General features: G+C 39.6%; 3 protein-coding genes across 4 annotated transcripts in view; 2 read left to right on the top strand and 1 right to left on the bottom strand.

The window, feature by feature from the left end:
- LOC135700605 (uncharacterized) overlaps nucleotides 1-118,694 on the top strand; it is a 474,339-nt gene extending 355,645 nt beyond the window's left edge. The window contains exons 5-9 of the mRNA XM_065221151.1: nucleotides 60,553-61,142; nucleotides 83,637-83,846; nucleotides 83,913-84,133; nucleotides 106,440-106,562; nucleotides 116,383-118,694. Of these exons, the coding sequence (XP_065077223.1) occupies nucleotides 60,553-61,142; nucleotides 83,637-83,846; nucleotides 83,913-84,133; nucleotides 106,440-106,562; nucleotides 116,383-117,599 (2,361 nt within the window). The 3' untranslated portion in view covers nucleotides 117,600-118,694. The remainder of the gene's footprint in view (nucleotides 1-60,552; nucleotides 61,143-83,636; nucleotides 83,847-83,912; nucleotides 84,134-106,439; nucleotides 106,563-116,382) is intronic.
- Nucleotides 118,695-174,297: 55,603 nt separating this feature from the next.
- Nucleotides 174,298-484,541, bottom strand: LOC135700728 (uncharacterized). Of its 2 annotated transcripts, none has more exons than XM_065221344.1 (6): nucleotides 484,099-484,541; nucleotides 329,614-329,652; nucleotides 291,372-291,512; nucleotides 209,663-210,090; nucleotides 199,943-200,053; nucleotides 174,298-176,476 (listed from the first exon to the last, which is right to left on the bottom strand). In XM_065221344.1, the coding sequence occupies exons 4-6, from the start codon at nucleotides 209,723-209,725 to the stop codon at nucleotides 175,460-175,462; spliced, it is 1,191 nt and encodes a 396-aa protein (XP_065077416.1). In that variant the 5' UTR covers nucleotides 209,726-210,090; nucleotides 291,372-291,512; nucleotides 329,614-329,652; nucleotides 484,099-484,541; the 3' UTR covers nucleotides 174,298-175,459. The 2 variants fall into 2 exon arrangements, with proteins under 2 accessions (XP_065077416.1, XP_065077425.1); XM_065221353.1 differs by having other exon boundaries at nucleotides 291,368-291,512.
- On the top strand, nucleotides 398,808-399,830 carry LOC135700609 (uncharacterized). Its single transcript, XM_065221165.1, has one exon. The coding sequence runs from the start codon at nucleotides 398,808-398,810 to the stop codon at nucleotides 399,828-399,830; it is 1,023 nt and encodes a 340-aa protein (XP_065077237.1).
- Nucleotides 484,542-512,884: the final 28,343 nt, after the last annotated feature.

Consider the following 512,884-nt stretch of genomic DNA (forward strand, 5'->3'; position numbering starts at 1 on the left):
TTCACGATAATTCCATGATGTGCTAAAAAAAATGTTCAGAGAATTTCAGGGAAGTACAGAGTCCTCCAGAGAATTTATGAATATCATAACATATGCATAACATGACATATTACAGGAACTGTACAGAAGTCCATAGAATGTCCGGGAAGTTTAAAGGTGTTTACGAGAATTCCATTTATTTCAGAGCAGAACCGAGATTATCAACAGCATTGAGAGCTTCGGGAGAAGCTCGGAAGACATCAAGATAGATCAGAGAATCAAACGGCAGTTAAAATAACTTTAAGGGAATTGCAGAAACGTTAAAGAAGTTTCGAGAAAACCAGGGAATTTCCGGAAACTTCAGCAAAGCTCCGAAAGAATTTCTGGAACGCAATAAAAATTATATGAACATCTGGAAAATGTGAGAGTATTTTAATGGTATTGTATCATGGAAATTTCAACAGCATTAGAAAATTTGCAAAAATTTTGCTAAGTTGATTAGAGAACATCAACAAAGTTCCATTAATAAAAAAAATGCGAGTATTTTTAGTAAGCACCGATATCTGCAATAAATTCGAGAGAACTTCTAAGAAATTTAGATGTCTTTAGATAGTTTCATTATATTCAGCGATGATCCAAGTACTTCGAAGTCGATCAGATAATTTCATAATAATCTCATCCTTAGAAATTTGCAGTGACTTTCAAGGAGTTTCGCGATATAATTATGGAATATTCGGAGAATTCTGCAAAAGCATCAGGGAATCAAGCATTTATATCAGAAAATTTGCTAGAACATTAATTACATTTAGAGAACTTCAGGAATGTCCAGATCAGATCAGGGAAAAATTATGATATAAGGCATAGTTCCGTGAGTGTTTTTAATGTTTATAGAACTTTAGGAAAATTGTGGAAACTTTAACGCAATTTAATTAATTTCAGCAGAATTGCGGATTCTTATAAAAAATACTGAGAAATTCAGGGGACTCTATAGAACTTTAAGGAAATTCAGATACCTTTTCAATATCATCAGGACAGTCTAGACTATTGAACAAGTAATGAATTAGTGTCGATAATTAAAGGACAGCTCCATGAACTTCAGAAATATCCTTAGAACTTTAGTAAAATCCATAGAACTATATTAATAATTTCGTTTTAATTCCAAGAAAATTGCGAGAGCTTAAAAAGTTCCAGAAATTTAAGAAAAACTGCGGAAACTTCACAGAAATGCAAAGATCTTCAGAAAAATTTCGAGAACTTCATTGAAATCTAAGATAAATGCTTTAAAGAAAACTTCATATAAGTCTATGGAGCTTCATGAACCTTCATGAACATTAGCAATTCTTTTTTGATAGTTCCCAAATTGGGAGGATTTTCAGAGTTCAGCTCTATTAGACTCAAAAATTTGCGGAAAATTTTCAGATTTTCCTTATATTTTCATAGAACTTCAGAGATGTTAAGAAACTTATTGAGGTCTTCACATAAGTTCAGAAGTTCACAGGAACTAGGAGTCACTTCTTCTTTTTAACGGAAACACTTTGCAACCTTGGATTTGGATTTATTCACTTTTAACTTGGGATACACTTTAGATCTTTTTTATTACTAATAATTCAGTTAACTCTTAACCTAATTTCCTACTATTACTAACGTAATTAATTTTTCTCCTACTTATTTTCAGTACTACTACATTTGTATTGCACTCATTTGTAGCACCATAATGGTGGGTTCGGCGCGAAACTATAATATAAATTTAGAAAATGGTTGATAACTAACAAGGATTTTCTTGGGGTTATGACGTTCCTTACTGAGTTCATCAAACTTGAAGAACCTTTCAACATATCGTGAAGGTTATCTGGACGTGCTTTGAAAGTTCTTTGGACCTGACTTTTAGGTCCTTCTGGGCTTAACCTGAAGACCCACTGGTCCCTGGAGGGACCCTCTGGACTTCCTCTGAAAGATCTCTAGTCCTGCCCAGATTTTTTTTTAAGTGCTCTGGAATTGTCCTAGGGGTTGGACGGATTTTTCCTCGAGACCCTCCGCATTTGCACTGGAAGTTCGTCAGTGGATTTAATTTGGAAGTCCTTTGGGCTTCTTATGAAAATATCTGGGCTTTGCAACAAGAATGATTTTTAATTTTGATGGTCCGTTTTCTTGCTACCAGAGCCTTCAGGAATCATTTGGATTTGTCTCTGCGTTCTTTGGACTTGATTTCGTGTTCCTTCTGGGCTTTTCGTCGTGCTTCTTTGGACGTCCCTTAGACTTTTCCGATGACCCCCTGGACTCGTACCCTGGAGGTCGTCTGGACTTGGTCTGTCCTGGAGGTTTTCCGGATTTGTCATAGCGACCGTCTGAATTCGCATAGATACCATTCAAACTTGCCCTAACATACTCCCTTCAAGCACCTCTTGGCTTAACTCCAAAGTTCAGCAGAGCTGATTTCCGAAATTTACACTCGTTTCTATCAATGTGGTCCAACGAAACGCATAGATTAGTGCAGGCCAAAGCTAACCTCACCTTTTTTTTGCTGTAATTCTTCTTGGTTCATATTTGCAACCAGTGTTGGGAAAATATCAAAAAAATCATATCTCACCAATGCCCAAGATCACGCTCGATTTTCGTAGTCAAAAATCAACAGTGGAGCAACTGCGGATGATATTACAAGCTGTGATATCGTAGCTACGAATATCAAGCTAACAAAACTCACCAGCTACAATTCTAACCAAACCGTGGTGAGTTTGAGGTTCATGATTTTTGCTTTTCAACCGAACGCTGGCAGTAGTAACTTCGTGTCTGCCTTCGGTAAAGAGGAAAGATAGATAGAAAACTATACTTTCTCTTTCTAAGAAAACGATGTGCAACGGGACTGATTTGTGTCGAGTCAACTCTCGGCTTCATTTTTACATATTGTCAATAGTCTCGCTATATCAAAGGAGCTTCAGAGTTGGTTGGAAATGCTATCTAACATGAAGCTTTAGTGCGATAATTTATTAGCTAGAGAAAGGTCTGAAGGGGGTAGGTTGATAGTTCCGCTAGAGTACGGCAGTATTAAAATTCAATAGAAATTGAAAAGAAGCAAAGGGCTATTAATTCGACGATACTAGTCAAATGCACACTTCTTTACCTAACTTATACATTAATTGATGAGGAGACTTGACGTATTTCTTCAAATCTACAGGCAAAAAAGTGCGCGTTTGACTTGCTCATATACTGTCTGTGGGTGTGGAATAGTTCTAGCGACGTTTCATCACGGCCTAAAGCACAACGTTGCCGAAAGCATTTCCAGTCGATGGTGAGGAGCTTGCACAATCAATATCAAGCATGATATTTTGTTCCAATATCACGCGTGGTATTGAGACCGTATGAGAGCGGAAAATATCAATTGATTGATAATTATGCCAAAACTGTTGGCAACACATCGGGTGAGATCTTTCCTTTATTTTTCTCTTAACAAATTTCGCTTCATTCGACTGCCCTGGTGGAGGGTCCACCAGGGCAGTTGAATGGAGCGAAATGGATAGGGAGAGTGGAAATAGCATTTTGTGAATAGAGAGCGGGCTCTTCCCCCCACTGATTGGGGCATTCTCCTGTTGGATGGTTAGTTTCTCGACCGGTTGTATGATCCTGTTGTTGGAAGGAGTTTCTCAACTATCCCGTGGATGCACGTGGCCGATGTTACCCACGGATCTACCTAACCCGTTTTTGGGCCTTCATACAAAGGCAGGTTGAGCACAATTAGAGGTTATTAAACTTGATCAAGTCGAATACCGAAGATAGTCCACAGTTTACTGACAGTGCTACAGTGAGTGGTACACTGGAGTCGCTTTTTACGCGGTTTTTTTTTACACGGTTTTTTTTTACGCGGTTTTTTTTACGCGGATTTCGGAATTTACGCGGTTTTTTTTTACGCGGATTCCGGAATTTACGCGGTTTTTTTTTACGCGGATTTTGGTTTTTTTTTACGCGGATTTCAGAATTTACGCGGTATATCGCTTTTTACGCGATTTTTTCTTACACGGTCTTTTTTTACTCGGTTTTTTTTTACGCGGATTTCGGAATTTACGCGGTTTTTTTTTACGCGGATTCCGGAATTTACGCGGTTTTTTTTTACGCGGTTTTTTTTTACGCGGGACGTATCACCCGCGTAAAAAGCGACTCCAGTGTAGTTCCATATCATCATCATTATGGTTCGGAACGCCAGAAGTATTGTTGTGGTTTAAAATGAGTGAATTTCAGCTATTCAAATATCCTTACAAATACTTCACAGCGTAACTAACTATTTCTCATGTTTCATCTTTTTTCAGGTAAGAACTCAAGAATTGCTCCTTTCAAACTGATTCCAGAATGCCGTAAGTACATCACTCTAAACATGCATCGTCATACCCACTCGTAAGTGGTCGCACATTTCCCACGACATGCTCGTGTAGAGTTCAATCGATCTGCTTGCAGTAACCGACCAGAGTAGCAACAACGACGAGCACAAAACCAGTTCACCTTCAGCCTTATTGTCAGGTCAAATTTAACGCCACTAAGTCTTCATCACAGCATCCAGATTGGTAGCAGCAACAAGAGCCCTCGTACGAGCTTAAGTTTAACTGAAAACCAGATTTCGACCAGACTCTCCAACTTTTGCCCGAGCGCTCTCCCGCTGTACAGTGGGGCAACGATCCCGGTAGCGTGGCCAAAACTGCTAGCGCCGTTGATATGTATTCTACGGATTTGCAGTCTTCGACAAAAGTTGTTTAGCTTTTGGAGGTTTCCGATTAGTTCGTATTCCAGCCGCATAGGTAACACTCGAATCGAACGATGCGTCCTACAAGAATGGTTTTCTGGGCAAAGTTGTGCGTTTTATAGCTCTGGGAAATGTTGTCTAAGACGTCAAAGACCTTCGAGAAAATAATTATCTCTATTTTTGAATACATTTAGCTCACAAGTGTGAGTTTAGAACGTATCGTAGCTTATCGAAATGCTAAATTTTTTTCAATTATTATAATTTTTGTGGTACCGCAATCTGGCGGCAAATTTATCACTTAATAATAAATATAAAGAAATAGGGGACATGGATGTAATGTCGGCCTTAATGCCCCTAATTTGGGTCCATACATAAATACAGCAATCGTCTAAATTTTCAATAGCGACCACAAATATTTATTAGTACTGTCCCAATGACGCGGTCATCTAGATTAAATTGACAAATAGCAGATTTTTAGCGATGGGCCCAACCTTAGATCCATAGGCCAACATTAGAGCCATCTACTTTAATCGAAATTGACAATCTTATGTACATTTTTTAAATCTCTAATTTGAAAATATCCATATGGGGTGAAATTGATCAACCCCTCAAAAGAATTTCGAGTAAATTTCTAGTAACTATTCACATTAAATTTGAATTCCCTGAATCCTAATCTGATGCTAAAATTCTTATGCGAAGTGTATTGTCAGCAGAAACTAAAAAAAAGGGTTATTAAAAATATAGTTGCGCCTAAATGTAGGCAATTTAATTAAAATCATAGTAAATTTCACCGAAAAGCATTGATTTCTCAAACCTGAAAATAATTTTACCGCAATTTTTTTTTAATAATTCAGATGACACTTAGTTTAATGAAAAATACCAGGTCAACAATAGTTGCAAAGCTGTGATCATTTGATATTGGACATCAGTTAAATAAAAATTAAATTTTAAAGTAAAATCAAACTTTTTGTTATGAGATGCTTGTAAAAGCAATCATTGGCGTCTCATGATAAAATGCTATCAATATATCTGTTGACATCTATCACCGAAAATTTTCTACGTGACCTCTAAAAACGCAACCCACAATGATCAATTTCACCCCGGTGATCAATTTACCCTCGGATTACTGTATCTCATGTATTAAAAAAAACACTATTTTAAAATGCCATTTACTCAAATTAGGACATACATAAACGCATAAATTTATTCAGAGTTCTAAATAGAGCTGGAATTAGGACGTAACAGCTTTTATAAACAATGACTTCTCTCGATGATTTCTAGGAATTCAATGCACGCCCATGCAAACTAACATAACCGTCGGGTAGAGGAAGTCTTCCCCTACCCGATGGTGATGTTGATTTGCGTTGGCAAGCCTTGACTTTCTAGAAATCATCGAAAGAAGTCATTGTTTACAAAAGCTGTTACGCCCTAATTCCAGCTCTATCTGTGCCACCTATGCGGCAGGAAAACGAACTAATAAGCAAACACCAAAAGTTGCCCCTTGATGTTCGGTGCAACTTGGTCAAAGACTGAAAATCTGTCACGGCGTTAGAGGTTTTGGCCACACCACCGGGTTCACTGTCCCACTGTGCGCTGCTATTGATGCCGATACAGTTTCACTTTCCCGAAAGATCACTTAGCATAGATAAATAATGCAAAACCTGATGGGAGTCATGGTCGTCGTTCGTAGAGTGAAGGCAGATGCATTTACCGTTTTGTTGTATGTGCAATATTAATGCAGTACAGCTTTGAGAGCCCTCTCCGAAGGTGATATGTCTGCCTTGCATGCATGATGTAGGTTCAGTAGAGTAACCGATGGAATGATAATCTGGTTTTAAGCTCTGGCTAGCCACGCATCACGAACGTTTGCAAATATTTCGCAAACCGAGCAACGGTGGCTGGCTGGCTGGCTGGCTGAAAGATGGTGCGAAATAGATGGAGAGGTTACTTGTGGGAGGATGGCCACTTAACGGCCGGCCGGCCCACGACGGTCGGACGAAAATACATTATTCATTGCTTCGATTCGAATCTGGTTCTTTTCGTGTTTCGACTCGACGTTAAAGTGGAGTACGGCGGGAGAAAGATGAATGGTTCGTGGCAGTTAAGATGATTTTCTGGATTCGCAATCTTAAGCAAAATGCGAGACTCAGATTTTTCGGATCCAGAAACCAATTTGCTGTGTTTTCCCAGCTTTCGAGTGATATCTCAGCAACTATGTATCCAATCTGCGGATCGTCTTGAGTTTTCAAACATTCCACGAATCATCCATCCGTCCACCTTCAAAGTACTTCGCCCCTATCCATCTCAATCCAACTAGAGTGTGTAACTGATGAGATTAATCGTGAAATGCGCGCGCTTGCCTTGCCTTGCTCCTGTATTCATGCATGCACTTTGCCAGGAGACGCCACCGTCAGACGACGACGACGAGCTGAACGGGAAAGTAAAACGACCGACGACGCTAACGAAAGTGAAATTGACGTAATTGATGGCGGCTTTACCAAGTGAGAGAAATGTTCGCGCGAGCAGAGGCGATATTTGCCTCCCACCCGAAAACGTCCCACCGGGACTTACTTCGGCATACACTGGCACTGGGGAAGCATTGAGTGTCTTGTCAGGAAAAGATGATTTTGCATTATTCCGACGTAAGACCGTACGTGTGAATGAACAAAGGATGGGAGCGGAAGGGAGGTGCAAATTCCTTCGTTGATTGACACAAGCTGAAAGATCCTTTCCGCTAGAAATAAACCAAGCAGCAGAGTATTGGAAGCCAACCAGTTCACTGAATGATATTTTGAGTTCGTTATACAGTCTTTGAAGACGACAAACCGACCGACTAAAAAGACAACAGAGACAATGTCCCCGATGTTGACTTTTTCCGGAGTTTATTTGCTTAGGGTCAACCCTATTCCGATCACTGACTAGACTGCGTCAGCAAGGATCCTGTGCAGTAGCCAGCAAATGTGGGTGGATGGATGGATGTGTCTTTTCCGAAAGCACAATAAAATACAATTTTGTTGTTGATCTTGGTAACGAGCTCAAATCAAATATCCAATCTCGTTACATGTAAATGGTGAGGAGACGTATCGAGTGAGAAGGGAATGAATAACAAGCATCGGCATGTGTGTGCTTTCCTGTATTGATGCTGTCTGGTTTCATGTAGATAGATTTAGCATATCCTTGTAATGTTTCCGAATGAAATATTACTATTGCAGGGTGTTGACTAACTGGGAAAACCTGGAAAATCCGGGAATTTCATTCAAATTTAGGGGAATATTTCTTAATCACAGAAACTAATTAAAAAGTATGAGTGACTTCGCTAAATAGCTACAACTAACTTAATTACTGGGTATAGTTTGAGGTTGGTTGAGGTTACAAATTTTAAATAGAGCTGCGAACTTGTGGTTGCTCAATGCTCAAAATTACTCAAATTAAATGGTATTTTGATGATTTTGGGCCTAATATAAATTCAGCTCCTATTGAGTGTTGGCACATTCCTGAGTTGAACTGAGATCCTGCGGGTTGATGAAAATCCATTTCCGTAGATATAAGTTAGTTGTTGCAAAATTTAACCTTCAAATGTGCCTCTCTTAATAGATGTTACACCTAATTGCGTCTGACACAATTTAACCTTCGAGTTGCACTGCAGTCTGCTCCAGCTTTGTCCAATAAAACCCAATCCTTTGAGAATGAGAATTTAGGATAATGGTCTTGCTTGGATGGAATGTTTTTGATTGCTTGGAGTAGCACTTTTATGATTGAATAATGATTCAAAGATACGTAGACAAGCATTGCCTTGACAGCATAGAGGGGCTTTATTGAGTAGCCTAGATCTTAATTAAGCATTTTGTTCGACCCTTTTCCACAGAGATGGCGCTGTTCCGGTGGTAGGAAGTGATAAAAATCACCATATAGAAATTGAGAGAAGTGGGAATAATTCGCTTCGGTGTTTATTCAGGTCAAAAAAAGTGAACGACAACCTAAAGAAATTCATCAGGGACTTTGTAGTTCAGTTTTTCCGTGAAACTATTGTTAAACAAGCTACAATTAAATAAAAATGATTTTTCCCATACTGTTTTACCTGCGTTACTACCAGTCCTCAGAGAGTCAACAAATTCAAATTTGAGAGAGAAAATTTGCTTTCACGACCTCAATCTCTCAACATGCCATATATTTTGTTGACACTCGATTTGTGATTTCCCTTTCGCAGATTATAAAATAGAGTACCTGACACTACAAAACATGTCTGATACCTCTATATATGCATTTGCTTTAACATTTGAAGTCCCTCCTTTTTACATATTCTGCGCAAAAGGGAAATTCTGTGACGGGTAAGCTATTTTGTGTGCAGAATGTGTAAAAAAGGAGGGACTTCGAATAAAAATCTAAACGCATATATAGAGGTACCAGACATGTTTTGCACTGCAGTGTCCTCTGTGAACAATTATAGGAAAACAGACTGTGTCTAGTTTCGGATAGATGTCACCGCAAACAACAGCTGTGACATCCGATGGAACATGAATGCAGAAGCTTGACAAAATGATCAATTAACCATTTTGTCAAGCTTCTGCATTCATGTTCCATCAGATGTCACTCCTGTTGTTTGCGGTGACATCTACCAGAAACTACGCATATTTCCGTTCATTGTTCACAAAGGGCTGTGCAGTGCAAAACATGTATGGTACTTCTATATTTGCATTTAGGATTTCACGCCGATTTTTATTAATGGGTCGGGGCAGAAAATATCTTTTGTGTAGAATATGTAAAAAAGGAGAGACTTTGAATGTTAATCTGAATGCACATATAGAGGTACCAGACATGTTCTGTAGCGTCAGGTACTCTACTTTGAAATCTGTGAAAGGGAAATCACAAATCGAGTGTCATCAAAATACATGGCATGTTGAGAGATTGAGCTCGTGAGAGAGAATTTGAATTTTTCAAATTTAAATTTGCTCTCTCTGGTGGTACTGGTGGGGGACTGGTGGTAAAGCGGTTAGAAATATATGGGAAAAATCCTTTTTTATTTAATTGTAGCTTGTGTAATAATCATTCACAGGAAATTAGTAAACGGCAAAGTCCATGATTTATTTAGATTGTCGTTCACTTTTTATGACTTGAATGTGCACCGAAAGCGATTTATTCCCACTTCTCTCAATTTCTATATGGGGATCTATATCACTTCCTACCAGCGGAACAGAGGCGGAACACTTCCTACCAGTGGAAAATTGGCAATGAAGTTTTAGTATTTTTGTGTTCCTGCTATTACAATTGAGATGAAATTAACTCACATAACTTTGGAGCGCTGTTTTTACGATTTCTCATTGAAGGAATACGGCTGAAAATTAGCGTTTGGTTAAGCGTGTTATCCGGAGTAAATTTCTTGCTGAGCTGGGTCTCAAAATGTGATCAAGGGGCAACATATATAATGGGATTAAAGACAAGTGTTTCACATGTAAGATGTAGGAACACTTGATGATTTTCTGGCCTAGAACTGAGTCCAGAAGCAGTTTTAGTTTTCCTCATTGTGTTGTGCCTCATTGGTTACGATATCGCCACTGCGCAAAGTTTGACTCCAGAAACAGGCAGAACAGAACTCCTAAGGCTGAGAAATTTGCATGCACAGGACCAATTTGCATGCACAGGACTCGCAATATGGAGTAAATCGAGGTAATAAACGGATCTTGAACTAGCTGCATACTTTAAGCGATTAAGTAAGCCTTTTTATATCGAGTTGGTTGCAGTTTCCTTCACACATCACTATCAATTATAGTAACCATCCAATTACTGCTTGAACTGATTATCTTAAAATGTGTAAATTTATAAAAATGCAGTGATTAAGAATCCTCGGCTCTGTAAAGCTAATTCTATTGAACCTTATCTAATTTTTAAAAAATAATTATAGAAAAACACAAATTTGCTCAGAATAAATACAAAAAAAAAATATTTTAATATTTTGCATCTGTTTTCCAATATTTTCTGGCAAATCAAACCGCAATTTCTTTACTCTAAAATCCGGATGAATCGATCCTTCAGCTTTTTTTAGAGTCAAATACTTTTTCATTATGAGACAGAATACTAATTTTTACATGCGCATTTTTTCAGGAATCTAAGGAAAATACTAATTTTTTTTTTAATTTTTGATATCATTTTCCAATAATTTAAAAAAAAAATCAACGCGAGCCAAAAACGTATAATTTTTTTTTGCGGTGATCTTCCCCTGAAGCTAAGACATCATATCAAAAAGACTGGCAACTTTGCCAGAATCCAAGCGACAGATACAGTAGCGCTGCGCTTGAGTGAAGGTGAAAGCAACGCATAGATAAAGGAGCAAATACTCAAACCTTTCTTCTGAGGATGTAATCTTTGCTATCATATTCGTTCGAAGCATTTACCTTTGAGCGGCAGATGACGCGATTGCACCTGTCTCACAGCGGTGTACGAGAAAATGAAAGAGTTGCCAGTCTTCTTGATATGTTGTCTTTGCCTGAAGGCTACACGTGTTCTAGCCAACATTAAGTAGTGTCAAAATTGATCTAACTGGGCTCTGAATGTTCTATTTTGTACAGTCTATTTAACAAACCTGTGAGGGAGTCTAAAGAACTTTTCGGAGATGTCCAACAGACGTCTCGGAGGAATTCGTACGAATTTTAGAGGTTGTCCATTGGGCTTCTCGGGGAGTCCTCTGTCGAGCTCATTGCACTTCTTGGAATAGTCGACAGGACTTTTCAAGGGAAGTTCATATGAATCCACGAGGAATTTTGTACGACTTCTCATAGGACAATTCGGGGGAATGTCCATGGGACTTTTCGTGGAAGATCATAAGACTTTTGGTGCCTTCCATAGGACTTTTCGGGGGAGTTCATCGAAGGAATTTTCGATTCGAGCGGTTTTTCGGTTCTCCGCCGAATCTCGTTGACCAAGACCTTCCGAACCCGGCTGGCAGTAAAAAAGTAGAAGAGTCTGTGCCTAGGGCACGAATGGAAGCTTGACGTCGAGCCGCTAGAGGCCGGAACAAATATGTTGATCATTTAGTTCTTAACTCTTTCCGTTTTTGAATTGGTTGTTTTTCAAATGATGGCCACACCAGTGCAAGTCGCTGCCGACCGGATGTCGGTGGCCTAGTCATGTTGCCTTTTGCGGGAAGCCTTTCCTCCGGTCGATGTGGGTGCTTTCGTCGTTGTCTCAGTGATGCCAAATATACACATTTATCTGTAATGATACAGATTTTTCTTAAAATTTTGATACAGATATCTGTACGTAAAGATTACAGATTTGTTTGCCACAATAGAGAAATACAGATGAAACCATCCCAAAGTTTTTCACATAAAAATACTGAGTACACTTAGGTACCCAGGTAACAATTTGATGCTTAACAAGTGTTCCCAGGTAACAATTTGATGCTTAACAAGTGTTGTTCAATCGATTTTAGTTCAGCCTTAGTTTGAATAATTGTTGTACATAGACCACGTTAACCTTTGTTCAGCTTTTAAACATCTAAATCTGGTGATTTTAATCAGCCAAAAGCTTAACAGTAATATAAATTATAAGCTTTTTAAGGCATTAAATAACAGTCTTTTCCAACCCTTGTTCAGCCTTCTAGTTTTATTAAGAATAAAATAATTTAAGACCGCTTCATACCTTATATATTTTTATGGGACTGCAACAAGGTGCTGACTAACTAGTTGGATTTACATATTCATATTGCTATGATAAGTCTAAAAATTACCTTTGCATTTCGGGATTCGAACCGGCAGTCACTGATTCACAGGCATCAGTCATACCTACTGGATCACTTAAGCATATGTGTGGAAAGAGGTATGATCATTAACTTGAAACACGTCAAATTTAAGTTGAATAACAGCAACCGGAAGAGTATTATACAGCAATGCAGAATTGTAAACACAGAAATATAAATGTTAATGCTTCCAACGTCGTCGCAGCCCACTTCTACCTGGGGCGATTCATAAAAAGCTCCTCTACCTTGTCTCTACTGCTACCGTTGCTTGGGATTAGAAACGTAGGCAGTGAATGTAGAAGAACTAAAATGCCGGAAATGCAACGAGTTACACTGACTACATTAATTTAACAAATCAGGCTATCAAAATATTTGTTGTGCATTGCTGATTTGTGGAGTAGTGTTAAGCTTAAATAAGGCTTGTTCAATCCTTAGATCAGCTAACTTATTGAGGTTGAATTATGAGGATGCAATTAGCTTCATCAACTACTAATCAACTATATATTCAGTCTGCTTTTAATCAGCTTTGTACACCTTAAATCAACCAATAATCAGCTTCTGTTCTCACTGTTCAGCTTGAATTGTTACTTGGGTATATAGGTTGGAGCGAGGGGGGCGACACATCTAAATCTCAAGTTTAGATGCTCAACAAATCTCACACTATAGCGAATCAATCTTCGAAACATCTTCTTTCATTTGTCGCATCTACTTGCATCGCGCATCATCTTCTTGCAGGAAATCTTCAGAATCGTCAAAAATCTACTTTCTATCTAATCAGTGTGCGCGCAGCTAGCCACAGCATAACACAATTTTTTCTGCATCGTAGATAGAGTCGTCCCCCTCGGGTTGGAGCAACAGCTAGCTAATTCAATATCCTCCTAATCTGTCAAATGATTAGATAAAGTTGAAATTTGGTTTGATTAGAAAAATGTGAGAAAATGAAACATCGAGCATAACATTTTACAACAAATACTTCATAAAATTTTAATGCTATTTTTTGACAAATGACCTGACAAACGTAACGTAATCTCGGACATAAGAAAAAATCAAATTTAACGAAAATGTGATTGTTATTCATTATTATTTTTTGAAGTTTGTCTCTCATTACTGGGACTTATTTTTTTAGACTTTTAGAAAAGATACAAATCACTTTAAAAAAATCAAGATTCAGGATTTCGAGTTCTTTTAAATAGATTAATTATTTAGAAAGCAAACTTAAGTCATTCTTCAAAATTCTAAACCATGAACAAACTATTTCTGAACTTCTAATGAACTTAAAGTATATTTACGACGATCCGAAATAAGATCTACTATAGAATTCAAACAGATTATTTTACAGATTTTTGTCAGCCAGAAGTGCAGACTGAAATTAGAACAAGAATGTGGCAACACTGCGCCGTCTTTGTATTGGTGCGATACGTGCTAATACATCGTGTCCGAAGCTTATCCGTTCGTTGCTCGAAAGCAAATGACGAAGAAAACGATTTGGCATTATCGCTGCTTTTCTCCTCCCTTCCTTTCATTGGTGAAATGGTGAGCGATCAACAGAACATTGAGCTCGCTCATGTGAGCATGTGCAATGTGTCGTGTGTTCGATTTGCGCTCTATCGTTGCGTCCGTGTTTGGGATTTTCGTAACATGTCTGAATTTTGATTTTTTTTAATGTGACCCCCGGTATAGAAATTAAAGACGTAGTCCTACGTCAAAATCACTTTGGAATGTGATCGGCATGCGGGGAAGCTTGCTGTCCGATGGATGTTGAAGAGCTCTGCCTCTCGATGATCGCCGTGTCCTGAATCAGGTTTGCTAGTTTCTGGCATTCTTCAACAAGTGATTGAAGTGTTACTGATACTTGCTGAGTCTCGCCTTCAGTCTTGGCTGGCAAACGTGCGCGGATGTCCAAGAACTTGGTTGACTTCAGTCCGCAGACGAATACCAAGCTTTTACATTGGCCGATTAGAAATCTTCGAACATTCGATTGACTGTTCCTGTGTACGTTACGATGTCTTCCTCATCATCACGCTTGATGAGCTGCAGGCATTGGAATCTTTTTTTGAAAGTCAAAAGCTGGCGACCGAAGATCCGCTCGAGGGTTTCTATGCTTTCTTTTAATTGAATGTCCTTCGGAAGCAGGGCAGTAGCCACCAAATCGTCCCAAATCGTTGATGGTTTTGATATCTAAAGTCCAGGTCTGAAGTTGCCCTACTGTCGTCGATGACGAACAGGGACTGATAGAAAATAAACTCTGTTCAATACCCCTTCATGCAACAGTCTATACACTCTTAAGTTCATAACTTTTGATAAATTCAAAGATACTTGTTCCCTGCTATAATGACACATCGACATTTATCATTTCCTCGCTTCGTCCGCTTCATATCGACCCTGTTCTAGGGAATAAAGCCATATGAGAGAAGATAAAAATCACATTTGCCAGGTGGAAAATATACACTCTTCGTTAACACAGCCGCCCACAGGAACGACAGGAGCTGTAAATGTATTGCTTTGGATACTGCGCATTTTGCACCAAAGTAGACTCCTGCTCGAAAATTAAACCTTCCGAATTTTTATTAACTCAGACAAAATAAAAATAAAAATTAATATTACATTCAAAATGGTTAATCTTGTTAGGGTAAAACCTTATCTTTTCATTATTAAAATAGAGCATGTTGACTAAGTTCCCACAAGACTCCTGAAAAAAGAACTTAATGCAACGAAAAGTGATAAGACAATGCCCAAAGTTCGGCACTGAAAAGCTCGATAGGTAAACGTCCAATAGTGATGAAAGGATGTCTAAAATTTTGATTTTTACTGAATTGATCGAAACAATATCTGAAGGGTTATTTTCCGCGCAGAAGTCTACTTTGAAGCGAAATGCGCAATAGCATAGAAAAACTTTCTGCAATGTCCCACAGCCCACACTTCGGGTGACGAATGGGTTCTGTGCAAATGTCACACCCACACATGGTTACCAAGGTTTGCACGTTATCGCAAATATCCTTAACCATTCCAGCCGCCGTCGTCCTCGTCGTTGTCGTCGTTGGTCGTTGGTCGTCGTGGGAGCTACGAACTTTGTTATTAGATCACTCGATGCTCGGCTGGAGCATAACAAAGGATGTTTGCATGAATTGTTAATGCCCCGTGTGCAGATTACTGTCGTCTAACATTTGTTCTGGGATGGTGTTTCTCAGAATGTTGTAACAGGCAACAGAAGTGATTTGGTTGAAAACAGCTTTTTTAACTCAAATTAAGTTGGGTTGGGTTGAATCTTGATTGATACTTGACTGCACGGAATCGAGAAATCCATGTCGGTAAAAGGATTCTTTAAAGGACCTGCTTCGTCGTTGATTTACAGTTTTCAGAATGAGCTATCGGGTTAACGACCGGCTTTTTCCTATTTGATTAGATTTATGTGAAACTTCGACCCGAAAGAACGGCATTTCCTTCACAAAGCAACTCCCTTCCAGCGAAGATTGACAACCTTAACCGTTCCATAAACTTGCAACAATGTGTTCGGGACCTCAAACGACCTTCCTTAATTACACCCACGCACGACGGATCCTTCTCGCAATTCCAACCAACGATGACACTTCTGCCACAGACACATAATTTATCCTTGTTCGCACGCAACCAGCCCAAAGCGCGCAGATGGGCGAGGAATGTCAAACCGCTTATCAAAAACGGAAAGAAAGGAAACAGAAACGTGAACGATTCCACCTCACGCGACACGGTTGGGTGCCACAGAGTCGAATCAAGGGCACTCTACTAGATCACCGAAGAAGAAGAAGAAGCTGAACAAGAACAATGCTTCAAGGGGGATTGTTTTTGTTGTCCTTTGGCGAGCTTGTTCAACGTCGCGACGAGTGAGAGGTGGTTGGGAATGGAAATGGAAATTTCACTCATGCGCAGACCGAAAGTGGGTCACAATTTGCACTTTTGTTCTCAGAGAGTATGTGTACTCGCTTGAAGTGTTTATGACCCCTCTCGTCCACTCACAGTCGTGTGAATGTCCTTTCGTTTCACGGGACTCGCAGCCAAAATGTGGTTTGACGTTTGTCAATTCATGGAAACTTTCGTGATTTTTTAGTTGCTGGATTGCCAATTTTCCAGCATAGATTTCTGAGGCTGGCTAACTGTTGAATTGTAAGATTTGGTTTATTGATCGATATGGATGCCGAACATTATTCGATTCGAACGACATCTGGCAGGAAATACTGGAATCAATGTGTGAAATTCACTATGCGTACAACGATGGCAATGTTTTGACATTTGAAGAGAGATCATGCTCCGAATAATCGATGCACTATTTCACTCTCTTTCTCACACTATGCATATTTCAAAAAGCACCGTAGTGAGTGTTGAAGTACGTCAAAGTTGCACATTGGGATAATGGGATATATACATTTATTTAAATTTTAAAGTTCTGCCAAAGTTTATTGGCATTTGTTTCGAACATTGATACTTTTAAGAGAAATAAGATGTGCAAAGTAAAGAATATTGGAAACTAAGGTATGATTTGTTTTCCAGAATTTGAAAGAACAGTTATGAATATTATGATCCACTAAAATTTGCACTTGCTCACATTTTTAAATCATGAAATCATTTTTTTTACTGAGTATTAATTTTGAAATTTTTCTGATTTCTACCGCGAAGACCGGGAAATTAACAATAAAAATTCACTAGCAACCCTGAACGGGTTTTCTAGATGAAGTTTATGAAAAGGAGAAGAGAGAATTCTAAGATAATCCTGAGAAAAAAAATCAAGACTATTCTGAGGTGAATTGCATTGGAGTGTTGTTGGAAAATTTAGTCATTAAATTGATATCTTAAAATGATCATTGTTGAAGTCCATAGATAATCTATTATAAAAAAAAACACAAGAGACTCGCAGAGAGGGTCTTACATTTATTTTAGAAGAATTCTGAAAAAGAAAAACTCTGTAAAGTGGAATTAATCGATAGGACAATTTTTAGCACAACATTCCAATCAAATTCTGTAAAAAGTTCTAAGCAAATTTTCAAGGTAGTTAATACATAGACATATTTTGAAGACCGAACACAGAAACAAATACAAGATCCAAGAAAAAATGCTGTTTCTTTAAACCTAATGATACCTTCGGCTAAATCGCATTTGGTTGTTTGCATAGTTGAAAAGTAAATCGCACTACCGGGAAAATTTTAAAATCACAGGATTTGCAGCGTTAAAGCACTAAAACCGTGAAATCTCCTGCGGAATACAGTACCGAAATTTCTAAATGAAATATTATTAGAAATTATAGAAATACTGGGCCTGCCTTAGTTCAGTCGGTAAAGGTGCAGCTACAAAGCAAGACCATGCTGGAGGGGGATGGGTTCGATTCCCGGTCCGGTCTGGGAATTTTTTCGGGTTGGGAAATTTCTTGACTTCCCTTGGCATAGAGTATGATTGTTCTTGCCAGACAATAATACTAATGCAAAAATGGTACATGCATCGAAAGCTCTCAATTAATTACTGTGGAAGTGCATTTAGAGCACTAAGTTGAGAGCACGTAATAAGCTAAAATGCGAAGAAGCTGAAAAATGATTAAGGAAGATTAAATCTCTGGAGGTTGAAATTTGGGAAGGAGCGTTTTTGGTTGATGGTTCCGTCTTGACTTGGGACCGGGTCAAATTTCGTTTACAGTCATGCATTGATTTTGGCATCGAAAGCTCTCAATTAATTACTGTGGCAGTGCATCTAGATCACTAAGTTGAGAGCACGCGCAATAAGCTAATATGCGATAAGCAATAAGTTTGAAATGCGAAGATTAAGAGGAACAAGAATATGAAAAATTTCCATGATTTAATATATATGAAATTGTTTTTCAATATTTTTGGCCCTGGGGAATTGTCAAGAATCTTGAATGATTTTACGGGAATTTCGATTAAAATTAGCATAATTCTAAGGCCATTTTGTTGAGAACTCCAAGTATTCTTTAGAAATGCTGCAGGTAATTTTGAAAAGAATACCATGGACTGGGCGAGGAAAACCTGAGGATAATTCCATAAGGATTTTAAAGAGATGTCCTAGAGCACTTCAAATATTATTTGCTGGAGAATTTCAAAGCAACTCTTGAAGGTAAACTTTGATGCTAAGGGAATTTTAACCACAATTTCAATAAAATTCTGACATGAATGCCAACTGAATTCTGACATGAAATCCTAGAGAATTCCGATAGAGTAAGAATTTGTAGATAATTCAAATCGGATTCTAATTAATTTTTTTGTCAGTAAGTAAGTAAAATTCCAACTGAATTCATCAAAAAGTTCATTTGAAATTTTGCGAAAAAATTGAAAATTCTGAAAATGAATTCTGATTTTGGTTTAATAGAAAGTTGGATAAGTATTTCACAGATTAGGATATACAGGAAATTCAAGCGAATTCTGACAACAATTCAATGGGAATCTGAATTTGATGAAGGAGTATTCTGAAAACAGTATTTGAAAAAATATGGTTATCCCGAACCAAGTTAGCATTTAAAAAACCCAGACGTAAACAAATACGTGGATTTGAACTTTCAGTTTTGATAATCGTGGAAACATTAAATGAATGCCATTTGATTAATTTCAAGTTATCAACCTTAAATTTCAAAGTTAAGCATTTAAAATTATTTTGCTAGTTTTGAAACATGACAACTTTTCGCATTCCCTAATCTTCTACCTAATCCCCCCTTCATGTGCGGAATATTTATTTTTATTTAAACATACTGAACCTTGCCGTTTTTTTTTTTCAAAATCTAGGATCATATAAATTGCATGAAATCTTTAAAAATCGAAGCCTCAGAATTTCATTTTTGTTTTTACCGAACCTTAAATCATGATCCTACTTCTGTGTCCAGGATCTCAAATTTTGTTTATGGAAAATTTTAATCCTCTTATAATTTTCTCCATAACACTCCTAAAAATCTTCTGCAGAACACTATCTGAAATCACTCTGCAATGCTCTTTATATTATTAATAGTTATAGAAATTCCCCGAAAAACACTTGCAATTCTTCTCAGCATGCACTTAGCGTTTTCCTGACTTTCCCGTGGAATTACCAAGGGAATCCGTTTTTAGTTCTGCTCAGAATTCCCAGCAGTTCTTTGAAATGCTCCTCATAAATTCCTTGGAACTCTGTACTGAATTGTCAAAAAATTATCACCGGTATATCCTTAGAATATTCCTCAGAATTTCTTAAAAAATTTCCTCTACATTTCGATGAATTGGAATTACCTTAAAATTTTCCTTAAAACTCTGTTGAAATACTCAGCAGAAGAATTATTTTCAGTATTATTGTTCTTGAAAATGAAAATTTAAAATTAAATATATTGCATGGTGATTCGTACTAATTGTTTTAAAAGAATGTTTCGGAAAACCTAGGCCACTGTTATTCAATAGAATCTCATATTATGTTTTATTATGTTCAATAAATACTCTGAATTTAACTTAAGTAACTGAAAATGCTACATTTCTATTTTGTTCAACGTTTACAAACGATACCCTCTAAGCTCAGGCGGAAAAGGCACAGCTACGAAGCTTGTCCATGCTGGAGCCGGCCGGGTTTCGATTCCCGTCTGGTCTTTCGACTTCCCTGGGCATGGGATGGTAGGGGAAATGGTTCTAATGTTGGCCTATGGATCTAAGATTGGGCCCACAGCTAAAAATCTGCTATTTATTAATTTTATCTAGATGAATGCGTCATTGAGACGATACTAATGAATATTTTTGGTCGCTTGCTGTTTAATCGATTGCTGAATTTATGTATGGTCCCAAATTAGGGGCATTTAGGCCGACATTACATCCATTTCCCAGATACATATAATGCTTTCAATTATAATGTGGAAGTGCTTCAAAGAACGCTAAGTTGAGAGCAGCAAAATGCTTATATGCTATAAGCAATAAGCTTGAAATGCCACGTAGTGGTAATGTAAATGGAATTTTTAGGGGCGAACCCGGCGTAGTTGTTAACATCCATACATCTCATGCCAAAGTCACGAGTTCAAATCTCACCCCCGGACAAGTCACGAATGACCCAAGAGTGTTAAAGTGACTATAATAAAAAAAATAAAAAAAAATAAAAATAAATGAATTTTTAAGCAATGAAAACAGTTTTTTATTTGTCGCTGATTAGTATTTGAAGTTGTGGATTTATTTTGAGAAATCTCGGATTTCGTGGATCAAATTTTGAAAATCTTGTTACAGCCCTGGAAATATTAAGAATCCGAAAAGAAATCTGGAGCTATATTTAATAAATTAGGAAAGGGGCATCATTTTCATGGATTAATCATGGGCACAGAAAACCTTCCCTGTACAAGTGATCATACCAACTTTTAATAACAGTGATGGCATAATCATTAGCGAATTGATATTTTTCCGTTCTTATACGCTCTCAGTATCACGCGTGATTGTGAAGCAAAATATCATACTTTGATATTGATTTCACAAGCTTCTTTGATATTGCGAGACTATTCACAGCGTGTAAAGTTGAAGCTGAGAGTTGAATCGACACAAAAATGATTCCGTTGCACCTCGTTTTCTTAGAAAGAGAAGATATAATAATGCTATCTCGTTTTTCTCTTCTTCGATAGCAAACACGAAGCGGCTGCTGCGAGCCGTTATGGAAGTTTCGGTTGCGTTCGGGAGTAAAGCAAAAAAAAACATAAAACTCAATCTCACCACAGTTTGGTGAAATTAGTAGCTTCATATTGCCAGCTGCGATATCTCATATGAACAGCATGAACAGCAGTTGTTAGCTTGTTGATTTTTAACTTCGAAAATCAAGCGCGATCTTGTTCTTTTGTGAGGTTTCATTTAGAAGTAAATGTTAACACATTTTTGAAAATGATTTGGGTAGATTTTTATAAGTATCAAAAGATCTCAGCTAATTTATGAAAGTGAATTGGTAGCAGGAAAAATTCATAGCTAAAGTCCCATGAATAGTGAAAGGTGTTTAGCAGATTCATCCATCTTACTTTTCGAAGACTCCTAAATATTTGGAAAATCACGGGGTTTTCGGAACTTCAGAAACCTAGAATCTCGAGGAACTTAAATAAATTCGTCATTCATGGGATATTTATAGTTTGTAAAACCTCCGGAGAATTTTGCACTAAAGCTCCAGAAACCCCACTCTGGTAGACAGAGTTGAGTTTGAAATAATAATTAATATTTCATACTACACTCTGTCATTTCGGAAACTGCCGGGACTCCAAGAAATGGAGATATTAAAAACTACTATAATTTTCGAAATCCTTCAGAGTGTTGCAAAAGTACCCTGATCTCTGATTTTAAAGTTCTAAAGGCTCCGTAGGTTTCGAAAGTTTCCAGTTTTATTTCAATTCTCAGAGATGATCGTGGATTGTCTTCAGTTTTCCGAAATACTGAAGTTTTCTGGGGTACCAGAAATTGAAGCATTGCCGCGAATTGCACAAGGTGATTTTCTGGAATATTCATAAAAATTACCAAGTTATGAAGCCCTAAAGCTCCGAGATTGGTTTGAAAACAGATGTAGTTGTAATATTTGAATTAGCCGGCGCCGGTGGTGTAATGGTAAGCGTGACTGCTTGCTCACCCCAATGGGTCCGTGTTCAATCCCAGTCGAGGTCGGTGGGATTTTTATGCGGCTTAAAAATCTCTGGTCACGTCTTCCTTCGGAAGGAAAGTAAAGCCGTTGGTCCCGGCCCATGTGTGTTTGAATGGGTGCGATATCCTACGCAGGTGTGGAAGCTGACTTTCTGCACATTCGATTGCCGTCAATGGATGAAAATCGATGTCCGTCGGTGATTGGCACTAGATTGCGGAACAGAGACCGACGTTAAATAAAGGAAAGTAATATTTGAATTAATTTGGGATTGTGATACGAATATTTTATAAATAGAAATTCCAGATAAACATCAAATGTGGTCAAGGCCCCTAATTTTGTTTCAACTGTGACTTGAATATATACTCTGGAATATCCGTACCAAAGACATGCATGATAGTTTCAAATTCTTTCAATTTCCTCAACTTCTCAACAGTTAGAAAAATCTTGAATTTAAAAAATTCGCTTTCATAGAAAATTAGGAAAATCTCAGTTTTAGAATATTGTTTGTGATTCTGCAGCTACATAAGTATTAAGAATAATTAAATGGGCCTATTAGTTTTTAATCGCAGGCTTAGAACAAATTTAAGATACAAATTTAATATTTCGAAATGCTGTCCCGTTCTTATAAAACAGTTAAACACTCCAGACTTGGGAATATGTTCACGATCTAGGACATTTCATGATTCTGTGTGGTCTTTGGTATTTTCGTAATTCTATGACTTACTTCTATGACTAACACTGGAAAAGTGTGTCAACTGATAGGTTATCGTCACGAATAAATATACAAATTACAAAATACAGACTTTGAAAAACAGCTACAGTGCCAAGTACCCGAGCAAAGCTGAAGATCAATTGGAAATCAAAATTTGCTGTTATGATGTAACTTATTTTGAATACCCCAGTTGATCTCATTTTGGTTGACTTAACGGTTAACACAGCAAAAATGAGAGTAAACTTTTACACTGTTTAATCAAACGGAAAACTAATCTTGCTTTCAATTACATAAGTTTGGTAACTGATTTTGCATTCATAATGTTTAACTGAAAACGAACCTGGCTTCTCACACTGACAGATTTGAGCTCAAATCTCACCCCGGGCAAGTCACGAATGACCTAAAATGTGTTAAACAAAACAAATAAACAATAATCAGAGTTGGTTGGAAATGCTAACATAAAGCTTTAGTGTGATAATTTATTAGCTAGAGAATGATCTTTAGAAGAGGGTAGGTGGATAGTTCCGTTAGAGTACGGCAGTATGTAGACTTGAAGATATACTTCAAGTCTCCGCGTACATCGTACGGGTTAGGCAAAAGATGTGTTTGACTTTATACTGTCGCATTAATGGCCCTTCGCTCATTTTCAACTTCTATTTAATTTTAATACTGTCGTACTCTAGCGGAACTATCCACCTACCCCCTTCAGACCTTTCTCTAGCTAATAAATTATCACACTAAAGCTTCATGTTAGCATTTCCGACCAACTCTGAAAATCGCTAACTTCGCGTATGAAGTAACTTAAAACACTTTGAATGAAACAATAATCGTTTGTTCAACGACAGATGAGCTTAAATTAAATTTTAAACAAGACGTTAACATCAGAACTTCAACTTAAGTTGCTTTCATTAAACTGCATAATGAAAGCACAATATGATATCAGACTAATGTCGCGAAAATTGAAATTAAAATGAGTTTTCATAACGATAGGAACTGCAATCTTTAATATCGATTTGCTTTCATTTTGTTAACCAACTTTGCTCGGGTACTTCAGCACCACAACTTAGACTTTATGTCTTAGGCAGTGGGGTCATCCAATGACCCGCAGGTCACATGTGGCCAATCGAGTGAGTTTTTGCGGCCCGCAGAATGCTTCCAGTCTGTGGAATGTATGCAACTTTTATCAAATTAAGATTCCCTTGGATTTCATATCAGAGTTCTTTTGGAACTGTTTTTACAACTTCTTCTTTTCCATCCTCATAATTATTTTCATAGTCTCTTCTAATGTTTTTCAAAACTTCTCTAGAATTGTTTATTAAATTCCCGTTATAATTTGCATCATAATTTCTTTAAAATTTTCTTAGAATTCCATTACAAATATTTTTAAATTCTGTTGAATTCTCCTCAAAACTTTCATACAGTATCCTCATATGTTGCGATTTTTAACTTCCATAGATTTTAAATCAAAACTACTGCTAAATAACCTCTCCTTGACGCTGTCGAAAATATTAAATTAACTTTAAGATTCTTTTGAAATCGATTAACTTCCGATACAGATTCCTTTCGAATTCTTATCACAATTCTTTTGAAATTAATGTCAGAATTCCTAAAAAGTATTTGTCAGCATTGCGCAACATGTTTTAGGAGTTGTGGAGTTTCGGATATTATTGGAATTATCCTCTGAATTCTCTTTGAGTTCTCTCGAAGATTATTTGTAATTTTTCTGGACATTTCCTCGCAATCCCCTTGGAATTCTCTTTAAAAATACAGGGTGGCCAGCGAACCAGGAAAATCGGGAAATAACCGTTAATTTGAAAAGAAGCCGGGAAAACCGGGAAAAAGCCGGAATTTGGACGGAAGAACCGGGAGAATCAATAAACCTTAATATATTGATGAAGAGCTTTGAGTGGGTTGGTTTATTTCCTTTAAATTCCGTTATAATTGCTTATCTTTTGACAGATACGCGTATTTCGTCTACTACTTGCAGACTTCATCAGTGCCAAGTACTCAACACTACTTGGCACTGATGAAGTCTGCAAGTAGTAGACGAAATACGCGTATCTGTGAAAAGATAAGCAATTATAACGGAATTTAAAGGAAATAAACAAACCCACTCAAAGCTCTTGATAAAGGGATCGTGTTAAGAGGTTCGACAAATTTAAAGGATTAATATATTTTTTTTTCCTTTGCTTTGTTTTTTCCGTCGATCTTGTTTTCCGTGCTGAGCACCAATGCTACCGACGTGCCAGGAAGGCAGCTCCCACACCTGGACCCTACCTATCGACCCATCAACTCATGAACCGGCTTTACTTCCCATCCGAAGGAAGGCGTGATCAGAGATGTTATGCCTCAGAACATCCCGGCGGCGCCGACTGGTATTGAACCCAGGCCTGCTGGGGTGAGAGGTAATCACGCTTACCACTACACCACCGGCGCCGTTAGGATTAATATATTGCAAAAAATAAAAAATAAAAGTTGAATAACAGCTTGAGCTTTATCAAGCAAACACATGTTTCGTCAGCTCAAAAATGGTTGATTCAGCTCATAATAATTTTATTCGATCTTTCGCAAAACTCTCCTCGCAGAAATACTTTGGAAGTCTATGCTGAATTTTCTTGAAACTTTCTTAAGAATAAAAAAACACGATTACCCTGGCATTTTTCTCAGATCTTACTAAAAGTTCTCTTGTGGATCTTCCTCGGTATTCCTTTGAACCTATTATCAGAAAACACTTTAAATTATGTTTATATTTCTTTTTAAGTTCTCCTTTAAATTCTCCTCACAATCCGCAAACAATTCTCTTCAGAATCAACTAGAAACTCTCCTTGAAGTTCTCCTCACAATTCCCTTGTTATTCTTTTACGAGTTCTTCAGGACTTAATCGTAGGATTAGTTTGGGATTCTTTTCAGAGTTCCGTTGAATTTTTCTTCGAGTTCTTCTCAGAATTTTGAATTTTCAAAATTCGATAAAAAGTTCTTCAAATTATTACAACCCTGAATTTTTTTCCAATCGAACAAAATTTTCCAGGGACTGTATTTTCCCAAATATGGAATCTCGAAAAATAAATTCTAAATTAGGGATCTAGAAACATTTTCAAAATCCCACATTTTGAGTATTTTTCTCAGATTCATATTTCAGGAAAAAATCCAATCCTGTTTTTTCTTCTTAGGATAAATTTTCAGAAGTCACAAATTTCTAAAAAATGGCATATTCTAAGCCTAATATTAGAAATTAAAATTGTTCTTAAGGGGAAGCTACGAAAAAAAAAATCAGTTTCGATTTTTCTAAAATTATTGGGAAAAGATATTAAAAATCCTCAAAAAAATCACATTGATTCGTATGTTTTAAAGAAAATTCACTTGCAAAAATATTTTTTGTAATTTATCATAGCATAAACCACAAAACATCAACTTTTCGAATTTGCTGAGAGTCCTATATTTTTCATGATGAGATAGAGAAACTATTTGTACATGTAAATTTTCTCAAGAATCTAATGAACAAACTGATTTTCTTGGATTTTTTATTTTTTTTTCCAATGTTTTTAGAGAAATAAAAACGTGTCGATTTTTTTTTATTTTCGGGGCGGTAATCTTCCCCTTAAGATTACATTTGTTTTTAAGATTTACATTCGTACAAATCACGATACTTCACAAATAAATTTTGCGCCGTATCGAGCTCAAGATTTTAAATATAATTTATTAATTTTTTGCCTCGCTCTAAAATTCGGTATAATGACCCATTCAGCCCGGAAGCGTTCGGGTATGCGACCTTAAAAAATACATATTTCTAGTACTTTGTAAATTCTAATGTTTTACAATCTTAAGAGGACTCGAGCCTAACAAAAAATTATTCAAATTGATTCTAAGTACCTCGACAATATCGTGATATTGCAATAATTATTTTTTAATAAATATTAAAAACCGGGATTATTTTGAGATTAGAACCGGGAAAACCGGGAATTTAAAGATAAAAATTCACTGGCCACCCGTCATATAATTCTACTTATAACTACCTTTAAATTGCCCAAGTATTATCCTAAAGCTTTCTTCACAAAGCCTTTCAATTTCTTTTAAGAATTACTTTCTAGTCTCCTCGGAATTCCTTAAGAATATTTTCCAGAATTCCCTTGGAGTTCTCTTTGTGCCAATTCTCATCGAAATTCCATTTTATTTATTTTGACGTAGGACTACGTCTGTGATTTCTATATGGGGGTACACTTTGTGAAAACCGAAAATGGAACATGTAACACAATTATGAAAGATTTTGAACGTTAATAACTCAGCTGCCCCTGGACCAATTTCAATAATTTTATCACCAATCGATCAGAAATATTTCTACGCATCTGTTAAATTTAAGACTTTACCATTTATAAAAATGTCACTTTTGAAAATAGCACGAATGTGCACTTGTTGCTATGATAATTAAAATTATTACCGATTGCCTGCGAAAACCGATTTTCCTAACACAGATTTCAAAGTTGAAGTCCATCCGGTCTCATCAAACGGTGTTTATTCAATCACCGCGTGGTGAGTGGTGGTGAGTAAAGGCTCATCGCAAGCAGGTAGCTACCAAGGCCGCCCTCAATCGCTGGTTGGATTCAGTCCAATCACCGTGTGTGGTGGTGTGGTCGTGGGCATAGTGGTATCGGCGCGTGGCGTTCAACATTGTTCTCCAGTACACAACTAAAGGCTGCCTGCAAGCAGCGAGCGGCAGCCCATATGAGCATCCATAGAAGGAGGAAAAAGGCGCACCGCTATTGATCGGAATCAGTAGCTCTTCGTCAGTCGCTGTGGGTCATCTATGCCAAGTGTTACACCCTCATTCCAAACAACATACAGCTCACCAGACTCATATGTGTTTAACACCCTTATAGCTCAGCATTACTCAACCATCACGATAAAACGGTCCTTTTCAGGACCACCATAAATGAGTAAAAGAGTATTTTTTTGACATTTGTCATGGTCATGTCAGTTCCTATAGTAAGATAGAGCAGGAATTAGGGTGGAACAGCTTTTGTAAACAATAACTTTTTTCGATGATGTCTTAAAAGTTAAGGCTCGCCAATGCAAATCAACATCACCATCAGGTAGGGTAAGACTTCCTCTACCCGACGGTAATGTTGGTTTACGTGGGCGTGCCTCGAATTCCTAAAAATCATCGAGAGTAGTCATTGTTTACAAAAGCTGTTACGCCTAATTCCAGCTTTATCTAGATATGTTCAAATTTAACAAACCATGTTCTTGAATACAACATTGGAGGTCGTGGTATAAAAGTGGTCTGATTTTAATGTAGAGATGTTGTATTTTAATTCTTAATACGCCAATCGATAGCAATTTTTTTTACGAATCTGTTAAAATTATGACTTTATCATTTTTCAAAATGTCACTGTTGAAAATTGCACGAATGTGCAACTATTGCTATGATAATTAAAATTATCACCGATTGCCTGCGGAAAGCGATTTCCTTAACACAGATTTCAAAGTTGAATTCCATCCGGTCTCACCAAATGGTATTTATTCGATCACCGCGTGGTAAGTGGTGGTGTTCTCCGGTACACAACGAAAGGATGCCTGCAAGCAGCGAGCTACAGCCCACATGAGCATCCATAGAAGGAGGGACAAGCAGCATTGCTATTGATCGGAATCAGTAGCTCTTCGTGAGTTGCTGTGGGCCATATATGCCAAGCGCGTCATACTAAAGTGTTTAAACAGAGGGAACCTCGCTCAAATTCCTATTCCTACACAAAACACAAGCTCCTGCTGCAGTTTACAAATAAGATTTATTATATAAAACCACGTTGTTCTACAACCCATAGGGCTGTCCCTTGTAGCTTTTTTCCTGTGATTTCATTCATGTTCAAGACAGATCCCAATTTTTTTTCAAGCTCAGGGTTTCCAAAAGTATTTCAGCATAGCAGATTTCGGATAAGTTTCATGATTCTGTAGCTCGAAAAACGTCTTAAGTCTCAATGAGGCCTTGCAAATCTTTCGAGTTATTCAACATGAAAATATTAACTTAATTTTAGAGCTCATAAAATCTGTTACAGTTTTAAAGAATCAATATTTTCAATGATCCGTGATCTAATTTTTTTTTCAAGATCTAGAAAAGCAATTTGAAAAGTCGCTAAATAAAAAAATGTTTGATTTTCCCCTTTAGCTTGATGGCTGATTTCGCCATCCTCTTACTATGGTACTGAGTGTTGCCCGCATTTTACGTAGAAACTTGCAATTGGTCCGCCATATGCTTTCAGTTGAGCACCACTAATTAGAGGTACGATGTAATTAAAGACTGTTTTATAAAAATTGTTGAATGTATTCCTAATTGCTTGTGGGTATTTGGATTGTAAATTCAATATCATGCCGCGGATGACAAAACGTCGTGGCGTGAATATTGCGGATTCAAAATATGAATTTTGATCAATTTTTCGTACAGTTTTCTCACATTCCAAACAAAGACAAACATGCTTCCCTAACTTCTCACCCACAAGTTCATTATGCTCTGTGTCGTTTCCTTTATGTTTCTTTCTCAACCAACTCCGGGAGTGCCTTTTCTCACGCAATGCTAACTTGAGTACACTCACATACCCTAAAGTGGAACTTGCCAAACTTTTCCCGTATTCACCTACCATCTGTTATCTGTTCGAATCTCCTTCCGCAACGATCAACGTGATGGCCTTCACGAGAGCGAGAGCAAACCCTTCTTCGTCCCTTCATCCGCTCTCGCCACCATTCGCTCACCCCCCTTCTCCCCCATCGCCCCCTTCCTTTTGTGCAAGGAAAAGCTCACGCTTTGGAAAATCGCAACCGCGCTCAGTTCACCATGTAGCGTTTCGTTCACTTGCTCGCTCGCACGCTCACTCGCTCCCTCGCTCCGTGTTTTCCACTTTTTCTCGAGGTCATATAAACGTCAGTGACAGCCAGGCAGGACGGGAATTTTTCCTCGCTCACTATCCGTCGTCGTCGTGTGTAAAAAGTGTATCTATTCGTAGTCCGGTCGCAGTGTGATAATCGTGTGGCAGTTCTCGGAACCGAAACGGTGTGAAAATTCCTGATTTCCGTGCCTGTTTGAAAGTCCCTCATCGCTGGAGCATCTGGCGCTTCCAGCAGGTTGCCCCGCAGTGCCACCGGGACCATATTCCGCTCTGGGAAATCCTTCCGGAGGATAAAGGCTGGAGAAAATGAAATTTTCCCGATTTCTGCTCGATTTCCTGATCCGATATCAATACCTTCTTTTGTGAATGTCTTTTCTTCTATCCTTTGTAGAGTTCTCTTTGGCCCTCTGTTCTTCTCTTCTCTTTTCGCTATCCTTCTTCCAGTGATGTGTGTTTTTCCAGTGAAAAGTTTGCAATACGGTTTGTAAAGTTGAAAAATCGAATTTACAGCGTGTGGAGTGCGATGTGCCGCACTAGTGAGGAAAGCTCGGAACCAATCGGGGCAGCGATGATGAGTCAACATTCTCCGGATTCCGACGGATCCCGTGTCGGAAGGAATCGAAGGTCTTTGCCAGTACTAGCAGTAGCAGCTGCTTGGTGGAGGTGCTAAAATCGATGCTCGTGACAGCGACGAGAAGCGAAAATTGTGCAATATTTCCCAGTGCGAAAAAAAAAAAGATAGCAAAAGTGCGTATACCCCCCTGTCTTGTGCGGAGTGCGTCAAGCCAAGGAGTAAGAAGAAAGTAATAATCCGTAAGTCAGCTGCTGGCAGGCGAGAAAATAGACGCAGTCCGGTCCCAATAGCCATCATGATCACTACAACAACTCTAGAAGAGGTACGTGGAAAAACTACTGCAACGAGCAAGCACTTGAAATCTCTTTAAAGTCGAGTGATAGCCGCAAGGCTAAAAAAAAAATCTACAAAAGGTGCAGAGGGAAATTGTGAAAAATTTTAATGCAGAAACTTTTCCCTTGTCCCTCTTGAAGCGAAACAATGTTCATTTCAGTTTTTCTTGCTTTTCACTCGGAGGGTTGGTCATCTTCTTTCCCGGCAACGACGCTGACCGACCATGCGTCTCCATTGGTGGATAGCGCATCACGGGAACTCTGTTGTGTGCAGTGGAAGCTTTTATGCAATCGCTTTCGAGTCGTTATATAACAACACAGTACCTACGCTACTACAACACAAATGGGTATAAACGAATGTACATAGACAGCACGGCACCGCGGCGCTTCCAAAAGCATAATACGACGACGGGAAGGAATGGTGCATAAGTTTCCGCCTGTCCGCGCAATCAACGATGATGATGGTGTAGATAGGGTGGTCCAAACATCCGTGCCCGCTGCCACTGCCGGCCAATTTGAACCTCCTAATCATCAATCATCGCACACGTCCGAAAGGGGGTCTCTCTCTATTTGAAAAGTAAAAGTTTATGCAACAGCAAATTGAGTCATATATTTATTGTCGAATCGTTTTCTCTCGACACACACACACACACACACACACGGATTTTCCGCAACATCCTCCTAGTTCGCCAATCGCACGTTCTGTGCACCAGATTTTGGACGAATCCGTAGCCTCAATGTTGCATTTTCTGCTTCTCTTTTTTTTTGGGTTTGGGTGCGCTGCTACGTGGTGCCGGTGCTGGACCCCAAAGGTAATGGAGCGTGTAATTAATAAATCATACAGTAACGTTCCGGGGGGCTCTAAACGAGTCCATAATAGGCGTATAAATGTTGCTGATCGCTGGTGGCGTTTACCGTGTCGCTGGCTGTGTTCATGAAGCTGTTTTTTTTATTTTTTTATTTTCACCTCGTGCGTGTCGTGTAGATGCCGTCGTTTTGTGGAAAATGATGCCAGCTTGAATTTAGTTCGGCGTGTGTCACATTTATAAAAGAAGTCAGATTTGTCATTGATGATTTGCCGAAATTTAGATCTGGAAAACTTTTCTCTACCTATCTATCAATCATAATTTCTATGTTCATTCTGTCATTTTCAAAAATTCAACCCATTCAGGTTTTGACCTCTATCAGCTAAGTCAAGCCGCAACACAAAGCAAAACCATGCTGGGTGTGATTCCCGGTTCGGTCTAGGATTTTTTTTCAAGTTGAAATTTTTCCGATTTCTCTGGACCATAGAGTATGATTGTACTTGCCACACAAATATACTAATGCAAAAATGGTACTGGTATAGAAAACTCTCAATTAATGCGGAAGAGTACGCAATAAACAATAAGCTTGAAATGCGAAAAAAAAATTTGTCTTACAATTCTGCTCAAAGTTATCTTGGAGCTCTGCTCTAAATTCTATTGAGAATTCACTTGAAATTCTCCTTAGAATTCTCTAGCAATTAATCTTGAAATGCCCCTGGAATTATTCTCGGAATTCTCATAAAACTCTTCACAGATTTCCTTTGGAATTGTTCCATTAAAATTCGATTCCCTTGGTATTTATCACGAGATTTCCTTATAACTCTCTTTACAATTCATATATATGGGTCATTTCCTCTCCGATTTGAACCAATATTAATGGGTCTACTAAGTTTAGACCAAAACTAAAAAATCCAAAGTCTTGTGCCAATCATGCTTTTGGAAATCGCCTCAGAATTTCTTAGCTCCTTTTGAATTTTTGCCAGATTTTTTTTTTTTTTTTGGGAATCCTCCTCAGCGTTTCCTTTGAATTACCACTTCACTTACCTTACCAATCAGGCTAAGGCCTTGTTGTCCTCTGCTGTCCGAAGAAGTCGTCTCCACTCTACTCGATCCATGGCCACAGTTCGCCAGCCTCGTAGTCTGCGAAGGGTCCGCAGGTCACCTTCTACTTGGTCGATCCACCTTGCCCGCTGCGCGCCTCTTCTTCTTGTTCCTGTTGGGTCGCTTTCTAGAACCATTTTCACTGGGTCGTCGTGCGGCATTCTAACGACGTGCCCAGCCCACCGTAGTCGTCCAATTTTTGCAATGTGGACGATGGATGGTTCTCCCAGCAGCTGGTGCAATTCGTGGTTCATTCGCCTCCTCCACGTTCCGTCATCCATCTGCACTCCACCGTAGATGGTACGCAACACCTTCCGTTCGAAAACACCAAGGGCGCGTTGGTCCTCCACGAGCATAGTGCAGGTCTCGTGGCCGTAAAGGACCACCGGTCTAATCAGCGTCTTGAAGACAGTCAACTTCGTGCGGCGGCGAATTTTATTCGACCGGAGCGTCCTCCGGAGTCCAAAGTAGGCACGATTCCCTGCCATAATGCGTCTTTGAATTTCTCTGCTGGTATCATTTTCGGCGGTCACCAGTGAGCCCAAATACACGAACTCATCGACCACCTCGATTTCGTCACCGTCAATCTGAACTCGGGGTAGGAGGCTAACATTGTCTTCCCTAGAACCTCTTCCTTTCATGTATTTTGTCTTTGAAGTCCAATCCGTCTAGCTTCAGCCTTCAGTCTGATGTACGTTTCCGCCATCATCTCAAAGTTCCGTGCCATAATGTCAATGTCATCGGCGAAGCCAAGGAGCTGGATGGGCTTCCTGAATATCGTGCCACTCGTGTCTATCCCAGCTCTTCTGATCACACCTTCTAACGCGATGTTAAACAGCAGACACGAAAGTCCATCATCCTGCCGTAACCCCCTTCGAGATTCAAAGGGACTCGAGAGTGTCCCCGATACTCGAACAACGCACATCACTCGATCCATCGTCGCCTTGACCAATCGCGTCAGTTTATCCGGAAGTCCGTACTCGTGCATAATCTGCCATAGCTGATCTCGATCGATTGTGTCGTATGCGGATTTGAAATCGATGAACAAATGATGTGTGGGCACGTTGTATTCGCGGCATTTCTGCAGAACCTGCCGAATCGCGAAAATTTGGTCCGTGGTAGCGCGGGCACCCATGAATCCCGCCTGGTATTGCCCCACGAACTCTCTTGCAAATGGTAACAGACGGCGGCATAGAATTTGGGAGAGTACCTTGTAGGCGCGGTAGTTGCAGCAATCCAACTTGTCGCCCTTTTTGTAGATTGGGCATACGACACCTTCCATCCACTCCTCCGGTAATATCTCATCCTCCCAAATCTTGGCAATTACCCAGTGCAGCGCTCTAGCCAGTGCTTCACCACCGTATTTTAATAGCTCACTTGGTAGTTGATCTACACCAGTTGCTTTGTTGTTCTTCAGCCAACCGATCTCCTCCTCAACTTCTTGAAGATCAGGGGCCGGTAGCCTGTCGTCTTCTGCGCGTGCTCCAAGGTCTGTTGCCGTGCCACCTTCGTTTTCTGCTGCTTCACCGTTGAGGTGCTCGTCATAGTACTGCTTCCACCTCTCAATCACCTCACACTCGTTCGTGAGAAGGTTACCGTCCAAGTCCTTGCACATATCGGCTTGCGGCACGTAGCCTTTGCGCGAACTATTTAGCTTCTCGTAGAACTTCCGTGTGTCGTTTACGCGGTACAGATTTTCCATCGCCTCGCGATCTCGGTCTTCCTGCTGACGCTTCTTCCTTCGGAAAACCGAGTTTTGTCTATTCCGCGCTTGTCTGTATCGCTCCACATTCAATCTCGTGCGGTGTTGCAGCATTCTCGCCCGTGCTGCATTCTTCTCCACTACTAACAGTTTGCATTCGCCGTCAAACCAGTCATTTCTTCGGTCCGGGATTGCAGTACCTAGTGCCGCTGCAGCAGTACTACCTATGGCTGAACGGATGTCCCTCCAGCCATCTTCAAGAGAAGCTGCGCCAAGCTGCTCTTCCGTGGGTAATGCAACTTCCAGCTGCTGCGCGTAGTCCTGGGCAACTCCGGCGTCCCGTAGTTGCTCAATGTTGGGTCGCGGCGTTCGACTTCGACGTGTGTTATGCACCGTCGAGAGTTTTGAGCGCATGCATACTGCAACTAGGTAGTGGTCCGAATCTATGTTCGCACTGCGGTACGTGCGGACGTTGATAATGTCGGAGAAGAATTTCCCGTCGATTAGAACGTGATCGATTTGGTTTTCTGTGTGTTGGTCAGGTGATCTCCAGGTGGCTTTGTGGATATTCTTGCGGGGGAAAAAGGTACTTCGAACTACCATACCCCGAGAGGCTGCAAAGTTCACGCATCGTTGGCCGTTGTCGTTCGATACGGCATGCAGGCTGTTTGGCCCGATTGCCGGTCTATACATTGCCTCCCGTCCTACCTGAGCGTTCATGTCGCCAATGACGATTTTGACGTCCCGTTGCGAACAGCCGTCGTACACCTGCTCCAGCTGCGCATAGAACGCTTCTTTCTCGTCGTCGGGGCTCCCTTCGTGTGGGCAGTGCACGTTGATGATGCTGTAGTTGAAGAAACGGCCCTTAATCCTCAACTTGCACATCCTTGCGTTGATCGGCTGCCAACCAATCACGCGTTGGCGCATCTTACCCAGCACTACAAAGCCGGTTCCCAGCTCGTTGGTGGTGCCACAGCTCTGGTAGAAAGTAGCCGCTCGATGCCCGCTTTTCCATACCTTTTGTCCCGTCCAGCAAAGTTCCTGCAGTGCTACGACTTCGAAGTTGCGTGGTTGAAGTTCGTCATAGATTAATCTATCGCAACCCGGGAAGCCGAGCGATTTGCAGTTCCATGTTCCGAGTTTCCAATCGTAGTCCTTATTTCGTCGCGTAGGTCTGTGCCGATTGTTCCGATCCGTATTTCTTTCTTAGGTATTTGCAACTTTGTTTTTTCCAGGGCGGCTTGTTGGGCCTGCCCCAACCTCCTGTCTCGCCGGGGGACCATCGTGCACAGCTCTGTTTAGAGTCCCACGCTGGCACTAGGACGGTGATCAGCCGCTCCTAACATGGAGAACAGCCGCCGTTTTGAGCCGCACCTCCATGGTGAACAGACGCTCGGGTTTGGTGAAGCATTTTCTCTATCACCGTACTATGGTTACCGCGCCAGTGTTCGCGTCGCACCTCTTCACTTTGCTATTGCCGGACTGGCAACATTGCCCAGGCTACGCCACCCAGATGTGTCCATGTTTCAGCTGGTAGTCTTTTGTTATCATATGACTCGAGGAGGCGTGAAGTAGGAACTTGTGAGGACCAGGGCTAGGTATTCCGCTCCTTCCAGGTTGTCAACTCACCATTTGGTAGCCCAAATTTGTAGAATTACCACTTCAATTCCTTTTAAATTTACCCTACAGTTCCATATCGCTTGGAAGATTCATCGAAAATCTCTAGGTATGCCATTAAAATTTAAGAAATTTTCTCAAAATTTCTGTGGGTTTCACCTCAGAATTCTATGGGAATTTTCTTCAGAATTTCCTTGAAATCCTTCTCAAAATGCTCTAGAAATTTTCTCTTGTAATTTTAATGAAATTCTATTGAAACTCTCCTTAGATAGGGTAAATGTCGGCTTCGGCACCCATTGACTGTTTTCGGCAACCAAAATTTAAACGTTAATTTCACTATGTTTTACCATCAACACACTTCCCTGAATGTATCCAAACGATTCTTTAGTCTTTCAGCTTCAATCTGATTATATTTGAAGAACCGAGCAATCCTGTTATGCCAGATTTTTCTTCAAATGAAGCATACGTACTACAAAATGGGGCTGATTTCGAGTTGCCGATAATAGAACAGCTGGTTAACACGCAGTTCTAATGGGAAGGTTGCCGAAGAAAAAGAGGTTGACGACAATAGTCACACTCACCTGAGAAGTTTAGAGCGTTGTAAAATTGTTTTCAAACAGTTTTGAAGAATTCTGTCGATTGGAATGGTTGGAGAAGCAAGCAGCAGATGAATTGAAACAAACAGACACGTCATATATGTGCGTGACGCTGTGAAAATGCTAATAGATGTGCGGACGCTGCTTAGATTGACGAGAATACGTAAATTCCCCTATGTCTTCAGAATCCATTGGAGTACTATCAAGAGATTTTTTTCCAAAATTTCCTGCTCAACACTCCCGGAAGCATCTTAAATATCCCTCAAAAGGCTTATGAATTTATCTGAAACTTTCGTCCAACTAGCTTGAATTTATTTAAATATTTTTTCGAGCTATAACGGGTGTCCACTAAAAAATGAGAATGAAAACAATGGGCAAAAAAAAAAAAAGTTTAGATCGATCTGATTTATTTCATACAAACTGAGCTTAGTGAATATTGGCACGCGGTCCGTGGTCATGATGTTGGAACATGACCGTTGGACAGCTGTCACATCGATCCATTGATCCTGTTGGTACGTTGCTTGGTGCCCTTGGCCTTCCAATTATCCTTGTATACCATGGAGCTCAATAGACCGATCAAATCTTCGATAGGACGGAACTGCGGCAGATTTGTAGGATTCCGTTCTTTTGGCACACGTGGTATATTTTGGATTTGCGCCGTTCTTTCGGGTCATCCAGCGGCATTGGAGTTGCTCGGCAGTGTACTCTGGGGATCTTTCCGGTTTTCTTTCTGGAGGGTGTAAGGATTCATTCACCTAAGGTGAAATTTATCTGGGAACGTTTTTGTTCTGTTAGAAAAATATTGGAATAATTCTCATTTTTTAATGGACACCCGTTATTAAAACTTAGATTCCCTTAGAATTAGTTTCCACATTTCCATGCAGCTCTCCTGTTACGTTTGGGACACTTTGTCCCTACAGATTCTTCTGGATTGTGATATCTTTCCGAAATCACAAACGCGATCGTTGGTGGTTAGAACAATAATAATCTTTATTCAAAATTATATTCCTTAACACATTTTTTCCTACGGGAGACACCTGAAGTCATTATGTGACAGTTTATGTAAACGATCACCAATCAGCGATCGATATTAACAAACGAGAGAATGAGAAAGTGAGAGAGAGCAAGAATTTGGGGAAGGCAAATTGGTTAAGTCGGTTGCGCTGAAAACGGCTTAGCAACTAGGAATATCGGTTGCCCGGAGTGCGCCTTGGCGACAAGCAATACGATACCCTTAGACGCCGAGTATGGGTTATTGAATTTGTTTTAGCGTTCATCGAACTGCTCCATGCACTTGCTGCGTAAGGAGTTCGATGTCCGAGTGAGGCATGGGAAAATGTTTGTTACTAATTGAAAACTGAAATGATTTTTGGAAATTGATGACATGGTAGTGGCTCATGTCACACTCCTCAGAATTTCTCTTTGAGTAATTGATTTACCAACAATTAAGAGATTTTGAGCCATAGGTTAGGCGCAGTTTTAGGATTATAGTCATATCATCAGTCACTTTGAATCCTTCTCGGAACTTCCTCAATGTTCCCTGAATTCCTTACGATTTGCTTTAGCGTTCTCTGAAATTCTTCTCATAATGCCCATAAAAGTCTCCTGAGAACTACCTTGGCATTCAACTCGAGCGTTTCTTACAATTTTCTTGAAATACTTCTCAACATTACCTGAAATTTCTATTCAAATCCCATCTGAATTCTCTACAAAATTTCTTGAAATTTTCCTCAGAATTTTCTCAATATTTTCTTGAAAGTTCCCCGCAAGTTTTCCAGACTATTCATAGAACTTTGGGCTACAAAATGGTGAGTGACAATCTTGAAGGAGCGATATACCTAGCTCCGGTCCTCACAAGTTCCTACCTCACGCCTCCACAAGTCACAGCTGGTTGGCGTAGCCTGGGAAATGTTGTCAATCCGACAATAGCAGAGTGAGGAGGTGCGACGCGAACACTGGCGCGGTGACCATAGCACGGTGATAGAGGAAATGCTTCGCCAACCCGAGCGTCTGTTCACCATGGAGGTGCGGCTCAAACAGCGTCTGACTGGCATTCAGCGGCTGAATAAGAAATGCTCTTCCCCGGAAGCTACACCTAAGATGGCAGCCCCATCACGGTGGATAGGAGACCTTAGGCCAACCACCTACTGTCTCTGAAACCTTTACAATTGTCACAGAAACCAACAGAGAAAGACATCGAACTGATTTAACGGCAACGACTTTTAGCGCAAAACAACGGACACGAATTGGATCATGGAATGTATTGACGTTAGCCCAGCAGGGTAAACTGGAACAACTCGCCAACGAGGCGCGACGCATGAAGCTAGAAATCCTGGGACTGAGTGAAGTTCGTTGGCCAAACTTTGGAGAACACAAACTGCCGTCGGGACAGGTACTATTTACTATACTCTGGTATTCGAGGTGAAAACGCTCCCCGCCATCGTGGAGTTGGTCTCCTACTTAGCGTTCAGGCAAGTGCTGCGCTCATCAAGTGGGAGCCTGTTAATGAGAGGATAATCGTTGCCAGATTTAGAACACGGGTTCGTAACCTTACCATAATCCAATGTTATGCGCCAACCGATGCTGCCGAGCTACAGGACAAGGAGAATTTTTACAGTCAACTGAATGCCGTCGTGGATAAAGTTCCAGAGGGTGACATCAAGATCTACACTGGCGACTTCAATGTGAAGATCGGCTCTGACAACACGGACTATGAGCATGTCATGGGACGCCATGGTCTCGGCAAAATGAGCGAGAACGGTGAGCTGTTTGCAGAATTTTGTGGCAATAACGACATGGTGATCGGGGGCTCGAGCACAAAGCTACGTGAGTTTCCCGTGATGGACATACCGAAAATCAGATCGACCGCATGTGCATCAGCCGAAAATGGAGACGGAGCCTTCTTGATGTCCGGAATAAACGCAGCGCCGACATAGCGTCTGACCATCACCTTCTAATCGGCGAAATCCGCCTACGCATGGCGCGGATCCAGCGACGGGAGGAGAGACTCGGGCGGCGGTTCAACACACGCCGACTTGAAGATCCAGCGGTAAAAAGGTCTTTTGTTGAAGATCTTGAGACTCGAGCTGCGTACGTTCCAGAAGGTGGCAGCGTAGAAGAACAATGGACGGCCATCAAGAAAGCCTTTATAGAAACAAGCGAGAACAACTTGGGTGAGCTGCGCACCCAGAGGAAAGAGTGGATCACAGATGAAACCTGGTGGAAGATTGAGGAGCGTAGAGAAGCAAAAGCCGTGATAGAGCGGGCGAGAACCAGAGGAGCCAAGAACGAAGCCCGTCAACGGTACTCGGGTCTAGGGAAAGAAGTCAAGCGCTCTTGCAGACGGGACAAGCGAGCGTGGGTGAACTCTCTGGCCGACGAAGGGGAGAAAGCCGCAAACACTGGCGATATACGCCTCCTCTACGATATCTCACGACGCCTGAGTGGAGCAAGGATAAACCCGAGGATGCCAGTGAAGGACACGACTGGACAATTGCTTACCCCCACAGACTAGCTGAAACGCTGGTTTGAGCGCTTCGAACAACTTCTTCAAGTTTCGACGGCCAACCAGCCATCAACATCTCGGCATGATCCGCCTAGGGTGCGGCGCATCACTCGCGTCAATTCCGAGGCCCCATCACTGCAGGAGATTGAAGCAGCTATCCGAAGCATGAAATCCAACAAGGCTCCAGGGGTCGATCGCATATCAACAGAGATGCTCATAGCTGACCCCATGCTATCCGCACAAATGTTGCATCAACTATTCTGTAATATCTGGGACACCGCGACTTTTCCGGCCGACTGGATGCAGGGCATCTTAGTGAAGGTCCCAAAGAAGGGGGATCTGACTGTGTGCGACAATTGGCAAGGCATCATCATGTATTGTTCTCAAAGCTCTGTGCTCGACGGGGCGGAAACGAAATCTGCAAGCAAGCGCTGGATTGGAATCCGGCAGAACATCGCAGCAGAGGCAGACCCAGGGGCTCATGGTGGCGGAGCCTCAATAAGGAAATTAAGCAACTCGATAGGAATCTCAAGGCAAAAGCGAGCAGCCGCCCAGGATAGAAGTCTTTCACGTTGGCCCTTTGCACCGGTGGTGGTGCACAGGACCCTTATGAAGGCCGACTTCAAACAGATCCCCGGCAACCTGTTTTTCACGGCCAAGGATAAGTTCAGCGTTCCGGAGCATGTCCGCACTCAGAAGATGTCCAAATTTGCGAAGAAATTCCTGGTTTGGCAAGCCATCTGCACGTGCGGGAAGCGGAGTGTACCTTTCGTGACCCAGGACACGATGAACGGACAGGTGTACATAAAAGAGTGCCTCCAGAAGCGGCTGCTTCCTCTCCTGAAGGCCCACAACGTCCCAACAATCTTCTGGCCGGATTTGGCCTCATGCCACTACTCCAAGGACGTGCTGAAGTGGTATGCGGACAATAAGGTCAATTTCGTGCCGAAAATTTTCAACCCTCCCAACACTCCGGAGCTCCGCCCCATCGAGAAGTACTGGGCGATTATGAAGCAGCACCTTCTTAAACGACCTAAGGTAGTGAAGACAGTCGAGGAACTGAAGAAAGTATGGGTTTACATGCAAAAAACGGTTGATTCACAGGTTGTGCAGAATCTTATGGCCGGGGTTAAGGCCAAGGTGCGGGCATTTGCGTATGGACTGTAAATAGAATACGAGTAAAATGGTAAAATGAAGTTTAATAGTTATTTCTCAATCCCTGAAAATTTGATGGCAATCGGATGAAAACTCGAATTTTGCTAATCAATTTTGTGTGTGGCAATTTCATCGTGGACACCCTTTACTTGCAAACTTTTTCATTGTCTTGTGAAAGTGAATAGTGAATATGTGAAAGTGAAAGTGATACAAGAGTAATAGAATAAAAGGGAAAAACAACATAATAAGTTATACAATTATTCTACTAAAACACTCATCAATCAATTTAGATCTTTGAAAGAGCTACGCTGAAATTTGTTTTAAACAATTTAAATACTAGGACACGAAGTTAGTGTATGCATTTAGAATTATGAAGCGAATCCTGATCTTGGACGACTGTGACCTGATTTTTAGTAAGATGCGAAACTTCCGTAGAAAAAAACCACTTTAGGTAGCAAAACATATATGCCGATTGATATTATCAATACGCTTTGAATTTAATATGAAAATTGAGGATTGGTTATTCAATATTGGTTGTTAAGTAATGGACACGATTTGACTTTTGATGACAGTTTTGCCATCTTGTGATTTTTTCAACAATTAATTTTATACGTTGGTTCACTTTTTCGTTACTTGGGTTCAGTCTTGTAAGCGGTCACAGTGATAATTGACTGCCTTTGCCTCCGACACTTGCAAAACAAGCTATCATAGTACAGTACCAAACTAAAATGTCGTATGACAGGCTCTGTCATACGACACTGTCGCCGAAGACCGTCAGGAATGTATGTATTTTAGTTTTTCTCATAATAAGAGCTGCTGATGGTGTGCTTGTGTGAATTCTGAAAATAGCAAGCATGTCCTAGTAATAATATTTCTGATCAAAAATGGTTTGATTTACACCAAATTGAGGAATTACAACGAAATCACACATGTCATATGATAGCTATTTTGATAATTTTCTTTTAGCTCGAATGTTATTCTACCGCTCGTGTTGTGTGAGAGAGACGACGGTAGAGCATGAGTGTTCGAATACAAACAGACTGTCGCGCACGACAACGAAGCGAGTGTAGTAAAAAACGTCAACTGTTTCAACCCCTGCTTGGGTTATCAGACTTTTTACCCTCGAATTACACAGCTTTATCTGCAAATTAATGCGTCTGGTGCGTATTTATGTTCTGATCATTGTTTTAGTTTAGTAAGATATTCAGATTTTTGGAAATACATAAAAGTGTGTGAGCTTCTGTTTCACATACTCTTCTTGAACCTTACAATGGTGTTGATCGTTTGGTTTTACAATCAACTGTTCAAGCCAAAGTATACACAAAGCAATTAGCATCTCTCCTTTGCAGCAACCAGTTGCCATTAGCTTAGGTGTAATAATGCAATGATGTTGGTTCGATTTGATCTTATGACCATCCGAACTCATTCGATTGGGAAGTATGGCAAACAACTGACCTGATGGGCGAGATCTAATTATTTGATAGACGCTGCTAGCCACAACCCCGCATGATGCCAACCGCCACCTGTTACCTAATCACATCGAACCAAACCCATCTGATAAGGCGATTCCGACGACGACGATGATGATGATGATGATGATGATGATGATGACGAGAAACTATTCCGTCTGCTGATGATGTTCTAGACTGGAGCGAATGGCAAATATTGATTTTCAGTTCCGAGTCAGTCCTGGGGGATCAGAGTGAGGTGCTGGTAGAGGGTGAGCAGGGAGTGACATCCATTCCCTTTTTTTGTGTTAAACACGATTGTACCATTTGTCGAACGAACGGGTGTAGAATTCGTGCTGCTTTTTTCAGCCAGTATATTGTTTTCTATTTATTGTTATGCCACCGATTGTAGCTGGTACGGGAAGGAAGCGAAAATAATGTCCCATCACAACAGATGTAATGGCTTTCTAGAGTGCTAAGTGGAACGTGAAAGGAGCTTGAAACTGAACCTCGTGTGTTGCGGATTTATAAATAGCACAGATTCTCGTGACATATGTAGAAGGTGGGGGTGATAACGTAGTCACGGCAGTTCATCCATCCAGAATTGAGTTTACAACTAAATTTACTGCATTTGATGAAGTCTGTTGAGTTGGTGGTAAACTTGACTAGCGGCTTCCGAACCCAAGTGCCTTTCATGGTGTCTTTTAAAGAAATATAGCTTCTCACAGTTTATGAGCCTTTTATTTCAAAAGAACCGTCTCATTCCTTGCGTTGCTGATGATCATAGGGGGGAAAAGGTGCAGCATTTGTCAGGCAAATTGGTATTATAAATGAGCAAAAAAAAAAGGCATCTCTCACGACACAAAGTGTTTGACATAAAACAAAACAATTTGATTGTAGCCGTTTGTTGGTTGGAGGCGCGGCATGCGTGTGTGGTGCCACTTACCACGTCATAGTCATCATCGTGGACGGTTAGCGTCATTCTCGAGTTGTTGTCGAGTTTTTTTTCAGGTAGATAAAAATATATGCGACTGTTTCGTAGGTGACGTGCGTTTATTTTGATTTTTTTTTTCGGCCAGTATTGCCAGATTATGTAGATAAATGAAATCCAAATTTGAACGGATTCCCGCACATTCGGAATCTACTCACAATCTTATCTAAATCTAAATTTGTTTCCTAAGCTTTTCAAACCTAAAAAAAATCTATTAATACATCCCAAGAAAGCATTCCGTAGAAATCAGTCCAAACTTCCAAACACATGAGATTTAGCGTTGAGCTAGAACATTCTGGGGACTTCCCCTTTCATACAGCCTGAAGCCATTTGCGTTGGTCTTATGTGTCAAACCTTTTGCAGTACCTGGTGATCCTGATGCTTAAAAATAATAACACGAAATAAATTATTCACCAGCTTCAAATGAGACATGCTAAGCCTACCTTCATGTCGTTGTCGTCGTCGTCGGAAGGAACCGTTTTGCCTGAGGATTATTAGCCTACCCCAATCTCTTCCATCTTAGCTCTGTGCAATTTGCACCGTTCCACGCCCCCCTTAGTTCGACTAGACTTGCTCTGGAGAAGAAATTACCTCACACATTTACCAGCTCAGCCTCAGTGTAATGTGTTTACCTGACCTCGTTAGTTGTCCGTCGTGGAGATGAAGAGCCGGGCTGGAACTCACGTACAGTCACCAACTATCATATCGCCGAGCAAAGCAACACCATCCTTACGCGAACCCGACTGCTCCTGGAAGAATAGCGAAGCGCATCCGTCCGGCATTTGGGTCTGTCGGTGTCCCAATTATGCTTTCCCATCATCGTTCTTGCCATGGTTGTCGACGTCCATGTCAGCTGAAATAACATTTGCTAGCGCTCATGTAAGCATTATGATCACCCACACACACACACACACTGCTCCGGGGAGGTAGACCATTCGGAAGTTTCCAAATTACGGCCACTGGCTCACCCGAACAGACCAACACACTCGCTATATATGGTGATAATAAATGAAATGATTGGAAGATGCCATGTAAGCTAATAAATTATTCCCAGGATGGTTGTCATCGTGGTGGACGCCAGACGGTTCTACTGAAACGCTGGTCTACCCATTAAGATAATCAGTTTTCTCCGGTAAACGGTACGACCATATGGGAGAGAGACCGGGCTTATATCTTCTAAGTTCAAAATATTGGATGAATGTTGGATGAACACAGGGTATCTGTTGCTTTTGGTGGGATTACAGGAATTTGGTCGTATTTTCCCCTAGCAATTCGAAATATGAACTGCGAGATAAAATTCACCAGCCGGTCGGAAATAGTTAAACACAAACTGAAAGAAATTCATTGATAAAAGTAAGTGGCAGTACAGAGAACCAACTGATAACGCACCCAATTCAGTTGGATTTTATAATATTTGGAATTTTCACATTCGCTCATCTTGAGTTTTATCGAAGACAACATATCAAGAAGACTGGCCATTTTCTCATACAACCGCTATGAGACCGGCACAATCGTGCCATCTGACGCGAAAAGGTAAATGCTTCGAACGAATTGGATAGCAAAGATTACAACCCCAGAAGAATGTTTTGTGTATTTGCTCATTTCTCTATGCGCTACTTCGCTCGAGCGCAGCGCTACTGTATCTGTCACTTGGATTCCGGTAGAGTTGCCAGTCTTCTTGATTTGATGTCTTCGGTTTTATCTAATCTGATGGCAAAAGTTTTCATGAAATTCTAAAAAATCATCTCTAAAGATGCCTTATGCTTGATACTCTTTCGAATAATCTTTGTATTTTCTTCTTTTGATTGGCTACCCATCAATTGAGAAATAGTCGATGGCTCTTTCCAGTAATTCCTAGGGAATCGAGAAATATTTTTTAAACATTATTTAACTTTCGGAAGTTTCTATTCATTTTTTAACTTCCTAAAGTTTTATCCAACTTTCCATGGAATTTTCATCCACCTTACCTTGAAAGCTTCTTCAGCCTTCGCTCTAATGATTCTTTCATCTTCTCCCGCCAGTTTTTTCAACATTCCCGGAAGTTCAAGAATGCTATCAGATTTTGATAGCGGATCCACACTAGCTGCAGGAACATTTAAGTAGTTCTGAAACTTCATAAATGTCCAGACTTTTGTGTAAGTTTCGATAAATTAAAGACAGTTTCATTCTGTTCACTTCTGTTAAAAATCGAAAACCCGAAAATTTCAGAAAAGTCAAGCGAACTCCAGTGAACTTAAGGAAACATCATAAATATTTTGGAAACTTCACAAGTCCAAAGAACTTCAGGGAAATTTAATGGTTTTCAGGAACTTTAGTGAAGCTCAGAGAACATCAGGACAACTTTTAAAAATTAAAACATCGGGAAGATCAGAGAACTTCAATATTGATGTTACAATAAATTCAAGAACATTTTGAGAGCACTTAAGAGATTTCGTAATATTTAAGACAGTCCAGAGACCTTCGACTGTTCCGTAAGCGCTCTGGCTTTTGAATTTTTTCAAATGTTTCTTCCAATCTACCTTAGGAAGTTTCTACCAGCGTCTCTAGGAATTTTTTTTTTTTTCGTCTTCTCCAGCAAGTTCAATTAATTCTCCCAGAAATTTTTTTCGTCTTCTTCTGGAAATTTGACCATAAGCCAAAGGTTTTTATTTTGTTCGACTTCTATTGGAAGGTTTTTCCGAGCTTCTTCTGGCTTTTCCTGGAAATGGCTACTTAAGGAAATTTACTTCCGATTTCCGAAACTTCTCTGACTTCTTTTGGATGTGACATCTGAATTTTTTCCGATAGTTTATTTAAATTTTCTCCACAAATTTTTCAATTCGTGCCTTGTAAGTTTCCGGATGTTTTTCCAACTTTTCTTAGAACTTTCCTCGAACTTTATCCAGGAGTGTTTCTTTCGTCTTTTCCTGGATGTTTTTTCAGCTACATTCAGAAGCTAATTCAAACATTCTCCGAAGTTTTCTTCCGGAATTTTCCGATCATAGTTCAAAAGCTAATATTTTGCTTTGATTAACGGCTTTCTCAGTCTCAAAACACTGCAACGACTACGATGTAATCTGCCCGACATTTCGGCCATGGGTTGTGGTCTTTTCCAAGGGAAAATATTGTTTGTAGTTAGGCTGATTTTCCATATTTTGGTTTCATTTAATGATAATTTAATTGAAAAAAGATACTTTCTCACAATTTTGATCACCACTTGAGGACAACAATAGTTTAAAAAATAAAATTAAAAAATTAAAGACTGTTTTAAGACTGAGAAAGCCGTTAAACAAAGCAATTCCTCTCAAATCCCAGTCGTCACCATCGTTAAAATTTCCGCTTTCAAAAACGGCAAAAATATAAAATTAATTAATTAGTAAATATCGATAAATACCGATTTTTTATGACCTTCCTTACCGATAAGCTTTTAAACAATCTGGCAACGCTGATCGTGCAGCACATTTCATTCTTCTTGTGTTGGAGAGCTGCCGCTACAACAGTGTTAAATCTCTTTCTCTTTCTCTCTCTTTTGCTTCTCCGAGAGTGTAATTTTACTATAGCTGTTGCGCTGTAGGATAGCTAGCATACGAGGTAGATTTTATGTGCCCTTAGCATAGTTCATTTTCCAAGCGATAACAGACGAGTGGTTCAGACACGGGCCCCGTAACATCAGCGTCCTTGGTTCGGTTCCAGTCTGCTCTGTATTTATTAGCATTGTTATTTTTCATGAAGCAAATTAATTAAATTCATACGGATTTTTTTTTGACGTAGGGCTACGTCTGTAATTTATATATAGGGGTACACTTTGTGAAAACCAAAAATGGAACATGTAACAAAATTATGAAAGATTTTGAACGCTAATAACTCAACTGCCCCTGGACCAATTTCAATAATTTTATCACCAATCTATCAGATATATTTCTACGCATCTGTCAAATTTAAGACGTTATCATTTTTCAAAATGTCACTATTGAAAATTGCACGAATGTGCAACTGTTGCTTTCAGCACCGATTGCCTGTGAAAAGTGATTTCCCTAACACAGATTTCAAAGTTGAACTCCATCCGGTCTCACCAAACGGTGTTTATTCAATCACAGCGTGGTGAGTGGTGGTGTTCTCCAGTATACAACGAAGGGCTGTCTGGAAGCAACGAGTTGCAGCCCACATGAACGTCCAAAAAAAGAAGAAGAATCCGCACCGCTATTGATCGGAATCAGTAGCTCTTCGTGAGTTGCTGTGGGCCAACTATGCCAAGCACGTCATTCTAAAGAGTATAAACAGAGAGAACCCCGCTCAAATGCCTATTCCTACACAAAACACAAGCTCCTGCTGCAGTTTACAAATAAGATTTATTATATAAGACCACGTAGTTCTACGTCACCATTGCGTACAACCCCATAGGGCTGTCCCTTGTTGTTTATTTTTGCTAAAAAGAAACATTGATAGTTTAGCTCGCAAAGTGTACCGTGGCGGATTAATCAACATTCATGGACCTAGGGTTTGTAATCACTTAAAGTTAGTTAGAGTGCTTAAATTCACAAATCGGATGGAACTAAAATATTCTATTGGAAAAAAAATACTTCAACTCTACAAAGGGAGGTTTTGGTTCTACGATAAATTTAATTAATTAAAATAGGGCTCCGAAGTAGCCGTCGTGTGGCGCCCGTTTCCATGCTAAATCCATAAATGCAAAACTTTTTCACTAACCTTTTCGCAAAACTATAAATTACGATTGATGTTGAAATATTTGCACCCATGCGTAAAATGAGTGATTTTAGAAAGGGGGAGGGTATGATGATGCAAAGTGAAGTACAACGAAGTGGTGTGGAGCCCTATAACCCTAAATAATATTTTAAAGCAAATCGATTTAGAACTGTTAGCATCCACATTTGATTTTTCTCAGACTCAGATAAATAGCCTAGCCTAGTTTAAAGATTGATATTTGAAAACTTAGTGAACTTTTTTGCATGCAAAACTACAATGGACTCAAGTTATCTACAATTTCGTAGCCCATACTGACCCAAAAAAGCTTCTTCACAACAATTATAAGAATATCACATGAAACTTAAAAAAAAAACTTCTTTAGGAAAAGCACAAAATTTTGATATTTTCTCACGCTATTGAACACCATCGAGCATTTTTGAAATTATTTTATCTCGTGGTTCTGATCCGATAGAAAGTTCGAGTCTTTAGCAAAGTTGTTTAGAAGACGCAAGATGGTTACTTTTGTTCAGAATTCTGTCACTACGTATCGCTAGTGTGTATGTAAAATTGAGCATTTTTGTAATTATTTATCTCGTGATCCCGACCACATAGAAAGTTCAAGTTTTGAGCAAAGGTGATCAGAAGGCTATGGCTGAGCGGATAGTGCTTAGTCCGCTTTAGAATTATGTCACTACGTGGCGCTAGTGTGCATACAAAAATGTGAAATGTATCAGATCTGAGAAGTTTGAAATCGCATGAATATGAAGTGCAACAGTCCTGATAATGTTGGAGTCACTTGAAAATAAAGTGAATCAGTCTTGAAAAGCTTCGTATCACTTGAATATGAAGTGAACCAGACCTGTTTACAGTTTAGATCCTCTTGCATGTGAAGTAAATCAGACCTGAAACATTTGGACTCACTTGAAAATAAAGTGACAATTACCAATTAGTGAATAAATACCAAGTTTTTTTTTTTAACTTTATTAAGCAGATTTTTATCCTCTTGGCTAGTTCATCTCCATATAAATATGGAGTAAATCAGATCAGAAAAGCTTCGAATCACTTGAACATGAATTGAACCAGACCTGTTTACAGATTAGATCCACTTTAATGTGTAGTGAATCAGACCTGAAAAACTTGGAATCTCTTGAATATGAAGTGATATCAAACTGAAAAGTTTGGAATCACCTGAATATGAAGTGAACCAGACCTGAAAAGTTATGAATCGCTTGTAAATACTACCAGTCAAAAGTATGGAATCGATTAAAAAAGTAGAAGCTTCAGAAGCAGGGTAACTTTCATTCAATTGCTATAAAAAATGTTATTCGGAATTATGAAATCATGAGATGGTATAATGATAATTAGTACTTGTAAGCTACAAGAAGAGGTCGTGAAGTATATGTTTGACACATAAAATCTGTCAATATTGCTTTCAGTGCGTCACAATCAGCGATTTTGCGACTCGTGAGCGCTCACTCTGAGTGTGAACGCTCACGAATCATAAGATCGCTGATTGTTACGCTCTGAAAGCGAAATTGCCAAGTTTTATGTGTCAAACATATGCTTTACATCCTCTTCTTGTTACTTATAAGTAAAATACATCATTATATCATCTAATGATTGTATAATTCCGAAAAACATTTTTTTATAGCTAGTAAGTGGAAGCAACCCTGTATCAGAAGTGTTCAACATAATTTAAAAAAAAATACTGAATAACTCCAGCACTGGATTACTTACAAAAAATGCGGAATCACTTCCGAAATTACTGTATCACTTCTGTATAGTTTGAAATAACTTCATAATGTACTGAATCACTTTAGAATTGATTTCAATCATTTCGGAAAGCACTGATTCACTTCAGGAGGGTTTTGAATCACCTGGAAAAGTGTAGAATCTATTCTACAAATTTTAGAATCACTACTGAAAGTACGCTCTTTAGAAATGTTCCGAGTCACTTCGGAAAGTACTGAACCACTTCGGAAAAGATTGGAATTATTTCAGAATTTTCTGAAGAGTTTGAAATCATTTCCGCAGGTACTGATTCACTTCGAATAGAATTATTTTTTCTCTTCATTCGTTTTCCGTCGATCTTGTTTTCCGTGCTGAGCACCAATAAGGCTATCCACGAGACAGTTGCGATCAGCTACCAAGAACTTTTGACAGATCACAGTAGAACTGGCAGTTTATTCTCATATGAATTTCTGCTTTTTACATTCAGCACCATTAACACCAGATCACTCACACACTCTAGATTTCTAGCTGTCAGTTCCACTGAGAAACGTCACCTTATCACTATGCTACCGACGCCAGGGAGGCAGCTCCCACACCTGGACCTTACCTTTCAACCCATCAACTCATGGACCGGGGACCAATGGCTTTACTTCCCTTCCGAAGGAAGCCGTGATCAGAGATGTTATGCCTCAGAACATCCCGGTGGCGCCGACTAGGAATAAACCCAGGCTTGCTGAGGTGAGAGGTAATCACGCTTACCACTACACCACCGGCGCCGCTTACTTCGAATAAAAATGAACCACTTAAGAAAAGTTTAGAATCACTTCAGAAAGTTTTGAATCTCTTTAGAAATGTTTGAGTCACTTTGGAAAGTATTGAATTATTCCAAAAAAGTTTGTAAACACTTCAGAAAGAATTGAATAACTTCATAAAAGTTCGGAATCACTTCGGAAGGTACTTAATCACTTCATATAATTTCGTAATCACCCCGGAAAGTACTTAATCAATTCATAAGAGTTTAAAATCATTTCTGCAATTACTGATTCATTTCTGCAAGTACTGAATTACTTTAGAAAGTATTGAATAATCTCAGAAAAAAAAAAACATTTGAATCATTTAAAAAAATCCTGTATCTTTTCAGACAAAATCAGAAACGCTTCTAAAAGTATTGAATCACTTCAGATTAGTTTGGAATCACTTCGAAAAGTACTAAATTGCTTACCACTTTGGAATCACTTAGGAAAGTATTGAATCTTTTCGGAAAGAATTGAATAATTTTGGAATAATTTAAGAAATGTTTGGAATCACTTCAGATCAGTGCTGCGTGCTGTCAACAATGTCAATTGACGTATTGGTCTTGCACTGAATTTCACTTCTGACACTGATATTCGTAGTAAGGTGGATAGCAGGCGATAGGGCTTTGAGATTGCTATCCATATGAATGTCACTAGGGAAAAGTTTAAAATTTTACTAGGGTTAACTACTGCATTTTCGCCCTATTAGGTACAACCCGCACTTAGTCTTTCTTAATCAAGCGCAGCTTAGCACCAAACGGAATGTTATTATAACTGACGTCTTCCAAATTTATTTAACTTTCCGTACGTACCGTAAGATTTGATAAATAGTAACAAATTGTTGAGATATTGTTAAAATCCTAACCCAAGTAACATTGCAAACTTTATAGAGGTTTTATAGCATTCTACAAGTCCAAATCATGGTATACAGAACCCTCATAAAACCCAAATTGTTACTTGGGTAACACTGCTTCTTGACGCCAAACTCGGCCTAACGCATTGAAACGCCAATGAATTCACTTTCGCCTATCGGATGAAGCTAAAACATTTTTCGATCGGAGCGATCGATTGTACTTGATAATATTGGGTGCAAACATTCATATCACGCGTTCCTAATGACTGTTTTCGGTAGTTTTTGAACTAAAGTATCGTACCAAACGCATAATTTACCTGTTAACGCCGAAATAATTTATTTATTTGATGTTTTCTGCTTGATAGGCTCAAAATGGGCGATTGGGCTGAGGTAGTTCTCTACCCTATTATGAAATAAAAAACTACTTTTTTGTATAACCGTTGCATTGTTTTAATATTACTGGGGAGTTTTCTAAAGATCGGTACTCGATTAGCTGGCGTATATAAGAAAAAAATGAGGCAGATCTTCGCATATCAGTGAAAGAAATGATATTGATATTCTAACTGTGTAAACTGATACTGACATCAGGTGGCTAGTGAAATTCATCGTTTTAAAGGTATTGATATTGATATCTTGCAGCACTGCTTCAGATATTACTGAATAATTACTGAAAACCTCGGAATCACTTCCGCAAGTACTGAATCACTTCAGTGAAGTTCAAAACTGCTCCGGAAAGTACTGATTCAATTAATAAAATCTAGATAGAGCTGGAATAAGGGCGTAACAGCTTTTGTAAACAATTACTTCTCTCGATGATTTCTCGGAAGCCATAGCTCTCCCTGGCAAATCGACATCACCATCGAGTAGAGAAAGACTACTCCTACGCGATGGATATGTTGTTTTGTGTAGGCGTGCCTTGAATTCCGAGAAATCCACGAGAGAAGTCATTGTTTACAAAGGCTGTTACGCCCTAATTCCAGCTCTATCTAGAAATATTGAAATCATTTCCGCAAGACTATCATCACTTCAGAAATGTTTTAATAATTTAAGAAAGTTTGGAATCAATTATACATGCACACTAGGACCACGTAGTGACAGAAAATCGAATCAATGTCCACCTTTCGAAAGCCTTTTTTTCTGAACCACGTTGGTGAAGACTCGGACTTCCTAGGTGGTCGGGATCACGAGATTAAACAAATCCAAAAATGCTATTTTTTCATGCACACCAGCGCCATACAGCGACTGAATGCCGAACCAATCTGTCTCCCTTTCAGACGCCCTTGGCTCACTCACTTTAATCTATATTGAGCAGTTGGTGACCATTATTGAAATAAATGTCCTGACGATTATTTCCACGCTTGGGAAAACCAATTTTCCAAATATCAAACTGACAATACTACTTGGGTTCATTCCATTTGCTAATAATTGGTTTGTAGAACTCATCCGTTATTACGGCACTGCCTTTGAATATTTTGTTGTGTCAGGAGTCTTCAGAAATTTGATGATATTATGCATATCTACTGCAAGCAGTATGGCGTTAAGGATGACTACAGATCTCCTTCCAAAATTATGAAAGTTTGAACTATAACAGCAGGACATTGAGGTGTGTTTAAAAGCTTGAAGATTTTTTGGATGAAGTTCCAGGATGACTATAAATCTCATACTAAAATTTTGGGAGGGCGTTGAATGAGTCTATAAATTTTTCATGATTTTTTGGGTGACTTGGAAGTAGCAAGATAGCGTTAAGAATGACTGCAAATCACGTAAAAATTAGGCTATCTGCAACAACAGGGCGTTTGAGGAGTCTATGGAAATTTTATGGTTTTTTTGATGATTTTGGAAGTAACAGGAGGACGTTTGAATAAAATGAACTTTGATGTTGAAGTCCTTTAGAATTTTTTGACGTAGGACTACGTCTGTGATTTCTATGTTGGTGTACACTTTGTGAAAACCGAAAATGGAACATGTAACAAATTTATGAAAGAATGTGAACGTTAATAACTCATCTGCTCCTGGACCAATTTCAATAATTTTGTCACCAATCGATCAGAAATACTTCTACGCATCTGTTAAATTAAAGACTTCATCATTTTTCAAAATGACACTATTGGAAATTGTGCGAATGTGCAACTGTGGCTATGATTATTAAAATGATCACCGATTGCCTGCGAAAAGCGATTTCCCTACTTCAGATTTCAAAGTTGAATTCCATCCGGTCTCACCAAATGGTGTTTATTCAATTCACCATTGTTCTCCATTTCAAATCGAAAGGCTCCCCGCAAGCAGCTAGCTATCAAGGCTGGCCTCAACCGCTGATCGGATTCAGTTCCGTGTGTGGTGGTGTCCGGTCGTCGGCATCAGCACCAGCAGCAGTGCTTTCGGCGCGTGGCGTTGAACATTGTTCTCCAGTACACAACGAAAGGCTGCCTGCATGAGCATCCATAGAAGGAGGAAGAAGCCGCACCGCTATTGATCGGAATCAGTAGCTCTTCGTGAGTCGCTGTGGGCGCTAAGCGCGTCACCCTCGTTCCAAACAACATACAGCTCACCAGCCTCATATGTGTTTAACACCCTTATAGCTCAGCATTACTCAATCATCACGACAAAACGGTCCTTTTCAGTACCACCTTAAATTTGTAAAAGAGTATGTTTTGGACATTTGTCAAGGTCATCAATCGGATGTCAGTTCCCATATCAAGATAGAGCTGGAATTAGGGCGTAACAGCTTTTGTAAACAATGACTTTTTTCGATGATGTCTTGAATGTCAAGACTCGCCCACGCAAATCAACATCACCATTAGGTAGGGTTAGACTTCCTCTACCCAACGGTAATGTTGGTTTGCGTGAGCGTGCCTTGAATTCCTAAAAATTGATAATTTGTCAAGCTTCTGCATTCATGTTCCATCAGATGTCACAGCTGTTGTTTGCGGTGACATCTATCGGAAACAACACACAATCTGTTTTCCTATAATTGTTCACAGAGGACACTGCAGTGCAAAACATGTCTGGTACCTCTATATATGCATTTAGATTATTATTCGAAGTCCCTTCTTTTTTACACATTCTGCACACAAAATAGCTCATCCCTCACAGAATTTCCCGCCAAATTTTATGTATGGGGCGGGGCATAAAGTATCTTTTGCGCAGAATATGTAAAAAAGGAGGGACTTCTTATGTTAAAGCAAATGCATGTATAGAGGTACCAAACATTTTTTGTAGTGTCAGGTACTCTTTTTTGTAATCTGTGAAAGGGAAATCACAAATCGAGTGTCAACAAAATACATGGTATGTTGAGAGATTGAGGTCGTGAGAGAGAATTTCTCTCTCAAATTTGAATTTTTTTGGCTCTCTGGGGACTGGTAGTAAAGCGGGTAAAATTGTATGGGGAAAAATCATTTCTAATTAATTGTAGCTTGATTAACTATAATTTCCGGGAAAAAACTGAACGACTAAGTCCCTAATAAATTCCTTTAGGTTGTCGTTCACTTTTTTTCACCTGAATATGCACCGAAAGCGAATTATTCCCACTTCTCTCAATTTCTATATGGGGATTTTTATCACTTCCTACCAGCGGAACAGCGCCATCTCTGTGGAAAATGGTCGTACAAAATGATTAATTGTCGAGAGAGGTCATTGTTTACAAAAGCTGTTACGCCTAATTCCAGCTCTATCTAGATATGTTGAAATCTAACATACCATGTTCTTGATTGAAGGCAACATTGGTGGTGCAATATCAAAAAGCAAAGTCCGTCGCGGCATGAAAGTGGTCTGATTTTGACCCAGACATGATGGATTTTATTCTTAATACGAATCTGCTAAAATTAAGATGTTATTATTTTTCAAAATGTCACTATTGAAAATTGCACGAATGTGGAACTGTTGCTATGATAGTTAAAATTATCACCGATTGTCTGCGAAAAGCGATTTTCCCAACACAAATTTCAAAGTTGAATTCCATCCGGTCTCACAGAACGGTGTTTATTCAATCACCGCGTGGTGAGTGGTGGTGTTCTCCAGTACACAACGAAAGGCTGCCTGCAAGCAAGCTCGGCATACACATTTGTACACACCAACTGCTCATTTGTTAATAGCTTTTCACTCAGTTGTTGAAATTTGTTTTTCTTTAAAGTTATTGATAGATTAGGATCATAGCTTACTATAGATATGTAAAAAGTCGATAAATCTTAACATTTGAATCAACAGCAATGAATTTTTATTCTTAAAGTCCGAGATGTGTATCGAGCATTTCTTACTTCATTTTTACAACGCCTAAAACAATACAGTTTATTACTAGAATTACAATCAACTTTTTTTTGCGTATCTATAAGAAGCTTAAACTGCTTCAAAAAGAACTATGTTTCATCAACTGTGTGCAAAGTTATTAGCAAATGAGCAGTTCGTGACCGTAACTGTGTATGCCAAGCATGTCTGCAAGCAGCGAGCTGCAGCATCCATAGAAGGAGGAAGAAGCCGCACCGCTATTGATCGGAATCAGTAGCTCGACGCGAGTCGCTGTGGACCATCTATGTCAAGCGCGTCATACTAAAGAGTATAAACAGAGAGATCCCCGCTCAAATTCCTATTCCTACACAAATCAAAAGCTCCTGCTGCAGTTAAAAAATAAGATTTATTATATAAGACCAAGTAGTCCTACGTCACCATTGCGTACAACCCCATAGGGCTGTCCCTTGTAGTTTTTTGATTTTGTGGATGACTTTGAAGAAGTAAGAGGGTCTAAAGGATGACTATTGAACTTTTACCAACATTTTGAGAGGCTGTTATGCAACAACAGGGCGTTTAAGGTGCCTTTAGAATTTTTTTTCGATGACTTTGAAGTATCAGAAGTGCGCTTAATAACACTACAGATCCCCTAAAAAATTTGTTTGGACTGTAACAGCAGGGCGTTTAGGGTGTCGATAGAAACTTGATGATTTTTTTGATGATTTTGACGTAGCAGGTTGTTCTATGCGAGTATTGATCTCTTTTGAAAATTTTGAGACATTGATTTTATAATCTGGAAAAATCTGGACACCATAAAAACGTTGCCATTAAGGCTTTTTCGATTATTTTTTTTTAAATTTTACTGAATCAAGCTAAGAGTGTATAGAATCACAGTAGGCATTGGTTGTAAGAATTATTTCATTTGTTTACATCATGGCTTCACCGGAACAAGCACGTCGCGAAATCGAAATTCCCCCAAAAGTTGTTTGTCTGTTAAGCAATCTGCAGCCGTGGGCTGAAAAGCTAAACTTTCGTTACTTCTGGGACCATGAACCAGCAATTTACCAGAATGAGTGCCTACGGAATGGACTACTGTCTTTTCTGGAGCATCATGAGGCGCATTCTGGTCGGACTTGGACTATTCTGGTCGGACTTGGCAAGCTGCCACTACTCAAATTCCACCAAACAGTGGTACACCGAAAATGGAACTAAGGAATACTGGTCAATTGTGAAGCACATACTGAAGACAAAGGGTGGAAGTGCAATTGACCTGAAGAATTTCAAGCGGAAAGTGAATTTGGCAGCCAAAAATCCTTTAGCTTAAAGTATTAGGATGATTAACATCAGGAGGTCAAATGAGGTGCGAAGTCAAAATCATTGGGCGGCGTATGTCCCCATGACCACCCTTGCACTGGATATCCTGAAATATTATTTTGCTTATGAAAAGCTTCAATATCTACAATATGAGTTTAAGCTAATAACACTAAAAGTGGACGTTTTTCCTCAACAATCTGACGTAATGCTACGTAGTTTGTTGACAACCCCGCAATATTCAAATACAAAAATCGAATTGACTCTCATCCCTGCTCAAATGCAGTATTTCATTTCGTGACCTCGTTGGTATAGCGATGCAGAACGTAAATTTGTTTCTTCGTTAAATCATCGCAATCGAATCAACCCAGTTTCCTTGACTTTCATGTCAAAGTGTAAATCACTACTCAAGCACTTTCATATTGCTGCAATAAATAAAAAAAGAAAACAAATACCACACACACCGCTTGTTTGCATCGAATTGCTTTACAACCGATCAGCTTCAGTTTCGAAAAACTGGACCATACACTGATCTCAATCGATACCACACCATTAACGATTGGTTCAACAATGCCACTCGAGCAAGCCGAACTGAAACGTGAGAAAAACATTTGCTACATCAGTTAGATCATCAAATGCCTGCATTGCTTCAACTTCCCCGTACATCTTCCTTACCTGCATGAACTAAAAATCCACTCACTCCAAGGCACTCAATTTGAAAGTCCATTTCTTCGATTTTGCCCAACTAAACATCCATCGGGCAGCAGCAGGCAGCACAGCCAACGCAAAACAAAAGAATTGCCCCTCGCCCATCGAACGGCGATCCTCCTGTCTCCCCTTCTCGTCTCCCCCCCGGTCGAGGCAATTATTGAGAAAATAGCCCAAAATTCCCCGTTTCTCTCACTTTTGCTTTCAATAGATCCCGGACCTTTTGTCTATCGTCGTCTGTCTACCCGAGTTCCCTCGGGGAGGTTGTACTGCCACACCTCGTCTTCCTGATCGGGCGGCGATCGGCAGTTCGATTTTGGCTTTCATGCGGGCAACACAAAACAGTAAACAGTAATTTTCAACTGCTCACGCCTTTGATCGGCCCCCCGCCATTGAAATTGCAAATAGTACGAAGAGGAGCTTTCAACTGTTCGATTTGGCACTTCTATTATCAACTCTCCGAGAGCCGGTGGCGCCAATTGTTTGTTCAAATTGCGTGTTGTTTTTTATTTGTTTTGGAACCGTGGCTTGGCACAGCAGCGATGAGTGCAGCGATGCAGTGAAAGTGTTATCAATTCTTGTTTGTGTATTTTTTTTGTTTTTAATTTGTGGAGCATCACGCGGAGTGCGAACTGTTGTGGCTAATAAGGTGTTACGTTTTGCGCTGAACTGGGCCGCAAAAGCCGTCCATCGGAGGGGGCTATTATTAAATCATTACGGAGGCCAGTGTGGGGCTACATGTGCATTCGGGCACGGACTGTTATTGTAGTTCATCGATTTGAACTAGAGTGATCGTGATCGTGATCGTGATCGTGAGTACCCATCGCTAGGATTCAACCAACAAGAAAAACTATGGAGGCTATTGAAGTTCAAAGTTTGGCGGATTATTCCGTGATAGAGGAAGAGCCCAACTTCAGTTTCCAGATCGATACCAGCACGTTCAGTACGGAAGATTTCAATTTGTTCATTAGTTCGTTGGAGAAAACCTACTCGGGACGCCAATTGTCTCCGATTGTAGACCAAGAGGATGACGATTCTGAAGAAGATAGCCTGTATGACAGGATAGAGTCCAACAAAGAGAGTAGCATCAGTGACTATGGAGGAACAAGTTCCGAGGATGTGTATTCCACATCGTCATCGTCGCTGGAATCTCTCGTCCGATCGGATGCTTCGAGTAACCCCGTTGTTCAGGAGCAATCAATCATCAGTACTCGACCCAGCTTGATGAATATTTTCACATACTTCGATCAAGAAACTACGGTTATGTCGGGAGATGACTCGTTCAATGACTCCATAGAGGAGCCAATCATCAAAGATTTCCCCAAAATTACGGCACCGATCAAGAGGAAAGTGCCGTCGCCGAAAACGGCGCCCATCCCAAGACAGAGATCGGCAATTAAAAATCCACTCCGAGAGTTGGATAAAAATACACTTGCTGAGCCGCAGCCGGTGACTCCTGGTCGGTTGAACCGAAATCTGCTGAAGATTTTCGAAAGTGAAACTCAGTCCCCCAACAATGCAAGCGCCATGCTGAACCCATCGAAACTTCAAACTCTACAACAACAGCAAATCCCATTACCGCGGAAGGCGCCAATTATCCGCAACAAAATTGACCAACCCGTCGAATCTCAGAAGAAAGTGGATAATGACGCGATCGTCGACCACGACGGTCTGAAGCTTCAGGCGGCCAATGAGACCCCTCCGGTCGAGCCGACCGCCGCCAGGGTGTCGTCCACAGTGAAGATCGTGAACGCCACACGGAAGGTAGACTCTCCGCGTCCGGTCCTTTCGGGTAACCCAAATTCGGCCAAATCCGTCCAGCACCATCGCGATCGTGACAAGTGTTTTGTGCGAAATATCAACGACCTGTTCCTGCACTACCGGACCCAGCAGCTGGAAACGTCGCGTCTCGATCAGCACCAGGTCCATCAAGCAATCCAACAGCTCGACAAGTCGGAATCGTCCGAACACCTCAAACCTATGGAGGATCAACCGGACCCAGCTAAGCCAACTCGCAAGAAGACCCCGGAGGAAACCGCTCAGCAAATTCACTTCCGGCTCCAGAACCAAACCTATCGGGTCCAGATGCGCACCCTAATCGACACGCAAAACTTTGTCCACATGACCGCGGCCAACCGGAATCAACTGTTCCACCTGGACAAAATCTTCAATCGCTCCAGTCTCAGCCTGATCCACATGGTCCTTTCGCTGATCCGCGAGAACGTCATGATGGGTGATCGGGTTTCGGTCGAGCTGCAAACCACCGACTACAACCGCTTTGTCCAGATCATGTCGGAGGGATCGTACGGGATTGATTCGATGGCTACCAGCACAATCCGCGAGAATTGTGTTGCCGTAGAAATCTTAGCCGTCGACGATCCAGCTGCCACCACCACCAACAGCAGCAGCAGCAATTCCATCAAGATCGTCATTATTTTCGTAATTGAAACCAATGACGAGTCGACCCAAAAGAAGCAACTGGACACCAGCGACGACAAAGCGAGCAAGCACCATCTGGCCAGCGACTTTCAGATCATCGTGCGGATGCGATTCGAGGTATGCGATGGGGACAGATTAGATTAGATGATTGGTTACGATCAATTTAACGGTTAGTTTGCGTGTACGTTCCGGGATAGAAGCTCAAAGAAGATGCATGATAATTGGCTCGAATCCAATTGGGTAATTTTAAGTTATTCGAAGCTAATTGCGCGAAACAGATTTAATCCACCTTATTGCATCACAGCGTTTTTCACCTACTTGTTATGTTGCGCCCGAAACGATTCCGATTAACCTTGTTTCGTTTTTTTTTTGCTTTCTCTCATTACAGCCCCCGGAGAATGAGCTCCAGAAATCGCACGAAACCGGAACGAACCTGAGCGAACATCAGCTGCGAGTGCAGGCCTCCCTCCAGCGACTGAACATCCCCGACTGGTACAAACAGTACTCGGGCAAGGATGGTGGTGCCAACAATACCTCCGTGGGCAATGCCTCCGGTGGTGGTGCAGCCGGTGCCGGTGGCATCCTGCGGAAGCGGAACTCGGACGTCGGTCGCTGGACCGGACTCAGTTCGAAAACCACCTCCCTCAGTTCGCTCGGATCGCACCGGTCCGATCGGAGTCCCGTCATGCTGAGTCCCTCGGCGCACAGTCATCACGGCGGTCAGACCGGATTTTCCCGGTGGTCCACGTCGCACCTGAACTCGAACCAAACGTCGCCGAGCGTGTCGACCCGGGGGTCCTTCACGAGGGGAGGACTGAATGCCAGTGTGATTTCCGGTTATTCGACGGCCTCGACGACGGCCGGCGCCACCGGCGTACCGGTCGGTGGCAACAGTGCAATCCGGAACTCGTTCCGACAGCCGTACCTGGGCTGGAGGAGTCAGGAGAAACTTGCGCAGCCACGGACACCCGCCGAAAGGTACGTTTGAATTGGTTTAGTATTTTTTAGATAGATTCCCGGTTTTTGTCTTTCATGCCATGCCAATTGATTCCAAGCCATCTATTGATTTCAAGTCAGCATTTAGACATAGGAATTACGATGAAATTATTTTAATTTCATTTAAATTCATGTAGTGTTAAATTGGGTCCTTACTTGAATTTCAACAATCTTTACTAGCAACCAACAATATCCAAAAATAGAAGAACAGGGGATTTTGCAATCTTTAGAGTGATTTCCCCCAGTACAATATCCATCTGTTTAAGGAAGGGCTATTCATGCAACAATTTGCAAAAAGAAGATTTTTTTCAGCATGGGCCGTAGTTTATCCAACGACAAGTGCTGATTCGGTTTTTCATGCTGAATAAATCTTCTGTTTGCAACGATTTACATGCAACATTTTGACGTAGGACTACGTCTGTGATTTCTATATGGGGGTCCACTTTGTGCAAACTGAAAATGAAACATGTAACGAAATTATGAAAGATTTTGAACGTTAATAACTCAGCGACCTGTCGACCAATTTAAATAATTTTATCATCAATCGATCAGATATATTTCTACGCATCGATAGCATTAATTTTCAACAAGAAACTATAGAAAATTGGTAAATATCGAGCATTGACCTAAAGCGTCGAAATAACTAACAAATCCACCAAGGGGAGCGGCTTTAGCTGGGTGGACACTGATATTCTGCGACCTTCCAATCCGACATCAGTTCAGTTCAACCCCTGTCCAGCAACAGACGGGCCGAGACTCTTGGGAGTGCCCATCATTGAACCGAAAAATATGGGATTGTCCGGTCTGATTTGCTGATCCAACTGCCTACTCGTCATCATCATCTTCCAAAGGCTTTAAGCCTGTACTACCATCGGCCCTTTTCAGGGCCTTCAAGATTTTCCAAAAGAGTTAAATTTCTGAACGTGTCCCAATTAAAATTCATATCAAAAGATTCTTTTCAGGGCAATCATAGTCATACTAAAGAGTATAAAAAGAGAGAACCCCGCTCAAATTCCTACAAAAAACACAAGCTCCTGCTGCAGTTAACAAATAACATTTTTTATTATATAATACCACGTAGTCCTACGTCGCCATTGCGTACAAACCCATAGGGCTGTCCCTTGTTGTTTTTTTGATTTTCGGATTTTCTTGGAGTTCTTTTCCGAATCTTTTTCAGCAATCCTTTGAATTTATCCTCAGAACACCTTTTAAAACTCTCCTAATTATCTTTTAAATATAGTGCATTTGGTATCCTCCTCACGGTTGAAACGCAAGTCTATTCAGAATAACCTAAGAATCCCACTCAGAACTTCCTTTCCTATCCCAAGATATACCTTTGAATTCACCTCAAATTTTCTTGGGACTATATTTCAATATTATCTTTGAATTTTGCGCTGGATTTTTTTTTAGGAATCCTCCAAAGCGTTTCCTTTGTATTAACGCTTTAAATCCGTTTAACCCTTATGCAGACGGGTATCCATTTTGTTGTTTAAATTATATGTAGGTGATGTTGCTAAAACGCTAAGATAAACAATCTGGTGAAATTTCAAAAGATTTGGACAAAGAAGGGGCTAATCCGGGGCCAAACACTATTTGCAACTCTTAAAAGGCGATGGGATATCCGGGTACCACGCTTTTTACGAAACTCAAACATCGAGATACAACCAAAAATGTTGTACAAAATCGATGGTTTTGAAGAACAGGGCCAAGCAGGTCACCAGGAAAAACCGGGAAAAACCAGGAATTTCATAAGTCCACCAGGAAAATAATCTTGTTTGTAGAATTTAAATAGATTTTAAATACATAAAATTCAAATGTCAAAGTTTCATTTTATAATCAGGTCAAAACTAACCATTTTGTTCAAGCTAAATCTAAACTAAACATTGATGAACAAAATTTACCCTGAGAATTTAGTAAATAACGCCGACGCGTAACTACTTTGAAGTACCTGATCAACATGTTCAATAAAAAAAGTTCTATTTCTAAAACACTTCAGATAAGGCCTTCGAACTTCATGCAAGTACAGTCAAGATTCTTATAGTACGGTTAATAGGGACCGCACTATAGGAACCGGCATTAACGAATACACGTAGCATATGGGATTAGAGCTAATTGGGGGCAAACGCTTGTTGTAGGATAATTTGAAGAGATAACTTCCTGGTGTCTTCTGAAAAGTTATTAAACAGAAAATTTTCCACTTTTTGGGAACATTAAACATCCGGAAAGTCACGAGTTTGATCCTCTGGAAGACCCGGAATATCCGTAAAAGTGGTCAATTCATAAAACTAATCCTAGAGCTCCGTGGTTTTTTTCTAAACCGCTCATAGACGTCTTATCAGAATGAATTTGGAGTTTTGACCTGAAAATGGACCCAGAGAACCATGGGATGGTCCACCGGAAGATCCGAAACATCCGTAAAAGTGGTCAATTCATGAATCTGATCCTAGAGCTCAGCGAATTTTTTGAAACTAAAGATGATGAATTCGAATTGATGAATTGAATGAATTCAGAGTTGAGTTCAGAATATGGACTCTGGAGACTACGAGTTGGCCCAACGGAAGATCCGGAACATCCCTAAAAGTGCTCAATTCATTAAATGATCCTTGAGCTCCACGATTTTTTAGAAAGCACTCATAGACATCTTATCACAATCAAATCGGAGTTTTGACCAGACAGTTTATACTTGGGACCACGGGATGGTCCATTAAAAGACCCGAAGATCATTTAAAGTGATTAATTCATGAAACTGATCCTAGAGCTCCACGGTTGTTTTTTTTCCAAAACCAATCATAAATTAATATTAATAATAACTCAATAAGACAATGTTTTCAAATGGCTTATTGATTAAATTTTGATGTGATGAATTAAAAATATAAACATTGAGGCTAGTCCCTCGTTAACTTGTAACTCCAAAGAAACATCTCCAATAAGTCAAGGGAAATATGTTCATGAAATCCAAGGAATAATATTCAAAAATTCCGTTTAAAGTGTCTAGAAGTTATTACTAATTAAATACCACCTAGAAATCAGTCATGATAATTAATAAAAAAAAAATGTGTCTATGAGCAGTGCTAAAAAACCACAGAGTGGTAAGATCAGTTTTCTTGACCTATCCACTTTAACGGATGTTCCGGATATCCCAGAGGACCATCAATGGACCCTGTGGTCCATTTTCCAGTCACATCTTCGAGTTCATTCTGATGAGTTGTCTATTATTTTCCAAAGAAGCGTTCGTGATCCCCAGGGTCTATTTTCCGATCATAACTCCGAATTCATAATTATAAGACGTCTATGAGAGTTTACGAAAAAAAAATCGGAGTTCTTGGATCAGTTCTATGAATTGAGCCTTTTTACTAATGTTTCGAATCTTTCGGAGGACCATCCACTGCACAATGGTCCCAAAGCCGTATTTAGGAAGACAAAAATGTTTGCGCCCAAACCTTAAGTTTTAGGAATATAGTGTCTTCGGGAAAGTTTCTTCATATTTTTTGGCCGATCTTCAAAGCAATTTTTCTCAAGACACCAAATGTATATCTCTTAATGAGTTATGATTTTTTTAAACAAGCAGGTTAGGATGGCCCCTAAAAAAAAGATTTCTTCGAATATCTTTTCATAAGTTCATTTCTCGTAAAAACTTTGTTTTGGTTACATTTAGAACTTATGATGACGCATATTTTTGTTCAAGCAACCAAGCTGCTATTTTTTTTTTTTTTTTTAAGAAAATGAATGGTGATTTTCTTCGAAAAAATTGTTCTTTTTAAATGACAATGTCTCTTAATGGAGCAAACTGATTATCAAAGTTTTGATTTCATTTAAAAGATAGTTTTTTTTTTTCATTATTGGTGGAAAAAACTGTGAGAGCGTTTTTTGTTTAAAATATTTAATTTTATATAAAAAAATCTTTTTTTTTAGTCAAAAACTAGTCATAATTTTTAAATAAAGGAGATATCAAATTAACGACTTCTGCAAAAATATGCGTCACAAAAAGTTCTAAAAGTATTTAGAACAATGTTTTTACGAGAGTTAGGGTGGCCCCTAGAAAATCGGCTTTCTTTAAATATTGTTTATACGTTGATCACCAATAAAAATATTTAAAGAAATATTTTCTAGGGGCCAATCTAACCTACTTGTTTAAAATAACCATAAGTCATGAAGCATAAGAGATAAAAATTTGATGCCATTAGCAAAGTTGGTTCAAATTGATTGTTCTACAACTTTTTAGAACACTACATTAGGCTATCTCAAGTAATAAAAAAGGTTGAACTTTCAATTCACCAATTTTAAGGACCACCCTAATTTCAAATCTGCTAAAAAAACGAAGAAACTTTCCCCAAGACACCATATACCTCAAAGTGATGGTTTTGGTGTTAATATTTTTGTCTTCATAAATACGGCTTTGGGACCATTGTGCATTGGTCCCCAGGGTCAATTTTCTGGTCATAACTCCAAATTAATTCTGATAAGACGCCAATGAGTGCTTTCGAAAAAAGCGGACCTCTAAGCTCTTCTTAAACTGATTTTTTTTATGGGTGTTCAGGATCTTCCTGGTGAACCATCTCGTGGTCCCAAAGGTCAATTTTTCGTTTATGCGTTCTTATTCCGGTCACAACTTCAAATTTATTCTGATAAAACGTATATGAGTGTTTTCAGAAAATTCACGGAGCTCTAGGATCAGTCTCATGAATTAACCACTTTAACGGATGTTCCGGATCTTTCGGTGGACCATCTTGTAGTCCCCAGAGTCCATATTCCAGTCAAAACTCCGAATTAATTGCGATAAGACGTCTATGAGCGGTTTCGAAAAAACACGGAGATCTAGAATTAGTTTCATGAATTAACCACTTTTCAGGATGTTTCGGATCTTCCGGTGAACCATCCCGTGGTCTCCAGAGTATATTTTGCGAACACAACTCTGAATTTATTGTGATAAGACGTGGTTGAGTGGTTTCAAAAAAATCCGCGGAGCTAAAGGATCAGTTTCATGAACTGACCACTTTTACGGATATTCTGGATATTATAGTGGACCATTTCGTAGCCCCAGAGTAAATTTTTCGGTCACAACTCCGAAATCATTCTGATAAGACATTTATGAGTGGTTTCGAAAAAATAACGGAGCTCTAGGATCAGTTTCATGAGATGACCACTTTTACGGATGTTCCGGATCTTTCGGTGGACCATCCCGTGGTCCCTAGAGTCCATATTTCAGTCACAACTCCAAATTCATTCTGATAAGACGTTAATGAGTGGTTTCGAAAAATCCACAGAGCTCTAGGATCAGTTTCATGAATTAACCACTTTTACGGATATTCAAGTTCTTCTGGTGAATCATCCCGTGGTCCCGAGAGTCCATATTCCAGTCACAACCCCGAATTCATTCTGATAAGACGTCTATGAGTGGTTTACAAAAAACCACGGAGCTCTAGGATGAATTTCATGAATTGACCACTTTTACGGATGTTCCGGATCTTCCGGTGAACTAACCCGTGGTCCCCAGGGCCCATATTCCGGTCACAACTTCGAATTCATCCTGATAATACGTTTATGAGTGGTTTCGAAAAATCCGTGGAGCTCTAGGATCAGATTCATGAATTGACTGCTTTTACGGATATTCCGGATCTTTCAGTGAACCATTCCGTAGTCACCAGAGCACATATTCCGGTCAAAACTTCGAATAAATTCTGATAAGACGTTTATGAGTGGTTTAAAAAAAATACGCGGAGCTCTAGGATCAGTTTTATGAATTGACCACATTTACGGATGTTCCGGATCTTCCACAGGATTAGACTTGTGTCCTACCGGAAACTGAATTGTCCCAAAAGGTGGTCAACTTTCTGCTTAACAACTTCTCAAAAGACATCAGGAAGTTATCTCTTCAAATTGCCGTACAATCAGTGTTTGGTCCCAATTAGCTCTAATCCCATATGCTACGTGTATTCGTTAATGCCGGATCGACCGTACTATAGGAATCCAAAGGCATCAGTACTATAGGAATCCGGCAAGAACGAATCCGCACTATAGGAATCTCGACTGTACTACAAAATTCGGGAAAGTCTTACAAGTTTCAAGAAAATCCTGTGAACTACTGCGGTCAGGAAATCTCTCCGAACCTCCAGAGAAGTTCTACAAATTTCAGCGAAGTCTTACGAACTTCATGGAAGTCCTTCAATGTTTGGGGAATAAGTACGAATTTTACAGAATTTTCTACAGATTTAATGTAACTTCTACGACATTTAAGCATTGCTTAAAACTTAAGGCTAATCCTATGACACTTATGGATTTTTTCCGAGCTTCAGAGAAGTCTTCAATACTCTTGGGAAGTCCTCTGAACTTAACATAGTTCTCCAAGCTCAAAAAAGTTCTTAGAACTTCCGAGAAGTCGATTGAACTACAGGTAGTCCTACAAAATTCATGGGAGCTCTCCAAATTTCAGGGAATTTCCAAGAAATTAAGGAAAGACCCACAAACTTTTGGAAAACCCTTCGATATTTAAAGCCTTATGAACTTTAGGGAAGCTATTCTAAATTTAGGGTCCTCATATATTCAGTTAAGTCTTTCAAACTTCAGGGAAGTCTTACGAAGTTCTGAGCATTTCTACGAACTTCGTGGTACTTCTACGATATTTAAGAAATTCCTATGAATTTCAAAAATCTCCGAACTTCAGGAAAGTCCTAAGATCTTAAAAAAAGTCCTTCGAATTTCGGGGAAGTCCCATGAAATTCAGGCAATACAAACTTCAATGAACCCCTTAGGAAAGACCTTAACGCTTCAGGGAAGTTCTACGAACTTTAGGAAGTTTCTATGAACTTCAGCAGTCAGTCTTTTAAATAACAAGAGTTATTAAACCAGCGTTGTTTGTGAAACCTTTTAATCATCTGATTTTGAAATCATGTTGTAATCAAAATTCCGCTAAATAAGATCCTTAATCGTTGACAATTTGCGGAAAATTTAAACAAACTGGAAATCCGTAAAATTGTTAGAAGCAAAGGTTTGTTTAAAGAGTCCTCATTCATTTCACACTTCGCAATTTCACCTTGAGATAAACTAGCCCGTTGGCTAAAAATCTCAATAATAAAATTAAAAAAAAAAAAAATCGCAGTTTCAAAAACAGAAATCTCAAGATTTAGGGGTTTATAGATCTCTAAATTTCAGACATTAGGTAGGGCTCCGAGTTAGTCCGTCGTATCTAAGCTTTTCTTCGTCATACACCCCTAAAATCGCTCATTTTACGGGTTATCGCAAATAGTGTCAATCGTAATTAATCTGATGTTTTTGCAAAAAACATGAGTGAAAACGCTTTGCTATTATAGTTTTAGTACATAGAACGGAAATAGGCGCCATGATATGACGAAGTAGCGCGGCTCCCTACTAGCTTCTTTACAGCAAACAATCAGATAAAGATTTCACGGGCATTCACAAGAACCTTAATACCTATTTTGGTTTGTGAAATTCCGCATTGCGCAAAGTATGATGGTATAAGGATTCACTTTATTTGTTTTTTTATTAAAAATTATTTTTTGAATACATGGTTTTTAAAACCAGAAAATTTTTAAATCATTGACCAGGACAACTGACAAGACATTGAGAGCGAGCTTTTGCGTCCTCCCTTTGTCTGCAATCAGATATCCAAGTGCACAGCGAGAAATGCACGCTTTAGGTACCCATACATCATAAATCAAGACCAACAATTGAAATGGCCTTAACTCCATTTTGTAAACGAACCTTGTCGAACTGAAGTCCGCAAAGGCAAACCAACATAATGAACAGGTAGGGGAAATTCTTCTCTACCCGATTGTGGTTTAGGTTTGCGAATGTAGGTTTCGGTTCGCGAGAAAATGGCCTTACAAGGTTTGTTAACAAAATGGAGTTAAGGCCATTTCAATTGCTGGTCTTGAAATGTTCTTCTAATTTAATCTCACACATTCATACCGGTCTTCAAGTATGATACACGTCCAAAGCGTACCAGACTGCTGTTTCCGTGTTCCTCCCGTTTGACGCGTGTCTGCTAATGATTCGCCTTGACACCAGTCCCGAAGTGACGTTTCTCCACACACATTTTGACAGTTCCTTATGGGGTTTTGCGTTGGAGTGAGAGAATAAGAAAAAGTCCACCATGTTTCACACATAGACTGAAAGTTATATATGAGATTACTCTATAGTAGTAAAGAGTTACAGAGCTCTCGTCAACGCCAATTGTGAAAAATTTGTGGTACATATCTAGACCCGCAATTGAAATAGGCGGAACAACCAATCGTAAACAGTGGCTTTAAACACAAAATTCTCGAGAATCAAAACAGTCTCACGCAAACTAACAATGCCATCCGATCAAGGAAGTTTGCTCTATCAGATGACGGTGTTAGATTGCTTGGATGTGCTTTGATTCAGAGTGCAAATCAACTTAACTTATAACAATTTCTAGGATAATAAATTTCATTTTAATTAGCACTGCAATAAACAAAACTGTTATTCGTTCAACTCACTGCATGTATAAATAACAAATTTAGGTTTAAATGGAAAAACAAAATAGGTTTAAATGTAAATGTATACGCAAAAATAAGGCAAATAGGTTTAGATAATCTTTTTCGACATCGTGGCACACCAATTCAGCTTTGTTATAAACACTCTTTGTTCTTCTCCATGATCTCCTTTTGTCAGCTTTCGCTTGTTCAGTTGGTACCGAAGTTTTGATTTGGAGGTACGCTCACAGAGGGTTTGCAACAGTTGTTATTTCTTAAAATTTAGTCACTTAAGACACTTTTTATGACCAATGTTGAGAGTAAAGAATATGCTTTTAGAAAATCACATGAAAATGCTTGATTTGTTTAAAAAAATTGTGTATGAAAGATTCATTAAAAATCAGCGTGTAAAATCTTACAAGAATAGTTTCGAAATGACGGTAACGTTAACTGTTCAACTGGTGTGACAAAATCAGTAATATTTTCATCTTTTTTTTTTTTTTTTGAACTCCGTGATCTAGACATTTGTTTCAAGTCCGTTATGTTCAAAATTCATTCAGATGATAAAATTTCAATTTTTTTTCCAAAGCTTGTGATCTCGAAATAGTCATAGACTTATCACAAATTGTGTGAGGTGTCGAAAAACAATTCTGGTCACAACATTCTGACTTTTTTCTTTGTGATCGTAAAAGTTTTCAAGCCTAAACTGTTGAAAATTGGTCTGGGCAAGTTTTCAAGCTCTAGATATTTAAAAAAAACCAGAATTTTTAAAAATATTTTCAGTCCGGTTGCTCTAATGTTTTTTTTTTATTTGAAATTTTGTGGTACCCCTCCCAAGTAACATTGCAGGTTTTATAGTGGTTTTAAAGCATGCTACTAGTCTAAATTATGGTCTACAGAACTCTCATAAAACCAAAATTGTTAGTTGGGCTGTTTACTGTACTGCAATCTGACCACCATTTAATGAGTGGACAGCTAATTGCCTGGACACGTCCTTTCCCAGTCGGATATGATACGGTTTATGAAACCAACTACCTTTCCAGGATTAGCAGACCAAATTCCACTAGGTTGTAAGATAACACTACGAAGAAATTTAGAACTACGCCTGTGTAATGCACCGCAACTGCAGAGCAGATGTTCCGAGGTTTCACGTACTATGCTACAGAAACGGCAGATATCGCTCTGAACCCGACCAATGTTCTTCAAATGATATCTACTCGGACAGTGCCCAGTTACTAGGCCAGTGTATATACTAAGAGCCCGTTTATTGAGCTCAAAGAGCTTTTTAGTATGTGTTATATAATCTTTATTCTTCCAAGCGTTTGAGTTCCATTTATACCGTACAGTTTGATGTTCCACAGTATGGTTCTGGGCCAATAAACGGTGAATTGGAACCTAATTTTGCGAGATCGTCTACCCTTTCATTCCCTTCAATGCCACAGTGTCCAAGAACCCAATATAAGTTTACTGAGTTCTGTTTGCACAGCTTTCGCAACAAGAGAATACATTCCCAGACAATCTTTGATGTACATTTGTAAGCACTAAGCGCTTTTAGTGCTGCTTGACTGTCAGAAAAAATACAGCTATTTGCACATCTATATTTTCTCCTTAGGCAAACACTTACACATTCAAGTATGGCCACGATTTCCGCTTGAAACACTGTTGAACAATGTCCCATCGCTACTGAAATATTTGTCCCAGGGCCAAAGATTCCTGCACCTGTTTGTGATCCAATTTTTGAGCCATCTGTGAAAAATAGGATCGAGCCTTGACGCGAACGCTAGGACCACCGACTACCCAATCCGAACGCAACATTTAACATACGTTGAAGGGAGTGTCATAATTGTCCTCTGGTTTCATCCAATCTCCATTCATACTCATCACTGGTCCTCTTTGGAAGTATTGTTAAATGCTTACGTGATCAACCAGGTTCACCAGGCATGACTTTTTTAGACCATTTGAGCCTTAGAGCACTTCTTTCCGCTTCTAGTTGCACGTATTCATTCAAGGGCAGTAGATTGAGAATTGCATCTAACGCTTTTGATGGGGTGCTGCGCATCGCACCCGTTATAGCAATACATGCTAGACGTTGTAGTTTTTCCAGCTTCCTCTGTGCGGTAGCCTCTTTCGTTTTTGGCCACCACACTAACGAAGCATAAGTTACTTTTGGACGGATTACTGATGTGTAAATCCACATTGTCATTGTTGGTTTCAAACCCCATTTTCTACCAACAGTTTTGGAGCATAACCACAGGGCACTGGTTGCTTTGTTGATCACAGAATCAATCTGAGCATTCCAATTCAACTTGGGAACCAATATAACTCCTAGGTATTTGACCTGTTCACTAAGATGGATCTGTTCTCCTCCAAGCTTGAACTCCTTTAGGTTGAACTTCCTCTTTCTAGTAAAAGGAACGATTACTACTTTTGACGGATTAATGTATAGGCCCTCCTTAATACACCAAGATTGGGTAAACTTTAGAGCTTGTTGCATTCTTTCTGAAATGATAGCGTCAAACTTTCCTCTAACTACGATGACTATATCATCCGCAAAGCCCAAAACTTCGAAACCTTCCACCTCTAGGCTTCTTAGAAGATCATCTACAATTAAAGACCACATTAGTGGTGAGAAGACTCCTCCTTGAGGACAGCCTTTCGTTGCCTTTACTGTTATAGATGAGCTTCCCAGCCCAGAAGTGACTTTTCTTTTTGCAGGCATAGTATGAATCCAGTTGACGATGTGCGTGTCGAAGTTCCTTTTCTTCATGGCGTCAACCATAGAATAATAGGATGCGTTGTCAAAAGCTCCTTCAATATCCAAGAAAGAACAAAGTGCGATTTCTTTAACTGAAAGTGATTTTTCGATTTTAGTTACCAAAGTATGGTGAGCAGTAACTGTTGATTTTCCAGATTGATACTCAAACTGAAAATTAGATATTGGATGCGTTAACATGTAAGTTGAATTGATGAAGTCATTCAACACCTTTTCCATAGTCTTCAGTAAAATTGATGAGAGACTAATGGGCCTATATGCTTTTGGCTGCGTTTTATCACGCCTTCCGTTTTTCGGTATGAATATAACTCTTACCAATGTAGTTTAATCTTAAACTCGCCATATAAATCTTAGCTAGAGACGGAATCAGCATTGTTTCACCGTTTTGAAGGAGTGCCGGGAATATGCCATCCACACCCGCAGATTTAAAAGACTGAAAAGATCTCACAGCATTCTCCACTCTGGCAATTGTGAAAATTTCATCAGCTATATCTGGTCTGGTGTGTTCTGTTCTCTGAGACACTGGCGAGGTCTCTATAGAACACATTTCACCAACAGAATCAGAAATATCTGATTCCACACACAATACCGAACCTGGAACATGTGTTTCCATCATTAAATTTAAACTTTCCGAGGGAGATTTGGTAAAACCTCCATCATGACATTTAAGATTACCAAATTCAATCGTATGGTCTTTCGCAAGAGTTTTCTGTAATCTCGCGACTATAGGAGTACTGTTTATATTTTCACACATTTGAATCCAAGATCGCCTCTTAGATTTCCGTATTTCATTATTATATTCAGATAGGGTTTTCTTATATTGAGTCCAATCAGAAGTGATTTTCGCCTTATTGAACATCTTACGTGAAGCTTTCCGAAGGCGTTCCAATTTCAAATTCCACCACGGCACATCCCTGTTAGAAGACGACCGTTTGATAGGACAGCTACTGTTGTAGGAATTTATAATTCTTTCGTTTAACTTTTCAGAAAATGATTCCAATTGTTGGATAGAATCAATCTTTACGTCGTTTGTAAATATATCTGAATATTAGCACTGTGCATATCGATCCCTGTTTGTTTTCCTAGGATCTCTGCAGAAGGTGGTAAATCACCTCCACCCCATTCAAACATGATGATGATCATAAACAGAAAGTGAGATTTCATCTGACACACGCCATTTTCGAATCTTCTCAGAAATTACAGTGTTGAAAAATGTCAAGTCTAAAACTTCCTGTCTAATGGCATTTGAAAAAGTAGGTTCATTTCCTTTGTTACATATGTCTATATTATAAGATGAGAGAAATTCCAAAAGGCACTCACCTCGACTGTTGATGTCTGTACTACCCCACACGGTATGATGCGCATTTGCATCACAGCCAATGATGAACGACTTGTTGTATTCTCTGCAATATTGGACTAATGAGGCGATCTCAGGAGGAGGTACCTCAGGAGCATCACCAGGAAAATAAGCCGAAGCAACTACAATCTCGGTTTTTCCCTTGGTGGTTGGTAACTCAACCATGACTGCAACGATGTCCCGTTTGATGAATTCTGTAATAGGGTAGCATTTCAATGTTTTATTAACCAGAATAGCAGTTCTAGGTGAAGTCTGCTTTTCGTCATAGTATACCTCACATGCGTTTATTTCAAGTAATCATTTTGTTCGACCATTTTCCACAGAGATGGCGCTGTTCCGCTGGTAGGATGTGAAAAAAATCCCCATTTAGAAATTGAGAGAAGTGGGAATAATTTGCTTTCGGTGAATATTCAGGTAAACAAAAGTTAACGACAACCTAAAGAAGTTAGTCAGGGACTTTGTCGTTCACTGATTTCCTGGCAATTATTGTTAAGCCAGCTATAATTAAATATATATTATTTCCCCCCATAAAGTTTTACCTGCTCCCCAGAGAGCCAAAACATTCAAATTTGTGAGAGAAAATTTGCTCTCAGTAGTTCAATTTCTCAACATGCCATGTATTTTAAGGACGTTCTATTTGTGATTTCCCTTTCACAGATTACAAAATATAGTAGAGTACTTGACACTTTCATATTCTGCACACATATTCTGTCCATCCCCATTCATAGAAATCGGTGGGAAATCCTGTGAATATGTACAATAGGAGGGACTTCGGATGTTAATATAAATGCATTATATATTTACCAGACATGCTTTGCACTGCACCTCTGTGAACAATTATCGGAAAACAGATTATGTGTAGTTTCCGATAGATGTCACCGCCAACAACAGCAGTGACATCTTATGGAACATGAATGCAGAAGCTTGACAAAATGATTAATTGGCATAGTCACTAAATACATGTTCATACACTTCTGAAAATGTTGATATGCCGCATGCCTAGTTTTTGTTTAATTTTGAGATTGACCACTTCATCCGGGGTCTCCGGAATCTGTTCCAGCTCTGGACAATGGATGGTCGATTCTTAAATTTGTATTCGCCATACTTCCGTTTTTTTTTTTGCTGAACATTGTTCGGTTCTATCTTATTGTTTGAGCTTCGTATTAAGCATGGGTGCCTAGGTTCCCCGTTGCCCTTTAACGGTGGAAAAATCGAGTTAAATTATCCCACATTTTGCATAGTTTTTCAGTCCCAGATTGATTTTTTCTAAAATAGTCTAAGACTCTAAACATATGTCGAAATCAATCAGAGATTTTTCTTTATTCCCAAATTTACTGATTATTTTCGTTTATTACGCTGAACCAATGGTGTTTTAACATCAAACGCATGGAAATTGACTTTACGCGCCACAGGCAGCGGCACTAGATAGCAAATGAGAACGACCCAAATTTTAGTTTAGTTTACTCATAATCGCCAAAAGTGCAGGAACCAGGGGTTGAAACAGTTGACGTTTTTTACTACACTCGCTTCGATGTCGTGTGCGGCAGGCTGTTTGTGTTCGTACACTCATGCTCTGCCGTCGTCTCTCTCACAAGGGCTGGTAGCAGGTCACTTTTTAGTGACTTGGTCACTATTTTAAAGCCAGTCACTAAAAAGTCACTTTTTTCATCAAAAGGTCACTAAAGTCACTATTCCTTAAAATTTAGTCACTAAAGTCACTTTTTACGACCAATGTTGAGAGTAAAAAAAGAATACTTTAAAACTCACATCAAATTACAGATTCATTTGTTAACAAATGTGTGTTAGAAAGATTTATTAAAAATCAGTGTAAATTCTGATGGACAAGAAAACTTGCGAACAGACGGAAATGATAACTGTAAAATTGATGTTGACGAAATCACTAATATTTTGATTTTTTTTTATCTCGAATTGGTTATAGACCTATCACAAAATGTCAGAGGTTTCGAAAAAAATTTCTAGACCTAATAGCCTGACTATTTTCCTTAAAGATCTTGCAAGTGTTCCAAGCCTAAAATGTCAAATAGTAGTCTAGAAAAGTGTTCAAGCTCTCGAAATTTTTTCAAAGGTCAGAAATTTGAATAATGTCTAACACCCGGTAGCTTTAGCATTTGTCCAAACACCGAGAAAAAATCATGTCACAGAATCAGGAGTTCCTTTTTAAGTCCATTAAATTGTAATGCATTTTTTCGTACTAATAATCCGGTGTTACGAAAACAATTTTCCAGGTCTAGGTTTTAGAAAAACGAAATATGTCCATGATCATAACATATTTTCTATGTTTCAGAAGCCTTTCAATTGTTCAAGGACTGTTAACTTACATTCTACAATGTACAAAATGTATAAAATATAGAAAATTATTTCAGGCCTTACCATTTTCTCAATTTGGTTGTCTTAGAGATCTTGAATTTTTAAGCCCAGCATTAAAAAAAAAAAATAGTCCAAAACTCTAAAATGCATCCCTAAATCCCTTATTTGTCACGATCGAAACACATTCAAATTTTGTTCGGTAAGATCCTTTCACTGCATTATTTTATGATTCTTCAATATTGCACGAATATTTACAAATTACACACAACTACACACAGTAACTCGGAGCGTTTGGTACGGTATGTCCAAGCATCCTTCAACCCCTGTAGATTCAAGAAATGTTCCCATTCATTTCCAAGAATCATCTTTGCGGCAAATACAGGGCTGTTACAACATTCGATTTTCGCGGATTTGAACATTCAGTCGCGAAAATCGCGGAAACATTAAATGATGTTGCGAAAATCGCGAAGGGACTGATGTGCTGTCACAAAAATTGTGGAATTCATTGTAACCTTTCCGTCCCGGATTATTTTGCTGTCATGAATTTTGTTGTTCATTTGGTTCTCAATTTTTTACCGGTTCAAACCAAACACCCTGTAAATAATCGAAAAATGATCTCAATTCCATAAGTCACACCGGACTAACACGGAAATTCCCGGAGGTCTGTCCAATGTGAGACATTTTCCTTTTTTCCAATATGAACATAGCATTTTTCGTTGTCAAATCACAAACGAATCGTATATATGCGAGTAATTGCCATGTATACCGGATATTCTAGGTTCTCGAAATCGTCCTTGAGTTCAGTTGATTTGTTCTATCAAGACTCCAATAATGTCTGTAGTATCGAAATATGTCCAAACAGATTCAAAGTGTCTATGTGGATTGTAGGTTCTGAAATCATTCTGGAGATCAGATTATTTTTCTACTAGATCACCCAAGACTAATTCAATATCTGTAGTATCGAAATATGCCCAAACAAATTTGCAGTGTCTATGTGGATCATGTCTACCTATTTCCGCGTATGCCAATTGTTCTAGGATTTCCAAATCGATATTTCGATACTACAGATATTATCCTAGTCTTTGTGTATCTAGTAAAACAAATCATCTGAACTGCAGAACGATTTGGAGAACCTAGATCATCTCGTATACCAGATGGATTATTTATTTGTCGTCAATCAGTGTAGACCGTTTTTCAATAGTGCTGTTTCCTTATATGCTATTTTAAAACAAACGTTCTATTTGAAATTTGTCAGTAAATGTAGACTGCATATACAAATATCTAAAAAAATAAAAATTGTTTTAAACTTAACGAGATGAAATCCTAGCAGTTATTGTTCTCCTTACTGTATCTTTAGACATTGTTAGATCTATATGCTCACAATAATTATTATACACTCTCATCATTCTTTTAATTGGTCCATTTTACCAAAAATTTTTGAAATACATTAAAAGTTATTAACATGCGTGATGGTACGTAAAAATTTAATCTTGCTAATATTTTTTTCTGAATTTACGCGTTGTGAGATAATATCATTAACAAAGGAAATCATGGAAATTGTAGAAAACATTAATTTCATTTTTAAAACGTAGCAAATCATTATTGTTAAAGATTTCCATGTACAGTTTCATATCGTCAGCATATATGAGCACATTTAAGCGATTCAACACAAACTTCACATTATCCACAAATAAAATAAATAATAAAGGACCTAAATGAGATCCCTGTGGAACTCCCGAGGTAACATTAACTGGCGAGGACATTTTTCCTTTAAAGTGGACCATCTGTATTCTTTCTGTCAAGTATGATCCAATCCATTTTAAAAGTGTACTTGTCATACCTAAACTTTTTAATTTAAAAAGAAGTAAGGGAATGTCTACTCTGTCAAAGGCCTTACTTAAGTCAGTGTACACTGAAGTCTTTTTTTACACGGTTTTTTTTTACTCGGGTTTTTTTACACGGTTATTTTTACACGGTTTTCCACGATTTACACGGTACGTTTTTAACGATTTCTCGACAACGATACAACCTATCGACTTGATTCCAACCACATTATCCGTTTCAAGCTATAGGTAATCGAATGGCATACTTAGAAAAAATCACAATTTTTGGTGCAAATACAGAAATTTTTAAAATATGTCTGTATGGACCATATCATGCTTTAATTACAAATGGCATCAAAATCCGAGTTTTTAAAAACATTTAAGCAAGCGAAAAATCAAAATCTCGTAGGTTTTTTTTACACGGTACGTATCCCCCGTGTAAAAAAAGACCTGAGTGTATACCCGTAAAAAAAGTACCTTAGAGGTACAATGAAATGTATTGTAACCATACAATATAATTTATTGTATTCACAATAAATCGTACTGTCTACAACAATAAAATAACCATAGAATTTATAATTTCCACAATAGAATCTATGGTAAATGGGGAAATCTACAATAGAACAAGGGGGTTGTTATGTATCTTAACCATACGAAAAATCACTTTTTTCCGAACAAACTTGAGCCATTTACCGAAAATTGTAATGATGTTCTATTATTGAAAATCCTTACAATATGGGACGTATTTTACATCTATTGTAATAACAATATGTTAAAATTTATTGTACAATATACGTAAAATAAGATAGGTTGTTGACAATAGAACTGAATTTTTTTTTATGGTAATTGTATGGTTATTTTTTTCCGGGTAAGTTTTCAACAGTATTACCTCTATCCATTGCTTCAATGGAAAAGTTTACAAATTCCAACAGATTAGTAGACGTTGACAGACCTTTAAAAAAACCATGTTGATTATTTGAAATGCGATGCTTAACCTGGTTAAATATTTTCTGGTTAACAATTGCTTCAAACATTTTAGGAATGCATGACATAATTGCAATACCTCTATAGTTTTTAATGTATGACCGTTTGCCAGATTTAAATATTGGGACTAAAAATGATTTCTTCCAAATTTTTGGAAAATCACCTGTTTTGAGAGATAAATTGTAAAGCCAAAACAATGGTTTAACAAAACTAGTTGCTATTTTTTTTTCAATAAAAATGGAGGTATTTCATCAGGACCAGGTCCTTTGCCGGCATCGAGACTTTCAAGAATCATAAAAATTTCGTTAACAGTGATATTATTTCCCTTTGGTTTGTTTTTTTCCTTCGACCTTGTTTTACGTGCTGAGCACCAATGCTACCGACGTGCCAGGAAGGCAGCTCACACACCTGGACCCTACCTATCGACCCATCAACTCATGAACCGGGGACCAACGGCTTTACTTCCCATCCGAAGGAAGGCGTGATCAGAGATGTTATGCCTCAGAACATCCCGGCGGCGCCGACTGGTATTTAACCCAGGCCTGCTGGGGTGAGAGGTAATCACGCTTACCACTACACCACTGGCGCCGTTCAGTGATATTATTAACTGATACGTAATTTTCCTGAAACATTATCCATATAGACAGTATGAATCTGTGGACATATTTTGATACTACAGACTTCATCCCAGTCATGGTTGATCTAGTAGAATAAATCATCTGAACTCCAGAACGATTTCTTCTTCTTATTATTAGTATTTCAAGCTTATTGATTTGTGCATATTAACTTATTGCGTGCTCTCAACTTAGTGTTCTAAATACACTCCCAAAGTTATTAATTGAGAGCTTTCGATGCCAATACCAATGCATGCATTTGTATATTGTGTGGCAAGGCAAGCACAATGATACTCTATGCCCAGGGAAGTCGAGAAAATTTCCGCAGCCTCCGGCTTAGTAATACCGTTCCTTTACTGACTAGGCTATGAGGCTCAGAACGATTTGGAGTACTTAAAACATCTGGTATACAAGACAATAGTTCATGCATGATCCACATAGACACTGTGCATCTGTCTGGACATATTTCGATACTAAAGACATTGTCCTAATCTCGGTTGATCTAGTAGATCAAACTAACTGAACTTCAGGACGATTTGAAGAATTTTGAACATCTGGATTACTCGGAAATAGATCATGCATGATCCACATAGATACTGTGCGTTGTCTGGAAATATTTCAATACTTAAGACATTATTGCAGTCTTGGTTGATCTATTAGAACAAATCAACTGATGTCCTGAACGATTTGGAATAATTTCCGGTATACATAGTAATAAGTCGCGCATGATCCACAAAGTCACATATACACGATTCGGTTATGATTTGACAGCGAAAAGAGGTAGGTTCATATTAGAAAAGAAATATCATGAAAATTTCTCACCATTGGACAGAACCCAAGGAATATCCGTGTAAATACAGAACCGCAACGGGACCAACAATTGTGTTGAAACTCTGGTAATTTCTCGATTATGTGCAGGGTGTTTGGTTTGAATCGGTCAAAAATTGAGAAAACTAGAGCCAAATTACTACAACATTTAGGACAGCAAAATACGTCTCTGGTTAATGTTCAAAAAAAAATTGCATTTCAAATGAAAATGCATTAATTTTTTTTAAATAATATTTCATCAAATCTAGGCCGGTATTATTAAATAGAATCTCATAATTTAAGGGTGTTTTGTTATGTTCACTAATTACTCAGAATTTATACTATACATACATAACTATCATACAATGTTATTTTTTTTTAATTCGAAGATTACAAACGATACTCCTTTAGCTCAGTCGGTAAAGGCGCAGCTACAAACTAAGTCCATGCTGGAGGCGACTGAGTTCTATTCCCGTCCGGTCTATTAATTTTTTGGGTTGGAAAAATTCTCTACTTCCTTGGGCATAGGATGGTACAGGCATAAAAAGCTCTCAATTAAAATGTGAAAGTACTTCAAAAAACACTAAGGCACAAATCTAATATGATATAAGCAATAAGCTTGAAATGTCATGTAGAAGTGTACAAATGCTATTTTTAGGCAATGAAAATAGTCGCGGATTAGTATTTGAAGTCGCGGATTTCTTTTGAGAAATCGCGGATTTCGCGGATCAAATTTAGAAAATCTTGTAACAGCCATGCAAATACAACGCAGTAGGCCTGGCCATATTGATGTTTATATCATATCTCAGATATGCTGCAAACATCAATTAGACAAGAAAAATTATTAGACCTCATCTAATCTAATCATTTTCCAGGATGCTTTCTCGAACTGGCTGCGTTTGTATCAGATTAGATTAGATTAGATCGCGAAACATTCAAATTTTGTTTTATATCCGTGATCTTTCCATCTGGTATAATTTTCTTCGCTCCATAATAATGAGATGTTTTTTAAACTGCGATCTTCATCCTAGATATTTAAAATTGACTGTCCTAAAATTGTCAAAATTTGGCTAAATCTTTGAATTTGAACATTTTTCTCTATTCCTCAATTTTGTGATCTAATCATCAATGTGTGATGTGGATCTAATATCAACTTAGTAAATAGTTTGTTTAAAAAAAAACTTATTCAATTCATACTTATTTTTTGAGAACAATGGGATCCTTAAACCGTTTGTTTTATTTTTTTAGAAACATGAAAAATGCGCATGATTGTTTTGTGAGTTAATAAAATTTCTCGAAGTGGCAATCGCAATCAACGGAAGATTGAAACCATGTCTTTCTGATCAATCAATGTCACTATTGGTCACTTTTTATTGTTTAAAAGTCACTATTTAGTCACTATTTTCGTTATTTTAGTCACTAAAGTCACTACTATTGAATCACATACTCACTACCAGCCCTGCTCACACAACACAAACGGTAGAACAACGCAAAAAGAAAATTATCAAACAACTAACATATCAGGCATAACATTTGATAACGGCACAAAAGCATTTGTAAACAAACTTTCTAAGGCCCTTTACACGCGAAACAAAGTACGCACACGCAAACCAACAACATCATCAGACAGGAGCAACTATCTCCTTTCCGAAAGTGGTGTTGGTTTGCGTGCGTGTACTTTGGCTCGCGTGTAAAGGGCCTTAGAAAGTTTGTTTACAAATGCTTTTGTGCCGTTATCAAATGTTATGGCTGATATGACATGGAGGTTTTGTTCTAATTCCACAATTTGGAGTAAATTAAACCATTTCTGATCAAAAATGTTATTACTAGGACATCGTTGCTTGCTATTTTCAAAATTCACACAAGCACAGCATCAGCAGCTCTTATTATGAGAAAAAACTAAAATACATACATTCGTGACGGCCTTCGGCGACAGTGTCGTATGACAGAGCCTGTCATATGACATTTTAGTTTGGTACTGTAATTTGATAGCTTGTTTTGCAAGTGTCGGAAGCAAAGGCAGTCGATTATCACAGAAAATGCGTCGACTACGGTGACCGTTTACAAGACTGGCAGGTACTCAGCGATGAGTAAATTTGCTTCATGTTTTTCTGTGAAAAACCTGAAAAAATCTGCCGGAAAATGAGGAAAATTGACGAAAATGTTACTCAGTCTAGGAGTAGTACCAATAGACTGAGTGAATCTAATCTTTACTTCTCTCATGTTCGGGATTTTTTCCAGGACCAAACTGGAAAAACCTGGAAAAACATGAGGCAAATTTACTAATCACTGAGTTCTTGCACTTTGTGTGATTTATGAGTAAACAAAACTCAAATTTGGGTTGTTCTCATTTGCCGTGTACCAAGTAAGAAAATTTAACTTTAAATTGACCGCTAAAGAATCACCATCGCCAGGCCATTTTCACAGAGATGCCGCTGTTCCACTGGTAGGAAGTAATAAAAGCCTCCATAGAGAAAGAACTGTCGCACGGCATGTTTTGTTGTAAAAATACAATTGTTCCCTGCAACAGGTTCCCCCGGGGGTATCCTGGTGGTTCAGACGGCGGCTAATGTGGTCAATATTCACTTCAAATCTATAGAATTGTTGAAAAGTCACGAGAAATTGGCGGTAGCGCGGCATGATTTGATGTAAAAACGCAATTGTCCCCTGCTTCAGGTTACCTCGGGGGCTTCCCGTAGGTTCCTAAAGGGGCCAATGTGGTCAATGATGCATTTAAAGTTTATAGAAAGCCGATTCACGAAAAATCATGAGAAAGAGCTGTCGCACGGCATGTTTTGAGTGATTAAAAGATCTGACCGCCTTCAGAACCCTCCATCAGAACCGATTTCTGGGAAATGGTCATATTTCAATTTTAGTACTTGGTATTTAATTCACTTTGGAAATGATTCTTCTTTTCTTGCTGTGTATTCACTAAAAATATACATGTTGAACTAGCATCCTATAAAAACTCGCATCACAAATTTAACCAGTTAGACAAGCCCGCCGGAATCCCGGAACATCTCCAGTATCCGGTGACCATGTTTATTTTCGTGGCGAGACCCTAGAACTGTATTAGTTTTCCAATCGAATGCTTTCGAAAGAATTAAAATATCATCATATATGACGAAGTTACAACACTCCAAAGATGACCAAAAAATTGCTTATCCTGTAGCTCCTGCTATGTACTATGTACTATGTACTAGATACTATGTATGGACTATTTTCAAATACATCTTTTCCCCCCAATAATTTCATGGAGTTAGCGCTTGTGAATAGAACTACCGGCAAAAATGATCATAAATAATAAGACACACACACACGTTTTTCATCCAACCAGGCTCGCATCCTCCCTGTTATCGCAACAGAAGCAACAGCAGCATCAGCAACACCAACAACAACATCAACATCAGCACCAGCAAAAGGTAGATCCAGTGGTAACACCGGAGATCCAGTCATCCATCAAAGAGGTCACCTCTGCGATTGTACATTATGTAAATGACCAAACCAACCGACACTCCCGCAGTAGATCCACTAGTCCAAGCCAAAGGTGCGTATTCAATTATCAATTCTCGTCACCCACGAATCGATTGATTTCTTCATTGCCTTTTTTTAGATGTTGGCTAGAAAGTTCATTCGTCGGAACCAAACCACTGGACTCACCCCAGACGCCAATGATGGACGGCAATAGCAGCTCAAGCCAGGTCGTCGTCCTGCAGCAGACCCAACAGATAACCATTAGCACCAGTAACAACAATAGTAGCACGGTGGTGGCCGGAGACCACTACCGGTACAATGCCGGACGGATGAATGGCGTCGGTGAGTCGACACTGATCTAGAATCAGCTTGATATTCTCTACTTTACATTTGCTACACATACACTCACAAGAAAAAAAAAAGAACTATGATAGGAGAGATAGCGATAGAGAATTTCTCTAGATCGTTTGAAGTTTTGTTCGTTTTATAATTTTTAATCTGAGCTGAAACATTTACACACACACACACACTCTCTTTCTTGTTACTACTGTTTAGCGATATTGGTTCCGTAGTACGTTTATAGTTTCTGCGTTCGAATAAGATTTTACCATATTTTTTGGTTAGCTTAAATAGCGACAGCAAAAGGATATGTGAGGCGCTAATCGAAGGAGTTTTTAGGTTTAGTTCGATTATTTTTTCTTTTAGTTCGAATTTAAGTTATTTTCGGCTTCTTTTCGGATCAAATAATGCTTTGACAAAGCGGTCAGAATGATTCAATCCATTTATTCTATTACGAATCTGTTTACGGACATCTTACTTTTGCTTCCGTCGAGCAAATTTTCCAAGCGATATTAAGCAAACGCAAAAAGTTTTTTGCATTATGAATGCATTTCAGATTATTGACTAAAGCAAACCAAACAAACAAACAAAAACTCATAGGGATCAACGTATATTTACACCAACTCGATCGTGGTAAAACTTTTGATGAAAAGATATTTTGTATAGCTCTACTTTAAGGCAGGTTTAGGTGTTAAACGGTAGCCGCTATCGTTTCGCAAATTGTGAACACAATTGAACAAAACCTCTCCCATGAACCATCATTATTCTGTCCATACAAGCTTAGCAATTGTACAATAGAGACGACAGTAATATATACATTTTGTTTTTTGACTTCATGATCCAACGAATCCAAAAAAAGAAATTGCATCACTACTCGCCCCAGCAGCTTTCCGCATATAATCACTTTTGGCTTTGCCATCGTCATATCCATCATTCTACTAATCACCTCCTCTTATTTAAATGACAAATTAAATTAAGGAGCGTTTTGATTTGTGGGACCTTCTATCATCTTCCCAAATTGCTTACAATCCGTGCAAAAGTGATTATACCAGTCCCCCCACTTTGATGAAAATTCCAAATCTCACAACTCACCACAACCACCAGCCAAGACACTCTTCGCGCTATCATCCAATACCGAAACCCGTTCACCACGTTCGAGCATCGACCATCAGCATCAAAAGCAGCGCACCACCCCGATGATGGTTGTCGACGGAAAGTGTGTCTACACCCCTTCAAAGCGCCGTGTAGAGTTCTCACTTTTTATCCTACACTCGAACCTCCACAGTTCCCATCTCCGTTATTCACCTCATTCATAACATAAAAAAAAACTAACCACACCATCCGACGAAGCATATCGAATTCAAATCAAACATGTGATACAACCGTTGGTGCCTTTTGAAACTTTTAGATACATTTTCTTCACTAATTAGAAATGGTGCTTACTTTCCAACCAAGAGCTAAGCATCCCCATGAAGTCAAATGACAATTTCCGAGCTGTGTTGGCCTTTCTTTTTCACGAGAACACGACGAACGAAATTGCGAACTTAAAACTCGACCCGATCAGGTTTTGCAATGAAGCAAAGAGCGAACAACTCTTTAACCGTAGATATTCTAACAACCAGTAGAGATTCCGATGTTATCTAGTTAAGTGAACGAAGCATATACCTTCTTTTTTTTTGTTCTGTCGGTAGTAGCTAAGTGTGTATTCTGAAAGAGAAATTGTTCCAGTTAAGTGCATACAGTTATTGGTAGTTTGATAGAAAAAAAAGAATAATGCTCGGATTTGAGTTGTACCGTAATTCCTGGTGTTTTCGTATCGTTTGCATGGTGAGCTAGATGGGAGTTTTTGTTAAATCGAATCACTAGCGAGTAGAACGAAGTCAAGTCTAGCACACGGTTCGTTGTAGCAAACGAACGGTTAAAGCGAATCATCAACATTTACTTGCTTTATTTTTTCAAAATTTCATCTGGAAACAATCATTCGTATTAGTCTTTGCAATATATAATTTTGTTTTATTACATTAAACTACTATCATCATCATCATATTATTAACCTGGAAGTGACGCACTGTAATATTTTACCGTAATCCTTACTTTGCGCTAATTGTTTTAAGTTTTAATATATACATGTAATTACGAGAGAAAGAGAGAAACATTATACTATTATTTAAACGATTATTGTAATTTTGTATAAGTATTATTATTTAAATAAAATTGGAAACAGTCCTTACAATTTATTACCGCAGTTGATTTTCGGTTTGTATGTGTTTTAATTTTTCATTTTTTCACAAATCCCTGGCTTTGTCCTTAGTTAGTAAGTAACATAGTTTGATTTTCTATATTTTTTCAGAGGAGGGTTATTGCACCTTTTATCACACTTTTTATCCTCTAACGTATCACTTACGACATAAATTCAAACAGTTACCTACACCCAACCGGGAAACGTACAATTCTGTTACAGATTATTTTATCGCATGAACGGATTCCGTAGACTACTTTTCGGTTGATTTTTTATATAATTTTGTAATGTTTACGTTCGGTAAATTTTCGAGTTAAGTTCATTTTTTTTCAAATTCACCGAGACTAGAAAACTATATCGTGAAGGTTTTATACGAAAATCTTTATTCTAAAAAACCATTCCGTTATAAGAACTGTCATTACACTTGATGTAGAAATTTATGCAGAGCATGTTGGAAACAACTTAATTACTCGATGTAGTTTGAGGATGGTAGTTTATTTCAAATTATCAATAGAGTTGCGAACTTTTTGAGCAACCAATGCACAATGGTCCCAAAGCCGTATTTAGGAAGACAAAAATGTTTGCGCTAAAACCGTTGATTTTAGGCATATGGTGTTTTCGGGAAAATTTCTTCATATTTTTTGACCGATCTTTTCATGTTAGTGAAATTAGGGTGGTCCATAAAATTGGTGAATTGAAAATGCAAACTTTTTTATTGTTTGAGATAGACCAATGTAGTTTTCTACAAAGTTGTCAAACAATCAATTTGCAGCAACTTTGCAGAAGACACCAAATTTCCATCTCTTATGGTTCATGAGTTATGATTTTTTCAAACAAGCAGGTTAGGGTGGCCCCTGAAAAATTGGTTATCTATGAATATCTTTTCATACGTTCGTTTCTCGTAAAAATAATGTTCTAGACACTTTTAGAACTTTTAATGTCAAATATTTTTGCTGAACCAACCAATTTGCTATCTTTTTTTTATTGGAAAGTTAAAGGCGATTTTCTTCAAAAAATGACACTTTTCAATGGTCAATATCTCTAAAAGGAGCAAACCGATTTTCAAACTTTTAATTCCATTCGAAAGATCGTTTTTTTTTATTCATTTGTGGTGGGAAAACTGCGAGAGCGATTTTTGTTTAAAACATTTAATTTAATTTTCAAAAATTCATATTTTTATGCAAAAAACTGCCATAACTCTTCAAATGAAGGAGATAGTATTTTGATTACTTCGGCAAAAATATGCACCATCAAAAGTTCTAAAAGCGTCTAGAACAAAAATTTTGCGAGAAATCAATGTATGAAGAGATAATTAATTATTATACGGTTTACCCTAGCTTATATTATTAAACATCAAACATGGCCTACTGGGACTATGTTACAAACCTTATTAAATATTACAATGGTTTATTTTCCCTGAAGTTCGTGATTCATAAATATTAAAAACAGAGTGCAAGGATAAATTTAATAATATTTATTGTTTAAATACCCAGTAAGTTTGACAAGTATCAATAGTTGACAATTAAAAGTTTAAGAGCTTCTTCGGGTAGAGATTCCTCAGTTTGGTTATTCCTGTTTCTGTTCATCAGCGATATAACCGGATCAGATGTAAGTAACAATCGATTAAATACATCTTCGATGTTGGCACTTCGGCTGAATTTGCGAGAATGGAACTCACGGAATTTCCTGATAGATTTGTTGCGTGTCTCCAAGGCTTCTTCACTCAACATCCCAACTGGAACAATAGAGTGTTTGACAATCGCACTACCGTGGACCAGAATTTTGTGCAGTGTTGGAGAGAGGGGATACCACCCATACTCGCTGACGTAGAGTAGTCTAGTTGATTCTAGATAGGGACGAAATGCTTCACCGTTTATTTCGCGCTTACTGTTGATTACGACAAGAATAGTGTAGATTCTTTCAAGCAACTCCTTGTTCAGTCCAGTTATTTCACACACTGTACGCCACTCTCTGAAAAATTTACGTGCAGTGTTCCCGTCATTGCTGTTACCTCCGCTTGGTAATGGTTCACTTATCCTGAGCCCAAGTTTCCGTTCATTCGATTTTGCCACTCGCCACGTTGGCTTGTCCATCTTCGATCGATAGGAAATCTTTAAGAACACCTCCATCGTCCTTATGGAGCAATGGAGAGGAGCAAATCCACGGCAAAACATTTTGGGATCATCTGGAACATGATTGTCTGCAGCGTCATTAAGTTTCCTTCCACTCTTACCACAAAAAGAGCAAGATTGCGAATTTGTCCCTGTTAGGTCATTTACTACCTTGGTATCCATCATACTTAATATCAAGGTTGAAAATATGGTGATTTTTCGACCATCGTGAGACATTTCTGTCGGTTTCAGATTTTGTATCTGCTGCCGTACTTTCTTAACTTCTGTTTGCGTAAGCTGAGAAGTTTCTTTAGAAAAAATAAGCTTGATTGGCCTGCATAGGGAAACAGACGATGGCAAATCATTGTTCCAGAAAACCTTATGTTCATGTTCTGAGATCTTTGCGGAAATCTGAAGAGGAACCAGAGCAATAGAAAATATGTGTGAATCATTGTAGTCAACTAATTCACCGTCCTCATTTTCATCAACGAAATTCTGTTTATAACGAGAATGGTTACTGCTGCCGTCACATCCCCATTTATACTTGATCTCGTATTCATCCAACGATAAACCAGTTAGAATGCTCTTTTGGCTTTCGAACAGACGCACATTAGTGTGATCTACTAAAGCTTGCAGCGAAACTTCAGCTGCCGATGGCTTTATCGTTATACCTGTAATTCAAACACAATACATTAATTATTGTACTAAACATAACTCAAACACAAAGCACCTGTAGGATACGTAAGTATTTTTTCCTCCAAAACCCTTTGGTAGGAAGGATATAAATTACATAATTTCTGCAGGCTCGATGCACGGATGTCTTTTAGAAAATCCGTTCTTACAAATAAACGCCAAAGCTTCAGTTGGTGAATATTCTTCCACATCACTGACCACATTCATGGACTGCTTTACACTACCTGCGTTTTCCGGAAACTCTGATAGATTTTTGATGATCTTTCCTGCGTCTCGAAGGCCAGAATTTGTTGCACTGGTTGCCGCTGCAAACATCAACTCCGCATAAGGAACTTCTACGCTGATATCGTGCACTTTTCTAAGCTTTGATCTCGTACTTGAGGTCTCGAAAGATTTGCGTGGTCGTCCTTTTTCAGCTTTCGGTTCTGCTAATTCGCTTACAGTTTCACACCTACTCAACCAAACCTTGTTATTCTCAAAGAACCGTTTTCTGTTTCGACAGCTCTTTGTCCACAATCTTGCAAATTTAAGTGCGAACATGCGAATTTTCTTTTTCAATTCTTATGTATTGATTTTCCTGTCTTGGAACCTGTTAACCACAAACTGGAATAGAGCTGCTGAGGAACCATTCTTGTTTAATATAACAGTTAATTAAGGAATTCCAGTAACTTACCGCCAGCCATCGCGATTTTCTTTCTAGGATTCATTCACATATATGTAGTGCTTTCAAGTATCACTTAGAAAATTTGGAAAAAAAAAACTTTTTGTTCCCGTTCTTTCAAGTAACGAACACGTGCGATGTTTTCCTTTTTAGACAGCAGGACGGACTAAAGTGACTGCGTATTCTGTTCTCTTTCTAGTACTCGTTTTGAGCACGTGGCTAATCAAAGAAGGCTTTGCCGCTGCGTAGCGCACGTGTAATGAATCAATTTAGCTTGACGGTTTCAAAGATTCCATAGCTTGCTATTATCACTGCTTTATATGGACGGTAAGTTTCAAATATACTGTGGTATGCTTTGGAATAATCTGTCAAAACCTCACCTAAAAATCACACAAAAAACATTTCACAATTATCTTTTCATGCATTGATTTTTCGCAAAAACTTTGTTCTGGACACTTTTAGAACTTTTGATGGCGCACATTTTTGCCCAAGTAATCAAAATAGTATCTCCTTTATTTGAAGAGTTATGGCAGTTTTTTGCATAAAAATATGAATTAAAAAAAATTAAATTAAATGTTTTAAACAAAAATCGCTCTCGCGGTTTTCCCACAACAAATGAATAAAAAAACGATCTTTCGAATGGAATTAAAAGTTTGAAAATCGGTTTGCTCCTTTTAGAGATATTGACCATTGAAAAGTGTCATTTTTTTGAAGAAAATCGCCTTTAACTTTCCAATAAAAAAAGATAGCAAATTGGTTGGTTCAGCAAAAATATTTGACATCTAAAAGTGTCTAGAACATTATTTTTACGAGAAACGAACGTATGAAAAGATATTCATAGATAACCTTTTTTTCAGGGACCACCCTAACCTGCTTGTTTGAAAAAATCATAACTCATGAACCATAAGAGATGGAAATTTGGTGTCTTCTGCAAAGTTGCTGCAAATTGATTGTTTGGCAACTTTGTAGAAAACTACATTGGTCTATCTCAAACAATAAAAAAGTTTGCATTTTCAATTTACCAATTTTATGGACCACCCTAATTTCACTAACATGAAAAGATTGGCCAAAAAATATGAATAAACTTTCCCGAAAACACCATATGCCTAAAACCAACGGTTTTAGCGCAAACATTTTTGTCTTCCTAAATACGGCTTTGGGACCATTGTGCAATGCTTGATGTTGCACTTTAGCAAACTGAGCAAAATTACTCAAATAAAAGGGTGTTTCGATGATTATGGGTAGGGTTTTCAGTACCGGACCCTTTTTGAGTGTACCGGTATTTCGGTACTGAGAGGTTCGGTACCGGTAATACTGGTAAATAAACGGTACCAAAGGATTTTAAGAAAATAAAAGGAAAAACATTATTTATTGGATTTAATTAATATATTATTCATAAAGATATCATCACAGATTTTCTTAAAAATACGAAGATGAAATTACTTTTTTTTTTTACAAAAACACAGATTTCAATTTGGTAACCCTGGTTGTTATCATTTGGTAGTAGACAGCGAAAGTGGTAAGGTGTTTCCTCGGCCTGAACATTATGTGTGATTCAGAGATGCCAGATTTGAAGGCATGTCTTCATTGTGAAGCCATTAGTTAAGAAATGTGATGACATTTGTTTTCCCGAAAACATTTTTGTTCCATAGCAACCACATGAAACGAACATCTTAGAAGCCTATAAATAATCAAGTTGTTTATTTATTTGATAAAAATCCACACAGTTGGGCGCAAAACCTCATCATTTCAGTACCAACAGATAACATGAAATCCTACAGGATACATTTGCTTGAAGCTTGAACTAAGTCCTAAACATATAAAACGATATTAATAATAACATAATTAACTTAATTTAAGTACAGAAAACAGAAACCGTCAGAAAGTGAATAGTGCATTATAAAACTACACGTTGTACGCAATGTTGACGTGGTCTTATATAATAAAATGTTATTTGTTAACTGCAGCAGGAGCTTGTGTTTTGTGTAGGAATTGGAATTTGAGAGGGGCTCTCTCTGTTTATACTCTTTAGTATGACTATGATTGCCCTGAAAAGAACCTTTTGATATGAACTTTAGTTGGGACATGTTCAGATATTTAACTGTTTTGTAAAATATTGGTGGCCCTGAAAAGGACCGATGGTAGTACAGACTTAAAGCTTTTGGAAGATTTGCTGATCCATCCATTGGACAGGATAATCCCATATTCTTCGGTTCAATGATTGGGCACTCGCAAGAGTCTCGACCTGTCTGCTCCTGGACAGGGGGAAACCTCAACCTTGCTACGATGAATGGGCACTCGGAAGAGTCTCGGCGTGACTGCTACTGGACACGGGTTGACTAGGTGGCTGCGACGGGTTGGAAGGACACAGTGATGGATACCTCAACGACGAATAGGCACTTGGAAAAGTCTCGGCCCGGCTACTGCTGGACACGGGTTGACCCGGTTGTTGGAAAGGCGCAGCGAAGGACACCTCAACTTCGCAACGAGAAATGGGCACTCAGAAGAGTCTCGGCCCGGTTGCTTCAGGATTAGAAGCTTTTTTGCTACCGTTTTGCTGATCGTCGCGATGGTTCTACTTTCACACAGGGGTAGTTGCTTTGTTGGTTATGTGACTAGATGAGATCATCAGATGATCAAATCAGAGATACGTTTGACATCGCCACGGCGAACCAGACGACGGATGGCAGGCTTGGTAATACCCTGGAGAAGAACCTTACGATGACACTTGGCGCCTCCTTTACCAAGACCTTTTCCTCCTTGCCACGACCAGTCATTTTTGCTTGTTAGGTAGAAGACCTACCTAACCTGCCACCGCCTTCCTATTGCTGCTTCTGCTGCCTGCTGGCGTGGTCCAAAGCGAAAATGAGTTTTACTTTAAATGATCTTTATGTCTTGTGTTTGTGTGGTTTACATGTATGAATTTTCAAGTGACACAGATGCGTCTTTTCAACTTTCGTACATTGGAAATTTTAATTATTAATTACAGTTCCTAGTCCTATCAGGCCTGTCTTAGAGAATTACCACCTTGGTGGGATTGGTTTGTTTTAAATTTGAAAAAGGAGACTACTTATAACCAGTGGCGTGCGCAAGAGGGGTGGCCAGGGGAGGCCATGGCCCCTCCAAATGATTTGTGTTTCTATACCCCATGCGCCCTCCTGATTCTCCTCATGCTAGACCTTACTATTAACGCCCTTCTATTGTTTCATACACATTAGAAAAAAAATCCATAAACATAACACACACCTTTCTTGTGATGTAGAAGCAAGTTGATTAAAAAAAATCTAAGCTCTCTGAGACAGACGCCATGGGAAGTCATGAAGTGTTTGTCAAAATTGTAATTATTTGTTTAAACCAATCTTTAAAAACTTGATTTATTTTCTAATGTTTATGCAAAATCAAATTTGGCGGAGGAATTAAAAATGATGATTTTATTTTTAAATAACACCAAGCTACAGGGGGCGCTAGGAGTATTTAATTTAAATTTGATTTGTTTTTTTTACTTTGATGATACTCATGAAACTGCAAGGCGTTTGGAAAATAAGGAAATTGAAAGTGTGTTTTTTAACATCTCTGATTCAACAGGAGAGCACCAGGGGTATTTGATTAAATTTTATATATTTTTTTTACTTTGATGACATGCATGCTTCTGGATGCTGTTAGAATGTTTCGTGAAATTAGAATGGTTAGTTTACAACTGGGGGCGCTACATTCATAAAATTCGACACATTTTTATTGGCGAATGTCCATGTAAAATTCCACATGATTTTCATGTGTCCACACATAAACAGAATCTACTCAGAAGTACACATGAAATTTATGAGTTAAATGAATAGTATGTGTGGTTACACATGAATTTTATGTGTACACATAAGAACTATGTGTCTGACACATATATATCATTTGTTTATCACATTCACATGTAGTTGAAGATGCTAATTTCAAATAACAGACTGTAGTGGTAATTTTTATACGATAGATGGAGTAGATGAAAGCATAGAGTTGATAGTTCCGTTAGAGTACGGCAGTGTGAAGATTGCATATAGACAAGGAATCAAAAATATCTCCAAATGGCAAAATGACAAGCGATCAACGAACCGAATAATAACGCTATGTCAGAAGTGCAAAGCAATAATGATATAATCTTCTTCCTTCTTTTTCATGACAAGCAGCTCGTGCGACACATCTCACTCGGGGCGGTAGAAGGAAACGACCAAATTGTTGGCAAGCTGCTTCACGAAGTAAAGCCGAACATGATACACGTGTGTCAATGGGAATATTTTTGTTATGTCTTTTCTCGATTGTCTTTTCTATATTCATATCAAGATGCCTTTTCTATATTCATATCAAGCTATGTCCTCATCCGTGTATATTGCAACAAAGCAGGCAAGCAATATATCATTATCCTTCTATCACTCGGATCGAGCTATGTTACAGAGCGAGTTTGTCATGGTAGTCGTAGCAACCGTTTTGTCTGTATCGTTGGTTGCTTTATGTGTTTGGATTCGCTGCATATAGATATTAGAATAGCGAGCTAGGACAACTATTAAGGAAGATACAAATCGGTTTTTTCATCTCTCTTTACCAAACTCTCCCTTTGGAGAGGGATGGTGAGGGGTGTATCCCCCCCCCCCCGCCCCACTGGCAAAAAGAGATGAAAACCGACCCGCTCAAGTACCAACTGTGTGTTTGAAACAGTTCTACCGATTTTTTACCGCACTTCAGTTGTTATTTGAAGGAAGGCATCCAGTCGTAGGTTTGGAAATTGCAACTATTGTTTACCCCTACCACGATATGTGCTCCTGTCATCGTTGACTTGACGATCTCGAGGGGACACGGGTGGGGTAGGTGCTGTTACTGTACCTTTCGACCATTGACAGTAATTGATGGTATGCTCCCATCCAGAGTTATGTACTTTGACTCTATGCTTTCATCTACTCCATCTATCGTATAAAAATTACCACTACAGTCTGTTATTTGAAATTAGCATCTTCAACTATGTATATCGTTGACTTCACGTAGAAGTAATACTAAACATATAGTTAAAGTACATTCACATGGTTTCTTTAATTGAATCTGATTTTAAATATTTTTTCTTTGATGATATACATGCTTCTGGAAGGCGTTTTGATTATTTCATTAAATTCAAAATTTTTGCTTTTAATTTCCTTGAAGCAAAAGGGGCGCTAGGGGTCTTAAGTTGAATTTGATTTAATTTTTAATTTTTGTTTCCTGAAATTGGAATTGTTAGTTTGCAACAGGGGGCGCTAGGGGTCTTTAATTGAATTGAATTTTTGTGTTTATTTTGATGATGAACATGCTCGTGGAGGGCGTTTGAAAAATGGGGAATTGGATGCGTGGTTTCAAATATCTATGATGCAACAGGGGGACGCTAGAGGTCTTTAATTGAATTTGATATTTTTTATAGTTTGGTGGTGATACTAATGCAACTGGAAAGCATTTATAATTGTTGATTAAATTGGAAATGTTGATTTTAATGTTCCTGAAGCAACAAAGGGCGCTAGGGGTCTTAACATGAATTTGATTTAATTTTTAATTTTTAGTTTCCTGCAATTGTAATTATTAATTTGTAATAGAAGGCGCTAGAAATCTTCATTTAATTTCTTTTGGATACCTTCATGATACTTATGCAACTGAAAGGCGTTTGTATTGTTTGATGAAATTTAAACTGCTAGTTTAATGTCACTGAAGCATGTAGTCTTTAGTTGCATTTTATTTTATTGTTTAATTTTCGTTTCCTGAAATTGAAATTGTTGGTTTGAAACAGGGGGCGCTAGGAATCTTAATTTGATTTTTTTCATACTTGGATACTAATGCAATTGGAAAACTTTTGTATGACGAAATTGTAATTGTTGGATTTAATGTCACTGAAGCAACAGAGCTAGGGGTCGTGGAGGGCGTTTTAAAAATGGGGAAATTGGATGTGTGGTTTCAAATATCTCTGCTGCAACAAGGGGCGCTAGAATTGAATTTGATATTTTGTGATATTAATGAAACTGAAAAGTGTTTGTAATGCATTATGAAATTGTAAATGTTCTTTTTAATGTCCCTGAAGTAACAGATGGCGCAAGTAATCTTTAATTAAATTTGATTTTATTTTTTATTTTTGGTTTCCTGAAATAGTAATTATTGGTTTGTGACAGGGTGCACTAAGAGTCTCTATTAAAATTCTTTTTCGTATATTGATGATACTTATGCAACTGAAATGCGCTTGTAATGTCTGATAAAACTGGAAATGCTGGTTTTAATGTAACTGAAGCAACAGGGGCGCTAAAGGGTCTTTAATGGAATTTGATATTTTTACTTTGATGATATGCATGCATCTGCAGGGCGTTAAGATTGTTTCCAGAATTCAGCATAGCTGGTTCGCAACAGGGGGTGCTAGGAATCTTTCATATTTTGATGATACTTATGACGCATTTCGCGCCAAATCGTATTCGGAGCTGGCTGCACCCTCTCAGATTTCAATGAAACTTTCTGGATGTGTGGACCTTGACTAAATATTCCACTTTGCATACTTAGTTTTTCCAAAATTTATCTAGACTAACATTTGAGATGGGCCAAACTTTTTCTGCCGATTTTTTTCAAAAAAATTTTATGGAAAAATGACAACTCCTATAGAAATTTTTTGTATGGATGACTTTTAGGAAATTGTCCAAGTTATCGAAAAAAAAATACTGGAAAAAAAATTATTTGAGACCTACACTGAAAAAAATGGATTTTTAAAATTTAAAGTCGATTTAAAAAAAAAATTGCCATGTTTGATTTGGATGAAACTTTGCCTCAAGATAGGTAATTATGTTTACTACCAACCGTCCATACATCGCGAGATGGGAACTTTTAAGGAAAAAAATATTTTCTTACAAAAACTTTTTCATGTCTGAACTAATTTTTTTTTTGATTTGCCATTTTCACACAAAACTAAACCAGTGAAGCTCAACATCATCTCAGATTCCAATGAAGCTCAATTTGCGATTCAATTTTGTCTAATCAGCACTTAAGTTCATTTTGATTAATCGAGAATTTCATATGAAAAGGGCTCATGATGTATTTCTCGCCAAATCGTTTTTGGAATTGGCAGCACCCTCTCAGAGTTCAATAAAACTATTTGGACATGTAGACCTTGTCAAAAAAAAAAATCATTCCCTTATTCTGTTGTCTACTACTGATGCAAAATTTGATAAAATGTGAGAGAAAACAGACAAGATTTTTCATATATCATTTATTTATATATTTTCAATGTTTTAAACCTATTTTCATACATGCTATTTTTTCCTTTTTCCAATCAAGTTAAACATTTTTGGTTCATCTTCTGAATTAGAATACCTTTTTGCCGCTACTTGGTCACCAGTTATAGGAACAAAACTGTGGAATTTCTGTATGCCAGATATTATATTTGTGCTGTTATATAGTTCTTCGAGTTCTTCTGACATTTCGATGTACTGTTTAGCGGATATGTACTCGAAACGTAGTTTTGTGATATTTTTATCTGTTTGTTCAACTGCCCAGTTATATAATTCTCGTGGAGTTGTTATGGTGTTTGCATAATCTCGAGCAAGACTAGCTCTCTTTGCCACCAATGGCATCACAGGGACCTTTTCCATGAGACGTTGCAAAAAAATGCCATTTTGCTTCTAATCCATGCTTTGACTGAAATCTACACAGACTAGCAAAGTTTTTTTTTTAGTTTTGTATTGTGATGCTGCCCCATCTGACATAAAAGTAATTTTAGAAAAATCTATCGATTGTTTAATAAAATCTATCATTTTTGAGATGATCAACTGAACTGCAACTGTATCGTGAGTCATTACTTCTGATATGATAATGAAGCTAACATTTTCAAGTTTATTGTCTTTCTTATAATAAACTTCAAATGGATGTATTGTTGCTTGAGAATTATTCCACAAATTGCTAGAATTTCGCCTTCTTTTAATGATTCTTTTTTATTTCTTAGAAAGATGACTGTTGTTTGTAAATAAAGTCATGAGTTATAAGTTTGTTAATTTTATCAATGAGATACGGAACAAATTCATCAACAGGCTTGATAATCGTTTCCAAATTAAAACGATCAGTATTCAGCCACTGTTGAAACACAACATCTTGTTTGTCATTTGATTCTAATAGCAAAGTAAGTTCCTCTTCAATATGTTCATTGGAAGCACACTTTTCGCAAGCACGGAAAAAGCAATCAGTTGTTCTAGTAGAAATATTACAAAGCATGTTTTTTTCTATTATTGCATCTTGTGACATAGTTCTTAAACTGTTGATCATTAATTTTACATTTTCATGAATTGTACAAATACATTACGGATGGTAGTAAACATAATTACCTATCTTGAGGCAAAGTTTCATCCAAATCAAACATGGCCATTTTTTTAAATCGACTTTAAATTTTAAAAATCGATTTTTTCAGTGTAGGTCTTAAATGATATTTTTTTCAGTATTTTTTTTTTTCGATAATTTGGTCAATTTCCTAAAAGTCATCCATGCAACATATTTTTGTTGGAGTTGTCGTTTTCCCAAAATATTTTTTTGAAAAAAATCAGCAGAAAAAGTTTGGCCCTTCTCAAATGTTAGTCTAGATAAATTTTAGAAAAACTGAGTATGCAAAAGTGCTTATTTAGTCAAAGTCTACACATCCAGAAAATTTTATTGAAATCTGAGAGGGTGCTGCTAGCTTCGATTCGATTTGGCGCGAAATGCGTCTTATGCAACTGAAAAGCGTTTGTAATGTTTGATGAAATTGTAACTGCTGGTATTAATGTCACTGAAGCAACAGGGGCGCAGTCGGTCTTTAGTTGAATTTGATTTAATTTTTTAGTTTTTGTTTCCTGAAACTTGAATTGTTTTGGTTTGTAACAGGAGGTGCTAGGGGTCTTTATTTGAATCTTATTTCATACTTGGATGATACTGATTCAATTGGAAAACTGTTGTAATGGATGACGAAATTGAAATAGTTGAATTTAATGTGACTGAAGCAACAGAGGACGCTAGGGGTATTTAATTTAATTTGAGTTTTTTACTTTGATGATATGCATGCTTCTGGAGGGCATTTTAAAAATGAGGATATTGGATGTGTGGTTTCAACTATCTCTGTTGCAATAGGGGGCCACTATGCATCAGAACCCTAGTCTTAACCACTTCAAACTAGGGAACAACGAATAGAAGATTAGGAATCACATAGATGAAGACAACTAACTAATTTTTTTCCTTGTTTCAAGATCATCCTCGGTAGACTAAGTCGAATCTTGTCACTATCAACAAGACATAAAAAGTAACAAGGACTAAGATGTGTTCCTTGGATTCTGTTCCCCTAGTTTGAAGTAGTCAGGACTAGGAATCGGTGGTAGATCTTACATCCCGTAACGTACCACGAAAAGGTGATCTACCCACGTTACGGTGCATAGTAACTGTTTGTTGATAGTGGAACAATTGGGATAACAGGATGGTCATTCTTGTGAAACCGCGTTAAACTTAGTCTTAGCTAAATGGTTAGCTTTTGGTGCATTGGAAGTTTTAAAGCTGCATCTGAAATCTCTTGTACTTGGACGTGAATAATAAATAAATAAGATATCAACAACATTTTTTTTAAAAGATTTCGTTAAACCTCGAAATTTTTCAAAGGAAATCGTGAAAATTTGGAAAGCAAGGAAAATGTTGCCCTATGATTAAAATCCACATGGAAGAGCTAAGATAGTATAACTCTTCAAAATTATTGGCGCCCTCAAAGCTATGAAGCGCCCCCTTTTGGAAGGTGGGCCTCCCCAAATGAAGAGGGCTGCGCACGCGCACTACTATTTACAACTACAACTAACCTACAACTACTATATACACCTAACCTACTATTTACAAATTGCTTATCAAAGCACGTTCTGATAAATTACATTTTTGTGCAAATTTAGTCTTAATTTCGTTAATTCTGGAATCTATTTTGGCAATGCCTGCCTCTTCGTGTAAATTTGTTATTCTAGTGTCGAAAGGACGATCAAGAACCATCCTCAGCACTCTATTCTGAGCGACCTGGATTTTGTTCCTGTGAGTCTGTGCACATGATTCCCACACCGGAGCTGCGTAGAGGATCGCAGGTACTATTATTTGTTTGTAGACAGCCAGTTTGTTTACCCTTGAGAGGCGGGATCTGCGGCAAATCAGCGGATACAGACACCTAACCAAGGCAGAACACTTGATTACAGTTTCCTCTACATGCGAACGGAAGAGGAGCTTTTCATCGAACAACATCCCGAGATAGGTTACTTCGGCGGACCACTCAACCCTTGTGCCATCCATGATTACAGTACAAGATGGAGCCGGTTTCAGTTTGGGCGATTGCCGATGGAGGAACATGATCGCTTGTGTTTTGGAAGCATTGATTTTGATTTTCCACGTGGTCGCATAATCAGCAAAGGCGTTAAGGCATCGTTGAAGTTTGTTCGTTATTTCGCGAGGCATCCTTCCTTTGACGGCTATTGCGGTATCATCTGCGAACAGGAAGAACACGCAACCGTCACCGAGGGGAGGAATGTCGGAAGTATAGATGCTGTAAAGCAAGGGGCCCAGCAGACTGCCTTGCGGGACTCCTGCTGGGATGAAAGACAACCATTCAACGATACCTTAAACGACCTTTGCTGGAGGAAGTTACGGGTGATTTTAACCAGATGTAAAGGAAAGTTGAAGTTACAAAGCTTGTACACAAGTCCATCATGCCAAACATTGTCAAACGCCTTTTCAACGTCTAACAAGGCCATGGCTGTGGACTTGGATACAGCTTTGTTACTTCGGATGTTATTCATCACCCGCACTAGCTGGTGATTGGTGGAATGCCCCTTCCTGAACCCGAACTGTTCCGGTAGGAGAATGTTTTGCTTCTCGACAAACTTGAGCAAACGATTGAGAATAAGTTTCTCGAACAATTTGCTCAGCGCTGAAAGGAGGCTGATTGGTCTGTAGCTTGAAGGCAATGTTGGATCCTTACCGGGTATGATTTTTGCTACTTTCCAGATGCTTGGAAAGTAGTGCAGTTCCAAACATCTGTTGAAGATAGCGGTTAGAAGAGACTGCACTTTCATGCTAAGTCTCTTCAAGATCAAGTTGAATATACCGTCAAACCCGGGAGCCTTCATGTTCTTGGTGCATTTCAGCGCTGAGCAAATCTGTTGTACTGTAATCATATCCGCCGGAGGCACGACACAAGGGGAGGCATCTAGGTTTTGAACGCATTGCGTAACCTGATCATCGAGCGGACTTTGGATAGTCGAGCCAAGCAAATGCGATGAAGCTACATGCTCGCCGATCGCATTTGCTTTCTCCTGTGGGGTGATTAAAAGCCGATCGTCATCATTATCGACTCTGAGAGGTGGAACGGGTTTGGGATGAGTTTTCAGGACCTTGGCTACCTTCCAGAATGGTCTGGAGCGGTCATCCAGATTCTGGGCAACACGCCCGAGTCCATTCTGGAAGCAATCTGCCTGTTCAGATCAGCCATTTCACGTCTTTTGCCCAGATCTCCAGTCCTCTGAAACTGACGTCTATGCACATTTCTCAACCGAATCAGTAATTGGGTGTGGAAATCAATAGCAACAAACTTACCCCTCACAGGAACTTGTTTGTTTACCCATCAATATGGGTCCTTTTTGAACCGGGGTGACGTCTAGAGATCGAAAATTGATATGCGACGCCATTTTTAAATCCAAGATGGCGGCTTCCAGTTTAAGAAAAAGTAGGAAATGCTGTCAAATACTTATCAAAAACGTATTTTTGGAATCGGGAGGATGAAAATCGATATCCGACGCCATTTTGAAATCGAAGAAGGTGGCTTCCGATTAATGAAAAAGTGGAAATTCAGTCAAACACTCATCAATATTGGTATTTTTGTAATCTGTATGAAGTCTAAAGATCGAAAATTGATAAACGACGCCAATTCGAAATACAAGATGGCGCCTTCCGATTTCAGAACAAGTGGGAAATATTGTCAAATACCCATCAATATAGGTATTTTTGGAATCGCGATGACGTCTAGAGATAGGAAATCAGTATCCGACGCCATTTTGTAATCCATCAAATACCCATACAAACGGGTTTTTTTAAGAATCCGGGTAACATCTAGAAGCCGGGAATCGATATCCGACGCCATTTTGTAATCCAAACGGTGGCTTCCGATTTGCGGAAAAGTATCAAATTCCCTAAAATACGGATATTTTCAGGATGGGGATGAGACATAGATGCCGAAAATTGATGTCACACCGTCTTTTTTGGAATCGGGCTGACATATAGAAGCCAGAAAACGAAGTGCGACGCCATCTTGAAATTCAATTTAAGAAAAAGTGTCAAAAAGCCTACAAATGACATCGAATATCGATTTTCAGCATCTACGCGTGGTCCCCGTTCCGAAAAAACCCAGATATTAGGGTATTTGACACTTTTGTGAAACCCGATGGCCACCATATTGGATTCCAAAATGGCATCGAATATCGATTTTTGGCATGTACATGTTGTTCTCATTCCGTAAATACCCATATTTTAGGGTATTTGACACTTTCTGAACCCTGATGGCCGCCATATTGGATTCCAAAGTGGTATCTGATATCGATTTTCGGCAGCCACGCGTTGTCTCCGTTCCGAAAAAAAACCCATATCTTAGGGTATTTGACACGTTTTAGGAAATTTGATGGCCGCCATTTTGGATTCCAAAATAACGTCGAATATCGATTTTCCGCACCTTCATGTCGTCCTTGTTTCAAAAATACCCATATTGTGGAGTATTTGAGACTTTTCCTGACCCCGATGGCCGCCATCTTGGAGTCCAGAATGGCCTCGTTAATTTAATTTTAGTTTTTATTATTACTATACCTAAACTGGATGCCTTCCCTATCGGCAACCTATATTGTGCGAATACTATCCGGATACTATATTGTGATGCCTGCGTCGTCAGGTCGTGAGGTCGTGACAAGTCAAATGAGCCCCGAATTGAAGTGAAAGTGGAAAAAACGAAGGAAGCAGTTTTCGAGTCATTCATTGTGTCAATTGAAACAAGTATTTGCTTCAAATGAAATGAACTGAAGCACTTGACGAACGAAACAAGTGATAGTCCTGTCATGTTTGAAAAGAGGAATGTTCATCGTGACTCGATAACAAGAAACACGATGACTTACACGAAAATGATATTGCTCGAAATGAAGCGATTTTGCGGAGAGTTCATTTTCTTTTCTTTGTTTCGAAAATGCAGAACCCTGAGTGCGGATATGCGACAGCGTGCAGAACTTGATTCCTTTCTTGATGATGATCGCAACACCCCCCCCTCCCCCCTGGAGTCGATACGATCAAGCCGGATAATGTGGTGATCAGGCAACCAAAAGCTGTCACCGGATTTATGATGGGTCTCTGTTAGGAGGCCCACGTCGATACTATGCTTGCGGAGGAAGTCAGCAAGCTCGAGACTTTTTGCCCTTTTAGAGCGTTCCATGTGACGACAGTTATCGGTTTAGACACCATACTGAATAAAAAACTTACCGAGCACTTGGATCTGCTCGGGCTTGTTGCGGCACTGGCGAAGAGCGCTGGTCATGTCGACGAAAATCTTCATCAGCTCATCCGCAGAGAAGAGATCGGGATTGGCGTTTTGTGTTGGTGGTTGTCTCCAGAATCCAGGGGGGATGGAGAAATTTGTCCAGGTGAGGCACCAGACGTTTCTTGACGGGGGCCGGATTGCACCCGTGGATTTGCTTTACCGTGTTGCGTAGCACGAAGAGGCGGGAAGTCCTCCACCCTGAATGCCGGAGTGTTTTCCTTCTTCCGTCCTGGTTGGTTTCTTGTGGACGCTTGCTTTCGGATTGCTCGGAGGAAACATGATTTTGGGCGCATTTACCACAGCGCGGCTTCACGAAGCAGTTTCGGGTGCCGTGCCCGAAATTCAGGCAACACTGACACTGGGTGACGTCGTGACGGCCGCCACGGTATGGCTCCCATCAAACAATGGTGGAATTGATGGAGCGGATGGCCTTCAATGCACCAGAAAAGGCAATCCGGATACTTCTTGACGTTCTCGTCCCTCCTTGTCATCCGGAAGACGGCAGTTGGGGTCAGCTTGTAGCGGTTCTTGATTTCCGCTTCGATCAACTTCGGGTCAAAGTTCGGTAGACCCCTGATAACGACCTTGAATGGTTTCTCACCGGGAATGTCGTGGGTGAAGAATTCCACCTTGGCAGTCCTCAGGTGGGCGACGACCAAGTCATACTCCGCTTTCGTACGGAGCATCACCTTGCTGCCGACTCTGCCCAACTTGAATTCGGCTTTAACGCCCAGCGACGCCAGATCTGCGATGAGATCGTTCAGATGGGCGTTTTTTACTACCAACGGAGGTAGCTTTACTTTTGCCGTGCTTATGTCGGCAACGACACCGAAATTTCCGTCATCACTGCCGTTTATCGCAGTGGCATCGTAACAGAAAACAATTATTAGACGTATAATAAAGCATGTTATTAAATCAATTGAAAACAGTCCAATTAAAGCGTCAATGTATGTGCAAATGACTCTTATTCAGTATGTTATTAGATCAAACTTCTGGTGTTGAATGAGGAAGACAGTCATCGTTTGTATAGCTTTTAATATGTATATTAATCAAATCAGAGCGGAATAAAGGCGCATCTATCGATCTCAATGAGGTTTTTTTTCAGCACATAATTTGACAACCCGTTTTATTCAGCATTGTACACTGTTATAAAGCATTTATTCAGTCTATATGCTTATTTGTGACTCTGAATTGTTTGTTGGAATAATTCTTGTTTAAATATGAGTGAGCTCTCTCACAGGTAAATTCCAAATTGAAAAACAATTGCTTATTTCGACAAATACGAGCATTTAAAAAATTCTCTTTCATAGCTCCCTATGAAGGAATACATATTTCACAAAAATTTAAATGTCTTCAAAATGTCTGCGAAAAAAAGTCATCCCAGAATTTCAAATGTCTCAAAAATGAAGACATATTTTGAAATCCCTGCTTGTGAACGAAAGTAGAAATGTTGTTTCTCAAATAAATTAACCTTTCTGGCCTTAATTTAAAGGGGTTCTCCTTATTATTTTGACGTAGGATTACGTCTTTTGGCAACATATTGGGTAAAAAAAAAACAAAATCGACCGCGTTACGAAAAATGGTCAGATTTTGACCACTTATAACTCTGTCCATAGCGGATGGATTTTAATTCTAAACAATCCAATAGATTGGAATTTTATCTACGAAGCTGCTACAATGAATATTTTATCAATTTACAATAGGACACTATTGAAAATTACACAACTGCCCAACTGTTGAAATGGTGATTAAAATTATCACCGATTGTCTGCAAAAAGTGGTTTCCCTAACACAGTCGCCAAATATTGATACCGGGTACCACCACTTATTGCGCATATAGTAAATTCTTGCGTCACTTTTCAAAAGGTCCTAAGTAACAGATGTAAACAAACCGAGTTAAGCGATACTGAAATCTGTGAAAGGGAATCTAGTAGCATGTAGAACAAAACGTCCAATCTAACACTCATTGATTATGTCATTGAAAAAATTCGTCCAATGTAACATGTCCGATGTACCGTTTCTACTGAATTTTCAGCGTTATTATTCACTGACTATATTAAAAATAGTATTGCAAAATGTATTGTTTCTAAACAGTTAAAATAATAATCTGTCGAACTTCAACTTCGATTTTCTCAAAATGGTGGATAATGTTACATTGGTCTAGTTGAAAAGTGACGCGAGAATTCCCTTGCGTTCGACGTTTACACACTGTCAACCACAGTATATTCAACAGATGGCGGTAATGTTTTAGCGACGATAGTTTACAGTGAGAAATTATTCAATGTGTTACGTCTGTCTGTCTGTGGTATAAGAGCAAGTCAAACGCGCACTTGTTTGCCTGTAGATTTGAAGAAATACTTCAAATCTCTTCATACATTGTATGAGCTAGGTATAAAAGTGTGCCTTTGCCTAGTACTGTCGCATTAATGGCCCTTCGCTCATTTTCAACTTCTATTAAGTTTTCCTACTGCCGTACTGTTACGGAACTATCAAACTACCTACTTCAGACCATTCTCTAGCTAATAAATTATCACACTAATTATCATGTTAGTTTGTAGAACTGTATTTTTCTCCTAAATTTGTGGTCAATATTTTGATTTTGGTAGAAACCATTTTCAGCACCATGCGCTAGATAGATTTAGAAATGGACAATCGTAATCAATTCACGAAATCAGACATAGTTTGAACTCTTCTCTACTCCACCAGTTAATTATATTTATTATTTGCTCGGTTGCACCCATGTAAGAACTTTGGCTTGATCTCCTCGGTTGCTTATGTATCGTTTTAATTTGTTTCGTGTACCAGTCCGGTTCAAGATAACACGGCAGAAGAGACATTTACCCAATCACAACAAACAACCAGCAAGCAATGTTCATCCGATGAACAACCTTTTTCTCATGTCGATTTTTTTTTATTCTCCACCCACCCCCTCCCACTTGAAAACCACACTCGGTTCATCACACCATTTGCTCCTGGCAAAATAATTCCGACGACCGCATCGCTCCGATTGTTTCCTCCCCCCCTTCCAACAACCACAGTGACACCATCGGTTCCGACCTTCTCCCTGCCACCGGAGCATCTGCAGTCGCCCGGATCAGCGACCCTCGAAGATGTGCTCGCCTCGCTACTGGGCTTAACGACCGACACACACAGGTCCTCAGGTATGAACCTGTAAGTTTTACTCCAACCTATCAATGGAACTAAAACAAACCCGCTTAACCAACTCAACTGCATCCAACAAAGCAAACAAGCAAAATAAAAGACTACTCTAAATTTAATGCGCGCTAGAATCGATGTTCCGCCGTGTCGCTCGGAATGAATGCTGGTTATTTCTTAATTTAGGATGAAAACGCAAAACTTTAAAAAAAAAAACTGAAATTCCAAAAGACTTAAAAGTGTACTGATAGCTTTCAATACGTAGTTTAGTTCTAGGTAGCACTAATTGGATGTAGTTTCTTTTTCCGTTCGAATTTTATTTTTTGAGTTACGCCATACATTCTCGACAAATGCTTGACCAATCAAATCAATCTTGTTGCCTTATCGAATCTTGTGTTGCTTGAGATCAGATTCATATATTCGATACTATTGTATGCTGTTTGTTAGGAGCCTAATAACCGTATTCGTTCTCCGTGAATCCTTTATAGCTTTAGTGCGGGAAACCGTTTTACCACATTGTATTAACCTGACCCGGTCCTCTGTAGCTTTTAAGATAACTTAGCTGTAGCCGTGAATGTACTTAATTTTCCGATTTTTTCCACTGTTTTATCGTAAAATCCGTTCAATGTTTCGATGTATGTATACTTATTGTGATAATGTTCGACTAAGTAGGATTAGCCAGAGCTAGGGACTAAATAACTGTTATTAATTGTTAAACTTTAAACTCAGCTAAAATCGAACTAAATGTTAAGCTAGCAGCAGAGTTAAACAACTATATCAAAGAAGTTAAATAACTACGACCCATATGCCAAGTTGTCAATAAACCGAAATGCATTAATGACATGCTAAGAAAAAAAAACTAAGCAATTCAAAAAACGCTGTTTTCTTTCAAACTTCTCATTTTATTGGCTTGATCCCCCTGAAGCAGTTTATTTTTCATCGTGTTTCAAGTTACTGTTACTGTTGTTGTAATATTTTTTGTTACTTTTGAATTTATTTCCTTTGCATTTAATTATATCTGTTTATGACAATGTTTCTAGGTTCTTTACTACTGTTTCTGCTCTCTACTTAATCTTCACTGTTCTGTGTGACATGTTCTTTATACTTCCATTGCATTGTTTCAGTACTATGTGTCTGTGTGTGTGTTATTCGATTGAAAACAGGTTTCCAGTGTCGATCTACAGTGAAGGTTTTAGCTGCGTGGTACTCACCGAATCTATTATGATTGATGACGATGAATATTATGGGGATTTTTATGAGGCACAGTTAAACACCCCATAACAAGGATACGGAAAATTTCGGTAAATGCTTCTGATTGCTCCTGATTTCAAGTGAAAAAAGCTCATCTGGAAATTAATTAATTTCAGTGATCGATGGTGTTTTATAAATTTTTATCGAAATTCATAATTACATACCAGCAAATAGAGATTTAAGTCAAGAAATTCATCGAGTACGAGCTTAAAGGAAACATCCATGTAAATCAACGCATCTGAGCTTCGCCCCTTTCGATTCCCTAAATAACAACATGGTGCCTTGATCTATATTCTTAGAACTTTCATCGAAGACTGGCAACTTTTCCACTTCCAGAATCCAACCGACAGATACAGTAGCATTGCACTTGATCGAAGGTGAAAGCAACGCAAAGAAAAAAATATCAAATACACAAACCATTCGTCGGAAGTTGAAATCTAGATAAACATTTCAAAAGGTCCTATCTGTATTGATCGATTCTCTTCATCGACTTTCTCGAGCTGCAAAACCTTTCCCTGTTGTATTTGACGTTTTGGACGCTAGATAAGAACCTCCTTTATCTAACTATGTGGTAAAATTAGCGCGAAATCTGTTTGCATAGCACTGGTTATGAAAATAGAAAGTCGATGAAGAGAATCGATCAAAGCAGATAGGACCATTTGAAATGTTCATCGAGAATCATTGCTACCAAATTCGATCGGAGCATTTACTTATGACGATTTAAAAGGTATTGAGGCTGTGTTCCATTTGAAAAATTTCACTTAGATTTGACTCTTCGAAAATAAATTAAGATGTTCGAAAATCCATCTGTTGTTGATCGGCTGATTTTCGAGAAAGCGTCTGTCAAAATTGATTATTTGTCTGTCAAAAATAAGTCTGCTGGAATAGCAGGTTTATTTGAAAATTTTCCATCTGTCAAATTTAAGTAAAAATTTACCACATTCCCCGAGGGAATCGCGTAAATGGAGTACGCATAGCATATGGGATTTGACCTAATAGGGACCAACATGGAATATCTCGCAATCCTGGACATATAGAAGGTTACTGTCTTGGGCAAAGTTGTTCAGTGGATCATGACCTAAAGGTTGGTGGACAGAAGTTCGGAATTTTATCCCTACGCGGCGCTAGCGTGCATGAATTAATGATGCCCTTGTTTTTGTGATATTTTGAAATCCTTGTCATCTAGGAAGTTGCATTCTTCGGCGAAGTTGTTCAGTGGATCAAGACCAATATGGATGGAATATGGATATTTTCGGAATCGGGATGACGTCTAAAGCCCGTAAAACGATTTCCGAAGCCATTTTGAAATCCAAGATGGTGGTGGCTTCCGGTTTCAGAAAAAGTGGAAAATACTGCCAAATACCCTTCAATATGTATATTTTCGGATCCGGGATGACGTCTAGAGACCAAAAATCTATGTCCAGCTATGTTCTGCTGCTGATTTCAGAAAAAAAAAGTGGAAAATACTGCCAAATACCCTTCAATGTGCATGTTTTCGGAATCGGGATGATGTCTAAAACCCGTAAATCGATTTCCGACGCCATTTTGAAATCCAAGAATCTATTTCCAGCGCCATCTTGAAATCAAAGATGGCAGCTGCCGATTTAAAAAAAAAGTGGGAAATATTGCCAAATACCCTTCAATATGTATATTTCCGGAATCGGGATGACGTCTAGAGACCGAAAATCGATGTCCGACGCGATTTTGCAATCCAACATGGTGGCTCTCAGATTCTGAAAAACTGTCATATACCCAATAATATGGGTATTTACGGAACGGGTTCGACGTGTACATCCCGAAAATATATATCGGACACCATTTTGTAATCCAAGATGGTGGCTTTCAGATTCAGAAATACTATTAAATTTTGGTTATTTCGGAACAAGTACTACGCGTACATCCCGAAAATCGAGGTCCGATGCCATTGTTGAATCCAAGATGGTGGCCATTGACTTCAGAAAACTATCAAATCCCTTAATATATGGATATTTTCGGAACGGGGACGACATGTAGATGCTGAAAATCGATGTCCGACGCCATTTTGAAATCCAAGAGGCGGCCAGTGGGTTCAGAAAAAAAAACTGTCAAATACCCTATAATATGGATATTTTTGGAACTGGTTCGACGTGTGCCGTATGAGTGATAATGTTTGCACCATTAAGCAATGTCAAAATAAAAAAAATTCTCAAAAATTTCCTTGTTGAGTTTTTTATTTATTCAAAGGGGGATGTTTCTCAGAGTCTTAAATCCATTTCTCTCCAGGTACGGGTCAATGTCTGAGGCTTGCTGTACTCGGGTGGCGTTTAGAACAGGCCTTAGCCTTCATGACGCGCCATATTGAGTAATCCAGCGGATTACGATCGGGGCTGGATGGCGGCCACATATCTTTTGCCCAGAACGGAAGATGTTCCTGCAACCACTTCTGAGTGCGGCTCGAGGTGTGTCACGGAGCCCCATCTTGATGAAATACAACATTTGGCTTCGGACCGTACTGTTCTTTGATCCACGGAACAACATACTTACTTAAAATCCCGATGTAGACCTCCGTGTTGACCTTGTCGCCTTCTGGAATGAACACCGGGTCCATTCTTTTTGCCATCGGAAGCCACCAGCACAAACACCATAACGCTAGCAGGATGCTGGGTCAGATACACGTTCTTGTGCTCGTCGGCCACGTCTTTTACCGGAAGAGAACTAATATACCGGTAGGTTCTGGAATTTGATACGGGATCGACGGTAAACATGCTCTCGTCGGTGAACAGGATTACCGGATTTTTTCGCTTAAGGAAGTTCAAGATTTTCTTGCATCGTTCGAATCGTAGCTCCCGGATGCGGTTTGTAATCATGTGAGTTTTTTTTTGCGTGCCCTCGACTTGGCCCCGCAATCTTCCTTTACGATTTTCTGTGCCGTAAAGTCACTGATCCCGTGTTCCTTTGAACGCACTGGATTCAGCCGAATATTCCTTTGGATAGCAGCGATAACCCTCGGAACCCGAGCTGGCCTCGGACGACCTGTGGCCACCTTCGCGGATAGTTGTCCTTTCTTTTCTCGGTCTAAAACCCTTTTGACGGTCCACCGTGACACTCCCACGGCGATTGAAATGTATTTTTGCGACATTTTTGCGTGGGACAAATCACGAATACGCTGCCACTTCGTCATGGTGCAACTGTCAAACTAAGTAAATCATTTTCTTTTATACACAGCCTACTACCAACAATCAATACGAAACTAACGATTTTAAATTGGCTCACTACTTGACTAGCCTATTGGTCCCAAGCAAATCGACTAACGTACCCCATTCTAGTATAAATTCCAGTACTACACTATGTTTGTTTTGATTCGCTAGGAAAGTTTGACAGATAAAATGAAGGGGTTAGTGGATTTTCCTATGTTTCGAGGAGTGCCTCGATTAGCTTGGGACCGAAGATAGTACCAGAGCTGAGCCAAAAAGTTAAAAACGGGAACCTTATTTGTACGATGGTGCAAACATTATCAAGCATGAATTGAAAATTGATGTCTGATGCCATTTTGGAATCCAAGATGACGGCCGTTGCTTTCGGAAAAGCTGTGAAATTCTACGATATGGATATTTTCTGTAAAGGACGCGTGTAGACGCCGAAAATCGATGTCCGATACCATTTTTGAAATCCAAAATGGTGGCTCTCATATTCGGAAAAACTGCCAAATACCCTACAATATGGGTATTTTTGGAACAAGTACTACAATTTATGTCTGACACCTTGTTGTAATGCAAGATGGTGGCCATTGAATTCAGAAAAAAACTGTCAAATATCCAATAATATGGATTTTTGAGACGACATGTAGATGCCGAATATCAATGTCCGATGCGATTTTGAAATCCAAGATGGCGGCTTCCGGTTTCAGAAAAATATAGAAATACTGTCAAATACCGTTCAATATGAGTATTTTTGAAATAAGAATGACGTATATAGAATGACATTTAGAAATAGAAAATTAGTGTCATGAATTCCAAAATGGCAGCTACAAGATACAGGAAAAGTTGGAAATACTGTCAAATATCCATGAATGTGGGTATTTTGGGATTCGCGGTGGTAGCTACGAACTAGCAATTCCTGTCCGATGCCATATTGAATTCCAAGATGGCAGCTTCTGGTTACAGATAAACTAGATAGTAATGTTAAATACCCCCATAATATGGGTATTTTCGGAATGGGGACGATATGTAGAGGCTCAAAATCGATGTCCGATGCAATTTTGGAATCGAAGATGGCAGTCCTGTTTTAAAAAAAAAACTGTCAAATACCCTACAATAGATGGAAAATTGATGGCTGACGCCATTTCGGCATTTCAATTTTCGACATATGCATGTCGTCTTTGTTGCGAAAATATCCACATTGTAGAGTATTTTACAGTTTTTCCCACTTTTTCTGAAACCGGAAGCTGCCATCTTGGATTTCAAAATGGCGCTGGACATCGATTTTCGGTCTCTAGACGTCATCCCGATTCCGAAAATATACATATTGAAGGGTATTTGGCAGTATTTCTCACTTTTTTTGAAATTGGAAGCCACCATCTTGAATTTCAAAATTTGAAAGTAGGCTGATCGGTCTGTAGCTTGAAGCTAGCGTTGGGTCCTTCCCGGGTTTTCGGATAGGTATGATTTTCGCTGTCCCCCCGGAGGGATAGCACAAGGGAAAGAATCAAGGTTTGCTCAACCTGATCATCGAGCCAAGCAAATGCGATGAAGCGACATACTACAAAAACGAAGAAACATTCTAGAAGACATCAAATTGCTACACTCAATAGTTTCGTCGCAAATAGCCATGTCCCACTATTTTTGATTTCTTCCCACTGTGCATCGGAATGGCCTCGACTCTTCTTTATCTTCTTACTGCGATTTGCCGTCACAGCTGGCTGGGTATTCCCATCGATGGGAAGAACAGCAAACCTGTTCGCTGTAAGTACACTCGAGCTTCCTTCAGCGGTGTCCTGGTCCTTCACCGAACTTCGCGAGTCTTGTTTCCCTATTTTGGGGCACGCACACAAAAATCGCGATTTTGTTACTGTTGTAAACAGCAAAAAAAATTGATATCACATCAAAGTGGATGCACTTCAATCGTGTCTCCTTTGCTCCTTTGGACCTTAGGAAAACTTTGAGAACTTCGGAAAAGTTCTGAGAATTCCGGGAAAATAACTTCAACTACTGAAAAGTTCATTGATCATCAGTATGAAGCAGAAACATTTAAATTGAAGTTCCGTAAACTTCGATAACCAAAAAAAAAAAAACAAATTGATTGTTGATTGAATGGCAATCTTAATATTTTAAAAATTAGTATTTTTAAGTTTTATGGCGAGCTGCTTGAAGAAAAGTTTTACCCATATTGCGGTGTCATTTCGAGGGAGCTGAATTATATATGTACCTTTTATTTCAATCGTAGGCGCTTCTGATCGGGAGCCGAAGTTCAGAGAAGTTCTGCCGAAGTTCAGGGAAGTTTTGCCGAACTTTAGCCCTACCAATGTTCAGGGAAGTCCTGCCGTAGTTCAGGGAACGCCTGCCGAAGTTCAGGGAAGTCCTGTCGTAGTTCAGGGAAGGCTTGCCGAAATTCAGGGAAGGCCTGCCGAAGTTCAGAGAAGTTCTAACAAGGTTCAGGGAAGTCCTGCCGAATTTTTGGAGGCGAACCAGCCCAAGGCTGAAAGCCTCCCTAATAAAGATAAATAATAATAATAATAATAAGTCCTGCCGAAGTTCAGGGAAGTCCTGTGAACTTCATGGGAAGGTCTGCCGAGGTTCAGGGAAGTCCTGACGTCGTTGATAGAAGGCCTGCCGAAGTTCAGCGAAAGCCTTCCGTAATTCAGGGAAGGCCTACCAAAGTTCAGGGAAGTCCTACTGAAGCTTAGGGAATTCTTGCTGAAGTTCAGGGAAGTCATGCGGAGGGAAGTTCAACAAGGGAAGTCCTGCCGTAGTTCAGGGAAGGCCTGCCGAAGTTCAGGAAAGGCCTGTCGAAGTTCAGGGAAGTCCTAGTGAAGTTTAGGGAACTCTTGCTGAAGTTCAGGGAACTTCTGTTGGACTTCAGATAAGTTCTACCAAAGTTCAGGACAGTTCTGCCATTTAAATTCTTGAAAGTCCTGCCGAGTTTCAGGGAACTCCTGCCAAAGTAGTTCAGGAAAGTTCTTCCGAAGTTCAGGGATGGCCTGTCGAACTTCAGGGAAATCCTGCCATTTGATTTAAAAAATATTTCACTTTGCAATGGCAAAGGTGGGTGATTTCCAAAATAGTTCAATTTATCCAATTATCTTTAAATATATCGAGACATTTCAAAATACCTCCATCAAATAGGCTGAAGTTTTCACAGGATAACCTCAAATACTTGTGCAACAACATGTAAAAGTTAAGGATCAGTTTATTTAAAAAAATATTTCATTTATCAATGGCAAAGGTGGATGATTTCTAAAATAGTTGAAGATATAGTTTAATTTATCTTCAAAAATATTTCGAATATCCAATTCAATTTATCTAATCATCTCTAAAAAATAATGATAAACATAATAATAATAGAAAATTTGTGTTTTGGAATTACCTTTCGCTATCATCTGAAATTGTTACGAACAATCCGAAGGAGTTGTTTTGCTACTCCTCTCCAGATTCTAAACTTTCACCTATTGACTGGTTTATCTCGGAAGATCCTGGAGAGGATCCTGCTTCGCCCTGTGGCAATGTCTGTTGAAATTTTTCGTCATTCTGCTTCTGTTTTTTCGGGCGGTCCGCGCCAGGAACGCTGTCTCCCTTTCGAGGAGCCTTCGCAACTTCCGGTGATGAACCACCATTTTCACTATCAAATGATTCAGGATTGGAATCCGTTTTTGAATTTCGTTTTTACCACCACTCGATAATCGAATTTTGAATTGAAATACCAAAAGATATCTTACAATATGCATCCATTCTCGACTACTTTTTCGGAGGGATGTATCAGCTTTTGTAAACAATGCATTTGATTGTCGGTTTGGCGTAACTGGTAGCTCGCACACGCATACTAACGCCTTTATCAGGTAGGGGAAATTTTCCCCTACCTGTAAGTGGCGTTAGTATGCGTGGGCGAGTTACCAGTTACGCCAAATCTACGATCAAATGCTTTGTTTACAAAAGCTGATACGTCCCTTCGAAAAAGTAATCGAGAATTATTGCGAACGAAAAACGTCACGCGCGAGCCTGATCATGCTCATGGTGCTTGCTAATTAATCGTGTTATCATGCATCTGCGTTAATTTTCCTTCAGATTTCACTGCTGTTCTTAATGGTGACATCTATCAGAAATTACGCACACACTTAGTTCCGTTAATTGTTAACAGAGGGCAGTGCGGCCAAAATATGTATGGTATGGTATCGCTATTCAATAATAGAAATTGGCATGACCAATAGATGAAGTATTGCCTCATATCTCTGATAGTGTTATTACTTTGCTTGATTTAATCATTGTCAGCTAGAAATCAACGATGGAAGTCAAAAGTAACAGTAACTCGAGGTACCGTAAAACGGGGTATCTTTGATAATGCGGGTAACTTTGATTGTATAATATAAAGATTAAATTTACTCGCTGCGCTTTCTCTAAATTAGAAATATTGGTTCCATATTGTACCTTAGGGTATTTCCGTTGATATCGTATATAGTTTTTATATAGTATGTGTTACATATTTTAAAAACAGATCAAAAAACCATTAACGTAATTTTCGCCTGTTTGAAAAAGCACTCAAACCATCATTTATGAAATGTATTTCCGATATAGCCATCACAAATTCAATGTTGTATTCTTATTGCCTATGATGTTTTCTGATTATATACTCATTCAGAGTTTCATATTTAAAGAACTGAAAAGTTTGAGTTTCACGATTTTTTTCTACATTCATCGAGCATTATGAAAGTAACCCCAAATCAAAATACTGATGTTCGGTCAAACAACTTAACAAAAAATGCATATGCTTTAATTTCCGTTAAACAAATAACTAACGAATTAACTCCTGGATCCTCAGTGCTTGTTTTAAAAATATAAAATTTAAAAAATATACAGTGCTTTAAAAAATATTTAGAATATAATTTGAACAATTATCAATGCTACCCCGTTTTGCGGTATATCTGTTTATACAGTTAGATAAAAACCCGAAAGTCCCTCCTTTTTTACATAAGCTTGCAAAAATGCAGCCAGGTCGATTCAAAACTCCAAAATATTTGCCTTTGGAAAAAAAAGGTAGAGATTGATAAAGGTTTCGAGGTCACACAAAGGTTAAATAAGTTGTGATACGGGTATCACAAAGAAATCATGAAAATCGACACTGGAAATCTATTTACCTGCCTTGATCCTTGTATACATTCCCCGTGTATGTGTTTTCAAATCTATTAACGGGTTTGCAAAAGACTCAGTTCCAGAAAAGTTCAACAGAACACGTCGTCACCCTGTATTTTGTTTTCTTTCTCTTTCTTCCTTTCTTCGATCGCCCTGCATTCACACCACATCCGAAAAAAAAATCGCCAAACCCCCCTCCCCCCCAACAACCCCGTCACTGTTTATCTATCTCTCTCCTCCCCTCGCTCATTTGCAGTGGATTTAGCTAATTCCAGCCAAACGCCAGCAGCAGTTCCCAGTAACCACACGCTTCAGATCGAACCCGTACAGACGCGGAGACGCAGCGAGGGAGACGCCGGAAGGAGACGGAACGATAGTGGCGGTTCCGGTGCCGCTAGCAGTGCTGCCAGTAGTAATAAGGATTCCAACAGCCGCCGGGTATCGTTGGATTCGTGCGACCCGACCCACAAAAGCCACGGGGATCCCCTCAAGTGTCGCTACCCGAAATGTGACGCCACGGCAACGATAGCCGAGGCGAAAAAGTCCTACAAAAGCTGCCACAACTGTTCGCATCTGTACTGCTCGCGGGAATGCCGAAGGGCCCACTGGGAAAGACATCGGAAGGCTTGTCTGCATTCGCGAATTTCCGCCCTCTGTAGGGTGGTGCTGTCCACCTGCAAGGACGACCCGGACACGTTGCGCCATCTGAGCCTACTGGCCAGGCGCGGTTACTTGTCGCAAGGACGAGGTGTTGTTAGAATACTATTTCGCAGTCCGGAGAATGCGGACTCGTTCATGAAGCAGGGTTTTCAGTGTTTGGGTGAAGTGGCGTACGTGCGCTGGCCGGACTTGCTCCCGTCTGAGATGGGGCCGGAACTGTACTCGGAGCTGCTCAAACTGAGCACCGAGTACAAACCCGACTCGAAGATGTTGATCTACGTGGCGATTTGTGTCGTTTCGGAAGCTCCGGGTAATGCTACCGCTCCGGTCAAGTGGGAACGCCAGCTGGTATCGCGGTGTGCTAAACTTAAACTTTGCAAATCGGTTATCAACGAAATCAACAACTCACCCATCGATAAGCAGGTTCCGAAGAAGGAATCCGCTAACGATGTGCTGATCTTGTCGTTCAACATCCTGACGAAAACTACTCAGAAGAGTCGCGAATTGGTGTCTCAAAACATCCAGAACATACTGCGCCAGCGGGGTGTCATTTTGCGGAAGCATTATCCCGAAGTCTTCCAACGGCTGTCCACGTTTGTCGAAGGTTCAACCGATCGGTTCCTACCGGTGACGGTACATCCGAGGGATAACGTCACCGGTAGACCGTTCGTTTGCATCATCATGCCCAACTATGGCGATTCGGACAAGTTGCAGTTTCCTATTTCAGAGAACAGCGACGATGACCGGGTGGTGACGATAGACGTCGGCACGGAGCTAGGTGGGTACGTTACCGATACGGGCAGCAATCAGTAAGTTTGGGTTGGTGATGTTTGTACATAGGCGGTAGATTTCTTAGCGGGGTTGAACTACGCACTGAAGACCGACTAGTTGATTACCAACGCATCGGATAGGTTGTATGGAGGAAGCTGTAGCTCCTTCCGTTCGATTTTTGTTTTTCAAAGAACTGAAACCTTCCTTCCCAACATCCATTCCGTTACGCCACAACCACTTCCTCAAGAACCAGAACTGAACCGACCAACCCCAACATGCCAAGAATCATTTCAAAAGAACGTGTTCCAAAATCCCTCACGCAACCGAGCGGCAATGATCCAGGTAAGTGAAACACAATAAAATAAATACGAAAACGAAGAAGGGTATAAACCAACAACTGAATAACGCCAAATTTTTGATACTCTGTGTAGAATAGGATAAACCAATCTGGAGGAAAGTCAAACCCTTAGGTGTTTCCGTGAAGAAAAAAAAAACGACTCGTTTGTGCTATCCAACTCCAACTTGTAAATTTTCGAACGCAACTTTAAATGTACCCATTCCTCGCGTGAACCCTTCCAGTGCTGTATCGCTCTTTCTCTAATTAAGCCATTATTCGTGCTGTTGACGTTTGTTCAAAGTAAGTGCTTGGCAACCATTTCCCTCTTTTGCAAACATTGTCGAAGTCCAAAAAAAAAAAGAAGCTGATCATAAACATTAGAATAGATCTCTCCGCTAATGGTTCCCCTTTGTGTACCGAATCGTCTCTCCAGTAGGATCAGAATAAGTAATATATAGTTGAAAAAATTAACCACTTTAAATAAATTACCATCGAATTTACCCGCCCACATTGAGAATGATTGGATGCAAAAATTCTAATTCGAACACATTAGATAAGAGTTGAGTTTCTGAGATCCGGTAGATGGAACATTGTTTGTAGTCAATTCCAGAGTTGGACAAGTTGTAGTAACATTAAGTAAGACAAATTTCAGGAAACGGCGACCACGACAGACAACTGCAAAATCTACAGATCCATATCGGTAAACATGAGTATAAACAAACTAAACAAGAGGCATAGAAACTATATCCTACTGACCACTTTTGGCCCCCCGGGGGTCGAACTTAAACAGATGCATTTACTGGCAGGACAGAAAAAAAGGAAGTATGTAACATTGATTAATAACAACTTTACAAACAGTTTATTTTTGAAATCTATATCGAACCTGTGTTTCGGCAACCCCAGACAACTTGGTTCATGATGTCACTTTCCTCATAACTGAAAATCATTAGGAATAAAGTCTTACAATGTGCAAGTTGTACTCACAAAACAAACGGTCAATACAAGTCAAAATTTAGGAAGGGTGTTTTTGGCGCGGAGAAAAAATGAATCATCCTACTCATTTTGATTGGAAGCGATCTTAGTCGATCTACGCTGGCGGACGGCGTCTACCAGCAGGTTACTTTTTTCAAGCTAACTAAAAGTCACTAAACTCACTTTTTTCCCGTTTCCAAACTTTGTTTGTATTTGTATTGTCCTTAATCAACTATAACGATTAAATATTTGTTTTTGTTAAGTAAGTACCTGACAAAAGTATATCACTTCATGATTTAATTTTTTTTTCTCTTCTTAAAAGTTCAATGTTAAAGTAAAAAAAAAAACAATAACAATTTCTGAAATCTTGGCTGCTCTTGTTTTGAACTTTATTAAGTCTGTTTAAAGCTTGAACAATTTTAGAAAAAAGTTTGGAAAGAGACAAATATCATGTATGGGTTATTACTTCCATTATTGGTATTACGATATACAGTCATCTCTGTACAACTCAATAATACCATCAAGTCATCAAATTGTCAAGTTATATAACAACAATCAGATAGGAAATCATTTGAGAGGACCATAGTCCAGCAATAGCCATGAATATCAACTTCAACTACACAGTTCGAACGAGTAGTGGAAATTTCTGTTCAATATGATGCACATAAATAGAGCTTCACATATCATATAAGTTTACATTACAAATCATTTAAAGTTCTGATATATTTCATGTAATTTTGCATACCCAGCTCAAGTGGGTACACTTGTGGTCGATGCCAAACTCGACAAAAACGCTTATTTTGGCATTCTGAACAAACGCCTTTTTTGATTTTGCTCTGAAGTGCCTAGATCCCTCTCGGCTACAATCCTGGATTTTCGAGATTAAAAAAAATATATAGAAGAGATTACTCCACAACCAAATAACCTAATCGTGATCTTAGAACGTCAATTTGAAGTTTTTTTTTTAATGTAGATTCACACAGGTGTATCCACATTTTATTTTTGTTATAGTAACTACAGTATACAGGCTGATTACCAGCAGGTATCGAAATTGTCAAAAACTTCACCACACTTTGGAAAACTCTAAATGGAAATAGTTTTTGAGATATGACCAGATGATTGAGTGGGACTTCTGAGCTTTTCTGGTGGAAAATCAATGCCATTTAATATTTTTATTTTTTTTCTTGAATTCCTTCACGCCGATGGCACAATAATATTTTTATGCAATTTTTCACATGTTCTAGTCAGGATTCTCATTCTATGAAATCATTACTAGCTAATTTATTTTCTCTGTCCATAATCTAAGTGTGGTCTTAAAAGTGAAAAATACGTTCCTATGGGATACAGCCAAAACGTTGTGCTTTTGAAGTACGATGAAATCAAATAGATTGGCAGATACATATTTAAAATTTCAGTTGTGGATGACAGCTGCTACTTGAATAATACCCTTTTATTTATTTTTTAGATACAATCTCACGAGCAAGAATGCTTAATTTTTATTATTGTTATAAAGAAAAATAAACGTTGAACCTTTGTTTTTCATTTTTTTTTGTAATTACTTTATTTGTACAGGCTCAATCGAATAAACTTTACAGAGCCGAGTTATCTTTTGCGTTATACATTATTACTGTCTTATATTTAAAGTTAAAGAAACTGGACCGAGTACTCGCGGTCGTCTCGAGGTTAGTGGAGATTTACAATTTTTTGGATGGGAAAAGGGAAGAAGGAGGTTTGAAATGTGGCTTACGATACAACTATTTAATTAATCCTAAAGCATAAAATTATTTCTATTCATCTTGAAAACAAACATCGAAAAAAAAAATCCCAGACGTACAAAACACAAACTAAACACAAGGTTAATCAAACTTACAATCTAAGGTTAATATCGTTAAAGTAAACATATATGAGTTTCATAAACTCCAGATCGCGTCTAGCCAAAATATCCCGAACTGGAACATTAGGTTGTCTACCTCGAGCCCGAAGGGAATCATTAAAATGTGATCTAACTCCACGATACTCCGCACAAGACCAAAGGATGTGATCAGCGTCCTGGTAACCTTATCCACATTCACAGAGATTGCTGTCTCCCAACCCCACACGGAACAAGTGAGCGTTTAGACAAAAGTGATTGGACATGAGACGAGACATCACGCGGACCCAAGTCCAACCCTTTGAACCATGCAAACTTCGACACCTTAGGGATAATTGAATGTAGCCATCGTTCACTCCATTGATGTTGCCAGCTAACGAGCGACTGCTGACGATAAATAGAGAAAAATTCACTATAGGCGATCTGTCGATCATAAATGTCGCCTTCCATAGCGCCCACCTTCGCAAGTGAATCCGCCTTCTCATTGCCTAAAATTGAGCAATGCGAAGGGACCCACGTGAAGGTGATGATGAAAGAGCGCACGGATAAAGCACTAAGACGTTCTCGTATTTTCAAGAGAAAATACGAGAAGTGCCTTACCGGCCTAATGGAACGGATAGCCTCGACAGAACTGAGACTATCCGTAAAAATAAAGTAGTGGTCTGGAAGAAGTGAAGCAATAGTTTCCAAAGTGTAGTGAATTGCTGCCAGTTCAGCCACATACACAGAACAAGGAGCTTCAAGTTTTCGAGAGGCGCTATGAAATTCATTAAATACACCAAAACCAGCGGACTCCTCTATTAGAGATCCATCTGTGAAAAACGTTCTTGCAGAATCAACATGGCCAAACTTTGCAGCGTATAATGACGGAGCAATCATAGGACGATGATGCTCTGGAATTCCGCGGATTTCCTGCGTCATAGATAAATCAAAATTCACTGAATTGCCGAAATCGGAGAAGATTACACGATTGGGAATATTTCTTGAAGGGCTGACATCCTGTGTTAAATATAGGTAGTACAAAGTCATAAAACATGTTTGAGGATTTAGGTCCAGAAGCTTTTCAAAGTTTTCGATCACCAGTGGGTTCATTACTTCGCAACGGGTGAGGAGCTTCAGAGATAACTCTGAAAAACGGACGGATAGTGGCAAAATGCCCGCCAGCACTTCGAGACTCATAGTATAAGTCAAGTGCATGCATCCTAACGCGATACGAAGACAACGATACTGGATCCGTTCCAGCTTGATGATGTGCGTTTTAGCTGCCAACTGGAAACAAAAACTACCATATTCTAGAACCGATAAAATCGTTGTCCGGTACAACGTCAGAAGATCTTGTGGATGGGCTCCCCACCACGTTCCGGTAATTGATCGAAGGAAATTGATCCTTAGTTGGCATTTTCGTATCAGATACTCAATGTGGGATCTCCAGGTGCATTTGGAATCGAACCAGACCCCAAGATATTTGAAAGACATGGAATGAGTGATCGGTTTACCCAAAAGTTGAAGCTTCGGTTGTGCTGGGCTATGCTTCCTAGAAAAAACGACCAACTCAGTTTTCTCCGTGGAGAATTCGATACCCAGCTGAATAGCCCAAGTAGACAAATTGCCCAAGGTATCCTGTAAGGGTCCTTGCAGGTCAACCTCTTTTGGCCCTGTGATAGACACTACGCCATCATCTGCAAGTTGTCTCAACGTGCAATTGTCACTAAGACAATTGTCAATTTCTCTAACGTAGAAATTGTACAAAAGGGGGCTTAAACATGAGCCTTGGGGAGACCCATGTAGCTAAATCGAAAAGCTGTAGAGTTTCCATGAGAAAAGCTCATATGTTTTTCTGACAGCAAATTGTACAAAAAATTATTCATTAATGGAGACAATCCACAAACGTGGAGTTTCTCTGAAAGAACTTCAACGGATACTGAATCAAAAGCCCCCTTGATATCCAAGAACACAGAAACCATTTGCTCTTTCTTAGCAAAAGCCAACTGAATTTTCGAGGAAAGCAACGCGAGACAGTCGTTCGTTCCCTTACCCCTACGGAAACCAAATTGAGTATCTGAAAGAAGGTGGTTCGTCTCAACCCATTTGTCGAGGCGAAAAAGGATCATTTTCTCCATCAATTTCCGAATACACGACAGCATCGCGATGGGCCGATACGAATTGTGATCCGACGCGGGTTTATCAGGCTTTTTAATGGCTATCACCCTTACTCGTCTCCAATCGTCGGGAACAATATTGAGCTCCAAGAACTGATTGTACAAGTTCAACATGCGCCTCTTAGCGACGTCTGGGAGGTTTTTCAGCAAGTTGAACTTGATTCTATCAGATCCCGGAGCAGAATTGCCACACGAAAGGAGAGCGAGTGAAAGTTCGACCATTGAAAAAGGTTGACTGATTTCGTCTACCGAATTCGCGGTTTCGCGAGGAATCAACTGCGACGGCACGGAATCCGGACACACTTTTCGCGCGAATTTAAGAATCCATTGATCCGAGCATTCCTCGCTTTCGTTGTTAGTAGACCGGTTACGCATTCTTCGCGCCGTACTCCAAAGCGTATTCATAGACGTTTCGCGCGACAATCCGTCTACAAACTGCCGCCAGTAACCCCGTTTTTTGGCCTTGATGAGGCTCTTGAGTTCGCGTTCAAGAGATGTGTATGCGTTGAAATGCTCGCGTGTTCCGCGTTTCCGAAAAAGTTTAAACGCGTCGGACTTTTTACGGTAAACCTCCGTGCATTGTTGATCCCACCAGAGCGATGGTGTTTTCTTACGAATAGACGATCGCGGCACCGGTCGTGTTTGAGCTTGAAGTGCGCTGTCGACGATGAGATTAGAGAGGAAATTATATTCCTCCAACGGCGGAAGCTCTTCCACTGACGATACTGTATCGTCTATCACGGATTGGAACTTATTCCAATCGATGTTACGGGTTAGATCATACGCGACGTTAACGGATTCTGACGAGTTGAACCCACTGGCAATCGAAATTTTGATCGGCAAATGATCACTACCGTGCGGATCCTGGATTACATGCCAAGTGCAATCCAACGATAGTGAATTGGAGCAAAAGGTGAGGTCTAATCTGCTACCATTCGAGGATGGACCAGCCAAACGTGTTACTTCTCCATTGTTAAGGAATGTCATGTTGAAGTTGTCGCAGAGATCATAAATCAAAGTAGAACGGTTATCATCGTACAGCTCCCCCCAGCCTGTACCGTGGGAGTTAAAATCTCCCATGATCAACCATGGAGCGGGAAGTACCGCACATATGTCGAAAAGTTGTTTGCGATTAACAGAGACTCTAGGAGCAATATATACAGAAGCAATACAAAGGCTCTTACCTTTAATGGTAGCCTGACATGCGACAACTTCAATACCGGGGAATTCGGGAAGATTCACTCTATAGAAGGAATGGCACTTTTTGATCCCCAAAAGTACCCCTCCTCCACGTGAATCCTCACGATCCAATCGAATAATGTTAAAATCGTAAAAAGGGAGATCAATTTCTGAAGAGAGCCATGTTTCACAGAGGGCAAATGCATCGCAATTATTGTTATGGACTAAATACTTGAACGAATCTAATTTCGGAATAAGACTTCGACAATTCCACTGTAGAACAGTGATCAAATCCCCGACCTCGTTTGGAAAATTATCCATCGAAGGAGATGATAGCTGCAAGAAGGGGCCATTTTGAAGTCAATTACTTCAAGAAGGATTTCACAGTGGGAAGCAATGTGAGGACAATGCTTTTCAGAGGATCAGAAATGTTGAGGTATTTGAGAATACCGTCCACAATGTCATCAAATGAGAACAGCCCAGATGAAGAAGGGGCTTCTGTTCTTAAAATTGGGGCATCAGGGGTTTTGGATGTCCCCGGAAGAGGTGGAAAAACCTGACTATAGTCAGTTCTGCGGAATCCATGAGGAGTAGTAGTCTCCTTTTTTCCACCACTCCTTGATTTGGGCAAGCTGATTTGGGGTTCTTTATTTGCAACAATCCACGAACGGATGCGCTCCGTGCAGAACCTTCCGGAAAACTGAAAAAAGTTCCCTCCTCAGCCAAGTCAGAGTCAGTCTCGTCATCTGACAAAAGAGAAAAGGGATTTTTGTCAGTGGTCGATGGCGTGGCTGTCTTAAGCATTTCTGCAAAAGACCGCCTGGAACGTTTCTTAAGGGAGCGTTTCATTTTGTCCCCGAGCTGTTTGTACGCCGGGCATGACGAGAGAGCATGAGGAGGAGTTCCGTTGCAGTACACGCATTTTGGTGCAGTAGCTGCGCAGGCGCCATCCTCATGCTTCTCCCCGTATGTCCAAACCGCTTGCAATTCTGGCAGTTCATGACCCGAGGTACAAACAACCGCACAGGAAGACGAAGTTTTCCCAGCTCGATGTATTGAGGAAGGGCAGATCCAGAAAAGGTCACCCGAAACGAGTCTGTGGGGGTAAAACTCTTTTTACCCTCGCTGAGCGATACTGACTTCATTCTATGAACGGCCAGTATCTTTACCGGAGGAAGCAAGGGGTTCTTGAATCGGCCAACCGCTTGCTTCTCCAGTATCTCGGGGTTCAGACTCGCCTCAGTGACCACGCCTTCGATCTCCACATCAGAGGCTGGAATGTACACCCTATATTCCAGTGTGAAAAATTGGGAAACAGCAATTTCATTGGCCTGTTTCAGGTTAGCGACGGTCACACGAAGTTTGTTGTGCCTAACCTTCGTTATTTCGGTCACGGCAGAGAATCGCTTTGTCAGATCATCAGATATCTGAACAACATTCAAGGGTTTGTTTTTGGGCTGAAAATAGACAACCCATGGGCCAGTCGAGTCATTCGGGTAGGCCCGCAATCTGGAGCTTTTCTCAGCCTGCCCATTGACAGACTGAGACGACGAGCCAGGGATGACATCAACATTTTTCTGAGATGAATGGTCATCCATGTCGTCTTCTGACAAAACATCCATTTTGTTCAACTAGTGGGAGCGCAAAACGCTCTCCCACTGAACGCACAGACACAATACACAGAAAACACTACAAACACAGAAATACAAAATGAAAATTTAACTAATGGGGGAGTAAAAGAAACAAGAAAAAAACAAAAACTTATCTGATAATCCTATACTACTACCACCGAGCGTTATATGTGTAGGCGTTTACAAAGATGGCTGGGAAGCGACGCGCAGCGTGGATGACCTTCGCTGTGGTGCACTTGATCGAGGCGCGGCACTCAGCGCACACAGGCGCACGATGATTGATGAACGATGTAGATGTAGAAACGGGTGCTCACACTCGATGATGATGATACGTGAGCGGTTATGCGCGAGCGCGTATGCGTGACCACGCAACGATGATGCCCAAATTTGTTTGCGAATTTCCAATAGCACGGATTAATCTTTCCGAAAATGACACAGTTGTACTAAAAAAAACTCACTTTTCGATCAATTTACCGGGAACTACGCCAGGAGTCACTTAGTGAGAAAAAACTGATAATTTATATCAAGCGAATACCGAAAAAACTTCCAAAACAACGGAGCGTGAAACAAGTCGACCGTACTTCTTGCTAGGACGCAGTGGGATGTGGTTTTTCATTTTTTGTCATGTTCTTCTTCTACGCATTTGAAGCTACGCACAGGAAACAGTTGCGGACTTATATTTATGTCTAAGTATTAGTATAGATTTTTAGGCTTGCACGCATACAAGTGGACGAACCTGCACTTATACGTGTTCATTTAGAGAAATAAAAAAACAACAAGTAGTAAGTTGTGTTTGTGCTCAGAAGAAAAAAATCGGCTGGGACATAAGAAGAGGTAGGGGAAATGACGGCTTCGGCATGACAGACTATTTTCGGCAACCCAAATTGAAACACTATTTTTACTTGATTTTCTTACGAAAACACTTCGCAATCTAGCAGGGTTTTCTTGAAATGAAACACACGCACTACAAATTGTAGCTGATTTCGAGCTGCCGATAATAGAACAGCAGATTTACATGCAGTTCAAATGGAACGGTTGCCGAAGAAAAACTGGTTGCCGACAATACTCGCTCTCACTAGAGCTTTGTAAAAGCGTTTCTAAACAGTTTTTGACAATTCTTTCGACTGAAATTGTTAGAGCAGCTGGCAGCAAAAGATTGTAAACAAACCAATACTGCATATGTGTGCGTTCCTTAGAGAAAAAGGATATAGAAAGAAGGTCGCTGCTTAGGTTGCCGAGAATACGTAAATTCCCCTATATTTTCAACGTTTGGAGCAATATAAAAATTATTTCATCTCGCTTGGCTGGTAGCAAACAGATATTTATGTAAACCCAAATCGCACGTATGTGAAATGAGTACCATCCTCCGAATAACGCAGGGTGTGGCACTATTTTCCCATCGCTATTTCTCAGTTGTCCTCTAACTAATCGAACAGATTAATTGTAGGTGACTAATTTAGAGCACTATAGCACTACTAAAGAAAATAGATAGATTTGCAAGTTGCCCGTTTACCCGAAATTAAATACAAGTTTACATGAATGAATGTTTACATCACTAATAAAATTCAGAATTTTTTTCTGTGTTAACACGATATCGAGTTGCAGAGAGTTGACTGTATTCTCTTCCTCTTGCTCAAAGTGCTGTTCGACGAATTGAGATGAACACAGGCCGTTTCAAATAACTATTTTTTTTGTATAGATTATTTCTCATAATGACCTAGATCAAGGGGTGTTTAGATGATCTACGGACTTAGAAATACAGTCAGGATTCCTTATTGCTGGATCCTTATTGCCGGGCTATCCGCGAATCCGGGATTTTCACTAATAGCGACTGTGGTGGATTATCTCATTTGTTTCAATATATAAAGCAATACTGTCTTCAGTCATTCGATTCAGGTTTAAATGGGAACTACGCCGTTAGAGGCGCTTCACTTTCATATTACTTATGACGGATGCTATATTATAAGGAATTTTGGTCCAACACAGAATATCTCTTTCCCCGCTGAGAGATCGAAGTGTGCGGTGTTCAAAGACGGACGTGATTTTTTTTCTCTTGTCAAATATATTGATTTTGTTCCGTTTTTTCGTGTTTCGGGTAGTTCCGGTTGGACTTTTGTACGATTTTACACAGAAAGTTTTCAAGAATCGCCAATGACGAAGAAAGGTCTGAAAAATTTGGAAAATTTTGAAACTGGCTAGAAACCCAACCCAATGGAATCCCATGAATTTACCATAAAGGAACTCAAATAGAGCAAGAAGCAGCTTTCAAGATCACAAAATTGGTGGAAGCTATCCATTTTTATTTATTAAAACACTCACACAGACACTCACACATACACACATACACATTCATTTATTTTGACACATAAAAATTAGAGTCGATGTTATAACAAGAGTCCTGCCAAGAGAAAATGTTGCGAACAAGCAGCACTGTTAGTGATTTATTTTTCGTCAGAGTAAACGGCAACCAGATTTTTTGCGTCAGCATCGGATGACTTTCATTTAGAAGTGAAAAATTTAATGTCGATAACGGAGCTTCTGGGAGACAAAAACAATTATAGAAGCTGAAAAAGGTTCAAACAAGTGATTGGTATAACTTAAAAATACCACAATGTACTAAATAAAGTGAAGAAATGCTTTTCGTCTAAAATTACTAAAATATTGTCAGTAATGAATGTAATACTTGTAGTTCACTGGCTGTGGGAACAATGATGTTTATTTACTTTGCTTGTTTGGTACCCCGCTTGACAGTTCGATTGGTACTTCTGGCTTCACTCTTGGCGGGACTCTTATTATAACATCGACTCTGATAAATATAACATTACCAATGCTATCGTAAATCTGCCAGAAACGTTTACCGAACGGCCTTACCCTCCCCACTAAGAAACCTTCAAACTCCTGTGACACTATGAGCGGTCGTATACTAATTATTGGATTTTCAAAAGATTTTCAAACTTTTATCGAACAGTTCTGTAATTCAAAATTTACCGATCGGTAGAGGCCTGGATTAGTGTGCATAACAAATGAACTATGTTTACAAATGAAATCAAATGAAAACTATTGTTGTTGATATTTCATGTAGTTGGTTTTGTCAAATTTGGTGAAAACAAGCAAATTTAGGCATGAAGCAATTTCAATGGGCAATAAAACAATTTTTTTTTTACATTTTTGTATAATTTTATTCATAAATATAGGGGTGGCACTCTTGCCCCGTGTGAGTTTCTAAGAAAATTAGTGTTGGCCGATTATATTGGTGTTTCAATATTTCATTATTAGTGATGCCTCAATGCAAGAATTGTAGAAAACAATATTGGGAAATTCAAAATCCTTATTTTATGATGTTTAACTATTGTAAGTAATTTCTATTTTTGACACATCAACACAAAATGTTGTTTTGCAATTTTTGTAATACGTCATTTTGGACAGGACTTTCTATAATGCTGCATAGGAACCCCATTAATAGTGTCATGGGTGAATTAGCATTAAAAACATGTTTATTTTCAAAACTATAGGAGGTGGCACTCTTGCCCCATATGGCACTCTAGCCCCAGCTGACCCTACTTACGGTGTGTGATGTGGGTGTGAGGGGGCCGGCCGGCGACGTTGGGATCAAGCTTAAGAGGGGTTGATGCTGCTGGCGATGATGGTTACAATCGGGTGATATTCGAGCTCGCTTCTAGCACTCGTTCCACGACAAGCTGGGAAAACTGCAGTCTTGTACGATCGGTCCACGTTAAATTCAAGGTTGCAAAGACTCATTTCAGCTAAAATAATGTTTTTCGGAATAATAAAACCAAAAGATGGTATGATGGCATGTTTTTCTTGTAACATACAAGAAGAGGTTACAAAGTATGCGTTGGAAACATAAAACCTGTAAATTTTGCTTTCTATGAGTCACAATCAGCGATTTGCTGATCACTGAGTGAGTGAGTGAGTGAGTGAGTGAGTGAGTTTGTGAAAAATCGCTGATTGTGACTCTCATGAAGTGAAATAAGCAGGTTTAATATGTCAAACACATTCTTTGCAACCTCTTCTTTTATCCTACCAATTCAAAATTTGATCATGGCATCTAATTATTTCATAATTTAGAAAAACATTGTTTTAACTGAAATGAGTCTTTGCAACCTTGGTTAAATTTTGTGTAAGTTCATTTTATTAATAACCTTGATCGTTATTTAAAAAAAAAATAAACATTAAATAATTGCTCAATCACAGCAACTAATTCCCTTTAATTTGTTTATATCCAAAATTTCAGCTCAGAACGAGTTGTCAAAACATTTTTTGTGAGCAAACAGCTTAGATTAGTTGTCACTTTTATTTTACAATGCAATTTTTTGCAATTGGCTTACGCGTTTTAAAGTTATATTAGTTTGAAAAATACTTGTTTCAAACCTTAAAATGACTATATATTTTGATTCAGTGATCCAAACGTCATAATTAGGTAATCAAAATGTGTGTGTTTTTAAGTTCTAAAAGTGTTCTGAAGAATAAGTTCCTCTAAATACAAAGCAAAAAAGGTTATGGTCAAAAAACTGTTTTTTCATGAATCACCCTAACCTTCTAGTTGTTTCAGTTCGTAGACTGCGTAGATGATGAGATAAAAATTTGACGTCTTGGACAAAGTTGCTTGGTTTTGCATCCTCTACAACTTAGAAGAAGTCAAAAAAGTTCCCAAAAATTTCCCTGAAGAGTTAGATTTTTGAAGTCAGCCTAAAACTGAATCACCCTAATGACTGATCCAATGAAAAAATGCACTATTTTATTATCAACAATTCTTTTGAAGACATAAAAACGCTACAACCAGTAGATTTTGCGAAAAACCCAATTTCCATGTATTTTTCCGCTCTGGACCACTGTGCACTCTTCGCTTTGTGGGCTTATGACGCGGAACCCGAGCAAAGTAAAATATCAAATTGATAACAAGTTCTATTATCCGGTTATCACTTTTTGATAACTGAATATGTTATCATTATGGTTGAATTAACAGCCAACATAACAAAAATGGTAACAAAAAATTGCTCGTTGGATATCACAAAAATAACTAATTTTGTTATCATTGATAATATCTTGATAACAAATTCTGTAAGCCATACAAATTTATTCCATAAATTTCAAATCATGTTATCATTTTGATATCAAAGCCTTACGCTTATAACTGAAATATGATAGGGATTAAAAGTACTATTTTTTTTTGTTTCAATGCGATTAATATTTAAAGTTTTGAACTAACCTTGCATCGTTAATAAATGTATAGTGAATTTTTCATGATAAAAACTGATAACAAAATTGATCAAGGCTGATAACTAAATAAGTTATGCGATAACAACTGAAAACAAAATGATATCTGGGATAACAAGACTTGTTATCTAGATGATATCGGGTTGTTATTCTACTTTGCTTGGGAATGCTGTCCTCTGGCTCCTGCGCACTTTCACATAGTGGTTCCGTATTGTTGTAAATAATTTAAAGCTATAGGGGAAATGCAGGTAATGTCGGCCTAAGTGTCCCTAATTTGGGCCCATACATAAATTCAACAATCGACTAAATTTTCAATAGCAACCAAAAATATCCATTAGTACCGTCCCAATGACGCGTTCATCTAGATACAATTGTTAAATAGCAGATTTTTAGCGATGGGCCCAATCTTAGATCCATAGGCCAACATTAGAGACATTTCCCCTATATATCAGGAACTCACACAGCGATAAACGAGAACGTATGCACGTTAACCAAATCAGATGACCGTTTGCCAAATTTCTCCGACATTGTAACTGAAAAAAATGGCTATTGTGATTTAAAAAAAGCATTTAAGAAAATTGGCTAATTGTTTCGTTGTTTTTATTCAACGGCATGTTTCAGGCATAGGCAAATTCTGTTATGATCATTTTAAAAGATAATTTATTTAGTAAAACTTGTTCCACCAACGAATATGTTAACATTGCATTTTCCTCGATTTCGTGTTCAGGCACATGCCAATTTTTCATTTATGGACAGATGACTTTAATACTGGACACGTAAATTGCATAAAAAATAGTCCAGTGTACCTAGGGTTACCATATGGTATCCTAAAAGAGGACATGTCCTCCTTTTTCAATATTTCTTCTACGTCCTTGCATTTTTTCCAGAAACTTATTTATAAAATTGTTTTCAAAGAACGTTGTTGTACGCTATTTTTGTTTAATTATGTCGCAACCTCATATTATCTAGCAAATGCCATTCGATAGCGGGACCAGCAGTATACTACAGCTGTCAACAACCCTACATTTAGGCTGTGTTCCATTTGGTGAATTTTCACTTAAATTTGACAGACGGAAAATTTTCAAATAAACCTGCTATCCCAGCAGACTTATTTCTGACAGACAAGAAATCAACTTTGACAGACGCTTTCTCGAAAATCGGCCGATCAACAACAGAGGGATTTTCGAACATCTTAATTTATTTTCGAAGTGTCAAATTTAAGTGAAAAATTTCGAAATGGAACACAGCCTTAGGCTATGGCATATTTGTTGAATTTTCACTTAAATTTGACAGATGGAAAATTTTCAAATAAACTTCCCATTCTACCACGCTTATTTCTGACAGACCAGGAATAAGTTTTGACAAACTACTTCTCGAAAATCGAACGATCAACAACAGAGGGATTTTCGAACATTATAATTTATTTTCGAAGAGTCAAATTTAATTCACCAAATGGAGCAGCCTGAGACTGTTATCTAATTGGGGAATTTTCACTTTATTTTGACATTTGGAAATGATCTTATACCACAAACGAAGTGACAGACGACTAACTGGCGAAGAAATCCATTTAAATAATGTGGTTCACTGTAATAGAATTTTCTTGGAAACTTGTGCCATCATCCACCAGATGCGTTAGTTTTTTTGTTTTGATTTGAACAAAGTTGATTTTGTGTACAATGATCCTTCATTTTTTTATGCATTTCAGTTTTGAGTAGAGTGAAAGAGATAGAACCAAAACATTCTAGTACATTTGGTGAAAATGCTAGTTCAATCTAATAGTAGTGTTGCCATGTGGTATAATCCAGTAGTAGTGTTGCCATGTGGTACAATCCAGTAGTAGTGGTGTTGCCATGTGGTACACTGAAAAATTGCAATAGCAGGTTAGTCACCAAAGTTTTCGAGCCGCTCCGTCTGTCACTTCGTTTGTGCTTATACTATTTGATTGGTCAGTTTTCGAGAAGGTGTTTGTTTAAATGAATTGCTTGTCTGTCAGAAATAGGTTTTGGTTTTACGTCCTATGCTGAATCAATGGTATAAGTAATAAGTAGCTTAAAAGTTTCTTTTTCATGTTGGTTTCAATCAGCAATGACGTGTATCCTGATTTCTGTACATGACAAAAGTTGGGTAGGTTTTTGAGGCTGTAAAGCTGTAGTTTACATGCAAAACAGATAGATTAGATCATTTTCAAGTATCAACAATGAATTATGAAGGCTAGTTTGATGCATGTTTCAAACGTATAACGAGAAGATGAATTGAATTGATTACGACTACTACCTATTAACAATCTCAGTTGAACCTTTGAAAACCATGAATTTTGTGATAGCACACATATTATTAACCCGTTTGATAAAAACTCATTGTCATCCTTTAATGTTAAGAAAAGGAAACATTGTCCTCCTTTATCTCCAAACCTCAAATGAAGTGTCCTCCTTTTCAAGTTTTTAATATGGTAACCCTAAGTGTACCTAAACTATAGGCCATAAAGTGAAAGCCATAAAATAACATAAAGTGACCTAAACTAACAAAAATAAATCAACAAATTGCACATTGTAAGACCTGCGAAAAAAGTAATTGCTATTTTAACTAGTGTCACCAACAATTCAAAAAACAAAAACAAAACCAAACTAGTAAAGAGAAAACTTGTCTATAGTGGTATTCTTACAACACGGACTGTATAATGCAACTGATACTCTCACAATTTCAACTACATCTGATCTATAATCCCATTCCTATCGCAAACATAGCTTTCCACCCGATGCTTGCCATTTCCCCTTCGATGGTGAACAATATTGAGTTGAACTCATCAATCACTTCTTCCACAGCTAATTAAATCTTTTATCTATTGTACAAGGCTTGTATTCCCATAATCAATTATTTGTCAACCATTTCCAATCGAAACCTAAATGCCCCCCGGAAGAAAATGTTAAACATTTCCCTCCCCAACGAGTTCGAAATTCACAAACAAAGCAACATCTACAAATTACATTTATTACAGCAAGTCCACAACCAAACTCATACGCACACTCGCACACGCACATACGCTACATCACTCAAATGTAATTTGAAAATTCCCTTATGATCAAATTCAACTTTTCCCTGTCGTCGTGCCGCACTCTCCGGACCGGGGGATGGCTGTCAGTGGCGGTTAATCCTCCGGGCCAAGCTCCCGTCATCATCGGAATGTTTGTTCGAAAATGAGCACGGCAAACAAGAACGAATGAACAAGGCAGAAAAATCCGACCGAATCCGAGAGGATTGCAATCAATCGAGATTATTGCACATGTAACGTCGAACTTATGACAGCCCGCTGGGTATGCTTGAAGATAAATCCCAAAAGGTGAACGGGGTTTCCCGGAATCTGATTGGTGGAGTTCATGAAATCAATTTTCCAGAATTTACACGTTCATAGGCTAGATTGATTCCAGGAAAAGCAAAAGCCAAATCCAAATTCGAACGAATGGTTCACGCGAAATAATGTTCCAACAATACTTTTTTCACGGCGGGCCAAGTCGGACCGCACGCAAAGCCTGGTCTCAAAGTTGGCCGATTCGCATTGTATCAGTTTAGATCAGTTTGAAACCGAGGAAGGTGGGGGAGGGGGGAGTTAGTGAAACGCATTTCCACGAGCAGAAGAATCATAAATTCAAACCAAATACAGGGTGTTAACTCAGGGGGAAGGGAAGAACCTTTACAGGCTTCCGTGGAATAAAATCTCCCCAGACGAAGAGCGTAAATTGATTCAACGAAACCGCAGGCCCAGAAAATTTCACCTTCCTCGAGGTAGGCCGGAAAAAGTTATTGTACTTAATTTTATTTTCGAATTATTTCGGTAAGATAGACATGAATAATTGATGTGCGCATTTTGGCAACACTTATCGAAGCATACCGAAAGGAAAAGGCGTCGATTCTGGCAGGTGGAAGCAAAAGACAGTTGTGAGGAAAGAATAACAACAATGAATAATTGGAGGAAACGAGCGAAGAAGCAAACAATTGGCTATTGGATAGAAGATAAAATTCAAGCATTGTTTGAAGCGTCTAAGTACTCGGGGGAGAATGAAAGCGATGGTTACGGAAGTTAAAAAATACGGGTTTTTAGAGGGCTGAAGAATGCGGAAGAATACAAAATTGAACAACTTCAACAAATAAAGCTGACAACTAGGCTACCTTTTTCGTGAGAGTTCCTGTTCAAGCCTCCTATTTTGGTCCCAGTGATTATTCCAGAATTGTTATGTTATCTCTTCTTTATAAATAATTTTTATCATACTATGGTGCAAATGATTTAATTATTATATTGATTGGAAGTTGAAATGATAAAGTTGATTAGTTTGTTAATCAGATTTAGAAAATCAAGAGGTATGAAACCGAATAATTTGGCGTAAGAAATTGAATTGAAGGATGTGATTTGACTTCGGTAGGCTTTATCAATTCACGGTATTCTCTCGGTTCCCGGTTGATGGAAATAGGTCTCGAAATTATCGAATACTCTTTCGGAAAAACTTCTTTCCCAAGAAAACTTAAGTGAACGTCATTTAAGTAATAGAGCGTTGAAAGATTGTAGTATAATCTACGGAAGCCGAAAGTGATCAAGTGTGGCAGGTGCTGATTGGATCAGATTGGATCAACGATGTACGTTCCTACCGTTGGCTAACCTTATCCGTTAACATGTATAGTGCAGCCACTCGCTAACTTGTGAGTGGGCTCAACGTACCCCTCGTTCGAAGAGTAGCCCAGTTCCAAGGGGAGCTAATATCAACACTGGCAACACGTCATCGTGGCGAGGCAGTCAGGCAGTCAGGCACATCGTTGAATAGTCCTCTTTCGATTGCTGACTGACCTCGAGGTAAGACGTGTGGACATGCGCAATGCGTAAGTATGGAGCTTCGAAGTGCTGAGTGATTTCCCGTTCTGAGTATGGTGCTCACATTTTGGCGAACCTGCCAGGAGTCCAATTCTGGATAATTGGACTGTCAGAAACTTTTGGCACACGAGCAACTGACGGGAATCACTCGGCACGAGAAAATAAGAAAGTAAAAGTAAAAATGTGGCTTTCTGAAAAGCACGTGGTATGCGAGTCGGGACGATAGTAGACAAAGAATAAATCAAGAGCCACATGTGAAAAGGGCATACAAGCTTTTTGTAAACAAACCTTCTTATGCACTTTTCTCGCCACCCATATGACACCAACGCAAACCATCAACATCACCGGATAGGGAAAGCTCTCCCCTTCCCGATGATGTTGTTAGTTTGCGTGGGCGATCCTCGGTTGGCGAGAAGAGGGCCTACAAAGGTTTGTTTACAAAAAGCTTGTATGCCCTTTTCACATGTGGCTCTTGAAATACACCCCTATTCTGTATTTCGTTTCGAACGGAATTTTCATACAAAAAAATATTTTTTTGTATGAGAATTTCGTTCGAAACGAAATACAGAATAGGGGTGATAATCATGATACCACAGATTGCAGGTATGAGGCGGCTAACGCATGAGAGTAGCGTATATTTTACGATTAAGTTTAATCGTTTGCCATAGGAGATGGTTCTTTCTGTTGACCGCGAAGGTTGCTGGATTGGTCGGGAGAACTCTAGAAATCGTAATGATTTGGGACGATCGTACGGTAAATGAGGAGGTTTGTTTTCACCCTTGTCTTTTGACCGCGGAGGTTAGTAATAAAATATCAAAATTTGTTAGGAAGGCAACCTTCTGAATCGGGACGATTGCATAGGCTTGATTTTACGCTCGACATAGACCGCGGAGGATGCTATGAAAACTCCTGACCGATTTACAAACCGTCTCTTTTTATCGCTTGAAAGATTTAACATTGCGTGATTGCGAAAAAAAATCGACAAGAAACGGAGATAACCCTATTCTCGAGATGGAAAACGAAGGAAAGTTCGTGCGAGCCGCAGATAGTTCGGATAGTGAGCACGATGAGCCGCACAGCATCGATAGCTCAGTGTATTCGGATGACCGTAGTCACGAACAGAGCGGAAGTGAAGCAGGCTGTGAAAGCCATCAGGAGCATGACGAAAGCGCTGGTTCGATCACACCGGACACTCCAGATTCTCCAGGTAGACCGAGCGAAAATAATGGTTGCGTTGATCAAGTAAGCTCGGTAAACAACGGGACGCCACCGGAGGAACCGAAAGGAACAACGAGGAAGGAATACGAGACTGTTGAAAAGATCGAACGCTTGGAAAAGGTCATAGCGGTGTTGACGAAAACGTTGAGCACGTACGAACGACCGGGTAACAGGACGCGTCCCGTTGTTGACGAAACTTGGAGCGTCCTCCACGATTCGTGCAACCGCGTAGACGGCATTCAAGCCACTGTTAGATGGGACCACATCAGACCTTTCCCGCGAACAAATTGTGGGAGGAATGGAACCGCTTTATAGAGAATTTTGAAATAGTGGCCTCCCTGGGAAACACTGTCAATGCCCCACAACGATCGAAACTTCTCTTCCTTTGCTTGGGTCCATAGCTTCAGGGCATTGCGAGAGCTGCCAAGCTGCGACCGCGCCTGGCAGAGCCCGACTGCTATTCAGCGTTCGTGAACAATATCCAACGGTACCTACAGACCATGAAGGATACACGAGACTTCAAGAGAAGGTTAGATTATGCGGCTACAGTCCCACTGACCAAGAGCGTTTCGTCAGAGCCCAATTGCTGAAAGGACTTCGAAACGGGGATCTCACCAAAACAGCGAGTTAAGAACGACGACGACGAGGACGTTAATTTCATCGTTCAATCAGCGACGAGGGAAGAGGCTTACGAAGCGGAAACGCCGCAGCCAAGTGGTTCCGACATTTCCGCAGTTTGTCGGGGAAATTGAAAACAGCCCACCGAAATGCATCGAAAGCGTGGGAGAGAGGATGGTCGAGATGATACGCGTCAGTCAAAGCGATACCGCAGCTCCGACAAGCGGTCTGATGGACGTCGCTATCGTTGTTCCCGTTGCAACCGTCCCTCACACAGGAGTGGCACTACTTGCCCAGCGCTTGACAAGAACTGCAACGGATGCGGCGAGCGGGAATACTTCATTGCAACGTGCCGGAAGCGACGTGACAACGTGTAACGTGATACGGATCGAATCTACCCTCCTGGTTGGACTGATGATGAGGAGGAAGAAAAAAAGGTACTGATCAAGAGAAGCTTGTAAATTTTAACGAAAAAAGGACCAGTTTGTTTTTTGATATGAAGAGTAAATTGTTTCATTTGCGTTTTACCATTCCAGCAAGTAAATGCCTGTCCCTTAACGATGTGTTGGTTGCAGAGCGTAAAATTATTGACTGCCTAGGCTGAGTGTGAAAGCACTGCACTATTCAATCCATTGCTCTGTGCAGACCGTTTGTAGCAAACGGTAAAGGACGAGGCAATGAAAGAGCCAACAAAAGCATTCAGTCACTCACGAGCAGGCGACGCACTCATTATCGCCAAAAGTGCAGGAACTCAGCGATGAGTAAATTTGCCTCATGTTTTTCCAGGTTTTCCAGGTTTTTCCAGGATTTTCCAGGGAAAAATTTCCGTATTTGCGAAAAGTAAAGATTGGATTCACTTGGTACTACTCCGAGACTGAATAAAATTTTCGTCAATTTCCTCATTTTCCGGCAGATTTTTTAGGTTTTCCACAGGAAACCATGAGACAAATTTTACTCATCACTGAGTTCCTGCACTTTTGACGATTATTAGTGAACTAAACTCAAATTTGGGTCGTTCTCATTCGCCGTGCAGCATGTAATTGAGTCATTTTTCCATAGAAAATGTACGCTCAGTCATTCAAAACAAATATTGGGTACCATCACGGCAGAATAAACGTGTTGACTGAGCTCCTGACTGAGTGCTCGCCTGTCAGTGACTCGTTGACCTCTCAATCATTCAGACTCGCATGAGGCAGTGAATGATGAGGTGGATGGCAGTTCATATGCATATCAAAATGACTCAATGAACCTGACTGTTTTGCGCACAGGTTGGTTGATTGTAGTATTCTTGATTGACTCCGGGGCCGTTGTGAACGTCATCGGAGGTATCGACTGGAAGCTCCTAAAACGAGAATTTCATCAAGGACGGGCTGAATTCCAGCCGGTTCAGCCGTCAATAGACAATGGGTTACACGCTTACGGGTCAAAACAACCAATCAACCATCAATGCTGCGTGAAGAGTTAACATTATGGTACCTGGAACTTCGAAACCCCCAGTTGAAGCATTATTTTACGTTGCGAGCGAAGGGCCACGTTCGTGAATCGGCCGGTCAACGGCTAGCGACATGAGCTTGCTGTATGTAGGAGTAGCGATCAATAGTTGCGTCAACCAAAATCATGTTTAGCGTAGATAGGAGCGTTGTTCCAGTAAAAAACGCCTATTACAACGTTCCCGCAGCCTTCAGAGAGGGTGCTCGAAACAGATCACAGGAGATAGAAACCCAAGGCATAATAGAGCGAGTCACGAAGGCTCCGGAGTGGATTAGCGGCATGTCTGCGACCGCCAAAGGCAAAGACGACTTCCGGTTGGTCGTGAACATGAGGGGACCTAACAAGGCGATCAACCGGGCCGGGAGTACTACCGCCTAACACTGATCGACGAAATGAAAGTAAAACTTCATGGGGCTCGATACTTCTCCAAGCTCGACCTGAGCAATGCATACTACTATCTGGAGCTGTGTAGTGAGTCTCGCGATCTCACAATCTTTCTAACCGAAACGGGGATGTTCCGTTTCACGAGGTTGATGTTTGGCGTTAACTGTGCGCCAGAGATATTCCAGCGAGAGTTGGCCCGTATCTTGGAAGGCGTGGAAAACGTGATAGTATACATCGATGATATATTGGTACACGCAGGAACCTTGGAAGAACTCCGTGCAATGTTAGCACAAGTGTAGTGGATATTGAGAGCAAACAATTGATGGTTAGATGTGAATTCGACAAGATTCGCAGCAAATTCCTTGGCCACGAACTAGACAAAAGCAGTTTTCACATCGAAGAAGCTAAGATGAAGAGCATTTAGTGATTCAGAGAACCGGCAACCATCTCAGAACTCCGCAGTTTCTTGGGTCTTGCTTCGTTAGTCAGTCCCCATTTCCAAAACTTTGCCGATATAACTAGCCCACTATGGCTCGCAACAACATAGTCCACACTGGGCCAGAAATGCAATATAATTAATAACTCTGAAACGAAGCATTTCTACTTGGTGTCTTCGGTAAAGTTTCTCATCATAACAAGGACCATCTATTGACATTAACAAATAGTTCAAAACTCTTCCGCAAAGATGGCACCACAATCTAACTTCTTTCTCTGACGTTTTGGAGGCTTGATGTCTTGCGCAAAGTTGTTTGCCTTGACAAAACAAACAACTCTTTTGAAGACGTAAAATTTCCACAGCCGAAAACAGTAGGCTGTTGAGTTTTGACTCCTTCAGAAGAGTTGTTTATTTTATCAAGATAAACAACTTTGTCCAAGTCGTCAAGCCTTCAAAACGCCATTTCAATGCATTAAAAAAAGCTACAGAAAAAATACATGCTCCACTATTTAAATTGATGAAATCTCAAAAACACCAAAATATACCTCTGTCAAATTTTGATGTTTCGTTTATCAAGTATTGCTTAATTTTTGCTGAAAATGTCAGTTTGCGATTTTTGCGCTTTGGGAGATATTGGGAAACTTTACCCAAGACACCAAGTCGTGGAAATGCTTCGTTTCGGAGCTAGTAATTTTGCTCCGCTAGATTGCATTTCTGGCCTAGTGTGCAGTGGTGTCACGCCGTTTGTTTTCGGCGGTGGCGGCGTGGTGGCGTGAGTCGGCGTGAGTTTATTTATAATGATTTAGAAAAAAAAAAAAATACTTTCCAAACCAATCGCACATGGACGAACAATGCTATCCACATTTGAGTTCAGATTACTCAAAATCGCTAAAACTTAGGTCACTCATAGTTTGAGTAAATTTTCCGACCCTTTCTCAGGGTAATTTAAGAAAATTGTGCACAGGTTAGAAGTGTACTACACACTTAGTTTTTTTTTTCTACCGAGCTCGGCTGTGCAAATCTCGTCAAAACAAGTTTTACTGAGATCTCAGCAAACATTTCACTTGTTTGCTGAGATTCAGCTAGGCATTATCCGAGACTCAGTAATCAAATGTCACTTTTGTTGCACAGCCGAGCTTGGTCGAAACAAACTAAGTGTAGACAGACTAAAACCACAATCAGTTTTCCTCATATTCGAGAAGTTTTCCTCGGAAAAGCGTCGGAAAATTTACTCATTCTATGAGTTACCTACGTTTTCGAGAATTTGAGTAAACTCAAATATGAGTAACTCTTATTCAATTTTGAGTCCTTCTCATTGGCCGTGCATGCGGAATTTGTTTAGAAAAGTATGTCAAGTGCTTTTTAAGATTGCAGGGGGGGGGGGGGGGTAGTCATATGGCAAAGTGTTACGACCCTTTTATTAAGCATAAGAAAAGTACGTCATGTAGGGGTGGATAGTATTTTAAAGCAATCTGATGCATTACGTAACATTTTAATGGGCCCTAAGAATCATTCATTTATTGAGCATCACATGTTATTAATATGTTGATAGCGATAAATGATATGCTTGTATTACTCTGATACATATTGTACACGCATTGTAGTCAGTACCAACATTTCAAAGGGGCGTAATTGCATTTGTAAACAATGGGTTCAGCCTTGGATTTCTGGTGAATAAATGCTCACTCATGAAAATTAATGACACCAAGGTAGATTAATGTTTCCTCTACCAGCTGGCACTGTTCATTTGGAGGAGTGAACCTTTATTTACGAGAAATCGACGGCTATAGCCATTGTTTACAAAAGCAATTATGCCGCTTTGAAATGTCGGTAATGATATCACTCAAATATCAAATATCTAAGTGTTGTTTATAATAGGTCACTTATTCACCTTTATGTAAATCCGATCCGAATGATTCATTCCTGTGTGCTAGATCGAGAAAGTGCGAACAAACGTCAAAATACTAAATGACAATCGCTGCACCACACACAAGTTCTAATTTCAACGCGTTAAATATGCATTTTACCGAAAAGGTGCTACGGATTTTTTATTGGCGTGACATAAATTTATTCGGCGGCGTGAAATATTTTACTGCGGCGGCGCGCCGGCTCAATTTCATCGACGGCGGCGGCGTATGAAAATCGTCGGCGGCGGCGCTCAGGTTTAAAATGTATTGCCTCGTAAATTTGATCAAAGCAGGTCTTGATTTTTTGCAAATATATGAAATGTAGTAAAATGGAGAATTTTTATATATTAGCTCCGTTTTGGCTCCAAGTGGTTCCCGGTTGACCCACCGGAAGATTTCGAACATCCGTAAGATTGATTGCTGCGAAAATTTGATCAAAGTAGGCTTTCATTTTTCTCAGCAAACTTTACGAAATGTTGTCCGTCCTGCACTTTGTTCAGAGAGTAATTTGGTTGTGGCACATTTCTCGCGTCACTTTTCAAATAGACCAATGTAACATATCCACCATATTGAGAAAATCGAAGTTGAAGTTCGACAGATTATTATTTTAACTGTTTAGAAACAATACATTTTGCGATACTATTTTTAATGTAGTCAGTGTATAATAACGTTGAAAATTCATAAGAAACGGTAAAATCACAATTTTACTTTGAATTTCATGCTACAACATAGAAAAAACCACATAGGACGTTTTGACAAGTCGAGCTGTACATCGGACATGTTACATTGGACGATTTTTCTCTATGACATAATCAATTAGTATTACATTGGACGATTTGTTCTACATGATACTAGATTCCCTTTCACAGATGTCATGGTAGAGTACCTAACTTTAGATTGGCCCCGCCTTTAGAAAATGAGCACCAATCATGTTAGGCAGTCCGAATGACCGAAACAACAAACATGTACCCATCATTTCAAACTGTACTTGGACAATTTTTGACCTATGATTATCTTAAATAAATGAAAGTAAAGTTGGATGGATGTTTTTGTATGACATACAATGATAGAAGAGCAATAGTTTGTATCGCTTAGCTGGATTTGTTTACATTTGTTACATTGGTCTATTTGAAAAGTGACGCGAGATTTCGAGTATGAGAGAGTGATTGCAGTTAGATCAAAAATGGCTGAGAAAAATGCAAGTACTTTCGCGGATTGCCCGAAGTCGTGATAGTGAAGATATGATCACAGACAAGTAGACATAACACTCTAAAAATATTCATCGAAATCGATTTTAACGGGAAATTAAAATGTTTCTTAGTTGATAGTACCACCATTTGTGGTGCGCATAATGAATTCCCTTGCGTTTGACGTTTTATAAAAAAGGGTGCCCACTGGACTCCAACAACGAACGTTGCGATTATCATGCTCTCCATGCTACGGAACATGGACTGGTTAAAAGCGAATAAGCGCTCATATTTAGTACGATAATTTGATTTCGCAGGCTTTTTCTGCTGAGCCGAAATTGGAGAGAATCGAAGCAAGTGTGTGAGTCGTTCTACATTGTGAATAGTCTTGGTGGTATAGTCGAAAGCGTAGACAGAATACGAAATAAAAAAGATAAAAAATCATCATCATCGTCTGCATGGCCAACTCATAATCATTCTCTGCGGTGTTCGCTGCGGAGGATGATAGGAAATGCAACTAACATTTTATGTAATAAATTGTTCGTTTGCGTATAGCCAAATGTCTTCATGCGATCCATACCAGGATGTCCTCCATGCAGTTGACGGATGATGCGCTTGCGGAAACGTCGTCAGCATAGGAGGAAAAATCATCAGTGTCCTTTTTCATACCCTGGAGACATTGATAGCGGACGTTGAAAACAGGTGAAGCTTTCTCAATTTCGTGACGGTTTCTTTGAATTTGAAGTCGGTGATTTGGCAGGTTTTTTTTCCCTCTGTTCGGGACCTAACACTACTGCGACCAGTAATTTGATCTATTGTAGTATATCCCGTGTCCTTAGTTTAGTGCATGTCGTATTACTCCATCACTATTGAGAAATGATGAAGTATTATTCGATTTTTTTTTTACAGTTGCCACTCTTGCATTCAAGGATCCGACTTTAATTGAAAGGTCCCACTATTTATACCCTTCGGAGTGTTGAAACACCCTCCAAAGACGCGCCCCTTTGTCAGTCAAAATTGGATTCCTTAGCAACAAAATTAAGGTATGACACCGATAATGACCATGCATCAGAACCCTAGTCTTAACCACTTCAAACTAGGGAACAACGAAGAGAAGATTAGGAATCACATAAATGAAGACAACTAACTCATTTTTTTTGCCTTGTTTCAAGATCATCCTCGGTAGACAAAGCCGAGTCTTGTCGCTATCAACAAGGCATAAAAAGTAACAAGGACTAAGATGTGTTCCTTGGATTACTGAAAAATCCTGTTCCCCTAGTTTGAAGTAGTCAGAACTAGGAATCGGTGGTAGATCTTACATCCCGTAACGTACCACGAAAAGGTGATCTACCCACGTTACGAGGCTTTGGCAGGTTACTGTTCACGTAACGTTCGTGAAACAGCGTGTAAGATTGCGTATAAGCAACCTCACCTTCACGGAACTCGTACCGGAACTCGTCGATTTCAGTTGCGAGTGACTCAATGATCCATTCACTTCCAACTTGATTGGCGTTTGTCCGTTGGAGAACCGCAATCTGTTGCTGTTGGCCAGCGATCAGTTCCGTGAGCTGTACAATCGCGTTTCGGAAATTTTTGTTCGATCAGCTTCGAATTGAATGTTGCCCTCAATTCAGAAAGAGAAACTTGATGGTTACTTCCAGAGGTTACTTGAACTTCCTCGTCACCAAAATATGCTGTTTTCTTCTGAATAAATAAAACATTTTAATAGAGAGCTAATTTATTATTGAGTATTTTCTTTGGTGATTGGATTACGAACAAAATAATTTTCTTTGTTGTTTCTTGATAAGGCTGTTTTGATTATCTGCTACAAAAACTATAACGATAAATCTTGAATGTTTGATCCACCAGCTGCCACGATCTCTGTAATCTTCCGCCTAAAGTTTGCACATTCATCTATTTTTTATGTAATTATAGCCAGCTGTACGGGAAATTTCATGATAAACTATAGGCCTTCAACTGCGTTTAAATCGTTCAATTAATTTGTTAAAAAGATCAATATCAATTCCTTAAGCATCAACCATATCGTCTACCAATGGAAATCTTTTGAATTATCCTTCAATTCATATCAGAAACCGCAAATACCGAAGTCTTCTTTAGCTAGCTTAAATGAAACAATTCCTTCTACCGCACGAATAAATTTAGACAATAACTGCCGCGCAGGTCGAAAGCAGAAGCAAACATAAAAGAGGCTACAAAATAAATAAATTCACAGTGCAATATGAATAATTTTCGCAACAGAGAAACTTTACTTTACACGCAACAACAACAACAAAACTATTATAATAAAGGCAAACAAACTCGAAACTACTAGTAGAGAAGAAAATTAAATGCAAAACCGTCACCAGAAGTAACAAATGGTTAAGAGCAGGTGGAACAAAAAAAAAATGAACAAGAACAATTGGTACAAGTGAATCAAAACAAACTGCAGTGTAGTAGAATTTTCCTCAACCTCCTATCATGGCCCTGAAACCGTTTTCCATTTCCGGCATTGCGCCGTGCCTCCTTCCAGTCAGTGGGAAGTTTCGTTCGTGGAGGAACATTACCTTGCAAATAAACTGTCATGTAATAAGAGATAAGAGCTTTTGCGCTTGGAACGTGCGCATATGTGTGTGTGTGCTCTTAACTGCAAATCGCAACAGATCCGAATGAGAAAAGTGAGACAAAATTGATATTGTTTTCAGTTCTTCGTTCAATCAATTTTCAACCGCATCATTAAACTGTAGTAAGTAACAAAAGAGTTTATAGATAAATGTATCTAACCATAAGTCGCATCCACTCATCAAAGTCTTTGTATCGCTTCTTTGTGTGTTTTCGTGGAAAAAAAATTGATAGTATAAATATTGCCTTTTTCGATCAAAACTGTGAGAACAAATCACACCTAAATCAATAAAAACAAAATCATATTTCTGTTGCCTAGTGAAAACTGTTGTGAGCATTCGTTAAACATAAATCAAACGTTTACCTGTTTTTTTTCTGGTGCTGAATCAGTTTCGAGCTAACATGTGAATGAAATAAAAACGCTTTTTCCTTACATTCCAGTCACTACTTGTAGTATTAGATGTTCGAATCGCTTCACTTAAATCATCATTCCTGATCAATGAACAAAATAGTAAAAGAAAACTTAAGTGAAAATGTCACTAATCGTACGACGGAGAAAGCAGACCGAACAACAGACAAGGTTACATTCACTACCAAATAAGAAAAGTAATATTTCCATATTTGAATGATTCGAACCGAACACAAAGTGAAACGTTAAATAACAGTTATAATTAAAAGACATACTCTGAGCATGCGAAAAAAAAAAACTTCACAATACATTAAATATATTTTAGGATATTCCAATTTTATTAAGCTACCGAAAACCAAACAATGATATATTTAGAAACATTGTATTTTATTATTATTTAAATAAAGGGAAAAAATATAATACTTGTTGAATAATTGCCAAAACTGCTTCCAGGAGCGCACACGACTGACTTAACCGGTGGTTGTATCACATTCCTTGCACAGAGGGGCATATAATTCCACAAAGAACGATTTACATTCCCATCCATGAATGACACTTTCCGTGGAAAACCGGATTCGATTTGTGTCTTTCCAAGCAGGGTAGAATTTACAAAGAAATGTTTTATCCCCAAGAGGGGTGTGTGTGTGTGTGTGTGTGTGTGTGTGTGTGTGTGTGTGTGCGTGTGTGTGTGTGTGTGTGTGTGTGTGTGTGTGTGTGTGTGTGTGTGTGTGTGTGTGTGTGTGTGTGTGTGTGTGTGTGTGTGTGTGTGTGTGTGTGTGTGTGTGTGTGTGTGTGTGTGTGTGTGTGTGTGTGTGTGTGTGTGTGTGTGTGTGTGTGTGTGTGTGTGTGTGTGTGTGTGTGTGTGTGTGTGTGTGTGTGTGTGTGTGTGTGTGTGTGTGTGTGTGTGGGGGGTTTGAGAGGTAGGGTAGGGATTCTGATGAAGTTGACGGGCGTTTCCATTGTTTCGACGGAGATTAACGTTTCCAATCAATTTCCTGGTTACAGCGTTGTCGCAAATCATAGCTACGTCACCGCGGGAAAGATGAATGGGAATCGTTGGGCTATGGAAGTTGTTCTGAAATGGCCCATCATGGTTTATTCTTATTTACACCCAACCGGGAAATATTATTCTTCTTCTTCTGCTTCTTTTTCTTCGCATTTCAAGCTTATTTCTTATCGTATATTACCTTATTGCGTGCTCCCAACTTAGTGTTCTACAGTTATTCATTGAGAGCTTTCGTACCTGCTTTCGTACCTGCTCTACCATTTTTGCATTAGTATAATTGTGTGGCAAGGTTAATCATACTATATGCCCAGGCAAGTCGAAAAAAATTCCAACCCGAAACAGTCCTAGACCAGACCAGGAATCGTACTAAGCCACCTCCAGCAGGGTCTTGATTTGTAGCTGAGCATTTACCATTGGCGTAGCTAGAAAATTTATCTGGAGAGGGCCTAGAGGGGGCCTGTTGCAGTTTTTATTTTTATTTTGATAAACTATAGTATAATAAAACTCGTGAAGATGCTATTCAATGAAATTGCGTCAAGGCAACTTTTCGGTACATTTTACCTGTGACCAATAATATGATATTGAGGCTTTCTAATAATTAATTGGTGAAACAATAAATTTGATTATATCTATTTCATAACAACGATCGGGACCTCGATTGGGAAGCTTACTGATTTTAAACAAGCAATGATCGTATGTTCATGCTTTTTGTAATGAAATCACATAGCGTCCCAGGCTTTGTTTGACCACGGTTGAGTGCAGTCAGCTGCTTTCATCGGATAATATAAATTAACCACGTCTAAGAAGTGTCGAATTACATTCCTCGGTGCACCGACAGAACGGAACATCATCAGTTTACAAGTGTGAATAACTGAGGCGCGTTACCGCAACAACGACTAAAAAAGCAAGTGCAAACTTTAAACGTTGATATAGACACTCGATTAATCACTGAAAAAACGTTAATAAAATGAACAATTCTAGTTTCCCCCGGCTGGGGCAGACCTCTGGGGGTAACCTCAGGGAAAAAAATATGGTACTGCAAAGAGGGGAAGAAGGAAAAAAATTCCACGGTGTCTCCCCAATCCTAGTGGAAAAAGTAATTCAAAGTTCCTGCGGGGAGGTTGTCAATGTAAAAAAAATAAAGGACGGAAAGATACTCGTAACTGTTAAGAACGACAAACAGGCCAACAACCTAAACAAAAATACCCAAATGACGAATGATGTTACGGTGAAAGTGTATACGAACATAAAACCTTGAACTATAGCAAGATAGTAATTTTCTGTCGTGACTTGAAAAGTGAAAAGGATTCTGACCTACTCGCAAAGCTGACTAGCCAAGGAATTGCAGAAATTAAACAAATAATGAAAGGACGAGATGAGAACGGGATCCCTACAGGTATCTTCGTTCTCACTGTGCATGGAAGAATACCACCGAAATTTTTTTTTTTTTTTTACATTAAATGATCTATATTTCTTGAATTTGTATGGTTTACATGTATAACTTATCAAGTGACACAGATGCGTCTTTTCAACTTTAGTTCCTTTGAAATTTCAATTATTATTAATTACAGTTCCTAGTCCTATCAGGCCTGTTTTAAGTATTACCACCTTGGTGGGATTGGTTTGTTTTAAATTTGAAAAAGAAGACTACTTATAACTACTATTTACAACTATAACAAACCTACAACTACTACACCCAACCGGTGGATGTAAGATTCGCATACAATTATGTGGGATTCATCATCAGAGGATGTAAGTGGAGACCGCATGAACCGAGGATGCGATATACCTAGCTGCGGTCCAATGCAAGAAAATTGGAGACCGAAAAATGTAGAGTGTATTAGTGAGTGAAATGAATTATGTCGAAAAAAATTGGAAAAAGTTGCCAACTGGACTCGAACCACGAACGTTCCGAATATCAGACCTGTGCTTTCTCCACTGCTCTCTCCATGCTTCTGAATATGGATAGCCTAAAAGCAAACATGAAGCGCTCATTTCCTCTCACACTCGACTTCGTATGCTTTTTTCTGCTGGAGAGATTCGCGGAAAGGGTGTGCGTTGTTTTACCATGTTATACATAAAAATCAAGGCAAATGCTTACTTGTGTAGGTGAAAGCACAGACAGAACACGAAATAAAAAAGGCAAAAAACCATTACATCGCCTGTAAGGTCAACTTCTAACATTCGTTGCAATGTTCATGAACAGAGGATGATAGGAAACGGAACTAACATACATTGTAATAGATTTTTGGTTTGCGTGTATATACACCTAATCTACTATATACAAATTGCTTATCAAAGCATGTTCTGATAAATTACGTGCAAATTTATTCTTAATTTCGTTAATTCTTGAATCTATTTTGGCAATGCTTGCCTCTTCATGTAAATTTGTTATTCTAGTGTCGAAAGGACGATCAAGTACCATCCTCAGCACTCTATTCTGAGCGACCTGAATTTTGTTCCTGTGAGTCTGTGCACATGATTCCCACACCGGAGCTGCGTAGAGGATCGCAGGTGCTATGATTTGTTTGTAGACGGCCAGTTTGTTCACCCTTCAGAGGCGGGATCTGCGGCAAATCAGCGGATACAGACACTTAACCAAGGTAAAACACTTGTCTACAGTTTTCTCTACATGCGAACGGAAGAGGAGCTTTTCATCGAACAACATCCCGAGATAAGTTACTTCGGCAGACCACTCAACCCTTGTGCCATTCATGATTACAGTACAAGATGGAGCCGGTTTCAGTTTGGGCGATTGCCAATGGAGGAACATGATCGCTTGTGTTTTGGAGGGATTGATTTTGATTTTCCATGTGGTGGCATAATCAGCAAAGGCGTTAAGGCATCGTTGAAGTTTGTTCGTTATTTCGCGAGGCATCCTTCCTTTAACGGCTATCGCGGTATCATCTGCGAACAGGAAAAACACGCAACCGTCACCGAGGGGAGGAATGTCGGAAGAATAAATGCTGTAAAGCAAGGGGTCCACCAGACTGCCTTGCGGGACACCTGCTGGGATGGAAAACGTGTATGAAAGACAACCATTCAACGATACCTTAAACGACCTTTGCTGGAGGTAGTTACGGGTGCGATGTTGTCTGTCTACAAGACGCTGATTAGACCGGTGGTCCTCTACGGCCAGGAGACCTGGACTATGCTCATGGAGGACCAACGCGCCCTTGGTGTTTTCGAACGGAAGGTGTTGCGTACCATCTACGGTGGAGTGCACATGGATGACGGAACGTGGAGGAGGCGAATGAACCACGAATTGCACCAGCTGCTGAGAGAACCATCCATCGTCCACATTGCGAAAATTGGGCGACTACGGTGGGCTGGGCACGTCGTAAGAATGCCACACGACGAAATAGTGAAAATAGTTCTAGAAAGTGACCCGACAGAAACAAGAAGAAGAGGCGTGCAGCGGGCAAGGTGGATTGACCAAGTAGAAGGCGACCTACGAACCCTTCGCAGACTACGAGGCTGGTAAAGTGTGGCCATGGATCGAGTAAAGTAGAGACGACTTCTTCGGACAGCAGAACACAACAAGGTCTTAGCCTGATCGGTAAGTAAGTTTGATATGACTCCGAAAGATAACGAAAAATACCATCCGGAATATCCGGAACAGGTTCTACGGTGGCCATATGGGTCTATGGTTTTTGTTTTCAGAGCCGTTGGTCATATTTCGTCGAATTGATGTGATTTGATATGTCGCTTATCAGAGATATAAAATTTGACCATATGAAGCCATAATCCGGAACACCCAGACTCGGTTCTACTGTGATCATTTGGTTCAATGGATGTCGTTTTGCATGCCATTGACCATATTTCGCCGAGTAGATGTGATTTGATATGTCGCATGATATGGTTATGAGAGATATCAAATTTGACCATATGGAACCATAATCCGAAAAATCCGGAACCGGTTCTACGGTCGCCATATAGATGGATGGTTATCATTATAATTTCCATTAGTCATATTTCATCGAGTAGATGTGATTTGATATGTGATAATAAATTTGACCATATGGAACCATAATCCGGAACCGCCGGAACCGATTCCATGATACGCATGGTGTCTTATGACTGTTATCTATCATTTTCAGGAGTTCCGTGAAAATAAATGGAATATTGTCGCAAATTGATAGGTAAGGTAGGGTAGAGAACTACTTCGGCCTAATCACCTATTTTGGGCCTATCGAGAAGAAAACTTTAAATAAATCCATGATTTCAGAATTAAAAAGTCAATTATTCGTTTGGTACGATACTTTAGTTAATAATTATTAGCTACCAAACGAAGTCAATGAGAACTTGTGGTATGAAGGTTTGCACCCATTATTCCCAAAAACAAAAGAAGCGCTTCGACCGAATCAATTTTTATCTTCATTCGATAGGCCGAAGTGAATTCATTGGCGTTTCAATGCGTTAGGCCGAGTTTAGAATCCGTAGGTCGAGTTTGGCGTCAAGAAGCAGTGTTAGACTTTTGACAATATCTCAACGATTGGTTTCTCTTTATCAAATCTTACGGTACGTACGGAAAGGTAAATACATTTGGAAGCCATCAGTGATAATAACATTTCGTTTGGTGCTAAACTGCGCTAGATTAAGAAAGACTAAGTGCGGGTTGTGCTTAAGGGGCCGGAAATGGGTTAGTTAACCCTATATGATTAAGATTGAAAAAACCACCCCTCATTACATTCTTGAATATAATATATTCTAACAAAGAGGGAGGGTACTGGAGTGAAGTACGACACAACAGATGTAAGAACCACTCACATACAAAGAATGTAGGTATGAATTTCTTACATCCTCTGTAGATGTTTCATGCGAGGAATGTGATGGTGGTTCTCACAATAGCCCGTAGTGGACAAGCAACATTTTACAGAAACGTGTTTTTGTTACAATATCTAGCTGTAAAAGATGCCAGCATTCGTGAATCCGGCCTGAACAATTGAATGTATTTTGATATCCGACGAATGAAAACACAAATTCCCATCCATGCGAACAATCCTCCCATAAATAATGATTACACCCGAATTGAAAAATACGAAAACAAGTCCCCTCATAAATATAAATGCATCGCAAAAACAGCAGAATTGATAGAGTATTGAAATCCAGCAATCACATTATTAATACAGAATTGGTTGACCGTCATAAATTACTATTACTTTTTTTTTCGGCTGTGCATGAATTTCGCAATATAAATCGTTTGGTATCGAAGCAAATTGGCCACATTCACTTTGCGATGGGAAAAAAAAATTCCCGCCATACTTCGCCACCCCCATCAGAGCAAGTTGATAAATAAAGTTCATCAAAGTAAGTTACGCCACATTACCACCCTTCGTGTGCCATTCCACGGGCGCGATTCTTAAACTTTTCCTTTGAACTAGATCACTTCCCACGCAATCACAGAACGGAAGCCTCTATTCGTGACTGGGTTCCGGAAATGTCGTCGAAATGGATGGAAGGAAGACATGCGATACTTACCGCAAATGATGCAGCCATTACTGACGCCGGCAGAGGAAACTACTTTCGCCATATATTCTCCAGTGAATCACGGAAAAGTAGGTACCTACCTATCTATTGCTGCAAGGAAAAGTTTGCAATGTGTCGAGGTAGCAAAGTGGAAATAAAGTGCATTCGACAAGTTTTAACTTTATGGGCCATGTATGCGGATTCGTTCCATTTCACAGTGAACTCCAGCATGTTCAATTTAATGTTCTGAAGTACTGAAGTTGTTTCCGTAGATTGCGCAATTTGTTGGAAAAGTTGATAGTATAGTTTCACTATCCTGAGCTTATCCCGCCCGAGAATAACTGGAAGGGATAATGCAAGCATCCCAATGAGTCGATTCTACCGTATTATCCATTTGTATCACAGCGATCTGCGAAACCACCTTTCCAAACAAACCAATTTACTTTCATAGAATCCGATGGCTTTCATCAACAAACAGACCGTACCGAACCGAACCGGGGAAGATGGCACCGTTTGATAAATTGTTCATCATATCACCACAAATCTATCCAATGACAGCATCTAACCTCTGCTCTCTAAGCCCTCATCCGATGGCTGTGGACCGATTAATCTCTGAAAATACGTTTACCACCCTCGGTCGTCGTTCGTCGGTCGGTCGTCGCCACATGCTGATAAAGGGGGGGGGGGGGGCGAGAAGGTAGAGATTTTGTTTTCTCAGTACCGGTACTCTTCGAGGGTAGATTTGATACGTCGTCCTTCTGGTGATACACCACTTCAAAGGTCGTCACCGTGTACAGCTAGCTAAACGTTATTGTGGAATTTTCCATTAAAAATTAATTTGCTGATTGTATGGGGGTTCCTTCAAGTCAAGGCTTTGAAATTGTGGATTACGATGTCTATTTTCCCCTACTTGCTTGGAAATTATTCCACACAGTTAAAAAATCTGAGTTTTAATAGTGATGTGCAGATTCATTACCGTAAACTTGTGTTTCTTTTCACGCAACCGAGCAAAATGTAAACAATGTTGTTTACAACAATGGGCTTTTGTATACAATATTTGCTATATTGCATGAAATGTCTCAGAACTTTACATGATATATAATGTAAACTTATAAGATATGTGACGCTTCATGTATGTGCATCATGCTGAACAGAAATTTACACTACATTCTCGAACTGTGAGTAGTGATTGGACATGAGCCTTGATATGACACGTATAAAATCACGGCTCATGTCCAATCCTTTGAACATTCGCTGCCAGACTGTTGAGCAGTTCAGTCGATTTGAATTCTCTCTAGTTTCGTTCGTTCGTTCGCAAGTCGAATTAGCTCCGCGTTGTATAGTGACGCTCTCGCTGACCCAGCCATGGGTAAGAAATCGCGCGGTAACGCGAGTGCCGGCTTACCGGGAAAACAGACTCTCCCAGGAGACGGCGCGACCACCGAGCCAGCTCAGAAGAAGCAGAAGAAAACCCCATTGCCCGTCCCGACAGGCGTTGCGGACCCGCAGCCGGGGCCTCCCGGAACTAAACGACCCAGACCTGAAGACATCAGCGCCACCGCATCGGCAGCAAAAAAGCTGCTGAGCAACAATCCGTTCTCCGCCCTGCAGAACGGAGCCCAGCCGCAGTCGGACCCTGAGACGGTGCCTAAAAAAGTTAAGTTGCCACCCTTCTATGTGAAGGGCTTCCCTCCCGGGCTATGGGAGCAGCTGGATTTCTACATTAAGCAGGGCCTTCGCTGCACCATTCAACGGTGCACGGAAGGCTACAAACTGATGGTCTCGGCCGAAAATCACTACAACGCAGTCCAGGCCCTCTTGGACAGGATGAAGCTGGAGTACTTCTCCCACGACGTCGAGGCCACCAAGCCGCTGAAAGTGGTGCTGCGCGGGCTCCACGACATGGACACCACCACCTTAATGGACGAGATTAAGGCGAACGGCCTCAAGCCGGTCGAAATCCACAAGATGACCCGCAGCAAGGCCATCAAGTATCGTGACCAGCTCTACTTGGTCCATCTGCAGAAGAACTCCACAACCGTGAAGGATCTCCATACGACACGCACACTGTTCCACATCGTAGTGAAGTGGGAGCGGTATAAGCCAACCCACCGTGGCGTCACTCAGTGCTCGAACTGCCTATTGTTCGGGCACGGCACCAGGAACTGCCGCATGGCCAGCCGCTGCATCAAATGCGGCAAAAACCACAAGATCGACGACTGCGACAGCATCGAGGAAGCCGCTCCCACATGCGCCAACTGCGGTGCTGCCCACAAGGCCACGAGTAAGGCCTGTCCGAAGCGGGCCGAATACGCCGAGATCCGGAAGAAGGCCTCGTCCAACAACCAGCCCGGTCGCAAGAAGGTCCCGGAAAACAACGCGCAGAACTTTCCTCCGTTATCACCGGTCCAACCACAGCCAATTCCAGTGTTGGCGCCGCTCCCGCTCAACCAACAGTTGGCTGCTGCCCAGTCGGCTGCCGCTGCTGTACCCAGTCAAGCCTCCGGCCCATCGACGGATCCCCCTGCTCCGGGATTGGCCGGTACAACCGGTGAAGCTACAGACGATTCTCCGCTGTCAACGGATGAGATCGTCACACTGTTGGCCCAGGCCATCATCATCAAGCGCACCTGCGCAACAAGAACACAACAGCTCCAAGCTATCATCTCCTTCGTCGCTAATTATGGACCGTGAACCCATAAAGATCGCCAACTGGAACGCTCGCTCCGTAGGGGCGAAAAACATTGAGCTTGCAGACTTCCTCCGCAAGCACGACATCGACGTGGGCCTTCTCACCGAGACCCACCTCAAGATCGGTGACAGCTTCTGGCTGCCCGACCACAGCATTGTCCGGCTTGATCGCACCAGCTCCAGGGAGGGCGGTGTCGCGGTCATCATCAAGAAAGGCATCAAGTACTGCACCCTACCCCACTACCGCACTTCCATCATCGAGGCCGTCGGCGTTGAGGTGGAAACATCGACCGGAAACGTCCGGTCCATCGTTGTCTACTGCCCCCGGCAATGTACCGTTAGCAATGGTACAGCACAGCAGTTCAAGAACGACCTTGCCATCATAACCCGCACCAATGCCCGCTTCGTAATCGGAGGGGACCTGAACGCCCGGCACGAGGCCTGGCGGAACTACCAGCAGAACCAGAACGGCCGCCTGCTATTCGACCATTCCCAGCATGGTCTCTATTCCGTCTGGTTTCCGGACGAACCAACCTTCACATCACCGGCGGGCAACCCATCGACGCTGGACCTGTTCTTGGCAAACACCAGATTAGCCAAGCCGGTTGCCGTCAACGACCTGAGTTCGGACCACCAACCGGTGCTGACCGAGCTGGGCTACAACGTGGCCCCTGCACCGTGCCAGCGGAAGGACTACCATCGAGTCAACTGGGTCCAGTTTCGACGCGTGGTCGACCGCCACATCGACGACAACCCACCACTCGACACAGTGGAGGACATCGACCGGGCTCTGGAGGGTCTCCATCAAGCCATATCCGTGGCTGACGAAGAGTGCGTTCGACGAGTTCCTGTGAGGGGTAAGTTTCAAGCAATTGATTCCCACACCAAACTCTTGATTCGGCTCAGAAATGTTCGTAGACGCCAGTTTCAGCGGACTGGGGATCTGCAGCGTAAATACGAAATGGTCGATCTGAATCGGCAGATCGCTTCCAGAATGGTCTCAATCCGGAACGAGAGTTTCGGGCGGCTCGTTCAGAACCTGGACGACCGTTCCAGACCATTCTGGAAGGTTGCCAAGGTGCTGAAGTCTCACCCCAAGCCCATTCCACCACTTAAAGTCAATGACGAACGGCTTATCACCAACGAAGAGAAGGCCAATGCGATTGGGGAGCACATTGCCCAGTCGCATTTGCTTGGCTCTAAAATCCCAAGTCCACTCGAGAACCAGGTTGCGCAGTGCGTCCTGACGTTAGATACCTCCCCTTGTGCCGTCCCTCCAGAAGAACGGATTACAGAGGAACAAATTTGCTCAGCGCTGAAATATAGTAAAAACATGAAGGCTCCCGGGTTTGACGGAATATTCAACCTAGCGTTGAAAAATCTCAGCCCGAGGGTCCACTCGCTGCTGGCTGCCATCCTCAACAAATGTTTGGAGCTGCACTACTTTCCAAGCATCTGGAAGGTGGCAAAAATCATCCCGATCCGCAAACCTGGGAAAGACCCTTCACTACCGTCAAGCTACAGACCGATTAGCCTGCTCTCAGCGCTGAGCAAGCTGTTCGAAAAATTGATCCTCAGCCGACTAAACAAGTTTGTGGAGGAACATGACATTCTTCTTCCGGAACAGTTCGGGTTCCGTAAGGGGCATTCCACCAATCATCAGCTAGTGCGGGTGATGAATAACATCCGGAGTAACAAAGCTGTATCCAAGTCCACAGCCATGGCCTTGTTAGACGTCGAAAAGGCGTTTGACAATGTCTGGCACGACGGACTTATATACAAGCTTTGTAACTCCAACTTTCCACCATACCTTGTGAAAATCACCCGTAACTATCTCCAGCAAAGGTCGTTCAGGGTGTCGTTGAATAGTTCCCTTTCGGGACAATTTCCGATCCCAGCAGGTGTTCCACAAGGGAGTCTGCTGGGACCACTGCTTTACAGCATCTACACGTCGGACATCCCTCCTCTAGGAGACGGTTGCGTGTTCTTTCTGTTTGCAGATGACACCGCGATAGCCGTCAAAGGTAGGATGCCTCGTGAAATTACGAACAAGCTCCAACGATGCCTTGACACCTTTACTGATTATGCCACCACGTGGAAAATCAAGATCAACGCCTCGAAAACCCAAGCGATCATGTTCCTTCACAGACAATCATTAAAACTTAAACCGTCTCCCTCCTGTACCGTAATAATGGATGGTACAAGGGTCGAGTGGTCCACTGATGTTACTTATCTCGGGATGTTGTTCGATGAGAAGCTCCTGTTCCGCTCGCACATAGAGAAAACCCTAGTTAAGTGCTCCGCCTTGGTTAGGTGTTTGTATCCGCTCATTTGCCGCAGATCCCGCCTCTCAAGGCAAAACAAACTGGCTGTCTACAAACAGATCATAGCCCCCGCGATCTTCTATGCCACCCCGGTGTGGGAATCGTGCGCTCAGACCCACAGGAACAAAATCCAGGTTGCACAGAATAGAGTGTTGAGGATGATCCTAGATCGTCCATTCGACACAAGAATAGCAGACCTCCATCAAGAGGCAGAAATTCCCAAAGTAGATTCCAAAATTGATGATATGACAACTAAATTTATTCAAAAATGCAATCTTTCTGAACATGCTTTAATAAGCAATTTGTACATAGTAGGTTAAGTGTATATAGTAGAGTAGGTTAGTTTTAAGCTGTAAATAGTAGTATTAAGTAGTTTCTCTTCAAATTCTAAAAACAAAACAAACCAATCCCACCAAGGTGGTCGACCGTGTACTAAGTCTAGGACTAATCCTGTAAAACAAATTTTAAATTTTGCCCATACCTAAAGATGAAGAAAGCAATTAAATCACTTAGTAAAAATTTATATGGTAATCGTCCAAGTTAAACTAAAATAAAGATCATTTAAATTAAACCAAACTAACAATCCTTTGAACCATGGCTTGTTCGATACCTGTGGGAGAATAGAATGTAACCATCTTCCCAGATCACTCTCATTTCATTTTTGTAGCCAGTTGGTGAGGACGTGCTGACGGGTAATTGAGAAAAATTCCGCAAAGGCGATTTGTCGATCAAAAATATCGCCTTCCATAGCGCCCACCTTAGCTAGCGAGTCCGCTTTCTCATTACCCGGAATTGAGCAATGAGATGGGACCCAAACTAAGGTGATAGTATAAAGGAGTTAGATAAAGTACTCAATTTAGCTCGGAATTCAGTCAGGAAATACGAGGAGTGCTTCATCGGCCTCATTGATCGAATAGCCTCCAACGAGCTGAGGCTATCTGTAAAAATAAAATAGTGATCAGATGGTAGCGAGGCAATTTGCTCTACTGCGTAGAACATGGCTGCTAGTTCCGCAACGTATACGGAACAGGGTTTTTGCAGTTGATATGAGGCGCTATGAAATTCGTTGAATACTCCAAATCCAGTGGAAGCGTTTATAGTTGACCCATCTGTGAAAAAAACTCTTATTGTTACTAACATGGTGGTTAGACTGATGCAAAATTTGACATGAAGCTTGGCGGAACTACCAGCGGAACCGGAATGGATGTCTATTGTTCGACCACGCACAACATGGACTGTACACTGTGCAGTTTCCGGACGAACCAACTTTTATCTCTCCGGCGGGAAATCCGTCCACCCTGGACTTTTTTCTGTCAAACATCGTACTATCCAAGCCGGAGGCGCACAACGATCTCAGCTCCGACCACCGACCACCGAAGCTGCCTGCGTAAAGACTACCACCATGTCAACTGGGTGCAGTACGGACGAATGGTGGACAGCAACATCGATGAAAATCCACTGCTCGACACTGTAGATGACATCGACCGGGCGTTGGAAGGACTCCAACAGGCCATATCCGTGGCTGACGAGGCGTGTGTTCGACAAGTTCCTGTGAGGGGTAAGTTTGTTGCCATTGGTTCCCACACCCATTTACTTATTCGGTTGAGAAATGTTCGTAGACGCCAGTTTCAGAGCACTGGAGATCTGGGCAAAAAACGTGAAGTGGCCGTTCTGAACAGGCAGATTGCTTCCAGAATGGACTCACTCCGAAATGAAAGTTTCGGGCGTGTTGTCCAGAATCTGGACGACCGCTTCAGACCATTCTGGAAGGTAGCCAAGGTCCTGAAAAATCATCCCAAACCCGTTCCACCTCTCAAAGTCGAAAATGATGACGATCGGCTTTTAATTACCCCACAGGAGAAAGCAAATGCGATCGGCAAGCATGTCGTTTCATCGCATTTGCTTGGCTCGACTATCCAAAGTCCGCTCGATGATCAGGTTGCGCAATGCGTTCAAAACCTAGATGTCTCCCCTTGTGTCGTGCCTCCGGCGGATATGATTACAGTACAACAAATTTGCTCAGCGTTGAAATGCACCAAGAACATGAAGGCTCCCGGGTTTGACGGTATATTCAACTTGATCTTGAAGAGACTCAGCATGAAAGTGCAGTCTCTTCTAACCGCTATCTTCAACAGATGCTTGGAACTGCACTACTTTCCAAGTATCTGGAAAGTAGCTAAAATCATACCAATCCGCAAACCCGGTAAGGATCCAACATTGTCTTCAAGCTACAGACCAATCAGCCTCCTTTCAGCGCTGAGCAAATTGTTCGAGAAACTCATTCTCAATCGTTTGCTCAAGTTTGTCGAGGAAAATAACATTCTCCTTCCGGAACAGTTTGGGTTCAGAAAGGGGCACTCCACCAATCACCAGCTAGTACGGGTGATGAATAACATCCGAAGTAACAAAGCTGTATCCAAGTCCACAGCCATGGCCTTGTTAGACGTTGAGAAAGCGTTTGACAATGTTTGGCATGATGGACTTGTGTACAAGCTTTATAACTTCAACTTCCCATTACACCTCGTTAAAATCACCCGTAGTTACCTCCAGCAAAGGTCGTTTTAGGTATCGATGAATGGTTGTCTTTCGAACACGTTTTCCATCCCAGCAGGAGTCCCGCAAGACAGTCTGCTGGGCCCCTTGCTTTACAGCATTTACATTTCCGAAATTCCTCCCCTCGGAGACGGTTGCGTGTTTTTCCTGTTCGCAGATGATACCGGAATAGCCGTCAAAGGAAGGATGCCTCGCGAAATAACGAATAAATTTCAACGATGCCTTAACGCCTTTGCTGATTATGCCACCACGTGGAAAATCAAAATCAATGCCTCCAAAACACAAACAATCATGTTCCTCTATCGGCAATCGCCCAAACTGAAACCGGCTCCCTCTTGTACTGTAATCATGGATGGCACAAGGGTTGAGTGGTCCGCCGAAGTAACCTATCTCGGGATGTTGTGCGATGAAAAGCTCCTCGTCCGTTCGCATGTAGAGAAAGCTGTAGTCAAGTGTTCTACCTTGGTTAGGTGTCTGTATCCGCTGATTTGCCGCAGATCCCGCCTCTCAAGGGTGAACAAACTGGCTGTCTACAAACAAATCATAGCACCTGCGATCCTCTACGCAGCTCCGGTGTGGGAATCATGTGCACAGACTCATAGGAACAAAATTCAGGTCGCTCAGAATAGAGTGATGAGGATGGTACTTGATCGTCCTTTCGACACTAGAATAACAAATTTACACGAAGAGGCAGGCATTGCCAAAATAGATTCCGAATTAACGAAATTAAGACTAAATTTGCACAAAAATGTAATTTATCAGAACATGCTTTGATAAGCAATTTGTATATAGTAAATTAGGTGTATATAGTAGTTGTAGGTTAGTTGTAGTTGTAAATAGTAGTTATAAGTAGTCTCCTTTTTCAAATTTTAAAACAAACCAATCCCACCAAGGTGGTCATTCTCTAAAACAGGCCTGATAGGACTAGGAACTGTAATTAATAATAATTGAAATTTCACAGGAACTAAAGTTGAAAAGACGCATCTGTGTCACTTGATAAGTTATACATGTAAACCACACAAATTCAAGAAATATAGATCATTTTAAGTCAAAAAAAAAAAGTCAACAAAGTTGTAGCTGGGAAAATTTCTTACAAGTTAAGTTGAAAGCTTTTGAAGCAGACCGATATGGTGAATTATTAGATAGACATGAACAAAAATCTTGGTTTTACCATAGTAATTCCCATACAAACTTCAAATGGTTTGTGCCATCTCAGTTTCTCACCAAATGGGTTCAAATTTTGAGAGGTTAGTCAGGATCCGATTTGGAATCGTTTAAGTATTGTGGAGCGAAAATTTAAAATTTTGCATCACTCTTATGGTGGTACTTGTTTGCAAAAATTAAGGGAACAACAATCGACCGATGGTGCTCTGGTATTCCACGGATTTCTTGCAACATGGTCAGATCTAAATTTACAGAAGAAATATAAAAGTCTTGGAGGCAAACACAGCTTCAGGATGTAAAAATCAAGTAAAAAAAAATATACCAGACTTTTCATGATTTTCTAATTTTTCCAGAGTTCTCAATTGACCTAGATTCACAATGATAATTAAAGGAGGCATCACACGATTTTCCCGCACTCGGAAAATTTAAAATTTGCAATTTATGTGGATGATCAAACATTTAAAGAACATGACAATCTTAACTTTTTGAATTATATTCTAAATGAACTAAGTAATGCGATAAGGCCTAAAAAACTGCTGCCTCAACTAATAAAATGTATTCCAAGTATTTTGAACCTGTCACACTCAACCAAATGGTGAATCCCAAGGCGAATTCATTAAAAATTGATCGAAATCTCAATACAGACAACGATTTTCAGTTTAAGTTTTTCTCACATGAGGTACGGAAAAATTACAACCGGTAGGTCATTTTGACTTTTTTGATTTTCACGATGAACCAACATATTTTTGAACGCTGGTAGATGTTATCTAGCATTCATGTGAAGGTAGCTCTTCATACCTATGCGATCTAGTCTGGAAGATTCAAGACATTATTCCAAACGACCCCCAAGGCTAGGCAAACTCTCCGCTCCGCTTCAATAATAAATCGATAGATATATAAATCAACGGATAGATATATCAACGGATAGAAGATTAGGAATCACATAGATAAAGACTAACGTACTCATGTTTTCCTTGTTTCAAGATCATCCTCGGTCCAGGCACCCCGAGGACTTATCACTATCAACAAGGCATAAAAAGTAACAAGGACTAAGATGTGTTCCTTTGATTACTGAAAAATCATGGGTCCTCAATATCAACAGCCGCAGGGTGGGAGGCTCAGTACGACAATTTTTAATGTGTTAAACGTTTCTGTACATTTTGTATTATAGTCCGGTATTTTGTTAAAAAATTTAGTATGTGTATGTGTATACTAGTGGTGTGAATATTTATATAGTGCTGCACGCTATGTCTGAAGGCACTTTTTTTGCAACTTTAATGTACCTCAGTTTTTTCATCACATGAAGTTAGTATTGACCCTAACAATCAAATCTGTGAAGGATTTAAAATATTTCATCTTGGGTTTTTTGAGAAAAAGTGATTTGAAGTATACTTAGCCGTTTATAAAGGCGTATATGGACTATTGACGATACAAAACTGTTACGGATAGAAACAAATTCAGCTGAAAATGATTCAAAAGCAGATTAAAGTAGTCAAAATATTACGTTTCCCTGGAACAGTAAGATTTCCTTCTCGGTACCGTAGTATATAGTAACTTTGTGATGTTTAAATTAATATATTAAGTAAACAATGGTTTAGTCTCTAAATAAACTATTATTTCACTAGTTTACAGCATATTTGAACTTTGTCGCTGATGGTCATTTTCCATATGAAATCGTGAACTGAATTCAAAGATGTAGCCAGAAAAAATGTCAGTAGGATAGTTTTCTAGATACAGCTAAAACATTAAATGTCAACTTATAAAAGCTTGTTTACTAAACTACAAACAACTCTGGCTGTAATGAAACTATATCAATTATTTTAATACCAAATTAAATGTGAGAAAATTTGATTTTGATCAACTGGATACTATTTTTTGCAATTAGTAGTATTGTTGACACAAGCACTACAAACATTTGTATGTGTATTTAACTTTGCTGAAATCCAATTTTTCTTGGAAATATGCAAAACATAAAAAAACTATTAATTAACAACAATACCACAAATTTCACTGACAAATGATGTTCAGCTGTTCAGAATAAAATTTTCTCATCTTTAATTTGGCGTTCAACTAATTGATATAGCTTTATCAGCCGGAGATAGGGGAAATATCGGCTTCGGCAATACCTTAACTTATTATCGTCAGAGGGCCCTAGATCACTCAAATTTGGCCAATAGATGCTGTGAAACACAATGTATCCACATGCTAAAATGGAGCTCACAAGGACGTTGTTTACCCCCTGACGATAATAGGTTGATGAATTGCCGAAGCCAACATTTCCCCTATGTGTTTTAGTAAAACACCTTTTTTTAAAGAGAAATCTAAGTTTTCAGCTGTATCTAGAAAACTATTCTACTAAATCGCACGATTTTACATAAAAAACATAGGTCAAACATTGTAGTTCATTTTTTCTGTTTCATCCATTCTTATCAATGCTTACATAAATATCTAAAGAGAATGATAAAAAAAACTTGGTGCTGCCAAGCAAAGGAGATTACTTCATATGAGCACTTTTATACGGTACCACCGTTTTCAACAAGTTTTTGTTGTATCTGATATTATTTTCCACTGCTTTATAGCTACTCCATGTTTGGCAAAAACCAATATGAACAGCTTCGCTTGTTTTTACCGTGAACCAGGCTAAGACTTTTCATGTACTCGTGCAAAAATGTATTATGTGATATTTTACAATATGGAATTTCGGGGCTACCGGAAGGTTTTGGTAGACCAACTTTCACAAAAAAGACCTGTGCACTCACCCCTGAGTTAATCACCAAAACAATGTCTCATATTAGCATCCCTATTGTCCAAAACCTTTAGCTGATGGTCAAAAGGGCATCCTTTAAAAACTACACGTTCATCAAGCACCTACAATGGTGACCAGCAAATCCAAATTGCGCATGCCGAGTCGTATTAGCGGCAACCACGTTATCTTCGATAACATTTCATAAGGAAAGCGTAAAAGAGGAAGATATATAGCAACAAATTCTCTCTATCATACCTGTTTTCTAAGACATGGAGTGTAAGTTGTTCCACCAACGACCCAATGAGACAGCTTATAGAAGTTACATTCAAATTCCACTCTCTGTTCATAAGTTTTTCCTTGATTTCATTGAACTTCGATGAAATTCTTCAAACATTCCTGATGTTCTTAGAACTTCTTTGAAGTTTACAGAACGTCTTTGAATTTAGCATTTTCTGAAATTCTCAGATATTTCTTTAAGTTCACAGTAATTTCCTTATGTTGTTCAATTTTCCCTGTGGTTCACAGACCATCCTAAAGTTTGCAAACATTTCCTGGCGTTTAAAGAACTTTTTGCAGAGAATCATTTAAATTCATATGATGTTGCTATATAGCTATATAGTGCACAGAACTCTCTTGAAGTTCGTAGAAATTACCTAGGAGGACATTGAACTCCCACAAGACGTTTCTGAAGTTGACAGAATTGTCCAGAAGTTTATAGAACTTCTCTAAAGATCGAAGCATATCTTTAAAGTTTAGAGAATTTTCCTTAAGTTTGTAGAACTTCCCTGGAGTTCAATAAACTTCTCTGAAAGTTGGTCTGATTCTTCAGAGGAACGTCTTTAAAGTTTGCAGAAGTTTCCTGAAATTCACTACAGTTCCCTATAGTTCACCGAATTTCCTAGAAAGTCGCTGAACCTTCCTGAAAGTTTCCTTAGACAAAATATGGAAACTGCAATGAAGTTCCAGCAGTACTGTAATAATTCAAGGTGATGGCTACCTAAACTCACAGGGCAAGGGTAGCTAATTTCATGTGAGTTTCATTCCTGTATTATCAGCATTATCGGTTTAAAGATTTTCAAACAAATTCGTCATGGTTGCCAGAATTTATTTTTGATCTCACCGTTTTGTCAAACATCTCTATTTATTTTTATAAATTCAAGCTATTTTTCTCGCCATTCAGGATTTCAAATGCCCCCTTCGCCATCTGTTGAGTACGGGACACAAAAATGTCGGATACATACCTTTATTGAACTTCGGTAAAAATCTTTCAACGATCTTCGCTACTGAAGTGACGTGAATTTTTTTCTTGACAGAGTAGCTTTTTCGAAGCACAACAACCGAACTCTTTATTTTCTTCGTGATATTTTTTATTTTATTTTCCAGATTTTCTACACGATACATTTATAAAAAAAAACACTCGGAACAGGATGAAAATCAATGCTTACTATGATTACGTGACTGTCTTAGACTGTCCTGCTCGTTCAATATATTTTACTTTGATGAGGGAAGAGAAATTAAACAAGATGTTGTTCTAGTAACAAATATTAATCGATTTTGCGTAAATGGATCAATACGGATCTTACATGAGAGTCAAAGAGAGCTCTTTAATACCATTTGGATTAATTCAATCAACTTTAAAACCTTATTTTACTGCATTTGTTCAATTCGTAATAGTTTTGTATCGTCAATAGTCCATATACGCCATCATAATCGGCTTGGTCAAAACACTTTTTCTCAAAAAACCTAAGATGAAATATTTTAAAACCGTCACAAATATGATTGTTAGGATCAATACTAACATCATGTGAAGAAAAAACTGAGGTACATAAATATTGCAAAAAAAGTGCCTTCAGACATAGCGTGTGCTGCTTATTGCCTACATTGGACGAAATCTCCAATGGATCAATGAAAATGCTGAGGTTTTGACAGAACTGTGCTGTGGCTACCACAGTATTTTACATTTGATCATCCATATACAATAGCGCCAAAAGCATGCTGTGGTGAGTTCAAAACTTGACCATCTAAAATGATCAATTGGATTGACGACGAGACGGAATCCTAATGCATTCCTATCAACAAGAGAGCGAATACCTCAACACACCAGTACCACGAAACGTTCTTCCGCTGGCTACAATTCCCTTACTGTGTTGGAGGTCGGTCGGTTTTAACCCCAACTTCAACTTTTGTGAAAAGTGTCCTGCTGGATAGATTGACATATTTTCGTAGAAGTCTTGAAAAAAGCCTGAGATTTTATTTTGAAAAATGAGTAGGTTATTAATTATTATCATTAATATAGTCACTTTAACACTCTTGAGTTATTTGTGACTTGCCCGGGGATAAGATTTAAACTTTGAGATTTGAACGTGAGAAGTATGGATGTTAAAGGCTACGCCTAGAACGTCTCCAAAAATCAAGCTTGAGGTTGAGTTGCACTAATTTTCGTTGCATTATAAATAGTTGATCAGCTATGGCTATGAAAAATCGACTGTTTTCAAAAATCTTTTCGGGGCTACCTCTCAATCACGTTTTTCACAGTTACCGCTATACAAATTTTTATTTTGTAACATCCTTGGCTATCGTTTGAAGGTTGAGCTCCCAGGTTTCCGGATAAAGAGCTATTTTGGGCCACCTTAGTGCGCACTTCAGTTAAAACACAGAATGTGACTCTACGGTGCGATTTTATTTTAAATATGATCGGGAGAATCGATCTATTTTAAAACGAAGTCGCTGAAAACTCAATTGGAATTAATGTTATCTATGCCCCAAAGAGCGATCCATCCCCATGTCTAGGGAACATAAACAATTTAAATAGCGTCAACAATGCTCTGAAAACATAAAAAAGGTACAGAAAACCTCTTTAAAATGTTGGTACTGTAATGAAATTGTTAAGAAATTACGAAACATATGTCTTCATGTGAAATAAGCATACACACTTAGAAAATTTTACAGAAATCTGTAAAATTTTACCGGAATCTCAACAGCTGAACGTTCGGTAAACAGTTTCACAGATTTACTGTAATTTTTCACAAATATCTGGGAATTTTTCACAGATATCTATAAAAAAATTACAGGAAAACTGTAAAACTTTTTACCGAACGTTCAGCTGTTGAGATGTCGGTAAAATTTCACAGAAACCTGTGAAATAATCTTTGTGTGTATGCAACCATGCTCTTATATAACATTCACGCCCTCGCTCTCACTACACCGTACAAAATCGGCACGTCAACATAAAGTGTCTTGCACATACATTTGCACTTATTATCATCAACATGAAAACCAAAGGCAAAACACTTAAAGTAATCTACTGAGGAGCATGGTTATTTAAAAAAGGAATCAATTGAATTCAAACCAATGGTACCATTTATGAAATCCATTGGCAATCATACATTCTTTGTAAAGTTTAATGTTATTAATCCGCAAATAAAATACTCTCTGATTTATTAAAAAAAAATCGTTTATTTCATGTGTACTATCATATAAGAAACATGAGATTTATTTAACATTAGTTTCATACTTATATTCTAGTATATCTTAAATCTATTTATTCTTACTTAAACATTAGATGTCACTGTCTTCGTACGAAACGTTGCGTTTTTTTCGAAAATTTTATTTATCATTAATCGTTTGGATCATTATTGGAAGTCCATCCACATCTGATAATAGAACAATTTTAAAAGGCTGAGTACTGGCAATCGCTTCAAAAACTAACAAGTGATTATTTAACTCGCCACATTCCCACAGTTGAGCAACAAAATATATGTTTGACTCCTTTTTCAAAATTTCCTCAATTTCTAGTAATTCTGTCACCCCGTTTAAAGTATAGGTAATGAACAAACCATTCTGATATGATACTGAATTAATTCTACATTTATAGGAACATTCAACCTCATTAATATCAACATCATAAAAAATCATGTTGAACTAAATTGTCGAAATACGATTTTGAATTTAAATTAACTTTTTCAAAGCATCCAATTTGATTTTTTTTCGAAAAACGTCATATTCAGCAGCTCATAGCTATATTGCAATGCTGCTTTAATGCATAATGTTAAGCATATATTCTTCCTAGACGACATAATGTGTGCATATTGCTTAAACTGCGTATGTTGGGCCTCCATTCTAAAACACATCATTCTACATACCGGACCACTACTCTCTATTACGGTACAATAGTGAACCAAATGATGGTGTTTTCGTTTTAAAACGTCATTTTCAAAAGAACGCAAATACATTTCATGGTGCAAAGATACCAGCGTCCTCAGTTTTCAATATCAGTTGACGAGAAAGATGGGGGTAAAACCTGTTCAACAAGATTAACCAGTGATTTTACGTATTCCCAGACAGGATCATTTGAGGGCACAAAAGGGCTGGCAATAAAAGTGAAGAAATGACAAAATGACCTCATCTCAGCAGCTGTCGCTCTTATCTTAACTGATTTTGATTTTTTTTTCGTAAGCTTCTTCAATGTCAGGCATTCTGGATAATGACCTAATTCATTTTTACGTGTATTAAATTGTAGCAAAGTAAATAATTTTTTACGTAAAGAAAGTAATTTAAGGCATTTTTGAATCCATACTTGCAAATACCGTTGCTATACACATCATGCATCGCATCTACTGACTTGTTCTCTATAACCGTAAATGAAGGAAGCTTATTGAATTCCGATTTTCCTTTGATTCCTGTATCTTTTTGGTTTCCTGATTCAATATCCTTTTTGTAATTCTGTTCATTTCTTAAAATGTATCAGTTCTTCTTTAGTATCGCGTTGCATCTCTTCCTTAGCCTTTCTGCAAAATCTTCAATAGTGTTTTGCGCTAAAACCACCAGCAAACATTAGCATAGTGTGTACACCAAGATTATCACCTTGCAACATTATCAAGGGAAATCTGACCAAAAACTTTGTTTTATCAACAATGATTTCAATACCTTCTATCTCTAAAGCATTAAATTTTTGAACCACTGCCTCCATGAGTGTATAGCTGTTTTGTTAACTGTTCCAGAAACTAAGATGTTTCTTAATCTAGCTGAAAATATCTCTGGAATCACTAAGCATATATAGTAGAGGCCACAAATTACATCCTTCTTATTGTGAGAAGATACATTATCATTTGTTTCATATTCGTCTGTATATAATGATATTGGTAGAACGTATTTTCCTGGATATTTTCGTTTGATTTTTTCCATGTGCTTCCATTAACGTAGTTTCTTAGGCGATCTGATTTCTCTAATTCTTCAAGATATTTGATTGTTTCTTGCCATACATGTTATAAAAATTACTTTAACTGGAATTTAATGTCCATTAAAACTATATAGTTTTTGTGTGAATCGATACTAAGTAAATGTTCTGAATTAATTATCTGATCCTCTCTAATTAAATTGTTTTGTATAGTAATTACTGTAGGAGGCCTATACAGATTTTGATCTTGAAGATAGTGTAAAAAAATATAGTCTGTATTAATGAATTCGGATGTAGTTTTAAGTGTATTTATAAAAGTTTTTAATCTGAACTGCGATTCCGTATCGATGTGAATTGGTATTTCTTCTATCTTTTCAGCTATTTTAGAGTAAACCTCTTATGGTTCTTTCTGAATGGAAGTAACATCGGCTCTTGTGTCTGGTGTAGCTTTAAAGTAAAGTTAACTGCAGCTGCACGAGTACGGATTTCCGGACAAACTGACGCGATTGGTCAAGGCGACGATGGATCGAGTGATGTGCGTTGTTCGAGTATCGGGGACACTCTCGAGTCCCTTTGAATCTCGAAGGGGGTTACGGCAAGGTGATGGACTTTCGTGTCTGCTGTTCAACATCACGTTAGAAGGTGTGATCAGAAGAGCTGGGATAGACACGAGTGGCACGATATTTAGGAAGTCCATCCAGCTCCTTGGCTTCGCCGATGACATTGACATTATGGCACGGAACTTTGAGATGATAGCGGAAACTGTAAGTTGCGGCTTACTTGCCAGCCTATAGCTGGCCCGATTAACCCCGGCGGGGTGGCTACGAGCAGCGTACTTCCCCCAAAGACGTTCGGATTTGGATGGATTGATAAGAAAAGAAAAAGAAAAATACAATTTAAGACGTCTATTATCCTCTAACCTTTCCCTTTTCTCCTCGTTGTTCTCGGTGTCACTCGGTGGGGCCCTTCGACGATAGCGGCGGCGGATGCAGATCGTACTGCTTCACGTTAGCTGCGTAGCAGCGATCCTTGGCGTTTAGCGGGGGGGATGAGCAAGACTCCTTTATCGGAACCCCCTCGGCGACGATGGTGACGAATCACCGGACCAACTACTCGCCGTAGATGGTCCCGGTAGTCACCGCAGTGCAATACCCAGGGGAACGCTCCTTCGGTTCGACCTGCTTCGTCTCTCCTTGGCTCTTAACTGCGGTGGCGAGACTGGCTCTACTGGCTGAGCCACCGCAGTGAGGACGGTGGGTGTTCGGGGATCCTTGGGGTTTAGCCGGGAAGCGGAAAAATCCTCGAAATTTAGCTTCCCTTGGCGGCGATCCGACACCCTTCACTTCAGCTCACGAACCACGGCACTTTTCGGGAAAACGATGTCTTTTCCACGCGACGGTGCTGGGAATTATCCCTCCAGCGGACACACGCCACGAAAACGGCACTCCAACTTCTCGTTTTCACTTAAAACGGACGGGGCAAAAAACGCGTCGATTTCCTACCGTGGCTCGTAACTTTCTCCTTCTGTACTAGCTGACAATCACGGCCAATATAACAACCGCCACCGTTCTCCTGCAACCGTGCTCGAATGTTGTGCTGCTTATGTTTTTCGCCTTATTTTGCAGCGGGAGGAGAAACGGGACCTAACTTTATTCTACACGCGAGACTGTTTTAAACGATAATTTTTACACTATATTCTAATCTTAAAACATGCCTACACGAATAAAATCTACGATGAAAATAACAAATTAAAATATTTACAAATAAAGCAGTGGTGAGTATGTTGCCGAGCGTGCGACCAAAACAAAAACAAATCATAACAGACAAGGCACACGCTCATGGCAAACACGTTAAAAGGGTGGGTTATTAATTGTCACCCTAGACGAGGGTTACAAAACGTACATCAGACTGAAGACTGAAGCTAGGCGGATTGAACTTGCCATCAACGCATCGAAGACAAAATACATGAAAGGAAGAGGTTCTAGGGAAGACAATGTTAGCCTCCCACCCCGAGTTCAGATTAACGGTGACGAAATCGAGGTGGTCGATGAGTTCGTGTATTTGGGCTCACTGGTGACCGCCGAAAATGATACCAGCAGAAAAATTCAAAGACGCATTATGGCAGGGAATCGTGCCTACTTTGGACTCCGGAGGACGCTCCGGTCGAATAAAATTCGCCGCCGCACGAAGTTGACTGTCTACAAGACGCTGATTAGACCGGTGGTCCTCTACGGCCAGGAGACCTGGACTATGCTCGTGGAGGACCAACGCGCCCTTGGTGTTTTCGAACGAAAGGTGTTGCGTACCATCTACGGTGGAGTGCACATGGATGACGGAACGTGGAGGAGGCAAATGAACCACGAATTGCACCAGCTGCTGGGAGAACCATCCATCGTCCACATTGAAAAAATTGGGCGACTACGGTGGGCTGGGCACGTCGTAAGAATGCCGGACGACGACCCAGTGAAAATGGTTCTAGAAAGCGACCCAACAGGAACAAGAAGAAGAGGCGCGCAGCGGGCAAGGTGGATCAACCAAGTAGAAGGTGACTTGCGGACCCTTCGCAGACTACGAGGCTGGCGAACTGTGGCCATGGATCGAGTAGAATGGAGACGACTTCTTCGGACTGCAGAGGACAACAAGGCCTTAGCCTGATTGGTGGTGGGTAGCTGTTTTAATATCCGTTAATGATTGCTCCAAAAGATGTTCATCAGAGTGCTTGTTGAACAGCAGTGAAAATCTCCGATCCAAAGTTGAGCTAGCTTCAGCGTCACTTTGATTGAGATTCCGAGAGGAGTTTTTGGAATCAGAATTGACCGAATGGTTCGTTGTCGTTGTCGTTTGAATGACCAGAATTGACAGAATACTGCCAAACATTCTGGATATGTACAGGAGAAGCGATAACTGCTAGGTACTTGATGATGATCTTTTAAGTGCTTTATATACTCGTTGGCCGAATTGAACTGTAAATGACATTCCTCAACAAAACAGTTAATTGTCATTTTGATCAGATTTCTGTGTAACTCTCAATCCATTAAGAAAATCTTCAAGCTTGTCAATGCTTGCATATCTTTCAGATACTTTCAACCCGTAAAAGTTTTGTGAAATTAATAACCACACGAGCTTGTATTTTGGAATGCTTGATTGCGAAAACAGCAGTCAGTTTTATGTATACTTCAACTGCACGTTGTACTGATGGCACCGAGTAGAAGAAATCATTGAAGTATACTCTGAATGTTCCTGACAGCTTGGTTGGAGTTCCAAAAAACACAAGTTTGGCTACGTTGGTTATTCCTAGACGCTGATTGTTTTGCAGGTCTTTTAGTTTCTTTACAGCATCGTCGTTTGAGGTGGCGAAGATAATGGTATCCTCCCGTCCATTTATTATAGTTGGTTTTTAATTAGCTGTGACCTTCTGTGGATGTAATACATAGTTAAACAGTAAGAGAAACACACAGCTACGGACGTCAGTGAAAAAACATTAATACAAAACATCATAATCTGGGAGTATCGGACAAATATTATTACACAAGGTTGCTATTGCTCATGTTGAATTAAACGATGATTATGGGAATTATTAAATCATAAGAGATATGATCATATGTTTAATTAGTAATTTACAAGAAGATGTTGCATAGCATGTACAGCGATCACAAAATCACACTGATTAGAGAGCCCCGCATAAAAAATAACCATAAGGAGTGCCTAACAACCTATTCGGGTTATCATACCGACAATATGTAGTATGGTTGAACGATTTTTGGTATCATTCATGTATGGTGCTGGTTTTTTAGTGTCACACATAAAGAGCCGGTTTTATATGTCAAACTCGTGGTTTTTTTTTCTATAATCAGACATGTTTGGTCCAAAAGGTCTCAGAATTTGATAAAACTTTGTCAACAGGTAGAGTTTCTGGTAACATGAGCCCAGTGATGGATCGCTCTTTTGGGGTTTTTTCATTCCTTTTTATTATAGAATGCTAGCGTAAAATCGAGTTGAAATTTCAGTTAATCCATCATAAAAAGCCAGGAAAAGCCATGCCAATATTTTTGAGTTTATATAGCTCATCCATGAGCCATATAAACTCAAAAATATTGGCATTGGGTTTCCTGACAATTGTAGTTGAAGTTTTCGGATGTTCCTCAAATAAAATGATAAGGAGATTTTCTTAGCAATAAAAAAAAATACTAATCCATTAGTTATGTCACACTTTTAGGGGGAAGGGGGTTTTGGAAACTGTGACGAGTCATACAAAAAAAATTAAGGTCCATACAAAAAATGTGACAAAGGGGGGAGGAGGGGTTGAAAATGAACCAAAAAAAAAAAAACATGGATTGATTCGTTAGCATGAGATTTTCGAGCATCTATGATTGAGATTTAGATGTGTTACCCCCCTAGGGCACAACACATATTTTTAAATGCGTGAAATTAGTACACGAATTTATGTACCATACGGTATATTGATGTGAATATTTACTCACGATTTATAGGATTCAAATATGTTATTCAGGTTTATCATCTGTGGCGGTGTTACTGGATAGAATGTTCAGAAAATATGTTGATGGTTCGTCGATGGATCGATGTTTGATGTATTGTGCTGCTACAGAAAAACAATCTGACCAAGTAGGGATATTATTTGTAGCGCTCAGATTCACCAGTCAACAATCGATATCAATCTAAGCAAGGAAGAAGAACAAATATTATAGACTCATGAGCCCGTTTCGGTCCGAATTTAAAGTTGAAGTTAAAAAATCGCCCTGCTTTTAATTATTGGATACCCTTATGAAAATTCCTCATAACCAAAATTCCTGACACAGACAAATACAGACATTCTATTAACATTTTGGTACGGCAATTTAATAAAAAATCTAATCTGACATCCATGACCCTATCTTAAATGATTCGTTCATCAGTAGGAATTATTAATGCGTTTTTCTATTTTCCACAAAAATACCCCAATTACCAGCATCCTGAAATCTCTATTTTAAACAATTGCTCCCATGTTGGAATCTGAGTTTCCCATAATTATAGGAATGCAAGACGGAATTTCTCAATTTTTCCAGCAACCAAAACATTCTCATCAAAAGCAAAAGCACTGTTAGAGTACGTAGTTCTGCATAGAGCACAGAAAGTTTTCAATTTTATTTGATAAGCAACCAAAACTCGTTTCCATCTTATACACATCTTGATTACCGTTTTGTTGCTGATGCTTCTGGCTGTGCTAATAGCGTTAAAGATTAATTCCTTACTCTGCTTACTTCTTCTTACACAAGTGCTACATGTTTAAGTACAATTTCATAATATTTTCCTCGCATGATTGAGGATCGCGGACTTACATTGTTTTGTTCAATTACACTTCTGAATTGAATTTTATTTACAGGTCTAGGATGCCACCTGCCGTTAACCTGCAAGTGGCAACCCATTTCTACACCCGGTGCCTAATCGGAACTCATCTGCTGTATTTACCTATCTTCCTTATTTTTTGCTTTGTAATTCTACAATTTCCTCGCTTCCTGGTATTTTTTTTTGTTTCAACTTAAATCGAACGATTCTATGTTATTTTTTTTTCCTTTTATATTCACTCTAAATTGTTTCATTCTCAATCAATTTGAATATCTTTTCTTTTGTTTGATACTTTGAAACGTACTTTGGGAAGAAAGATCACTTGAGCTGCGTCCTAAAAAGCAGTCATTTCACTATCGTTTACAATTATATGCGTGTATGTAATGGTTTGTAGGAAAATATCTCTTATCTTTTTTGTTTTCTCCCATAGGCGTATACTTCAGAATTCCGTGCATATTACAAAAGCTACTGCATTCTGCTGCTGTTTGTATGTTTCCAGAGCACTTTCCGAAACTTACTTAGGTAACCTGACTCAGTCAGAATCTCTGAATATCTAGTTGCTGATAGAAAATTTGATTGTTCTCTGTTTGATTCACTTTCACGGAGTTTCAACTTTCTCGTACAGTTACAAAGGAATAAATAACTTTAAAAACATCGCTTCACAGTACAACTTTAAGCAATTCAAGTAGGATTCGACACTTTAATGATAATTAGTTGGTTTAGTTATACCTCATCTATCTGCGGGTTTCGGGCGGAAGGTTCTGCGCCTCTTCAAAATTCAAATCACAATCCACTGGTCACAATCTCGAACGAGTCAGCAGAAATGATATAAGGAATACACCACCCAATGCAAGGAAAGAGACTCTTAAAATAAATAATCATTAAATGCTACCCCTCACGTGGGGCTTTGGCTCAGGTCACGCATAGCTCTGCGCAAGGTTTTGCTGCGATTGTTGCAGCTGCAGCTGGCATGGATCCAGATGAGCCAAACTGCCGTCCAGATTCAGGTTCATATTGCAGTTTCCCCGTTCAACCCAGTGCCTCAGACGGCCCCGGAGCTCTTCCAAGCTTTTCGATTTGGCCTTGTTGATTCGTTTGTATTTGACGTCCTTCGGTTTGGTCACCGATCGGTGATTGGACATCACTCGATTGTAGTTTGTCACCGCTCCCACTTTACAGCCATTGCCCGGAGGTGTGTCGGAATCCCCGTCGCAACTCGAGTTGGTGATAATAACAGTCGTCATGGTTGTACTGGTGATCTTTGTCTTAGTTGTACTTTGGTTTTCCTTCGAGTCATCCGATTGATCAGACGATACGCATTTCTCAGTTCGGTTCTTAAATTTGTCCCGTCTCTCACTGACTGCATCGGACTGGTTCTCACCACCTCCAGCAGCACCTCCCTGAGGTTCCGGATCTTCCTCGACACTGTAGACAGTCTCCAGCACCTCCGGTCGCCGAAGAAAGCAGTTCGACCGCCTCGTATTGTTGTATTTCAAATTGGTCGTCTCGATTGCATCCGAAATCGACCGCACTATCGTCACATCGTTGTTGATTTTGTTTCCTCCGCAACGGGACTTGAGCGAACCGCCACCGAAGTAGATCGAACTGTTGCAGTCCGAATCCACGTCCTCCAGGACGACCGCCGAATCGGAGTCGTTCAGCGAGTCAAAGTCATTGCTATTGTTGTTGCTGTTGTTGTTGCCCAAACCGATGGCCGGATCCATGACCACATCGATAATGCCGTGGTCAATCAGACGACTAGATAGGGTTTCGATGATCTTCTGCTGCCGGTAGATCGTCAACTCCCGCTGGTACAGAACGTTGGACACTTGCTTCTGCTTGCGCATGATCCGCGATTCCAGGAGCAACAGCTGGCTGGTAAGGTAGTTGAGCTGCTCGGCCTTCTCCTTCTGCAGCCGGTGGATTTGTTCTTGCTGTAATGGTAAGAGAAATAGACGTTTTTTTTTATAACAGGTTGATGCTTTGGAAAATTATGTTTTTTTTTTCTCTACGGGACCATGATTTCTGATCTCTTAGAGATTTTGAGGAAATTGTTGACTATCATTGTTTATTGAATATAAAAAAGAGAAAATCACATTCCTGGCTATATTGTCTTTCATCATACAAATCCATGAAAAAAAGTATTACCGAAAAAAAAATTAGCTCCGATTTCTCTCAAACTATGTATATTTGATCCTTATCGAAAAAATAGACCTGTATTCAACCCGAAAATTTCATAGTTTTACCCCGAATCTTGCCAATAAGTATACTAAGTCCGATATCTTGAATATTTCTCTTAAAAGCCCGAATATTTCTTCAAGCTCAGATTTTTTTCCTTTCCATACTACAGGATACCCAAAATTAAGTTTGAAAAAATCGCAATGTCTGGCATTTTGAATATTTTTGATAATCTTTTAGCACCTGGAAAACTCGAAAATTTCTCCATTCTGAGATGGATTTTTCTCACATACCTTACTGCTACACTTTTATGAACGTTCTTGCTCCATAATCTTGAACAGTTTTATAAGACCAGGATCTTCAGGATTCTCAATCGAAGCCTCAGAATCTTTAAAAGTTTTGTTAATCCTGGCTCTTGAATGTCAGTGTTCGGAATCTTGAACATTTTACAATGTTCAAATTTACTTTTTTTTTTCTTAGGAACTAATCTCTTGATATCTTTGCAAATTTGTCAAGTATTTACTTAGGTTCATTCCAAAAAGTGTTCAGAATTATTTGTTTTGCTCTCAATATGTCCCTCAATAATCTTATGGGGGATCGAAGTAGGCCGCGCTGCGAAAATGACGTGTTTTTTGCTGCGTCGTTTTTATTCTAGTAAAAATGTTATAAATTTACAATTTCATTTTTAAAAAGTGTTAATTTGAAAGTACAGAAGTGATGTTGAAAAGTGCATTTTCAAATTCTTATCCGTTGCATGTGGTGCCGACTGTTCTAATAGCGAATTCATTTATTGTTCAGTTCCAACCTGGATCGGGTATCAAGATTGGGTCTGCTTGTTTTCTGACAAACGTCAGTTTGCTCGTTTGTTTTTAAAACCTAGCTCAGTTTGAGGTTCACACTGACAAAAAGTTCGGTTTCGCACTGGATTGGAACTGGTGTTAATCCCGATAATAAACGAATTCGCTATAACCTACGCGTAGTTACGGTCAGCTAAGTTTATTTACCTTTTCGTTCCTCTATCCTCGATAGGAAATATTCATCTAATTCAAGAAGATCATTTCAAAACTTGCTAAATACGCGTCAATCAAGTATTGCACTATTGTTTGATTGAAACTTTCAGTACATTTTCAATAGTGTATATTTGCATCGATAATATATTGGAGCGGGGCTTATCATGTTTGAAAATAGCTTCGGAATGCTTGCGTTCTTGAAATGGGCTATTGTAACTGCTGTTGAGCTGTCACCTTCTAACTCCCGGGTGGTTCAAGCTTCTTTGCATTCATAAGAAATGATTGCAGGCAGATTTTATCCATAATACAATTCCACATACTATTAATAACCTTTTACAAATGAGAACCTCCTATCGATCAGAATGAATTGTGCATATGTTTAGGATCAACACACATTTTCAGGCACTAAGGAGCAACATGATCGAGCTACGTTTCTTAATTCCAAAATCTGAAGACTGTTATGAATAATATGTTAAGGCAATGGGCAGCAACAACGGACAGATAAACTACTTACAGCTTCTATTTATTAAATGCTTGATATAACGATTGTCAGCAACGCGGGCTGGGCGTATCCTATGGCTTACACACCCACTCCCTACTAACAAAAATCTACCCTTCCCGTGACACTTATGAGGGGTCGTAGAGTTCTTTGCATCTCAAGTAAGTGTCGGACTAACATTCCTGCCCTTTTTCCACCAAATGCAAGGACGTGGCCAGGACAGCTCTGGTCCATTGGAGGGAGACACATCCTCTATCTAAGAGGTAGTAATTAATCACAAATTACTATCTAACAACAACGGATGAAGGTGGGTCTCCTTCTTAACAACAGTTTGGAGCTCGTACCACCTACGACATTGTGCAACCTGGTTTATGCTATGCTATGCTTATCGAAAAAAATACACCTGTATTTTATTATTCACCCTTACAGTGCACCTTTCCGAGTTAGGGTGGACCAAAAATCGACATTTTAGCCCATAAGTCGGACTCGATTATCCGCAGTCTTAATTTGTTTTTCACTGCGGGTAATCAAGTCAGTTTTTTTTTATTGTTGTTCTTATTTTTTTTGAATCTGTGAATCATAAAAATTATTATTGATTCACCCCCCTTAAGTGAGGAAGGTTTTTTATTACAACACATTTTTTTTTATTTAACTTAAAAATAATGACAATGAGTTCAAACAGGTATAAATGTTTGCCATAAATCCCGTCAAGCACAAATAACAATTTTCCAAGTGTAATTTGTTTTGTTTACTATAAACGATAGACTACAAATCGTCAGTTAAAATCATCGTATTGTAGTGAACTGTTTTCGAACATTTAAATACGAAATGATGGCGAGCGGAAATAAGGATAAAGGTGTTCCAGTGAAAGCCAAAAGGCAAAGAGTCGTTTGATGAAAAAAACAAAAAAAAAATACTACAAGATTTTGAAAGAGGCCTAGCAATCCATCAATAGATGAAATAAGGAGGAAATACAATATTGCTGCATCAACCGCGTATGGCCTGAAGAGAAGCAAGCTAAAAATCGAAGACCAACTATGTTTTCAATATCACTAGAATGATCCTTGGAATATTAACATCTTGCTTACAAATAGTGTGAGTTTATCGTTATACACTGGAGTCGCTATTTACGCGGGTTTTTTTTCACACGGAACATATCCCCCGCGTAAAAAGCAACTCCAGTGTACTCCTAATCAAAATAACTTCTGAGAGAGGCATGGGCTGTCTTTGTGAGCTTTCGAAATATTTGCTGTAAATGTATCACAAATTATACCAATAAATGTGAGCATTTTTTGACGTAGGACTACGTCTGTTTTTTTGATAAGGGGGTACACTTTGCGAAAACCGAAAATAAAACATGTAACAAAATTATGAAAGAATTTGAAAATTAATAACTCAGCTGCCCCAGGACCAATTTCAATAATGTTATCACCAATCGATCAGAAATATTTTGACGCATCAATAGCTATGCTCTTCGACTGACACTTTTCAACAAGAAACTATTGAAAAAGTGGTAATGCCAAGCATTGTCCAATGTACAAATAAAAAGTGATAATTTTATGAAATAAACGTTCATCCCAAACCCATTCATTATAATCGAGTACCACTTGGTTGCACATTATTCTGCTTTAAACTGAAAAAATATAAAAGGGCGCTGCTGTCTAGCCTCAACTCAAATAGAGACGCTCTCGCTGACCCAGCCATGGATAGTGCCGGAAATCCCGGGAGACGGTCTAGGCCTAAGGACAACAGTGACAGTGCGACAGCCGCGAAGAAGCTGCTGGACAACAATCCGTTCTCCGTTCTGACAGAATGCCGCCCTTCTACGTGAAGGGCTTTCCTCCCGGACTGTGGAAAAAAAATAAACTTCTACATCATGCAGGGTGTCCGGTGCACCATCCAGTTGTGCACGGAAGGATACAAACTGATGGTTCTGGCGTTGAAATATTACAAGGCGGTACAGACCATACTGGACCAAGCACAGGTGGAGTACTTCTCCCACGACATCGAGGCTGTTAAGCCGTTCAAGGTGGTCCTGCGAGGACTATACGACATGGACACAGGCATCCTCTTGGAAGGGCTGATGGCTAATGGACTGAAGCCGGTCCAAATTCACAAGATGGCCCGCCACAACAAGGCAGTCAGGTATCGCGGCCAGAACTCAACAACTTTGATGGACCTCTAGGGCATCCCCGTCCTGTTCAACATTGTGATGAAGTGGGAGCGGTACAAGTCGGTCAGTTGTGGAGTCACCCAATGCTCGAACTGCCTGCTGTTCGGGCATGGAACGAAGAATTGCCATATGGTCGGCCGCTGCATCAAGTGTGGCAAACAACACAAACCCGACGCCTGCGACTCGATGAAGCCGATCCCATTTGCGCCAACTGCGGTGATGCTCACAAAGCTACGATACAAGCAAGGCCTGTCAGAAGCGCACCGAGATCACCGAGATCCGGAAGAAATCATCGACGAGAAACCAGCCCGGCCGCAAGAAAGTGCCGGAAATTAATGACCAGAACTTCCCACCGGTACCACGACGACCGATTACAGTGCTTCCACTGCTTCCACTCAATCAACGATTGGCTGCTGCTCGTGCCGCTGCTACTGCTGCGACGGCCGCCACCGCTCAAGTTCAAACTGCCGGAGTCCCTGCAAACTCAGGTCAAGAGACGACTGCTGCTAAACTGGCGTCAGGATGGACCATCCCTACCGCAGCCAGAAATCAACGATGGTTCGTCGTTCACCGCAGCGGAACTAACGATCATCTTCCTCAAGATGCACGACATTGCCAACACCATCAAGAACAAATCCGACCAGCTCCAAGCTGTGGCTGCCTTCATGCTCAGTTATGGATCGTGAGCTCATCAAAATCACAAACTGGAACGCTTGCTCGCTCAAGAGCAAAATTATCGAGTTCGTTGACTTCCTCAACGAACATAGCGTCGACATCGCCATCATCACCTGAATTCCGGCTCGTGAGGTTGGATCGGACAAGCTCTGGGGGTGGTGGAGTGGCCATCGCTACCAAGAACAATATCTGCTGCCGGCTGTAACCCAGTTTCCAGCTGAAAATGGTTGAAGCATTGGGAGTAGAAGTCTTCACACCCGTCGGCCCCGTCACCATCATTGCGGCCTATTGCCCGAAACAAGAAAACGCCAGGGATGGATCCGCGGCAGACCTGCGGAGGGATATTATCAAGATAACACGACGCCGTGGAAAGCTAATCATCGCTGGCGACCTGAACGCCAAACATCAAGCTTGGGGCAACCAAAGGCGGTATCAGAACGGCACCATCCTAAACGACGACCTGCAAGAGGCCCAGTACACCAACCTGGCGCCGGACGCTCCCACCCGGTTGAGCCGGTTCGGCGTGCACTCCATCATCGAAATCTTCGTCAGCAACATGGAGAACATCTCCCAACCACCAAGAGTTAAGCTCGGACCACTTCCTTGTGGTGGTGGAGATGGGCTCCTCCGATAATCGATTTCATGCTTCCTGTCGGAATTACCACCGGGTAAGCTGGGATCGGTTCCAACAAGTCGTCGACGAAGTCATCGATTTCAGCGCCCTACTGGAGACGACTGATGACATCGATAGATCTCTGTGCGCCGTCGAGGAGGCGGTATCCCTAGCCCGCGAACAACACGTGCCAGCTTCCAGACGGGTGAGTAATTCTCTGAACCTTGATCTGAATACTAAAAGCCTAATCAGACTCCGTAACGCCATGCGTGGGCAGTACCAGAGAACTGGACTGCCTACCTTGAAGACCCATTCCAACCGTCTAACAAAACTTATCAAAGGTGGAACTCAGAAATGATAATTTTGCCAATAACATCCATTCCCTCCCAGATTGTGCAAAACCCTTTTGGAAACTAACAAAAGTCCTCAAAACTAAACCGAGGCCTATTCCATCGCTGGTTCCCCTGAATTGTCCCGACGGTTCAGTGGTTAACCTGATAACCGCTGCCGCGATAGGTCACCATTTCGTCAGCTCCCACAATTTCGGACAAAACATCACCAGCCCTCATGAAGCTGAGGTTGCTGAAAATGTAATCAATCTCCACCAGGTTCCTAACATCTTTCCCGAGGAATTCGAGATCACAGCTGACGAACCGTTGGCTTATATCAAAACATCCAACATCAAGCACTTGAGTTCCAGATTCTACAAACATCTGGCACTGATTTTCAATCAGTGCGTCCGACTTGGCTACTTTGCCTCGTGCTGGAAGTTAGCTAAAGTCATCCCCATTCGGAAACCTGAGAAGGATCCTTCCTCTCCTTCAAGTTACCGACCCATCAGCCTTCTCTCAGGGTTATCCCAGCTGTTCGAAAGGGCAGTTTACAACCGGCTTCTAACACCTGCCGAAGAAAACAACATCTTACTCGAGGAGCAGTTTGGTTTTCGAAAAGGTCGATCAACCGTCCGCCAACTGACCCGAGTAACAAACATTCTTAGACGGAACAAGGCTGTTTCAAAAACATCTGCTATGGCATTGTTAGACGTTGAAAAAGCGTTTGACAATGTCTGGCATGATGGCCTGGTGTACAAGTTGCATCGGTATGGTCTTTCGATCTTCCTCATGAAGATCATACCAAATTATCTATAGGACAGGACGTTCCATGTCTCTCAGAATGGCACCACATCGGATGCCTTTAACATCGGTGCAGGTGTGCCCCAAGGAAGTATCCCTGGTCCCATCCTGTTAAATCTATTTACCTCCGATATTCCGGCTCTCCCTGATGGTGGATCGTTGTCTCTGTTTGCAGATGACACATCCATCGTTTACAAGGGTAGGGTCATCGGAGCTGTGACTACGAAACTCCAGAGAGGCTTGGATGTCCTGTCTGATTATTTCAACAGCTGGAAGATTCGTATCAACGTGACGAAGATCCAGGTCATAATTTTTCCACACTCAAAATCTCCCAGACTTGTTCCGTCTGAAAATAACAAAATCTGTCTAAACGGCACAGTGATGGAGTGGTCCAAAGAGGTAGTCTACCTCGGACTAACACTCGACAGCAAGCTGATTTTCAGCGAGCTTGTTGACAAAACAAAAACAAAATGCAACATCTTGATAAGGTCGTTGTACCCGCTAATGAAAAACAAGCTTGCTGTCTACAAGCAAATAATCCTTCCCGTCATAGAGTACGGGTTGCCAATCTGGGAGAGTTGCGCACATTCTCCTCACCTCAAACTACAAAGGATCCAGAACAAGATCCTAAGGATGATCCTCAACAGTTCGACGCGTAGTAGAAATTCTGACGTCCACCGCCTGGCTGGTCTTCAGATCTTGGCGTTACGGAGAACTGCTACCATCGAAAGGTTCAGAGATTGCTGCTTGCGAACCGATCAACAGATCATTAGGGTTCTGGCACGTTAGGTTAGGCAACTAGGTTAAGTAGGAAGGATATCAAATTTTCTAATTAAAATCAACTACTACAATGTAAAACTAAAATCAATCAGTAACTTGTTACAGACAAAATCACCAAAGATGAAGAGCTTTCGGGCTAAATCAATTGATATGTACAATAATGGTAAACCACAAGACAATAAGTAAATAATCAAACATTTTAGTAGTAGTAGCCTCAACTCATTTTCGCTTCGGACGGCGTGGTGAGCAGGCAGCAGAAGCATCAATAGCAGCAGTAGGAAGGTGGTGGCTGGTTAGGTAGTCCACTCTTCTAATTTACAACAATTACTGGTCTTGGTAAAGGAGGTGCCAAGTGTAATCGCAAGGTTCTTCGTGATAACCGCCATCCGTCGTCTGGTTCGCCGTGGCGGTGTCAAACGTATCTCCGGTCTGATCTACGAGAAAACACGATGTGTGCTGATGGTGTTCCTGGAAAATGAGATCCGTGATGCTGTCACCTACGCTGAACACGCCAAGCGTAAGCGGCCATGGATGTCGTCTACGCTTTGAAGCGACAGACGCACTCTGTACGGTTTCTGAGAACTCAATCATCACCAACTTTGGCAACAAAACGGCCCTTTTCAGGGCCAACAAGCTTATTACAGTAAAGAGTTGGAATAGAATTTATCTGTGCCTGTTTGTCCATATTCAGAACCACACGTCCCCAACGACCACACAAAATGCTCTCTAGAGTTGTAATCTTGTAACCAAACTTGGAAGCAGGAGTGCAAGTGATTTTGATCGATTCTCTTCATCAGTTTTCTCTTTGAAAAAATAATTAAGTATTTAGTACGCATACCTACAATTCAAAAACGGAAAGAGTTAAGATAATAGATGATCGATCAATTAAAAGAACTAAATGCTCTTCGCATTTGTTCCGTCCACTAGCGGTCCTACTCTAGCCACAGACCCTTCTACCTTTTTTCTTCTGAAAAATCTTTCTAACTGCGAATAGCCTGTAAATTTAATAATTATCTATATGAGAGACAGTTCTAAACCTTGAGCTGTGGATCCTGCGTATGGAATAAGCTTGATTTCAATTAATTAAGTTTTGAGATACTTGAATTTTTCAACGACTTTTCCCACACCTTACTCTTAAATGTAATAAAAATATCAGCAAAAAATGTCATAAAGACATCCATGTACCATGTTATAAATCCCTCCTACCAAGTTGACGTGACAGCATTTTCTGAAAACATGTATGTATCTGTCATTTGCCCGTCAAGCCTTGATTTAAAATACATTACACGCGTGTCCGATGGAATTCAAACGGTATAAACTCCAATGTGGCGTAAAACTGTCAGCGTTTTTCCGACAAATCTCTCGGAACAAAAAAAAAAACGAAGGGTGACACGACCTCCTATGATACCAAGGCGCACAAGGAGCAGAGAAACGCGGCTGCTCGTTCTTGTCAAAAGAAATGTGACGTAAGCGCCAAAATCAAAATTGGTCAGGAGATACTTTTTTTTCTGTGCTGTTATAAACCAGCAATTCCACAGAAAAAAAAAGTTAGAGTAGTTCATAGAATTTCGCAAAAATAGGTTATTTTGATCCTTATCGAAAAGTATCAGACCCGTCTTTTTTATTTCGCCACTAGGGTGGCCTTTTCCATATAAGGATGGTCCGAAAAAGAACGGTTTTATTTTTTTTTTTAAATCGTGGCTCAAAAGTTCAAATGAATGGTTTTTAAATCTTGTATTTAGTAAAAATATGAATATGGACTTTAATCGTGGTTTACATTGAAAAAAAGAAGATTTTAATCGATTTTTTTGATTTTCATGGTCTTGGGACCAAAAAAAACTTAACATGCTATATTTTTTCTTGACAATTTAAACTTTTTTACACAACATGTAAAAAAATTCAGCAATGTAGGGTAAAACGCTACTACGTCGTAATCGCCCATTTTCGTTCTATCGATCAGAAAAGATCAATAATATCAATGATTTTACCGTGTACGAATCAATAAAGGGTGTCCCACATCAAATTGCATAACGAAAAAAAAAAAAAACATTGTTGAAAATTACCTAGTCTACCGATCTTTTTCTAACTTTTATACAATAAGATATAACCCATTAGTAAGCTTTTGGCTTATTAATTTCATTCAACTTCAATACCATAACCGTACGCTCGCACCTTACGCTTAACTCTACTCATTAGGCTACGTACATCATCTGGCTGCAGCTTCTTCTGTACGGAAACCTACTCTTTCTTCAGGTCTTCCTCAGATTTGACCTCGTTGGGATGCTTCCGTACCCGAGCAGAGAATGAAAAAAAAAATGAAAACTAAATTTGATATTTTGATATATGCATTCGTGATAACATATTTTGCCTACCGTGTGGTCGAGTTAACAGTAATCATAACAAAAAGGAGATCTAAATGGTATATGTAGAATATTAAAAAGATAACAAATAATGTTATATTGATAAAAAAACTATGTGTGCGTTTTGATATCAGTAATTTCGTTAATAATGAACAAAATAAGTAATCGATATGTTATTATAACTATGGTAGGAAACAAAACAAAATAAAAAATCCTAAATTAGTTATTATTTTGATATCATGATATCAAATTAAGTAATCAGAATGTTTTGAAATCTATTGGTTTTTAATTAAAAAAATGTCAATAAAGTGCGATTGGTGCCATTTTTTTTTATTATTTTTTTTTTATTTTTTTATTTTTTTTTTTTTTTTTTTATGGCCACTTTAACACTCTTGGGTCATTCGTGACTTGTCCGGGGGTGAGATTTGAACTCGAGACTTTGACGTGAGAGGTATGGATGTTAACCACTACGCCGGGGTCGCCCCCTCCGAATGGTGCCATATTAAAATAAAGAAATGGAAATAATCATCTAGTGGTACAAGAAAATGTATACTGAATCGCTTTTGTCATTATAGACAAATAACAAAAGTTAAGTGAAGTTTATTAGATCCAATAGCAAAGAAATAGACGATGTGAAGTTTTAAAATTTAAAGTTTCGAAGTTTTTGAAGTTTCGAATAGGACACACGAATCATGTAAACAATTAGTTTACCAAGATTCTTATATTATTATGAATGATCAGTTCCTACACATCGAACATATTTTAACAGACATGAATGACGATATTTATTTTGTTGGGAGAGAACTTATCCCAAGTAACATTTTAACTTTTATGAAATACTACAAAGCAACTATAAAACAACATTCATAAAACCCTGGTGAAGGCTATTTTGTCATTAATGCATCCACCAAAACCTCATTAAGACTAGAATATGTCTAGTTGGCCCACCCTGGAGAAGGTTCTGAAGGGTGCATTCTCGAAGCTCTTCAAGATTGATTTACTGTAAAAGGTTGTATGACGAACGCATTGAGAACCATTTCAAAGCTACAATAAAAGCTATTTAGCAACAATAAAAACCCTTTCCGAGCCATTTCCCCTAGCCGCATGCTGAATCCACTAGAAAAGCACCAATCAAGATAGAAAAGGATTTATGAATCCGATCTTATCAAAATAATTAAAATAGAAACTGATGGTATAAAAATATTGTTGAATATCCAAATTTATAACAATAGTTCTGATTAAGTGGCCTAGTTTTTAGTGCCTTATTAAATTTCATGTGAAATGCACGTGAAAACATCGAAAAAATTAAGTCCACCCTCGTAAAACGTCGATTTGACTAATTATTTAACATTGAAAAAAAAATATATATTCTTCAGATCGAGCTGGGTCGAGATTTTTTTATTATTTTCGCATTTAAATGTTTGCTCAATGCTAAATTTATCAAAATATAGTTAAATCTAAGGAAATATTGATTGAAAATCGAAGATTGTAAAAAACAAGCAAACTAATTGTAACATGGCGGTGGCATAAAAGTTGATATTCATGGGTCATTTGTGAAAAAGTTGTTATGCTTTCAAGAATTCCTTAACAAATTAATAAGGTTTTAAAATGGCTTTTATGAAGAAAACTTGCAGGCTGAATTGCATTTATCTAAAGCTATTTTGCTTGATCCTAACCCGTTCAGATTTATGGCAGCATTTATGGAGGCGAAGTAGCCTGCAAAAAGTTAAACGTCTAAGTTTGTTTATTTTTCGATAGTTGCGCTGTGGGATCCAGGGTTCTTCCAGGTGGTTTTCTCCCGATAGATTGGGAGATTGGTTACTCAGACAGTTTGCGATACGGTTTTACAACATTTCGCATTTCGAACAGCTGAAAGCGCAATCGTTCCCGAAAAAGATCCCCTTCTTCCGGATGGTTACAGAAGTGCACCATCCAACGATGCAGGGATGTACGCATGAATGAAATTTTCGAAGAGTTGATTCTTTCGCCGAATAAAATCGCTGCTATGGATCGGAAACCAGCTAATCTCCGCTAACTAACAGTTTCAGTGGTTTGCTGTCGGTTGTCATCTTTTCGCAAGATCTGGAGTAGGCTGGTATGTTTTTTTAAATTTTCGACCATGTTTTATGAATTCGAGGGCCCCGCTCAATTTGCTGATCTCCGCCAGATGTCCTTGGGTATGAATGTGACCCCGTTGGCATCGTACCACTCCAGGACAACATTTGAATAGTGGCACGAAGCTAGATCTGGCCAGAAGATCGTAGGGCCCTCGTGTTGCTTCAACAGAGGAAGCAGACGCTTCTGTAGACACTCCTTGAGGTAGATTTCCCCGTTTACAGGCCCTTTAATCACGAACGGCGCACTCCGTTTGCCACATGAGTCAAGTTTGCCGGCCCGTGACTTTCCCACCGTATTTTGCCGTTCGTCACGATTTGGAGCCTTCTGCACTCTGTACGTATGCAGTCCCTCCCGGTGCTTGGCTCTCTGAACGAAAGACTTGGACAGATTCAACTTTTTGGCCACATCTCTGACCGAAGCATTGAAATTCCGCTTAAACGCTTTCACGACACGCTTGTGGTGCTGATCACTAATGGAACATCCATTCTGACTGCATTTCTCCTTCCGTTTGATGCTCAGAGTTTCGTAGTAACGTTTAATCAAAAGAATCCACCATCGACTGCACGATTATGAGTTGTTTTTCAATGTCCCGATGAGACAGCGATAAAAATACAGTGTAAACAATACACTCTAAACTACTTCTACCGAAATTTTCAAGAGAATATACCTGATGGGTAATTTTCTTCAGCGTTTTTTCCGTGATGCAATTTGATGTGGTACACTCTTTAAATGGATTGTTCCGATGCGTTAGTTCATTAGCTACAACATAAATCTTGTTAGAGCGCATTGTTCTCAAAACAAAAGAAGCGCTCCTAACGAATCCCCTTTTTCTATGTTTATCCGTAGGATGAAAAAAAAAATCTAATGGCGTTTCAATCAGTGCTGATAAAAATCCTTTCTTCTACACTCAATTTAGCTGAAAATGAAGAAAACCTTAACAGATAGACCAACTACCTGCATGAATTTGAATTTTGATATAAACAAATTCCCTTGATCTAGGCAACCTCTGAGTATCAAAAATAACATTTGTTTTTCTTCATTCGTGGATGGATTCTCATTATCGCCTCTGTTGTTGTAAATATTGATATTCGTCTTCATCTTGGTCGGGATGATATTGAGGATCAAATAATCATTTTGCTTATTTTAATTTTAAACAAATATAGCGCTGAAGAACGTGGTGCTTAGACATAAGTCGACGGCAAATTATTGCCTCAAGCTGAACTGATGATAATATCGATGATTTAGGCAGTGTGGTCGACAATACTGGTGAATATCAACAAACGCGTATTCGTTGATGTATAATAAACTCATTTGTTCTTTCGCTCGTTTCGTAACTACGAAGATGTTCAAAACAAACGCAATTCATCGACACTGGGTTGAAGCGATACTCCTTGCATGTGATGGTAAATGATAAAAACAGACACTGGTTTCAATGCGTTAGGATGGAAAAGAAGCTGGTAGGACAAAATTTTAATCAAGGAGCAGTGTTAGATTTTAAACAATAGCTCAACAATGTGTAGCCCTTTATCAAATCCAACGGTACGTATGGAAAGGTGAATAAATTTAGAAGCCATCTTTGATAAAAACATTTATTTTTTTTTATTAAAATCCGTTCATGAAAGAGAGGTAAAACGTGGGTTGTACTAAGTAGTTTCTTTTCTGAGCAACATTTTTTCAAAAATATTAACTTTAACTAATCATGTTTCTATTACTACATGCGACGTTCAGCATCTCCAACTATGAAAAATATTAAGTTTTGAATAATTGAGGCCCATGGCAGTTTATAAGCGACAGCTAAAAACTTAAAAATTTGAAAAATTGTAGCTCAGAAAAAAAACAAAAAAAAAACATGCATCGTTTAAATGTTTATGAGTTATGTGAAACAGTCCAAATTAAAAAAAAATAAATAGGAAAAATGCTGATTTTTAGGAAAACCCTAACACAGAGAGGAACAAAATTACCAATTGCTACGAAAATCTAAGATCCACTTTAACTTTTTTTTCTATGGAAGTGCAATGTCTGACTGCTTTGTATTTTTATTCTTTCTTGTTCCTTTTCTTTTAAATCAGTCAGTCATTACTTCAATAAAATGCTAATATCTTTTCAGGATCAACTCGGATCGTCTTCCCGGTCTTGGACAAAGTTGTTGAGCATATCATTTCCTATTGGACTTCCATACAAAAAAGTTACAGTGGATCTTAAAATTTCGTAACAATCGGTAATTGGGGTACAGTGCTTTCCCGATTTTGTCTACCCCCGATTTTGTCAGGTTTTTTCTCGATTTTGTCAGCCTGCAGATTTAACTAAATTTTTGAGTTTTTAAACATAAATTCTTAAACTTTGAGCTGTTAATAGTTTTTTAATCTTACACTTCGCTAAAATGGGAATTTTAGGGAAAGTGGGGATAAAAGGTGCATACAGGGTAAAATTAACAATTGACGATTTTAAGCGCTTTTTTTTCGCAATCAATTCAACGCACAGGTCTTTAATCCAATGTACCTATTACATTTTAATTCATTTACATTAATATAATATTCTCCTACTAAGAATTATTAGTTTTGAATTGCTGTTTGCTGGAAAAATCATTTTAACCATAAAAAATCTGTTTCTTTTTTTTTTGGCAATTGAATTAAAAACATTGCTTCATTGTCAGCAACATTTATTCTTAGATTTCGTCATCGCAAATTCTCGAATTCAACGGAGATAAATAACATCGTCAATTGAAAGGCACAATGCTTCAACCTAATCGGCCATATTAGCTTTTGTTTTGGTTTGTCGGAGAGGCAGTTTGAATTCAGGAAAGGGAGATCAACGGTGGATGCAATTCGGACAATGGTCGAGAGAGCCGAGAAGGCGTCCAAACAGAAGCTAAGAGGAGATCGATATTGCACCGTGATAACGATCGACGTTAAGAGTGCGTTTAACAGCGTAGCTGGAAATCCATTGCCAAAGCGCTGTATAGAATGAGGGTCCCAGACTACCTGTGCAGGATTTTGAGGAATTACTTCCAGACCCTGGTTCTGGTCTATGAGACAGATATGGGACAGAGATCGATTAGGATCACAACGGGAGTTCCACAAGGCTCCATTATTGGTCCAACGCACGCCTTTGCCTCGAAGCACGTGTTGAAATACCTGGAAATGATGATCGATGACCGGCTAAACTTCAACAGCCATGTCGAGTATGTCTGTGTGAATGCTTCGAAGGCCATCAACACAATAGCTAGAATCGTGCTGAACAACTCTATTCCCAGTAATATCAAGAGGCGTCTTCTGGCTAGATACTGAGATATGGAGGTCCAGCCTTGTTTTGTAGCACTGGGAACGAAGCAGAACGAAAGGAAACTGAGCAGTACGTTCCGGCTCATGGCCATGCGGTGCGTACAGAACCATCTGATCGGAAGCAGTATGTGCTATCGCTCGAATGGTCCCTATCGGCATCACCCGGTGGAGGACAGCGAGTGCTACAGTCGGAGAGAAGCCGGCAGAGTACGGAAAGTGGTGAAAGCGGAGTCTTTGGCAAAGTGGCAATAGGAGTGGAATACGATTGATAACGGTAGATGGACACACCGGTTATTACCAATACCTTCGACCTAGATGTACAGAAAACACGGAGAAGTCAACCACCACCTGACGCAGTTCCTGTCTGGCCACGGCTGCTCAGGAAATACCTGCATCGGTTCGGACACCCAGCATCACCCCTCTGTCCGGAGTGTGGCAACGGGTATGAAACGCCGGAGCATATGGTCTTCGACTGTCCAAGATGCGGGACTGTGCAAAGGGAGATGCCTGTCCTTAACGTGGAGGATGTCGTCGATGAAATGTGTCCAGAAGAAGGCACTTGGAATGGAGAGAGGAGCAGCGATCTAGCAACGCCAGCTAGAACTGAGAGATGAGAAGTGCATGAGCACAGCCCCCTCGAAGTAGGCGTTTCAGCGTGGTCCCGGGGGATCCAGGCAGAGGAGAGAGAAAGGAATGGGCTTTAGAGGAGCTGCACTACCCAACTAACATTTTCAGCTTTATAAGCCAACTTTTTCAGCGTTGTGCTGTAAAGTAACTGAAACAAAGCTGCAGATACAGCTACAAGCAGAAGCTAGCAAAATAGTTTTGGAGAGCGTTTGCTCAACTTTTTCACAACCATTATTCAATTGTCATTCACACTGAATAACGTCATTCAATAAACGCTAATGTCACTTCTTTGCAAATTTTAATCAACTTTCAACTTTTAGCTGGAAAACAAAGCTAATAAAGCCAATATATTACTTATTACCAACCACTCTGCTAAATAACATAAACATCAAAAGTGCATTTTCAACAACTAAACATCCTATACTCAACTAATCAACTGTGTTAGCGCTACTTTGGAAGCTATTTTACAGTCAACTAGATTTATTTTTAGACGAGTGCAGTTTTACAGCTTTTACTCTGCTTCTTTTCAAAGCTGAATTAACTAGTCGAGAAAAGTGATTCATGTGCAGCGATCTTGTTGTAGAAGGGCATGTATTTTTGTTTACGTCAGTTCAAAGTGTTGGCGTAGCAAAGTTGGTAGTATCAAGGTTCGCTAATGCGGTCGTCTCGAGTTCGAATCTAGGTTTCCGGTACAGTGTAAATCATTTGGAGGTGTGGTTATAACTAATTTCGATTAATTTGATTCGCAATAAAATAACCTTGATAAATTCCTCCAACAAAAAAGAGCGTAAACGATATTTAACCTGGTGTCAAGAGAAAACTGTGAAGTGATTATTGGATATTTGGGTACAGGTTGAGTAAGCGCTTTTCAATTACCCACAAAACTAAATAGCAGGATAACAGCTGCATAGAAGTGTAAATAGATATGAAATAAGAGCTTGTTTCAACCGTCACAACAGCCATAAGTAGCTGACTAAGTTCGCCAGATTTGCTTATAATAGAGGTTGAGTAAAGGTTTCCTCATATCGTATAACATTTGAATACAGCTTGAGGCCGTATGAATGAAATGAGTAAAGCGTTTACATTGCGAAAATCGTTAGTTGGGTAGGCAACTAGTAGATACCCCCCATGCAAATTTCAATACAGGTCTAGCTTTTTGAAGCCCCCCCCCCATTTTTTCTGCTTTGAAAGGTGATACATATTTCATTATAGTCAAAGGAAAATTGATTCTATAATTCTAATTATTTGATGGTTTAGAAGAGTTTTTACAAATAATAGCCATATGTAGGACAAGCAATGCTCGAATTGAGAACCTAGTCTAGATTCGCGCGAATTTACCTTAATTATATGTCTTTGAATATTAGCCTTTACTAACTACAGTTCCCCTATTGACTATGATCTCTCCATGAAACAGGCTATTCAAGGAGTTCCAGATCAACTTCGACTTATCTCAATTCCCCGTATTTTTGCTGAAAAGTATCAATAGAAATTTTTGCTCTGATGGATCACGCATTAATGGATCCACTGGCTTCGGCGTGCTAAATGAATATTCAACCGCCTTCCGGAAACTTCAGGAACCTTGTTCCGTTTATGTTGCTGAGCTAGCAGCAATCAACTTCGCATTGGGGATGATTTCCGACATGCCCATAGACCATTACTTCATCTTCTCGGATAGCCTCAGTTCGATTGAGGCTATTCGGTCGATGAAACAAGGTTATTTCCTTTCAAAGGTAAGGGAGCAGATGAGTGTGCTGGTCGAAAGATCATATAGAATTACCTTTGTATGGGTCCCCTCACATTGCTCAATCACAGGCAGACTCTCTCGCAAAGGTGGGCGCACAACAAGGCGAGATTTATGATAGAAGAATTTCACATGATGAGTTTTTCCCACGTCAGAGTTGGCAAAACGATTGGGCAAGAAATTCTCTTGGGCAGTGGTTACATTCCATTTCTCCAAATGTTTCTTCAAGAGCGTGGTTCAAACGTCTGGATGTAAGACGGGGATTCATTCGCGTAATGTCAAGACTTATATCCAACCACTACTCGCTAGACGCGTATTTCTACAGAATAAACCTCGTTGACAGCAATATATGTAGGTGCAGAACCGATTATGATAACATCGATAACGTAGTTTGGCATTGCCCTGTATTTCCCCGCATTTGCTGCTGTTAAAAATGTCAATTAAAAAATTAGGGATTTTTGACTCCGCAAAGTGTCACACACCACTGAGCCTAGTAAATAAACGAACCAGTTAAAAAGGTGGGGTAAAACGCACCCCGGTGTTATATGACCTACATAGTTTTTTCTCGTATATTAAAAGAATAATTGATATAAACAATTTCCCATATGACTGTTCTGCAGCTCTTCTAGTGATTATGGATGAAACTCAATTAAATTTGTTTTGCAAAACATGTAAATAAGCGTTGTTGGTCATATTATCCCATAACACCTCGTTTCCTATAAGAATTTAATTATTCTGTAATAATTTTGATCACAAAAATAATGCGAAAATTTTTCCCGTTTTTGTCAGCCTAAAATTTGAGAAGGGGCTGACAAAATCGGGATAGCACTGTATTGGGTTTGGTGAGGTTTGGGTTGTTTGAAACGCTACGTAGTGTTTTTAAACAATTTAAACTTCAACTCGAAGCAAAAAAGGTTCAAATAGGCAAATGTTGACTGATTTGGCTAAAGTTTTGAAAAAAAAGCCTCAGGATTGCATATAGAATAAGCGGTATTATGGCGAAGGGGAGGGTCATGTTTAGGTCACTCTAATGGCGTTTACAGTTAGTAAAATGCGATTTGGTTGAAATCATACATAATAAAAAAAAAGTCATCAAATTTCAGTTAAACTACCATAAATGTGTACATATTTTGAAATCTATTACTTTTTTTTCTAAACCCGTTTAAACGTAACACATCGGTTGAAAAACTACAAGGGACAGCCCAATGTGGTTGTACGAACAGTTGACGTAGGACTACGCTCACATATGATAACTATTTTGAACGAACGTTATTTAAAATTCCCGATATTATTATGACATCCGTGAATTTCACCCAAAGAGTAATAATTGGTCAGTGTCCATTTTCCGTTTAATACTAATAAGATTCTTTTTCAGTTCATGTGTAATTATTCTAGTGTTAGAAAATATTCCAAACTAACTCTTTCTTTGAAAATTGAAATTTGAAATTTGACGTTGTTGTAAAAGGATACTGTGAATACCCAGTTCAAAAGGGAAGCATCCTTCTGCCACTACTGTGTCTTCGGTGGCTATAAAACAAAGCAAATGATCAACCATATTCATGAATTATTCAGAAACTTACAGCAGACAACAAAGTAAACAAGGGGCGATGGTACGAACAGTACGCAATAAACCTTTTGGTTGGCAATTCTGGTATTTTCCTTGCAAACACCAAATCGATGCATGTGCCACCCAATGTAGTGGGCAGCTGTGATACGAGATCGAGTTGCATAAAATTCTTCATTAATTGGACGAATCCGATATTGATATTTGTGTCAACCATATGATATGATCACCATAAATACTTCTTTTTACGGTTACTGCTGGACACGGGTTGACCCGGTGGTTGGAAAGGCAGCGAGCTTCGCTACGAGAAATGGGCACTCCGGAGAGTCGGCCCAGTTGCTTCAGGATTAGAAGTTTGGTTGATACAATTTGGCTGGTTCTAGGAATTTTATTCATGTAGTAGGATTCCTAAACCATCTCTTTTGAAGTTAGTTATTGGCCCTGAAGAGGGTCGTTTCAGATAGGGAAAATGAACGAAGCTTAACCTCCGAAACCATACAGGGTTCGCTTCAGAGCGTACGCTTGACGTCTTCAGAGTAAGTAACAGTGTCACGAATGACGTTTTCCAGCAACACCTTCAGCACACCTCGGGTTTCCTCGTAGATCAGACCGGAGATACGCATTACCACGACGAGCCTGATGACAGTCTTGAAAATACCCTGTAAGTTATTATGCAACACCTTACGATGACGCTTAGCTCCTCCTTTGTCGAGTCCTTTGCTTCACTTGCCACGTCCAGGCAATGTTTATGCTGTTTAAACTGCCTTCGGGTACGGTTGACAATAGATGCGAACTAAGCAGAATGGCTCGTACCAAGCAGATCGCTCTTAAGTCCACCGGTGGAAAGGCTCCTCCTGAAATCGCCCAGGACTTTCATGACCGATCTGCGCTTCCAGAGCTCGGCCGTTGCAGGAATCCAGCAAGGCCATCTGGTCGGTCTGTTCGAAGATACCAACCTGTGCGCCATCCACGTCAAGCGTGTCAAAATTATGCCAAAGGACATTCAGCTGGCTCGTCGTATTCGTGGTGAACGCGCTTAATTTCTCCGTCGAAATATAACAAAGCTGGCCCTTTTCAGAGCCATTAAAAGATTCCACAAGAGAGTTGGGAAGGAAATTTCTGCTGCTTTCACACTGATCGCATCACAGTGAATCCTGATCTTAAAATTGCAACCAGCAAATGCCCTAGAACCAAAAGCGGTGCGATGCTAGTTTTCATTGCTGTGACGACGACTGTAAGGGGCTTAGAAGCAGAAGGATGAAAGCCAATTCTCTATCGATTTCCTCTTTTGTGATCACCATGTCTTCACTTATCTATTTCGCACTATTTCTGCTATACTCATCTTCTATCATCCACAACAACAATGGTTATCAATGAATGTTGGCCGTCGAGTTAACGTTATCCGACCTTCTTAGTTGCTCCTCCGTGAATGATCAGAACTAATCAACTTGCACAGTGCGGTTGTTCCTAGAGACCGAGAATACCTCTACATCTCCATGGCTTTCTCGGGAAGGATAGTTGTGTAAGTGAGGTAGGTTATTTTTAAGTTAGGATTCCCTGTGGTAAGTGATGCGATCGGTTAAAGCAGAATTTGTTTTTATTTCAATCTAGTGGGGATAGGATAAGGCAAAGTGAAAAATTGCAAGGATGGGGACGGGCCTGAGATTGAACCCCGACCATGTACGTAATTGGTCGATTTATTAGTTAATTCGACGCTTTTGGACAATGCTGGACATTTACCACTTTTTCAATAGTTTCTTGTTGCATTGCTTCGATGCGTAAAAATATTGCTGATCGATTGGTGATAAAAAATTTGAAATTGGACCAGGGGCAGCTGAGCTATTAACGTTCAAAATCTTTCACAATTTTGTTTCCTGTTCCATTTTTGGTTTTCACGAACTGTACCCCCATATAGAAATCGCAGACGTAGGCCTACGTCGAAATGATTTGGATACTCAAGATAGTAACTACCCAAAATCGGTTTTAATAATAACTTTAAATTTTGGAGTTGTTAGAATAATTTACAATTCGATTTCTTCGAGTACTCGACTACACGAACAATCTACAATGAGTCAATTGAAAAGTTTTATTGTCATGTAGTAACACCGTGTAATGGTTCAAAATCATGTCTTTGTTTGGCATCAATAGGTGCTATTCTAAGATTGACCATAGAGGCGTTTACGTCACTTTGCTGTCGCACGGCAGGCTTCTGCGTTCATAGGATACCATAAATTGTAAAAAAACATGCATGGCTAACCGGGGGCGTTCTGAGCGGAAGTGAACGTTCCATCTTCGTTGGCAGCCTTGCGAACGGAAGAAGGATTCGGAAATTCACGTGCGTTCTTTGATTTATTCACCCCCCCCCCCCCCACACTAGTCAATTGATATGGTAAAGAAAATCTATACAGCTACCCACTCTTTCCGTGTATGGTAGATGTCGAAACGCCACATCACGGATTTACTGTCTGCTTTTGAAAATCGGAATGATTGATATTTCCGTGAGAGGGACTGAGCAAAAGGCGTGGTGGGCAAAATAATAGCGAACTTCAACTTTGCTGGAGGACATTCATTCGATCCGATATACCGTGCAAAGTCGTGAACATTGACTTACGCGGTTACTAACCGCGCATGTAATGCGAAAAGTTTTATAGCTAACTGCTACTGTTGAAAGTTGGTTTTATTGCATCTATCAGCGCCAGGAACGATGAAACCAGCAGCAGTTCCCATCACAAACTGTCATTTTCTAAAACGTTTTTGAAATTTTTCCATTTTATCTAACACAATAAAACGCGTCGCCCCCCTTAGGATATGTTTCCCACCACTGTCCCACCATCTTTGTCGCTGCTATCCTCAGACCATCCGTCGTGAAAGCAAACAACTTTGTCCAACTGTCTGTCAGGTCGGTCAAAGCACACCTGGAGGAAAGAGGTGGGAAATCGCTTGAAGGTAAAAGTCGTTCACCATCATCTGTGGAACGGAAAATCGCTGAGGGTCCTTGGCGTGAAAAGTTGCTCCTTTCATTGTCCATGTGGTTTCCCCCGCAGCTGCCAGTTTGTTTGCGGTTCACTGCGACAAGATACGACTGCACGTGTGAGTGGAGTTCTGGTGCGGTGGAGTAAAGTTTCTGTAATTTAATGGAGAATTTCTGACAATTTTCAAGCTACCCTGTTGCTATTGCCAAATCTGCTGCTGTTAGCTTGTTAAGTTCTTGGAAAATCCAACCGAAGAACATCCTCCGCCTGAGATGTCAAACATAGACAACAAATTTACACGAAATGAACAATGAACTCCTGTTGACACAATGCCATCGTCAGACAACGAGTAGGAGAAAGCAACTCAACAGAATCACGTGCTGAGAACGAAATTAATTTCGGTTTGATATCCATCTACTACCTACTACCAACCTCCTACCATCCTGCGAAGCAGCAAGAGTAACGCACTCTACACCATCAGCAGCCGAGAACGTGGTGCTGATTAATGTTTCACAAACTAGAGAACGCGAGGGGCAGATTCGGATGCCACGCTGGGAATTGTGCACGTTAGCTTTGAAGTTGTTCTCCTAACGAGTCGGGAGGTACGTGAGCAAGCGATACCGTACCTATATGCCTTGTATATGGGCAGCGAACGTGTCCGTCCGGAAGGTGGCAAACAATCTTCGTCGTCGTCGTCGTCGACGTCGCACATAGTTGAAGAAACTCTTTGTTCGACGGTAATTGGGGAATAGTTACTTTGTCGTCAAATCAAGAAGTTGGTCCTTAAGCTGAAATGCTTTTTTGATGGTGAGGAGTGCGAAAATGTTTAGATAAAAAGCATGACATTTCATCAATCATTGCCTATTTTATCAATAAACCCACAGGGAAAAATGTTTACCAACAGATTGGTTGCTTATGCTACTTCTTCCCTGGTGCCATCTTAATATCTTACAGCTTCCCACAAACCACCAGAGACGTTTTTTCGCCACGTAAAAAAAAAAAATGTTCATGGCATGCAAGGAAACCATCCATCACCATTGCATTCCGCAACCAGTTGACTGGTTTCGGAAATCTGTTGACAGGTAGTTTATCAGATGGCCCCACCACCTCTGTTCACACACAAAGGGACGGATCTGCCTTTGAAAACAATGATTCAATTATGCAAGTGAAATTCAATAATTTCCCATCTGCGCGACCTCTAAACCTTCATCAATCTTTACTAGATTCAGACTCACATTTTGGTTCTCAATCTTAAACTTGAGAGTGGCCTATAATAATTCTATCACTTTTTTTATCAAAATGAAGCTCCCTATCCGACACCAATCTATCACGCTGCCGAAGATTACCCCAAAGTGATACGCCAAATTGTGTTTCCGCTTCTTTGCCGTTACGTAATTAAGTGGCACTTCATTAACAGTGAAGACGTCAACAACGCTTCCTTCCGCTGCCAATGTCATGGAGCCTAATTTAATTAACATCAATATCATCCCCCCATCCGTTTCCCATCTTGTGGCTTCTTGTTGACAGTAAAATTGCGAAAATATTTCCCACCACACCGACGACGGACGACGACGGACGACGACGACGACGACGACGCTGGAATCGTGGGATGACAGAGTCTGTTTTCTTTTCCAGGAATACAGAATACAAACAATCGGATTTCTTATTCTTCTTACCTGCAGTGCGTAGGCTTTCTTCCACGACATGATCTGCTCCGACTGGTTCCGACAGCGAGTCCTCAGCTCGTTGATAATGAGATGCGCATTTTTCATGTCCTTGGGCTCTTCCTGTTTTCGGGGGTGGGGAGAAGGAAAACAGAAAACAAACCGTGAAAATGAAGAGATCTCTCAACTGATTAGAGGAGTATTTCGACAAAGGGTTAATTTATTCACGGAGCAGCACCAGGAAAAGTTAAATATGCGCTCCATTAGAGCTGAAATGGAGCTGCACAATGTGAAATGGTTAAATCCTACCGGGGGTTCGTTCCATGTCAGTCTGCACAGTACATTGTATGAATAGGAAAATCAAATGCGTTTGTTAAGAAATGTTGAATATAACGGAGGATTGTTTTTTTTTCTTTATTCTTATCTGAGGTCGCACTAGATTTGATGTGCCCAAATACAACATAAGTCCACCTCCCATATAAATGCACCTTATTTGTTCCTAATCCAACACCACAAAACTGAGAATGGCTCTAATGCTGGCGTATAAATAAGGAAGATAGGGTCCATATATAAACATCTTCTGTTCTTAAATTTTTCGTAGAACAATGCGTCACACGATGACAAGGTTGACATAGAATATAATATAAAGCGGTATCACTGCTTTGTGTTTACATGGTTGAAATTTTCATTCAGTTCGGATTCCCGCTCGCTGTCTCGAGTTTTTTGTTTCGTTCTTCGTTTTTTTCGTTTCGCGCCGTGGAACGAGGGTTACCAAAACTACAGATAAATCTGTATTTCTACAGATTTTTCAGAGATTTTAAAACCAACATTCTGTATTCACAGATTACAGATTTTTAGGGTTTAAATAGATTACATATAAAATATAAAATATGATCGAACCTTAAGAAAATAAAACTTGAGATGTTTAAAACCAAAACATTATTTAAACTTATTTTACCATCACCAACTTATATATCTAAGCATGTTTTATTTTTGCGGGATTAAAAAAGAGAATGAAAACTGTCAAAGGTATTCTTTTTTGCCAAACCATAAGTAATTTATGATACATATATGTTTATCTATTTTGTTGTTTCTATCAGAAAAATGGCTGAATCACTTTTCAAAGGAATTTTTTTAAATTATCAACACAGATATCATCACATATTTTCTGGACAATAACTAAGATGAAAAGATTTTTTTGGGCAAAAACACAGAGTTACTTTTGGCAACTCTGCGTGGAAGTGCCGTCATCTTCACACGCTCTGGCAAGTTTGGTTCAACTTGCCAAAAACCGGCGTACTAGCGCATCAGCAGTAGGAGGTCCTACGAAGAAGGACCGAACGCAGACCGGATGACCGTCAATGAACGACGCTGAAAACTGTGTGCTGCAAAGCAACCAGTTCTCAGTGCTCGAGGAAGACAAGGGAGGTGGTAGTGACGCCGTTGCCATCACAAAAATGGAGCGGATTCCCCCACTCTTCACTTCAATGAAGGATGTTGACCAGCTTAGGACTGTGTTGACAGATCACAACCTACAGCCTCGGTTTAAGCTCTGCAGTGTCGGAACAAAAATTATGTGATCCAGCCTGGAGGAGTACAAGGCTATCGGAAGTTTCCTGAAGGACAACAAGGTGGATTTTTACAATCATCCCGAACCTAGCACCGCTTCCCCTCAACAATTAACGAGCCCTTAGCACCCCCGCTGGGTATCAGCCCAGCATCGCCTCACTGCTGCAGCGGCTCAGCCGAACCAAGGTCCCTCCACTGCCCCTGGTTTATCGTATGCCAGTGCTGTGTCAGGTGAGTCCGTCGACGATTCCCTATTTACCTCGGAGGAACTTGTGACACTTGTGGCAGAGGTCATCATCATCCTGCGCACCTGCCAGACCAGATCTGAACAGCTTCATGCTACCCTGTCCCTTGTCACTAAGTATGGACTGTGAAGTTATAAAGATTACAAATTGGAACGCTTGCTCGCTGAAGAACAAGCATATCGAACTACTTGACTTCCTTAACGCCAAGGAGATCGACATTGCCATCATCACCGAAACCCATCTAAGGCCGAAAGTCAACATCTACCTATTGGATTTTCGGTTATTGAGACTCGACAGAACCAGTGCAAGACGAGGGGGAGTAGCCGTTGCTGCGAGGCGTAACATCAACTGCCACCTGCTGCTGTACTTTCAACTCAAAATTATCGAAGCCATCGGGGTTGAAGTTGGCACATCGCTTGGCCCCATCACCATCATTGCGGCTTACTGCCCCAAACAAGTCAACAACAGGGACGGGTCGGCAGCGAACCTTCGACGAGATATCATCAAGCTGACTCGGCGGCGGCAAAAATACATCATCGCTGGCGACCTGAATGCCAAACGCAATCAAAACGGCACCATCCTGAACAACGATCTGCAGGAAACGCAGTACAACATCTTAAGTCCGGACACTCCCACTCGGTTGAGTAGGTCCGGTGCTCACGCCACCATCGATATCTACATCAGCAACATTTCGCAACCTGTCGTGTATCAGGAACTCAGCTCGGACCACTATCCGGTGGTGGCTGAAGTGAGTTCCTCAATCAACAAGTTCCAAGCATCACGGCGAAACTACCATCGAGTAGAATGGTCGCAGTTACAACACTGCATTGACACCAGTATCGACTATGACGTCCACCCGGAAACGACCGACGACATCGACCGGTGTCATCATCTTTCCACATTCTAAATCTCCGAGACTTGTTCCGTCGGAAAATAATAAGATCTGCCTGAACGGCACAGTGGCGGAATGGTCGAAAGAGGTAGTCTATCTTGGCTTAACACTAGACAGCAAGCTGATTTTCAGGGAGCACGTTGATAAAACTAAAACCAAGTGTAACATCCTGATAAGATCCCTGTATTCACTCATCAACAGGAGGTCTACCCTGTCCCTGAAAAATAAGCTTGCTGTCTACAAACAAATCATCCTTCCCGTAACAGAATACGGGATGCCAATCTGGGAGAGTTGCGCCAAATGCCATCACCTCAAATTCCAAAGGTCCCAGAAAGGTTCGGAGACACCTGTCTGAGATCAACTCATCAGATCCTACGTGATCTAGCACGTTAGTTTAAGTTATACTCGTAGTTAGGTAGGTTATCACTTTTTTCAATTCAACCATAACACCCCTCTCCCCCAAGGGGTATTCTGTAGACTGCACGTTGTTGGCGACGTACCACTCCATGGCCTTTTTACCGTAATGGCAAGATGCCAAATCCGGCCAAAACAGTACGGAACAACCGTGTTTCTTCAGGAAAGGCAGCAGACGTTTATTCAAACACTCTTTCACGTAAATTTCTTGGTTGACAGTCCCGGAAGCTATAAAAATGCTGCTTTTCAAGCCACAGGTACAGATGGCTTGCCAAACCAGATATTTCTTTGCGAACTTTGACAGTTTCATGTGCTTGAAAACATCTGCTACCTTCCCCCTCCCTTTTGCTCCTGTCCCGGAAGCTGCTTGTAGTCGGCTTTGACGTAGGTTTCGTCGTCCATTACCACGCAGTCAAACTTCGTCAGCATCGTCGTGTACAGCCTCCGGGATCGCGCTTTGGCCGTCGTATTTTGTTTATCATCGCGATTTGGAGTCACTACCTTCTTGTAAGTCGATAGTCCGGCTCGTTTTTTGGCTCGATGCACGGTTGTAGACGATACACCCAGCTTATTTGCGGCATCTCGGAGAGAGAGGTTAGGGTTTCGCTTGAAACTACCTGCAACTCTCTTTGTCGTCTCAGCGGCTTCCGGTTTTCGATTTCCCCCCGATCTAGACTTCCTGGCTGTCGACAAACGTTCCCCAAACACTTTAATTACATTTGTAACGGTTGATTTGGCAACTTTTAGCGATTTTGCCAACTTTGCGTGCGAGTAGCTCGGATTTTCGCGATGCGCGAGCAAAATTTTGATACGCTGCTCTTCTTGCTTGGACGGCATTTTGACAACTGAAGAGTGAATTCCAAAATCAAAATAGGAGCAACATTCTACACACACACACCTTCAAAATGAGGGGTGTTCAGGTTTTTTAAATGCAAAATTGAAAGAAATACGTCAAGTTGATATTGACCAAATTTTGACCGTATAACCCTTTAGTAGGAAAACGTGAATACGTAAATTAGAATAACAAATTAAACAAAGATGAAGAGCCTAATAGACTAATCAATTAAAATTGTACAATTGCCGATACTGTTGGTGCCCTTATGCCTTTTTGGGGGATACACCTCTAAAGAAATTCTACAGGGTATTTGAGGGATGTCCATAATTTCGAAAGAATTTATGTTTTGGAGGAAACCCTAACAAATAATTCACCATGTCGCGCAGAATATGCCTGCTTACGTACTAACCCCAGATGGTCATAGGATCCGAACCCAACGCAAATTGTATAGGAAAATAGAATTGCAGAATCCAGTTCCAATTGCAGCATTGATAAATGGTGTCAACAAGAACCCGGTCCACAACGATCCTGCCATTCTGTAGAAGCATCAGCAACCGCAGTAGTTACTCTCCCGTAGAACCACTTGATACGATTGATGGTCCACCAATAATGTTTGCCGTACAGTTCATTCTATGGACTGAAATATCTTGGAGATTCGATTGACTGTGGAGGCTGGTGGAGTTAATGGATCGCATATTAGCAACATTTAAAAGGATTCTGCATACAGAATTGTAAAGGGAACCACACCGGAGGTAACGGAGCCAATCTGAATTGGAAGCCAATTCCGCACACTACCAATAAATCATGTAAATTTACATGTCCTGAGCAGGCATGGAAAATCATTTGCATTCATTTCGTGCATTCATTTACATTCATTTGCTCTAACTTTTTTCATCAACAGCATTCCGCAAAATGATGTATAGATCTTTTGTAGGTTTTTTTTATTATCTACAACTTTTGTCAACAAGTTAAATTCGTATCTTTGATGCATGACGAACCAGAGCGAACAGATACCACTACTGTTTTTCAATGAATGTATTTTACATTCACTGAAAAACAGTAACAAGTTCTGAACGCTCTAGTTTGTGATGAATAAGAGATACAGATTTGAGTTATGAGCAAAAGTTGTAGCTAATAACAAAACTTACAAAAGATCTATACATCATTTTGCAAAATACTGTTGATGAAAAAAGTTAGAGGCAAATGAATGTAAATGATTTTCCATGCCTGGTCCTGAGACCGACTCGTGCAAGCGGCCCAAATGACATAAGAAACAGTTGAAATAGACGAGAAAATAAATTCAATCAATCGTACTTTTCGTCGAGTTGTGTATGTTTCGGTTTGGGAACACCTAATTTTACATGACATGCTAGTTAACGTTCCATAATCTACGTCAATGATGGATTGCGTCTCGTGTAAAAATAGTTATTTTTAAGTTTGTGGCGAGACCCAGCAAGGATGACAAATATGAAGGAACAACAAGCAGAGACAAAGAAGAGGTAGTAATTAACCAACCAGTATCAAGATCTTGGACCAGTATTTGGATGCTGTTGGAAATTAGTCGATGGAAAATGTTGATGAATGGATTAAAAGTAAGAGGTTGAGAGCCATGAGAAAGAAGAAGAGCAATACTAGCAAATTTTAAATTCGTTAATGAACAATCTTAGTGGTTTGTGCCTCCTGTTTATTTATAAGGGTGCTCATAAGTTCAATGTCATGGATGCAGTCGTTTGACTATCTGACCAAAAAATTTATAGCTCAGTTAAACGAATTCAATACCTTACAGCGACTGCTGACATTAGGAAGGCTCGACTGAAGGTGTATTGCTGCTTCTATTTACTATCGCCTTCCTGATTTCTAGGTTGTATCACATCTTCCACTCGCCATTTGAGTACTTATGATACAGGATTCGGCGCACGTCTACCAGAATGACGCCCGGTACAGAACTTTCTTCTCATAGCTGGACCGTGGAAGGGCTGAACTTCGAGGTTCAACGGTCAGTGTATACTGGCTAACAGTTCCAGTAGTAGCCGACAATCTAGCGTATGTTAATCTTCTCATTCGTTTGGCATCGTTGAACCAAGAGGAATGAATGTTCTACAACAACAACAACAACAACAACAACAACAACAACAACAACAACAAATAGACTCACATGCGTGTTATTTGATGGTCGTTTTACTTATAAACAGGCCAGGTACAGCGATTACCCACGTATATACAATTCAATATGCACACAAATAGCTCGTTTTACCATCCGTGAGAACTTGACAATGTAAACACAAAATCTCAAAAGTCATAACTGCAGGGTTGCCAAACTCATGGAATACTGAGACCGACAGCTTGATTGCCACGCTTCGGCACGTTGCGTGCTGGACACAGCTTACAGCACAGATAAAGTATTTTGCACAGATTGAGATGTGCAGAGTTGAGTATCCCTTGAATATTATCTAATGTCTCCCAGTTGGGCGCAGAAGGACTTCTTAGGAAGTCGGATAAAACTTTGTGAAGGAGTCGGATGAGTCTTCCAGGGGAAATCAACTGAATCTTTTGCGGAAAATAGACAACAAATCCGGTTACGTCAGAAGACACTACCAGAGGAAGACAGTAGAATTTCTGAATTAAGTTTGATCAAAATTGCCAGGAAACCCGGAAAGAAATAACCATGCAATTACCTTAAAATAAAATATGTATAGTCACAACAAAATCTTTTGCCATCAATAGACATTATTATATAGCCATTCCATAGCAAAACGATATAGCGGTTCTCAGAATTTCGTAACATTTGGTAGTTTTGTTCCTTATCGAAAAATATTAGACCCGTAATTTTTATTTTCTCATTAGGGTGGCCGTTTACATGTCAGGGTAGTCTAAAAACTCGACAATACACAATGTATCAAAAAATCAGCGATGTTTTTTCTTCGTTTTTGAGTTACCGAAAAAAGGGGTATCTTTGATAATGCGGGTAACTTTGATAGTATAATGTAAAGACTAAACTTACTCGCTACGCTTTTTCCAAATTAGAAACATTGGTTCCATATTGTAGCTTAGGGTTTTTCCGTTGATATCGTATATAGTTTTTATATAGTATGTGTTACATATTTTACAAACATATTAAAAGACAATTTTCGTGTTTTTCGCCTGTTTGAGAAAGCACTCAAACCATCACTTATGAAAAGTATTTCCGATATAGCCATCACAAAATTCAATGTTGTACTCTTATTGCTTATGATGTCTTCTGATTATATACTCATTCAAAGTTTCATATTTAAAGATCTAAATTGTTAGAGTTTCACCCTTTTTTTCTACATTCATCGAGCATTATCAAAGTAACCCCAAATCAAAAAACTGAAGTTCGGTCACAAAACTAAAAAAAAAGTGCAAATGCTTTAATTTCCGTTAAACATATTAGTAACGAATTGATTCTTGAATCCTCAGTACTTGTTTTAAAAATTTAAAATTTGAAAAACATTCATTGCTGTAAAAATTATGTAGAATATAGTTTAAAAAACTATCAATGTTACCCCGTTTTACGGTACGATTTTTTGAAATTATCATGTTTAGAAATTGGTAGTCTAGGATCAGAAATTGAAATAAGTAAGTAATGTAACCATGTTACATTCGATATGTATCAATGGAGACGCAGGGTAATCTAGTCGTATTGGGCGAAATTTCTAAACATGATAATTTCAAAAAAACGTAACTCAAAAACAAAGAAAAATACATCGCTGATTTTTTTATATGTTGTGTAGAAAAGCCTAAATTTTCAAAGAAAAATATAAAAAACGTTTTACGCCCATTGTCTACAAACCATGAAAACCATAAAAAAAATAACAAATACAATCGAAGTTTTTCTATACACAATTCCAATTTTTAAAACTTTTTGAAATGTAATGATTTAAAAAAAAAATCATTTTTGGAAGAAAAAGAAAGAAAAAAAAATCGTTTTTTTGGACCACCCTAACATGGAAATGGTCACCCTAATGATAAAATAAAAAAAAAATAATGGTCTAGTATTTATTGATAAGGAACAAAACTACCAATTGTTACGAAATTCTGAGAACCACTATATCGTTTTGCTATGGAATGGCTGTATATGCGTATCACACAAGTGAATTTAAAATATTGTTGTTAGAATAGATCCACAATACATCCATACAATATGAATGTTAAACAATAGAAGAGCAATATAATTAATGGTAAATGGCTCAAATTTGTTCAGGAAAAAAGTTTGTTCAAGAAAAGTGATTGTTTGTATAGTTGAGATACATAACAACTCCCTTGTTCTATTGTAGAATTCCTTTACCGTAGATTGTATTGAGGAAACTTTAAATTCTAGGAATATTTTATCGTTGTGGACAATTCTTCAATGCATGAAGTGTAAATATTTACATAATTGACAAATATAAGGTAATTATGACATTTTGATCTTTGAAAACAACGCGAGACAAAATGCGTCAGGATCTGTCATGATTACCTGAGTTTTGTCAAAAAAAAACGTTAATATTTACGCTGTGTGCATTGAAGAATACGATTTACTGTAAATACAATAATTTCTATTGCACAGCAAAATATTAATTTTGATATCACATCAAAGTGGATGCACTTCAATCGTGTCGAAAATATGGCATATTGGCAAGTAATATGCCAAAATGGACAAAATTATCATTAATACAGTGCACGAACTGACATTAGGCTGCTTTTGTTTATTTTTGAGGCCATGAAAATTACATGAGATTTTCGAAAGGATGGAAATGCATCCTCCTCTTGGATGTAATATTAAAATTTATTTTTTGCGTTTGTATTGGACTGATGCAAAATTTGAAATTTTAGCTCCACAGTACTCAAACGGTCCCAAATTGGGCCCTGATTAGTCTTCCAAAATTTGAAGTCATTTAGTAAGAAACTGACTTGGCACAAACCATTTGAAGTTTATATGGGAATTACTATGGAGAAACCATAATTTCGATTCATTTGTATCTCAAAATTCACCAGTTCACTCTACTTTAGCTGAGCTTCTTGAACATTTTCACAGCTACAATTTTGTTGAAGACCAGTTTTCGATCAAATGTAAGGAACACAAGTTATTAATGATTCAAGTCACTGATGTCTTATGATTATGCTCAATCATCTGTTCAGCAGGCAACATTGGTGTTTATGGCGCGTAGAATAGAGGACAAAAACCATGGCTACTATGTTACACTGCAGAATACAGTGTTGCCCACAATACAGTTGCTTAATCTTGCCATAAGATTATCAATCTCTTAAACAATTTATAACTATTTAATTTGACGTTTGGCTGAAAAAAAAATGCAAAGTTGTAGCTGATAAAAGTTCCCATAAGAATAGCGATAGAACTTGTTAACAGACAATGAACAAAAAGTTTTGTTTTCGCATAGTAACTTCCATATAAACTTCAAATGGTTTGTGCCATCAGTTTCAGTCAAATGAGTTTAAACTTTTGGAGGCTATTCAGGACCCGATTTGAAACCGTTTGTACACTGTGAAGCGAAAATATCAAATTTTGCATCAGTCTAGTGTGTATGGTTACAAAACATTTCATTGTATCACTATGGTAATTTTTTACGGGATGCCAGATGCGTCCGTGGCCAGTGACCATTTTCATCTTTCTTCTTCCCAAGAAAAATAAAACCCTTCTCCTCGGAATCGTGGCCATACCTCACCAATCTGAAGTGCAATTCTGACATGAAACGGCCCTCCGAAAGTCCACACTTGTAACACCCGAAATTGTTGAATAAAATTTTCAGTGAACCCACCTCCTCATTATCACAATCGCTGTGCTGTTCGTTCGCCTCGTTTTTCACCGTGGTCGTTGGCATTGCGGATGAAGTATTCCTCGCTGTGACCCCTTGTCGTCCGTGCAGTAAATACACTCTCACACACTCGCACACACACACACACGCTCAGCGAGCGAAGGAGCTTTCACTCACGGCGTCGCTTTTTGTTAGATTTTTCTTGTGGCCGCCGGATTGTAATACGGTTCAAAACACTTCCAACTTCTCCGGATCCAACGCCCACCTCAACACGACGGACGGATAGAGATCATTCACGCTTCACTGCTTTCGGGCAGCACTGATGGTAGGATATTCCTTCCACTGCTGCAGTAGTAGTGCATGCTTGCCACCGCTTTCCGACGGATCCATCCGGGTTGATTGCGCCGACTGTACCACCACTTCAAACAATTCTGAAACGGGAAAGGTGAAGGAAACATTTTTCATTAGGAAAATCTGTTGCTTCGGCTTTTTGTTTGGTATGCACGGCCGTTGAATCTGACTCACATTTGAGGTCCGTTTACTCAATGTCACTCAAATGTGATATTTGAGTAAAATTTTACTCAGTCTGTGAGTGACGAACATTTTTGCGAATTTGAGTAAACGGAACTCAATGATGAGTCAGACTCAACGGCCGTTCAATGCTATGTGATTCGCACGACGGAAGAAAATGCAAACAAACACCGGTTGCCTCCCTTTTTTGCTGTTGGAAAATCGACGGCAATATGGGCCTGCTGGGGGGTATATTTTCGGTACACCACACTCAGCAGTGAAATACCTGTTGAATATTTGATCCCCATATTGTGGGGCGACGACGAGGGTGTATTTTCTGTTTTCGGGCGAAAACTCGAATATTCACAGTTTTCTCACACACGCCCCCCAGTCGTCGCCGTTTCTCTGGAGAATGGGAAAATGGTGGGATATTTGCATCACCAGCTCTTTGAAGTTGCGCAGGTTTTTGATTGTTAGAATTGTTCGATGATGACTGGGGAAAGTATAAAGGAGCAGATTCATGAGGGATCCTTCCCGGAAATGTTACCAACATTCGCACAGCGTGTTTGTTCCACTCGTAGTTCCGATGAACGGATGAAAGATATCGGTCTGACATGGGTGGCGAGTTAGGCGAGGCATTAGCTGCGTTGTTCAACAGTGTTTACATTGAAACAATCGCTAATACACAGCAAAAAATAAAACAAGAAAACTATAAGGGATAGCCCAATGGGATTCTACGAACAGTTGACGTAGGACTACGTTCACATATGTTAACTATTTTGAACGAACGTTATTTAAAATTCCCGATATTATTATGACATCCGTGAATTTCTTCCGAAGTGTAATAATTGGTCAGTGTCCATCCGTTTTATACTAATAAGATTCTTTTTCAGTTCATGTGTAATTATTCTTGTGTTAGAAAATATTCCAAACTAACTCTTTCTTTGAAAATTTAAATTTGAAATTTGACGTTGTTGTAAAAGGATACTGTGAAAACCCAGTTCAAAAGGGAAGCATCCTACTGCCACTACTGTGTCGTCGGTGGCTATAAAATAAAGCATACGGTTGATCAAGAATTAGAAACTTACAGCAGACAACAAGGTAAACAAGGGGCGATGGTACGAAAAGTACCTACGTAATAAACCTTTTGGTTTGCAATTCCGGTATTTTCCTTGCAAACACCAAATCGATGCATGTGCCACCCAATGTAGTCGGCAACTTTGTCGGCAGTCTGATACGAGATCGAGTTGCAGAAAATTCTTCATAAATTGGACGTCCGATGTTCTCAGCTTTTGAAACGTCTTCGTTGAAATCCCCCGCAGGTTCCAGGAATTTCATTCATGCCAAGTTTAGTAGAACTCCTAAACCATCTCTTTTGAAGTTAGTTATTGGCCCTGAAAAGGGCCGTTTCAGATAGGGAAAATGAACGAGGCTTAACCTTCGAAACCATACAGGGTGCGCTTCAGAGCGTACGCTTGGCGTCTTCAGAGTAGGTAACAACGTCACGAATGACGGTTTCCAGCAACACCTTCAGCACACCTCGGGTTTCCTCGTAGATCAGACCGGAGATACGCATTATCACGACGAGCCTGACGACAGTCTTTGGAAATACCGTGTAAGTTATCATGCAACACCTTGCGATGACGCTTGGCTCCTCCTTCGCCGAGTCCTTTGCCTCCCTTGCCACGCCCAGGCAATTTTTATGCTGTTTAAGCTGCCTTCGGGTACGGTTGACAAGAAATGGATGCGAACTAAGCACAATGGTTCGTACCAAGCAGACCGCTCGTAAGTCCACCGAAGGAAAGGCTCCTCCTGAAATCGCCCAGGACTTTCAAGACCGATCTGCGCTTCCAGAGCTCGGCCGTTGCAGGAATCCAGCAAGGCCATCTGGTCGGTCTGTTCGAAGATACCAATCTGTGCGCCATCCACGTCAAGAGTGTCACAATTATGCCAAAGGACATTCAGCAGCACGTCGTATGGTGAACGCTCTTAATTTCTCAGTCGAAATCTAAAAAAACCTTTTCAGAGCGAATAAAAGATTCCACAAGAGAGTGGGGAAGGCAATCTCTTTTGTGATCACCATGACTTCACTTACCTATTTCGCACTATTTCAAGCTGAACATTGCATTAGGTCCTAAGTAACATTGATCGATTCTCTTCGTCGACTTTTTCTTTCGTTACTAACTTGAGCACTTGTTGTGTTTGTCGTATTATATGCTAGATAAAAGCTTCTTTTGTCGATCGGTGTGCTGAAAATACCTGGGAATGTCTTTACATGGCCGTGGCGTTACAAAGAGAAAGTCGATGAAGATAATCTGTCAATGTTACTTAGGACCTAATGCAATGTTCTGCTTGATTTCTGCTATTCTCTTCTATCATCCACAACAACAATGGTATCAATGAATGTTGGCCGTCGAGTTAACGTTATTCGACCTTCTTAGTTGCTCCTCCGTAAATGATCAGAACTAATCAACTTGCACAGTGTGGTTGTTACTAGAGACCGAGAATTCCTCAACATGTCCACGGCTGTCTCGGGAAGGATAGTTGTGTTAGTGAGGTAGTTTATTTTTAAATCAGGATTCATGTGGTAAGTGATGCGATCGGTTAAAGCTGAATTTGTTTTTATTTAAATCTAGTGGGGATAGGCTAAGGCAAAGTGAAAAATTGCAAGGATGGAGGCGGGCCTGGAATTGAACCCCGACCTTCTGCAGTAAGCAGAAACGGTAACCACTGAGCTACCGAGCCTCGTCTAAATGCTACATCGACATGTTCCGTGTTTCGTGTTGGGAAAGCAGCATAAGCATGTACGTAATTGGTCGATTTATTAGTTTATTCGACGCTTTTGGACAATGCTGGACATTTTCCACTGTTTCAATAGTTTTTTGTTTAAAATCAACAGCATTGCTATCGATGCGTAGAAATATTGCTGATCGATTGGTGATACAAATTGTGAAATTGGACCAGGGGTAGCTGAGTTATTAACGTTTAAAATCTTTCACAATTTTGTTTCATGTTCCATTTTCGGTTTCCACAAAGTGTACCCCCATATAGAAATCACAGACGTAGTCCTACGTCAAAATATGGTCACATCAAAGAGGATGCACTTCAACCACGTCGAAAATGTGGTGTTATTTTAGTTGGCAGGAAGGAACAAATTTGGCATTCGGGCAGCGAATGTATTGAAATTGGAGATGGTCAATCAGATCCGGATCCGGTGAATGATCCTGATTCCAGATCATCTACTCACAAGAGTTGTTTTTCTTTGTTCTCCGATCAGATTTGTCATGCTGATTACTCATGGTTACTCTATGAGTAACCAGCTTCAAAAACTGATTATTAATATTAATTTTGTTTTTTTTTTTTATAAATATACACTGGGCGTAGAAATATCGTTTCTCAAATAAAAGCTGCGCTCCAAAATATATAAATTAATTGTTGGCCACTTATCCAAATTATTATGCGCTTATATGAGCAAAATTGAGCTGATTACATACATCATGAGTAATGATCTAGATGCAATCTTCTCCTTTAAATGTGGAAAAACAAACGTTTGAAAAAAATCCGCTTTCAAATGTTCTAGGAAAAATTGGATGCACGCACCCAGCAGGTACAAAATGTTTGGTTTTAATTCACCCACCCTATGAATGCTCATGCATTCCTATGAAGACATCTCCAAATTCATTAAGAAACTTATGAATGCAAATTTTAAATAGGCGCTCTTATGGCGCTAAGTCGTGGATAAAACGCGATTAATCTAGATTAAATTTTAATACCCCATTCGGTAGGCACTAAGCCATGATAAAACATAGAAAGCACGCAGCCATTCTCTCTCGAATTGTAAAGAATGTCAAGATGTGAGTGTATTCAGCTATGCAGGCGGACGAAAATTACTAGACCAACAATTGAAATAAGCGTAACAACCAAACATAAGCAACAACTTTAAACGCTTATTTCTAGAGAATCAAAACACACCTACGCAAACTAACAATGCCATTCGATGAAGGAAGTATATTCTTTCAGATACCGGTGTTATATTGCGTTTGGTTGTTCCACCTATATCAATTGTTGGTCTAGATATACTGCTCAGGAAGCCCTTTTTGAAACTAACAAAAATCCTTAAAAATGAGCCAAGTCACCCATCTGATAACCTCTGAAGAGAAGGTTGATGCTATAGGTCAGCACTTCGTCAGCTCTCATAATCTCGAACTGAACATGGCAAGTCCATATGATACTGCGGTTGCTGAAAATGCAGCCAACCTCCATCAAATTCCCAACAATTTTCCAGTGGAATCCGATATTACGGCTGACGAACTGTTGGCCGATATCAAATTATCTAAAAACATGAAGGCCTCAGGTTTCGACCAAATTCTGAATCTGGAACTCAAACACTTGAGTTCAGAATTCTTCAACCAACTTAGACTTGGCTACTTCCCATCGTGCTGGAAGTCAGCTAAAGTCATCCCCATCCGGAAGCCTGGGAAAGATCCATCCTCTCCTTCAAGTTACCGACCCATCAACCTTCTCTCGGGGTTATCTAAGCTGTTCGGAAGGGCAGTCTACCACAGACTCCTGGCATTTGCCGATGAAAATAACTTGTTACTCGAGGAACAGTTTGGCTTCCGTAAAGGTCACTCGACTGTTATCCAGTTGACTCGAATGTCAAACATTCTCAGACGGAACAAGAATCTAAAACATCTGCCATGACATTGTTGGACGTTGAAAAAGCGTTCGACAATGCCTGATACGCTGGCCTGGTCTACAAATTGCAGCTATACGGTATTTCAATCTTCCTTATGAAGATCGTAGCGATACCTTCAACATCACTCCCTGATGGTGGATCGTTGTCCCTGTTCGCATATGACACATCTATCATCTATAAGGGTAGGTTCATCGGAGCTCTGACCACCAAACTGCAGAGAGGACTTGATATGCTGTCTGATTATTTCAATAGCTGGAAGATCCGTATAAACGTGGTGAAGATGCAGGTCATCATCTTTCCTCATTCCAAATCTCCCAGACTTGTTCCGTCGGAGAATAATAAGATCAACATAGTGGTACCAAAGAGGTTGTGTACCTCGGACTAACACTAGACAGCAAGCTTCTTTTCAGGAAGCATATTGACAAAACTAGCACCAAGTGCAACATCTTGATAAGATCACTGTATCCGCCTTATCCCTGAAAAATATGCTTCTTGTCTGTAGACAACTAATCCTACCTATTATTGAGTATGGTATGCCAATCTGGGAGAGTTGTTCCAAATGCCATCACCTTAAACTGCAAAGGATCCAGAACAAGATCCTTAGAATGATCCTAAACAATCCACTGCGGACTTGAAATTCTAAGATCCACCTCCTGGTAGGAATTTAGACATTAGAAGAACGGAGAGTATTCATCCTGGAAAGGTTCAGAGACACCTGTCTGAGATCAGATCAACAAATCACACGTGATCTAGCACGTTAGCACAGAACAGAAGTGAAGCTTCGGATCAGAAAGTGGCCCCACTTGTCATTTGCAAACACTAGCGCACCTAGCGGTAGAAGGTATCTTCTACCTACAGTTAAGATAGGCAGCATGCTATGATAGTGTGAGTGCGCTAAGAAGGCTGGTCTGTGACGTTAGGTTAAGTCATATTCGTAGTTAGGTAGGTTATCAAATTTTTCAATTAAAACATAACACCTCCCCCAAGGAGTATTCTGTTAACAAGTTGAAAAAGTCAAATATTAATTTAGAATATCTAATGAAACAAAGATAAAGAGCCAGGTAGGCTAATCAATTCTAATGTTAAATCAATGTACAATTATAATCAACAGAAATAAACGTAATTTTACTGCTACTTTAGGATCTGACCAACGACGTTGGAAGCCATTTTCGAAGACCTACTTGTATTTTGTACAACGAAGGCAGTGCACTTTGAAGAAGAACATACCCAATGCATTCCAGGACGATGGGCTATCCAAGAAACATATAGCTCTGGAGTGACGGTCCGGCAGGCGTGATGAACTTTGACTTTAACGCTCAAAACATCTCAGGTGAGTGTGACTATTGTCGGCAGCCTCTTTGAACTGCGTGTTAACCAGCTGTTCTATTATTGGCAACTCGAAACCAGACATAACTGGATTGCTAAGCCGTACAAATTTAATCAGATTGAAACTGAAATACTACCAGAGCAAAGTCAGAAAAATGATAAAAATATCAAAATGATATCAAATTATGTTTTTGAAATCATATTGATAACATATTTTGATGCACTATTTGTTTAATTTCGATTCTCTTCGTCAACTTTCTCTTTTGTTAATAACGTGAGCATATAACCGTTTCTTGTTGTGTTTGTCATATTAGATGCTAGATAAAACCTTCTTTTATCGATCTGTTTGCTGAAAATATCTGAGAATGTCTTTACATGGCCGTGGAGATACAAAGAGAAAGTCGACGAAGAGAATCTGTCATTGTTACTTAGGACCTAATGCAATGTTCAGCTTGAATTGTGATTTTTACAGTTATATTTTACAACATTTATTGATTAGTGGCGCCGGTGGTGTAGTGGTAAGCGTGATTGCCTCTCACCCCAGCAGGCCTGGGTTCAATCCCAGTCAGTGCCGTCGGGATGTTCTGAGGCATAATATCTCTGATCACGCCTTTCTTCGGAAGGGAAGTAAAGCCGTTGGGTCCCCGGTTCATGAGTTGATGGGTCGATAGGTAGGGTCCAGGTGTGGGAGCTGCCTTCCTGGCGTCGGTAGCATTGGTGCTCAGCATCAAGGAAAAAAAAAACATTTGTTGATATTAATCTACCTCCGAATTTAATTTACTAACTGACATAAGATAGATATCGATAGAACTGATTGAAATAAGCTTTGTTTTTTTTTAATAAATGAAAACTTATTGATACCATTCTTTGAATTTGAATCTTTATATCAACCAATAGATTTCAAAAAATTCAGATTTCTAAATTTTACATCATGATATCAAAATAATAACTAATTTAGTTTTTTTTCCTACTATAGATTTAATAACATATTGATTACTTATTTTGTTTAGAATAGCATGCTGTGCTTGTGAACGAACGTCACGTTTATTTGTGCTGCTCGAGTAATTTTTTTGTTGAGGATATTCTAGACTTTGGCTCTACAACTATAAGTCAAGCAAATAGAGATCTGAAGTTTGTACAGTGTAAATCTGAACCATGAAGTCTGAGCAGTGATACTCAAATTGGCTGGTTCCACATTTCTTTAGTGGTTCGTCTTCTTAAGGATTGTATTGCAATGGCTGCTGCTGAGCCCCGGACAGCGTGTATTTTTACAAGTGGCTTTGAAACCAAGGTGGAACCTCAAACGAACTCATGACTTCCCGATATTATGATATTGTGTGGCGGATCGCTGAACCTATCAAAGGAGAGCTTTACTCGGGGAATTTCAGACAGATGAACCGGAAATGGTATATTTTGGTTCCTGTCAAGAAGTGGACCATCTACAATTGGGATTGCTATGCTGAAAAGTGGCACAGCGGCTTGTTGTAGACTTGGTGAGATCGATCTTTTTTATCGTTTTTTGTCAGTTTTTACTTTGTTTCCGTGAATCCATGATTGTGGGTTGTGCCTACGGTTTGAGAAGGAGTAGACAGTGAATGTGATCGAACGTGACGTTTTTTTGTGGATGTTTTTTTTTTATCAATAATCGGTTGCTGATCTGGTCACAACCAGGCCCAGGAGACTATTTCTAGATTGTCAGCAAGTTCATTAAGACAAAAGAAGTCCTGCGAGAGCTGCATCTCATTGTATCTAGTTCTACCTCCCTGTTATTTCCCGCTAAGAAGCTGTTCCGAAGACAAGTAGAACCTCCATGAGGCGTCCCATCATTCATCCCATCATTCGTCCCATCATTAGTTCCATCATTCGTCTCAGCGTTGAGTCGCAGCGCTGAATCTGACAATTGGCCACACACTTAGAAATAACTAATTTTACACGTGACGGAATCAATCTTTGACATAAAGTATGAGAAGGTAACACAAATGTCATGTAAAATTAAGGACTCCGAGACTGAAAAGTTCGATACTCGACGAAAACTACGTTTGATTGAATTGAATTTCGCGTCTGTTATGACTCAATTTTATGTCAAATTTGACGCTTGTATATGTCAGTCTCAGAGCATCTAAATTTACATCAATTTTCTAAGTGTGCATGAAAAGGCTTGCCAATGCACATACACTTAGACAAATGAATGTTAATTTAGGTGTTCTGAGAGCAACATATACGAGCCTCAATTTTGCCATAAATTTGAGTCATAACAGACGCGAAATATAGCTCAATCTAACGATCTTTTCGTCGAGCAACGAAGTCTTCAGTCTCGGGGTACGTAGTATTACATGACATGCTTGTTTACGTCTAATTTTTTATGTCCAAGATGGATTCCGTCACGTGTAAAATTAGTAATATCTAAGTGTGCATCAAAAATCGACTACATACATCCGAACATTTTTTTTCTCTCAAATCGAGGGAAGACATTTCGCTCAAATACATAAACCGGACTAGTCCATCTTCGTCAAGCTTCGTCTACAATTTGAACTTTTACATCAACACATGTCAAGCTACCTTTTGGTTCAATTTGCTAAACTTGGTAAGTTCGTTCCATTTTGTAAATTTTTATCTTTTCAAACCAGTAACGTTGGGGGATCACCTTTTTGTGGTGCGTTACTGGTATAAGATCTACCACCGAACCCTAGTTGTGACAACTTCAAACTACGGAATCAGGATTTTCCAGTAATCAAAGGATCACTTTTTGGCCCTTGTTACTTTTTATAACTTGATAATAGGGACAAGACTCGGGTAGTGGCCACCGCCGTTATGCATTTCTATATTGTATATTTCAAATAAAAAATATTGCTTACGTTCATAGAGTTTACATAATCCTTTTCCCTTTGCCCTTCTCCTATTCCTTTCCCTCTTCTCTTTTCAGAAAGCGAGTAATGGCGCTATAGCCATTAGCTATAAAAAGGCTAGGACAAGAGTTAGTGCTCATGTTCCAACCGTCAGAGGAAAATGGAGCATCACTTAACCTTTCTAGCTTTGATGCTTCCAACGATCAACCAATCATATAATTACCAAAATCGGAACGTACGGTACGAGATGTCCACGTTTCTTCCATTCATTGGATTCTGAAGCATCGTGTTAAAATCTTCGTTTTAAACAAGCCCGATGTTTTCTGAATCATCTTGACCCTTAAATGCTGCACAGTAGGCCTGGCCGTTTTGATATGTGTGACACATCTTCGATGTGAAACATATATCAAATAGACAAGAAAAATTATGGAGCTATATCCATCATTTTCCAGGATGCTTTCAAGAACTGGTTGTGTTGGTGTTTGTTTGTTTATTAATTTATTTGATAAGGCTCAACCGAATTAACTTTACAGAGCCGAGGATTCTTGGTCACTATACAATACATCTTAAAACTATAGTCAAAAGGTACAACACAATAAACACTTTATCTTCCGCTATCCAAAAAGCCTCCTCCATCAGAATTGGAGCCGTTTCCAGTGGTTTCATTGTATGACAGTTACGCCAACGATGGTCAGAGCGCTTCCATTGCAGCAACGGACGCAAAACGTGGTCAACACTCGCACAGTCATCACGAAACGGTTGCTTTCCAAAGTCGACGTCACATCGACCGAAAGAACTGCTGATGAAGAACAATGAGGAGGACCACACAATGGTTGCTGCCGAGAAAACAGACGATCGCGCAGCACACATCGAGAGTGGCCTGCTTTTGTCGACAGCCGAGTGAACACTCAACTGTGTTGGTGTTAGATTAGATTAGATTAGATATTGATTACTTATTTTGTTTACTATCAACGAAATTACTTATATCAAAACGCATACATAGATTTGTTATCAAGAAAACATGATTTTTTAACTTTTTATCTTCCATACACCATTTAGATCTAATTTTTGTTATGATTACTGTTAACTCGACCACACGGTAGGTAAACTATGTTATCACGAACGCTTATATCAAAATATCAAATTTAGGTTTCATTTTCTTTTCATTCTCTGCACGGGTAATGCATCGTTTAAATATGTGTAGTGAAGTGTTTTGGTGATAACATCCCGAGCGAGAACCAATAAAGGGTGATACGGTCAAAATTTGGTCAATATCAACTTGACGTATTTCTTTCAATATTGCATTTAAAAAACCTGAACACCCCTCATTTTGAAGGTGTGTGTGTGTAGAATGTTGCTCCTATTTTGATTTTGGAATTCACTCTTCAGTTGTCAAAATGCCGTCCAAGCAAGAAGAGCAGCGTATCAAAATTTTGCTCGCGCATCGCGAAAATCCGAGCTACTCGCACGCAAAGTTGGCAAAATCGCTAAAAGTTGCCAAATCAACCGTTACAAATGTAATTAAAGTGTTTGGGGAACGTTTGTCGACAGCCAGGAAGTCTGGATCGGGGGGAAATCGAAAACCGGAAGCCGCTGAGACGACAAAGAGAGTTGCCGGTAGTTTCAAGCGAAACCCTAACCTCTCTCTCCGAGATGCCGCAAATATGCTGGGTGTATCGTCTAAAACCGTGCATCGAGCCAAAAAACGAGCCGGACTATCGACTTACAAGAAGGTAGTGACTCCAAATCGCGATGATAAACAAAATACGACGGCCAAAGCGCGATCCCGGAGGCTGTACACGACGATGCTGACGAAGTTTGACTGCGTGGTAATGGACGACGAAACCTACGTCAAAGCCGACTACAAGCAGCTTCCGGGACAGGAGTTTTATACGGCAAAAGGAAGGGGAAAGGTAGCAGATGTTTTCAAGCACATGAAACTGTCAAAGTTCGCAAAGAAATATCTGGTTTGGCAAGCCATCTGTACCTGTGGCTTGAAAAGCAGCATTTTCATAGCTTCCGGGACTGTCAACCAAGAAATTTACGTGAAAGAGTGTTTGAATAAACGTCTGCTGCCTTTCCTGAAGAAACACGGTTGTTCCGTACTGTTTTGGCCGGATTTGGCATCTTGCCATTACGGTAAAAAGGCCATGGAGTGGTACGCCGCCAACAACGTGCAGGTGGTTCCCAAGGACAAGAACCCTCCCAACACGCCAGAGCTCCGCCCAATTGAGAAATACTGGGCTATTGTCAAGTGGAACCTAAAGAAGACCAAAAAAACTGCTAAGGGCGAGCAGCAGTTCAAGGCAAACTGGCTTTCTGCGGCGAAGAAGGTGGACAAGGTGGCTGTACAAAATCTGATGGCAGGGATCAAGCGTAAGGCCCGGCAATTCGGATTTGGAAAAGCGGAAGCCTAACTGAATATTTTTCCTGAATTTTATACTAATTGAACTGGAAAAAGAAATTTAATTTGATTTTTTAAATAAACGATTTCACCGATTTACACGCGTTTTCCCTTGACCAAATTTTGACCGTATCACCCTTTAACTAACCGATAACATATGAATATCTTAATGTGGTATGATATCTTATTTTGTTTTGCTTGTGGTATTAACCTTATTCTAATCTTATTCAGGTATCGAAATATTTAAAAAAAGCTTATAAATACTAAAATAACAAAACATGAACTTTCAGTTTTTAGACAATAACACCTAAAAGATATATTGAAATGGTATTAGAAGACCGTTTAAATAACAAATTATGGTATTCTGGCATCTGAAAAAGCGCTTGTTATCCGTCAGTTATTATAAGAACTAAATTATGCATTAATTCGTTATTTGTAGAATATTTTTGGGATATTATTTTCGGTTTTTTACCAGGCTCATCAATACCATACTTAGGTTGCGAGCTATGCTGTTTTCATACCTGAGTTTGGTATTATTAAGTTATTTTCTGCTGCTCGGGATACTGCGAAATTAACTTTTAAATATTGGTTGCCGGATGCCGAAGCCATCATTTGCCCTAGTAAAATTTCAAGTTGTGATTTAAAATATGATGAAAAATGTTTGTGTTCCTGAGTGAGCAATATTGTTTTATCCGGTTTCGTTAGAGAAATCCAAATTTCCGTTATATATTTTTTATAACTTAGGGAAATGTTATGTCATGATTGTGCTTAGCACCCCTCCCCAAATGTCACAATTGTCACATTTTTTTGAACTTCCTCTCCCCTTTAAATGCGTGACGTACTTTATGGATGACCCCTAACCTCGTACATTCTGATCAGTTTGTCACTGGCAATGGTAGTAGTAATGGTAGGCTTAGAAAAAAAAATCGACAATATTCTCAATACCTCTTGTTACATTTCATACGACATTTAATTTTTTTTTGCGTGGCCAGGAAATTCGAGAAATTTCTGCTTCAAAGCAAAGCTCACAAAATTAATTCACGAACGGAATGGGACTCGCATTCACCACCGCCATTATCATACGCTTTGTAACCACATCAGAGTGCCTTCTGCGAAATTCCTGCGGCAAATATTGATTTGTCAAATCAATCCATGATAAATGTGATTAGTACTGCAAATCGTAGGCTGAGTTCACCTTCATTTCAGTGATCTCTATTGTTGTTCGGAGAGAATTTCAAAAAGCCTCGCGGTCGTAACGAAGGCACTGTAAAAAGGAAGGACACTGATACTGTCCCTTTTTTCAACTACACTGGAGTCGCTTTTTACACGGTTTTTTTTTACACGGTTTTTTTTTACGCGGTTTTTTTTACGCGGATTTCGGAATTTACGCGGTTTTTTTTTACGCGGATTCCGGAATTTACGCGGTTTTTTTTTACGCGGATTTTGGTTTTTTGTTACGCGGATTTCAGAATTTACGCGGTATATCGCTTTTTACGCGTTTTTTTCTTACACGGTTTTTTTTTACTCGGTTTTTTTTTACGCGGATTTCGGAATTTACGCGGTTTTTTTTTACGCGGATTCCGGAATTTACGCGGTTTTTTTTTACGCGGTTTTTTTTTACGCGGGACGTATCACCCGCGTAAAAAGCGACTCCAGTGTACGTGAATAAAAAAATCCCTCCCCAAAAGCAACCCTCTCTAGATGTAGCTGCTTTAAGGTGTATTCAGATCTGAGCGTGTAATAGAGGAGCGTGCACACGCGGAGAGTAGTGAGAATTGCGGGCTGTATGAGAGAGTCAACTAGAGCACGTTGACTCTCTCATACTGCTGGATATCCCGCCCCTCTCCGCGCATGCACGCTCATGTCCGAATTGTTCTTCAACCCGACTTCCCAGATTCCGCAACCGAGCCAAACGAAGTAGCCATATCCTATTGTCGTAAGCACAGCGCGCGGGAGCACGGTCCTTTGGTTGAGTGAAAAGCATCATGCAAAGCGAGTCACACTCCCACAATTCATCACATATTTTGGCATCCAGTTAACAATGAAGAAGCCCCCGTTCGGTCTTTTTGTGCGAATTTTTATTACAAAACGCTTTTTGCCTGCGGCGTCCCTTTTCCCCGTTCGCTGCAGTTGGGAAACAGATGCTACCCCCATTTCAGCAAGACCGAATCTTGAAAGCGGATCGAGTGAGAGCCGGCAGCTTCGAACAATCATCCGGTGAGTACTTGCTTTCCTTTTAACTTCGGTCGCAATCCCACAAGTGCTATCAAACAAACAAGTCGGCGTCGTCCAACGAACCGCCGAGAATGGATGCCAATCTTAATGGGAAAAGTCCTTTCCGGACTGATGATGCGACATCCCGGAACAGGAGGAAAAAGTTTCTCTGCATCCGTCTAGAGCTGTTGAAAGCTATCTCGATGGGGCTTAAAAGTTTTCACAGAAGGAAATCTTATCGAGGCTTGCTTTCAATATTACTCATTCGAGTGATGATACTGGAAGTGACTGACAACTGATGGGGGGTGGCTTAGAAAAGTTGTTCGATTTTGGATTCCGGGGAATCAATATGTCTAAAACTGTTTCGGACAAACCATCAAGCCTGTCCATCGATATTGGTCGGATCTTAAATTATATATTATTATCTTAAATAAAATGTATTGTTTGATCCAAATCCAGATATCTCAAATATATCGTAATATACATACCTCTGTGATATTTTGGGGAATTACAGTCTGTTTTATGTAAATTTTGAATAATTGATGACATTTTGCGTTGACTTGCGCATTTTTTTTTTAATTCATTCAGAAAATCATGATATTTTTCAATTTTTGTGTGATGTTTATTTTTCAGTGCTCTAAAAATAATAGCACGATCTAAAAAAAGACTGGATTGACCAGTACCAATCGAGGAAAATGATAAAACTATTCTTTTGAAAATAGAATTCTAAAAACGTGATTTTCTGGAAAATTTTATAAAACTTCGTATATCTCAGGTGTTTTAACAAGTACATTAGACTGATGCAAAATTTGAAATTTTCGCTCCACAGTGCTTAAACGGTTCCAAATTGGTTCCTGCTTAGCCTCCCAAAATTTGAACTACTTTAGTAAGAAACTTACTTCGCACAAACCATTTCAAGTTTATATGGGAATTACTATGGGAAAACTTATGTTTTTGTTCATATGTATCTAACAATTTACCACATCACTATGCTTTCTAAAATGATAACAGTGATTGTAGAAAATTTTCCCAGCTACAACTTTGTTGAAGCCTACTTTTCAATCAAATGTAAGGAACAAAAGTTATTAATGATTCAGGTCACTGATGTCTTATAATTATGCTCATTCAACTGTTCAGCAGGCAACATTGGTGTTTCTGGTGCGAAGAATAGAGCACAAATATCATGGCTACTATGTCACACTGCAGAATACAGTGTTGCTAACAGAACAGCTGCTTGATCATGCCATAAGATTATCAATCTCTTAAACAATTAATAACTATTTAATTTGACATTTGGCTGAAAAACGATATTTGGCAAAGTTGTAGCTTAGAAAAATTCCCATAAGAATAGTTATAGAACTTTTCGAAAAAGCAATATGGGTAGAAGACAAAGATCAAAAAGTTTGGTTTTCCCACAGGAATTTCCATATAAACTTCGAATAGTTTGTGCCAAGCCAGTTTCTTACCAAATGAGTTTAAATTTTGAGAGGCTAATTAGGACCTGATTTGAAACCGTTCGAGCACTGTGGAGCGAAAATTTCAATTTTTGCATTATTCTAAAGTACATCTTTAATATCTTCAGCAATTTTTCATAAAATTTGGCCCAAGACAGCAAACCTCTATCTGGCGAAATAAAAAAAGTTTGTATCGCTGCGCCATCTTGGCGGCCAAAAATTGAACTATTTTTTTCACCAAATTGTAGTCTTAATTAATCCAAGAAACTTTATTCAAGACGTCAACTCAGTTGGATGCAATCCCAAAGCGTTATAATTTTTTTCCTACCAGATTTAATTCCTGGCCCACTGTGCATTTGTGGGTGCAGGCTTTGTTTGTGATTGTGCATTATTTTGCTTCACGGTGAAAAGACAACAGAATACTGGCATTTTCATTATATCAGAATACACAAATCAACCTACATGCATCGTGTATGGAAAAGGCCATTTGCATCCGGGATAACAAAGCAAAAATGATGAAATGTTGACAAAGCATACGGCGACATTCAGTGGTATAACAATAGAGGGTAAATGTAAAGCAAATGAGTGTGTTCAAAAGATAATCCAAATAAGGCCACAAGGATCTGAGTGCGGATGGAAAGCTTGTCACCACCACTACCACAGCTGCTGGGGGCTGCGATTGACAGCGAGGCGTAGTCACAGGCCAGGCCGTGTTGGGTGGTGATTACATGTACTTCAATAATGATGCAAATGCAACGGTGCGTAGGATGAAATGTCCCGTTTTCGCATTGTGATACAACAGTAGACTCAGATTGTTGTTGTGAAAAATTATTGGCAATATTTTGTTTAAATTTGGAATTAAATTGTTGGTTGTTCCTACGTACAGGGGTTTTTCAATGACGATTTGCGGAGCATTTAGTCAAATATTATAAATTAACAATATGGACTACTTCCCGAATTCCAATATGTTTCTGAAAAGACACACATCATCAAACTGAAACGGATCCAGTATCGTTGTATTCGTATCGTGTTAGGATGCATGCACTCGACTCATACGATGAGTCTTGAAATGTTGGCGGGCCACTCTCTGATCGGTTTTCGGAATTGTCCCACAGGCTCCTCACCCGTTGTGAAGTTATGAACCCACTGGTAATCGAAAACTTTGAGAAGCTTCTTGAGCTAAACCCTCAAACTCGTTGTATGTCATTGTACTACGGGTACATAACACAGGATGTCAGCCTTTCAAAGCATAATCCTCATCGTGTATGCTTCTCCGACTTCGGAAATTCAGTCAGTTTCGATTTATCTATGACGCAAGAGATTCGTGGAATCCCAGAACATCATCGTTCCATGATTGTTCCGTCATTATACACTGCAAAGTTTGGCCAAGCTGATTCCGCAAGTTCGTTCTTCACAGATGGATCAGTAATAGAGGCGTCCGCTGGATTTGGTATTTATAACGAATTTCATAGCGCCTCCCGAATGCTTCAAGCTCCTTGTTCCGCATATGTTGCTGAACTGGCGGCAATACATTACACGCTAGAAACTATCGCCTCACTTGCACCAGATCCCTTTTTATTTTTACGGATAGTCTCAGCTCTGTCGCGGCTGTTCGTTCCATGAGGCCGGTAAAGCACTCCTCGTATTTTCTCATTAAAATCCGAGAGCTTCCAAGTGCTTTATCTTTAAGATCGACGACGATCACATTATTTGGTCTTGTGCTGAGCATCGTGGAGTCAGATCTGAGCTGTACGATTCCCTTCGGGCTCGAGGTAGACAACCTAATGTTCCAGCTCGGGATATTTTGGCTAGACGCGATCTGGAGTTTATGAGCGGAGATGCTCCCTTTTTTGGATCCCTGAGCAGTCGTGATTATATCAAAGATTTTGTCAAATTATCTTAACAAAAAATAGTAGAAATTCTCATTACTGATCATTACTCAAGCATCCTGAAGCGATGCTGTTCAGAGCTTACAACACCGCTTTCGAAGCTGTTCAATATTTCATTACAGCAGGGGGAGCTCCCTACGCGTTGGAAATCGTCATTCATGTTCCCGATCTACAAGAAAGGAGACAAGAGAAACGTCGAAAATTACACATTGCCTGCTGTAAAGTTTTCGAAATCATCATCAACGACGCATTATTCTCTAGCTGCAGAAATTACATTTCTCCTGACCAACACGGTTTTTATCCCAAGAGATCAGTTTCAACAAATCTAGCTCCGTTCATTTCTTTATGTCTTCGGAGTATGGAAGCTGGAGCGCAGGTGGACGTTGTATATACAGATCTCAATGCTGCATTCAACCGGGTTGACCACTCCATACTGCTAGCTAAACTTGAAAAACTCGGTGTATCCTCGGGTTTAACTCGTTGGTTCAAGTCCTATCTGACCAATCGGGAACTTTGTGTTAGAATCAGATCAGAGTAATCGGACTATTTTACAAACAGCTCCGGTGTTCCTCAAGGTAGCAACTTGGGACCATTGATATTCTCGATTTTTGTGAATGAGGCCGAACTGATCCTCCCAACTGTTTGCCGAACGATCTACGCGGATGATGTGAAGATCTATGTGATTGTTCGTAGTTTCGCCGATTGCTTACGGCTTTAGCACCTAATCGATACTTTCGAAGAGTGGTGCTCACGAAACTATCTCACGTTGAATGTACAAAAATGTAATAGGGGAATTTTCGTATTCTCGGCAACCTAAGCAGCGACCGTCTTTCTATAGCCATTTCCTCTAAGGAACGCACACATATGCAGTATTGGTTTATTTACAATCTTTTGCTGCCAGGTTCTCTAACTATTTCAGTCGAAAGAATTATCAAAAACTGATTTGAAACGCTTTTACAATGTTGTAATTTTTATTCGGCAACCTTTCTGTTTGAGTTGCGTGTTAAACAGCTGTGTTTTCATCGGCAACTCGAAATCAGCAGCATTTTGTAGTGCGTGTGTTTCATTTCAAGAAAACCCTGCAAGATTGCTTTTTCTCTGTCGTAAACATGTAATCAAATTGAAGCTGAAAGCCGAATGAATAGTTTTAATGCATTCAGCGTAGTGTTTTCTTAAGAAATTCCAGTGAAATTACCGTTTCAATTTGGGTTGCCGAAAATAGTCTGTCATGCCGAAGCCGTCATTTCCCCTATTATCTCATTTCATCGCAAGCTGAAACCAGTGGCATTCAACTATACGATAAATCACCAACTTCTGCAACGTGTGGACAATGTTCGTGACCTAGGAATCACGCTGGACTGCGCCTTAACCTTCAAGCTTCATTACTCGGGCATCGTTGCGAAAGCTTACTCGGGTTCATTTTCAAGATCGCTGACGAGTTTCGCGATCCTGCCTGTCTAAAAGCTCTATACTGCTCTCTAGTGCGATCGATCTTGGAATTCAGCTGGGTAGTATGGTGTCCGTATCAAGCAGTTTGGATAGCGAGGATTGAATCTGTTCAAAGGAAATTTGTTCGGTATGCCTTTCGTCACCTTCCATGGAATGACCCTGCGAACCTTCCGCCGTACGAAGATCGTTGTCAACTCCTGGGTCTTGAAACACTAGAACATAGGCGGACGATTTGTCACGCCGTGTTCGCAGCGAAAATACTTATTGGTGATTTCGACTCTCCAGGAATCTTAGCTGAATTCGAAATCTACGCACCCGAACGAGTTCTTCGGTCGAGGAGTTTCCTGCATCTTGGACCTCGTGCTGCGAAATACAGCTTGCATGACCCAATACGGTTCATGTCTGGGCGTTTCAACGAGTTTTACGAGTTTTTCGACTTTAACTGTGCAGTGGAAACCTTTCGTCACCGTATTCAACGCAGACTCCTGAGAAGGTGAGTAGCTGTCCATTCAATGTACTCGTGAAAGATTGTGCTACCTGTTTATTTTTTGTTTCCGGTTCAACTGCATGACGAGGACTTCTACCTGGTTCACGGACAACTCTATGCCATAGGAGGATAACTTTTTTTTATGCTATAGACTTGATTAATGTTCGTTGTAATTGTATTGTATTATTGTGATTCATTTATTTCGAAAAGATATTGGGTTTTTACGCCTTTTCTAGGCTTTTCCCCATCAGCCTTTAGACACGTTAAGCCCGATGAAGAAAAACAAAATAAATAAATAAATAAATATTTGATTTCCAAACGTATCCCATGACAATTTAATGCTCACTTCGTATTTATGATCATTTCTTCGAAATTTTCATATTTTATTGCAATAACTTTCCTGAACCTTTCATAGTATCATAATGTTTGTTTACTTTGCACAATAGGTAGCCGGTTTTGACAGTTCAATAGGTAGACTTGGCTTCACTCTTGGCGTGACTTTTTATACACCGACTCTAGATAAGACTATCCAATGTGTAAGGTTTAAGGACTGATGGCTCGGTTCGAAAGTCCAAAATTGCAGGTGATTTGTTTTCATCCTTCCCCCGCTCATAAAGGTATTAAGTTTCGGGAAGCCTTCTTAAGACGGCCTACCGATAACTACCGATAAAAGTTTTGAGAAGCTACCATAATGAAAAAAATAATCTGGCCACCCTGCAGGAAGTAAACTGTCAACACGCTAAGACTCGTTAACCCAAATTTGGGTAATAAATTTACACGGCTAAAAAGGTTAACTCAAAGTGAGAGCTACTTCTACTCAGAGGTTTGGAGAAATTTCTAAAAACTGCAGGAACTCAGCGCTGAGTACCTGCAGTTTTTAGACATTTCGCATAGAACTGAGTAGAGGTGACTCTCAGTTGGAGTTATTCTCAGTGGTTGTGTAAACAGATTTGAGTTCACTAGGTGAGTTGTCGTGCAACATGTGAAAAAGGCATACAAGCCAAAGTAAAGCAATGCATTTAAACGTCGATTGAAATTACAACGAATTAATTATATGATTTGAGTAGTAGCTATACTGAAGATCCGAGAGATGTCGCCCCTTCAGTGGTACGAAAATCATTTTTGCAGTATGGAGTATGGAATTTTTGCATTTCGCAGAAGGAAACAAATAAACGAGTGTTTACCTTATCACCATAGTAATGCACTCGTGCAATTTTTGTGCATCTAAAACTGCTCATAAAGACGATAATTAATAAAACCTGAAAATTTTCATGCATTTCCAAATGGTTTCCTACCATTCCCTTACAATGATGTCAAAAACAACAAAACATGATTAATTACAACACGCTTACGCGGTAACTCGCAACAACTCTAAATTGAGCCAAACATGCTCATTTCAGTGGGAAGTATGGCTACTCAATGGGTGGGCGCACTTTTACTTACTTTTCAGTAAACGATGTTCTCGCGCAGAGTGCATCAAATCCACTCTGTGATATTTTCAGCCGGGAAATTTGTTTTTTTTATTTGTTTTGATAAAAAAAAATGGAAATTACCTGCTCCAGATTCATTAACTGGAGCTGACGACGACTGAGAACCGTCTCCACATGCAATTCCTATTAACCTTAATACATTTTGGCCAGTGTTATTCAATAATTTCGCCGTTTCTTAGAGCGTTTGCTCCGACACGGCTGGCAAGTCCCGGAATTGGCTGACTGAGTGGCTTTTACTCAGTTTGACATTCCTCGTTTACTCAGATATTGACAACCTACATCAGACTAAATTGAGTACGATCGACTCAACCGGTGAGTAACCTGAAGTAAGCGTGTATTCAAACTTACTGTACCATCTAGATAGAGCAAATTTTCCCTCAGATGATGGGGTCGCTTTGCCAGAATTAGTCTATGTTTACGAAACATGAACATGTAAAGACATTGTTTACTTGGATATGTACACATGTAATGAATGTTTTGAATACTATTCAAATATGATCAGAAAAATCTAATATCTCAGAAACAACTTGATTTTACTTTCAATTTGCCCAAACAGGTATATTTTCTGGGCACAACTTACCAACAAATTACATTTACAACAATGGCACCATATGTCCATGCCAGAGGAGATGAATAAACTAGAGTCGTATAGGGAAGGTGTTTACACAGGGTTTGAAAAATATTAAAAACTTAATTAGGTAGGTAATTTACAGACATTTGAAGAATGAAATCTTCTTCTCAAACAACCATTGCATGTATTTACTACTTCTAATTTTTCACAATACTGAGTAAAATTTTACAATCGCAACCGGATCCAGGTAGCCTAAATGGCCAACTTGGTGAAATCCTGAGAAGGGCGCCATTCTAGGAACCTTCGTCTTGTCATTAGATCGAGATTCAATTCAAAAATGGATTTGTGGGGTCGAGTTGCAGTTTGAGCCTTTTTTGACTCGCTAATGCACAATGTGTAACTTTTTCCTCATGCATTAGGAAGGTTGGGAACCATAAGAAACTTCATACCAGCTCATAAACCTTCAAGGCACATAGAAGAGCAGCCGAAAAATATAGGAAATTTCCGGGGGTTCAAATCAACTTAAGAAACATCAGCAGAGCTCGGATCCCTCCCTTAAGTACACCACCCACGTAAAATATTAAGTAGCCTTCAACTTGCTATCTCCTCCTTTTTGCATTATAAAACCATGATTGTTTACCTCCTTTACTTACTCCTTTGTGTAGCGTACGAAACAAATTATCAGTCATAAGCCGCACACCTAGTGCCTTTCCTTACACCAGCGAGATGCAAAGAAGCTCCCATTTAAATCGTATTTCACCACCTTCATTCCGGTACCGAGAATTGAACAGTGAGCCACAGTACCGTACAGTAGTGCCAGGGTTTTTCAAAACATGCGTTTCATTATTTTCGCTGAAATGGTTTATTGTTGAAGTTTTGATAACTTCAGGAATGTTTATTGGTATGAAAATCTACTCTTCCATTTTCTCATACGAACGCTATGAGACAGGTACACTCGCGTCATCTGCCGCTCAAAGGTAAATGCTTCGAACGAATTTGATAGCAAAGATTACATCCTCAGAAGAAGGGTTTGTGTATTTGCTCATTTTTCTATGCGTTGCTTCCACCTTCACTCAAGCGCAGCGCCATTGTATGTGTCGCTTGGATTCTGGCAAAGTTTCCAGTCTTCTTGATTTGTTGTCTTCGATATTAGTTTAGTTTATTGATTAATCCCCCTACAAAGGTAATGGAACATTTGTTTTTTGAAAAAAAAATAAGACCTAGAGCAGACCCCTGTAGTGTATAAGACATGCAAGAAAATCAAGCTACTTCCGGAATCGACATTCCAGCAAAGGGGAGAAAGAAGAAAGGTTTGGAGAAGGAACTAATGGAAGAACGTGCACGCAGTTCATTATTGTTGGCAGAGCTTAAAAAACCCGAGATGACATACGAGAGATTCAAGAGACATTGACGGAAGAATACGCCCAGAAGTGTTTTACCGGAAGACTTTTCGTGGCTGAGTGAAATGTTGCGGAAAGGTCACGACAATTGGTACTTGTGAACGCTCAGTCTCGATATCATGAAAATTTAATTTTGACAGATCGAAAGCCAAGTACATCAGTTATTCCACCGTGGCAATACAAAAAAGGGGTCAACTTTTAATCAGTTGATTTGCATGAAGTTCCACATATGTTATGTGCTGAAAAACTCTTCGGCATTGGCTCTTCTTTGGGTTTTACGACCCATTCGGAACGTTTCCATTTTTGCATTCGTATCATGTGTGGCAAGTTCAATGATTCTCTATGTTCAGGGAAGTTGAGACATTTCCCAACCCGAAAAATTCCTAGACCTAATAGGGAATCCAACCCACCGCATCCAGCCTGGTCTCGCTATAAAGCTGCGTTTCTATTGGATGAGCTAAAGGAGGTCCAAAGTCTTCTGCTGCACGTAGCAATGTATTTAGAATATTTGATTAAGCAAACATGAAACATTAATCTTCAAACGGGGCGAGAAGATTGGTGATATGGAATAAAAAAAAAGAAAAGAAACATGCAGGATACCCGAGCAGTGGTTGAGATCAAATCGAAAACTAAATTTGACATTGTGATGTTCATGTATTTTATTACTAAGGTTGCTCTGGTTTTGGTCGTTTCAACGGTTAAAATATCAAATGGAGCAAGGTACACCGGGGCAAGTTGAAACGCGCGGGGAAGTTGAAACGGTAAGCGGTAGCGGAAGTAAATATTCATATTTTTGAGAGGCATTTGCCTATTAAGCAAATATCTAATTTATTCAGCAATAATACCAATAGTAATGAAAAGATAATACCACATCTGCTGTGAAATTGTAATCCGTAAAACAATGGCCTAGTTTTGGGAAAATTTAATACATTTATTGCTCTTTTTTAAAGAAAAAGATTAGTGAAATTTTCATATTTTTCGATTTTTATGCGCCATGATCATTCCGTTCTATTGCACTAACGAAAATCCAAACAGCGGTGGTCATCAAAAAACCTGATTATTTCATAATTTGATAGGTCTTACCTTGTTGTAACATGGTAGTCTAATAAATAAATTTTACAATTTTCACTACAATTGCTAATTTAGAAGATTGAACGCTATTTGCGCTTTATAACTATTGGCCGAACTTTAGGGACGTCATTTTTAGACGTGTTTTTAATTGTGGGCTACGAAATTTATATTATGACTTTATATTGGTATTGGTGAAACCATTTGCGTTGACAACGACTCTGCATCTCTTTACTCCAGTAGGAAAATCTAGAAAGTAGTTGTTGTGTTGATGCGCCAGCTAAACGTTTTTATCATGGCTTGCTAGGATCATGATGTGAAGCCGAAAAAGCTATACAGTGTTGTTTGAATGAGAGATGACGTGTTGTAGAGGTTGGATGTTGTTGGTAGAATGGCAAATGTATTTCTAACATGCCAAGCGTAGAACCTATCAGAACCTAATGAAACCACTTGTATTTTGTAGTTCAAAGCCATACTTTTTGAATGAAGATGGTTTGGCTTGCCCGTATTTGCCCGTATTTGCCCGTATTTGCCCGTTCTCCAGATATTTTGCGTAGAAAATGATCTATTTTTATGTTAAAATATTGAATAACTTTTGGTATGTTCATTATAACAACCTAATGTCTTCAAGTAAAATGCGTGTTTTGATGATATTTACATTTTTCTACAACAAATCATACTGCTAAAATAAAATTTTGAACATTTTTTTCTAAAAAAAAATGATTTTTGAGGGAGTTTTCATAAAAACGTCTGTTAACTCATCATACATTGAGTATACGATATTGACATTTTCAGCAAAGTTGCTAGTATTTGCATTATCTACAACTTTGCTCAAAATGCCAACCACTTTTGAGCATGTTTACAAAATTTGAATTTTCTATTGCCCTTCTAGGTGGATAGATCCTAACTTTACTTTCTTCAAAACAAAGCTTACAAAGTATCTAACAACTTCTCTGAAGACACTACCCTTCCAAAATGACGTTTACATACCCAAAATAAAAAACGCACGTTTTTGGTAGGTTTGAACCACTGTGCGGCGTGACATTTCTCACTTCACTAGTGATAAAAGTCACTTCGACTCTTGGAATAACCCCCAGGGTGTATACCCGTACACGAAAAAACAGAACTACCCAACAGTTGAGTTATTTTATTTTAGTATTTAGAAATGCCTCTCATGTTAGGAAATACAAAACAGCCAGTAAGTACATAACATTTATAGCTAACACGAATGCTTACATTCACCATGTATGAGTTGATTGAAATTTTGATATTTGCTACAAGTTACGAATTGCTAAAATGCACTGTAGGAAGTGATGCAATGTTTTGCTGATTAACTGAAATATGATTCTTTTCATAGGTTTTGGGAAAAAATATCATTCCACGAGACGTTTGTGATGAACTGATTTTTCAATTCATTAATGAAATTTTACAGTTACCTAGCCGCTTAAAAAATTAACAACAATATTATCAGTTATGTCAGGCCAAATGGCTGCTGTCATTGCGTAATATGAACTATACTGTCGCTCTTCGCATGTCCGTCCCATGGGGAAATTCAGCAAGCCGAGAAAATCGTGTTTTAAGCTTGATTCGTACCATTGCTTCTTATGTGATGAGACAACCAAATTGGCTGTCTTTCCAAACTTTTTCAGAACAAAGTTATTGACTATAATTCGTTGTGCGTCTCTAGTAATCATCGCTGGTGGAAATGTGTTAGAGAGTGTCGTAGTGTGTTATTGCTGTTCAGAAGAGAGTGCTTGCCCAGTAGGTTCTGAAGGCCAGGGTGTTAAAACATACTAATCCATTTCCCTTTTATCATTGCCTGGGTAACAGTAACAATGATGTTTATTCCAAAAATTAAAATGAATCGAAAGGAAAGATATTTTCAACAAACAATATTTAGAATTAATCAGTACATTTTAGAAATATTATGTACCTTCATGAGGCACACGGCCGTCGAATTTGACTATTTTTTTCCCTTGATTTGTTTTCCGTCAATCTTTTTTCCATACTGTGGACCAATGCCCAAAGGAAGGAAGGGAAAGATCGTTAAAGAGGTCCAATGGACAGTAAAATAGCCAGGAAAGTGGTACAACATGTTCAAACATGTCAATTCGAGATGTCGCTAAAAATTCCAAGGTATCAGTCGGTTTTGTGTAGAAAACCATGAAGCGTGCTGGGCTACATGTTTACAAGCTGCAAAAAGCCCCAAACCACAATGAAAAGTAAAACATTACTGTGAAAACCCGCACCAAATCGTGTTGCATCGTGATGGATAACGAAACTTACGTGAAGGCCGACTTCCGTTATTTTCCTGGGTAAGAATATTTCGTTATCAACTCAAAGTTTGATGTTCCATCCTCCTTCGAAAGAAGAAATTATCGAAATTTGCAAAGAAGTTCCTGATCTGGTAGGTGATTTGCGGATGTGGTGAAAAAAGCGCTCCCTTTATCACTTCCGGAACAATCAACGGTGTTGGTCTGATCTAGCATCCTGCTACTACGCTCGAAACGTGTTGGAGTGGTATCGAGCCAACGGACTCAATTTTGTGCCAACAGATATGAACCCACCAAATTAGCTGGGCAACAATAAAGACGGAACTTCGCAAACATCCCAAAACTATTAAAACAGAGCTGGAGTTGAAGAAAATTTGAGTAAAAACAACAAAAACACTGGGAAAATCTGTTGTAGAAAATTTGGTGGGTGGAATGAAAAGAAAGGTGCAGGCATTCGGGATGGGAGACGACATTGAATAAACCAAATTGTGTAAATCATAATTCATTTGTAGTTTGTCATTCCCTGAAAATTTCAAGAAATTCCGATAATCGGTTTAATTTTGGTGAGTAAATATATGTTTGCCATTTTATCGAATACACCCTTTATTATATCTCTTCTTGGTATGTTGTTTAAATTTTGGCATATTAATAGCTTATTCTGCAAAATCATAACAAATTATGCTTTGATAACAGAATAAGTTATTTTCATCAGCTTGCCATTGCGTACAACTAACCAATAACATAATAAAATATTGATAGTAAAATTTGATATTTTTTTGTTCTGGTTAGGCCATTTCCCTCTACTCGGGACTCTGCCTGTGCAGCGATCAAATTGTCTATCGTGATGAGAATACAAATCGAGTCGGATAGGACGAATAAATCATGCACAATGTGCTTTCCGAGATTGTGAGTCGGCATTGCTTAACCGAGAGGAAAAGGATCCCAGTTTCTACATCATTTGGAAGTAATTTGAACTCGGCTCTGCTGCAGAAAATATTTCTTCATTTCGTCGGAATTCAGGCTCGTGGCCGCCCGTGCAGATGAAAAATTACATTTAGCTTTAATAACGAGAAAAAGGATCACAAAACTGAAAGGAATAGTAGAAGAAGATGAAGAAGAAACATGACGAGAGATCTTCATTCTGTTATCGTTCCGACGAAGGGATTGCAGACATTTTCTCTAATGGAACTCCAACAGAGTGTGTGCTACTGCTGCTGCTGCTGCTGCTGCATACAGCGCTAGCGGAGCTGGCCGAAAATCGAAATCCACTCTCAGCATGAGTGAAACAAAAACAACCTAAATTACCACCCCCAACTCATTCTCGGTGCGCTTTTCTCTGAAAGCAACCCATTCGTTTTGTTTTTGGGAAAATTTCCTCCGCTGCAAAGGTGGAGCTAGGGGGCACGCCCAGGACACCGGTGTAAGAAGTGTATCATCTTGAGCCACCTTGTCGATAAAGGCACAGCTATAAAGCAAAACCGTGCTGCTGGTGGTGGTGGGTAGGATATTTTTGTGATGGAAATTTTTCATTTTCCAACATATTAAAAAATGCTAAAGGCTTATAGGCTTAGAGAGGACTACAATTTGGTGGATAAAAATAGTTCAAACTTCGGTCGCAAAGATGGCGCAGCGTTACAAGCTTTGTTATTTAGCAAGCTATAGGTTTGCTGTCTTCGGCAAAGTTGTAGATCGAAACAGACATAACAGCTGTACACCTTTATATAACTGAGATATACGAAGTTTTATAAAATATGTCTGACATTCATGTTTCTGTATTAAATTTTGAAAAATCATTCAATTGAATACTTTTATCATTTTTCGCCGATCGTTACTGATCATTTCAATCTTTTCCAAAGAAATTCTTTTAGTTTTAGGGTACTGAAATTTGTGAAAATAGGGGAATTTACGTATTCTCGTCAGTCTAAGCAGCGTCCGAACTTCTATTAGCGATTTCTCAGCGTCACACACATACATGACAGGTTTGTTTGTTGACATTTATCTGCTGCTTGCTGTTCTACCCATTCCAATCGACAGAATTGATCAAAACGGGTTGAACATGTTTTTACAACGCTCCAAACTTCTCAGGTGAGTGTGACTATTGTCGGCAGTCTCTTTTTCTTCGGCACCCTTTCCATTTGAACTGCGTGTTAACCAGCTGTTCTATTATCGGCAACTCGAAATCAGCCGTATTTTGTAGTGTGTATATTTAATTTAAAGAAAAATATGGCATAGCAGGATTGCACAGTCGTAAAAATGTAATCTGATTGAAGCTGAAAAGTTAAGGAATCGGCTTAATACATTCAGCGAAGAGTTTTGATGGGAAAATACTGCGAAATTAACGTTTCAATTTCGGTTGCCGAAAACAGTCAATGGGTGCCGAAGCCATAATTTACCCTACATGATTTTTTGAATCAATCTTCTCAAAATATAGGGGATAGGGGTGGTCTCCGCTCTGTGAGGAAAGGGCTGTAGAACGGTTTGTTTACTTATGCTGATGGGCTCCCAACAAACAGTATAGAGTCACAAATAAGCATATTTATTGAATAAATGCTGTATTACAGTGAAAAATGCTGAATCAAACGAGTTGTCGAATTATGTGCTGAAAAAAACCTAATTGAAATTGATAGATGCACCATTATTCCGCTGTTTTCTCTGATCTGATTAATTTTATTATTAAAAGCTGTATAAACGTTGACTGTCTTTCCAATTCAACGCCAGAAGTTTGATCTAATAACAAACTGAATAAGTGTAATTTTCACATACATGGATACTTCAAATCGACTGTTTTCAATTGATGCAATAACATGCTTTATTAGACGTTTAATAAATGGTTTCTAGCTCTATTGTTGGATTTCATTGCATTGCTTTACAATACTGCTGAATAAAGGTCAATAAAGTCAACATATTAGCTCTTATACCACTATGCGTCTATGTTTTAATCGCATGCTTTGTAAATGCTTTATAAACGACGTAGGGGAATTTACGTATTCTCGTCAATCTAAGCAGCGTCCGAACTTCTATTAGCGATTTCTCAGCGTCACACACATACATGACAAGTTTGTTTGTTGGCAATTATCTGCTGCTTGCTGTTCTACCAATTCCAATCGACAGAATTGATCAAAACGGGTTGAACATGTTTTTACAACGCTCCAAACTTCTCAGGTGAGAGTAACTATTGTCGGCAGTCTCTTTTTCTTCGGCACCCTTTCCATTTGAACTGCGTGTTAACCAGCTGTTCTATTATCGGCAACTCTAAATCAGCCGTATTTTGTAGTACATATGTATATTTAATTTAAAGAAAAATATGGTATAACATTAATTCACAGTCGTAAAAATGTAATCAGATTGAAGCTGAAAAGGTAAGGAATCGGCTTATTACATTCAGCGAAGAGTTTTGATGGGAAAATACAGTGAAATAAACGTTTCAATTTCGGTTGCCGAAAACAGTCAATGGGTGCCGAAGCCATAATTTACCCTATTAGATTTATTATTCCACAACACTGGTTCACCCTAACAACAAGACGAAATCAGTAGAGTAGTGGTTACCGTTTCCGCTTTCCAAGTAGAAGATCATGAGTTCAATCCCAAGCTCAACCCTTTTTTATTTGTGTTCTACATCTAATTCATTTAAATAGTAATCGATCACATGACTCATGACAAAGAATCTAGTTTGAAAAATAACCGAGCATCCTTTCCTTGATATTGAAGAGGTGAAGAGGTAACATTGGTCTCTTGTAAAACAACGATGAATGTGGAACGATTACCACAGGACCTCGAAAGAGCTAGAGTTGCGATCGGGAGTGCTGATAGGTATTCACTTTCAAGCAAGCTTTTATTGATTACTGAGCTGCCCATATGATGAAATCTAGGATAGCTCAGATGGCAAGGCAGGCGGCTCGTGATCGGAAGATACATGGTTTGAATCCCATGCAACGACATGTATATGTATGAAATAAATTATATAAAATATATCTGTGTGTGATGTGGTGCCGTGCTACGTCAGAAATAATGAAAACAATCACCCTTCCTTACACACTGTGTTCTGGTCTGTTATTTTCGGGTTAATGTCCGCACAGTTGCATTATCGTTTAATAAATGTAGAAACATGTCTAATTAAACGTTAATTCACATGAGAATCAAGCGTATACAAGAGCATCACTGTTTTAAGGAAGCAGTGTGTGTGATGTCTAATAAACGCTGAATAATCAAAAATGTTATCGAATAAGCTCTGTTACAACTCATATAAGTCGAATAAAAGCTTCTCGACATACCTTAAACAACACCAAGTAGATTAAATCAATGTTGTGGTTGAATAAACTCTCCGGATTTGTGTGAATAAATCCTGAACAGAAGTTATTATTAAAAATAATACAAGTATTATTAAGCATGCAGTTGAATAAAATCGTCAAGAAGCCGTTTCTTCAATAAACGATTGTTTGTATGTTATGCTTTTGTTCATATTGAAGCATGATTCGTTTTGACGGAGAAAATAGATGCCATGATTGCGATTGAGCAAACTGACTTGGTGCTTGACCTATTCGATTTTTGTTAGTGTTTGTAAAAATTGACTAAAATATGAAGATCCTGGGTTACAAGAATCCCAAGTTCCTTTGTGTTATAGATTTTTTATTGTGGAGGTGAAAATAGGTAATTATTAATAAAACGAAAATTTCGACAAATGCTCGATTATAGTTCAATCCATTAAAACCAAGCTTAAAACTAAACTATCTCATAAACCGGCATCAAACCTTTTAACAGGTCCTAAGGTCCTAATTAGGTCCGAAGTAACATTGATACTCTTTATCGACCTTCACTTTCATCAATAGCTTGGCTGTAAAACCGTTTCGTAACGTGATTGTCGTACGAGCTAGATAATAATTTCTTTCACTTTCGACGGAAAAACGAGGCTACTCGCCCTCTTCAACGATCTATGGCTCACCGACTCGTACCCGGACCTCTGGAAACAAAGCTTGGTAGTGCCCATCCCAAAAAACAACGCGGCGGGTGGAGAAGCCTCGCCGATTGTGCTCTCTTGCTGCATGGCAAAAGCGATGGAGAGGATAGTAAATCGTCGCCTCAAGCAGTTCCTGGAGTCAAACGGTCCCTTTGACGAACGGCAGCATGCGTTTCGGCAAGAACACGGTTCTTCTATCGGAATCCTCCCTTTCCGCTATCGATCTGCTGCAGCCATTGCCACGAAAGCCGCTGCCCTTGCCGCTAAGACATCCGGGAACGATAGGGTCTTTCTCCTTAATGAGGGGAACAGAGCCCTCCGCACTACAGCCAACCTTTACCTCCCCCCGGTGGCCAGGGTCCACTGGCATGGAGAGAAGAGTTGGCGATCAAACGTTATCAAAATAGATAAATAAGCGGATTAAAAGTGAATTCCAAGCCGGAGATAACTCCGCAGCGTTGAGGCGTTCTGTTGCAGAGCTTCTCGGGTCGGTCTATCCGAGGCACGTTCATCGCTTTACAGACGGATCGCGGTCGCAGGCTGGAGTTGGACTTGGAGTGGCAGGACCGAACACTGCAATAAGTCAAAGTCTACCGGAGGAATGCTCCGTCTTTTCTGTGGAAGCCGCAGCCATCACTCCGGCAGATCGACCGATCCTCGTGTTAACGGACTCACACAGCGTCATCCAGGCGCTGGAAGCTGAAGCCCCGAACCACTTCTGGATACAAGCCATTACACGGTACGAGCCACCTTCAACCGTCTTTACGTGGATTCCCGGATACTGTGGTGTTCCGAGGCTGCGGACAGACTGGCGGGATCTGGTCCATCTGGTCCCCGCTACACCAGGAAAGTACCCCTCTTAGACGTCAGTCGTTGGATTACGAACACAATCATGGAAGCCTGGCAGCAGGAATGGCTCCAGTCGCTGACCACAGCCACAAGTATAAGGACCAGTGGATCACTTCAAGACTCCGGACCGGCCATGCCAGGATTTCTCACAATTTGGGAGGTATGTCGAATTTGCAGCATCCCCGTCTCGGTGGAACACGTGCTGTGTGTCTGCCCGGAATTCCAGAAGCTACGCGAACAACACGGACTCCCGGAGAACGTCTGGAATCTACTTGGTGACGACTTTCCGACATTGGCTGCGCTGATCGCTTTCCTGAAGGACACCCAACTACACAACCAAATCTAGCGCTCTCGTCGTTGGCTGCGCTGATCGCGTTCTTTCACCTTTCTATTTTCTGCCGTTGGGGTATCTCTGCCAGACGGGGGCACTGCCTCCTATGGTGGAGCTTTACCTTGTTCGCGCATGCATTCCTCGCTACAGCCCCGTATGTAATTTTCATTTTACATTAAGTTTTTAAAGTGTTGTCTCTCTCTCTCTCTCTCTCTCTCTCGGTCAAGTTGTATGGTACACGGTAAAAAGTTGTCATATCTAATCCAAATGCTCTTGCACTTGACTAAGTCTGTCATGCGGCACTACGAATCGAAGTGATTTATCATTGACTATCATGTGATATGCGTTTAGAAAGAAAGTGATTTGTCGTTGAAAAATATGTACTATATAACACCTTTAAATCGAAATGATTATCATTTGAACTGGCACCACTGTTTTCATCCATTGAATTTGATTAGTTTTGCTTTTGAAGCAAATGTCAAAAACGCACATGTCAAACATTACTCGCAAAGCTCGCAAGTCAACAACAAATTAAGTCAAATGAGAGAAGCGATAATTCTTCATTTCAACCCGAAATAATTTGCATTCTAGAGCGTGAGTATTATGAAATTGATGCTGTATTCAATGAAAGTGTATAATAGAACTTCTATTACAAAACATTGTCAAACTTATCAAATTTATTGCTCAATGTCTCGTCTTGCTTCTACTACAAGCCCTGCAATGTTGTTCAATGTCACTTAGAAACATGTGATCTGGGTAGCAATATCACCGACAAACCGACATGACACTTAATTCTGACTTATAACCGAAAATCGTAAACGGCTGATTTAAATGTGTAGTCGTAGTGTTCCGAACTGTCAAAAGCATAATATTTTTTGATCTAGATAAAAATAATTTGTCCATAATAGATCAGACACGAACAAATTCATAACTTTTGCATGCGGGTTCATGGCTTAGCTAAATATTTCCCGTGAACACGGAGCCAGATGTCGATAGTATGCTTTGGTCAGGCATTTTATTGTTTTTGCTATGGTCATTCATGTCGGTTTGTCGGTGGTAATATGATACATCACAGGTAACAAATTAATGCTTACCCAAGTAACAATTCAAGCTGAACAGTAAGAACAGAAGCTGACTATTGGTTGATTTAAGGTGTACAATGCTGAATAAAAGCAGGCTGAATATATAGTTGATAAGTAGTGCGTGAAGCTAATTGTATCCTCATAATTGAACCTCAATAAGTTAGCTGATCCAACGATTGAATAAGCCTTATTTTAGCTTAACACTACTCCACAAAGCAGCAATGCACTACCAACATTTTGATAGCATTATTTGTTAAATATAGTCAGTCACTCGTTGCATTTCCGGCATTTTAGTTCTTCCAAATTCACTGCCTACCTTTCTAATCCCAAGCAGCGGCAGCAGTAAAGACAAGGTAGAGGAGCTTTTAAGGAATAACTCCAGCTAGAAGTAGGCTGCGACGACGTCGGAAGCATTAACATTTATATTTATGTGTTTTGACTGCTATATTGTACTGAGTTTTCAGACAGAATTCCAAAAATATAACTCAATTATGGCACTAAAACACCTTCCACAGGGCGATCGAAATAAATCGCGCACTTATGTCCACATTGTGTTAACTACACTTGAAAATAAGAGGAATGTTTTACTGTCACCAGTTGCTGTTAACAATTCTGCATTTCTGTATAATACTCTTCCGGTTGCTGTTATTCAACTTAAATTTGACGTGTTTCAAGTTAATGATCATACCTTTTGTCACATATATGCTTAAGTGGTTCAGTAGGTATGATTTATGCCTGTGAATCAGCGACTGCCGGTTCGAAACCCAAAATACAAAGGTAATTTTTAGACTTATAATAACAATATAAATATGTAAATCCAACTAGTTAGTCAGCACCTTGTTGCAGTCCCATAAAAATATATAAGATATGAAGGGGTCTTAATTTTTTTTTTCTAAATAAAACTAGAAGGCTGAACAAGGGTTGGAAAAGACTGTTAGGCATTAATTAAAAACCTTATAATTTATATAACTGTTAAGCTTTTGGCTGATTAAAATCATCAGATTTAGATGTTTAAAAGCTGAACAAAGGTTAACTAAGGCTGAATTAAAATTGATTTAACAACACTTGTTAAGCATCAAATTGTTACCTGGGTAACGAGTGTTCTTCCAACGATTTTAATTCAGTCTTAGTTTGAATAATTGTTGCACATAGACCCCTTTAGCCTTTGTTCAGCTTTTAAAATCTAAATCTGATGATTTTAATCAGCCCAAAGCTATAGGAATATAAATTATAAGCTTTTGAATGCAATAACCAACATTTTTTTCCAACCCTTGTTCAGCCTTCATGTTCTATAAAAAAAGAATATGGAAGACCGCTTCAAATCTTATACTTTTTATGAGACTACTTTAGAATGTTGCTGACTAATTGGATTTACATATTTATATTGTTATAATATGTCTAAAAATTAGCTTTCATTTCAGGATTCAAACCGGCAGTCGCTGATTCACAGGCGTCAACTATACCCACTCGACCACAGAAGCATATTTGTGGCAAAAGGTATGATTATTAACTTGAAGCGCGTCGAAATTAAGTTGAATAAGAGCAACCGGAAGAGTATTATACAGCAATGTAGAATTGTAAACACTAAATTGTGACAGTAAAACCACAGACAAACAGACATAACTCTCGCAAGTTGTTCATCGAACAAGCATTTAACGGTCAATTTAAAAGTATCGTAGTTGGTAGTACCGCCACCTGTGGCGCGTATAGTCAATTCCCTTGCGTTTGACGTTTACACACTACCGCCATCTGTTCAGCGTACTACCCACCACAGTGTACTCAACAGATGGCGGTAATGTTTTGGCGACGATGTTTTACAGTGAGAAATATTCAATGTGTTATGTCTGTTTGTCTGTGGTAAAACATTCCTCTCATTTCAAGGGCAGTAAACACAATGTGTGCTTTAGTGCTATAATTGAATTATATTTTTGAAATTAAATTTTTGAAAATTAAGTGCAATAAAAGTGGTGAACAGACAAAACACAGAAAAACAAACGTTAATACTTCCGACGTCGTGGCAGTCCACTTCTAGGTGGAGCTATTCTTAAAAAGCTTCTCTTCATTATCTCTACTGCTGGTGCTGCTTGGGATTAGAAAGGTAGGCAGTGAATTAAGAATAACTAAAATTTCGAAAATATAACAAAAGACACTGACGACATTTAACAATATTGTGTAATAAATTCATATTATTCTATCAGGCTATCAAGATATTTGTAGCGCATTGCTGGTTTATGGAGTAGTATTAGGCTTAAATAAGTCTTGATCAGTCTTTAGATCAGCTAACTTACTGAGGTTGAATTATGGGGATGCAATTCGCTTTATGCACTACTAATCAACTATATATTCAGCTTGGTGTTAATCAGCTTCGTACACCTTAAATCAACCAATAATCAGCTTCTGTTCTTACAATTCAGCTTGAATTGTTACTTAGGATGTTCTTAGGCCATATTCTGAATAACATATTATAAGGCTTGCAGTATGAAGAAGGCAACATATTTATTTAAACCCATTTTCAGCAAACATGCATTCCAAGGATACATTAGTTAAACTTAAAGTGACAGATTGTTAATATCAGTATCGTTGCCATTTCGAGTTCAAAGCACAGCACATCAACGACGATGTGAAACACAATCTAAATTAAAGTGATTTGCTGTTGATTTCATCGTGCTTCGATATGATCTCTTCCAAAGGATTTGCACATCGAATTCCAATGTTTGGCAAGTAGTGCAAATTCAACAGCAAGTCAATTTACATGAACATGATGTTTTTTCACCGTGTACATTAATGTCAAATTGAAACCTTCTTCTGAGGCAGGCTCTAAGCCTAACTTCTGCCTATCTAACGTGATGAACTAGCCTACGGCTAAAATCACGATAATAAAGAAAAAAAAAATCTTTGATTGAACAAGTGTTGAAAATAGCTGTAAATATTTTTACAAGTCAGTGGGGATGCAACAAGAAAATCTATGAAGATAATGTTACTTAGAACCTAATCCATTGTTCGACTTAAATTCATTCAGACGAACTTTTCGTCGAACGTATGTTTCAGGTTCCGAACACTCAATTTCACATGTTTGTTTACGTTCCATGATTTACGTCAGAGATGAATTAAGTCTCGTCTAAAAATGGTTATTTAAAAGTGTGCAGGCATTAGCAGCTTTTGAACAAGCAGTGATTTTAATATTCATCAGAAAATTACATGTTCAATAATTTCATTTAATAGATTTTCAATCAGTATTTTCAAAGCCACTCCACAAATATCAACCCTAGTTGAGGCCTGTCTCCGCCTATGTCTTATCCGCTCTTTTTATGTTCTTCATGACCCCGATAATTGAAAATGATATTTATGTCGAATGCCGGCAAGCTTTTTCCACCATGCGAACGTCTCAATTTATATGAAAGTAAAATTTGTTTGGTTGAATTGTTTGAGCCACAACCTCTCGCTCATTTCCTTCGATCGAAGCAGATTTATATCCCCACAAGGATACATTAAACCACCTCTTTACCTATTGTTTGACCTGGACGCCTGAAAGTGACATCCATCAAGACAAACAAGTCAAGACTCAACCTCTTGACAGGATGTGCGGTGACTACAATCGATTGAAGCCAAAGCACGTCGTTGGCAACAAAAGGTGCGTACCATTTCTGTTGATCCTTAACCGGTAGCGACAGAAAAATCGGCCCCAGCCCTGGTTTTTACGAGCAATAAAACGGATGAAATAAGATATGAAATTCCAACCATTTATATAATGGCCCTTTTTGGACGCCATCGGACTTTTCCGGCACTGTAACCGACCGGTTCGGATCCGAAAATAGAACAGATCTAGCCGGGTGACGAGCCGATGCGGTAATGATAGTCTTTAGTTTATGTTGATGCTTAAAGTTATTGTGGCGAATGAAGACGTTCTCTCCAGCCCACGCAACAATGGCTTTATTATGCAAACGACACAGCGAGGAACATTGTTATCTTACACAATTTCGTACAACTTTTCGGAAGTGCTTCATGGAGCATGTAGGTATCTCCCAAGGGAGACCGTAAATCTCGTTCACAATATGTATTACCGACAGGAGAACGTTACATCAGCAAGGTTTATCCAAACACACACACGCGCAACATGCACTTACAGCCATGCTTAGGAAGGATAATCGATTTAAGTACCGTTGTTGTTGATGTTGTTGTCAGGCAAAGCACAAGTGCGTCTGGCGGAGGAGCAGTTTCCGGACTTTCTAACCCGGTGCTGCTTTGACGTCGGCAGAAATTGATAGCAGGTAATTATAAATCATAAATGGTTGTTTGTGACAGCGTGTGTTTGCGTTCATTAAATTTGTTGATTTCGGTTTGGTAACATGGAAGACGGCTTCGAGTATCAATATGCATGATTAATTGGTCTAGTACGGCTCAACAGAATTTGATACTGAATGTGCTTGATTGCCGGTATTTCGGTTAGGATCTGTGTGGTGGCATATATTGTTGCGAAGGAATGGAACCGGTGATGATTAACAGCACCAGCTCGTTCTGTAGAATGAAAGCGAATCCTTCGAGCTTACGATGAAAAATGGTGTGTGCTTATCGTATGACACGTGGGTGAGAGTTTATTTACCAATCATTTACAGATGACTTACCCAGGTGATTAATGATTGGCGCGAGTGGCAAATGTGTTTAATAACGATATCAGATTTGGTCAGACGCTGGATTGGATTCACTTGTGAGATAAACTTGTTGTTCTATCAGTTAAAGTGAAAATCGATCAATTTATACGATTAAGCGCATATCCCGAGCAGGAAAGAATATCTTGATACCTTAAATTGGTATGGATTAGCCTGACATAAGAGGTAAAATACCAAAAAACGTTCCCACAATACCATTCCAATACAAAATTCAGCACCTGCAATACCAAAACGGTATCCAAATATCAGTTTTTGTAATGTGCAAAGTATTCTGCATTCATTTTTCTGGTATTATTCTTCGCTATTTTATCTCTTATGTCAGGCTTATCAACACCAAATTTTGGTACCAGGTCAGAATGAGGTATTCATCAGTTATTTTCTTCTACTCGGGATGTCACATGCGAAATCAAAGTCGCTTTCTATCAACAGGAAAAAAATCTGTTAGCAAATATTGCTGCAAAATTGAAAAAGAAAAATTAACCTGCTGAAAAATTCCAAGATTTCTTTGAGAATTTTAGAAACTGTGTAATGTTAAATAGTTGTAACATTTCGACGGCTCTGAAATTCCCGGATTTTTTTGTAAATGCAAACTATCTACTCTAGAAACAGCAGCAACTGGAGGAACTCGTGTAACTCCAGCAACTTTCAGTAAAACTCGTTGTATCTGGGCAATTCCTAAAGCTGCTATAATTTCCAGGATTCCTAGCATCAGGTCTTACGTAGTGCAGAAATTAGTGATTTAATCAGTGTACTCAACGAGAAACTCAAGCGCGATTCCGTACATTATCTTATTGCCTGGGTTCATCACCAGTTTTTACACATTGAGGATGATTGCTAGTCCCAAGCATCGTCTATTGGATCTCTGTGTAATTACAGCTGATCTGGCAATAACAGAGCAGCAACCGTGGGCGGTCAATCATGCTCATGCTCATGCTCATGCTCAAACTTAAGAAAATTATCATGTTAGATATTCTGCGAGTTAGATAATTCCATGAATTTTGTAACTAGATTTATGTTCAGATCTTCTTTATTCAATCATCATTTAAATCACAGACATAGGTACCAAAATTAATTTCAAGGACTTCGAATTTATATTTTTTAAATTTCTGGCTATTGTTCAAGATATATGTCAACGAACTATTCCTAAAATTCTGAAAGTTAAAACGAAAATAGTTTTGAGAACTCAAACCCATATGTTTTAAAGATTTTGTAGTTACAAAATAAATATCTCTGATACAGATTTGTAGTATAAATTCTTCAAACTCAAATGTAAATAAAAGTTCGCGAAATTTCGTCATAATAATCATAATTAATCATCATAATTATCATAATTTAATGACTAATGTTAAATTGCAAGCTCCTTCCTAGACTGTAACATCTTAAAAATTCTAGTATCTACATGAATATTATAAAAAAAATTGAGAATTTTAATAATTTTTCTATGTTCCAACTAATTGAACATTAAAGTTTCATAAAAACATCAGAAAAGAAAAACAAAATCGACCAAATGTTTTTCAATATGGAAAAATACCAAATAACCAAAAGTTTTGAGATCGGACCAGCTTTTAATTTTCCGGGCTTCAAAATAAAATCATAATCAAAGACTTTGGAAAACTTACCTAAGTTCATTTCGAGAGGACAATTCTTCGAGATAAGAAACGAAAACAACATTTGGATTTTAAAATTTCGAATTTCAGTGATAGAAAATTATAAAAAATCAGGTTATAATTTTATTTCCTTCAGACTTTTAAGATACCTACAGGTTTTAAACTGTCCAGATTCTAAAGTTTGAAGTAAAAAGACAATTATAAAGCATTTATCCAGAATTGTTTTCGATACATCGGACTAACTAACATTCCTGATCACGGAGTTCGATAAAAAATCAAGATTAAAGTCCCAAATCTATCTTTAATTCTAATCTATGTATTGAACTCCAAACTTGTATGATTGTGCCCTTGTTGGTAACTAGATACTATTGTAAACTCATTCTACAAAAGCTTATTGGGATATTTTCATTTTTAATTTGAAATGGAATTAGTTTTGGTGGAACCATTTCGGTACAAATTTATTATTCGCTCGCAGTTTATATAAATAAGAGCTTTTTCGGTGTTTTTATAACAATAAATACACACACAATAGAACGGAAATTTTATATATTGTTCTTAGCCATTTCAAAAATCCTGGAGTGCTAATTATTGACAAAATAACTAAACCACCAGGGTAAGGGTCTTACCTATAGAAAATGTACAATCATGTCCATAAAATCAAAATTCATCATTCAAGATTCCATCAGATTCGATTGGCTGGAGACGTCATTTGTACTTTCTAAAAAGTTGGAGATTTTCAGAACTTGATCAAACTGATGTTTTGAAAAAACATCCAAAGATCTTCACTAATATCTTCATCTATCTGGAGATGTTTTGAATATTTCCTGTTGTCTAGCAGAATATCATGTAGCCTATGCAACGTTCCCTGAACATCTACAACACGCACTTAAGCTTTACAAAAAATCTTCATATTCTTATTCTACGAAAATATCTGAACATCTTCTGGAAAGACCCCATCATCTACAAATATTCTTGAACATCTGGAATATTCCTTGAAATTTAACGAAGTTCCCAAAATTCCAAAAAGTTCATTGAGCTTTTTTGAAGAAAAATCTCTGACAAACTGCAACGAAGTTCCCTAAACTGAAGCAAGAATCTCTGAAGATCTTAGAAGATTGCTGAACTATTTTGGATCTTCGACAACATTTCCTGCACTTATATGAAGATTTATGCAGATTTTCAAAATGCTTTGAAACTTCCAGACCTTCTACAAAGTTTGCTGCACTTCTATGTTTCTCGTTGATTTTTCGTGAAGTTTCACATATGGAATTTCTTGAACTTGTACGTAATTCTCGGAACTATTCCAAGCTCATGAGGTTATAAAAAAAATGTGCTCTTGAAATCATATGAAGATCCCCGGACAATAATAAGTTTCTCTGAAATTAAATTTTTAACTCCTAGGTAGATTCCAGATCTTAATTAGAGTTCCCACTTCTACTCAATTTTTTAAAGTTTTGCAAAGCTCCCTAAGTTTCGTTAAATTTTACGACTATCCCTTAACTTCTTTCCCTGAAGTCTTTGAAGTTTTCCCTGAAGTTAGAGAAAAATTCCTGAACTCTTGGCCAACTTGTAGAGCTCTCTCGACATTGATTCTTCTAGTATATTAAGAAAAGTAATATTTCCAGAATATTAAGAAAAATCAATAAAAATAAAAGGTTACCTCAAAACTGGGGGAAAGCAGGCCTAGATCATTTAGGAGGGGGACTGGTCCCCTTTGCACCCCCATTAGCTACGCCAGTGACAGTGGGCGAAAATTGACAAAAAACCGCGACTAAATTGAAAATATTGGCTGTCAAATGGTTTCAGTCAACATGTTGTACATATTCTTTAAGGAAAAACTCTGCTGATTCGATTGGTGCTAGTCTCATTGTCCGGAGACTTTTGCCTGCTGAGATAGAGAGCTGAGATCAACCCGAGCTCCCAGTAAAGTAGGAATTAGCACTATCTTTCGACATAGTTTTACATCTTACTTTACGTATATTGTTGGAAATTGATAGTACTAGGTATATATGGTGCAACGACACCATATACGCCCTCAGGAAACCTCTACTGTCCCATAATGTGGCCACTTTATCGGTCAATCCGGATTAACCAGAAAACCAGGATATGGTCACTTAACCCCAATATATAGTTGTCATATTAAAACACTTTCATCTCGTTATTCTGAACAACATAGAAAAACCACATGTTTCTAGATCAATTTTTAAAATGTGACCAATTTATCGGTCATTCCGAACTAGCCGAAGACCCAGCATATGGCCGCTATACCCCAAAATATAGTTCCGATATGAATTACTTTTGCATCTCGTTATGCTGAACAACATAGTAAAAATCACAAGGTTCTAGGACATTTTTTTTATAATGTGGCCACTAGACCTGTTCATTCTAACAGAAATGCTCGGGATGCACCGGTTCAACCGAAATTACTGTTCGTCATGTTAATTTGAACTTATGTGAAAATTTTCAGCAAAATCGGTGATGATTTAGAGGTGCTTCAAGTTAATTTTATGCTTTAAGGTAATTTACGGCTTACGATATTTGTATCTCGAGACTGAAACATCAAAAACTGCTGTGAAAACTTTCATAGCAAAGCTTAATATGTTATCTACCACCTTTGTGACCAAAAGTTGACTATTCAAAGTTATTTGATTGAAGTTTGGCTTAGTTTCATGCTCGAGGATATCTTAAAAAGTGAAGTATTTTAAAGTATTTGTTCTACGAACTTTCCACCCATATGATAAAGGGTGATACGGTCAAAATTTGGTCAATATCAACTTGACGTATTTCTTTCAATTTTGCATTTAAAAAACCTGAACACCCCTCATTTTGAAGGTGTGTGTGTGTAGAATGTTGCTCCTATTTGGATTTTGGAATTCACTCTTCAGTTGTCAAAATGCCGTCCAAGTGCTCTTCTTGCTTGCGTATCAAAATTTTGCTCGCGCATCGCGAAAATCCGAGCTACTCGCACGCAAAGTTGGCAAAATCGCTAAAAGTTGCCAAATCAACCGTTACAAATGTAATTAAAGTGTTTGGGGAACGTTTGTCGACAGCCAGGAAGTCTGGATCGGGGGGAAATCGAAAACCGGAAGCCGCTGAGACGACAAAGAGAGTTGCCGGTAGTTTCAAGCGAAACCCTAACCTCTCTCTCCGAGATGCCGCAAATAAGCTGAGTGTATCGTCTACAACCGTGCATCGAGCCAAAAAACGAGCCGGACTATCGACTTACAAGAAGGTAGTGACTCCAAATCGCGATGATAAACAAAATACGACGGCCAAAGCGCGATCCCGGAGGCTGTACACGACGATGCTGACGAAGTTTGACTGCGTGGTAATGGACGACGAAACCTACGTCAAAGCCGACTACAAGCAGCTTCCGGGACAGGAGTTTTATACGGCAAAAGGAAGGGGAAAGGTAGCAGATGTTTTCAAGCACATGAAACTGTCAAAGTTCGCAAAGAAATATCTGGTTTGGCAAGCCATCTGTACCTGTGGCTTGAAAAGCAGCATTTTCATAGCTTCCGGGACTGTCAACCAAGAAATTTACGTGAAAGAGTGTTTGAATAAACGTCTGCTGCCTTTCCTGAAGAAACACGGTTGTTCCGTAAAAAGGCCATGGAGTGGTACGCCGCCAACAACGTGCAGGTGGTTCCCAAGGACAAGAACCCTCCCAACACGCCAGAGCTCCACCCAATTGAGAAATACTGGGCTATTGTCAAGCGGAACCTAAAGAAGACCAAAAAAACTGCTAAGGGCGAGCAGCAGTTCAAGGCAAACTGGCTTTCTGCGGCGAAGAAGGTGGACAAGGTGGCTGTACAAAATCTGATGGCAGGGGTCAAGCGTAAGGCCCGGCAATTCGGATTTGGAAAAGCGGAAGCCTAACTGAATATTTTTCCTGAATTTTATACTAATTGAACTTGAAAAAGAAATTTAATTTGATTTTTTAAATAAACGATTTCACCGATTTACACGCGTTTTCCCTTGACCAAATTTTGACCGTATCACCCTTTAGTCAAGGTTTTGTCAATTTTTGCCCATTGTGTAGCGGTTCGATATCCACTTCAACTTCTAATCATCGAAGGTGTTGTGTTTTCCTACATTATTGTTCTAGGATTTAACTTTACTTTTATAAGATCACATCTCGGATCAATCAGTTAATTATTGTCGTCACTATCCGGGACCTGGTGGAAAATCGAACATTCTCTCGTATTGAACGTTGCCTCCCGCAGGCACCATGCGTATCTGAACTGCCTTTCTTTCAGCATAATGGAAAATTGATTGCTCAAGGCTATGCAGAAATGCAAACAGCATAGACTTTTCTGACTTGAATTTTATGAAAAGTGCCTTCTCCTCTGTAATCAGGTAAGTTGCTTCCATCTTAACGGGATTAGCATCCTAGGCTTTCACGAAATTAGCAATCTCTTCTATGTTGAGGTTTGCACTTCTATCGGCAAACCCGCATAGATGCGAACCATTACTTGACCTTACCACAAATGGTTAAAATTTGTTTATAATCCCTACTTAACTTTAACTGAAATGGTTATGGAACTTTACATGAACGTTTGTGTGATAAAGTTTTAACCTTATGTATTATGGTTTTTTTTGGAAATGAACCATACAAATAATGGGTTGTTAAGAACCATTACCATTCAAAATAGTTTTTCTCTCCATACATTTTCGGAAAGAAAACTATATTAGAACCTTTTTACTTATGGTTTAAGAAGTTTATTGAAGATGGTTATGGTACTAAATAAGGTCCATAAATTGTCATGTATTGTCGGTCAACTTTACGTGGAATATATCGTGGATTGGTAATCATAAACTTTGAGGCAACCTATTCGCAATATATTCCACATAAAGTTGATTGATGTTACAAAACCATCCATGAACCGTACTGACTACCATAACCAATAAACTTCTTAAACCATAAGTAAAAAGGTTCGAAGGTTGGCCGATTTCACGAAAACAGGGCGGGCTCTTATCCCCACTCATTGGCACATCCTCATGTTGAATGGTCTGTTTTTTGACCGGTTGTATGATCCTGTTGTTGGAAGGAGATTCTCATTTATCCCGTAGATGCACGTGAGCGATGTTGTCCACGGATTCATCCAAACCGTTTTTGGCCCTTCATACAAAGACAGGTTATGTACATTTAGAGGCTCGCTTGATCAAGTCGATGGGCTACAAAATGGTGAGTTGACAAACTGGAAGGAGCGGAATACCTAGCTCTGGTTCCTCACAAGTTCCTACTTCACGCCTCCCCGACTCATATGATAACAAAATACTACCAGCTAAAACATGGACAAAGCTGGTTGGCGCAGCCAGGGCAATGTTGCCAGTTCGGCAATAGTAAAGTGGAGAGGTGCAACGCGAACACTGGCGCGGTTACCATAGTACGGTGATAGAGTAAATGCTTCACCAAACCCGAGCGTCTGTCCACCATGGAGGTGCGACTCAAAACGGCGTCTGTTCTCCATGTTAGGAGCGGCTGATCGCCGTCCTAGTGCCAGCGTGGGACTCTAAACAGAGTTGTACACGATGGCCCCCCGGCGAGACAGTGAGCTGGGGCAGGCCCAACAAGCCGCCCTGGAAAAACATAAAATTGCAAATACTGAAGAAAGACATACGGATCGGAACAATCGGCACAGACTTTGGAACATGTAACTGCAAATCGCTCGGCTTCCCGGGCTGCGATAGGATAATCTATGATGAACTTCAACCACGCAACTTCGAAGTCGTGGCACTGCAGGAACTTTGCTGGACGGGACAAAAGGTATGGAAAAGCGGACATCGAGCGGCTACTTTCTACCAGAGCTGTGGCACCACCAACGAGCTGGGAACTGGCTTTGTAAGATGCGCCAACGCGTGATTGGTTGGCAGCCGATCAACGCGAGGATGTGCAAGTTGAGGATTAAGGGCCGTTTCTTCAACTACAGCATCATCAACGTGCACTGCCCACACGAAGGGAGCCCCGACGACGAGAAAGAAGCATTCTATGCGCAGCTGGAGCAGGTGTACGACGGCTGTTCGCAACGGGACGTCAAAATCGTCATCGGCGACATGAACGCTCAGGTAGGACGGGAGGCAATGTATAGACCGGCAATCGGGCCAAACAGCCTGCATGCCGTATCGAACGAAAACGGCCAACGATGCGTGAATTTTGCAGCCTCTCGGGGTATGGTAGTTCGAAGTACCTTTTTCCCTCGCAAGGATATCCACTGGAGATCACCTGACCAACACACAGAAAACCAAATCGATTACGTTCTAATCGACGGGAAATCCTTCTCCGACATTATAAACGTCCGCACGTACCGCAGTGGGAACATAGATTCGGACCACTACCTAGTTGCAGTATGCATGCGCTCAAAACTCTCGACGGTGCATAACACCCGTCGAAATCGAACGCCGCGACCCAACATTGAGCAATTACGGGACGCTGGAGTTGCCCCGGACTACGCGCAGCAGCTAGAAGTTGAACTACCCACGGAAGAGCAGCTTGGCGCAGCTTCTCTTGAAGATAGCTGGAAGGACATCCGTTCCGCCATAGGTAGTACTGCTGCAGCAGCACTAGGTATTGCGATCCCGGACCGAAGAAATGACTGGTTTAACGGCGAATGCAAACTGTCAGGAGAGGAGAAGAATGCAGCACGGGCGAGAATGCTGCAACATGGCACGAGATTGAATGTGGAGCGGTACAGACAAGCGCGGAACAGACAAAACTCGGTTTTTCGAAGGAAGACCGAGATCGCGAGGCGATGGAAAATCTATACCGTGTAAACGACACACGGAAGTTCTACGAGAAGCTAAATAGTTCGCTCAAAGACTACGTGCCGCAAGTCGATATGTGCAAGGACTTGGACGGTAACCTTCTGACGAACAAGTGTGAGGTGATTGAGAGCTGGAAGCAGTATTATGACGAGCACCTCAACGATAAAGCAGCAGAAAACGAAGGAAGCACGGCAACAGACCTTGGAGCACGCGCAGAAGACGACAGGCTACCGGCCCCTGATCTTCAAGAAGTTGAGGAGGAGATCGGTCGGCTGAAGAACAACAAAGCAACTGGTGTAGATCAACTACCAAGTGAGCTATTGAAATACGGTGGTGAAGCACTGGTTAGAGCGCTGCGCTGGGTAATTGCCAAGATTTGGGAGGAGGAGGTATTACCGGAGGAGTGCATGGAAGATGTCGTATGCCAAATCTACAAAAAGAGCGACAGGTTGGATTGCTGCAAGTACCGCGCGATCACACTGCTGAACGCCGCCTACAAGGTACTCTCCCAAATTCTATGCCACCGCCTGTCTCCATTTGCAAGAAAGTTCGTGGGGCAATACCAGGCGGGATTCATGGGTGCCCGCGCCACCATGGACTAAATTCGGCAGGTTCTGCAGAAATTCCGCGAATACAACGTGCCCACACATCATTTGTTCATCGATTTCAAATCCGCATACGACACAATCGATCGAGATCAGCTATGGCAGATTATTCACGTGTACGGATTTCCGGAACACTGACGCGATTGGTCGATTGGATCGAGTGATGTGCGTTGTTCGAGTTTGCTATTCAACATTGCGTTAGAAGGTGTGATCAGAAGAGGAGGGATAAACACGAGTGGCGCGATCTTCAGGAAGTCCAGCCAGTTTCTTGGCTTTGCCGATGACATCGACATCAAGGCACGGAACTTTGAGACGATGATGGAAATGTTCATCAGACTGAAGGCTGAAGCTTGGACTTGCTATCAACGCATCGAAGACAAAATACATGAAAGGAAGAGGTTCTAGGGAAGACAATGTTAGTCTCCCACCCCGAGTTCAGATTGACGGTGACTAAATCGAGGTGGTCGATGAGTTCGTGTATGTGGGCTCACTGGTGACCGCCGAAAATGATACCAGCAGAGAAATTCAAAGAGGCATATGGCACGTGTCGGAATCGTGTCTACTTTAGACTCCGGAGGACGCTTCGGTCGAATAAAATTCGCCGCCGCACAAAGCTGACTGTCTACATGACGCTGATTAGACCGGTGGTCCTCTACGACCACGAGACCTGGACTATGCTCGGATGTTCGAACGGAAGGTGTTGCATACCATCTACGGTTGAGTGCAGATGGATGACGGAACGTGGAGGAGGCGAATGAACCACGACTTGCACCAGCTGCTGGGAGAACCATCCATCGTCCACATTGCAAAAATTGGGCGACTACGGTGGGCTGGGCTCGTCGTAAGAATGCCGCACGACGACCCAGTGAAAATGGTTCTAGAAAGCGACCCAACAGGAACAAGAAAAAGAGGCGCGCTGCGGGCAAGGTGGATCGACCAAGTAGAAGGCGACCTGCGGACCCTTCGCAGACTACGAGGCTGGCGAAGTGTGGCCATGGATCGAGTAGAGTGGAGACGACTTCTTCGGACAGCAGAGAACAACAAGGCCTTAACCTGATTGGCAAGGTCAGTTTATCCCCGAAAATGATAGCCCCTTCACGATGGATAGGAAATTGTAGGCCATACATCTACTGCCTCTGGAAATATTTTTTTACAGTAACCAATAGATAAACATCATGATCTTTACGACTACAAGCCCTGCAAGAACTATTGGAATCCTAGAAGCATCTTTATCTACAAGATTTCTAAGACATCCTGTGATCTCCGGTATTCTGAGAACTCTCAAAACTTTCTAGAGAACAACAGGAATATTACCAACCACAAGAGCTCTCAAAACTGCAAGATTATCTGGAGCTCCAGCAAATTCTAGTGTAACCACAGGAAATTCCGATTCACTGTAACAATCGGAACTTCTTGGAATCTAGAGTAATTCTTAAAACTCCAAGAAATTACGATACTCAGAAACAATAAAATCATCCAGAAACTCTTCAAACTCTGGAAACTTCTCAATCTTCAGAAATCATGAAAAATCCTAAATTTGGGAACTAAAAAAAAATGCTACTACTACAAGAACTGCAAGAACTCCTAGAATCTTAGGAGCTTCGTGATCTTAAGCAACTTATAATCTCCTGCGAATTCTAGGAACACTCAGAACTCCTGGAGCAGTACAAACATCTGAGAGTTTTCAAATCTTTCGATTAATAAAATCACATGAATATTCGAAGATAATTCCAATGGGTGCCCCTTAGACTGATGCAAAATTTGAAATTTTCGCTCCACAGTGCTTAAACGGCTCCAAATCGAGTCCTGGTTAGCCTCCCAAAATTTGAACTACTTTAGTAAGAAACTGATTTGACACAAACCATTTCAAGTATATATGGGAATTACTATGGGAAAACTTATGTTTTTGTTCATATCTACCTAACAATTCACCACATCACTATGCTTTTAAAAATCATAGCAGTTTTCTCAGCTACTACTTTGGTGAAAAACACTTTTCAATCAAAAGTAAGGAACAAAAGTTATTAATGATTCAAGTCACTGATGTCTTATGATTATGCTCAATCAACTGTTCAGCAGGCAACATTGGTGTTTCTGGTGCGAAGAATAGAGCACCAATATCATGGCTACTATGTCACACTGCAGAATACAGTGTTGCTAACAGAACAGCTGCTTGATCATGCCATAAGATTATCAATATCTTAAACAATTAATAACATTTTAATTTGATATTTGACTGAAAAACAATGTTCCGCAAAGTTGTAGATTAAAAAATTTTCAGTAAGAATAGTTATTGAAATTTTCGAAAAAGCAATATGGAGAATTGGTTGAAGACAATGAACAAAAAGTTTGGTTTTCCCATAGTAATTTCCATATAAACTTCGAATAGTTTGTGCCAAGTCAGTTTCTTTCCAAATGAGTTTAAATTTTGGGAGGCTAATCAGGACCTGATTTGAAACCGTTTGAGCACTGTGGAGCGAAAATTTCAAATTTTGCATAAGTCTAGTGTTCCTGTGGAAGTGGTTTGCCACTGATTTGAGCCTCAAACCACATAAGAATACGAATCCACATTCAATGGTAGTAATTTCGTATGCCAATTGTTCATGAGATATGAGAATTTTTCATACGTATGTATGAGATTTTTTTTCCTTGATTTGTTTTCCGTCGATCTTGTTTTCCGTGCTGAGCACCAATGCTACCGACGCCAGGGAGGCAGCTCTCACACCTGGACCCTGCCTATCGACCCATTAATTCATGAACCGGGGACCAACGGCTTTACTTCCGAAGGAAGGCGTGATCAGAGATGTTATGCCCCAGAACATCCCGGCGGCGCCGACTGGGATTGAATCCAGGCCTGCTGGGGTGAGAGGTAATCACGCTTATCATTACACCACCAGCGCCGCTTATGCTCTCGGGGATGTAGCCAGTTTCTGACTTCAGCTAAAATCCATCATAAATTACATTCAATCAAAGTGTTTTGTTGCTTCATACGTGAAGTTTACGATTTTCAGAGTTTGGAGGAAATACTATACCATCATAAGTAATAACTTATAATCATAACTTTTTCTGGACCGACGTCCTTCAAGATTTCACCTCAGAAGACAGGTTTGTGTATTTGTCCATATTTCTATCTGCTGCTTCCACCTTCACCCAAGTGCAGCGGTACTGTATCAGTCAATAATAAATGTACTATAAACAAAATTTCCATGGAATGTTGAAAAAATCCGTTTGATTCCGTGTAATTCCGTAACCAAAGTAACTTTCGTGTTACACTTTTTATTCGAAAATTTCGTTTCGTGCATTTCACGAAATATGTTTGCTGAAAGAAAATCCGACTCGTTTCGTATCGACCTTAAAAAATCTCATATCGCATGCCCATACTTACAAGTCTCTTTTGATAAAACTTAAATTGTTATCTGGGAATCGGCATGGGATAACCACCCTTTGACCAGACCAGAGCCGACATAGCAAAAATCAAAGTCTGACCAGAATTGCTCCCGTTAAACATTCCATTAGCCACCGTAAACCCTGCTAATTGACATTGGCACGTAATCACTTCAACGAAGCACGTACCAAAACACGAACACAGAGAAAGAGAGTAAAAGCAAAACCCTTTTTTCCCACAGCCCCAGTGCAGTGCCGGGCGGGCTGTGGTCTGCGGCTGCTGGAGGACGGAGATTGTGTTCTCATGTAAACATCTTCATAATCTGCATAACACGTCCATCTCATTACAGCCACATTAACTTATTAGAAAGTTATGACACTGACGGCGGCGGCGACGACGGCGACCAGTCAAGTTAGCTCACGACGATGACGCTGCCCTTTGGGGGGCACCTACGGACGAGGACGCTTTAAGCTATATAGCTCGACCTCGCAGATAACGCGGAACAACATAAAGTGACAAGAAAATTGAACACCACAAGCGCTCTCTGACAGGCGGTGCAGTCCCGTTTTCAACTGGTCGGAATATGAAAAGTTTGTTGTTGCTGTTGTTGTTGTTGGTCTCATAATCACGCTGCATAATCTCTGCAGGGAACTTCTCAGGGCAGCCTGCCTGCGCACAAATCTCGGCCGAACATTGCTTGGATGGTGACTAATGGCTTACGACCGGCACCTGTTGGGCTGCATTTGAGTGGTTAGCGAGGGAACCGGGTGGTATAACTTTTTTGAAATATGGACCAACGCTGCCGGACAGTTGTGGGTAAAGTTTGCTCGGTAGGTATGGGTGGTACCCAAAAAAGTTTCATCAGGTGGCGAAGGTTCTATTTTTGAAGAATGTCTACCGTTCCCCAAATCTCTCCATTCAAATCCTCACTTTAACGGCGCCGGTGGTGTAGTGGTAAGCGTGATTACCTCTCACCCAAGCAGGCCTGGGTTCAATCCCAGTCGGCGCCGCCGGGATGTTCTGAGGCATAACATCTCTGATCACGCCTTCCTTCGGATGGGAAGTAAAGCCGTTGGTCCCCGGTTCATGAGTTGATGGGTCGATAGGTAGGGTCCAGGTGTGGGAGCTGCCTTCCTGGCACGTCGGTAGCATTGGTGCTCAGCACGGAAAACAAGATCGACGGAAAACAAATCAAAGGAAATCCTCACTTTACATATTTCCACACTAAGCTGTGAAGCAACCGACAACTTTCGTGATTTACTGCATTCCAACTTTGCGTTCCCTTGCCAGCACGCTACATGTGATACGAGCTCACATTTAATAAAAGGTCTTTCATTATCCAATTTCACGCGACATTTCATGTGAACCAGTCGGTCGGTCGGTTGTTGACAATAAAAGCAAAACGCGACAATATCACGACCACATAAACCAACCAGTTCAGTTCAGTAGTGTTCCGGCGGCATTACCGGGTACGAAACGATTTGCAAAACTGCAATCACCCACCGTCGGCGTTGTCGCATTGTCGTCGCATCGCATTTTGGCGTTTACAGCGGTTTCGTGGGTCGTGAGTCTTTTTTCCGGAAAGTGCCTAACGACAATCGGTGACTTTACCATAATTCCATAAAATCACGTTGTCAGCACCATGTGGCCCACTGAACCCACCAGAGCCAACCAGCCATGCAGCCCTGTGCACTCTCGACCAGGTACGGGCAGGGAAATATCGCGGAAATTGAAACCAGAGCCAGCTGGTGCTGCGTTGGTTGCACTAATGTGAGCCGGCTCAACTCGATGGGAGGTAGATTGAAATTATCTTCTTCAGCAGCAAAGTGACATTCCCGGATCCGGTCCGGTATGACGGGCATGCAGGAAATGTAGGTGATGCTGCTGTTACCGCTCATAACATAATTATTGTAATTGGTTTCGACGAGCGAGCATCATCGTAATCCTTTGAACCATTTTGCTATGGGAATCTCCAACAGGTGCCATTCAGCACACGATGTTAAGTGGACAAACGATCTGTGCAGCCGAAGAGCATTCTCTGGGGCCATTGGGCTAGGATGGTATTCTCTGTGGGATTAACCTTCGATGAGGAGTAATTATATGGTGCGCAGGGATTTGTGAAAATGGAATTGCTACAATTCCCACGTTGAATGCGGTACTTCACTTTGAGTGTGCTTGGTTTTATGGAATTTTCATTTGATGTCAGGAAAGGCATCACAGAATCAGCCAGTTCTATGGAGATGTGTAACTCCAAACATAAATTGTGTGATGAGCGATGGCCCATATTTTGAAAGCGCATTTCATTAAGTATTTTTCCATTACGGGAATCCATGAATTATTTATCACTCCAAGGGGAAAGTGGAGGGTTAATTCTCGATTTCGCATGACATTATTTATAGATTTCATGGCAAAAACTACAATGAACAGCCCTATGGGGTTGTACGCAATGGTGACGTAGGACTATGTGTTCTTGTGTATCACAAAAGTTCAAATAATGGACGCAGTGGTTCAACTCCTCCCAACAAAAAAAAAATGTGTTCTTACATAATAATTGTTATTTGTTAACTGTAGCAGGAGCTTGTGTTTTCTGTAGGAATAGGAATTGGAGCAGAATTCTCCCTGTTTATACTCTTTAGTATTACGCGCTAGGCATAGATGGCCCACTGCAACTCAAGACGAGCTACTGATTCCTATCAATAGCGATGCGGCTTCTTCCTCCTTCTATGGATGCTCATGTGGGCTGCAGCTTGCTGCTTGCTGGCAGCCTTTCGTTGTGTACTGGAGAACAATGTTCAACGTCACGCGCCGAAAGCACTGCTGCTGCTGCTGCTGATGTCGACAACCGGATACACACGGTGATTGGAACTTAATCCGATCAGCGGTTGAGGGCAACCTTAATAGCTAGCTGCATGTGGGGAGCCTTTCGTTGTGTACTGGAGAACACCACTACTCAACACACGGTTATTGAATAAACATTGGAAATCGCTTTTCGCAGGCTATCGGTTATAATTTTAATTATCATAGCAACAGTTTCACATTCGTGCAATTTCCAATGGTGAAATTAAAAAAAAAATAAGGCTTAATTTTAACAGATGCGTAGAACTATTTCTGATCGAATCAGTGATAAAATTATTGAAATTGGTCCAGAGGCAGCTGAGTTATCGACGTTCAAAATCTTTCATGATTTCGTTACATGTTCCATTTTCGGTTTTCACAAAGTGTATTCCATATAAACGCACAGACGTAGTCCTACGTAAACAAAATATTTGAAGCGCCTTTTCTGACACAAATATGCTGTAATGTTCCAATCAAATAGTTTAAAACGTATTGCAGAATATGTATTGAGCATTTCTGAATTTTAGAATCGAGCTTTTTTCGATTGGTATGAAACTTTGCGTAATTGTTTGCTATGGGAAATGATGCACATTTTTACTAAAATTCAGCCATTTGGAAACTTTTAAAATTTCCAAAATGGCTTCTTTGAAATTAATCTAAAAAAATTAGTACGGAAACGGCATTTCTGGTCGAAATGACATCCGAGACAAAGTTTTAGAGCAAAATAAAGTCTTTCTGGGAAAAATTAAAAAAAAAAGGTTTTGTTTGAAGTATTTTAAGTATAAATGGAAAAATGGACATTAGGGTGAGGCCAAGGTGTGGTCTCTTTACTCAGTGTTCCGCAGCTGTGCTGACAGTGCCGAAAAGTCATTGAACTGACTTTTGTTTGCTTGAGAATAATGCCTTTTTTGGCAACCCGGTATTTAACAGCTCTTGTTTTTGTTTCGAACTTCAGTTGGGACTACACATTAGAAGCAGCCGTCTCCAACGACCGTCAATCTTTAGTCAACCATGGTCCTAAACCAGCCCGTTGCCGGCGGAAAAACGGATTTGCACCGAATTTTTCATCGCCCGCGTTTCATCCGTCGGAAATTGGAAACCAACACCGGCCGAAACACACGTCGGACTGATGAAGGACGCACCGCTGATCCGAAATGGACCACCCAACTTCATTCAACCGGCACAGCAACAGGGCGCAGTGATGATGGTCTACGGACCACCGGTTAGCTGTTCAGTCTGTTCTGCCTGTACGGAAATGTCAGGATAAAGTTCCTGAAGAGCAAAGAGGGTACCGCCATGATTCAGATGGGGGACGCCATCGCAGTCGAACCAGCCGAACACAGCATCCAGCAATTGAACAACATTCCAATCGGAAATTCAGATTGCATTTTCCAAGCAGACCTACTTGTCAGAGTCCACCAACCCCTACACCCTGCCGGACAGTTCGACCAGCTTCAAGGACTACAGCGCCTCCAAGAACAATCGCTTCCTTTCGTTGACCCAGGTCAGCAAAAATCGCTTTCGGTCACCGAGCAAGATTCTCCACTTCTTCAATCCCCCACCGGTTATATCCGAGGATCTGCTGCTGACTGTATTCACCACCAAAGACTACCACCCGTCGCCAGTGTGAATGTTCCCGCTGGAATCGGAACGTTCCTCCTTCGGATTGGTCAAGTTCCCGAACGGTGAACGTTCATTATGAAGCTGTGTTTCTCCTCGTCCAAGAGAATGAACGATGCGTGGAGCAACGAGAATATCGAAAACATGGGCATGTGCATTAGAGTGATGCAAAATTTGAAATTTTCGCTCCACAATACTTAAACGATTTCAAATCGGATCCTGACTAACCTCTCAAAATTTGAACCCATTTGGTGAGAAACTGAGATCGCACAAACCATTTGAAGTTTGTATGGGAATTACTATGGTAAAACAAAGATTTTTGTGCATGTCTATCTAATAATTCACCATATCGGTCTGCTTCAAAAGTTTTCATTTGTACTTGTAGGAAATTTTTCCAGCTACAACTTTGCTCAAGACCACTTTTTGATTAAGTGCAAGGATCGAAAGTTATCAATGGTTCAATGCGCTGATGTCTTATGATCATGCTCAATCAACTGCTTAGCAGGCAAAATTAGTGTTTCTGGGGCGTTGAATAGGACACAAAAATCATGGCTACTATGTCACACTGCAAAATACAGTGTTGCCTACAGAGCAGCTGCTTGATCATGTCATAAGTCTACCAATCTCTTAAATAATTAATAACTTTTTCCTGCCTCGTTTTACATAGAAACGATCTTCAGCAAAGTTGTAGCTGAGAAAATTTTCTTAAGAATGGCTATCGAACTGTTTCGCAGCTTAATATGGAAAAAGACTAGAAGGCAATGAACAAAAAGTTGAGATTTCCCATAGTAATTTACATGCAAACTTCAAATGACTTGTGTGAAGTCTGTTTCTAACCAAATGAGTTGTAACTTTGGGAGGCTAATCAGGACCCAATTTGAAACCATTTAAGCACTGTGAAATGAAAAAGTCAAATTTTGCATCAGTCTAATGTGCATGGCATTTCGATGACGGGCAGCTGCCTGAAATCCGAACACGATGAACCAATGTAAGATGGAGTCCATGTTCTTAGAAGGAAAGCAAAAGCAACGATGTAACTCGTTCGTCAGCTCTCACCCCACCATCGACGAGCATCATCGTCATTGTCAGCACCATCCAAGACCCATGTGTACCCCCCATGTAATGTCCTTTCCAATTCGATTCGAGATTACACGGCGGAAGATCGATCTTGATAACATCCACTTATTGAAGGGAGAAAACATTGAAACAATATCAAAGCTAAATTTAAGGCACAGTCCAACGTCCGTCAAGACATAACCTAATTTACTGTATTGCTAGAGCCACGGCTACACGAATTAGCTATGCAGCTCCCACGGCTGCGGCCGCTTCCAATGTTATTGCTGCTGCTGGTCCGTCTCCTCTAAAATTTGTCAAAAGAATGTTGTAGGAGACGGATCAGCAGCAGCAACATTAGATGCAGTCGCAGCCGTGGGAGCTGCATCGCTAGTTCGTGTAGCCGTGGCTGGAAACCTCGGTCAGTTGTTGTCAGCTGGTCGTTGTCTGGGAGGAAATGTGCCGTCACCGGTGTAACGATTTTGATAACGGAGTGTTGCAAGCGATTGCCCTGATTTCTTCATGCTGGGTGGTCGGAATGATTGTAGGCAGTCCGCTGCGAAATGATGTACCTAGTTCTTCGAACAGGCATCAGGATATGCGCTGACCATTCAATTTCGAAGAATCCATGGCGATGGTGCAGATTCACGGTTTTGTTTTTAAACAAATTGATTATATTGTGGCAACATCAATAGCAAATTTTGACACATGAACACTGCGCAGGCCAGCGTTGCCAGATATACCGATTTATCGGTATTTATACAGATTTCCGAACTAGATACCGATATACAGATAAGATTCCTCAGAATACCGATTTTTGAAATTGTTTACCCGTGCTCAAATTTCGGATAAAATTACTGTGAGAGACTTGTATCTTGTAAAATTTCGGAGCCTTTAAAATTCTTTTAAAAAATCATCTTTGAAAATGTCATATGCTAGATACTCTTTTGACTAATGTTTCCATTTTTTCACCCATGAATCGAGAAACTGTCGATGGCTCTTGCCGGTTATTTCTAGAGTATCGAGAAATACTTTTTAAACATTATTTAACTTCCTAAAGTTTTAGTTCATTTTTTACTTCCTGAATTTTCTTCCAACTTTCGCATGGAATTTTATTCCACCTTAAACCATAACTTATTTTTCGATTCCTCCTGAAAACTTATTTCAACTTCCCTTGGAAGCTTCTTCAGACATCGCTCGAATGGTTCTTCCGTCTTCTCCCACCAGTTTTGTTCAACTTCCCCTGAACTTCAGGGATGTTTCCAGATTTTTATTGCGGATTCACACTAGCTGCAAGAACATTTAAGAAGTTCTGAAACTTCAGAAAAGTCTAGACTTTTGAGTACGTTCCGATAAATTAGAGATCGTTTCATTAATTTCTATTCAAATTCCTAAACCCGAAACTTTCAGGAAAGTCCAGTGAACTCCAGAAACTTTACAAGTTCAAAGAACTTCAGGGAAATTTAATGGTTTTCAGGAAAGTTGAACTTGTTCCAGAGAATTGAGAGAATTTTAGGGAAGCTATCCGTGAACATCAGGACAGATCAATTAATTTCAAGGAAATGCTGATATTTCAAAGGATTTCCGAGAAACTCAGGCAATGTTCCACAAATTAAGGAAACGTATGGGAAGTTACATGAACATTAGAACATTCTGAGAACATTTTATGGGAAGTTCCGTGCTTTTTAAAGGCAGTGGCAAGAATTAAAATAAATTCAAGAAAATTGTGAGAGCACTTTAGAAATTACGTAATCCACTTCCAGATACCTTCAAAAATGATTATAGATATTCAGGTAGCCTCATTATAATCAGGGAAGTTCCGAGTATTTGAAGGATGATCAGAGAACTCTAAAACAGCCCCATTAACTTCAAGAAAATTACAAGAACTTTAAAGGATTTCCGTGGAATTATGGAATATTCTTCAATGCATTTTAGCGTTGCTCCGAAAAGTTCAGGGGTATTGCTGGGTCATCAGGGATGTTTAATGAACATCAGGAAAATTTGCTGGACCATTAGAACATCCCCCAGAAATCTCTTTCTTCCAGAATTATGTCCTTGTTTCTTTCGACTGTTCCGTAGGCGCTCTGACTTCCGAATTTTTCCAGAAGTTTCTTGCAATCTACCTACCTTCTCGATATATATGGCAAAGCAATGTTCATGTATATCGACTTACGCTTACATATTGATATATCGAAATCAGCATCCTTGCGGTGATAGATGCAGCGTGAGTAAACATGATAATGAGAGAGAGTAAGAGAGAATAAGAGAGAATGCGAGAGAAAGAGAGAGAGAGGGTAATAATGAGAGAGCGAAATAACAGCCCTGTCTGATTGAAGCGATTTGGATGGGGAGAGTGGAAATGCCAACTCCTTGTTGTTAACATTTCGTGAAATGAAGGTGGGCTCTTCTCCCCACTCATTGCGACATCTCCTCGTATGATGGTTTGTTATGTATCGGGTTGGAATATTTTTATCATTTGAAAGAGATTCTTCTTGCACCCGTGGATCACTGCGTAAGTGTCTCTGCTTACGAGTTCACTCTTCGTTTTTGGCCCTTCATACAATGGTAAATAAATATATATAGAATGTATTGACAATACGATTATTGTCAATAAAAGCAAACGTGTAGGGTCCACTTAATGGTTGTGCCCTGCAACAATGAGTGGTTTCCTTTACATACATACATTAGACAGCTCTTAATCCCATATTCAGTTCACGTTTGGCTTTCGACGTTAGCAATTCAGCTCGTACCGTGCTCTGTGCGTGCATTTCCGCCTTCCGGACGCCTTTCTTTGCTTGTCGAATGTTTTTTTTACTTGATTTGCTTTCCGTCGATCTTGTTTTCCGTGCTGAGCACCAATGCTACCGACGCCATGGAGGCAGCTCCCACACCTGGACCCTACCTTTCGAACCGTCAACTCATGAACCGGGGACCAACGGCTTTACTTCCCGTGATCAGAGATTTTATGCCTCAAAACATCCCGGCGGCGCCCTGGATTGAACCCAGGCCTGCTGGGGTGAGAGATAATCACGCTTACCACTACACCACTGGCGCCGCTGTTGTCGAATGTTGCCATCGTTGTGGTTGTGCGTTGAGGTGGTTTTTCAGAAATGCAATCGAAGTGTGCTGTGGCCACGATTATACGAGTTTGTTTTTTGTCGCTGGAGTTGTCGGTTCTGATTTCGGCGTTGGTCGCTAGTTGATTCGGCCGGTGAGAAGCTGGCGCTGCGTCTTCAGGACTATGTACCGGTGAACTTAAGCCGTTTTGTCGCGAGTGATTGGTGATAGAAAGTGGACGAAGTCTTTTTTATCTCTGCCGGGATCCCTCTAATTGGACCAGCTAGAGTGTGTTTACAACACCGGCTGAAGAAATAGCGGCATCATATCTATGAGAGCTCTTCAAAATCATCGTAATGATGGTCTTTCCTTTACTTTTATCTTAACTTTCAATCAATATTCTATGAAACATTATATGCTAGGTACGGGACGGTCCACCAGGGTACCCGATTGAAGCGAAATGGATGGGGAGAGTGGAAATGCCAACTCCCTGTCTTTAACATTTTGTGAAAAGAGGGTGGGTTCTTCTCCCCACTAATTGGGACATCCTCTGTTTGATGGTCTGTTTTTTGACCGGTTGTATGATCCTGTTGTTGGAATGAGATTCTCTTTTATCCCGTAGATGCACGTGGGCGATGTTGCCCACGGATTCACCCAAACCATTTTTGGCCCTTTATACAATGGCAGGTTGAGAACAATTTGAGGTTATTAAACTTCATAAAGTCGAACAGCGAGGATTTGTTGAAGACGACAATATTATATCCCTCAAGTGGATGAGATTTTAGGGTAACAATGGAGTACAAACGGTAGTAGCTCCTTAAAAAGCGATTTTACCTCAACTTTTTTGTTTGAAATTCCCATTTTTTTCAATGTTCTACAAAGTTTAAAGTGCTCTAAAATTGCTCACCGTTACGCTGTCTCTTTGTTTAAAGCAAACCACGTACACGGATCGAGTGAGTGAGCGCTGCGACACCATACGAGTAACAGCGGTAATTCCTCTTCGTTGTACAGAGTCCTCAGAAAACACACACAGGGTAAGGTATTCGGTTGGCCTTGGTCAGTTGCTGGGAAGCAGAACCACCAGACACACGTTCGATCTGGACTCCTCTCTCGTTGTCTCGATACCTCTTGGGTGAATCATACAGTAATGATCCTTCCGCAGGTTCACCTACGGAAACCTTGTTACGACTTTTACTCAGGCTTGATGAAACTCCTCAAACTGGAGTTTTAAAACACTCATGTCCTGCGAGTTTAGCCAGCCCTCACCTCGAGTGAGTGGCGGCAGGAATATGGAAGAAGTAAACAAAAACTCCTCGAGAGAGAGAGGGAGAGTGAACTTCAGCGAGAAGATGATTTGACGTGAGGGGCGCTTTTCGAGACTCCGGATCCAGGCGAGTAAGAGAGGTGCCACAGTCGGAAAAAGTGTTAGTTTGTTTACTTAAATGAACCATGCCCATTTTGTTATGGCATGTTTGCTATAAGAAATGCTCCTCGTGTTTATTAGCGAATTTCACATCAAATATTGATTAATTGAGTAGGAAATCAGTTTGGCACGGCATTTGTGACCAGCATACACCTTCCGGTCGTATGTAACAGGTCAAAAACTGTCCAAATCCGCAGATACAAATTTTTGTTTTGAATTTCTATATAGCAAAATAGTGAACTTTTCGTGAACATTAACGGCAAAGAACTCACCAACATTGGGAGACCGTGAGTTTCTGCCCACCTGTCTTAAAAACATCTCGACTCCGGATTACTTTTTTGTTCGATGCAAGAATCTCAGAGTTCACCCAGAGTGAGAGTAAGAGCGTGTAATAGAAAACATGAACATGAATGACGGCAAACCTCGAAATGGGAGATGATAGGTGGGCACGAACTCACGGTCTCCCAGTGTTGATGAGTTCTTTGCCGTTAATGTTCACGAAAAGTTCACTATTTTGCTATACAGAAATTCAAAACAAAAATTGTTATCTGCAAATTTGGACAGTTTTTGACCTATTTCGTACGACCGGAAGGTGTATACTGGTCTTAAATGCCGTGCCAAACTGATTTCCTACGCAATTAATCAATCTTTGATGTGAATTTCGCTAATAAACACGAGGAGCATTTCTTAAAGCAAACTTGCCATAACAAAATGGGCATGGTTCATTTAAGTAAATAAACTAACACTTCTTCCGACTGTGGCACCTCTCTTACTCGCCTAGGGCAAACCTCACTCTCATTTTATCCCCTTCGCTCACAAGCTCTGAAGCTCAGTGGAATGATTTGGCAGTAGGCATTCTACCATAAAAGGTAACTCTAAGACCAGAAGGTCTCGAAGAAAAGTGCTCGAGTTTTTGGTTCAGCTCTGGTACTATATTCGGTCCCAAGCTAATCGATGCACCCCTCGAAATATAGGAAAATCCACGAACCCCTCATTTTATCTGTCAAACTTTCATAGCGAATCAAAACAAACATTGATTAATACTGGAATTTATACTAGAATGGGGCACGTTAATCGATTTGCTTGGGACCAATAGGCTAGGCAAGTAGTGAGCCAATTTAAAATCGTTAGTTTCGTATTGATTGTTGATTCTACTCCTCAGAAAAATGCTTCGCTCGGCTCTTTTCAAACTCGCGAGTGAGGCTCCATCAAGTCTGGTTTTACTTCCTCTAAATCGTCAAGTTTATTCAACTCCATCGAGTCAAATGTAAACCCGATGGACTAGCAAATGTTCACCTTCAAAAACCTCACTAAATAATCCATTGGTAAGTAGCGACGCTATCTAATGACCAGCACTTACTGGGAACTCCAGGTTCATATGGACCATTTCAATCCATAATCCCCTAAATGAGAATTTGTTATGATGCTCGCTGCTGCTCACATTTTAGCGCGCGTGCAGCCCAGAACATCTAAGGGCATCACGGACCTGTTATCGCTCAATCTCATTTTGCTGAACACAAATTGTACTATTAAGCATAAGTCAATCTCGATGAGTTGACGCATTATCAGGTCACACTACGAAGCGGCCCACGGTTTCAACATCTGACTGCTGATCAGTGCTGATAAAAATCATTCCTTCTGCACTCAACTTTGCTGAAAATGAAGACAACCTTAACAGATAGACAGAACTACACTCAAAAATATTACAAAACGAATATAGATTAAATTTTATGCATATTATGATTTTTCAAAATTTATACATTGGTTCGATTAAAATTTTCGTCAGAATTATACTAAGTCCGAATAACGGGGTGGAATTCGATCAGTGTTTACTAAAATGACAGGAAAAATAACATTTGGATTCTCTTCGCAGCTTCGCGCTTGTGAAGAGCTTTGTTCCGGCGGATTTCAACTGCGCCTGTGATCTGCTGGGCAGCTAGACTGCGTGAGCTCGTGAGTACGAGTTCATCTTAATGAACATCGAAATGGTAAGTATTTTTTAAATAATATTCATAAAAAATAAAATAATTAAAAAACATTCCTGAGAAAATTTTTATTTCTATTTGAAAACAATAATATTTACCATAAATAAAATAAAGAAGCGAAAAAGGCATTCTCTCGATTAAACCGTATCTATACATTGTGAGTATATTTCGATTTTATACTATGGCACGCATAAACCATTTTTATACTAAGTTTGCATTCTCTCCATTTATACCGACCTTTGCGTCGGTACGGAGAGTTGCGATTTAGCGTAACTTTTATACTATTTAGATTTCAATATTTTTTGAGTGTACCTGCATGAATTTGCATTTTGACATAAACACATTCTCTTGATCAAGACAACCTCTGATTATCGAAGTCAAAATTTGTTTTTGTTCATCCATGGCTTAAAGTTTATTACATCTTCATCTTGGTGGGGATGATTTTGAGAGTCAAATGCAAAATGATTATTTTCATATTGCAAAAATACAGCGCTGTAGAACGTGTTGTATTGGGTTCTATACACAGATTGATGGAAAATTATTGCTTAATGCTGAATTGATGATAATATCGAGGTTTTAGGCTCTGGAATTGACAATAAGGTGATACAAGGGACGTTTCTCAAGAGATCAAGAGTGTGTGAGTGATCTGGTGTTAATGTTGCTGAATAAAAACATAAACAAAGCAGAAATTCATATGAGAATAAACTGCCAGTTCTACTGTGATCTGTCAAAAGTTCTTGGTAAACAAAAAAAGTCAGTTGATCGCAACTGTCTCGTGAACTGCCTTATATTCAAAATAATAATTTTGTCCAAAATGAATTTGATTATTTTGCCCAAAATGAATTTGATTATTTTGCCCAAAATGAATTTGATTATTTTGCTTTTGAGGATCGCTTCTGTTTTTGACAATTTTGGGTTGGATAATCAAACAGTGGTGAATATCAACAAACGCGTATTTGTTGATGTATAATGAACACATTTGTTCATTTCACTTGTACTTCACAGCGAAGATATTCAAAACGAACGCAATTCATCAACCCTGGGTTCACGCGCTATTCCTTGCGTGTGATGGTAAATGATAAAAACAGACCCTGCTGCTGATAGCATTCTACTTAATTTGATTGAGTCACGTTCGTTATCGGAATCAGCCAGACAAATCATTCCACGAACGATGGAATAGCCATGCACCACTACCCTTAATTTTGAGAAAGAGCTATTAATCTTCAATAAGTTCGGACCTGGTAAGTTTTCCCGTGTTGAGTCAAATTAAGCCGCAGTCTCCACTTCTGGTGGAGCCCTTCCGTCAATTGCTTTAAGTTTTCACTTTGCAACCATACTTTCCCCGGAACCTAATTTTGGTTTCCCGGAAGCTACTGAGAGGAAATTTTTACCCACTCACTCAGTAACCCGCCTCAGCTACTGAGTTACTCTCAAAACTATAAATCTTCACCGGAGATTGTATGCGGTCAACGCAGTATCTTAAGACATCCCCCGCCAGAATAAATCTTCATGTATACAAAGGCCAACGAGATAAATGGCAATTTGCTCCTTGGGGGACATTTTACCGGGATCCCATTTATCATAAAAACTCCGTCAACAGTAGCCACGCCACATCCCAGCCATAAGCAACAGGCGTTCAAGTTCAGTCCCAAGTGGGTAGTGCCAGCGTATTAGATCAATATCTAAATGCCACTGCGATGCTAAATAGCAAAATCCGTAGCCGGTAGTCACGTTTCCGTGCTATTTTATTTTTGGTTCGCTCTGTCAGGGGTAGCTGATTCCTTGAACCAGTGACCTTGGTCGCATCGATTCGACTCAGTACGAATAGCTTTCCTAATTGAGCAACCATGTTCTTGCGAACCGAAATTGCAGCTTAAGCTGAAAAGTTGCAATCTAGCCAAAGTTCTGCTCGTAAAGTAATTCGCTCGTTCGAGTGAGAAGATGTGCAAACCCCATGCTGGAAACAAGAAGAAACAACCCACTTATTACCGTAATGTTGCAGCAATGAATTACAACTAAAGGTTAGTCGAGAGCTGGTCTAGTTCTGTGTTTTTCTTTGTTCCTATTCGCCGCCCACCACCACACAGACCGACAACAACTGCTAAAGCTCGACCAGCAGCACCCACTTTCCAGGCTTATTCATTTTTCAGCGCCCTCACAAACAGATCTTATTTCTTTTTCCTTTGTCGAGACACTTCTCGCGCGCAAAAGTGAAATGTAAAACTCCAATCCGAGCTGTGTGCCAGGCAGCGTGTATTACAAAGGAAAAGGTCTTGAGCGTTGCACAATCGTTCCACCACCACCACCACCATCGGTGCACCACTGCACAGTCCATTTCGATGATGTGTTTCGGATTGGGTGGGTGGTGGGGGCGGATGCAGTTAGCTTTAAAATTGCATGAACAACAGAAAGTCCGGGATCTGCCGATCATCTGCTTCTGGTTTTGAGATCTACATTTCGGATTTCCCCGCCCGGGCCACGCGCTGTTGCCGTTCTGTGAGATGCACTGTATAGGTAAACAGAGTAACGAGCTGGATGAAAATCTGAGAAAAATGTCCTCGATTTAGCTCAACTCAGCGGGAAAGAGTAGATACGACGTCGATTCCCGGTTTCGTTGAGTCATTTGTTTGTCGTCGTTCGTTATTCTTTCTCGAGGAACGAGCACTCTGCTGCAACTGGCGGTATGCAGTTCGTAAGTAAATCGGATGAAGAAAAAAGGAATCGTGTGTCATTCCGGTGACTTATTGCGATTGAGTGAGTGAGATGATTTATGAATGAATTTCAATTTCATGCCAAAGGAAATGTCGGTTTGGTTAGTGACTTCTGATGCCATGCTGCATCATAAACTGGAAGCGTAGTTGGAAGACAGAGAAGAGTGGCATGACAGATGGGATTGCAGGGTTTTTTTGTTGTTGTTATTTACAGGAAATACGTTATGCAAGCATTTTGGTACCGTTATCCATCGTACTCAATTATAAGAAGAGAAGTGTTGCGCATCGTTATTATGTGTGTACAGAGAGGTATCGTTGTTTCCGGATGGAGTTTTAGCCGGTGTTCCTTTTCCCAATTTTCCAAATGGGAAAAAAAAGACAACCGATCTAATAAGACCACCCTTTGCTCAGTCGGTAAAGGCGCAGCTACAAAGCAAGACCATGCTGGAGGAGGATGGGTTCGATTTCCAGTCCTAGCTAGGCATTTTTCGGGTTGGAAAATTACTCGACTTTTCTGGGCATAAGACATAAGAAACATATTAAAAAATAATTTATTAATGTATGAGTTAGGTAAAGAAGTGTGGCGTTTCAAACGGTACCAGCCACTGCATTTATGGAGGGAATGATATAATACCAAAGAGAATGCCGATTGTTATCTAGGGCAGTGGTTTACAGGCTGTGCTTCGTCGTCAAGCCTCTAACAAATCAAAATGTTTTAAGCCTGGAATTCAAACCCTTTGAAATGTTTCAGAACCATTTTAAATACAATGAAATAACGGCTCCGTACTGCTAACGCGATTGAGCCTTTCAAATAAAACCTTTTGAATTAAAAATGTTTTCCAAAATCTTAAAAATCAGCCAAAGTATGAATCATTCAAAATTATTGAAATGCCAGTTTATGTTAGCAAGTAGGTGTTATTAAGTGCGAAATCTTAAAATGTTTGGTAACCTCAGATTCTGGTCATTATTTATCTAAGCCTAATATGCCGTAAGTTTGTTGAAGCTGCAAAATATTAAAACCTTTTCGAGTATCGTAATGAGCATAAGAATGATTACCCGCCCCTGGATGAGACTCCGTTATTGCCAGATCAGCTGTAGTTACACAGAGAACCAATAGACTTTGCTTGGGAGGTTGCACTCATCCTCAATGTGTAAATACTGGTGATCTAAAACTAAGCAATACCAGCGCCGGCCACGTCCGAATGCTGGTCAAGAAAGGAATGGGTAATACTCGCTTTAATGAAAGCCGAGCACGAGACATCACTGGGATGTTGGATAAAAGGGTTGAGATTGCAGCAGGATTCGTTTTGGTAAACGATATGCTGAATTGATGTCCTAACGATTCAATAGCGCGAAGGAGCGTGGGGTTGAACACACGGTCTTCTGCTCAGTAAGAAAAATCGGTCGCCACTAGGTCTCCGAGCTCCTTATATAACAAAACACTTACGATTAACTTTCAGTTCAACTTGTTATCCTGGCGGTGTCCTCACCGACGACGACAACAACTGCTCTTGAGAAGGATTTGATATGGATTTCCAATCAACACGTCTTTTCTGAAACTCAGATATTACTTCCAACCGAATTTATTTACGCTTTGCATCATATTATGAAAGAAAGCCGATTTAGAGTATAACTCTGTTCAATAAGCAAAATCGGTTAGCACTAGGCCTCCGAGCTCTTTAAATCACAAAAAAACATACTATAAAGTACCCGTTCAATTTGCTGTAACTGTTAAGAGAATTTCGATGAAAATTGGAAACGAATTTTCTGGAGATTTTTTAAAAATAACTCTAGAGATCCTTGATTTGTTTTCCGTCGATCTTGTTTTCCGTGCTGAGCACCAATGCTACCGACACCAGGGAGGCAGTTCCCACACCTGGACCCTATCTATCGACCCATCATCTCATGAGACGGGGACCAACGGCTTTACTTCCCTTCCAAAGGAAGGCGTGATCAGAGATGTTATGCCTCAGAATATCCCGGCGGCACCGACTGGGATTGCACCCAGACCTGCTGGGGTGAGAGGTCATCACGCTTACCACTACACCACCGGTGCCGCTGAACTCTAGAGATTACACCAACGGAATTCAGAACTCCAGAACTTCAGTATTTCAGAACTCCAATTCAAATGTAGGAAGAGTTCCTTGGTAATTGTAAGAAGAGCTCCAGGAAATGCAAAGGAGAGTTCTGACTTGTATTTTCTGGTTTCCATGGCGATTGTGAAATAAATATTCCAAATAACTTCTGAGAAAAACTTCTAAGGAGTTTTGATGATAATTTTATGAAAATTCCGAAAGCATTGAATTCTGAGGATAGTTCCAAAATAGTTCTAGGGTATCTGTCAAAGAATTCTGAAAATAATTCCAAGTTAACTCTGAGAAGGATACCAACGGAATCGAATTTTGAGGGTACAATTTCATAGTAATTATGTGAGATGTTTAAGGAAATTTCAAAGATAATTTCATGGGCATTTCGAGGATAATATAGATTATTCCGATCAGAATTTCAAGACATTACTGATATGCATTGCGTGAAACTTCTATGCAGAATTCTTACGAATATGACATAGAATTATGACAGGGAGATTCAGTAAATTCTGGGAAGAATCATTAAGAACTCGAAGTAAATCTTGATTTCTGTTAGGAGTGTTCAGCATGGAATATCTGGACTGTTCTAAAGAAAATTTCACGGGTATCAAATAGATATTCTCAAATTTATTTAAGAGCAGTCCTGAGAAGAACTCTATGATAGGAAATCATTTTAAAGAAAATTCACGAGATGTGCCGAATATTCGGTCACCATAGCATTCGGACGAATACTTAGGAGCGATTCCAGATAAATTCGCAAATCCATTAATTTTCGTTTTTTTTTATTTGGCTGAAACTTTTCAGAAACGACCAAAAATGCCGTTTTGCATCTTCAGATCACCATTTTAAGCCTATATTTTGAAAAGAGCCTATAGAAAAATGTTAAGCTTAACTTAAAACAGAAAACTGTTACTTGAAAATTTTTTGTTCAATCGGTTTGGTACCTTCGGAAATGTTGTAGGGAATTTGAAACTTATTAAAAAAAAATGAACTTTGAAAATATTTCACTTTTTTATTTTTATTTAAAATAAAAACTTTATCTCAAAAACGGACATTTTGTATTATTTTTTTTAAATATGTTTTTGGGAAACATGAATGCCACCTATTGTAATATAGGGCAAGATGGAGAAATGATGGTCAAAAAGGTTATGATTTTAGAAAAAAACTACGGTTTTTTGGAAAAATATCCAAAACTTGGTTCAATGATTTTTTTGTCTTGATATATTGAAGGAACGCCAAACTTACAATAACAAAGAACTTATGTAAAATTTTGCTAAGTCACACAGTTTTGAGATGTAGCGGTAGATTTTTCTTAAAGGTTGGACATTTTCGAATGTTTTTCGCGGTTCTCCATTTCTGACAATATTTTTCCCGAAAAATCAGAAAATCTATATGTAAATAAAAGAATTTCTGTCTGTCTGTCTATCTGACCCTTATAGACTCGGAAACTACTGAACCGATCGGCTTGAAAAATTATATGCAGGGGTTTTTGGAGCAGAAAAAAAGAATCTTATGATGGTTCGAGACCCCTCCCCCCTTTTAAGCGGGGGGTCCCATACAAATGAAACAGAAATTTCTGCATAACTCGAGAACTAATCAAGCAAATGGAACCAAATTTGGCATGTGGAGGTCATAGGGGGTAGCCTCTTAGATAAGAGCAGGGTTGGGTGCTACGTACAATATAGCATGTTTTTTTTTTTTTAATTGGTGGATAAACTCAAGCTAATATTGAATCCCGAGCAACAAGGTTGCAAATACTCATTTCAGCTAAAATAATGTTTTTCGGAACAATAAAACCCAAAGATGGTATGATGGCATGTTTTAGTTTTAACTTATAAGAAGAGATTACAAAGTATGCGTTTGAAACATAAAACCTGTGAATTTTGCTTTCTACGAGTCACAATCAGCGATGTTCTGATCGCTGAGTGAGTGAGTGAGGGAGTGAGTGTGTGAAAAATCGCTGATTGTGAATGAACAGGTTTAATATGCCTAACACATTCTTTGCAACCTCTTCTTGAATCCTACCAATTCAAAATATGATCATACCATCTAATTATTTCATAATTAAAAAAAAATATAGTTTTAGCTGAAATGAGAATTTGCAACCTTGCCGAGCAAGGCCAGGCACACTCAGCTAGTGTACAATAAAAATACTCTTGGTGAGAACATTCCAGAGAAATCGTGCAATTCTATTTGTCTTTTCAAGGTAGTTAAAACAGCTGTCTTTTAAATGGGTAATTTAGCTCATCATTTCGGCTCAATCTCGTTCGGTTTCATGTTTTATTTAAATGTATATCGTACATTCAGGAAAACCTAAAAAAAAATGCGGGAAACAAATGGGAAATAGCTAATTGGGATTTGCAAATTTTAAAAATACTTATGCAGTTTGTCAGAATTTTCAATTGACCCAATGTCCCCTTCGGCCTAATAGCATTAGACATATTAGAATTCCACCTGTTGGCATCTGGCTTAATCCTCTATATTTATTTTTTTCAATCTCAATGATACCATCTGCTGAGAAAACAATTGGAACCGGTTATTTACCACCGCAATTGACACTATTTCCAATATCAGATCACACTTTGGAATGCACTCTGTCATTGGTAATCACTATAATAATCATACTCATCATCGAATACCTTGCACAAATCACTGGACGAAATTCTTTCCCAACTATATTGTTATGAAGCTATACCTCACCGCAGGCAGTTGATAACAATGCAAACGATGATGGCCACCGCTTTCCGGATGGTACCACTTCACCATATCGGTCGAACTGCACTGTCAATGAGGCTTACATCACATTATGACAGATCTATAGATAGCCGGCATTGTTTGGAAACTGAGCCGAGGAAGCCAACAATCTGCATTATTCAGTACATATATAATGGAATCTCTCTGATGCAATTGCTTCAATCATCGTTACTCAGAACCATACATACTTATATCTATACCGACGGGAGCGACCGACGACCAACGACCGACGACGACGCCCTGAGGCTAGATGATACTGTAACGTGTATGTTCGCGTATCGAAGCACAATCTCCCACAGTGTTTGCTTAAGCCGATGGGCGATAAACAGATTTATTTGCCGATAATGAGCCATCGCTGATGTCATAATCATCGTTCGTTATCGCAGGATTCCCCACATCATATGAGGTCTGTGGAATGCTAGGGGAATCCATTAGCACCTAATCAAATCGTTGCCGTGCCTCGTCTCCGGAGGATAATCCCTTCAAGTTGGATCAGAATCCGGCAAACTGTCCGAATGGTTGATTCCTTTTCTGGTGTGTGGCGAAACCTTGACGGCACTTGACTCGGGTTAATTTGACATAAAATTGGGGATAATCCTTTGGTTTGGCTTCCCCGCTTCCTTGGGGTGGTGTCCGGTTGAAAGCGACGGTTACTCTTTTCAATGGAGCTCAAGCAGGAATGTGAAACAGGGCGGAATTAGTGTTAATCCTTTTTGATAGCAGAAAGCAGCCGTTTGCTGTAAGAGATAGTCACATGTGAGGGATCGCTTATGGTATTTTGGATGGTGCAATACTGATCCGATCACATTCTGGTATTTAATCCGGTTTTGATTAAGGTGATATCGTTGAAACAACCGCATGTTGAATCTAGTTATGAATAAATTCTTCGAATGCCTTCTCGAAGTGTAGATTTAATTAGGCATTGGTTTTTGACTGGTTTTAATATGAGATTAATTTAGGCCTAGTTTTCCGAACATCGATGTCTTAAATTATAATCACTGTGTTAAACGAATTTAATTAAACAAATTGATTTAATAGGAGCGCTCCTTTTGTTTTTGAGAACAAGGAGTGAAAATATTCATAAAATGCGCTCTACATGGTTTTGTTTTGCAGCTTCTGAACTAACGCATTGGAACAAACGAGTTATTGACCAACTTTTGTAACACGAGTACTCCCTCGCGCGTTGTACTTTGTACAACAGTGTGAGTTTTCCATTGCCATTTTGTAGCAGAGCTACCAAACGATATGAAACCAACGGGTATTCCTTTAAAAAAAAACTTGTTTTTAACTAAACAAGCTAAACTTTTATCACAGTAAACCCCCAAAAAATGTGAATGGAAACCGCGTAAACGGTGTCTGTACTACGTGGGTTTTGACTTAATTGGTTACAACATGGAAAATCTCGAGATCCTCACTAGATAGAAAGTTACTGTCTTTGGCAAAGTTGTTCTAGAGATCATAACCTTTTCGCAGGTGGAGAGTAGTTCAAAATTTTCTCACTACGTAGCGCTACATGTGAAATTATCGCATGTGATATATCTCGAGATCATGATCAGATAGAAAGCTGCTGTCGTCGAAAAAAAAGTTGTTGATGAGATTAAAGCCTATTTATTGGTGCACAATAGTTCAAAATTTTCTCAATACGTGGCGCTAGTATACACGTTAAATTCTCATATAAAATATCTCGAGATCCTGACCAGATAGAAAGTGACTGTCTTCGGCAAAGTTGTTCAGAAGGTCAAGGCTTTTTCGTTGGTGGACAGCAGTTCAGAGTTTTCTCATTTCGCGGCGCTAGTATACATGTAAAATTCTCGCATATACAATAGATCGAGAACCTGAGCAGATAGAAAGTTGCTGTCTTCGGCAACATTGTTCAAGGGTTCAAGTATGTTTGGCTGGTGGACAGTAGTTCAGAATTTTCTCACTAGATAGTGCTCGTATACATGTTAAGTTCTCGCATGTGATACATCACTAAATCCTGACCATTGGTGGACAGTTGTTCAGAATGTTCTCACTACTCGGTGCTAGTATGCATATAAAATAGCTCGAGATCCTGACCAGATAGAAAGTTACTGTCTTCGGTAAAGTTGTTCAGGGGCCAAGGCCTTTTGGCTGGTGGACAGAAATTTTTTTTTTTCGCATCATTGCGCTTGTATACACGTGCAATTCTCGCATTAGATATATTTCGATACCTGCTAAACTGTCATCGGCAAAGTTGTCCAGGGGATCAAAACTTTTTCGTTGGTCGACAGTACACAATTTTATCACTACGCGGCGCTATGTTATACGTGAAAGCTTTGCATGAATAATATCTTGAGATCCTGAACAGCTAGAAATTTACTGTATCTGGCAAAGCTGTTAAGGAGATAAAGATCTTTTGGCTGATGAACAGTAGTTCAGAAATTTCTCAAAACTTGGCGGGCAATTTTTTTTTTCTTGATTTGTTTTCCGTCGATCTTGTTTTCCGTGCTGGACACCAATGCTACCGACGCCAGGGAAGCAGCTCCCACACCTGGACCCTACCTATCGACCCATCAACTCATGAACCGGGGACCAACGGCTTTACTTCCGTGATCAGAGATGTTATGCCTCAGAACATCCCGGTGGCGCCGACTGGGATTGAACCCAGGCCTGCTGGGGTGAGAGATAATCACGCTGACCACTACACCAGTAAAGTAAAGCCGTTGGTCCCCGGTTCATGAGTTGATGGGTCGATAGGTAGGGTCCAGGTGTGGGAGCTGCCTCCCTGGCGTCGGTAGCATTGGTGCTCAGCACGGAAAACAAGATCAATGGAAAACAAATCAAGAAAAAAAAAGTCTTATCGTCCAATTTTCATTCTTTTTAGAAAATTCTGAACTACTGTTCACCAGCCAAAATACCTTGACCTCCTGAACAACTATGTCGCAGACAGTAACTTTCTATCTGATCAGGATCTCAAGATATATCATTTGCGAGAAGTGTACATGTATACTAACGCTACGTGGTGAGAAAATTCTTAACTTCTGTTTACCAGCCAAAAGATCTTTATCTCCTTAACAACTTTGCCGAAGACAGCAACTTTCTAGCTGATCAAGATCTCGAGCTATTGAATTGGCGAGAAAGGCACGTATATACTTGCACCACATAGTGAGAAAATTCTGAACTATTGTCACCCAACGAAAAGATCTTGACTTCCTGAAAAACTTTGCCGAATCCATTTACTTTCTATCTGGTCAGGATCTATAGATATTTTATATGCAAGAGTTTCACATGCATAGCAGCTCTGCAAAGTGAGAAAACTCTGAACTACTGTCCACCTGCGAAAAAGCCTTGACCTCCTGATCAACTATGCTCAAGACAGTACCTTTCTATCTGGTTGGGAACTCGAGATATTTTATATGGGAATTTCACGTGTATACTAGAGTCGCGTAGTGAGCAAATTCTGAACTATTGAGCATCAAGCAATAGGCGACCTACTGAAAAACTTTGTGAAAGACAGTAACTTTCTATCTGGTCAGGATCTCGATATATTCCATGTTGTAATCAATCTAGCCAAATCCCACGTAGTATGGTCACAGTTTATGCGGTTTCCATTTACATTTTCCTTATTATCCGCATTTTCAGGTGTTTACTGTAATCAAAATTTAGCTTGTTCAGATCAAAACAAGTTTTTTGAGGAATACTCGTTGGTTTCAGATCGATTGGTAACTCAGCAACACAATGGCAATCGAAAACTCATGTATGTTGTACAAAGTACAACAGCGCGAGTAACGTAGGGTTAAAGGGACGAATCTGATTCTGTAAACAAAGATTCAAACGTCAATTTGTCAGAAATCTTAGCACTTCCAAGTAAACAAATACCACCATCAGAAAGGGTAATGTTTGCCCAACAAGATGGTGTTGTTAGTTAGCAGATACGTCCCTTTGAAAAAGTAATCTAGAATTAAATCAAGAAATCTAAGAGGAGAAAAATGAGAAGTGTCTAGTCTCATAATCATGAACAGTTTTCGAATACCTGCATCTTGAAATTTGTTCTTGTAATCTTGCGAGTTTTTGTTAATCCTGGATCTTAAATTTCTATGTACGGAATCATGAAAATTTTCAATGTTTTAAATAACTGAATTATTTCTTTAAAACTTATCTCATTATATCTTTCAAAATTTCTAAAGGATTTTCTTATGATCATTCTGAAATATCTTCAGAATTACTTTTAATGTCAGGATTCCTCTCAACAATCGTACAATTATTTCTGATATTTTCTAGAAATTTTAACCATAATATAAAACTCTTCAACTCTACATTTTTGGTTTTCATAATAATTGAAAAATGCATAAATATATTTCCTACATTTTCTTAACAGTTTGCATAGAATATGCATCGAAAATCTATTGGAATGCCATTTAGAATTTAGAACAGTACTCAACTCAAATTTTCTTGGATATCACCTCAGAATTCTATGAGGATTATCCGCTAAATTCCACAGTAATTCTTCCTTAAAAAAACCATCGCGATGATCTCTTGGAATTTTAATGGAATTCTTTTGAATCACTCCTTAGAATATCCTTAGAGCTTTCATCAGAATCTCCAGGAAGACTACTCAGCGTTTGAAAAATGCTTTACATTTCCTGACGAACACTCCCGGTAACTCCTTGAAATGTCATCAAATTTCTTATGAATTATCTTATGAATTCGCTAGAAACTTTCTACAAACTAGCTTAAAATTTTGAAAAGAATTGTTTGTGTTATATCAAGAATTAAATTCCCTTGGTACTATTATCCATATTTGTTAGCCGGTCGCTTCAGACTTTGTCTATGATTAATTGATTTATCTACATTCAAAAGATGTTTAGTCGTAGGTGAACATTAGGCGTAGTTTCAGGAGTGTAGTTAGTTGTATCATCATTATGTTTCAGTCATAGGTTTAGTTCACTTAGAATCCTGTTCCGAATTCCTATATGTATAATAATTCCTGATAGTGTTGGAAAAATATCAAAAAATCAAATCTCACCAAGGAACAAGATCACGCTTGGTTTTCGTAGACAAAAATCAATAAGCAAATAACTGCAGGTGATATTTCAAGCTGTGATATCGCAGCTCGAAATATCAAGCTAACAAAACTCAACAGCTGCAAATCTCACCAAGCTGTGGTGAGATTGAGTTTAATGATTCAGACTTTAAACCCGAATGCAACCGAAACTTCCATAACGGCTGGGAGCAATTGTTTTGAGTCAGCCATCGGTGCAGAGAAAAAAGAGATAGCATTATTATACCTTCTCTTTCTAAGAAAATAAGGAGCAATGGAATCATTATTGCATCGATTCAACTCTCAGCTTCAACTTTACGCGTTGTGAATAGTCTCGTAATATCAAAGGAGCGTGTACACCCAAAAATTTTTTGCATAGCGAAAATGGCTCTAATGTTGGCATTAGTCTGCATTTTTTGCGATTCTCGCCATTTTGGCATCAAATGCAAATTGTTTCCGCCTTTCCGCCCAAATTGCAATGCCTTGAGAAACGCCAAAATGAAGTTAAAAGATATGCTTAAACACGTCAACACCATTGCTATGATCTCATTTGGAAACTGTTTGAGCCAGTTGTTGGCATTTACCGTCAGTATAGAAAAACACAGAATAAGTTGAGCTATTTTAAACGACTATAGAGGAACAGAGGTGCTAAATTTGGTTGTTCTAAGATCCCAACTCTAGTAGATATTTATCGCACATTTTCTCAGTGTGAACGTCGAACTGAATCGATTTTTTGATGTAGGACTATGTCTGTGATTTCTATATGGGGGTACACTTTGTGAAAACCGAAAATGGAACATGTAACGAAAATATGAAAGATTTTGGACGTTAATAACTCAGCTGCCCCTGGACCAATTTCAATAGTTTTATCACCAATCGTCAAGAAATATTTCTACGCATCGATAGCATTGCTTTTAGTTGTTGATTTTCAACAAAAAACTATTGAAAAAGTGGTACATGTTAAGCATTGTCCAAAAGCGTCGAAATAACTGACAAATCCACCATAACCATAACGTACTATGCTGCTACCCCAACACAGTCATCACAGAATCGTTTCTAGACTAAACATGTCGATGTAGCATTGCTGTTTCTTCAACACTGTCATCAGAGAGTCACAAGTCGAAGTGTCATTCGCCTCCGATCTTCGGGCGTGTGCGAATAGGGAGGATTCAATTGCGTAACATTTTGCACACTTATCGCCATATTCCGAACCACACGTCCTCAACGGTCCCCCCAACCACACAAAATGCTCTTCAGAGTTGTAATCTTGTAACCAAACTTGGAAGTGATTTTGATCGATTCTCTTCATAGACTTTCTGTTTCGTTAAAAACTCGACGGCAAACACATTCAATGATTCGTTTGTTGTTCTGGATGATAGAAGAGCATAGTAGAAATAGTGCGAAATAGGTTAGTGAAGCCATGGTCACCAGAAGAGGAAATCGATGAAGAGAATTGACTTTAACCCCTCTGCTTCTAAGCCGCTTAACTCAATCGTCGTCATAGCAATGAAAACTAGCATCGCACTGCTTCTGGTTCTTGGGTTACACTTGCTGGATGCAATTCTGCTGTTCGACATTTTTGAAGGACCACCAAAAAGCATGAAATTACAATTATTTCTAGGGGTGCCCAAAAGTCCAATTATTCGATTAACAGTTCATCGTAAAGATTTTTACAGATATTTGATTATCTAATTTTCAATTATTCAAGCGCGTAACCGACATCCCTTATTATTTCTACTCGTTTGATTTAGCGCAGTAGAGAAAATAAATAAAAATAGTAATTTATCTGAACAGGCACACCGAATAACCATGACGTGAAACAGGATCATAAATTCGCCGAAAAAAGTGTTAATCATCTTTCTCGTAAAGGCAAGGCGTTGGTCACTCCGCCCAGTGTGCCAAAAACAAGCTTGAACACATCTGGACACAGTCATTGGCACTGTTTGGCACCCATGGTCAAAATTTGCCTGATCTTTAAAGTTACTGGCAACACTGAACTTTTTCTGCGACTGCGCAGTGTGCATGTGTCAAAATTTGTTATTGATGTTGCCAGAAGACAATCCAATTTTCTCAAATCATTTCTCCTAGGATTCTCCTAGATCGAATTGTCTGCGCACATTCTGATGCCTGTTCGAAGAAGTAGGTACATCTTTTCGCGCCGGACTGCATACAATCATTCCGACCACCCAGAATGAACAAATCAGTGCAATCGCATGTATAGCAACACTGCAAAATCCCAACATTTCGGGGAAAAATGTTCATTTTTATTACCCAAAGTTATCATCCTTCCCGGGTTCATGATATCCTTCAGCTCCGTTATGAAAATCATTACACAGACTCTCGTGATGGCAGTCTTGTTCTCATTTCATTATCTGGGCTCTATCCATTCATTAGATGAACAGAAGACAAAGAACACCAGACAGTGGTGTCGTGACCGGATCGAGGTTTCCAGCCTCGGCCACGGCTATACGAGTTACACAGAAAAAAATTCTGAATTTTAACTATCGCGTAAAATCTCCCTTTGTTTAATTTTGAGCTATACTTGGCATAAACAGTGAAATCGTTTACAAGCTTGCATACAATTTTGCTAATTTATGTGATATTGCGCTTAAATTTACACGAAATATCGCGTAAATTTATGCCAAATCTAGCGTAAATATTATGTGCGCTATATTTACATGAATTTTTCGTACGGTGTAGCTCATTTATTGATATTATTGTTATATGCACCGCGACATTCTTAAGAGTAAGTTCATTCAATGTAATCTGTTGCTTGCCTAAATTTATCTAAATTTGCTAGAAATGTTGATTCAAAGACTGTATGCAAATTATTCTCATGAGTGTATGAACATTGGGAAATGACAAGAACGCTCATGATAGGTAGTTTCGTCTCGTGATAGTGAGAGAACCTGTTTTCTCATTGTCATATGACGGCCGTGATATTTACCAGCTCTGGTCTGTTCAGGCTACTACTGCTGCTGATACACCAACCAGGACCGTCTTGGTAAAAATCCACCCACAAAGTCCATATCTCTGAATGGAAATGTTGTACCTACACAGCAGAAAATAAATTTTAATATTACATCCAAGAGGATGCACTTCAATCATGTCGAAAATCTCATGTAATTTTTATGGCCACAACAATAAACAAATGCAGTAAAAGCAGCGTAATGTCAATTCATGCACTGTATTAATGATAATTTTGTCCTTTTTGGCAAGTAATATTACACCATATTTTCGACACCATTGAAGTGCATCCACTTTGATGTGATATTAAAATAATTTTTTTGCTGTGTACTCCATCTCAGGCTTCGAAAAACAAAACAAAAACAAGAGCTATCAAAATACCGGGTTGCCATACAAGTCATTATTCAAGCAAACAAAAGACATCTCGGCACTGCCAGCACAGCTGCGGCACACTGAGAAAAAGTTGGCACACAATAAGTGTGTAGAGTGACCACGCCTTGGCTAAAGGCTAAGATTTACTAACTTGTTGAGAAAAGGAGTTTAACGAGAAATCCTAAAAAGGGTAGGAGCTTTAGCTGGGTGGACACTGGTATTCTGCGGCCTTCCAACCTGTCGCAGACACCAGTTCAACCCTTGTCCAGCAGCAGACGGGCCGAGACTCTTGCGAGGGCCCGATCATTGAACCGAAGAATATGGGATCGTGCGGTCCGATTTTCTGATCATCTTCGAAAGGCTTTAAGCATGTACTACCATCGGCTTTTTTCAGAGCCACCAAGATTTTGCAGAAGAGTTAAGTTTCTGAACATGTCCCAACAAAAAATCATATCAAAAGGTTCTTTTCAGGGCAATCATAGTCATACTAAAGAGTATAAACAGAGAGAACCCCGCTCAAATTCCTATACCGACACAAAAAATAAGCTCCTGTTACAGTTAACAAACAACATTTATTATGTAAAACCACGTAGTCCTACGTCACCGTTGCGTACAACTCCAAGGGGCTGTCCCTTGTAGTTTTTTTTTAACTCCACAGGCAACTAGAAAACGAATAACAATGCACAGATAGAATCGTAATTACTGCAGTTTGTAAATCAAAATCGCTTATAAGAATAGAATTCATCTCATGATGCATATTTTCAAAATAGAAGAACAAATTGAATAGGATGAAATCGTAAGACTTGTCAATCTGATATGTTTTAAAGGATTAACTTTTAAATGAAACGAAATCAAATCGTTAGTGAAATCAAATTCAACTTTTCACGTCTGTATTTGGCTTCATTTTCTTTATGTAAAAATGGATAAACATACAAAACCGGAAGCTAGATTGCATTACAAAAAATTGGTTCGTCGGTGTGTATGTTCGCATAAAACTCTTTTGATATAGGGGAATAGGATGTAATGTTGGCTAAGTGCCCCTAATTTGGGCCCATACATAATCTCCCATAGCAATCGACTACATTTTCAATAGTAACCAAAAATATCCTTAAGCACCGTCCCAATGATGCATTCATCTAGTCTAGTCTAGTCTAGTCTACACATACACAGCCAGTACTTGAAAGAATCCTGGAAAATGATACATCTATCATTTTTCTTGTCATTATTAATGCCTGTTGCACATCAAGGATGTGAAACAAACAATAAAGCGGCCAGGCCTACTGTGTAGCGTTTAGTTAATTTTTGTGGAAGTGAATGTTTACCATGTCTACTTAATAAGTATAGACAGTGGTTAACATTTAATCCACAGGTAATCAAAGAGCGGGGACATACCGTACCAACCGCTCCGTATGCAGGATTTGAAAATAGGCTATATAAATCGTTGGGAGTGACAGAGCTAAGAAAGTTAATGTACACTCCTTGGTTGTCCGATCTCCTGGGATGGAACACAGGTATTTACCCCTTGTGTTCGAGCGTACAGTCCTCCCTCCGTACAAGCGTGGACGGCACCGCCCACCCACTACCACCCCTCAATCGATCCAGCCGACCTCAGTCGAAGGACAACAGAGAGCGGTGTGCGGACGTAACCTATACGGAGGGAATACTGTATTCGCCTAGGTTATAGCGCCCTTGCTCGCTATTCGTTATTCGCTGTCTACAATGAGAAGAAACAATGCATGAACTTACAACACGCCCCGCATACACGTAGTACCGATATAAAATGTATATTGTATAATGTATAAAAAATTGGATGTCTAAAATCCATAGGATGAAAGTTAAGTCTCATCCGAATCAAATGATTCCAAATGCTACGGATTCATAGACATTAAGTTTAAATAGATAAAAGAAAAAAAAAGGAACAATCTCACCAAATCAGTCCAAGTGAATCCTTAGCAAGCAGCTCTGTCACGTTTGGTGTAGTAGTTCCGATCATAGACCCGCCTTACGGGGATCAATCCTCAGGTTTAATATAGTCAATTGCTCCTTGACGCAAACACGAAGCAACCGCTCATAAAATCATACAACGCATAAATAAACTGAACTTAAAAACTATCACTTGCGATGCCACAAATTTGTGGAGCGGGAGCATAAGCGAAATCTAATTACAACTTCACAAATTGGAGAAAAAACGGAGCAAAAATTGACGGCTGAAAATTTTCCATGTCTTTCTTCGAGCACAGCACACTACGATCCTCTCCGTCCCAATGATGCATTCATCTAGCTAAAATTAATAAATAGCAGATTTTTAGCGATGTGTCCAATCTTAGATCCATAGGCCAACAATAGAGCCATTTCCCCTACGTGCCTTCTGATTGTCTATAAATTTCATTTACTCCAATGATGCATATTTCTACGAAAAATTACCAACTTATAACCATCTACTTTATTGCTCAAGTTACAGATAACGAGAAATCCTCCTGCACCCCCACAGATAGTATAATAAAGTCAAATATCCCCATCAGTTTGCCAGCTGACGATACTCGTTATCATGGAATCAGAGTAAATCCCTTCTCAGACGGTATTTTCCTGTTCGGAATGGAAAAACTATAACTCATGGCATATGTTACAATCCGGTGCCAGACCCCAGCAATTCCTCATACTCGCTTATTTCCATTGAAAACGGACAAACATCGTCCATCGAAGCTGCTTGCACTGCTCCCCACTCTCTATATCTCCGGTAGACCGGAGAGCAGTTTCCCAACGATTATGCTATTTTACCTATTACGAGTTTTGTACGTTTCTTCTCCCGGTTGGCGTTGGAGCCCAGCAAGTTCTGGTAATTGATTTTGTTAACTTTTCTGTTTATGCATCCATATGGAAAAGCAGGGAAAAATTCCTTGTACAAAGTTGCTCGGAACCGTGTCGATTTTCAACAATAGCTGCGGATAATGGTGGGACAAGGGGGGGGGACGGGGCATGGTGGAGTATTTGTTTTGGGCTTCCCCCTCATGGCGGTTCATTTTCACTTCTACAGCCGATCAAAGCGTAGAGGTAGGTACAGTTAAAGATCGATGGCCTAGGCCCCCACAGTAATGAGCGAGTCAGCACCCGCAAACGAGCTCAGCGATCTTGACTGTATGGGCATAGAACAGGCATCCAGAAGAAGAAGGCAATCAATTTCGGCATGCTAGTGAGATATTCAAACAAGAGACGATCTCTAGGGTCTTTACTTTGTTGCTGGGAAACCGAGACTCGAAGCACTGAGTGGCCGAGTTGGAACTTGCATTGGAATGTAAATATTTGCACTGGGATGAAATTCGAGTTGGCATCCAAGACGAGCGAGCATATGCAGAGTGGGAATTTGTTTGTCCAGGTCCGACCCGAAACGATGTTTGCGAAGCGAAGCGTAAATTGGAATAGAGAAATGCAGTAGCAATAGTAATGCAAGCTTCCAGAACAACTATTCCATCGATGTGGGTTGGTTCTGCATTTAACTAAAAATATAAATTCAACTTACTTACAGTTACACTTTCACCTTTGGCAGCACGTCTTGATAATCTCGCACGAACTGCATCACAGCATGATGATGGTACTCCAAGTTGGCATTTCCTCTTGCGTCCTCTGATGGTGTACAATTATCGTCACTCCAGACTCTCGCTCACCTGAAACCACATAATAGAAAAGAAGCTCATGTAAACTCGAAAAGCCACGTTTGTGCAGTGCAACACGACAACATTGTGGGAAGGTGGGTATGTAACCTGAAGTGATTTATTACGGTGGGTACTTTTTGGAACGTTGCTGTTCTTCTTCCGCTTTCGACTCAAGAATGGATGGCTGAGCTGAAACGAACCAAAACCTAACGGAATCGTGAAGGTTGATACCGAGAACTTTACTCTTGGATTAGAGTGCTGGTGCATGGGTACACACACAAATCTTTGGTAGGCAACCGAACAAAATACAGTAGAAACGGTAAGCTTCTATGTGAAAGCATGGAGATTCTACTTTAGAACGATTCCATCCAAGGGTGACTTTGCAAAGCAGTGGGATTGCTACAAGTAGAAAATCTTCTGGAAATTTACCAAACAACAGTACCAACGAATGTACATCAGTACAGTAGCGGAACGAAAACAGAGCGTCCATGTCCGGAATGGAAAGCTTTTGGGAACAGACAAGCTTTGGATTTATAAGCAAAAAGAATCTTATGCCATGAGTCCATATATATGCTTGGAAATGTTTGAGCGCATTAGTCAACAATTTAGTATTAACGCGACATTTAAGTTTTTTTATAAACAGGCATTTTATTCGGGAATGTTTGTAAACAAGGATTGGTGGCATCATCACAACTACTGCTACAAGTGCAGCAACTGTCTGAATCTGGGGCGTTTTAAATTAGGAAAATCTTTACATTTAACTGTTCTACAACATACTTGGATAAATGTTATACAACGTATAAGGCCGGAACAAATCACAAGTTTTTCTTTTGTCACTCGATGCTCGCACCAGTCGAGGGGGGGGGGGGATAAAAAATAAACCAAAAAAAAAAAAAATAAAACATTTAAAATTCGTTTTACATTATATCTAAACCATATATTTCAAACGCTAACATTTTTCTTAGCCTCCGCTTTAGCCTTATACTTCTTTGAAGCCGTGATTTTTGACACTAATGCCAAAAATGTTGACTTTATTATGTGTAACACTCGAGTTATCAACAAGACATTTCGCGCATAAGTTTTTGTATCCTTTCAAGGAAGAACATTGGTAATAATGTAGATGAATAGGATCAAAGGAATTGATTTTTGGGTATTGATAAATTCCGGATAAACCATCAAGCGGAATACCACAAACGTAACAGTTCTAACGAAAAAAAAATTTGTTTTCGAACTTCCTCCCTATCCTAATTTAACTCAGTTTTCTCAACAATTGTTCGTGCTTCAAAAAATGTAACTAGACGTATGGATTCAGGAAGGCCTCTTCAACAAAATCCAAGCGTAATATTCAAAGAAAGGAGCCAAAATCCATATTAGCTGAACATAAAAACCAAATTTTAACAAAAATACGTAGTTTTGTCAATTTAAACCTGGCTTTGGGTGTGCTTAAAAAAAATAATAATCACATATGAATTCAGCAATGTCAATTCTATAAAATCTAAGCATAACTTTCAAAGGACAGTATCAAAATCCAACTTAGCAGAAAAGGAAAACAAAAAAAAACACCTTTTCGAATGACAAATCTGGTTCAACCTTCACGTATGAATTCAGCAATGTCCATTCAAGCCTATTTTTCAAAGATATGAGCCGAAATGCAATTTGACAGAACCGAAAAACCAAATTTCTATGAAAATACGGATGGATTCAGCAATTCGGAAAAATCCACTCCTATTTTTCAAAGGAATGAGCCGAAATTCAACTTGGCTGAACAAGAAACCCGAATTTCTATAAAAATACGTACTTTTGAGAATTCAAACCCAGTGTTCTAAAAAATTGTGCATGCTTCAAAAAATTTACCATAACTTATGGATTCAGCAAAGTCCATTCTATAAAATTCAAGTTTATTTTCAAAGATCGGAGCCGAAATTCAACTTGGCAGAACAGAAAATCGAAGTTTAAAATACAAGCCTATTTTTCACAGATAGAAGCCAAAATTCAGTTCGGAAAAACAGAAAAATTAATTTTCTATGAAAATACCTTCTTTTGTGAATATTAACCAGGTTCATCCTTCTGGTATTCAACAAGTTCCATTCTATAAAATCCAAGCACAAATTTCAAAAGATTGAACCGAAATCCAACCTGACTTCAAAAAAATCTACCATCACGTATGAACTCACAAAGGTCTATTCCATAACATCCAAGACTACAATGTGCAGTCTTCATCAGTGTCATTCCCACTAAAGAACTTATCAAAATCTAACCCCCTTGTACTCATCCCCTAGGTAAAAAAGTCAAGATCATAGGTATAAAAATGAAACTACAATGTGTTGAATCGGAACCTACCTAACTAATAAAAACCAAAGATTTAAGTAAGCTAAAGGAGAAAAATCTATACAACTTTCTAATAAGGAAAATCCCCAAAGGCTTGGTAGCCATCATAATGAAGTAATGAAATTGGGTTGTTAGCGGAATGCTAAATAAAACAGCAAAAAAGGTTATCTTCCATTTAATTCCACTTAATTAATTTTGGTATCCATGACAGATACGTATTTCGACTACAATGTGCAGGGGGTTAGATTTTGATAAGTTCTTTAGTGGGAATGACACTGATGAAGACTGCACATTGTAGTCGAAATACGTATCTGTCATGGATACCAAAATTAATTAAGTGGAATTAAATGGAAGATAACCTTTTTTGCTGTTTTATTTAGCATTCCGCTAACAACCCAATTTCATTACTTCATTACTTCATCCAAGACTGTTTTTCAAAGGACGTAGCCAAAATCCAACTTGGCTGATCAAGAAACCCAAATTTCTATGAAAATACGTACTTTTGTGGATGTAAACCCAGTTTTCTCAACAATTGTGCTTGCTTTAAAAATAATCTACCCCCAGGTAGAACACACGAAGGTCCGTTTTTTAAAATCTCAGCCTAATTTTCAAAGGATGTGAATCTCACAAGAACGAGGAAGGGATCTAAAGGAGCGGAATCTTCGTTAAAAGTTAGGTAAATCACTTCAGGAAAGCTTAGACTAACATTAAATATAATTCAATCACTCAACAGAAAAGTTTGGACTCCTTAAGGAAGGTTTTGAACCACTTCAGAAAAGGTTGAACACCATTTGGAAAATTTAAGCTTAAAAAAATTGTCGGTTCACTTCGGAAAACTTTCTACACTTTCACTAAGCAAGATTGTGTCCTTGCCAAATGCCAAAGCAGTTAACAAAAATCTGGAGCTCACTTAGGAAAATATCAAACCCGTTCTGACTAGTTTGGTTTCAGTTCGGAAAAAGTTGAATCAATGCAGGAAACCTTGGATTCATTTAGGAAAAGGATTAATCAGCTTATGTTGCCTCACTTCAGAAAATGCGAAACCAATTCTGTAAAGATTGGATTTGGAATATGTTGAATCACTTCAGGAAAGTTAGAAAAATATGGATGACTTATTCGAAAGTTTGAACTCACTTCAAAAAAGTTCAGAATCAGTTTTGAATCTGCTTTGAAAAGTGTCACCTCAGTTAAGAATTTCCTGAATCGTTTCTGATTTGGTCTCACTTCTAAAAAATTTAAACCAATTTTGAAAAGATTGGATTTAGCTCGGAAATTATTGAATCACTGTAGAAGAGAAGTGAATCATTAAGTATCATTGCAGAAGGTTTGTAAGTTAAGAAATGTAGATCGAATGCAAAAATCTGGCGACTACGGTGGGCTGGGCACATCGTAATAATGTCGGATAACGACCCAATGAAAATGATTCATGGCAGTGATCCGACTGGAACAAGATGAAGATGTGCGCAACAAACAAGAGGGATCGAGCAGATTGAAGGTGGCTTAGCTAGTGAGTTGCCAAACAATATTAGGAATGATGTTCGATAAAATCCGTTTTCAACAACTGAAACCGGCTGATCCGACTTCAAGGACCTGTCATGCCGTACTGGTCAAGTACAAATTTATGTGCCAACAACCACAACAACAACATAATAAAATCTAGCAAAGCGAGTATCCATACCCAAATGAATTTGCGAAAGGGGGCGACCCCGGCGTAGTGGTTAACATCCATACCTCTCACGCCAAAGTCACGAGTTCAAATCTCACCCCCGGACAAGTCACGAATGACCCAAGAGGGTTAAAGTGACTATAATAAAAAAAAAAAAAGAATTTGCGAAAAATCAATATACACTGAAAGTTTTATTTTATTTCCCCCTTGGTGTTATTCCAAAATTTTGAAGGGGGGGGGGGGGTGACAAAAGAAAAACTTGATATTTGTTCCGGCCTAATAAATTTAAATTAAATAATAATTATTGCGGATTGTAGAGATTGGATCGTTGAATTTGTACAGAAATTAATCTTCAGATCCAACCGTTGATGAACGATGCAAAAACTGTTCCTCCGAGACCCACAAAAAAAAACATCCACAGAATTGAAATAAAAAAAAAATCGCCAACACACACTGTAGCTGAAACTTATTGCAACTTTGTGTGATTTTTATTTATTCGTCACTAGAGCTTACCGGGATTTCCGAATTCCGGGAAATTAGTTTAAAAATCCCGGGATCGCGTGTTGTCCGGGATTTTTTTAATTTGAGACTCTTTTACCTCTTTAAATTTTTCTTGGAATATCTGTAGCAGAATTTGAATCCAGAACTCTCGCATTTTATGAAATATATATCTTCCCTTCGTTTGCCATTCATTCTGATTTTTCACACAATATTCACACAGACATCACTTCATATGATCATGATGATCATGTAGACATCATGTATATGATCGTTGTACAAGAAGCACTCGTGAAAAATACGATCTAGCAGTGAAACAAACCGTGAACATTTTGATTAAATTTTATATTCTACAAGCTACATAGACGAAAATCAGGTTGTTCGTCGTGAGATTTCCATCATTCATAGTTAATCGAAAAACCATTTAAATGTATTGTTAAGATGATTGGAAGTATGGTATGAAGCTAGTCTCGACTGATGAAATGACTAAGTATTTGCAGTTTTTAGAGTCCTTTCTTAGATTAGCGAGCGGAATCTTGTAAAATGCTTACTCCTTCTGGAGGAGCTTCTATATGTCACCGACTTCTATCTTGATTTCCATAGCTCTCCATCGCTGCCATTTGTTACACACAAAGATATGCATTACCTATACCCGTTAGTATGTAATCTAGGTAATCCTAAAGCACGGCAAAATATTTTTTACAAATACATTCATGAGAGAAATCATCCACCATAATCATCATGATCTGCACAAACTATTGTGAAATTAGGCTGACAAACATCACGTCACATTAGAGAATTTCTTAGATGTCAAGATACATTCATTTGATTTCAGAGAACTTCATAGAACTTCGTGGAACTTCGTGAAACTTCAGGGACCATCATAGATCTTCAGGATATTTCGTAGAATGCTAAACAACTTCGTGGACGATGATTACGGAACATCGCATGAATTATTTGAAATTCGTACAAGTTCAGCAAGCTGGGCAGGAATTCAGTGGTACGTATCGAAAAATTAAAAAAAAAAAAAAGCTATGGGAAAATCTTTGAAGTACTGGGAATGTGACATTTTCGAAAAAGTTGACGGAAAATCCCAGGATTTCGTAGAATAATCTACATATTCAGGGAGCTGGCTTTGAGGCTTTGAGACCATGAAACTGAGTTTAAGTTCAAGAAACTTATTGAAAGTACAGGAATTTTTATTCACGGCTTTGTAATGATATCTCTGGATATTATTCAAGACTTTCCAAATTAATAAAGTAATGTTCTGAAGATCTGCAAGTGTTCAAAAATTCAACAGTCTCCTTTTAGACATCCTTCCAAGACGGAAGTTTGATTAGAGAGAATTTAAAGGATATACAACTGGTCGGAGATTTAAAGACCTCTGAGTATTTTTCAAGACTTCAGATTGATCAATTTTTATTGTTAAGATATTCAACTGTTTATAAAATTCAAATAACGTCTTTAGATAGTCTCTCGAGATTGCTGGTTGGTCAAAAATTAGTAAATTCATGTTTATCAGGAAATCTGAAGATCTTAAACTGATTAAACATTCAATTGGCTCTATTAAGATGGCAGATCGGTTAGGAAGTACTTAACAGATCTCCAGCTGGTCGAAAATTTTAGTGAAGTCCTATTAAATTCAATTGGATCAAGTTTTATTCTGAAATACAAGATTTTGGTTAAATTAAAAACTTCATTTATTTAACAAAAATATTCATATGCCAGGTTAAAATTAAAAAAAAAAAAAACATCCATCGGAAGTCTTCTTCAGCTTCCACATGTCTTGAAACAACTTCACATATCATGAAATGTCTTCAAAATGTCTGCATGGAAAAAATACCTTCACAGAATTATAAATGCTTTACGGTTATTCGATGGATATACCGAAGCATGGCTCAGGATCCAGCAATGATGGCAACAATGCGCGTCGCTTTTTTTCGGATCCCAAGTTAACGGCCAAAATAACTGAACTGAATGAAGAACTTGTTGCGAAATTTGCAGTATTTCTAAGTGTGTTGGCATGCGGCCAATCCATCGATGTCAGTGCCTTCAAAGACTTTTGTCATGAGACTGCCAAGTGCTACATACAACATTACGGGTGGTACTACATGCCGTCATCGGTACAGCGAGTCCTGATTCATGGAGCGGATATTATTGCTGCAGTAATCGTACCCATTGGATGTCTGTCGGAGGAGCCAAAGGAGTGTAGGAACAAAGATCTGAAAAAGTTTCGTGGAAATCTTTCAAGAAAGTGTTCAGGGTATGCCATAATTTTCAAATATTAATATTAATTACTGATAAATTTTTTATCCATCCTTTTATGCATACAGAGAGGCCAGCAACCATGATCAGGGATGGAAAATCATTTACATTCATTTCGGACATTCATTTACATTCATTTGCCTGTAACTTTTCCATTAACAGAACACCGTAAAATGATGTATGAAGCTTTTGTAGCTTTTGATATTATTGTGAATAATTAAAATCTGAATATCTTATGCATGACGAACTAGAGCTGGCAGAACATGTTATTGATTTTCAGTGAATGTAATTTACATTCACTGAAAAACAATGGGGGGTTCTTATCAAACTGATTAATCATGCATAAGAGACACCGATTTGAGTTGTTTACAAAACATGTAGCTAATATGAAAACCTACAAAAGCTTCAAACATTAGTTTACGGAATTCTGCTTATGAAAAAAGTTAGAGGCAAATGAATGTAAATGAATGCACGAAATGAATGTAAATGATTTTCCATCTCTGACCATGATGTATTCATATTGACACCAACTGCAATTCAGTGTTTGAGCCAGCCAGCATTTGGTGTCCAGTCGGTATGAAATATGCAAAAGGCATTTCATAAACCTTTATCAATAAATAAGCATGGTAAGCAAATTGGAAGATGGATTCATCGACAGATCTGTATTTCATGGCATCAAGATCGTATTTTTGTGTCGAGATTCCGGTCACAGAGCTGCAGACTTTTCCGTCTACCATAGAACACACCATGGCATGGTGAATTTTCACTCCATGCACATCAGTAGGCAGCAAACTTTGAATATGCCTATCAAAATACTCCTTTTCTTTCAATGATAGTGCTGCAGTCTCCATGACAAACTGCATGCGAATCGGTCGGCATATCCTTGTAGATGATGGCCTCTCATTCATCCATAGAATTTTGCTAGGATTACTTCGAACTCGTAATTGTAGTGGAACCATGGACTTTATGAAAACAGAGCTGTCATCGGAATCTTCACATGAACATGTTTGTTTATAATTTGAATGATCCGATGATCCATCGAATCCCCATTTTGAAAGTAGTTCCAGTTCTTCACTGATCTCCGGTTAATCGAGCGATTAAATTCGTTTGGTAGTGTGGTCCATAAGCTACTGAAGTTGAGTTTCAGCTGTTATCTCAGACATCCATTATATTGTCTGGGAGACATCAACCTCTTATATGAGGGAAAAATCTGCGAAACATTACATTGCTTTGTAGTATTACGCAACAGCGTCCAGTGGCCCTTGGAAAAGCTCCCGTCCCTGTCGAGTTTTTCTTGCTCGAGAAAGAGATGTTTGTAATGTTTCATGCACAAATTTTGCCGCGTCCTTAGATCCATCTGCACGCGCATTCATTTCCGCCGCGTAAGCCAATTCCTCACTTGTTCCAGAGCTTCAGCCGGGTCCCTTCAGCCAATCCGCATTTGCTACTAGAAAGCGGTTAACCATGCTGATGGCTCTAATCCAACGCTTTTCTAGCTCTGCACAAAAACTGGCAATAGCTCTTCTCATTTTTCTGCAGCTGTCTTTCGTAATTCCAACCCATTTTGAAAGTACGTGATCCCGGACATGATGCATTTTGATTTCACGAGATTTACCTAGTTTCTCCTTCCATACTCCGAACAATTCATTGCGAGGCGGTTGATAAGCACTAATTTTTCACGAAAAATAAAACGCAAACAGTTGTAGTAAACAAAACACAATGATCACCGACGCTACCACTTTGACAGCACGTCTTAGCTTAAGCCTCGATGACCGCAATGCATCGAGGTTCAAAGTAGGCCGTGCGTTTACCCGTTTGAGAGAACCTAATCACTTATTTTCGATACCACCCCATCCTTATGTGATGTAATATAGTTTTGAAAATTGGTATTTATTTATTTATTTATTATTATTATAGTCCATCTGACTTGAAAGTCTCAATGAAACACTTAAATCTAAATGTAGTCACTCATTAAAAATTAAAAATTGGCCAACAGCAAACGATGACGAAACATCGAGGCATTGATGTCAAAGTCAAATAGGTCAGAGGCTTCGTTGAATTGATGAATCATGGCGACAAAGGAACTGTTTGCAGCATAGTTGGTTGCATGTACTACTTCATGTAGCAAGGTTCTCGGACGGAGTGTTCGGGCAGGAGCATACAGATTAATTTTGGCCAGTAACTCAGGAACATCATATTCTGCGAGTAAAACTTTAGCAACGAAGACGACCTGCGATATGTTTCGTCGCTTAGCAAGAGTATCCAAACCCAGTAAACGACAGCGCTCAGCATACGGTGCACACTGGGGCAGATCAGTGATTTTCTCGGAAAAAATTAATAACTTTTGAACAAAGCATCCAATCAGAATACTGTCTCCAGTAAAGTTGTTTGTATTAGTTAAGCGCTTCTTCTGAATAAATTAGTTAGTTCGCAACTTGGTCGTAGAGATGGCGCGCGAATCTAACTTTTGAATAAAGCATCCTAGACGTATGGTGTTTTCAACAAAGTTTTTTATCTGTTAAAATGAAGGAAAGTTGCAGAAGACATAAAACTTCCATAACCTTTAGTTTCGGAGATATAGGGTGTATTGAAAAATATGATGCCAAAATTCTTATTTGTAATTTTTTTTTGTATATTTTCATATGTTTGCTCTGGTTTCTGCATTTATTCCAACGAAAACAAACTAGGTGCGAATTTTCATTGAACTATTTGTGGAATTTATAGTGGTTTTAGTGAAATATTCTCGAAAAACATGATATTTTGCCTCTATTTTAGGTGGGTGGGATTCTCGAAATGGCAGCTAAGGGCAGCTGGACTTTGTCTCTTTCGCTAGCTCATGTCATTGTCTAACATATACCAGAAAACTGAAGATATGAAACCAGAGCAAACATATGAAAATATACAAAAAAATTACAAATAAGAATTTTGGCATCATATTTTTCAATACACCCTATATCTCCGAAATTAAAGGTTATGGAAGTTTTATGTCTTCTGCAACTTTCCTTCATTTTAACAGATAAAAAACTTTGTTGAAAACACCATACGTCTAGGATGCTTTATTCAAAAGTTAGATTCGCGCGCCATCTCTACGACCAAGTTGCGAACTAATTAATTTATTCAGAAGAAGCGCTTAACTAATACAAACAACTTTACTGAAGACAGTATTCTGATTGGATGCTTTGTTCAAAAGTTATTAATTTTTTCCGAGAAAATCACTGATCTGCCCCAGTGTGCGGTGGTAAATTCAGCGGGTCACTCCATGGAAGATAGCGCAGTGCGTATCTGACGAATTTGCGTTGAACAGCTTCGACTACAGCTCCATACAGCTTGGTAGGGATTCCAGACTACACTCGCGAATTCCAGTAGTGAGCGTACCAATGAACAGTAAAGGGCTTTAAAACACAGAGGATCACGAAATTCCTTAGATATCTTGAACATGAATCCAAGCTGTCGATTAGCTTTGTCGATCGTGGTTGAGAAGTGGCGAGTGTATGTGAGCTTTTCATCCAACATGACACCGAGGTCTTTAACGTGATGGACACGTTGAACTGCAATTCCAGCAACGTTATAATCAAACAAAATGGCAGTCCTAGTTCGACGGAAACTAATTACGCAGCACTTTGAGACGCACAGGACCATAAAATTACGTTCACACCAATCATTAAAGATTTCAAGAAGGTTTTGTATTTCTAAACAGTCGGCATAGCCTCGAACGAATAGATAAATCTTCAAGTCATCGGCAAAAAACAATTTACCTCCTCGTAGTAGAATAAACGTTACATCGTTCACAAATAAAGAGAAGAGCATTGGTCCCAAAGTGCTACCCTGTGGAACTCCTGATCTGTTCGAGAAACAGTACGATGAGTAGTTTCCAATGCATACAGTAATTTCACGTTGCACGAGGTACGATCTAAGCCAATTGCAGAAGGAAACAGAACATCCAATTTTTTCAAGCTTTGCTAGCAGAACGTCGTGCACAGCTCTATCAAACGCAGCTTTAAGATCAGTGTAGATGGCATCCACTTGAAGTTTCTTGCATACATTTTCCATACAGAACGACGTAAAGCTGACGAGATTAGTTTCCACGGAGCGGCCAGGAAAGAAACCATGTTGACATGTACTTATGTAATGCTTGCAGGAAGCAAACAATCTCTCATTTATCAGCGACTCAAACACCTTAGATTCAACCCCAAGCGAGGTAATCCCACGGTAGTTTTCCACATTGCGTTTGTCTCCTTTCTTGAAAACAGGGAACATAGTAGACCGTTTCCATAGTGCGGGAAATTTCTGTTGACGAAGTGACAGGTTGAAGAGCAAGGACAACGGAGCAGCTAAGATATCGGAGCATTTTTTTAGGACTGCAGATGGAATAACACTCGGACCTGGTGAAAATGATGATTTGGTTTTACTCATCACAGAGAGAACCATTTGTACATCTACGGCAAAAACATCCATGTTTACGACGTCGGTTGGCACATCACAGACGGCTCGCTCAATTTCTGCTTGCGATGGAGAGTCATTCGAGAAGACGCTTAAGAAGTGCCTAGCAAATAGGCTGCATTTGTCCTCAGTTGTCAATGCTACATACGTCATTACCGAGAAACATTTTTGACGGCAGTCCAGTTTCCTTCCTCTTAGTATTCACAAACGACCAGAATCCCTTGGGGTGGCATTGCAGATTATGATGAGTACGAATTACATACCTCTTGTAAAGAAGCTTGTTGTAGTGGCGATAATCATTGCTGGCAATTGAAAAATTTCGCTTGGTAAGGGTACATCGTCGATGAGTGAGAGCACGGAGAGCTCTAGATCGCACTCGTTTCAGGTTGCGGAGAGTAGCGTTAGACCAAGGCGGTTTTCTTGGAGGTTGGCACTTCGGTACTGAAGAACAAACACAGTCGCGCAAAAGGCTATTATATCGAGCGGCTGCTGTATCGATATCAAGGTCATTCAACACGTTCCAGTTGATCCGGGACAAGGAACGTCTCAGCAAACGGAAATCGGTCTTCCGGAAATTGAGCCGAGTGGCAGTCATGGTTTCGTCAAAACGAATTTGAGATCCGTTCGCGATAGATATATCCAAAGCAGGGTGGAAATTGTCAAGAGGAACGATGACATCAGGCGCTTCAACGACGACACAGTCCAGAAGTGCACTTTCGCTAACAAAAACCAAGTCAAGAAAACGAGACTGGAAATTGGGAACAAGGTTTATCTGGCTCAGTCCATGAAAAGCCGTGCCGTCAACAAGCAAGCGGCTGGCAGGAGTAGTTGAAGATGCAATCGGATCTGGAAACGCATAACCCTGGCCTGAGGGTGACCAGCTAAGCCCAGGCTGATTAAAATCACCAAGCAGGAGAAGCACATCCGTTATATCAGCCATGGACGATGCAAATTCTGTAGCATCCAGATGAAGCTGCATTGTGGTGCAGTCATGTCGACGTTCAGGGGGAATATACACCGCTCCAATGAGGATGTCCCGCGAAGTGAGGCTGACCTTAACCCAAACCGTTTCAATTGTAGTAAATAGTTCGTTGGAGATTACGCACGAGGCGAATTCGTTGGAAACAGCGATGAACACACCACCACCGCGAGTACGAATGCTGTTGGATGAATTACGGTCTAATCTGTAGACAGTAAAAGAGTCACCAAACAGTTGCACTGAATTGATCCTCCCATCGAGCCAAGTTTCCGTGAATACATAAACGTCAAGCGCAGCCAGATAAACATCGTCCAATTTTGTCATGAGCCCCCTGGTAAACCGCTAGAGGGTTCGGTGCGAGCCGTGTCAATGATAACTTGTCCAGGATCCGCACGAGAGAACGGTGAACTATCAGGCAGCGAAAGATCACCTGACGTAGAAAGGCTCGAAGTGGTGGCCATAAGCGAAGATGAACTGAAACGAAGTGGCGGATCAACAGTTTAATTCACATGGACGAGTTCATACTTGCCGTAAACGAGTAGTTGGAAGACCCCTTCACCAGGCCCACACACAGGGCCGGGACGGCTGCAGGTCGCTGGCGGGAATGGCTCAACTGTGGCGGGGGGCTCGGGGGCTTCTATGATGCCAACGGCAGTGCGTCCCAGTAAACAAACAGAAGTTGATTCATCATAATGGTGTAAGTCGTCAATCTTCGGCAGGACTAGATCAGAGGATCTGAATGCTTCTTCCGGTGAATTTTCTGTGGAGCGTCTCGGCTTCTGGTATGGTGGGGCTGGTATACTGTTAATGTTATCTTCAGACCACAATTGTCGAGGAGCAGACATATACAATGGCACTCTGGAAACCAAGAATTTTTCAGACAGAGCAGTTGTTGCTTGCTGATTATACTTGCCTACAGTTGGAGTTTGGAAGACCCCCTCTCCTAACTCAAACGCAGGGCTGGGACGACTGTTGAACGCTGGCAGCATAGGCTCGACTGCGATGATAGGATCAGGGGCTTCCACAAGGCTAGTTGCAAGTGTGCGTCCGAGTGTCGAGTTGAATAAAGCAGGTTGTGTCAATGTCAATGCCCACAAAATGCTGAATTTTATTAGCCACCTCATGTCAGTATCAGTTCACACAGTTAGAATATCAATATCATTCGCCTCAATGTCAGTGCGCAAATGACATTGACATAGTAAAGGGACAACTGATATTCAAAGTTCTGCCTTTTTTTATATACACCAGCTAATCGAGTACCTGATCTGCCTGATCTGATCTGATCTCTGGAAAACTCATCAGTAATATTAAAACATATTACGGTTAACGGTTTTACAAAAAAGTTGATTTATTGAGATAAAAGTAAGATTTTCAACTTTTCCCTAGTGATATTAATATGGAATATCAAAGCCTTACCGCCTGATACCATGCTTACTACGAATATCAAAGCCGTACCGCCTGCGATATCATGCCTACTACGAATATCAGTGTCGGAAGTGAAATTCAGTGCTAGACCAATATCTTACGTCAATTGACTGACATTGTTGACAGCACGCAGCACTGTGCATGATGAACCCGAGTGAACAGAAGTCACTTTTGATTTTCAGTGAATATAAATTACATTCACTGAGAAACAATAACAAGTTCTGCCCGCTCTAGTTCGTCGTGTATAAGAGATACAGATATGAGTGATTGACAAAAGTTGTAGCTTATATCTAAGCCTACAAAAACTTAACTCATTATTTTATAAAATTGTGTTGATGAAAAAAGTTAGAGGCAAATGAATGTAAATGAATGCACGAAATGAATGTATATGATTTTACATGCCTGACTACGGCTTACCTCGTGGTTGTTTTATAGGAAATATTTATTCCGGAAAAGCTTGCTAATACGCTAACGTCCATTGTAAGAACTGCCATTACATTTTTAGTAAGAAATCGGCCCTTACATTTAATGTTAATGTTATTTGCTTTCGGTGTATTTGACTGTAAAGCTGTTTCTCAATGACACTTGTACTCCTCCAGGTCCAAGGTCTCCCCCAATTGCACTCCCTGCATCCGTTGAATGAAGACATTTTGAGCAGGAAATTTCCCAACCAATGCAATTTGTCTCCAAACCCCCGGACAAAGCGCCACCATCCGACCATGCAACCAACCATCGACTTTAAAGTGCACTCGTGAAGCAACCAACTGCCAGAGAATTGTAGTCGTCGTAAGCGTTCCGTTTCTTGCGAAGCAGTTTCTGCTTCTGCTGGTTCGTTTCATTTCCGGTGCAAATTTCTCCGCATCAACCTTGATTAGATCGGATGCATTTTTATTTTCCGCTTCACCAAGTCAGTTCTACACGGCTCCAAAGCCCCCCATGTGCAGCGGTTCCTGAGCACGCTTGAAACGGTACCATTTGTTCTTACGTCAGAACCTTTTTGCATGTGCTGCTCTCTTTCTCCTTCTCCTCTTCCTCTTCCTTCCAGAACGAACGAGACGGAGAACGAGACGAAGAACGAAACGCGCTCCGGCAGAACCTAAACGGTGCAATATTTGCATTGCCATCACGGTAAAACTTCCGTAAGGTCAATCATGCAGGAAATCTCGAGTCGAGCGTCGTCTCACTTCTAAGTGTAACGTGCTAGTGTTGACCTTGTTGAATCGGAAATGGCTTTGTCACCATCCTCCGAGACGAAACGTGAAGATCCAGAAACAAAAAAGTCACTCATCATTACCTTCGAGTGAAGAAAATTTCTCCAAGCGGAAAATTACCTTCCAACAGAGTCACTTTTCGCTTCAATGCCGACCCACCAGGTGAAGAAGATAGTGGAAATTCTCATTTCCATGTCAATCCAACGACCTGATGAATATTCAAATCCTGTCCTTAATATTAAAACAAATTGAACGAAGAGTGAGATGCAATGTTGTCACTTGAGCCTCTCCACTTTTCAGCCCGGGGAAAAGTCATCAATTCCCAGCAGGCAGTGAAATTTCCTCCCATTTGCCTACTTCCGAAAACTCGTTTTCGCTCGAGCTCCACTTCGACCAGCTGGGTTGACATTGACTTATATAAATTAAATCGACCCATTTTTTCCAGTTTTTTTTTGCGCTATCCGTTGTCGCCTCTATTGCACATGCACCCATCGTATGAGGAGCTTCTCTGCATCGCAAATAGCCTGACGACGGCTTGCATCACTGTTGCGTTGTCTCCGGTTTCGTCGTCGTCGGTGTCGTCGTCGCCATCATCATCACATGCAACTGCATTACACAGGTGAAAAAGTAAAAAATAAGCGACATCGTTTATGTGCATCAGACATCCATCGGTGGCAGTAGTGCTATGATAATTTAATAACCGGTCACATTCACTTGAACTGAGCGCCACTTGGCACCTTCTTTGTGGAATGTTGTACTGTAAAGTAAATGCAGCATAATATGAAATTCGACACTTGTTTGATTGTATGCAAGATTTGATTTATTTGGCTTCCAATTCCAAACACGATCGTGACGATGCTGCTGATAGTATTAAAGTGTGGTCCAGTTAAAACCCGGAAGTACAGTTTATTTTATAGCAACGACCCTAGTGGCCGGTTCTAAGATGATTGTTTTTTATTTACTTGTCGTCAATCTTGTTTGTAGACCGTTTTTGTTACGCGAATGCACTTATACTCACTCAGTTTTGTCTTAGTACAATATGCAGGAAGCTTAAATAGTTTAAATACATAGTTCTCCTAGCTTTCGATACGTGCAGAAATATTGCGTTAATTTGGTTTTGGACATGGTAAAGTCAATAGAATCGCAATGTTCATAGACATAATTTAATTGGGTTAATTGGCCCAAATTTGGCATAGTTCGCACGAGCAAATAATTGTCGATGTCGTAAATGACGTGATGGTGTATAAAAGTGTAATTTTGATAAGAGTTCGATGACAGCAGTTTCCGTTAACGGAAAATCGTGCCCCATAGTTCTATCAGGAAGATCCGGTAGCGAGAAGGCTGGCGTTCTTTTCATGCCATGCCAGCAAGCAGAACCAAGTGGCAAAATCACGCGCTCTAAAGTATAACGACCAGGCTCTCACCAAATGCCAATAGGGATGCTTGCTTAAGGACGACAAAACGTATGTCCCTGGAAGTCAAAGATCGTTTTTGTTCATATTTTTTCCTTATTATCTGGTCAGAGGGATTTGCCGATATGGATGAAAAACTTAGATTTTTTTTCAAAAAAAAGACGATGGACTCGAAGGTTCACAATCAAGAAGGCGTGGTCAATCGTCTTCAATCATCGATCATTAAAGCACACAAATGGAGATTTGGCAAGCTACCCGTACAACCGTCGTACAAGCTTCAGGGTTACCGTGACAACTCACAGCAGTGGTCTAAACGTGATCGTTTGAGATTTGATTCCTCTTGGTATTTTTTAGTTTGGCTCTTCATCTTTGTTTAATTTGATATTCTAATTTAATATTTTCGTTTTTCAACTAGTTTATAGAATACCCCTTTGGGGATGTTTTTTATTTGAATTGAAAAAAGTGATAACCTACCCAACTACGAGTATAACTTAACCTAACGTGCTAGATCACGTATGATCTGATGATTTGATCTCATACAGGTGTCTCTGAACCTTTCCAGGATGAATACTCTCCGTTCTTCTAATGTCTGAATTCCAGCCAGGAGGTGGATCTCAGAATTTCTAGTCCGCGGGGAACTGTTTAAGACCATCCTAAGGATCTTGTTTTGGATCCTTTGGAGTTTAAGGTGATGGCATTTTGCGCAACTCTCCCAGATTGGCATACCGTACTCGATTACAGGAAGGATGATTTGTTTGTAGACAGCAAGCTTATTTTTCAGGGACAGGGTTGACTTCCTGTTGATAAGTGGATACAACGATCTTATCAAGATGTTGCACTTGGTTTTCGTTTTGTCAACGTGCTCCCTGGAAAGAAGCTTGCTGTCTAGTGTTAGCCCGAGAGTACACGACCTCTTTGGACCATTCCACCACTGTGCCGTTCAGGCAGATCTTTTTATTCTCCGACGGAACAAGTCTGGGAGATTTAGAGTGTGGAAAGATAATGACCTGGGTCTTTGCCGCGTTGATACGGATCTTCCAGCTGTTGAAGTATTCAGACCGGACGTCTAGGCCTCTCTGAATTTTGGCAGTCAGAGCTCCGATGACCCTACCCTTGTAGACGATGGATGTGTCATCTGCGAACAGAGACAACGATCCACCATCAGGGAGAGCCGGCATATCGGAGGTGAACTGGTTGAATAGGATGGAGCCAAGGATGCTTCCTTGTGGAACCCCGGCACCGATGTTGAAAGCATCCGATGTGATGCCATTCAGAGAGACTCGGAACGTCCAGTCTAATAGATAGTTGTTTATGATCTTCACTAGGAAGATTGGCTCTTTGGTATTACATCATTCCCTCTATGTATGCGGTGGCTGATACCGTTTGAACATCCCGGCGGCACCGACTGGGATTGAACCCATGCCTGCTTGGGTGAGAGGTAATCACGCTTATCACTACACCACCTGTCATCGAACTTGTTTGCAATATTGTTTGAAACTTAGCAAGCTAGCTTTTTCCGCGAATAGCTCGCAAGCAGGCTTGCTGAAACTCCTCAAACTTACTGGAGGTTTTAAAACACTCTTGTCCTGCGAGTTTAGCCAGCCCTCACCTCAAGTGAGTGGCGGCAGGAATATGGAAGAAGTAAACAAAAACTCCTCGAGAGAGAGGGAGAGTGAACTTCAGCGAGAGGATGATTTGACGTGAGGTGTGCTTTTCGAGACTCCGGATGACTTTTTTATTCGACGCAAGAAGCTCAGAGTTCACCCAGAGTGAGAGTAAGAGCGTGTAATAGAAAACATGAACATGAATGGCAGCAAACCTCAGTCTCATTTTATCCCCCTTCGCTCACAAGCTCTGAAACTCAGTGGAATGATTTGGCAGTAGGCATTCTACTCCTCAGAAAAATGCTACGCTCGGCTCATTTCAAACTGGCGAGCGAGGCTCCATCAAGCCTGCTCGCAAGACGTCGTTACTGACCAGTTACTGATTGACTCGATCTTTTCCGGTTTGCATGAAACTTTGTATAATTGTGTGTTATGGGCAATCATTCTCATTAAAAAAAAGCCCATTTCGGATCTTTTTTTGTTCAGAGAGAAAAATATATTGCAGGATCAGTGAGTTCGATTCCTGTTCCAGTCTGGGATTTTTTTTTTTATTGAAATATTTGTTATCTTCCTTTGGCATAGAGTATGAGTCCAATCACTGTCACACAATATTCAATACTAAATCAAACACGGTAATCGGATTAGAAAGTTCTCAATTAAAATCTGTGGAAGTGAATCTAGAACACCAAGTTGGGGGTCAGTGCAAAGTTTCAGTAGACTCGTAATAAGTATAATAAGAATGACGCTTTCAATAAATTCATCATAAAAAATTATTGCAAAGAAATTCATAACGATCCCGTATACAGCATTATAATTTAATAGTTCGATTGGAAATATATATATATATATATATCAAAACTGTGGTACGCTTACTTTTTAAAATCATATATCAGCCCCATAAATAAAATGGTAGTCAAGGTTATGAACTGCAACTCTCATGCTAATTCTGGAATGCGCAAAATTGGTCAACTTCAAATTGATGTATTTCTGTTGTTCAAAATGAATTCGTTCAATCCTTTACTTCCCTTCCTAAGGAAGGCGCCTCAGAACATCCCGGCGGTAGATAAATAAAATAAAACCTGAAATGATGCATTTGGAAGTTAAGTGTTTATACAATGGTTGCTATGACGAGTTTTCACCGTTTGCTCTCCAGTTTTCAAAATTAAAGAAAACGTCCAAGCAAGAGGAGCAGCGTGTCAAAATTTCGCTCGCGCATCAAGAGACGTTTTCACACGCCAAGTTGGCAAAATTGCTGGATGTGGCCAAATCGACCGAGACAAACGTTTTAAAAGTGTGCGGGGAGCGTTTGTCGACCGCCAGGAAGCCTGGCAGGCAGCGACGACGAAGGAGGTGGCGGTGAAATATAAGCGGAATCGTAACCTCTCCATCCGGGACGTCGCTGGGAAGCTCAATGTCTCCACTACTACTGTGCAGCGGACCAAGAAACGAGCCGGGTCGTCGACGTTTAAGAAGGTTAAGGTGGCGAACCGAGATTACAAACAAAACACGTCGGCAAAGCAGCGGTCCCGAAAGCTGTATACGAAACTGCTCACTAAGTTCGACTGTGTCGTCATGGACGACGAAACTTTTGTGAAGGCGGGTTTCAAGCAGCTTCCGGGACAGGAGTTTTATACTGCATCAGGAAAAGGGAAGGTGGCTGAAATTTTCAAAACCATCAAACTATCGAAGTTCCCGAAAAAGAGTACACGACGTTAGGCATACGGACGTTAGGCATAATGGACGTTAGGTATAATGGACGTTAGGCATAATCTACCCGATGAATTCCAGAAGGATGATAATGGGGACCGTCTATTGATTGCTGACATCGGTGACAATAATGAAAGAGCCTTAATTTTTGGGACTCATGAGAACTTGCGACGTCTTGGACAGGCAAAGTATTTGGTTGCAGATGGTACGTTTGCCACATTTTTTTTTTTTTAATTCTTTATTTAAGAGATTTTTAGCCTTAGGCTAGTTCATCTCTAAAACGTTTGCCACAGTTCCTTGTTTGTTTCGGAAACTCGTCACTGTTCTGCTGAAGTATCGCTCCCTCACATCAGCAGACGGTTCTGCTAGTATTCATTCTGATGACAACAAAAACATAATCGTTGTATCGAAAAGTATGGGAGTAAATCCTGGAAGCAGCAGGTATGTTTTTTGTTATTGAATGAAAAACCACAGAATCCACCATTCTTCATTTCATGAGCTGTTCTTTAAGGAAAACCTTTTCTTGTTTGACATTTCCGGAGAACTTCGAGATTAGGGCGTAATTGCTTTTGTAAACAACACTTCATTTGACGATTTCTCGCGAATTAAAGCTCAATCTCAAAAACTAGCAACACAAATAGGTAGATGAATGGTTCCTCTATCATTTGGTATAGTTTGTTCACGAGATTTTTCTTTTATTCACGAGAAATCAGTGATTGACATGTTTGTTTAAAAAAGCAATTACGTCCAAATCTCAATTCTCCGGATTTGAAATATGTGTGTAAGAATATATTACAACAAATGTGTGCTATATTATTTCTAGATGCGATTGATATCAAGATGTAGTGAAACACTATGCTGAGTTTTTATTGTCAGATTACTTAACCACTATCGCTACTAATCTTGGATCTAAGTAAATATGTAGTTACGTCACTTATGATATGATAAATAATGGATTTCATTGTTTACAATGCTCGAAACAGGTTTCTAGAGTTACACCGCAGCAAGGTATTTTATGCCTAACGTCCATTATGCCTAACGTTCGTATGCCTAACGTCCGTATGCCTAACGCATTTATGCCTAATGGGGTACACTCGCTTCCGGGACAGGAGTTTTATACCACATAAGTAAAAGGGAAGGTGGCTGAAATTTACAAAACCATCAAACTATCGAAGTCCCCGAAAAATTATCTCGTCTGGCAGGCCATATGCACGTGTGGTCTAAAAAGCGGCATTTTCATTACTACGGGAACCATCAATCAAGAGATCTACGTCCAAGAGTGCCTGGAAAAGCGGCTGCTACCATTTATATAAAACCATAAAAGACCTGTGCTGTTCTGGCCGGACTTGACGAGCTGCCACTTTGGGAAAAAGGCAATTGAGTGTTACAATGCGAACAACGTGGTTGGTACCCAAAGACCACAACCCTCCCAACAGCCCAGAGCTCTGCCCTATCGAACGGTATTGCTAATAAATCCATGGAAAACGAGCAGCAGTTTAAATCTAACTGGCGTTCTGCGGCGAATAAGGTCGATGAGACCACTGTGCAAAATTCAATGGAAGGGGTTAAGCGGAAGGCACGGCAGTTCGGAATTGGCAAACCAAAAGAATAAACGAACATTTTTTCCTTTAAATATATGAATTGAAATACCAAAGAAAAATAAGAAGATTTTTGTGATACGAATTTTGACTGAAAGAAACGATTTTTTTGTCGACCAATTTTTGCGAGTTCCAGTCTTTAAAATTTTACTTTAAGATTGGAAATCTAGATATACGCATTCTGAGAAAAATGCGTTTTAAGTTTTTAATCGCAAATATAAAATATTTGGCAACACTGTACATACATTAAAAAATAATATTTGGATTCTTTGTCTAATTTTCCCATCACAACATTCTTTAATTTACTTGAAGCTTTCTTGAAAGTCACGAAAAAAAAATTTAAATGGTCCACTGGACCCAAGGGTGCTTCGATCGTCCCAAAAATTAGAGTTCCTAAAAGTTAGACTACAATAAATATCTAATTAGGAAATAGAAAGAGATCAATTTCACTTGCATTGCACACTTAGTGCTGAATGAACGGAATGCAGAATCAATACAAAACAACAAATAAGGCTACCAAAAAAAAAAAACACACTTTTCTGATGCTCATAGGGTAATTAGAACTTCAAATAAAAAAAAATAAAAAGGAACCCCGTTAATACGTATGAAGTGTCGTCGGTTCACGCTATTGAACTACACACTTAGAAATAACTACTTTTACACGAGACGTAATCCATATTGAACGTGAATCATGGAACGTAAATGAACATTTCATGTAAAATTAAGTGTTCACAAACCAAAACATAAGCAAATCGACGAAGAGAACGTTTGATTGCATTGATTTTCTCGTTTCTTTCAACTGATTCTTATGTCAAAAGGGCCGCTTACATGTTTCGGTCTCAGGGCACGGAAATTTACATGACTTTTTAGTATTTAGATTTCGAAAATAATTGCGAAAAAGTATCTTTCTAACCTTTCAGTTTCGAAGACTGTTAATTAATTTTGCAGCTACCTTGAACTGTTGGGGATTTCTTTCGAAATATTCCTTATATTGGTAACATTTAATATTTTTCATAATTTTATTTATTTGTATATCTCAATGAATGGTATTGTGGTCAACTCAAACAATTCTACACATTTCTAATGACAAATGTAGCATTAAGCATAATACTCATGTATCCACATAAACCCACAAACCACTCTGGAATGCACATGTAGTTAATGTCAGTTATGTATTCACTTAAAAGCTATGTGTTTGACACGTAGATTATCATTTGAAGATTTAATGCCAACATGCATGGAGCTGCACATGGATACTAAATAAGGTTTTAATCTAGTGTTTGAAAAAGCGTTATCTTCCGGCAATGGAAAATCACCCGATGGAACTGGTACCAGTACTACCGGTATCACAATAGTCGAAACAGTTTTTTAATTTGTTGATCATAATCCGAGTTACACACAATTTTAATTGTTACAATTCAATAGTTCTTTTGAATTAGCATATTTTGTAACAAGCACAATACTCTAAAGCACCGCTGCCCAACGTGTGGCCCGCGGGCTGGACGTAGTATCTTGATTAGCATTGGGCGATCTTGAGGTAAGAATCGATTTTTTTTTTTGAAAATAATCGATTCACCGATGTAATCAATTATTTCGAATCGATCTTTTGAATCGATTCATTTTCAAAACGGCACAGAAATCTTTAAAATATAACGGATCATAGGAAAGTTGGTGCAAACTAACGAAAGTTCAGTTAAAAGTTGATATTACGTTACATAAACTATCTTAATATGACATTTCACTTATAATAGTCATTTAGTGTGATGATTTAGATAATTCAGAAATAAATTGTGTTGTACGTACGCAGTAAAAGTTGTGAGTGTAACATACATACGTGATGAAAATATTGTAAATTACTATTTTGATTTCATTTGGAAGTTTTTGCTCAGGATACTTGATTAGGTGAGTGATTTATCTGGTTATAATATTCGTTTTATTGATATTAAATTAACGATTTAAAAAACCAAAGATTAACATATCAAACAAAACGATTAGATGGTCGGATTGTAAAAGCAGGTAAGTACGGAAAGTACTTAATTCGGATATCCCAAAACTCATCCGAAAAGGACCCCAAGAAAGTTAATTGAGCCATGCGTTTTGCATTGAGCCGATATCGATTCTGCGTGGTTTCACCAGTTTTAGAGAATAGCCTCTCTGACGGAACACCATTCTTGATAAATAGTCTCGAGCAAGGGGGGTATTCACTACGGATTTTCTCTAATGCTTGAAAAGGATGGACAGAACGTGGGAAAACAGGCTGATACAAGAAATTTTGTAATTCTGCCGGTATGCCCCCATGGCGATCCAGTTCTGACATAGCAGAGGACCGATGAACCTGAAATATGTCATAAGAAGTGAATGTTTGAACATATATAGATTGATAACATTCTTTACTTTTTCGCCTCTGGTTGGTTTTAGTGAGAGGATAGATGGGTCGATATTATCGTATACTCTTTCGGTACTACAGATCTGCTCAGAAGGTCTATACTCATCTCTGGAGCCCCAAACTGTTTCTTTCTCGTTCTTGCCTACTGGTTGTTTGGCAGAATCCATGTTCAAGGCAAGTGATGTGCAAAGGTGAAGACAAAAAAAAATCAATGTTAAATTGCAAATGCAAATGCACTGACATTTTCTTTTTTGATCGAATGAAAAGGATCGATCCAGTCGATTTTTGTCGTGTTTGGGATCGATTGAAAAATCGATTATTCGAACCAAAATAATAGATTTTTTGTGTTTCGATCCAAAATCGCCCATTGCTACTCTGGATATCAGAAATGGTATCATTCTAGTTAAATTTTATTCATCACTAGCTGAGTGTGCCCGGCCTTGCTTGGGATTCAATATTAGCTTGAGTTTATGCGCCAATTTAAAAAAAAGCATGCTATATTGTACGTAGCCCCCCCCCCCCTATTATCTAAGGGGCTACCCCCTACGACCTCCACATGCCAAATTTGGTTCGATTTGCTTGATTAGTTCTCGAGTTACGCAGAAATTTTTGTTTCATTTGTATAGGAGCTCCCCATTACAGAAGGGGAAGGAGCCTCGAACCATCATAAGAACCTTTCCCTGCCCCAAAAACCCTTGCATACAAATTTTCACGCCGGTCTGTTCAGTAGTTTCCGAGTCTATAAGGGTCAGACAGACAGACAGACTGACAGGAATTCATTTTTATATATATAGAAAAATAGATATAGATTATGAATTTCAGCCCATCACGAATGAGAAAAAAACAAAATGCAGCTTGACACATGTTCATCGAAAATAGATGCAGCCGTTTAAAAACGCAAGTTTTGAAAGGTTGAGCAGGCCTGCTCTAAACTGTACACGGCGAATGAGAACGACCCAAATTTGAGTTTAGTTCACTCTTAATCGCCAAAAGTGCAGGAACTCAGCGATGAGTAAATTTGCCTCATGTTTTCCCAGGTTTTTCCAGGATTTTCCAGGGAAAAATTCCCGAATTTGAGAAAATTAAAGATTAGATTCACTCAGTCTATTGGTACTACTCCGACTCTGAATAAAATTTTCGTCAATTTCCTCATTTTCCGGCAGACTTCTTAGGTTTTCCACAGGAAACCATCGCTGAGTTCCTGCACTTTTGGCGAGTGAACTAAACTCAAATTTGGGTCATTCTCATTCGCCGTGTATAATGTGCAGTAATTTTCCACGCCTGTACTAATCCCGATTTCGGATGAAGCCCAAACACCCCTTCATGGAATCCTATGTTGAATCGCTTCCGCTTTTTAGGATTCCTGATTGCATCCATATAACCTTCCTGCCATGTGTATCCAGGTGAACCCGCTTCAGCTGCATAACTTTCAAATTGAACACCCACAGACCCTTCCCGGTCTAGGCTTGGTTGTATTCATATCAAAGCGTCGTTTTTGCTGTGTCTCAAATATAAGGAAGCTCCTGTTTGGTTTCTCTGTATGTTGCTGCCTCCATGTTTCCACCTAAAACCACAACCCACAACGTGCGGGAAAGGTGAAACAATCGCAGGTTTGAACAACAACCGATCCTACTACTATGCGTTGCCAATGTTAAAATGTACATGGCCAATGAGAACAACCCAAATTTGAGTTTAGTTTACTCATAATCGCAAAAAGTGCAAGAACTCAGTGATGAGTAAATTTGCCTCTTGGGGTAGTACCAATCGACTGAGTGAATCCAATGTTTACTTTTATCATATTCGGGATTTTTTTTCCCTGGACAAACCTGGAAAAACATGAGGCAAATTTACTCATCGCAGAGTTCCTGCACTTTTTACGATTTATGAGTAAGCTAAACTCAAATTTGGGTCGTTCCCATTGGCCGTGTAGCCTGATATCGCTTGATTTACGAATTGCTGAAATCGGCCAGAGGCTTCAGGATGTTTTGCATGGACACAAAAACACCGGATACCCTTGTTTGGGATGTCGTCGTCGTCGTCGTCGTTGGTTACGGCGGTGTAATACATCAGGTTTTAATCGTACACAGTCTGTATACACTGCCTACGGTGCTTGGTGGGCTGACTTGGCTGTGCTCAGCTCTTCCTCGGTCTTTGTTTTTGCAAATGTAATGTACGGTTTGGAAACGATGATTCTGTTCAGTTGGTCATACCCACTGCACTGTTGCAAATATCCGTGTAGGGTGGGAGAAAATGTGATCGGTCGGATGTACCTACTCACAAGTCCTTCTGGTTGCGGGGCATGTCTTTATGGCTTTGTTCGAGGAAATCAAATGAGTTGTGATTTCAGTTCTGTTGTTACGGCTATGTGACCAATTGAATGTTGGATATAGGACTTGACCTCAATACTTTTCAGATACTCTGGTTATTGAAATACATTAGATCAAGCAGTCCATCATTCCTCAAGCCTTAATGCTCAACGGAAACGTTTGAAAGGTCAAAAGAAGCTACTATATGCTACTGCAGACAGCACACGAAAGCTGTTATTAGATCCAAATCACATTTTAAGGTCCAGCCCTCACACTCTATTTAAGCGAAATGCCATCATCTCCTACAAATGGCTATAATTAAACACCCACCCAGCACGTGGCATTTCACTCTCGATCAGCAGCTGCATCCGACGATCCGACGACGGTGAAGCTTTGAAACGAAACGTATTTTCAACACCCCTTTAAACCCATCAAGAGTTCCTTCTCCGACCAGCTCAGCTGCGCGCGTGCATCCCATCGCATCACTAGCGTTTGATGATGGCATAAGCCATCAGTCAGCCGTTGGCGATGGAATTTCGGTTTCTAAGCTTTTCATCCGCAGCACTTTCGATTTCCGAGCTCACTCCGCTACGATTGATACCTATTAGAGCTCATTGATTTGCTCTTAAGGACCGCACTGCCTACTTGGCTTCAGGCTTGTTTTGCTCGCTCATCTTGTAATTTGGCTTTTAAATCGAGCCCAAGCAACGATACACGGTGTCATGGCGAGTGCTCTAGCACTCTTCTGCTTTGGAAAATCGAAAATCTTGAGCTCAGCCATCGACCGCAGTCATTATTATTGGAAAACCGGGGTGCTAAAATGCACTATGCGCCCGTAAATCTTTTATTCATAGCCAACCAAACGTGGTCCGGGCTCGAATCGTCTCGTCTCGTGCGGAGATGCTCATGACCGTTTAATTAAGGTACCCACCGCTCTCCGCACCAACGAAATGTTCAATCGCTTTCATTTTAATCGGCACAATTTTCACTAATGTGGTTGCAATTGACGACGCCGTCAAAGAAGGTGTTCCCTGGCCAAATTTAAATGGCTTTTCACCGCGTGTGCCTTGAGCGTGCACGGAGCATTACAAATTGATCATCGCACATACACACCCAAGTGTAGTTGGATGTGGAAAAACAATTTAATTTTAATTCAGAAACGAAAAATGATGACCCATTAGCATGTTTAATTGTAAGCATAAAATTTTATTATAAGCATATTTTATAATTATGAATGAATTCACCAGGCAACGAGATTTAAGGGGGAAGAAGAGCCGACTGGTCTTTTGCTAACCGATAGGAAAATGAGAACGAACTAAATAAAGCGGTAGGTTTATTGATGTTGATTGAAGGGAGGGAAAATTGACTGGTTAATGGGATGAGACGAGAAATCGTGATGCTGTAGATAACAGTGATTTTTAAACCAATCAAAAATATGGTTTGCTTCCCAGTAAGTACTCTCATGAACAATTTGTCCACAAAAAAAATTGATAATTATTTTGGATCCTTCGTAAAAACACGTTGAATATAATATTCAAAACGTGTTTCCTAAATCATTCACTTTAGGATTATATACGTCAACCATGTTTCATTCCGTTGGAGATCATGTTACCTTTCGTTTGGAGAATGTTAAGTCCAATTCGATGCACTGGTTTTCGAGTAAAACGTCTCTCAATATTTTGTGATTTCTTATTCCTGCACAACAATCGTACACTAAGCTTAATTTCCTTTATTAATCAAAGGTTTCAATGCTGCAAAAGCAGCAGGCATCATTCTTTGCTCGACTGTTGAGCTGTTCAGTCCGTATTTTCGCTCGAGTTCTCGATTCGATTTTGTTTCGTTTTGTGCTGTCGCGTTACGCCGTGGAAGTGTCACCACCTTCTCGCGTTATGACAAGTTTACTTGCGCTTGCAAACACGAAACAAATGGTGCGTAAACGTGCCAATGAGTCAGCAGCGAGCCCTTCAAAGAAGGTGCAAATCAAGCCCAGCGCGTCGCAGGATGACGCCGGAAAACGGGTACTGCTAGCAAACCAGTATGCAGTACTCCCTAATGAAAAAGGCGATGGTGACGCCGTTCCCATTGCAAGAAGAGAGCGAATTCCCCCGCTTTTCACGCCGGTGAAGGATGTTGCCAAGCTGGGTGCCGAACTGGCAAAACACAAGCTGTTGCCTCGCTTCAAGCTTTGCAGCATCTGTACCAAAATCATGTGCTCCAGCCTGGAGGAGTACAATCAAATAGGATGTTTCCTGAAGGTTTGCGTGGATTACCGTCGTTCGAGGCGGCTGCGGTGAAATCCGAGCTGGAGCGGCTTGGGCTCGAATCAGAGACCGTGTTCCAGATGAACCGGTGTTCCAATAAAAATACCAGCTTCCGTGACCAGTTGTTCCTGGTGCACTTCACGAAGGAATCCACCAGTTTTGCGGCTCTGAGATCCAAAATCCGGGACCTGTTTCAGGTCATCATCAGTTGGGAGCATTACAAACCCCAACATCTTAATGTAACGCAGTGTATGAACTGTCTTTCCTATGGCCATGACACCATAAACTGCCATATGAAGACAAACTGCGGCAAGTGTGCTGGAACTCACTCAACTGCGTCCTGTGAGCAAGATAATGGCATCGAGCCAACGTGTGTCAACTGCGGTGGAAACCACCAAGCCTCCAATCGCGGATGTCCCAAGCGAGTGGAGTTCATTAATATCCGTCGGAAGGCTACAATCAACAACCAGCTCGGTCGCCTCCGTAATCATCGTTCGCCTCCTGTACTCACGGAAGTCCAGTACCCAGCTCTCCAGCCCCGTCGACATGTTCCGAACCTAGCGCCGCTTCCGCTCAACAACCAACAAGCCAATCCTGCGAGTATCCAAATGGTTCAATAGTCGGACAGTTCAGCATCGTCTCGCTGCTGCGGCCCAGTCAATTCCAGGTTCATCCACCGCCCCTGGTTTATCATACGCTGGTGCTGTCTCAGGTGAATCTGTCGACGATTCTCCGTTCACCTCGGAGGAACATGTGACGCTCGTGGTCGAGGTCATCATCATCATGCGCACATGCAAGACTCGATCTGAACAGCTTAGTATGGACCGTGAAGCCATCAAGATCGTAATTTGGAATGCTTGCTCCTTGAAGAGCAAAAACATCGAGTTTGTTGACTTTCTCAACGAACGGCACATCGACATAGCCGTCATCACCGAGACTCACTTGAAGTCCGTGCTGAACGTCTTCCTTCCCGATTTTCGGCTCGAGAGGCTTGACCGCACTAGCCTCGGGGGGAGGGGGAGGGGGAGTGGCCATCGCTGCGAGGCGGAACATCAACTGCCGGCTACTACCAAGCTTCCAGCTGAAAACTATCGAAGCCATCGGAGTTGAGGTGAGCACGTCGCTTGGTCCAATCACCATCATCGCGGTCTACTGCCCCAAGCACACTAACATTAGGGACGGCTCGGCCGCAGACCTCAGAGACATCATCAAGCTAACACGACGGCGGCAAAATTTCGTCATCGCTGGCGACCTGAACGCCAAGCATCAAGCCTGGGGCAATAGTCGGCGAAACCAGAACGGCACAGTATTATACAACGATCTGCAGGAAGCCCACTACAACATCCTGTGTCCGGACACTCCCACTCGGTTGAGTCGATCCGGAGCTCATGCCACCATCGACATCTTCATCAGCAACATTGGCGATAACATCTCCCAACCTATCGCCTATAAGGAACTGAGCTCGGATCACTATCCGGTGGTGGCCGAAGTAGGTTCCTCGGCCAATACGTTTCAAGTTTCTCGGCGAAATTACCATCGTGTCAACTGGCAGCAGTATCAGCGCTGTGTGGGCACAGCAATCGATTACGACGTCCTATCGGAGTCGTTCGAAGAAGTCGGTCAGTGTCTGCAAACCATCGAAGAGGCGATATCCCGTGCCAGGGAGCAGCACGTACCAGCATCCAGGCAGGTGAGTCATACTCTGAGCCTTGACAGCCCAACCAAAGATCTTATCAGGCTCCGTAACACCATTCGAAGGCAGTTCCAACGTTCTGGGCTGCCCCACTTGAAGACCAATGTCAATAGGCTAACCAAAATTATCCAGGCCAGGATGGTGAAACTCAGAAATAACGATTTTGCCAACAAGATTCGCTCTCTCCCAGATTGCGCAAAACCATTTTGAAAAATAAGTGGTGACCGAGGCCTCCGCTTTCCTCTGTTGACCACTTAGACCCATCCCTACTGATAGTTGAAAAGGCCAAACCATGGTGAGCCCCCATGGGCCTGCCGTACTGGAGGTAATGACTAGAGTCGCTGGGGTGTAGTAGTGCATGATCATAGTAGAATATCGGCTGATGTGGTGATAGCAGCTATTAGAAGTACTAAAAACATGAAGGCTGCGGGTATGGATGGTGTAGTCAACCTCGAGTTGAAAAACTTGAGTATTGACTTCTTCAACCATCTTACCGTTATTTTCAACAAATGTTTGGAGCTTGGCTACTTCCCTGCATGCTGGAAGTTAGCCAAAGTGATTCCAATACGCAAGCCTGGCAAAGATCCTACCAGTGCCAAAAGCTATCGCCCCATCAGCCCCTTGTCCTTCCATCTCGTAGCTTTTCGAAAAATTGATACTCAGCCGTCTGCTGGTGTTTTCAAATGATAATAACATCTTTCTCAAAGAGCAATTCGGGTTTAGGAAAGGCCACTCTACCATCCACCAACTCGCACGGGTTACAAGCATCATCAAACGGAACAAGTCCGTTTCCAATACATCTGCCATGGCATTGTTGGTCGTTGAGAAGGCGTTCGACAATGTCTGGCATGATGGCCTAGTGTACAAGCTGCATCGATACAGCTTTCCGGTCTACCTCGTGAAGATCATCGAAAACTACTTGTCGGGCAGTCTGATACGTTCAACGTTGATGCAGGGGTCCCTCAGGGTAGCCTGCTTGGGCCTATCCTATTCAACAGCTTCACGTCAGACGTTCATCTCCTGCCGGGTGGTGGTATCCTGTCAATGTTCGCAGATGACACCTCCATCATCTATAAGCGTCGAGTGATCCGTACTTTGGCGAGTAAACTACAATCGGGAATGGATGTTCTGTCCGACTATTTCAAGAGCTGGAAGATTTGTATCAATGCAGATAAAACACAAACCATTCTGTTTCCACACTCGAATTCACCTCGGCTTGTTCCGCCGTCAAGGTCCATGTTGATAGCACTCCTATTGAATGGTCGAGGGAAGTAGTCTCCCTTGGTCTCACCCTCGATACCAAATTTCTATTCAGATCCCATGTGGACAAGACATCCACCAAGTGTCCACATCTTGATCAGGTCACTCTACCCTCTGATAAACAGGAAGTCCACCCTGTCCCTCAAAAACAAGCTTTCTGTCCACAAGCAGATCATTCTGCCGGCTATTGAGTATGGTATGCCAATCTGGGAGAGTTGTGCTAAGTGCCACCACCTTAAGCTTAAGAGGATCCAAAAGAAGATCCTCAGAATGATCCTTAACAGTCCACCACGAACTCGTAATTCTGAGATTCACCACCTGGCCGGTCTTCAAACACTCGAGGAGCGAAAGACTTCCACGCTGGAAAGGTTCAGAGTCGGCTGTCTACGATCAAACCACCAGATCATTCGTGATTTGGCAACCTAGTTTAAGTACTTTGACTATATGTTTAGTATTACTTCTGCGTGAAGTCAACGATTTACATAGTTGAAGATGCTAATTTCAAATAACAGACTAAAGTGGTAATTTTTATACGATAGATGAAGGAGATGAAAGTATAGAGTTGATAGTTCCGTTAGAGTACGGCAGTGTGAAAATTGCATATAGATAGTAAATAGCGAGCTAGGACAACTTTTAAGGAAGGTACAAATCGATTTTTTCATCTCTCTTTGTACCAAACTACCCCTTTGGAAAGGGATGGTGAGGGGTGTCCCCCCCGCCACCACTGGCAAAAAGAGATGAACGCCGACCGATCAAGTACCAACGATGTGTTTTGAAACACCGATTTTTACCGCACTTCAGTTGTTATTTGAAGGAAGGCATCCAGTTTGGAAATTGCAGCTATTATTTACCCCTACGACGGTATGTGCTCCTGTCTCTTGGCGACTTGACGGTGCCCCTCGAGATCGTGCTTAGAACGTGCTTTGTGCTTAGAACTCATCATGATTTTTTCTTAGAACACTTTGGAACTCACATTCCTTTAGAGTTTCAGAATTTTTTCCCGGCTAAGCTATAATTATCCTCGGAATTCACTTGAAATTTTGCATAAAATCCCTTTGAAATTTCACTCAATATATGATTTTCCCGGTATTCTTTGCGAAATAATCTTGGAACTATCTGCAGGATGCACTAGAAATTATCCATAGAATTTTCTTTGAATTCTTCCCAGAAATATTTAGGAACTGTCCTGAGAATTCAATATCCTTGCGGTTCTTCTCTGAATATTTTAGATTTTTTTTTTCTCAGAACACCTTGGAACTAAAATTCTCCTAAACTTTCAGAAGAATGTTCAATAAAAATTGCTTCTCCAATCTTCTGATTGGTGCAGATTTCCTTTTTTCCATTTTCCACCAAACATTTTCAATATAGCTGGCTTCTCCTACCATCAGAATGTTGCAGGTTTTCCACCAAATAAAGTTTGTCCCTATTTTCCTAGCTTCTCTCCAATTATCAGAATGATGCATATGTTTCACCAGAAATTATTATTAAAATTTGTTTCTCTTTTCAGCAGAGAATGCAAATTTAAAACCAAAAAATTTCCGAAAAGCTTGCCCATCCGTTCACCAGAACGGTGCAGATTTTCCACCAGAAATTTCAATTAAGCTTAATTTTGAATAAAGCTTGTGCCTTCATTTACCAGACTAGTGCAAGTTTTCTGTTCATTTCATTAATCAAAGAAATTTTCTGTTGATTTCATTAATCAAAGCGATGCATATTTTGCACCGGAAATTTTCAATAGCGCATGCTCCTCCATTCACCAGAACGGTACACCAAAAATTTTCAGTGAAGTTTGTTTCACCAAGCACCTTCAGGCCTTGCCTCTTCATGCAAATTTTCCACCATACATTTTCAATGAAGCTTGCAGCACCAGAAAAATTAATGAATCTTGCTATTACATTCACCACAGTGTTGCGAAATTTCAGATAAATTTTTAGCGCGATTCAATTTTAGAACCAGAGTTATTCATTTTTCCCTCCATGCACTACCTTGATGATATTTTTACACCAGAAATATTCAATAAAAAGCTTTTTCTTCGATTTACCACCACAAATTTGTTCAACCTTAAATTAACCCTTTTCTTTTAACCCTCCATGAACAACATTGAAAAAAAGTAGAAGGGTCTGTGCCTAGGGGCACGAACGGAAGCTTGACGTAGGACCGCTAGTTGACGAAATAAATGTGAAGAGCATTTAGTTCTTTTAATTGATCAATTATCTCAACTCTTTCCGTTTTTGAATTGTAGGCCTACCAAATTTGTAGTATTTTTTTCAAAGAGAAAATTGATTAAGAGAATCAATCAAAATCACTTGCACCGCTGCTTCTAAGTTTGGTTACAAGATTACAACTCTGGAGAGCATTTTTGTGGTCGTTGGGGGCTTGTGGTTCTGAATATGGACACACAAACACAGATAAATTCTATTCCAACTCTTTACTGATGTAAGCTTGATGGCCCTGAAAAGGGCCGGCCGTTTTATTGAAGAGGACATCCATGACCACTTACGCTTGGCGTGTTTAGTGTAGGTGACAGCATCACGGACCTCATTTTCCACGAACACCTTCAGTACACCTCATAGATCAGACCGGAGATACGTTTGACACAACCACGGCGAGCCAGACGACCGATGGCGGTTATCTCGAAGAACTTTGCGATGACGCTTGGCGCCTCCTTCACCAGACCTTTTCATCCTTTGTCTCGACCAGTCAATTGTTGCTTGTTAGGTGTGAAGGAGTGGACTAGCCACCATCTTCCTACTGCTGCTATTGCTGTTCACCACGGCGTCCGAAGCGAAAATGAGCTAATGCCTTTTTGACTTTAAATTATCTTTATTTCTTGTGTTTGTGTGGTTTACATGTATGAATTTTCAAGTGAAACAGCAGCGCTCTTTTATATCTTTTGAGGTTAAAGCAGAATGATGTGCAACCAAGTGGTATAAAAGCTACAAAGACTCCTCCCATTATGAGTAGTTTGCTATCAAGTAGCGACACTTGCTCTTTTCCTTTTGCGTACACGGCGAATGAGAACGACCCAAATTTGAGTTTAGTTCACTCATAATCGCCAAAAGTGCAGGAACTCAGCGATGAGTAAATTTGTCTCATGGTTTCCTGTGGAAAACCTAAAAAATCTGCCAGAAAATGAGGAAATTGACGAAAATTTTATTCAGTCTCGGAGTAGTATCAATAGACTGAGTGAATTCAATCTTTACTTTCCTCAAATTCGGGAATTTTTCCCTGGAAAATCCTGGAAAAATCTGGGAAAATATGAAGCAAATTTCCTCATCACTGAGTTCCTGCACTTTATTTCTTATTTCTGAGATAACAAAACTTCTATATACTAAAGGTCCTATCTGCATTGATCGATTCTCTTCATCAACACTCTCTTTCGTAAATAACTCGGCTTCACAAAAGTTTCCTGCCGTCTTCGTCGAATTAGATGCTAGATTGTTCCTTCTTCCATCGAAAATATCCGGCCGTGGCGATACAAAGTTGATCAAGGTTGATCAACATAATTTGTACCCCTGCTTCCAGTTTGATTACATGAGCATTTTGTGTGATCGTTGGTTCTGAATATGGACAAACAGGCAGCTGAATTCTATTCCTACTCTTTACTGTAATAAGCTTGGTGGCCCTGAAAAGAGCCGTTTTGTTGCCAAAGTTGGTGATGATTTAACCTCCGAAACCAAACAGAGTGCGTCTCTGTCACTTCAAACCGTAGATGACATCCATGGCCGCTTACGCTTGGCGTGTTTAGTGTAGGTGACAGCATCACGGATCTCATTTTTCAGGAACACCTTCAGCACACCTCGTAAATCCTGCCGGAGATACGTCAGACAGCGCCACGGCGAGCCAGACGGATGGTAGTTATCTCAAAGAATTTGCGTTTGGTTCTGAATATGGCGATGAGTGTGCAAAATATTACGCAATTCCATCCTCCCTATTCGCACGCGCCCGAGGATCGGAGGCGAATCCCACTTCGACTTGTTTCGTCTACTTACTACTCTCTGACAACTGTGCTGGGGAAGCAGCATGTGCATGTAGGTAATTGGTGGATTTGTTAGTTAATTCAATGCTTTTGGACAATGCTGGACATTTACCAGTTTTTCAATAGTTTATTGTTGAAAATCAACATTCGGAAGCATTGTTATCGATGCGTAGCCATATTTCTGATCGATTGGTGATAAAATTATTGAAATTAGACCAAGGGCAGCTGAGTTATTAACGTTCAAAATCTTTCTTAAATTGTTACATATTCCATTTTCAGTTTTCACAAAGTGTACTCCCATATAGGATTAAAAAACGTAGTCCTACGTCAAAAAATTACACCAGGAATGTAATGCAATTTTTTGACCAAAAAAATTCATTGAAGTTTGTCCCTTCATGCACCTTTGTGGTGCAATTTTCAGGCTATATATTTATTTATAAAAGGTGGGGCAATTGTCCCACCATGCCCACCCTGTGCACGCCAATGAAGATTTGATTACCAATTAAAATATTTGGTTTGAAATTGGTTGATATTAATCCAATTCTAAATGTCCTACTTTTAAAAGTTGATAAAGTTGAAACCTGCGTGGCTCAGAAAATATAACGAATGTTTAAGTTAAATGTGTTGAAAAAACAAATATTATTCATAATAAACTTGTACATCCATTATAAAGAAAAATGATTATTTCTCTTCCAAGATTTCGCGGTTCGCTCAAACACTTACAGAAACCTCTAAGATTCGACTAAACATGCAAAATGAAAAAAAAAAAAAAACAACAACAACCATAACAAACTAGGCTTGTTATGGCTCCTTTCCGGCAACCTTATGAGGAAACGCAGATCAAGATTGTTTTGCAATGTTTACATGAATAATTTACTATCACTTTCATGTTGTTTCCACCTCGGGTGCAATCGCTAATTAAGCATAAGGTTAAAGCACCTCGCATACAAGCCTACCACGGCCTTCGAATGTGCCCCTCAACCGATCCACACCACAGCCCACCTCCAGAAGCGATGGTTTCATCCATCGAAAACATAAATTCCAACTAACACAAAACAGCGGAAACCGGTCGGTGCGTGGTTAGCTCAGTGTTTAATCAAGTGCAGCAATATATCAACCTTACAACTTGCCCCCTGTAACATCGCAACATACAGCTCTCCGAAGGAAGTGAGGAGGAAATGTTATCCAAACAAATCAAAAGTAAAACAAAACCTGAAAAAAAATATAAGCATTGGGAAAACCGAGCTTCGGTCTGGGCTAAACAAACGCAATAACATAATTAAACTTTGCTAATTAGAAATTAAACTGAAAGTTAAATCGTCTCACCAGGTGATCTCCCACATGTGATAAACTGCAAAAGGGAGCGGAAAAGCGGAGGTGCATCTTCTATCGCGTAAGATGGTGGAAATACAAGACGTGAAAATGAATGAAAAACTTTCCTTCCACAATTGAATCCACCGTATGAAAGCAAGCGGAAGCACGAGGGAGGAGAAGAGGAACAGTGAAGAGTTTTCATTTTCCGCCGACGTCGCCGTCGTCGTCGTCGACGATCAGCCCACTAATTTGCAGAAAAAGAAAGAAGATTCATCTTGTTTCGCCCGCCTATCAGTTCGCTATTTTCATTTGTTTGCATATTTCTCCAAATGTTCACAAACGCATCGCAATTGAGCCAGTGCTCTGCGGTGGTAAGTGAAATGTGAAACGATAGCGAAAATTGTTTGGATGCTGAAAATGAAATGAGCTGAGCCTGTGGGAGGGGGGCAATGAGATGAAGACGATGAAAACACGCGATTGTAATATCGCTTTTAATGAAATTAGCATAGATCAGCGCATCTGGGGAAGATTTGCGGCGGCTGATGAGAGTTGAAGGCGAAAAATCAACCACAGTGTTATCGCACAATGCAATCTCGTGGGTTAATTGATACGGTGCGGGGGGAAACCACTTGACTGACGACGGCTGTACGGGAATATGTTGCCATCCGATATGGGAGGATTGTCTTTTTGTAAAGATGGTGTAATCTAGAATTACGGGGTGGTGAGATATTTACCGTAGAAGGTATAAGCTTCAATCCCCCGCATCATCCTTGATGTTCATATGAAATCAAACCATTTTTTCCTAAGCTGACATTTCCCGAAGGAAGACTACTTGCCCAAACCAGACCTGCCATATCAATAAGAAATAAATTGTCTCGCTTCAGTGACAGGGTAAACTGTTGCTCGAGAAATCTTTCTCCAAACGACGACGACGACGACGACGATACCAAAGCCATAATTCCCTCTCTGACTGTTGGCTGTTTGGCTGCTCAACTACTCTCAACGGTATGCTTCTTCATCCAACTTTACCGGGACGATTTTTATGAATATTTCATTGCTCGGGAGACATTCCTGACATTCGGTCCCATTGCGGGCCCACCCACTCACTCCACCCATCGGCCATCGACCACTTTGCATAAAGTCAAACGGATTATTTATCATCAGTTGGCTTCAGCATTCTCATCTTTTTTTTTCTCGCAGCGTGACAAGAGATCATCGGATTGGAATGAATCGAACATCAAAATAAACAGTCCGACAGATTCGAAAAAAAAAATTGCCAACACAGGCTGATTTTCGTCCCCAGCACGAAACGAAGCGAAACGAACGGTACAATTTCCTCCGTTTCCTAGCAAACCAAATTTCGATTCTAGGAGGCAAATAAAATGCTACACGAGTTCACGATTATGCTTTTCGGGCGCATAAAAACACATATTGGAATGTTTCGTGTGGAAAACGAACCGACCCAGGAAGGAGCATAACTGGGGCGGGAGTGTAGAATTAAATGTTTGACTTTATTGTGACCAGCTCGCCGTTCCGCATTTTTCGAGCGAAGAAAGCTTAATCCAACGTGTCTACAAAAAGTTCGGTTCACCGAGGAGGATGAAGTCACGAGGCAAACAAAGTTCGTGACTTGAATTCTTATTTGCTTGAGATGCTGCCCCGGCGAGGGCGCGGAAAACTCGGAAGCCAGCTCGTGAGCAGCGTGAGCGAGTTGTCTCAAATTTTAATGCGCCAAGGGGATTTCGTTCACATAAAGTGTAGAATGGAGGGAGCATACTTACTGGTAATTCATGTGACTAGTGGAACAGGTACCGGGAGATCTGAAAAGAAAGGCAACGATAAAAATCGATTTAGTAAGGATTGCTATTCTACGTTTTTCTGTTGCTAAAATGGTAACTGAATGTTTTTTTTTAAGTTTTCGTCTTCCTATACTTGTGATCCATCGTCCCATAGATGCATCAAGAAGATAGCTGCAAGGTTGCTTTCACACCTAAGAACTCTGGGACGCATTGAAGTTGGCACTACGGAAGCCCCTTCTTCTCCCGTCACCGTCGAGTCATTCCAGTTATCGTCCAGCAGTCGTCCCGGACCTGTGTGTGGGCTTGGAGAAGGGGTCTTCCAACCCGCAACTCAAGGCAAGTATGTTCATGTCATGATCAGTCCCGCTCCTGATTCGTCCTTTGGTTCTAGCGCTTTACCAACCATCAACTATGCATCGCCCGCCTGTCACCTGAACACTCTGGGACGCATTGAAGTTAGCACTGTGGAAGCCCCTTCTTCTCCCGCCACAGTCGAGTTAATCCAGTCATCGTCCTGCAGTCGTGCTGGACCTGTGTGTGGGCTTGGAGAAGGGGTCTTCCAACCCGCAACTCAAGGCAAGTATGTTCGTGTCATCACCAGTTCCACTCCTGATTCGTTCGTTGCTTCCAGCGCCTCACCGCCTCAAGAGCAACAACCGGCTGGTTCGACTGAAACGTCATACTCCGATGGCTTCAAATCCCACATCACCGATGCCACCGATGGGACATACAGCACTGCACCGGATCTTGCTCGCCACGTTTTGGAACATCCCAGATCAGAACGCGTTGCCTGCTGCCTCAAGGAAGCCCCTGAGCCACTCAACCCAGTCGCGCTTGCTGATTCCTGTCATCGTAGTCGTTCTGGCCCTGTGGTTGAGAATGGTGAAGGGGTCTTCCAACCTTCTACATCAGGCAAGTATGCGTTTGTTGAAAACAGTTCTTCTCCTGATCCGTCTCTGTGTTACAGAGGCTGATCGATCATTCTGCAGACCTCCAACCGACTTCGTTCGACCGCCTGTTGGTGTATTAAAGGGTGTCCACGATGAAATTGCCACACTATGAAATTGCTCTAACTTTTTAACCGTTGGGTAGATGAAAATGAATTAATGAAAATTTGGGTGGATTTAGTTCATAGTGCATTATTTACATCCTGCAAGTTTTAAAGTCCTGTGATCAAAACTCACGGAAATGGAGTCGAAAGAACAGCTCGTGCGTGATAAAATCTTGCGCATTCATCACGAGAACAAGGATCTCTCGCATCGTTCCATCGCTAAAACGTTGGGAATCGCGAATTCCACGGTGTCGCGAGTGATTAAGCGGTTCGAAGAACGGTTGACCACCGATCGGAAGCCCAGAAGTTCGTGGCCTGCGAACAAAGATTGATGATTTTTTCCTGACTGCCGTTGACTCTGACTACGATGTCATAGTTTTTACGGAAACTTGGCTCGATGACCGCATTAATTCATCTCAATTATTTAGCAGTCTATTCACGGTATTTCGAAACGACCGCAACCACCAGAATAGTACCAAATCGCGTGGGGGAGGCGTCTTGATTGCGGTATCCAAACGCCTAAGCTCCTGCATCGATCCTGCTCCAGTTTGCACTTCTCTAGAGCAGATGTGGGTCAAAATAACGACGCCTCGTAGATCAATAAGTATTGGCGCTATGTATCTACCTATAGAACGGAAATCTGATTCGAGCAGCATTGCAAACCACATCAATTCGATTGGTACCGTGTTCTCTCGACTAGAACAAAACGACCTAGCTCTGATATTTGGTGACTAAAAGTTTGGGCTCTCATGGAACGTTCCTGCATACGATCTTCCTAGCATTGATGTTCTTCGCTCGAACATGACATCATGTGCTCCTTGATGGTTTCAACCTGCATGGCTTAACGCAAATCAACTCGATACTGAATACCAACTCTCGGTTACTTGATCTCGTTATGGCGAACGAAGCTGCAGGACTGGAATGTTCTTTCCTAGAAGCCCCAGAGCCTTTGATTGGCATCGACACCTTGGAAGTTTCCATCAACCTATCTGTTCCTGTTCGCTACGATAGCCCCCCTGTTGATGTACATGAGCTCGACTTTTGTAGAGCAGATTTCGTCGCGCTGAGTCATTCGCTTGCCCAGGCAGATTGGCAGTTCCTTGACACGTGTTCATCTATTGATGAAGCCGTCAACTACTTCGCTGAGGTCGTTGGCCGGGCAATAACTGATTCTGTCCCATTAAGGAGACCCTCTCCCAAACCCGCATGGTCCAATGCTCGACTACAGAATTTGAAGCGTCTGAGATCGAAGGCCCTCCGTAAATACGGTCGTACTCGTAACCCATTCACCAAACGATTATTTTCAACAGCGAGCAACGAATATCGCACATATAACCGCATTCTTTACAAGAGCTACACAAGGCGTGTGCAGGCTAATTTACGGCTTAATCCAAAGCAGTTCTGGTTATTCGTGAATACCAAACGAAATGAGGAGGGGCTACCAGTCGAAATTCACCTGGGTGATAGAATCGCCAGCAATTCCCTTGAGAAATGTAATCTTCTGGCAGAACATTTCAAAAGCATTTTCAATGACACTACGGCTTCGTTGTCCCAAGTTGCTGAAGCGGTGAGGGACACTACCAGTGTTGCTTTCAATTTTTCGATTACCTCGGTTACAGTAGACCTCGTCGAATCCGCCATCAAGAAGCTGAAATTTTCTAATGCTGCTGGCCCTGACGGGATCCCCTCAGGCATCCTGAAGCGATGCTGTTCAGAGCTTACAACACCGCTTTCGAAGCTGTTCAATATTTCATTACAGCAGGGGGAGTTCCCTACGCGTTGGAAATCGTCATTCATGTTCCCGATCTACAAGAAAGGAGACAAGAGAAACGTCGAGAATTACTAATTGCCTGCTGTAAAGTTTTCGAAATCATCATCAACGACGCATTATTCTCTAGCTGCAGAAATTACATTTCTCCTGACCAACACGGTTTTTATCCCAAGAGATCAGTTTCAACAAATCTAGCTCCGTTCATTTCTTTATGTCTTCGGAGTATGGAATCTGGAGCGCAGGTGGACGTTGTATATACAGACCTTAAGGCTGCATTCGACCGAGTTGACCACTCCATACTGCTAGCTAAACTTGAAAAACTCGGTGTATCCTCGGGTTTAACTCGTTGGCTCAAGTCCTATCTGACCAATCGGGAACGTTGTGTTAGAATCGGATCAGAGCAATCGGACTATTTTACAAACAGCTCCGGTTTCCTCAGGGTAGCAACTTGGGACCATTGCTATTCTCGATTTTTGTGAATGAGGCCAGACTGATCCTCCCAACTGGTTGCCGAACGTTCTACGCGGATGATGTGAAGATCTATGTGATTGTTCGTAGCTTCGCCAATTGCTTACGGCTTCAGCAACTAATCGATACTTTCGAAGAGTGGTGCTAAAGAAACTATCTCACGTTGAATGTACAAAAATGTAATATTATCTCATTTCATGGCAAGCTGAAACCAGTGGCATTCAACTATACGATAAATCACCAACTTCTGCAACGTGTGGACAATGTTCGTGACCTAGGAATCACGCTTGACTGCGCCTTAACATTCAAGCTTCATTACTCGGGCATCGTTGCGAAAGCTAACAGGCAACTCGGGTTCATTTTCAAGATCGCTGACGAGTTTCGCGATCCTGCCTGTCTAAAAGCTCTATACTGCTCTCTAGTGCGATCGATCTTGGAATTCAGCTCGGTAGTATGGTGCCCGTATCAAGCAGTTTGGATAGCGAGGATTGAATCTGTTCAAAGGAAATTTGTTCGGTATGCCTTTCGTCACCTTCCTTGGAATGACCCTGTGAACTTTCCGCCGTACAAAGATCGTTGTCAACTCCTGGGTCTTGAAACACTAGAACATAGCCGGACGATTTGTCAGGCCGTGTTCGCAGCGAAAGTACTTATTGGTGATATCGACTCTCCAGGAATCTTGGCTGAATTCTAAATCTACGCACCCGAACGAGTTCTTCGGTCGAGGAGTTTCCTGCATCTTGGACCTCGTGCTGCGAACTACAGCTTGCATGACCCAATACGGTTCATGTCTGGGCGTTTCAACGAGTTTTACGAGTTTTTCGACTTTGCAGCGGAAACCTTTCGTCACCGTATTCAACGCAGACTCCTGAGAAGGTGAGTAGCTGTCCATTCAATGTACTCGTGAAAGATTGTGCTACCTGTTTATTTTTTGTTTTCGGTTCAACTGCATGACGAGGACTTCTACCTGGTTCACGGACAACTCTATGCTATAGGAGGATAACTTTTTTTATGCTATAGACTTTATTAATGTTCGTTGTAATTGTATCGTATTATTGTGATTCATGTATTTCGAAAAAAAAAATATGGGGTTTTTACGCCTTTTCTAGGCTTTTCCCCATCAGGCTTCATTTAGACACGTTAAGTCCGATGAAGAAAGACAAAATAAATAAATAAATAAATTACGGCATACTGGACACGATATGGAACTATAGACACGACACGGCACAATGGATTGGATACCACGCTACAGGGCTGACAGTCGTGTTATTCTGCGCCCTGAGTAAAGAAGGGTGACATCTTCTTGAAATGGCGAGTGGGCTAATAGTGCGGCTGCTCCCGTCCCGGTAAAACTTTGGCACTCCTCCGGATAGGTTCAAAACTCGTCACCAATTGGTTATTGGTGAGTAGTAGGCTCAGATGTAACATTCCTGACTTACGCCGATCTGGCCCTGCACACGGCCCCCATAAAGGACCGTGTCAACCCTAGCATGGCCTCCCTGCTTGCATAGATAACCATGAGATCACGATAGGAGACTACATACAACGAGTGGAAATAGCGGCCCGGAGGGGAAACTAATCAGAATGGAGAAAATCGGAGAAAAAAAATGAAGAAAAAGAAAAAAAAAACCAAAAAAAATTAAGGACGACGGTAAGACACCAGACAGTGAAAACGGAGGAGCGAACGAGTTCGCAAGGAGCGGGATATTGCAGAGATCACCAGTGTCAAACCTGGGGGCAACTTCGATACGACTTTCTTCGGACGCAGCTAATGAGATGTGGAAGACAGGCCGAATCAAGGTTGGGTGGTCAGTGTGCCCGTTGAAAGCTATTCCTCGGATGTCTAAGAAAATGGAAAGATGCTACAAGTTCATGGGCTACGGTCACCAGGCGAGAAACTGCAAAGGCCATGACAGATCTAATCTGTGCAGGAAATGCGGAGAGAAGGGGCACGTTGCAAAAGACTGTACGAAGCAATCGAGGTGCATGCTGTGCAAAAAGGAGGACAGAAACGGCCATGTGACGGGAAGTTTCAGGTGCCCAGAGTTCAAGAAGGCGATGGTGCGCCAGCAATAATGGAGGTAACCCAAATAAATCTCAATCATTGCAACACAGCCACTGTTGTGGTAGTCGACAACGGAATCAAAGTGCGACGTTGCAATCATTGCAGAGCCATATCGAGTCCCTCTTGATAATGGTAACTGGGTGGCAGATAGGGCAAGAATGTCGGCCATACAAGTCATGCGCAGGCATCCCATTCAACAAGTGGTGGCGGGCTGATACGAAGGTTTCGTGATCGCCAAAATCAATGGAATCTTTGCTACGCACCCCCGAGATGGACAATTGAGCAGTTCCACCAGATGCTAGATGGGCTAACCGGAGAGCACATTGGACGGAGACCAGTCGTTATCGCAGGAGATTTCAATGCTTGGGCAGTGGATTGGGGGAGCAGATGTACCAACGCAAGAGGGTATAGCCTGCTGGAAGCTCTGGCAAAGTTGAACGTCAGTCTGGCCAACGAAGGAACCATCAGCACCTTCCGCAAAGATGGTAGGGAATCCATTATCGACGTTACTTTCTGCAGTACGTCGCTAATGGCAAATATGAACTGGACAGTGTGCGAGGAGTACACCCATAGTGACCATCAGGCGATCCGGTACAGTATCGACGAACGGACGCCGGTGGAAATGCGGATGACGAAAGTCAGCGAGCGGAAGTGGAAGACGAAGGCATTCAATAAGGATCTCTTCATCGAAGCTCTAATCGTAGACAGCAGCGTCCCGGGCCTAAGCGCGAACGAGTTGACCTAATCATTAGCAAGGGCATGTGACACAACTAAGCCGAGAAAACTGGAGCCAACGAGCAGGCGACGTCCAGCTTACTGGTGGAACGAGAAAATTAGCACCCTCCGTGCTAGTTGTCTTCTAGCCAGAAGTGGTTTTCTGAGCGGCCAAGGCTGCACTAAAACGAAAGATAAAGCTGAGCAAGTCAAACAGTTTCCAGGAGCTGTGCCGAGATACCGATGCCAACCCCTGAGTCAACGCATACCGAGTTGCAATGGCGAAGATTAGAGGTCCAACGATGCCGGTTGAAATGTGCCCCAACAAGCTGAAAGTCATCGTGGAGGGACTTTTCCCACAGCATGATCCAACCCAACGACCTGGCTATCTGGTTCAGGATGATGCTGCACAAATGTCTGGACGAGGGTCAGTTCCCTGATAGGTGGAAGGTACAAAAGCTGGTGCTGTTGCCTAAGCCCGGAAAACCGCTGGGGGATCCTGGGGGTTTTCAAACTCCGCGTGTAATTTGATTTCATCTTTCCTAGCGCAGCGAAGCCAGGTTGTAGACCTGGGTGGTACTCCCTTGAATCCCCGGAATCTCACGCCACAAGGATCCTGTTTGAGCGCCCTGCTGTTCAGCCTATACATCAACAGCCTGCCTGGTGTGCTAAAATGACGACCTCCAAATCTACATATCAGGCCCCGCAAGCGAAATTAACAGGCTCGTCGAAGCAATCAACCAGGATCTCCTCGCTATCGAACGTTGGGCCACTGAGAATCGTCTGTTTCCCAACCCAAAGAAGACGCAAGCTATAGTCTTTTGTAGAGATGGGGCCATAATCCCTCAAAATAACATCCGCTTCCGTGATGAAACCATTACTTTGTCGAACAAAGCTACCAACCTTGGTCTCATTATGGACTCTAACCTAAAATGGACCGACCAGATAAACGAATTCACCAAAAAGATCTACAATACTCTTCGTACGTTCAGGCGCTTCCGTGGGGTGCTTTCCAGACAGATTCGTATGAAGCTCGTCCAAGCTGTGGTGATGCCGTTCTTCGCATACTGCGACGTCGTGTACTACCTAGGACTGTCCAGCGCGCTCAAGGCTCAGTTGCATCGATGCTTCAAGTCGTCGGGGAGGTTCGTGTATGGTATCCGAGGGCGTGACACGACCAGAGAAGTGCGACACACCATACTCGGATGCGATCTTGCGGAAAACTACCACTGTCGTATCTGCTGCTTCATGTACGGGGCCTACCATGGAAGCCTCCCAGAGTACATCACGCAGTACACACCCAAAGGTCGGAACGAGCGAGCTACCGCATCCTACCGCATCACACCACAAGTTCCCGAAAAAGTGTTCTAATATTCGGAGCGTCCACCTGGAACGCACTACCACTAGCTACAAGGCAGCAACGGACTCTCACGTCGCTTAAAGCGGCGCTCCACAGAGCTGATTAATTCTCTAGGCTAATACCAATAGTAGCTGTCGATTTAAGAAATGTCAAATGTTTAGACTTAGACTTTAATTTCATTCTTAACTCCCCACTGAACTGATTCAAAATGGTTGCTTCCTTGACCTGATTTATGGTTCTGTAACTGACAGGTTTTCGTTATGCTATCAATAAATTACAATTACAATTACAATCGTATAGGCCAATATGCTTGCTGGATACTGTCGGAAAGCTCTTGGAGAGGATCATCCTGAACAGGCTGACGAAATGTACGGAGAGTGAACACGGATTGTCGGTGAGGCAGTTCGGATTCCGGAAAGGAAGATCGACGGTGGATGCAATTCGGACAGTGATTGACAGAGCTGAGAAAGGTTCCAAACAGAAGCGGAGAGGAGTGCATTCAATAGCGCCAGCTGGGAGGCCATCGCCAAGGCGCTCCATAGAATGAAGATTCCAGATTACCTCTGCAGGATTCTAAGTATGTAGTTACTTTCAGAACCGGGTCCTGGTCTACGAGACAGACTCGGGGCAGAAATCGCTTAGGATCACGGCGGGCGTTCCGCAAGGCTCCATTCTAGGTCCCACGCTGTGGAACGGAATGTACAATGGGGTGCTGACGCTCAAGCTGCCCGAAGGAGTTGAGATCGTTGGCTTTGCGGACGATGTCGTCTTGACGGTAACCAGCGAGACGCTGGAAGAAGTGGAAATTCTGGCGGCCGAGGCGATAGATACGGTTGGTAACAAGGAGCGAAGCTGCAGATGGATGTTGGTCAGTAACTGCAAAGCAGAGCAGCGGTCAGAAATCACCATTGTTTTGAAGCGCGTGCTAAAGTATCTGGGAGTGATGATCGACGACCGGCTGAACTTTAACAGCCACATCGAATAACCTTGCGAGAAGGCGGCGAAGGTCATCAACGCAATAGCCAGAATCATGCCGAACAATTCTGGTCCAAGCAGCAGCAAGAGGCGTCTTCTGGCTAGTGTGTCCTCATTGATACTAAGGTACGGAGGGCCAGCCTGGATTGAAGCGCTGAAAACGAAGCAGAACCAAAGGAAATTGAGCAGTACGTTCCGGCTCATGGCGATGCGAGTCGTGACGGCGTACAGAACCATTTCGACGGAGGCAGTATGCGTTATCGCCGGTATGATCCCAATCGGCATCACCTTGGTGGAGTACTATTTGAGGAGAGATACCAGAGAAGTACGAAAAATGGTGAGAACGGTGTCGTTGGCTAAGTGGTAGTAGTAGTAGGATGCAGCGTAGAACGGTAGATGGACACACAGGCTAATACCGATTCTTTCGACCTGGGTAAACAGGAAGCATGGAGAAGTCTACTTCCACTTGACGCAGTACCTGTCTGGTCATGGCTGCTTCAGTACCTGCATCGGTTCGGACACACAACGTCACCCTTCTGTCCGGAGTGCGGAAATGTTGAAGTATCACCAGAGCACGTGGTCTTCGAATGTCCTAGATTTTACACTGTGCGAGAGGAGATGCTCGCCCTTAGCGCGGAGAATGTCGTCGAAGAAATGTGTCGAAATGAGGGCACTTTTAACGCCGTCAGCAGAGCAGTTACGCAGATCATGTCAGCGCTGCAGCCAAAATGGGGAGAAGAACAGCTAGAAAGTAGTAATGTGCTCACACAAGTGCGAAGTGAAAGCCGAAGCCGGGAAAAATCTCCGTCGGAGTAGGCTGAATCCACCGCCGGGGGTTAGCCGAGTAGAACGCGACGCTGGAAGCTAAATGGCTCACAAATTGGAGAGACGATCAGCGAACTGGAAGCGCCAGTTAGCTGAGGTAAAGTGAGGTGCGTAATGCACAGCCCCCTCCGAAGTGATACGACAAGTGGTTTCGGGGGAAAAAGGGCAAGGCGTCCCAAGAGGTTTTAGTGCGGTAAGAATCCAACACACCGTTTTATCGCGACCATGCGCCCGGTCGTCAAGCGGTGACATGATGGCCTTTTTAAAGGTTTCTCCTTGCCAAAAAAAAAAAGCTACAGGAGGCTTCTTGAAGCTTTCCTAAACCTTACTATAAAAAAACGACACCCACAAAAAAAAACCAAATTAAAACGTGTTAAAGCGCACGCGGCTAGGAGCGACTGGAAAACGCGTCCCTACTGATTGACGACCGATATAATGATGACATCTTCAATTCAATGGTTCTCTTTCCGAATTTTCTATGCTTTCTTTATTAATCAAATCGATCCAATTTCAATTAAGACAAAACTCAAACAACTTCCTTCGTCAGAATTCTAATTGGCGGTTCAGTACAAGCTGATCTCAGTCCAGTTCAGTGATTTGCTAAATCTCCTCCAGATTGTATTGATTTACCTTAACCACACTGAATTATGTATGTGCTCACAAACTTCAACACTAACAAGCTACTTATGCACGCTAAATTCGAAAACGAATGGAAAGAGCAAGAACTGCAAATAGAGTCGAAGAAAATTAACCCTTAGAGGAAGTTTCAAATTAGTTCCTGACTTTCGCAGGCACGATTTGTAAACAATAAGTAGTCTCGATTAATTATTCACGTAGTTCCCAAAGCATTGGCTAATCAACAAACCTTTTATCTTGGAAAGTCATTACCTTCAGGGGCTGCTGCACCACTTTAAATCGTCTTAGCTTATATTTGCCCAAAAGGAAGTACCCATTTTGCACTAGCGTCCTTTTCTAGCCTACTGCGGCCGCTCTGCTCCATTATTCTATTCAAACGAAACATTATGCGAAACGAGCAACAAAAGGCGAACCCGGCGCGGCGATAATATCGAAGAGCAAACATCTTTCGAAACATTTTTAATAAATCATTAACTCCCCGCGCGCCCCCAAGAGGCCTCTTCTAACCAGTTCAGGCCAGCCCAAAGTCAACTGTGGCCCTGTCGCAGAATGTCCCTCCGCGCAGATGTGGCCGGTACTTTGCTTCCTTCTGTGTTTTCGGTCGGGCAGTTTGGACCAAGACGGTATTTTTCTCATGAACTTGGTTGACTCGGAGGCAACGAAAAATGCAAACGGGCAGCCTGTGCAAAACGTGACAATGAACCGGTAAGTGTGAAAGGTACAGAACGAGAGGGGAAAGGACGGAATAAGCTAGAACAGCGTTTCAATTATTTATAGTTTGTCATTTGGGTATACTGGTAAGGGCTATGCAGTAGAGTTTGGACGAGAAGGCAGACTTTGCTTTATTTAAAGTCAAAATCGTCTAGTGAAAACGAACAACCTCGAGCAGTTCAGCAACCTGGAGCTTCGTTTTTGCAAAAATGAATGTCTTTGAATCTGAATTAATGAATTATTAATTTATAAATTATTTAAACAATGTTGATCCATTTCAACATCAAATGGTTTTCTGAGAAATCGAATGATTTATATCCAAGCAAATATTTTTTTCAAACTCAGCAAACAAAACATAACTCACTTACAAAATTCCAGCACGACCAGCAACCTTTTATTTAATTGCCACGTTCCCAAACAAAAAACATTCACAAGGTAAAATATTTCTTAATTTAAGCAATTCTGTCAACTCAGCCTCTTCATTGCCCTCTCTCTCTCTCCACCCATCACCAACGTAGGTAGAAGAAGCATCAACAATTGTCGTAACCGTTTTGTTTAAACTCATCTTTCCCTATCGCGTTTAAGTGAGTTGATCCATTTGGCCATTACAGCTCCGGGGCCGGACCTTACTGCAATAGGGCTGCGGCGGCGGATGATTGCATGGTTGGGTTGCTCACTCACAGTCGGTATTTCACCTTGCATTGACTTCAACCCGCAGGTCAAAAGCGAAGCTGACGGTAATCAACAACAACAGTGAGAAATGGTACAGATTATAGAAGAAATAGTCAACCACCTCTTCCATGGAGTGCATGATATCCGTCCGCCTTTTAGTCGTTCGCTTGCCAAGAAGTGGCGCTTTGAAACTGTTCTCTGCCGTCTCCGTCCCGTCCTAGAGTAGGTACCGTCGTCAAGTTGATTCATCAAATAGGAAAACGACCACCAGCTTTTCCCATGTCCTGTGTCACATTAACGTCTGGTCTGGAGAACTGTGAGCACATTTAAGATTGTTTATGTCGCCTACCATGCTATACATACAACATTCCACAAAGGTGAGAGAAGAGGCAAATTAGCTGATAAGAAAGCACACACTGGGAGGATGCTCTGCTCGGAGATAAACATGAGCGGGCTGCCATTAGACAAGGATGCTTTAGTTTTTCTAGGAATCCTACATGGTGGGGTAGGTGCAAAGACCAAGCCGTGTCGTCGGTCGTTTGTTTGTTGGGTAGAGTTTTTTTTTTGGCGCTGCTGCTGTCTAGTGTGGTCTTGATGGGCTACCGGCAGGGGATCCGACGGGAACAATTTATGGCCATTACGGATAACGAATTTGTGAAGGCTGTTCGGATGACTTTTTCATGTCTCCGGCACAGTCGGGGTTAGACGAAAGTACAAGTGCTACCGAGAGAGTCAAGTGGCGCCGTGTTGGACATGGACCTCTGAAGAAGACAAAGTAAAAATTCCCCGAGCAAATTGTGAAAAGGGCCTAGGGTAAACAATGGCTAGGAAATACCAGATTGTGGTGTCGATTTGTCTGAATGAGTCCGTATCTGCGAGAAATCTACGTTTAAAGTCATTGTTTACCTTTGGTGCATAGGCTCTTTTCACATGTTGCTCAAGATTTATGATAGAAGAAGGTTGCCTGCAAGGGTTGAGTGAAATTGACGCTAGGATGAATTAAGAATCATCTGAATCATCTTTTTATTTAGCTTATCAATTAATCAAGTTTTTTTATCCTTAAATCAACTGGGCAACATTGAGTAACAGTCCTTAAGCCAGGAAAACAATGCTTGCGCCTAAACCAATAGTTTTGAAATTTAGGTAAATAATGTATTCAGGAATGCTTTTCTTATGATGTAGGTGGGATTGGGTTCGTTTTGATTTCGCTGTCCGCAGATTTTGTGTGTTTTCCTAGTGGTTTTCGAGGGGTTGATTTCGCGTTTCGATTGCATTTGGTTGTTTTGGTGTTTTTGGTTGGGATAATTGATTGATTATCGCTAGTGAAAAAACAAGGGTTTTGCTTATACCAGAGTGTGGTGGTCTCGTTCTAGTTATTAATAGTTTTTAAAAGTCTATCTCTCACTATTACTAAAAAGGGTATAGGTCCCTAGCCTCGGTCTAATTTGAAGCCGAGCGAGTGATGCGAGTATTAGTACAAGACACTTAAGAAGTCTGCACATTGTAGACGAAAAACGCGTATCGGTCAAGGATAAGCAAATAAGGTAGTGGAATTAAATGGAAATGACTAATCCTTCTCTCCCTCTTTATACAGGTATTCCACTAAGACGCCCACATGCATCAGGATGAAGCCTTCAATTACATGTCATGCCATATCTTATTTAATAATTGAGTTGCAACGATATTTCACTGTCAACATACAAGTTCAGATATTCCTATTATTTGCATATTAATTAGGCACGACGGAAAATTTTAAACCTCCCCATTTTAACATGAAAACTTTACAGGTTCGTGAATGTTTTGTCGGTCTACTGTACGCATATTGAGTCTATAAAAGGATGAAGCCTCATCCTATCGAAGCTAACCCTCGATCTACAAAGGTTAGGCATGTGAAATCGCGCTTCTTTTTCACTCCTTATAATTCATATGTAATCACATTATTGACGTCACTTTCGCGTAAGAAATGATGAGGAAGAAAGAGACAGTGTTTTCTTTCCGGTGGATCCAGATAACATAACCACGAGGCTTTTACAATCAAAATAAAAGGCAAAATAAAGCATGACACGACCACACATAAAGACCGTTCTGATAATTATACATACACTAACGATGAACCGTCATTTCAAACTGCGTGAAACAGTTCCAAAAATTCTGGCTGCATCCTGATGTTTACATCCTACTCGTAGACCGTCTTTTTTTGTTTCTTTGGATTTGTCTTTTCAGACAGGCTAAGACCATGGCTGGTCCATCTCACCGCTCTTAGACCGTTTGCAATGCTGAGTTTCAACATTGTTTCAAACTACTCCTCCCTTGTTATGGCACAGAACTGTTGGTCCATATTACTTCAAACTACTCGTCAGGTCTAAAATTTGAAACTGTCAAAAATGAAACTGTAACCACCGACAAACCGACATGAATGACCATAGCAAAAGCAATAAAAATTGTGACCAAAGAACACTACTGACATCTGGCTCCGTTTTCGAGGGAAGCATTTAGCTAAGCCATGAACCCGCATGCAAAAGTTATGAATTGGTTCGTGTTTCGATCTATTCTGGACAAATTATTTTTATCTAGATAAAAAAAAATCCTATGGTTTTGGCAGTACTGATCACTGCCCACACAAACCAACAACCCGATGGTTATGTTGGTTTGCGTGGGCGGTCTTTGTTTTGCGAGGAAAGGGCTTTCGAACGCTTTTTCGGGCTTTTCAGATTTTTTCGAAGGGCCTAATCACAGACAAACAGACGTAACTCTTCATTGTGTATCTTCGTTCACGCATTTAACGGTTGATTTGAATATTATCAGTTCCGCGAACTACTCGCCGCAGCGCTGGAATCGGATCACTTTGACGTTTCTATACATTCTATAGAAGTTTTATGCAATATTGTTTGCGAGTTAGCGAACAAACTTGTTTTCCGCGAGAAGCCCGAGAGACGTCGTTACTGAGGTCTTTTGTTTTGAGATACTATGTTTTCAAGAAAAACTTTTTCAAAGAGTTACGTCTGTTTGTCTGTGGCCTAATCTTAACTGTAATTCTCGGCCCATGAGATTAGCTCAAATTTTAAGGGGTTTTCACTCAAAATCGCACAAACGTAGGTAGATTGAGTATTGGCCGTGCTGGTGATGTAGTGGTAAGCGTGAATGCTTCTCACTTCAAAGGGCCTGGGTTCAGTCGCAGTCGGCATCGCCGGGATTTTATGCGCAATAAAATCTCTGATCATAGAAGCAAAGCCGTTAGTCCCCGGTCCATGAGTTGATGGGTCAATAGGTAGGGTCCAAGGTGTGGGAGCTGCCTCTTTGGCGTCGGTAGCATTGGTACTCAGTACGGAAAACAGGATCGACGGAAAACAAGTCAGGGAAAACAATTTGATTGGGTAAAATTTTTCTCGTTTTTTCTTAAAAATCTGCAAGAATATGAGTACAGTCGTCGAAAATTGCACTCAGCCTAGGAGTGAAACCTTTCTCGATTTTCCACGTACTCGAATAGTTTTCAGGAAAATCAAGGAGCATTTTACTCCGTCAGTGAGTAGATACTAGCACACATGTGAGTTGTTAAGAAATAGCGTGTTGTGTGTTTTTATGGTAGGACTCATTTTACGCTATTTCTAAACAACTAAATGAGTAGCATCTGCTCATATCTGACAACATTTTGACGGTTATGAGTAGATCCTACTCACATTTGGTTTGTTTAGAAAGTCGAGACGGTAGGGATTCGTTTTTTTTCGAAGGGTTTCTACTAAGCTTGTAAGGTGCTCGGTAATCAAAAATTGCTACAAGTTATTGAATTTTGAATTACTCAGTAATTTCAATGTAATGCCGATAATTGTGGGTAGTTTATGGGTAATTTCAGTAATTCCTTCGCAAGGAAACAAATTTGGTAATTAAAAAGATAATTAAACAGTAATTCGAGTAATTCCATAAATATTTGTCCTTTGGAATTATAATATTCTTTATTCTTCTATGTAGATTTTATGATTTTAGTTGTTTCAGGTATACTTTATTATTGAATTAGTGGAAATTGAATTTCAGTATTGAAATAATTAAAAACTGAAAAATTTAGGGACCACATTATGCAACCAAATCAAATAGACTTTTTCATATAAGCGCTCTTACGAAAAATGCTCGTAAAATGTTTCAATTTGATTTCTGCAATGAGGCTTCAGTACTTAATGAAGGAACTATACGAATAAAATATTTTATCTTTGACATCATGACATCAGCGCGCGTAAATCTTCAAATCCAATTCAAAACAAAAACAACAGACGAGTCTCGCTATATTGAAATACTGTATTTACAGGACAACTTTCAAGTTCCCAATTTCCAATCAACCTTTTTTTAACTCGGTTTGAAATAGGAGTTTTAACATGATTCCAGTTTTATTTTTTTGCTGTGTAGCTCTTTTTTATTAATGCTTGGATGTCGTCGTATTTCTCTAACAATTCCTTCGTTGGAAATATTGTTAATCATTGAATAATTGAGTGATTCCAAAATAATTCCCAAAATAATTCAATTAATTTCAGTAATCGAGAGTAATAAAAGTAATTTCAAAGTAATAATGTAATTTTAATTAATTGAAAAGTAATCAGAGTAATTTTCGGTAATTTGAATGGCACTGACCGGTAATTAACGCTGGTACCCAAGCATCATTTGGCATCCACTCTGATTTATGATGGTTTTATAATGGCAATGGACAATCCATTTTGTTTAAATACAGTAAAACGTTCTTGCTTAGTAGTGGTGCGCTGTTTTAAAAATCTCTTACAGTCTCGCGAAAAGTCAAAAACTGTCTTGTTTTAAAATTAAATTTAAAGTAGCACTCAATCCCACCATAAAACTGTTCTATAAATCAATCATAAACTTCATTAGCGATTTGCGATATTAATGTCTTGATAAAATACTCTATAAACGGGTTCCATTAGGTTTGAAATGAGAGCAAAAAGCATATTTAGTTGCGTTTTAGGCTTTTTAAAGTGGATCATAAAATCTTCTTCAAATTAAAGATGGATCCTCATAGTGAATAATAACCATAAACGAACTGTATCCCGGATGGGTAAACTATCTCACAAATTGTTTGGATGATACCCCAAACACGTCGTTAAGCTCTCTTTTATGGTTATTTTTATTAGGGATATCTCGAAGGATAAACGACGTAGGATGAAAAATTCAAGCGAAGTCGATTTCAGTCAAATTGAGTTCTTTAGAAGAACCAGCACGTCCGGCTGAACGGGTACCATCAACGACTGAGCATCTGGTGGAGAAGAGTGAAGTGAGCATGGTTTTCAAATTCATTAAACATTGTCGAAACAGTCTGCAAACATACCAGCCTTCTCAAGACCTTGCGAATAGATGACGATCGGAATAAAGGGCTGAACACAATGATAGCGGCATAGCGGCATAGTGGCAATCGCAAGTTTTCCAATACACTGAAATCCATTTGACAACCCACAATGAGCGCGTTGCGGCAAAAGCGCCATTGTACTAAAACGCTTTTTTTTTCAACATTTTGGAAAAATGCGGTGCGGTTGAGCGGCAGCCTGAGATGTGCTCAACATTTTCAGTTGTATTTTACTATTTTTTGAGTTAACCAGAACCTTCAAGACGTAAACCAAATAATCATCCAAGGTCGTAGTATGTAATCAGAACCATGCAGCCGGACATATTTCGGGTACCCCCGGGGAACTGATCAGATTCTTATTGAACCAACACCTACATGCGACACATCAAATTACATAATAATTCAAAAATATGATCATTGGATCATATTAAGTACTGAAGACCACCTTGGCCAGATCCTAACATGTTCCGTATACCCCTGCAGAAGTTAAACTTGAACCTACATCCAACAATCAATACGAAACTAACGATTTTAAAGTGGCTCACGTCTTGACTAGCCTATTGATCCCAAGCAAACGATTAACGTACCCCATTCTAGTCGAAAGTCTAGTACTACACAATGTTTGTTTTGATTCGCTATAAAAGTTTGACAGATAAAATGAGGGGCTAGTGGATTTTCCTATGTTTCGAGGGGTGAATCGATTAGCTTGGGACCGAAGAGAGTACCAGAGCTGAGCCAAAAATTTGAGCACGTTTCTTTGGAACCTTCTAGTCTTAGAGTTACCTCTATGCTAAATCCTCATGTGACACACCAAACTATAAGAGAATTCAAAAATAAGAACATTGGTGACCATATTAAGTACTCAGTACCACACTGGCCATACATGTTCTGGGTGCTCCCGGGGAGTTTCATAAATTTCCGGAAATTTACCTCAGGCCAATGAAACTTCTCTGGAGTTCTCGGATCTTCCCTGAAATTCTCTCAGAACTACTCTGAAGTTCTCCTCAAAATTTCTCTGAAGTTCTCCTCAGAACTACTTTGAAGTTCTCGTCAGAACTACTCTGATGCTCTCTTCAGAATTATTTTGAAATTCTCCTTAGAACTACTCTGAAGTTCTCCTAAAAACTACTCTAGATTTTCGATGAAATTTTCTACATTTTCCTGACATGTACGAAGTTGTCCGAATATTCTCTTGAAGATTTTTAAACTTTCCCGCTAGTCGGGACTTTCCTAAAGATATCTTCACTCTCCCAGAAGTACTTTAAACTTCTCGATAAATTTGAGTTGTCTGGACTTCCCTAAGATTCACGGAACTTTTCTTAAGCTCCCGCAGTTTTCCTGATATTCACAACTCTTCTCCGAAGCTCTCGATATTTCCTCACGGTTCAAGATACTCCCACATTTTTTTTAAATCAATGCAAATTCAGAGACGTTCACTGAATTTTGGAGAATTTCAAAACCCCTCGGATATTTTTACAAGATTTTAGATTGATTAATTCTACTGATTTTTCTTCACTATGTCAGCTGAATCAGATATTATTCAAATAACAAATAACTCAAAACAGCAATCAAAATAATCCCGTTTACGTCGTTTGTTTACGTACAGCATGCAGCGGAAGAGGAAAAATAAATAGATTGTACGCACATGTATTGTGGGTAGGAATGCGGCAACGTGGCAGCGGTACAGCGATTAGCGCGATTTTAGTGTCATTGATGCCGCTGTCATTGTGTTCAGCCCTTAACTAGTGTCGGTACCGACATAAAACCACTGAAACTGTCATTTAGCGGACACCTGTTGGTTTTCGATCCATAGTAGCGATTCTATTCAGCGAAAGAGTCATCTATTCGAAAAATTTCATTCAACCGTACATTCCTGCATCGTTTGATGGTGCACTTCCAAACCCATCTGAAAGAAGCAAATCTTTTTCGGGAATGATTGAGGTTGCAGCTGTGTGAAATGCGAAATGTTGTAAAACAGTATTGCACACTTTATGACTAACTGATTCCAAGCCATCGGGAAAGAATCGCCTGGAAGAACGCTGAATCGTACAGCGCAACTTTCGAAAGATTAACAAGCTTTGACGTTTAACATTGTGTAGGCAATATTGCCACCATAAATGCTGCCATAAATCTGAACGGATTAGGATCAAGCAAAATGGCTTTAGATAAATACAATTCAGTCTTAAAGTTTTCTTCATAAAAGCCATTTTAAAACTTTATGAATTTGTTAGGGATTTCTTGAGAGGAAAATAACTTTTTCACAAATGGCCCATGAAAATCAACTTTTGTGCCCCCGCCATATTACAATTATTTCGTTTGTTTATTACAATCTTCGATTTTCAATCAATATTTTCTTGGATATAACTTTATTTAGTCAATTTAGCAATGAGAAAATATTTATAATGCAAAAATCATCAAAAACAAAAATCTTGGCTAAGCTTAATGAAAGATCTGAAGAATATTTTTTTAATGTAAGATAATAGGTAAAATCGATGTTTTCCGTGGGCGGACTCAAATTTTTCGATGTTTTCACATTCACATAAAATTTTATATGGCATTTAAAACTAGGCCACTTCATGATAACTATTTAATAATTTTGGAAATTCGACAGGATTTTTATAGATTTGTTTTTATTTGAATTATTTTGATTAGATCGGATGGCATTAATGAATCCTTTTTAATCTTGTTGTTTTTCTAATGGATTTAGCAAGCGGCTAGGGTAAATCGCTCGGATAATGGTTTAAATTGTTGCTAAATAGCTTTTATTGTAGCTTAAATGCGGTTTTGAAATGGTTCTCAATGCGTTTATAATAAAACCATTTTGCAGTAAATCAATCTTGAAAAGCTTCGAAAATACACCTTTCAGAACCTTCTACAGGATGGGCCAACTAGACAGATTCTAGCATCAATGAGGTTTTGGTGGATGCATCCAGGGTTTTATGAATGTTGTTTTATAGGAACTTTGTAGTATTTCATAAAACTTGAAATGTTACTTGGGTAGAAACCCCTCGGTTTTTTTTACGCAAAGATTGACATTTTCAACGAAACTAACATTGCTTATGGAGTTTTCCTACACGGCTAATGAGATTAACGCAAAATTAAGGTAAGTTTACTCATAAATCGCAAAAAGTGCAGGAACTCAGCGATGAGTAAATTTGTATGGAACGGATAGCGCTCAAAAAAGGAAAAGTGAACAGGTTTGTAGTTCTGCGTAACGATTTTGATTACGGAACTGAAGAGTATCATGCATCCGGAAGGGATAAGATATTTTCCGAGAACTAGGCCACGATTAGATTTCTTGAAGCATTTTTTTTTTTCAAATTACAACCGGTGGGGTGTTGTTATCGTTGTTATACATGCGAGTTGATAATTTTCAGCACAGTAACGATTGTCCTGGTTTTGGTATGCACGGTGGTCCGAATGTGAAGATACAGCGTCTCGCGTAGAATGATGTATGGCTTTGGACAGGCATTAGGATGTGCGCTGACTATGTGTTTTAAGGCGGGACATGGCGGTTGCGGTTTTCAAAAATTGGATTGTGTCAACAACTATGATTCTCAAATATTTGACAGTAATATTAAAAATCATAAAAATTTCTAACCATGGGTGTCAAACAGTGCCAATGAGTGTGCTAAAGTGTGCCCATATCTATTGTTGGCACACTGTGCGGAGTGACCAACCCCTTGATGTTCCCGGAATGATGGTAAAGCATGTCAGTTTGTCGGTGAACATCATGGAGAATGATTTGGGTCCGTCTGCCATATGTTTTGGTCGAGTTCCGGGTCGTTTTAAGCCATTTATTAAGCGCAATTTGAATTCATACTGTATGAATCCGCTCCATTGGACAACGATCATGGTTGGACTTGGTGAGTTTGTTCCAGTTGAAGAACGTTCTTACGAGCGTTCTTATACATTTGTTATCATTGTTCTTGATTTATTGATATTGTAAGTTTTTGAGATGGCCTTTGGCTGATCGAAGAGTGTGATAGTGATTGGTGATGAAGGTTCTGGCCAGTAGATAGTGAAAATAATATGGAAGTATCGTCCTTCATATTAGATGATCGTGCAGCTTTAGAATAAAAAGTACAACAATTTTGACACAAATTTTATAAAACGGGCATTGGATCTATTGATTAAAATTATTTAAGTTTTTAAGAAGTCTACTTAATAAAGAAACAACAACAGCCACTTGTTTAAGTTTATTTTCAGCATCTAGATGATGAGACATCTTTTCCGCCTTCGTTAAGGCTGGGTTTATGGATTTATTTTTTCAGCCCTTGGATGATAGAAAATCTTTGGATTTATGTTATAAATATATTACCGTTACTCGTTCACTGTAAGCCGTATATTAGTATCGACCAGCATGGTTTCATGGCTGGTCGCTCCACTGCTACTAACTTGCTGTGCCTTACGTCCTACATCTCTAACAGTATGTCGGATCGTGCTCAGACGGATGTCATTTATACTGACTTATCTGCAGCTTTCGATAAATTGAATCACCGCATATCTATCGCAAAACTGGACAGGCTTGGTATCCACGGCTGCCTTTTGCTATGGTTTCAGTCGTACCTCACCAACCGCTATCTTGCTGTTGTCATTGGTGATCGATCATCTGTCCCGTATGTTCGCTGCCACGTCCGGCATACCCCAGGGTAGTCACCTGAGACCGCTGATTTTCCTGATTTACTTCAACGACGTGAATCTGGTAATTGAGGGACTTAATCGTGGTCCCTGAATTACCAATCCCTCGATTACGCAGATGACCTTAAACTCTTCCTTCGAATTCACTCAATTGAAGACTGTTGCTTCCATCAACGTCAGTTGTATGCTTTTGGTGATTGGTGTATTCTGAATCATATGGAGATTAACCCGTCCAAATGCTCGGTTATCTCTTTTTCGAGTATTTTTTTTGCTATGGACTGAAATTGAGCGCGTCAGCCAAATTAAGAACCAAGGAGTGATTCTGGCTACACAACACTCTTTCCAACAGCACATCTCGTATGCCGTTGACAAAGCTTCCAGAATACTAGGGTTTATCTTCAGGATTGCCAAAGACTTCACGGATGTCTACTGCCTTACATCGTTGTACTGTTCCTTATATTGCTCCATATTAGAATACTACTTGGTTGTCTGGACTCCTCACTACAACAACGGTGTCGAAAGAGTTGAGTCGGTGCAGCGACGGCTCCTGAGATATGCGCTACGTAAACTGCCGTGGACGGATCCCTTCCGATTGCCTAGCTACGAAAGTCGTTTGCAACTGATTCATCTGGAGTCCCTGTCGGTCCGAAGAGAAACAGCACGGGCATTGCTAATTGCAGATATTTTGCAAGAACGCATCGATTGCTCTGTTCTCCTTGAGCAAATTGACATCAATTTTCAACCCAGAGCCTAAACAGCGAACTAACTATAGCATGTTCAGCGCAATCGGTGGTTTACAGAGACTCTTCAATATGGTCTTCGCACTATTTGACTTTAACCCGACTCGCCAGCTGCTTCACCGGAGGTTTAGTTCATTTTTTCCTAGATCAGTTTAGTTTGTCTAGCAATGTTCCTTTTTTTTCGAAATGACTATTGACTTATTGATGTTTAGTTTTAGTACTTTTCATGTTTACTTTAGGTTACATCATAGGGGTCTATGACGCCTGTTGATGTTTAGTCATAAATAAATAAATAATGAATCACTTTTTTCAGGCTAGATTTATCAAATTAAATTCAATCAAATATGTTGTATATAGAAACAACGACGCGATAAAGTTTGAATTTAATTCAATCTTTACCAAATAACGTCTCAAAAAAAATCCTTCTCAAGAGCAGTTTTTGTCGTCATCTGTGAGGTCGCCGCTGACACCAAAATCTAGTAACAGCAAGTTGAACGGGAACTTGATTGTAATTTTAGTGCTATAAGGAGCCCAGTGGCCTAGTGACGACTAATTTTGCTAATAGAGCAGAAAGTTATGAGTTCAGTCTCAAGCTCCTTCACATTATAGAGTTTTAGTGTGGATCGAATTTATTCTTAATATGACATAAAACGTATTGAAGTTCGATTGGAGGAACGAGTACGTAAAATAAATAATATTTGAGTTTCAGGAAAAGCGCGTTGATCTGGAGCAGCACAAGACGGACTTGGTAAGCTGCCACTACTCAAATTCCAGCAAACAGTGGTACAGCGAAAATGGTGTCAAAGTGGTTCCCAAGGAGATGAATCCGGCCATTGCACCGGAACTAAGTCCATTTGAGGAATACTGGCCAATTGAGAAGCACATACTGAAGAAACAGGGTGGAACTGCAATTGACCTGAAGGATTTCAAGCGGAAATGGAATTTGGCAGCCAAATAAGTGGGAACAGGGCTCGTGCAAAAGATGATGAGCCGTGTACGAAGAAAAGTTCGAGCAATGGCCTATGGTAAGAAGGAAAACTGAAACAATAAACAAAATACCTACTTTTGTATAGCTGTTATATTAAACAATTAAAAATACAACGCATATTTAAATCCCAACAAGATGTTCGTGTCCAAATTTGTACGTGTTCTACCTTTTTATATAATGCGTTTATTTTGTGTTCTACCTTTATAATGCAATTTAATTGGATTATACAGCATTAAGCAAGAAATTGTACCTATATCAACTCGTAAAGATAGCATTGACCTTCAGCAGTATTGTTAATTCATCCGGAGACAAAACGCTATTTTATATCAAACTAATACCCATTCGCCTTTACCAATATTGCAAAAACAAAAACAAAAATCACCAACATTAAGACAAATTAATTCAAACAAAAACAACACACGAAAAGAAGCAAGAAGGTGTAGAAATTTTCCCTTTGCCTGCCCAAGCACCTCAAGCTTATCCATCGAAACATAAAAAAAGCAAGCGCCAGTACTAATTTCCGCTTTCTCCGCACAAAACTCATCAAGAAATTTCGTTCGATCAAATCTCACCGATAATTGGTTTCGTTACCGGGTCCCGGGCATATCTCGTCTTTCTCTCTCTCTCTTGCTCTGTTCCATCAAAAAGTACGATAAACAACGCCCTCGTTCGTGGCCCACCATCCAAAGAATTCACTCCCGGGCAACAGAACTCGGTGAAAATTAATTTAATTGTCGGAACGCGTTTCCATTCCTTCGTGACAGCCCACCAACGTGCAACGCAACGCGATATTGGCAGCTACTAAATCGACCCACACACCATCACTTTTAGCAAATCATTTCCACATCAACATTCTTCGTCCCCGGCCGCGGATCCCCCCTCGATCATCACGAATCGGTTCCAGAGGGATCGAGATCGTTCCAGTGGGTGGCTATTGCTAGGAGAATTCCCGATGATGGCGCTTTGCTTGACACTTCCCTGATTGCGCTTTTTTGTTCAGTCTCTCTCCCTGTCTCTGTTTCATCTGTTTCACGCTCTCAGGGTGGAGGACAAAGCAAATGAAAACTTTTTCAAAACTTGATGATGGACTTTGCGGAATGACGACTATTATGTGTTTTTTTTGTGATGGGGAAAACGCCGAAGGGAGGAATTTGGAGTTTATCGACCAGTTTTCCATCCTGGTTCATTACGGTTCTTGTGGAACTTAAGCCTGTTCTCATCCGAATGCTGATAAACGATCACAGAATTGACGAAAAGAATTGACCTTGGTGTAGGTTGATTTATGACATTACGCTTTTGGCCAATCGGGTACTCCAATTTGTCAACCTGAAGAGTAGATTGCTTGCCGTTGACTTCCTCCTAGTGGATGATGATAATTTTGATATTCGATCGAAATTGTTGATGAAAATTAATTGAATTCTTTCAGATTGAATTCCAACAGCTTTGGACGCTAGCTTTGCAGGTGGTATTATCCAATTATAAACGGTGTAATTTGGATTCCAAAATTACGGCAGATATAGGATTCCACTACCCGGTTTATGGTCGCATTTAATTGCTTTTAGCCAGAGGACTGCACCCCCTTTACTCAGCAACGAAATATTTATATATAGGGGAAATGGCTCTAATGGCTCAAAGATTGGACCCATCGCTAAAAATCTGCTATTTATCAATTTTGTCTAAATGATTCCTCTATATATAATAAATACATATGTACAACCATTCTATAGCAAAACGTTATAGTGGTTCTCAGAAATTCATAAAAATTGGTAGTTTTGATCCTTACCGCAAAATATTAGACCTGTATTTTTTTTACTTTGTCATTAAAGTGACCATTTCCATATTAGGGTGGTCAAAAAAAATCAATTTTTTTTTTTCAAAAAATTACTTTTTCAAAAATTTATAACTTTTGAACCACTAGGATTTCAAAGATCAACATACCAAATGAAATGTAATTTAAAAACAATTTTAGGAAAAATGTAACGATATAATTAAATCGAAAAGCATTGATTGTATTTATTTTTCCTGGTTTTCATGGTTTGTAGATAGAGGCCGCAAATTATTTTCATATTTTTCCTTGAAAACTTAGGCTTTTGTACACAGTATATCACAAAATCAGCGATTAGCATTAGCATCGAGCAAGTTGCACAATATCGTAGCAAAAAAGTTAACAGATTCAAAATGAAAGATGACATCCCAAGTAACATTGCAGGTTTTATCGAGGTTTTATAGCATACACCCTCATAAAACCAAGAATTTTACTTGGTACGTACGATAGATTGCATCGCAGAGCTCCCACTGAGGTATCTTCAAGGTTCCATCGCGATCGACAGTATTCTGAAAGATGCAATTATACTGAAACAAGTTTGCTAAGATTTGCATACTTCCACAATAGAGTAACTTTCAAACCAACAAAACCAAGTTGATAAATAGACTTGACGGGTTGAGACCTCGATCACTGTCCTAAAATAAGGGTGTTAATTAAACTGAAATATTCTGATAAAATTAAAAAAAAAAGTCAACCGATTTCAAATTCAATTTGGTCGATGTAGTGTTGAAAAGAAGATGATTTTTAGGGAAACATTATTTTGTTATACCGAAAAAAAAATAGTAATAATAATAATAAAAATAATTCCAAAGGATAGCATTAGTATAAGCATTGTTCAATATCATGATAAAAATCATTAAAAAGTGTGCAAAAACTAAAATACAGTGTAACCATGATTGATGTTTTGTTTATGTAGAGTCAATGTGAGAGTGAATGATGGTGATGATTTCAAAATGCTATTTATCAACTTATTTTAACGATACCGTTGGATTTGATATTAGGTCTTAATTTTCATTTTCATTTTGCAGCGTTTGGTGGGGCAATGGGAGCGCAAGTCAATCCAAAGCCGAGGATAAAGGACGGGTAATGGCTGAATAGTCTATGCGGACCACTTGAACGCTATGGGAAAAGGAAGGGATTGAAGAGCCCGCTTATTGGGTGATTTTGAGGAAATGACACATAGTGATGCTTAATGTAAAGAAACCGAAAATCTCCCACTGATTCATCCTTTCACATATATACCAAATTGATATTTTAAAGCAATAATCAAAATAACAGACAATACATGAAAAGGCTAGTTGCCAGTTGCTTTAAAGGCTAGTTGCCTCTCTAAGCGGACCCTCCGCATCCTAACTCTTCTGTTAATCCACTTAATGCTACTAGGCTGTCTAAATTTTCATATTTAAGTTCGTTTGAAGATTATGATATCTCTAGTCTAATTTATTAAATAATTGAAATCTCTAATCTACCTACCATGCTTTATTAAGTACCTGCACTTGTGAATGTAATCTAAAATGTAACGTGTTTCAAGTTGTTTTTGACTTTGACCTATATTTAACATATATTAGTTCGTCCCAGGTGACACCTTCAAGTGATTAAAATGCTTCCCTTTGAAGTTAGTTTCCTAGCTGATTTTTAAATTACATAGGGTATATGCTTCAACTACGCTCACACGTTTCCACTATGTCACACCACAAAAATACGTATGGTTATGTCACAATAGAAGCACGCCACAATGGAAATCCCGAGCCATAGTTCAAACACTTATCCCAAATCAAAATGAAGCACATATAAGATTAGTTGCAATACCATGTACAAAAATGGTGTTTAACATTGTTCCCTGAGTAATACCTCAATGAAAACAACAACGAAAGCTTGTCACGCAAGTAGAAGGAGCACTGTTGGGCACTTTCTGAAATATTTCAATAGTATAATTCCCTTCAAACCCAAATAAATCTATCTGCGTAAAAATAAAAAAATAAGAGTGATTTGCGGCAAAACGCGCCAGTATCGCACCCAACCTCAGTGCCTATACGTAAGCGTACTACAACGCGGCTTTCAAATAAAGGAGTAACAAGTGTGATACTATCACTTCAGACTAGAACTTTGGTTCTCTTATGCAATGGTTCTCTTATTCAATGGAAGCTCAGTAATCCTCATCACATGCTCATGACGCTATTTTGTCACGGCAAGAGCCAACGATGCCGGACCTAAGCCAACCGTCTCCAACGCTCCACTATGAAGCATAAGATTAGGCCCGCCCACCAACGTCCAGGTTAAAAAACTAGCCAAGGGGAGGGAATTTGATATTAGGTCTTAATTAAGATATTATGTGATGTGAGATAAATTGTAATCATGTGAAGAGAAAAATTTCACCAAGAAAAAAAAGGTGATACTTCAACATAAATTTTGCTTATATTAATATGTAAGTTCATATAGAAAATGATCTAATATGAGATGCTACTTTGTTGCATTAAATTTGAGGTTTTTTTTATTGAAAGGATTGAAAATCCAACATACAAACATATGATTAAAGGCTGCCCAAGTAACATTTTAAGTTTTATTAAGTAATACAAAGCAACTGTATAACAACATTAATAAAACTCTGTTTAAAGCTACTTTGCCATTGATGCATCCACCAAAACCTCATTAAAACTAGAATCTGTCTAGTTGGCCCATCCTGGAGAAGGTTCTGAATGGTATGTTTTCAAAGTTCTTCAAGATTGATTTCCTGCAAAAAGGTTGTATGACGAAGGTATTGAGAACCATTTGAAATCCGTATTTAAGCTACAATAAAAGCTAGTTGGCAACAATAAAAACCTTTTTCAAGCCATTTTCCCTAGCCGCTTGGTGAATCCACTTGAAAAATCATCAATCAAGATAGAAAAGGATTCGTAAATACCATCCGATCTTAAAAAATCGTATTTCAAATATCTGCTCATTGCTAAATTGACCAACATAAAGGTATATCCAAGGAAATACACATACACATTGAAAACGAAGATTGTAAATCAAAATAATTGTAATATGGCGGTTGCTTAAAAGTGGTTTGCATGGGCCATTTGTGAAAAAGTTGTTTTACTGTAATGAAATCCCTAACAAATTCATAAGGTTTTGAAATGGCTTTTATGAAGAAAACTTGCTGATTGAATTGTATTTATCCAAAGCCAAGTGATGCAAACGCCAGCTGCTCAGTCGTTGCTGAAATTGACTTCCCTTCGGTCGTTAACATCGCTTGAATGTTTCATCCTACTTCGTGTACCTCCGAGATTTCCTTGTCATAAATTTTGCTTTTATTCACTATGAGGATCCAACTTTTAAGTTCAATTTGTAAACAGAGTAATTGGGAATTTTATGATACACTTTAACAAGTCTAAACAACAACAATATATGCTTTTTGCTCTCATTTAAAACCAAATGGTTTTATGGTTGCTTTTATAATGACATAATAACTTTATAGAGTATTTTATCAAGGCATTATAAACAATTGCTAATGAAGTTTATGGTTGATTTACAGAACAGTTTATGGAGGGATTGAGAGCTGCTTTAAATTTATTTTTAATACAAGACAGTTTTTGACATTCTCGACAGATTATAGAAGGTTTTTAAAACAGCAATAAGCTGAATTTCTATCCAGGAATTTTAAACACTTTGAAATGCTGCATTTAAACTAAACGGATCGTTCATTGCCATTATAAAACCATCATAAATCAGAGTGGATGCTAAGTATTTAGCTGCTGAATTGTTACTTGGGCGTCCTATCAAAACTCTATCGAAACCAATTTGTATCATTTGTGATTTCTGGTAATTATTTTTAACTTTTCTTATTTATGCTTATGATACATACTTAAAACACAAACTAGTATAGTATTTTAAAGGTGAATTTTGGGTTGAGTTGGATAAAGTTTAGAATCGATTTACGCTCATTTCTATTAATAAGATTATTATATGACTAATTGACATTGACATTGACAGGATCGTTGTTTGGCAGACGAGCATTAATATTGGCATTGACCTGCGTAGAAGGAATTTCGGTAATCTTCCCAGCAGCCCTAACGACTGGAACCAACGTTTAAATTTTGTCCACCATATATTAAACGTCTGCTCGAATCATCAAAGGCCAGTCAGCCGATTAACGCAACATAAATACACAAGACGAAGTCCAATCTATACCTGACGTATGCCAGACGAACCTGAATAATGGGATATACCTACTCTCTCATTGCCCATTAGACACTTCCGCTCCACAGCGCTCAAACGGCCCCAAATCGGGCCCCGACTAGCCCCTCAAAACCCGTACCCATCCGGTAAGAAAATGACACGGCACAAACCGTCCGAAGTCTACATGGAAATTACTATGGAAAATCTAAACATTCTGCTCATATCCATCCATAAATTCACCTATCGCTCCGCTTCAATAACGATAACTGAGCTTGAAGCAAACTCTCTCAGCCACAACTCTGTGTAAGACCACTTTTCGATAGAATGTAAGCATCAAAAGCTATTAATGATCCAAGCAACTAACGTCCCATGATTATGCTCAATCAACTGTCCAGCAGGCAACACTGGTGGCGCGTAGAATAGAGCACAACAATCATAGCAACTATGTCACCCTGCAGAACATAGTGTCGCCCACAAAACAGCAGCCCGATCATGCCACAAGACTATCAATCCCTTAAACAATCAACAACTATTTTGATTGACGTTTGGCTTAAAAACTATATTCTGCAAAGTTGTAGCTGAGAAAAGGCCAGAGGGAAAATGAACAAGGAGTCTAGATACTCCATAGCAACCCCCATACAAACCTCTAACGGCCTGCGCAAAGCCAGTCCCCCACCAAACGAGTCCAAACCCCGGGAGGCCAATCAGGACCCGACTAAGGACCGTCCGAACACTGTGGAGCGAAAATGTCAAACCCATCATGCAGAAAGAGCTGTGATCGAAAATCTTAACGATGCACTCTCTGAAAGATAGTGAATATGCTGGTGGTTAGATAGAGATGTATCCTCATTCGTCATCTGTTTCAGATTCGGGTAACATTGTATATTTCTTTGAGTTTCGTATCCAGTTTTTCTTAGTCGTCTGCCAATTCGTACCATTCCTCAACTGGTATGTTCTCAAATCGCCACATACTCTGAGCAATCGAATCCCACCAAGCAGCTCTACCTCTCGTTTTGTGTGATAATCTATACTCCGCAGCTAGCTTGCGCAAATGATTCTCAGGTCTTCTTATAATGTGTCCCCAATACCTTAACTGAAGAATCCGGATCCACATTGTAATCGATCTGGGACCAGCCTTTGAAGACGAGTTATCCTCCACCTGACACAGTGATTTAATTTTACCGTAGATTTGCTTTTGGTACTTTCTTTAAGATTTCCTAGACCGCTTTGGAGCTGTTACGGTTTCATATTATTTTCTTAAGAAAGTCCAAGATAACTTTCGAGGCAACAATAGCGTCTCTAGATCGTTTTCTTATCGTCAGCTTGCTATGTAAGCGTTCTGTGATTTGAATTCCCAAATAATGTATGCTTGATGCTGTTTTTTAAAAATGCGATCTCCAATTTTACGCTCCTTTGATGCTTCTCCAGTAGGCGTCCTCACCATGAATTGACATTTAGGTTTCATTAATCTTAAGGTTTACCTCGCCTAGATAGTTTTCTTGCACTGGCAACAATTTCTCCAACTCCTGTAATGACCTGGCGATAGTTAAAATATCGTCCACATATCCGGAGAGCTTTGGGATTTGGGCGTAATCGCTTTTATAAACAAACACGCCAATCACCGATTGCTCGCGAATAAAAGCTCAATCTCGCAAACAAACTATATCAAATGATAGAGGAGTCATACATCTACCTGTTTGTGTTGTTAGTTTTCGAGATTGAGCTTTAATTTGCGAGAAATCAGTGATTGACGTGTTTGTTTACAAAAGCAATTACACCCTAATCTCGAAGTTCTCCGGATATACAAGGATAATTTGGAACATTCATCTGCCCCAGTTTATCACAAAATCAGAGATGTGTGCTTTTTTTTTTTGTTTTTGAGTAGTAATTTTTGAAGTTATCAAGTTTTGGATTTTCGCTCAATACTTCTATGTGACTAGACTATCATGCGTCGTGACCATGTCGCTATAAATCAATGGGGACACACAAATTATCATCCGCATAGAAGCGCAACAGAAGAACTAAGACAAAAATATCATTACGACTCATTCAGTACATGCCATACGACGGAAGGGAATTCTAAAATACGTCGAGAACATACCCTGTCATATTGCGTCTCATATAACACAAACAAAGATTTTGATCAGTTCATAAGAAAAAAAAAAACAGTTCCAGCGTTGAAGACCCAGTACATTGCAGTACTCCTCAAATGCAATACAGTACAAGAATGCACCTTTCCAGAATGCACACTATCAGAAAAGTTTTCATCTCCCTTGTGCTGAGGAAAAAATCATAAGCATTTTTCCAGGGAGCAAGTTCCGCCGAATCCAATTAAAGTGAAGGAAATGTATCTCTTTTTTCCCTGACCTATACCTTTCCCTCAAGGTATCGGGGCAATGCAATTAAACTCTCAAGATAGTTGCAACGTCTAACGAAATATTTTGATTCAACACTTGCCTTTGTCAGCAGTAACCAGCTGCGGTAGAAGAAGGCCACGAGCACAGCAGAGTTCCGTTTACAGGTCTGTAGACCACCATCGACGCTTGCGGCACCTCCGGCCGGCTGTTACGTGCTATCAAATTCAATTAAATCTTTTGTTTGCTCTCAGCTCCGAGCTGCTAGGCTAGACGCAAACGCTCATAAAGTAGGTACCACGGTACGACGGGGCTCGGTTCTCGTTGCGGTTGCGGTTGCTCTCAACAGATATTCCTTGGGGATCATTATTTTCTAATTAATTTGTACACCAATAAATATATTTGTTTCCCCCGGTCGGGCTGAAAACTTTCCAACCATTATCCCTTTCGCTTTCCCAAAATTCATGAATGAGTGAACGACTGTTCGCCGTTCAATGCTCACTCAGTTCAGTTTCAGACACCCAGTTAATTAGCCCCCCATTTACAAGTGTGGAGTCGATACCATAATTTGACTCAGCTCGGCCAAGAACGACCTTGAGGCACCGGAATCAATGTGCGGGACCTATTTTCTTTTGTTTTCTCTTCCATCAATCCATCGGAATCTAATCGAAGGAAGAGAAACGACCAAAAGGAATGCTAACGACTGGATAAATATTTGAGGATCATTAGGCTCCTTCCCTCAAGGCTCCCGTCGTGGCAAACGTCGCACAATGCCGGGCTGTGGTACGTGAATTTACTGGCAGACATCCGGTTCCCGGGAGCTTTACTCGCCGTCCTTCTATCTTGCCCGAACCGGTCTGATCTGATCTGAACTCGGACATGGAAAAGTACTTGCTCTCCGATGGAAACGAGAATTGAATTAATTTTCTTCTCTGAATAATTAATTACGGTGGCCGACCGACGACGTCCATTATTGTGATAGATGGATTAGAATGTTGATTTTTGGTCTGTGCTCGGTTCAGTGTTGTACGATTGCCTGACGGAGGATTGGGACGTTGTATAGCTGTCGAGAAAAGGGTTGACTGGCAAGATAGATTTACACTCAAGAGATGGATGTTGCCTAGACATGTAGACCTGTCCTCAGAATGTCTTTTTGTTGAGCATGATGGAAAAGATTGACAGAAATTGGTGACATGTTAAGTACACAGCACTTTCAATAGTTCTAGTTCAATTTTGAACACATTACAATCAATAAGCGCTAATCGCTGTAGCTAACCTTTTCCTATTAATTTCCTTGCTCCAAGCTAAATTCCGATCGTTAAAAACTAAATATAGTGGAAATGGCTCTAATGTTGGCCTACGAATCTAAGATTGGGCCCATCGCTAAAAATCTGCTATTTATCAATTTTATCTAGATGAACGCGTCATTGGGACGGTACTAATGGATATTTTTGGTTGCTATTGAAAATTTAGTCGATTGCTGAATTTATGTATGCTTGGAAAAAAATCCGTTCCCGAAAACGGGAACGGACCGTGCACTAAAAATCATGGTCAGCTATCCAGATCAAAATTTTCTCAAATATACACCGTGAACTATGGTTCACGGCTGTGGTTCACGAATATGGGAACTCTTTTTTTCCCGTGTGGGCCCAAATTAGGAACATTTAGGCCGATATAACATCCATTTCCCCTATGTGCTAATCTTTGGTAATCTAGATTTCATGAAGGTGTGACGAAGCAAAGCAGGGAATTTTCACAAACTGGTCCATGGTGAAGGATTGGTTGCCTATGAAGTGACATAAAGGGTGTCCCACATCAAATTGCATCACAGAAAAAAACGCTGTAGAAAATTTGAGTAGAAGTAGTTTAGAGTGTATTGTTTACACTGTATTTTTATCGCTGTTAGTTTTTTGAAAGTTGGAAAAAATGGCGTCACCGGAAAAGCAACTTCGCGAATTGATTTAGCGCAAGCACCTGAAAAATCCTCAACTCTCTCATCGGGACATTGGACAACTCGGAATCGTGCTGTCAACGGTGAGTCGTGTGATTAAACTTTACAACGAAACTCTGAGCATCGAACGGAAAGAGAAATGCGGTCAGAATGGATGTTCTATTAGTAATTTTCTACAGCGTTTTTTCCGTGATGCAATTTGATGTGGGACAGCCTTTAAGTGAAATTTAAGCTATTTAATACCATTTAATACCATCACCAAAAAGCGCTATCCAGATTCCAGGCAATAGCTTTTCCAGTGATCAGTATGAAATTGACCACTAAGTCACAGTTTAGCTCATGTATCCGGTCACGACAATCCTCGAACCGCTTGCTTGGGTTTATACACGACAGATCAATGACGACCTCTAGATGTGCAACCTTCTAAGCCCATGAATAGCAGAACTTAACAAATCTTAACCATTCATCCATTTCTACTTATCGGATACACGATAAATGGCCCACGAAAGTAGTGCTAGGGTTGATATCAGAAACAAGATGCAACAGTAGCCAATTTCTTTGGATTCTATTTTAGTTAGGGGCTGTTCATAAACTACGTAGACGGTTTTTTAGGATACTTGACCTCCCTCCCCCTGCGTAGACAATTGTCCATATTTTTTTAATTTGTATGGGCCGTGGATAATTGTCACTTCCCCCCTCTAAACTGTCTACGTAGTTTATGAACAGCCCCTTAGTAATACTTATTTATTTTCAAACATTCAATTTCAGCCATTCAATTTGTTGGAAAAAAATAAATTATAGCGGAGCCAGTAGAGTTGTAGTAAGCGTGACTGCCTCTCCCTCCGTCGGGATTTTCTGAGGCATAAAATGTCTGATTACACCTTTCTTCGCAAGGGAAGTAAAGCTGTTGGTCCCTGGTCTACGAGTTGATCGGTCAATAGCTAGGGTCCAGGTATGAAAACTGCCTCGCTGACGTCGGTAGCATTGATAATCAGTACGGAAAATAAGAAATCGAGGAAAAACAAAACCAGTAGTACCAGTTATTTGCTACAGTCAGATATTAAAAGGCAACGGACATAGAGTTCCATGAATTTTGCTGCTGTTCATTGAACAGCCCTGATGATCCCGGAATTTCCTGAAGTTCTCCCAACTACTTTGAAGTGGACGTATTTCTTTTTACGTAGGACTACGTCTGTGATTTCTTTATGGGGGTAACCTTTGTGAAAACCAAAAATGAAACAAGTAACAAAATTATGAAAGATTTCGAACGTGAATAACGTAGCTGCCCCTTGACCGATTGCAATAATTTTATCACCAATCGATCAGAAATAATCTTACGCATCTTTTGAATTTAAGACTTTATCATTTAAAAAAATGTCACTATTGAAAAACGCACGAATGTGCAACTGTTGCAATGCTATTAAAATTATCACCAATTGCCTGTGAAAAGCGATTTCCTTAACATAGATTTCAAAATTGAATTGCATCCGGTCTCACCAAACGGTGTTCATTCAATCACCGCATGGTGAGTGGTGGTGTTCTTCGCTACACAACGAAAGGTTCCCCTCAAGCAGCTAGCGTTATTAAAAATCTTTGTTCTTGCTTGAAAATTTCTACACTTCCATAAAGATCATTAAATTTTACAAATGATCTTCTCTGAATTCCCCGAAATTTTCCTAGAATTCTAGGAAGTTTCTGAAGGTATAATAATTTCCCAGAAGTTCGTGAAACTTATTCAAAATGTTGTGATTTACCTGTAGTTAATGAAACTGCCCTGGGGACTTATGATCTTCCCTGAAGTACTCGAAACTTCTCTTCTTCTTCTGCTGAAGCTCATGGTATTGCCCTGAATTTAATAGATTTATCCTACGAATCTCACTTCGGTGAGTTTTTTTTTTCAATATTTTTGAACTTTTCTAAACATCTCTGAAGTTACCTTGATGTCTTAAAAATTTGGGAATCCCTCAAAATGTTGCCTGGAATTTGAAATTGCACCAAGTCATGAAACTGCCTGGACGTTTATGGCACTTCATTTAAAATCCTTCCGCATTTTCCTAATGTTCATGAAACTTTCCAGATTTTCTCGGAGTTCCTAGTATAAAGCTAAAGCAAAGGCTAAGAAGTAATGTAAACGTTTGAAATATACGGTTGAGATGTGATGTAAATCGAATTTTGAACGTTTTATTTGATTTTAATTGTTTTATACCTCCCCCTCCCCTCGACTGGTACGAGCATCGAGTGACAAAAGAAAAAAATTGTGATTTGTTCCAGCCAATAAAAATATATATTCAAAAGGGTAACCACAGAAAGCTGTCCCTATCTCCAAAACTATTAGACATAGAAAATTGGTATTTTCAAAATAGTTTCAAATTTTGAGTAGCTCTACAACTTTGCCCGGGAAACTATTCTTCTATCTTTTCAGGGGAAAAAGTTAGGTTTTTCATTTTGACGGAGATGAATCTACAGCTGTTCTTAATAACGCTTTGAAAACGTGTACCAATCAACTAGTTGAGCAAAAGTTTGTTTCTTTGAAAAACTCGAACAGCTGGTACAATTTGAATCTTTTGCGTCTTAAACAGAAAAGGGACAAACGGTACAAAAAGTTTTGTAGATCAAATAATCACAATTATTGGAATAGGTACACAATTGCGCGTAATAAGTATTCACAGTCGATAAAGAAAACTCGTTGTGAATGTGTTCAAAGGAAGATTGATCAGCATCAAAACAACAGCAAAGAGTTATGGAAAATTTTGAAATCTTTATTAAAACCTAGTAATTGCAAAACCTAGTAATTGCAAACCGCGGTTCATAACTTTAAATGGTACATTAGAACAGTCAGAACAAGTAATTGCAGCTAAGTTTAATGATTATTTTGTCGACAGGGTTTCATTGATTAATCAATTCATTGAATTGGTCAGTTAATAGTAGTTGTAGATTTGAAGTTATTCACCCAATTAGATGAACTTAGAGTTATTTGCTTTTCATTAGGAAAATCGGCTGGAGTAGATAATGTTAATGCTAGAGTTATTCAAGATTGCGTTCATGTCATTGGCCACATCTTGCTGGACCTTATTAATGAATCATTGCAAACTGGACATGTGCCACAAATTTGGAAGAAATCCTTAGGGGTTCCTATTCAAAAAGTTGCTGAAACGATTAAAGCCGAAGAGTTTCGTCCTATCAACATGTTGTACTCATTAGAGAAAATTTTAGAACTTGTTGTTAAAGGCTGTTGGAGTATTTAAATAGTAATAGTTTGTTGATATCAGAACAATCGGGATATCGGGAAGGTCATTCTTGTGAAACCGCGTTGAATTTGGTATTAGCGAAGTGGAAAAATAACTTGGAGTGTAAAGATACGACCGTTGCTGTTTTTTTGGATCTAAAACGCGCTTTTGAAACAATTTCTAGGCCCTTATTGTTAAGATCAATCAAGCGCTTTGGAATTACGAGTACTGCATATAAATGATTTGAAAGCTATTTGTCTGACAGAACTCAACGGACTGTTTTTAATGATTCTGTTCCCAGTCCCGTGGGGGAATAACCTTGGAGTGCCCCAGGGAAGTGTATTAGGGTCCCTGTTATTTATTATGTATATTAATGACTTGCGACGTGTTTTACGATTTTGCGACATTAATCTTTTTGCAGATGATACTGTGTTAGTCATTGCAGCTAAGTATTTAGATTATGCCGTTTTACACTTGAATGAAGATTTGCGTTCTCTAAGTAGATGGTTGAAGTATAAGCAGTTGAAATTGAATACAAGTAAAACTAAATTTATGATAATTTCGCGGAATCGATTAAATGAGGACGTCTCTGTTGTAATTGATGATGAGACTATTGATCGCATTCGGGAGATTAAATATCTTGGCGTGATTATTGATGACACTTCAACTCTCAAATTGACAATGTCATCAAGAAAATTGCCAAGAAGTAAGGAATTCTATGTCGACTGAAAAACGATTTAACTATTGCCAGTAAAATACAGCTATACAAATCAATCATCTCTCCTCATCTAGATTTTTTCTCTTCCATTTTATTTCTGGCCAATGAAACACAAATATCGAGATTACAGCGCTTGCAGAATAAAATAATGCGTTTGATTTTGAGATTTAATAGATTCACTTCCTCAACTTTGATGCTAGACTCCTTTCAATGGTTGTCGGTATAGCAAAGAATTGTATATTTGACTATGGTGTTCATTTTTAAAGTAGTTAACGGTTTGCTGCCTCGATATTTGTGTGATCGAATTTAAAGAGGAAGTGACTTTCATAGATATAATACTAGAAACGCGGTTGAAATAAGAACACCACATTTCTTGACTTGTGCTTCACAAAATTCTTTATATTAAAAAGGAATAAATGTTTTCAATTCGATGCCTAGACATATAAAACGTTCAGCAACACTTACAGAATTTATCCTTTGGTTTGTTTTTTCCGTCGATCTTGTTTTCCGTGCTGAGCACCAATGCTACCGACGTGCCAGGAAGGCAGCTCCCACACCTGGACCCTAACTATCGACCCATCAACTCATGAACCGGGGACCAACGGCTTTACTTCCCATCCGAAGGAAGGCGTGATCAGAGATGTTATGCCTCAGAACATCCCGGCGGCGCCAACTGGGATTGAACCCAGGCCTGCTGGGGTGAGAGGTAATCACGCTTACCACTACACCACCGGCGCCGTTACTTACAGAATTTAGAAGACACTGCATTTCCCACGTTAAAACTGTCTAACTTTCAGTTATCCAGTGATTTTTTTTTATGAATTGACAAATTATGTATCTTGACGAAGTTATCGCTAACGGATTATTTTATATGGATAGCTGTCATAGCGACTTTTTTAATAATAATTGTAGCACTGCAAAAACTATTTCTGTTCGCCTAGATGGTGACGATGGATTTTTATTATTTGATTTAATAGTAGATTAATTTAAAAAAAAGTAGTCTACAAAGGTTTGAGCCTCATGCGCGTATTACGGATATACACTCTGTCAAGTTAGCTTAGGACCACCTATGTTTTGGGATAATTCAAACGTTATTTCAGAAGTTTTAAAACAACTGTTGATGTTTTATTGAGTTCATTATTTATACATTACATTGCAGTCATTTAGTTAAAACTTAAAGTTATATATGTATTTTGAGAGCATATTTGTTAATTTTTGCTGTCAATTTAGCTTAGAACCACTTCGGATTTGGATCAGGTTGCTGCGTTTTTAACGCAGATTAATGTCATAAACAGTGAATATGACATGTCAATAATCAGTTGCCTTACCGTTCCGGTTAATAACTTGGAACATGCGGTTTGGCATGCTGTTTACCAAGTTTTGGAGGACAGCCTTCTCAATATTTCCCCAAGCCTCAGATATTGCCGATTTCAACTCATATACAGTGGCATACTGACGTCCCTCAGCATAAATTCTGCGAACCATAATGCCCCAGAGGTTTTCTACTGGGTTTAGGTCTGGGGACCGGGCTGGCCAGTTGAGCAGATCTATTTTATGGTCCATCATCCATTGTTTTGTTTCCTTGCTCGTGTGAATAGCAGCGTTGTCCTGCTGAAATGTGAACTTTTTGCGTCGAAATCTGCGCATGAAAGGTAGCAGACGTGTTTCCAGAACCGTGATGTAATCTTTGCTATTCATCTTGAATGACGTGAAGGCGATTTCTTGTTTACCGGATGCAGAAAAGCCACACCATGTCATACATGAACCTCCTCCAAAGTTCCGGGTCGTGAAATATTGCTCCTCCTTCCTCAAATCGCGCCAGTATCCATTAAATCCGTCGGGGCCGTCCAGATTAAACTTCAATTATTTTAATAGTGCAATATTCACAAATTTAAATACTACAGCATCATGAGTCTGACTGATAACTTACCGTATCCCACTGTCGATTCATATTGTTCGGTGCAAAGTTTAAGCGTTTTTTGATGTGAGATGGAGTCAGATTTGGAGCTTTTGCCTTTTTAGCCCGTTTAATGAACGGACTTTTGACTAAAACCTGACGAACAGTCTCCCGGGTTACACTCAAATTGAGCTCCTGCTTGATTTGCATCAGAGATTTTGCAGAATTCGAAGCGATTCTAACAATCCTACGTTTGTCTCGTCCGGAAAGCTTCGATCGGCGAGTCTTCTTCGCAATTTGACCATATCCTTCGGGATTTCTCAAGTAGTTGAGCACCACATGATGCGATCGACCAAGCCGGCGTGCTATTTCTCTAATGCCGACTTTTTCCTGACGGAATGCTTCATTTTTTCCTTTTTCCTTGTCGGTGAGTGCTTTTCCCCTCGACATTGTGATTATTAGCGCCACAAATAACTCCAAACTCACGAAAAGAGCAAGTGGTTCTAACTTAACTGGACACCGAAAAACATGTTTATGTCAGAATAAACACAGATCCTGGAGTGTACATCTGTCACTGCTATTTCATTATGCGGCGTTCACTAATACAAACATAATATAATAGGTTATGCTCAAAATATATATTTATTTATCACCATATGGGTAAAATATCAGGTGGTCCTAAGCTAACTGGACAGAGAGTAGAGGACTGAATTTAACATTTGATAAAAAATAATGCAATTTTGAAGCTTATTTGGAAGATACCTTGATTGCTTGTAAAACTTATGAATATTTTAGGTGGACAAAAAGGCGAACTAAGAGGTGGACGCCTGAGCTTTTCCACATTAATATTGCTGTGAAGCAACTGTAAACTCTAGAGGGAATTTATATCTGTAACTGAAACCAGTTCGATTTTGTTTGCAAACCTGGTTAAATTGTCATATTTAAGTATCTTAAAGATAAATCGTCCAGTTCAAACCTTTGTAGGGGTAAGAGGTGGGACCATCATCATCATCATCATCATCATCACCATCATCATCATCATCATCATCATCATCACCATCATCATCATCATCACCATCATCATCATCATCATCATCACGTAGGACTTCGTCTGTCATTTTTATATGAGGGTACACTTTGTGAAAACCGAAAAAGGAACATGTAACGAAATTATGAAAGATTTTGAACGTTAATAACTCAGCTGACTCTAGACCAATTTCAATAATTTTATCACCAATGAATCAGAAATATTTTTGCGTATGGATGCAATGCTTTTGACTGCTGATTTTCAACAAGAAACTATTGAAAAAAGTGGTTTGACATGAATTGCCTAAAAGCGTCGAAATAACTAACATATCCACAAAATACGTCCATGTATATGCTGCTTCCCAAACACAGTCATCAGAGAATCGTAAGTAGCCGAAAAAAAGTCGAAGTGGCGTTCACCTCCGATCTGTGGGCGAGTGCGAATAGGGATGATGCAATTGCATAAAATTTTGCCCACTCATTGCCATATTCAAAACCACACACCCCCAACGACCACACAAAATGCTCTCCAGAGTTGTAATCTTGTAACCAAACTTGGAAACAGGGGTGCAAGTGATTTTGATCGATTCTCTTCATCGACTTTCTGTTTCGTTAATAACTCGACGGCAAATACATTCATTGATACGTTTGTTGCTCTGGATGATAGAAGAGCATAGCAGAAATAGTGCGAAATAGGTTAGTGAAGCCATGGTCATCAAAATAGGAAATCGATGAAGACAGTTGACTGTCATCCCTCTGCTTCTAAACTCCTTAATTCAGTCGTCATCATAGCAATGAAGACTAGCATCGCACCACTTTTGGTACTTGGGCTACACTTGCTGGTTGCAATTCTGCTTTTCGACATTTTCATATGACTACCAAACAACATGAAATTACACTATTTTGTAGAGTTGCCAGTTGTTCGATTAAATATTTATCGAATTTTCAATTATTCGAGCGTGTAACCTACATCCCTTCTTATTTCTACTCGTTTGATTTAGCACAGTAGATAAAATAAATAAAAGTACTAATTTATCTGAACCGGCATAGAGAAGAACCATGACGTGAAACAGGATCATAAATTCACCAAAACAGGGCTAAGCGTCTTTCTGCTAAAGGCTAAGATTTACCAACTTGTTGAGAGAAGGAGTTCAACGAGAAAAACTGAAAAGGGGAGGACCTTTAGCTGGGTGGACACTGGGTGGACACTGGCACCTTCCAACCTATCGCTAACACCAGTTCAACCCCTGTCCAGCAGCAGACGGGCCAAGACTCTTGCGGGTGCCCAATCATTGAACCGAAGAATATGAGATTGTCTCGTCCGGTTTGCTGATCCAGCTGCCTACACGTCATCAACATCTTCCAAAAGCTTTAAGTCTGTACTACTACCGGCCCTTTTCAAGGCCACCAAGATTTTCCAAAATAGTTAAATTTCTGATCGTGTCCCAACTAAAATTCATATCAAAAGGTTCGTTTCAAGGCAATCATAGTCATATTAAAGAATATAAACAGAGAGAACCCCGCTCAAATTCCTATTCCTACACAGAACACAAGCTCCTGCTGCAGTTAACAAATAACATTTATTATATAACACAACGTAGTCCTACGTCACCATTGCGTACAGCCCCATAGGGCTGTCCCTTGTAGTTTTTGTCATAGGTAGAAGGCCATGAACATTTTTTAAACTTTAGGGTTGTGGGCGGTATTTATTTGAACATTTTTTCTGAAAACACTTTTTGATTAATTCAATAGATTATAAGTTAAATTAAGTTTTCTATATTATGGAGGCTTTCAGCCTGGGGCTGGTGCCTCCGTCAATAGATTATACACAATTCAATTAAATTCGTAATATTGCCATCTCCGACCACTGTGCAGTGGTTCGTGACCCATATATTGAGAAACACTACTTTAAGAAGATAACAACAAAACTTTGCAGATCTTATTGTGCAAATCCCATCAAGTAGAACAACTTGTTTTCCCATTTCCACACGAGCTGAATTTTGTTTATGGTAGTTAAAAAACAGAACAAACGACTGCCACCAACTCCAAAAACCTCTTAGCTTTCCCTTCTGCCTTCAAACAAGAGCAAGATATAAAAGCTCAATGCCCAATGAATTCGTCGAATGAAAATATCAAACCAGGCGTGCGGCACATTTTCATGATTAGCCGCTCCAGTGGCCGCTTGACGGTCGTTTCAGAGTTTTGTTTTCTTCGTTGTGATGCCTTTTTTCTGTACCGAGGGTCCGGTGTCCCCTTAAAACACTCCAGCTCCACTTAACGACCCCGAAAGCAGTGGCAGCAGCAGCCCAACGAACGGCACCGGTTGTAGGTTTGTTGTTGCTCTTCAATATTTTTTTTTGTAGAGCGAGGCAGAAAAAATAATCGTAATGAAAAATAACATCTCTTCAATGAGGCCCCCTATACAAACACTACTGTGCTTCGGTTGGCGTTGTTACCCTGATTGGGAGGCCCTCTCGAATCAGAACTCCACCGGGGCCTTCGCTATGCCGACGGCAATACTAAAAATCAAACTGGCAAATCTGGGCAACAACAGCACTCACTTAGTTTGCCTTTTGCCGAGATTGAAATCACTCACTGTGAAATTGTTGATGTGCTGTTTTTCTCCGCTCCGGTCTTTCTCTCGCCGCCGCCCGGCTGTTGATTCCTATCAGTTTACTAGGTAGCTATTCGGTTATAAAATTAAACTGAGAAATGAAGGTAACAACGGCAACTGTTTCTCCGGCGACCATCATCACCATCATCGGCAGAGCCTGTTTATTTTGCGCTCACCTCAAAAATCTCTTCCACTCTTCGCTCACCTATTTAGCATATATAGGTGGGTCCAACCACCCGGGGGGATCGGACTTCCGAGGTTGGAGCGTAGAAAAAAAAAATATCACAGCCTCACCGGTTGGTACCTTCATTCGGGCGGGATGGGAAACCAGGGAGAGAGAAAGAAAAAGCTCAGCATGAATGGCGATCGAGATAACACAGAAAGCGACGACGAGTGAGAGTTGTCTGTTTAGAAAGAAGAAACGACTCACACAGATTGGTTATTATTCAAATTAGTGCTGTTTTTCAGACTTATTATACTGAAGGTGCTTGAAAGCGCACTGATTTCAGTGAGAAAAGGGGGAAGTGGCTGTTAAAATTCCGGATTTTACTTTCCACTGGAAACAAAGGAGGGAGCTCTCAGGTGGGCATAAATAATGTGACCTGTTTGTCTTTAGTCATATGAGCGGTTCCATTTCATTAAAGCAACGAGTAATTTTCATCTTTTTTGATTTGCATGAAACCTTGCATACAAGTTTTTGGGGAAGAAAAACGCCGTTTTGCATACTTGGTTCACCATTTTGAATCTAGCCTTACTTATGAGAAGGGCCTATGAAAAATGCACATGATATCTTCAAAAAATTGTATCTCGGAAACGGTTTGTCCGATTGGTTTGGCGTCTTGGGCGAAGTTTTAGACAATTGTTGATGTTATATGGAAAAAATATGCACGGTAAAAAAAAAAGTTTGGTATTTGTGTTTTGAACTAAAATATAAATTTTCCCTTTAAAGTGACATGTCAATAATTTTTTTATTATCCTTATGTTATAGCTGACTAAAAATGCTATCTAGTGCACAGTAGGTTGTTCTGGAGAAAAATAGGTTACGATGAAAAAAATTGTTTTTTAAAAAATACAATTTTCAAAAAAGCTATTAAGAAAAGTCAAAAAAGTTTGTCACCCTAATTTTATGAAAGTACATCAAATTTGCAAACAAAAAATACTTCGGTAACATTTTTCTAAGATGCACCGTTTAGAAGATATTACTGATTTAATATTGTTTTTTTTTGATAACTTAATAAGTTTTGGCCCTTTTCGGATGTACTCCGTGTTTTTCCAGTTTCAAAAGTATTTTTTTCGGAAAGATTGGAAAATTTTGAGTTAAAATGACACTGACAGCTTAAAGATTCGAGTGAAATTCTCTGCCTTAAAAGTATTTTGAAAAACAAGTTACAAAATCCCACTATCAGGAACAATGATTTCTTCAAGTGATTTTTGGTGCGTTGTGCTGAAAATGTGTATTCAACTCTTGCATATCGTCTAACAGTTTAATCCATTTAAACTGGATGTGTTTATACTGTGCATATTTTCTCTCTATTGCCGAACATCGCCACAGACATCAAACCGATGAGACAACTCGATTTCGAGATACACCTTTTTGAGAACTGCAAATGTAAGCTCCTCAATTAGCAAGATTCAAAAGAGCGAATTAAGCTTATTTTTCAGGGATGGTGATTGTGCGCAATAAAAAATAACATTATATGTTGGATATCATCAGTTTATTTTTATTCCTGTATTTTTATAAAATTATTGTTTACACAACTTTCTTAAAAATATTGAATATTTTTGCATCATTGTCAGGACAGTTTGAATAAAGCTTTGCCTTTATTGTATTTTCTGATAGAGGAAGAAATGAGTGGAATTTTAGAGTTCCTTGAATTGTTTTTGCATTATTATATTGATTATTTAGCTGCAAAGACATATTTTCGTATTCTTCTGTAGTAGAATAACAAAATGATAACTTTGTAAGTTCTTCTTCTTTTCGTTTGTTTGCCCAATTAAACAACTCTCTTGCAGTCTTTATCGGGTGTTCGCGTTCTTTGGCTAAACTTGCTCTGGTAGCCATGCGTTTTATCGTACCTCCAATAGCATCGCATGGACCTTTTCCGTGCGATGTTGCGAAGAAATGCCATTCAGCGTCAATACCATACTTTGACTTATATTTACAAAGGCTAGAAAAGTTTTTTCGGTTTTTATACTGTGAAGCAGCACCATCTGACATAAAATAATTTTTTTTTATGTTTTTATTTTGATCAATTTGTAAAAAGTTTATCATTTTATCAATAAACAAATTGACAGCGACTGAATCATGTCTTAGTTCTTCAGAAATTATAATGAAGCTAAAATGTTTAATTTGCATATTTTTAGTATAATATATTACGAAAGGATGGATTGTGGCCTGTTGCACGTTCCAATGGTGTGATTGAACTTCATCCTGCAAAACGAAGCTGTAATTTTCAGAAAAGTCACAAATAGCTAAAAATTCACCATCTTGCAAGTTTTGTTTTGTAGTTTTCAAAAAATTGGATTGTTCGGTTTTTACAAAATCATGCGGAATCAAACTTTCTAATTTTGAGCTGAAAAATGAAACAAACTCATCGGTTTGCTTTACAATAGTTTCTAAATCACATCTGTCAGTGGTAACCCATTGTTCGAATAAAAGCTTTTCAACAAAGTTTTCTTCCAGTTGTTTCAATAAACTGTCTTCTAAAACTAAGGTATCTGGGCAGTTTTTACATCTTCGTAGATGGCAATGAGTTGTCTTATTTTCGCAAAGTAATCTATTCGTTAATGTTTTTAGATCATTCAAGACATTGTATTTTTTTAAGCTATGTAGAATTAAATTGACATTTTCATGCGTAGTGCAAACGCAAACATTATGTGTTCCTGTGATAGTCAATAGTTTACATTGCCTTGGCCGGAGGCTTGCAAATGATGAAAACCCTATTTTTACATTGACGTACATTTCATTAAAGCGATTAAAAGCTTCTCTCAATGTCATCATTAACAATCTTTTCTGAACAGCTAATCTCTTATTTCCTGTCTTTACGCTAACAAAATCTCTTTGGCCTGGCATTGCACGGCTTATATCATCGTCCTCAAAAAAATTCAAAACCAGTTCTTTTGTTTCATTACTCAAAGCTTTTCCAGAGCTTGAACCTTGAGATGAATCAAATAAATTATCTCTTTCCTTTCTTGCATCTGATGCCATATTTCTACTGGTTTTAAATTCGTCTACAATTTTTTGTACTGACCATGATTTTGGCAACAATGATAAAATTGATAGTTTTTCTTGCCTTGTGGCTGAATTTAAAAATTTAATTTTCATATTTTCTATGACTTCATCAAACTCGTTTGCTTTTTCTGTTTTAGCGTCTAATTTAAAAAGATTTCTTCGTACACCTTCGACGATTTCAGCGCACTTTTTTTCAGGATAGTGAACATTTTTAACCTTACCTAAATCTATAGGCGAAACACGAATAGCTGCTATTCCTCGGTTGAATATTTCGACGCCTACAGGCATCGTGAAGTCTTCATTTGATTTAATTGTGCTTAGCGTTGACTCTGATGGTATCGTGACCAAACTTTCATAGCTTTGCGAATCAGGTACATCAGGTATGGTCTGAACAGTTGGCATCCTTGAGCCGCCGGCTACGCTTTGTTCCTCGTTTTGGGTGAGGTGAGCTCTTGAATCAATATGTAGACGGCAAGACGAACAAACACGAAAATCCTTGGTGTTCAGTGTGGATACCTTGGAAAATCCAATTGATTTTAGTTTTTGGATGATACCATCCGTGAGATATCGCAGCTCTTTCGAACACTGAATGTCTTTGAATGGGCGAATACATCTTATTTTACTCATTTTGTAATCTGTAACATAGAAAATATTTTCCAATTGTTAGTTTTGTACGAAAATATCACAAAACATATAATTAAAATGTGTATTTAAAACTTACCTTTGCACCAAAACGTGTTACACTTTCCTTTACAATTATTATGTTATCAAACAACACTGGATCTCGTTCAAAAACACAGGATTATGAGCTGAAATTACTATAATCACTATGCTACTAGCAACCTTTCTGCATTTACTGTTTGGTTTTCCCTAGTAGATACTGGATGAATTCAGAACCGAGTCAGACATTATTATACAGCTCACGGGTAGAAATCATAGAATGCTGGGTAAAGACTGTTGGAAGATAGGTAGAGTTGAACGCTCAGGTATCGTCGAACCTTCAGGTACGAGTTTGGAGAGTTGGAGCGAGGTAGATTTGCTGGCGTAGGTATATTGTTATTGAAGAAGATTGTAAATTGTTTATACCTGGAATGAATAAAGAGTGCGGCGGTTGTTGATTGAGGTATCACTCGACAGCCCTCTAGTTTGATGGAAGGTGACTACTGCGTTCTTTTTATTTATTATTAAGGAACGGTCAACGACGGAGCTAGCCTCGTTATGGCCAGCGTGGCCATGGTGGACTAGTTCCAACAAAGACCATGTTTACAATCACCAACTGTACGTAGTACAGCTAACTGGTATCTGATTACCTGTATCTAATACTTGTTAGCACGTTTTCAGCACAACGCACCAAAAATCATTTGAAGAAATCATTGTTCCTGATAGTGGGATTTTGTAACTTGTTTTACAAAATACTTTTAAGGCAGAGAATTTCACTCGAATCTTTAAGCTGTCAGTGTCATTTTAACTCAAAATTTTCCAATTTTTCCGAAAAAAATACTTTTGAAACTGGAAAAACACGGAGTACATCCAAAAAGGGCCAAAACTTATTAAGTTATCAAAAAAAACAATATTAAATCAGTAATATCTTCTAAACGGTGCATCTTAGAAAAATGTTACCAAAATACTTTTTGTTTGCAAATTTGATGTACTTTCATAAAATTAGGGTGACAAACTTTTTTGACTTTTCTTAATAGCTTTTTTGAAAATTGTATTTTTTAAAAAAAAAACAATTTTTTTCATCGTAACCTATTTTTCTCCAGAACAACCTACTGTGCACTAGATAGCATTTTCAGTCAGCTATAACATAAGGATAATAAAAACATTATTGACATGTCACTTTAAAGGGAAAGTTTATATTTTAGTTCAAAACACAAATACCAAACTTTTTTTTTTACCGTGCATATTTTCTCCATATAACATCAACAATTGTCTAAAACTTCGCCCAAGACACCAAACCAATTGGACAAACCGTTTCCGAGATACAATTTTTTGAAGATATCATGTGCATTTTTCATAGGCCCTTCTCATAAGTAAGGCTAGATTCAAAATGGCGAACCAAGTATGAAAAACGGCGTTTTTCTTCCCCAAAAACTTGTATGCAAGGTTTCATGCAAATCAAAAAATACAAAAAATAAAAACTGGAAAAATTTCCCACTTGTTCGTGGAACCGCTCATATAGGGAGAATTTTTGCGTAGCATATGTAGCATTGACAGAAAAAAAAAACTACATCAGCATATCAATCGCCATGCCACACCTGACATTCGATACACCTACCTAAATATATGTACCTGGTTGGTGGCAGGCAGCAAATGTCCATCAAACCTTAATTAAAGCGGGGCAACTCGAACAGCACAACAAAAAAAGTCAATTACAAACTCCACTCATTTCAGCCAGGCGCCCTCCGGAGCAGCAGAAAATTGCAATCTGGCACACAACGCTGGCATCCTTGACAGCATCCACCGTGTGCGACTTTATCTCGTCTGCAAGAAACTTCTCAAATGTCAACCCAATCCCAATCGGTTTTCCTCGTACGGTCCGGCGCTGCTGCTGGTGGTAGTGTTGTCGTCGCTCAACCAACAGATTTAGCAGCTCGGCGAGCGTCGTCGCTTTGAATAAAAGTTACACCTTTTAACCGGCTAATACTCAATACTGTTGCTGTCAGTAAACCCTGTTCTGAAGGGTCCTCCCTGAACGTAAAGCTATATAGAGCTTGTTTTCCAGTTGCAGGAATCTATCACTTCACGCCGTCGGGTAGAGCGAAACACGACGATGAATTTCGAGATGTAAAGATTCAATAAACATGGCACTTACCACTCGCATGAGTGGGAACGAACTCTTCTACGCGGGCGGATTGAGTTCATGGAATCCCTTTTGAACAGCAGTGCCATCCTAATAAATGCTTCACGCATATGTGTGAGAGAGGGTGGAGGGAGCAAGGGGTCAAACATCATCGACTCTTGTTAAAGAACGATCGAGTTTCGCTCCATCATAGGCAGTAGTGACAAACTAGCGGGAGACTTTGATTGATCCCAACTGACACCCAGGGACTCCAGGGCAGATGGGGTTTGTCACGGGTGACGGTATTCGGTTTAATCGTGCATCTACGTGGAATACAGTTTGATGGAGTGGGCTTTTTCAGCTCGGCTCCCACACACGTTGCAAGGGTGAAGAGGAAATTTAATCCGGCTGCTGTTGATTGCTGATCCTTAAATATGATGCAAAAAACAGGGGATCCCCTACATGGACGGAGATAATCGCTTTCGCTCTGCATTGAAAACCATTGACATTGGTGAGGAATGGGAACGGCAAGCTGTTCTATAAATTTAAATTTTAATAGACTAACGTTTGTATTGAAAATAAGTTGTATACCAATTTTTCCCTCCAAATCAACGTAAATAAATATTTTTTTAAAATAAAAACAAGCTGTTGTATTATTTATATCATGTCCTTCATGAAAAAATAACAATGAATAACAAACACACAAATCGCTTCGTTCCAGTATATTTTGAAAAGTCTAAATATCCTTTCGAAGATGCTCTTTACAATTGCCATTCAGCATCAGAAAGCGGCATTCAAAAGGCTGTAGGTACATTCAACCAAAGTGATTGTTACTTCATACGTGAATCTGTAATTGTAAACTTCCCGAATGAAATAACAAACACTTTGATTGAATGTAATAACTCAGAACGAGAGTACAATGCTAAAGATGGTACAGCATGCAGCACCACCCTAATGTTTCTCTCTGAGATGATTGCATGAACATGAGCATGAGCATAATTGGCCGCCCACGGTTGCTACTCTGTTATTGCCAGATCAGCTGTAATTACACAACACAGGGTCAGCTCGTGTTACATCTGAATGAGCTGAAATTATAAGAGAGTGATTTTCTCGGCACAAATCTAAGGGTTTACTCGTTGAAAAAAATGATTAAAAACTTCCCCCCATATAAATGTGGGCCAGTCTAACCTACATACAACGCATCGAAATCTAATCGACGGTTTGTAAGGTCTAATGTGTGTGATGTCGTGATCGCCGCCATCGAACATGCAGGTTTGACACTCGGTCGATTAGATTTCGATGCGTTGTATGTAGGTTAGACTGGCCCACATTTATATGACATGATCAAACGCGCCGGAAAGCAAACGAAAATCATGATACAAATCTCAACTGGAACACACTCACCAAATAAATACATGTATGTGTCCCGACCGCATACTGTCCGGGAGCGTATTTCAGAAGCTTCCATGCATATTTTCCACCAACCAATTTCACAGCTGCACGGCAACTTGGCAGAGCAATCCTTTTTTTCATATCGCTCCATTTTCCCTCAGCACCGATACCTTTTCCAGCACATAGCACTGACAAATCTTCACCTCACTCCGCTTGTTGTATAACCCCACCCTCTTAAAGCGACATGAAAACCATATTTTTTTCTTTCGTTAGACTGTATGATTATGATAAACTTCTCAACCATATCACTTCATTACTCCTGGCTGGCACGCTTATGACCGATCAGCTACAGACCAAGCTCCTAAATACAAGAGCATTTCATTCCATTTCCCCTTCAAACCAATCCCTGCACAAAAACAATGCTCATCGCAAAGACCCAACAATAGATCAGCGTTTTCGAGTCACACCGGCAACAAAGAGAAGCGAGAGCACACCAACCACCTAAGCAACAGGGAGAAAACAGCTGCACAAACCTTTTCAAATCAAATAATCGCGCCCGGGACACAAAACCAACAAAATGCGAGCCCCTAAAGCTCCACGCCAGCACAAAGACAGGCCAGACTCAAACTTAAGGCACGCAGCGGAGCAAAACCACAACCGTTCTCGAATGATACTTAAAGCGCACTCCCGCTTCTCTCTGAGATGATTACACTCAAAAAAGTGTTTGAACACTTGATTTTACAAATGCACAATCACATTTATTTTAACTGTATTTCACCATGGTTCAATGTGTTCTACACATTAACTTCTAGTGTTTCTTACTTTGAAATGTTGATAATCTTTCTCTATCATTTCAAGTGTATTGTACATTGAATCACACACTGTTCAAAACAGATGGATTTGAAGTGTTTTGCATTTCAATTCTATGTGAATGTTCTGCAAGGTAAGGATCGAAAACATGAGTCGTGACTTCATCCTTATCAACCAGCCTCATATATGAGAACAACCATGGGATCAACAGTCCTGGATCAATTCCTAAATCAGACCCATAAAAAAGGCATGTGTATGCTTTGCCCTCTGGCAGCTTTGTTAACATATTTGTCGATTCAATTTTGAAGTAGGTAAAGTAGAAGTCGATAAAATAGAATATTGTAGAATATTGAACTATGATGTGCAAGGCCATTGATATTTTTTCAAAGTGTTTTCATGTTACTTCATACGCGAAGTTTGCGATTTTCAGAGTTGGTTGGAAATGCTATTTATTTATTTCCATTTCGTCAAGCCAGTGTAGACTACATACAATGATAATTACAATGTTTACTTACATACTATGCATTAATTCTATTCTGTTTTAGCTTAGTTTGTATTTGCTGCTTGGACATAGTGATGTCAATAGTTCCGCAATGCAAATTATATAGGCGCATCATTCGATTGATTGGGCTATTTTTTGCATAGTTTGTTCAGTACGATGTTTCTGAAAATAAATTCCGTGTTCTAAGATATCGACAAGGTGTGTAAAAATTTTATTGTGCGAGAATTTCTGCCGAATCTATGCGCATTGAAATAATGTCGTTGATGAAGAAAAGCATTGCAAATTGGCGGCGCTCCTTAAGTGTTTGTATATTGATGAGCATGCAGCGCGCTTCATAAGATGGTAATGGAAATGCAGTCCAATTCAATTTACGTAAAGCATATAAAAGGAATTGTTTTTGGACAGATTCTATGCGTTCTTCGTGTATGGAAATGTATGGATTCCATACTAGGTGGCAGTATTCCAGAATTGGCCTTACATATGTGGTATATAAAAGCTTAATAGTGTATGGGTCTTCGAAATTATGACTGAACCTTTTGATGAAGCCTAGCATTCTGTTTGCTTTACTAATGATAGTATTATAATGTTCTATAAAAGTTAGTTTGGAGTCTAGGATTACACCTAGATCTCTTACAATTTTGATTTTTTCTACTATTTGGTTGCCTAATGATATTTCAATATGCGGTGTTTCAATTTTTCTGCTAAATGCTATTGCAGTACATTTTTTTACGTTCAGTTGAAGTAGACTTTTACTACACCAGGTGTGGAATATATTGATTTCATTCTGGAATTCTTCTGCATCGCTACTTATTTCCATAAAGAGCTTCATGTCGTCTGCATATACAAGCAATTTTATTTTTTAAGTATGTAGGAAATGTCGTTTATGTACAAAATAAAAAGAAGTGGGCCTAAATGAGAACCCTGGGGTACCCCAGAGGTGACTGAAATTGGTTCTGAAAGTTTATTTTGAAAGCGAACTATTTGTTTACGATGTGTTAGGTATGATTGAAGCCAATTCAAAAGTCCGGGCTCCATTCCTATTTTCTGCAATTTGAGGATTAATAATGGTATGTCGATGCGGTCAAATGCTATCTAAAATGAAGCTTAAGTGATATAATTTATTAGCTAGAGAATGATCTTTAGAAGAGGGTAGGTGGATAGTTCCGTTAGAGTACGGCAGTATGAAAATTGAATAGAAGTTGAAAATGAGCGAAGGGCCATTAATGCGACAGTACAAAGTCAAATGCACACCTTTTCCCTAACCCGTACGATGTACGCGAAGATTTGAAGTATGTCTTCAAATCTACAGGCAAAAAGTGTGCGCCAGACTTTACTCAAATACTGTCTACGGCTGTGGAATAGTTCTAACGACGTTTCATCACTACCTAAAGTCCCACGTTGCCGAAAGCATTTCCAGTCGATGGTGTGTTATAATGCAATTCTTCTTTACCCAGTTTGTTAGTTTGTTTAGAAATGATTTCGATACGTTATGTTTCCAGTGGCGGGGTATAGGGAAAATGAATCATATCATCCGGCCTTTTTCCACAGAGATGGTGCTGTTTTACTGGTAGGAAGTGATAGAAATCCCCATAGAGAAATTGAGAGAAGTGGGAATAATATGCTTTCGGTGCATATTCTGGTCCAAAAAAGTGAACGACAACCTAAAAAAAAATAGTTAGCTACTTTGTCTGTCAGTTTTTTCCCGGATATTATTGTTAAACAAGCCACAATTAAGTTTAAATGATTTTTCCCTATACAGTTTTACCTGCTTTACTACCAGTCCCCAGAGAGCCAAAAAATTCAAATTTGTGAGAGAAAATTAGCTCTCACGAGCTCAATCTCTCAACATGCCATGTATTTTTATGACACTCGATTTGTGATTTCCCTTCCACAGACTACACAATAGAGTACCTGACACTACAAAACATGTCGGGTACCTCTATTTTATTTCCATTTCGTCAAGCCAGTGTAGACTATATATGCATTAAGATTAACATTCGAAGTCCCTCCTTTTTTATATATTCTTCGCAAACGATACTATCTGCCCCGCCCCATTCATATAACAAGGATCAACTTTCCAAACCAATTGCATTCCACTGAGTTGATCATTTGACTTGCCTAGTCTAAACCCAGCTTTAGAGAAGATCATCCTAATCACGCTGACGAAATGCACGGAGAGTGAGCACGGAGTGGTGGAGAGAGCCGAGAAGGCGTCCAAACAGAAGTGGAGAGGAGATCGATAGTGCGCTGTGATAACGATCGACGTCAATAATGCGTTCAACAGCGCCAGCTGGGAGGCTATTGCTGAAGTGCTGCATAGAATGAGGGTCCCTGACTACCTGTGCAGGATCCTGAGGAGTTATTTTCAGAACAGGGTTCTGGAATACGAGACAGTCATGGGACAGCGTACTAACGCTGAAACCGCCCAAAGGAGTCAAGATCGTTGGATTTGCGGATTACGTCGTCTTGACGGTAACAGGCGAGACGCTGGAAGAGGTGGAAATGTTAGCGATCGAGACGATCGACATTATTGGTAACTGGATGTAAGCAGCGAAGTCATATTGGTCAGTAGTCATATTGGTCAGTCATATTGGTCAGTAACTGTAAAGCGGTGGTAGTCATATTGGTCAGTAACTGTAAAGCGGTGCAGCGTGCAGAAATGACCTGGGAGTGATGATCGATGACCGGCTAAACTTCAACAGTCACGTCGAATATGCTTGTGAGAAGGCTTCGAAGGGCATTAACGCGATAGCTAGTGTGTCGCCATCGATACTGAGCTATGGAGGTCCAGCTTGGTTGCAGCACTGAAAACCAAACAGAACCAAAGGAAACTGAGCAGTACGCAGTAAGGCTCATGGCCATGCGAGTCGTGAGTGTCACCCTGGTGGAGGACAGCAAGTGCTACAAGTGAAGAAAAACCGGAAGAGCATGGAAAGTGGTGTTGGCTAAGTGACAATAGGAGTGGAAGACGGCAGAGAACTGTAGATGGACATATAGACTATTACCGATTCTTTCGACCTTGGTGAACTTCCACCTAACGCAGTTTCTGTCTGGCCACGACTGCTTCAGAAAATACCTGCATAGGTTGTAGAGCGCAAAATGCGGTTAACGGTTTTCCATCTTCTGTAACGTTCCCTGGCTCGATAAACGGACGGCTTAAGCACCACCTCCAAGGAGGACCGCCCGTCGAGTCTTGTTTGCCCGGCTAGAAACCCGACCTCAAGGCGGGTTTGTTTCAATCAGACCAAACATTTAAATTCAGATCGAAACAGAAGATTCAAATGGTATGATGAATCGAGATTCTCCACAAGTAGAGGTCGCCTCAATCGCGACAAGAGAATGGTTGATGCTAACGGTCGTTATACTTACTCACGAAAAACGCCACTCACCAGTATCATTACCGGAGGAACTCACTTATCCAGAAATCCCCGCCGATCAAGACACGTGAGTGGAGAGACTAATTTCCCAGGCAGTCTAACCTAGCGTAAAGGAACGCAACAACAAAAATGTAGAACGACGCGAAATGTGAGAACTTTCGAAACCAAAATTTAATGTACATGGAAACTATAACAGTTATCGAATAAACATTTATTGGGGTAAACTACTTTAAAACATTTAAGTAAGTTTATTTAATTGTATAACCTAGGTATTCATATTCGTGTTTCTTCTTATCTAGTTTCCCTCCTGTGTGCGGATTTATTCTAGTGATCGTTAGTTATTTTCGCTTCTTTCGTGGTATGTGTGTGTGGTGTAGTTAACGCTCGCCTTTTCCACGGTCCAGGTCAAAATGGACGAGTGGACGTTCCAAAAACCCTCAGATCAAATCGTGATCATAGTCTTCGCGGCCGGAAGTACGTCAATTACCGAAGTAATTAACGACCTTTTTAAAGGACAAATCCCATCACCTACGATCTTGAGCCGATTGAAACTCTATCGCTTTCTCGCTCATACCGTTTGATTAATCTGTCTCGCTTCAATCTATTTCTGGTTCGATTGATTTTTTTACGAGAAAGAATGGTTCAGATTCGAACCTTGGACTTTACAACGAGTCTCTCAAACCAGTGAACGTTTCCAGTGGCGGAAAAAAAAAATGAATTTTGGAAGGCAGCTTGTATGCAAGCGTTTCGTTTTTATGCGAATTTACAATACTTTTCATTTGTAATAGTGATTTAAATTTAACTTAACTGAACGTGTAATTATTCCACAAAATGAATGAATGTTATTGGTAAATAAATAACGAGAACGATAGTTAATATTGAAATACAAAAATACATGGCAAAACAAATAATAAATTCAAAATAATACTTTGCGATTCTTAAATAATATTTACATAAAAGTGACCATGCTACATGCAGCGTCACCCCTCTGTTCGGAGTGTGGCAACATGGACAAAACGCCGCACACTGGGGCCGATCAGTGATTTTCTCGGAAAAAATTAATAACTTTTGAACAAAGCATCCAATCAGAATACTGTCTTCGGTAAAGTTGTTTGTATTAGTTAAGCGCTTCTTCTGAATAAATTAATTAGTTCGCAACTTGGTCGTAGAGATGGCGCGCGAATCTAACTTTTGAATAAAGCATCCTAGACGTATGGTGTTTTGAACAAAGTTTTTTATCTATTAAAATGAAGGAAAGTTGCAGAAGACATAAAACTTCCATAACCTTAAGTTTCGGAGATATAGGGTGTATTGAAAAATATGATGCCAAAATTCTTATTTGTAATTTTTTTGTATATTTTCATATGTTTGCTCTGGTTTCTGCATTTATTCCAACGAAAACAAACTAGGTGCAAATTTTCATTGCACTATTTGTGGAATTTATAGTGGTTTTAGTGAAATATTCTCGAAAGACATGATATTTTGCCTCTATTTTAGGTGGGTGGGATTCTCGTAGGGGCAGCTAAGGGCAGCTGGACTTTGTCTCTTTTGCTAGCTCATGTCATTGTCTAACATATACCAGAAAACTGAAGACATGATATTCGATGATTTTTTTTAATTTCACCTTTTGTAAACCGTTACAAGTATCTCTACTAATAAGGAAACCTGTCAGTTATGTATAATTTTTATTCGTTAAACTTTTTAAATTGCAGAAGCAGTAATGGTTTAAAGATTAAACTATCTCTTAAGTTGAAGTATTTAGAAATCAGTTGTCCTTAATTGTCACTATTTGTCAAATGAATCCGGTGGTTGTAATAATGCCAATACCTCGCTATTTTTTTTTTATTAATTGGGCTGAATTTTTTTTCGGTCTTTTTCGCAGACTTGTAATTAATGGATCTGGTTGTAAAAATAGTTTGATGTGCTTGTGTGATCTATTATCTTTACTAAAATTAATTTTGAGACACCACTAAACGAAATGCATGTTGAGCATATGGCATAGAATAAACAACTGTTGAAAATTTACATTGAAGAAGAATCCATTATAGCAACTTTGTGGATTATTGCTCAACACCGGAAATTGATCACTGAACTGAGACGAGAAAAAAATTCACGCTTATGGATACCAACTACTGAAACATTGACGCACATTAATAATTCTCGATTACTTTTTCGAAGAGATGTATCAGCTTTGTAAACAATGCATTTGATCGTCGGTTTGGCGTAACTGGTAGCTCGCTCACGTATACTAACACTACCATCAGATAGGGGAAATTTTCTCCTGCATGATAGTGGTGTTAGTATGCGTGGATGAGCTACCACTTACACCAAACCGACGATCAAATGCATTGTTTACAAAAGCTGATACGTCTCTTCGAAAAAGTAATCGATATTTGTACGTTGTACACGATCACGTTGGCACAGCAGCACAGAGCTTGTACGATGATGTCACATATACAACTTTACCTGGGTAATGCAGCTGATTGTGCTGACGTATACATGGTGGAAAGGGATGGATAATCGTGCAGAGAGTCAAAAGCAGATGATAGCATCAAAAACATGGCCGCCAGCCAGGCCCCTGGTTCGCTGGCAGCTCATAATAAGTAAACAATCTCAAAATTCAGCACAGCATTTAAAAATGGTGACATGTCAAAAATTTATATAATGTTTTTCATTATGTGAAACAGTTCATTTCAATGTAATGGATGTTTTTATCGGTATATATAAAGTGAAATTTAAAAAAATCATCGAATATCATGTCTTCAGTTTTCTGGTATATGTTAGACAATGACATGAGCTAGAAAAAGAGACAAAGTCCAGCTGCCCTTAGCTGCCCTTTCGAGAATCCCACCCACGTAAAATAGAGGCAAAATATCATGTTTTTCGAGAATATTTCACTAAAACCACTATAAATTCCACATGCAGTTCAATAAAAATTCGCACCTAGTTTGTTTTCGATGGAATAAATGCAGAAACCAGAGCAAACATATGAAAATATACAAAAAAGTTAACAAACAAGAATTTTGACATCATATTTTTCAATATACCCTATATCTCCGAAACTAAAGGTTATGGAAGATTTATATCTTCTGCAACTTTCCTTCATTTTAATAGATAAAAATCTTTGTTGAAAACACCATACCACATGCTTTATTCAAAAGTTAGATTCGCGCGCCATCTCTACGACCAAATTGCGAACTAATTAATTTATTCAAAAGAAGCGCTTAACTAATACAAACAACTTTACCGAAGACAGCATTCTGATTGGATGCTTTGTTCAAAAGTTATTAATTTTTTCCGAGAAAATCACTGATCTGCCCCAGTGTGCGCCGGAGCATGTGGTCTTCGACTTTCAAGGTTCGAGGCAGTAGGAAGGGAGATGCCCATCCTTAATTCTCCACGTAGTCGATGAAATGTGTCAAGAGGAGGACACTTGGAATGCCGTCAATGGAGCATTCAAGCAGCTTATGTCGGAGCTGCAGCGTAAATGGAGAGAGGAGAGATCTACCAACGAATCAAGTTTGGGCTGGAAATCGGCCATTTTTTCAAAAACTAATCGACATGACGTCTAAGATAAAGTTGTTGAAAGCTGGAAGCAGGGTTGCTTCCACTCACTTGCTATAAAAAGATGTTTTTCTGAATTATGAAATCATGAAATCGAATAATGCCCATTAGTTCTTGTAAGTAACAAGAAGAGGTCATGAAGTATATGTTTGACACATAAAATCTGTCAATATTGTTTCCAGTGCGTCACAATCAGCGATTTTACGACTCGTGAGCGCTCACTCAGAGTGAACGCTCACGAATCATAAGATCGCCGATTGTGACGCTCTGAAAGCGAAATTGACAGGTTTTATGAGTCATACACATACTTTACACCCTCTTCCTGTTACTTAAAAGTACAACATACCATTATTACATCTACTGATTGCACAATTCCGAAAAACATCTTTTTATAGCAAGTGAGTGGAAGTAACCCTGGCTGGAAGACAATCCAGAAAAACATGCATACACAATGGACACTTCAAAATCGTAGAGCACCCCAAGTAACCAAAAGTTCTGATAAAAGGTTATTTGTGGCTTAAGCAGCTGGGTTGAAGGTGGTCTATAGAATTATAAGCAGCCTCATTTATAAGTCATTATAAGAACTTGAAAGTTCCGGTACCATAATTGAAGAGCATTCTAAGCAGCTTCTGGCGGAATTTGAACGGAACTTTTAGAAAATAAATTAAATGACACCAATTCTTTATTAAGTTCGCACTTTTATGAACGTTATTTCTAAAGGCAGCTATTAATGTGTATTGATTTATCAGCATTAGTAGTAGAATTGGAGCGGTTTGAAGAATTACACCCAGTCCTTCTGCGTGAGAGCCCCAGCACGAACCGCTACGTCATCTGAGATATATTAAAGTGAGCTGTTGTCCCGCCTACTGTTGGAGTTTTCAGTGCCAACTGGCTGTTTTGAATACGAGACACAACACCTATTTTGGTGTTTTTGATATTTCATCATTTTAATGGAGCATGTATTTTTTCTATAACTTTTTTTAATGCATTGAGATAGCGTTTTGAAGAGTTGACGACTTAGGCAAAGTTGTTCATCTTGATAAAATAAACAACTCTTTTGAAGAAGTCAAAACTCATCAGCTTACTGTTATGATGAGAAACTTTACCGAAGACACCAAGTCGCAGAAATGCTTCGTTTCGGAGTTATTAATTTTGCTCCGCTAGATTGCATTTCTGGCCCAGTGTGCAATGTGCGCAATGTACTGATTTTCTGAAATAAACAAAATGAGAATCACACAAAGTTTGCTTGTCCTTCATCCTGCGCAAGTGTAAAGCAGCGGAGAGAGAAGAAAGACACACACCCAGAAATAACGAAAGCTCATTGTGTAGCCATCGCTCCGACGGGTCCGACGCAAAGAGCGCCACTCAGTGTAGGGTTGCAAATGGTAAACCCAACAAAAAGACAAAATTCTTCTTCGTTATACTCTTCTTCATCTCCTATGCATGCAGTCGTAGTAAGCAAAGTCTGCAAAGAATTCAAAGAAGACATTAGCGCTTGTTGTATTATATTCGCTCCCTGCGCCGCACGGAGTGTACCGCTCATTGTGTAAATCGCTATCTCACAGATTAGTTCGAAAAGAGTGTGCGAAGTAACTGGGAGAACCACACACTCTTTGTCGAGTGTTGTGAGATGCATGCACAAAGTTGCTTTGCTAACGCTCTGAGGTGTTTTCCAACCCTGGCTGCTGCCGTTGTCTTCGTTCGATCTCACTGGGCCACGGTATAGTCGCTATATTTATAGTCTGGCGGATACAATTGAGCTGTCAAATAGCAGAACCAATCGAGCATATTTTTTTTTCCTTTGGTTTGTTTTTTCCGTCGATCTTGTTTTCCGTGCTGAGCACCAATGCTACCGACGTGCCAGGAAGGCAGCTCCCACACCTGGACCCTACCTATCGACCCATCAACTCATGAACCGGGGACCAACGGCTTTACTTCCCATCCGAAGGAAGGCGTGATCAGAGATGTTATGCCTCAAAACATCCCGGCGGCGCCGACTGGAATTGAACCCAGGCCTGCTGGGGTGAGAGGTAATCACGCTTACCACTACACCACCGGCGCCGTTCAATCGAGTATATCACGGCCAACAACAGAAAAGAGCACATCAGCTATTGCGATTCAAGGCTCGCCTACGCAAACTAACACCATCTTTGGGTTGGTGAAAGTTTCCCCTATCCGTAATCAACGTTTTGTTTATAAAAGTTGATAGTACCTTTTCAATTGTTGGTCTACAAAATATTGAATTAGTTCAATTTTTTTGATAGATCGAAATTCTATCCGCCAGACTATAAATATAGCGACTATAGCTTAGACCTATCGATCCTATAGTCGCTATGTTTATAGTCTGGCGGATAGAATTTCGATCCATCAAAAAGCTGAACTAATTCAATATATTGTAGACCAACAATTGAAAAGGTACTATCAGGTACTAGGTCTCCGAAGTTTCAATCGCAATAGCTGATGTGCTCTTTTCTGTTGTTGGTCGTGATTTTCTCGATTGGTTCCGCTATTTGACAGCTCAATTGGTTCCCGAGTTTTTATCCGCCAGGCTATGAATATAGCGACTATAGGCCACGGTTGTTCTCATATCTGAGGCTGGTTGATAGCATGAAGTCGCAACGCTTGCTTTCGATGTTTACCTTGCAGAACAAGCAATTCACATAGCATTGAATTGCAAAACACTTCAAATCCATCTGTTTCGTTCTGTTCACTTGAATAGATAGTGAAAAGTTTGCAACACAAGAAATTAACGTGTATTAACCATGGCGAAGTGCACTTGAAATAAATGTGATTATGCATTTGAAAAATCAAGTGTTTAAACACTTCGATCAGATGTGTGGAATTTTGCGAGTGTCGTCAGTTGACTTTTTCAAAATGGCTTTCATTTCAAAAATGACATTTTCCAATTAATAGTAGCACGAAAACGTCAATTCTAATCGAAACGACGTCTGAGACAGAGTTGAAGGGGAAAATAAATTCTTTCTAAGAAAAATATATACATTATTATTTTGTAATTTTTAGTTAAAAACTCAAAGATATGAAATACTTAAATAGCAAAAAGTGTGTTAGCAGTTATTATATTTATTTTTTTTAAACAAAAGTTTATGAAAAATATAAACTTTTCAAATAAATATTGAAAACCTTGGACACTTAAGAATTGACAACACTCTTAGAACAACAACTTTTTTCTTCCTGCGAGGATGCCAGAAGAACCCTGCCCGCCTATTCTTGATAGGATCTAAAAAATCATTAAAAGCTCTCGATTCATCTGCTTCGTGCTTGCTGATCCGAATCAACGTACAGCTAGATAACCAAAAAAAAATCAACAGACTTCCATTACCGCAAGTGCCTCAACCTTGAAAAGACGTTTAAAAATTCCCATAAATAATGCATCAGTAAAATTCAAACTTATGTCTCTCTCTCTTCCTATCTTTCTGCCAGTTAACGCGTTCATTATTTATGACCAGCGGCTACCGTTGTTTCGCTGACCAACCAACCACCAGCCTCGGCCCAAGGTCAGTTGAGATCGGATGGTGATAAAGCTTCCTGCTACTCATCCCTCCCAGGTTCCATGAAAGTGGGTCACAACGATGATGATGGTACACGACGTTGAAACGGTAACATGACGGTCTCGAACCATATATTAATTTCTGGATGGTCATAATTACCGTTTAACCGTCTCAGTGAGCTTAATTTTCTGGCTCCGACAACACGTGAGTGTGTGCTAACTCACTCGCTCTCTTTCTCTATGTATATCAGTGCGCAGTGACAGACTGACTGTGACATTGCCGGTGAGATGCTGAATGTGTAATGAACTCCAACTTAATTATGTTAATGGTGATGATTAACTGAATTAGATATTATTGCACCTCCCCGTTTGAGCATCATCCTTCTCGGACGGATAACAAGCAAACTCTCTAGCCCTGGCTTTCGGTAGATCTCCTCTGGGGCGCGACTTATGATGATGTGCTGGGTAACCGTGCAGAGGAAAAGTGGTAAATAGCTTAACTTATAACTTTGCTACCACACTGGAAACCGAGCGGACGGCTTTTGACAAACGGTGCTGACAAAAGTCATAGTGGAGGCGCCCTTTAAGCGAGTTGTCGAAAAAAAAAACAAAAACGGAGCGCCTCCAGCATTTACGAGTGCGTTGGGTTGGGTGGAGCGCTGAAACCGTACGGTACAGCTCGTTACGGTGATATTTCATTTAATTACATCAATGTCCCAATTTAGCTGTAGTTAATCAGCTCGGTCTCGGGTTGCACTCTCGGGTTGGCATAATTGAGCCTGCACGCCCTGGTGAAGCAGCACGCGGGGGTTTACGGTTCAATGCTTGTGTTTCTCTCGGGGATTGTGCTAAAATGTGTGCGAACCGGTTTGACATTTAAATAAATAGGTCTCTTCCTCCTCACGTTACGGACGGACCTCACCGGATTGAGCCGAGAGTGAGTGTACAGCGAGCACACACTTGATATGATAGGTAGGTACTTTCAAGCGACAGAACAAGTTTCGAGTTCCAATTCGCAAATGTAGTCCGCACCGGGGTACACCTTAATAAAAACGAGTACACACCATCAGCTGGCCGGTCCTGGCCTGGTCTGGCTTACCTACTTACATATGTATGGCAGCTCAGAGACCCAGATTACGCAACGAAAGTGCTACAAGCTGAGCAGAACGAAATCCGGCCTCGTCATCGTCGTCGTAGTCGTCGTCGCGGTACACCTATATCAATATCCATACCTGAACGAACGGCGAACGCAAGGCCCATGTTTACGAACGGGGAAAAGTATCGTATCAAATGATGAAAACACCGATGCACTTCTGCCACGAGAAGTCTTGCACGGGAGATGGTAATCGAAGAAACTCAGAAATTGTCACCGGTTTCAACCGTGCGAACTGCGGAGACTGGAATGCCAACTCGAGTGTACAGCAGTTCACGTTCTATCAACAAACGGATCGATTGCACAAAACTGGATTTTCTCAGGCTTGGTCGGACGCCCTGTTGCATAGCTACATATATGTAGGTACCTACAACGTGTTTGTTTTGATGCAATACGAGATGCTCAATGGAGAGCTTTCGCTGCCACACGGGTGAGGGTTGGTTTGTTTGAGTTGATGTGGGCTCGGTTGTAAAGGGGGCCATGGTGGTCTTATGTTTGGGAAAGCAAATTTAATTTTCAGTGCACTTCGACGGCCCGACAGAATAGCTGCTGCAGCCAATGACTTGTCACTACAACACTGGGAGATTCAACAGTTTCAGACATCTTCGATATCAATCAGCTTCATAAATATCAGTAATGTTTTCAGCTGAGGAAGTGCACCCAAAGAGCATAGAGATAAGCTTAGGAACAAAAATAGTTATTCCTATTTTTTAAATTACAATATTTGATTTTGTAACTGTATGCATTTGCAGTTGAAATTTCAGGCACTTAACCTTCGGATTTGATCGGTCCAGGTTATCTATTATTTTTTCAAAATAAAATTACCTGAGTTTACCAGGTTTTCCAGGTCTTGGACGGAAAATTTTCAGATTCTTAGGGGAATTTTATTTTAAACGTTTAAAATATGCAGTGTACCTCAAAATTAAGCGTGTAGTAAGTAAACAATTGGTGCTACTTCTCAAGTATCTTATTTTACACCAATTGTTTTACTTACGACACCAAAATTGAACGTGTGTTCAAGGTTGTCTTGAAAGGTCTGCCCAGTGGTGAATACCTGGATCAGATCAAAGATGAACTGGCAAAATTACTTGGAGGTGTGCCAGTCCAAGTAATCGAAATGGAAATGAAATCCCGTCCTGGCGATTCGCACAACGGGATTTCTAATGATTTTTAATTAGTTCACTTCAAGTCTAGTGAACTAAACAACCTTAAGACCTTAGAAAAAGCTAGCCTTATGCTCCATGTCCGAGTGAAGTGAAGGAAGACTGGAGGAAGTTTCCAAAACCTGGATGGGGTCACGGAACTAAAAATTGCTACATGCCAACTAAATGCATGAATTGTGGTGATTCCTCTCACGCAAACGATGACTGCCCTGTGAAGGAAGATAAACTAAGAAATTTAAATGTTCAAATTGTGGTGAAAACCACAAATCCCATTTTTGGGAATGTAAGACTAGCAAAGCGATCCTAAAATCTCGTTCTAAAGGTGCGTTTAGACTATCTGATTTGTTGGTCTGATTTGAGCGGACTGCTCGATAATTTTGTCGGAGGCAATGTTCGGATGCATTCACACTTTTTCGACAGGATGATTAGATTTGACGTTTGATTTGTCGAACAAAATAGGTTTGCGTTTAATTATCATTATCATCCATTATCGTTTGCGACAAACGGAATTCGGATGGGTAGTAGGTGGAGTCATCGAACGTGAGAGCAAGCTAGTGGACCAGCAAGACTGCTATTGTCAACTTAGCTTAGCTTAGCTTAGTCTGACTGCACGTATCGATAGTTGCACTCCGTGATTGATCTGAACCAGTGAAATTGTACAAAGAATCAACTGAATGGGGCTTGGGAGTAACCTGCCATTCTCAGTGTACATGTTCCAGTGACTCCTACCTTTAAAGATCAATAACGTCACCGGCCACGTCCTTGCAATCAGGTGGGAGAGGGAAGGAATGTTAGTGTGTGACTTTTGTTGTTTTGGGACCGTGTTTACCTCTGCATCCCACAAAAGTCACAGGAAGGAGGTTTTGTTAGTGGGTTAGGTTCGTTGGATCAGGATTCACCTTGATAAGTGATGCGATCTTTTGTTTTGTGTAGTTATTTATAAGTGTTTTCGATTTATGCTCTAAACAGCCGGCTGTCTAGAGATGTAGATCATTATTAGATGTGTGTATACCGATTTAAACCAACAATAAGGATACTGTTGGGGCCACTCACAAAGTGTGATGATGGTTTATTTTATTTTATCAATGACCAAAATAATTAATTATAAGCGGTTTGAACCGATTTAAACCAACAGCAAGGATGCTGTTGGGGCCACTCACAAAGTGTGATGGTGGTTTACTTGATTGAATATAAAATAATTATTAGAACCGATTTAGACCAACAGCAAGGATACTGTTGGGGCCACTCACAAAGTGTGATGGTGGTTTATTTAGTTCGGAAGAAAATGAATATGTATACTTCTCTTTTTTTTATATAATAGAACGAATTTGTACTGATTCAAACCAAAAGCAAGGGTTCTATTGGGGCAACTCACGAAGTGCGATGGTGGTTTATACTATAAGGGCATAAAACAAAATCGTCACAGCCATTTCGGTTTCCATAGCTTCCTAGACACTCGGCCGCAAAATAATCTTATCCGACGGAAACGTCTCGATCATCGCGCGATTTACCGTATTGATTCAAATTCCGAACAGTGCGTTAAAATCATCCTTTGAAAACACCGTTTTTACCTAAAATATTGCTGATCCGCTCAGAATGTATTTAAACTCACGACTTATCGTAATATGGACATCCTAAAAGAAAAATTTTCAAAATCCGTCCCATACAAAAACACAAGTGCTCAGAATTTGAGCGTGTTCGTAATATGAATCAGAACAAGTTAAATCACGTTCCCGAAAGCAAACTGGATCAAGCGTGCGCCCTCCCTTCTAAACATTCCGACGCGTTCCGCCCAACATCTATCAATTACGATTTTCTGCAATAGTAGCCTGGGATAAATCCTAACGTCTTCCCTCCCACAAGACTCAACTATGTTCTTGCACTCGCAAAATAGATTACGCGCGATTAAGGTTATCCCGGCAGGAAACAAACGGGTTGTTTTTAACTGGAACAAGCTCACCAAATACAATCACCATGGTAGCACCAACAACTACATACTCGAGTCTTGTCACTATTAGCAAGACATTAAAAATAACAAGGTCCAAAGTGTGTTCCCCTGCTCACTGAAAACTCGGGGCTTATTACGGATGTCACTTCACGGTGAAAACTTGACACTGGTAGTCACGGAGAAGTGATTCCCATTTCATTCACGGCTCTTATTCTGAGTATTACTTCCTTATCACCGTGTAGTGACACCCGTAATAAGGCCCCTCCTGTTCAGGACTAGAGTTCGGTGAAAATCTTGTTCCAGTAACACAACACGAAAAGGTGATCTACCAGCGTTACTGGATTGAAAAGATAAAATGAACAAAAAGGAACGAACTCACCAAGTTTAGCCAATTGAACCTAAAGGCAGTTTGAGATGTGTTGATGGTGTTCACATTGCACACAGATACATCAACACACTATTGGCCGTGGGTAAAAGACTTCTCTTCTCCCTGCTTGATCCAGGGAGCTCCACTGCGCCGACGGGAAGCTGGAAATATCCTCGTGCTCCTCCAGCGTTAGTCCTCTGATTCCGGCTGCAGTTTTTCACCCGGTGGTGCTACTGCTGCGAGTGCTTCTTTCTTGCTGCCGGCTGACCAGCGGAACGCGTTTTGCACCCTTCGCTCGCGTTCGGCCCAAATTCGGAATTTCATTATTTCAACACTTGATAAACCGCGCATCCGACCCGCGCATCCGCCACTGCAAGTTCGTAGTTGAAAATCACTCGAGTCAAAATGTAGAATCATTTCACATTGAACAAAATTGAAAAAAATGACGGGAGGAACTCAAAAATCGCGTCCGTTCACGAGCACAGCACACTTCGATCTCCCCAGCAAGACTGCTATTGTCAACTGATTACAAATGAACAACTGCATAGCCAATTGCAGAAGTTCTGGGAAGGAGATGACGTTCAGTTTACCTCTAGTACATAATCACAAGGGCTTCTTGCAGAACGCCACTTTGTCGAGACATACAAACGATTGCCAGATGGTTCGTACATGACTAGATTACCCTTTCGTGAAGGTTAAATATTGGGAACGTCGAAGCATATGGCACTTCAAAGGTTCCTGTCGATGGAGCGTCGTTTGCTAAAGGATCCACAACTGTACGAAGCTTACAAGTGTTTTATGGACGAGTATGAATCCATGGGACACATGGTGAAGATTGGAACCATCGATACAATAGAGGACACTCCTAATCAATATTTCTCGCCGCATCATCCAGTGCTACGGCCATCGAGTAGTACTACAAAGCTACGTGTCGTGTTTAATGCTTCGGCAAAGACGTCCAACGGCAAGTCACTAAACGACAATCTCTTGATCGGTCCGACAGTGCAACAAAAGTCACATGATATCGTTCTGACCCAGACAACCAGAAGTCGTATAACAATGTACAGACAGAATCGTAAATTGCTACAGGTTAAGTCAAAATCGCATATAAGAATGGCATACCTCGCATTATGTGTAAGTTAAATCGTATAGAATGAAAATTTCTGACTTATATGCGATGGCTCATTTTTCCGTCGTATTGTATCACAAATTGAATCGGATTACATCGTAAGACTTTTAAAAATAAATTTGTTATTGCAGATTAAATCGTATATGATGTTAAATCAACTCGTTTAAAATTAAACGAAAATATGCACGTACATGGCCTCCACTTTTGTACGTATAAGCCATTTCTTTGCATTGTATACGACTTGTTTGTTTGTATATATGTTTGTATATCACGAAAACAACTTTGAATATACGTGCATTCTGGTTGTCTGGGGAGGTTCCGAAAATATCCAGTAGCTATGTCAGCTGATGTTTTGAAGATGTATCGAAGAATCCTCTGGATAGAAGGTTCCTAGAAATTTTCTGGAGGTCAAACCCTAACGACAAACTGGCGGTGTACATGTTATCAACTGTAACCTACGGAACGGCAAGTGCTCCATTTAGTGCTACAAGGTCACTTCAACAACTGTGTCATGACGAAAAGAACAGATACCCCAAGGCAGCGGCTCGCGGTTTGTTGGACTTTTACATGGACGATTTCTTGTCTGGTGCAGACAGCATTGAAGAGGCAATTGAGATACAAGGTCAGCTCATTGAGATGATGGCATCAGCCGGGTTCCAATTGCATAAATGGTGCTCTAACAAAAGTCAATTGTTGGATAACATTCCCACTGAACATCAGGAGCAGAAGGTCTTACTGTCGGATGAAAAATCGACTAAAACACTAGGGCTAACATGGCAGCCAAGCAGCGACCTTTTCGTTTTGGATCTAAAGACAATTGAATTCAACGAGACCAGTAACACGAAAAGGACTATTTTGTCAGACATCGCGAAACTCTACGACCCTGTCGGACTGATCGGACCTATGATACTTGCGGCAAAGCTGATCGTACAAGAAATTTGGAAGCGTGGTAGTAACTGGGACGATCAAATAGATACCGACCTAAACTCCAAGTGGCAGAAGTTTCGTTCCCAAATCGTAAAAATGGACCCAATTGAAGTAAAAAGGTGTGTGCTTCCCCACAACGAACCTAAGACCTTTGAACTGCACGGTTTTTCCGACGCGTCGAAATTAGGCGCTCAATTTCTCGCTCAATTAATTGATAATGTGAAACGATCTCTTGAAGTCAACTTCTACCAAGCTCAAAACGTACGTATCAAACCGAGTAGCGTACATCCAACAAACAACATCTCCGGTTATGTGGCGTCACGTTGGCACCCTAGAAAACCCCGCTGACCCGCTCTCCCGAGGTGTGATGCCTGCAGACATGAAAAAGTGCAATCTACGGTGGCAAGGACCAAACTTCATTTGGTCACCAATGGACGAATGGACACCAACTACCAACGTTCCGGTTGTGATCGAAAACGTTCCTGAGATGAGGACTCTGACAACGTCGACAGTCGAACGCTTCAGCTTGTTCGAAAATGTGAGCTGTTTCGAGGTTGTGAAACGTACATTCCAATAGAATTGGATAGTGCACTCAGAATGATGGTCAAGCTAGTGCAACAGCAGTTGTCGGCGATGAATATCATCAGCAAGGAAAACCACTTGATCACTCTGGACCCTTACCTCGATGAAGATAATCTTCTCCGAGTCCGGGAAAGACTACAGGCTAACTTGCCGGAGGACACCAAAAACCAAATGGTCCTTCCGGCAAATCATCCGCTAACGATCGCACTGATCCGTTTGTACCATGCAAAGTATCTTTATGCTGGACCACAACTGGTTACCACAGCTTTGAGGCAAAAGTTCTGGATCGTTCGAGGCAAAAACATCGTCAAGAAAATCATCCGACAGTGCACCAGATGTTTCCGACGCAACCCCCTGGCGGTTGAGCAACCTGTAGGCGAACTTCCAAGGTGTCGCGTGCAGCTTAACTACCCATTCTACAACACGGGCGTAGATGTTGCCGGACCGGTAACAATACTTCAACGAAACAAGAGGTCAACGGTAAACTACAAGGGCTACATCGCTGTTTGTATGGCGACTCGAGCTGTACATTTGGAACTCGTCGGAGTTCTGACATCCAAAGTTTTCATTGCGGCCTTGCAAAGATTCATCAGTCGACGAGGTAAATGTGGTCACATTTTTTCAGATAACGGTCGGAATTTTACAGGTGCAAAGCGAATCCTTGAGGAGCTTGGACATCTCTTCCTGTCCGAGCTGCATCAAACCTCCATAGTTAACTTCTGCAGCAAGGAAGGAATGGAATGGCACTTCCAACCACCATACGGTCCGAATTTCGGTGGTAGCTGGGAAGCAGCCGTCAAATCTACGAAGTCGCATCTTCGTGTGGTGCTGGGCAACGTCACGATGACCTACGAAGAGATGTCAACCATACTGGTGAGAATTGAAGGCATCCTTAACTCTCGCCCTCTGTGTCCTCAATCAACAGATCCGACCGACCTGAATGTCATCACTCCTGGGCATTTTCTCATCTTTCGTCCGATGAACGACATACCGGAACCAGACTTTTCGGTAACTAACACTCCACTGATGAAGCGCTGACAACATGTATCGAGACTAGTTCGACACTTTTGACGTCGTTGGCATAATGACTACTTAACTCAACTGCAAAATCGGACGAAGAAGCTAAGGGCGAGCAAAATCGAACCTGGACAGGTAGCGGTCATTCGTGAAGACAACATCCCAACACAGAAGTGGATTCTCGGACGAATTGTGGCGACCTTCCCTGGGACCGACGGGATTGTCAGAGTCGCCGATGTGAAGACCGAAACCGGCGTCATCCGACGACCTGTATCAAGAGCATGTTTGCTTCCGATCATCGACAACGTTGTAGAAAATCGACGCAAATTGGAACAAGGGCTTGATAAGGACGACTAATATTGTTGGAACGTGGCCACCTTCCAACGGGGGGAGTATGTTGGAGCGTTTATGGACGTGACTTGACGAAATCCACACAGTGTGGAGACATCCATCGTTTTGACACCGGGCGGACGGCCGAAGAGCGAACGACGACAACACCAACACTCTCTCACTCTCTGTGTAAATAATTTATTCCGTGCCAACAAGTGCCCGGTCGGGGCCGTCAGGGCAGACCAGTAATTCAAAAGTGTACTGGCAAAGAACGTGGAATAAAAGTACAAGCGGTCGCAAATCAAATCGTGTGCGTTCTTTTACAAAATTAATATCGGTCCGAAAACGACAGAACATAATGATAAAAAATAACCGTAAGTTGGTGAAAATATTAATTTTTTTTTCTAAAATTTCACGGATTTGAACCGCTAATGAACGCTTGATTTGTGTTTTTATGGCATCCAGCAGCAACCCTAATAAAATATGTATGGTTATTTGGCTTAAAGACGTGATCAGGGTATCATCCAAACCATTTGTGGAATAGTTCAATCATTTGGGTTATCGTTAGGGTATGGTATTTTTATTAAGGAAGGTAAACCGATTTCACTATTCAATAATGTCCTGTGCATGGTTTGACTGATTTTTATTTTCCAGTGTGATTGGCAGAAAGACGCCGTAATGACTTTGATCATGGCATGGTCAACAAAATAGTGTTTATATAATATGAAGCATGTATTGTATAAGAATAAGCATGCCAGACAGCAGGTCTGAGAGCTTACTACGAATTTTTTTTAGAGCTTCACAGAGGTTTGGAGATCTACTGAAAAAAAATTTGAGCTTAAGGGTCGTTCGTAGATCTTGAGAACATAACTACAAACAAATTAAAAGAAATTTGCTGAAATTCATAGATCTTCAGAAAAATGTTCAAAGAAATTTTCAAAACTTCAAGCAAGCTAAAATATTTTCAGATCAATTTGTAAAACTATAAGCGAAAATTTGCAATTCTTCAGGGAAATTCGCATAATTATTATTATTATCTCTATTTAGGAATTCGCATAACTTCAGGCAAGTCCAAGAATCTACAATGAAATATAAAGTATTTCACAGAAGTTTGAAGATCTACTGAAAAAATATTCAACATCAGAAAAGTTCGTAGATATTCTGAACAAAGCTACAGAACTTTAAAAAAAAAATATACAGAACTTCTGAAAAAAAAATCACAAGAATGGTCATAGAACTTCAGATAAATTTGAAGACCTTCAAGAAAGTGTGCAGATTTTCTAATCAATTTTTAGAATCACAGAAATTTTAATTGATCTTCAGTAAAATTTGCAGAACTTCAGGGAAATTTGTTGATCTTGAGAGCGACATTTAAAACTCCAAGGAAGCTCAAATATGTTCAAGTAAATTTTGAGAACTTTAGGTATTTTAGAAGATTTTCAGAGAAATTTTCAGATCTTCAGAGTAGCCCAAGAGCCTACAGAGGAATTTAAAAAACTTCAGAGAAATTGATTGAGTCTCAAGTTTTTTTTTTTCGTAGATCTTAAGAATAGAACTACGGAGCTTCAGACAACTTTACAGAACTTTAAAGATATTTGTAGGAATTTCTGAAAAAGTGGCACAGTTTCAAAAAATGTGAGATCTTCAGAAAAATTCGTTAAATTTCAGAAAAGTACCTCAATTCCAAAAATAAATCTCATCGAAGTACAAAAGTACAAGATTTGCAGAGCTCCATGAAAGTTAGAAATAGATCGATCTGAAGAACTTCAGAGAAGTCCGTAGACCTTAAGAGAAGTCTATAGAACGTCAGAAAGTTCATACGTTTTTAGAAAAATTTGCAAAACTTCAGAAAAACTCACAGAACTTCGCGAAAGTTCGCCGATCTTTAGAAGTATTTACGCAGCTTAAGAGAAATTCAAAAATCATAACATAAATTTTTAAAACTTCAGCGAAGTTCAAATATTTTCAGATAATTTGTAGAGATTTGGTGAAATTAAAAAAAAAATTGATAAATTTGCAGAACTTTATGGAAATCAAAAAATCCACAATTAAATTTACCGAACTTTAGAGAAGTTCGGAGATCTACTGAGAAATTTATTGAACTTAAGGGCAGTTCGTAGAGCTTTAGAGCAGAAAGTTTACAGTACTTCAGAAAAGTTCAGAGGGTAGATCGTAAATCTAGTGAAAAATTTGCAGATGTTTAAATAAATTTTCAGAATTTTATTGTGGTTCTTGGATTTTAAGAGAAATTTACAGAACTTCAGGTAAGTTCGCTGATCTTTAGATATATTTGCACATCTTTAGAAAACATAGTAAAACTTCAGAAAACCTCTTAAAACTTCCGGAAAGCTAAAAAAATTCAGGGATTCATGAACTTTGTAGATTTTTAGGAAAATTTGCAGAACTTCTAAAGAACACATAGAACTTCAAAGAAATCTGTAGAACTACCGAGAAATTTGCCAGTTTTTCAGGAAAGTTTGTTGATCTTTAAAGATATTTTACCAGAGAACAGAAACAAAAGTTCAGGGACGTCCGAAGGTCTTCAAAGAAATATGTAGAATTGATTTCCTAACTTAAATTTTCATAACTCAAGAAATCAGGTAGATATATAGAAAACTTTTCCCACTAGCTTATCGAAAGTTGGTATAGACATCCTGGCTTCCCTTCATACCGCTGCTCTTGATGGACAAGATGAGCCAGATCCCTGCCGGTGTTCCTCCTGAGCATCCATTTCCTACTCTACAAAATTCACCTTCTCCTTCTCATTTCATTTAAAATAATAAATGCAATACGCTTGCCGAAGCTAGAGTAATTTTCCGGTAATTCATGATGGAAGTATTTACTTTTGATTCCTGATACAGTTTTGTTTTCTAAAGTAAATTCGAGCAGATTTTTCATTATGGCGGCGGTCAAAATCAGACCAAGAAATCAGATAGTCTAAACAGACCTTAAGCGACAGGAAGGAAACGCTCCACTTTCCCGATCAGGTACTAATTCCTCTGCTATTATCAACGGTCAGCGAGGAACAAATTCTACATTCGTATTCGTAGGTACAAATTCTTCATGCTCCCTTCGCTGCTATCAATTTTTTTTTTTTCCTTTGGTTTGTTTTTTTCCGTCGATCTTGTTTTCCGTGCTGAGCACCAATGCTACCGACGTGCCAGGAAGGCAGTTCCCACACCTGGACCCTACTGGCTTTACTTTCCGAAGGAAGGCGTGTTCAGAGATGAGTGATGCCTCAGAACATCCCGGCGGCGCCGACTGGGATTGAACCCAGGCCTGCTGGGGTGAGAGGTAATCACGCTTACCACTACACCACTGGCGCCGTTGATTGCTGCTATCAATGTTCAGCGAGTAAATGGAGCTACCTATGCTGCTATTACATCAAAATACTAGCCAACGTAATTCTAACGAAAATTTTGAAAATTTAGACCTACGAAGCATGACTGCTCCTAAAATGGAATTTTTACAGAAATCATTAATTGACATGATTATTGATATGCTCAAATCTAACTCCATGTTTGATGCTATTCAAACTGGAATAAAATTTTCGAACGATATTATCATGACTTTGAAATTCAGTACTGGTTAAATTAAATATTTTAAATTGAAATTTAAAAACCTGCGAAAAGGCCTTGACCTCCTGAACAACTATGTCCAAGACAGTACCTTTCTATCTGGTTGGGAACTTGAGATATTTTATATGAGAATTTCACGTGTATACTAGCGTCGCGTAGTGAGCAATTTCTGAACTATTGAGCATCAAGCAATAGGCTTTGACCTCCTGAAAAACTTTGTGAAAGACAGTAACTTTCAATCTGGTCAGGATCTCGATATATTCCATGTTGTAATCAATAAAGTTAAATCCCACGTAGTTTTGTCATAGTTTACGCGGTTTCCATTCACATTTTCCCTATTATCCGCATTTTGTAGGTGTTTACTGTAATCAAATTTAGCTTGTTTAGATCAAAACAAGTTTTTTTTTCTGAGGAATACTCGTTGGTTTCAGATCGATTGGTAACTCAGCAACAAAATGGCAATTGAAAACTCATGTGTGTTGTACAAAGTACAACAGCGCGAGTAACGGAGGGTTAAGAAAATATCCATATCCATTGATTTTGCCATTGAAGCTCGGCTGATTTTGTTTAAATGTTGTCTGCATTGCAATCGCAGCGGTGATATGGCTCGGTGGCCTAAAGGTGAACTTTTTTGCTTACCGAGCAGAAGATCATGGGTTCTTTCCTAGGTCCCTTTACTTTACTGAGTTGATAGGGCCTAATCGATTTTTTTCTCTCGGCTTCAAGAAGGCGAATGTCAAGTCTACAAGTCCTTTCCTGTCACTGATTGGCTTACATTCTGACGTAGCTGGCCCCGATATTGCATAAAATACATGAGATCACCAGCATTTTCACATTTAGAACGCTAGTCCCAAGTGCCACCTATTGTTTCTCTGGGCAGCTACAGCTGATCTTCATATCAGATCTGATATCAGAGTAGCAATCATAGGTGGTCAATCATCCGTATCCTCAAGTTCATTATTAGATCATGGCCTACACTCAAAATAATCTACACGTTCAAGCTTCGTGAAAGATTACGTAAGCTATACATTTTGACTCACGTAGAATGCATGTGATGTCCCTTGAATTTCACAAGGAGTTCCTTTTTAACACAACTATATAATCAATGGAATGTACGTGATTTTCACATAACATTGAGTCTATATGCGTTTCAAGTAAAGCTTATGTGATCTCCACATCTAGAAAAGGAGTCGTACGTACACTCAGAGCGGTGAAAATCATGGCGGCATCATGATGTACTTTTGTTCGGTATTCGGTAGTGGCAAGATTTTAGTATTACATTATGGATTATTTTATTCTCTTTAACAAAAACAAACTGTCTGTTTCATCGTGCTCAACAGATTGATGTCAAGCTGTCTAGCAGTTTTTTCTTCTAAGGAAAAACAAGTATCTCGGCCCATTTCCATGATCATCCAGATTGTTTATGCTGCGTATCGAATATTAAAAAAAAAGTAAGAGGTTGTATCCAAGACACGACCGTAGATTTGACGTACGATCGATCTCGGTATCAATATTTGGCGACTATGTTAGGGAAACCACTATTTGCAGGCAATTGGTGATAATTTTTGTCACCATTGCAACAGTTGGAAATTTGTGTAATTTTCAATAGTGACCTATTAAAAATTTACAAAGTATTCATTTAAGCAGCTTTGTAGAATAATTACCAATCGATTGGCTTGTTTAGAATTAAAATCCATCCGCTATTGACAGAATTATAAGTAGTCAAAACCTGACCACTTTTCGTAACGCGGTCGATTTGGTTTTTTTTTTAATTGCAACCCCCATCATGTTGCCGAAAGACGTAATCCTACGTCAAAAATCTGATGTGGCGTATTTGGAATACGTGAATAAATTAAAGAAAATTAATTAAATTATACTACTATAAATACGGTAAAGATTGTATCTACATATAAAGGAAATATTTGTATAAACAGTGTCAAAATATTGATACTAAGGCTTGTACTTGAAAAAAAATGCACCATTTTTATCCGTGTGTAACTTTTTTATCCGCAAAATTTTGCGTGCCGTCATGGAAAATCCGACTGCGACCATGAGATGGATCGGAAGACAACTGGGAATCACCCATACAACTGTGTCTCGGGTGGTAAAATCGTTTAAGGAGTCCCAAAGGAAGAAAATCGAAGACAGCTGACCCTGTGAAGGCCCGGAAGGTGTTGGATTATTTCAAGCGTAATCCGAACCTTTCGATTCGCGACGCGGCTCTGAAGGCAAAGTGTTCCGCCTGGTTCGTTCAGCAAACCATGAAACGAGCTGGGCTTCGTGTATTCAAGGTCCGGAAGGTACCGAACCGGCGTGATCAACAAAACACGGCGGCCAAATCCCGCGCAAGGAAGCTGTATCGAGAGTGGTTAACGAAACCGATGTGTGTGGTTATGGATGACGAAACCTACATCAAGGCAGACGCAAAGCAGATACCGGGGCTGGAGTTCTACGTTGCCAAATCACGGTTTGATGTTCCGGAAGACATAAAGAAGAAGAAAGTGGACAAATTCGCCAAAAAGTACTTGCTCTGGCAGGCCATATGCCAATGCGGTAAACTGAGTAAACCGTACATCACAATGGGTACCATCAACAGCGAAATTTACCGCACCGAGTGCCTCCAAAAGCGTCTGTTGCCCTTCCTGCGTTCCCACGAAGGCGAGACATTATTTTGGCCCGACTTGACATTATGCCATTATGCGCGATCGACGTTGGATTGGTACAGAGACAATAACGTTGTTTTTGTACCAAAAATCGCCAACCCCCCAAATTCACCAGAGATTCATCCGGTGGAAAGATTTTGGGCCATAATGAAGGCCAAAGTTCGAAAATCGTTCAAGGTTTTTAAGAACGAGCTGGAGTTGAAGAAAGAATGGATAAAAGTGACCAAAAAGGTCGGCCCCACCATTGCAAAAAATGTAATGAGGGGTCTTAAGGGAAAGGTGCGGGCTTTCAGCGATGGAAAGGAAATTGAATAAAGTAATTATGCCGAAACATAATCCATATGTATTTGTTCATTCCTTGAAAGTTTCAAGAAAATCCGACTTAAAATAAATTTTTGGTGAACAATTTTGTCTGGTGCATTTTTTTTTCGAGTACAGGCCTTAGAATCCTCCAATGAATGTCACCGCCCAAATCACCTACCTTGCATGTGATAATCCTGTGACGGTTAAGCTTCATGAAATGAGTGCCCCATACATGAGAATCACGTAGCTCTTGTGTGAAAAGTACGATGGAAAAAAATCTACGTATGTTTTCACGTAGCATTTACGTGAATATTATCCGGAGTGTATTTTATCATCGTCTTCTTTTCAGAAGCAATGACTTCCCTTTCACTCAAACGAGTGCCTCTGAAAACAATGTTAAAAATTAGTGATTTGTGTACTGCTACTGAACAGCACAACGAGTGCCTGCATCCCCTGTGGCTGATTTTGGTTTCGGTTGAGTTCCCTCCGCATCGCATTGTCATAGTCATCATCCACCATTATGATGTCGGTTGACGACCGTGAGGTGACGACCCCCTCGTTCGACCCCAGTCACATAAAATTCAACTACAATCCCCAAACCTTCTAAAGGCCTGGGGTTCAACTTTGTACCCACATCTTCCAGCCCCCGCTCAAAAACAAGAAAGAGGGCAGAGGAAATGTGAAGCCCACAAAGCCATAACATGCTATGTATATTAAAATTCAATCTCGCTGTTTGCAGTGGTTTCAGAAACAAGAAAGACCAGGGGAGAAACGACATTTTTATTTTCTCCCCATCATTGCGTTTGCCATTTGGCTGGGGCTCCAGTTCCCATCATTTGAATGTGACCGACCGCATTCTGCTGCTGGTTTGCGGAGCTGCAACTGGGACGAGGAAGTCGGATTGTCAATTCAGTCATCCATCTTCCCATCCGGCTGGCGGCCGGCCAGCACACAAACAGCCACAGTGACAATCGTGGAGTCTCTTCCTGATGGGTTGTCTGGCTGGAGATGAAGATTCCCACCGTCATCATCATCACCGCCAATGGGTTTGGAGGGTTTTGTCTTGAGAGGAAGTGCCCTACGTGAGGTGATTCAGTTGTTGGGTTGAGTTGTTTATTTGATGATCTGTTCATGTTTTGAACCTTCCTTTAGAAGACGTTTGTTTTGGATTCTAAACTGCGACTCAATCACCGGTGTCTGACCTACAAATTAATCACAGAAATCCTAACCTCCCCAACTGACTGAGACCATAAATCTGCTATTAGTTGCGGCAATTCTTCACTGGGTCAAATTGAAATCGGATAATTTTATTACCATCCCCGGTAACGGCACTCGTCCGCGGATGAGGCAAAAAATTGAACACACCGCGCGAGCAAAGACCCATAATTTATCATTAGCTCCGTGATTGTTTGATCCTAGCATAACAGTACCTGGGGCCTCCGGGCGGACCCAGCCAGCATTGCTACAATGCGGGCACGTGGTGGTTCTTCCTTCTCGTTTGCTCGGCACCACCAACACGCCGAGAGTCGAAGAAATAATTTCCACAATTGATATCTGATTTCAAATCTCATCGTTTCGCGTACTTGCCCTGTGTGCGTCATGGCGGTAAGCCCGAGGCCGAGCCACGAAAAACGAGGTTACCGAAAGATCAGCGCTAAACAATCTGGTACCGCTAAACAATAGCCGCAATAGCGCAGTGCACTCACACAGCCACGCCAAGCCGGCCGATTACGTCCAGGAGATTAGCGAAAAGCAGTATTTTTATTAATGGACAAACCAAACGAGCAGACACATGTAGGCAGAAGAAAGCCAAAGAAGTCCCCCGCATCCATCCGCGAGGTCACCGCAAGTAAGCACCACTAAAAATAAATTGCCTGATTGACTCGAAGTTGACTTTGTTATCTTCGCTTCTTGCGGCCAGGAGATGATGGGGCTGAACCGGACGGACGGGATCAATCTACGGAACGCACATGGTTGTTTGTTCTTTCGCCTTAGAGAAAGCTGAGCTTATTAGCGAGCGGGTCCTAGCGTCGTTGACCAACTTAAGCGAGCGACGCGTCCAGACAACCTGGACCAGGCGTCGAGCTTCCTGCCTGTCTGCCTGCCTGCCTGGTTTGATGACCCAGTTTCCATGGCCCGTCGTTGTCGCCAAGTTGCCATCAACACATCATCACCAAGTACTACTGGAACGACCAGCAGCCAGCAGCCAGCAGCCAGCAGCATCGATATAATTTATGATTTCGTAATAAAACTCCACCGCTCTACCGTGGCAGCCGTCATCAGCAGCAGTCTACATTCGTTTAAAAGTGTGTTCAACATAGGTGCTACGCTGCAACGCCATTCATCGAGTGCCCAAAGGGGGGTAGTTTGAATGTATCACGTCAAGGATTGGATTCATTCCTCGAAGCTATGCTTATGTAGGGGCTGTTGCTGCTTGTAAAAAGGTGTGAATCACGATATGCTCGGATATCACGCAAAACGATGATGTTCCATCACGAACATGGCAAACGTCGATTTGATTTAGGTGTTGGATATCATTCTCCCAGTGGATGAGATGATTGAAATTTGATGTTTGTGATTCATGCTCAGTCCCATGTTACAGTGACTAATCAAAGCAAGAGGATTTCATTCAATGGAAGGTCAGTTGTTTTATAGTTACCGATAGAAAACTATTATTATGAAGCCTCAAGATTGTTGCTGACGGGAAAACACACCTGGTTCTGTAAAGAAAGGAAAGATAAAGACAAGAATTAAAACAACATTACAATACTGTACACAGTGCCGTGTTTGTAGGTAGTCACGGGTAGTCGGCGACTGCTTAGCTGCAAACCGAAAAAATGTTTACAAAATAGATAAAATACAGCAATCCAATGAGAGCAAAATCTCACCGCAAATTTTAAATTTTAAAAATACACTGCACCCAAGTCAGTCACCTCGACCACTTGCACCCCAATTAACAAGTTCAATGGAAAGTTTAAAAATATCAAATTTGTAATAACTAGCGTCTGATATACATGTTCAGGTAGATTTAGAAATCAGTAAATTTAAAATGGCAGCCACCCCTGATAAACACGTTCTGGAAAACGATTAAAAATTATATATTTGAAATTACTTGCGCCCCTGGTAGGCAAGTTTAAAAGGATTAAAATCGTTCAATTTAAAGTCAATAGCGCCCCAAATATACATGTTCAAGGAAATTAAAAAAAATGTGAAATCTGAAAAATCTTTAAAAAATATAAAGATTGAAATAGCTAGCGCCCTGGTAGACAAGTTGCGGTAAAAGTTGAATAAAAATGTTAATTTTCAAGTGGCTTGCGCCCCTGGTAGACAAGTTCAGGTGAAAATTAGAAATAGCTAGTACCTGGTAAACATGAAATTTGAAATAGTCTGCAGCCCTGATATGATCAGGGATACAAAATCGTAAAATTTGAACATGATAAACATGTTCTAGAAAAAATGATAAAAACATTAAATTTGGTTCAGCGAATTTGATAAAAATAATTTCAAATTAAAAATAACTTGCGCCCCTGGTAGACAATTTTATTTAAAAAAAAAAATGTAAAATTTGAAATGGCTTTCACCTCGGGTAAACATGTACAGGTAAAAATTTATCCAAATTGATAAATTTGAAATGGTTTGTGCCCCTGCTAAACATGATCAGAGGAACATTTAAAAACACATACAAATGTGAAATGGGTAGTGTCCCTGGTAGACAAGTTTAAGGAAAAATAAAAAAAAACATCCTGCCCTTCTGGTAAACATGATCCAGGAAAAAATGAAAACTAGTGTTAAATTTTAAATAGCTTGTGCCCCTTGGAAATATGATTAAGAAAAAATTAAAAAAAAGGATAATGCTAGCGCCCCTGGTTTCATGAACAGGTCTATGTTCAGGGAAAAAATATACTTAAAATTTTTTTAAAATCTTTAAATTTGAAGTAAATAGTTAGGAAGATATTTTTAAAAAATATTAAATTTTAAATGGCTTAGACTTCTGGTGAACATGTTCCGGGGGAAATTGACAAAATATTAAATTTGAAATGACTTGCGCCTTTGATAAACATGTTACGGAAACAATCAATCAAAAATTGTAAAATTGAAGTTACCTGTGCCCCTGATTGGGGGAAAAGGGGTAAATGATAGCACTGAACTGTTAAAAAGTTCATCTGATTGTGGTTAATCACTAACGGTGCAAATCTTGATAAGCGGACAAAAGTTGGCGTAAGATAGAAATTTTGACATGATAATGTTTTCAAAGAATTTCACGGTGAGGTATGGGAGAGACGTTTGGAATTATATAAAAAAGATCGACATCACTTCAAAAAGTACTGAATCACTTGAGAAAAAAAAATAAATCACTTCATAAAAATTCGGAATCACTTCGGAAAGTACTGAATCATTTCAGAGAGCACTGAATAAATTATGAAAAGTTCAAAATCACTTCAGTAAAGTTTTAACTCACTTTGGAAGTGCTGAATCACTTCAGAAATGTTTTCAATCCCTTCGGAAACTACTGAATCACTTAGGAATGTATTGTATCACTTTATAAATGTTCGGAATCACTTCAAAAAGTACTGAATTACTTCAGAAATATTAAGAGTCACTTCACAAAGTACTGAATAACTTCATAATAAGACCAGAAAAACTAAATAAATATTCGAAATCACTTTGGAAAGTACTGAATCATTGCGGAAAGTTCACTTTGACAATAATTGAATCACTTAGGAATGCACTGAATCATTTCAGAAATGTTCGAAATCACTTCGGAAAATACTGAATATCTTCAGGAATGTTTGGAATCACTTTGAAAAAGTTCATGATCACTTCAGAAAGTACTGAATTATTTCAGAAAGCACTGATTCACTTTTTTTTTTTTTCCTTTGGTTTGTTTTTTTCCGTCGATCTTGTTTTCCGTGCTGAGCACCAATGCTACCGACGTGCCAGGAAGGCAGCTCCCACACCTGGACCCTACCTATCGACCCATCAACTCATGAACCGGGGACCAACGGCTTTACTTCCCATCCGAAGGAAGGCGTGATCAGAGATGTTGTGCCTCAGAACATCCCGGCGGCGCCGACTGGAATTGAACCCAGGCCTGCTGGGGTGAGAGGTAATCACGCTTACCATTACACCACCGGCGCCGTTCACTGATTCACTTCGGAAAGTATTGAATCACTTTAAGCTCGGAATCTCTTCCGATAATATTGAATAACTTCAGAAAATTTCGGATTCATATTGGAAAGTACTGAATCATCCCAGAAAGTTTGTAATCAACCCAGAAAAAAAATGGAATCACTCCTGAAAGTACTGAATCGCTTCAGAAATGTTTGGAATCACTCTGAAAAGTACTGAATAATTCTATAGAGTTTGTTATCACTTCCGATAGTACTGAATCACTTCAGAAAGAATTGAATCACTTTTGAACAGTTTGAAATCAGTTCTGAAAGTAATGAATCACTTTAGAAAAGCTCTTTTCGCATAGTATTGAATGACTTAAGAAACTTCTTAAGATGAATCCCTTTGGAAAATACTTAATCTTTCCAGAAAATTTGTAATCGCTTCCGTAAAAACTAAATAATTCCGGAAAGAACTGAACAGCAAACTTCACAAAACTTCGGAAAGTACTGTATCAATTATCTCAAGTTTACAATCACTTCACCAAGAGTTGAATCACTTTGTAATAACTCAATTATTTCAGAAATGTTTGGAATCCCTTCAGAAAATATTTAATCACTTCAGGAAAATCGGAATCACTTTGGAGAGCACATAATCATTTAATAAAAGTTCAAAATCTCTTCTGAAAGTACTGAAACACTTTAGAAAATCTCGGAATCAGTTTGAGAAGTACTGAATTACTGCAGAAAAACTTCAGAATGTACTGAATTAGTTCAGATAGTACAGACCTAATTTTGCACTCATACTCATATGATTAACCACTCGCGGTTGCTACTCTATTATTACCAGATTATCTGACAGAGAAGCAACAAACGATGCGTTGGACTAGCATGCATCTGCAATGTGTAAAAACGGGTGATCTCTTATTTTACGCTAGGCAATAACTGCGCTGGCCGCTTCCAAATGTAGGTCAATAGGACTGTCAAAAACCGAGAGATTCTCTTCACTTCCTCGAATTTTTCAATAGTTTTTCAACAAGATTCACATAAGCGAGTATTGATTTTTATCGCTAAGCCACTCAACAGTGACACATCGAAAAAGGTCTCGATTTTGGCAACATAGATGAAGTACAGTCAACTCTCAACAACTCGATGTTTACTAACTCGATATCGAGTTATATAACCATAATAACAATAAGTGACATGGCTACTACGATAGCAAATTTGTATGGGATTGTTATTCTATAACTCGATAATTCTATAACTTGAGTTGTAGAGAATGCACTGTAGTTACGTTTCCAAAAACGAGATCTGTCCATACTGACATTACATTACATTACATTAGGAAAATTTGAAATCTCTTCAGAAAGTTCTGAATAACTTGAGAAAAGCTTAGGATCACTTTGGAAAATGTTCTGGACCATTTCAGAAAAAAAATAGCTCGTACAGAATAGCTTTGAACAGTACTGAACTTTACAAAAGTTTTAAATCACTTCGGAAAAATTGGAAACACTGGATCCGTGTATTCAGCTCATAACATAACTTCAGAAAAGTTTGAGTTCAGTGGGGGAAAATGTTGAATCACTCAAAGATAGACTCACTTCCGAAAGTGTTAAATTCTTTGGTCAGATTTGACACTTTCGGCAGTAATGTCACGAGATTTTAGGATCGTTTTAAACAAGAACCTGATATGAGCATGAGCATGAGCATGATTGACCGCCCACGGTTGCTACTCTGTTATTGCCAGACCAGCTGTAATTACACAGAGAACCAATAGACGATGCTTGGGACTAGCAATCATCCTCAATGTGTAAAAACTGGTGATCTCGAATTAGGCAATACCAGCGCCAGCCGCGCCTGAATGCAGGTCAAAAAAGGAATGGGTAGGAATGTGTTGACGTGACACTCGCTTTGATGGAAGCCGAGGAGTTCTCTGCACTTCCACGAGGAATCAATGGGATGTTGGGTAAGAGGGTTGGGTTTGCAGCAGGGTTCGTTTTGGTAAACGATAAGCTGAATTGATGTCCTAACGATCTATAACGCGAAGGAGCTTGGGATTGAACCCATGGTCTTCTGCTCAGTAAGCAAAAACGTTTGCTTCTAGGCAAACGAGCTCCTTTTTAATCATCGAGTTGCTGTTATTACCATGCAGTCACATTAACAAATAAAACGATTGACGAATCGTGATGTGGATGGGCTTGAGATTAGATTCAGGATGTTCTGCTCAGTAAGTAAAAACGGTTGCTCTAAGGCCAACGAGCCCCTCATATCACATCATACCGTTACTCAAGTTGTAAGTAAACGAATTGCCTATACAGGTTTCCAAAGGTAACATCAATTGTAACAGCACAAACATCTCTTATTCTTATTTCAAAGATTTGCGTAGTGACGATTGCGTTATTGACACGCACATATGCTCGAGGAGTTTGGAATTCCACTTTTGCTAAAAGTAGCAAAGGTTTGGTTTACGAGGTTTCCATCAACATTGGGGGCGGACGCATCGTTATTTTAGGCAGATTTATATTTTAAGGGCGCTGGTCAATATTGGGTGCGACAACTTAGCTCAAATTTTAGGAACACAGCACTGACTGTACACATTTCAACAGGACTCAGCAATTTCAGGAACAAAATTGTTGAAATGATACTCATATTCACCTAGTTATAGTCACTCTAAGTCTAATTCATTTTAATTAATATGAAGCATAATTTCAACAATTTAGATTGGGAATGTTTACATAATAATTTTTGATGAATGATAGTTCAAATTTTATGAAAAGTATATAAGAGAATTCTTCCGGGAATTAACAAGCAACCATCTACGGAAGATCGAAGAATCTTAACCGTATTCCTCAAACGAATGATCCGAATATAAAACAAATTTATCCATAATTACTATTGTTGAAGATGCTTAACGTCAATATCAGACTAAAAGTGAACATTTTATACCATAGATGAGGAGATGAAAGTATATAGAAAGTAGAATGCGAAAAAAGGACATCTTTAAGGAAGGTACGAATCGGTTCGAGCATTCCCTTTACCAAACTCTCCCGTTGGTGAGGGGTGTTGAAAAATTTTCAAGAATGATAGCTGATTCGCTCATGTACCTCAGATATCCAGAAGCACACGTTTACAATAAGATTAAAAAATAAAATTATGACAGATTCATTATTTTTTAGGAATTCCCGGAACTTCTCTGTAGTTACCGAGAGATGCGACACATCTAAATCTCGATTTTAAATGGTCGAAAAATCTCACACTAGCGTATCAATCTACGAAAAATCTTTTTTCATCTCTTGCATCTAAACCCATCTACTCGCAGCGCCCTTAACTTTTTTGCAGGAAATCTTCCAAATCATAACCAATCGTGTTTCTATCTGTTAAGCGCGAGTACATCCCACAACAGCAAACCAGAAAATTTCCTGCATCTTAGATAGAGTCTCCCCGTTCGGTAGTTTCCATAATTTTACTGAAATGTTCTGATATTATTTGAAGAACACTGGACTTCTGTGAAGTTTTCTAATCTTTTCTGAAATTGTCTTAACTTCTTTTGAGTTTTTGTGCTTTCCTGAAATTATCAGGACTTCTCTTAGGTGAAGTTTCCAAAAATTCTTAATCCAAATAATTACCGTCGTTCCAGAATTGTCACTGAAGATCTAAGAAAATTCTTGAAATTCATGGAATTGCCCTGAATTAATAAAATATAATTCATCAAGATCTTTAAACTACCCTGAACTAAGGCTTAAAAAAACAGAGTTTCCCTGTTTGTAATTACAATGAAGGTCTGAACATTCTTCTCTTCAATCTTCTAAATCTCTAAATTTCCCAGATCTTCTCTGAACTTCCCTGAAGTTTTCGGAATTCACCTAATGTTCCGGCAAGCGTTCTAGAATTTATGGAACTTTCCTGAAGATCATGCAATTTTCCAGTTTTTGGAACATATCTAAAATTATCGGTATTTTCCAAAGTTGCTTGAAACTTCTTATAAGTTCTTGCTGCTTCTTGAAATTAATATAACTGCTTTAAAGTTATCTGTTGTTCCCCCCCCCCTCTTAACTTCCCTAAAGTTAATAAAAAAATTTCTTAATTTCTTTACGCTTCTTAGGAGTTGTCTGAACTAACTTATAAAACTTCTTACAATGTTTTGGAGCTCCCGTAACTTCTGATAGGATCCTACAATTTCCGTAGAGTTGAATGGAAATGCTCTGAAGTTGTACAAGCTCCCCTGAAGTTTTTGGAACCTCACATAAGTTTTCAAAATTCTCCAGATGATGTTCTTGAATCTTCCCTGAACTTAAAGTCTGTTCCAGTTAGTATTTGACCGCTTTTTGTAGTTACTGTAGCGCCTCTAGTTGTCGTAGCAAGAAACTATTGACAGCGTTTTGATCCGGAAGGATTGTTTATTTTGTAGGTGTTACAACGTCGAAGTAGGTACAATGAGTCTCGGTTCTTTTAGCAGTTCGTGGTCTTTGATTGAACAATGCTTTAAAACTAGAAAAACAATAATCATTAGCAAACATATTGTAGAGAGTTATAATTTCCTTACAATTCCGGTGACCTTTCTAACTCAACTCTACTTCTAGTCGAATTCGTTCGATTCACTTGGTTCAATTGCAATAGCTTTGATGGATGACATCGCATTAGGATTACGATAGTTTATAATTTATTTAGAATAAGTTTACTTACTATTTTAGCTAGTTTAAGCTAGTATGATTCAGCAAATACAATAGATATAATATGTGTAGTAGATCATAACCTGTAAGTTTCATAAAAGTTCATAAATTTTAGTATAGGAATTCACAATAGATTAAGCAATAATGCAACTTACTCCAACTGCATCATCACTACTATTAATTTGTTTATTTGTATACTAGCTATAATTATATATTACTCAATAATATCTCTTATTAGTGAAAATCGGTTGGTTTAACACCGCGCATGTTAAGCATACACCGTCTGCTTTGTTTTCGATTTTCATTTCAATTTGACAAGCTAATCACGGGACTTTAATCACTTGTAAACAAACAAGAAACAATACTATCTTCCGGCGCTGATGAAACACAATTAGCTGATCTAACAAACAAAACAGCTATGATCGAACACAGTATAACCATAGAGGTAACTCTAAGACCACTGGGTCTCGAAGAAAATCATTATTATTTTTGGCTCACTCAGTACCAGAACAACGGTCCCAAGCAGTCCCAAGCTATTTCACTCACCCCTGCATGTTCTGCATGAATCCACACACCCCTGATGTTATCTGTCAAACTTTCATAGCGAATCAAAACAAACATAGTGTAGTAATAGAATTTCAACTAGAATAGGGTACGTTTTTCGTTTGCTTGGGACCAATGGGCTACTAAAGTGGTGAGCCAATTAATCATTTTGTTCGACCATTTTCCACAGAGATGGCGCTGTTCCGCTGGTAGGAAGTGATAAAAATCCCCATATAGAAATTGAGAGAAGTGCGAATAATTCGCTTCCGGTGCATATTCAGGTCAAAAAAAGTGAACGACAACCTAAAGAAATTAGTCAGGGGCTTTGTCGTTCAGTTTTTTCCCGGAAATTAATGCTAAACAAGCTACAATTAAATAAAAATGATTTTTCCCCATACAGTTTTACCTGCTTTACTACCAGTCCCCAGAGAGCCAAAAAATTCAAATTAGAGAGAGAAAATTTGCTCTCACGACCTCAATCTCTCAACATGCCATGTATTTTGTTGACACTCGATTTGTGATTTCCCTTTCACAGATTACAAAATAGAGTACCTGACACTACAAAACATGTCTGGCACCTCTATATATGCATTTGCTTTAACATTTGAAGACCCTCCTTTTTTACATATTCTGCACAAAAGATACTTTATGCCCCGCCCCATACATAAAATTCGGCGGGAAATCCTGTGAGGGGTGAGCTATTTTGTGTGCAGAATGTGTAAAAAGGGAGGGACTTTGGATGTTAATCTAAATGCATATATAGAGGTATAAGACATGTTTTGCACTGCAGTGTCCTCTGTGAACAATTATAGGAAAACAGATTGTGTCTAGTTTCCGATAGATGTCACCGCAAACAACAGCTGTGACATCTGATGGAACATGAATGCAGAAGCTTGACAAAATGATCAATTTAAAATCGTTAGTTTCGTATTGATTGTTGGTATAACCCACGAACACAGATTCAATTTGGAGAAAACAGCAATAGTTGATCGAAGCAACAACACAAATACACTTGCATTCCATGAAATGTGCCATAGATATAGTATACCCCATACAGTCAATAGAAGATCTTACACTCACTAAAAACCAAATCTATCAATGCCCAACAGCAGTACCAATTATGCCCACCTGAATCCAACTTAAAAACTCAACTATAAAACCCGTTCCCACCATTTAACCATAGCCACCATAACCCTCGAAGAGTGCACAACCGCAAATATTACACCCGACACAAATTATAAAAAATTCAACAAAACTTTGAATATTCAACTAAAAACCGCTATGTATAAAAATTTACCAGCAAAAAACAGACGCTAGACTTCAAACAGTATTTAGACAAAGAACAAATCCAACAATTGTGAGTGTAAAATATTTATAAAATATGAAACAATTGATTCAAAAATAAAATTCCCCTCAGTTTCCCCTGAAGAAGACCCTAATCAGGGCCGAAACGTAGGGACAAATTACAAAATTAATTTGTTCTGATTGAGTGATTGCCAGACTGCCAAGCCGAAACTGATTTAATATTAGCTAAAAAAATTGTAAAAAACTCAAATCTGTACCTCTTACGCATGACGAACTAGAGCTGGCGGAACTTGTTACTATTTTTCAGGGAATGTAATCTACATTCAATAAAATACAGTAGTGGGTTCTGTTCGCTCTGGTTCATCATGCATAAGATATACAGATTTTAGTATTTGACAACAGTTGAAGCTAATATCAAAACCTACAAAAGCTTTATACATCATTTTACGAAATTCATTTATGCAAAAAGTTAGAGGCAAATGAATGTAAATGAATGCACGAAATGAATGTAAATGATTTGCCATGCCTGATCAGAAGTCCATTACAATTGCTTCAGCATTCAGCGTGCCCTCAAAGCACCGCAAAACTAGATTCCAACAAAACAGGCTTGAGTAATAGCCATCCAAAGAATCGTCATAATTGCATTATATTTTTTATCCGATTCGGTTTCAAATTATTCCTAACTGCTGCGCTGTAAATCACCTTCTCTTTACTCGTCGTGTGGTGCCCAGTCATTTGGACGATTCACATTTCATGGACAATTACTAATAAACATTACATTATGGGCGGAGGAACCGGAGAGAGGGGGTCTCTCTCTCTCTCTCAACACGGTCGTCAGTCATTCGTGCCGAGTTTGCATTGCACAAAGTTTTACGAAACGGTCATTTTTCGCGGATCGATCGATCTTTCAGAGGGCCTTTGTGTGCGCGCCCAGTAATGGGCTTATAAATTATTATCCCCTCTTATGTTCAATTGGCAAGTGCCTTTTTGCAAGCATTTTAAAAAATGACAAAAAAGGAATTCATTCCAAAAAGCCTCCGATTATTTAATAACCGTCGAAATTCGTTTAAAAGGTTCGTCACTTCGAAAGATTTCATCGGCAAAGACAAAGACATGAAAGAAACACCTTACGTAGATTGACCGATGACGGACTGACGGCGGCGGCTGACGCTAAAAGCTGATTTTATTGCCATGAAATTGGGCAATGTAATGCAGTGGATGCAGTTGGATCAGCGGTGCGATTTAGTATGGCTAATTAAATCGGAGTGACTACAAATCAAGACGCCATTAGGAAGGGAACCGTGTGAGAAAAAGGGCGATTAATCGAATAATAAACATCATTTAATGCATTCGGATCAACGCTATTTGCAATACCTTCAAAGCACAACTCTGATTCAGCCTTTTATTCAATCACAATCACTCCATCATCCAACCAAAAATATACCCATAAATAGCTCCCCGAAGGTTCAAACCGTCAGCCAGCAGCCATCAGTAGGTCACAGCTGGACGCAAAACGACAGATGATCACCTCAATTATGGCCATTCAATCTCACATTAGTTGGCTGCTACTACTGCGCACTCCTCAGGCCCGGAACGGGACGCCTAGAGGGGAAAAATAAACTGCGACCCATTAAATCGACCCCCAAAACCGTGTCCGTGTAAACGACAAGGAACATGTTTCATCAATTAACAGCCATCGCATATCGAGCTCAGCACGCAAAGGCACGATTTTTGACGGACGGCATCAGGTCTGTCGGTCAGTTGGTTAGTCGGCAAGCATGTGTAGGAACCTACATGTGTTTTTGCTGAGCTGATGATTCTCCTTTTGGCTGTTTGCCCTCGCAATGCTTTCGGCAACCTTCAACCTTAGCGAAACCGTCGAAACATTCGGGTGCGATATCCATCGGTTAAAAAGTCGTAAATCAAATCGAGCCTGTCAACTCGTCCGCATGTTGCCGCAACACTCCGACCGACGACCGACTGATGATGCCTTGGCGTTCCGTTCATTAGAGCATATGGCACTTAACATTTCTGTACGATGCGGTTATGAAAGTTGGCGAAAGCTTATAGCTGGATTATGTTAAGTATAAACATAAGCTGATGTTGGTGGGATTAATTCAACCGGTGGTTTGGTGAGTGAATGCTGCAAAGCAGGATAATCTTCGGATAATGGGTTGAAGTTTGCCAGTGTTCTCCGGTGAAAGACGGGCTCTTCTATGAGTTGAAGCACCACAGTTGAGAATGGATGGCAAAAACGATGAATTAATTTCTGTTTACTTTCGTAAGTCGACTGTGATGTGTCTGAAAGTCAATCATTTTCATGAGGATAATCAATCAAATAGGATGAATAGTATAGCAAAGTGGAAACCGAAAACTAGCCCATTCACTGTCTAGCACCATCCGAAAAAAAAAATCAGCAAATCTCTGTCGGTACATAAATTCCTCTGCACGACGTGCTAAATTGCCATAAAAACACACCTGGAAACTGATTAACCCAATAAAACAGTGATCGTATCGGAATGCCTTGTGGGGCTTTCGGACCTGCCTGGCTCTACTGAGTTGCAATTATTTCCGCTCACGTTCCGAGCTCTAACTGGCACTGTTCCGAACGATGTAAACAGAAAGAAACGGCAAATATCATAGTAAATCATATCGATTGTAGAGAGAAAGACACCTTTCCGATTTTCGCCATGGCTATTTTTCGATTGCACTGCACAGCTCTGACCTCCATCGCTTATTAATTGTTGGCAGCAGAAGTTAGAGCAAGGGATGTTTCGGTGTTTGATTAGTTAGTGACCTATTATGTGTTGTCTTGTGTAACGGAGGCACATCCCAAGCTGATGGGTGGGCATTAGTTGAGGATTATGCTTTCCGGTCAAGGCCACATTCAACAGTTACCGGGGTGGAAGCACATTAGAAATAGGCTCTCATATGTCGGAAAATGAAGACTGATGGCCAACAATGATTCGCTGTTCGTGGACAGGCTTGAAATGGAACGTGGAAACGGTTTTGCTTGCCATTTGGTGGACTTGCAAATACAGTGGTGTTCCGATTTGGTCTGCCTTTGAGATTTGGAATATGTTCTTATGCCCAGTTTTTAACCATTAAGTTCAATAGAATGTCATAAACTACCCCATAAAAAAATAGACAGATGTGCCAACACTTGAGTTGAAATGCTCAATAAACAAAATTTGGATCTAAGATTGGGCCCATCGCTAAAAATCTGCTATTTATCAATTGTATTTAGATGAACGCGTCATTGGGACGGTACTAATGGATATTTTTGGTTGCTATTGAAGATTTAGTCGATTGCTGAATTTATGTATGAGCCCAAATTAGAGACACTTAGGCCGACATTACATACATTTCCCCTACTCTCCTTAAAACAAGATCAATGTCTCCAAAAGATGAAATGCTCCCTAAAAACACAGAAATGTTCAATACAACTTGCAATCAAGCATGGAAAAAATCATTCAATCGCGCGAGCACCACAGAATCAAAATAGCCATCCTCGCCTACAAACAGATTGCCGAACGAGTGTAAATTTTTCCTACCAAGTGACTCTGCAGCTCGACTCAGAACAGAACTGACAGCAGTAGAAGGAAAGAAGGATAAACTGAAAGACAGCCGAACAATTTTCTCTAGCGAGGGAGAACCAGATTGAATGCGTAAAATCCGAATGCTAACGATTTAAATAGCCGAGTCAGATAGTTTTTGGCTCACTGATTTAAACACCCCAGTGGCAGGCGCGTAGGCAACATGTTATACCATGACAGCGGGCCCAGTACAGCAAAATAAACGATTTGAGCCTGGGACATGCTGCCTACTGTCAAACGCTGCTGTTGGTATAGGCCTTGTCACTGGCCTGGATTTAAATCAGTTGAATTGGCCACAGCAGTTTTAAGTTATTTGCGTGACGCTTATGTTTATGTGTTACAGTATAACAGTTTTTTCGATATTAATAGCGATATAAATGTGTCAATATATGTTTAAAGCTAGAAAATAAAAAGTGATTCTTTCTGCAAAATTCTCATTCAGCTCACTCAGCAGAATGCACTCGTAAAAGGCTCAGCATGGAAAAAATAATAATTTATTTATTTATTTTATTTCGTCAACCAACGTAGACTAAAGGGTGATACGGTCAAAATTTGGTCAATATCAACTTGACGTATTTCTTTCAATTTTGCATTTAAAAAACCTGAACACCCCTCATTTTGAAGGTGTGTGTGTGTAGAATGTTGCTCCTATTTTGATTTTGGAATTCACTCTTCAGTTGTCAAAATGCCGTCCAAGCAAGAAGAGCAGCGTATCAAAATTTTGCTCGCGCATCGCGAAAATCCGAGCTACTCGCACGCAAAGTTGGCAAAATCGCTTAAAGTTGCCAAATCAACCGTTACAAATGTAATTAAAGTGTTTGGGGAACGTTTGTCGACAGCCAGGAAGTCTGGATCGGGGGGAAATCGAAAACCGGAAGCCGCTGAGACGACAAAGAGAGTTGCCGGTAGTTTCAAGCGAAACCCTAACCTCTCTCTCCGAGATGCCGCAAATAAGCTGGGTGTATCGTCTACAACCGTGCATCGAGCCAAAAAACGAGCCGGACTATCGACTTACAAGAAGGTAGTGACTCCAAATCGCGATGATAAACAAAATACGACGGCCAAAGCGCGATCCCGGAGGCTGTACACGACGATGCTGACGAAGTTTGACTGCGTGGTAATGGACGACGAAACCTACGTCAAAGCCGACTACAAGCAGCTTCCGGGACAGGAGTTTTATACGGCAAAAGGAAGGGGAAAGGTAGCAGATGTTTTAAAGCACATGAAACTGTCAAAGTTCGCAAAGAAATATCTGGTTTGGCAAGCCATCTGTACCTGTGGCTTGAAAAGCAGCATTTTCATAGCTTCCGGGACTGTCAACCAAGAAATTTACGTGAAAGAGTGTTTGAATAAACGTCTGCTGCCTTTCCTGAAGAAACACGGTTGTTCCGTACTGTTTTGGCCGGATTTGGCATCTTGCCATTACGGTAAAAAGGCCATGGAGTGGTACGCCGCCAACAACGTGCAGGTGGTTCCCAAGGACAAGAACCCTCCCAACACGCCAGAGCTCCGCCCAATTGAGAAATACTGGGTTATTGTCAAGCGGAACCTAAAGAAGACCAAAAAAACTGCTAAGGGCGAGCAGCAGTTCAAGGCAAACTGGCTTTCTGCGGCGAAGAAGGTGGACAAGGTGGCTGTACAAAATCTGATGGCAGGGGTCAAGCGTAAGGCCCGGCAATTCGGATTTGGAAAAGCGGAAGCCTAACTGAATATTTTTCCTGAATTTTATACTAATTGAACTTGAAAAAGAAATTTAATTTGATTTTTTAAATAAACGATTTCAACGATTTACACGCGTTTTCCCTTGACCAAATTTTGACCGTATCACCCTTTAGTACAATTAATACAGTTTTGTTTTCTTAAATTAATAATTAATAAAAGAGGAATCATCCACACTACTAACACTCAGAATTATTCATGTTACGCTCAGCTGTCTGTTTTGCTCAATTCTGCATTCATCGAAGAAAATAGAAGCAATGCGAATACGAACGAAATCAGTGTGGCTCGCACAAGCTGCTGTTCGTTTCTGATGTTGTATGCGTGTGAGTGAGTTGAGAATGCAAAATGGAACGATTTTTCCCATGCTTGCTTGCAATATTTTTTTTTCATACTTGACCCAAATTAACCAAATTTTTCCCAGTGTTTCTTTAGAGTGTAATGTATACATCCGCTCAGTTGTGCAGATGTCAACTAAGAGATTCAGGTCGAGATGGAAGAAAATTAGCAACCCATTCGCGAAAGGATTTTGTTCACCCACAGGCAAAATCCTGGCCAGAGAGGAGCTGGGGGGCAACAGCCTAACCCCCTTAACTCAGCAACACAAAGGCTTTCGGTGAAATGGCATTTGACCAAATTTTCCATAGTAACTTTTTTTTTGCCCCTCCCTAGCTCGAAACCTGGTTGTAGCATCGCGCCTTTAGAAAACTGATGAATATACATCATTCAACCATCTCAAGGGTCCTCCAACGGTTCCAAGAACGGATGAAAGTGAACCACAAGCCAGGAGTTGAACGAAAGCTGGGAACAACGCTCATATTTTTATTTTCACTGGTGCAGTTTTACATATTTATGGTTCATCCACCTTTTTTTATTGAGCATTTCATCTTAAATATTGGTACATTTGTCTATTTTTTAAGGGTCAATTATTGGTTTTTAGGGAGCATTTTATTGCTTCTATTGGTGCAAAATATCACCTCGAAAAATCTCATGACCATGATTCATGATCAAAATCTGGACTTTCGGTGAAATAATGGCTATTGGGGTGAAATTCATATGACTTTAATTGTGTTACTAAGCAAATGGTGAATTTTCATTTTAAAACAACTTGGACAAATAGAAACAAAAAAAAATGAGTTTCAGGCTCGACTATTTCTGATTTTAATGAAAATTTGCATAATTGTTTGATATGGTAAATTACTCAAAACTGAGCTAAAATACGGTCATTTTGAATATCACCATAACTTCTTAAATATTATTTGATATTTTTCAACAAATCATAACTCGAATACGTCACTTTCAATCGAAATAAGGTCTGAGACAAAGTAATGCTTTTTTGATAAAAATCGAAAATCTGAAAACCACTACATCGTTTTGCTATGGAAAAGCTGCATATTTTTAATAATTTTAATTTATATCTTCTATAAACTTTTAAAGTTCAAGTTTTAATAAAAATCATAGAACAGATAGTTTTGTGACACATGTGAACTTTTTGCTCATTCATTTTTAAATGTAATTTTTTGCACAGAAAACTAACTCTATGCTTATTTTCATACACATTGTTTAAAATTCAAATTTTTTCCTAAAAGTTGTTGTTCTAAGATTTTTGTAAATTTTTAAGTGTCCAACTAAGATAGCATTGTTCTTTTCTTTTCCTTGATTTGTTTTCCGTCGATCTTGTTTTCCGTGCTGAGCACCAATGCTACCGACGCACAGTGGGGCATTGAAGCCATTCGCGTGGCCAAAACCTCTAGCGCCGTTGGTGTGCTTTCTACAGCGATACAATGTTCTACAAAGTTGCTCAATATTAAAAGCGTCATCTTTTGAAAGTTTCATATTAGTTCATTTTAAGCCACATAGGTGGCGCTTGAGTCTATCTTTTGAACGGAGCATCCTAGCCGAATGGTTTTAGAGCAAAGTTGTGTAATTTGAAGTATTGAGAAATGTTGTCCAAGACATCGAAACTCTATGACTCACATTAAGCGAGATATCGGGCAATTAGGAAAACTAACCTCTAAAATTGCGTTTTTTCCTTTTTTCACCTATGTACGTCAAATGTATAAGTTTTATACCCTGATAATTATCAAAATGGTTTGACTCATCAAATAAATACCCATTACTTTATATATCATGCTTTATTATATAGTTAACATAAATGTCTCAAAAAAGAGATGCATAAAAATGTCAATTACTCAAAATATAGCCAAAAGTAGCAGCCAATTTTTTTACAGTGATTAGTGTAGACCTTGTTGGGTTAAGTTACAACCACAGTTCAACAGGCAACTGCAGGCATTTTCATATAACATTATTTGAATATTGCATACACAATTAGAAAAATAGATGTAAATTTAGATGCTCTGGAACTGACATATACGAGCGTCAAATTTGACATAAAATTGAGTCATAACAGACGCGAAATTCAATTCAATCAAACGTAGTTTTCGTCGAGTATCGAACTTTTCAGTCTCGGAGACCTTAATTTTACATGACATTTGTGTTAACTTTTCATACTTTCTGTCAAAGATTGATTCCGTCACGTGTAAAATTAGTTATTTCTAAGTGTGTATGGTAAATTCTTTCAAATTTGTTGAAACTTTGCTTTGTGTGTAAAACATGATAAGATGCTATTGATCTGAATAGATTACAAACAATCAGAAAAATTTAATATTAACATATTAATGACGAATTAAGACCGATGCGATACAATTGATCATTTTATCAAGCTTCTGCATTCACGTTCCATCGGATGTCACAGCTGCTGTTTGCGGTGACATCAATCGGAAACTAGACACAATCTGTTTTCCTATAATTGTTCACAGAGGACACTGCAGTGCAAAACCTGTCTGGTCTGTCGAAGTCCCTCCTTTTTTACACATTCTGCACACAAAATAGCTCACCCCTCACAGAATTTCCCGCCGAATTTTATGTATGGGGCGGGGCATAAAGTATCTATTGCGCAGAATATGTAAAAGAGGAGGGACTTCAAATGTTAAAGCAAATGCATATATAGAGATACCAGACATGTTTTGTAGTGACAGGTACTCTATTTTATAATCTGTGAAAGGGAAATCACAAATCGAGTGTCAACAAAATACATGGCATGTTGAGAGATTGAGCTCGTGAGAGAGAATTTCTCTCTTAAATTTGATTTTTTTTGGCTCTCTGGGACTGGTAGTAAAGCAGGTAAAGCTGTATGGGGAAAAATTATTTTTATTTAATTGTAGCTTGTTTAACAATAATTTCCGGGAAAAAACTGAACGACAAAGTCCCTGATTAATTTCTTTAGGTTGTCGTTCACTTTTTTTCACCTGAATGTGCACCGAAAGCGAATTATTCCCACTTCTCTCAATTTCTATATGGGGATTTTTATCACTTCCTACCAGCGGAACAGCGCCATCTCTGTGGAAAATGGTCGAACAAAATGATTAATTCTTCGTACGTTGTCTTCCGGATTTTCGATCAACATAACAGCATTTCGAAATTTTGCTGAAGAAACTGCTCGTCCTTATCTTAGCCTTTATAAGCATGATATATAAAGTAATGGGTATTTATTGGATGAGTAAAACCATTTTGATAATTATCAGAGTATAAAACCTATACATTTGACGTATATAGGTGAAAAAAGGGAAAAACTCAATTTTAGAGGTTAGTTTTCCTAATTGCCCGATATCTCGCTTAATGTGAGTCATAGAGTTTCAATGTCTTGGATAACATTTCTCAACACTTCACATTACACAACTTTGCTCTAAAGCCATTCGGCTAGGATGCTCCGTTCAAAAGATAGACTCGAGCGCCACCTAAGTGGCTTAAAAATTAACTGATATGAAACTTTCAAAAGATGGCACTTTTAATATTGAGCAACTTTGTAGAACATTGTATCGCTGTAGAAAGCAAACCAACGGCACTAGAGGTTTTGGCCACGCGAATGGCTTCGCTGCCCCACTGTGCGACGCAAGGAAGGCAGCTCCCACACCTGGACCCTACCTATCGAACCATCAACTCATGAACCGGGAACCAACGGCTTTACTTCCCTTCCGAAGGAAGGCGTGATCAGAGATGTTCTGCCTCAGAACATCCCGGCGGCGCCGACTGGGATTGAACCCAGGCCTGCTGGGGTGAGAAGTAATCACGCTTACCACTACACCCCCGGCGCCGCTAGATAGCATTTTTCATAAAGTATTCAAAATATTGAAGGGGTTAACTTTTTTATTATTTAAGTTTCAAACCATATCCTGGATTTTTACCCAAAATTGCTTGAATTTTTCCAACGTATATATTTTTCCTGCAAAGGAATTATTTCATCTTACAACTTTGTCTCAGACGTCATTTCGAATGGAACTTTTGTTTTCAAGTTATGATTTGTTGAAAAATTTCGAACATGTCATTCTGATTTTTTACAAATTTCAAAATAGTATTGTTTTAGCTCAACTGTCAAATGTCATGAATTACGCAACCCTACTCGTGACCATCAGCTTAAGAGACAAGGATGCGAACCACTTGCACCGGGTCCATCCCATCGTAATTGAATGTTTTTATTTATGAACTAGCTGAAGTACCCGGCTTTTCCCGGGTAATTAAATATTCCTAAATTGTGTATTGCGATAGTAAGGTTACACTCAAAAAATTCCACACGTTTGATCAAAGTGTTTAAACACTTGATTTTTTGAATGCACAATCACATTTACTTTAAGTGTATTTCACCTTGGTTCAAAATGTTATACACGTTAATTTCTAGTGTTTCAAACTTTGAAATGTTGAAAATCTTTCACTATCTATTCATGTGTATTGCACATTGAATCACACTACTGTTTAAAACAGATGGACTTAAAGTGTTTTGCATTTCAATGCGATGTGAATTGCTTGCTAAGAAAGGTAAACATCTAAAACAAGAGTTGTGACTTTATCCTATCAACCCGCCTCATATATATGAGAACAACCGTGGCACAGTGGGATCGAACGAAGATTCCGGCAGCAGCACACCCCAACAGTCCATTATCGAATCCCAAATCAGACCCATTAAAAAGATATGTGTAAGCTCTTGGCCCCTGGCAGTTTTGTTTATATATTTGTCGATTCATTGTTAGGGTCGGCAAAGCAGAAGTCGATAAAGTAGAATATTGTAGAATATTGAACTATGATGTGCAAAGCTAATGATAACCATATGAGGCACATAGAATCCAAGTGTGTCACATTTCAAATCCATAGTGTTCAGGCATGGTTCATAGCATAAGATTCACACATGAAATAGATGTGATTCACAATAAGCGCAAAATTAAGTGTGAGACACATGATGATGACGTGTAGAATTTTTTGAGTGTATATTGAAAATTTCCGTGCAGGTTATTTTATGGTTGTTAAATACTAATGGATATTAGTTTGTTGCCATGGTGTATTCGTTTTTGCCAATACAAAAATATGGGATTTCTAACAGTATTCTAAAACTGATGTTTTTAAAGGATCATGCAACATTTTTAATAATTTTGATGTGTTATCAATTAAAATTTAGACTTTCTCGACGAAATATGGAAGCTGCCAAAACCTTCTGTGGTTTTTGGAACTCTTTCCATTTCAGCTTTTTCTTGACGTTTTCGAGCGCAAACGAATTGGCATTGTTGATTTTGTTAAGTAAACATGACCAGCTGGATGCTTGAAAACAAAGGGGTCAAAGTAAACATCAGAAGAAAGTGTCATTGAAACCAAACCTTTTGTATATTCCAAGGTGGGAACGGGAAGAGCAAAATCGAAAGCAAAATATGAGCCTCAATCATTCGAGTCTAAATGGAGAAAAATCCCGCATTACGTAGCACAGTGGGAAAAACCGAGACTGAATTCCCACAGTTGAGACGCCGCTGGATTTCAAACGAGAACAGAAGCTTTTCTCATCAATTTAAAAAAAAGCCAGGAAGTGGCCCATTTTGCCCCATTTCACCCTAAATCTGTGCCCTTTTGAGTTATTATTCATAAAGATACAATCGTTGCTGATTTTTTTGTCTTAAACTATATGTTCTAGACACTTTTTTGAATTATTATATAACTCTAAAGCGAATAAAAACACATCACTATCTGAAAAAGTCTAAATTTTCAAGAAAAAATAAAAAAAAACTTATTACGCCCTCTGTCTACAAACCATGAATACCATAAAAAAATCAAATTCAATCAAGGCTTTATCGTAAAATATCAGACACCTTTTTTTTTATTTCGTCATAAGGGTGACCATTTCCATGTCAGGGTGGTAAAAAAATGTTTTTTTTTTTTTCAAAGATGAGTTTTTTCAAAAATTTATAATTTTTGAATCACTTAGATGTATATCGTTTTGCTATGAAATGGCTGATTGACAACCCGATTTTTAGGGGCCACCCTAAGGTACATATGAAAAATTCGTATAAATTGTGAAACATTAAAAATTCAAAATTGCTTTCTTGAGCAAAGTTGATTCAAGTAACTTGTTCCACAACTTTGTCTATCTCGAATAATTTTGGAATTTCGTATTTGGTGCTCATCAACTGCATGGGCAACCCTAATGTCTTGCACATTTTTTTTTTCTCTCTGTTCGGGACCTAACACTACTGCGACCAGTAAATTGATCTATTGTAGTATATCCCGTGTCCATTGTATTACTCCATCACTATTGAGAAATGATGAAGTATTCGATTTTTTTACAGTTGCCACTCTTGCCGCTATTTATACCCTTCGAAATGTTGAAATACCCTCCAAAGACGCGCCCCTTTGTCAGTCAAAATTGGATTTCTAAGCAACAAAACTAAAGTATGACACCGATAATGACCATGCATCAGAATCCTAGTCTTAACCACTTCAAACTAGGGAACAACGAATAGAAGATTATGAATCACATAGATGAAGACTAACTAACTCATTTTTTCCTTGTTTCAAGATCATCCTCGGTAGACAAAGCCGAGTCTTGTCACTATCAACAAGGCATAAAATGTAACAAGAACTAAGATGTGTTCCTTGGATTACTGAAAAATCCTGTTCCCCTAGTTTGAAGTAGTCAGGACTAGGAATCGGTGGTAGATCTTACATCCCGTAACGCACCACGAAAAGGTGATCTACCCACGTTACGGGGCAGACACCATTAAATAAATGGTCAAAAACTTTTCCGCAAACACTATTATATCTTAAACTAATAATTTAGGCACAACTTATTTATGTCAGCTAAATACGGCTTGTGGACCACTGTGCAATTCAGCATACAGCCTTAGGAGAACTTTCATGATTCGGTAACTTGGAAATCTTTTTAAGTCTGGAAATACTTTGAGATCCCGAACCTCAAAACATTTACTTAATTGTAGAGCTCGTGTGTTGCAGTTTTATAGCAAAAATATTTTTTCAAGATCAAAACAATTTTTTTGATATTGATGCAATGAATTTTGTGAAGACGCTCAAATGAAACGCTTTGAATTTGACCCTTTAGCTTGTCACCTTTGCTCGATATCGCCTGTTTTATCAACTTTTCTGAAGATGGGAATCTTCTATTTATCTACCCTCGATCCCAAGTTATCACTAGATGCACAATGTTTGTACTAAGGAGTCAATTTTAAACTAAACTGAACACTAACGGACGGATTTCGGTTATTTGAATAACTTTCAATGACAGAAAACGTCTATCGGGTCACGATTCTGAGTTATCACTAAATGAATTACTCTGGCGTCATCTAACAAGTCAATTCGCAACTCAACTGTTTTCTGCCTTAATTATCCAGATAAACATCTTTGCTGAAGGCAAACAAAATCAATCTGAAAAAAAAACGTTCCTGATATATCATCAAAAGAATAATTCTACACAACTCTCTCTATCTCTCTCTCTCTCTCTCTCTCTAACCGGTCAATTTCAAATTAAAATGTTCTCTGCTGAATGGGTCTCGTCCATTCGTCCTCTTTATTTTCTGTCTTGCGCTCCATAGTGAGTTAATTTCCAACTAAACTGTTCACTACTGAACGGTTCACATCCAATTGAACAACTTCGCAGAAGACAGGAAACATCTGTCTGGTCTGGATCCTGAGTTTTTATCCCCTTGATCAGCGAATCCAAACACATAAAGCAACCAACGATACAGACAAAACGGTTGCTACGACTACCATGACAAACTCGCTCTGTAACAAAGCTCGATCCGAGTGGTAGAAGGATAATGATATATTGCTTGCCTGCTTTGTTGCAATATACACGGATGAGGACATAGCTTGATATGAATCGGGAAAAGACATAACAAAAAAATTCCCATTAACACACGTGTATCATCTTCGGCTTTACTTCGTGAAGCAGCTTGCCAACAATTTGCTCGTTTCCTTCTACCGCCCCGAATGAATCGGGTCGCACGAGCTGCTTGTCATGAAAAAGAACGGTGAAGATTATATCATTATTGTTTTCAACTTCTGACATAGCGTTATTATTCGGTTCGTTTATCGCTTGTTATTTTGTCATTTGGAGATATTTTTGATTCCTTGCCCTTGATTTATTTTCCGTCGATCTTGTTTTCCGTGCTGAGCACCAATGCTATCGACGCCAGGGAGGCAGCTCTCACACCTGGACCTTACCTATCGACCCATCAACTCATGAACCGGGGACCAACGGCTTTTACTTCCCTTCCGAAGGCGTGATCATAGATTTTATGCCTCATAAAATCCTGGCCGCGCCGACTGAGATTGAACTCAGGCCTGCTGGGATGAGAGGTAATCACGCTTACCACTACACCACCGGCGCTGCTTTCATCCTGAGCTATCGCTAGAACTTTATTTGTATTCTGGTGCCACCTTGTGAGACCATTCTCAATAAAACTGTTCACTACTGAACAGGTCTCATCCATTTGAACAACTTCGCAGAAGACAGAGAAATTCTATCTGGTCTCGATCCTGAGTTATCACTAGATGAACTTTATTTACTCCGAGATGAACTAGCCAAAGCGCTAATAAAGCTTTAAATAAAATAACTTTATTTACTCCCCGGAGGCGAAAGCCTCCCTAATAAAGAAAACTTAATTTAACTTATTTACTCTCGCGGCGTCTTGTGAGTCAATTCTCTACTAAACTGTTCACTACTGAACGGATATTGTCCATTTGAACAACTTTGTTAAAGACAGGAAACTTCTATCTGATCTCAATTCTAAGTTATCAATGGAAGAACTTCCCAGGTAGCACCTGTAACATCTTTTGATAAGAGAAAGAGAAACATGTTACACAATGATTACAGAAAAGTAACAATGAAATATATGCAGTTGTACATCAACTCAACTTGAAGTTACGTCATGACCGTTTAAGTAACATGACATATTAATGTCACTCAATGGTCATTGGTAACTTCATAGCCACGATGTTGGTGGCGTTTAAGTCACTATATCATCTCACGGCAGAACAGAAAAAAAAATAAACGGAAAAAAGGAAGAGCAGTCGCAGCCAACACCAAAAAGTGTGCACCTTTGCCATCCATCACATGGCAAGCAGCAAGCAACAGTTCTCAAGAGCTCAAAGTAAACAACGATTAGCATGCCGGCACCGAACTATGCAATGTTGTTTTGTTTGTAAACAAACAACCCAGTTGAAAGCGCTTGAAGCCGCCTCAGCTACAATAGCATTACCTACCAGGAAAATCCTTTGCAAAATTACCGACCGAATGATGGACATAAGGAAAAAACGGTAATACTTCTTTCTTCTAAATTGTTATCCACCGTTGATAATCTGGGCTAGCTCTTATTATTAGGAGATCTTCCCCGATAACGAACCACCGCCGTCTGGTTATGGAACCGTAATTAAATCCCGCTTGGGCTAACCTCGAAAGCAGTTAAAACTGGTCATCTCAGCAGCTCAGCACGTCCGTATGAACTTGATCCACTTTTGGAAAATAGCTCGGCCCAAATCACCGATAAAAGTCCAGTCACGTCTCTAATCCATTTAGCTCTAGCTCTCCCCCTTATTGTTTGCATTGCCCGTCCCGAGCTGGTGGAGAAAATTTCAACGATTTGAAATCGAATTTCGTTGCCGTTGTCGTTGGCGGAATTCAGTTACGCGGTTTGACAACTTGAGTCGTTGTTTTTTTTTTTCAACTTCAACTCTCGTTATTCCCTTCCTGAACTCGTAAAATTAAGTCAGACTTTCAAAGCCACCACAGAAATGCAATTGCGACAGAGAGCGAAAACAACGCGTCAATCGCCGCAGTGGTGGTGGTGGTGGTGGTGGCCTGACTAGGAGAATTGAGGTTCCTCAACCTCAACAACGCTGGCAACGACCACGACCGATCGACCGGATGGCCTTGGCTCTCCGGAGGATGGTGAAAACTCGGCGCGAAATTCCTCCGGATCATGTTGCCGTGCAATTTAATTTATTTTCGTCGGCTTCCCGACTTCGATCACATTTGTATGATTTCAGACCACCGCGCCCGCCGTTGGAATTGAGTAGGTAGGGGAAATGACTCTGATGTTGGGCTACGGATCTTAACATGAAAATCTCCTGTTATTAACTTATTAACAATGCTAGAGAAACATTGTCAAAAAATGATTTCCTTCGAACTTTATGCATGGGCCCAATATTAGGGACATTAACCCTATGATGAGGCTGCGTGAGAATGAATGACGGAGCGATAATTCGATGTGGCAGACAGTGTCGAATCAGAATTTTCTTTCGACGCCGTTGGTTGTCGTCTTGGACACAGTTGGTGAATACATTTGTCAGAATTTCCGACGATTACAGGGTTCAATCTCGGGGTGATGGAAATGGTGATGAATTGGACGATATTTCATGAAGGCAAATTTATCAAACTGATGGACGATTATCAGTCATCCGGGAATTAGCGCTGAAAGATTGCCAACCGTGCTTGTTGCTTAATCAGCTTTACTTCGCCAATCATCCAACGGACGCGTGAAGGGTGGTGAGTTTCTTATCAACGCCAGAAATGAGGGATTACTTTTGGAGCTCTTTGGCACACGAAATGAGAAATTCCATCGGCGACGATGGCGTTCCGGGCGGGGAAGAGTATAGTCTGGTTAATCTGGAAATAATTTGGTGTAACCAATTTTCGCTTTTTGACTACAAGGTTGATGAATTGGATCGGAAGAATGGCAACAGATGCTTTCATTGGATGTTGCTTGATGAATGATGAGGGGAATGGTTTTGACCTCCTTGAGGTGAACGACTTTTCGGTTCTAAACGTTCTACAAGACAAGCACCGAATGCTTCGGAGTCAGGAATCACGATTTGCGGTGGTTTCTGATTCCTGTTCCAAAGGGCGTAAAGCACTATCTGCAGTATTTTTAGCATCCCGAGCAGGAACGAATATTTCGATATAAACTTAGAAATAACTAATTTTACGCGTGGCGGAATCCTTCTCGGACATATAAGATAGGGCGTAAACAAACATGTCATGTAAAATTAAGTGCTCCGAGATTGAAAAGTTCGTTGCTTGACGAAATGTTCGTTTGATTGAGATGAATTTCAAGTCTGTTTTGACTCAATTTTATGTCCAAATTGACGCTCGTATATGTGAGTCTCTGAGCGCCTAAATTTCCAAGGGTTTTTCTAAGTGTGTACCTTAAATTGGTATGGCTGAGCTTGACATAAGTGGTAAAATACCAAAAAATAATACCAAAAAAGGTTTCGCTCAATAGCATTCCAATACCAAATTCTGCAAAAGCAATATCAAAACAATACCATACAGGTATTCTTTTGCAGTTGTCCCACAGCTGCCTACAGCAGTGATCGATTTAATATTTCGGTGTGAACCACGCGATAGCCTGTTTTTGAGAATCGCTATTATATAGTTTTTCTTTGTTCGTTGCTAGCAGTTCGGTGCCTTTTGTTGCTACGGTGCAAGATGTGTGAAATAAAAAACACCATCATGTTTAGCTTCAGCCATGGTGATGCAAAACCAATCATCGGAGACATTGTAAATTTCGCAAAAGCACTCGACGTGGATCCGGCTGAAATGGAAGCTGTTTATCGCATTGGTGAGGACAGGGGGTCTTCATGAAGTTCAAATCAGAGGAAGCGATGCTCCATGCTATGACATACAATTCGGAGGATTTAATCTTCCATTATGCGAATGGAACGACGGCAAAGGTACGCATGTTGCATGCTGGTGAATTCATCCAGTATGTGCGCGTGTATGTGTATGACTTGCTACCAGAGGTACCCGACAACGAGCTGGATGAAGTACTGGGGAAATATGGAAAAAATTAACCGCATCATCCGGGAGAAATTACTAACTGATATGTGCTTTGAGGTATATACAGGGATACGCGGTATATGTATGGATGTGAAGAAGGAAATCCCCACGTCATTACATTTCTTCAATCGCAAAGGAAATATATTTTATGATGGCAACAAAGATAAATGTTTTCTGTGCAAGGCGGACGGACACCGGAAGCTTTCCTGCCCCAAGCGGAAGACTCGGAAAGAACCGGAGAAGCAACTTAGGGAAAAAGGAAAGCAGCAAAGTGAAAGAAAACAAAACAGCAGCAGTACGTATGCTGGTGTAGTGGTGGAAGGTGACATTAGCGACCAGGAAACGGACACGGGGTTGGAGATGTTGAATGAAAATAATGAAATGGACGTGACGACCCCGACGACCGTCGAGAGTAGCGGAGAGCATGCAACGGGAAACGACGTTCAGAAGCAGCACCATCGATCGCGATTCGGGTTCAATGAAAATGAGGAACAAATTCGGGAAAGAAAGAAGATGCGTGGACGGGATAAGATCGCTTTATCGCCGCTTCGTTCGCCAAATTCTATAATAAAATGCATTTTTATATCTTTTTTTTTGTATTTTGAGTACCAAAATTGGTATTCCATTTTACTCGGCTCCGCTAAGTTATTTTTATAACATTTGAGCCTGCCAAATAAACGAAATAAAAAAAATGGTATTATTTTGGCATAAAACAAATAATTTTTTGTTATTTACAAAGTATTTTGCATGTAATAATTTGGTATTATTCTTTGGTATTTGGCCTGCTGATCAACACCAAATCATTATTTTCTCCTGCTTGGTATGTGATACATCAAATTATGGTTTGGATTTAGTGTATAATAATGGGGAAATCGACAGCAAATCTGAAGCAATTTCAGTATTTTAAGGGAATTTGGAGGATAATTCAACGTTAATTTACCCTACACTGAGCAAATAAATCTACAGGATTTCATACGAATTTTGAAAGAGTTTTCATCACAAGATTCGAACCAAGAACTTCAAGGTTTAGAATGCATGCACCTTATGCAGTAGCCTTTCAAACCGCCCCTTCCCTCAATTTTAAGAGTTAGTAATATTTAGGAAAAACCCCCACCCTCCTTCATAAAAGTTGTCATTGAACCTTTAAATGGTCTGTATTTGACTTGTTCATGCTTACGTAAGATAGATAGATAGAAACCCCCTCCCTCCCATGTGAGAAAACGTAAGACAACATTGTTTGAGACTTGGCACGCAAGTTTTTCTCCATGAATAGCCCGCGAGATGTCGTTAGTGATGTTTGTTTCCGCGACGATATATTTAAGAAAAATGTGTTTCAAATGTTACGTCTGTTTGTCTGTGGTATGGGTTTTTCCGAAACCGGGACCCCGTGTAGAGACCAGAAATAGATGTTTGACACCATTTTGGAATGATGGTGAAAGGTTTTCAAAAAAAGGTCATTTAAGGTCTCTGACATGGCTATTTTCAGAACGAAGAATACGACTACAAACCGAATAAAAAAGTCTGACGGTATATTGGAATCCAATCTGGTTTGCGGAAAAACGCAGAACAAAACAGCCATTCCATAGCAAAACGATATAGTGGTTCTTGAGAATTGGTAAGTTTTGTTCCTAATTGCAAAATATTAGACCAATATATTTTTGTTTTGTCATTAGGGTGACCGTTTTCCATGTTAGGGTGTTCCAAAAATCGATTTTTTCGAAAATGATTTTTTTTCAAGAATGCATAATTTTTGAACCACTGGGCCAATTTCAAATATGAAAATATCAAACGAAAGGTAATTTTAAATACTGTTCAGAGAAAATATAATGGTATGGAAAAACCTGGAAACAGGGAATTCTCATTGAGTTTCATCATTAATCAGAACTTTTTCAAATTCTCTTACCAAGGATATAACTTATTTTCTTTCATTCATTGAACTTAATAGATCCTGGAGAGGATTTATCTTCGGAAACAAAATATTTTTTTTTAATTTCAGAGGCTTTAATTGTTCTTTTTCAGGTTCTGAAATATGGATATTTTTCACAAATTTTAAATTTGAAAAAAAAAAATATTCTGGGCTTATAAATAATTATGTTTGGAAAAGTTTTCTGGATCGAAGAATCATATTTATTGTATCTGTTATTGAGTATTTTCCAATGTATTTTCCAAGATCATAGATTTAAAAACAAAAATATTAAGGACCTTGTGTAATTTTCAAGGCTTATGAAATTTGATGATAATTTCTAAGGAGTTCTGGGAAGAACTGTGATGAAAACTTAAAGTGCAAGCTGCTTGCAAGGTAGTCCTGACGAACTCATGATAGGTAGTTCTGAGTATAATTCCAAGTAAGCCATGCATACGATTTGAAGCAAATTTTAATAAAAAATCATAGGAAATTAATTTCTACGGAGTTCTGAAGAGGACGCCAAGGAAATTCACAGAAGAATTCCAAAGAGAATCATCTTTTTCATAATTTCAAGAAGTTTCAGGGAGAAAAAGAATATGAAGCATTATTCCATTGGAATTTTCGGAGAATACTTCGGTAGTACATTCTTCTCCCGAAGAGCGCGAGTAATACGTACTGCATAAATCGAATTCGCGTAAATGGAGTACACGTAGCATATGGGATTTCACCTAATAGGGACCAACATGGAATATTTCGCGATCATGGACATATAGAAGGTTACTGTCTTGGGCGAAGTTGTTCAGTGGATTAAAACCTAAAGGTTGGTGAACAGAAGTTCGGAATTTTCTCACTACACGACGCTAGTGTGCATGAATGCCCTTGTTTTTTTGATATCTTGAATTCCTTGTCATCTAGGAAGTTGCTTTCTTCGGCAAAGTTGTTCAGTGGATCAAAACCTTATCGGAGAGGAGTTCGGAATTTTTTCACTACACAAATTCAAGCACATTAGTGCCGCGTAGTAAGAGAACCTCTGTCCACCAATCATTAGGACTTGATCCAATGAACAACTTCACCAAAGGCAGCAACTTTCTAGATGGCAATGATTTCAAGTTATAACATAAACTAGGGAATCACAAATTCATGTGAGTAAATCCCGAACTTATGTCCACCAATTATTAGATCTTGATCCACCAAACAACTTGGCCGAAGATAGCAACTTTCAGGTGGAAAACATTTCAAGATATAACACGAACAAGGGAATCATAAATTCAAGCACACCAGCGCCGCGTAGTGAGAAAATTCCAAACTTATGTCCACCATCCATAAGGTATTGATCTACTGAACAACTTCGCCGAAGACAGTAACCCTCTATATGTCCAAGATCGCGAGATTTTCCATGTTGGTCCCTATTTAGTCAAATTCCATGTGCTACATGTACTCCATTTACGCGATTCCCTCGCGTAAACGGAATCATTCGAGACCAACGTAAATGGAATTCGTGTAGACCGAGTTCGCGTTCTTCGGGGGAGAGTGTATGCTTAAAGGTCGATTACACTTAAATCTGAAAATAATTCCTGGAGAACTTCAACGGAACTCGGAACAGAATTCCAGGAGAGTTCTGACGTGAATGCCAAATATTTTTTTAATGATAAATCTATGGAATGTGTTACTTCAGTGCAAGCTTATTCTTAGGAAACTTTCAAACGGAGTAGAATTCCAAGTGAATAAATTCTGAGCATAATTAATAATTTTATCAAGCTTCTGCATTCATGTTCCATCAGATGTAACTGCTGTTGTTTGCGGTGACATCTATCGAAAACTACACACAATCTGTTTTCCTATAATTGTTAACAGAGGACACTGCAGTGCAAAACATGTCTGGTACCTCTATATATGCATTTAGATTATTGTTCGATGTTCCTCCTTTTTAACACATTCTGCACACAAAATAGTTCACCCCTCACAGAATTTCCTGCTGATTTTTATGTATCTTTTGCGCAGAATATGTAAAAAAGGAGGTACTTCAAATGTTAAAGCAAATGCATATATAGAGGTACCATACATGTTTTGTAGTGTCAGGTACTCTATTTTGTAATCTGTGAAAGGGAAATCACAAATCGAGTGTCAACAAAATACATGGCATGTTGAGAGATTGAGGTCATGAGAGCAAATTTTCTCTCCCAAATTTGAATTTTTTGGCTCTTTGGGACCTGGTAGTAAAGCAGGTAAAACTGTATGGGAAAAAATATTTTTATTTAATTGTAGCTTGTTTAACAATAATTTTCGGGAAAAAAAAACTGAACGACAAAGTCCCTGATTAATTTCTTTAGGTTGTCGTTCACTTTGTTTGACCTGAATATGCACCGAAAGCGGATTAATCCCACTTCTCTCAATTTCTATATGGGGATTTTTATCACTTCCTACCAGCGGAACAGCGCCATCCCTGTGGAAAAAGGTTGAACAAAATGATTAATTCTAAAGGATTTTTTACTAAGGTACATTTCAAAGTAATTCCGAGGAAAATTTCATGAGAATTGAATTCTGGGGATAGTTTCAACGACATTCAAGCATCATTTCAAAGTAATTGCAACCATATTCCATTGAAATCTTAAGTGAATTCCTAGGTAATACTGCAAGAATTATTACTAATTTGAATAGCATTGCAGTGTGAATTCAAAGAGTGTTCTGCAGATGATTTTCAAGAGTATTATGGAAAAAAAATACAAGGGAATACCAGATAGAGGGCTAAAATGAACTCTGAGTGTAAACTGAAAATACTGAATAAATTTTGTAAAGAGTTCCGAGGATTCGAACAAAGATTTTTATTCCAGATCTTGAACAAGCAAAATAATGTAGATCCAGGATTTGGAAAAAAAAAAATAATAAGTTCATGGATTTTGAGAGTTCATGTTAAGAAAATTTCTTGTACTGGATTAGGAAAAATCATTAAAATTACTTAATCGTTTATATTTTTAACTCTGCACGGCCTATGATATTGACTCAAATTTGAGATAAGTAAAGAATGGATTCACTCAGTTTCTTCGTAAAGTTTCGTAAATTTTCTTCATTTTCCGGTAGATTTTTGTGGTTTTCGTGAAACGTGTGTAGTGGTGTAGTGGTAAACGTGATTACCTCTCACCCCAGCAGGCCTGGGTTCAATCCCAGTCGGCGCCGCCGGGATGTTCTGAGGCATAACATCCCTGATCAGGGAAGTAAAGCCGTTGGTTCCCGGTTCATGAGTGGATGAGTCGATAGGTAGGGTCCAGGTATGGGAGCGGCCTCCCTGGCGTCGGTAGCAATGGTGCTCAGCACGGAAAACAAGATTGACGGAAAACAAATCAAGGAAAAAAAAGACAGATTGTTTTGAAACATTCGGTTGGATGATTTTGATCCTATCGATGAGCCGACAAGAGAAATTTTATTGAGAATTTTCTGGCCTTTCGGGAAAAAATATTGTCGGAACTGGAGAATCGTGAAAAACATTCGAAAACGGCCAAAATTACCAACATTTGAAAAAAATCACTATTCAAACTGCTACATCCCGAGAATGGTGTGACTGAACATAATTTTATATAAGTGAAAAAAAAATTGAAAACAGTTTTGGGTATTTTTCCAAAAACTGCGATTTTTTTCACCGAGTTGAAGAAGGGTGGAAGTTTTTGCTTGTAAATTTTCGAAAACTAGGTTCAGTATTTTTTTTATTCAGAAATAACGACGCGACAAAGTTAACTTTTTTTTAACATTGATATATATTTTTTCAGCGGTAAAGGTTTGTTAAATTAAATTCAATATTTCCAAATAACTGGCTGCTTGATAGCTGCCACTTTATGTTTAAGACGTGTTTAATGGATTTCCACATCAAATCCTTCTCAAGAGCACTTGTTGTCGTCGCCTGTGAGGTCACTGCTGATATAAGGAGCTTGGAGGCCTAGTGGCGACCGATTTTGCTTACTGAGCATAATAGAGCTTTTTATGTGAATCAGATTTACCGTTGATCGGAAATCTATGAGAAATGTTTTGTGAAATAAGAGCCTTCAGGTGACCGATTTTGCTTCCTGAGCAGAAAATTATGGGCTCAGTCCCGAACTCCTTCACATTATAGACTTAAACTTTAAATCGGCTTTCTTTCATAATATTATGTAAAGCGAAAAGAAATTCAGTATAAGGGCCGGGAACGTAAAAGAAGTAATACTTTAGTATTAGGAAAGACGTGTAGATTGAAAATCCAAATCAAATTCTTCTCAAGAGCAGTTGTTGTCGTCGTCGGTGAGGACACCGTCGCTGGGTTAACAAAAAGTTGAACGGAAACTTGATCGTAATTGTTCTGTGAAATAAGGAGCTCGGTTGGCTAGTGGCTACCGATTTTGCTTACTGAGCATTATAGAGCTTTGGTGTGAATTGGATTTATTCTTAATATGAGAGCGTAAAAGAAATAATATTCGAGATTTAGGAAAGATCTATAAGAAATCCTTCTCAAGAGTAGCTTGGTTGTAATTGTTTTATGAAATAAGGGCCTCCAGGTGACCGATTTTGCTTCCTGAGCAGAAAATCATGGGCTAAATCCCAAGCTCCTTCACATTATAGAGTTATACTTTAAATCGGCTTTCTTTCATAATATGATGTAAAGCGAAAAGAAATTCGGTATAAGGGCCGGGTACGTAAAAGAAGTAATATTTTAGTTTTAGGATAAACGTGTAGATTGGAAATCCAAATCAAATTCTTCTCAAGAGCAGTTGTTGTTGTCGTCGGTGAGGACACCGTCGCTGGGTTAACAAAAAGTTGAACGGAAACTTGATCGTAATTGTTCTGTGAAATAAGGAGCTCGGTTGGCTAGTGGTGACCGATTTTGCTTACTGAGCAGAAGACCATGGGTTCAATCCCACGCTCCTTTGCACTATTGAATCGTTAGGACATCAATTCGGCATTTCGTTTACCAAAACTGCAATCCCAACCCTTTTATTCAACTTCCCGGTGATATCTCGTGAATGTTCAAAGGTGTTCTCGGCTTTCATTAAGGGGGTATTCCCAATCTTTTGCCTTTTTTCGGCCTGTTTTTCAATTAATTTTTTTTCAAGGAAAATGAATAGTAATGCGTCTAACTCTTTGGGATTCTTGTTTATTGAACATTAAAGTTTACAAATAATTTTTTTTCGACATAAAAAAAGACATTATTGACGTCACAAAATGGCGACAAACAGACCCCTGTTCGCCGCAAACGCCTGGACGGGCGAAGACTTTTCTCTGGAACGGCTTCATCTGAAACAGATTTCGTGATGAAATAATAATCTGCATAAGATTCTCTGGAGCTTCTCCCTTTGGCAGCAAAAAATCTTGCAAATTAACAAAATGGCGGCCATATGAAAAAACAGGCGATTTTTAGCCCGCTTTTTTGCAACTTTAAGGTGCTTCAAACAATGTTAAATGTTAATATTTTTGGCTGAAAGTGGGAGAAGCTCCAAAGAATTTAATAAGGAACAAAATGCGCAAAGATTCAAGTCAATATCTCTTATAGTTTCTGAGAAAAATCTTCGCCCGATAAAAAAAATGTGGTTTCGAGAAAAACGCGTTTAAAGTTTTGACTTTAGTTAAAACCATTTGGGGGTTCTTACCATTAGTCAGCTATGCCTGGACACCGAATTCGCTGATCGGAAAACGGCTTGGGGGGATGAAAGTATAAAGTCTAAAGTACAAAAAAACGTGAAAAAAAAAAATTGATTTTTTGAAAAAAAAAGATCGGGAATACCCCCTTAAAGTGAGTATTAGGTCAACATATTCCTACCCATTTCTTTCTTGACCAGCATTCGCACGTGGTTGGCGCTGGTATTGCCTAGTTTTAGATCACCAATATTTACACATTGAGGATGATTGCTAGTCCCAAGCAACATCTAGTGGTTTTTTGTGTAATTTCGGTTGTTCTGCCAATAACGGAGCTGCATCCACGGGCGAGTGCATGTATTTTCTACATACAGTCCCAGCCATTACCTGCTACATTGCCTAAGACACCAGATCGATAAGACAAACAGTTTTCGAATAAGAGTTTTCTGAAGACTAGCTAAGCATTTTTCTATAAAAAAATATATTTCCCGATATTTACTTTTTCGTAGGGGAAGGTTCATTAATTATGTCACGCAAATTACGCTGTCTAATCACTCTCTCAGGTGCGTAAAAGAAAAGCTGCTGAAGTAATTCGGGGGAATCATCTCGCTGGTAATGATCTTAGCAGTAAACACAGCTTGAGCGTTCCGTCTTCTTTGTTCCAAGGTGTCAATTCCAAGCAGACGACAGTGATCCACGTAAGACGGCAAGTTAGCAGATGCGCGTAGTGAACAAACCTTCTCTGTACACTCACAAATCTGGCTATCCAGTATGCTTGGTAAGGGCGCCAGACGACAGCACTATACTCTAAGATTGAACGTAATAACGAACAATACAGTGCCCGCGGGCAAAGCGGATCGCGAAAGTCTTCAGATATTTTGAACATAAAGCCAAGCTGCCTGTTAGCTTCAGCCAGGGTGTCATTGTAGTGCGGTTTGAAGGTCAGTTCACAGTCGAGTGTTACTCCCTCTCTCCACAATCAGCTACAACTCGTCACAATGAGCGATGCAATTGATAACCACATACATTTTGAAATCGTCAGCGTAGAATATCCGGCATCCAGGTGGCAGTAGACACGAAAGCTCGTTGACGAAAAGCGAAAACAGAAGGGGTCCCAGATGACTTCCTTGGGGAACGCCGGAAACGTTCGTGAACACTTCAGAACGAGAAGTTCCAATCTTAACGCAAAGCGAACGGTAAGATTTGAACCACGAGATGAAGGATCCAGACACTCCGAGTTTCTCAAGCTTGCTCAAAAGAATGTTGAGGCCTACTCGGTCAAATGCAGCCTTGAGATCAGTGTAAACAGCGTCGATTTGTCTGCCAGAGTCCATGGTCCGAACGCAGAGCGACACAAATTCGGTCAAATTGGTTGTAACTGACCGTTTTGGGTAGAATCCATGCTGAGCCGTGAAGATGTAATTTTTACAAGAGATGAAGAGCGCCTCATTGATGATGATCTCGAATACTTTGGAGCAGCAACATAGTGGACATTCCTTTTATTGCCCTTCTTGTGGACGGGGAACATATACGAAAATTTCCATGCCTCAGGAAATTTACTCCCCGTAGAGGCAGATTAAATACCTTCACCCAAGGGAGTGAGCAACGACTCCGAACACAGCTTCAGATTGGACGCAAGAATGCCGTCTGGCCCGGCAGCAAACGAGAGTTTCAAGCTTTGAAGAGCTAGATTGACGGTATGGTCACTGATGTGAAACGGACGGAGCTCAAATGCATCTGCTGGAGTATCGCTTATAGCAATCGTGACTTGATTTGGTGAGGCCGAAGATTCATTGAACGAACTCATGAAATGTAGAGCAAAAAGGCGGCATTTTTCCGGTTCAGATTCAACGGTTTGCTCACCTAGATGAACTGACAATGGTAAACCGATTTCGTTCTTCTTAGTGTTTACAAACGACCAGAAACGCTTTGGACTTCTGCGAAGAGATAATTGCGTACGGAAGACATATCCGTCATAAAGACGTCTTGTAAGCAGCAAAACGTACATTTAATTGCCAGAGTGTTATTTAAAAGTATTTTCAACTCCTTATAAGGCAACCTGGCCCTTTTCAGTTCTATTAATTTATGAGATGTCACAAAAAAGTGTTTTCAACTTTCTTTATAACAAACCTCCGAAAACCTCATAATAAACTGTCAATCACTGCATGAAGAGACAGTCCGGCTCAATGGCACCGTCAATGTCCACGCCAATCGGGAAAGTATAGAATCTCTTCAAGAACTTTATAAATTCAGCTAAGATTGATTTTGTTTTATACACGCAAACCAAAAATCAATTACAATGAATGTTAGTTCCGTTTCCTATCATCCTCTGTTCATGAACATCGCTGCGAATGTTAGAAGTTGACCTTACAGGCGATGTAATGGTTTTTTGTCTTTTTCATTTCGTGTTCTATCTACGCTTTCGACTATACTAGTAAGCTTGTAGAACGACGCACATTGTAGAACATTGTAGAACGACGCACACACTTGCCTCGAATCTCTCCAGCAGAAAAAGCATACGAAGTCGAGTATGCGAGAAAATGAGCGCTTCATGTTTGCTTTTAGGCTATCCATATTCAGGAGCATGGAGAGAGCAATGGAGAAAGCACAGGTCTGATAATCGAAGCGTTCTTGGTTCGAGTCCAGTCGGCAATCGGATTTCTATTTTTTTCGACATAACTAATTTACCTCACTAATACACTCTACATTTATCGGTCTCCAATTTTCTTGCATTGGACCGCAGCTAGGTATATCGCATCCTCGGTTCATGCGGACTCCACTAACATCCTCTGATGATGAATGCCACATAATTGTAAGCGAATCTTACATCCCTCGGTTGGGTGTAGTGGTATTATAACAGTAATACCCCGTTCACATTACAGCCTATATCACGTGATAAACGCTGTCTTGCAATGAGGTACTCATACATCTAGTTTTCACTGAAAACCTTCATCTTCAACATTCATCTTCAAAAAGATGTTTTGTGTGTTACTTGGGTAGTGGTATCAGTATGCTTGGGCGAGCTATCAGCTACGCCAAACCGACAATCAAATTTATTGTTTACAAAAGTTCTTCGAAAAAGTAATCAGGATATTTTAGTAGTAAACCAGCTCCAGGCCAAATATAATAAAATCATAAAATTTTAACTCGACTTTCACCGATTTGCATGAAATTCTGAATAATTGTGTGTTATGGCCATTTTGGATCTTGTGATTTTTTTTTCAAAATGGCGTCTTTGACATTTATTAATAAATTGTAGCACGTAAACGTCATTTCAATCAGACAAAATTGTTAACAAAAGCAAATTCTTTAGTAAAAATTCCAAAAAAGCGATAAAAACTGTGTTATATTAGAAAGTATATCTTCGATATTTATAGTTTATTTTTTAAATAAAGCTCAAGAAAAACGAAAACTTGTGGATAATTTGGTTTATTATTGTCGTTTCTTCTCAGCTATCGATTTAAAAAGTCACAAATATTGTTTCCTTTGTAAAAATTACAATTACCAGCAGAACATTTTAAAAAAATTCCATATGTTTTTTTCTACGATTTTTGCCAATTTTAAATTGCCCATGGTTTAAGAAATTTCAAAAGTTTAAATTTTATGAACCTTTGAAAAAAAAATTACACAAATTGAAAGTATAGGTACTATATTTTTGCTAACGAGACTTTATTTTTCATTACAACTTTGTCGACCGGAAGTGACATTTTCATGCTACAATTTAATGAAAAATATCAAAGAGGTCATTTTGAAAAAAAATTCAAAATCCAAAATGATCGATTTTTCAGTAAAAATGTGAATGATTGCCCATAACACAAAATTATGCAATGTTTTATGCAAATTGGAGATGGTTGAGTTTTTTTCCGATTCGTCATTTGGCGTGGAACTGCTCAGTGACCATTTGATTATGCCTCATTTAAATAGACCCTGTATACTTTTGCAAAAACCGTTTTCATATTTTGATAACAAGAATGATTGTGTGGAATTCCTCCTGCTACTGTTTTCTTATTTAACAAATCCCGAATCCGAGCTCTGCAAAACGGAACTGAAAAATATCCATACCAGTCAGGTTCCAAGACCCACGTGTTCTCCATTGAGTTGGCTTATCACATTATAATTTGCGTACCGGTCCCAGGTCTATTTTCAGCACGTGTTCCGGCAGCTTTCGCCAGTATCGGGTCGGAGATCTCGGCAGGTGTATTTTCGCGATAAAACCATCCTCGACTCTAAACGGAGCACAACCTACACCTACCGGTTTCCGACAACAAAGTCATCACACCACATGGCAATTCACTTTTTCTCATTACCATATTATGACCCATGAGCTAAATTGTGCAAGATTGTGGAAGTGCCACGCGTTCACTGCCATACCGGTTGTTAAACGAAATGGTTTTATTTCAGCAGTCGAATTGGTGCTTTTCTTATCCGTCCGTCGGAACTGTCCTGAGTGAAGCAAAATGGTTGTGAAAGCTGCAAATTATGCAGCAAGAATGTTCGGCGAATTGCGTCTATGATGATGATTCGGGAAAAGTTGCTCGGTTTGTCGAGTTGCTGCCAGCTGCTTTTGGGGTTGGGTAAATACTTCTGGTAGATAATGAGAGATTTACTCCGCGGGCAATTATCTTTCAGGAGAACGTTTCACCTTCTATGCAGGCAATAATTTCTAAGAAGATTTAATTATTCCATAGTTCGTTCACTTTCCTGCCGGCCACAATGACGGTTCATTCATCTCCACATGCATATGAACGTACAGGCTTGGCGGCAGGCAGCAGGCGAGGATGAGGGAGGTCAATTTGCTTATTCGAATAAGATGCTTGACCAGACACTCAGAGAGACAGCGAGGCAATTTCATTTTCCGAAATTATATTCACTAGCTCCGAGCGAAAGGAAAAAGCAGAAAAATGATTATTCTATCAAAGGTTATTATACCCCCTGATCGCTGTATGTGTGCTTTTGATCAATTTTTCTTTTGGCTATTTTTAATGGCAGCTACTGAACTGATGGAGGAAAGGTTAGTTCGCTCGCCGGTTGTAGGGAGGAGAGGAACAGAGGATGATATGAGTGCTGCTGGGTGATGTACTTTTTTTTATTTTGGAGACCACCTACTGAGCATTTGATGGGAAAACGTGGAGAAAGGGAAGCATTTTTTGAGTAGCAAATTAATGGAAGAGCGCAAATTTCTTTGATCATACCTTTGCGAAATGGGGAACCAGTTATTTGATCGATTTCGCGGGGGCTTTGATGTATAGCAAAATAATGACATGATGTTGGCGCTTGTATGCGATCCAAATGAGCTCATACCGGGGAAACAACCTGAGAATCGTTTCACCAGTCTCGAAGGTAATAAAAAAAAAGCAAAACATCTCAACCGGAATCTAATTACAAAAGTTCTGCCCGAGATTTATGGCAGGGATTTCAGGCGCTTTGCATCCACAACAGGACGATAAAATCCGAAGCTGAGCTCATAAATCATCTCGCCCAGGATCAGCGCTGTGGTCCGGTTGATGTATGCGGCCGGCGAAAGGAAAAAAAAAGAAAAACAGTAAATACGCACTTCAACGGCACCATTTTCTGCATATTTCTCGCACTTGTATTCTTTCCTTTATCGTCGTTGCCGTCATTCGAGGCGAAGGGTTGCATACTCTCTATTCCGGCCATTCGGCGGAACAATTCTCATTTAAAAACATTGTTTGCAGGAAATAAAGCGTCTTCATGCGGGCGCCTATTTTCGTCAGTGAAATTCCATTTCCGTCGGAGATCGGAGTGTGTTTTATAACGCATAAATGTTTATCTTTCTTTCGTTTAGACTGTAATAAGCTCTGCAACCCTTCCCGAGCAAGAAACGATAACATGTGAATATCTTAAATAATTTTTTTTTTAGGTATGGTACCTTATTTTGGTATACTTGAGGTATAAAACCTTGTTTTGCTTTCAGTCAGTTATCGAAATATTTTGTAAAATAACAAATTAATACCAAAATAACAAAACGTGATCTTTCAGTTTTTCGACAATACCACCTAAAAGAGCTATGGGATTGCATTTTTTTTCCCTTGATTTGTTTTCTGTCGATCTAGTTTTCCGTGCTGAGTATCAATGCTACTGACGTCAGGGAGGCTCCCACACCTGAACCCTACCTATCGACCCATCAACTCATGTTATTAAAAGACCTATTAAATAACAAATTATGGTATTCTGGCATCAAAAAAGAAGTTTGGTATCCGTCAGCTATAATAGTAACTAAATTATTTATTAGTTCGTTATGCGTACAACATTTTTGAGGTATTTGGTATTTTATCTCTTATGTCAGGTTCGTCAGAAGCAGATAGCACACACGGGATTTATTTTATAGCTTGTTCTTCTTTTCATGAAATGGCACTTGTGCCATTGAAATCGCTTGAGGTTGTCCAGTGTGCAGTGAGAAAATCTACTTTTCTGTGTTGTATTTTATAATGCCGCCAAATATTCTGACGAAAAACTTGGTTAACGGTATCTTTCAATAGTGATTTGTGTATATTCAATGAATGAATTTAAAAAAAAACGATGACTCATTGAATAAGATAGCTGGAAACGACAGTTTGTCATAAATAACTTTACGCAAGATTTCAATACCGCCTTGTATATTCTTGTTCAACTGTAAGAAAAGCATCATCATGATTCGGGTTCGTTCACATATTACGTAATGTTTTTAGGGGGGAGGGAGTTTCACGTTGTGTTATGTTCTGTTACGTTAAATGAGGGGGGGTGTTTTCGAATCTGGTTATGTAACGCTAAGTCTTTTTTCAAAAAAATAAATTTATTTAGTTCATATTGGCACATTTTTGTGTAGGTGTTTTTTACCTTTTCGTGTTAAAATATTATCACTGTGTTCAGTGCTGAGATTTGTCATTGTCATTGACAGACTTTCACGCGATATTGACAAAATTGTTTTTCACATTTTTTTTAATCCTTGACGGGTGTTTTCATCACTGCGACCATTTTTCTGATCTATTGTGATATATTTATATATTTATATATATTATCCCAGCAAGGCATTACACTTCGAATAAAGTGCACTACCGTACTGGGAGTTGGTCTCCAAATGTCACAGGGTTCTATCAGCCCCTTGTCGAAGTTCCGAGCTCCGAGTCTTCCTTTTCTATGCCACAGAAGCGACATAGGGGAAATGGGTGGAATTTTTCCGCCTGCCCGGGTGGGACAATTTTTCATTCGGTCTGCTGCTCGAGCCCACCGGTGGTTCTTCCCGATGTGCCTTCTTCGCATTTGTTGGACGAAACGCCTCCACTTATCCTTGGCGAAGCTCTGACGGACACGGTCTCGGCCGATGAAATCGACGCCACCAGTCGCACGAACGTACCTAGCATCTACGACACCGTAGATGGAATGCCTACACCTCTCCTCAGCGGGGATAGGCCCTAATCGACATGCAGTGAGTCTACCATCTCGTACTCCACGCCTGCACTACCCAAGCCGGTGAACGTTGTTCTCTAGTGGAATTTAAACGGATTCCTTGGCCGCCTAGGGGAATTGGAGCTCCTTTCCCAAAGCGAAGCCCCCTGGATAATCGCTCTACAAAAGGTCAATAAAGTTACAACCGGCCAACTCAATCGTTCGCTGGGAGGGAGATACGATTGGTGCTACAAGCGCTGCGGTAACTTCAGGCACTCCGTAGCCATCGGGGTGCTTAGGAGCATTCCACACCAAGTTCTTGACCTCCAAACCGACCTACCAATCGTTGGCGTTCGCCTCAAGAACGCCGCTAACTTAGCTATCGGCTGTGCGTACCTGCTCTGCGGACAGATAGCCAACTTAGATGGAGACTTAAGCGTAGCTATTTCCAAGCTTCCGGAACCGCGGCTCATCGTCGGCGACTTCAATGGGCACCATCCGGACTGGGGCAGCCCCCGCCCAGACCCCAGAGGTTCTACTCTGGCGAACATCTTGGAGAGTGAGGACCTGGTGGTGCTGAATGACGGTGCTCCCACCTTTTTTAATGGACGGCACACCACCGCGATCGACATTGCCACCGCCAGTCGATCTATCGCGAACAGGACACAGTGGAATATCAGTAACGACCTGCATGGTAGTGACCATTACCCGATCCGTATACAGCTTTCCGTAGGCGCGGCCCCTCCAACGACTCGGAGACCCAGATGGCGCTACGAGGAAGCCAACTGGGACGCCTTCAGGGAGAAATCTGACGCTCTCCTTCAGCAACGCGATCCGAACGACATCTCGAGTTTCACGGAAGTACTCTACGAAGCTGCAACAATATCTATCCCAAGAACGAGGATACCAAATGTGCGGTGAAAGCGCGACGCAAAGCTTTACGCCGGCTTAAGCGTCTCGCCTTAGACGACCATGGGAGGGAGGAAGCGCTGAAGTTTTACCAAGAACGCCATCTCTCGTGCAGACAGGTGATCCTTGACGCAAAGCGATCTAGCTGGATGGATTTCTTGGATTCAATCGACGAATCCCAATCGTCGAGTGAATTGTGGAATCGCGTCAACGCTCTGAGTGGCAAGTGGCGGTCTACTCCACCTAGTATCCAATCTCATGGCACCTCGATCTCAGAACCGAAGGACATCGCCGACGAATTAGGAAAATATTTTACCGGCCTGTCTGCTGTCCGTGGCTACGACAGCGATTTCGTCCAGCGCGTCAAACCTTCCACTAGCAGCATTCGCGACTTGCGAATTCCACCCGATGTTTCTGCTCTTCAGATCAACGAAGCTCTTACATTCCGGGAGCTCCAATTTGCCCTCGACAGCAGTAGTGGTAAATCTGCCGGCCCGGACGAGATTGGATACCCGGTGTTAAAAAACCTCTCCCTCGACGAAAAAACGACGCTACTCGTCCTATTCAACGATCTATGGCTCACTGACTCGTATCTGGACCTCTGGAAACAAAGCTTGGTTGTGCCCATTCCGAAGAACAACACGGCGAGTGAAGAAGCCTCCTCCTTTTGGCCGATTGCGCTCACTTGCTGCGCGGCAAAAGTGATGGAGAGAATGATAAATCGTCGTCTTAAGCAGTTCCTGGAGTCAAACGGCCTCCTTGACGAACGGCAGCATGCGTTCCGGCACTTTCTTTGCAGCCCTCGGCAATGTACTTAAGGAAGCCCAGGACAACGGTCACCATGCGGAGTTGGTCTCCCTTGATATTTCAAAGGCGTTCAACAGGACATGGACACCTGGTGTCATCAGGCAGCTCATCGACTGGGGCCTGGAAGGTCACATCACACATTTTGTACGGAATTTCCTCCTTGATCGTACCTTCCAGGTGACGGTCGGGAACACTCGCTCAGATCCGTTCCCCGAAGAAACTGGAGTGCCCCAGGGGTCCGTTATAGCGGTAACGCTATTCCTGGTGGCAATGACCGGGGTATTCAGCCGATTGCCCAAGAAAGTACACGTAATCTTTTATGCCGACGACATACTCATCGTCGTAACGGGACGAACGACTAAGCGGACCAGGAACATAGCTCAAGCAGCAGGTGGGCGCTTTCGGTTGGCTTCCAGCTCTCCGCTCCGAAGAGTGTACCGTGCCATATCTGTCACTCGGGCCATCTGATTCGAGGACTACCGATCACCATCCTAGATCACCCGATTCCGCCCAAGAATACAGTGCGTATTCTGGGGGTAGTACTGGATTGCACCCTAAGCTTCAACCAGCACTGTTATCGACAGTCGACTTTTCTACGGCCTCGAAATAACCTGCTTAGCCACCGAGAAGCTCAACCACACCCTCGCTCCGGTATACAATACCTACGTACGCATCGTATCCGGCCTTCTCCCTTCCACGTCTGCAGACGCCGCATGTGTGGAAATCGGAATCCTCCCTTTCCGTTATCGATCTGCTGCAGCCATTGCTACGAAAGCCGCTGCCCTCGCTGCTAAGACATTCGGGAATGAAAGGGTCTTTCTCCTCAACGAGGGGAACAGAGCCCTCCGCACTGCAGCCAACCGTGACCTCCCCCGGTGGCCAAGGTCCACTGGTATGGAGAGAAGAGTTGGCGATCAAACGTCGTCAAAATAGATAAGCGGATTAAGAGTGGATTCCAAGCCGGAGATAACTCTGTAGCTTTGAGACGTTCTGTTGCAGAGCTTCTCGGGTCGGTTTATCCGGGGCACGTTCATCGTTTTACGGACGGATCGCGGTCGCGGGCTGGAGTTGAACTCGGAGTGGCAGGACCGAACACTGCAACGAGTCAAAGTCTACCGGAGGAGTGTTCCGTCTTTTCCACTGAAGCCGCCAGCTATTCTAGACGCAGCCATCACTCCGGCAGATCAACCGATGCGCTGGAAGCCGAAGCCCTGAGCCCCCCTGGATACAAGCCATTACACGGTACGCCCCACCTACAACCGTCTTTACGTGGATCCCCGGACACTGCGGTGTTCCCGGAAACGAGGCTGCGGACAGACTGGCGAGATCTGGCGCATCCCGTCCCCGCTACACCAGGAACGTACCCCTCCTCGACGTCAGGCGTTGGATTGTGAATACCATTGTGGAAGCCTGGCAGCAGGAATGGTTCCAGTCGCGGACCACTTTCCTGAGGAAGGTCAAGGAAACCATACGCTCCTGGCCGAACAGCCTAAAGTACAAGGACCAGCGGATCATCTCAAGACTCCGGACCGGCCATGCGAGGGTTTCCTGTAATTTCGGTGGGACACCTTTCCGCAATGTCTGTTCCATCTGCAGCATCCCCGCCTCGGTGCAACACGTGCTGTGTGTCTGCCTGGAGTTCCAGAAGCTACGCGAACAACAAGGACGTCAGTAACAACGACCCCTCGACGTTGGCTGAAAGAAGCCCCCTTGTATGACCAAATCTAGCCCCCTGTCGGTGGCTGCACTGATCGTGTGTTTCTCACGTTTCTATTTTTTTTTTCTGCTGTCGGGGTTTCTCCGCCGGACCGGGCACTGTCTCCTACGGTGGAGTTCTGCCTTGTTCGCGCACCCAGTCCTCACCACAGCCCCGATCTAATCCTCACCTTACATTAAGTTTTTAAAATGTTGCCTGTCTCATTCTTTGAGTATTCAGAGCCGGTTATACGTCACGTTCATGTCAAATTGAAACCTATTTTTTAGGCAGGAAAAAAAAAGGAAAAAATGTCGGCTTCGGCAATACCTTAACGTTTTATCGTCCTTGAGACCTCAATATTGGCATGTGGATACATTGTGTTTCAGGGCATCTATTGGTTAAATTTGAGTGCTCTAGGACTTTGTTTATCCCCTGACGATATGGTACGGTTATGGTGCTGCCGAAGCCGACATTTCACCTACATCATCTTGAAGTTTTCCAATCAGCTTCAAGTGATAACGGCTCGGACAATGACTTGCTATAAGACCTGTATGTATGTTAAGATCTTTCTTAGGAAGATCCGGGATTTTGTGGGTCATTAATTGGATTAATGAATCGCCTAGCAATGGAAGTGTTCTTCCTGTTTTCCTCCACTTTTGAAGATTCAGCTTTTTCATTTCCGTCAATTTTGCCAATATAAGTTGACTTGATTATGATAAGACTATTTTTTAAGCGATTGAACACACTCCCAGACAAGTTTTGATGTACATGTCGCTGACTTTAAAGCATTTAGAGTAGCTTGACTGCCGGACATTACACATGTGTGTTTCACTTAGTCACTGACAGAGTTGATCCTCAAAAAAACCTTCGTCAAAATCTCATTCATTTTTTCGTCAATGACAAAGATTCCCTGGTAACAAAAAGTTGTATTATATGCATTCTGTGTCACATTATTGTTATCTAAGCAGTTCAGGACGTAGATGCTGGTTCACTTTTATGACTTCATCTAATTGTTTTGTTCAAGTCATTTAATTTCGTTACAAATTTAGCTAATAAAAAAATCTACACATATTCGTCACAGACAGCATTGTCATTGACAATTAAAATGGTTTGCCTTGACGATGACTATTAGCTCAGCTGAGTGACCAAAGCAGAATTGTCAATATCACCGTGTATTGTCGGTACCTTAACGTGAGAACCACAGATTTTAAAGCTGTGTTCCATTTGATGAATTTTCACTTAAACTATACTTCGAAAATAAATTATCCAGCTTTCCATGCTCGATAATGGCGGCCTGTTTGTATGAATAAATGTATTCTTCACTGTGCTTTTTGACACTAACTGTAGGGCGTATGTTGTTCCATTTTCTTCCGTTTCTGGGAGAGGGAAAGGGAGAGGTCAAAATCCGAACATCCAGATAGTGTCAAAAAGCACAGTGAAGGATTCATTTATTCATACAAACAGACCACCGTTACCGAGCATGGGAAGCTGGATAGTGTTTGAAAATCCCTCTGTTGTGGATCGTCCGATTTTTTAAAAGGTGTTTGTCAAGATTGTTTCCTGATCGGTCAGAAATAAGTCTGCTGGAATAGCAGGTTTATTTGAATTTTTTTAAATCTGTCAAATTTAGGTGAAAATTCACGATTGGAGGACAACCTTAGTAATTTTGAAAAATGGTCAAAACCTATGTTTTTTTTCGTGTAGTCATTCAGTTCTCGTTGTTCATTTCAGTTCAGTTGATCGAACGCGTTTTGCAACTCCAATCCAACGGTAAGAAAAAAAACACCCAAAAGTAAGTTCTTTTTCACTTATCTCGGCACTATGGTGCAGGAACCAACAAGTAGGTAAAGCGGGTCAAAATAATGGAGTAATGAAATAGGGTTATTAGCGGAATGCTTAAATAAAACAAGAGAAAAAGTTATCTTCCATTTAATTCAACTTAATTAATTTTGGAATCCATTATAGATACGTGTTTCGACTACAATGTATGTACTTAAGGGGGTTAGGTTTTTGATAAGTCTTTAGTGGAAAATGACACTGATGAAGACTGCACATTGTAGTCGAAATACGTATCTATCATAGATACCAAAATAATTTAGTGGAATTAAATGGAAGATAACCTTTTATGCGGGTCAAAGTAGTTTTCATTTACTTGTGTGGAATTCTTTTGGAATTTACCACTAGATTTCTACCCAAAGGTAAGTTAGTTGTACCCAAAAGTAGGTAAATATGATTAAACTCAACGTTGGGTTCACACACTTTTCTACTCCTGTGGGGTGGTTTTGCTCCTCCGTTTTTGACAACATTAGAAGGAGAAAATGAGACAAACTAACGGGTGTTCAATAAAAAATGAGATTTTTTCAGTCAATTTTTTTTTTAACTAATTCAGTATTTTTTATTAAAAACATAATGTTTATTCTTCAAAAAAACGTCAATGAATATTGGAGAACGGGCCCTGATCAGCCGTACGACGCAACTTAGTCGCGATGTTCTCACTGAAATCATTCTCATTTTTTATTGAAAACCCGTTAGTCAAAAGTAGAGTGAACTAGGGTACTTTTTTCTTACCATATACGAATGAGTTTTTTTTTTACGTATAATCGACATTCTCTGACTGATTCTTCTTCTTCTTCGCATTTCAAACTTATTGCATATCGCTTATTAGCTTATTGCGTGCTCTCAACTTAGTGTTCTACATGCACTTCCACAGTTATTAATTGAGAGCTTTCGATGCCTGTACCATTTTTGCATTAGTATAATTGTGTGGCAAGTCCAATCATACTTATATGCCCAGGGAAGTCGAGAAATTTTTCAACCCGAAAAATTCCTAGACCGGACCGGGAATTGAACCCAGCCACCTCCAGCATGGTCTTGCTTTCTAGCTGCACCTTTACCGACTGAGCTAAGGGAGGTCCCATCTTGTTCCGTTCGTCCTACTCGCGCTTACTTGTAATTCTTAATTGTTATTGTTAATATTCGCATATTTTGGGGGGGGGGGGGGGGATACAAATTACTCATATCATTGAACCGATGGCTGTAGTACGGATCTCTTTCTGTTTACCTTGTGTTTCAAATTAATAGAATGTCGTACACCTAGGAAATCGTACAGAGGAAGTATACCAATATTGGCCATAAGTTTCTATTTTGACCACACTTCAGAAAACCGATTAAATTACAATATTCGTGCGTTCTTTGGTCAAAATGTTTACGTACACCGATGTATCAACAAACTGAACGCAACTGAACATCTCAAAACTGTAAACAACGTGAAATATCGTCAAAAGGTGGCCAAAATAGGAACATGACCAATACTGGTGCGTTCACCCTATTCAAAAAACATCGGTTCGAAAGTCCGAAATTGCGCGTGATTTGTATTCATCAACCAACCCCCCTCCACTCACAAAGGTTTCAAGTTTCAGGAAAGCCTTCGGCCAACCGATAACTACCGATAAAAGTTTTAAGAACCTACCGATAATGAAAAAAATAATCTGGCCACTCTGCGCAATACCGAGGAAACACTAGAAAACGAACCAGCCATTGAGCATTTGTTACGGATGTGTTACATGGGGAGGAGGGAACTTCAAAAAGGCCAAACATCGCGTTACGTAATATGTGAAGGAACGCTCCTGGCTCCTTTTGACGTTCATTGTTTTTCGAGTTCGTTGTCAGTTATGCTACGTTCATACCTGAATTTGGTATAAATAAATTATTTTCTCCTGCTCGGGTTCAGCCTTCACCGTTGTCACCGTCGTCACTGTCGGAACGGACGTAGAAATGAGAATTTTTCGTTCCCCTCTCCTCCAGTCCAGTCCAGTCCAGGCGTGCATGTGAATCAGCTGCCAACAAAACGCCGCACTTCGTGCCCATCTTCCTTCCCTGCCTTTTCTGTGCTCTGTGATGATGGGATGATTGTGCGGTTTGTGACTATAGGATTAGGTAGTTTTGTAAGATTAAATCTCCTGGATGGATGGATGGGCGGGAGGACGAGGGACGAGAGAGCGGTTTCATTTCTGTAAGTAACTTTTGGTTTTATTACGGAAACGGGTATGAGTTGAGGCTGGGAAATGTTTTCTGGGAGGCGGGGATGGAGTGACTAATTATGTCCCAGATCTGGAGTGGAGTTGTTCCGGCTTATGTTTGTGTGCTCAAATATGAAATGCAGTGTTATTTGAACTTCTGGATGTTAATCAAAAAGCTATCGTTTTACTTTATTTGCCTTCGCTGGTATGTCTCAGTAGCAAAGTTGCAACTCCACTAGAAAAACTAGAAAACCATGACTAGTGTTTGCAATTAATCATATCATATCATTACTTAAACACATTATCCAAAACAGTCTTCAGATTTCGGAATTGAGAAACGTTACTACAAAGCAAGACCATGCTGGAGGTGGCGGGTTCAATTCCTGGTGCGGTCGGGTTGAAAAATTTCTCGACTTCCCTGGGCTAGAAGTATGATTGGACTTGCCACACAATTATCTCAATGCAAAAATGGTACAGGCATCGAAATCTCAATTAATAACTGTGGAAGTTGGTCTAGAACACTAAGTTGAGAGCACGGAATAAGCTAATATGCGATATGCAATAAGCTTGAAATTCGAAGAAGAAGAAGAAGTAATCGAAGCTCTATGAATATCAGGAAATAATAGAGTCCTTTAGGGTGATCTCATTAACTTCACGAAAATTATAGAAACTTAAAGGAAATGTCGAGAATTTTAGGAAAGTTCCGTAAGCAAACTGCGGGAACATAAGGAATGTTCCGAAAACTTTTGGAACATTCTGGAAGTTTCAGAGAAACTAGTTGAACTTCTAGGCGATTCAGTTTGCACCAGAAAAACTGCAGGAGCTTTGAAGAAGTTTATGAACTTCAGGGATAACCAGAGAATTTAAGGGAAGTAAAGAGACCTTGAGGAAAATGGTTGAATCTTTAAAGAAGTTACAAGTATATCAGTGAACCTAGGTATAGAGATCTTACGGGATTTCCGGAGATCTTAAGGGTGTTTACAATGATTTCAAGGTTGTTCTAAAAACTATATGAAAGTCCATATCAGTAAGAGTAAGTTCCAATAAATTCAAGATAGTTCCATTTACTTGCGGAAAATTTTGAGAACTGGGAATTTAAGGAATGTCCAGAAAAATCCAGTGAACTTAAGCAAACATCATTGGCTAATGACGTTTGAGCTTCGAATCCATTCCCCACCCTAGTCTTTTTGCGCAAGCGCTCTCTGATACACAACAATCTAGGGTGGGGAACGGATTCGAAACTCAAATGTCATTAGCCAAATACATCCGTAGACCGTTGTATAATTGGCAATGCAACCGTGTACTGAATAGGAATTGTGGTTTCGAATCCCACCGATGCCCTTAGATTTTTTCGCAAATTTTCTCACACACACGTCTCTTACCGATGATATGTGCTTACTTCTCAGTATGTTCAAACTTTCCTATAAACAATTAAATTGACTGCAAAGTCGCTAAACCGTAAATCAAAAGTTCACGGTGTATATTTGAGAAAATTTTGTTCTGGATAGCTGGTCGTGATTTTTAGTTCACGGTCCGTTCCCGTTTTCGGGAACGAATTTTTTTCAGAGCGTTTGTAATCGAAGTTCCATGAATATCAGGAAATATTAGAATTATTTAGGGTGATCTCATTAACTTCAATAAAACTATAGGAACTTTAAGGAAATGTCGAAAATTTTAGGAAAATTTGGTGAACAAACTGCGGGAACATTAGGAACGTTCCGAAAACTTTTGGAACATTCTGGAAAGTTCAGAGAAGCTTGTTCAACTTCCAGGTGGTTCAGTTAGCACCAGGAAAACTGCAGGAGCTTTGAAGAAGTTTATGAACTTCAGGGATGGGAGATCCACAGAATTTAAGGGAATTAAGGAAAAAAAATTGCATCTTCAAAGAAGTTCCAAGTATATCAGTGAAACTAGGTCTAGAGATCTTACGGGATGATTTCAAGGTAGTTCCAAAAACTATATGAAAGTCCACATCAGTAAATGTAAGTTCCAAAAAATTCAAGACAGTTTAATTTACTCATGGAAAATGTTGAGGACTGAGATTTTAAGGAATGTCCAGAAAACTCCAGTGAACTTAAGCAAACATCAGTAATATTTCGGAAACTTCACAAAAGTCCAGAACACTTCAGAGAAGCTTAAAGTTTTTCAGGACAGTTTGATTCATTTCAGGACGGACCAAGAACTTCAAGAGAATTGAGAGAACTTCAGGGAAGCTCTGATAACATCATTGCAAATCAGAGAACATAAGGGCAGTTAAATTAACGTCATAGAAATTGCCAGTTCCAGAATTTCCTTAAACTTCCGCAAAGTTCCGAGGGCTTCAGGAAAATGTAGAAAACGTTTCGGAAGTCACATAACCATCAGGATATTGTGAGAATATTTTAAGGGAAGTTCCATGATTTTCATGGAAGTTTCGAGAAATTCCAAAACATGCGGGAACTTCAGCAAAGATCAGAGAACTTTTTCCCATGATGTGTTTTCCGTCCATCTTGTTTTCCATACTGAATACCAATGCTACCGACACCAGGGAGGCAGGTCCCACACCTGAACCCTATCTATCGACCTATCAACTCATGGACCGGGCACCAACGGCTTCACTTCCCTTCCGAAGGAAGGCGTGATCAGAGATTTTTTGCCTCAGAAAGGCAGTTCCATTCATTTCAAGAAAGTTGTGAGAACTGTTCCTGAATGTTCAAGAAAGTTAAGGGAACTCCAAAGAATATTACAGATTTTAAGGAAGTTCCATTATACTCAGGGAAGTTTCGAGTACTTCGAGAATGGACAAAGAAATCCTAGGGGTGCAGTCAGGGTTGCTTCCACTCACTTGCTATAAAAAAATATTTTTGGGAATTATGCAATCATTAGATGTTATAATGCTATGTTGCCCTTGTAAGTAACAAGAAGAGGGTGTAAGGTATGTGTTTGACTCATAAAACTAGTCAATTTCGCTTTGAGAGCGGCACAATCAGCGATCTTATGATTCGTGAGCGTTCACTCAGAGTGAGCGCTCACAAGTCGTAAAATCGCTAATTGTGACGCACTGAAAGCAATATTGACAGATTTTATGTGTCAAACATATACTTTATGATCTCTTCTTGTAACTTTCAAGTACTAATTAGTATTAAACTATTAAATTAAAATTAAATAAAATTAAACTATTAATATTAAACATAATACCGAAAAACATTTTTTTATAGCAAGTGAGTGGAAGTAACCCTGGGTGCAGTGAGTAAGTTTGAGTTTCTCCTATTTACTCAAAAACAAACAAAGTAGTCTAATATTTTTCATCAAATAATCTGCCGGTAATCGCAAGTCAGTCCCATCTGCATTTTAATCAATTTTGAGATAGCATCATTATTCAGTTAATCTTTCTATGTTTTTTGAGATGTGCTATTGAAAAAAGGTGGTTTGTTCAAGAAAAATGAAAAACAATACCAAGTCAAATTGTATCACACCGAAAAGTAACCGCAAGTCAGTCCCATTAGAAAAAAATATATTAGAAATGTTAGACAACACATGTCTCATGTCTCAAGACAGATTTTGTTCACTTCCCCTAGGGTATCTGGAACATGTCCTGATGTGGCCAATATAGTTCTTACGATACTCAGTTTGACCGCCAATGGATGGCTTTGAATTCTCATGTGATTTGATGTATCGCTTGATGGATTTTGATTTAAAAAAGATTTACCGCTTCCCAGGGGATACAAGGAACATGTTTGGCCAACATGGTGCTTGTCACTGATCATAACTCTTATCGATCTTATTTTTGAATTCTCATGTGAATTATGTGAATAATCCATTGATTTATCGCATGGTGGGTTTGGCACGTTTATGAAAAGCTCTGGTCTGGTGAAGACCCATACTCACCGGAATACGTTCCGGCCATTGCTCTGAAACCAGCTAAACAAATCCAGAAACATTCAATAACGTTCTATGGGACCATGGTATCTTTCTACTGTTCAATACTGTGCTAAACTAAAGCAGCATCGTCATGGAATTGTGACTGACTTGCGGTTATTTTTCTCATTGACGCAAGTCAGTCCCATTCAGATTTTGGCCATAAAATAAAAATTTCACGATATTTTTTTCAATATTTTATGGTAAACATAGATGCATTCTATCACATTGTACGTTTATTTTTAAATTTATTCCTCCAAAATAAGTGTCAAATCAGACAACTTGTATAATCTTTGAACGCCGTTTTCTCATTTCCAGTTTTTTGCAGATGGGACTGACTTGTGATTATGGGCAGTAATGTTTAAACAATCCCCGTCTGACAGAATGTTCTGAGTTCAAGATTTAGTTTTCATTCATTAAAAGATCCGAGTTAGATGGCTCTTGTCCAGGCCAGGGGATGTTAAGGTCTCCTTTGCTTTCTAGGATGGATGGCTAAAGTGTAATGTCTTTGAAGTTTTTGGTGATGAGGTGGTGTTAGTATTTCCATATCCCAACAATTTCTAATTACCCGGGAATCTTAAAATAGCTGAAGACTCTTCCCGGGAATCGGGAAATATTTTCGGTAGTTATTTATTAAAACTTGAACTTCGTCAGGATTTCCCCCGGAAGATTTTTCCGACAATTTCTGGTAGTTTCTTCCAACTTTCCCTTGAAGATTTCAACCAGCTTCTTCGGAAGGGTTCTTATGATTTCTCTGGGAGGTTTCGCACGAAAGTTTCTTCCAACATCTCCTGGAAGTTTTTTTTTATTTACCCTGGAAGAATCTTCCACCTTCTCCCGCAAATTTCGTCCATTGTTCAACGGAAGTTTCATCATCTTTTCATTCCAACAGTATCAGATGACAATCAGAAGTCTTACCACTGGAAGTGGAAACTATTTCCAATTTCATCCGGACTACCCACGGAAAACTTTTCTAAATTATTCTGAAAGTTTCATCCGGCTGTCTAAATTTGCATGGAAGTCTCTTCTAACTTCGCCCGGGAGCTTCTCACAGATTGTGTCAGAAGCGTCTACCGGTTTCGTTTAAAAGATTCTTCGCCAGAAACCTTTCATGGCTTCGTACTAAAAATTCGTCAAACTTTCTCTGAAAATTTCTATCAATTTTCCCCATAAGTTGGGTTGCCATTTTTAATATAACATATGTTTAACATGGTTTTCGTACAAAAAAAAACTCCTTCTCGGGAAGTCCAGCTGGTGTGTGATTTCAAGACTAAGGAAGTAAGAATTTGGCCAAATGTTTTCAGAAGATTAATTTATTTCATGAAAATTAATACTCAATCTCAAAAAATCGGTCAAAGAGGTTTCATATTTTGTTGCACTACAAGCCTGAAATGAGGAAACTCATAATTAATAATTATTATTAATAATTACGGTCTTTCGTGATGAGCAACATTTTATTTACCAGCATTCATTAAGGAAGAGGGATTTAATTCTCTGAGAATATTTAGCTTGAAAATGTCACAGTTAGGGTCAACTCTCTCCAGAAGCGTTCGTTGTTTTCCCTGATACTCCTGCAAAAAGACATCAATAGACACGAGTTGAAAAAGGTTTAACAGGAACAGGTTGAATTTTCATCGTCTGGTGTTGTTGTGTTGATCGATATTTAGGACAAAAGGAGCATTGTTGAATGCGGTCTTTTATTTAACTGTTCATCCCAGGTTATAGGTTAATTAGGTTAAATAGGTTAATTCTGGCCAACTTCATAGTTGATTCTATACTGAATGTTGCGTTTGCAACCGCTCGACGAGCCCCTTGAAGAAATGTGTTGTTTGTTTGTCGTTGTGTGTTGTGTGTTTGTTTGTCGTTCTTCGGTGTTTTCTCGGACACGCCCGTGCTGTCAATGATCACAGTCACAATAGATCAGTGAAAGCAAGCGACGGCACGGGCGCATTGGAAGAGCAAATCGCTCTGTTGGCTATTCCAATGCGAGAAAACACCGAAGTTGTAAGTACTGTAATGTATTGTATTTTGATGCGTATTTTAATTATATAAATATTACAGCTTTGTAGCATGTGGCAAATATTGCAATTGTGCGTTTTATTTGCTCTGCTGAAAGATCGGTGCCCATCGCTATTGTTTTCAACACTGAAACTTATATGAAGTTTGTCAATGAGCGATCGTCGAAGGGATGTAGGAACCACCACATACCATTTTTTTCATACTGGGATTGTCCAGAATCTACCTTTGGATTGACTGGATTATTTGGAATCCCCCCTGGACAGTCATGAGTCCCCCTCAATATTGAGTTAAATTCTTCCTGTGATTGTCCGGAATCCTCCCCGAGATAGTTCAAATTCCTTCTTTGGATTTTCCGAAGTTACCTTTGATATTGTTGGGAAACCGAACTGAGATTGTCTAAACTTCCCCTAGGCTTGTTCGGAATCTCTACTGAGACTGTCATAAATCCCCTTTGCGATTGACTGGAACGCTCCTAGAGATTGTACAAAATCCAGCAGTAAAGCAAGACAGCTATGACTGTTCCGTAAGGTAACCATAAAAAGCTTCCATCGATTTTGAGGGGGCAGCTTGTAGTTCCTTTCATACTCGGGCAATTGCTCTTTCACTGCTGAAAGATCTTCCCAGTAAAGCATTGCAAGCGCACCGTTTAAAATGTTGTTGCTTTGCTTTGCTGGACAGTATCGGTTGCTATGTGTATTTTATGTTGAACAACGCGAGTTACTCAGAGTTTTGCAAAATTAACTCCGATTTTACTAATGATCAAAAGCTGTCTTGCCCCAAGGAGAAATCCCATAATCTTCAGCAAAATTGCAGGAGCTCCAAGGAAATATGAGAGATTTTTAAAACTTCAGGAATTTTCCGAAAACTTATCGATCGTTGTAAAGCTTTCAGGGAAATATTATGAAAAGTACCAAAAACTTTAGGGAAGTTCAGAAAACTACTGGTAAAATAAGAGATTTTAACATTCATTATTTCGTTCTAATTTTTGGCAAATAGTGGGAACTTCGGAATGTGAAACGGACTTTCGGTCCAACTTTCATTGAGAGCCCTATTCAGATGTATATAAGTCAGCCTTCGAAGCAGGCAACATGTATTACAGTGCTCGAATCAGTAGAGAATGATGATGGGTGTTAAAAGAGGGTGAAAATGACAATCATCGAAAAGGTTTGATTTTCATTTGTCAGGGTACAACAAAATTATTAATATGTTAAGTTGAGTGCCAAAATTTATCAGTAAACCCTGGTTTAAAGGCTGACTAAAAGTAAATTGGTTCGCCCCTCGCACGCCTCTAGTGTTGGGAATCGAAAATCTTTGACAGTGGTTTGTTTACACTTTTATAGAGAACAATGGTGCAAGTTTGATCGAAGTAGTCGATCACGTTCAGAAATAACGTCAAATGGAACTCGAAAAAAGAAAAAAATATTGTGCACAAATACTTGGAAAATCTGGAGTGGTCCGGTTCCAAGCTAGCTAAAGTGCTGAAGATGCCGAAAACTACAGTTTGTCGAGTGCTTAAAACCTACCAAGAAACCTTGAGTGGGGAAAGGAATCACCGGACCTACGAAAAAACTGGAACCAGGGATCGTCAGCTGCACAGCAAGGTGTTGAGGTGCGTTAAAGCCAACCCCGGCATTTCGATCCGAGATGTGGCCAGAAGGTACAACGCCAGCTTTCAAACGGTGCGGAACATCTTTGCCAGGGCAGGATACAAGTCGAAAAAAGCCAATCAACATCCAAACCGGCACATGAAGCAGAATTCCGTGGCCAAAAAGCGTGCAAGGCTCTTGTACGACCGTGTTTTGACGAAACACAAGGACTGCACTTTGATCGATGACGAAACATACGTCAAACTCGATTTTGAGCAGCTTCCCGGTCAAATTTTTTACATCGCGACTGGACACATCCCCACGGGAAGATTCAGGATCGTGTTTGCCGACAAGTTCGCGAAGAAGGCCACGATTTGGCAAGCGATTGCAGTTGTGGCCTGAAAATGGAACCATTCGTCACATCCTCGACGATGACATCCCAAGTTTACATCGAAGAATGCTTGAAGAAGCGTGTATTGTCGTTCATCCGCAAGCATATAGACAAAGTCATCTTTTGGCCAGATTTGGCCAGCTGCCACTACTCAAAGGGTGGTTCTGGCGTGGTATGCTGCCAACAAGATCGATTTTGTCCCCAAGCTAATGAATCCTCCGAATTGCCCGAAATCTCGACCAATCGAAGAATATTGGGCGATTTCAAAGCATGAACTTCGACGAAGCGGCTGAGCAGTCAAGGACATCCAGCAAATGCGGGCAAAATGGAAGAAATGCGCTGATTCCGTATCCGTTTCCACTGTGCGGGCGCTACCCGAGCAAAGTCGGTTAATAAAATGAATGCAAATCGATATTAAACTTTGCAGTTCCTTTCATAATGAAAACTCATTTTGATTTCAATTGTCACGACATAAGCGTGATATCATATTGTGCTTTCATTATGCAGTTAAGACTTTTTAAATGAAAGCAACTTAACTTGAAGTTCTGCTGTTAATGTCTTGTTTAAAATTTAATTTAAGCTCATCTGCAGGCATCCAAATTATCCCTATCAATTATCATTTTCACACCTATCTTTATCACCTATCTCTATCCCTATCACAACTGCTTCTATCAATGATACTATCAGTGGTAGAAAAAATGATAGATAGATGATAGAGGGTATTATCCCTATCATTGATAGGAGTGAGAGTGATATTATCAGCAGAGAACCTATCAATGATGGAGAAGTTATTATCAATCCCTATCTTTTGAGAGAACGTTTGTGATATTATCATTATCAATTAAACGACGTATAGTATCTCCATCACATTTTTGGAAAACTGTTTCATCTTTATCATTTTATATTATCATGCATACCGAAAAACCTGGCATAGTGGGAAAAATGGTTTGTATCAGATAAGAATCTGCCAAACTTGTACAACAAACTATACAAAACATATGGATATTTTCGGAATCGTGGTGCCGTATAGAGACCGGAAATCGATGTCCGACGCCATTTTGAAATCCAAGATGGCGGCTTCTGGGTATCCTAAAATCTGGGAAACACGTAACCACCATTCTGAAAATACCCATATTGAAGGGTATTTGATAATGTTTCCCAGATTTTATTATAACCAGAAGCCACCATCTTGGATTTCAAAATGGCGTCGGATATCGATATCCGGTCTCTATACGTCACCACGATTCCAAAAAATAACCATTTTGAAGGGTATTTGATAATGTTTTCCAGATTTTATTATAACCAGAAGCCGCCATCTTGGATTTCAAAATGGCTTCGGACATCGATTTCCGGTCTCTATACGTCACCACGATTCCAAAAATAACCATATTGAAGGGTATTTGATAATGTTTTCCAGATTTTAGGATAACCAGAAGCCGCCATCTTGGATTTCAAAATGGCTTCGGACATCGATTTCCGGTCTTTATACGTCACCACGATTCCAAAAATAACCATATTGAAGGGTATTTGATAATGTTTTCCAGATTTTAGGACAACCAGAAGCCGCCATCTTGGATTTCAAAATGACGTCGGACATCGATTTCCGGATTCGAGACGTAACACGATTCTGAAAATATCCATATTGAAGGGTATTTGATAATGTTTCCCAGATTTTATTATAACCAGAAGCCGCCATCTTGGATTTCAAAATGGCGTCGGACATCGATTTCCGGATTCGAGACGTAACCACGATTCTGAAAATACCCATATTGAAGGGTATTTGATAATGTTTCCCAGATTTTATTATAACCAGAAGCCGCCATCTTGGATTTCAAGATGGCGTCGGACATCGATTTCCGGTCTCTATACGTCACCACGATTCCAAAAATACCCATATTGAAGGGTATTTGATAATGTTTTCCAGATTTTAGGATAACCAGAAGCTGCCATCTTGGATTTCAAAATGGCGTCGGACATCGATTTCTGGATTCGAGACGTAACCACGATTCTGAAAATACCCATATTGAAGGGTATTTGATAATGTTTTCCAGATTTAGGGTAACCAGAAGCTGCCATCTTGGATTTCAAAATGGCGTCGGACATCGATTTCCGTTCTCTATACGCCACCATGATTCCAAAAATACCCATATTGAAGAGTATTTGATTCAACAATATTTCACAATTATAATGTAACCGGAAGTCACCATCTTGGATTTAAAAATGATGGCGAACATTGATTTCCGGTATTTAGACGTCATCCTCGTTCTTAATATACCCATATTGTAAGGACAGAAATCAATTTCCGGCATCTGCACTTCGTCCCGGTCCGAAATATAAATATTGATTCGGATTGGAATGTTTTTTATTTTGACCATTTGGGAGGTGAATTGTCCGTTGTCCATTGTAAAATATATTATTTCGAACTATCATTGATACAGAAAGAATCCCTATCTCTATCATGTGATAGTTCAACTATCAGATTGACCATATATCATGATAGCTAAAGGAAATGATATTGTTTCTATCTGTCCTATCCCATCATTGAGTCTATCTATCATTTTTTCTATCATGATAGTATCAAAGATGGGATAGGGGTTCTATCATGATAGACTGAGAGAGAATCTATCAGATAGAAACCTATCACTGTGATAGGCCTCTATCTGATAGATGATATTATCACCATTTATCAGATAATTTTGATGCCTGCTCATCTGTCGTTGAACTAAAGATTAATTTTTATTTGTTTTGTTTAACACATTTTAGATCATTCGTGACTTGGATGCTAACCATAAGCGCCGTATTCAGTTAAACTTTATGAATGCAAAATCTGAAATCAAATTGATTTCATTGAAAGCAAAATAAGTTTTCCGTTTGATTCAACAGTGTAAAAGTTTGCTCTCATTTTTGCTGTGTTAACCGTTAAGTCAACTAAAATGAGATCAACTGGAGTTTTCAAAATAAGTTACATCATAACAGCAAATTTTGATTTCAATTTGATCGTCAGCTTTGCTCGGGTAATGGGCTCCATCAAGAGGAAGGTTCGAGATTTCGTTCGAACTGGATAAATGTATCCATCGAATGCTGTAACTTATAAGTTTTAGTAAAAGTACTGTAAAGCGACCATTAATGGACTTTTTAAACTTATTGAATAACGAATTACAGGCCTTTTTGTGCGTACCAATTTACTTTTAGTCAGCCTTTAATAGTGTTGATGGTGTTGCTTATACTGGTTTTATATAGAATTCAGACAAAAATATGCGTTTTTTTCTAATATTTATTTTCTGTTCCCACCAAATGATTGATTTAATAAAGTTGAACTGAATCAGATGCAGTTTTTGAATAAATATAAAAATCCAAGGAAATTCGGGATTCCAAATGAAATTTGTCTTCTCAGAAAATCTAAAAAGAAAAATACTATTTTCAATTAACGTCTGGAAAAAAACGGGACACTTCAAAATTTTGTAAGAAATTCAAGGATGTTTAGAAAACTTAACTGATGGCCTCAGAAATTTAGTGCAGAATAACTTTAGACAAATTTCGAAAACTCTACAAAGGTCTAAACTTTTGAGGAAGTTGAATGATCATGAAGTATTTGAAATTTTGAATCGGATTTTAAGACATTATGAAAAAACTGCTCACAGTTTTATCGTCAACTGCCTCCCGCTCTGTAATACCGTTCCTTCCTTAACTGACAAGGCCATGGGAAGTATAATATTGCTTGAGGTTTGCTGCTACTGCAGCTCCTAGCCCACGCAAGAAATGGCAGCCATATTCTAAACACATAAAAATTAACCCAAATCACCGAACCTTATCGCATTTCCTCCATCGTAGAATTTTCCTAGCATTCACCTCAGTCGTCCCACATACAGCAGCGATGCAAATTAAATTAATGCCCATACAGTTGTTTTATCTATCTCTCGTAAAACAGTGCCGTAACATCAGACGAGAACCGTTTATTTTTATTTTTTTAGGGAATCACTCCGTAGTTTGGCTTTGCCTCTTTTCGCACGGTCTTCATCGCATGCATCACCCCTTAGTCCCCTTAGTTTGACCTCAGACTCGATGAACAATCTTACGTAAGGTACCGCTACTGATCGCCACCACCACCACCACCACCGTCAGCACTCAACTGTTGAAGTTGTTTCGGAAATTGATTTTTATGCTTTGTCCTATGTTAATGCATTAAAAGTTAGAGTGATTGACCTCATTTCGACTATCACAGAATTACATTGCCGTGGTAAAACCACGCAACCCCACATTAGTCGAGCCATCCTATCGTACTACAAGACAGTTAACCGAGAGAGAGAGAGATCTCTCTCTGACCGACATGCCCCCAAAGCAAACCTTCAAGCTACCCCCGGTCAGTCAGAGTTTGTTTTTGTTTATGTTTGTCCCGTGCCTCGGGGGTTCCCTCCTTCCCTTTGTCATTCCACGGACGGTTTCAGTAAACACATCACGCATAGTAGTGGCGCTGATCTCTATCAAAGTTCGCGCCGTAACTCGCCACCACCACCAGCTCGACCAGTAGCGCAGCAAACCACTTGGTGTTACATGGCTAGGTACAGAAGGTTGCCCCTTGCAGGCAGTCTAGCGAGTGAGTCTGGGTCTCTATGAGAGGTGAACTTTACCTTAAAAGGTAGCCCAACGAGCGCTGCAGGTTTTGAGGTTTGTTTTCTGCGACGGAGAAACGTGCTGATACGGTTGGTGCTGAATAAAGGTGTTCCCATTCTCATGTGTGCCGATGACGACGACGACGACGACGACGACGACGGTGATGACTGTTTGTTTATGTTCTGCACGTGTAGAAGCCACGAAAGTCTGTTGGTACGCGGAAACTTGTTTGGTTGGGTTCGGGATAAGAGCGAACGTGAAAAAAAAAATGGTTTTATGAGTCACTATAAAACTTTTTCGTGTGAATGTTTTTGTTTCAGATGTGCTTTCGTAGAATGTGTGATACACTTTCTGGGTTCTCTAGGTGAGAATGATGATGAGGTTATGGAGTTTGTTTTACGGTGGATGGAAATATTATGATAAGATGCGTCGGCAAACTTGAGATTACCGGTGTTTTACGAGCTGGGATGAAGAAAAGTTTGGAGGTCAAGTTTCCAGGTGTACATAATCCTCCTGGGTGACGAAGGAAAAAAAAATGGAAAATCATAACTGAAAGGTTTTGGACAGGCAATCAAATATTCATTGGGCAGTTGAACCATAACGATGGAGATTTGTAAGTTTTATCCATATCAAACGATGATGTGTTATTCTTCAAGTAGGGGCAAATTTTATTGTGGATTGTTACATAAAATTTTCTCACCAAAATATGTATAACAACCGAATGAAAGCTTCCAAAATTTCTACCGAATCAAATTTTATTAAAAACTTTGATGACACTATCGAGCATCCCCGATGAATCAATCAATCAGAAAAGTGAAAATGTATTCCGCTTCCCGGCCTCTCAGTGAAAATTTCTGCGCTCATCAATCGTTCCAAGGTTTTTCTATTCACCAACTGAAAACAATCGCCAATTACTGTTCCATTAGTCAATTATCTGGACGTTTACAAGAGCTTACAATTGACGCCAATCGATCGAAAATTTCATGATTAATTGGAGTTCCACTTTGAATTCCTGATTTCCATGGAAAGTCCCATTATTGACATTCTCTGGAAGTCCCACTGCGCTACTTCTGGAAGACCCATTGGACTTCCTTTGAAAATCCCATTGCAAGGCTGCTGGCAGTGTTAAGCAATGAAAATAGTGAATTAGTGATCAAAAGGGCAAGCATCCATTTCCAATGGCAGCCTTAAGTATGCGCCTTTAGAATTAATGAAACGAAATTCATAAAAAAAGGGAAATGATCCATAAGAAATGTCACTACAATCCATTTTTTTTCTCGTTTTTTTATAGTCACTTTAACGCTCTTCACAGAAAAAATTTCTGAATTTTAACTATCGCGTAAAATATCCCTTCGTTTAATTTTGAGCTATATTTGGCATAAACAGCGAAATCGTTTACAAGCTTGCATACAATATTGCTAATTTATGCGATATTGCGCTTAAATTTACACGAAATATTACGTAAATGTATACCAAATCTAGCGTTAATTTTATGTGCGCTATATCTCGCAGAAATTTACATTAATTTTTCGAACGGTGTTGGAACATTCGTGACTTGTCCGGGGGTGAGATTTGAACTCGTGACTTTGGCGTGAGAGGTATGGATGCTAACCACTACGCCGGGGTCGCCCCCTCACTATGGTCCATATTTTAAATAAAAATGTAGCACTTCAATTCTAAATGTACCGCGCAAGTTCTAAAGAATGAGAATTACAATTGCAGGCCTTGTAGCGATCAAAGCTATAAAAAATAGTAATTTTAGTGACCATGTTGAAGAAATAAGTGACCAGATATTGGTAAAAAAAATGACCTAAGGGAAAAAAATAGTCGTTCTGATGGCATACCAAATAAATGTTTGATTTTTTAGACTTATTAAGTTAAAATCTCATAATCATTTATATATGTACGATAGGAACCTTTAGAGCGAAAGATTTAATTGAAAGTTTATCATTAAAGCTCCAAGTGTCTACTACCTGGAAAACCTGGAAAAATGGGAATTATCAGGGAATTTTATTAATTAGACTCAAGGAATCTCATCAGATTAAATTAAATATTTTTTTACTAAGGATATTCCAAAGAAAAGAATGCATTTTAGTTATATTCATTCACTCATCTGAAATTGGAGCATTAGCCTCTCGCAATTTTATGGTGAATACTTAGGGGGTGAAGGGGATATTGAAAGGAGGATTACAGTTGAATCTGAGAATAACTCCAGGAGACCTTCAAAGAAATTCGGAAAATAATTCCAGGAGAGATTGCCAAACAAATTAATTTGAGAAATTTAAAAAAAATTGTGAGGAAATGAAATGAATTCTTAGGAGGCTTTCAATGTGAGTGGAATTCCAAGGGAAGTAGATTAAAAAAGAAATCTGAAATGAATTCAATGTCAATTCTTACCAAAGGATTTATTACTGAAGATAATTTCAAGGCAATTCATAGGAAAATTAAAAGAAAATTGGATTTGGAGGATAGTAGCGAGAAGTATTCTAACTATATTCTTGTGATATTGTTTAGAAAATTCAGAGAAGCATTTCAACTTTACAAATTTAGGACTTTATCATTATTTCAAATTGTCACTATTGAAAATTGCACGAATGTGCAACTGTTGATGATGATGATGGTCCCACCTCTTACCCTTATAAGGGTTTGAGTTGGACGATTTATCTTTAAGATAATTAAATGTAAACATTTTAACCACGTTAGCAAAAAACACGAGCTGGTTACATTTACAGATCTAAATTCCCTCTAGAGTTTACAGTTGCTTCACAGCGATATAAATGTGAAAAAGCTTAGGCGTCCACGTCTTCGTTCGTTTTTTTTTGTTTTTTTGTATCCATAAGTATTACAATTAATTAATTTATCCTTATTAGGGAGGCTTTCAGCCTGGGGCTGGTTCGCCTCCAAGGATAAGTATTACAAGCGATCAAGAGTTAATGAACAATCAACAGAGCATCATATTACACTAGCAACCCCGCAATCTGATGCTATCATAATTTTCAGCAATGTCAGGAATGCTCACGAACCCCCAACATTTGCCAGAAAACTTACTACTAACTCAAGGTATCTTCCAAATAAGCTTCAAAATTGCATTATTTTTTATCAAATGTTAAATTCAGTCCTCTATATCCGTAATACGCGCGTGAGGCTCAAACCTTTGTAGACTTCCTTTTTTAATCTACTACTATTAAATCAAATATTAAAAATAGTTTTTGCAGTGCTACAATAATTATTAAAAAGTTATTATAACAGCTATCCATACAAAATAATCCGTAAAAATAACTTCGTCAAGATACATAATTTGAACGGCGCCGGTGGTGTAGTGGTAAGCGTGATTACCTCTCACCCCAGCAGGCCTGGGTTCAATTCCAGTCGGCGCCGCCGGGATGTTCTGAGGCATAACATCTCTGATCACGCCTTCCTTCGGATGGGAAGTAAAGCCGTTGGTCCCCGGTTCATGAGTTGATGGGTCGATAGGTAGGGTCCAGGTGTGGGAGCTGCCTTCCTGGCGCGTCGGTAGCATTGGTGCTCAGCACGGAAAACAAGATCGACGGAAAATAAACCAAAGGAAAAAAAAAAAAAAGATACATAATTTGTCAAATCATAAAAAAAAGTCACTGGATAACCGTTCAAAAGACAGTTTTAACGTATGAAATGCAATGTCTCTTAAATTCTGCTAATGTTGTTGCACGTTTAATGTGTCTAGGCATCGAATTGAAAACATTTATTCCTTTAAAAAATAATGAATTCTGTGAAGCACAAGTCAAGAAATGTGGTGTTCTTATTTCATCCGCGTTTCTAGTATTATATCTATGATGGTCACTTCCTCTTTCAATTCGATCACACAAATATCGAGGCAGCAAACCGTTAACTACTTTAAAAATGAACACCATAGTCAAATATACAATTCTTTGCTTCACCGACAACCATTGTAAGGCGTCTAACATCAAAGTTGAGGAAGTGAATCTATTACATCTCAAAATCAAACGCATTATGTTATTCTGCAAGCGCTGTAATCTCGATATTTATGTTGCATTGGACAGAAATAAAATGGAAGGGCAAAAGTCAAGATGAGGAGAGATAATTGATTTGTATAGCTGTATTTTACTGGCAATAGTTAAATCGTTTTTCAGTCGACATAGAATTCCATACTTCTTGGCAATTTTCTTGATGACATTGTCAATGTGAGAGTTGAACTTAAGTTTGTCATCAATAATCACGCCAAGATATTTATTGATGTAATATTGTATCTGCGTTTTGCTATTACAGCATTATTTAATACATTAGCTTGAATTACGTTGATCGATTTTAAATTTTTTTTTTTTTGCTGTGTAGAGCAACCGGTTTTGCTTACTGAGCAGAACATCATGAGTCTAATCTCAAGCCCATCCACATTCAAGATTCGTCAATCGTTTTATTTGTTAATATGACTACATGGTAATAACAGCAACTCGATGATTAAAAAGGAGCTCGTCTGCCTAGTGGCAAACGTTTTTGCTTACTGAGCAGAAGACCGTGGGTTGAATCCCAAGCTCCTTCGCGTTAGATGATTGTTAGGACATCAATTCAGCTTATCGTTTACCAAAACGAACCCTGCTGCAAACCCAACCCTCTTACCCAACATCCCTGTGATTCCTCGTGGAAGTGCAGAGGACTCCTCGGCTTCCATCAAAGCGAGTGTCACGTCAACACATTCCTACCCATTCCTTTCTTGACCTGCGTTCAGGCGCGGCTGGCGCTGGTATTGCCTAATTCGAGATCACCAGTTTTTACACATTGAGGATGATTGCTAGTCCCAAGCATCGTCTATTGGTTTTCTGTGTAATTACAGCTGGTCTGACAATAACAAAGTAGCAACCGTAGGCGGTCAATCATGCGAATGCTCATGCTCATGCTCACACCAAGATATTTAATCTCCTGAACGCGATCAATAGTCTCATCATCAATTACAACAGAGACGTTCTCATTTAATTGATTCCGCGAAATTACCATAAATTTAGTTTTACTTGTATTCAATTTTAACTGCTTACACTTCAACCATCTACTTAAATACTGCAAATCTTCATTCAAGTGTGAGACGGCAACTTCTAAATCCTTAGCTGCAATGAATAACACAGTATCATCTGCAAAAAGATTAATGTCGCAAAATCTAAAAACACGTCGCAAGTCATTAATATACATAATAAATAACAGGGGCCCTAATACATTTCCCTGGGGCACTCCAAGGTTATTCCCCACGGGACTGGAAACAGAATCATTAAGAACAGTCCATTGACGTCTGTCAAACAAATACCTTTCAAACCATTTATATGCAGTACTCTTAATTCCAAACCGCTTGATTGTATTTAACAGTAAGGGCCTTGAAATTGTTTCAAAAGCGCGTTTCAGATCCAAAAAATCAGCAACAATCGTATCTTTACGCTCCAAGTTGTCTTTCCACTTTGCTAATACCAAATTCAACGCGGTTTCACAAGAATGACCTTCCCGATATCCCGATTGTTCTGGTATCAACAAAGAGTTGCTATTCAACTACTCCAACAGCTGGCCTTTAACAACAAGTTCTAAGATTTTCTCTAATGTGTGCAACATGTTGATGGGACGAAACTCTTTGGATTTAATCGTTCCAGCAACTTTTTGAATAAGGACCACTGAGGATTCCTTCGAAATTTGTGGCACATGTCCATTCTGCAATGATTTATTAATAAGGTCCAGAAAGATGTGGCCAATGACATGAAAGCAATCTTGAATAACTCTAGCATTAACATTATCTACTCCAGCCGATTTTCCTAATGATAAACAAATAACTCTAAGTTCATCTAATGTAATTGGGTGAAAAACTTCAAATCTACAACTACTATTAACTGGCTGTTTTATTTCGTCAGCTTCATCGCCCAATTCAATAGATTAAACTTGCTGCAATTACTTGTTCTGACTGTTCTAATGTGCCATTAAAAGTTATGGACCGCGGTTTGCAATTACGAGGTTTTAATAAAGATTTCAAAATTTTCCATAACTCTTTGCTGTTGTTTTGATGCTGATCAATCTTCCTTTGAACATATTCACAACGAGTTTTCTTTATCGATTGTGAATACTTATTACGTGCGATTGTGTACCTATTCCAATGATTGTCATTATTTGATCTACAAAACTTTTTGTACCATTTGTCCCTTTTCCGTTTCAGACGCAAAAGGTCCAAATTGTACCAGCTGCTCGAGTTCTTCAAAGAAACAAACTTTTGCTCAACTAGTTGATTGGTACACGTTTTCAAAGCGCTATTAAGAACAGCTGTAGATTCATCTATGTTACCGGCCGCGAATGGAAAATCCAGACTTCTCTCAACAAGATTCGAAACAGCTTGCTTCGAATATTTCCTCCAGCACTTCAATTTTACAAAATTATCGTTATCGTTAACATTAATCACTAAGGTCTCATGATCGGTTATTTTCAAATCAGTATCCGTAACTGAACAAATGGAATCAAAATTGAAATAAACGCGATCAATTAAAGTTCTAATGTGCCTGGAAATACGCGTATATTCATTTACCGTTTGCTTTAAATTAAAAAAAACTCAGCTTCAAATGATTCGAATTATGGTTATCATGCCAATTGATATTAAAATCATCAGCCAATATATTTAATTAACTAGAATCAAGGAATGTCTCAAGCCAGTTCTCTAAAACTTCAACAAAACGCTGGTCGCTAGAACTGGGAGAATGATACAAAACACCATAATTACCCATCTTCATGCCACGTACAACTGCAATGCCCAAGAACCAGTTGCCATCAATAACTTCGTTGGTACGAAGGTTGAATTGAACTGATTCTTTGACATACATGGCAACACCGCCAGTGTGTCTAGAGTGTGATAAACAAGCAGCAACAATATATCCCGGAATACTATATTGATCAAAAGCTTCAGTTTATACGATATGAGTTTCAGATAATAAAACCAAAAGAGGACGTTTTTCCTCAACAATCTGACGTAATGCATCATAGTTTGTTGACAACCCCGTAATATTCAAATACAGAAAATCGTATTGATTCACATCCCTGGAACGCCAGCGCCGGTGGTGTAGTGGTAAGCGTAACTACTTTCTAACACCCCGATGGGTCTGGGTTCAATCCTAGCCGAGGTTGGTGGGATTTTTCTGAGGCATAAAAATCTCTGGTCACGTCTTCCTTCGGAAGGAAAGTAAAGCCGTTGGTCCCGGCCCATGTGTGTTGTATGGGTGCGATATCCTACGCAGGTGTGGAAGCTGCCTTCCTGCACATTCGATTGCAGTCAATGGATGGCAATCGATGTCCGTCGGAGATTGGCACTAGATTGCGGAACAGAGACCGACGTTAAATAAAGGAAAAGAAGAAGACATCCCTGGAACTTGGCTGCTATTTATTGAAACGCAAGCTGCTTTTCTTCTGATCAAAAAGTCTTTTATAGAGCAAACATTCCGAGCTAAATGCGGCATGGTTGACGTCCAAGTTCATTTTTCGTTCTTTATTCATTTTCAAACAATTAATACATTTCAATACAGTTGACGAACACTCCGACGTTTTGTGTTGTTGGCTGCACCTAGAGCATCTATCACAATTTTTGCAATCCATGCTCTTGTGCCCAAATTCTCCACATTTGAAGCATCTCAACACATTAATCGCGGGAACTATCGAGCACCGATCAAACCCTACATTTACTTTTTTCGCACATAACAAACATTTATAAGTATCGACATCGACTTCAATTACACCACTAAACTTGTTATACGTGAAGCGTGGATTTTCAAACATGTTCACTTCCTCTACATCATTTATAGCGATGTCTTCATTTTGAATTTTTAAGTAGTTAATAAAGACATCGGAGGAAAACTGATCGCTCATGCCCACTATTTTTAATCTTGGCACCGAAGTGGGAACAACAGCACTATATTTTTCACCCAGATTGCTTTCAATACCATTTTTCACATCACTTACGTTTGCTCCTGTTGCACACTCAACAATAATGGAGCCATCTTTACCATTCCTAAAGTTACTGATTTTGTGTGTTTGGATCCAACAGAGTTTTCAAAAACTTACGAGTATCTTCGCTAGGTTGTTTGTACTCTTTCGGTTTAATCACAATGACTGGACGAGTCTTACGATTAACTGGTTTGTTACTTTTACTGTTACTGTTACTATTAGTTTTACTTTGACTAGCATGACTATATCTTTTTACAACTCGCATTTTCTTGAAAAACAACATCATCATCATGATCACTATTACAAATTACTAATTTACGTTTTTTGCGTCTGGTATTTTGGTCCGATTCTGACTGAATCGTCCTAGATGAACTGCACTGATCATTCTTTACAGCTAATTGGTTTTCCGCATCAATTTAAAAAAATGAACTTTTCATATTATCCAATTTCTCACAAATTAATGTTTTAATACCATTTACATTTATTCTAATGTCTGCCATCCCACTTTTAACTACGATGTCCACCTGAGCAGCAATGTGATCTCGCCAGTGATCGAGTCCGAGAGTTGAAAAACCTTATTCATCTCTTCCTCTGTCCTTTTGACGCACGAGATCAGATCATTCTGCTCGTCACAACTTTGATCTGATAGACAACTATCACACTTGAACAGAACATTTGCATTATCTGCTATAAGCCTCGCCGCAGTTTTAGTGAGTGCCGCACAAGCGAAATGGAACGTTCCATTGCACGGACATACACATGTAACTGGGAGCCCACTCATAGCAATAGACTAATTTAATGTTGTTATGATAATTAAAATTATCACCGATTGCATGCGAAAAGCGATTTTCCTAACACAGATTTCAAAGTTGAATTCCATCCGGTCTCACCAAACGATGTTATTCAATCACCGCGTGGTTAGTGGTGGTCTTCTCCAGTACACAACAAAATAAGGTTTATTATATAAGACCACGTAGTCCTACGTCACCATTGCGTACAACCCCATGGGGCTGTCCCTTGTAGTTTTTTCAGTTATGTTCAGCATTAGATTCTCTTGGAATTATTATTGATATCCCCTGGGAATTCTTCTTAGAATTATTTTTTTATTAATTGAATAATTGATTAACATATAAGAGATTTCCTAGCCCCTGAGTGATCATAAGAAGTAGTGTCAGAATTGTTTCCATATCATAATTAAGTTTGCAGTAAATAGATGAAGATGCTAATTTCAAATAACAGACTAAAGTGGTAGTTTTTATACGATAAATGAGAAGATGAAAGTATAGAGTTGATAGTTCCGTGGCAGTACGGCAGTGTGAAAATTGTATTTAGAGAGTAGAAAGCGAGCAAGGTAAAATTTTTAGGAAGGTACAAATCGGTTTGATCATCTCTCTTTACCAAACTTCCCCGTTGGAGAGGGATGGTGAGGGGTATACCACTTATTGAAGAAAGCAAACTTATTGGGCGGTAGCTAGAAGCTTCAGCTGGATTTTTATCCGGCTTCAAAATTGGAACAACTTTTGCATTTTTCCATTTATCAGGAAAGTATGCCAAATGGAAACATCTGTTAAATAATTTTACCAAGAAAGACAAGGTACTCTCTGGGAGTTTTTTTATGAGGATATAGAAAATTCCATCATCACCTGGAGCTTTCATATTTTGAAACTTTTTAGTTATAGACCTTACTTCGTCCAAATCAGTCCCCCAGGAATCATCAAAAATATTTTCCCGAGAGAAAATAGTCAGAAAATCCCGAGCAACCTGATTCTCAATAGGACTAGTAAGACCCAAACTGAAATTATGGGAACTCTCGAATTGCTTAGCAAGTTTCTGAGCTTTTTCCAAATTTGTGATCAAAATTTTACCACCTTCTTTAAGCGCTGGAATAGGCTTTTGAGGTTTTTTCAAAATTTTTGTGAGTTTCCAAAAGAGTTTGGAACTCGGGTCTAATTTAGAAATATTATTTTCAAAAGTTTTGTTCCTCAGGGCAGAGAATCGCTTTTTAATTTGTTTTTGCAAATCCCGCCAGATAACCTTCATGGCAGGATCGCGTGTTCTTTGATATTGTCTCCTACGGACATTTTTAAGACGGATCAAGAGCTGAAGATCGTCGTCTATTATAATTGAATCGAATTTAACCTCGCATTTTGGTACTGAGGCAGCTCTTGCTTCAACTATAGAAGTAGTCAGAGATTCAAGAGCATAATTAATTTCATCTTTGGTTTGCAAAGGAATGTTTGGATCGAAGTTATATTCCATAAATGTTCGATATTGCTCCCAGTCAGCTCTATGGTAATTGAAAGTAGAGCTGTTGGGATTAGAAATTATTTCTTGGGATATTTCAAAAGTTACTGGAAGGTGATCAGAACCGAAGTCAGCATGGGTAACCAGTTGGCTACAAAGTTGACATGAATCAGTTAAGACTAAATCAATAGTGGAGGGATTTCTTGCAGAAGAAAAGCATGTTGGGCTGTTTGGATATTGAATAGTGTAATAACCTGCAGAACAATCATCAAACAGAATATTACCATTGGAATTGCTTTGAGCATTGTTCCATGAGCGGTGTTTTGCATTAAAATCACCAATAATGAAGAATTTAGACCTATGACGGGTAAGTTTCTGGAGGTCACCCTTGAGAAAATTCTTTTTCTGGCCTACGCATTGGAATGGCAAATAGGCAGCTATAAACGTAAGTTGTCCAAATTTTGTTTCAACAGAAACTCCCAAAGTTTCAAAAACTTTGGTTTCAAATGAAGAAAGAATTTTATGTTTGATTCGTCTATGAATAATGATGGCAACACCACCACAGGGTCCATCAAGACGATCATTTCTATAAATCAAGTAATTTGCGTCCTTCTTAACCTTATGGTCAGGTTAAGGAACGTTTCAGTTATAACGGCAATATGCACGTTATGAACTCTCAAAAAGTTAAATAGCTCGTCTTCATTATCTTTAAGAGATCGAGCATTCCAATTTACAATATTTAATGCTTTAAAATCCATTACTGAATTTTAAAGTCATGACAATATTATTTGCAAATTTTACTCCAGTTTGAATAGCATCAAACATGGAGTTAGATTTAAGCATATCAGAAATCATGTCAATTAATGATTTCTGTAAAAATTCCATTTTAGGGGCAGTAATGCTTCCTAAGTCAAAATTGTCAAAATTTCCGTTAGAATTACTTTGGTTAGTATTTTGATTTCTACCCGCTGCAATAGCAGCATAGGTAGCTCCATAAACTCGCTGAACATTGTTAGCAGCGAGGGGAGTAGGTACAGATGAAACATTTGAAGCAGGGGTGATATTTGTACCTACGGGTACGAATGTAGAATTTGTTCCTCGCTGACCGTTGTTAACAGCAGAGGAATTTGTACCTGGTCGGAAACGTGGAGCGTTTCCTACCTGTCGGTTAGAACGAGATTGTAGGATCGCTTTGCGAGTCTTACATTCCCAAAAATTGGATTTGTGGTTTTCACCACAATTTGAACATTTAAATTTCTTAGGATCTTCCTTCACAGGATAGTCGTCCTTTGCGTGAGAGGAATCACCACAATTCATGCATTTAGCTGGCATGTAGCAATTTTTAGTTCCGTGACCCCATCCCTGGCACTTACGGCACTGAGTGAGGTTTTGGAAATTTCCTCCAGTCTTCCTGAAGTGTTCCCACTTCACTCGGACATGGAGCATACGGCTAGCTTTTTCTAAGGCCTTAAGGTTGTTTAGGTCACTAGACTTGAAGTGAACTAAATAAAAATTATTAGAAATCCCGTTGCGCGAATCGCCAGGACGGGATTTCATTTTCATTTTGATTACTTGGAGTGGCACAACTCCAAGTAATTTTGCCAGTTCATCTTTGATCTGATCCAGGGATTCACCACTGGGCAGTCCTTTCATGACAACCTTGAACACACGTTCAGTTTTGGTGTCGTAAGTAAAAAATGTGTGCTTCTTCTCAGTAAGATACTTGAGAAGACATTTAAATCCGTCCAAGGTTTCAGCCAATACACGGCATTCACCCCGACGTCCAATTTGTAGAGAAAACTTAACTTTCACGAAGTTCAAAAGTTCCATGCGAAGAGCATGGAAATCGGAAGTGGTTATCACAATAGGGGGAATCTTTTCCTTCTTGGCATTAAGCCGGGAAAGTTTACTAGAATTTTTCTTGGCTGATGGATCATTCTCATCATCCGTGAGCAAATCAAATTGATTACTCAAATTAATTTCTTCAGAAGGGGGGTCAAGAGTTTGCCCCTTTCTTTTGCGTTTAGGCGCCATGGCGGCAGTAAATTTTTATCCAAATCGACTTCCAAGCAGATTACTATAAGAATCTGAAGGATCGAAGAGGAATTTTTCAAATCGATATCCAAGAAGGATTACCTCGGGTAGGGTCCAAACAAGGATCGAAGAGGAATAAGAGGAGTTGAAAAAGGTAGAAAATTTTTACAGGTTCAGCACTGAAAAGTGCTGTTTAAATTTGTTGTAGCTTTAGGTAGTAGTAACACTTCCTTAAGCAAAAAGCAAATAGATCCGCATGGCAAGAGAGCACGCGCGGACTGTAAAAAAAAAAAACAAAAAAAAACAAAAAAAAAACTTTAAAAATGATCGTCCATAGATGGAAAACAACTACAACTACAACTTTGTCTCAGTCGTCATTTTGATTAGAAGGGTAATTTTTGTGCTACGATTTATTAAAAAAAATGCCGAATACACCATCTAAAAAAAAATCAAGATCCAAAATGATCCATTTTTAGCAAAAATGTTAATGATTGCCCATAACAAACAAATACGTAAAGTTTCATGCAAACCGTAAAAGTTCGAGTCTGATCGATTCGTCATTCGGCGAGCTGCTGCCATTTTGTAAAATGAACTATTTTCAAAAACATCTTGTCCCCCCCATCATTTCATGAAGTTGGCACTTCTACAAGTCTATAACTCCTATTCCTAACCGGTTTTCTCTGGAAAGGAATCTCCCTCACAAGAAATCCCTCTAGCCTTTTTTTCTTTTGATTTAAGATTCAATTTCTGTAAAAAAAATCTGTAAAACGGATAACTTTCAATCCTGCAAAATTCGCCGAAATAACCAACTCAAACGAAAAGCAAACAACGGACAAAACATCTCCCCTAGTGAATTTCCCTCACCGCACCCGATAATTGTCGACTGAAACATCAAGTCCTACTTATTACGCGTCTCTTTTCCCAAACTCTTCAAACACACAGCCGAAAGCGGAAAACGCAAAACTTCCCAAGCACTTCCTGTGGCTTTAATTTAATTTAAACAACTAAGACACGGACACGGCGCTGATGGTGTCAAATGCGAACGAAAATTGAGTTGAATTTGTTTTAATTCCATTCCACCACTACGGACCGCTCTGCCCGCGGCAAGCTCAAAAACATGCTTCGCATCCCCCCCCCCCCCTATGTCGACAAAAAATGGCAACATGTACAGTAAATAACCTGCAACAAAAACAAGAAGCCGCTGCTCACCGGCGACGACCCACCGACTGAGGTCCAATTTTCGGTATTTTGTACTTACAGTTAGCTTTTGCCGTTTGGCGGCATCCGGCTAATGTTGACGACGTCGGCCGAGTATGTGTCTTCCGCGAGCCGGAGCACCTTATATGAATATCCAACGACGACCTTTTTTCCGTTCGATACTGGGGATCTTCACGACTCTGTTTGGAACGGGCGCCACGCTTTTACGGTTTATTTTTCACTTTTTTTTCCCCTCACTGCCAAATCATTCCTATTTGTGCTTCTCGTTTCAACTCTCTACTGAAAGCTCTCACCACTCACTACACTTTGTATGCTTGTTGATTGTGTCGAATTTCTTGGCTTAAACTTCACTTTGTACAACTTTTCGCTCGCACTTTTTTTCACTAAACTTCAATTCATTATTAGGTTTTTTTATTTATTTTGGAAACCCGTTTCCGTAGAATAGCGCAACTTGTTTATCCGTGGTGGCCCCCGGAACGAAACCTGGAACGTAAACAGAGAGGAAAAAATGAGCATTGGTTGAGCAAAGGAGTGCAGCAGCAGACACCAAGCACGTTTGTGTGCATCATGAAGCGTCAAGAGCCCTGAAGGCAGGGAAAAAGTGTGCATGAATTGACGGCTCTAAAGTGGGTTACTTTTACTCTTCGCATTGTGCGTGCTTTCGAAGCGCGTTGTTGGGTGTTGTTGTTGTTCTCCCCTCGAGGCACTTGCGCTTGCCCAGCCAGGTGTGAATGGGAGCCTAAATATACTGGGGTGGAATCGCAAACTAGCAAACAGCTGCGACGCGTCGGAACTCAGCGCTTTGTTTGAACGAGGCTGGAATCCAGTGAGGCCAGATTTCTTTGAGGTCATTTCCGTCGATAAGTGGTACTCAACAATCTGATACTTTGGGGATATCGAAGAAGTTGCGTAAAGGTATGTTTCTTGCTGGTTTTTGATTTCAGAATCCCATATCCCGTTTGACACAACCTCAAAAAATGCGGAACATTTTCGGTTTCCGGCAACTACAATAATTTCAATAATGTTCCCGTCGAATGCTTCCACGTTCATCAAAATCCATTATTTATTCATGGAACTGAGGCACTTGTCCCATCTCATTGCTCAATTCCAGGTGATGAGAAAGCGGACTTGCTGGCTAAGGTGGGCGCTATTGGAAGGCGATATTTTTGAGCGACAAATCGCCTTCAACGAATTTTTCTCCATTGCTCGTCAGCAAGTCCTTATCAGTTGGCAACAAAAATGGAATGATGGTGAATTGGGAAGATGGTTACATTCTATTCTCCCACAGGTGTCGAACAAACCATGGTTCAAAGGGTTGGACATGAGCCGCGACTTTATACGCGTTACATCAAGGCTTATGTCCAATCACTGCTCGTTAGACTCGCACTTCTATCGAATTGGGCTCTCAGGCAGCAATTTATGTGCGTGTGGTTATCACGATATCGAGCATGTTGTTTGGTTGTGTATCTTACACCGTGTTGCCAGATCTGAGTTATCCACATCCCTCAGGGCCCGAGGAAAATAACCCGCGATACCCGTTAGAGATGTCTTGGCGAGCCGAGACCTCGACTATTTGAATTTAATTTATGTGTTTTTAAAACAGATAGATCTGAGGATTTGGTAGTTAGTGTCATCTTGTGTTCTCCCAAGTTGTTAGCTGCCCATCGATGTACCCCCATGTTTGTCTTTTTCATCAGAGTGTCGCTTAGTTCGAGATCAAGAGCACATTGCTCTCCAAACCTTGTGTTCACAATCCCTACCCTACCATCCATTTGTTACAATTTGTCACTCCTAACCGCGAGATAGCCGCGAGTTATCGGCCCCCGCTTTACTAACGTTAGTTTTAAGTAATTTTGTAATCTAACCAATGAATATTGGCTCCGCAAAGCTACAGCAAATGAGCCTGAAAAAATAAACGCTCTATATAAAAAAAAAAATTATTAAAAGTTGTACAACATGGATTGCTAGTCCCGAATATTTTACACAACCCATGTATTGGAATAATGTTTCACTCGATAGAACTGAAATCATATACATATGTAATATCGATTGAATTTTGTTTGAATTGGAGTCGGAGTCGGTATTTTGATTTCAAATGAGTCGAAGTAGGTCAATTTAAATCGGACTCCACAGCCCTGTTAGAATGTATCATGCAAATCTATGAAAATTATCAAACCAAGCAGATCTATAGGTCACGACCAACTGGTGCACAGTGGGACGATTCCATACAAAAACCGGTGATAAATTTTGTTTGAAATCATAACCAACAAACAAATATAGTCTACCCTCTAGAACTCGATATTGAAGGAACGATCGAGTTACATAATTATCAACCTGTAAAATCTGTTTTTCATCAATATGTTTAATGGTATTCTCGAAGTACTCCAATTAATGTAATCCATTTTATCCATATGAATTCGAAAAATGGTTCAAGCAACTACCAATTATCATGTTTTCAAAGGTTCACCATCAAAATGACATAATCCAGCTCTACATTACGGTGGTTCTGACATGTTAAATGTTGTTATTAAACAGTAAATATCGTTCTGAATCGGTCAGTCCGTATCGTGCTCTCTTGTCGTGTGAATCTATTTGCTTTTTGCTGAAGGAAGTGTTACTGCTACAACTTATTCCTCTTCGATTCTTGTTTGGACCCTACCCGAGGTATTCCTCCTTGGACATCGACTTGGAAAATTCTTGTTCGATGCTTCAAACTCTTATAGTAATCTACTTGGAAGTCGATATGGAGAAATGTTTTACTGCCGCCATGGCGCCTAAACGCAAAAGAAAAGGGCAAGCTCTTGATCCCCCTTGTGATGAAATTTATTTGAGCAATCAATTTGATATGCTCACGGATGATGAGAATGATCCATAATACAGGCAATATTCCATTAAACATTCCCGGCTTAATGCCAAGAAGGAAAAGGTTCCCCCTATTGTGATAACCCCACACATGCTCTTTGCAAGGAACTTTTTTAACTTCGTTAAATTCAAGTTTTCACTTCAAATTGGCCATCGGGGTGAATGCCGTGTATTAGCTGGAACCTTGGATGGATTCAAACGTCTTCTCAAGCATCTAACTGAGAAGCAGCACTTACGACAGCAAAGCTGAACATATGTTCAAGGTTGTCTTGAAAGGTCTGCCCAGTGGTGAAACCCTAGATCAGATCAAAGATGAATTTACAAATTGGTTGGTTGGTTAGTTGTCTTTATTAAGGAGATTTTCAGCCAGACGCTGGTTCATCTCCGGGAACCCCTGAAAGGGTTTCCCCAAATTACAGAATTGGAAAATTGGAAAAAAGTGTTCGGAGGGGGCACTTCTGAAAGATGGGAGAGGCTCCAGAAGGGAGTCCCTTTAATATGGAATACTTATGTGATACAGAGTGATATCTAAGGTACGGTTATTGTCTTTTGATGCTCATTTTACGTTGGTTTTACAAATTAACTTGGAGCTAAGCCAGTCCCAAGGGGTTGTTCACACTGCACCGTGTGTCAAAAATACAGATGGGCACACCTGGGCACTTTCATTGGCACACATTGTTAGACATTTTCATGATATTTAAAGTTACTGGCAACACTGTACTATTTCTGCTCTGTACATGTGTCAAAATGATGATCATTGTTGTTGACGCAATTCAATTTTTGGTTTCAAAACAGCGCCATATTTTCAAAACATTAGCTTAAAACCGGTCAAAAGTCAACGCGGTATGCTTGCGGGATGAGCAAGGTCATCAAGGCGATGACCGTTCCAAGTACAACTGCAATCTGGGGGTGATACTGGAATTCTTGCGGATAGTACTGGAGTCGCTACCGGAAGACTTCGAGATCGGAGAATCTCTACTCAAGACGGTCGAACTGTTCAAGGATCTGGTGCGGAAGGCTATAGTGTTTCAGAACAGTTTGATCGAAGTTGGGAAGGGGGTGGCATCGTTCCGGAAGATTGAAAAGATGACCATGCCGATTCGGAATGTGATTAGTGAGTTGGTTAATGGGGAGAGCGAGACCCTGAATGAGGAAATAAGAGAACGTTGAAGACGTTGGTAGATCGATTTGGGGAGGGGAGATTCGTGACGGAACTGAAATCACAGCCGAACGTGGTTAAATGGTATTGTAAGCTGTTGATTGGTCAGTTGTTGGGCTTGAAGGTGAGCTCCTGAAAGTCGACAAGGGTGAGTTTAGCTCTAAAAAACGACCCTGGTAACCCTGCGCTGGAAATCCTATAGGCTTGACGGAGAAGAAGTCCGAACGCAGCTTTTAGAACTATATAAGATACGAATTGATTATGAAATCCGAGTCACAGAAGGTCGTAAAGGGATCGGTGTCCATACAAAGGCCATCTGGCCGTAGTAGTTTTATCAGTGTTCGTTTACCATGTTTGATTCCGTAACGCTTGACCACTTCGTTGATCAGCCAACCGACATTTAGTTCCATGATTCGTTCCTCATCGTAACTGACATCGATGATCACTCGGACCACCTGTCGTAAATTGGACATGCATCCCCGGAGAACGTTCTCGCTCGAAGCTTCGATTCGGAGGCCAAGGCCGTTGCTTATTAGGTTCAGTGTAGTCCTTTTCCGAGAGAATTTGGGAGCAACGAACCGAGAGTCGCGACAGTTAGGATCTGGGATAGGATTCCACTGCTTGTTGTTTTGTTTCTTCAAAATAAAAAATATGAAATGTCAAATTAACCGGGTTGCCAAACATACCATTACACAAACATTCAATCTGATGACACTCTTGGCACTGCCGGCACACTGAGACAAAAGTTGGCGCAAAATACGTGTGTAGAATGACCACCCCTTGGCCAGTCCAAATAATCAAAATGAGAATGAAATCCCGTCATGACAATTCGCGAAACGGGATTTCTAATGATTTTTATTTAGTTCACTTCAAGTCTAGTGAACTTAAGGTCTAAGGACTTTGAAAGTTTCTGTCGAAACAAAATTTCGACAACTTACGTTGATAGCTGCTTATTTCCATTGCGTAAGCCAGCAAAAGAATTATCTCAAGCGTGACCTTCAGAAACTTACCCGTCATAGGTCTAAATTCTTCATTATTGGTAATTTTAATGCAAAACACCGCTCATGGAATAGCACTATTTATAAGCAATTTCAATGGTAATATTCTGTTTGATGATTGTTCTGCAGGTTATTACACTATTCAATATCCAAACAGCCCAACATACTTATCTTCAGCAAGAAATCCCTCCACTATTGATTTGGTCTTAACTGATTCATGTCAACTTTGTAGCCAATTGGTTACCCATGGCTGACTTCGGTTCTGATCACCTTCCAGTATCTTTTGATATATCCCAAGAAATAATGTGTAATCCCAGCAGCTCTACTTTCAATAACCATAGAGCGGGGCTCTTGATCCGTCTGAAAAATGTCCGTAGGTGGCAATTTCAAATAACACGCGATCCTGCCATGAAAGTTATCTGGCGTGATTTACAAAACCAAATTAAAAAGTGATTATCTGCCCTGAGGAACAAAACTTTTGAAAATAATGTTTCGAAATTAGACCCAAGTTCCAAACCCTTTAAAAAACTCATATAAATTAAAAAAAAAATAAACTCAAAAGCCTATTGCAGAGCTTTTTTGTCTCTGTTCGGGACCTAACACCACTGCGACGAGTAATTTGATATATTGTAGTTTATCCCGTGTCCTTAGTTTCGTGCATGTCGTATTACTCCATCACTATTGAGAAATGATAAAGTATTCGGTGTTTTTACAGCTGTCATTCTTGCAATTATCGCAAGGATCCGACTCTAATTGCAAGGTTCCAACATTTATACCCTTCGAAGTGTTGAAACACTCTCCAAAGGCGCACCCCTGTGTCAGTCAAAATTGGATTCCTTAGCAACAAAATTAAGGAATGACACCGATAATGGCCATGCATGAGAACCCTAGTCTTAACCAACTCAAACTAGGGAACAACGAATAGAAGATTAGGAATCACATAGATGAAGACTAACTAACTCATCAACTCGTATGCAATATAAAAAATTGACCGTCGGCGTGGGAAATAGTAGACCGGCGGCATGACGATTTCTAAACATTCGGCGCGCCGATAAAATTGTGTCGATGACGGCGTGGCCCAAAAAGTGCCGGCGGCGTCGCACACCTCTACTTTTAGAGTGCTTGTTATAATTAATAAAATCTAAGAAAAATAATTCCAAAATCTCCCTGATTTAAAAGAAAATACTTTTTCCTGCCTTTTGAAACTTCTACATACAAATTTCATCGGGGATCTTGAACATAAAAATATTTGATATGGTCCATCGCAAAAAAATCACCAAAATCGATTCCCATCCGGTGTATATGTAAAAGTCTAAAAGTTGAACTTTTGTGATTTATTACCACTGATATTTTTGTTCGTGTTGCCACAAGTCTCTCTGAATTTCCAGCAAGCTCTGATTTGAAAATAAGGTATCAATTGAACTCCTTATCAGACTCCCAAATCAATAATTCATTGAATTATTTATATTTTGGTAGCATAAGCTAGCCCCTCCCAAACTAATTGGGGATCGACGGAAAAAAACAAACCAAAGGAAAAAAAAAAACGTTTTTCCTTTTTGTGAAATGTATTATAAACCCATGTCTTAACTCAAAAGAAACCTCCCACCTTCTTACTCTAGAAACGAAGACCACCAACATAGGTCCACCCGTACGCGCGTATATGCTAAACATTCGGGATTTTAACTGTCCCTAATTGGTACCTTTGAAACGAACACTGATTCACGTCAATTAAGCTGCTTCGTGGAACCCCTTTTTACCCACTGCATTCAAATAACTCACCCACTCACACTCACATAAATAGTGCCTTCATAAGAAAACCAAGGGAACAGTCCAAGGAACTTCCAGAGTAGGGTGTTGCCTAGGTTATCATCGACATTGTGATTCAACACCCCCGCTTTCCCGTGGCAGCACATGCCGCCAAGATCCTTGTATCCAGCCCACATCAGTACGGCAAAACAATCGTCCATTGAAAAGTAGCTAGATCGTTAACTGACTGGCAGAAGAAGTCGGCTTTCAACACCCTACCATCGTCCTTGTGAGGTGAGGTGCGATTGAATATCATGCTCTTTACTTACACAATAGAATGTCGTGCTCGCTCATGCAGAGTCTGACTTTTTTTTTTTTGATTTTCAGCGTTTATCATTTGATACATTCATTATCCAAAGGGAGTTGAAAGCAACCAAAAAACGAGCAGGTAGCAGCATATCGTGATTGGTAAGCGGTAAACTAATTTGAACAAAATACTTTGTCGGCCACATTTCAACAAACAAAGCCAGTAGTGCCTACTAACTAGTACAAACCACAGCACTCCCATTAGCTTGATAGCGTAACACTTTACGAGGTGCTATAATGTTTGGTTTAATGTTCGCGAAAAAAAAAACAAAATGATTACAAGTCCAGTGTTTACCTTATTGAAGTGAGCGTTCCGATTGCTGCAATTCGCTGCGCTCACCTGCTGCCACAGCTGCTGATACGCAGTCCCCAATTCAATGGCCATAATTTGAAATGTTAAGCCACAGCCGAATTATGACTAATAAAGCGATACTCGCGATAGGCCGGGACTTATTGGGACTTGTTTTACAGCGAAAAGCGAGTTGAATTTCTTCACGCAAATTTGATTATTCAAGACAAGGAACTAGAGTGGATTTACATCGTCATGGCTGAGCGTACCAAAGGAGGGGAATTTTTTTCCGCGTTTATGAAATTGAATATGATTTTGTGTTCAAATTCGATTTAGAAAATGACTAGTTCTTAACTATAGTGAATCCATAAATTTCCGCTATAGTTTTCCTTATATTATAGAAAAGAAGCGTGCGAGTTCAATACAAAAAGATACAGTTATAAATTCTTGACTGATGATTCATCAAATATTTCTAGCGTGTAGAATCATCAGGGTCTAACTGCGATGATCGATTTTCTCTTTTGTTAATAGCTCAGAAGATTTAACATTTTTCATTGTCGTTTGAATGCGTTCAAATCTTTATTTAATCGATGTAATTCTTCAAATTTCGTTAAATCTCGTTCATATAGAAGTGTTAATCACCTTTTGACTACTAAATGTTGCTTCATAGAGCCATGTGGAGTTTACTGGCTAAGTAAAACTAGTAGCTATCTCTTTAAAACATATTACTAACAGTATAGTAGCTGACAGAGTATATTTTGGTCCGATCACGTAGGCATGATCGTCAAAAATAGTGTTGTAAGCAGAAATGTCTGCCATGAGACATAGGAAGTGAAACACTTTTTCATCTAAGAAGCTTTAAAACTTGATCTGCAGTTAAAAAATGTAATTCTGTATCATATTTGCTGATGGTTTTCAGGAATATTTTTGTTGAGGACAATGGAAAATTATAAGAGTGCCTTAGTGGTTATGATTTTCCGGATTTCTTGTGTGTGAATACTTTAGGTGCAAATCAGTTTAGATCTGTATAAAATCGTGCAATAAGACAATTACCGATGGAAATTGGCAAGATGTTCAATGCAAAATGCTTTAATTTGTGTTGTTAATAATCCATATTCTGATGTAAACAAACGGGATTGATGACGTTTCCTCTCGAACTCGCGTGGCTTACTCTACGTTGGTGATACATTACAAAGCCCTATTTCTCACCAAACTTGAAGCCTCAATAAACAGATGAGTTCATATGCATGTGTATTATACTGATGCAATATTTGAAATTTTCGCTCCACAGTGCTTAAACGGCTCCAAATTAGGTCCTACTTAGCCTCCCAAAATTTGAACTACTTTAGTAAGAAACTGACTTGGCACAAACCATTTCAAGTTTATATGGGAATTACTATGGGAAACTTATGTTTTTGTTCATCACTATCTAACAATTCACCACAAAACTATGCTGTTAAAAATTAAGCAGTGATTGTAGCAAATCTCAGCTACAACTTTGTTCAAAGCCACTTTTCAATCAAACGTAAGGAACAAAAGTTATTAATGATTCAAGTCACTGATGTCTTATGATTATGCTCATTCAACTGTTCACCAGGCAACATTGGTGTTTCTGTTGCGAAGAATAGAGCACAAATATCATGGCTACTACACGGTTAGAAAAAAGTACCCAAAATTAAGTTCTTTTCACTCATCTTGGCACTATAGTGCAGGAACCCAAAAGTAGGTCAAGCCGGTCAAAGTAATTTTCATTTACTTGTGTGTAGTTCGTATGGAATTTTCCACTAGCTTTTCAACCAAAAGTAAGTTAGTTGTACCCAACAGTAGGTAAATATGATTATACCCAACGTTCGGTTCCCACACTTTACTACCTCTGTTGCGTGGTTTTTCTACTTCTTTTTTGCCAACATTAGAAGGAAAAAATGAGACAAACTAGTCAAAAGCAGGTAAAAGTGAACTGGCCGTTGGGTACTTTTTTCTTACCGTGTATGTCACATTGCAGAATACAGTGTTGCCCACAGAACAGCTGCTTGATCATGCCATGAGATTATCAATCTCTTAAACAATCAATAGCAATTTAATTTGACATTTGGCTGAAAAACGATATTGCGCAAAGTTGTAGCTTAGAAAATTTCCCGAAAGAATAGTTATAGAAATTTTCAAAAAATCATTATGGAAAATGGGTAGAAGACAATGAACAAAAAGTTTGGTTTTCCCAAAGTAATTTCCATATAAACTTCGAATACTTTGTCCCAAGTCAGTTTCTTACCAAATGAGTTTAAATTTTGGGAGGCTAATCAGAATCTGATTTGAAACCATTGAAAATTTCAAATTTTGCATCAGTCTACTGCCCATGCTCAAGGGCAGAAAGACAACTCGCTGAGTCAGAGAATACAACGGCCTGAGACCCGTTTGCTAGCCTACGAGCTTGCAGGAGAGCATAGGCCTCAGCTGAGAAGACCTCCCTGGCCGCCCCAGACACCCCATAACCAACTTCCTCGTCGATCAAAGTACCATCCGTAAATAGCATGGGCCTATGTATATTTTTTTCATCAGTCTTATGTATATTATTTAGTTACACAGTTATGGGCATAGTGACAATGACAACTCAAATACCATGAAGAACTCTGAAAATGTAGTGATCATATAAGTGAAGTGGTTGTTAACCGGAATTTTCGAAAATATCAGCTAAAATTGACGATTTTTGCATGCGTTGTCGCAAGAAATTGAAAATGTAGTCAAATTGAATAATATATCACATATTTAGCTTAAATGCAAAGGCCTTTGACAGACGTACAAAGTACGCCGTTGTATCAACAGGTGGAAACTAACGATTTTAAATTAGCTCACACAGGATTAGCCTATCGGTCCCAAGTAAATCGATTAACGTACTCAATTCTAGTACTACACTATGTTTGTTTTCATTCGTTATTAAAATTTGACAGATAAAATGAGGGGTTCGTTGATTTTCATAGGTTTCGAGGGGTGCATCGATTAGCTTGGGACCGAAGAGAGTACCAGAGCTGAGCCAAAAAGTTGAACACGTTTCTTCGGGACCTTCTGGCACAAACGAAGTTACCTTTGGTGACGAAACTGCTATTGAAATTTTTTAGTATACCACATGGCAACACTACTACGGGATTGTGCTAGCATTTTCACCAAATGTACTAGAATGTTTTGGTTCTATCTCTTTCACTCTACACAGTTCAAAAAGTAGTGTAAATTTCTGTTCAATATGATGCACATAAATGGAGCGTCATATATCATATAAGTTTACATTATATATCATGTAAAGTTCTGGCACATTTCATGCAATGTAGCATATATTGTATACAAAAGCCCATATTTGTAAACAACATTGTTTACAAGTTGCTCGGTTGCGTGAAATTAAATTTAAGTTTACGTGAATTAATGTTTACATCACAATTAAAATTCAAAATTTTTACCTGTGTAGTCAAAACTGAAATACATAGAAAAATGACAAAATGAAACACTCTTTGCACACTGTCAAAGATAATTGCACACAAAATCAAGTTTGTCCAAATCAAAACAAAAATACTAACCCATCTGGTGGCTGATGGCACAAGCTTCTAATAAAAGAGCGAACCACATTATTTTAATTGATTTCTTCGCCAGTTAGTCTTCTGTCACTGTGTTTGTGCTTCTGATCTCATAGTTACCTCTATGGTTGTACCATAGAGGTAACTCTAAGACTAGAAGGTCCCGAAATAACGTGCTCAACTTTTTGGCTCAGCTCTGGTACTCTCTTCGGTCCCATGCTAATCGATTCACCCCTCGAAACATAGGAAAATCCACTAACCCCTCATTTTATCTGTCAAACTTTCATAGCGAATCAAAACAAACATAGTGTAGTACTAGAATTTCGACTAGAATAAGGTACGTTAATCGTTTGCTTGGGACCAATAGGCTAGTCACGTAGTGAGCCAATTTAAAACCGTTAGTTTCGTATTGATTGTTGGTTGTACTCTTTTAAGCTAGTACCTCAAATTGTACTTTTTTCATTTCTAGCTGCGTAGAATTAGTACGTTCTTACTCGCTGCAAAACCATTCTTTCTTTGTTTATCATTGACGAGAATAGCTGCTCAAATACATACGCTACGCCAAATAAAAAAAAACGTAAACTGATTATGTATTGTGCATACTACAGAGAATCAAAACGACATCTGTCGCTGGCACCACTGGAATTCCTATGTCGCTATTGCTAGTTTTCACGTCGGACGTCGCGTGTCCGTTTTTGCGGGCGTGCGACAATAAGATGCATTTTAAACTTTAATCTTATTTACTGTACATCATTTCCGAATACGCCCTATTCATATATCATTTCTGAAATTTGTGAGTTTGACAGAACCACCAGCACCAAACTATCGGGGTCCACTGCCAATATACTGAAGTTGTCAAGTTGCCCCCGAGTTGTATATCCTAGACAAAGGGTAAGTTACAAATTTGCTGTTGTCGTTGTCGTAACCGCCGTCGTAGTCGCCGTAGGTAGTACCGATAGTATATTTGAAATTAACCATCACCGGCTGAAACTATATGAATTATCGCGTATTTCTGTTGTTCATTACATACCAAGTGAAATTCGAGAACGTAATTTCATTTAAATATCTTGTTTAACCCGGGCTTAAACAATCCTCACGTCAGTCATAGCTTGTTATGATTGCCTGAACCATGCGTACAGAGCAAATCGAAACATGGAACGTTGCGTGAAAGTGGAACTTAATGAAGGCCTAAGTACTCTTTCGTAGCTTTTAGTTTTCGGATTTGAAAGATCGTCGGTTGCAGTGACTTGCTTACTGAGCAGAAAAACGTATGGTAAGCTCACTTGTTTATCGTATATTTTGTAAAACTTTTCGTTGTTGTCGGTGCCGGGTTTGAATAGTTATAACAACTTGAGTAACGGTATAATGGGGTATGAGGGCCTTGGTGGCCTTAGAGCAACCGTTTTTGCTTACTGAGCAGAACATCATGAGTCTAATCTCAAGCCCACCCACATTCAAGATTCCTTAATCGTTTTATTTGTCAACAACTACATGGCAAAATCAGCAACTCGATGATTAAAAAGGAGCTCGTCTGCCTAGTAGCAAACGTTTTTGCTTACTGAGAAGAAGATCCTGGGTTCAATCCCAAGCTCCTTCACGTTATATGATCGTTAGGACATCAATTCAGCCTATCGTTTACCAAAACGAACCCTGCTGCAAACCAAGGTTGCAAAGACTCATTTCAGCTAAAATAATGTTTTTCGGAATAATAAAACCAAAAGATGGTATGATGGCATGTTTTACTTGTAACTTACAAGAAGAGGTTACAAAGTATGTGTTGGAAACATAAAACCTGTAAATTTTGCTTTCTATGAGTCACAATCAGCGATTTGCTGATCGCTGAGTGAGTGAGTGAGTGAGTGAGTGAGTTTGTGAAAAATCGCTGATTGTGACTCTCATGAAGTGAAATAAACAGGTTTAATATGTCAAACACATTCTTTGCAACCTCTTCTTGTATCCTACCAATTCAAAATTTGATTATGGCATCTAATTATTTCATAATTTAGAAAAACATTGTTTTAGCTGAAATGAGTCTTTGCAACCTTGCTGCAAACTCAACCCTATTACCCGATATCCCAGTGATTCCTCGTGGAAGTGCAGAGGTGTTCTCGACTTCCATCAAAGCGAGTGTCACTTCAACACATTCCTACCCTGTGTTCGGGCACGGCCGGCGCTGGTATTGCCTAGTTTGAGATCACCAGTTTATACACATTGAGGATGATTGCTACTCCTAAGCATCGTTTATTGGTTCTCTGTGTAATTACAGCTGGTCTGGCAATAACAGAGTACTTAGCAACCGTGGGCGGTCAATCATGCTCATGTGCATTGCTTTTGTGCACAGAGTGATTTGAAATAGGAACGTGATATCTAGTTATTGTGTGGTTGGAATCGCTGGAAAAGCAATTGTTTATAATGAATAGAGGAAAATATGCGCGGAAGCATCGGGAATGCGCTCCCGGATTTATTGATTTGATGAGTACGTTCCAGTTGATGATTGTTCTTATACATTTCTCGATTGCATTTTCGAGGGGACGTGTCTGCTTTTGTGTGCAGGGCGTTTGATGGTCGGTTTATTACTATATGTTCTTTAAGTTTTAGGACAATCATTCAGTTGAAGGCAAATTGACAATATTTAATTATTAAGATTTAAATTTTCAATAAAATTAATAATTAGATTGAATTATAAACAATCGTAAGATATGGATAACGACTGGAAAATATGTAGGCAAAGTGAAACATAAATTTTGCAGCTTTTTATAAACTAATTTTGAAGCATAACTTAAATATCTATATTGTTATTATTCAATGATAAATATTCAAAACACGACACAACTGGACGAAGCAACGTAACATTATTTGATTTTCTCTAATGAATGTTTAACGTTTATATGACAGTGCGGTTAATCGTTTTAATTTTCTTTTCCAGGAGAGAAAATAACATTACTTGTTATAATACGGTGTATCTCAAAATTGAGCATACAGCTGTCCTTCAATTTAAAAAAAAACGGCTCTAAAATCACAAGGTATAAAGATACGTCTCTAAATTTTTGGCAGCTAAGTCATCATAAATCTATCAATTATTGGTTGGAATTGCAACCAGCAAGTGTAACCCAAGAACCAAAAGCGGTGCGATGCTAGTTTTCATTGCTATGATGACGACTGAATTAAGGGGCTTAGAAGCAGAGAAGTGAAAGCCAATTCTCTTCATCAATTTCCTCCTTTGATGACCATGGCTTCACTAACCTATTTCGCACTATTTCTGCTATCCTCTTCTATCATTCAGAACAACAAACGAATCACCTCTCACCCCAGCAGGCCTGGGTTCAATCCCAGTCGGCGCCGCCGGGATGTTCTGAGGCATAACATCTCTGATCACGCCTTCCTTCGGATGGGAAGTAAAGCCGTTGGTCCCCGGTTCATGAGTTGATGGGTCGATAGGTAGGGTCCAGGTGTGGGAGCTGCCTTCCTGGCGTCGGTAGCATTGGTGCTCAGCACGGAAAACAAGATCGACGGAAAACAAATCAAGGAAAAAAAAAAAAAAAAAAAAACAAATGAATCAATGATTGTGTTTGCCGTCGAGTTATTAACGAAACAGAAAGTCGATCAAAATCACTTGCACCCCTGCTTCCAAGTTTGGTTACAAGATTACAACTCTGAAGAGCATTTTGTGTGGACGTTGGGGGCGTGTGGTTCTGAATATGGCGATAAGTGTGCAAAATGTTACGTAATTGCATCCTCCCTATTCGCACACGCCCGAATATTGGAGGTGAATGCCATTTCGACTTGTTTCGTCTACTAACGACTCTCTTATGACAGTGCTGGGGAAGATTCCCTGATGATTGTGTTGGGGTAGCAGCATATACATGTACGTAATTGGTGGATTTTTTTAGTTATTTCGACGCTTTTGGACAATGCTTGACATTTACCACTTTTTCAATATATTTGTTGATGATCAACAGCATTACTGCGATGCGTAGAAATATTTCTGATCGGTTGGTGATAAAAATTATTGAAATTGGTCCAGGGGCAGCTGAGTTATTAACGTTCAAAATCTTTCATAATTTCGTTACATGTTCCATTTTCAGTTTTCACAAAGTGTAAGGAAACACAGACGTAGTTCTACGTCAAAATTAAGGATTATCCAGAATTCCTATGTTCCAGAAAAAATCCTATGTTAGATTTTAGATAATTCATTCCTACATGGCGGACAGAAGAATCAGCTAAATTGATCGAATATTCTGCGAGATCCCTGTATTGCACGGTAAAAAAATGAAAAATGCATTTAAAGATTTGAGCTATATTTAAGCGCGATTAACACAAGACTGCTTGGACAAGATCCCTTATTTTTCACTGTATCTTCGCAACGGCTTTGTGTATCGAATTGGCATTTTAACACAACATTTTAAAAGGTATAAGGATGCCGAACAAACAAAACAAAAATCGATTTTTTTTTAAACCCACCAACAGTCCGGATAATTTAGATGATAATGCCAAAAGAGTTTTGATGCGAATTGTAGGCCTCTACGGTTTTTTTCCTTGTTGGTCAAATTTTCCACTGCGACCAGTTATTTGATCTATTGTGGCAGGCCCCGGTTTGTCGTATCACTATTTGTTTGAGTGATTTACACTAGCTGACTATAGGCATTATCCCAGTGAGGTATTATAGAACGAATGAACTTTATTGCCTTATTGGGAGAAGTCATCCATATATTTGAGGGTTGTATTCAACCCTTATCAAAAAATGTCTCCTTTTATGAAAAAGTGCTGCATAGTTACATAGTAAATGTTCCAAATGTTCACTCTCTAGGTTGCAGAAGCGACAAGCGTCCCGAGCAAAGTCCAGCATCAAAATGACAGCAAATTGAAATCAAGTTTTGATATCAACATCAAACTGAAATTCTAATTTGATTTCAGTTTATGCAATTGATAAATTTCGTTTTCATTTTGCTGTACATTTGCTCTACAAAAATATGTTGTTGCGGGTTTTTTTTCATTGCCTTACCATACCATCAAATTTATTACTTGTTTTGTTATCAATAGGAAAAATTGATATCAAATTCAGTTTTCAGTTTGCTCTCACTGATAGCAGAAATAGTTTTCAATGTGATGTCACAGGAAGATGTTTTTGCTCTCGATTTTGATATTTTAACCGTTAAAACGACCAAAACGACAGCAACCTGAGTAATCATTTTCAGCGAAATCATAACATTAAATTTAGATTTCAATTTGATCTCAGACTTTGCTTGGGGTCATCTTCCAATTTGCCTAGCTATTTTGAATAATATTGGCTTGAACAGTGGCTCGTAACTAGGCCGCTAAAAGCACATAAACCTTTTTTGGAAAGACAAAGAAGTCTTTGAGTTGCTCCTTTATTAGGTTCTTTAGTTCCATTTTGAGGGAACATTCTGAGGCCCCAGAAAATGGTTCTGGATCTAGGAATGGTTTTGATGATCACAATCTTGTCAACAAATCTGCCTTTCATTACCTTCAACCCCACAGTGCCCAGGTACCCGAAATAAGTTGACAGTACTATTTTTAGCCACCTGCTGTAGTAATTGAGTGCATTCCCAAACCGGTTTAGAAGAACAAGTAACTGACCTCAATGCTCTTAGGGCAGCTTGACTGTCAGATAAAATACATATATTTGTATGTTTATAATTACGACGTAAGCAAACCGTGGCACATTCAATAATTACCTGTATTTCTGCATGAAATACGGTTGGCCATTTACCCATAGATATTGATATGTTGACACCAGCTGTTTAATTTGGCACCATCAGTGTAGAAAATTACTGATCCTGGTTGAATATTAGGTCCCCCTGATTCCCATTCGGTGCGACTAGGTTCAGTGACGTTGAATAGTCTTTCAAAGTTATACTGTCTATTCATCCAGTCTTGATGAGTTAATAACGAATTAATTTTAAATTCCTTCAAAATACTGAGATGACCCCTAAGGATCCCATAAAAAAACTGTTTTGTTCTTTTTAGTCTTAGTCTGCATTGTAGGGGAAGAAGATTTAACATTGCATCTAGCGCTTTAGAGAGCGTGCTACGAATTGCTCCTGAGATGAAAATTGTAGCAAGTATTTGCAACTTTTCGAGTTTTTTTTTAGCATATTTAACTTTTGTTTTTGACCACCAAACTCATGATGCATATGTTATTCTAGGTTTTACTAAAGCCGTATAGGTCCAATAGATCATTTTCAGTTTCAGTCCCCATTTATTACCAAACGTTTTTTTGCTTATCCATAGGACATTTGTAGCCTTACTTATTAAAACATCTCTGTTAACAAACTTTCTCAACATGAAGTCCTCAATGCACTAAAAAACTTAAACGTGTCGAAAGGGTCTGGACCTGACAGCATTGCACCCATATTTTTGAAAAACCTTTCTGAAGAACTCGTCTTTTCAACATGTCTCTGAAAAATGGAAAATTCCCAGAAATTTAGGGAATCATCTTATTTGGTACCTATTTTCAAATCAGGCACGAAATCAGACATGCGAAATTATCGTGAAATTGCTATTATTTGTTGCATTCCAAAACTTTTTGAATCGATCGTAAACGGAAATATTTTTCAGCAGGTGAAAAATCAAATTACAAGTAACCAGCACGGCTTTTTAAAGGTCGCTCAAATACCTCTAATCTTCTAGAATAAGTATCTTTCATTCTTAAAGCGATGGACAGTGGCAAGCACGTTGAAGCGCTATACACCGACTTCAGTAAAGCATTTGACCGCATCGACATGCCATTATTAATCCTCAAATTGCTGAAAATAGGAATGGAGCCTGGACTTATGAATTGGCTTCAATCATACCTACATCGTAAACAAATAGTCCGCTTTCAAAATAAACTTTCAGAACCAATTTCAGACACCTCTGGGGTACCCCAGGGTTCTCATTTAGGCCCACTTATTTTTATTTTGTACATAAACTACATGTAGGAATACTTAAAAATATAAAACTGCTTGTATATGCAGACGACATGAAGCTCTTCATGGAAATTAGTAATTCTAGCGATGCAGAAGAATTTCAGAATGTAATCAATAAATTCCACACCTGGTGTAGTAAAAATCTACTACACCAGGTGTGGTAGACTTTGACTACACCAGTACCTAAAAAATCTACCGCAATAGCATTTAGCAGAAAAATTGAAACAACACATATTGAAAGGCAATAAGGCAACCAAATAGTAGAAAAATGCAAAATTGTAAGAGATCTAGGTGTCATCCTAGACTCCAAACAAACTTTCATAGAACATTATAATACTATCATTAGTAAAGCAAACAGAATGCTTGGCTTCATTAAAAGGTTTAGTCATAATTTCGAAGACCCATACACTATTGAGCTATTATATACCACATATGTAAGGCCAATTCTGGAATACTGCCACCTAGTATGGAATCCATACATTTCCATACACAAAGAACGCATATATGCTTTACGTAAATTAAATTGGACTGCATTTCCATTACCATCTTATGAAGCGCGCTGCATGCTCATCAATATACAAACACTTAAGGAGCGCCGCCAATTTGCAATGCTTTTCTTCATCAACGACATTATTTCAATGCGCATATATTCGGTAGAAATTCTCGCACAGTTAAACTTTTACACGCCTTGTCGATATCTTAGAACACGGAATTTATTTTCTGAAAAATCGTACAGAACAAACTATGCAAAAAATAGCCCAATCAATGGAATGATGCGCCTGTATAATTTGCATTGCGGAACTATTGACATCACTATGTCCAAGCAGCAAATGAAAACTAAGCTAAAACAGAATAGAATTAATGCATAGTATGTAAGTAAATATAGTAATAATCATTGTATGTAGTCTACACTGGCTTGACGAAATGAATAAATAAATAAATAACTTTGATCCAAATGCAACTTTCAATTGAGTTTGCTATCAAGAATAACTCCCAGATACTTAAGCTTTGGAGAAAAGACTAATTTAGTTTCCTCCAAGTGCAAATCTGGTATTTTTATTTTCCTTTTATGTGTAAATGGTATAACAGTAGTCTAATGAGGGTTTATGGACAACCCCTCATTTTTACACCAAGCCATTGTTAGATTAAGAGCATACTACAATTTACTCTCTTTATGAATTCTGAGAACAATTCTAAAGAAATTTCACTAGAAATTCCATATGATTTGAGAAGAATTTAAGGAATATTGTGAGATGAATTCCAAGGTGGTTCTGAAGATTTAATTATAGGAATTAGGAGTAGAATTCCAGAGAATTCTAACGAATCTTTGAACAAATGTCGACAAACTTAATGATTTTTTTACCACGGGCGATAGTCGTTATAACACTCGTGGGTCATTCGACACTTGTCTGGAGATGAGATTTGAACTACTTAATGATGATATCGATACTATTCTGACAGGATCACTTACGGTGGAAAATCTTTAAAAAGTCAATCAATCGATCAGATAATTCTCCAAATGAATATCGATAGTAAGTTCAAAATAAGTCAATTCTGATGTTAAACAACAAAACAACCACAAAACATTTACATATAAAAAGCAGCATCAATAATTGAAATACTTGACTAAAAAGCTCAAGATAAACAGTCACTTAAAAAAGTGTAGTATTTTGTGTCAACGATATTCTAATAATAACTACATTGCATCAATTACTGCCTCCCTTAGCTCATCCGGTAAAAGACGCAGCTACAAAGCAAGACCATGCTGGAGGTGGCTGGGTTCGATTCCCGGTCCGGTCTAGGAATTTTTCGGGTAGGAAAATGTCATGACTTCCCTGGGCATTGAGTACAATCTTGCCACACATAAATGGTACAGGCATCGAAAACTCTCAATTAATAACTGTGGTAGTGCATCTAGAACATTAAGTTGAGAGCACGCAATAAGCTAATATGGGATAAGCAATAAGCTTGCAATGCTAAGAAGAAGAAGAAGAAGAAGAAGAAAAAAAAAGAAGAAGAATAAGAAGAAGAAAAAGAAAAAGAAGAAGACGAAGAAAGAACATTAACTACTTCGATATTTCAAACCAATTTTAAAACATTCAAATCTTAGCAGTAGCTCTACCATTCAAGTTATTAAAACTATCATCTGAATAATGCGATACCCATAAAGCTTGACTGTCTAAAGACAGTATTGCTGTAATGACTATTATAATTGGGTTCTTTAATTTTGGAAAGTTTATCGCTATTTATACATCATCTGAAAGAGCTTCGTGTTCTGAGCACAACGATATTTTTTCGAACCTATAGACTTTCATCTCGATTTTTCAATCAAGTTTAAAAGCAAAATAATAACTTCACTGATTGACACTAAACTAAAAAATTGACACCTTGCTCCCATGCAACTCCTATGCACTAATATGTTGATTTTTGCTAATGTAATCGCACCTATTTAAAATAGTCGCAGTGTACCAAAGTTGATAAAATTTTGGATTTTGGCTCCATTAGCAATGCAAATATGCATTTACCTCAATGTCCTTAATGAACCCAATTACTGATAACGAAACAATTTTCAAATTCTTCTTAACCCTTTGTCTGTATCTTGGGGTCAATATGACCTCAGGTTATTTTTGCAATCTTGATTATTCATCAAAACGAATTTTTCTCTGACATTTTTGCATGCTTAAGTCTTCTTGATATGCCTGTCTCTTAGTTGAGACATATTCCGAATTTTATTTAATACCCGATAGAGTTTTCGCAATGAACTTAAGCTTTATTTTAGAGACGCAGACAAAGGGTTAAGCGCAACGCATTTTACTTAAATCACTCAAATGCTATTCAACCTTTCAATGCTAAAAAAAATCCCAACCATAATTCGTCCCTGGAAATCGAAACCTCCAATCTCCTCATTTGATTCCCCAAATGCAAACTACACATACCTACACACAAAATTTCAGACTACTGCTGCCGCTGCTGCAGCTGCTGCCCTTCACCAGATGCGGGGACACCTTACGAATTCATCAGTTTTCCACTGAAAACTTGTTTACTGCATGTATTACAGCCAAAGCAAATCCACATTCGCATCCACGTACCACCAAACTCTCGGAACAGCAAGTTTGAACTTTTCGCTTCACCTTTTTTTTATTATATTGTTGTATGTATTATGTTGCGGGCTGTATTTTCTACATTTATACGATATTTCAATTCAACCGCTCTGCTCCTCTTGACTCATGTGCAGCACATTAATTCACAAAACGCGAACCACCGACTGTAGGTTTTGTTATTGTTGCTGCTGCTGCTGCTGCTCACTCCGAAAAAGGTAACACTCGACCACAAACCAGTTGGTGTTTGCTGTTTGTTGTGTATTCCAATCCTATAGATCACATGCATACACACACCGTACCGTGCGCTGGCCCGCTGTAACCCTCGATCAATGCTCACTAGTTTTATGGGTAGGTTTTGTACACAAGAACACTTCCAGCAGACCCAGACAAGTTTCAATACACAATCGAACCGATCGAAAAAAAAAAAGAAAAAAAAGTGCACTAATCCAATACACTCCACATCTCGATCGCGGCCAGACAGACTCGTTCAATAGCTTCTCGACACACAACACCACTGCACAATGGGATTGATCACGAGGTTATTCTCCGGCTATTCTTGGCTCCAGAGGTGCTTCAATCGAATCATCGAACTTGCATTCTATTGCCACAGCCGCACGAACCACTCTTTTGTTGTAATTCTCGTTACAACTCGGCGTGAAGATCCACACACTTGGATCTACAACTCTACAATTTCCAGAACTCGTTTCACACAAACAGATAGAGAAAAAAAACCGAAACAGGCGGTACCGTTCTAGATTTCACTTACTCCCAGTAGAAGGCTCGTCCACACACGCCGTAAAAAGTACTATGCTTGTTGCTCTTTTTTTTTTTACTCCACAAAGTAGTAGGGAAAAACTCCAACTCCAATTGCCCTGTCCACGCGCGATTGTGCTACAATTACGAATTTACGAACTGCCCGGTCGAACGTACCAATACGGACTGAAGCAAAGCGACGAGCTCTGCACCGGACGACGCTGGTTGTCTGCTGCTGCTGCTGCTTTGCTGTGGGTCCGAGGAAGGAGCCCAGTTAGAAAGCATGCAGCAAGCGATCCACTCACCCGGACAGACGGGGGAGCTCACGGGTGAGTGAAATGCATAAATCCAGAACGGGGAGAATGAGCGAACAGCTGTTTTTTGCTCACGCTTTTCCCCGCAGCATAAATCAACGCTCCTCTTCGAATGGGTGGAACAGCATAAAACAGAGCATGCTAGGGAAGACAGAACACTGTTGAGCTTTACCGTGGAAAACGTCCGAGCATACCGGAGCATGGCGAGGGAGAGTGAGATCTCTCTCTCGCTCTCTTTCTCGGAGCAAAATAGACGAGTAAAATTATAGCACGGTTGGTTTTATGGCAAAGCGAGTGCAACTGTTGGTTGTACGAACAGATGCACACGGTTTGCGGTGAGAAGACACTGTTGCTTTCGGTTCTGGTGCGAAATGGTCATGGTAAAGTAAAGGGCTATTTGTATCGAAGAACAAAACCGTTGTTCATGATTTTAATTTCAATTTTCAAACAGCTACAGAATATTCTATTAGGGTGGTTCATTTTGAAAAAAAGTGTGAAGATTTTCAGTTTGATTCATAACCCCAACATGATAAAGATTTATGAAGACATTTTCCAATCTCGTCGTAATGAGTCAACTGGTACGTTCGGTCTTCCAGGCCACTGTTCGAAAATCGGGGTTTCAAGCGATATGTATACCCTTCTTTGTAAGAAGCGTAAAACATCTATTCTAAATCCACCGCTGACCAGTTGAGCCTCCGCCAATGGAGCAAACCTTGACCGCCAATATAATCTCCCACTCGCTAGGGTAGCTGTTTAGGAGGGAATTGCAGCACAGCAAGCAAACCTCTCGTATCGGACTTCAGACTTTAGCGAATAAGTTGCCGGAAAACAAAATCATGGGCCAACTGTTCTAAAAAAAGCTCAAAATAAACGACTTTGCTGCACGGGGCTCAAATCGGATCCTTAATGGTTATCCCAAAATTAGATCTTTGTCGGTTGTTCCTTGTTGCGAAGAAACGTCATTTTAAGTTTCCATCAAGGAATACTGACAATAAGCATGCTATTTAAGCTAGTAGAAAAATATCTCAGCTGCAGCGAATTAGTAAAATGTCTTATTATTTCGATTGAATGAGGTGTTAGGTTTGCTTTTACATTTAAACAGAGTTAGTCTGAAACTCTTCATGTTTGGTGGGCCAGATTTTAATTTTTTTAACTTAACATATTAGTTTTATAACTAGTTTAATAGAACTCCAGAACTGTTGCGACTACATCGTTTGAAAAAATCATGTAAATTTCAACGATAATTAGCGCCCACGTTGGTGAAGCCTGATTTGACGTAAAATTACTCGATGTTCCATATAAATGTAAGGTTCTCACAAAGAATTGATTCAATGAAACTCTTATCAAAATTAAACTTTTACAAGCCATTAAGGCATTTGCGACACAGGCACTTATTTTCTACAAATTATCGTCGTACGAACTACGCCAAATTTGGGCCTATTAATCAAATGATGACTATGTACAATAAACATAACGATACTAACGATTTTAAATTGGCTTACAACTTTACTAGCCTATCTATCTAGCCTAACTTATACTAGCAAATCGACTAACGTACCCTATTCTAGCCGAAGTTCTAGTACTACACTATGTTTGTTTTGATTCGCTATGAAAGTTTGACGGATAAAATGAGGGGTTCGTGGATTTTCCTATGTTTGGAGGGGTGCATCGATTAGCTTGGGATCGAAGAGAGTACCAGAGCTGAGCCAAAAAGTTGAGCACGTTTCTTTGGGACCATCTGGTCTTAGAGTTGCCTCTATGATACTATTGGCATTACAATGTCCAAAACCAAATTAAAACAATATTTCCGCGCGTAACGATAGCTCGGAGAACCATTTGTTCAAAAATATTTATATGCTCATACATATTGTACTTAGATAAAGCTGGATGAAAATCAGTATACCAACATGATTGACGACAAATAAATAAATAAATAAATAAATAAATAAATAAATAAGTGTGATATCGCATAAATCAGTAATGTTGTATATAGTTTATTCTAACATAACTCAAAATTAGGCTAGGAAAGATTTTACGCATCGGTTAAACTTCTGATTTTTTTACGTGGATTTCGAGAATTTTTGCGATTGTTGCAATGATTTGGTCTGGTGTGAATTTGGCACGAATTAGATTGGATTCAAGTAAGTTTCAATTTTAATTACGTGAAGACTTCATTCCCAATGTTTCAAATCGACATACACCGTATGAAAAAAAATCATGTAGATATCTGCTTTATATAAAGCACACGTAATTGGTTAAAAAGGAATGCCTTTTCTGAAAAAATACACAGAAATGAAAATAATGTTTTTTCGATAAAATATGAAAAAACTGTTAAAAACATCAATAACAAAAAAAAGATCATTTAATTATTTTTTAACTTATGTTTATTTGAGAACTTATCAAAAATGCTGATTTCTAAATTGAAAATCTTAAAAATGAACTAGTTTTAAAATTACAGTTTTAAATTTCTTTTTTGTCGAAAATTTGCGATTTTTTTTTCAGTGTGTATTTTTTCTGTATATACAATCCAGTTGCCTACAACATTGTCTAATAGCGAATTTGTTTATTATCCAGGTTGGAACCAGTTCCAACCCATGCGAACCCGAGCTTATTGTCAGCGCGAACCTCAACCCGAGCCAGGTTGCAAAAACAAACGTTTACAGTGACATTTGACAAACAACAAGCCGACCCAATCTTGATACCCGATCTAGGTTGGAACTGAATCAAAAAAGATAAGGCATCATTTCAATTCGATGAGACGTTTTCGTGCCGCTAATGCTAATTTGCTAATACATTTATTCTTGTATTGTTGATTTGGATGAAAATCTTCAAATCGTACTTTTGAATAGAGCCTTAGTTTTGAAAATGGCCTAAAGAAAACATTAGGCTCATCTTCAGAAAACTGTTTCTCGAAAATGGTTTGTCCGCTCGATTTGGTGCCTTGAGCAATGTTGTAGGTAAAGGCTGAGACTATTTTAAAAAAAAATATACACTCTGTAAAAAATTGCACCATACAAAAATAATCTTAAAAATCACTTATCTCTAAAACGATTTTTTTAATTTGTTTAAAATTCAATATTTTCAGGGGATAAAAAAGGCAATCAACTGCAGCGGATGCGGGCTGCCCTGACGGGTCGTGGAAATTCAAACGACTTTCACATGTTTTTAAAATTCCATGAAAATTTTATCGGAATTTTAAATTATGTTGGGACAATGCAAATTGAACTAAACTAACAATATATTGGTTAATGCTGTTTTGAATGTTCTTTTTTAACTTTGCTTGTTAAAACAGCTTAAATTTCAAATTAATAAATATCGTGGCGAGATGGACCGTGAGCGGTCTTAGTTGTCCAAAATAAAATTGCGGATATTAAAACAGATTTTCAACCTTATTGATAGGTTATTTGTGTATATTAATGGATGTTTTCTGGGAACTTATTATTATTTTAAGACCTAATCCAGTGTTTTCAGGCCAGTTTGTCAATTACAAGGCTGTTTTAGCATTTGAAGGCAGTTTATTTTTAGAAGCCTATTTTATAAGCCTTTTTAGGGGCCAATTTTAGAAGCATAGTATAGATAACTATCAGCGGCGCCGGTGGTGTAGCGGTAAGCGTTATTACCTCTCACCCCAGCAGGCCTGGGTTCAATCCCAGTCGGCTCCACCGGGATGTTCTGTGGCATAACATCTCTGATCACGGGAAGTACAGGTCCCCGGTTCATGAGTTGATGGGTCGAAAGGTAGGGTCCAGGTTTGGGAGCTGCCTTCCTGGCGTCGGTAGCATTGGTGCTCAGCACGGAAGACAAGATCGACGGAAAACAAATCAAGAAAAAAAAATAAAAATCGTAGATAGCCTATTTTAGAAGCCTATTTTAGAAGCCAATATTAGAACCCAATATTCGAAGCCAATATTAGAAGCTCAATATAAGATGCATATTAAGAAGCTACTTTAGAAGCCTTTATTAGAGGCTTATATTAGAAGCCTATATTAGAGGCTTATATTAGAAGCCTATATTAGAAGTCTATTACTGCTATTTTGGAAGCCTATTTTGGAAGCCCATCTAAGAAGCCTGTTTTGAAAGCTTATTTTAGAAGCCTGTATAGAAGCATATTCAAGCAGCTTATCTAAGAAATTTATTTCAGAAGCCAGTATTAGAAGCCAATAAAAGAGACTAATTTTAAGGTGATTCCTTGTAGAGTCCACAAATGGCCACCACGTAGGCTATAAATGCATTTCCACCTCGAATTTTCAATTACACACATCTCGGAAATTAGAGTTCCATTTCACCTGAAATTGCTACTGCATGTATGCTGCAGCGCAGCAAACGTAGAGTAACAGTTTCATTGTAGTACGTGTCGTGGAAGCTGATATTTGTGCACTTAAAGTTTCGAAGTGGTAGCGAGAATAAGGATCTCACAGCGAACCACCTTAAAGCCTATTTAGAAGCCTATTTTGCAAGCCAATTAAGATGCCTGTTTTAAAATCCCATTTTAGAAGCATATTTTAGAAGCCAATCTTCGAAGCCTTCTCTAGAAGCCTATTTTAGAGCTCATTTCAGAAGCCTATTTTATGAGTTTATTTTGGAAGCCTATCTAAGAAACCTGTTTTAGAAGATTATTTTAGAAGCCTATGTTAGAAGCTTATTCGAGCAGCTTGTTTTAGAAGCCTATTTACAAGCCTTTTTAAAATCCACTTTTAGAAGCCGATTTTAGAAGCCTGCACTGGAAGCTCAATTTATAAACCTTTTTTAGAAGCTATTTTAGAAGCCTATTTTAGAAGCCTCTTTTGGAAGCCTATTTGGAAAGCCTATTTGGAAAGTATATTTTGGAAGCCTCTTATATCCTATATCCTATATGAGAAACCTATTTTAGTATCCTTTTAAGAAGTTATTTTAAAATTCTTTTATTAGAAACCTATTTTGAAAGCCTATTTGGGAACTCCGATTTCGGAAGTTAATTTTAATTATTCTTAGAAGCCTGTTTCAGAAGCCAATTTTGAAAGCCTGTATTAGAAGCCTTTTTTAGAAGCCTATTTTAAAGCATATTTTAGAAGCTTTATAAGAAGCTTATTTTAAAGGCTCATCTTAGAAGCATATAAAATAATATATATCAGCTTACTTTAGAAGTTTTTTTAAGAAGCTGATTCTAGAAGCTTTTTTTAGAACCTTATTTTAGAAGTTTATTATAGAAGCTGATTTAAGAAACTGATTTTAGAAGTTTATTTAAGAAGCTTTATTTAAGAAGTAGTTTATTTTAGAAGTTAATTTAAGAATTTTGTTTAGCAATCTTATTGAAGAAACTTATGTAAGAAGCTTGTTTAAGAAGCTTATTTAAAAAGCTTTTTTAAGAAACTTTTCTAAGAAGCTTTTTTTTTAGTTTATTTTGGAAGTTTTTAAGAAGTTTATTTTAGAAGCATATTTCTGAAGCTTATTTAAGAAGCATACTTTAGTAGCCTATTATAGAAGCCTATTTCATAAGCCTATTTTAAAAACCTATTTTAGAAGCCTTTTTTATAAGATTCTTTTATAAGATTATTTTAGAAGCTAATTTTCAAAGCATACTTTATAAGCTTATGAGAAGCTTATTCTAGGAGCTTATTTTAGAAGTTTATTTAGAAGCATATTTCTGAAGTTTAATTAAGAAGCTTATTAAGAAATCTTTTAAAAAAAAGCATATTTAAGAACTTTATTTAACAAGCTTATTTTTAGGAAACTAACCTAAGAAGCTAATCTGAGAAGCTAATCTAAGAAGCTTACTTAAGAAGCTTTTTTAAGAAACCTATTTAAGAAACTTATTTGAGTAGCTTATTCGAGAAGCTGATACGAGAAGCTGTTTTTAAAAGCTTTTTTCTAGAAGCCTATTTTAGATCCTTCTTTAAAAAGCTTATTTTAGAAGCTGATTTTAGAAGCTGATTTTAGAAGCTGATTTTAGAAGCTTATTTGATAAGCTATTTTAAAATGTTTATTTAAGACGTTTATTTAAGAAGCTTATTGAAGAAGCTTATTTGAGAAGCTTATTTAAGAAGCTTATTTTAGAAGTTTGTTTTAAAAGCAGATTTTTAAGCTTCTTTGAGAAGCTTATTTTAGAGATTGATTTTAGAAGCTGATTTGAGAAGTTTATTTTAGAAGCAGATTTTAGAAGCATATTTCTGAAGCTTATTTTAGCAGCTGAGTTTAGAAGTTTATTTAAGAAGCTTATTTATGACGCTTATTTGAGAAGCTTATTTACGAAGCTTATTTGAGAAAAATATTTTAGAAGCTGATTTTAGAAGCTTATTTTAAAAGGTTATTTTAGAAGCATATTTCTGAAGCTTATTTTAGCAGCAGATTTTAGAAGCTTATTTAAGAAGCTTATTTTAGAAGCTTATTTTAGAAGCATATTTCAAGAAGCCTGTTTTAGAAGCTTATTTTAAAAGCCTATATTAGAAGCATTTTCAAGGAGCTTGTTTTAGAAGCCTATTTTACAAGCCTTTTTAAAAGCCACTTTTAGAAGCCGATTTAAGAAGCCTTTCCAGTACAGGCTTATAAGCCTTCTTTAGAAGCCTATTTTAGAAGACTGTTTTGGAAGCCTATTTTGGAAGCCTTTTTATATCCTATATCCTATATAAGAAACTTATTTCAGAAGCCTTTTAAGAAGTTATTTTAAAAGCCTATATTAGAAACCTAATTAAGGAAGCCAATTTTAAAATCCTATCTTAGAAGCTTTTTTTTGCCAATTTTCGAAGCCTGTATTAGAAGCCTATTTTAGAAGC

This window comes from Ochlerotatus camptorhynchus, unplaced genomic scaffold, assembly GCF_037179485.1.
Source record: "Ochlerotatus camptorhynchus isolate MF236.1 unplaced genomic scaffold, CSIRO-AGI_Acam_v1.1 ptg000012l, whole genome shotgun sequence".
In the NCBI taxonomy this organism is placed as follows: domain Eukaryota; kingdom Metazoa; phylum Arthropoda; class Insecta; order Diptera; family Culicidae; genus Ochlerotatus; species Ochlerotatus camptorhynchus.

Coding starts and splice junctions, on each gene's coding strand:
- LOC135700609 (XM_065221165.1), top strand. CDS start 398,808: ATGATGGTCAAGCTAGTGCAACAGCAGTTGTCGGCGATGAATATCATC.
- LOC135700728 (XM_065221344.1), bottom strand. CDS start 209,725: ATGCCAACGACCACGGTGAAAAACGAGGCGAACGAACAGCACAGCGAT. Junction 200,054..209,662: donor GCGATTGTGATAATGAGGAG/GTGGGTTCACTG, acceptor CCCCGAAAACAG/GAAGAGCCCAAGGACATGAA. Junction 176,477..199,942: donor AGAAAGCCTACGCACTGCAG/GTAAGAAGAATA, acceptor TTACCATTACAG/CAAGAACAAATCCACCGGCT.